General features: G+C 37.4%; 1 protein-coding gene across 1 annotated transcript; it reads right to left on the reverse strand.

Annotated features, from left to right (window-relative positions):
* Window positions 1-96,154: 96,154 nt before the first annotated feature.
* Window positions 96,155-432,488, reverse strand: sorcs3a (sortilin related VPS10 domain containing receptor 3a). Its single transcript, XM_052126718.1, has 27 exons — window positions 431,778-432,488; window positions 297,481-297,548; window positions 243,476-243,575; window positions 226,994-227,152; window positions 181,626-181,699; window positions 180,641-180,705; window positions 179,796-179,914; window positions 174,047-174,136; window positions 166,913-167,092; window positions 163,452-163,598; window positions 155,507-155,609; window positions 153,726-153,802; window positions 152,583-152,674; window positions 151,489-151,596; window positions 150,827-150,944; window positions 150,614-150,747; window positions 138,510-138,623; window positions 137,109-137,280; window positions 127,425-127,611; window positions 124,315-124,448; window positions 121,908-122,031; window positions 120,891-121,003; window positions 106,940-107,071; window positions 106,309-106,408; window positions 103,749-103,854; window positions 100,970-101,130; window positions 96,155-98,922 (listed from the first exon to the last, which is right to left on the reverse strand). Exons 1-27 carry the CDS (start codon window positions 432,486-432,488, stop codon window positions 98,864-98,866), a joined length of 3,747 nt encoding a protein of 1,248 aa, XP_051982678.1. The 3' UTR covers window positions 96,155-98,863.
* Window positions 432,489-448,735: the final 16,247 nt, after the last annotated feature.

Consider the following 448,735-nt stretch of genomic DNA (forward strand, 5'->3'; position numbering starts at 1 on the left):
GTAAAAAGTAATAATTCTCATTTTTGAGAATTTGTATGGAGGAATTTATTAAATTGACATACACTCACCTAAAGGGTTATTAGGAACACCTGTTCAATTTCTCATTAATGCAATTATCTGATCAACCAATCAAATGGCAGTTGCTTCAATGCATTTAGGGGTGTGGTCCTGGTCAAGACAATCTCCTGAACTCCAAACTGAATGTCAGAATGGGAAAGAAAGGTGATTTAAGCAATTTTGAGGGTGGCATGGTTGTTGGTGCCAGACGGGCCGGTCTGAGTATTTCACAATCTGCTCAGTTACTGGGATTTTCACGCACAACCATTTCTAGGGTTTACAAAGAATGGTGTGAAAAGGGAAAAACATCCAGTATGCGGCAGTCCTGTGGGCGAAAATGCCTTGTTGATGCTAGAGGTCAGAGGAGAATGGGCCGACTGATTCAAGTTGATAGAAGAGCAACTTTGCCTGAAATAACCACTCGTTACAACTGAGGTATGCAGCAAAGCATTTGTGAAGCCACAACACGCACAACCTTGAGGCGGATGGGCTACAACAGCAGAAGACCCCACCGGGTACCACTCATCTCCACTACAAATAGGAAAAAGAGGCTACAATTCGCAAGAGCTCACAAAAATTGGACAGTTGAAGACTGGAAAAATGTTGCCTGGTCTGATGAGTCTCGATTTCTGTTGAGACATTCAGATGGTAGAGTCAGAATTTGGCGTAAACAGAATGAGAACATGGATCCATCATGCCTTGTTACCACTGTGCAGGCTGGTGGTGGTGGTGTAATGGTGTGGGGGATGTTTTCTTGGCACACTTTAGGCACCTTAGTGCCAATTGGGCATCGTTTAAATGCCACGGCCTACCTGAGCATTGTTTCTGACCATGTCCATCCCTTTATGGCCACCATGTACCCATCCTCTGATGGCTACTTCCAGCAGGATAATGCACCATGTCACAAAGCTCGAATCATTTCAAATTGGTTTCTTGAACATAACAATGAGTTCACTGTACTAAAATGGCCCCCACAGTCACCAGATCTCAACCCAATAGAGCATCTTTGGGATGTGGTGGAACGGGAGCTTCGTGCCCTGGATGTGCATCCCACAAATCTCCATCAACTGCAAGATGCTATCCTATCAATATGGGCCAACATTTCTAAAGAATGCTTTCAGCACCTTGTTGAATCAATGCCACGTAGAATTAAGGCAGTTCTGAAGGTGAAAGGGGGTCAAACACAGTATTAGTATAGTGTTCCTAATAATCCTTTAGGTGAGTGTATTTGATATACAGTTTATGCTTTTAAATGGTAAAAAAAAAATAATAAAAAAAAAAATATATATATATATATATATATATATATATATATATATATATATGTATATATATGCCCTAATAAACATTTAAAAAATGGCCCTGAAAATCAAATCCATATTAATTTCTGACACTGCAAGTGTTACCATATTAATATTCATAATGATATGAAAATTTGAGTATGGTGTCTCAAAACTCCACCCATACCACTGCTTAAAAATTTGCTAGAAATAATTGATGTGCACTCATAGTGAGTTATTTGTTACATTTAGCATAGTTACACCCCATACATGTGCTGTTTTGCTTTTTATTTCACTCTCATGTCATACCAAAAGTGAACTGTACAGGCTGACCTATATGAATGTATGAATGTGTCAGTGCATATTGAAGTATTTTAGACAAAAAATATATATATATATATATATATATATATATATATATATATATATATATATATATATATATATATTTTTTTTTTTTTTTACTTTGCCCTCTATACATATGACCAGAGAGAATAACAGTGACAGGGAATATAGTTCTAAACTACAGAGTTTAGTACTAGAACTGATGAACTGACTATTAGTTGAACTGGAAATCTCTTGTTACTTCTAATGTCTTTGACATTATTTCAGTACAGATATTCTACTTCTTTTTTCACTTAATTCCATGTTATAACATATATGGACTAATTCTATATCCTTCCCATTCAATGTGTCTTCATTTGAAAATCAGTGTTCTAATATGGTTATTGTCAATCTTTTCAAATGCCAATGAATGTAAATGAGGTCTTTATTTCAGAATGGTCAGGATATTGAAAACTGGATGTTAAAAAGCAAATTTTTTAATGGATCATTTTCATTTAATTGCTATAAATATCAGCTAACTAACTTCAGTTGAGGCAATTCACTACAGACTTGAGTACCAATCACAATACAGATTATATTTTCATAATATCACAAACAATCTATGGTATTTAACATATGAGACAATGGATGATTGCAGGGTAAAGGGAGGGCTTTAAAGGGCACAAAAGCAATATCATTCTTTTTTTTTCTTTTATAATTTATATTATAAGATATTTATAAGATTCTTTTTTTATGCCAACAGCACAAAAAAATGTAACACTTTACAATGAGGATGTATTTGTTAACATTAGGTAACAAATAGTTAACATGAAATAACAATGAACAATACTTTTACAGCATGTATTAATCTTGTCAAGAAAATGTCATATTTTACCCTAAATAAATGCAAAACATTGTGAAATTAAATTTTGCATAAAGAAAATTAATCATACATTTAGGACCATTAAGAATTTTTGCATTTTTTATATTTTTAAGACACTTAAGCACATTTTACCCCCCAGTTCTCATAATGAGAATGAGAATATTAAAGTGATTTTTTTTTTTCATTGCAGTAATGATAATTTAGGGTAAAATGTCATGAAAACATCACTATGGAAATTATTATTATAAATAATAATTATTATTATAAATAATAATTAATATTATAAAAAATAATGCCACTATGAATAAAAAAAAAAACTTTAAAAGCCCTAAAATATATAAATATGTATATTTATATTTGTATATTTGTTTATATATATATATATATAGGGGATTTTAAAGGTTTTTTTTCTTCATATTGGCATTATTTTTTATAATAATTATTATTATTTATAATAATAATTTCCATAGTGATGTTATTTTCATGACAGTTATGCACATTCTGTGTGTGTGTGTGTGTGTATATATATATATATATATATATATAGTATTTGCATAACTGTCATGAAAATAATGTCACATCGAAAAAATCTTTAAAAGCCCTAAACATATATATATATATAATAAACATATATATATATATATATATATATATATATATATATATATATATATATATATATATATATATATATAAATAATTAATAAATCTGTTACTTTCTTGATAAAAAAAAGTTAAATTGACTAATGTTAACAAGCTTATTGTAAAATGATACCTATGTAATGTATACAAAAATCAATCCAGGTCCAGGTATTAAATGTCATTATTTCAAACCGACCCCAAATTTAAGGGTGTAAAACTCATGAATTATTCAGTTGAGTTGTACATTTTGAATTCAGATGGATCTTAGATAACTGTTCCTAAACCACAAGCTACAAAACAAGACACTTTATGAGCATTAAATGGACAAACTGTGGCAGGCAGGAAATAAAAGTCCAGCGCTGCCACTTTTCTCTAAAGAGTAAGCAAGTTTATTTTTGTAGAAGACAAGAGTTTTATTACTGTAAAGATTACATACACACACACACACACACACACACACACACACACACACACACACACACACACACACAGATATAGATATAAACAAATTTAGGTGTGAAATGTTTTATTTTCTATTTTTTTTTATTATCTTTCTTTGACCTCATCTCTGTGCTATGTGGAATGGTTTCTGTTCGTTGCAATCGTATTTATTAAATGAAATAAGTCCCTGTTATTGTATTTTGATTTTCTTACAGTATTTGTAAAAAAAAAAAAAAACATTATGTAATTTTCTGAAGTAACCTTCAAATCGTAGATTAAAATAAAGTATAAATCAAAAATGGTCTTTTTATTTATTTTCATTTATTTAAAATGATAATTTATGGGATTTGAAGGCATTTTTAATGACAGGGGTTGTGCATGTTATATAGAACAAATTGTGAATAAATTACACATTTCAACTTTAAAGTTTTCTCAAAGATTTTACGGGTATGGTAACTTAAAATAATAATAACAAAAGAGGCTTTATTTATGCAGTTTATTGGAGTTTCTTCAACGCTGGTCTCCCTCAAATGTTTTTCACACTCTCGAAAGTTTATTTTATTTGCCTGCTAACAACGGCTTACCATGTGTGTACATGCACTACTTGAGATTTATATAATTTGCTTAATAAAAATTCATAGAAAATTGTCATAGATATTCCCACCACATTTCACATTCCACCACTTCTCAAATTCTATATTATGCTTAATAGTTGTGGAAATTATTTTTTTTAATGTTTTTGAAACAAAACAACCGCTAATATCGTCATAGCTAATATTTTCACACTTTTTTGCGGTGTGACATGGAAGCGCAGCGTAGTTCCAGCGGGAAGACTAGCAGCTGTACATCACATCATTAGCTGGGTAATTCCTAGCCAATCGCATGTAAGCCATTGCTTTATAAGTCTGCTCACAATCTATAACATTGCTGTTTCAGTGTGCTAACACGGCAACCTCCACCACCCCACCACCACCAGTTGAGCCCCGTCCCACACAGGGGTAGGCTCCTCATCCCTGCCTCCTATCTCCGGCAGGACATGACGGTTCCGGGTACAACTCCCTCAGACCGCCGGACGGGGCCTACGCCAAAGAGAGAGACATCACCTCCCGTTTTACATCTATCAAATAAATGGCATCTTAAACTTCACTCAAGCCTGCGTGTCTTCCCGATTCTACTCACAAGTGATATTTAACTTGATTTTTCTACGTTTTGCTTTTTTAAACACCAATTCGTCTCAAATTTCATCTCTCAAGCATCCTCTTCACAAAATGTGTGGAACACAACAGTGGGACAATCTTTTTTTTTTACACAATAAATATTGAAAAAAAAAATCATAGTTTTAAATATGAGATTTTCATTGTTTAATATTGAATGTCTGGGCCTGGGACAAGGCTAAAACTGTGAAATCTACACATAAAGTGCATTTAAAAAATATCAGAAATAAATTTTAAAAGTATGGTAACATGGAATCATTCATTTAATAATTAAAAAGAAATCTATTTGATTTAATAACAAAATGACCCCTGGGACATGAAAGTGCCCAAAGTTAAAGAAACACCCATATTATATAATCAAAGTTTAAGATAAGTGAAATTAAAATTCAATACAAAATGGAATTAACTAGATAAAAGTATAAAAAAATATAGATAAATATTAAAACCATTTCTAATTCATTTTTAAGCTGTGTTAACTAGCCGCTTAGTCCACAAGACTAATCCAGAAAACACTCCTACAACTTTCCCCTCCAGTTAAATGAGAGCTTAGAACTGTAATGCTAGTTATAAGATGATTTGTGGTGCTTCTAGAGTAAAAAGATTGGGAGAGAAGAAGCAAGAAATGAGCGGCCATTAGCGATGAATGGCTTTAAGACAGCCTAGCTATAGAGAAAGGAAGAGTGAGCGAGAGTTTACTGGAAGGTCCATGAGACTGCAGATTAGGGAGCAATCAGTGCTACTGGGGGCCATCTCAAGGTAACTTTCAACAGTGCCCAGGGAACTGCAACTGTGTGTTTGTATGTGTGCGCCTGTTACGCAATTGCAGTCAAGGGCATGGCTAATGCAAACATAATGATACATTTTGATTTGCTCCATAAGACATTATGTGCCCTCGTTATAAAGTATTATGCAAACAGTGTACCTCTTGTGTATAAATGAATGTTTATCATCGCCATGGCTTGCTTCTCTCGGATAATAACCAGCTCAATCTGCTCTCTTTGGCTTCATACTTTAGTTACTCCAAAGACATTAGACTCAATCTTTCTCTGGTGACACATGTGCCTACAGCAAACACTGTCCACCGCTGGAATCTCTGCAAGCCGCCATCTGACTCACGGTATTCAATTACCTTTAGAGAGAAAGAGAGACACACATGCACAAACACAGAAAGAGAAATTTCATTAGCAATTCATTTCATATTCAAATTCAAACAATGCTTTACATATGAAAAGAGTTTTTTATTTCATTACAGGTAATGTTAGTTGACATACATTATATACAAAGAGCATAAATCATTTGATGAGTGCAAAATCTGTGATTTCCTGTCAAATGTGCTGCCAAGACATCATCCTCTTTATATTTAGCGGGTTTCATGAGGGTATGGCTGTGATCGTCTATACCAGAAATGCCCAAACTTTTTCCTACGTAGGGCCAAATATCAAACTTGATTGAGGGCAGTGGGACATAAGTAAACATTGCATATATCAAACTATATAATTTTTTTTATTAAATATTAATACTGCAAAACACATTGAACTCTAAAATTAAATTCATTAAGCGTCCTATACTTAATTGCTACACATAATTGATTTCAATATAATTTGTATGTATTTTGTGACTCTTTCTCATTTGTGAGTCACTTTGGATAAAATGTCTGCTATATGACTAAATGTAACCATCTCTTAAAACACGGTTACTGTCTCTTTAAGAACAGTGCGTCTCCTCACATTGAATACACAGTAGTTCTGTGCAGTTTTGGAGAGATTAAGATACAATGGCATGACGTAATACTATCAAGTAGGATATTGTTTTGTTTTGTGACAAAGAAGGTATTAAATATATGTCTTATCATAGACTTAGGCCACACATTGTCCTGGACTTCACTCAGTATTACAGTTTATTGGGACTGCCAAATGTAATAGGATTTTTTAATTAAACAATGCTGTGAAATGTTTTGGCATAGTTAATGCATTTAAGACTACTTTAATTTGACATTAAAACTGTTTTCCTGTTGTGATATCAAAAACTTGAATTGCACTTCTGCTTCTTTTCTTAAGAGGCAATGGATCATGGCTGAATGCATTGCATTATAAACAGAAATAAAAGCTAAGGTGCACATTTCTGCAAATTAAAATATACAGTATATTTTTGGCAAAACGGCCAAATCAAAAGTCATCTCAGGCCAACTTTGGCCCGCGGGCCCTAGTTTGGGCATTTCTGGTCTATATAATATATAATAGGCTAGGTTTTGTTATAACGTCTCGGTTACATGAAGCCGTAACCCTGGTTCCCTGAGTGGGATTGAGACGCTGCATAATCACATTGGGACACGCCCTGAGTGTCACTTGGTCTAAAGCCCTTATACAATCACACCAATTAATTGGCTGATGGTGCTTAAGCGATGCCCCTTGGGAGCTACGTCATGGGCTCCATAAAGGTGCTCGCTTTCACACAATACAAATGTCCTCCAAGGATGCACATCTAGTCAAAGTCCCTGAGGATGCCATGCTCCTCATAGAATAAGCTTGAATACCCCAAGGCAAAGGTAAACCACGCACTTCGTAAGCTTGAAATTGCATCAATGAGACACCTAAACACCCGTTTCAGCCACCAAAGCACACAAACAATTGCTTTGACTTATACCACTGGCTAGTACGATCAACATAAACTCACAGCACCAGAACTGTGCAAAGCATATGTAGTCTTTCATGCTCCTCCAACTCAAATTAGGTGTATAGAATGCCTGTAAATGAATAGAAATTATGTAGGAACGATCTTGGGCAAATAGCCAAAGCAAGGCCTCAACATCACTTCATTGAACACCCTGGAGCAAAATCCATACATAAGGGGTTAATCGACAGGGCATGCAACTTACCAACCCTTTTAAATGATGCCAATTCCACCAGCAGGGTCGTTTTAAGAGTCAGAAACTTATCAGCGACTGTTGCCAAGGGCTTAAACGGAGCACCTGTGAGCGACTCTAAAACAACAGATACATCCCATAAAGAAACTTAGACAGGACAAAAAGGCCTAAGCCTGCATAGCCCATGCATAAAATGAGAGACAAGAGAATGTCTACCTACAGAGACTCCATTTATAAGCGCATGCTCAGCTGCTATAGTGGCAACATAGACTTTAAATGTTACCAGGGCAACCCCGGCCCAAAAATTCAGCACTGTACCGACAGGGCTGTGAACTGGATCTTAACCTCACGCTGTACACCAAGAAGCAAAAATATATGCCACTTGTTTGTATAAAGCTTAATAGGAAAAGGCAAACAGGAGCGTATCGGATACATTTATACGGTCCTGTCAGTCTCATGCGTAGACCTATTTTTATTGTGCATTGAGTTATATTATGTATGCCCCAAGACCCTTTGTCTTGGTGACAGAGGCAAATTTCAAGCTGAAAATATTCAATGCTCGTCCGCCAGCGTAAATTACGTGTGAGGCTGAGCTTAATTGGTTTACTGAAAAACGGGTTAGAACTAAACTGGTCCCAGCATATAATGGGGGAACAATGTGTAGTACCAAGATAGCACAAAACACCCTCACGAACAAAAGCATCTCCTTGACCAAATCTTTCCCCAGTGTGAGCCGTAGGGGGAAAAATTTGGGAAATTCCAAACGGAGCCTATATTAGCTGAAAATATTCCTTAATGCGATGTGCTTGGTTGGACTGCAAAACCATCGTGTAGATCCAACAGCTGATTGAAAAGAAAAAAAAATCGAGCAGAGATAGCAGTGCACATCTCTTGTCTTGTCAGAATGCACAGTTGCATAAGTGTTCACGCAAGATCTTGAGTTGTTTAACACAAAAAATAAAAATAAAATAATAAAATCTCAGTGCTCACTTGAAAAATGACTTAAATTTGGTGTTGTTTCTCCCCAAAACACCTTCAGATAACTTGGAATTTGATGCATAAGCCACATGGACTACTTTTATGGTACTTTGTCTTTTTTAAAAGGAATAGTTCACCCAACAATTGTAGTTCTGTCATCGTTTACTCAACCTTTTTTCACTACACAAACTATATAGCAATCTGCACATGAATCAAGCATAAGGAGCTTCAAATCATCAAAATAACTTTATGTTCTGCTGAAGACAGAAAATCATACCAATATTGAGATGGCATAAAGCATGTGTAAATGATGATAATTTGTGGATGAACTATTCCTTTATCATCACTTTATCATCACAATGGTGGAACACCTGTTTCGCAAACTAGCTAGATCGCGTGTTATTTAGACAAACAAACACATTTCGACATCTGATCTTACAGGTAGACACAGACAATTATGCCTGCACAAAATATAGGCACATACTAAATAGCACCTGTTCTGTGGGTAAACATAGTTGCACCATGGCATCAAAGAGAAAGAGGGACAGAGTGAGAGAGAAAGAAAGAGAGAGATGTATGAAGCTCCAGTACTTATCCAACCATTCACTTCATTAACTCGCCATCTCTCCCTGGGGACAGATTGTATTCTCTAGAGGTTAAAGCGGGCCAGTGAAGAGAAAGTCACTCTCTTCTCCAGACTGATTTGCATGGTCTGCTAGTAATTGGCATTCAGGAAAGCTGTATTTGATTAGGGGGGCAAAACTGCTGGGACTTTACCACACAATGTCCTTGTTCTTAAATAGCTCATAAACTGCTAGACGAGCACAGTTTTCCGTCCTGTGTTGACGTATTTCCTATTGAAACAGGAAGTTTGGGAAGGACATTTTGATGGGCTCGTCACTTATAGTAAAAATAGCCAATAGGCTTCAGGTATGTCACATAATTTGCTACTTGCTTTGTCATTACAAGTGGAATTAGGGGTAGATATTCTCATTCTATAGAGCATTTGATAGGACACAAATCTGTGCAAAAATAGTCATCAATATGTTTGGTCCATTTTCTTGGAAGAGAAAGACTGTGCATTTTAAAAGTGTATGTGCTTAAATGTAATTTTGTCACTTTGTAAGTGTACACTAGCAAATGGTTTCAAATCAAACAAACATGGACTAAACGTCACAAATCTAATTTTGATTCGATAAGGGTTCATATCGCTGATGAAGAGATAGACAGCTCTATTTATGTCTGAAAAGAACAATAATCATTTGACTGTGATTTCATGAACATACTCTCTTATAATCTGTTACTTACGCAGCAGGATGGAGAGAGAATTACATTTTAATGAGAGAGCAACTGTGAACCATGTCTGAACTGCATGCAGTGGTTTTGTAAAGATGCCTGAGGGAAAACAAAAACGGGCTGAGAGTTGGCCCTTGTGGCACACCCTTGTGAGTCAGAGCCAGCACACCACAAATGAATTAAATTTTAAATAAATGGATGCTGAACTCTGTGTTTGGCCTGATTGAATACCATGCTTAGTGGAATTGCAAAATAAGCAAACTTGAAATGATGCATATATGGCTGAATACTCGTTAATCTGCTCGGTGCAGTTTTGAATAAAACCCAGAGCTGGAGAACTGAATTGCTTCTATGGAACCAGTAAATGTGTTTAAGAATTGATCAAACTGTTTCTTTATATTTGCACAATGAAACACCCCAACGTGGCAGAACAGGTCATTAAAAGTGCTCTCCACTGGAGTGTGAACACCATGCATTTTGCTGACATCATGATTGCATTAATTACCTCTGTTCTATTTTATCTGGAAGAAGCTTTCACAAGGCAACATGAAATGGTGTTCACAACCCACTTAACTTTAGTAACCAAACTCACACCATGTTTGGGAACTCTACAATTTACAATCTCTGACACCCAGGTACTTTTAGGGGCAAAATAATAATAGTCAAACAATATGTACAACAAGTCCATAGTCCAGAGCTTTGCAGATGTACATTTCTGAAATATAAAAATTAGATTTAGGTATTGCACTAACTGAAGAGTCACATGCGTCACTTATTCTTCATAATACTGTAGTGTATTTTTGGACACTTGAAAGTAAAGATTTTGACATTATTATTTTAATGTTAATAAAGGTACATTTCTAGTTTCAGCTATTTTTATTTTTATTTTTGACCTTTGTTTTGTTGGACAAGAAAACTGGCTTCATACAAGATGAATGTTTTTTTGACCAAATCATTTATGCATATAGCCACATTGAGAGCCCCATATCTAAGTGATTTAAGCACATACGGCCTTTCAATATGAAGATACCAAAAGTAAACTTAGTTTAGAACCAGAATCTAAAAGGATATTAATCTATATGTAACACTTCCGAAGCTGTAGGATATAAATGTGCTTTACCTGCCTATGGTCATAATGTTTTAGCTCATCTGTGTATACTAAACACACCAAAGCTACATCTTAACAAAATCGGTTGAAAGAGATTCCTCCGTTTGGCTGTTCAAGGCTTTACATTAGTATTCTTTAGAAGCAAATAATTTTAATGAATAATGCTGTGTCTGTGCCATTATGAGCTGCAATTTAACTAAGCAATCTTATTGAAATACAAGTTAATTAAACCTTTGACACCTTTATCCTCATTAGATTGTTTATTGTGCCCAAGTACCGTCCTTCCTTTCTCTTTGAAAACTTTCTGCAACAATTGACACAAATAAAACTGCTCCACAAAAGCATTTCACTGGACAAATTGCGGTGACTCTTGGTTAATGCAGTTAATATTTGTGGTTGTAGGAAATTGTGTTATGACCCGTGCAGCTGATTTGTTTTAATTAATGTAACATTCTGTTTGCTTCACTTATGCATGCAAAGGCAATCACGCAGGTTACATGAAATAAAAAAAATGTTGAAGGCATGACTTTTTAGAAATTATGCATTGACTTTCAAGGAAACAAATCAAAACAGAGGAGAGCAAGAAACATTTTGAAGTGTAAAATATCAGTTGCGGAAGTACTTAAATGACCGTATCCCCTACAATAATTTAGCTCTAATCAAAGGCATTAATCATAGCTGCGTAAATGTAAACATTTGCTCCATATTGTGTAGTTCATTTGTACTCAGTGGGGACATTACAGAATGATTTATTACATGATTACAGCACAAAACTAAAATTCTTAGTTATCTCTGAGATATTAGGGGATGATTTATATGAAGTAGATACACGCTGCATTATTCTTAAAACTGCTAACATTGCATCATGCACCTACTGTAAATATCCTCTTTTACATATAAGCAAAAAAAAAAGTTAGTCCGAACTTGCCTTTTGTTATCATTTACTCACCCTCTTGTCATTCCAAAAGTCACATGACTTTCTTTCTTCTGTGGAACACACATGATTAAATTGGCAGATTTTATGTAACCATTCATTTTTATTGCTTTTTTTTTTTTGTCCATACAATTCTCCCAAGTGCATAAAATGCAGTACCATATACTATCTATAGGGGGAAATGTGGGACCATCAGCACACTTTCTGCTTTCACAAAAAATGACCATCCTGAAAGGCAAATAATGGGTAAATGCTGGGCATTGATGTAGTCTGTCTCCCCTCACTTGTCGTACAGATATGTCTCCCTTTGTTTAAATAACAATTACTATCAAGTCATACATCCTGCTTGGCTTAACCCCTGTAAAAATATCCATGAGGGTTGAAATATAAGGCCAAGTAACTACAGATAGGATACGCAGGCAAGGATGGAGGCAGCCGACAGCTCTTAAGGTGACACTAATTAAAAGCTATAGGTGCAGTGACAAAAAAACTTGGCAGTACTTCTTTTTCCGTGATTTAAAGCGAAGTACAGTGCAGTTCGAAAAAGTTATGTTCCTCATAACACCTCATTCTGCCACAGCAGGGAAAAGTAAGTGCTGTCCTAGTCTTTAATTGGCAGTATGCTGCATTTTCTGACACCAGCAGAAAAAAGAGAACTTAAAAGGGATATTTCACCCAAAAATAAAAATGTTGTCATCATTTACTTAGCCTCTTGACATGTTGTTCTGAAACTTTACAACGTACTTTCTGCTGTGAAACTCAAACTTCAGGGAGCACACGTGTCAATTGAATTGTATTAACATATTTGTATTGTATTACCATAATAATAATAATAATAAATAGTTCAAGTGCTAATTCGATGAGCTTAACATTTAAAATAATTAAATTCTTCCCCAGAATTTCCATTGACTTGAAATGAGCAAGAACTCAAGTTTCTCCATCTTTTACATTTTCTCTGTCCTTTAAATTAAAACACAAAATAAGACTACATGGACCCACTTTATATTAGCTGTCTTTAGATACTATGTACTTAAGCATTTGATCAAATGTGCCTATTTTAAACATACTGTGTGTTATGTTGCATTGTACTTACATTTAAAGTACCTAGATTGAATTATGTCTGTAGTAAAACTGTTAACTTTACCCCTTATCTTAAACCTGACTCTACCTCAACCCTTACCATAAATCCTAACATTTAAGCCTAACCCCAAACCCACCCCTACCTCATCCACAGAACCACATGTAGTTACACAATAAATAAATTTTATTGTATGTATTTTAATGTAAGTACATATTTAAAGCCACTTAGTATAAATTGGGAAATACTACATTATTGAATTATTTCTGACTTTATTAAAACCCCTTAAACTATAATGGGGCGTTATATCAGTAAAAACGTTTATGCCTAAAACGTTTAAGTCTCTGTATACATAAGTCAGGCATATGAGGTATCATTTGAAAGTTTAGAATCTGAAGTTTTCAGAGATAACAACTTCTGCATTTATGTTACTTAAAATAACAAAATAAGACTGGACATGTCATATATCCAATGAAAGCTCTCACTCTCAGGAATGTGGCTGTGCTGTTAATTTTATTGCCCACAGTTTGAAATATTTTCAAAATAATCACAAATTGAAATATGACTTCTGTAAGTCTTCAAATACAAACATCTCTTTTATGCTCCGATAACTGCTGCTAACTCTCCGCTTTCTAATGACACATATATTGCGCTTCTAGTCCACTCAGAGGCTAAGATATTCAATTAAACAACAAGGGTGGTGCTTGAACTGAAAATTAGACTGAATGTCTATGGACGAACACATCTGAGTGGGCTAAAATGCATTATAGTACTAGGAGGGTGTGGGCGGGCCATTACGATGGATGCCCGGCGCTGAATCAGAGGGAGAGGGATAAAGAGGAGCCGGGGATGCCAGTTCGAGCGAGAGAGAGACCCATGCGGCCGCTTGTCTGTCTTTCTCTCTCTCTCTCTCTCTCTCTCTTGCGCACCTCCGGCTCATCTTTATCCTCTTCCTGGCTGATTATTCATGTAAACATTTATATCAGGAAGACTCGCAGACTTGAGTGAAATTGAAAATGACATTTATTTGATGAATATAAAACAGAAAAGTAATGTCTCTCTTTGGCGTAGGCCAAATTGGCGGTCCGAATTTGTAGTACTCGGAACCGTCATACCCTGCCGGAGATAGGAGGCAGGGGGAGGGGCCCTACCCCCATGCAGGATGGGACTCAATTGGTGGTGGTGGGGTGGTGGAGGTTGCCGCGTTAGCACACTGAAACAGCAATGTGAGAGATTGTGAGCAGACATATAAAGCAATGGCTTAAATGTGATTGGCTGGGAATTACCCAGCTAATGGTGCAATGATGTACAGCTGCTAGTCTTCCTGCTAGATCTATGCTGCGGTTAATTTTCTGTTTTTCACAAAATTATAAACTCAAACAATATCTTATTAGATTCTCTGAGAAATGAGACTAGTTTTTTGCAATTAGTCCACAGTGTGTGTGAATGGTGATCTTTTAGCATAAACCTTTGTTCGTAAGATGCTACCAGCAATTAAACAATTGGAGATATTAAGGGTTGTTCAGACAGTGCTTGTAAACCCCCTATTGCATTTATTGTCTTCAATTACAAAATTTGAATTATTGTGTAAGCAATTCTTTTAATTCTCAAGACTCCTTACCATTTGACATTAGAGCTACAAAGTCAATACTGTACCATGATGTGTCATGGTTATCAATAATTTACATTTCTGATCAAAATAATTACATGACATTCCATATAATTAATCGAATAAGTCACAATTAATTGCATTTATCAATATTTGCTGAGAAAGGCCATATTTGGTTTGGCCACCTTTGCATTTAAAACTGCCCCAATTCTTCTAGGTACACATGGACACAGTTTTTCTTGATAGTTGGCAGATAAGATGTTCCAAGCTTCTTGGAGAATTCACAACAGTTCTTCTATCTATTTAGGCTCAATTACTTCGGTCTCTTTATGTATTCCCAAACTTGATGTTCAGTGGGGGGCTCTGCGGGGGCAATGCCATATCTTGCAGAGCACCCTTTTCTTCTATTCTAATCTTTTCTATTTGCAAAAGTAATATTTGGGAGTCTAAAATGTGTTTTTCCTATTGACACTTTAAAGCTGAAGAGATAAATAACCATCTTAAGACAAATATTTTATATATATATATATATATATATATATATATATATATATATATGCACTTATGATCCAAAACATTATGGCCATTCATAGGTGAAGTGAATAACATTGATCATCTCCTATCGACGCCACAGGCCAAGGTCCTTTTAGATTAGATGGTAAGCGAACATTCAGTTCTCATAGTCAGTGTGTTGAATGCAGGATTAAAGACCTGAGCGACTTTGACAAGGGCCAAATTGTTATGGCCAGACAACTGGGTCAGAGCATCTCGGAAACAGCAAGACTTGTGGGTCGCTCCCGGTCAACATTTGTGTGTACCAACTGACAGTAGTCTGAGGAGGAACAAACCACAATCCGGCAACAGGGTGTTGAGCGCCCAAGGCTCATCGATGTGCGAGGGCAACGAAGGCCATCCCATCTGGTCTGAACTGATGGTCTACTGTGGCACAAGTCATATGCAATTTTAATGATGGTTACTGGAGGAATGTGTCACAACACACAATGCATCGCACTCTGCGGTGTATGGGGCTGCGAAGTCACAGACCGGTCAGAGTGCCCATGATAACCCCTGTCCACCATCGAAAGCAAGCAACTACAATGGGTACTGGAGCATCGTAACTGGACATTAAAACAGTGAAAGAAGGTCACCTGGTCTGATGAGTTGTTTTCTTTTACATCAATTGGACAGCCATGAACATACCATTTACCTGGGGAAGTGTTGGCACCAGGATGCACTCTGGGAATACAACAATATATTTATATTTATACTGTATGTGTATATATATATATATAAAACAACACCCCTGTGTTGTTATAACTCCATATGACTTTCTTTATTTTTTATACAAAGGGAGAAATTGTGATAAAAGTGCTCAGTGATGTCACACTGTGGCAGTTTATTGTGATCAATTCTTCAAGCTTCAAAAGGACACAAAAAATAGAATTCAGAAGTCTAATAAATTATTGTATGTGACTCATGTCTTGTTCTGAAGGAATACGATAAGGTTTGATGAGAAACAAACTGAAATCTGATGTATTAACAAATGAAACTCTTCAGTGACTGTTGATCTTCTGTGCGCGGTCATGAGACAGACTGCAAGCGAGCTTTAGAGCTCCTGGCACAAGAGCAAACCCTTTAATATAGTGTGTTGCTTTCTCGATGATTAATGTGTATTAATTGTTCATGAGTCCCTGCTTTGTTCTAAGCTGTGAAGCTGCCCACTTTTCTAAAGAAACATACTGTACATTTTTTGGTTTCCCAGCATCTTCTGCACATTTCAGATGATATAGACGTCCAGCTTTTTTGTCTAAGGGACAATTGATGGACACATACACTATTACAAAAGGTGCAAACATTGATTGATGCTCAAGAAGACAACACAAGAACCAAAGTTTTGAACAGGATGATTTGTGTAAATTACAGTACATTTTTGTGTAATGTAGCTTTTGAAGGGCAGTACTAAATACAAAAAATATATATTTTATCTCTTATATTTGCATACATTCTGAAAGGGGTGTGAAAACGTACAGAAGTGTTGGGGTCGAGTCCACCTTAGTCAAGTCCGTGTCTTTAAACAATCAAGTACGAGTCGAGTCCAAGTCGGACTCAAGACAATGTCCATAACAGGCCGAGTCCGAGTCCAGTCTGAATTAATCTGTTAAAAAAATCTCAATTAAATTTGTAAATGTAAACTCAACAACAATATTTTAAGATTATTTTAATCTTCACAACTAAGAAAAACAATGTGCCAATATATATGTAACAAAAACACCTCTTTTAGTATCATGTTGAACAAACTTCAAATTAGTTTCAGAATTAAAGCATATGGTTTAGGATGGTGTATGAAGACAAAACTGTTCTTCAACACACTTCCTATTATGTTCTGTTGATTTATTTTTCCCCCTCCACTCAAACATAAAGAAAGTGAAAACTATGCTGTGTCAGCGGGGGCGTGGTCAAGCGCCCGTCCGGAGAGAGAGAGAGCAACCTGTCCTCCTTACCGACCACCCTCACACTGGTGCTGAAACCCTGGAGGCAGGTTGCTCCACTCACAGGTAAGGATTTTAATGACCACACTTCAGCGCTCACACAATAGTATCTATAATAAACTTTTCAGCTATATATATAGGCTATGTATTATTCCCAATAATACACGTTCCGGACCCAGGCTCTCTTCCCGGTCTGCTGGTTGTGTGGCTGATTTTACGCCAGTCTCCCCATTCTCACTGAAATCAGAAACGAGCGCTTGACCACGCCCCTTCTGCCGCATACGTTAGTCATTAAAACCAGAGTTATTAATAATAATAAATAAAAAAAAACATTCTACTTAATTTTCAATTTGTCCATTCAATTTAGTTTAGTTTTATCTAAAATTATGGGTGACATGTAATTAATTAATTACTTTTAATGTGTTTAATACATGTAATACTTGTTAATATTAAAACATTTAATAATGCCCATAAAATTAAATATAGAATAAAATCAGAACAATTCAGATAACATTAAAAATTTGTTTTTCTTCTAATAAACTTCACACTGTTCAGTCCTGCTGTGTCCAGGTGTAGCCTACTTCCCTAAAGTTAAGATAATTATTATAATTATAATTTTTTTTTTTTTTTTTTGTTAAACTCTCCTTGAACTTACGTGTTGTTCTTTTCACATACTTCTCCCCTCACTTGTGTTCTTCATTGTATTTTCTGACTTTTTTGCATTGAAACGCAAGTGCCAGCTTTACAGGTAACACACAGAGGTTTCACTACAAATATGTAACGGACTGAGTTGTACAATTTCCATGGTCTATTTCATCCGTCATATAAATAGGCTATCCCTAATATGTAGCACATTTGATTTAGTCTCGATATAGTCAATATTTTCAATTAGAAAAAACATTTGTCGTATTTAACAATTTGCAGAGTTGGGGAATGTACTTTTAAAAGTTTACTTACATTATTGATATTTCTGGATGAGAGCGGCAGAGCACGTTTGGTGAACTCTTTTACGCACACACATAGAGCACGCGCGGGCGAGAGAGAGAGAGAGAGAGAGCATTTTGAAAGAGCCCGGGCTGCTGCTCAAAGCCAGAATCACACGTAAGGACATACATGTATTAGCGTGAAAACTAGTGTGCAGTATCAAATACACCGAATGCATGATAGAACTAACTGTGGACAGCACAAGACAATTTTAAAATCCTGGCCGGATGCGGTCTGAAAAAGAGGACATGTCTGGGAAAAGAGGACGTATGTCACCCTATGTTATGTTATTTTTTTTGCTTGATTGTTTGTCATTGCATCACAAATGCCATGGAATCATCTGGACTTGGAAAAAAAATCCAGAGCCCTAAAGGCCCTAAAGTCTGTGTCCAAACTCGAGTACCCCAACTCTAAGCATAGGCCTAAAACAAATTTGGTATGCAAACTTCTGCAATATTTAATTTGTGAAAATGTATATTTTGTTTTTCACTATTTCACCACATATTAGCTTTTTTTTTATTTTAGAAATTCCACATAGCCTAATCTATATAATTTAATATTGCATGTGTAATTATGAGTAGACTTGTCATGCCGTACACATTTTACCAAAAAATTCTCAACACTGGAACACAAAATTCAAAATACAATCCCCAGATCTCAACATTTATAGGAATCTTCCAGGTTCAATACAAGTTAAGCTCATAAACAGCATGTGTGACATAATATTGATCATTACATAAATTAATATTGACCTTTTCTTTAAAATCTGTGTTACAGTGAGTCACTTACAATGGAAGTGAATGAGGAAAATGAAAGTGAATGTGGCCTGTTTTTGGAGTGATTAAACAAATAAATGTAAATCTTATAATTTTATAAAAGCATTTGCATTAATTCTTCTGTTAAAACTCATGTACTATTTGAGCTGTAAAGTTGTTAAAATAGTTGCAGTTGTTTTAGGGTTTGTTGACGTTACATCATCATGGCAAAAAAGTTGTTAAATTGGCTATATTTTTACACAGAAAAGGTTAGTAAGCAATTGTATCACACTAAAATCATGTTTACACGCCTACCCTTTATGTCTATATTTTTGAAACAGTGAGTATTTAAACATTCAAAAACTGGCCCCCATTTACTTCCATTGTAAGTGCCTCATTGTAACCTCGATTTTAACTTTGTTTTAAGAAAAGGAGGGACGAGTCAAAAATGTATTTTTGTGGAAATCAACATTATGCCACAAATGTTGTCGATTGAACTTAACTTGTGTTGAACCCGGAATATTCCTTAAAGTGCAGTGTATCTGTCTGAATGTGACACTTGTCTGATTTACCTCCGTGCTCGAGGGGAAAATGAACTTTCAGAAAACACCCCGCTTACATTATCATGAGCTACGTGTATACATGGATCGGCTTCTTTCAGCATGTTGATTACATTTTTTGAAATGTCTTTTTTTTGTGTGTGTGTGAAATTAATGCATTTTTGCATTATTTTTTGGCATTTGCGCTGACTGACAGAGCGCACAACATCATTGCCATGGTAACCAGACACATTTCAGCTGATTTGCTGAAGACTAGAATTAATGTATCGTCAAATCAACATGTGACGTAACAAAATGTATTTTCTCCTCTGCAAATGATACCAGAGACAACAGCAAGAAGGACAATTTTCATTTAATTTAAAAAGAAAAAAAAATCAGTGACCCTACCAAAAACCAGGACTGTCCTGTGTAATAAACCGGGAAGACATGTGGAGTTGGGTAGGAGGAGGGTGGATATGTAGAGGCATGTCTATCTACCTGTGCCATGTAGAGTTTCCTAACTGAACTAAATAGGATATAGTATTTTTTTATACTCGTTCTTTTTTATATAATTATTTACACTAAATTAACATGCTAAATCAGCAGCCCTAATTAATACTGTTTTCTGTGTCGACTTTATTTTGTGTATATGAAAATTAATTTCCAATACTACTTCAAACCAAGGCAGATCTGAGACCTTAAAAAATTCTGGCCAGTACAAAGATAAAACATAAAATAAAATAAAAAATAAGGTAAATACATGTTCACAGAAAATATACTGTAGTAAGATCAAACTTACAGAGATAAGATTGACAGTGAACATGCCCAGTACCTACTGTCCTCCAGAAGAGATTATGTGGCTAAGAAGAGCTATAGAAATGGAGATAACCCAAATGCCCTGTAACTCTAAAGAATTCAGCTGGGGGTTGCCTACAGGCCTGAGTGGTAAGCGCTATGTTTAGTGCAACCGAACACAGCATGTCACCTTGAGACCACAGTCCTTGCATTGAAGGATGAGTGTTCCGTGGAAAACCCATAAATGTAGAAATAAAATTTGATGGAGCTAACTACAGAAATATCTCACAGGATAAAGTGCTACAATCAGCAAGAACTCTAGTACTTTAAAGACACTTCAGAAGTCACAGCAGAAGCCACAATGGAGCACTTTAAACCAAAAAAAGGTTAATGGTCTTAAATGGCCGTTTCAAAATCCAGACATCAATCTAACTGAACATCAGTGGAATGACTAAAAAATTGCTGTTCACCATTGATATTTATCCAACCTGAGGAATTTTGAAGAAGAATGGGGAAACCTTCCACTGACAAAATGCCTAGCACTGATACAGACCTATTCAATCAAAGTCATATCTACTGTACAGTAGTATAAAGTATAATTAAAGTGTCTTAACTATGTTGTTAAAGTCATTGAAACATCAAACGGTGTTTGCTATCAATTTTACTTCCTTAATCTGATGTACTTCTGAGTGAATAAAGAACAAAGAATGAAGAGTGAAAGAAGGGTTAGGGTTAGGGCTGGACTTGATTTTATAGTGATTGGTTAAATCAGTTATTACAATTTGATGAATCACTTGCACTGATGATTCTTCGGATGATTACTTTACATATACAATATTGGATAGTTATGAATCCGATTCTTGTACTTTAATACAGTTAATGCAAGTTTCTCCACTGCACTTTTTGTGTTCAATCACTAGTTCCAGTAAGAGATATGATGCAGGGTAGGGTTCTATTTCAGATGTTTTTACCTCTTGTGTCCTACCAGTAGTACACTGGTTCATGCAGTAGATGGCACTGCGTATATACAGTTTAGTGAACATAATGCTTGCACTAAAAACAGAGCTGATGGAACCGCACTTCATGAGTTCAGTCTTATGAATTTGTCCTGTGAGCCGCACACATGCATGCATGCACTTTAATGTGGATTGATGCTACTGTGCTCCAAAATAAATAAAAAAGTAAATATATACCAAAAAATAGCCCATATGACTAACGCATGTTATATTTCAAGTGTTCTGAAGCCACATGATTTGTATAAAATATTTAAGCAATATCACACGAACTAGAGTGTGATATGGCCCTACATCAGCACTGCTGTGATTTGGCCACAGACACAAGGCCGCAGTCCGAGTGCCATAGGTAATCAAAATCATGATCAGAAACTGCCGTAGCTGGTTCAAACCAAATGATGCTTCCAAGCCTTTGTTAGTAATTCAAAAATGTCACTTCAGAAATAGTGTCATGGCTGTTTCTGCCAAGTTATTGGATAAACAAGGATGGATGTGTGTGTGTGTGTGTGTGTGTGTGTGAGAGAGAGAGAGAGAGAGAGAGAGAGAGAGAGACGGAGTGTGTGCGATCATCTGTTGCCACTCCCACTGTTTGTTGTTCATGCCCTAAAGGGTTTTCAAGTGGGGGTCACCAAACTAGATTGTGCAGCCTTAAAGCCCAAGGCACCCCTGGGCAGTCAAGGGTCCCCTGGCAGTCAAGGGCCCCTAGGCACTGGCCCCATTGGCCTGGTCGGTAATCCTTCCCTGGCTGAGTGCCATAGGTAATCACAGCAGTGCTGATTTATAGCACAATTGCGAGGGATACACACAATACAAAACAATACAGGATATTGGTTTATATGAATAAAAATAGTTACATTTCTTGTTCCAACATACTTCAGAAAACCTTTGTGCAAAGAAAAACTAGCCTCATACCATGTGACACAATTTTGGTTGCCAACCACTGAAAATGGTTAAAATGTAACAATTTACTGATGGAGCCATATTGAGAGACCCATACATCAGGGATTTAACTATATAAGACATACAAATTAAGATGACAAAAGAGAAGTTTGTTCTGAACCAGACACTAAAAGGATAATAAGATATCTTTAATAATTCAGGAGAAATAGGGCCTCAAACTTTCTCCAACAACACACACTTCTTTTTATTTTTGGACTCAAACCATTGGGACATAATGCAATAAGGAATGCTGAAGTAAATAGATTTTAGTAATAGACCAATCCATCTCTGAGTAAAAAAATAAAAAATAAAAAATAAAAATGTAATGATGCTGATGCATTGGTTATTTATTTAAGGTAACTTTGTTTACCTTTTTGCTCCAAAACCATATGCAAACGATTCATGTTGACCCTCTTCTTTAAATTTCATCATTAATGTGTATCTTTCTTTGTAAAATGTTTTATAAAATAAATAAATAAATAGTGGGGGAAGTTTCTGAAATTTAGTTAATTAACATGACCCAGATACTTGTACTGTAAATGCTATGTGGACAAAATAATAAATAAAAAAAAAAATAGATCTAATTTTCACTAAAACCCTCACCAAGAACAAAAATGAACAAAACCCACTTGAAGCCCTCAGACTGTATAGACACTGAAAATCTTTACAGCCCGACAGAGCACCCCACTGTTTTCACATACCGAGTCTTAAACTGTTATCAGAATGATCCTACTTCCCACTTCTGAAGTGGTAATTAGAAGTATGTTGTAGAGTGGAGGAGGGCAGGGCAGGGCAGGGCCGGGCTGGAACAACGCACACCCGGTCCCCAATCAGAGCAACTAGCTGTCATCTCTCTCTCTCGAACTGTCGTCACCAGACGCCTTTATCCCTCGCGTGCCCTCATCAGGCTGATTGGAGACCGGGTGTTCGTTGTTCTAGCCCAGTCCCGCCCTCCTTCGCTCTACACATGACATGTTCAAGTGCTTTGTTGTCAGAAAGAACAGAAACATGGACAACAGACTCACATAAGTACATATTTCTTGAGGAACTTTTATTTTGACACCAAATACTATATTACTCAATTAGCTGACGATAATGGAATTTTGGTCAAATAAAAGCTATTTTCATGGTGTAAAAATGTACAACATGCATCAAATGGTTGCTGATATGCATAAATGAATGTGACCAAAATGGCAAATGCTAACAATTAGCAATATTTTGAAAAATGAATAAAACTTGCCATTCACTACAGAAACCATACTTTCCTTCCGCAATGTAGAAAGTTTACAACTACACCCATCTCGTAAACTCCGGTATTAAAATTGTTACAATTCACTGTTGCCTGCCCTGTATTTTGCCTCTGTCATCTGTCCCCTGTGTTTAACTGCAAAAACCAATATATGTTGTAAACAAAACCCAATAATTTAGATCATTTTTTGAATCTACAACAGACATTTGGCATCAGTTCTTTTGCAACACTTTCAAAGTGTCATTTTGTTCTTTGCGATGCTGCTTTTAAAGTTCACAGTACGTCTTTCCCTTTGCACTTCATTTCCCTTTGCATTTCACTATGTGGCACTGTTTTGACATGGAATGGAGTTGAGTCTGAGGACATCATGTGGGGTGTGGCTTATTCACACGGTCAAGGAACATGCACAGTTTACATGCACCATGAGGCCAGCTAACTAAAAAACAACAGGACTGTGTCATTTGATGTTCCAGTCTGCTATTTTCACCGTAACTAGGTTTTAAAAAAAATCCTATTTACATAATGGGAAATATGTGTTTGTGTCATCTAAGTGTAACAGGGACAGAAAGTGTACTGTTAAAACATATGTATTGTTTATTATAATTCACACAAAATGGTTTATTTTCATATATATAAAATTATGGGTGAAATACATGTAATTAGTTAAATACATTTAATTAATGGTAATATTAAAACATTTAAAAATGCAAATAAAATGAATCCAAATAAAAACAGAACAGATCAGATACCATTTGAAATGTGTTTTTACTCTAATACACTTCACACTTTTCAGTCCGGCTGCTGTGTCCAGGTGTAGCCTACATCCCTAAAGTCAAGAACAATTTTTGACAAACTCTTCTTGAACTGACTTTTTGTTCATTTTACATTATATTTAGCATGGATAATAGGTGAATACAGACTTCTCCCCTCACTTGTGTTCTTCGTTTTATTTTCAGACTTTTTTGCCATTGAAACGCAAGTGCCAGCTTTACAGGTAACACACAGTCCATTACATATTTGTAGTGCAACCTCTGAGTTGCATAATTTCCATGGTCTATTTCATCCGTCATGTTAATATAAATATCCCTATACGTAGCATATTTGATTTTGTCTCAATACAATCAACAGTTACAAATGGCATCATAGTAACTTGAGTCTGACAAAACATTAGTTCTATCTAATAATTTGCAAAGTTGGGGAATGCACTTTTAAAACTGTACTTACATTATTGATGAGTATTGAAAAGTAGTTGCAAAAGTCAAGGCGTGAAGATTTAAAGTTGCAGTGCCAGATTTGAGAGGTTGTAAGTGCCGATTTGTGGTTGTACTCGAAAATAAATTAAAGTACAAAAGTGAATGTGTAATACAAGTTTGTGTCTGTAGTTTTATTTATGTGAATGTCATTTTACACATTTGTGACAACTTGTCTGCAAGCTTTGAATTATTGTCTGTGAGTGCAGATTGCAACATTCCACATTCAAATTTGTATATTTCATTTTAAGTTTTCACATCGGTGCTGTGAGTGCAGGCTTGGGGAGTAACAGATTACTTGTAACGGCGTTAGGTGATCATGATACAAAAACTAGGTAACTGTAATCCTTTGCAGTTAAATAAAAACCCACTGTAATCAGATTTCAGTTACATTTAAAAAAATGGGGTTTCCATCAGGATTACATGGAATTTTCCTGACATAAAGTGATACAGACAGTTTGTTCAGAGTGAGAAATGGTTTAGAAGCACGTTCTCTTCGGGTTCTCTCTCATAACCCACTTGATGCGCAAATAACACCTGTCTCACATCAGCACTCTGCTCTCAAGGCAAACAGCTGCTTCATCAAGATGGCCACGGAAGAACATGCATTATTCTTTGGGGAAATTTTGACATTATTTGCTCTTTAAAGGAGAAAATTAAAACAATATAAAAGTTCAGTGGAATTTATGCCTTCCAGCTGTGAAGATACTCTCATTCTCCAAGGACCTGAGAATTCAAAGGTAATAAGATCCACACAGAAATCACATTAGCTAGATTAGCTAAAATTAGTTAGCCCTAGTGCTCAAAGAAATCCGTGGCCCTCATCATTTGGCGAAAGAAGGAATGGCTGCAAATACTGACACAATTTCCGCTTTACCGCTAGTACGGCATAGAAATCCCCTGATTTCTTTAAAAATACTGAGTTGTTCTACATGAAATCATAATTTAATCAAACATGTTCTGTTTGCAAACAAGGCATATTTAAAGTTTTAGAGAACATTGATTTTATGTGCCAATGTGGTAATCCAAAAGTAATGAAAATTAATCTTATTACGTTACTGATTACATTTATTGTTAAGTAATCAGTAATCTGTAACAGATTACATTAACAAAGTAAAACTCCCAGCCATGTGTGAGTGTAAATTTCTATTTACAAGTACTCACATTTATTGCACAAGTTCTCAAATCCAAATATGCAAGCTCTTGATGTTTGCCACTGATTTATGTTTATACAATCCAGCTGAAGATCATCCAGATACTATCCGGCTATGAAACGCATGCTAATGAAAGGTGTAAATGGGTGCCAAGAGTTTCCCAGTCAATGTGTCACAAGAGAGTGTTGACCCAGGAACTGAGTGTTTCCCCTGAGCGCTTAGAGGACTTCCTGAGTGGTGTCCGAGTGGGGGGCTACAGACGGCATACAGCCAATTTTCACTGGGGCAGGACACCTTTTAAGAGCTGCCGGTGCGCAAGAATAGCTGCAGGTACTGTGATGTCATTTTTGCATCATTACCCGGTAAGGATTTGAGAAAATGATGGTGCATTTATGTGCTCTGGTAGAAACCCAACCAGGTATTGGCCAGAGCACTTAAGGCCAAATAAGTAATAAGTAACAAATACGTTTTTTTCATCATGTTGTGCCTTAGTTTTGTTGTATTGTAGCCTTTTTCCATTGTGCTGTGGCTTATTTCCATTCTGCTGTGTTTTTTTTTTTGTCTTAGTATTGTTGTGTTTTGGCTCATTAATGTTGTGTTGTCAGCTTTTATTTGCTTTGCTAATTTGGTTCTGTCATACACCCCTCACCCACCATCTATTACATCGGTTACTGACATACATTATTACATTATTGGTATAAATAATTACAACCATGGCCTAAGGGTACCTGAGCAACTTTGGCACAGTGCCACCTACTTGTCAAGAAATATATAAAATTGATATTTTTACTTTGAACTTTTGAATAGTTTGGCATAAAATCATGAGACTGGTCACTTTAGATTCCTTGGGGCAATCGGAGTCGAATTATACCAAATCAAAGTTCCATTCAAGGCAAGTCAGTCCACTCGGCAGTTATTTGACCCAATGTTTCAATGCCGGCCATATTGGGCATTGGCCAATTTTTTTTTTGTCTTAAAACACTGTATTTTACAAACGCATTGGGTTATTTTTACGAACCTTGGTATGTGTCATCGGCACCATGTCCTGATGGTAACCGAGAAGTTTGGGCCCAGCGTCTCTATGTGGTCAAAAAATATAATGACATTTTATAAATGGCATATTATATTTTTAAAACTTTTTTTAATTTGGCCAATTATCATAAAACCGGTCTCTTTACATTTCTTGTGTCATACCAAATACAATGACATCAAATTAGTCATTGTTGGCCATAATTCTTGTCCGGCATTTACATTTTTTTTGCTAATGTATTTGATATTACCATGTGATATCATGTTATCAAATTTAATGTCAAGGTGCCAAAGTGTATTTGAGGCTGTATCTCGGCAATGCTTTAGCAGATCAACTTGAAACTTTATATGTGTCATTGTAACCATGGTTTAAAAATTCTAAAAACTTTTCCAAAATAAAATAATCATCGTATGTCATCGTTTTTACTAAACAGATCTGCCACTGTTGTGATTGGCCCCGTAATATCTACGTACATATCGTAAGGAGCATTGTAAAACAATGCAATGGATAGCTTTCTTCTGGTATCATAGCTTAATTTATGGAGCCTAGGGCTGTAACAAAGATTTTTGATTTCTCAGGACACCTATTTCAGTGATTTGTTAGATAGTAGGGACATTTTATGTGTAATATAAAAAAGAAAAGAAAGGAAAACTAGCTTAGAGCACCTTTAAGTATTGTGGAGATGATAAACTCATCAGCATCATTCTAGAGTCAAGACAAAATTCTCTTACTTTCTCTCCCCCACCACTCACACACACACACACACACACACACACACACACACACACACACACACGCAGCAACAAAGGCATCAACAGAACTCATTTAGAAAACTACTGCCTGAAGCTGCTCCCATTTTCTCGCTCACAAACACCCCAATGGTCACAGCAAACAATTAATGATAAAATCAAGTGCTCATTAAGAGCAATGTTCTCATTAAAACCAGTGATTAACTGTTCATTATTTATGTAATATCTGTAATTCAGCACCCACCATGAATCTCAAGCATGTGCTGTACTTGCAGGGGTTTTTTAAGCTGATAGATGTTAGTAGAGTGGGGCTGGGTTTGTGTAATAGCCTGTAATGTTTTAAATGTCGTTAGCTGTTACCCCTGAGCTCTGGCAGATGGAAGGCATGCAAAGAGACACATCATCTCAGGGGTGAGACTCGCAAAAGCTATTTACACATTTCCTTTCCCAAACGGTGTGAGTAATTATCTGTCTCAAAGAGAAATCAATCCAATACCGGGAAAGGCCTCCAAAGGCGCAGCAGCAACACTAAAGCTACAAACGATGATGGTGAAAAAATGAGCTGCATGCAACACACTCTTTTTGTGATGACAGATTTTTGTTTTGAAGTCTAGCGGAGAGACCGTCTTTGAGCAGCTTTAGCATATGGTTTTAAATGTCGATGAAGAACAGAAGCACACTGCACATGCCAGATATGTGATGCACATTATTGTTGAGCAAAATGTTGTTTGTGTCTCTGTCACAGCAGTGCTGATGTAGGGCCATTTAGCATGATTGCGAGTTTGATATTGCTTAAGTACATATATGGTTTGTGGTGTTTCTAACAAGTCATTGGATAAACAAGGATATATGGATGGATGTGTGTGTGTGTGTGTGTGTGTGTGTGTGTGTGTGAGAGAGAGAAAGAGAGAGAGATGGAGCGTGTGAAATCACCTGTTGCCACACCCAAGCACATATGCAGTCAGATTTCTGAAGGTCAGCTTTCTCAGTGGAAAATAGACATCCAAGCGGGGGTATTCCTCCCTATTTCACGGTAGTGGGTGAGCAAGAGTCATTCACTATAGAAACAGTATGTATCCAATGTGGAAACTACGAATAAAAGGTAAGCACCTTGAGTTCTGTAATAAATCAGTTGTGTCTCTCAGCTGTGATGAGCCTTAATCCTGAGGATGTCCGTTTAAAGCTGTTTAAAGCTATTTCCTAGCTTTGGTAATGTACTAGTCATACGAGCGATCACGGAGCGCTGTTCTATGTAAACAATGACTAACGGATTCACTTTACATCACCAACTGGCACACATTACACACAAAAATGATTTTTTGCCACCACCTGCTGGCTAACATATGTAATTTAAAAAATAAAGCCAATAACTCCTTACAGATACACTTTAGTTTAGAACAGCATGAACACAAGCAGAGTGATACACACAGTGAAGCGTCAGAGTGCTGATGGTGACAGACCATGCTCTTGGAATGTCTGTCGTTCAATCAGATTCGAGGACTGGAACTAACTGTGGTATATATACATATATATATTTCAGAAAGTCAGAATAAAAACAAGTGTTTTTTTGTAGAAACATAGGTAGATATTTAGGTAGACTTTATTCAGGTAACAGGAGTTTGAAGGGTGGCAGAAAACTAGAGCTTCTAAGTTCAAATATTTGTTAAAGATCTTTCACCAACTCTCCCTGTTAGAACTGTCCACTGTGTCCCACTTTGGATATGTGTCGTTGAGACATGATGGCGTGTGTGTATGTGCGCTAAATCTCTGAACACTGGCAGAGCGCATTTTCTAAAAAGCCAACTTTCGCCACTATTTTTTTTTAAACAATAAAAACGTGATAGCTTTTATGAAAACTCAGAGCTGAACTGCTTAAGGGGGCATCTGGGTGAGAGAAAGAGTAAGAGTCTTGAATTCTCAGTATACATCTACAATATTTATTATAAATATATATTTTTTTTACAGAATCCCTTCCATAGGCCTGTTTGCACTGATTTTCAAGTAGATTGAGGCATGTTATTATCATGCTAATAAGGTAAAAATAATAATAATACAATCTGAGTAGATCCATAAATAAGGCATTTTGAGAAGCAATATAAATAATAATGATCACCCCAAAATATTTTGTTCTTGGGTAAGAAAATTATTTTTAATTAACAAACACAATCATAATGTATCACATTTATTTGTATAATATTTTCTTACAAATTTCATCTATCTATCTATCTGTCTGTCTATCTATAACTTCAGGCCACTGAGCCGAATACATCTACACAATGTGATACTATAATAAATTTCAAGCCATCTCCTAAAAATGTTGAAATCTATGACATTCTCTTTAATGTAAAATACTCTGCTCTACTCGGACCCATTTTCCCTCCTAAACTGTTACATTACAGCTCTGTGGGCCCTGGTGGCTCCTAAATCTTCCCACACCTCCATAAAATGTTTCATCTTGTCATAGCACATCAGCGACACACGCCTCTTATCCAGACTACTGCGAGTGCCTGCAGTGACTGCCATCTCTGCATATTAATTTACATTGGGTCTGTTTTAGCTTGACAGGACAAACCAAGCGCTAGTCTCTGAAGAGACAAACATCTATATTAGGGTGTCAGTGCTAATAATTAGCAGAGCCTTTGCTGGCCTGTAATTAAAGTGCCGGGATTCATTTTGCGGAGGTTAAAGGCAACGTCATAGAGCTTAAAGAGCCACATATAAAAGGTCTAGAGGATGGACGGGCAGTTGATTGGTGTTCGAAAAGAGGGAATGGTAAATCCAATATACTGCTGCTAGCAAATTTGTAGCTATTACAATACTCTTAACATATCTAAAGATATATTCATAGAGCAATTAAAAAACTTACTGTAGTTCCTTACTGGGAATTCAGCTATTCAATTCAGCTATTCAATATTCAATTTTGTTCCCCTGTTTCAAATACAATCCATAAATCAGCCCAAAAAACAGACTCTTAACATCCTCAGTGCAAAACATACCCACCCACACACCCACTCACACACAAACACACTTACACACAAACATAAATGAACTGATGAGACAATAACGCAGAGTTTTTTTTTTATTTTTTTTATTTGTCAAAAAATAAATAAATATATATATATATATCAGTCATAATGCTAAACACACACATTCAGAGATGAAACACACACACACACACACACACACACACACACACACACACACACACACACACAAACAGAACCAGGGCATCAATAAGTTGATCTCTACAGACAAGTTTTGGTCATTTTATGCATTACAAGTCATCTGTTGTTTTTTCCAGCTGAGACACACACACACACACATTTGCTAAATAACTTTTTATTTTGTTTACTCTGCTTCTTCTGTTTTATACTCCAATTGAATTTTCAGAAGTTTGCAGTTCATTTCCGTTTCTTGATGTTCACTGTCTTGACATTATTATGTATTTTCTTTAAGTTGTAACATTTGTATGTTTCAAAAAAGTATTGGTAGAAAATGCGTATTCTGTGTCTTCTCTTTGTAACACCATGGTCAGATTTGATTGCAAACATAATGACATTAACTGCTAAATCTGACAATTCAAATCAATGTAAACTGCTAAAATTTGACAAATAATAGTTTATAATAATGTATAAATATATATTCAAATATAGATGAAATATAAAATTAGCTTGCAACAAGTCATCAGACTACATAAGACAAGTAGGTGGATAGAGATAGAGGCATGACATGGTTTTTATTAATTGTTTTTTATAATTTGTTCACCAGATGGCAGCAATCTGCCTCCAATTTGTCACATTCTCATATATTCTTCATGTTTTAATTCATAGCAGTGTAGGATCAGATTTCGTTTTTTATATCTGTTTATTTGTATAAATAAATTAATGGTAAAATTGAGAAATGTACACGTAAATAAGATCAAATCGCATACAATCACAAAATAAATGCATAATTTTATCATCCTTCCTTCAGGGAAGAAGAAATATATAATTATCATCGTCATCATCATAATCATAAAAAAAAAAAAAAAAAAAAGGTTACACATCTGACATTTCCAGTCAAAATGACAGTGAATACCAAAAGGGAGATACCCTTTTTTCAATACCATAGGATGGTTGAGTCATCAATTATTGGATTTTTAAGGAGTTGTGGTAGAGAACAGATCAGCACAATTTCTTTAAGCAAAATCTCTAAACTTAAAAATTTGGATATTCAATATGTCAACCCAAATTTGTGTGTAATCAACAGCAAGGTCTCTGTGTTGGTTTTCTGTTTGTGACCTCTTTCGGAGGTTACAAAAAAGGGTGAGTGTTGAATGACTGTCAAACCGTGCCTTACATCTTTAATGGGTTTTTAGTTTAACATGTTTGTTTTTTCCCCCATTATGTAAACTTGACAGAGAATAGGCACAAGTTAGTAAGCCAGTGGAAGGTTTGTTTTTGAATCACCATGTAAATGTGATATATGTATTATGTCTATAATGCCTGGTAGCTAGCATAAGAATTCAAAATACATTTCTGCAAGAAAATCAGTATAAAATCTAATTTATTTATAAAGCACTTTAAAAAATACAGAGTGTACCACAGCAGTGCTGTCACTTTCTGGAGACAATATATGCTTTTGATAGGTATGCAAAGGGGCTTGGCAAACATTTTGTGTACAATGCCTGAATCCTTGTGCATGTTCCCAATACAATTTAGTCACACATGATCCGCCACGTCCACACTAATACGTTTTCACTGATTATGTGGGATTTCTGTGTTTATGTACATGTCTGACTGCATTGCATTTTGAACGTGCACAGCCATTGAGGCATAGTAGATGAAAACATTTTTGGCCAAGTTGTGCCTCTTTGCATACATATAAAAAGCATATATGTTGTGTAAATGTTCTGTGCTTTGCGGATCGCGTGTTTGACTTCTTGAGCACAAGCTGACTATGTCTGCGCCTGCACAGCATTTCTGCGTTTGACAGATGTGGTGATATTTTCTCATCAGCTCTGAACTTAAATAAGCCCAACACGCTTCCAACTACAGAGATAAGTTGCAATTTACCCTTAATGTACAGAACTAATGATCTAAATTCTTTCGACACTGAAAATACTGTAACTCTGATCTAAGAATCCAAACAGGACTTCAAAAAGCGACAGGACTTTTGAAATAGTGACAGTAGGTGTTATTAAAGCATGATCTTGTTTTGTTTTATTCAGCATTACATATAATTGGGCCTGTGGGACATTGTTCACGTTTTCACCATAATCATTTCTAGAAACTGGTTTCCAAACTTCTCTTCTAATTGACAGATTCTTCCATATCTTACAAGCATGGCCTCTCGCGTCAACAATGCATTATCATCCACAGAACTGCCACTCAATGGTTGTTTTTTGTTTTTGGCACCATTCTGAGTAAACTCTAGAGACTAACATACCTCTTAACTGGTTTCATTCATATCTCTCTGGCCGCACTCAGTTTATTCAGTTAAAATCATTTACCTCTCATTCTGTTCCTGTCACAACAGGTGTGCCCCAGGGCTCTGTTCTAGGGCCCTTATTGTTTATTATTTATCTTCTTCCCCTTGGTTATATTTTCCGTAAACATCATATTAATTTCCACTGCTACGCAGATGATACCCAGCTCTATCTTTCAACTAAACCTAATTCCACACTTCCACCATCTTCCCTTACAAACTGCCTTCTTGACATAAAATCCTGGTTCACATCAAGTTTCCTTAAATTAAATAGTAATAAAACAGAATTGCTTCTTATAGGTACAAAATCAACATTAAACAAAATCCATAATTTCTCTATTCTTATTGATAGCTCCTCCATTTCCCCTCCCCTCAGGTTAAGAGTTTGGGTGTCATCTTTGATAGCACCCTCTCCTTCACATCTCATGTTAACAACGTTACCCGGTCTACTTATTATCATCTTCGTAATATCAACCGTTTGCGTCCTTTTCTCACGCCGCACTCCACTGCCATTCTTGTTCACAGCTTAGTCACCTCCCGTTTAGATTATTGTAATTCCCTTTTGTTTGGTCTTCCACATAAAACTCTTCATAAACTTCAACTGGTTCAAAACTCGGCAGCTCGTATCATTACTCGCACCCCTTCTATTTTTCACATCACGCCGATCTTACAACAGCTGCATTGGCTCCCTATTACTTATCGTATCAACTACAAAATACTTCTTTTTACTTTTAAAGCCATTCATAATCTAGCCCCTTCATATCTTTCTGATCTCCTCCATATACCTACACACACGCGCACTCTAAGATCTTCTTCTTTTATTCATTTTACTGTTCCCCGTGTCCGTCTTGTTACTATGGGGAGTAGAGCTTTCAGTTTCTCTGCTCCTCAGCTCTGGAATTCGCTTCCACCAGACCTCCGTAAAATTGACTCTCTTCCACTTTTCAAATCCAAACTCAAAACTTATCTGTTTAGAATAGCTTATTCCCTTTGACCATAACTGCATTTTTTTAATTGTCTTGTGTCTCATTGCTTTTTAAATTTGTTATTGTTGATGATGATGTAAGGTGACCTTGAGTGTCAAGAAAGGCGCCTATAAATAAAATGTATAATAATAATAATAATGTTGTGCATGAACGTGACAGTACAATCAAAGAACCCCTTCACCTCAGAATAACATATATGGAACTATGGGAATTATGTTGTGACTAAACAAAATCCAAAATAAATCAAAACTGTGTTAAATTTTAGCATCTTCAAAGTTGTCACCCTTTACCTAGAATTTGAAGACATGTGCTCTTGACATTTTCTCAAGCAACTTCTTGTGGTATCGCCCTGGGATGCTAGTATTGAAGGAGTTCCCATCTATGTTTTGTACTTAGTGGTGTAACATCTGAGCGGTCTCCCATCCAACAGAGGGAGCCCTCACCTGAATACTGAACTCTGTCACTTCCTGTTTCCTGCCACATCAGTTCCAGCCATGTCACTTCCTGTTTGTTTTGTATATAAGCCATGCACACTCACTTCACATTGCAAAGTATTGCCAGTTACCTGCCTTACCAAGCGTTTACATGTTGTTATCTCGTTCTGCTTCTTGTTATGATCTTCTGCCTGTTAACTGGATTTTTGCTGTATTGGATTGATTACCTGTTGCCAACCTCTGCCTGTATTACCTACTACATTTGTGATTGCTGGATGTGTTCATTAAACTCTTCTGCAAAATGGATTTTAACCCAACCTCCAATTTGAGTTCGTTACAAGTGGCTAATTTTCTTTATTATTTGGACCAAGTCATCAATTTCAAAAACTTTTATTTTTTTAATTAAATTCTAGTTTTATAATGAAATAAATGAATATGGTGGCACAATTATATTTTTGTCTGGAAAACTTTCAAACCTTTAAGCATACACCTTCAGATCAAAATATTTTTAAGATAATGAGAAACATTTCAGTCAATTGTTTCAAAACCTTTGATGGTAGTGTAAATTTTCCTCCCTGTCCAGAAGGTGGCGATATGCATGAAGAATACGAAGTGCCAAAAACAAAAGAGGAATAATGTTAAAGTGAAAGTGGGACTTAAATGTTTATTCATGGAGTATTATGGATAACCCATATGCTGCCGTTATGGTCTTTAGGAGCTTAACAATTTTGGTACCCATTCACTTGCATTGTGAGGACCTGAAGAGATTAAATATTCTTCTAAAAATCTGAGTTTGTGTTCAGCAAAAGAAACAAAGTCAGATATATCTGGGATGGCATGAGGGTGAGTTAATGATGAGAGAATTTAAATTTTTGGGTGAAATATCCCTAACACTGCCAACGACTGAATTATTTCCTGCGCGTCGGTAACACAGAAGCGAGTCAAGACATTAAGAAACTGATTTATAATATTTCAAAAGCCTGCAGTGTTTCGACAAGCCAATGATAAATGTACGCCAATGGTTAAGATTTATCTGTATTATGCTAACTTAAGGAGTTAATGAGCAGCTCTCTCTGTTTGTGATCTTACATGAGTATTACACAAAAATATGAAAATGTTTGTCAAATCGGAGCGAAAGGACGGAGCTAAAGGGGCTAGTTTTGAGTCGTAGCCCCAAACAGGAAGTGATGAATGGGCTAAAGTGCGAGCAATCCATCATAAACTGGAGAAGTAATTAATGTTGTAGGAGGAATGCCAGAAAGACCTGTGTCACATCAGCAAAAAAGAAAAAAGTGAGAGAGAGTTTTCTCTCAGTTTTCCAACTATAGCACACATTTTAGCCTCCCCAGCAACAAAGGCAACTAAGTGCAGTGCTGACAGAAACAAATGTTTTATTAAAAATTCAGACAGGTGAGTAATCTTCTGGAACTATAGTATATCAGATGCTAATATCATCTGATTGTTTCAAATTAAGACTTTAAATATTGAAAGCATTCTAAAAATGATAATTATTAGCTTTTTATTTATGTATTCTTTTTTTTCCAATTATAAATCTAGATTTTTGCTATTTCTCTTTCAGTGGTGGAAAAGTAAAGACAATCTTTACTTAAAAGGGCTCTTAGCTATTTTAGCCATTCTGGAACTTCAAGACTGAGCCATTGTAATTAAGACAATATATAAAAATAAATGTGTTGTTTGCAGAAAAACTGCTAAAATAATCAATAATACTGAAAAAAGCAAACAAATAATATAACACACTTAAGTCAAACAGTAATAATAATTTGCAAAATTACTATTACTGTTTGAAGTAAGTGTTATATCATTATTTTGTTTTATTTTATTATAATGGATTTTTATTTTTTTAACCCATTATGGCCAAGCACCAATTTCAGCAACCAGTCTACTAAGAATATACTGTGCCACTTAATCTATTCTAATATGCTAGTTTGGTACTCAATAATGTTTTCTTATTATTAGAACAGTTGAAAGTTGCTGAGGTACAGTACTGTGCACTGTTGCATTTCTAGCAAGTCGCTTTACACTTGCAAGACAAATTTTGGTGTTAAAAATGGCCAAAAAGAAACACATTTCTCCTGAAATTGATCATTTAACTTTTTTATTAGAGAGGTGAGTCATTTTCCCCCATACAATACTGTTTTGAAAGAAAAAATCAAACTGGATCTAACCAGGACAGAGAAGGAAGTGGACGGCCCAGATGCACAACAAGAGGACAAGTACACCAGTGTCTCTAGTTTGAGAAACATACTCCTCACAGGTCTTAAATGGGCAGCTTCAATGAACAGGTTTGAAGAATACGAAATCATGTATTTAAATAGTAGTCATTTGAAACATTATATATGTCTAATGTAATTCTTCTTCAATTGAATGCATCCTTTGTAAACTGAAGCATACATTTCTTTCAAAAATAAAATGTCAAAATTTCTTAAGTGTTCTAAAAGTTTTAACGGTAGCATTTAACCACATACTTATAGCATGTATAAATCATATTTTATTTAAATGTTTTGTTGTTTTATTTTGTGACAATAAAAACGTTTTTGAAAATATTTTTTAGCATAGAATTTGGATTTCAGTTTTTCATATAGATTATTTTAGGACTGCTAAATAAATTGATTATTAAACATTATTAAACAAATGTAAAATATTATTTAAGTAGTATTATTTTTAACATTGTAAATGGAAGCGCAGCGTAGTTCTAGCGGGAAGACTAGCAGCTGTACATCATCACATCATTAGCTGGGTAATTCCTAGCCAATCGCATGTAAGCCATTGCTTTATAAGTCTGCTCACAATCAATCACATTGCTGTTTCAGTGTGCTAACCGGCAACCTCCACCACCCCACCACCACCAGTTGAGCCCCGTCCCGCATGGGGGTAGGCTCCTCGCCCCTGCCTCCTATCTCCAGCAGGATATGATGGTTCCGAGTACAACTCCCTCGGACCGCCAGACGGGGCCTACGCCAAAGAGAGAGACATTACTTCCTGTTTTACATTCATCAAATAAATGGCATCTTTAACCTCACTCAAGCCTGCGTGTCTTCCTGATTGAAATACATTTACTTAATCTGACATTAAAAAGTTTTTTTTTTCTTCTGCTGTGGAGGAGCCAGGGCACCATGTAAGCTAGAACCGCCACTGCATGGCACATTATTTTCTGTATGGCGCTCTGGTGAGCATGGTACCACTTTGAAAATTGATTACCACAGTAATAATGTGATGCATTTTAGCAATGGTGATGGTGTAGTTTGAAAAGCCTATCATTTCTTGTTGGAATATAAAGGTTGTCTAGCCATTTCAGAAAATTTACTTCCTCCACAGTGCTTTAAGGTACAGCATTATATGTAGATTTCAAATGGATTGCATAGGTTTTGTGGTCTGCACAGTGTTGGAGTGAAGCTTAGTTGATGCACGCAAGGGAAAACTTGTGCTATCCTATATCTGGAGCAAGCTGTTGTGCCCTGTGGTCTTCCGTAGTGCTGTGAGATGCACGTTTCAGTTTGAAAGAATATATAGCTCTGTTACCTTGTGTCATGGTAACCTGCTGTGGGTCATGGTGGGTCTGCTGTGTTTTTTCATGTGTGCCTGTGTGGGTGAGAGTTTCCTTCTGTATTTGTCTCTGCCTCATGAGCGGCACGATTGACGTTTCCATGGGTGATCATGATCATGAATTCATTAATCTCACCTGCAGTTTGTTAACTCTGCCTATTTATACCCTATTGGATTACCACTCTGTGGACTGTATCATCAGAATACCTACATGGATTAAACACTTTACTACTTGGGGCTGCTGTGGCTCATGTGGTAGAGCTGGTTGGCCATTAATCACAGGGTTGGTGGTTGAGACACTGAACCCCAAGTTGCTCCTAATGGCTGGCTAGTGCCTTGCATGGCAGCTCTGCTGTCATTGGTGTATGAGTGTGTGTAAATGGGTGAATGGTGTAAAGCGCTTTGGTGCTATATAAGTGCAGACCATTTACTTGCCTGTTTCATCATCTGTTTCTCACACGAGACATTTTATCATCATCCTGCCGTTGTCTTCATCTCCAGCCAAAGACAAAATACACATGTTAAAAATACATTCTCTACATTCATCTTGTTTTAAGGATTTTTAGATAGTTTTACAGGAAAACATTACAAAGGCTATTATCAAGAATACAATTTTTGTCCTAATGTCAAAGGCCTTACTAGAAAAGAATACATTATGATCTAACGTAAATTTTCTTGATAAAATTATACGATTGTGCCTGGTAGCATATGCATGTAAAATGGCTAGAAATAGCTTAGTGTAAAGCTGATAATTTACACAAGGTTATTTATATTTCTTCTGCTCCAAACTTACTTCAAACGTACTTCTCTTTCTGCTCGTATGAATGTAACACATCATAAGAAAGTGTTTCACCACTGTTCAAATGAACTTTGGATCACATCATTTATATGAATAAATGTTTGCTAAATGAAAGGACTAAATATTAGATGAAACAAATGACAATAAAATGCAAAGTAATATGTTCAGTAATCAAAATACTTATTTAATGATACTGTATTCTAATTACCAATGATATAAATTGTAACTGTAGTGAAATACAGTTACTTATATTTTGTATTTTAAATATATCCCGTTACATGTATTCCGTTAATCCCCAACCCTGCCCTTGTCAGCAGGAACAACTCAACACCACCAGCCATGCCATTGAACAGATGGCAGGGAGGATAGCCAATTTAACATCTATGCTTCAGAACCAGAGCAGATCTCACCACCACTGCTGCCGCTGTTGCTCCTGCCGCACTTGTCTGGTCCATCAGACACTCCGAGCCCCGATTAAAACCGCCAGCTGCCTACTCTGGTGAGCCCAAGACATGCAGATCATTCCAGTCACAATGCTCATTGGTTTTCACTCTCCAGCCATTTTTGTTTCCCACTGAGTTCTAAAGTGGCATACATAAACACCCTCCTCTCCTGTCGGGCTCGGGAGTGGGGAGCTGTGTGGGATCATCAACACCTGTGCTGCTCGTCCTTCTGCACTTTTTCGGAGGGACTCTGCACTGACTGGTCTGCTATGGGAAAGGAGGCAGCAATGGTGCTGTCTGACCTCCGTCAAGGTGAAGAATCAGTCTCGGACTACTCGATTGAGTTTCGCACTCTTGCTGCCTCATGTGAATGGAATGAGCAGTTACAGTGGGATCAGTTCCTGAAAGGGCTCTCTGACCAGATCAAGAACTAGATCTACGCTGTGGACCTTCCTAAAAGCCTAGATGACCATGTGTATTTGGTCCTCAGTGTGGATAACCACCTTTCCATCTGACACAGGCATTGAAGAACTGTTCCAGCTAGGGAAGTTCCAGGTTGCTACTGCTGTGTCTCCACTATCGACCAGCCCATCTGAACCAGTGTCAATGGTTTGTACTTGTACTGCGGATGACCAGGGCACAGAGACACTTCATGCCCTTTAAAATTCCAAGCTCACCATTAGGGCAGGGGTTGCTGGTGAGCGTCACCCCACTGAAATCCCCCGGTAACAAGACCCTTCTACCAGCACATATATAGCACTCCAACTCTGTTTATTACTGCTCTGGTGGACTCTGAATAATTTTTGGACTCTGAATTAATAACCAAATGGTCTATAACTCTGTCTCCTCTAAAGGATCCCATCCCAGCCAGAACTCTCTGCCGAACGTCACAACACCTCTCACGCTTATCATTTCAGGCAACCATGTTGTAGAAATATTTTTTTTTATTCAGTCACCCTCAGCTACAGTGATCTTGGGATACCCGTGGTTGGTAACCCTTGTGTTAACTGGGCAGATAGTTCTGTTTTATGGACTTCTTTCTGTTTGTCTCATTGTCTTGTTTCTGCTCTCTCCCCAGTCTTGTCCTGTTCAACATCACAGGAGGAACCCATGGACATCACTGGAGTGCCTGAGCTTTACCACAACTTGAGGGCAATATTCAGTAGGTCCCGGGCTGCTTCTCTGTGTCTACACCGTCCGTACGACTGTGCGTTTGATCTTTTGCCAGGCACTTCTCCACCTCGAGGTCTACTCTATTCGCTGGCAGCAAATATTATTTATCCCTCTTCTTCTCCAGCTGGGGTGGGGTTCTTCTTTGTTGGTAAGAAGGATGGCTCCTTGAGACCCTGCATAGATTATCGAGGGCTGAACAACATCACGGTGAAGAACCGTTACCTTTTGCCATTGATTTCGTCGGTCTTCGAACTATTGCAGGGGTCCACCATCTTCACAAAGTTGGATCTACACAATGCTTACCACCTGGTATGGTTTAGAGAGGGGGCTGAGTGGAAGATGGATTTTAATACCCCTACTGGGCATTTTGAGTACTTGGTCATATTGTTCAGCCTTTCCAATGCCCCAGCCATCTTCCAAGCTCTCGTCAATGACGTGCTCAGGGACATGTTTGTAACAGACAAAAGCCTGTTACCAATTTGTATTAAGGCTGTAATACTATTCCACAAAACTAGGGGTGTTAGAGTGCCATAAAGTTTGTATAAAGCTTGGTGTGGTGTAGAGGAAGATAGCATGGCTAGAGTTGTGGAAGCATGTCTCACCTGAGATGTGCTACAAACAAAAGTCCTTGTTGAAAAATTTGCAGTTTCAAGTTCAACTAAGGATTTTCTTTTTTTATTATTATTTTGTCCCCCTTTTCTCCCCAATTTGGAATGGCCAATTCCCAATGTGCTCTAGGTCCTCGAGGTGGCTGAAATGACTCGCCTAAATCTGGGTGGCAGAGGATAAATCTCAGTTGCCTCGGCATCTTTGACCATCAATCTGCACATTTTATCACGCAGCTTATTGAGCATGTTACCGTGGAGACATAGTGCATAGTCGTATTCACGGCCTCCTGACAGATGAGGTTTCTAACAGAGGACCCATGTTTGTCTCAAAGTTTTGGAAAGAATTCTGTCAATAGCTGGGTACGACTGTGAGTTTATCATCTGGGTTCCATCCCCAGATCAACGCGAAGGCAGAGCAGACTTGTTTTGGGTCGAGTATTCACATAACTGCTTGCCGGTGTCAACTACGGGTATGTTGCCCTTCCAGTGCTGTTTACCAGCCCCCTCTGCTCCCCTCTCAAGAACCCAACGCTATTGTTCCGTCCATGCACGCATTCCTCTAGAGATGCCGTCGCTCTTGGAGAATCGCCAACGAAGCCCTTTTGCTGACTGTAATCAAAACAAAGTGGCAGCGGACTGTCACCATTCTAAGCCAACAGTTAATGTGTGTGTTCAAAGGGTCTGGTTGTCATCTCAGGATGACAGGTGAGTGTTTCCCTCAGTGTTTTCATCTGCCTCGTGAGCGGCACGATTGACATACATTTCCATGGGAACGCTGATCGTGCCAATCAAGGGTCATTAATCTCACCTGCAGTTTGTTAACTCTGCCAATATATATCCTCTTGTTTCACATGTTCAATGCCAGATTGTTTGTTGTGTTTTGTCAATACAGTCTCGCCGTCTCATCGACCCAGTCTTGTCTTGTTTTTCCCTTGTTTTTGTTTGTTTCTCTGCCCAGTGTGCTCCAGTACTCCTGCACTCATCGCAGGATTACCACTCTGTGGACCGTATTTTTGGAGTACTTAACTGGATTTACTACTCACCTGTTTTACCACCTGTTTCTCACCCGGGTGTCACCATACTGATCATTGCTGTCATCATCCTGCCATCGCTGTCTTCGTCTACATCTGTTGTTTGACATTTTTATCTCTGCTCTTTACACCCTTATATCAGTAATCTGAGTTTGTGTTTTCTGCATCCCTGGGTCCTCCTTTAAAAACTGTGACATCTTGCCAGACATTCAGGGATGTTATTTATTTGTTATTTATTTTCATTTTTTTACTTTGTAATTGTGGTGAATAATAAATGTAGCAAGATTGAATAATTCATTTCTAATCAACTCAACAGTAAAAGTAGTATAGTTAATGTTTACTAATGTAAAAAGTTTGAAAAATGTAGAAGAAATTACTCATGAACTTCAACATATTTGTATTTTTAATTTGTTACTTTTCACATCTGTCCCTTACAAAAAAGCACTGTTTATTATTTACATTAATTTGATTGTACTTCAATAAGTATCATGGAACAGAATGATCATGGTGTTCATGTACTATATCATGCAAGGCCATTGCTAAAATTCATGCGTGGCTCTTCTCAGGTCCCAATTAATATAGAAGCTCTTAGTCACAAATATTATCATATTTAGGTTCTTTCAGGTAATTTAGGTACCTTTTTAACAGTCACATTCCCAAAGGCATCACTGACAAAGCATAATCTTACTGTATGAGTGACAAGACAATTTTCGTGAGCTTACAATTGCCACTCAACTGTATTCACAAAATCATGCTCATACATGCTCAAGCTTGTTCTTGCTCATATTTCCAGCAAAACAATAGCTATTGAAATGTTAAGAATTATACATGAATGGTCTACGGTTTTTTTTGTTTGTTTTTTATGGTTTAAACAGATAATCTATGTACAGTACATTAGATTCACAACTTCAGTTTCCAAACCTCTATTCAACAGGTCAAGTGTTGACTGAAGATCAGAATCAATATAATACAAAAGGAACTACTGGCTCATTTATTAACACTCCTTACCAAGGCTTGCCTCATGACTGGCCAGCAGCCTTTGAAGAATTAAGCTCATCATTTATTCGCAGTGTAATTAGCTACAACCGCCAACACGCCAAGCAGAAAAAAATTGATTGTTCACCTCAGTGGCAATTTCCTCCCAAACAGCAGTTTGTTAAATCTGCATTTATAAAAACACCCAGCTCTGGTTGTTTTGTAACATCATCAGATTGCACGATTCGACCACAGGGCTTGGGTAAAACACAAAATGTGTGATATCAATTGTACTTCAGACTGCATAACAGAGGAGACCGGGATAGTTATTAAACATTTTACTAAGGGCCGTTTTATTTTTGAAAGTCAGTTTCTGGATAGCCAAATACCTTCATGTCTAGGCTTGGGGGCTGAACTCGTGAATCCTGATGTCTCCGCAGTATTTCAAATGTTCATCATTACGACCATTATAACCAGGCTGATGGATGCAGAAAACATCCATCAATCCAGCAGGCAGCTCTGCAGTAGGTCAAACATTAAAAGGCTGAAAATTACCACTGACCATCATTTCTCCCCAGGCATTATAAATGTGGCATTTATCACTAGGCTGCTCCCTGATCTTGCTTAAAAAATTCTCATCTGATTGCAACCTCCCTGAGATCCCTCCCTGGACCATTTAAGATAAGAACTTATAGATGCTGCAGATGTAAAGGTTGTGTCTAATAATTAAACAGTATTTTATGTTGTTAACTGCTTCACTAAAGCTTTGTTGACATGATTTTCCCGTTATTTTTTGCCCCGGTCGGTTAGGTCACGTGCTGTTTGGTTGTCTCAGCTATTGTACGGCATATATACACTCACCTAAAGGATTATTAGGAACACCTGTTCAATTTCTCATTAATGCAATTATCTAATCAACCAATCACATGGCAGTTGCTTCAATGCATTTAGGGGTGTGGTCCTGGTCAAGACAATCTCCTGAACTCCAAACTGAATGTCAGAATGGGAAAGAAAGGTGATTTAAGCAATTTTGATTGTGGCATGGTTGTTGGTGCCAGACGGGCCGGTCTGAGTATTTCACAGTCTGCTCAGTTACTGGGATTTTCACGCACAACCATTTCTAGGGTTTACAAAGAATGGTGTGAAAAGGGAAAAACATCCAGTATACGGCAGTCCTGTGGGCGAAAATGCCTTGTTGATGCTAGAGGTCAGAGGAGAATGGGCCGACTGATTCAAGCTGATAGAAGAGCAACTTTGCCTGAAATAACCACTCGTTACAACCAAGGTATGCAGCAAAGCATTTGTGAAGCCACAACACGCACAACCTTGATGCGGATGGGCTACAACAGCAGAAGACCCCACCGGGTACCACTCATCTCCACTACAAATAGGAAAAAGAGGCTACAATTTGCAAGAGTTCACCAAAATTGGACAGTTGAAGACTGGAAAAATGTTGCCTGGTCTGATGAGTCTCGATTTCTGTTGAGACATTCAGATGGTAGAGTCAGAATTTGGCGTAAACAGAATGAGAACATGGATCCATCATGCCTTGTTACCACTGTGCAGGCTGGTGGTGGTGGTGTAATGGTGTGGGGGATGTTTTCTTGGCACACTTTAGGCCCCTTAGTGCCAATTGGGCATTGGTTAAATGCCACGGCCTACCTGAGCATTGTTTCTGACCATGTCCATCCCTTTATGGCCACCATGTACCCATCCTCTGATGGCTACTTCCAGCAGGATAATGCACCATGTCACAAAGCTCGAATCATTTCATATTGGTTTCTTGAACATGACAATGAGTTCACTGTACTAAAATGGCCCCCACAGTCACCAGATCTCAACCCAATAGAGCATCTTTGGGATGTGGTGGAACGGGAGCTTCGTGCCCTGGATGTGCATCCCACAAATCTCCATCAACTGCAAGATGCTATCCTATCAATATGGGCCAACATTTCTAAAGAATGCTTTCAGCACCTTGTTGAATCAATGCCACGTAGAATTAAGGCAGTTCTGAAGGCGAAAGGGGGTCAAACACAGTATTAGTATGGTGTTCCTAATAATCCTTTAGGTGAGTGTATATATATATATATACACACACACACACACACACCCACACACACTGATGAGCCAAAACATGATGACCACCTGCCTAATATGCAGTTGGTCCTCCGCTTGCTGCAAAAACAGCACCAACCTGCTGAGGCATGGACTTTACAAGACCCCTGAAATTGTCTTGAGGTATCTGGCACCAAGACATTAACAACAGATCCTTCAAATCCTATAAACTGCAAGGTAGAGCCACCATGGATCGGACTTGTTGGTCAAGCACATCCCACAGATGCTCAATCGGACTGTGATCTAGGGAATTTGGAGGTCAAGGTGTTGCTTCCGATGGTGCATCGAGTAACTGCAATTAAAATGAATTGGGAATGCTAGTGTATATAGCTCTCTCCAGGAATCATAGACCTCATTGGTCATATGGATATGAAAGACAATTAAATCTAATGATGTAAATCTGACATTTTATGTATGCCACCATATAATTGGATATGCGCCATTGTACAGTGGAATCACACTGTGCTGAGCTTTCAGCTGATTATCCTTCTCCCAACTGGCTCTTAAAAAGGGACTCTGCCTTGCTCTAGTTTCATCACAGTTTATGTTGTATGCCTTATTTTTCCATAAGAATAATAAATGCAACTCCAGAGGTGTCTTGAAATATTTCAGGGTTCTCGCCAATGGCATTGCTCTTGAGTATCTTCTCAGCAGTCCTGGCTTGCTCTATTTGAATTTATGTAGGGCTGTAAAAGTGAAATTGATTTCCGAACGAGCCAAGGAGCCCGACTGGGTCTCATCCAGTCCCATTAGCTTTGCATCAGAGGAGACATGTGTAATTGCTGGCGATTACATATTAGAGTAAACCCTATCTGACTGCTGACCGTGCAGAGACAGAAGCAGAGATAACAAAGAAGACAGCACTCATTTGAAAGCTAATTCTGGTTGTGTAGTCTGTTGTTTTTGCTGTTGTGAATGTAATACAGCTCTGAGCTAGAAATTAATGCCCAAATAAATTGGTAAAATAAATAGGAAAAAGGTTCCATTTTCCAGAATATAAAATATCTGCATTTTCAAGTTCCAAAATATAAAACCATTAGTGGCGTTATATTGATTACCACTTTTTTTTACTTGCCCCTCCTTTTATAAAAAAAAAAGCAAAAATCTGGGTTACAGTGATGCCCGTAAAATCGAAGTGAATGGGGCGAATGGGTGACGAGGAGGAGTGCTAATCAGCCGAAGAGAGGGATAAGCGCAGCTGAATGCGACAGTTCATGAGAGAGAGAGCCAAATGCAGCTGCCATGTGTGCGTTTATGTTTTTGTGTCTTTTTGTTTAAGTTCTTATTAAAATTTTACTTTAGCTTTCCCATGAAGCTAGTAACCTTGTTACAATGGCCAAACCTGGGAAGGAGGAGGGATGTGCTGTCGTGGAGTTCCCACCACAGCCATCCACCCAAAGGAGCAGCCGCGGCCAAGTTGCTGCCGGCTGCCTGGACACGGAGGAACAACTTCCATCCGCGAGGGGAGGAGGGACTCGCTGCCGGCCACCTGGAGCGATGGAGCTGCTGCCAGGGGTATAGGAGTTTCCTACAGGCTGCCAAAATGCAGAGGGTTGTTTTTTCTCTCTCTCCTCTCTCACGGTCGCTCCACCTTGCCCTTTCCCTCTCCTAATTTTTCCCCTTCCCTCATCCACATCCCCAGCCCTAGAGGCAGGGAAAAGTCTGTCAGCAAATGCCTGAGCCAGTTGGTGACATGAAGTGTGTCAGTGTCACTCAGTGTTTAAATTCAACAGCACTCTGTGATCGCTCGTATTACTACTACATTACTAAAGCTAGGAAATAGCTTTAAACGGCTTAAAACTAACAACTTTAGCATTAAGGCTCATCACAGCTGAGAGACACAACAGACTTTCCACATTGGAGAGGACTGACTGTGTAAAATAGAGGAGGAAATTGTGGTTTCTATAGTGAATGACCCTTGCGCATCAGCTACCTCGAAATACGGAGGAATACCCCCACTTGGACAGCTATTTTTCAACTAAGAAAATAGGATGCATTTCACCAAAATTACATTATCTTAAGAAATATATATATATACATACACACAAAGCTCCAAATTGCCTTCTGTTTATTTTAGTCTTCTGATTGCATGAAATATTTGGGATCATTTGGCAGCAAAAGCTGCCAGCTAATAACTGTTCCCTATGAGAAACAATGTGGTCTTTCTATAGGGGGTATATACTGGCCAGCAAAGCCGATTCCTCCAATGGGACACACTTATGTCTCGAGACATTTTTATGTTTTACTTAGAACAACAGTACACATAAAGGTATGCTTGTTTAAATTTCTACTACAATGCCCTATCCTGTGATCACAAATGACTGTGATTGATCTAACCGGTCCATTGCTTCGAATAATAGCATGTACCGCGCATTCATTCATGACCGCTTCAGCAGTGATCTAAATGATGACAGCTTGCTCTAAGGAAGCCAAATAGGCATTAAATAATAATAAAAATTAACTCATAACTGACCAATCAGAAAAAAAACAATCCAGGCCGTTGCAGCTGATCATACTAAATGCCATTCTACCACTCTTTCCTATCAGTATGGTCAGGATCCAGTTGCAGGTCAGATTTGAACCTGCATATCCCTCAAGAGCACCTCAGCTCAATGTTCCTGGTGCACATGCTCTAATGGCTTACTGATGGCTCCAACTAATCATAATGTTGCTTGTTAATAATGATAAAATGATAATCATAATATTCAAAGCACCACACCACAATCAAAAAAGCAGATTCACAGTTCAACGATTATACCTGATTTGCTTTTTACAAACCAAGGATATATATCCCCAATTTTTTTTCTGACATTGTACAAATAGATTGTTCCCGGTGGGACCCAACAGGAGCTCTGTGGGGTATTTATTACATGCAGTATAATTAATCTCTTTTGAAACACTCGCTCAAGCCTCAAAAAAACATTATTTTAGCTGTCATCTGCCTTCCTTCAGATCAATACTAGAAAAAAAGAAAAAGCATAAAAAGCCAGATTTGATGGAGAAAATGCATTCTGTGGATGGGAAATGTGTTAAAAAATTTACCACTTCCGCAGATCTGAAATTAGTTTTATGGCTTTCCTTGGATAATGGTTCACCCCTGACTTTGGGTTGTGAAAAGTGATCCAGGTTAAGTGTATGATGACAACCTCAACCAGGACTGATTTTCCCATGCGATTTATTGTTTTTCCACATAATTGTACTGCGTTTAAGTAATCTCGCATTTAAACACAGATCAAATATACATTGTATCTAAAGCTGAAGTGTGTGTCAATATGTAGAGACATTTATAAGTAAGCCATTTGCAGGATGATTTCATCTAAAAGTGTGAACACCGTGCCTCTGTGGAACTATGCTGTGTTTGTTTGAGCATATCAACCAGCCCGCCACAGTTTGACTGAGTTTGGGGCGGGACTATCTGTTAGTCTGACCAGTCGAAATTGGGGATAGATGTTTGAAAACATTGCATTTGCGAATCTTTGTGGCACTGCTCCTAGTGTAGAAATGACACACATCGGCTTTAACACTACAACCAAGATGAAGCATAGGAGAGCCAATCAGTCATTTTACATAAACAGAAAGTGGTTAAATTGTTAGATTTTTCAGCTCTGGTAAAAATGTCTACCTTTTCTCAGTAAGCTTAGACTTGGGCGCTTTGTTCGTGCACAACCAGAAGATATTGTTCATTCCTACAGTGCTGTAAAACTAGTGTACTGACACTAAAACTGTCAAATCCTTTGTTTGAGGACCCTTGTTTTCATTTGCACTTTATCTTGCTCTGTTCCTTGACCCTTGCCCAGGGGAAATCATGGATTTTGTGTCTATTGAAAGCTCTTCTTATGTATTTGAATTTAAATAAAACTAATTGGTCCTGAAGGCAACTACACACACACACACACACACACACACACACACACACACACACACACACACACACACACACACACACACACACTTATTAATAAAACAATAATGCTACTCCCTTTGTAGATGCATAACCTTGTAAAAAATCACACACATGTTTCAATTTTTAACTAAATATGTGATTAAAAAATTAAAATGCAAGGTTTCACACATATAAATCAATCAAGTTATATATAGTATAACCTTGTCACGTGAAAGGCAAATTGACCAACAGTGGACATAGCATCTCTCTCTCTCTCTCTCTCTCTACTCAGACTGCATGTGGACTGCTGTTTGTCCGTGAAGAGTACTTTGATCAAGTGTCCATCAATAGTTCCTATGTCCTTGTGACAGTGGCTGCCTCATTTATAATCTTACAACAAATGCTCTGAGGGATTCATCCTTACGAGAGCAGAACCTTCATGCATCAGTACTTCCTGCCTGAATTCACAATGAAGAGGAAGTCATGGCCAGCCGGGGTGCATCTGACACAACTCCCCACATGTAAAAGCTGGACATTTTTGAGAGGAAGGAGATGAGATTTCAGGAAGCTATGTGCAAAATATGTAGTGAGGTAACCATGTTGGAAAATCAGGGCTATAAAGAAATATGTGGTTTTAAATCCTAATAGAACATACAGTGGATAAAGCCAAATGTTGAGTTTTATGAGGTGATTATATCTGGAATGGTGCTAAATACATCAGCGTAAAGCTGTACTAGCCTCACATATGCTCGTTTACTACACATACTTTTAAAAGTATGTGACCCAATAGTTCACCCAAAAATTAATATTCTGTCACAATCACATAATGTACATCTCAAAAAAGCTCTCAAGTATCACTTGCGATTGTATAAAAAAAAAAAAAATTGTCTAGTGATCGGTCATGCGGCACGAGAACATGACGTTTTGTGTCAATGAATGTGTTTACATGCACACCAATAAAATGATAACAACCAAAAATCAGCTTATTCAAAAAACACGACACCAGAAGAAAAACGTATTTAAATGAGATTTTAAATATTCAGATTATTCTCTGCTTTTGATGTCAAAACGTAAATGGTCATAAGAAGGTAAGAACACTGGTGAAGGTGTTTATATGCAGTGAAAAATCAGGGAAATGGGCATATGGGCAAAAATCGAAGTTTTTTTACGATAAAGGAAACAAAAGTTTAAGGAGTTTACATCGCCTTATATTTTTTCGGCTTGTTAAGCATAATCAGTGTGATCGTGCAAGTGCACGCTCTTAATGACTTCAACCCTGGTGTGACCCGTCCAAATATGCCATTATTTAACCAAACACAAGCGATAGATTTGAAAGAGCTGGTGGAAGGGAACATTTTCAGTGAATTATGTTTTACATTTTGGTCCATTCCTCAGACAGACTGATCTCACAGTGAAATCAGAAACAGTAGATTAAAGTTTCTTTATTTAAAATCACTCTCTGCTTACCGAAAATCGAAACAATGCACCCAGTGGCCAAAGCGGTAAGTGTTGCTGGGCTTAAAAGTATATGGGGGCCCCATTTTTCGTGTGAAATGTCCACAGATGGGCATCAAAAGCGAGTTGGAAAGCAAGTTGTTTTCAGCTGTACAAGCTGTAATACAGAGAAGATGAATTCATATTTTTTAAACTGTTCCCAAATCCCAAACCTAAATTTTACCATCAGTGGAGTTAAAATGTAGAGTACAATGGGTAAAAGGCTATCCGGGGTAAAAGGATCGTTTGATTGTTTTTTCACCCCAAAACACAAAATAGCATCAAAAACTAACACATATTTTTGTATATATTTTTTTAAATGTTGTACATTTATGTAGCTAAGGAATATCCTGGAAATTATTTATTTCTAAAATAAATACTTGCTTGTCAGTTTCAATTTTGTTCTAGGTGATTTTATCAAAACATTTTCAATAACTGTCCAATAAGTGAAAGGATAGTATTTGGGGTAAAAAGCCCTCCAGTTTCAAGGGCTAAAGGCTCCAATAAAACACATCTTGGGACACTTTGTAACCAGAAAAAAGCACTGTGGCAGGGTGGAGGGCGGGGCCGGGTCGTGATCATACACACCCGGTCCCTTATCAGGCAAATTAAGCCTCCGAGAGGGATAAAGGCCGATGACAGACAGTGGTGCGAGGAGAGAGAGATAGTTTACGGACATGTCCGTCATATGTGTGTTTGTCTTTTGTTTAAGTTTTATATTAAACCATTATTTATATTGAAAAGCCGGTTCTCGTCTCCTCCTTTCCATTGATCCCTTTACAAGCACATTTTCCTCATGATAGGTCTTTTGCCCCATTTTACCCTAATGTTACATGGGAAAATGCATCCTCCAAATTGCACTCATCATTGATTATGCAAGCGCAATTACTACATGGTTTCAATGCGGGATTCGAACCTGGGTCTTCAATGCTGCTGACTTTATCATGCCTACTTACTATGTGATCAAGTTGACTCAAAGTAATCAAATGGCTGTGGAAATCTTGGAATATAGTGCACAAGTAGTATGAACTACTCATCAATCACATGTTTAAATTATGGCATTATAAGAACCTCTTCTATAATGACACCATAGACATAATACAAACATTTGATATATTGACAAAGTTTGATATTTTTTAAGGTTTATAAAAAACTACAATAAGAAATGGGAAAAATAAATCGGCCTAAATAAATAAACTAGTTCCATATGGACAAGAATAGCTTGGAAATTCTGCTAAAATTCTTTATTGTTTCACATGGGTTTTGAAACAACACAGTAGTGAGTTAATGTGAACAATTTCTTTAACTGTTCAGTGTTGACACTTATACACATTGACACGAAGAGAGTAAGGTGCAGTGTGAGGAAAAACTCTGGAGGAGTTCCAGGACTCACATTTCATGTCACAGGCTGAACAGCAAACAGCTTGTGTGTGTCTGAGAGGAAGTATAGAGTACAGAGGCTGCATACTCATTAGCAGAGCATGCTAGGATGCCTATTCATGCCTCTACAGCAATAGCCGTTATGTTTTCCAGAGGTTTTATATTGGGAAACCAATATAAAACAAGATTTTTATATTGGGAAACATCTTGATACACAGTCATATCTTTCAGTTTTATTGATGCCATATTGGAACCTAAATAATTAAGTAAACTTCAAAGAGTAATTATGAAATGGATAGTTCCAGTCCTGGATGCTGATTGGGCAATTCAGCATTCCAACCATGCAAAAACACAAACAGTAACAGTTATGACGCACATACAGTAACGCTTGTTCACCTGGCTACTGTATTTATAGAGGCCAACTATTACCCTTAGTTTACAGGTCAGGGACTATATTTTTTTAGCTGAAGGATGGCACTAATGAATTTAACGTTTTGATAAAAATGTGGGTCCTAATTATTTGTATTAAGTTGCAAACATTTTATACATCGGCTACATGTGAATTCACTGTATGACCACACAGCCATATTTGTGACTTTGACCTCATATGCCTTCAGTGTGCTGTGCTTTGGGAAGCATCAAAACAAGGGAAATATTTTGCTTCTTTTTATGAAGCTTGATAAAGTCATATCGTCTTTCTTTATATAAACTTATGTTTTTCAAATGCTATAGCTTTATTTCACAAATGTTTAGCAGCGATGAAGGGGAGAGCAGTGATAATACACTTGTTTGTTTGCACATTAATTTAGAAAATGTGCAAAAAATGATGCTTAAGCTTTAACATTTTACCTCATAAACCTTTGACGTACTGTATATACATTGACATGTTTGATTTAATTGTCTTACATCATCAAGTACGAAACAATAAAAAGGAACATACTGTATGTACACAACAAAATGATACAGAAAATACTGCATATTTTTAATTTAACTTAATTTAATTTAAATAGTTTTTAAACGCATGATAACACAGTAATTAAAACACAACTGTAGATAAACTCTCCCTTAATCCATAAATGTTTCTATCTGTGTATTATTCATGATCTGGCTGTCATTTCGGCTGCTCTAAAAGCAGCTCTTCATACAGACAGCATCATAATAAACGTTTTGTGACCAAATTAGAACAGAAAACAACACAAACATTTGTAACTTTAATTTGTTAATGGGAGATTTTTACAATAATGTAAATGTAGACGTGTGTACTCATCAGTCACTTATCAAATCTGGCAATATTAGTGCTGACTTCAGATCTGTATAAATCTTTCCTGAAACTTGGCAAGGATCAACAGAACATATCATCATTTGCACCGCCATTGCTTTTCCCGGCAGATGGTCATAAAATATGGCAGCAGTGAGGAAAATGTTACATCTGAAACAGATGAGTACAAAAAGTAAAGCACACGTGGCTGTGCTATATACACTGATGAGCCAAAATATTATGACCACCTACCTAATATGCTTTTGGTCCTCCATGTGCCACCAAAAGAGCATCAACCCACCGAGGCATGAACTCTACATGACCCGTGAAGGTATCCTGTGGTATCTGGCACCAAGATATTAGCAACACATCCTTCAAGACCTGTATTTTGCAAGTTGGATCCGCCATGGATCGGACTTGTTGGTCCAGCACATTCCAAAGATGCTCAATCAGATTAAGATCTGGGGAATTTGGAGGCCAAGGCAACACCTTGAACTCTTCATCATGTTCTATAAACCATTCCTGAAAATTGTGTGCAGTGTGGCAGGGCACATTATCCTGTTGAAAGAGGCCACTGTCATTAGGGAATAATGCCATTGCCAACCAGGGCTGTACCTGGTCTGCAACGATGTGTAGGTAGGTGGCACATGTCAAATTGACGTCCACATGAATGGTTGAACCCAGGGTTTCTCAGCAGAACATTGCCCAAGGCATCAGACTCCCTCAACTGGCTTGTCATCTTCCCACAGTGCATCCCGGTACCATTGCTCGCATGCCCATTGTAGGCATGGGCATGGGCACTCTGACTAGTCTGAGGCTATGCAGCCTCATACGCAGCAGAATGCTATGCACTGTGTGTTATGACACATTCCTCCCGAATCCATAATTGAAAGTTTCTCGGACTTGTGCCACAGTAGACCTTCTGTCAGTTCAAACCAGATAGAATAAACTTCATTGCCCTCGCATATCGATGAGCCTTGGGTGCCCAAAACCATGTCCTCAGTTTGTGGTTTGTCCCTCCTCGGACCACTGTCGGTAGGTACTCACCAATGGTGACTGGGAGCACCCCACAAGTCTTGATGTTTCAGAGAAGCTCTTACCCAGTTGTCTGGCCAAAACAATTTGGCTCTTGTCAAAGTCACTCAGATCTTTACTCCTGCATTCAACATGTTGACTATGAGAACTGATTGTTCACTTACCATCTAATCTGCACAGACCTTGACGTGGCCTTGTTAGCAGGGGCGGACTTTGCACTAGGCAAAGGTAGGAATCCGCATAGGGCCCCCAGAAGCCAAAGGCCCCCCAAAAATACAAAAATATGCTTTGTTATTATCATTAATCATCATCATTGCTTAAAATTGAAATTTTAAATATCACTGTAACAACACCAATATGATTGATATTGCAGTTATTTTCAGCACCATCAATGCAAGCAATCCCCTTTCTCCTCTGATCAGACCGTAATGGAATATTCAAGGTTTTTTTGCATCTACACAAGATCATAAAAAGATGAAACTGAGCCAAACAGCTCGGAAAGTTTTGTGTGATTTCCCCATATACTCTGTTGCAAGTTAAAAGTTAAGCTACATTGTTGCTATTTCAGTTTGGTTAGAATTTTTGGAGAGAAAAAACCCACAAGCACAGGCTGCACAGCACTCACTATAGACATTATTCACACTAGCGCCATCTTTGATTTTTAATGGGAATCACAACGAGGCTGTGAGGGATAGACTTGCAGTCTCTTCAATGGGCTGTATCGCAGTTTAAAGTGTTTTTGGATCATTCCGAAAACACTTTTAATTGAATGAACTAGGAGGAGGTGGATTTTGTAGAGTTTCGCATTAGTTCAAATGCACATTAATGTGATGGATACAGTTTATTCGCAAAATGATGATGTGTTTTAACCATTCATGCATGTGTTATGGGTGTACGATAGCTTGATGTGACTGGCTCAACGAAAGGAGAGGGCTTGGAAGTTGGCACACAATTCTCTAGAACAAAGTCCTTGACAATCAGAAGTGTCTTAACCTCTAGCTGGTCTTAAAAGTTGGTCCTCATAAACCGCCAGAACAGTTTTAAATGTGTGCAGAGGTATGCAGAGGCTGGCAGCGAATGGGCATCGCATTGTATTTCAGCCCCCAATATATCAGATATTACACTTTTCTGCTGCCTATCTTGGCAGCATTTAATTACTGTACAATTGCCCCAAGCAGGGAGATCGTTTAGCTGCTCCATCATGACAAGGCTCCCTGAAGATCATGCGCATGACATAGTAGTGGATGGAAACGTGCAAAGATTCATATTTCCTTTGTCTCATTTTTTAAATGGGCATACAAAATGCTAAACATTTTGATGGAAACACAGATGTGTTTTTGCATTATTTAGCAATATAAATCTAGCAAACTTTGTTATGTTTTCAAATTTAAAGTTGATCAAAGCCTTCTGGAAACATGCAAAGTCAAGTTTTAGTCTAATAATTTGGATATAGCTAATTCAAGGTCAAATTGATGGAGGAAATGTGCATTAAGAAAGAGGGAGGATGAGAGAGCAAAAAGGTATTGTAGTGATATAAATTGTAGTTCATAGTACCCAGATTGTGTTTTTTATAATGTGTTGTCAGACGTTATTATTCAATCCTTTTTAGAAAGTTGGCACAACCAGGGGGGAAGACACAACTGCAGACACATTTTTGCTGTTTGTACAGTCTAGTGCTGTCACAGAGACTGATAAGTTATCTCAGGACACTTACTGTATTTCAGTGATATCTTTTTCAGGACATAAGAATATTTTCTCCAAACCATTCCATTAAAAAAATAAAATAAATAAATATATATATATATATATATATATACATACACATACATACCACTCACAGGTGAAGCGTATTTTGGCCAAACAACGCCTTTTGTGCATGACTATATTCACATGATAGGGCATCCTTTTGCAATTTTTTGCTTAAGCATTTGAATGATCAGGCTGGCTTCCTTTGCGTGGAGTAAAACAAAGTGCAATTCAAAACCACTGATATATAATATGGAGTTTAAATAACATTTTGAAAGCTACCTTATAAGTTTTATTTTTGTTTGTTTTCTTTTGTTTCGTTTTGTTTTTTGCAGAAGAAAAATGACATACAATCTAGATTTCTGCTGATGAATTAATCAGTGAATTGCATTTGGCTTAAGTGTAATGTGGAAATGCAATAAGACAAGACGAAATTGTCTTAATGACCATGCGTGAAAGAATGTCATTTGCTTATGCTTGGCACAGGTCTGGAAAATACATTAAGTCTGATTTGTGAAAGTGCTTACCTCCTGAATTTCACTTTTGAATATATTACTGTGATGTCTGTGGTCTATAACCAATTTTGCAAAGACATTATTGTGTGTCTGTTTGCCTATAAAGCATTATCATAAATTTTGTCCTCTTAAAACAACAGCAAAAGCAACTCACTCATTGTAGTGAAATAGACTGCAACAGTCACTGAATCTGTGGTTAGTCAAGAAAACAGAATTCATCAGGCGATTGCAATCAATAACAGACACAAAGAAGACCACTAACATTCTGTCTAACATCTTTTGTGTTGCACAGAGGGGGAACATATGTGTTTGAGTAAATTATTCATTTTCAGGTTAACTATTCTTTTAAACGTATACGCTGACGTGAGACTAGTGTGATGACATTTCTCACAGAACTTCCAATATTAATCCAATATTTTGACTTCCTGTAGCTTTCACATAATGTGTGTCAGCATAAACACATACAAGTTAATCTGCCTAGAAGAGCATTTGATTGAAGTGAATGTGGCCAATTTTAATGTTAAAATACTCACCGTTTCCAAAGTATAGTCACAAGACATAAACAATATGCGTGTTAATGTGATTTTAGTGTAATAACATCACTTACTAACCTTTTCTGTGTAAAGTTATAGCCAGTTTTACAACTTCTTTGCCATAATGATGTATAGTCAACAAATCCTAAAACGACTGTAAAAATGACTATTGACAATTTTACAGCTCAAATAATACACGAGTTTTAACAGAATTAATGCAAGTGCTTTTATAAAGTTACAAGATTCAGATTTGTTCGTTTAAACAATCTAACAATTGTCTCCATTCACTTCTATTGTAAGTGCCTCACTGTAACTCAGATTTTTGCATATTTTTTTTAAAGAAAAGGAGGGACGATGTGATAATCAACATTATGCCAAAACATTCCTTTAAATGTTGAGATGTGGGGATTGTATTTTGAATTTTAGGTTCCAATGTTGTGAATTTTGTTAAAATGTGAACCTGACATGTCAAGTCTACTCATAATTACACATGCAATATAAAAGTATACGGATAGAATAGGCTACTGTTACGCTCAGAGGAAGAAAATGACAGAAGTGGTGAATCCAAATGCAGATTTCTTTAACAAACACGAAGAAAACACTGGGATACACGGAAACTGAGCTGGATGCAAAACAAAGGTGAAACCAAACAAACTACAAATGCATTTAAAATACCGGCGATTATCTTCTAGAAAACTATCACAAGGAGGTATGACTAAAACATGATGAGTACAAACGAGACTGGACAAAGAATGAGAGCCTGAGGTGAGCATTTAGAGTTTTTAATGATTTGACTAATGGAGATCAGGTGAGTGTAATTAGTAGAGAGTTGGAGTGGGGAAGAGAGGGAGTAGAGGCTGATGAGGGCCTGGCAGCTACTTGGAACATGTAAATTAAAAAAAAAGCTAAAATGAGGCCTCTACGTTTTCACACCCCTTTCAGAATGTACACTCCAAAAAACGTTGGGTTATTTATTTTACCCAATAGCTGGGTTAAACATATTGGGTCGTTCTGTTGGGTTATCCCTAACGTTTATTGGGTTGTTTCTATAATAACGCACCCAGTTGGGTTAAAACTGGTCTAGCAAGGACATTTTAAATTTCAACGTCGAGCAGTGCCACTGCCAACAGAAGATACAGAGGTAAGTTAATAATATCATGTTCTATGAACGCTTTTCTTTTTCTTTATCAACATACAATAATAGCTGATTAATTAAATAATTTCCCCTTAATTTTGGGTCTGCTGTATTGCTGCTCACTTGGCTACCGACATAACACTTGCTATAAAGCCAGCCTATTTTAAACTGTGGCATAGAAACTATTAATTGGGATGCTCCCCCTTACTTTCTGTATTCGTCCCGACACTTTTGTTTTGGAAATCATACATAATATTTAATATATTTGGCCGACGCGTGAAGAAATTGTAAGAGCCTCGGCTTTAAGACGAATTATCCGGTGTTGCAGGCACGGCAGTTTTTCATCAACTGAAAGATAAGTAGATTGTCATTTTTACAGTGTAACATTAAAATACTTCAAAGCTGAAATGTGAAACATTTTACGTAGAAAGTTATATCTGCAAGGCACTAAATTATATAGGCCTAATACACAAATTGGTCTCAACAAGATATTACACCAGGGATACCAGGGGATGGAGTGCCATGTCAAAAAGCGAAAAAGAAACAAATTAAACACGGAATGTAGGCTGTCATCCGCGCAGTCTGACTGAAGCAAAGGGTGCGCATTTACTCCCGTAATTAATCGAAAGAGAAGTGCCACTGGCTCATGATGTGTGAATGGCTTGCACGCGCAGCGCGAGTCTCATCACACTTTAATAGTGTTTAGCTTCCCATTCAGCTGATAAAAATTTGCTGCGTAATCATGAGGAAGGATTACATCAAGATGTAGATTGTAATGCAGGTGCGGAATTTATATAAATATAGTCTACTCCTCTCTCGCCGTTGCTGACGTGCCAATGCTGTCACGTGTGCCATAGGTTGCCGACCCATGTATTACACAATAGCCAGCATCTACATGACAATGGGTGTTAGCCTAATCAGAAGCCACTTTTCAGATAGTTCTGTGCCGCTGAATTCACGACATTTATCACTTTTATTGTGACTTTTTAATGCAAAAAAGCAGCAACGTTTAGATGGTGTTCTTTTACCATTGCAGGAAGTTGCCTAGCTCGTTTTGTGATCGCCTCGTTAATGAAGCCCATTGCTTGAAATTGAAATTACAAGTTGTTATTTCACTTTATATTAACTATATTTTTTAAATAGGATGTGATGGATTCATATGTGAGGGAAACACTTCAGAAGTGGATCCTTGAAAAATGTATAAAAAAAAAGCTCCAGGCCATGTCACCGCCACGCCAAAGTCAGCTTCAGGCCATGTCACAGCCATGCCTCAGCCTGCTCCATGCCATTTCACAGCCACACCTCAGCCTGCTCCATGCCATTTCACAGCCACGCCTCAGCCTGCTCCGTGCCATGTCACAGCCACGCCTCAGCCTGCTCCGTGCCATGTCACAGCCACGCCTCAGCCTGCTCCGTGCCATGTCACAGCCACGCCTCAGCCTGCTCCGTGCCATGTCACAGCCACGCCTCAGCCTGCTCCGTGCCATGTCACAGCCACGCCTCAGCCTGCTCCGTGCCATGTCACAGCCACGCCTCAGCCTGCTCCGTGCCATGTCACAGGCAAATCTCTGCTCACCGGTCCAGGCCCTCCTCTGCTCCACGGTCCAGGCCCACCTCCATCCCTATGACTCCACCTTGGCTCCGCCCCTCGAGTCTCCACCTTGATTCCATGCCCCACGCCCTATCTCGCTACATCCCATGCCTCAAGACACCCCTCCAGGTCCCTACAGAACACTGGACTTATGTCATGTTTATTCTGTTTTTGTTCATGTGTTGGGGCGTTGGGAGCTGCCCCTTAGAAGAGGGGCTATGACATGCTTATTCTGTTGGTTCCTGTTTTTTTGTGTCTTTTATTTTGAAAAGTTAGTCCTGTTCATGTCTTCAGGTCCTTCATTTTGAAATTTGTTCACTTCCTTACATCTAGTCATGTGATTATCCTGTTCCCACCATGTTTCATGTGTTTTTATCTCATTGGTTCCTTTGTTTATTAGTCTTGTTATTGGTTCATGTTTCATTGTCTTGTTAACTTGTTACCCATGTCAATGTATTTTAGCCCTCATGTTTGCCATTGTCCTTTGTGGAGTATTGTTAATGTAACTTTGTTTTGTTCAAGTCAAGTCAAGCTAAGATTTAGTCAAGTCGTGTTTTGCTTGTGACAAGTCTAATTTAGTCATGTTTATGTTTAATGTTTCAAGTTAGGGTTTTTGGATCTCACTTTTGTTTAATGAACTGCACTTGGGTTTGTCACTCCATCGTCTTCATCCTTTCCAGCAACGTTACACCATTGCCTTATTTATTACTTGTTTATTTGTGGTGGTTGTAACTTGAAACTGTTTCAACATGGAATTTATGTGAGTATATGTTGTCAAATAGCTTCTTCAAGGTAGATACCTCACCTGCACAAGCAGTGCGAAGAACTGCCACACGTTTTTCACGAATTAACAATCATGGCCATTTTAAATGGCCCTAATATTAGCAGTGGGCTTTACCAGTGTTTTTGGGTGTAGCATTTGCAGTCAAGTTGTGAGATTTAACTTCTCAACGAGTGTTAATTTCTTCAGTGTTGACACAATATTTTCCCAAACCAGTTGAAAGATGGAGACAAAAAAGAAATCTCAGTATATATTATTTCTTTAGATAGAGATAATTTTAGATAAATGTAAACTAAATTGAAAGGACAAACCTAAAATGAAATATAAATAAAAAAACTAAATTCAAATTTGAAACAATAATAACTTTGCTTTCACATTCTTTCGTCTATGTTTGATTGGAGGGGAAAAAGCAACAAATAGCTGAAATGTCAACAGAACACAATAGGAAGTGTGTTGAAGGACAGTTTTGTCTAAATACACCTAAAGCATATGCTTCCATCAATTGTTTCAGCTGGAAACTAATCATAAAATATAGATGTGTTTTTGTTACATTTATATTGACAATTGTGTTTTCTTAGTTGTGATAGTTAAAAAAATGCTTAAAATATTGATATTGAGTTTACGGACTCGGCCCGTTATGGACTCGGTCTTTAGTCCGACTCTGCCCCTTTTGGACTCGGACTCGAACTTGACTCGGAGTCAACTAAGGTGGATCCAAACCCAACACACACGCACACACACATTCCCAAAAGTACGTGCACCTGTGCTCTCTCTACACTAAATTTGCATTTACTAATCTATTTCTGGGCACTGCAGCATTGAGAGACAACACTTACAATTGCTCATTTTTGAAACACAGATGCAGATGTGCTCAGCTGGATGATGTACTCAGCCAAACATCCCCTCGACTCTGTAGTAAGTGTTTCAAGCAACTTTGTCTCATACTGTAGAACCATTTACATGCATTTTCAACATATTGCTGCAGATTTCTGATAAGTTTTATTCACTTATTCACACAAATCACGAGTAAACGTCAGATTAACACTTCATAAACACTTGTTTCACCCTTATGACATAAAAAAAAAACTTTTACTATAATGTATGGTTTGGAAACGTATTCAGGCGTGCCGAAGTTGAAGAGCATTTGACTTTGAAGACCGGGGTTTGAGGCCAGCAATGCATGCGTGTCAACACAAGAACAGAAAGTGTCATAGAAGCTCCATAAAATGAAATGGTTTCTTCAGCTATTGCATTTTCCATCTCAAATTTGCTTTTATGACACTATTGTTTAGATTTAGATGTAGGATTTAGGGTTGGAAGGTCAGTTATCTCACTTTTAAATAGTAAATGGTCTATCATCTCACTTTTTTTTTATACACTATTGGTAGGGATTCGGTTAAAGGTTTAGAGTAGGGAGGTAGGTTTAATTCATTTTAAACTCCATAGAGCATTAAAGGATCAGATCACCCAAAAATTAAAACAATCTCATTATTCACTTACCCTGATGCCATACCAGATGTGTATGACTATCTGTCATCAACAAAACAGAAATGAAGATTTTTAGAAGATAGAGCTCTGTCTGGTCCTTAAAATGGAAGTACACGGGTGCCAGCACTTTGATGGTCCAAAAGTCACATTCAAGCAGCAAAAAAGTAATCCATGTGACACCAGTCGATCAATGAATGTCATCTGAAGCAAGCTGATATGTTATGAAACTGCAGCGTTATATGAAACGGACCACAGTTTTACTTTGCAAAAAGTTTGTAATTTTCATGAGAAGTAAGGCCAAGTTGGGTTAGGTTAGGGGAATGAAAGTTAAAAAAGGAATCTTGATTTTAAATTAAACATTATGAGATGTCAAGGCACTGGTTAGGTTATGGTTGGGCTAGGGTTAGGTTTAGGATTAGGACTAAGCAGGGCTCGAGTTGAGGGGGGATGTGGGGTATGCCATCCCCCTTGTTGCAAGAAATACCAAATACCATCCACTTTGTAAAACCACCATCTCCCCTTACAATCCACTTTAGATCAATTGTTTCATGTATTACATAGAACTAATCATGCAAGTAAAATATTTAATTCTTTATGTTTGATAAATAATAGACTTTAAATATTGGCGATTAGCTGACCAGAATTTGACCTACACGTTTGGGTTTGCCAGATTTCAAGATGTGAAATCCTGCAATCAGATCTTTAAACTTACACCGTTTGAAAATATTCTGCCAGTGTGATGCTTTAGTTGTGCAATCTGGCAACCATGAGCGTGCAAGCTCTCTATCTACCACAAAAAGGCACCGGTTTTCTAAAAACACCGGCAAAGAGGTATGTCAGAGTTTAGCGACGATGGGTTGACTTGTCCTTCTGTAAGAATGCAACAACACATATTTACATAATAGATTCGTTGTATCAAATACTTATGTTCAAAAGGCCCAGGTATTCTCAGATGTGATGGATAATTCTGACCAATCAGAGTGTTTGATGTTACTGCAGCCTTATGTACCTGAAGTGGAAACAAAACGTGAGAGTTGAGCGGATGCAATGTTACAAGATAAAGTGAACAGTTTGCTAAATTTCCTCTAGTTTAGTTAGTTTAATAACTGTTCTTTTTGCAGTACTTTTGAACCTTAGGATATGGTGTGCATGCATGTAAAGTAAGTGCAAGTGAACTTTCTGTTCTTTTAAGGTCAGTTGTTTGATTTGCAGCATCATAAAATTAAACTAGTGACACCTTCATTAATAATCTAGAATGTTTATGAGTGTCTGAAGACTGTGCTTCACTGTACCTTTGAATCTGTATTGCACATTATTATTTATTATTGATTACATACAATTCAGTTTGCTGTGTTGAAGATTATTGTATAATTTCGCAATAGTCAGTCAGTTCCATCATGTTCTCATCTACTGGTGTTCAATATTGATGGGTCGTTCATGAACGATTCATTAATTTTGAATGAATATTTTATGTGACTCGAGTAATCTCAGAGAGCGATTCATTAATTTTGTGTTGGCCACGCATGTGCATTGCACAACCGCCATTCGTGTTTTATGTGAAAACCGCATAGGCGCTGTACAGGAAACAGAAATTATTAGTTCACTTTTCAACTCTTTAGGCCAGAATCGTTCGTTGTTTTGTCATGTGACAGTCGTCTACACTATGCATTGCTCACACAGGAAACAGAAATGATTAGTTCACCTCTCAAGTCTTCTTGTCCAAGTCGTTCATTATTTTGTCACGTGACAGCAGTATGCACTGCACAGAGGGAATACTGCCCTTATTGTTATAATGCCAATCATTTCCTTAATGGATGTGAGAATTTCAAAGATCTTTCTAGGGGACAGAAAGAGGCATGGATCCGCAAAAATAATCAATGCTGGCACTGTGGCCGTAGCCATCATGCAGCTAAATGCACCTTGAAAGCCTTCTGCAAGACATGCAACAAGAAACATCTTCTATTATTGCATGATGTAAATGAGTATGCTGTTGATAGCAATAATGAGTCTGAAACCAGAGAAAACTCCTGTTTGGTGAGCACCATGAAAGACAAGTCGTATGTAGATCATCAGTCGCGTTTGACAACCGTTATAATTTAGATAAATGACAAATAACTAGATTATTTGTCTGAATAAATTCTCCACCATTAAAATCGGAATACAACGTCTCGTTGTATCAGCTCACAATTTCTACTGTAGGAAATTAGCTTTAATAAGAGAATTATGATTAATTCTCTTATTGGAGTAATATTATTCTAATGGCTCATTGACAATACAATTACACATATAGGTATAGCTTTGAAGCAAAATCTTTTAGAAACAGGGATGATATTTTTTATCAAAATATACCACAGTCAATATATAATTAAAAGGGAAACTTTTTATCATAACTTGTGATAATTAATTATGAACATTTGGATCGGTTAATAGGATCAACTTGAGGTAGCTGAATTAACATTACAATCAATTTATCTGTTCATCCAGCGAACACTCAGTATAACCTTTTCACTTTCTGTGAGAAACCCTATGAGTTGTTATGTGACATGTGCACCAATTTCAAGTGGGGAGAACGAGAGTTGAATGAATTGTTCACTGCTCTGCAGCATGAGCTACAGAATCACCTCGCCAGTCAGCAAATCAAGTTTGTCTTCAAACCGCCAGGAGCGCCTTACTTCGGAGGATGCTGGGAAAAAGATACAAGTTTCAATTGGCGCATAGGGTGTTACTGATGAAGTGCTAAGAATGGTCTTAATTGAGATTGAAGGGATCCTTAACTCAAAACCACTTGGTTACACATCTTAAGACATTGCTGACCCTGTCCCAATCACCCCCAAATGCTTCCTCATAGGATGCCGGGATGCATCCTTGCCCAAGGTGGTCTATCAGCATGTAGAAACACTGAGTTGACACCGCTGGCGACACAGCCAACTGCTTGGGGATCACTTCTGGAGGCACTTCTTAATGTATTATCTGCCTAGTTTCCAAGCCCGAAAAAAAAGTGGAGGTCAGACAAGAAGGCTTTACAGGTCGGTGATGTGGTCATGATCACCAATCCTCAATTATCACAGGCCCTGTGGCCATTAGGGAAGATCACCCAAATATTCCTGGATACAGATGGCAGAGTAAGGTCAGCCAGTGTGGACGTTAAAGGCAGGATGTACACTTGACCCGTGGTTCGACTTATCCACATTCTAGCCTTACCTGATGAGGACTGATGTTATAGTGTAGACCTTTTGTAAGATTTGTGAATTCATCACTGAATTTGGGGGCAGCTATTCAAAAGGCCCAGGCATTCTCAGATGGGATTGATAATTCTGACCAATCAGATTGCTTGATGTTACTGCAACCTCTCGTATCTGAAGCGGAGACAGAACGTGAGCATTGAGCAGATGCAACTCCAGATCGCTAACTTCACTCTAGTTTAGTTAGTTTAATAACTGTTCTTATGGCAGAACTTTTGAGTTAACCATTGGGATATTGTGTGTGTGCATATAAAGTAAGTGCAAGTGGACTTTCTATTCTTAATTAAGATCAGTTGTTTGATCTGCAGCATCATAGTATTAAACTAGTGACATTCTACCTTCATTAATATTCAATTTAGAATGTTTGAGAGTCTGAAGACTGTGCTTTGCTGTACCTTTGAATCTGTATTGCACACTATTATTTATTAATGATTACATGCAATCCAAGGTGTTGTGTTCATTATTATTGTATTATTTAGCAATGGTCAGTCATTTGTATAATGTATAGTGTATGTGAAGTGACTGAGACATATAAACGACCAGTCACAGATTTTTTGTTGATATGTGCAATTGTGTTACTAAATTAATAGACTGGCGCTCTGTGTTATATCCACGTGCTGGATCCAAATGAGCGCGTGAGCAAAACTTCAAAGTAAAAGTGCTTCATGTGTGCTGTAAGTAATTGTCTTTTTCACTATGCACTGTATGTACACTTGGTTTGATTCTGTATTTTTTTTAGAAAATGCGATTGCTAATGTGGACATGCCATACATGGTTGCTAGACTACTGTATGTACTGTCATTTCCTACTAATATTTAAAACTATTTTCATGTGCAAATTAATTACAAAAATGTTATGACTAAACAGAAATCAGTAGAAAATGCTAACTAACTACCATTTTAAAAACAATATTATTTTTTAGATTATTTTTTGCAAAGTTAAAATTTTGTTTGAAATTGAGTAAATATAGTGCTAAATTAGAGATTTTTTATATATATATATATATATATATATATATATATATATATATATATATATATATTAGTCTCCAAAAAATTGCCCTAGGTGTGGATGTGGAGGTGAGTGTGAGCGTATGTCTGTCTATGTGTGGCCCTGCGATGGACTGGCTGACCTGTCCAGGGTGTCCCCGCCTTTAGCCCAATGTTAGCTGGGATAGGCTCCAGCCCCCGCAACCCTGTACACAGGATAAGTGGTTGACTGATGGATGGATGGATGGATATATATATATATATATATATATATTAGCATAATTTTATGTTTATGTTATTTACTATATTAAATTGCATGATATATCGGCATTGTATCAGCCTATCGGCCACTCTGCTCTCTGGATATCGGCATCTGCATCGCCATTAAAAAACCCATATCGGTCGGCCACTAGTAAACATACAGGGGTGGTAAATATATGAATCGGCCACTTTGAAAATATTGTGTAACTAAAAAGAAATTACTTGCAATCCTACAGGGAAAATAACATTTCAATAACATTCATACAGTATATGAGCTGTGACAGCAGTATTCAATTAAAAAGGATAATGACCAGCTATGCCCTGCATATGTTTTATCCCTTAATCCATACTGCTGACTCAGCAGACTACTAATTAATTTTCATTTAAAGCTTTATATTTTCATGAAACTGAAATATTACTACCTTCAGGGTATTTTAACACAGGTCTGCTAGAATGGTATGTAAAACCTCTTCCATTTTATTATTATTAATGAGTCCATTATTGTGAGATTAAATTAATGAATTAAGTATTTAGATAGCTATTACGAAATAACATAATTTGCACGTATGAGAGCACTTTGTTGCTACTTTTCCAATTTTGTGCAAAATTGTCAAGCTGTAATTCACTACTTTTGGCTGCAGGAGTGGGGTTCATTTCATGAGCGTTTGCACTATGCACTCGGGTTATAGAAAGGACACATTATATTGGACAGAAAAATACTGCGTTGCTGGGATGTTGTTATTTATATGCAGTATATATATACCGTAATTTCCGGACTATTGAGCGCACCTGAATATAAGCTGCATCCACTGATTTTTAAATAAAATATTATTTTGAACATAAATAAGCCGCACCTGTCTATAAGCCGCAGGTGCCTACCGGTACATTGAAACAAATGAACTTTACTCAGGCTTTAACGAAACACGGCTTGTAACAAAAATAAATAGGCTTTAACGAAACACGGCGTGGCAGCGGGGGCGTGGTCAAGTGCCCGTCCGGGAGAGAAAAGCGGTAAGGGCGCTTACACCTGAGCTAAATTATGTCTAACACCGGTGTCTAATTTCAGTAAGCATGGGGAGAGCGGCATAAAAAGGCAGCAGCCACAGAGCTGAGAGAGTGACACACGTCAGTCTAGTGTTAGCGCATAGAAGAATTGAGAAACTTTATAAAATTGATTGTAAACATTGCTGTGGCCATTAAAAGCCTTACCTGGAACGTCAAGTGCCCTGCTGAAAACTGTCACACTGGTGCCCGTGTGACAGTTTTCCCAAGAAGGACATGTGAAGCAGGGCACTTGAAATTAGACACCGGTGTTAGACATAATTTAGCGCAGGTGTAAGCGCCCTTACAACTTTTCTCTCCCGGACGGGCACTTGGCCATGCCCCCGCTGCCACACACTGCTTGTAATAAAACATTTGCAGTAAATAGTAGCCTACCAAGAAAGTCATTGGTCACTATCTTCCTCGTCCTGTGCACTGAAACCACTGAAGTCATCTCCTTCGGTGTCGGAGTTGAATAGCCTCAGATTTAGTTGTGTTTCCTCACGCTGCTGTTTCCAACGTCTTATCATCGACTCATTAAGACCAATCTCCCGTGCAGCAGCTCTATTTCCTTTTCCAACAGCCAGATCAATCGCCTTCAACTTGAAAGCAGCATCATATGCGTTTCTCCATGTCTTTGCCATGGTGAGGGTGACAAAATTACTACCGTAATCAGAATGATGGGAAGTTTGAGCCTTCGATTTAATCTAAACAGTAAACAAAAAAAGTTGTTTTGACCTTAACCCGCTCGGCAATTTCATTGGTCTAATGAAAGCTTCACGCGCCAAAAAACTGAGCACGTCACAGAATGTTTTTTTTTTAAATTTTTTTAATAAAATTTGAAAGCGGGAAAATCCATATATTAGCCGCGTCATTGTATAAGCCGCGAGGTTCAAAGCGTGGGAAAAAAGTTGCGGCTTATAGTCCGGAAATTACGGTATATACACATTATAGAAGTAGGTGGTTAAAAAGATCAGTGAAGATTTGAAATGCAACAAACTCAGAACCACTGTGCACTAGTTGCATGCTTTGGGCTACATTCCCACCACATTCGAATGTCAACTAAATCTCACCAAAAAATGTCCACTTTGCAAAAAACTGAATGGGACAACTATCATATGTGGAAAAAAGTTGGATATTAATATTTTTCTTTGCACTGCGAGTTCAGTGTGAACAGTCAGGTTGGAATTAGTGCGATTTTTAAGCTGATCTATAACTTTCTCTTATCCATCGACAAGTAATCTGTCTTGCAAAAGCGCAACAATGCTGCGAGAGGTGACATAATCATGGCCAATCAGAATATATTTGATGTTTAATGTACTGTTTTGAGAAGCTGGATTTTGGCCCAATAAGACTTCAGAGTGGGTGGGTTAGGGTTATGTTAAGGTTATGGTTCGGCACGACACCAGATACATAGAAACTGACCCATTGTAAGAACCACAACTCTGTAGAATATTTAATATATACATTTGATCACATTTCATTTTATCACGTCTGGTTAGGGCATAGTTTTAAGGAATATTTAAAGTAATACTCCACCCAAACATACAGTAATTTGACTTTGTTTTAATAAAACTGAGACAAAGAGTTAGGGTTTGGGTTAGTTACTTATTCATTGCTAGTTGGCTTGGGGCCATGTCAACTAGGCACACAAGGGTTTACTCACTGTTCAAAATGATCACACAGGAAGTTGGCATGTTGTTTCCGAGTGTTCCACTACCCTATCAGCCACATTATGTGACTCATCTCCTAGCAGACATTTTTGTATTGGCTCCTGTGTGTTTACTTTATCTTGTGGCCACTGGAAGTGTGATGCGTCAACAGCATGGGAGATCCAGGTTCGAATCCCGTGTTGAAACCAGGAAGTTATCGCGTTTACATAATCAGTAACGAGCGCTTATCAGAGGTTACATTTTCCCCTTTTATATTAAATATTTACTCCACTGATGACTAGGTGTAGGTTCAGGGTTTGACTCTTCCCTTTATTACAGCCTTAAAAGCTGAAAACAACTTGTGTCATAACTCGCCTTTGGCGCCCCCTCTGTGGACATAACACTCTGAAACTTTATCTCACACATGCAAATACGTCCACGGCCTCTGGGGGCAGTGTTTTGAATTTCAGTAAGCACAGAATGATTTTAGTTAAAGAAAAGTCAAACTACTGTTTCCGATATCAATGAGAGATCAGTCTGCACTTTTCTAGAATCAGATTTACCACCTTACTGCTCTTGTGGTGTACAACCAAATTCTCAGATTCAGACAGTACTGCGGAAAATTATTTTTAATGAGTATTTTCTTAAAAAACAGCTAAACATCCTTAAAACAAGATATATTTACTTGAGAGGCAATAGTGTTTTGTAATTAGGCTTGTTTTAAGAGGACACATATCTTGAATCAAGTTTATTTTCTCACCCCACAGGCATGCTTTTTTAAAGCTTAACCTCATTATTTGTATTAGATAAGTTTTCTGTGTTTAAAAGAAGAAAAACTATTTGGCAGCGCAGGGTAAGACAATTAGACTTAATTGAAGATATATACTCTCTGAAAAAAAGTATTAATATCTTCTGCAGTGTTGCTTCTCAAGTATTTTAATCTTGTTTTAATAATGATTTTACAAGATACTGATCTATTTTTTTTCTTTCTTTTTCAGTGTAATCCCAGACACATTTTTTCTGTTGTTGTTTTGTTTTTTGCAATACTACACAGAAACCTAATATTATTTGGAGCCTCTGTATCATGTATTTGCATTTCTGTATTTTGTTCAGAACCAGCAGGATCTTATTTGACAGATTGTTGACCAAAAGCACAGAAGCCTACAGGAGACATTGACATTTACAGGCTACTGTTCAGCTGTGCTGGAATATCGAATAGAATCAAGCCTTAAGGGAATATTATGTCTAGTGTTTTCTCCTTTGAAACTGACACTACTCCCACAAGACAATTTGTATGGCTTGTTTCTGGTCAATCAGTCAGACACATGCCTCCATCTGTGAATCTGTTTAATTAATTTCTCTGTCCATGCAGAGTCCTTCTGCGTGAGCTGCGGGAGGAAAATCAAACCTAATTGACCTTTAAATTGATATTTGAATTTGGCCAATTGTGCAGTATTCTTTTAGACTGTCATTCCTTGTTGTTTCATGTCAGCTTCTGTCTGTAAATAACATTCACTGGCCTCTGAAACAGGAGAGAAGACTGTGGGATCCCGTAAAAACACAGGGAGAGTGCTGGACAGAGAACCAATTGGAGATTCCTACTGTGAAGTCTAGTCTCCATGAGCTCAAATAGGGTAAATGTCATTTCATCTAGACCCACACAGAGCCTTGAAATCTAAGCAGGGGGGACTGTATTCCATTAAAGTTATATTACAAAAGAACGTAATTAGAAGGGGTGAGAATTTTCAGTGACTTAAAAATATATTATAGCAATTTCTTGGCTCCTAATCTGAAAAAAAGTATTAATGGCACCTAGATTCTTTTTTTTTTTACCCTTTTTAGACCATTTTAAACTTTTGTAGCTTTTGTATTTTTACATGAATTCCACTGATGTAACTCAAGGTTACTTGCACCAAAAACTTCATCCACTCACTAATTCTTAGAAATAAACAGCTGATTTTAAACAGCTATACTTTTCTATGCAACATGAAAATGAAAATCACCTTTCGCACTCCAAGGACACTTGGGAACAGGTGTCATGATCAAACGTCAATTTGTTGTTAATCTAAAATCTGCATTAACTACAGATACAAATTTCAGATGTTTATTTCATGAACCATCCCTTTCATCCATATTCACTCAAATTATACCATCACGTTATGTATCTGCAGCAAGCTCGCCTAGTTTGTTATTTATGTAAATGAGATTTCTGTTTAAACAAAACTTCTTTTGAAGTACGAGGACAACCACAGAAGCACAGGTTTAGGATTACCTTTAATTCAGAAGGTAAGGACTAGGAAATCTGTCTGGGACCAAGCATAATCATCTAGTTTCTTCAGTCTGATCCATCATACGAAAGATGCAAATGCAATTCAAGTTCAGTGACTTTCCTGCACTGCTGAATGTCAAATATTCGATTGACTTGGCTCGTTTAGCTGTGTAGCACAGGGGAGTTTGAGCATTTTTCCCGCATTTCTGTTGAATTAATTCAGCAGGTGTAACAGTAGAAAAAATGTTTTTTACAAACATTAATATCTTGAACACGGATATGGACATGCAATGTCATTGGCTGAAGATTTATCAGGGAAAACTTCAGTCCATGATCTCAACTGGAGCTTAAAGTTTTCACATTGGGAACCTAACGTCAACCCTAACACAACATGTCAAACGTTGTCAGACTTATATTTTGTTAGCTATTGTATGTAAACAAAAATGGCCTTAAAATCAGACAATGGAATATTTAAACTTCAGAGGCCCATCAGTATGTCAAATATTTAACATGACATAGAATTCAAATGTAGTACACTAACACTAGATTTCGAAAGGAGTTCAGATGCAACAAGATTCCATTAATATTTGCACCAGACACCAAATGTAGCACCTTAGACATCAAGTCAATAATAAAATGCAAAGTTCAAATCCAGATCCCTTCCTGCATATAAATATATGTGTGTTGCATTCTGCAAGGTTGACACAGTCCTACCTCATCCAAAGCTTGTGATTCCCTTCAGTTGTACAAGAGAAATTAGTCTGACATTATCTCTAAATCAAGCTGGGTAGCTTGCCATCAAAGAAACATTATGTATCCAACCTTCTTCTGTCTGTATACCATGTGGAGTCTCCAAACATCCTGCCCTGCATTTAAAAGACAAGGCCTGTTCATCGATTTGTTGTATGATACATTTTACCAAGAAATAACGTTAGCACACCTGCATTGATTTCTCAGTGTCACTTTTTGATCTCTGTTTGCACATTTCCACATAATACACATTTACCAAAAATAAATATAACATTTCAGGGGGAAACATTATCTAAATTAATGAGAACTGTTTTGCATAGCTGCTGTATAACAGTCAACATATTACATATAACACATGTTGTATAACATATTACATGCTAGGCCCTATAATAAAAAATCTATAAATTACCTGCACAGTGCATTAGTGTGCTACTTTTAATCTGGCATAGCCAGTACTTCTCATTTAACTCATTTTCTGTCAAATATTAACACAAAATCAAAAAAATAAAATTGTTCTTATTTTATTTAGTTATTACATTCCGTGATATTAAACAGTACCGGCATTTTTTTTTTTTTTTAAAGTAACCACAACAGGTAAAAAACAAGTGCATGTAAAGAATGCTCTTTTTAGAAAATCCAACTTCAACAACTTAAAGGAATACAGGAATAAAAATTCTTGCATCATTTACTTACCCTTGTACTATCCACATACACTCACCTAAAGGATTATTAGGAACACCATACTAATACTGTGTTTGACCCCCTTTCGCCTTCAGAACTGCCTTAATTCTACGTGGCATTGATTCAACAAGGTGCTGAAAGCATTCTTTAGAAATGTTGGCCCATATTGATAGGATAGCATCTTGCAGTTGATGGAGATTTGTGGGATGCACATCTAGGGCACGAAGCTCCCGTTCCACCACATCCCAAAGATGCTCTATTGGGTTGAGATCTGGTGACTGTGGGGGCCATTTTAGTACAGTGAACTCATTGTCATGAGTTCAAACCAATTTGAAATGATTCAAGCTTTGTGAGATGGTGCATTATCCTGCTGGAAGTAGCCATCAGAGGATGGGTACATGGTGGCCATAAAGGGATGGACATGGTCAGAAACAATGCTCAGGTAGGCCGTGGCATTTAAACGATGCCCAATTGGCCCTAAGGGGCCTAATGTGTGCCAAGAAAACATCCCCCATACATTACACCACCACCACCAGCCTGCACAGTGGTAACATGGAGTGGTGGTGGCGTAGTGGTCTAAGCACATAACTGGTAATCTGGTAATCAGAAGGATGCTGGTTCGAGCCCCACAGCCACCATCATTGTGTCCTTGAGCAAGGCACTTAACTCCAGGTTGCTCCGGGGGGAATGTCCCTGTAATAAGTGCACTGTAAGTCGCTTTGGATAAAAGCGTCTGCCAAATGCATAAATGTAAATGTAAATGTAAATGGTAACAAGGCATGATGGATCCATGTTCTCATTCTGTTTACGCCAAATTCTGACTCTACCATCTGAATGTCTCAACAGAAATCGAGACTCATCAGACCAGACAACATTTTTCCAGTCTTCAACTGTCCAATTTTGGTGAGCTCTTGCAAATTGTAGCCTCTTTTTCCTATTTGTAGTGGAGATGAGTGGTACCCGGTGGGGTCTTCTGCTGTTGTAGCCCATCCGCCTCAAGGTTGTGTGTGTTGTGGCTTCACAAATGCTTTGCTGCATACCTTGGTTGTAACGAGTGGTTATTTCAGGCAAAGTTGCTCTTCTATCAGCTTGAATCAGTCGGCCCATTCTCCTCTGACCTCTAGCATCAACAAGGCATTTTCAGCCCACAGGACTGCCGCATACTGGATGTTTTTCCCTTTTCACACCATTCTTTGTAAACCCTAGAAATGGTTGTGTGTGAAAATCCCAGTAACTGAGCAGATTGTGAAATACTCAGACCGGCCCGTCTGGCACCAACAACCATGCCACCCTCAAAATTGCTTAAATCACCTTTCTTTCCCATTCTGACATTCAGTTTGGAGTTCAGGAGATTGTCTTGACCAGGACCACACCCCTAAATGCATTGAAGCAACTGCCATGTGATTGGTTGATTAGATAATTGCATTAATGAGAAATTGAACAGGCATTCCTAATAATCCTTTAGGTGAGTGTATATATAACATTCTTTCTTCTGCAGAACTTAAATGAAGATTTTTAGAAGAATAGCTCAGCTCTGTAGGTCCATGAATGCAAGTGAATGTGCTAAAAAACTTTAAAGCACCAAAAATCACATAAAAGCAGCAAAAAGGTAATCCAGAATACTCCAGTGGTTTAATCAATTGTGATCCAATCAAATTTAGGTGAGAACAGACCAAAATGTAAATTTTTTCTTTACTGTATATTTTGCCACTGCAGTCTCTACCGACAGTCTCAATTACACTTTCTTGTGCTTGACACATACACAAGGAAGTGTAATCAAGATTGAAATCATGATCACCAAGGAGACTGCTGATGTCAAGATTTACACTCTCTGAGCACATTATTAGGACCATATATGACTATGGACCTAATAAAGAGCATGAAGTGTTCTTCCGCTTTTGCTACCCATCTGCTTCAAGGTTTGACATGTTGTGCATTATGAGATGCTATTCTGCTCACTAAAATTGTACAGAGTGGTTATCGGAGTTACCATAGACTTTCTGTCAGCTCGACCAGTTTTGCCATTCTCCATTGAACTCTCTCATCAACAAGGCCTTTCCGTCTGCAGAACGGCCACTCACTGGATGTTTTTTGTTTTTGGCACCATTCTGAGTAAACTCTAGAGACTTTTGTGTGTGAAAATCCAGGTAGATCAGCATTTACAGAAAAATCAACAATCTTGTGGCTGAAATAATTAATTTTTTCCCCTTCCTGATGGTCGATGTGAACATTAACTAAAGCTCCTGACCTGTATCTGCTTATTTTATGCATTGCACTTCTGCCACACTGTTTGCCGATTAGATAATCACATTAATTATTAGTTGTACAGGTGTTCATGATAAAGTGCTCAGTGAGTGTATATTTATCATCTGGACCTACAAAGCTGTGATATTCTCCTAAAAATCTTTGTTTTTGTTCAGCAGAAGAAAGAAAGTCATACACATCTGGGATGGCATGAGGATGAGTAAATGAGAAGAAAATGTTTGGGTAAACTATTAATTTATTCATGATATGCAACAATATAAAGCCAAATTAAAAAGGACCCAAAAGTATCATCAAAATAATCAATTGGCACACATATCATATTTAAGTTTTCTGAAGCTATCCAACAACTTTTTGGTGAGAAACAACATGCATTTTAAGTCTTTTTAGCACCAAAAGCCCATTGAATGTAACATGATCACATGGGAATTAGGCACTTTGTTTCCGAAAGTTCCAGAACTCTTGGTACCGAGACATTATGCAGATTTAATGATATGTGCCATCTCCTATCAGACATTTTTGAATCAGCTCAAGAGTGTTAACCTGCCCTTGTGGAGCAAACTGGAAGCAAGTTATGTCAGTGGCTTGGGAAATCCTGGGTTTGTATCACACATTGAAACCAGGAAGTAATAGCATTTGCATAATCAGTATAGAGGTTGCATTTTTCTCTCTAAGATTACGTTTTCACTTCACTGATGGTTAGGCTTAAGTTTGGGGTGGGGGTACAACTGTGCCCCTCTGTTGACAATTCACCCAGAAAATTGAGCTCACATGTGCCCAGTTGCCCAACATCACATACCGCTTTGGCCACTGGGGGCAGTGTTTTGAATTCCGTTAAGCACTGACCGATTTTAGCATAACTGCATTGAATGTGTATTTAATGTAATCTAGGTCTTTTTTTTTTCTTTAACACAACCCCAATTTGCTATCCTAACTTATGCACAGTTTAATCATCAGTTGAAGTTATAATTTTTTTGCATTGGAAATGATTTGTTGTTTTTTGCTAGTGCTATAACCATAACCATAACCATTTCTATTGCAAAGGCTAAAATGTCCAAAGTTCCGTATGCATATATTATGTCCACACAGATTAATCATGAGCAAAGAAATAAATATATTACGCAGAGGTGCCGCTTATACAGCTGAGCACATTTTGGAAGATATTTTCAAGAAGCCAAGACAGTTAGCCTATGGCAAAATATTCCATTACAGCTGGATAAATATGGGCATTAATCTATTATTGAGGTGGTTTTCAGAGGCTGTTTTTAATTTCAGGTGTAAGATTCACCTTCGCATCTTCTGCTAATGTCACATCAAGTATTAAAATTTGCTGCTACGCTTAGATCAAAGAGCCATCAAAATTACAGCCATGAGCCCAAGCAGTGAGACTCGCTTGAGGAAAAACATTCTATGAAAATGTTTTGACCCAGACAAGGCCCTCTAAGTAATTCACCTTAAAAGAAGCACTAAAAGTTAATTTGCTTCACTTTAACACTTTACAATAAGGTTTCATTCGTTAACATTAGTTAATGCATAGGTATCATGAACAAACAATTAACAATATGTTTTACATAATTTCAAATTAATTTTGTTCATTGTTATTTCATATTAGTTCATAGTGCATTAACTAATGTTACCGAATACAGCTTTTGTTTAAAAATGTATTACTATGTGATGAAATTAACATTACTAAAGATTAATAAATGCTTAATAAGTATTGTTCATTGTTAGTGAATTGTAACTAATGTAGGATTATCCATGAATGAAGCCATCAAATGAACACAACATCACATTCCACAGATCAGAGAGATCCCCCACTGAGCCATTAGAGAGTCACAAAAATGAATCCATGGTGCCTAAATTCCTGAAGGAGACCGTCTCCCCATGCCTGCTTAATATTAAACTAGGGTTTGTAATGACAGAGCTGACCAATAAAGAAAACCCTTCTTTGTTCCACAAATTTAAACCCTCTATAAGTCAAAATGGCCAAGTAAAACCTTGTGACCTTATTGCATAAATCCGCGGCCATATCAGGAAATGGAGAATCGTGAAGACAGACCCAAGGCCCAAAATCAACATAGACCTAAACCAGTGACATTTCGTTTTACCCCCAGGACACCTCCTCTCCCCATCTGCACATTCCAAAGACATTCTCTCCTAGTTCAGCAGAGACCGCATGGATCCACAATGTGCACAATACCTAGCCTTGCTAGATAATTCTGAAAATTACTTTGACCTGTGATTACTTTTATAACTGTCATATTAATGATTATAGCTGATGTACCTATTCAAATATGTGTAGTTATTGTAATCACTTCTAACTAACAAATTGATGATTATAATATTTAATCTTGTATGATTGATCTCATTCTACTAAGAATGGTAACTATTCAAGGGTTAACTTGATGATAATATGCCCCGACAATCAGGTTTCTCATAACGTGTAATATGTTATCCATGTTGTAAAACCATATGAATTAACCAGTATGATTTTTAAACAGGGATTTTCATGATTCATTACTTACACGTGTAATATTCATGAAAGCATTTCACATTAAGTATGTAAATTCTTGCTTGATTACATAGAGAATGTTTATGACAACAAATGTCATGTCTGTTTTCAAGATATAAAAGTTTATGATTAAACATTCATGATTTTGAGCGGGAAGAATGTAAGGATTCTCCACAAAAAGGATTGTAAATCAACTTTGAAAGGGACAGACCAGTTGACCATGTGACTTTGAAAAGACACTTTTTATTGACTCAAGACACATTTGGGGTGCGGGCAATTTCAGTTCAAATGTTTCCAAAGCAAGAAGAACGTTCTTCTGCTCTTGGAGCTCCCTCTTGGAACCTTCGATTGGTCTCCTCTCTTCTTCGGCTCTCTTGTATCTTCAGTTCCTCATCCTATGTGCCAAAGCCCACCATCCAGACAATAACTATCCGCAATAATAACAGAGTTCAAGACATTGGCGGAACAAACTTTCTTAATAAACACCAAAAAACCAAGTAACACAAAGAATGCAATGCAAAGAAATGCAACTATATGCAAGTACATCTCCAGACTTTTGCTCAAAGTGCTCAAAGTGCTGGTGTATTAGTAGAATTATTTGGGTAATCCGATTGTAAATTTATATAGACTCAAAGAAGGATAAATGGTTCTTAAAGGCATTGTCAAAAGTCTCCGTAAAGTTCATTTAAGCTTTATTGATCACATATTTCATATTCTGTCACTTTACATGAAACAGGACCAACCTGTTTCATGTTTTATGTGTTAGATTAGTTTATGTTTAGAATAGCAATGAAGTTTTGTCTGTTGTCAAGGAAAATTTGACTGTGGTATATTTTGATAAATAATCTCATCTGTGTTTTTAAATGATTTTGCTTCAAAGCTGTACCTATATATGTGTGATATTATTTTCAAGAAGCCATGAGAATAATATTACTCTAATAAGTGAATTAATCATAATTCCCTTATTAAAGATAATACCTTACAACAGAAATTGTGAGCGGATAGAACGAGACATAGTATTACGATTTTAATGGTGGAGAATTTCATTTATCTTTCTTATAATGATTGTCGAACATGACTAATTCCATTCTAAATTCCCTTACATAATAATGATGTAGAATAAGGACAGTTTATAAGGACATATAATTGTGGAGGTACGTGGGACATTAACCCATCCCGTGTACAGTATTTAACCAAATTTGTTACATCAATGTTGTTAACTAATGTTATCAAATGGAAATTGTAAGCGAAATCTCAGCTAATTCCTTAAAAACCATGAAGTTATTTCAACCGTGGATATAAAAAGGGGAATTTTTGAAGAATATTCTTGCCACTCTTCAATTAATGAAATTCAATGAAAATTGGGGGTCAAAAAAAAAAAAGGGCACCGTAAAATATAATAATATTAGTACATATTACTTCAGAGTATTCAGAGTTGGAATTACATGAGGGTGAGTAAATTATGACATAATTTTCATTTTTGGGTCAAGTATAAGATACTTTTAAAGTTGATCTACATTTAAATATAGAATCCTCCTGATATTATTCCACAAGCCTTTTAGTCAAATGTTTCAAAACTCTCATTACTTTTGAGTAATTGAAAATTCACTGACACTGACAAGTTCTAAGTACTTTGAAAAACTAGTTTTTAATGTAGCTAAGGGATGTCATTATTTAGTGCACAATAAGTTCAGGATGAGAACCTTTTATATCCAAAGGATTTAGAGTTCATTATGGTAAAGGTGGGTTGCAGAGTAAGCTTGGAAATGTATTCAAATAGAATTCAATATCTTCAGACACATTCCATATGCTTATTACCAATGGTGTAGATTGCGCTTGAACATTGGGGGGCTTGCAGCGTAAAGCAATTTTATGTTTCTATTGATCATGGTATAAATATTGGGGGAGGGGGGTTACCTCCCCCCACCAGAATCTACGCTTGTTACACTAGCTGGAATAGAAAGTGAAAGGACAGATGTTGTCTGGAATCATTTGGGGATCCGACTTCATCAAAGAGTTTCAAAACTCCCATAGAATTCCAAAACACCCTCATGAACATTTCCTGTCTTAAGTGTGTCATCTTATTGGTGTCTGGCTAAATGTGGTGATAATTTTGGTGCATTATTGATGTTTCTGGGTCACAAACATATTTCTTTTAGCAGGAGTGATAGAAGTCACCGTTATGATAATTTGACTTCTTAAATGTAAGATGGGATCAATATTTGGCATCTATGATATTTCAGTAAAGCCACATAACTATATTAAACTAATATAATAAAATAGATAGCTCCAAATTTATATACTGATTACAAGAGCCACTTTCAAAGTTGTTATAAAATGCAGATAAATAAACATCCTTGATGAAACAGACAATGTTACTGTTTTAATGGAATATATATATTTATTTATTTATTTTTGTGTGTGCATCAAGACTGAACAAAGACATTTATTTTAACTGAATATTACTGAAGTAACAATTTGTGTAAAGAGTAATTATTATGGAAGGTTGTTTTGATAAAAATGTGGCGAAGTGTCACAAAAGTGGTGAAGGGTCCTTTTACCACATACTAAATGTTCTCTCACACTTGTGGTTATAGTGATATAGTTATATATAGGGGCCGTGGTTACGGGGCAAAATGTGTCAACTTAAGCAAATCATTTTGAGACAGCTTTTAGAATAACAAATAAATGTGCTGCTTGTTAAAAATAACCACTTCAGAAAAGGGTTAACTCTTTCCTGTTAATTTCAATCACATTTGGAATTTCATAATATCTCAAGTATTCTATAAACAAATGCCTCTTCTTTGCAATTGGATCAGTCAATGTGAGACTGAGAAAAAGTGTTAAAATGGGTCTTTTAAATTTGTTTGCCCAAATACTATCCTTTAACTTATTGGACAGATGACAAATAGATATTTGGTCTCAAATTAAATGTGAACATTTCAGGGATTCTCATTAGCTACATAAATTTGTACCTTAGACTTAAATGTCTTAGACACTGCACACAAGGACCTCATGGATTAGAAAAAAAATTAAAAATAAAAATGCAGTCAATAGTGACATACATACATATTTAGGAAAGTGCTGTGGTAGTTTTGGTTTCTATGCGGGAGGAAAAAAAAAGTTTTACCCCATTGTACCCTATGTCATATTGTATAAATAAGCCATCTAGTAAATTCATGTCAGTAAAATATTTTCCTTCCAGCACTAGAGTCTCATAACCAGTAATTCTTAATGCGTGATTGCTCTCATCTTTATGAAAATATATATTCTCTGTATCTAAATTAGGATCAGTTATAATAAATGTAATACAGTTATAATCTGTATATCAGATTTACTTTTTCTTATCCGGATTTATCAATATGCCTCCATCTATAGTCTGCTGAATGTTACTTTTAGTTTACTTTTTAAATTTTTTTTCACTGTTCTTACAAAAAAAAAAAAAAATCTGTTGAACACAGGCTAAAATGTTAAAGTGAGCCACAATGAAAATACATACAATAATATAAATACAATAAATAACTAAATATGATAAACTGATGATTGGCATGAAAAAAAAGTTATATCTAAAAATTATTTTGCACTTCAGTTTTTGCAGTTCAAAACAACAGAACTTACATTTTATGTAAGTAATGTGTATGATAGAATATACAAAGGAATAATTTTTAGATATTTAAAAGTATTTGTATTTTTAATAATATTCAACTTTATCAGAAAACATTTTTTTTGCTCTGCAGTATAGCTGCTAAAGAAAATGTACAATGTTTTAAATAATTTTTAGATATTTATATTGGAAAACAATTCAAAACAAATCAAAAACTTATTTAGTTGCAGACTGTAACTTGCAGTGTATAATGGGGTTAAGACTACCCTCTCTCCCCTTTTTGTTCACTTCAATCCATCTTTAACTCACAAAAAAACAAACTCTCTCTTATTATTAATACATTGATTATTAATAATACATAATAAATAAAATATTTTTAATAAAGCAATTTTCTTCATGATAAAAAACACACAGTGACACATATTATGATTCAATTAGTTTCAAGCAATCACGTTATAATCTAGCTGCATTAAGCGTTTGCACTTGAGGGATGAGCTTCCCCGTGACAGAGTGTACATCAGCTGGATGCAGTTTCAATCTCTCCCCCTTAGATCGGGACATTCAAGCAACTCATAGAAGAGGCGCTGACTACACAGAGAAATGCCAGTTTCAGAATTTGTATTTATGTACATGATCTGCTTCCGTATTATTTGAATTTTTATAAAGCTATAACACATTAAATATAACTGCATTTAAGATGTAACACCAGTTTCCTTTAAAGAGATCCGGCTCCACATATTCCATAACAAAAGTGCTTCTGTATTTACTTATTTTGCATTTTTGCATTATAATTCCATCATAATTTACGGTCTACATCACCTAAAGCTGTTTGGAAAGTTTAGAGCGCATCTGGACTGTGATCTGTGCAATTCTTCCTCTCCTAAAATCAGGCATTAGCTGCTGTGCTGCTCTCACACATCATCATTAGATTTTAATATGATATCATTACATTAAATGTAAAATTTTACAAAACATTAAAAATTTTGTCGACAATTTTTTATTGTCAACGTTGTTGATAATGTTGACTAATCGTTTCAGCCCTTGTCTAGACCGCTAGATGGCGCCGCTTGCTCACACAGCGCTGACTGAATTGGTGATTGAGTACAATGGCTGTTTCTCAATGACTATTTCTCAATGTAAATTCTTATGTGTTCATATGTTCTCGTGGACTCTTTCAACATCATCTTCCACTGCCGAAGTTGAATTCCAATACTCAAGAATGCAAGTACAGAGAATGTATAAAATTACCCGGATATGTTCTTGATCAGGCCGAATATCAAGGATGCATCAGATGGTTACTTGTGGGCAATAACCTATTTGAAGTGGCACTACAGTGGCAGATGAAGAACATTTGTCTTTTAAGGTTTAGTAATCATGCAAGGCCATATTGCAATTTCAATCTTAACTCAATCCATCATGCAGCATTAATGGATATCATATCGATGTCTCAGATGTCAGAGTCTGCTGGTTTCAAATCGTTGGTTTCCCTCATCATGTAGTCTATAGGTTAGTGGCACTTTCACAACTGCCATGTCCGTTTATGGCGGTTTTTCCTCGTAAATGTAACAAAGAGAATGTATAAATATTAAATATCATATGTTCTTCAGAGTGGCAACCCTTCTAAATATTGTGGCTATAATGTTTTCTGGATTGTGCATTTCAATTAACAGAGTTTTTACAATGATTTTTACATATTAATTATTTACGTATAAACCATAGTTTTTTTAATAACCAATATGCCGATGGTTTTAATTTGGTCAAAAATTGGCGGATAAATATCAGCAGCTGATGCATCAGTGCATCTCTTATTAACATGTACCATTGAACCATATTACCTGTCACTCTCTCTGCTCAACTGTCGCTCACTGACACCATGAAATTTAAAATATGATTTTTGTAGCCTTTCTTTTAGCTTTCATACAGTATAGTGCACTCATAAAGATTAACACAGTTACCACATGACGTCTCCGAGATGCCTTGCCTTCATTTACGGTTTCAATAGAAAACTGAGCTAATCACGTTTTTGTTAGTATTTTGGTATTTTAGTTTCTATTTATTTGTGGTTTACTTAATATATTAAACGTCAGCTATAACAGTGACTATATCAGTGCCCTTCATAAGCATAAATGTGTCTGCAGATATAAAATTCACAGACTAAGGCTTAATAATAATTCCTGACTGTCCACTAGTTTATCTGAAGGTTAAAAGCGGTGATAAATATATATTTTGTCGGCTGATAAATCGCTGCTGGCATATGGTGATAACTGATCAAAAAGGATCACATTAATTTCCATGTTGGTTATATGCTGAATATTTAACACTTCCATCTGCTCCAAAGACAAACAAGTGTGTATGGTCATACATAAATGTATGAAATCCACCACTCTAACCTGTGGCAGAGAAGATTGGAAATATTATATTTATAAGCTTTAATCATGTGGTGTATCTGAATATGCTGGGAGCCAGCAACAAGTTTTTTTCATTAAGTTTTATTTATGTCACTGGAGCATAATAAATATTTGGCCCCTTTTTTTTAAGATACTGGAGAAGATGAAAGATGAAAAATACTTCACAGTGGGAGAAAATGTTCTGTGTCATAAGTTGTGGTCTTTAAAAGTTTTGCATTTAAAGAGCACATTAAATCGTTGACGTCTTCCCTATTGAAATAGAAAGTTGGAGTGGAACATACAAAAATAAAATAGGCGATAGCCCTTCGTTTACATCACAGCCATGAAACACAATTTGCTACTTTGTAGCATTATGTTCTACAGGGAATGGTGGTACCAGGGAGAGGGACAGTCTCAATCTAGAGAGTGATTTATTGGACAGAAATTGCACGCCAGTGCAAGATGATGTCATTAATGTTTTTGGTCTGTTTTTCAGTAAGAGAACGCTTGTAGTTGATTAAGTATTAAAAGTTAATTTACTTCATATTCACTTGAGTTCACTTGCATATAGATGACCTTAAAATATTATTCCAAGTTTTAAGATTTAAGTTTTAAGCTCAATAGACTGAATTTGTGGCATAATATTATTTACCACAAAAATAAATTTTGACTTGCCCCTTCTTTCAAAAATCAATAATGGAAGGCACTTACAATGGAAGTGAATGGGGCCAATCCATAATCGTTACAATCTTCAAAAGTATCACCACAAGACGTAAACGATGTGATAAAATCACTTACTAACCTTTTCTGTGTAAAGCTATAGTAAATTTTACAATATCAACAAACCCTAAAACCATTAAATTACTGTAAAAATTATGATTTAAACAACTTTACAGCTCAAATAATAGAGATATATATATATTTTTTAAAGAAGACTCATTGCAAGTGCTTTTATAAAATTACATCCATTAAACCTTCCAAAAATTGGTGCCATTTACTTCCATTGTAAGTGTTTCACAGTAACCCAGATTTGGACATTTTTGTTTTTTTTAAGAAAAGGATGGACGAGTCTAAAGAAATGTTTGTTGTAATCAGCATTATGCTTATCTAGTATTGAACCTGGAATATTCCTTTAATTTTGCTACGTTTACCAATCTTTTCTACACTAAGACATTTTCCTCCACCGAAAATTAAGTATTTCATAATGCCCACCATAACCACATACTTTTGAAAACAATGATGTTTGGAAACTGAAAACGGAGCTTTCAGGCGAAAACGAATTAGTGTGAACGTGGCCTGTTGAATTTGTTTGAATCTGTATTTTTTTATAGTCCGCTGTGCGAAACCGTAGTTTCGATCAGTTAGGAAAGATATAGCATGCTTAGTCAGAACAGTCAGAAGGTCTGTGGAGGAGTTACAGTTGATCATGTTTGTCTTTGTGTATATATATATATATATATATATATATATATATATATATATATATATATATATATATATATACTGTATATATATCTGTAGAATAACAGTATGTTGTCACTGTCAAACAGGTTTCTCCGAACACTCACCCATCTGCCAATGCTCAACGAAACAGATATTTCCATCACAAACTCACACCACTGGTTGACGGGCTGGTCAATAGTGTTTAAACCTATTTAGCCGTGTCTGTCTAAAGATAACCCCACCAGCATTTTGACACATTCTCTGAGTCATTGTTTCAGTTAAGGTCGGTGTTTGGGGATGCCAACCGCACCTTGATCAAGTCTCAAGGTTGAAGGTGAGAGAATAATACAGCAAAAGTGGAAGAGAGAGATACAGAGGGGAGAGAGGAAAATATGCAGGAGTGGATTGGATGTGAAAGGTAGATAGCAATTGCTTGAGTGAATGAGAGAGAGAGAGAGAGAGAGAGAGAGAGAGAGAGAGTAGGCAGGAGAGAATGAGTATACATTGGTAGGAGAAAGAAAGACAGACAGCTAGATAGATTAATCTAACCTGTGGTGTAATGAGGCCTCTGTCTGCCTTCTACTCTCCTCGAATAGAGAAAAATGGACTGGATTTATGCCAATTTACCATCTTGCATGCCTCTTCCGTGTCGAAGTCGACCAGTCAGCTGGTCAAAAAGACCAGCCAAAAAGATGAAAAAATGAAATACAATTTTATGGAGGGAAGCCGTATTAACTGACAAGAGTACTTTCTTACCTTGGCAAGAGCAATCCCGTGGGTCGCACTCTTAAATGACAATGTGAAATGACAATGCTGCCAACTACCCTGACAAGGGTCTTTTATAAACCTCTGCAGATAGCCAAGTCCCCATCATTTCCTTCCCAGAGAGAGACAGAATAAGCGCAAGAGAAAATATGGATAGAAAACCCAGCGTACACCCACATAGACTGTATATTTCTTAGTGACGTTGATTCAGTATATTTCGCAGGCGCAAGATGTCACGTTAATTGATATTTATCTACTGCTGGCCGAAAGATGGAGAAAATGCAGCTTTGATGAAAACGCTCTGCAGTGTTTGTATGTGCCTGCGTATGCCCCATATGTTCAAGGCTACAAACACAAATCTCTTAGTGAGAATTAAAGGGATGCCAGCAGGAGTATGTTTCATATTTCAAAGTTTGATTGCTGAAGTCACAGATCCCCTACATTGGGAGAATTTATGTATCTTCAGGCCTGCAGAGCTGCACTGAAACTCAGCCTTGGGGTAAATATAGTTTCGCTCATCTGCCCATAAACTATAATTTACTCCATTTCAAAGTGAAGACATCCATTGGTCATTCTGCTTAAGAATTTCCCAGTTTGTGCAATCAATTCCTCACAATTCATTACACATAGTAATATATTCTGAAAAAAGGGAAAATAAAAAAGCCATTAGACTACATTATTGTGGCAGATAAGCATTGAGAATAATTCTTATCAATAATAATGATAAGAATAGGCATTACAAAAAGTGGCTATAGAAGTCAATCTATGATTTATTTTATGTCCATGTTATTGAACATGAGCCTATTACTGGCCAACAGCAATCCATTTATCAATTGAGTTTGTCAATATCTGAGATAAATGTTGGGGCTGTTCACATTCCGGTGTTCCGTCAGCACTATTTTTCAATATTACATTTATATTAATTCATAAAAATTTATATAAAACAATAATTAAATATCCCCGCCTTTCGCCCAATGTTAGCTGGGATAGGCTCCAGCCCCCCGCGACCCTGTACACAGGATAAGCGGTTGACGATGGATGGGATGGATGGAATAATTAAATATTATTATATATACATATATATTATATCTTTTTTTTTGTTAATTTTGTAAGTCTATCCGAGGTAAACTTAGGGGCTGTTTACATGCATTCTTGTTCTGTCTGATTTATTTTTAAATATTAAATTTTATTCATAAAATTAATATAAAATAAAACAAAAATATTCATATTAAATACTAAAATATTAAAATATTTGTAATTGGGTCTGATCACAAGCATCCTTTTTTCTCTTTGCATTATTTTTTATTAATATGATTTTTGTTTTATTGTTTATTATTGTATTTTAAAAATTTTAAGTTATTGTTTATTAAATATTAATATTAAATATTACAATATATAATGTGTACATTTTTTAATTGAATTTTTAAATCTACTGAGGTATCAGCGCTATTTGTTAATATTAATATTAATATTAAATTAATGTTGAATAATATGAATTCATAATGAATGAATATTAAAATATACAGAAACATTATTATTAAATGATGATATTCATTTTTTAATTGGGTTTGTCAATCTCTCCGAGGTAAACTTAAGGGCTGTTCACATGCATTCTTGTGTTCTGTTTGCATTATTTTAATATATTATATTAATTTTCATTAATAAAATGAATATAAAATATTATAACAATACTAATATTAAATATAAAAATATCACATGTATTCTTGGGCTATTTGTTAATATTAATAGTTGTTACGACACCTTTTTGACTAGGTGAAATAAAAGTAGAAACTAATAAAAAAGATGGAAACTACTATAAGTACTGGGAGGCAAGGTAACGGTGCAAAAACAAGAACATTTATTAAATGCATGGGTGTTTACAGTGAGAGAATGCAAATAAGTGGGCTTGAAAATATTTACAATATTTACAAAGTCAGGATTGTTACAATGACTCATGAATGGAAGGAAAAGGGCACGGGTGGTGCCAAAGGAAATAAATAATCAAAACAAAACAGTCTGGCTAAAGTTATACCTCTGATCTATCTATTACCAGTATAAGAAGAAAAGAACAAACACAAGTTTATTCAGCATCAACGATGCCCTTCTTAAACTACGAACTTATCAAAAACAAAACTTAAAGAGGGTGGCACTCGTCCCTGACCTAATGTGTCTATACATAAAAAAGACTAAGTGTAGCACAATGTGTGTCACGTGACGTGGCTTTCCTGCCCTATTTTCCCAACCAGTTGGCACAGAGTTAAAACAATTTTTGGAGATGGAGGAATGCACAAGAGGCAGGTAATAATGTTGGGTGTGAATACATTATACAAGCAACACTTAACAAGTAAATATATATATATATATATATATATATATATATATATATACAGTACTGTGCAAAAGTTTTAGGCACTTGTGAAAAATTTTGCATAGTGAGGATGTCTTAAAAAATAATGACATAAATAATTTTCATTTAACACTTAATGTCATACAAAGCCCAGTAAACATAAAAAAATAAAATAAATATATACATACATATATATATATAAACAGGGTTGGGACTACAGATTACAGAATACATTAACAGTAAAATGTAATTTGTAACGTATTCCGTTAGAAAACTCAAGTTCAGTTTAAAAATTCAAGTTGACTATAAAAATTCTGCCAGTACAGTGAGACAAAATACACATGTTAAAAATACATTCTCTGAAAAATCCCTAATATCTTATGCTGTGTTGTTTTAAGGATTTTTTGATATTTTTACATAAAAAAACAATTCAAAAATTATTATCAAGAATATTATTTTTGCCTTAATAATAACAAAGGTCTTACTAGAAAAAAATAAATTATGATCCAACGTGAATTTTCTTGTTAAAAAAAACATGATTGTGTCTGGTAGAACGTGCATGTAAAATGGTTAGAAATAGCATTTTAGCTTGGCGTGAGGCTGGCAATTTACACAAGATTTATTTATATTTCTTCTGCTCAAAACTTCTCTGTCTGCTCATATGAATGTAACACATCATAAGAAAGTGTTTCTCCGCTGTTCAAATGCACTTTGGATCACATCATTTATATGTATACATGTTTTCCATCTGAAAGGACTAAATATTAAATTAAACAAATGACAATAAAATGCAAAGTAATCTCTTCAGTAATCAAAATACTTTTTGAATTGTATTCTAATTACCAATGATTTGAATTGTAACTGTAGTGGAATACAGTTACTTATATTTTGTATTTTAAATAGGTAATCCTGTTACATGTTTTCCGTTACTCCCCAACCCTGTATATATAGTTTTAATATTTTTGAATTGAGTTTGTAAATCTGTCCGAGGTAAACGAAGGGGCTGTTCACATGCATTTTTTTTTAATTGTTGGCAGACATCTTTGGCTGTTGCATTGCATCTGGCTTTAATCTTGCGCCATGAACATTGCTTTTTTCAAGATTTCAACACAGTTTTATACATATGATGTCCAAATCCATAATTTTGTTCTATTCCGTTTGAACTCCGTCCAAATGGTTTTAAATGCAAGAACTCATCCTGTGTGAACGGTGAGGCGTGCTGCCTATTGTAGAAGCTGTGACTGCGATGATTTTGGACTTGCAAAACCATGATGGTGGTAGTTCAAGCTGTAATTATTCTTATGATTAGAAAATGCCTTATTACGGAATTCACATATGGATCAGGGGGCATGATTAAATGCACAAATTGTTTTCTGTCAGGCAGACGTCAGGTGGTTAGAATGGGCAGCAACATCTCCTCATCACTGACCCTCAACACTGAAGCCCAGCAGGGCTGTGTTCTCAGCCCACTCTTGTATTCCCTGTATACACATGACTCTGTGGCAACACATAGCTCCAATACCATCATTATGTTTGCTGACGATATGACGGTGGTAGGTATGATCACTGACAATGATGAAAGAGCCTACAGAGAGGAGGTGCACACTCTGACACACTGGTGTCAGGAGCACAACCTCTCCCTCAGCGTCCGTAAGACCAAGGAGCTTGTGGTGGACTTCAGGAAGACAGACAGAGAACACAGCCCCATCACCATTAATGGAGCACTGGTGGCCATTGTGAAGAAGGCTCACCAGCGCCTCTTCTTCCTGAGACGGCTGAGGAAGTTTGGAATGAACCACCACATCCTAACATGGTTCTACACCAGTACTGTAGAGAGCATCTGGACCTTCACCTACTTTTGAACTTTTGTTTGATTTTTTTTTGTAAAGCACACTATATTAGCGTGTTCAATTGACAGCCCTAGTTACTAGACAACTGCGAATCATACTTAACACGAATGCATCAGCATTCTGTAAGGGATTCTACCATATTGTCTCCATGGAGCTGCACTTATTTTAGGAAAGTGCTAAATAAATTTAAAAAATGTTTTCCCTCTTTTGCAAATATTCCCATAGCACCATAGTGCCTCTGTTTAAAGAGACAGTTGAGAGACCTGTGTAGTTTGCTATGAGACCAGGTTGCATAAGTTTTTGCCTAATGTTTTACTTGCGTAATTTGCCTCAAGCACACACCAGCAGTGTGCATATCGCCTAAAGACACTAATGACAAAAAATATTATGAGAAATCGACAATTTACCACTGAAGTTTGAACATTGTAGTGCGAATTAAAAAACATCACAGACAGTGACACATGAAATCCATTCCTCGTGTACAAAAATGCATTTATTTGAAACAATTTTAAAATGACAGTAGTTTTCCATAGAAATTTTGAAATAAATATAAGTAGCAATAACCATGAGTCATGCAGCTGTAGATTTTGTGCAACGGGAGATTATGTATTACAATTATTTATGGCAGATATCTTTTCTGTCAGCCTCATTTTTCTTAAATGCTTGTAATGTCTTTACTGTTACAGCGTTATAGACTAGATCAAAAAGAGAGTGTCAGCTGAGCAAATAAAGTATGATGAACATGATACAACAATAACTACACCAAACACAATTAGAGGGAGATCATTCATAGAATGGTATAGAATAGAATCCTTTATTTTGGTCACACATTATACACACAGTTTTTTGCATATATACAGTGAAATGTATTAGTTTTCACATATCCCAGCCATGATACGGCACCCCTGGAGCAGATAGGGGTAAGGGCCTTGCTCAAGGGCCCAACAGTGGCATCTTGTTGGTGCTTGAATCCCCAACCTTCTGGTCAGTAACCCTGAGCCTCAACCACTGAGCCACCATATATATATATATATATATATATATATATATATATATATTTTTTTTTAAATCCTAAATGACAAAGACACATAAACACAAGTTGTTGTAATTTGGCAAGTACTCTTCTACATTGACAGAGGATTCCTACTAACCTAGATTACAGGTTAAGTGTGCAGCTCTCCAGACTTAGCATAACTTTTACACCATGTCCTAATCTGGCACAAAGTGGCAAGTTTACAAGACTTTCCAGTCCACACTAAACTCAAAAATGCTGTGATGCAACAAAATCAACTAATCAACACATATTTAACATAACATTAATACGCAGCAATGTGCGGCAGGATTTTGGACCAGTGAAATTCCACAGTGGGCGGAGCTACCCAGCACAACACAACAAAAGGAGAACCCACTTTAAAAGGTAAAAAACCCATAAACTTAACAATGTATATATATACATAACAAAAATCGAGGTTACAGTGTGGCATTTACAATGGAAGTGACTGGAGCACATTTTTGGAGGGATGAAAGGCAGAAATGTGAAACTCAAAATGTTAAAAGTTTAAAAAGTTAAACGTAAATAAAAAAGTTGTTTAAATTATAATTTTCACTATCATTTTAGCTTAGTTAAGTTTTACTGTACACAGCAAAGTTTAGTAAGTGATTTAATCACACTAAAATCATGTTAATGCACATATTATTTATGTCTTGTGGCTATACTTAAAACAGTGAGTATTTTATCGTTTACAGATTGGCCCCATTGACTTCCAATGAAAGTGCCTCACTGTATCCCAGATACGAGTCCAAATTAATTTTGTGGTAATCAACATTATGCTACAAATGCTTTGGATTGAACTTAACTTGTATTGAACCTAGAATATTCCTTTAAGCATAATTAGTGAAAGAATGCATATGTATACACACTCATTAACGTGGAAGCGATAGAATTTATTGCTTGTCGCTTTTTTACATCAAGTCTGTTAAGGACACGGTGTTAGGTTCATGCTACCAGGGGAGTTAAGAAACTCGGAATAGCCAAAAAAGCCTATTAAACAAAGGAAACAAGGTTTTAAGCCTACGTTCTAAGTTCACTTTTTCACACATAGCTATTGCATAACAGCCACAATGACTCAAAATCAATGTAACCATTACCGTGAGACAACAACTGTGAATTTTAGAGATAAAGCAGCAGGCTAAGCTGAACATGTGAGTGCTAATGAGAGAATGCATGGTAGCATGGTAAACTACCAGCTTTCCCTTGTTCTCTGAACTCAAACCTGTGCAACTGGAATTGCATGCTGACTTCAGCACAACGCGAAGCCTCTGAGAAGTGTGCAGCAGAGATTAAGTGTAAAATACTGTTTCTTGTCACACTGCTTTCGGACTGCACACACTGCTGTGCTTGAAAATTCAGAGCAGTCTCTGTAGTCTTTTTAAAGTTCCTTTATGAAGAAAGCAGTATTAAGCATAAACAGTGTACACGCATCTTTAGAGACAGAACCCACGTGCTGCTTACAAACACAAAACATTTAAGGGGTTCTAGAGCTGTTGTTGCAAAAAAATAATGCCAAGGTAGGTAAAACACAGACAGGAGAACGTACAGGTATGTGGGAATTGAAATAGGCCTAGATCTATAGATTTAAAGGACTGGTCCAGGTTCAATAGATGTTTATTGGCAGCATTTCCACTGAAAATAATTTAGACTGGTCTGTCAGTTTAAAAAAAAATAACATTGCGGTAGCAGTAAGGCATTTAAAATGCAACTAGAGAGGGCCAATGTTCCAAAAGCCAACATGAATAAAAAAATAAACGTCATGTTGCTTCCGAATGTCCATGTATGCTGAAATTAAGCTCATTCTGCCAAATTACTGGGACGTATGTCCCTGCAGAACAAAAATGGGCTTTTCCCAATCACTGGGCCTTTTCAAACCATTGAGATTCCCTCTTTTCATTGAATAGTTTAAGAAATGCCCATCACGGTTTGTAAATGCCCAAAGATTGGAAAACACCCATTATTGTTCTTTTGTTTATTATTGTTGTTATTGTTCAGTATTATTGAAATTACTGACAAGTGCCATCCACATCAGACATTATTGCAACTTCCATGATTTGGATTCTAATAATAAAAACTTAAAGAAAAAACTAAAAAAAATATAAAAATAAAATATTTAATTCTGTTAACTGTACAACATCGTTTACAACTAAAAATATAGCTCGCTTTTGGTGCCACCCTGTGGACATTTTACCCAAAAACTGAGAAAGATATGGCTGCAGCCAATGCTCCAAAAAGGGACGGGAACTCCAAACTGCCATTATATTTATATATATATATATATATATATATATATATATATATATATATATGCCTTACCTAACCCTTTCCCTAACTTTATCTATGAGTGTAAGTTACGCCCCCTTTTGGAGTCAGCATAACCCCATTTTGGAATAACAATGCCTTTTTTGGAGAACTTCCCCGCATTTAGAGGTCTCCGACCTGCAGCAATACCAACTGGCAAAAAATGGAGCTCACACGTCACGTGCCCTTGCATTCAACAACACTTCCAGCTTCGGCCACTGGGGGCAGGAGTGCAAATTTGCGATGGAACTTTTGACCTACCGGTGCCGATTTCACAGTCAGATCAATCTGGAAAAGCAGAAGTTTGAAGGTTGTGTTTTTGTTAAAGCACTTAAACAAATTATTCCATAACAACCTGGCTATTATAAATGTTTAGGTTTATGAACTGATTACGGTATGTGTATATGTTTACTACCTGGCCCCATGTACTTCCATTGTAAGTGCCGTACTATAATCACAATTTTGCTTTTAGATAAAAAATGTAATAAAAACAGTAACAAATCAATATTGCGTTTTTGGTTTATTAACGTTATACCACTGAGCTTTACTTGTATTGAGCTAGGGACATTCCTATAAAACCCATATTTTCTGCTCAGATGTATATGTTTCTCCATGAACCTCAAATATCTTGCAGATAGATTTGAATATAAGTTAAAAATTTACTGCTAAGGCTCATGTTATATTGGTAAAATTCAGGGCATAGTGATTCACACACTGAGGTTTTGGTTAGCTGGTATAATAGTAAACTTTTGGTCTGAGATGACCATATCACAAAGATTGGCTCAATGTATTATGCAGTACAAATGTATAAAGGTGCTCTCACACATTTTCCTTATTAAAAGTGTTTAACTCCTAAAGATATACATTTTAATTTTGAAATATATGTAGAAAATCATGACCACTCACATTGAAAGGAAGACTCCAGTCATATCAGTACCTTATAAAAGCTGTTTTATTCTACATGGAGAGGGTCTGCACATGGGGGCTGCCATGTTAGAATCACACGACCAGCCGACCAGCGATACTACTCGCGTAATCTCGGTAATCGTCCTGTTATTTGACACTTTCACTCATTGATTAAAGTAATCATAGCTGTCTGTGAATACTACATTTCTACAATGGATTCTATAACTGAAAACTATTGATTTTAAATTATGCTGCATCCAAGCCACAAGGTGTCAGTGTATGTCCAAGATGACACAGAGACAAACGTTACTGAGTGCACCTTTACTAATCAGGAAAATTATCATGAAATGTATTAAAAAAATTAAATAAATTTAAAAAGCAAATGATTTCTACACTCAATATCTAACCAAGTTGATTTATGATACACTATAGTGTACTTATAACAATTATAAGTAAGAATTATACTTATACTGTAATATTTAATTATAATATTATTTTTATAATTTTATATCCGATTGCCCTTTTTCACTAAGAGAGAATCTAACAGAAAAAAATAACACTTTGAATAGACATTTCTTGCTATTCTTTAAAGGTGCACTGAGTAATTCTAATCCAATACACATTTTGTCAAATTCTGTAAATATCTCCTCACAGTCCGCTAACTGTCCGTTCTGTGGGTGGTCTGAAAAAAAAAATACAAATATATAGTATTTGTACACAGCTCTGGCTCTGTAAATGGCACAAAAACAAAGTGGATCAGACCGATCCACACAACACTACTCCAGATAATCAGCAATAGGGGTGGTTCATGTGCGTGCACAGGATGGGGGGTGGGGGTAGAGCGAGAGGGAAATTCATTAGAGGAGCAAATCTGGCTGATGCGAACTTTCTAAACTCCAAGGTCAATGGTGGAGAAACAGACCATGAGCTAAACTAAACTAAAAAAGAAGAATTATGATAAATCAAGGGTTAGGAGCCGCATCAACATCGGTGAGGTTTTTCAGCGACGGAGAGACCTCCGAGAGCTAAAAGGCTTGAAGACAGATGCAGACGTTGCTCTTTTTCTTCTCAATAGGTGAGTAACATAAATTATGCTATGTTTCACAGAACCCTTATATGCTGTTGTTGTGATGTTATATTTAGTAGCAGGAGAGTTGTGAGTGTCTGGAGCTGGTGTGCGTAAAACCGTCTTGCGTGCATGAATTTGGGGGCGGAGCTTCTAAAGGAGCACTGATGGGAGGGGTGTGTTTGTGTTGGCAGTTGAGTTCTACTATCAACTGTGTTTCTCAGGAATCGCTGAGTGCACTTTTAAATCTGAAATTAAAATCCAAATGGCAACATAGAAGCATATGCAGAATGTCTTTACTGATTTTCTTTCTTGTACAATGAATAAAAAAAAAAACTATTTACAGCATTGGCTTATCTACAGCACATCAATAAATCAAATTCTTAATTCATAACACTCTCTTTCTGAGATGTTTAACAGATGTGTCCAGTGGAGTCCAGTCTTTACTATTATATTTACAATATATGCATATGAAAATGAAAATACACTAACTGTATATACATTGAAATTAATACTTCAGACCTATTGATAATATTTTACTATATTCAATGTTTTTTGTTTTTTTATTTTTTTTTTCTCCAGGGAGATGAGACACAATATAGATAAAAATAATAATAAGAATAATAATAATAATAATAATAATAATTTTAAAGAATTAAATATAAAATAATAATAATAAAAAAACACTTCATCACTTGATAACAGCCATTATAAATTCAATTTCAATTTCAGATGGCCAGACATTATAATGAAAACACATTATTACAAAAAGGCATTCTTATTTGTAAGGCATTCACATATGAAGCAACATGATTCTATAAGCCATTTTATCTATGTACAAAAACAAACCCAAAGATCAAGTTGAATGTAAAATAACTTCATGGAATGCACACAGACATTAAAAACTGTGTAAGAGGAGCTTACTGGAACTTACCTTTAGCTGGAGGTATGTTATATTTAAAGTTAAGCTTTTGTACCATTTGCCCTTCAAGCCACAACCTGCATTTTGTTTATGCATGTAATCAAGGGTTTATTCCATGAAACATTCTCAGTTGAGTAGTTCATCTGGGCTACACAAATCGCCTTGTAATTGTTAACCTAGCTATATTTTTAAGTATAAAAACCTTGCCACCAAAATTTTACTTTTTTTTTTTTTCACAGTGCTTTTGGGAGGTTATTTCCCTTCCTGATTGGAAATTCACATTTTAGTTAATATCTATATGCCTTTAGATAAAGGCCAGATATGTACTGTAAATGTATAATTAAATGTTGGAATAATTAAGCAACTGCAAATTTAAAAGACTGCAGAGCAGGATTGCTTATATCAAGGCAAATGTGTACTACTGAGAGGACTATTAACACTCTTTTGCATATGTGATTTTGCTCCCTCAATTCAAGTTATAACAAATATTGAAATTAGATAATCGTATGAACATATAAATAAAATAAAAAATAAAATCAATATAGTCATTACTTTCACTCTTCACAATGTGTGAAAATCTGTTTCAACGGTTTTGGTAACAAAAAAAAAAAAAGCCCAAACTAAGCAGATTGGCATGTCATTGTGAATCAACAGTCACAAACCTTTGACACTAAAAGTCACTTTCAACAAGAAAAAAATTAGAAAAACTTTGACAAAAGCTAGCATGACCTTAACCAGTGAACTGGGGTGAAATAATGGTGGTAATGTGGATTTTTATGACACTGTCCATTATGCTAATAAGTCTGTAATATTCATTTTTCAATTTTTAAAAATATTAGATTTTGAAAATGGGTTCATTTTCAGATTTACTAAACATGTTTCTATTATAATCAATGGCATGTGGTCAGAGGTGGGTAGTAACACGATACATTTACTTGAGTAACTTTAAAAACATAATAAAAAAAGGACTTTTACGAGTATATTTAATGGTGGGTAATTTTCACTCTTAAGTAAATTTCTAATGAAGAAAAAATAAACTTTTACTTTGTTACAATGGCCGACATTCCTGTTGTTACATACCTGGTTTTAATTTAATAAGTGTAAATAAATAGGTCATTTATTGAGAGATTTTTGAATGGGACTTTACAGCTGCACTCTGTCACTTGAGTCGAGTCCACCACAGCAGCAGCAACAAGCGCGCCAAATAAACACTTTCTTAGCTACACACCATGAAAAAGAGCAGTCATGCAGTGCCTTCATTTTAAACCAGGACAAGCGGATATTTCAAGATTATAATTGCAGCGTGGTAAATTTTGGCAATTATAATAAGGTGGGCTTGTCTGTGTCATTGTCATTTTCAGGGTGATTTTGGAACCTCAGTATATAAGTATACATTTTTATATCAGTGTTGCAATATATCAGTTCCTAAATCCATGTAAACATCTGTGTTCTCCCATGTAAAAGTTATGTAAACATTCTGGATCACAAGCTGACTATATGTCTGCGCCTGCACAGCATTTCTGCATTTGACAGATGTGCCGATATTTTCTCATCAGCTCTGAACTTAAATAAGCCCAACACGCTTCCAACTACAGAGATAAGTTGCAATTTACCCTTAATGTACAGAACTAATGATCTAAATTCTTTCAACACTGAAAATACTGTAACTCTGATCTAAGAATCCATACAGGACTTCAAAAAGCGACAGGACTTAGGACTTAGACAGTCCTAAAAATCTGACAAGCATCCTTAAAGTGATAGTTCAACCATACAATAAATGAATGTTCTATCATAATTTCCCACCCTCACGTTGTTCCAAACCTGTGTGTATTTTGTGGAACCCAGAAAAGATGTTAGACATAATGTTAGAGACTGACAGTCTCAGTCACCATTCCCTTTTAAAATATGGAGGAAAAAAACATGCAGTGACAGTAAATGGTGACTATAAGGCTAACATTCTGAAACAACATGAGGGTGTATGATGACAATTTTCATTAATAACAATAATAATTATTATTATAATTTTTAGTGTAATTATTATTATTCTGTTGTTAAATGTGTATTATGTAATGGGATATTGGGATGTAATCATCCATTATGTTTTATGTTATGAAGTAACTAGTTACTACTTGAGTATTCTTTTAATTGGATACTTTCCTACTCTTACTCGAGTAGTTGTTTTTACATTACTACATTTACTTCTACTTGAGTAATATTTTTGTTTAAAGTAATAGTACTTTTACTAAAGTAAACATTTTGGGTACTCTACCCACCTCTGCACATGATAGTGTATTAAAAATGTTCCACACAGATTGTATTAAACAAGACACCCATGCAAATCTGAGCTCCTTAGAAAACTATTAACAATGACAGTGTTTTGAAATTACAAATAATCAAAAGAAAAACTGTCAATCTTTAAAATTGTGATACTTCTGTACACATTATTACATTACACCTCCTCAATTTCCGGACTTTTTCAGACACTCGTACAGTTTGGGATCTCCCTTGTGCTTTCACAGGTGTTGATTACTCCTCCTGTTTACCAAAAAAACACAGAAAAAGTACAGTAGCTTTAAGAGAAAAACAACACAAATTGACCATTTACTTTCATAAAAGGGTAGTTCATACAAAAATGAAAATTAAATCATCATTTACTTAACCTCATTTGTTCCAAGCCCATATTATTCTTTTTTTTGTTGATATTTTAGGCAGAATGTTAAGAACTGACAATCATTCACTTTCATCATATGAAAAAAAAAACACAAATAAAAAACAGTAAGGTCAACATTCTTCAGGACTGATTCTTTTGTGTTCTATTGAAGAAAGAAAGTCATATAGGTTTGTATATAATGTATAAAATCTAGTTCTGCCCAACAATATTTCCTGCTGAATATTCAGTTTTATTCTGAAAATACATTACGCACTGTACGTTAAAGGTATAGTTCACCCCAAAATGAAAACTATCTCATAATTTACTCACCCTCATACCATCCCAGATGTGTATGATTTTCTTTCTTCTTTTGAACACAAAGATTTTTTACAAGAATAGCTCTGCTCTGTAGGTCTACACAATGTAAGTGAATGGTGGCCAGAATGTTCAAGCTCCAAAAATCAGCATAAACATTAGTCATAAGAATCCAGTGATTAAACCCATGTCTTCAGAAGCAATACGATAGGTGTCGGTGAGTAACAGATCAATATTTAATACCTTGTTTACAATAAAAATGTTTACTTTCAATTTCAGATGTGAAAGTGAAACTAAACAGGTGCCACATATAACTTTCAGATGTGAAAGTGGAAGTGGAGATTTGAAGTAAAAAAAGGACTTAAATATTGATTTGTTTCTCATCCCCACTTATCCCATCATTTTTGAAGATATGGAATTAACCACTTGAGTCATATGAATTACTTTTATGCTGCTTTTGACCTTCAGATTTCTGGCCACCATTCACTTGCATTGTATGGACCTAAAGAGCTGAGATGTTCTTCTAAAAATCTTCATTTGTGTTCAGCAGAAGAAAGAAAATCATACACATCTGAGATGGCATGAGGGTGAGTAAATATTGAGAGTGCGTTAATTTTTGGGTGAATTACTCTTTAAATGCATTGTGAATGCCGTTTCATGATACTGCACCTTTAAGAATGAACAGACTAGATGTTTTAAAAATATGATCCCAGTGAGGTCAAGCAAATTAATGTACAGCAGCCTATAAATTAAACCATTAACCAAGAAATTCTGCAAAAAAAAAAAAAAAAAAATATATATATATATATATATATATATATATATATAAAAAAATGTTTTATACCGTTACCCCCACAGAAACGTGCAGTGGTGGAATTAATTTTCTTTGTGGCAGCAAATGTAACATGTTTAATCATCGCTGTTGTTATCACATCGACCCCAATTTGACCCTCGGGTTTCCACTTCTTATTGTGTAATTAGTGCCCCTTTATAATCACTGCTTAACAGCACCAATTAAATATTAATTTGCAGTTATTAAGTAATTACATGATCATAGATGCATCCACTTGGGAAATTAGGACACTTGGGTCCACTGTAGTCTCATTTGCATGCATCATGTTTCAGATTATAAACTCTTATAGAATTCTGATTTCAAAGGGTGTTTTTGGTTTGTTGCGTCCAATCAAAGTCTATGGCATTTTGTTGCAAATTCATCTGTCACTTGGTAGAAGCTAGTAAAATTAGAGAGATGCCAAAATGGACAGGTTGTGTGACATGACCTTCTTCTCAAAAACCATCAAAACAACAAGCCAGACTACATTAAATATGGGTCCATTTACCACCATTTGTTTCGTGCAGTGAATTATTGGCTGGCTAGAGCATGAAAACATCAAAAGTCAAGATGACTTATAAAGAACAGTCTCTTGTATTAATAATAAATTACCATTAATACATTTATACATGTAAATAAACACATTTCAGTTAAATTTAGTACAATAAAAAACGTAGTATTTTCAGTCCAATGTAATATCTGGGTCTTAAAGCAAAACAGAGAACCACTGATCTAAATCTAAAAGGTTAATGAGAAAGTTACTGATGTAACATCAATATACTGACGTTTGGCGCGGGCTTCCAGCTCTTTCTCCATCAGCTCTTTCTGGGTGGAGAACTCACTCAGGGTGATTTTGGGTGTGGTGTTGTTTTGCCCAACCGTACTGATCATCTCCTGCTCTTTCTCATGGTTCACCTCCGCATAGATGTTAATCCAGGGGATTTTTCTGTGGATGACAAAAGTGTATTATTATTATTATTGAGAAAAAACAATAATAATGTGAGATGTGGTTATAGGAGTGGTGGTGGCGTAGTGGGCTAAGCGCATAACTTGTAATCAGAAGGTCGCTGGTTCGATCCCCACAGCCACCACCATTGTGTCCTTGAGCAAGGCACTTAACTCCAGGTTGCTCCGGGGGGATTGTCCCTGTAATAAGGGATCTGTAAGTCGCTTTGGATAAAAGCGTCTGCCAAATGCATAAATTTAAATGTAAATGTAATAAATCTAAAGTGAGTAGTTGCTACAACACATGTGGCTCCATTTGGATTTTCAGACTGTTTGTTTGAGGGTTGTCAGACAGACTGATCTCACCATGAATTCAGTGTCAGTAGGGCAAAAGTGCTTAAGGCGCAGTCACATTTACCTTTGCACAGAGAAATTCCGTGGGTGAAGAAGGCATGAGTGGATGTTGAGCGTGTGTGAAACCAGCAAAAACAAACAGCCTATTTTTAATGCTGCAATTCATACTCTGAGAGAGTGAAGTTAAAAACAAACTCACCACTAAAATGTAATCCTTGGCCATAGTAAATATTAGTGTAGCTGTGTACGTAGCATCACCCACACAGAGGTCACTGCCAAACCATGTAACTTCCTATTGGTCAACATGGCGAATTTACCTGTCACGGTTCAAACTTGAACTCCAGGCGAAAACCTTGCCAAATTCTTCTAAAATCTTCGCCAATGGAGGCCATCGTGCAAAATTCACGTTTGCGTGCATTCCCATCTAAATAACTTTATTTTACCTTTGAAGGTATATGTGACCACACCTGCAGGCTGAAATCGCTTGCTGAAATTCGAATCACTGCCCCCAGTGGCTGAAGCTGGAAGTGATGTTGAATGTATGGACGCTCTAGTTTCTGGTTGAAATGTCCATATGGTGGCACCAAAACGAGTAGCTTTTTTAGTTGTAAATGATGTTATACAGTGAACAGGATTCTTTTTTTTATTACATCTACCCCCTAACCCAGGAGTGTCAAACTCTGTTCCTGGAGGGCCACAGTCCAGCAGAATTTAGCTCCAACCCTAACACACCTGAGGCAGCTAATCAAGGTCTTCAGGAGTGCTTGAAGATTACAAGGAGGCATTTTGGAGTAGGGCTGGAACTAAACTCTAAAGGGCTGCAGCCCTCCAGGAACTGAGTTTGACACCCCTTCCCTAACCCACATCCTAACCCCAAACCTAACCATCAGTGGAGTAAAAGTTTTTATTTTAGAGCTAAAATACAATTTCCTAATCACGCTCACAATTTTTCATGTAAGCACAATTGCTTGTTGCGCTAGAGGGACATGTCTGATAAGTGAATTCAAAATGGTATTTGAACTTTTAGAAGCAACATTTTCCGTGTGATCATGTTATGTCGGACATCACGAAATTGTCTCATTGTCTGGAGCAGGACTACCTGTATCTGAACAACTGCATGGTGTTTGAAATGTGTTTGAAAAACGTTTTTCAATTCTGTTTTGTGCCGCTAGTGCTGCAGAAATTACAAACAGTGGCTTTACTGCTTTCCTTAAGAACATCAATCATCGATTCAGTTTAAATGCAGAAATCAAAAAAGTATCAAATCAAAATGAATATAGACAAATATGAGCAAATGTTTCATTTTGTGTCCTTGACAGCAGCAAATTGACATTACATGCACAACAATACAGGGTAATGGCTGTGCACATGCAAAATTGTTAAACTGTGCAAGCATGCAATACAATACAAACACATTATTAAATATTGTGTAAGTGCAATCCTTCATTGTATTTCTGAAATGACTATGCCAGTTGCTCACTATATTTTTGAATTTCTGAAGCAGAAGTTTCTATTAGCTATTCTACCATGTCTTCCAATCAGAGAAATCTAGAAGCAAAACACATTCACCACTTGTCTTGATAATGTCGTGGGACAATCCGGAACCAATGACAAAGATGTTTTTGTGTTTCCCCCAAATCTCATGGTGTGCTTTTGCAACACACAAACTACGACATAATGTGTTTGCCATTTCCCAAGCTCACATTTATAAATTAGAATAACTGTTTTCAGTGTCTTCTGTTTATCTCAAATTATTATTAATTTTGTGTGCTAATTGCTTTGTTTTTTCAAGTGTGACATTTTCATAAATATGCTTCCTCTTTAAATTACTTGTGTACAAAATTGATATTCATTATTAATGATTGTTTCACCATTTCCCTGACTCTTTCCATTTGAATTATTTTGAGAGCAAATAAATAATTCAAAGCACTGCAAAACAGTTTTTCAGTAGAGAAACCACAGCTGCATATTAAACAATTCATTTATATTTTTTTCTCAATTTCACGTAAATGTTTCTCTCATGTTTCTGCCATATGAAAACTAATAACTAGAACACACAACTAACATGAGTAAAAAAAAAAAGCACCCCAGAAACTTTTTTTTTTTTTCAGAAAAGGAAAGTTGCTCCAGATTCTATCCCATATCTTACTTTATATTTAATCTTTATATATACTTTATATCAATGGCAACATGAACTATAGAGAGCATGGAAGAAAATACATTTCAAAGGAATGTGAGATGTACAAAGTGTTTACATAGATGTACCTCTTAAATTTGTAGATGAGGAATACAGCTAAACCCAAAAACACAACCGATAGAAGCATCAGCATAGCAGAACTGCTGTGTCTTGGGATGGAGTCAACCAGAGGAGCTTTGGGAGAGAAAAAAAACACACAAATAAAACATAGATGTCACTTGTGTTGGTCTGCTGATTTTGTCAAGCCTTAAAACTCTGATTGATATACAGCAAAAGTCTAAAACCACTATTTAAAATCCTTAGGTTTCTAATTTAATGCATTTTCCAGTTTTTTTATTGAATTCAAAAAAAAAAAAAAAAACATAGGGTGGCACTAGGGGTGGGGTAACAGGGCTCAAACCTTGAATGTTTTTATTGAAGCCCCAAACGTTATCATCATGTAGGAATTTCAAAAGTACCAGTACTTTGGTATCAAGTCGATATTAAAATAAAAATATACTTTGATATATAGTAATGAGAAGTAATGAGTAATGAAAGTAATGAGACCGGCCTTTCTACAGAACCAAAAATGAAACAAAGGCTATGTGCTCGAGGAATTTGCAAACTTTAGGACCCAAATTAGGACAATTATGTTTTCTGCAAAACGCTTTTATTAAGACTAGTGCTCTCAGGGGCCTGGGTAGCTCAGCGAGTATTGACGCTGACTACCAACCCTGAAGTCGCGAGTTTGAATCCAGGGTGTGATGAGTGACACCAGCCAGGTCTCCTAAGCAACCAAATTGGCCTGGTTGCTAGGGAGGGTAAGTCACATAGGATAACCTCCTCGTGATTGTGATTTGTGGTTCTCGCTTTCAATGGGGTGCGTGGTAAGTTGTGCGTGGATCGCAGAGAGTAGCATGAGCCTCCGCATGCTGGCAGTCTCCACAGTGTTATGCATAACGAGCCACATGATAAGATGCGCGGATTGACTGTCTCAGAAGCGGAGGCATCCCTCCGCCTCCCGAATTGAGGTGAGTAATCACACCACCACGAGAACCTACTAAGTAGTGGGAATTGGGCATTCCAAATTGGGAGAAAAGAGAATAATTAAAAGACATGCTCTCAGATGATATATTTTTCAATCATGATTAATCACATATTTATTTATTTTGGTCATTATTTGCGATTATACGCATAGATTTTGAAAACACTGAAATCTGACACCATATATACTTATTTTCCTGCCAAAAGGCATTTATTTCCATCTTAGGAAAGAAAACAAAATAATATGTAACAATTTAATTCTTTATTAACATTTTCAAAACTTAGCTTTTCGCAGTATAAAGATAGAAATGCACTAAAATAGCACCAATTCAAGTAACATTAATCATTTCCCAAAGTCAGTCAACACCAGCATAAAACGTCACTTTGAACTCCCCATGAAAAGCGCTTGCCGACACAAATGCCTCATTCTGCGTTTTGGTGATAGTTAAGACTTGCCGTGCTTCTTTGGTAATTAAAACGCGCCTTCCATGGTCTGAAAAAGAATCTATTTTTGTCACAAGTCCCATCTGGGCTTGTTTTGTACATCAAATAGTGCTAAGAGGTCATTTTTCCATCATTTTATCACTAATGGGGAAGTGCTGTTGTGTGTGTGTTTGTGGTGTGTGCGTCACTGTAATGACTCCGGGCAGACACATAGCAATGGTTCCGCCCTCCCTACCGGTGTCTATGCTGTATTGATGGTTAATGCATCAATCGCGATTAAGAAAAATGTACACATTAAACTTAATCGCATGCGTTAACACGCCAATTCTGACAGCTCTACTTACAACACAATGCCATCAAATCTCACAAACTTTGGGAAATCCAGCAACTATTTTCTTTATAATTTTTTTTTGTCATGAGCACCCATTTTAGCCTATTTACAGCCTGCTAAATTCTAAACTAACTAAACTATTTTCCAAGCCGAAATAGACAAAAAGGATGTTTTTAATCATGTTTTAAAGTACATAGTGTTAAAAAAAAAAACATGCAGCTTCTGAAGTTTGAGTGCATTTAAGTCTGAGACAAAGTTTGTGGGACCTTTTAGCTTAATTCCAGTAATATCTATCAATTTACTTCATATAAATGAAACATCACAAATGTAACATTACAACTTTTATTATGAAGTTCCAATTTTATCCAATGTTTAACCAAAGAATGGCCCCATATAGAGGTCTGGGCTAAGCCCCAAATATCCACTGACACCTAGAAATGCCCCTGTTCAAAACTAGTCCAAATTGCAACAACCAAAATCTTTTTAGTGGAGACCTTGTTTTTTTCCTCTCAAAAAGTGAGGAGAGCTTGCCATGATTGCTTATAAGCAATTATCCAATTATCTTACATAAGAATTTCAGCATCACTGCTGGAGCACAGTCTTTCAACAGTATATAGTAATTTCTTGTCCCTGAAAGCAATCAGCATAATTACCCAAAAGTATTTTAGCAACGATAATGCACATAGCACCTAACAGAGGCTGGAGAAGGAAATTAAACAAAGTCACACTATGCAATGTAATCAAGTGTTAGCAGGTGTACTGTTAATCATATGCACAATATCTCTCAAAATAAAAAATATTGTCATTTGAAATGACACATTGTTTCTTACCTAAAGTTAATTGTGTGATGTAAACGATGACCCGAGAGCCTGGTTTTAACTCAAACTCCACTGAGATCTGATTCAAGGCAGTGACCAGGATTTCTGAAATCTAAGACGCAAAGACAAAATTCAAAATAGTTATATAAAGACCCAGGGATGGATTCCCACGAAACATTCTTCAAATTAAATTCTAAACTAGTATGTACTTCTTATTTTCTAATCTGTTTATAGCTAGATAGTTTTTTCAAACTCCTTACCTCAAGTTTGAGCAATAGTAATATCCTTAGCATCTGACCCTCAAGTACATTATCTAAAAATAACCTATTTTAATAGCTCTTCATGGTGACATGTCCTTGTCATGTAGATCTAATTAGGCATTGGTGCTTTCGATATTATCACAGAGATAAATATGTCTTAAGGGGGGAAAAGAATTTGTGTAAACCATGATAAAAATGTCATCCAATCCCCTTCAGAATGTTTTTGACATACTGTCATGTTTCAGGTGACAATTACTTTCAGAGTAGCCCCAGGCAGAAGCTGATCTTTAATTCTGATCAAGGACCATACAACCACAATTCAACCTTGAACATTAATGGGAAACAGTGAAATTTGCATACTATCTCTCATGTGCATGCCTGACCTGCTCCAGATCCTCCTCACTCCTTTTCCTCCCATCTGATTGGTTCCTAGGAGGAAGCAAGAAGAGTTCGGCAGCAGTCGGAATTCCAGGAAACACGGCAACCAGCAGCTGTTCCTCCGGAACGTCAGCAACCTGGGTGGCGCAGGAAAAAAAATTAGTCCACAAGCTCTAACTACATACAACTTCAAGACTGATGTGTCATGGTCTCTTGGATTTATGAGGGTTACGTTAATTGAAAATGATGCTGATGGCTTGTGATATACGAGTCCTATCCAAGGAATTATTAAACACAAGCGCTATCTGTAAGTCTAAGCGGTTATACTCTCACTGAATATCTGAAAACCTCAATCAATACTGGTCTCAGATTCTACAGCCACTACAAAGCCCAAAGGTCTACATTATGGGCTACCACAAAACCAATAAAAGGAAGTCTACTGACACTTACCACGAATGGGGTAAAAACAAAAAATACATAAAAATATGAGTAACAGGGTTGCAAATTGAATCTAAATTAAGCTATCAATCAGTAAAGGCCAAAGAACAGGCTTTGGTTTTCCTCATGGGACAAAATGTTGTAGTGATTTATATACAGTGTTGAGTTAGTTACTCAACACTAATCCACAACAAATGACTAATTACTCCTCTAAAAGTTTAATTCAATTACTGATTTTACTGATTACTTCATTGAAAAAGTAATCACATTACTAACTCATTTTTAGTTACTTTTCAAAAATAATTTCACAGACAATTGTATTTTTTTCCACTCAACGAATTCAAGTTAAGGTCTATATTTCCTCCTTTTCCATTGTTGCACTTAAGCACCAGATGTCTCATAGGTGGCGCACACCTTTCAGCTGTCAGAAACAAATGTAAACCGATATACAAATTAACATAATTCATAGATATTAGCATTTTAGAAATGGGTTACCCAAGTTTTGTAAGTAATTAGTAACTGATTACATACATTTAAAAAATAATGCATTGCACTACTTATTTATTTACAAATTATGTTGTAATCAGATTACTGTTACAACATAATTTACAGCTGTTATTATTTCCCATGTATTAGATAATTTTTGTTATTGATCATTACAATAACTTCAGAAACAGGGTTGAATGGTCATTGACAGCATAATGAAAACTTTTTTCAAAACAGAGATAATGGACAGAGATTATTTACTTGTCCTCTTATGGCAAACATCCAAGTTTTGTTATTTCTTTGGTGTTACAATTTTATGGAATGTTACAGTTTTTATAACAGCATTGGGAGCAAAATATGGAACACAGCTAAATTTAAGTTTTAGGTTATTAAAATACGTTAATTAAAAATAGGTTTTAATACAACTAATTCAATATCAGTTCAAAAGATTGTTAAAATTATGAAACTGTTACACGATTTAATTGTTCATCAAGATAATTACATGGTAAGCTGATTAATTAATCACAATTAATAACATACATTTTTGCTGAGAAAGCCCCTCAAATAGCAATAATTCCATGTATAATGATGTAATCATTATAAATGTGTATATATATATATATATATATATATATATATATATATATATATATGTATGTGTGTGTGTGTGTGTGTGTGTGAGTGTGTATTTATCACTTTGTGGGGACCAAATGTCCCCATAAGGATAGTAAAACTCGAAATTTTTGACCTTGTGGGGACATTTTGTCGGTCCCCATGAGGAAAACAGCTTATAAATCATACTAAATTATGTTTTTTGAAAATGTAAAAATGCAGAAAGTTTTCTGTGAGGGTTAGGTTTAGGGTAGGGTTAGGTTTAGGGATAGAATATAAAGTTTGTACAGTTTTATACAAACCATTATGTCTATGGAAAGTCCTCCATAAAACTATGGAAACACTACATGTGTGTGTGTGTGTGTGTGTGATGTAGTGTTGCTGTGTGTGTGTGTGTGTGTGTGTGTATGTGTGTGTGTGTGTGTGTGTGTGTGAATTAGATGAAGTTTGAAACTTAGAAAAACACATATTGAGATCTCTGTCTTCCGATTTGCGCACCATCAATCTGTGTTTGTATGCAAGAACGTGTTCTCGTGTTGTGTCTCGTTTGGAAGGCTGTGTCCTCCCGAGGTCGGATTTGTCGACCACATATGTCATCGAGGCAGTCGCATTTAATAAAAATGATTAGGACACTTCGAATGCAGCCTTCAAATGTGACCTTCTTTCACGGAAATTCGGACGATGCATGAGGTGTATTCTTGGTGGGCACAAACAACCCAGAATTCTTTGCTTCAACGAAAATGTCTAAAAAAAAGTTTGCCAATTTGCCCATAAATATGATGTTAAAATGCAAGTAAAGTTAATTTCCAAGTTGAAGTACCTCGGTAGATGAGTGTAGAGCAAATAATATGTATAATTATATGAATATATAATTAAAATAAAGTATTTGACTAAAATAACCTCTGTAAAATCAATTTTCTTTTCTCTTTACATCATTATAACTCTCATAAAATGTACCTCATGCATTCCCTTCCAGAGAGACTTTGTTCCTTCTCACTAGTGCGTGCTGCCATAGCAACCATGTAAAGTTTGTCCTACAAAAGCCGTCTGGTATAAACAAGGCTTGTTTAAAGGAGGACACTCGGTATACTGCAAAGGACGCGTCCTGCCTAGAATGCAGCCTTCGAAACGAGACACAGACCATTTTACATTCCTTTTCCGATTGTCCTACGAAGGCCGTCTTGTTCTCTGTCTGTATAAGCTGCGCGTTGCCTATACAGCGAGTTTCGCTTACTGCCCCCTGGAGAAAACAACTGGTACTCCATGCTTGAATTGCTCATGTGGAAGGCATATTCCTTATTATGGTCCAGGTACATGATTAACTGCATACAATTTTTAACACATTATTTTATATATAACTAAATGAACATGTTAAATTGACAGCCCTAATTAGTCAATATTTGTGGAAAATCTCAACATATATTCTCCTAGAGATACCTGCTTAAGTTTACTTTCCTCATGAAAAGGAACATCAGGTATAATCTTTGTTTCATCTGATATCATCGCATAGGGCTTAACCAGCTGTAAGCCACTGGCTCAGGGTCAGACAGCCTAAGCATAATTTACAATGAGAAATGTGTCCAGAGCCAGAGCAGTGTTACAAATCTGTCTAAGTTTGTCCTCACTGCTGCAATATCGGAGTGAAAATCCCAGGGGCCCATTAAAGGATTCAGCCTATGTGCCACTGCTACTGATATTCTTAATGATTAATGTACATCTCCAAACTCTAGCCTCTAAATCTCTCTCAACTTAACATTAGAATCAACACACACACCCTTCTGACATTAAGGTCCAAAAGGCCATTAGACAGCAAAAGAGAGATATAATGTAACAATGCTATTAATTATACCCTGCTAAAGAGACTTTATTTTAATTAAACCACTAAATGTCAAAACATTTGCTTCCCAGACAGAAGAACTGTAAGACATTAAACGCACAGAATCAGTAATGCTAATATGTATGGGTCATTGACAAATAAGGTTGTCCAAGGTGTTAAAATGAGAAATCTTTCAAAAATATATAGTTTAAAATACTTGAAATAGTAGAAATGCAATCTTCAATTTGGTTTCATACTTTTTTGGTTTCATAAATTGTCATGTGGTGTACCATCAAGTAAAAGGTATTACATTATAATACTTTCTATGAACCTTGAATACATGAATACAAATACGTGGAACTCCTTTATATTCTTGACTGATAAAAAATATATATATATATATATATATATATATATATATATATATATATATATATATATATATATATATATTTTTTATTTATTTTTCAGTCAAGAATATAAAGGAGTTTCACAAAATGACTTTGGAAAAAATCTGCCTTTTCATAAAAAGTTTAAAATGAATATCAGATGTTTTGTTTTTAAACTTAATACATTGTCTCTTTTATGGTTTTAATGGTCAGCAATGGCTACCATCATGTTAATTACAGGGAGTCCTGTAGCTAACCTTACACAACGATTACAAATTTTGTCTAATTATTAAATACATTTTATTTACAAAAATATACACTTTATAAAATGAACTTTAAGCCATCAAAACAAAACACATTTGAACAAAAAATGTCAATCAAAATAATCTTGAATTAAACATACTACTTCACGATACGTTCCACAGGGGTTCATAACCACCAACTTGTTGCACAGAATTTCTGGAGCAACTTGCAATTGTCAGCTAAGCCGTGGCTTTTCTGAATCCAGGTCCTCACATAATGTCTTGGAGAAAACATTTACAGAGTAGTGCTGAAAGGTTTTGAAGCTCTAGACTTGAATTTGCTGTGTTATTTAAAATGTTCTTCTGGCTAAAGCCAAGCTCACACTCTGCTGTGGAAATAACCAGTGTGTTCAAATAACAGGTGCTGATTAATGTCTCTCCTCGATTGATTTGTCAATGACACTCCTTTAAAGAGCTTCAGATCTACTGCTTTCTGTGCATTCTGTGCCTGTAGACCAGGTATCTCAGCCATGGACTTTAACACATGGACCTGTAGAGCGAGACATGCGTCCGCCCTGGGAAGAGTAATTTTCCGGCCTGAAGTAACACTGACAATTCTGATAGATCCTCTAGGGCATCGTACATGACTGCAAGAGACGATTGGCTAAACCAACAAACATGTATCTCTCTGTGGAGCTTCGTTTTTGATCAGTCGAGGCATCTGAAAAGTGTCTGTGAAGAGCTGGGTACTGTTGTAACACAGCTTTGATGGTTCTATAACTAGAGGCTATCCATCTAGAGCCAAGACTCCTCCCTATATTCAGAAACAAAAAGTTCTAGACAGTATGAAGTTAGTTCGCGGCAGTTTTTAGCAGAAGCATGTTCAAGACTGTAGGCCTTGTCAAAAAATGACTGGGACTGGTTCATCCCAGCTACATCATCTACAGCATCCCCAACACTTACTTCAAAGCAGTGGTTCATACAGTTCCAGATAAGCACATTGGGAAGCAGTTGAACGATTTTTGCTGCAACACCTGATTTACTTCCAAGCATGACAGAGGCAACATCTGAAGCAAAACAAACTAAACATTCTTTCAGCTTCTGTGAAACCATGGTGCCGAGGTTTTCATAAGTGCTTGATAAATTCCCTCTTGGTAGCTGCAAGTTAAATCTAAAAAGAATGCTAGTGGCTCTTCATCTCCATCTAAGCTTGCTCTTAAATAGATGAACAACACAGATATCTTACTGATAGTTGTGCATTCATCTATCAAAATGGACCCTTGCCAGCAATGTAAGCGCAGCGTAGTTCTAGCAGGAAGACAAGCAGCTGCACATCATTGCATCATTAGCTGGGTAATTCCCAGCCAATCACTTGTAAGCTGTTGCTTTATAAGTCTGTTCACAATCTATAACATTGCTGTTTCAGTGTGCTAACACGACAACCTCCACCACCCCACCACCAACAGTTGAGTCCCGTCCTGCACGGGGGGTAGGCTCCTCGCCCCTGCCTCCTATCTCCGGCAGGATATGACAGTTCCGAGTACAACTTCTTCGGACCACCAGACACGACGCAAAAGAGAGACATTACTTTTCTGTTTTATATTCATCAAATAAATGTCATCTTAAATCTCACTCAAGTCTGCAAGTCTTCCTGATAGAACTGTCTTTCTCATTTCACGAGCTATGTGATGACTAATTTGTGCACAAGACTTGTCAGAGTGTAAAGTCATTCCCATGTCTATTCCATTTAGGACTTGCAGGTCTCCATGAAAGATCTTCCTGATTTAACAATTTTGTAAACCGTGTGGAAAACTTTGTCAGTGATGATCCTTCATCATCTCAGTGGTTAAAGTTTCTAAGGTTTTGTCTTGAGCTTTTAGTAAAATGTTCTCTGCTGAGCTGTGATAATCTGATGTTCTGTGTATTTTGTATATATATTTTTTTACGCAGAGACTTCTTCTGTGCATTTTTAGTTGACCCAGAAGGCATCACTTTTACTTTGACCCTTCCTCAGTGATATGCATGTGTCCAGAACCTGCCTCTGGCCCAGATGCCTTAACCTTCTGACAAAAGGTGCAGCCAAGTCTTTTGTTTTGGCAAATAAGCCATGGATACAATTATTATTATATTATTATTTTGTCTCTCAACATTTGTGCTTTCCAGCATTCTGGGAAATAATTTTGAATATCAAAATCCCTCACTCCCTGCTCACTCTTGACTTCACAGCCTGAGCGACTGGCGTCTAGGGCTGTCTAAACCTGCTGCTACATCTTTCCTCTTACTGACTTCTACAAAAGCAACAAAACTGCAAATACATTTGAATTTGTTTACTGTAGTGTACAGCAGTGTTGGATAGATTATTTCTGAAATGTAATCTGATACTGATAACACATATTATAATGAAAATCATGAATTTTAAGTACTATAACTGTTTTAACTAATCTGATTAAACAAATTTTAGACTTATAAGTACATATAAGTTTATAATTATAAGTACTTGATTTTAGTAATGTTATTTTGTAATCCAGATTGCATGTAGTACATTAGCACCCAACACTGGTTTACAGCTGTTCAATTTGGGTGTCTGAAGTTCTGAACATCAGATTCAAGAATTATCAAACATTCTTCCACTTTCTTGCTGCCTCAGCTGTAACCTCTCCCATTTCATCCTGACCATGGCTTTCATCTGGGAAGGATCAAAGAGGAGAATACAAATCTGCATAGGCATTATTCATGTAATAATGTATATGACTGTCATATCATATGACTCATCATGCTGTAAAATCAGTCATTCTAAACAGACTTTTTAATAAAAATACCTCTACAAGTGAGTTCAAAATGACCATTATTTTTGAGTCCCACACTTTTCAGAGCTCCAAAGTGGATGGAAAATACTTCTAAGGAAAATAGGGAGATCGTTTCTGAATGGAATGCATCTCTCTCTCTCTCTCTCTCTCTCTCTCTCTCTCTCTCTCTCTCTCTCTCTCTCTCTCCCTCTCTCTCTCTCTCCCTCTCACTCAAAATTGTTGTCTCTCATTCCCTCATAGTCACACGTACAGTATGCATCCTTTCTATTTTTAATAACTGGATAGAAGCCAGAATCTCCATCCAAAGTGCCACTTTCGAGATGATGGGTTCTGATGAGGTCTTTTGGGGTCTTATGTGGCATTTAGGGTGTTTGATGATGTCTAATAAGGCTTGAGGTGTTCTCTAAGGGGTCTAAAGATGTCTAATAGGGTTTGATGAGGTCTACTGGGGTTTGCTGTAGAATTTAAGCAGTCTGATGTGGTCTTGAAGTGGCATTTATGGGTTCTTATGGGGTCTAAAGTTGTTTTTAGGGGGTCTGCTGTGGTCTCTAGGGTGTCTGATGCGGTCTAATGGGGTCTTATGTGGTCATAAGAAGGTCTGATGATATCTAATGAGGTCTTATGTGGTTTCTAGTGGGTCTGAAGGCATCTGGTGAGGTTTGTTAGGTTCTTATGTGGTCTGATGTGGTCTATTGTGATCTAATGTGGTCTAAATAGTGCTTTTCTGACACTACACTCAAAGCGCTTTACACAGTGAACAGGGGACTCTCCTCAACCATCAACAGTGTGCAGCATCCACCTGGATGATGTGATGGCAGCCATAGTGCACCAGTATGCTCACCACACACCAGCTATTGGGGTATATGAATGTATATATATATATACATTCATTATATTAATACAAATATGTTATATACAGATGCAAGGGAATGTACGGCAAAGAGCTATAGTATGTTGGATAAATGTACATAGACAAAGCTGTGTATTGCACATAATTATTGATCAGTTTGATGTTTTAACTGTTCATGATATGGATAGCCTGAGGGAAACATTTTTCCTGTGCCTGATGGTTCTGTTGATCAGTGTTCTGTAGCGCCAGCCTGATTTCTTCACTCTGGAAGTGTACAGTTCTTGAAGGGTGTGCAGATGGCAACAAATAGTCCTCTCAGCAGTGCAAACTGTCCTTTGTAGACTTCTGATATCCTATTTCGTAGCTACACCAAACCAGACAGTTACTTAGGTGCAGAGGACAGAATCAATGACAGTTGATTAGAACTGGATTAGCAGTGCCTGTGGCATGTTGAACTTCCTCAGCTGGTGAAGGTCAATGTGGGTCTTCCACTTCAGGTCCTGTGAGATGGTACTGCCCAGGAACCTGAATGACTCTGCTGCCACAGTGCTATTTAGAATGGTGAACAGGTTCAGTGTTGGGGTGTTCCTCCTAATGTCCACAATCATCTCCACTGTTTTGCACGTGTTTAGCTCCAGGTTGTTTTGACTGCACCTGTGAGCCATCCGTTCAACCTCCTTTCTGTATACAGACTCATCATCATCTCGGATGAGGCCTATGATAGTAGTGTCATCTGCAAACTTCAGGAGCTTGACAGAGGGGTCCTTGGCAGTGCAGTCATTGGTATACAGGGAGAAGAGTAGTGGGGAGAGCACACATCCCTGGGGGGCACCATTGTTGATTGTACATGTGCTGTATGTTAAATTTCCACTGTCTCACTAGCTGCTGCCTGTATGTGATGTGGTTTACTGTAAGTGTGAGAGGATAAATATAAGGAGTGGAAAAAGTTAGTCTCTTTATCATGAGGGCTCAATGTTAAACCTTTAGGCTTTGAACTTGATGTTGAAACAAAGGGAAAAAGTTGGATTAGGACAGGTTCACTTCTGGAGACTTTTGGGTAATCCTGTCATAGCATGTAAGCCAGGGGAATCTGAGGACAGGAAGCAAGGTCTCATTGATGAGTGAGAAAGAACACATGGATAAGACTGAGCGAGTGTGGTAGAGGTGCATGTGTGTGTTTAGAAATATTTAACCTAATACTGAAAAATCCAGTCATGATTCTACACCAATATGTTGCTCCAAACCCATGTGACCTTCTTCAGGCTAATTCATACCTATTGTGCAAACAGGCTTCTTTTATTTTTTTCCTAAAACACACTGACATTTATGTTCCACCAAGGTGTTCTTGTTAACATTTCTCCTGTTTGGGCACATCCCCGAAATTCTTGACCTAGGAGCACTCTGCTTCTCTAAGAGCATTGATGATTAGTTTAAACTTCTCAGGGCTGTGGTTTTTAAATTCTGTTCTTTATTTATTTACCGCATGTAGTATAAATGCAGGCTTCGTTCGCCTATTGGTTCATTCAGGAGCAAAATGTTTGGCTTTTTCCATTCAAAATTGGGCTTTACACAGAACACAAAAGCAATTACAAAGAATGGGGAGGCTTTCAAATGTAATAAATGATGCCAAACCACCATACATGTGTCATAAATGGTCAATGCACTATATTCAAAATAAAATAAAATAAAAAGCGAAGGGATCGAGTCAGTGAGTTGAACTTGAAATTGAACCGGATCAATCCAAATTATGAACCGATCAAACATATTCATTGAAAAATCGGAATCAAAAGAGTGATTCTTTTTCACGAATGTCTTTTCGTATGACTTTAGAAGACTTGGAATATATGAATATATTTGGTACAAGTAATTTCATACTTCTTCATAAACTATAAATATAAAATTCATTGCCACTATATTTGGCGGATTTTGTTTCCAGAAAAAAATATATACGTGAAGTTTGAAAGCATAACTTTTCTATTAAAAAATATTTTTTCAACTTAGCATATACAGTATGTTGATTTTATGCATCTTCACTGATATTATCCTACATTTTGTCTTAATGAGTCTGCATCATATGATATGTGCATCAGATTACCTTGTGTGTGTGCTCATTTGAAAGATAATCACCTTTTCTAAATAATGGTAACCAACATAATTGTCAAAGACTATATACTTAGAATTTACTCGCTATATATATATACATATATATGTGTGTGTGTGTGTGTGTGTGTGTACTTGACATGCAAATGTAAGCAGATTTTAATGGTGCTCAGATGTTTTAGGCCCCTATGCTACACAGTAAATATAAAAAAAGGTCAAATGTTATGATTCACTACCATTTATATAATTTATAATGTATAATCTTAATATATGAACATTCTGGAACTATAAAAGTCTGCTTTTTACTTTAAAATATATTGCAAATTACCCTCATAACTACAAAACTGATTTAAAAATAAGAAGAAACATAACTATTTCCATAAAATATAATGAAATGTGAAGGTTCATGCAAGGACTTCTGGGAATGCCTAATTATTTTTTTTCACCATAATTTTATCAATAGTTTACAGTAACATACATATATTCTCTTGATAAACAAAATAAAATTTGTACTATTAATTATAATCTAAATTATACAGTTGCATCTATTTTTTACAATATTATATTTATTTATGTATTGTCTTCATTTTACTGTATATATTAGATACCCATTAACCAAATTACTTTTTTATGTAATTTTTTTTACATTCTTTAACCATAAAAACGTTTTTTATTTTTTTTAGTAGGAGAATTCCAACTGAAACTTTAAATTATAGAGTAAAAACTCATTTTAGACAACGCATTTTGGTGAAACACATAATATATATATATATATATATATATATATATATATATATATATATATATATATATATATATATATATATAAGCGTATAACAGCATAGTATAACAACAATTACTGCAGAATTATTCAGCATAAACAAATTATGAGATACAGTGGGTATGGAAAGTACTCAGATACCCTTAAATTTTTCACTCTTTGTTATATTGCAGCCATTTGCTAAAATCATTTAAGTTCATTTTTTTCCTCATCATTGTACACACAGCACCCCATACTGACAGAAAAACACAGAATTGTTGACATTTTTGCACATTTATTAAAAAAGAAAAACTGAAATATCACATGGTCCTAAGTATTCAGACCCTTTGTTCAGTATTTAGTAGAAGCACCCTTTTGATCTAATATAGCCATGAGTCTTTTTGGGAAAGATGCAACAAGTTTTTCACATCTGGATTTGGGTATCCTCTGCCATTCCTCCTTGCAGATCCTCTCCAGTTCTGTCAGGTTGGATGGTAAACGTTGGTGGGCAGCTATTTTCAGGTCTCTCCAGAGATGCTCAATTAGGTTTAAGTCAGGGCTCTGGCTGGGCCATTCAAGAACAGTCACGGAGTTGTTGTGAAGCCACTCCTTCGTTATTTTAGCGGTGTGCTTAGGGTCATTGTCTTGTTGGAAGGTGAACCTTCGGCCCGGTCTGAGGTCCAGAGCACTCTGGAGAAGGTTTTCGTCCATCCCTGTACTTGGCCGCATTCATCTTTCCCTCGATTGCAACCAGTCATCCTGTCCCTGCAGCTGAAAAACACCCCCACAGCATGATGCTGCCACCACCATGCTTCACTGTTGAGACTGTATTGGACAGGTGATGAGCAGTGCCTGGTTTTCTCCACACATACCGCTTAGAATTAAGGCCAAAAAGTTCTATCTTGGTCTCATCAGACCAGAGAATCTTATTTATCACCATCTTGGAGTCCTTCAGGTGTTTTTTAGCAAACTCCATGCGGGCTTTCATGTGTCTTGCACTGAGGAGAGGCTTCCCCGACTGGTGGATGGCTGCAGTGATGGTTGACTTACTACAGCTTTCTCCCATCTCCCGACTGCATCTTTGGGCTCTTCTTTACCTCTCTCACCAAGGCTCTTCTCCCCTGATAGCTCAGTTTGATATTTCAGTTTTTCTTTTTTAATAAATGTGCAAAAATGTCAACAATTCTGTGTTTTTCTGTCAATATGGGGTGCTGTGTGTACAATAATGAGGAAAAAAATTAACTTAAATTATTTTAGCAAATGGCTGCAATATAACAAAGAGTGAAAAATGTAATTTTTTTAAAAAAAATTTAAAATTTAAATTTAAGTGTAACTAAACATTGATTAGACTGAAAAGATGTTCATCGACTAAGACACGTTTGAGATTTTTTAGGAATATTATGTGGACTTGTCCTGCATTTTACAATAAAATTGACAAACTGCAGGGATCCAATGTCATCTCTCCTCCAAGGAAACTAATATTGAGCTGCAATGATCCTTTTTTTATGACTGACAGCTCTAGTACATGTGTATGTGCACTTGAGATTGTGTGTGTATGTGTCAATATATCGACCAGCAGTGTGTTCGACCTCTCTGTCAGCACAGAGCGGAGCTAAGATTCACAAGTGTGTGAAACAGTGCTGCTGTCCACTGACATTTATATAACCCACACACATGCACACACTACAGAGGTGTTACAATTGCTGCAGGTCTTTTACATGATCACCCAAACACACTTGTGCTCATTGACCCCTCTGTGAAATGAGAAACCCCTGAGGGACAGAGAGCAATGTCAAAATAGCACTATTCTTATTCTCTTCTCACATTCTTATTGCTTTCAGAGAATATATCTTAAGTGTCTTTTTTCAAACCGCACAGGCACATTTAATCCTAAAAAACAATTTTAGTTCAAGATTCAATATATTCTCTGAAAACAAGTCTTAAGCTATTTACTTATGACTCCAATGTAAATGTATCCTGTTTTAAAGGGTTAAAAGTTGCCCATGCGACTAAGCCATATTCTTCTGAAGTCTTATAATAGCTTTGTGGGAGAAACAGACTGAAATTTTAGATGTTGTTCACTGATAATATTTAGTTACAACATACGTACCACACGGCCACAAATCTTAGACTTCAAACCTAACAGCATATCTAAGGGGCCGTATACACCAAATACATTTTTGTGCCCATCTGCACTGTTTTCATATTGTTTTTCTATGTAAATGTAACCGGTCCTGGTCGCCCCGCTCCGAGCGGGACTCTAACCGACGTCTCCGGCGTGGGAGGCGGGTGCGCTAACAAGGAGGCTAAAGGCTACAGCCTCTAGCGTCAGTCACTAGTGCCCCTCTTGAGGTCAGGAGAGTGAGGTTTACACACTGCACAGCTATCTACCAGCTGGCTCCCGTTACACTCACCCCCTAAACCTCACTCCCATCCGGGTCACGGCACCAATGTATCCGGTCCTTGTCGTCCCGCTCCGAGCGGGACTCGAACCGATGTCCAGCGTGGGAGGCGGGTGCGCTAACAAGGAGGCTAAAGGCTACAGCCTCTAGCATCAGTTGCTAGTAAACCTCTTGAGGTCAGGAGAGTGAGGTTTACACACTGCACAGCTATCTACAAGCTGGCTCCCGTTACACTCACCCCTAAACCTCACTCCCATCCGGGTCATGGCACCATTGTAACTGGTCCTGGTCGCCCCGCTCCGAGCGGGACTCGAACTGACATCTCCGGTGTGGGAGGCCGGTGCACTAACAAGGAGGCTACAGCCTCTAGCATTAGTCGCTAGTGCACCTCTTGAGGTCAGGAGAGTGAGGTTTACACACTGCACAGCTATCTACCAGCTGGCTCCCGTTACATAAACATGGACAAGACGGACATCTTTGACAGTTGCGCTGTTTATTGTTTTTTAAGCATTACGTGCAGTAGTTGTGTTTAAGTTGCAGAGAAAGATAAAAAGTTTGAAATGTGTCTTAAGACACCTGTGTTCTGTTTCATTTGTTGGCTGCATCTACATGTTGTAGACCTAATGATGTGTTCGGTGTGAACGACCCGTTATTGCACCAAATTTTATTTAAGAGCTACAGCAAAGGAGATTATCAGTGAATAACTACTTAGATATTGTTGTGTTGTGATAAAGCTATTGCATTGTTTCACCAGACTTGGAAAACTGCACACAAGTCACACAGTTTAAATTTATGATGTTGTTTTTATCAATATTGTTATGACAGAATACAGAATTTTCATTTTTAGGCAAAAGGATGTTTAAAGATATTTTTACCCCAAAAAAGACAAAAATAGTGGCAAAGCAAATGTCTGTTTGCAGTGAAAGGCAATAGCAAAGAGATCTGTCAAGGAAAAAGACAGATGATAAGATTTGACCAGGATATTTAGGAGTTACAGAGATGAGCTAAGGAAAGACAGCGATAGAGAAAATGGATAGAATAAGTTCCCACTCACTTGGAGAACAGCCTTCTTAATTACCCGACCTACATCCTGTCTCCATTCAGGGATGTCGGGGTTAGCCTCGTCCAGATTAGGAGAGAAAGATAAAAGAAGCGATTTGAAGAATTCTGTCACAGGCCGAGAGATAGAGAGAAACAGAAAGAGACAGACAGACAGAGAGAGAGAGAGAGAGAGACCCTTAATTATTTCTCCCATAAGATGCCCAAAACCCTCAATCTGCTGTGATTTGTTCCAGGTGATTTAGTCGAGCTGTTGCAGAGTTATCATTACTGACAGGTATGGAAAGGTTAGTGCTGATCACAAAAAATGATTACAGTCTATTTGGCGGTTGCCAGAAGGGAGTTTTTATTACTAGCTTGCAGTGTCAAGAGAATTTCCGAAAGCTGCGATAATACTTTTCATCAAGGTTAGGGTTATTTATATTTATATAAAGATCAGTGTTGTTATGGAGAAGAAATATACAGCACTGTAAAGCATATAAATAGCACTTATTATACAACATTTTTTACACAATTATTAGCTAACCGTAATGCATACTAAAATAGCCATCGCTAACAAGACTATATTTAGTTTTCCAATAGAATAAGGCCATTAAATAACGTTAACCAATAGCCAAATAGCCATTTAGACAATTCTAATTCAGTTCAGGTTTCATTTTGGTATGAAACAAGCACTTTTTTTCAATCCAATCAATTCCCAACATGTATTCTCACAAATATCCTCTTTTAACTCATAGAGACATTAATTTACTTAAGTAAAAATGGTTTGCAAACACCATATCATGTTGACTTTTACAAGCAAAATTAACCTAAATTGAGCTCTCCTTGCAGAATCAGCTCAATGTTCAACACTAACTGCAATGCAAACAGTCAACATTCTACAAATGTGACCTGCTCCATCATTTCCAATCACTTTGACTGAGAAACACATTTTCGAGTTTTGTGCACTAAAGAAAAATGGAAAGCCTTGACCTTGACCTAAGGTCTGACTCTTATTGCAATGTTCACTCACCTTGTACTGCAATGGTTCTGGTGTCCTGTAGTATGGAGTCACTTGATGAGACCTGAACTGTCACGGTGATCATACCCTCAGTGTTGAACGTGTAGGAGATGCTGCTTTCTAGTGTAATAATCGGCTAAAGCCACAATCATATACAAATGAAGTCAATATATAACAAGCACAATGTAAATATGATGTAACAACAGGCAGAAATTTACTTTCTTTTTCTTTCTTTTTTTTATATTTGTGAGTTGAAGAGAGTAATTGTTAACTGTAAGAAATCCACTCATGGTTTGATTCCCTCAAAAAGTACAAACAATCAAAACATTGCTCTGTTGTTTGAACATTCCGACCAGCCGCAAACAGCAACATTGACTCAACCAGTGGTGTGATAATGGGGCGACACTTTCCATTTTGTTTGACCAATGGAAGACAGGTGGTGTTAGGGAAAACAGTTTTGCAATTCTGTTAATTGGCGCTAGCAGCACATAAACTAAACACTTCACATTTAAAGGGGTCAAGACATCCATCCATCCATCCATCCATCGTCAACCGCTTATCCTGTGTACAGGGTCGCGGGGGGGTCAAGACATGAGGAATACAATTTTCCTTGGTTTTTTGACACATAAGATGTCATTGTACTGTAAAAACATATTGCAAATTTCAGAACTCAAACTTTCTCCATGCTGCAAAAAGAGAATATGTTGAAGCCAATCTGCCAAAACTTCTTCCAGTGTGATGCCACACTGTTGTAGAATCTTACTTCTGGCCTGCTTTACCTTTAATTACTTCCGTAGCCCACCCATCAGTGTTGAGCAGTAAGATGGCAAGAAGCGAAAACAGGTCAGTCAAGAGCAGAGAGCCAATCATAACAGTGGGTGGTTACCGTCAAGTTAACCATCTATCCTTAAAGGAGAAGCAGCACCAAAACAGAGTGTTTCTGACAAAGGGTCAGAATGAGAGTGGAACATTATCATGTTTTACAAATATATCACTTTATTTTATTTTATTAAATTTTCTTGTGCAAAAAAACCTTACTAATAGTATAAGTGAACCTTAAGGAACTGTAAAGGGATTAATGTAAAGGAGGTGGCGAGAACCGGCTTGACGATATAAATAATAGTTTAATGAAGAACTAAACAAAAAGACAAACACACACGCAGGTGTCGGACAGCTGTCCGTAAATCTCTCTCTCTCTCTTGCACTGCAGCTTCCAGTCGGCCTTTATCCCTCTCTGGTGCTTGATTAGCCTGATTAGGGGCCGGGTGTGTGGAATCACGACCCGGCTCCGCCCTCCACCCTGCCACATTCCTCCCTCGTTCTCTCAGGCCGGGGAGCCCCCGGCATGACGTACAACCCCCCTTCCCTGGGTAGGAGCATGACATCTGCACCGTCTGCCGGTAGGTCGTCCCCATATATCTGGATGAGGAAGGGGACAAGGGGAGGGAAACAAAAAAAAGTGTGGCAGCTACACGCCGTAACGGCGATCGTGCAAAATTAACAAAACATTTCAAAAAGAGATGAAAAGGCCAACACGGAGCGGCAGTGGAAGAGAGAGAGGAGAGAGAGAGAAAAAAAAACACTTACTCGCCGGTTCTCCAATACACCATAGCTTGGTCCTCGGCCACACCTCCACTAATGGATGACAGCTGCACCTCCCCGGAAGGATCGGAGGCAGTCCTCCAGGTCCTGGCAGACGGAACGCCCGCTGCGTTTTTAGTTTACGGAAGGGGTCTCCCCCGCCCCTGGTAGCGGTAACCGCTCCAGGCAGTTGGTTGGGAACCCCTCCTCCCCTCGCGGTCGGCAGCAGTTCCTCCGCTTCCAGGTGGCCTGGCTCCTCCGTCCTCCAGTGGATGGCCGCGGCTGCTCCATTGGGGTGGATGGTAGTGGCCAGGACTCTACTACGCCGCATCCCTCCTCCGTCCCTCCACCAGTGTAAAGGGATTAATGGAAAGGAGGAGGCAAAACCGGCTTGACAATATAAATAATAGTTTAATGAAGAACTAAACAAAAAGACAAACACACACACAGGTGTCAGACAGCTGTCCGTAAATCTCTCTCTGTCGCACTGCAGCTTCCATTTGGCCCTTATCCCTCTCTAAGGCTTGATTAGCCTGATTAGGGGCCAGATGTGTGGAATCACACACACAGGAACATAATGAAATAATAAAAAAGTTATGTCATGACCCCTTTAAAGAACTACAAATGGAATAAATAAATGGTGTCAAAAGATAATAATATTTCTAAGCAAATCTATTTTTTAAAGAACACCATCTAAATACCATACAAACAACCACAACAAGAACTACATTATAAATAGTTAATTGCTAATGTTATGTTTATCTTCTCCCCTAATGTTTTGGAGGTCTTAAGCATAACAAAGTGAAGCAGAAAATCTGTAATTGGGAGCTGCTTGTACCTCCGTGTTGTTCCCCAGCCACCAGAAATAGGTGAGCGTTCTGAAGTGAGAGGGCCAGACCACTGCTGTCAGGTTCACCTCCTTATTCTTAATAACCACATATGGTGCCATAAGCTGAATATGCTCCACTGGGCCTGAAACACACACATATACACACACATGCTCAGTTCTAAAAGACACCAAAACTAGAGCAGTGCAAGGCAAATATAAGCACAATATGCAACAGTCTACACCAGGGATGTTTTTAGCCTTTAATCAGTACTGGAGCACAGGCTCCCCATTAAGTATAAGAGTGTACCCTTTTACTCACCTGGGAGAATGTATTTATTTTTATTTTAGCAAAAACAGCACTTAAGCATTAAAATCTGGTGACATTGGGAGCAGTACTTATACATTTTCTTAAATACTAGAAAAGCCCTTTTTGAAAATGATATTAACATCTGTTTTTGGACATCAGATCACTATTGGATAAAAGTTGACAACCTAAAAAGCCTGGTGTACAGTACATAAATGTTGATGCATTGTTATCGGATCACTGAATCTCGAGGACAGAATCTGACCTCATTCAACAAAAACGTTCTTGTTATATGCATACAACCACATATGCTATATGTAATACAGAAGTTGAACTAAAATCATTATGCCTCACTTTGATAGACTGGGTTGAACATTTTCCATCATGCTCAATTTTTTTATCCATAGTAGATTACATTTTTTACACGAGGCTTGAAACTATTAGGTTATTCTCTGATTTTAAAGTAAAAAGATGCATGCACATAATAAGAATGCAGGGAAACATCGGGGTACTTGGCAAAAGTTTTTGTTTAAACAGTTGATGAACTTTCACCAATAGAGGAACACAGTTTAAGGTGTTTACATGACTTTCAACATTGTCTGCTTATTAAGCGAATTCAGTGTAATAATTTATGCATTTGGCAGATGCTTTTATCCAAAGCAATTTACAGTGCACTTATTACAGGGACAGTCCCCACAGAGCAACCTGGATTTAAGGGCCTTGCTCAAGGGCCCAACAGCTTGGTGGTGCTGGGGCTTGAACACCCGACCTTCTGGTCAGTAACCCTGAGCCTCAACCACTGAGCCACCACTGTTTCCTCGGCCTGTCCTAATGAGGGCGTTCTAGTGCGTACCAGTGCCAGCTGCATTCCCACTGTAACTTCTGTAGCATCACTGTGCCTTCTCAGGGTCAGTGGCTAATGGCCCTGAATCGCCGATTACCCTTGGGCCAATGAAGGCCAACTCTGGATTGCGAGGTTAGAGGTTTCAGCAACAAGATACTCATTTATATAGGTATTTTATTTAGTTGTGTAGTCTCATGTGGTTCTGTGTTTGTACTATGTTGTTTTTATGTAGCACCATGGTCCTGGAGGAACGTTGTCTCGTTTCGCTGTGTACTGTACTAACTCTATATGGTTGAAACGACAATAAAAACCACTTGATTTGACTTGACTTGACATTTCCCAATTTTTCATATCTAGCTACCAGGTTACCTCAACAGATCAATGGAGAATGGAGAATCGTCAGTACTTGTCAGAAGACAAAATCAGGGCTAATTTGAATATCTGGGCTGATGAAAATGTGCAATGTCAGATCAACGCCAGATCAACGGCATCTGCCGAATGAAGACGTGATTAATTATATTGGCGCCGAACTTGGCAAGTTGTGTATCCAACGCACAATGGTACAGGTTTGGGAAAGTAATCGAATTACATTTTTAGAGATGTAATTGGTAATTTGTAGTGGATTACCTATTTATTACCAACACTTGGATGAACTACACTTGGAATATACAGTAGATTCTCTTCTCAAATACTCACTTACATCTCTTTCTCAGTGTTTTAAAACTTTATTTTCTCCCCTTTACTTCACTACTACTCCCTCTAATCTATACTGGTGCTTGTGACCCAGTGAAAAGTCTGTGACACCCTTGAACACATGTAGACATGCACAAACATACATATGTTTCATTCTATATTTGGGGGGGTTCAGGCACAGGGCAGAGCATTCAAGCTCATTTTTCATTAACAGTTCCGGATTTATTGTGCCAGACTGTGCAGACATCATACTCCAGAACAGTCTAGAACAGAGCTATCAAAACCCACATTCAAAATCTACAATGTGAACAACAGAGTGTGATGACATCAGTATTCACGATGTGTTTGAGAGAGAGAGAGAGAGCACATAATCTCTCAGCACAAGATACTAGACTCAAAGAAGTGTCTTCTGAGGAAGTAGAACTTAAAATGTGTAAGGAAGTGCAAAGAATCACCTTTTCATTACCTTTTTTTCAAGTAAAGGGGGTATAATCAATTTGTATACTATCTTTCCTAAATAGTATGAGATTGCAGTTAGTGAATATCACTTTAAAAAGTTCACAAAGTACACTTGAAATAGTATGCCAAAGGTCAATGGATGATATGCACTATTTCCTGTCAATTTTCAAAGTGTGCATCTGTGCATGTTTATATATATATATATATATATATATATATATATATATATATATATATATATATATATATATATAAAATAAAAAAAGAGTGATGACGAATGGGAGGCAGATGTTATCACATCAGTTGTTTTAAATGCATGAATGTAAAAGTAATAATGCATTTTAAGGCTGATTTTAGTTCTTGAGAGGGAGATAATTTTATGATGTGTAGTGTATCCCAATATAGGTGGACTTCTGTTCTTAAGGCATGGTCAAAATTGGATAAATGTGTCTGCTTAATTACTAAATCTCATTTCTTACATTACTTCATAATCTGGTGTGACAAGAAACTGGCTTTTAAATGGTAATGTATTGGTTTTTATAATTAATATGAATACTCCTCAGTAGCAGAATTATCTAATAATTGATCAATAAATATTTCATTTGTTTTGAAGAATTTAATAAAAATACAGAGATTAATCAGTTATTTTCAGTACCTTTGCATATGGAATTTCTATATTTTTTAAGTAAATTATAGGTCAATAATACATTAATTCCTATTATACAGCAACTGGAATCACATCTCAACTTCCTGTAAGAAAAGAAATAAAATAAAATAAAAATTGTCAAGTGTGTGTGTGTGTATACATGTGAAACCTACATGTCACATGCAGGTATAATGATGACATGTCGAACCCAAGGTTGTTTTCTGCCAGCGCTGTTACTCTGAATATACCAGCACTGTGGTACACATGTCTGATGCCCTCCTGCGTCCAGCTCAGATTTGAGTAGGAAACCGCCGTGCCGTCTCCAAAGTCCAGCTGAATGTTCATCCTTATGGAGTCACCCTAAAAACAACACACAGAGCCCAGTGTGATTACTTCAACAGCTCTTTAGCACCTTCCTTAATCACTGTATGTCTTGCAAACTAAATAACAGCTGTGAGTAACTTCATTCTGCTTACACAGACACTGTTACCATCTGTTTTCACACAAAAAGCAATGTTTTCAGCCTTTGAGTAATTCAGTATTTAAGAAATATATACAATTCTGCATCATTTCTAGGTCACTAATCACATAAGCATGTTTGTGACATTAACCACTCCAAGATGTTATTTGGGACATGCATGCTGTCTTTAAAGCAATAGGAAATTTGCATGGCAAAGGTTAATAAATTATGAAATGTTCATTTCTTTTGTCAAAGTGTTGCTCATAGTTTAATATGTAATGAGAAAAATCTAAAAATTTGAAAAATTCTAAATAAAAGCATTTTCACTTTTTAACCATAATATACTGCACATACTGTGTGTGTAGTCAGAATCAGAAGTTTACATACACATAGGTTGAAGTCACACATTTTTTAACCAATCCACATATTTCATATTAGCAATCTACAGTTTTGGCAAGTTGTTTAGTGCATCTACTTTGTGCATGACACAAGTAATTATTCCAACAATTGTTTACAGACAGATTGTTTCACTTTAAATTGACTATTTCACAATTCCAGTGGGCCAGAAGTTTACATACACAAAGTTCACTGTGCCTTTAAGCATCTTGGAAAATTCCAGAAAATGATGCCAAGCCTTTAGGCAATTAGCTTCTGATCGGTAGTGTAGTGATTTGGAGGTGTACTTGTGGATGTATTTTAAGGCCTACCTTCAAACTCAGTGCCTCTTTGCTTGACATCATGGGAAAACCAAAAGAAATCAGGCAAGACCTCAGAAAAAAAACTTTGAACCTCCACAAGTCTGTACAAACAATAGTATGCAAGTATATACACATGGGACCAAGCAGCTATCATACCATTCAGGAAGGAGGCACATTCTGTCTCCTAGAGATGAACGTAGTTTGGTGTGAAAAGTGAAAATCAATCCCAGAACAACAGCAATGGACCTTGTGAAGATGTTGGAGAAAACAGGTAGACAAGTATCTATATCCACAGTAAAATGAGTCCTATATCAACATAACCTGAAAGGCTGCTCAGCAAGGAAGACCCCACTGCTCCAAAAACAGTTTGCAAGTGCACATGGGGAAAAAGATCGTACTTTATGGAGAAATGTCCTCTGGTCTGATGAAACAAAAATGTAATGATTTGGCCATAATGACCATCGATATGTTTGGAGGAAAAAGGGTGAGGCTTGCAAGTGGAAGAAAACCATCCCAACCGTGGAGCATGGGGGTGGCAGCATCATGTTGTGGGGGTGCTTTGCTGCAAGTGGGACTGGTGCATTTCACAAAATAGATGGCATCGTGAGGAAGGAACATTATTTGGATATATTTCAGCAACATCTCAAGACATCAGCCAGGAAGTTAAAGCTTGGTCGCAAATGGGTCTTCCAAATGGACAATGAACCCAAGCATACGTCCAATGTTGTGGCAAAATGGCTTAAGGATAACAAAGTCAAGGTATTGGAGTGGCCATCTCAAAGCCCTGACCTCAATCTGAAAATTTGTGGACAAAACTGCAAAAGCGTGTGCGAGCAAGGAAGTGTTTGGGTAAGGTGTATGTAAACTTCTGACTTCAACTGTATTTATAAAGCCGTCAAGTCAATCAAAAGAATGTAGGCTATTTCCAGCTCCTTAGGGGAAAATTAATATACATTTTTATATATAGTATACTGTCTATTGCATATTCAATATTGTATTGGGTTAACTTTTAGTGAAGTACAGGTTTCAATATCTCATTGTCTACATCACTCTACTCTCCATCAATAGCTGGTGTGTGGTTAGCGTACTGGCGCACTATGGTTGCCATTGTTTCATCCAGGTGGATGCTGCACACTGGTGGTGGTTGAGGAGAGTCCCCCTATCCTATGTAAAGCACATTGAGTGCCAAGAAAAGAGCTGTGTTAGGATTTGTGGAATTAGGAATATTATTATGTGAATCATGTATGGCTGTGAGTGAGACAGCTGTCAGGTTTTGCTCCAAAATATTATTTCCATATGCTAAAAGCAGTTCTATTAAATCTTTTCGATTTAATCCAGTCCAAATTGTCATAAAAGAGTCTTCATCTGCATAATGTACAGTATGAGTGTGACCAATTTATACAATCATTGAAAAGTAAGAAAAAGAGGAGAGAAAGTTGAAATGAGCCCAGGCTTTAAATTTGGTTATGGGCATCCCGTGCCGTGAGAGAAGTAACGCTGAAGCGAACACACAAATATGTGTTTGAACATTTCCCAAATTAATGATTACACTTCCCCAAATCCCTCTCCTTTCTCTCTTTCCACTTGTATCACATTGTAGCCTAATGCTATTGGGATAATAATTTGTAACACTGCATTAGCAGCACATTAAGGAAAGGGAGGTGGGGGTGGGGGGGTTTGCATAATGACAAATCCAAGCCCGCCTGGTTTATTTTTGTCTGTTTGCTCTTAGGCACTGCTGACTGTGAAAGCAGCCCGCCTCTGCAGGCTTCTGTGCAAGCATGTGCACCGGGTGGCTTTTAAGATATTTCATGCCACTTTGTGCAGAAAATCCTAACTACACTGTTGAAGAAGAAAAACAAAGATGAATGAATGAAGGAATAGTTTGTAAAGTGGCGTATGGTTAAAGACAGGGTGTGTGTTAAAGTTCAGACAAAGTCCGTTTAAGGTAAATCAGTTCCCCTTCTGTCGCTCTCTCCACGTTGTGTCAGAAAAGCGACACTAGGGGTCTCTCTTGAGCGCCGATATTCACCTCTGGACTATGAAAAAAGGCCAATGAGAGTTGGCAACCAGTATTTGCATGTCCCGCCCCCGGACATACGGGTATTTAAGCGGCGCAAATACGGGAGTTCATTCAGAAAATTTCTTCGGAGCCGATGGTCATGCATGCAGTTACACACCAAGTTCCTGTTTAATCCTCTGACGCTCTGCATGCTGTTGAATCTCACGGCGCACAACAGCGGCTTTCTCATTCGTGCACGGCTGTGCATTCTTGCCCCTGGGCGCTTCGACAGCGCAGACAACTCAAAAAAGTTATTCTAAAAGAGTGAATTTCGCTCTAAAAGAGCAAAACACAGCGGCGTTGAACGTCCTTCTCAGGACGCGTCTTTTTAAAGACGATTTTCCGCCTCTGTGTAGTTTCTGGATGCGTTGATTCTCCCCACCTCTGACGGCCATAAAAACTGCCTTGCATTCCTGGGTTGCGATCACACGCAGGCAGTGCTTTTATGAATGATCTATGTTTTCAGTACGAGAACATAGCCATGACAGCATTGCGGTCGTAGGCTTTTTCTTGTAGTGAGAAAAAGCCGCTTCAGCCGCCCCCCACACCTCGCCTCCTTCCTACGGGATTGAGGCAGGCGCCGCGGGCGATGAAAACGATCTGGGGACAGTGACGGGCTCCGTTTCGCCGGGTGAACCCCCTTGAAACCCCCCGCCTCCCCGGCACGCTTGCTTGTTTCCGTCTGAGCTCGGGATGAGCATGCTCTCCAATGGGTTATGTTTTCAGAGTGAGAACATAACCGCGGCAGCGTTGCGATCTCTGCTTTCTCTTGTAGTGAGAGAGAGCCATTTCAGCTGCTTAACAGCCAACCGCCGGTCCCTCGAGCTCCCCGGCATTGGATGATGACATCACTGCTGCATCGGAGAGCGTAACAGCGACGGAAACCTCCCACTGCCCGCTCTGGTATGCCCGGACAGAGGCTCCCCTCGGGGCAGATGCGTTGGCACACAGCTGGCCTGTGGGGCTGCGCAAGTACGCATTCCCCCCAGTGAGCCTTCTTGCACAGGTGCTATGCAAGTTCAGGGAGGACGAGGAGCAAGTCATTCTGGTAGCCCCTTACTGGCCTACCCGGACTTGGTTTTCGGACCTCACGCTCCTCACGACAGCCCCTCCCTGGCGAATTCCCCTGAGGAAGGACCTTCTTTCTCAGGGATGGGGCACGCTCTGGCACCCGCACCCAGACCTCTGGAACCTCCATGTCTGGCCCTTGGATGGGATGCGGAAGATCTAGCCGGCCTACCACTGACCGTCATAGATACAATCAAATCAAGCCAGAGCCCCCTCTACCAGGCATCTCTACGCTCTAAAGTGGCGTCTGTTCGCGGACTGGTGTTCTTCCCGAGCCGAAGACCTGCAGAAGTGCGCAGTTAGGTCAGTGCTCGTGTTTCTTCAGGAGAGGCTGGAGAGGAGGCTGTCCCCCTCCACCCTCAAGGTGTATGTCGCCGCTATCGCGGCCCACCACAACACGATAGACGGCAAGTCTCTTGGTAAGCACGACTTAATCGTCAGGTTCCTAAAAGGTGCCCGGAGGATAACTCCCTCCCGGCCTAACCTGTTCCCCTCCTGGGATCTCTCGGTCATCCTTACGGGACTCCAGAGACCACCCTTCGAGCCGCTTGACTCAGCTGGACTCAGGGCCCTCTCTCTCAAGACTGCCCTGCTGATCACGCTCGCTTCCATCAAGAGGGTCGGGGACCTGCATGCGTTCTCTGTTAGCGACGCTTGCCTGGAGTTCGGTCCGGCAGATACTCTCGTGATCCTAAGACCGCGACCGGGCTATGTGCCCAAGGTTCCTACCACCCCTTCAGGGATCAGGTGGTGAACCTGCAAGTGCTGCCCCGGGAGGAGGCAGACCCAGCCCTTTCACTGCTGTGTCCAGTACGTGCTTTACGTATTTATCTGGACCGCACACAGAGCACCAGACGCTCTGAGCAGCTCTTCGTCTGCTTTGGGGGACAGCAGAAAGGGAAAGCTGTCTCCAAGCAGAGACTCACCCACTGGGTTGTCGACGCCATTTCCCTGGCTTATCACACCCAGGCCGTGCCCCCCCTTGCGGGTCCGAGCTCACTCCACCAGGAGTGTTGCGTCCGCATGGGCACTGGCTAGGGGCACTGCCCTAGCAGACATTTGTAGAGCAGCGGGCTGGGCAACACCTAACACTTTTGCGAGATTCTACAATCTCCGAGTTGAGTCAGTATCGTCCCGTGTTTTCTCAGGTACCGAGCCCGTAGAACTCGGTGGCACGCCCACGATCTGACCGGGTGAATCGCTTGCACCTAGCGCCCTTCCCCTAACCAGGGAAACAGTGCGCCTTCATTCCCAGGAGATCTCAGGTTTGGGACACTGGTCGATTCCTCCCTAGCCCTCGTGGGTCGCAGTTCAGCGGAGGAACTCGCTGACCCAAACCACTGCGGGTACCGCAAGCTACCCTGTACTGGTATAGGTTCTCCACAGGTAAGGCCTCCTTTGGACTCCCCCTGTGTGTAACATCACGGTTCTGTCCCCTCTGGCGAGCTGACTCCCGTGTTTCCCTTAGGCAGTCATGGCTGCCTCGGCTGCCGTGCTGTATGTTCCCCCCTCTATGAGGCTGGAACCACCACCGCACCGAATTTTCCACATAGGCCCTAAGCAGGCCTCTGATGGTTTTGCCACTTAAACTTGCCTCCCCTCTCGGGTAGGCGTGGCCTCCGCAGGGTCTTCTCCATCCTGAATAAGGGCTAAGACCCCCTTCCCTCAATGCGTGTAAGGGCCCCGGCCGTAGTTGCTCTATACGAGAAACATAGAGAGAAAAGAGGCCCGGCCAGGCTTGGCCCGTTCCCAGGTTGGTGGCCAGCACCTTCTTCCCCTCCAGGGTAACGATAAGGAATCCTGATGGCTTAAATGGGGCATTGGGGAAGGGTACGTGCAGCCTGATACAGTTGGTCGTCCTGCACGTAAGAATACCTGCTCGCTCCTGTATCAGCAGTTCACGTACACAGCTCAGCGCATGGTACTTTTATAAGTGGACCCCTAGTGTCGCTTCTCTGACACAACGTGGAGAGAGCGACAGAAGGGGAACGTCTAGGTTACGTAACCTCCGTTCCCTGATGGAGGGAACGAGACGTTGTGTCTCCCCTGCCACGTCGCTGAGCCGAGCCACTGTTGTGGCTGGACCATTTCCGGCTCCTCAGAAAAATCCTGAACTCCCGTATTTGCGCCTCAGAACTCCCGTATTTGCGCCGCTTAAATACCCGTATGTCCGGGGGCGGGACATGCAAATACTGGTTGCCAACTCTCATTGGCCTTTTTTCATAGTCCAGAGGTGAATATCGGCGCTCAAGAGAGACCCCTAGTGTCGCTTCTCTGACACAACGTCTCGTTCCCTCCATCAGGGAATGGAGGTTACATACATAAACTAGACGTTCACTTGGCAGCCATCTTGGTGACGCCCTTGGGAAATTTGCCATGAACTCTCGATTTTTGTAAGGGACGCCATGACTGATGTCCTTCTGGCCTCATGTGTTTTGTTCATCATGCATCTTTGATGTAGCTGTCAAAAAGTAAAGTGCCATTGAGCTTGTTTTAATGCACACTCTTATGCTTAATAAGCAGACAAAGTGTGTGGTCATGTGAACACCTTAAATGGTTTTCCTTTATCAAGTTAAGGTCATAAACAGTTTAAGCAAAAATTTACCACGCAGGTAGATTACCCCGATTTCAGTCTGCATTTGAACACCTTTATCAGCGTTCTTACTGACTGATAACATGATACGTTTTGACGTCAAAAGCAGAGAATAACTCAATAAATTCGGTGGTTATCAGCATATAAACATTTCCTCCATTTCAGACGTTTTGAGAGACTGACATTTTGGGTATGTGAATACATTGAGCTGCCGACTCTGAGAGATTTTTGGGCAACCACTTGCAATTTTTCCCAATCAAATTTAAAAGTTTACAATCTTATGATGAATAGAAATAAAAATTGTTTTTTTGCTGTCCTAACTTTGTAAGCAATTAATCCTGGTTCTGTTCACGACATCTCCCTCCTATTTTTTTTTTTCACCAGATGGTACTTTCCAGATAGATCCATCACAAAATGTCGATATGAAATGCAGGTGGCGCTCGTTTTTTAGCCCTCACAGATGTGCTCGTCCACAGACATTAAGTCTAATTTTTGGTTCATGCACCACCCCCATTTTTTCATTGAATATCTCTGAGTGAACTAGTAGCTCAATCTTGGTGTCAATAGAAAGCTCCCTTTGTGATGACGTATATATTTTTATCACCAATAGTCAATAACATATATTTTCTGGTGATTTGTTTAGCATGCGTTTCTTGCTGCACCATATATCTTGTTCTGGATATTTAAGATATAACATTGGATTATTCATACAAGCAAGCTCACAGACAAATACATTTTTTTTGTTTTTAGGAAACTACCTAGGTAAAAGCAGATCTAATTGTTTTAGCTATTTGGGGCTTACAGCTGCAGTGATCGGTGCATAAAAGAGACATTTTAAATATCATATTTCACTTTGTGATTCTTTTGAAAATCTTCCAAACCGTGGTATTAGGGCAACTGAATAATTGTCAATTTAAGTGCTATTTGAAAGACTTTTATATTCTAATGAATATTTCTACCACATGACCTCTAGGTGACACTGATTTACGAAGGGAATGTTTTCAGGCCTTATTTTGTTATTTTATGTAACATAAATGCAGACGTGATGGTTTTGGTTAAGCTTTCAAACGATGCCCCATAGATGCTTGAGTTACACATTCAGCGACTTGGACATTTGAAGCGTAAACATTTTTCGTGACATAGCGCCCCCTTTTGGACCCGCCGGAGGTTAACAGTTTAACAGTGCATTCTGGGAATTCCGAGGCACTGGAGTTTCAGTGCACTGGAATGACTTATTCTTCTTATGACTTTATAGTGTGAATATGTACTAAATCATAGAGAGTGAATTGAGACACCCTGTTTTTCCGGCTTGATTCAGCTAATGAGCATTTTATAAGAAGGATCGTTATAAAGACCAGGTGATGGTCTTTGTCAAAAAATAAAAGGGACTGGAAATTGAAAGACAGGACTTCCTTGCCGGCCCTTAAAAAAAATCGTAGGTTTTGGCAAATTTGCAGCATATGAGCTCTGCAGCAAACACGTCATTGTCGCCAAAGGTTTGCTGCAGGTTCTCAACTACCAGTGAAGAGCTGCAAACTTCTGGCAAACATTTGTGGAGAATCTCAAGCTCATTTCCATGTGAAAACAGCAAGTTTGCAGAAAGTTGAGGCAAGTTTGTAAGAACTATAGATTTTTTTTTTTTGTGCAATTTCTTCTTTTCTGTCTCCTCCTTAAAGGGATCCAGTAGTCCACGTAAAAAAGTAATTTATGAAATCATTTACTTACTCTCCAGACCAATAACATGCTAAATTTAAACCTGTTTTCAGGTGAAATGTCTACTTCTCCTTTATTGTTCCATAAAAGAAAGAAAGCAAGTCATATAGGTTTGGAAAAACAAGAGAGTGAGTAAATGGTGACATAATTTTTGGATGAACTATCACTTTAAACTGTCTCTGGTTTGGTACAATAAGTGGTATTTTGGTAGACGAATCCATATGTTGCCCAGTAATTATGACCCTCTGGATTTAGCAAAACTCTACCTGGATAAAGCAAATCTATTTCATAGTTAACACGAGTGCCTGCTCCCATTCCTTCCAACTGGAAAACCTTGTTAACCTTGTTCGACTGGTTGCACCTCAAAGGCATTAAATATTAAGGTCCATTTGATTTTTCTAAGAAACAGCCCAGTCTCTGACCCTCATGAGTAACTATTCAGCTGGAGAATTTCCAAAATTCTGAGACTATCTTCAAGACAATTCTCTCTCTCTCTCTCTTTCTCTTGCTCTCTGTCTCTCTCTCTCTCTCTCTCTCTCTCTAGGGCTGTCTCTCTCACTAGCTCCCACTCTCTTAATGAAAGGAATAAGCCCTCATTTTCTCATCTCATCATACTGTAATGTGACAACTCTTCTGCTGTGCGACGCCTGGGGAGAAACACTTACCTGGAATGAGTGTGTCTGTGTGCAGTATGTATATGTGTAAGAATTCCAGTAAGACAGAGTAAAAAAAAAAATCTGTGGCCATGTGTGCATTGCACCTCAATGAAAAGCTATTCCCAAGAGGGCTCGTAATGTGTATCTGGCTCGCACCTCAGCATCTGTGGACAGCGAAGCCTTCTCATCAGCTACAGATCTCCAGCACAGCTCAGAGTGCAGAGAATTCTGAGAGGATTCTAGAAAGTTCCCCATGTCACAATGGCTGATGCTGGTGAAGATGGTCAGATTTAAAGCTTTATGGCCCACATTAGGACAACATTTGCTATTGGGTAGTTTTGAGTAGCCAGAGTTATCTTGCAAGAATGTATGACCAACATGAAAGAGACCAATCACAGTTTGTTTAGATTTTACAGGGGCTATTAGAGAGTATAGCAGATGAACTGATTAATTATTGCTCTATTGACTTCATATCAGGCCGATAGTTATAGCTTCTAGCCATGCTACACTTACATTATCTGATCAATCAATCTGATAATTTGATCATTTACCATTAACATCAGGTTTTAGTTAATCAAAATCAGATGACCAACATAATGGATCTCACCTCTTCTAGTCGGACCAGAAAGGTGACATTGCTGCCCAGTTTGGCGGTGAGTTTGTCGTCACGAGTCATCAGGACTAAACCTCGCGGTGGGCGATTCGGACACTGCTGCTTTCTGGCCATATACATCTCTTTAACTCCTTTGGTGCAGTTGTTTGCTGCCACTTTACGATACCTGAAATTACGCACACAGTAAATAGAACTCTATGCAGTATATGGAACTATTAGGGATGAACAATGGCCCCAAAGTATTTGGAAAATGGAGCCACAGATAATATGATCCAATAATGTTTGTCAACCAGATAGTGTCCAATTACATCAATCTTATTTGTATACAGTATATAGGCCAAAATAGCCCATATATATATATATATATATATATATATATATATATATATATATATATATATATATATATATATACGTATATATGGGCTATTTGTATATATATATATATATATATATATATATATATATATATATATATATATATATATATATCATGTATATATGGGCTATTTGTATATATATATATATATATATATATATATATATATATATATATATATATATATATATACACACACACACATATACATACATACACTGGCGGCCAAAAGTTTGGAATAATGTATATTGGAATATATATATATATATATATATATATATATATATATATATATATATATATATATATATATATATATATATTTTGCTGTTGGGTTTAAATTAGTTTTAAATGAAGTCCATTACACAGACCTATCTGCTCAGCTAGGTCATAAAGTTGTCGTAAAGACGAACATTACAATCTCCAGAATGTTTAAATCCTGTTTACGTCGATACGGCTTGTGTCTGCTCATCAGCAGAATACATTTAAATCATGGGGCACATAATTAAAAATAACCATTTTCCTAAAACAAAATGGGTTTAATGTTAGTCTGGTTGTAATTTCTTTCTAAAACGGGCACATTAATGTCTTCACTTTATCTCAATGGAACACTGATGTATAAAAAAACATACAGAGAAATAAAGAGTGTAATGTAAGTTAACTTTTGATTATTCAATGTGATGCGTGTGCTAATGAGTGTATTTTTGATTTAGTGTCTTAGTCAGTATAAACTACATTGGGGACAAATGTGTCACATGAAGTTAGCTAAATACGACAAAACCTCCCTTTGAGGACGTCCTCATAAAAAACAAACAAACAAACAACAACAAAAAACACTAACCCTTCATCTTTTTTTATATATTTTTTTTAGAGCTTATTAAAGCTTATATATATATATATATAAGCTATAATAAACTCAAAAACTATAAATCAAAATGTAGGGTTAGTTTATTATTATTATTGAATATTTATAAAGGCATGTCCTCATTTACATCATTTGTGTGTGTGTTTCTTACCCTGTGCTGTTGAGGTAGTTTTGTCCTTGGCTGCAACTTCGAGACACCATGGAGGGGTTGAACCAAAATGCAGGCAGACAGTTTCCGTCCCCTCTTCTCTCAAAACCATAATCACTACAAAACACAAACAAGAAAAAATACTTCTAGGAATATTTTACCCATTATTTTAATCACCCTATGTTGCTCCAAACCTGAATTACCTTCTTTCTTCCAAAAACCCAAAAGGTAAATTCTTAAAAAGTCTTCACAGGTTGTATTTGCTATTTAATTTAAGTAGAAGAGACTCTGGTCTCCAAGCTCGAATAAGGACAAACAAAAAATTAATAAAACCACGAAAAAGTAATCGATGCAACTCATACACTATATGCCAAGTCTTCTGAAGAGATACAATCACTCTGTGATAAACCAAATTGAAATGAAGTTGTTATTCACTCTCAAATCAATTAGTATAATTAATAAAGTACTTAAATCAAATACGGCAGATTCATTGCTAACGTCAAACCAAATGCCAAACCCAAAACTAGTTCTCTAGTGAAGTTCCTTTCACACAGAACAAGTTTATGTAAGTCTAAAAATATTTAGGAGTGTCAGTTCGGCTATGGAATTTATTTATCACTCTCGTTAATCTCGTTAAGCACTCAAAAGCAGGTAACTTGGTCTCATAGAATCATGTTAATATAGCTACATTTCGCAAAATGATTTTTACGTCGCTCGTTATCAGAGATTGATAGTAATGAAATACATTTACTTGAGTACTGTACTTAAGTACACTTTTTGAGTATCTGTACTTTACTTGAGTATTATTTTTTTCTAGAAACTTCATCACTTCATTTTCAAAAGACAATTATCGTACTTTTCACTCCACGTCATTTCTATCAAGGTCCTCGAGTAGAAAGTTGTTACTTTTCAACTAGTTTTGAAAATCATCGGATGATTTTTTTTTCTTCTCTAAAACGGAATTGTTTTTTTGCAGGTGACAGACAGCCTATCAATAATCACTCTTGTAGGGTCACGTGTCGTGAAGTTCAATGATTTCCCCAAATGTTTTGAACATTGATCAGTTGGCAAAATGAAAGATGGCGGTTCCCCAGCGCAGTGCGCGCACCTATGGCCATACTTACAAATATGTTCCAGTTTTCTGAAAATGTTAAAGATTCATTTCATATTAAAAGTTTGCTATGTTTGCCTAAAGCGAGCCATATCACAGCCTTCAAAAACTTGCTGTCCAACCTGCAGAAGCATATTGAGGTATGTAAACTTTTAATTTCTTATGAAAGCTTGAAATGATCTGTGCTCTAGAACTAAAGTTTCAGTAAGACGTATGGTCGGTCAAATAATTTTTGATGTATTTGCCCGCCAAGTTGTCATAGCCTTGTGGATACACTGCTAACGCATAGGTAAGGTTCGACAATGACGTTAATTAGCATGCAAAAGCGAGAATTCATATGTAAATGAGCTTAAGAGTTAAATAAGTTAATATCTTTTAACTTTTATTGTTTTGTTTTTTTGTTGTTGCCTTGCATAATTAATATAGTTATGTGTAGATTTGCACGATTAAATCATAAAAAGATTGCGATCTTGATTCAAACACCCACGCGATCTCTTTCCTAAATGATAACGATTCGCCTGTCTATTGAACCTTTGACAAAAATCATACCGGAACATTCAAATCCGTGTTGGTGCTGCCGCTGAGCCAGAGAGAGCAGTTATCATGTATAGGTATAAAAGAAGCTTCATAAACAGTCTTTTCTAGTCCTGGATTTGCAGCCAAAGTGCATGGTCATGTCTGTATTTACAGCAATTTCACTGTCTGCTTGATCCAAATGTGGATGAATGCATACACATAGATGTGTGCACACTGCCAGAGCTGTGTGAGAACACTACCATGCTGCTTTTGTGGGGGTGAGTATGAGTGTTAAATAAATAGGAATAAGATGATTATGAAGAAAAAATGAAGATGTCTTTTTTGTCAATTCAGTTGTTTCATTTCTATAGGTTTTGTAACATTCTAAAAGCTCTTTATTCTACAGATACTACAAGCTAGTCAGTATATTCAGTAGGTTGCTTCAGAGGCATAAGGTATTGTAAGTATTACATACAACAATGCAACAATAATACAACAATGCATTGACATAAAAAATGGAAATTTACTTTTGATACTTAAGTCACTTCTTTCAAAACGAAGTACTTCTGTACTTTTACTTAAGTAAAAATCTCTCTTTACATCTTTCACTTGTAATGGAGTACTATTTGATCAGTAGTATCTGTACTTTAACTCAAGTAATGGAGTTGTGTACTTTGTCCACCTCTGCTTATCGTACACTGAAAAAAATTTGTTGTAAGAGTTAGTAAGAAAACATTTTTCATTCGAAAGTTTTTGCACACAGTTTTACATTTTAATAGTATAAAATTAAGTAAAATCTACTTAACCTCATAATATAATATTGATTGATGTGAGTACATTTAACTTAAACATTTCAGTTAATACAGTATTTTTTACATACAAATGTGATGTACATGGTAAAAATTAAATAAAATTAAAATGGAAACGTCACATTTTCAACTTTCCTTATAAACATGTTTAATCATGTACCACATGACATACGTAAGCCTCCCTCAGGGAAACTTAATTAATGCTATGTAGTCTATTGGAAAGCATTACCTTGCATTACTGGTAATAGACACAAGAGGCAGTGCTGCTCACACAAACCTCAAAACTTGGTGACCAAAACACGATGACGGTATCAATCAAGAGTTAATTGTTTTGATCAATAATGGTTAATGTTGAGCAGAAAATAAACTTCAGACTTCACAAAACAAAAGTTACTAAATGTAACAACAAAATCACAAGGTAAAACATTATATAATGTTAAGTTGCAGGGCTTTCAATATAGCAAACGGTGAATATAATTTACAAATAACTTCTTTTTGTTTTTATTAGGATTTTTCTGGACTATTTACTGATGCGCATCCAAAATCAGCAGACCACATATGGACCCTTGTGGCACTTCTGTTTTTCCAACAGGCGTTTGCTTTTTTAATTATGTGCAGATCCAATCCAATAGTCAGATAAGAGTTGAGCTTTCTACTGTAGGATATTTGCGTGGTGGTGCTTATTCATATACAAATGTATTACGCCTCAGTACATAAACAGATAGTGTTAACAACATATTGGCCTTTCCTACAGTACATTTCATATCTTAAAATGTCTTACAGCATATTTTCATAATTTACTTTGCTTCATCTTACTTAAAGTATGTAGTATAATTTTGTTGCTAGTCTAACTTAATTTATGGTACTAGGTAAGACTGCATAATTACTCTGTAATAAATATGAAATAGGCTTACATTATGGCAAACATATTATACTGTACTCTTATTATATGACATACTTATACATTCAGTCATAACTGTGATTGCTAGACATATTGCAGTATTTCTGTACATCTGTCAAACTAGGTTAATGCATTCATTAACTGCACTAAAGAAATGTATATTCATATAATAAATTCTAAACAAATGTGATGAGATTAAACACATTCAAATAAACATATTTATTATAAAGTGTAACACTTTACAATAAGGTTGTATTTGTTTACAGTAGTTAATGCAGTAGTTAATAAAAGGGGTGGCTGTGGCTCAGGTGGTAGAGCGAGTTGGCCACTAATCGCAGGGTTGGCATTTTGGTTCCCGGCCCAGACGACCCCACATGCCGAAGTGTCCTTGGGCAAGACACTGAACCCCAAGTTGCTCCCAATGGCAGGTTAGCTCCTTGCATGGCAGCTCTACCGCCATTGGTGTGTGAGTGTGTGTGAATGGGACACAGTGCAAAGCACTTTGGTAACCTCTAAGGTTAAAAAACGCACAATATAAGTGCAGAACATTTACCATTTACCAATATGATCTATCAATGAACAATTATTTTACTATATTTATTACTCTTGGTTAATGTTAATTTCTAAAAAAAACTAATGCATTTAAAAGTTATATATGTTAGCATCAGTTAATGTATTATAAACTGACATGAACAATTCAAAACTGTAGTATATAAATAATATTAACAGAAATGAATACATGCTGTAAGAAGTATTTGTTCAAAGGTATTGCCGTTGCTAGACCCTATTTAGGAGGGCATCAGCCCCCTAAAATGAATCTCAGCTGGGCTGCACGGTCTCACGGCCCATCAAATATAAAATCAAATGTTTGTATATGCTTAAGCCTCAGGCTGAATATATGTGGGCCCCACAGCTTATGCAAGGCCCCTTCAACAGGTCCCTGTGACTATGAGGGATTTTTGGACACTTTGAAATGTTTGCTTAAATGATGCTTCGCAGGGATTTTCAAATGGAAGAATAATAACTGGATGGGATTGTCCCAAACAGAATATCCCCAAAAATGAACAAACAACCACTATTAATGAGCCCCACACCTTTCAGCCCTTTGAAGCTCTCACAATGGAGGGTAAAGTCTTTGAAGGAAGTAGGGTGTAGGGATGATCACTTCTGAATGGAACGCACCCCATCGTTCTGATGAGTTGAATAGATATAGCAGCGTGAGTCAGAACTGCCTGAACGCTTTGCTGAATTTCATCAAACCATTGCAGAGATACTGTAGGAGCCTACTGTTTTTGTTAAATTCATCAATGTTTAAAGTGTTTGAAGTTAAAATATTTCATAATTTATAATGGCCCCTGTAAATATATGCATTTTATATGCATAATTTGTGGTATTTAGATTGAGTTTACAATATGTATAAGAAATGTTAAAATGGTACTGTCTCTTTAAGAACAGTGTTTCAGGTTTCTTTACCACATCTGTGCTGTGTGTTTGAATTCATCTGACTGTACAGGTATATATAAACAGTACAGGTATTAAAAGTGTCTTAAATAAATGAAAATATATTGTGTAGATCTCAATTTTAAAAGAAAATTGTCCCAGTGGCCCTTAATAGTCATAATCCACACCTGGATTATGACTTAATTTATATGTTTTTAGATAAAAATACAATCAATATCAAAAACTATGATCAATTTTATCACTACAGGTCTAGAAATTAAGATTTCCTAATTATAGATGTCCTCGCAGCATATACATAATGCTCAATTATTCTGTTTTCCACAGGGCTTGAAATGCAGGCTAAAATATATTACAGTGGGTTAAACTGATCTTGCCAAACAAAAAAAACCCAGAAATAAATAAATAATAAAAAAACTATCAGACACTGAAGGACTTAAATTAGATTGCAGCAATTTGAACTTTTTCAGATATAAATGATGAAATATATACACACACACACACACACACACACACACACACACACACAGTACTGTGCAAAAGTTTTAGGCACTTGTGAAAAATGTTGTCTTAAAAAATAATGAGATAAATAGATTAATTTATCAATTAACATCATGCAAAGTCCAGTAAACATAAAAAAGCTAAATCAATATTCGGTGTGACCACCTTTACTTTTAATACAGCACCAATTCTCATAGGTACCCCTGGACACATTTTTTCTTGGTTGTTGGCAGATAGGAATGTGGCAGGGCAGAGGGCGGGTCAGGGTAGTGATTCTACACACCCGGTCCCTTATCAGGCTAATCAAGCCTCCGAGAGGGATAAAGGCCGACTGCGGAAGATGGTGCAGGAGAGAGAGATCATTTACGGGCATGTCCGTCATGTGTGTGGTTTTGTCTTTTGTTTAAGTTTCTCATTAAATTATTATTTATATTGCCAAGCCAGTTAATCCCTTTACAAGGATGTTCCAAGCTTCTTGGAGAATTCACAACAGTTCTTCTATCTATTTCGGCTGTCTCAATTATTTCAATCACTTCAATTAATCTCAGACTGACACGCTGTTCAGTGGGGGGCTTTGTGGGGGCCATGACATCTGTTGCAGGGCTCCCTGTTCTTCTATTCTAATCTTTTCTATTTGCAAACGTAATGTTTGGGAGTCTAACATTTATATTTCCTATTGACACACTAAATCTGAAGATATAAATAATCATCTTAAGACAAATGCTTTTGTGAAACAGCTTATGTGCCTAAGACTTTAGCACAGTTCTCTTTATATTATATATGTTGTGAGGACATCTACAATTATGAAATCATAATTTCTTGTATGTATATATATATATACATACAAAGACAAATATCCCCCATTTAGCCATAACAGACTGTAGGAGCAAGTACTGTTAGCAAGCACCTATGAAGGCCAGAACGGTACACGAGGGGGTGGGTGGACAGCACCACACCCGACCGCCTTTGTCTCCCCAGTGGCGATGTTTACACACTGCACCAGGTACTCATTTTAGGCTGAGTCGACCTAGGGGAGGCCCAGAACCGGTTCAGATAATCGTCACTGGTGTTGGCCATGAGCGGGAATCGAACTCGGTCTGATTAGTAGCTTGTCATCTCAGTATCATCACAAATATGGCTGGTGAAAATGACATAAATCCCATTATATTAAATAGAAATTGCAATAACACTGCCCTTTATGGTTCTATAATTACATTGGGAAAAAATTGCATAAATTAACAAATGTGTTGTAATAAAATGTATAATTATTCACCTTTTTTTTGTCTAAATTAATTCTAACTTTATTAAAGCTTTGATTGGTTTTAAGGAAGGAGACTTCATAGTCATAAAGCCCTAGCTTGTAACCTTCTTCTTTAAGTTTTAACCTATATGCTAAATCAAAAGCAAGAATGGCAGGTTGAAATTGGATGTAATCTAACTCCATTAAGGCTAATAGTTTGGAACTCTGCCCTAGTGTTTAATGCATATGCTCCTAGGGTGAACATACAACCCAATAAATCTGGTACGGTCACAATTACAAGCCATTTTTTGGAAGAAATGCATGGACTTATTGTATAAGTGAAAGTCTGACAACTTTATTTATATTATATAAAAATTATTCAGTTCATGTTGGAAAATCTGCCAACCATTTACATTCCCAGTCATCTTAAAAAATTATTAGAAAGAGAAATCTTAAGTTGATTTCATGGTGAAACCAGTTTGTCTTCTTATAATGTATCCAAAGATCAGATGTGTCTGAGCAATATTCATTTACCAATGATTATTTATTTTATGATTTTTTCATTACGATCATCTGGTCATCATAAATGCTCCAGATGCTTAGATGTGGTGCTCATGCAGGGGTTGCGGGTTCGAGTCCATCCTGCAACATCCTGATTTCTTTTCTGATTTGGTTTTCTCTTTTCTGTGACCCCAAAATAACATTTATGTAACATTAGTTAACATTATTGTTATACGTGTACCTGATAGAAAAGATATATATATGATGCTCTGTGGCTCAGGAAAGGGACCTTCTAACCATATTTCAATGTGGAAAATAGTGAGTCAGACCCTTTATATAAATGGCTTGGAATGCAACTATAAAAGGGGAGCTGAGGTGTAGAGTTTCCAAGAGCAGATTTCTGCAAGGGCAGAAGTAAAACTGTAAACATAAAAACTTGCAGGGATATGTAAGAAATGAGTAAGAAATGCTAAGGATATAATCACAGCCATGCTGGAGAGGTTGCCTACAATCATTTCCTCAAACATAAGCACCACCAATGTGGCGTAGATGATGTGTACGGTTTCTTGTGTATTCTGCACTTTTATACTTTGAGCAAAGAATTGTTCAATCGTTCAATTGTTCAAAAAAATAAATAAAAATCCATCATTGGAATCAAAGGAATGTGCAAATGAAAAACCCAGAGGTATCTTTGGGATTATTGCATTTAGATAAGGTGAATTAGCATATCTCTAGAACAATGTTCGGATCCCTTAAATGGGTTTATAAGATTTTTTTCTAAGATATCTGCTTAAAAGCAGCATGTGCGGTGAATGTTTCGGCTGAAAAGACTTATTGTGTGATGCTGAAAAGTGCAACAATAAATGTCTAAGCATTTTGTCAAGTGGGTCCCATCTTCCTCCTTTTCCGAACTGTTACGCTGAAACATGTGTGCCGAAACATTCACAGCACAAGCTGCTTTTCAGCAAACACATTTAAGACAACATCACGCACAAAGACATCGCTCATGAGTCTCTCTCTCTCGCCATCTGCTGCTGTCTCCTCTCCTAACATACTCCCACCACCCCTCACTGGAACGTGTGACCGGTGTGGCACACAGGTAGAACTCATTCGCCACTTATCTTTCCCGCCTCGCCCTGGGCAGACGGCGCTCTGCCCCGCCCTGCTTGCCACAATACCGTTAGCTGAAAATTGACACCAATCATGACATAAGAATAAATTAAGACATTCAATTAAGGATAAATTGTGTTGTTGAAAAGATAAAAATACGAAAGTGGGATAAACTCTTAGGGGGAATTGACAAAGAATGCATTGGGTTTATTTGCGCGCTCTGTTTATGTTATTTTACCACCAGATTCTCTAAAGAATTTTTAATACTAGCTGCTTAATTTTTTATACTAGCTGCTTCCAGTTGATAGAATCTAATTAGCATATAAAGAAGGCATGTTTGCGCTAAATTTCCATTTCAATGCATTTAGCGATTGGGTAAACTAGTTGGTTGGTGAATATGACGTGGGCTATTGCTCTGGAAAGCCACACACAAAATTGGCACAGCTGTTTAGTGAATTGAACCCACAATCTGGGAATATGGTAAATGTAGCGATGCACTGATGTAGATGTGGAAAAACGCCTTGGACTCGTGTTTGGTGTGAAAGAAAATGACTACAATTGGTGTGGAATTACTGTGAGTTGGGTGATAATCAATGACAGCAGAGTTTCAAAATTTCACAAGGTCGAATTACTGTTAAAACTCTTAACACAACTTATTTGATTACTCTCCTTAAGGCTTGACACACCAGGGAATATGATGAGTTTAAGATAAAGCAATTCAGCTAAAAAGCTTTATCATTCAAAATTCAGTTCATGTGAATAAAGAATGTTAATATAAGTTAGTAATGTGCGTTTTGCTTCACACACATTGCATATTGGTGCAACCCTTTGGATGCACTGAGGTCAAGGGACCGTATTTTTTATGCATCTAAAATCTGATCTAAATACAACCCAACCTACACTGACCTTAAGTTGAGGTAAAGCAGCAGACTGCTACAAAAGCACTATTCCTATTCTGAGATCCTGGAAAACAGCTCCCGGGCCTCCAGTCAAAAGCACACGGAGGCAGTGCAGTTTTATAAATACCTATGAGCCCACCTAAACAGCACATTAAACCACATAATACATACATAACTGCACTCCACCAGGAAAGTTAGACCACACTTCACTTTATAAAGAGTCTCTGTCAGTTCATAAAGGCCAGCTGGATGTGTTAGGCTGTAATATACTAGGGGTGCACTGCCATTGCAGGAGATTCACTAAAGGCCAGCTCAATCTTGAAACTCATCCTGGACTCACAATCTCAGAGTACGTGGAGCTACCTTGGGGTATCATTTCTGCCTGCTGCTGTGACGGTAGCCAACTGGTATGTGATATATGTGCAGTGTGTAAACCTCACACTCCTGGCCTTAACCCTCTGGGGTCTGAGGGTGATTTGGGCCCTGGAGACGTTTTGACATGCCTTGACATTTGTGCTTTTTTGTGACATTTGTTACTTAAAAATATATTAATGGCTAAAGTCTGATAACACTGTATTCAGCACAAACTGGGCTAAAATAATATATGAGCAACATGTGCGTACATGTTTGTATTTTTGAGAAAATAAAGTTTATGCATGGTTTTTCAAGTCAATTAAATAAGGCCATATAACACATACTCAACATTTGTCCACAAGCCTTTTGAGAACTGGATCTTGTAGCCTAGACTTTTTGCTACAAAATGATGTGAAACTATCCTGATCACTCATTCATACAAAACAATATAGTAATTTTACTTTTGTAAGACACTTTTAGTATTAGAAAGGTCATATGCGAGGAGGCGTGAACTAAAATGAATATTGATTGTAATTCAAACCTGAGGAGACAAAAGACCCTCCCTTGTGCCTATCAATGAGGAATGTGACAGAAAGAAAATGAATGTGAGGAGACCTAATGATCAAAATCAAGTTTTAAGTTAAAAGTAGTAATATGACTATACATTTTCTTTACATTAAGACTTTACTTAATTTTATACCTACACTACCATTTAAAAGAAGTCTCTTCTGCTCACCAAGACTGCATTTATTTGATCCAAAATACAGTAAAAACAGTGATATTTTTAACTATTTTTACAATTTAAAAGAATAGTTTTCTATTTGAATATATTGTAAAATGCATTTGTGATCAAAGCTGAATTTTCAGCATCATTACTGCAGTCTTCAGTGTCACATGATCCTTCAGAAATCATTAAAAGATGGTGATTTTCTAATATGGGCATATTTAAAGTGTATTTTACTCATTTAACCTGAACACATATTTGCAAGCACAAGCTTTGTTGATGATAATGAGGCAGCATAAACACTAGTTAAAATATAATCTAAACATTCATATTATTTTTCTATCATTTTACATATCATATTTACATCATACAGCACACAATTTAAATACCTGCTTTAGCCAAAACAGCATTTAAATGCAACTAAAACTTGCTTATTAGGATATATTTCAAATTTCAATACTCTGAATCCTGGCTGGCAAGTCTGGAAACAGTCCCACTACTAAAATATGTACATGTTTATATAAAATAGCATGTCAACTAATGAAACCTAAATGACTTACTCGTCCGAAATTGTATCCTCGTCTTGATCAAGTCTCTCTTCAAAATGCAAATGTTCATCGGAGTCCCACTCTTCTTCGGAGGAAAATGTGGACTCTTCGTCACTTTCCAGGAGTTTTCTCACTTGTGTTTCGTGCTGTCTTTCAAACGCGCAGAAAAGTGAATGACTTTATTTTTAAGGCACAGTCGGGGGCGTTTACCATTTGATTTGATAATCTAAGCACATTACCGTATGAATGGCGTGCTCTGCTGGTGGGTGGGATCACATTAGATGATTCACTGAGCCAGGAGAAATTGCACATCACTTTGTTATACAGATTACATTGCAGGAGAATATTTGTTTTAAATTTGAATTATTTTATTTAAAAGTAGACATTTTAAGCTTTCTTTAGACATATGATTCATGTTAGTGTGATAAGTATTCGCAGAGTTTCAGTTCATTTTTGTGACATGTTTCAGATATATGCTCACGAATCCAGAGACTGCTTACAGCTCACCCTTTTTATTTTCTTTATTTTACAAAAGCACAAGGTTTTGATGTTATTGTGAGTGTACACAAATAAAAGTAGACCCTTTATAGTCTCTAATTATGTCTTACACTTATCTGTATGCCCCAAAATGACAGAGAATTTAATGTTGTTTCCACTGTAATGATGGAAAAATCCAGCAGGAAGCACCGGCACGTCCGTCGACCCCAGAGGGTTAAGAGACACGCTAGCGATCAAGGCTAGGGGCCATGGTTTTAAAGTCTCCTTGCTAGCATGTCTGAATGCCATGCTGGGGATTGCTTGAATCCCGCTTGGGGTGGGTCGAGTAACTCGAATGGGAGTAAGGTTTAGGGGGGTGAGTGTAACGGTAGCCAGCAGGTACATGATAGCTAAGCTGTGTGTAAACCTCACGCTCCTGGCCATAAGAGATGCACTAGCAACTGAGGCTAGGGGCCATGGCTTTATAGCTTTCACTCTAACTCCCATGCTGGGGATTGCCAGTTTGAATCCTGCTCAGGGCGTTCAAGTAGGTCTGGTGACACTGCCATCAGGACTAGACTGATCAGACTATTTACAGCAGGTCAAATACACCTTAATTACATAAGTAACAACATTGTCTCTATTAATTCAATTTTTTACTCCACTTATGGTCAGGTTTAGGGTTTGAGGGTAGGTTAAATAAAATATGCATTCCGCTTGACTGTATTACATCATTTACAAAAACAAAATGAAATTTGATTTTGACTCCAATTTGTGGACATTTCCTCCAGAAAGACACACGCCCATATGTTTAACAACACTCCCAGCCACTGGGGGGCAGTGGTTATATTTACAGTAAACACAGCCCATAGAACTTATTCAAAATAGACCCATCTTTGATTTTTGACGGGAATGACAACAAGGGTAAACTATTCCTTTAAGTGTGATGTTCACTCACCACTCAAAGTCATGTGCTCTGCAGGTGCAGGGTTCTGAAGACAGGATTCTGGAGCTGTCCCATCCCACCATGCAGTAGTTACCTGGACGACGCTTCATGTAGATCTGCTTCTGACCCATTATACATGGCTCCCCCTATGAAACAACATCAAAGTTAAGTACAACGCACATCATGATTTAAAGGTTCAGTTTCGGCTTACATTTTTATTTTTACCTGGTTATGCAGATGCCAGGTTTGGTAGTCTCCCTCTGTGCACCTTTTTGTAAATATGGACTTGTAGTCAATTTTGATCAGCTGCCATTCAGACCGATGGCTGAAGTGTCCAAAAAACCTGACAACACACAAAGACTGGTAAGATCAAAGTAGCTCAATCCTGTTTAACTGCAGAGTTTAGTTATAACTTTGCTCTAATGCACCTGTCTGTCATTTTCAAGTGATTCTGAAGGCCTTGATAAACTGATTCAGGTGTGTTAAATTAATTTCTAGGGGGACCCAAACAATGCCTCCCTATAAGTCCCTATAAGTCAGATGGTCTCTTCTGGTCTAAGTGGGTGGTTCTTAGCCAGAATAAGCTGCAATGTGGAACGGTCTTCATGTAGATAGAAACAAACAATGGAAACTGTTTTAAACTACATATCAATACCAAGACATAATGAGAATTGTTGTTTGTTCACTGAGACTCATTACATTAGTGTAAGAGTCTAATTAATTAACCTTTCCTCATGAAAATGTATGTTAAATTAGCAGTTTATAGGAGTTCAGAGGAATCCATTCTTCTGTATAGAATACGAGATAATGAGGATACAGTGGCTTTGTGTTTGTGAGAGAGATAAACGGTGGTCAGAACCAAGCCATGGTCATGCACATACACTTACGTCATGATCTGGTTTTCTGCGCCTGCCTCTACCAGAACACCATCCACAAACAGCGGCATTGCAGAGAAACTGTGACGCGTCCACTGACGGCCTTCATCAAAGCTCATCCTGCAAAAGACATTGAAATGTTCTGATTTGAATAGATATGATGCTGCAACAACAATCTTGCATTCAAAATGTACTGAATTAGCCGTCTAATAGTTTTATAGGAACCAATGAAAAGGTTTCAAAGCAATGCTGAGGAACTTAAACTAGACTAAGGTGGTTTAAGTGGTTTCACAGCTTGGCCAGTTGATTAGGCAGGTCTGCTTTTTAGTTTAGAGGGATTTTGGGTACTTGTTTTCTGTTAAGTCAAATAAGAGTAAGAGTTTGAGAACTTTCATGCTGAGGGTTTGATCGTGATCGCTTCTGACAGCTTATCAACACTTCACAGGTACAAACAGTAGGGTAACTTGTGCAACAAGGTTGAAACAACGCAAGGACTAAGGTACGGTGGCAATGTTCTTTTCGAAACCTCCAAGCTGTCTCGGGTCAGCTAAAAGCAAAAGTTGACGATGAGTGTTGACACGTATCCATTAAGAGAACATGCAGTCAGGCCACTATTTGAAGCAATACTTGCAGGAAAAGACACAATTGCCCTCCACAGTTGTGACTCCGCTTACCGTCTCAGTTGAGTTGTTTAAGAGAACTAAAAACTGAAGGTGCCACACTTCAGTGGGCCTAAAACCAAAGCCAGGTGATAAGAGAGAAAAGATTTGAGACTCTGGAGGATTAAACATAACTGAAGCAAAACCAGGAAGGGCCGATTTGAAGAAGAAACCAATCTTTGAAGTCAAGGGGGATACGAGGGAAGCTGCAATATGGAACACTTCCCATGGTGCATAAAAACTGATTTCAATCTGTTCATTGGCAGCTCTTGTGTCATGCCCTTTTGTTTTCCTCCCTTCTCTCCTGTTCAGAGTATGTTTGACCAACATCAACCTAATAGCAGAGAACTGACTATAAGAGAAAGAGAGTACTGAAGATTTAGAAGATTTTCATCAAGACAATATGAATTAGAAATAAAACATATTCTAGAAGATTCTTGCACATACCAAAGATGTCTTGTGGGAATTGTGGGCTGCTTGACTGCAACCAAAGCTCCACCTTTTTCCAAAAACCAGACATTGTGCTCTTCCTCAAATATCTGCCAAATGGAATGAACAATAAGTAATATGTTATTGTATAGCCTACACATTGCCCTAAAACTTGATATAAGTTATATAATTTCACATTTGAACTTCTCCAAAGATGGATGGATGGAAGGATATATATGCTGTGTGTGTGTGTGTGTGTGTGTGTGTGTGTGTGTGTGTGTGTGTGTGTGTGTGTGTGTGTGTGTGTACTTTATAAGGGATAGTTCACCCAAAAATGAAAATTCTCTCATCATTTCCTCACCCTCATGACACCCCAGATGTGTATGACTTTCTTTCTTCTGCAGAATACAAACAGAGATTTTTAGAAGAGTACTTTAGCTCTATAGGTCCATGCAATGCTTGTTAATGGTGACCAGACTTGTCATGCTCCAAAAATCACATAAAGGCAGTATAAAAGTAATCCATTTGACTTGAGTGGTTACATCTGTCAGAAGCAATAAAATAGATGTGGGTGAGAAACAGATCAATATTAAATTCCTTTTTTACTATAAATCTTCACTTTCACTTTCACATTCTGTGAAAGTGGAGATTTATAGAAAAAAAAGATTGAAATGTGATTACATCACTTCAGAATACATAAATGAAACCACTGGAATTGTATTGATTACTTTTACACTGCCTTCATATGCTTTTTGGACCTTCAAAGTTCTAGCCACCATTCACTTTGCATTGTATGGACATACAGAGTTGAGATATACTTCTAAAAAATCTTTCCTTGTGTTCAACAGAAGACAGAAAGTCATACACATCTGGGATGGCATGAGGGCGAGTAAATGATGAGATAATTTACATTTTTGGGTGAACTACAGTATCCTTTTAAGCATAAGCCTTTAGATCAAATGGGTTTTTAAGGTCATGAGAAATATTCAGTCAAACGTGTCAGTCAAATATGCAAACTTTTGACCCAAAAATAAAAATACTGCAAGATAAATCTATACCTGGGTTTTTACCAAGATGTACACGTACCATTTAACGTTAAATAAAAATTAACATCACTCTTCATTCACATAAAACAGTCACCAAGAGTATGAATCCACATACCTGTCTCCAGTTATTTCCTGCATCTGATGAAATGAACATCGCCACATTATTATAAGACAGTTCAGAGCCAACATTTCCTGAGGAATAAAACAAATCCAAATATTACATTGAAAAATGGGAAGCTAAGAGTACTTGAATACAGCACATTTAAAATTCATACAATAACAAATATTTATTAGTTTCAGGCATATAGCTGCTTAGTTGAATTCTTAGTTCAATATTTACACAATGCTCACTTGTATAAACTCGATAAACACACAACAGGCAAACAGACATTACACATTTAGCAGTGAGAGTTTGTGCACTGGTGTGGTTTATGTTTATTACGTTTATGAGTGACTCTGGGCCACTAAAGAAAGTGTGTGTGTGTGTGTGTGTGTGTGTGTGTGTGTGTGTGTGTGTGTGTGTGTGTGTGTGTGTGTGTGTGTGTGTGTGTGTGTGTGTGTTGAGTCACTCCACAAGGGCACTAACCTGGAATAACCACACATGAACTGCAGCTCTTGTGGGGTAGTAGTAATGTGTTGTGTCTCTAGTTTTATCGCCCACAAACACAGACTCACCCACACACACATCACATCTACTGTGAAGCCTGTAGTCAGCTCTGTTAGGCTATATGCCGCTGCTCTGTTCTAAGCCTGTGAAAGTGAACTGAGGGCTGAAGTGATTGCATGTCCTTGAGAGCCTGTGAAAAATTAGTTTATTTCCTTCAAGAGACACTTTAAAAGTAGACTCCATAGAGATGAAATACAAAAGATCTGGTCATGCTCAAAAAATGTCTGTGTATTTAAAATGAATGACTATACAGGAACTGATTGCACTTGAGGTTATTACATAACAAATACACCTGACCGTGTATTGACGAACACTGAGGACAAGTTAAAGGTGAAATGAGTTATAAGACACAGTAGGGCGACTACTATAATAGTCTGCACCACTATTGTGCAAGTATTTAAGCATTTTTGGCATAATATTTATTACCAAATAAATAATACTAATAATTAAAAAAAATAAATAAAAAAAAAACATTAAATTTTTCTTAAAAACAACAACAACAATAATAATAATAATAATAATAATAATAATAATAATAATACAAAATCAAGGATACCTAGGGGCATTTACAATGGAAATAAATTAGCCAATTTTTGGAGGGTTTAAAGTCAGAAATTTTAAGATTTTTTAAAACACTTGATTCTTATGTTAAAACCAATGTATTTTTTGAGCTGTAAAGTTGTTTAAATCATTGTTTACAGATCGGTATGTCAGATTACAGGGTTTACGGTGTTCCGTCATCATATCAACAACGTTGTAAAATTGGATATATCTTTAAACAAAAAGTTTTAGTAAGGTTAGCAAGGTTAGTTTATCAATCTAAAATCATTTTAACATGCATATTGTTTTTCTCGTGGCTATACTTTTAAGACAGTAAGTATTTTAACATTAACATATTGTCCCCATTCACTTCCATTGTAAGTCCCTCACAGTAACGCAGATGATTGCTTTGTTTTTAAAGAAAATGAGGGAAAAATTGAAATACATTTTTGTTGTAATCAATATTATGCAAAAAATGCTGTCGATTGAGCTTAACAAGTACTGAGCCAGGCATATTCCTTAAAAAAAAAAAAAAAAATTGTTTTTTGCCCTTGGACTTTTAGTAAACGGCCTTACGAAACAAGAAATGTGTTGGGCGCTTACAAACTTGTCCAAACACCCAACAACAGCCAAACACATTCAAATGACACTCACACATACAGTACATGCTTGTCACTTTTCTGGTTTACCTGTAGCCACTATGACTCCAGGTGCCGAGCTCTTAGTGAATATAGAGCCGGAGAGGTACGGATTCTCCGACATCTGCAGTTGTAGGTGCAGGGAACAGAACGGCTGAGTGGAGAGAAAGTGACATCCTCCATTAGGCACAACAAAGCTATTATGTAACTGTCAATCAAAACAAGCCTGCATGATCCCGCAGGCACAAGAAAGTCTAAGACAATAAGTGCATGAGCTGTGCTGTGTTTGCCATAACGTAGGCGACTTTAAGCTTAATATTACACAATTCACAATGCAGAAACTATTCCCATAATTCACTGTCATGACATTGTGTGATCTATGGTGTACTGGATACATTAAATCTTTTGGTAGAAGATCTGCATGTAAACAAAATAACAGCTCTGGTAAATGAAGCCGATAGCTTTCAATAAATCAATGAAATGGATTACATGAAATGGAGTAAACGAAATGGAACTTGTGAAATGATGATTGTGCTGCAATCCATTCAAAGTCGGATACCATAATGACCTTTTATTGCCACATGCTTGTATTTTGACACACTGTATAATGGGCCATTCACACCGAACACGCAACTGTACAAAAAAAAAGAAAATTATAATTTAGGCCTATTTAATGCAAGTGAATTCCAGAACTTTGAAGGTCCAAAAAGCATATAAAGGCAGCATAAAAGTAACCCATAATACTCCAGTGGTTAAATCCAACATTCAAATTGTAATGCCATGCACCCTTTAGAGTGCCTGCATCAAGATCTGTCCTTCGTAGTGAGTAGAGCACAGAGACGATCACTTTTGATTGAAATTTTCCCTAAATCTCCACTTTCACATTCACATTCCTCTTCGTTTGTTTTTTGCGATTCAAATTCTTCACGCATATCTCCATCTACTGGGCATGGAGGAGAATGTATATTAAAAAAAATACATCCGTTTCTCACCCACACCTATCATCTGAAGACAAGGAGTTAACCACTGTAGTCATCTGGATTACGTTTATGCTACATTTATGTGCTTTTTGAACCTTCAAAGTTCTGGCCAACAGTCGCTTGCATTGTATGGACCTAAAGAGCTGAAATATTCTTCTAAATATCTTAATTTGTGTTCAGCAGACGAACGAAAGTCATACACATCTGGGGTGGCATGAAGATGAGTAAATGATGAGAGAATTGTAAATATTTTGATGAACTATCCCTTTAAATGCTCAGACAGAAAAGAATGATGTGTTTTGTTTTTTGATAAAGAGCAATTGCAATGTTTTATTATGGAGTGCAACAGTGAGGAGCATGTTCTCAATTACCCAATCGTAAACAGATTACAACGTGAAGAGCCCAAATGAATAACAATGTAACTGCTGCACTAAGGTATCCAGAATAATTCAATATAATCAGGTTTGCTGTGCCCTCTGTCAAGACTGCTATACTTACTGTGAGCGATAATTGCCTTTACAGTCATTACAGGCAAAGACAGGGCTTTGACATTAAAACAGAAAAGAAACTCTCATGGGACCTCCAACACAACAAAACAAGAATTATATCTGCTCTCTGTGCTCTACAAATCGTCCCTATTTACCCTCTCAATGGATGGTGTGACATTATTTTGTGGATGGCAAAGGGAAACAGGAATTTGAAGTCGCTAATAATAAGGATTATAGGAGGCTAAGGAGAGCGACAGAGGAGAGGGCCATTATACTCAACTTGGAAGCAAGCCTCTTCAATTTGGTGGTGGTTTATGTGTGTGTTCTCTTACACACATATCATAACATGTTCAGGCTTCTAAATATTCATGGTTCACTGTACATATCCGAGGTACTACTTCTCATTAAAAAAATGACAGTGGTAAAGAGATTAATTGAGTAACCTACAAACAGAACATCTTATATTCTTTCTTATTATACAATACAGTGTCTGTTGACTTTAATCAAATCCTTTGGAGCAGGAACATTATGAGAAAATGGGAAAGTTAAGCTAACTCAATCTTGCCACTTCAGAAACCTGTATTACTGTGATGAGTATATAACAACTCATAATTTCCTGTTTCCTAATACTTTTCCTTGAGATTCGTTTGTATTTTCGTTAAAATACTCATAAATACTTAATGAGTTAGGAAGGACAACTAGTCATCCAACAACCAACTAGTTGATTAGTGAGGTTGACTCTTGTGTGTGTGTTTTTATCTAAATGTTTACTATTTTTAGCAACAGTGCTTTTAATTATATAAATTTAGCAATGCAACTTCTCAGAGACTGTTTTAGCATGCTTCACTATGTCAGCGGTGAAGGAAAGGGTATACAGTGTTTCCAGTCATCAAAATACTGCTCTAACCGCATATTTGGCAATTGCATCATGTCTCACAGGTTATTGCATCAACCTTGTTTTTAACCGTGTGTGTGACCTGTGTTCACATGCGTGGACATTGTATATTGGCTTCGCTATTTGCAACACATGATTTAATTTCATTTAAACTGACTGATCTCAGTTAAGGAGACTCTGTGCTCTCAGTAAAGTGTTACACTTTCGACGTACATAGTCATGCCGAATATAGCATAATGGTGCCGCAGATGGCCTCCTCTTTGTGGAGCTCTCCAATTCTTTTGATATTTTTGTTTGTTTGTCCCGTGTTTAGTAACCTTTTTCCAGTCAGTTTTACCAGGGTCGAACTGCTGAACATTCGGCAGCACATATCTGATAATCTTTTCCCAGTTTTTGAATATTCAGACGTTTTACTGGACATTTTAGTCGTAGGCGCAGCTGTGTTGTTTAACGCGCTACAAGACGCATCTCCTCACACGTACAAATAAGGACTTTTCAAACTCTGCTGCACTGTGCTTCACAGAAACCTGGCTGAGTGAAGCCATTCCGGACAGCGCATTACATCTGCCGGGCTTCCAGCTGTTCAGAGAGGATCGCATCGCGGAGATAAAGGGGAAAACGAGAAGCGGTGGAACAAGCTTTTACATCAATGAAAGTTGGTGTACAGATGTAACAAGGGGATGTGACAAAGAGGATGTGCTGTCCTAATTTGGAAGCGCTCTTTATTAACTGCAAGCCGTTCTACTTGCCGCAGAGTTTGTATATCGCGCAAAACGTGCCTGGGAACATAGCGCTGCAACAGCTGGCTGATCAAATCACAGACACCTAACAACAATACCCGGACTCAGTTATTATTATTCTTGGGGATTTTAACAAAGCAAATCTCACACATGAACTGCCCAAATACAAACATCACATTACATTTTGTTTTTTACATTTACATTTTTATGCATTTGGCAGACGCTTTTATCCAAAGTGACTTACAGTGTCCTTATTACAGGGACATTCCCCCTGGAGCATCCTGGAGTTAAGTGCCTTGCTTAAGGACACAATGGTGGTGGCTGTGCGGATCGAACCGACAACCTTCTGCTTAACAGTATAGTGCTTTAGCCCACTATGCCACCACCACAACGTTACATGCCCCACCAGAGACAGGAATATACTGGATCACTGCTACACAACAATAAAGGTTGCATATCGCTCTGTCCCACGTGCAGCTTTGGGACTCTCTGATCACTGTCTGGTTCATCTTCTTCCAACCTACAGGCAGAGATTAAAATCAACAAAGCCAGTTGTAAGGACTGCAAAGAGTTGGACTAATGAAGCAGAGCTGTAACTACACGCCTGCATTGACTGTACTGTTTGGAGTGTTTATAAAGCTGCAGCTACAGACCTGGATGAGTTCACAGATTCTGTTACATCATATAGTTGTAACTTTCTACAAAGTTTCTGTGAGGACATGTGCATCCCTACTATTTGTATACTTTTTTATCATTCAACAATGATAAACCGTGGTTTACAGGAAAACGCAGACAGCGTCACCATGCCAAAGAGGACACTTACAGGGGTGGGGATAAAGTCTTGTATAATCAGGCAAGGAACACACTGAACAGGGAAATCAGGCTAGCTAAAAGAAGCTACTTTGAGAAGCTGGAAGTTTCTCAGGGTCGTTAGCTGAAGTTTTCAGCTAACGACCCTGCATCGGTGTGGCGTGGCCTGAAACAACTTACTAATTACAGGACTCTTACCCCCAATCCTGTGGTGGACCAATGACTGGCTGATGACCTGAATGTGTTTTACTGTAGATTTGAAAGGCCCAATCTCACACCCCACACTCTGAACTTCACTTCTCACAAACACCAACACCTCCTGCAACCCCCCTCCACCCCCCTCCTGCTACTCAACCTGATCTCAAGATCTGTGAAGATGATGTGTGGCGTGTCTTTCAGAAGCAAAAGATGAGGAAGGCTTCAGGCCCAGATGGTGTCTCACCAGCGTGCCTCCGATCCTGTGCTAACCAACTGGCCTCATCTTCACACTGATATTCAATAGTCCCATGCTGCTTCAAACGCTCAGTTATTATCCCTGTCCATAAGAAACCAAAAATCACAGGACTTAATGACTACAGACCTGTCGCCCTGACGTCTGTGGTCATGAAATCATTCGAGAGACTGGTGTTGGCCCACTTGAAGGACATCACTGGGCCCTTTCTAGATCCCCTTCAATTTGCTTATCGTGCAAACAGGTCTGTGGATGATGCCGTCAACATGGGATTGCATCATATCCTGCAACATCTGGACAGACCAGGGACATATGCAAGGATCCTTTTTGTGGACTTCAGTTTGGCTTTCAACACCATCATCACAGCTATTCTCCAGAATAATATAAACCAACTCCCTGTTCCCATGTCCATCTGTCAGTGGATTACCAGCTTTATGACGGGCAGGCAGCAGCTTGTGAGACAGGGGAAATTCACTTCCAGCAACTGTACAATCAGCACTGGTGCCCCCCAGGGATGTGTGCTCTCCCCATGACTCTTCTCCCTCTACACCAATGACTGCACCACCATGGACCCTCTGTCAAGCTCCTGAAGTTTGCAGACGACACACCTGTCATCGCCTCGTCCGAGATGACGATGAGTCTGCATACAGAAAAGAGGTTGAACGGCTGGCTCACTGGTGTAGTCAAAACAACCTCAAGCTGAACACCCTCAAAACGGTGGAGATGATTGTGGACTTTAGGAAGAACACCCCAACACCGATCCCCCTCACCTTTCTAAACAGCACTGTGGCAGCAGTGGAGTCATTCAGGTTCCTGGGCAATACCATCTCACAGGACCTGAAGTGGGAGTCCCACATTGACTCCATTGTGAAAAAGGCCCATCAGAGGTTGTACTTTCTTCGCCAGTTGAGGAAGTTCAACCAGCCAGAGGCGCTGTTGATACAGTTTTACTGAGCAATCATTGAGTCTGTCCTCTGCACTTCAATAATTGTCTGGTTTTGTGCAGCTATGAAATCAGACATCTGAAGAATTCAAAGGACAGTTTGGACTGCTGAGCGGTTTATTGGTTGCCCCTGCCACCCTTCAAGAACTGTACACTTCCAGAGTGAGGAAAAGGGCTGGTAAAATCACTCTGGATCCCACTCACCCAGCCCATTACCTTTTTGAACTGTAGCCTTCTGGCCGACGCTTCAGCGCTCTGAGAACCAGAACCGTCAGGAACAGTTTCTTCCCTCAGGCTATCCATCTCATAAACAGTTAAAGCCACCCCAATGAGCAATAATTATGTGCAATACACAGTTTAAGTCTATTTATATTATCTAACATATCCTCTTCTGCAATTACATACAAAGAAAAAAAAAAAAAACTTTTTGCACAGTACATAACATACTGTATTTTAGTACTTATATAACGGATTTGCACTACGTATGTGTGTGTATGTATGTATGAATGAAGGTGTGTGACTGTGTGTATGTATGAATATGTATAATTATATAGATATTTTTTATTATCTATGTCTTGCTGCTGTTTCTATATTGTTTTTTGTATTGTTGTGCACTGGAAGCTCCTGTCAACAAGACAAATTCCTTGTATGTTTCAGCATAGTTGGCAATAAAGCTGATTCTGATGTGATCAAATAACATGGTGCTGATCACAGCGGAGTTTGTCTTTGGGAGAGACGCCAACAAAACTGCATATGTTAAGAAACCTAATTAAGATTTTACATTGAAACCTGTTTGAGTCAAAAGATTCAGCTCTCTTGTTTCATCGGATATACCATTTTTCAATTTGAGCAATTTATTGCGAAACTGCACATTGTTTAACACAATGACTGCATAAGTTGCCTAACGTATATGCTCTTTTTTTATTTAAAATATCCTATGTTCACTGTGCATTATCACATTGAGAATCAATGGATGCATCCAAAAGCTGGAAAATGTTGCTTTCAGAGTTTTTTATGGAGTTAGGATGTAAATAGGGTGCTTTTCGAACTGTTCTGAGACAGACAGCACACATGAGGTTAAGTCATTCATTAAATAGGGAGCAAGGGCACATCCTATAGCTCTCTATGCATTCAATCCAAACTTCTTATTAAAAGTTCAGTTTCAGGCTACAGATGGTGTTCAGACCACTCAATATGATTGGCAGACATGGGATGATGGTAATCAGTACATAGATTCAGATATTTTCATTCAAAATGTTATTTTAACATGGTTGGCATTGATTGGATGATGCTAGCCATTAATTTGAATCAGTATAATTTATGCTAATTTCTGATATAATGTCTGTAACATCTCAAAAACATGAATAAACAACACTCCTGGGAACATAAACAATTTGAACAAATTGAACAAAAAAACTTACTCTTACTTTCTTTAACTTGGTATTATTTACAATTTCCCAACTTAGTCCCATTGTCAACATACATTTTTAGGAAAATTGGTCTAAATTATTATTATTGTTATTATTTGCATGTTCCTTAGTTACAAATCAAAAAGGGGAATGTAAAATAAACACAGCAGTCATGCTCTGGTCTCAGGAGGTTAAGACAATGTGTCAAGTTAGGAATAGTTTTCTAACTTAAGGCACATGCATTCATTTCTATGCTTTTGTTGGTCCCACTTTATATGGACAAAATTAACTAAATGCACCTTTAACTACTATATACATACAATACAATGTATTGTTGCTACAGAGGTTAAGGTATGGGTAGGTTTAGGGCTAGGTCTAGTAGTAGGAGTTAGGGTTACGGAAAGGGTTGTGATAGAGTTACATTTAGGTCTAGGAGTAGGAGTTAGGGTTACGGAAAGGTTGTGATAGAGTTACATTTAGGTCTAGGAGCAGGAGTTAGGGTTATGGAAAGGGTTGTGATAGAGTTACATTTAGGTTTACAGGTTAGGTTAACAGTGTAACTACAGATGTAATTAAATGCAGGTTCTTAAAATGTATGTTCAATGCAACAACACGTATGTACATAAGAAATACATTGTATTAAATGCTTAAGGTTAAAGTAGTTAAAGACACATAATACAAAATCGGTCCCTTTTACTCTCCGGTCAGTTGTTTTTTTATGTGAACGGCCATTAAAAAAATCTGATCGGTGTCTAGTGAACACAACCCTCAACCAGCGTAATCATGGGCATGGGCAGAAACCTACTGACTAGCTGATTTGGGAAATATATAGTTCTGCACATCCCCAATTATCACAGGATTAGTTCAACTTAAATTTCATTCAGTTCATCACACAATGCTATAGTATGGCTTTGTAATGTACCACATGTTGTTGTATGGACTAATTTTATGATAATTCAATGGTGTTATGCAACCTTTGTGAAGCTTGAAAGCTCCAGTCCCCATTCACAGTAACTGCGTCTGATTATTCAACGACTTTGTTATTCAAAATGTCAAATTTTTCTTCCACAGAAGAAATGTTGTATATGGGTTTGTAATTACATCAGGGTGTGTAAAAAGTCTCAGAGTTTGAATTTTTGGTTGAACTATTCCTTAACAAAATGACTGGTTAACATATACCACTGTATATCTTTATGCTTAAAAATCCTTCTGCTTTTCTCAGCCCCATTTCTTTTGTTCATTTCCCCCCTGGCCTCCATCTCTCCCTCTAACTTCCTCACCAGCACACAATGAATTTGATTTCCTGCCAGGTCCGTAGTGGGTGCCTGCAGAAGCCTCCAGTCACGGCCCTTGTTGTAAGTGATGTACGTCTTCACCTGGTTGTCCACCTTCCTATTAGCGATGAGCATACCTTCAATCCCTGCTACCTGGGAACAAGGGAGAAGAAATACGAAAAACATGAACATCTGCATTAAGGTTCTAGTGCTCTCAACTGTCACCTAATAAAGCCTCTTAATTACACAGACACTTGTCCCCACTCGTATCATAGCTAACTGAAGCTATAGCTGATATACTCATACTGGTATTACTCCAGCTGACAAGCATCTAACCCACTGCACATCCTTGGCTTGAAACAAGTCCAAACTTAGCAATATTGAATCATAACAGTGGTGCTTGCGACCCGTTTTAAATCACTCCCCACTAGCGAAGCATGCTCTAAGACAGGGTCAGGCTCTGTAAGTGGCACTAATAGGGAGTGCATTTGACAGTGTCACAGTGACAGAGCCGCATTGAATGGACATGGCTAATGAGGTCCCCTCCTCCGCTGGCCAGACGTGTCAATCACAGCAGTGATTATTTATTATACTTTTGCTTCCATCTCTCTGTTCCAATGTTCTCCCGGAGGACAGATAGATGGAATTTGGGACTGGCAGCAGTAGATGGGTTCATATTCAGCATACTCTGCAAATTGTACTGTAATAATGCAGTGAGCAGCCCAGTTACTGGTTTGTGGTTACAATAAGCTCATCAGACCTACATGTTCAGAATTATGGAAAGGAATAAAGGAGCAAATAAGCTAACAAATCAAAGATTTGTACCCTGATAGACTAAAAATAAACAACTGTCATCTGTGGCAAACCTCAGCTGAGAAACTGAACTATCCCTTTAAGAAGCCTTACAGAGCAATGCTGGTCTTTTCAACAGGAAGGAAAGAAAAAAATAGCAAAACCACAAAGTTTTCACACAGGGTGCATCACATACATTATCAAGCATTAAGGAAAGAGACAGTATATAAAAAGCCAAAGAACCCCTTTCGTTGATCAATAGATAGACAATAAAAAAAAGATAAAAAAAGAACACATCCAGTGACAAACTGTATCTATCCTGTGGCTCCAACTGGAGCTTCAGTGAAACAGTTTTCAATAAGCTTTAATGAAGATTGCTGCAATCTATTAGAGGTATGGATGGACTGCTGATTCAGTATTGGCAGGGTAAGCATGCATTGAGCCAGTCTTGGCACAACGGTGGAGAGACGCATCATACCCAGTGCATTAATTAAACTATCCTCGCATACACTCACTAATGGAGACTATTTTTAGATCCTTGGACAAGAGGAGCGAATATTTCATCCTGAACTTTTTTTCATGCTTGGAAGAGGGCTGCTCATTTTAAAACATATTCTGTTGGCAACATCTTACTGACATTAAGAAGCTGGAATGATTTTCCTCGTTGAACTCAATAAGCAAGGATCTTTTATCGGGAAAAAAATTACACAGTATTAGCTTCCTGGTGAGTGAATTTATCCACAAAGTAAGGATGGGAAGATGAATCTTGAAATATTTATATAATTTGATTGATACTGACATTTTACCAAGAGGATCGATTCTCATATAATAACACATATACAAAGTATACTAGCAATTGTATTATTAAATGTACAAATAATGTGTATTGTAAGCATTTAAGTGATTTTTTTAATTAAATTTCATTAATTTCACTCAACATTAAATAATAACAAAAGTAAATTGTCACATGTATTATAATAGCTTTTTGTACTATTATATGCCTGTCTAAATTAAAAGTTGTTATAAAAATTATTAAGCCTATAATTACCCAAGATGAATATGCAGTGACAGCTATAACTCAAAGCCAAACTGTACTTAATTACAGACTATAAATGTTTCCACATGCTGTTAGCCACAAATTTCGTCATCAGCACAGAATGCACAGATGCAAACAGAAAAAGTCTGCGTCTTTGCGTGTTGTCGTCGCATGCACCTTGCACTGACTGTGCATGCACTGATGCATTAAGCCATCCATATGGGTTTGAGGTCAAAAGAGTAGTCTATACTTTAAAAGGCTTATCGCTTGACCATACGTGAGAAGGAACAGCACGCAGATATGGAAGACGGTCTACTTACATTGTTAGTGTTTTTATGCTGCTGTGCTTTAAGAATTCCATGTAAACAACTCACACATGACCAGTGTTAATTTTGTAAGTTTTTTTGTTCTAGTCATATACTCTTTTGACAAAAATGTCCTTTAAATTATATCTTGGATGAGGTCATCGCCCTCATCCAAGATGCTGATGAGTCTGCACACCGAAGGGAGGTTGAACAGCGGGATGTCTGGTGCAGCAAAAATCTGCCATTTTAGTAGGAGTAAAACTAATGAATAAATGAATGAATATGACAAAACATGATCATTTAAATATATCATTTAAAGGACATTTTCATCAAGACTTAAAATATGACTAAAACAAAAAACTAACAAACAAAAAACTGTGTAAAAATTACAATGCTCAATTAATTTGCCATGTTTTAGACATTTTATGATATCACATTTTAACTCCATTCAAGTTCACCTGTTTATTTGCTTCATTGTCTGTGCAAATGGCAATTTGTAATATAACATATTGTGAATACAGTGATTAGTCTCGTGTATAAAAAGGATGCACTTGAGTGAGCAAATTAACCCAATTGTAATGTGGATCATTTGCCGGTGTTCAGCTCTATCGGTTCACACATCTCATGCGTTGAAATGCCCAATGTATGTTTTTCTAGTTGTTTCTTTTTCTGTTTGTAGACTACCTTGTAGTTTCATTTTTTTTTCCTCCTCAAATTTACATCAACATTATGCTTTAGTTAAACTACTTTTTTACTCACTTTCTACTCGTATTGTTAGTTCTTCTGGTGTTTATAATAATTATTTGAATAAAAGTACTTATCATCTTTCCTCCATATTACCTCACTGTGACTGAATGGAGTTCTTAAGCAATGAATGTGGGTCAACATATGTTAATGTTGTGGTTTTATAATGTCAGAAATCTGACAAGCTGACTTCAGGTCAGATGTTTTGCAGCTTGGTTTTCAATAAAAGTCTTAATGGACTGGCAAGGAAGTTTTGAGTCCTGAAAGTTACCGTGCAAACTCTTTTATCTGAAAAGATCATTCGAAATTTGAAAGTTGTCTGAAAACCAATCCCTACAACACAAAACTCAAACTGTTCCCACCAAATTAGCAACGTCAACTCACCAGCCCCCAAAACAAAAATCATCTTTCTGTCTTCTTTGCTGACTTACATTTATGCTTGTAAACCCCTCAGAGGCTTAAGATAATGTAGGCTATGCCTGAGTGCCAAGACAAGCAATGAGGTCTGACATGAATTTTAATGCTGCCATTGTCGGCGTTGACTTGAGGGATAATGTTAGCATGTTAACATGTTTGAGATGAAGTTATGCCTCGTAAAGGTCGATCATGCTGTTGCCTCCAAGGCCGCGGCTTGTCTTGATGTTCTCCAGGGCCAAGGTGAAGTACACGCCACGTGTGTCAGATATGTACAGGTTATAGGTGTCGTTCTGGTTCCACTCCTGGACGGCGGCGAAAACCTGCCCCTGATCTGTGCTTACGATATGCATGTCCTAGTAAAAGAGAGAGAAAAGAGAGAGAAAAGAAGAAAGCAGAAGACATTAGTGAGCACCCCTGCTAGTTCTTGGTGGGCTGTAGCTACAGGATTACTTGTTCATGCAGGGCACAGAACACGCACACCCAATTGACCAAGGAAGCCAACTGCAAAAGAGATTTTACACTTCAGTTCTTCAGTTCTTCACTTCAGTTTTATGTCAAAATTCTCTACATAGAGAACACTTAATGGTGTGCAGTGTCACACAAATATCAAAGAAAGATAACACAAGCACACTTTTTCAAGCAAAAAATGAATGTGTTAATGAAACGCCTGAAAAGTTAGTTTTTAAATGACAAATAATACTGTTCATAATGAAGACAAAAGGTGTTTGAACACATTCTGGTTGTAAATGTCCTGGTTGTCCATACTCTGCACCTATGTGAGGGGACATTATTTGGTAAAAAGTATTTGCAAAAAAAATGGAAAGATCTAGCATGAGAAAGTATCTAGCATCATTTGTTTAAAGATGCTACTTCTCTTGATATTTTGTGATCTAATGGAATGACATTCATACTCATCCAGATATTTTCTGGTGCCACTGTGCATACAATGATGTACAGTCATATGAGAGAATTAGTCTAGAAGCTGTTTTATTCTTCATAAGGATGGTTGAGATCAGATAACTAAACAAATACAGTGGCAAGAAAAAGTATATTAAACCTTTGAAATAAGTTGGTTTTCTAGATTAATTGGTCATACAATGTGATCCCATTTTCATCAAAGTCACAAGTATAAACAAACACAATGTGCTGAAGCTAACAACACACAGCGAATTATAATATTTCATGTCTATATTAAACACATCATTTTAAACATTCACAGTGCTGTGGAAAAATGTGAACCCTTGGATTTAATAACTGGTGAAACCTCATTTGGCAGCAATAATCTCAACCAAGCATTTCCACTTCTAGCGTGAACGGTTAAGATCTGGGATCTGACTGGGCCACTCCAAAAGTTGGATTAGTTTTTGTTTTTTTTGCCATTCTGTAGTGGATTTATTTTGATGTTTAGGGTCATGGTCCTGCTGCATTACCATAACTTCTACTGAGCTTTAGCTGGCGGACAGCAACACTGACATTATACTGTAGGATATATTGATAAACTTGAAGTGTGGCAGGATAAATGACTTCACCATCCTATTGGCCTGTTTGGGGTATGGTTTTGTCAGACCAATGAGTTAGAAACTACCATACAATTTAAGGACCCTTATTTTGACGGGTGTATATGTGTCCTGGTGATTCTGGGTTCCTTGCTACCTGGAATTTCTGTTTTCGTTCTCATTCAGTTTGATTAGAGCGGAGCTGGTGGCGTGTGATTTGTGGCGAGTTGGCAGCGGAGATCGCTTTTAGTAACAACAATCATAGCAGGTTGAATGATGGCCGGTATACTGAGCTACGGTACCTGTTGTGAGTAATCATACAACTTTGCATCTGGTGGTTGCTCAACCCAATCGTAAGTGCGGGGAGTTGAACATCTAAACCTTCTAAGACAAATCCCTAGCCGAACGACACTACTGCTGTTTTGCTTACGGGCATTTGTTTCTGCTGTTTTGCTTATGAGCATTTGATTCTGCTGTTTGCTTACGGGCAAATTGTATATTGTTAATTCTGTATAATCCCAGGCTAATTTGTGTTTCTCTTTTCTCCAGGAGCCAGTGAGGTCTTGGTGGGAGCAGGGCAGGCTAGCTGCCTTGATTCGGTGGTGTGCTTCACAATGTTATGTGTGCTGACCCAACTTTATGGTGTGTGGTGTTTGACGATTTGGTGTGAATTTAAGGTGGGTTTGGATGACCTCCCGAGTTGCGGCTGGCTTGCCTTGTTCCTGGTAACCCTGGCCCTAAGAATTGTTAGTTTTACATTTTTTATTGTGCTTCATGGGAGAGAGAGAATCTATAATTATATGATTTTAGTGATGCTAAAGTGTGAATAAAATATATATTTTTGTATCGATACTCACGTCTCCCTTTCTCTTATTTCTTTACCTTCAATTGGTAAAACGTACCTGCGTGCCCTTATTGGGAGTATTTCCCTGGCTCTCCCTCAGGATGGCGTAGTCAGGTTTAACTTAATTTTGATTCACGTTTCCCTCCATTTGGGAAAGCCATATTAGGAATTAATTTTCCCCTAAATGATGGGAAGTGGTCCAGGCTCAGAAGCAGCAAAGCAGCCCCAAATCATGATGCTCCCTCTACCTTACTTTACCATTGGGATTATGTTTTCATGTTGATATGCGATGCCCTTTTTACACCATATGTAGTGCTGTGTATTCTTCCAAAACAATTCAACCTTAGTTTTATCAGTCCACAAAAAAAAAAAAAAAAAAAATCTCAGTAGCGTTGTGGAGTGTCAAGGTGCTCTTTGGCAAACTTCTGGTGCACAGTAATGTTTTTGTTGGAAAGCAACAGCTTCCTTCATGGTGTCCTACATGGACAACATGCATGTTTCATGTTTTCCTAATAGCAGACTCATGAACAGAGATGTTAACCAGTTCCAATGATTCCTTCAAGTCTTTAGCTGTTTAGGGTTATTTTTTTACCCCATTGAGCATTCTGCGGTGTGCCTTTGAGTCATCTAGGCTGTATGGCCACTGCAAGGGAGGGTAGCCACGGTACTAAATTGTCTGCATAGTAGGGAATTAGCGACAATGTGACATGATATATTTACAACTGCCAGCATTCATCACCAATTATATGTAAGATAAAACAAATAAATCATTTGTTTTCGTAATCTTCCAGTATTCAATCCACCAATATATATATATATAATGACTTGCTATATGTAATTAGTTTTGAAATTTAGTTCCTCCACCAATTATATGTAGGGAATTAGCATAATGGTTCACTTATGACTTCGTGCTTGTGCCAGCATCATTCTCCGACCATTAATGCAAGGAATTTAGCACAATAGGGGGATAAACCATTAATTCTTGGAATATTAATATAATTAATGTTTACATCCGATCAAAGTCTTTGGCCAGCGATCAGTTAATAGGCACATAAGATTAATTCTCACAGCAATACTACTTTCTTGGCCATTAAAAATAATATCACAAATATATTGAAATACTGTTTATGAGCAATTGCAGCTTTTAGGATCAGATTTCTAGGGACCAATATGATTTATGCAAATACAGTCAAATGTCTCTTTGAATACAAACAAGACTTTATTAAGAAAAACTACAACAGAAAAATTAACTTCATCGTGTCTACAGACCATGCCTTGAGAACCAACATTACTTAATTTAGTTAAACACCAGCACTTTCAGCAAAAGTTTGGAGGTTTGTACTTGCGTAAGTTGCATTGCACTGCCATGGTTCTTTAGCTGGGTCCATAGAAAGCCTTTGTTGCATCAATGTTTGGAATTCTGTTAACGATGGTGGATGATGGAATGACCAGGCAGAGACTAGATGGGGAGACTTGTGACTCCCCGTCACGTATGTGCAAGAAAAAGAATGAAGAACAAAGAGTGTTCGTCCTAGGCAGGGAGGAGTTGAGGTTGGCCGCACCCCAAAAGTGTATTTTGCTTGGTGACTTGTTTCTTTTATTCCCTAAAGATTATTAATTTATGACCAATTGTTCTCAGGTTTGTGAGTTTTCTGCTTTTTTAATCATGAATTTCATAAGAGAAATATAACTGCAAATAACCCAAATATACTTCACACCATCACTCTGGAATTTAAAACAAACAATAAATTACATACCAAACACTTGTACTTTCTTATTAAATTGCAGTTATAATTCAGTTATAATGCATAAAAAAGTTTGTTAGATTTAAACATGGATAATACATTACACATTATGAAAAACACAATTGTTTGGGTAATCTGCATAATATGCATTTGTCAATTTTTGGTAAAATCCTACACACAGCTGTTTATTTGGATATTAGTGAAATAAGAAAAGTCCAAAGTTCATGTCAAATGTTCCTGAATTAAGCTTCATGTGAGCTGGTAAGCCAGAAACATGGAACATGATTAGTATAATCATTTTAAATGTTTAGAGATGGTCCATGGTGGTCATAGAACAGTACCTCAATTTATCAGTTATGTGATGAGTTAAGTTGGGGGTTTATCTGATGAAGAACAAAGAGTGAAGAGATTCTGTTGTGCTCTCCCCCAAAGATAAGGTTGCCAGATGTGACAAACTTAGACTTGCTATCACCAGTCCGAATTAATTTATAGCTCATAAAAAAGTCAATGTAGATTCTGTATTTAAGTCATTCTATGTAGAACTATTCAATTTCACTTAATTCTCTTCTGTCTCGAACTCCAACAGAATTTATTTACAATTTGTCTAACTGTGGACAGATGCATATCTAAGCTCTTCAAGATCAATTTGTAACACTTTCCAGCTTTATGCAAAGCAAGAATTATTGATCGTAGGTCTTCTGAGATCTCTTTTTTACGAGGCATGGTCCACGTCAGCAGATGTTTCTTGTGAAAAGCAAACTCAAAATATTTGAGTGCTTTTTACAAGTCAAAGTAGCTATAGCCCACACCTCCAATCTCATTTCATTAATTGGATTACAGGTTTAACAACTCCTGACTCTAATTAGCTTTTGTTGATGTCATTAGACTAGGGGTTTACATACTTTATCCAACATACATTGTGAATGTTTGAATGATGTATTCAATATATACAAGAACAATACAATAATTTGTGTTTTATTAGTTAAAATATAATTTTGTTTGTTCATTTTTTTATTTTATTTTTTTTAACTAAGATGAAGATCAAACCAGATTTTAAGACCAGGTAATTCCAAATGGTTCACATACTTTTTCTTGCCACTGTACACCTCACTTTATTGCATAACAGTATTTCCCTCATCATTAGATACCATCTGTTTGAAGAATCAATTAATAAGGGGTTACATATACACCTGTTAATAGGGTATTTGTGCAATGTGCTATCTACATTGCATGATGCTGCATCCACGCCAATAGGCATATCCAGTGGTTGATTTGCAAAACAAATTGAAGGGGGATGGTGTAGTCATTTATTTATTATATTTATTCTTTTTTTTTATCCTAATACAAAAAATAATAATATTTATGGGTCATTGACAAATATGGTTGTCCGAGGTGTTAAAATGAGAATAATGTTTTAAAAACTTGTTTAAAACACTTGTCATGTTGTCAGAAATGTAATATTTTTTCCAAATTGGTTTAATATTTAAAAAAACAAAAATCTTTATATTATTTTCTACTAAACAAATTTAAACACTAAAAATGTCATGTGGTGAACCATCAAGTAAAAAGTATTATAATACTTTATTTGCAATACATGAGAGGATAAACCACTTTTCAAGGCAATGTATATATATTATGTTTGAGTCAAAAATACAATGTTTTCTCACGGTTACACCACATGACTTGAACAAAATGTGCCTTTTCATAAAAATGTCAAATAAATATCAGATGTTATTTAAAAGTTTACACAGAGTCTTGAGGGTCTAAAGGTGTCCGCTCTGTTTTATGGTTTGTATGGTAAACATAAACCTACATGTTGGTTATGCACAATTACTTTTATTAGGTGGACAAAATAGTTTTTAAATATTTTATAATAATTGTTTCACTGCTTTTTTTTTTTATTATTGTTTTTTTTTCCAAGAAATAATAATAAAAGATTATTCTGCACTAGTCATGCCAAAAATTATTTTTTCAGGAATTTCACTTTTTAAATGATATTTAACTGACCTTTTTTTTTTTTTTTTACTTTCTCTTAACACCACAGTACTTCTTTATTTGAAGCCCCAGAAAAAAGTCAGAAATTTATAATATACTCATCAAAGAAGAGGTGTATTCAAGTAAATGGATTGTTTCAATTGCATTTATGTATTTTTAATTTAATAGATCTAGACAAAAATTAGCGTCACTTTATTGACCCTTAGAACATGTGGCCATAATATGCACCTGTTATCCTCTGTTATTGTATTTTATGATGATTTTTGTGAAAAGAATCATTATGATCAGGAGTGCTTTTTTAGATCACTCACACACAGTCACAGATGTGCATTTTCCTACTCCAGTAACCAAACTAAATGAAGTTTGGGCTGTTTCTATGACGGATGCTTAAAAAGTTGTGTAAAAAAGTTGTTCTTCACACAAAAGTGTTTTATGGGCAAAACCCTGAAAATTGTTTGAATTAAAAAACATGTACATGTTGTAACGGTACACTCGTAATAGCTATATCTTACATTCTGTTATCTTCTTTTTAATAAAAGACTAAATATTTTGTTTGTCAAACTGTTCTTTTGGCCATTTTTGAAAGTGTGCAAAATGTTTGCAAACTTACGTTACCTTCAGGGCCGTAAATATCATGTGAACACCAGACATGACAAGTCAACCCATCGCTAAACTACGACAAGTTTGCTAGTGTTTTCTGAAAACCAGCATCTTTTGGCAGTGGAGTGAGAGCTTGCATGGTCAAGGTTGACAGATTGCGTGAATGAAGCGTTACCCTGCCAGAATATATCCCAACTGTACAACTGTCAAGATCTAATTGGGGGACTTCTATATAAATCTGGCAACCTCACACGTCAAAATAAAGTCTGACAAGCTAATCGCCCTTATTTCAAGTTTGCCATTTATCAAATGTAGAAAATTCAGTATTTTACTGGCATGATTAGTTCTAAGTAATACATGACACAATTGATCTAAAGGGAATGGTAAGGGGGGATGGTGGTTTTGCAAGAGGGATGCTTTTTGAGATTTCTTGCAACAAGTGGGAAGCCATCCCTTCGCATACCCCCCAACTCAAGCCCTAGGTGTATCAGCCAGCCATTTCAGTTACTAAACACATCTTTAAAATAACTAATATCATTCAGTATCAATAATTTGTTTTATGATTTTGCACAGATTTTCAGTATGACAAGCAAGGCATATTAATTTAGTATTCAACTAGTTCCTTACCTTGGGTAAGGAGTACTTAGGAATTTTAATGCGTACAAAAGGTTCCCTTTGATAGGACACATAGTAGCTCGCCTGGCCAGTTGTCGTTACCTGCATGGAAAGAAAATAGCACAAAACTTACAATTCAAATAAATGAAATAACAACATAACACGGTTGACAAAACAAAAATGTTACATTTTAGATTTAAATTTTAAATGAAATTTGACAGCATTTGTAGAATAATGTTTATTACCACAGAACATGTTTGACTCAAAAATCACAGTAACAGTGAGACACTTTCAATGGAAGTGAATGGGGCCATTCCATACACAATAAAATACACACTGTTTCTTAAGTATAGCCACAAGACATAAACATTATATGTGTTGACATGATTTTAGTGTCACAAAATTGCTTACAGGGTTTACTGAATCTAACATAAAACAAAGGCAATCTGAATAAACACAAAATACAGCTATACAAAATATAGCTGGTTTTGCCATCTTTAGGAGCAACAACTGCAATCAAATGCTTCTGATAACTGATCAGTCTTTCACAATGCTGTGGCAGAATTTTGGCCCAGTCTTCTTAGCAGAACTGCTTTAGTTCAGACACATTGGAGGGTTTTCAAGCATGAACTCCCCGTGTTATGGTCTTGCCACAGCATCTCAATCAGGTTCAAGTCAGGACTTGGACTAGGCCACTCCAAAAGTTTAATTTAGCTCCTTTTGAATCTTTTAGAGTTTGACTTACTCCTATGCTTTGGATCATTGTCTTGCTGCATAATCAAATTGCGCTTGAGCTTCAACTCACGGACTGATGACCGAACATTCTCCTTTAGGATTTTCTGGTAGACAGCTGAATTCATGTTTCCCGCAATTATTGCAAGTTGCCCTGGCCCTGTAGCAGCAAAGCATCCCCACACCATCACACTTCCACCACCATGCTTGACTGTAGGTATGATGTTCTTTTTGTGGAATTTTGTGTTTGATTTACGCCAGATGTAACAGGACCCCGTTTCCAAAAAGTTCCACTTTTGACTCATCAGTCCACAGAACATTCTCCCAAAAGCTTTGAGGATCATCAAGGTGTGTTTTGGAAAAATTTAGATGACCCTAAATGTTCTTCTGGGTTAGCATTGGTTTTCGCCTTGCCACTCTTCCATGGATGGCATTTTTGGCCAGTGTTGTCATGAATAGCGACCTTTATTGATGCTAGAGATGCCTGAAGTTCCTTGGCTTTTTTGTGACTTCCTGGATGAGTCATCGCTGAGCTCTTGGAGGAATTTTGGAAGGTCGGCCACTTCTGGGAAGGATCACTACTATGCCAAGTTTTCTCCATTTGTAGTTAATGGCTCACACTGTGGTTCCTTGGAGACCTTTGAAATAGCTTTGTAACCCTTCCCACACTGATGTATTTCAATCACCTTTTTCCTCATAATTTCTGGAATTTATTTTGACCTTGGCATAGTATGCTACTGGTTAATACCTTTTAGCCAGCTTCATACTGCTGAAAAAGTTATATTTATGTGTTGATTTGATTGAACAGGGCAAGCCATAATGAGGCCTGGGTGTGTCTAGTCCAGCTGAACCCCATTATGAATGCAGTTTCATAGATTTGGGGATTTAGCAACTAAGAGGGCAACTACTTTTTTCTCACAGGCCCAGTTGGTATTGGATAAGTTTTTTGCTACAATAAATAACATTATCATTTAAAAACTGTATTTTGTGTTTAAGTCTAAGTAGGAGTTTGACTAATTGAAAGAACTAGTTGCCACATAGGTTGCATAATCATTGCATTGTGCATTAAATATCTTAAACTCTCATCATCCACACTACTAAGCTGGCGGTAGACTGTGGCTATCTGTTTATCTACAGCAATCGTGAAGCTGCATTTATGATTCACATCAGGGCAGCAACACCACTGTCGAGAGCTGCTTTGAACTCACCATGTATATAGGCAGAACAATACTTGATTACTGTCACAAGTCCCATCTGGGCTGGTTTTGTACATCAAATAGCACTAAGAACTCCTTTCTCCATTTTATCACTGACAGGGAAGCACTGTCAGATATTATTTAATTTAATGAGATAACACCCTCCACTGCTCTATCATAAGAGAGAGCATAATGGACAAATTTAGTGTGTTAAGACAGTACCACCCATAGAATGTCTATGGGACTGCCACGTTATGCTGTTTTATGCTAAGCTTGTAGGCTCCTCTTGGTAGAAGTGTTCCGCACTTCACACCTGCGTTTATGCTGCTTTAAAGATAAATGTGTTAATCGCAATTAAGAAATTAACTTCTGTGTTCCAAACGAAGAAGCTTGGCAACCTTTAATAACTAATCTGTGATACTGGACATACTGTTGACTATTGTCCCACAAATTGCTTGTTGTGTTCCTCATTTGCAAGTCACTTTGTATAATCGTGTCTGCTAAATGATTAAATGCAAATAAACAAGCCTAACAATCACCCCTTAATAAAAACTTCAACCTCATCTAATTTTTTTTCAGACAGGTTGCGCTCTGTATTTTCGTATTCTTCCATATTTCTTTGTTTCTCTCACGCGTAAATAATGTGGAGCAGTCCTGCCCTCTGATGCACAAACTGTATATTGACCGCTGTTAAGCAGAATCTCTATGGCTTAGCACATTTCTATCATTGCATGTTATATACTAAGCCCTAGCTCATTCTGTGCACATTGTCATAAAATAAGAGTCTGTTCATGCACATCTCACTAAGCTATAAAGTAGAGTACTAATTTAGTTTTAGAGTGCACAGGTTACACCTGGAACGATCAGTTTAAAATAATCCCAGACTATGATTGTGAGGATACCGCTTAGACTCAGTTTGTCGATGCCCTTTGAAGTTGGGAGTAGAGAATGGTAAATATCTTGTAGGACAATCAATAGCCTCATTATTCTCTGTCAAGAGAAATCTTGAATTCTCACAAGCAACGCGCCTGCTCCCATCCCACTCTGAGGGGGATTGTTGGTGCTAATGATACAGCGTGTAGCAAATGCACAATGGTTGTTAGCATACACAGCAGCACCAGTCAAAGCCTTGTCATACCTACAGCTGTACAAGAGGGAAACAAAAAATGCAATAATTCTTCGACAGCACAAAAGCTACTTCATTACGCCAACGTAGCAGACACATTTAATTCATCCCAGCTCTTTTCATCATTTCAATTAGAGGGCATATATATATATATATATATATATATATATATATATATATATATATATATACACACATACCCAACAGGCTTCTGATTCAAACATAGGAATAAAATGGGTCCATGATTATATGACAGAAACAATTTTGGTTCTTTGCGGGTAATGTACACCATTCAATAAAGAAGGAGAGAGAGGGAGAGAAGGTTCTAAACAAACAGCATGTTCAATGTGTCTCGAAAATGGCTCGGCATGCAACAGAAGCTTGGCGCAGGCAGGATCGATGGTTTCCAGGAGCAGTTGAACTTCAGAAGAAATTGGGATGATCGATTTTTCTGTTTCACATTCTTTGGACTGTGATGCAACGTGACAAAACATTGGACTTTTGCGTCCAGTGCTAATTGGCAGGACTTGTTATCTGCTCAGTGGAAAGACTCCAGGAGGGTTGTGAGTAAATGTTTTGAAACTCACAGACAACATGTGAAACTTTTCAGTTACCATAGAAATGTGTAATTTGCTCATATATATGTGTATATATATATATATATATATATATATATATATATATATATATATATATACATATATATAAACAATCAATAATCCCAAGTTTGAAGTTGAAGTGACCATGTTTTGGGAAATAAATTGCCTTTGACTGAATACAATAATTTGTCATTTTCTTAGGTGCCCTAAAATACTTGTTTCCACATTTGTACTTTGAAGACAATAATTTTATGCTGACAGTAATTCAAATATTATAAAACTGTCCTGAATCAGAATTGGAAATTTAGAGCATTAACATTTTACTTTCTCCCATATGCATAAGATCATTATTCTCAACCACTGAGCAGTCCAAATGACACAAATAAGCACACATATACATAATGTACACTACACACATAACATTTTCTCTCCACCTTGCCTGGAAGATGAAGTGAGGCCTAGTAAGTTCACAAAGATTTACTGTATATAAAGTTCAAAACAAGTTTGTGAAAGACACGATGCGGAAATCTTGTTGGGTGTCTTTTACTTCCCTTTCATTCTATAACTAACATTTAACAGACTTAGGCTAAAGGTGCATTCACACTGACAGATATTTGCAACAACAAATTGACCAGAAGTTTCACCAAATCACCAAATAGATTTGGTGATTTATGGCTACAAGATTATTATATTTTTATGTATTCATGGGACAATGGGAAAAGATATACTTAAACAATGAACCCCAACATGGTGATCAGGACCTTGACATCAAATGGAAAGAACTCTTATCATCCTGAAGGGGTCAATAGCACAAAGTGACTGTACATGATCATGTTTAATACATGGCTGAGTATCAAATAAATGAATGGTAAAAAAAAAAATACAAATAATGTGAAAACTAGTGCAGTGTAAGAGATTGGTTGCCAGAGATTATGGTCAATTATACAGTTTAGTGGTCATTATACAAAAATATTTGAATGGGGAGATTGACCAATCAGAATGAAGAGCCACCAAAGTGATTATCCATGTGAAACACATCATTTAACACTGTATTCCAGAAGTTGTTTGTCCACTTTACAGCAGTAAAAAAATAAATAAAAAAAAAACAATTCAAATCAAGTCACAAAGTATGCCACGTTCCACGACTATCGGTTTAATAATCACCGTTCTGCCAGTGCCTTTTAAATAGGGAGCAAGGGAAATTAAAGCATTCCACAGTAAAGAAAACATTGCGAGATCCCAACAGGTCTGTTCATCTCAGAAAGCCTTACCTTAGAATAATGGCAAGACAAAAGGTTATGCTGTTATTGTTTAAATATTGTTTTGTTACACACTGCTTGACTTTCATAAATTTTGATGTCATTATATAATCCAAAAATTAATTAATCTGCCATTGTCTCTGTACACTGACATGTCTCAGAAGTGTGTTCTTCACCATTACAATAGATGTTATGCCTGTTTTGTACCACCACTGGTTACCTGTTCTTCCATAATTATCTGGCTAAAATAAATATGATTTTGGAGACTGTTTTCCTGCAGTACAGAGTTGCAGTTAAGGGCACATTTACTACAGGAAATGGACTAAGCAGTCAGCACTATATGATATACGATTAAAGAGTAACTAGATCAACATAAAACATCTGAAGCTGAATTTGGTATTTTAAAAATAAATAAATAAAAAATGTGTTGGGTGTATAGAAATTCAGTATGGGAAAATGATAGAGTACATTGTGCTAATGAAAAGATATATGTTAATTAATGATTAATTAATGATTGTAATTGATATGTCAAGGGAAGGTATTATAAAAAAAAATGCATCATTGCAGTGCCTGAAGTAACTTTGAATGATCAATGTCTAGTGTAACCTCAAACTTACTGATATAAAAGATGAATTGTCCTGTAGTCACTTAATATCACTTAACAGTAGCTACTGGTCTCCATTTTGCCAACCCCCCTATCTGTCTCTGGTAATTGGGACCTACTTTTTTTCAAGAAAGCAAGGGGTGATGCATATGTAGAACTGTGGAGAATGTGTATCTGCAATTTTCTGAGGTGCAGACCTACAAAAATATGAACAACACTAAAACAAATTAAGGTGAGCTCCATACCTGTACGAACATATAATCATCCTGAACCACAAGTGAGTTGCTCTCAATAAAGCCAGGGAATGGATATGTCCTACTGGATTCAGAGCAGACTTGAGCCCTGCATGTCATATACTGGCAATCTGTTACATAAAGAGATGAGAAAGAGACAGAAAGAGGATTTTCAGAATATCTAGGCATTCCTCAGAAATAGAGTAATTGGGTCATATTACATACAACATTACTTTTATTATTATTACTATTATTATTATATTTTATGTACTTGCCTCCATTTTACACCTGAATTAATTTATTTCTTCCATGCAAGTCAAAAGGAGAATTTTTGAAACCATACAATAACTTGGTGTGTCCTAATTTTCCTTGGTGCATTCATATGTCATTTATGAATCATGGAAGCCTCAGTTTCCATTCATCGTAATTGCACAGAAACTACAGATGTTCGAATCCTTTGTGTTCCACGTAAGAAAAGTCAGTCATCTGGATTTGAAACTATTAGGTCATGCACTTATTAGGTTGTGATTTATCAATTTATCAATACGATAATCCTGTCTAGCAGCCTGGAGGACTGGCTTTATCCTTTGCCTAAGAATCTATATTCAAGCTCCCTGCCTCTCCTCTCATCTCTGTTCCTCCTCTGACATCAGGGTTGATCAAGGGAAGAGAGAGGGATAGTGCAAGAAGACAGAGGAATATGAGGATCTGCAAGGTTTTGTTGGACAAGTAGGAGAAGAAACAGATGAGGGACAGTTAGGGAGGAAGGGATTAGAGCATGAGATAAGAATATAGGGTGGTAAAGTTGTGACAAATCTGAAAGAAAAAAGAACAGAACGAAAGAAAGAATGACTTACGTCCATCAGGAGTATGGGCCTCCATGTGCACTAGATCCATCTCCTTGTCCAGACCAGTTACTGACCTGTATTAGAGACACACCACAGCTAGGAGAAATGACTTTTATTTACAGGGACAGAAAAAAATAATAAAAAATCGCCACTGCTCCATAATAGATGTCTTACAGAGTGTCCATTTCAGCCAGACAAGTAAAATAAGAGCGCCTTTGTGGGCTGCCAGTTCCCCAAATGCCATATGATGGAAAATGGAATCAAAGTACAATTTACAACAGCAACAAAATGTGTGTATAAAGTCATAATTTTAGGTGTGTATTCGTGCATTGTAGGATGGAGTGTGTTAGGGATGGAGTACAATAAAAATCTGAATGATGGGGCATGTATCCAACCCCCCCAGTCCAGCAAAAACTCGGTTTCGTTGCCCGTGCAGTCTTTAAATGTTATTTAGCGGCTAGTATTAAGTTGCACATGTATGCACAATTTCTGCAAGACATTTAACTTACATTTGCGTTCTTAGTACCAAAGCAATAAACTAGGAAGTGCACAGATGATACAAGTAGTTATAGCAAATACCCACAATAATGAGTCTACAATCCTCCATTCTCTTCTGCTCTCCTAAACCATCTCTCTCCATCTTTATTTCTTCCATCTTCTTCTGTCATGCTTATTCTCTCTTTCCCTCGCCACATCTTTCGTTTATTGTCTTCATATTGAATGGAGAGGAGTTTTGCAACAAAGCTCTTAAAGCTCATACAGTGGAGACAATTTCATCTTACGTCAAAATGCACAACAGCCTGCCCATTTAAGCATAAGAGGGGAACAAAACATGGGATGCTTTGCAACTGTGTCCTTCTCAATTGCTCAAACTCTTAGAATCTTGTCAATGTCAGCCAGCAATCTAACAAATCCCACTTGTTCAGACAGAAAATTGTAAGTTAGTGACGTCTGAGAAATGGAGATGAGGAATAATTGCGACTGCATCACCTACCAGTAGAAGCGGTTCGGAGTCACTCGCTCATGAACCAGCTGCCACTTTCGACCAAAGTCAAACGAGCTGTATAGCTGGAAAAAGAGAGAAGAATAGAAAAGAATAGTCAGTCATTAAAATCGGCAATCATCCACTCTGTTAACTTAAACTGTGAAGTCAGATTCTTTTCATCTCATTTAAGAGATGTTTCTCTGTATAAAACGGATTCGCCATTGTGATTTGGATTTTATTACATAGTTGAATCATTTCATCGTGCTTTTCAAAGGCTCAGCGTAGAGCAATAAATCACAGTCCTTATATCAGTTGTCATGAGTCACGGGTTTGGGGAGAGGTAAGGACCCAAACGCAGAGATGAAAAAAATTAAATAAAAATGTGTTAATAAAATCAAACTCCCATGAGGGGGAAAACATAAACAACTGTATTGGATCTATGGAATCGGGTAGAGGGAAACAGGAAACAGGACCAACCAGGTCACAGGATGACTGGAACACTGAGGAATAATACACACGTCTGCTCGGAGAACATTACAAGACAAACTGCCTTGGGGCAGTGGTGGCTCAGTGGTTGAGGCTCAGGGCTTACTGACCAGATGGTTGGGGGTTCAAGCCCCAGCACCATCAAGATGCCACTGTTGGGCTGTTGAGCAAGGCCCTTAACCCTATCTGCTCCAGGGGTGCTGTATCATGGCTGACCCTGCACTCTGACCCCAGCTTAGCTGGGATATGTGAAAACTAATACATTTCACTGTATATATGCAAAAAACTGTGTGTATAATGTGTGACCAAAATAAAGGATTCTAAGGATTCTATTCAAACTGCTGCCAGACAGTGAAAAAAGGGAGATAAAAAAAGAGGGTTAATCCAAGGCAGGTGTAACTAATGAAACAATAATGAGCAGACAAGGTGGTGGGGCATGAAGGCCCAGAAGCATGAGGCTTTGTTATTGTTTCTTGAGTGCCATGTGCTTCTCAGTCTTACGTCACACCCCGACTCCTTGTTTGCTCGTTATAATTTCATTAGTTACACCTGCCCTGGATTAACCCTAATAATATTTCAGTAGAAATCATATTTATTGAATAATTTGACGTATTTTTTAAATTGGGCCAGTACAGTCTGGAATGGTATTCCAGCACCTTTGATTTCAAAAAGAAAAAAAAAAATGCTTGTTTGTCAATCAATTCCGTTTGTGTTTTTTGTTTGATCTATTTGACATATTCCGTCTCTATTAAGCGAGTGCAATTTTAAAAAAATATCAAGTTCATTGTGCTTCACTCTAGTTAGTTACGGACGCTGGCAGATGCTATACGTTCCACTTATGATGCCACAAGAGCAGCATCATACAACTCGAGATCAAAACACCACTCGATCAACACACTGTAAAAGGTTATAATTATGTGTCCTCCATTTTTTTTATTCAGTATTCATTTTTATTTTTTCTTGCAAATATACAGTGGGATTCACAAGTGAACATTTATATATTTTAAACTTTTTTATAATTTAATGTAAATGTTTTCATAACAAATTATTTTATCAGAAAATTTGAATAAAGAGTTGTTGGTTTCCCCCCATTAAGAACACTGTGCATATACTATTCAATTGTAACATAATCAGAGCTTGAAGTGAGGCAGTACACAGTACCTGCACTTCTCTAATTTTGTCTACAGAGTACCGGCAGTTTTTCTTGCGTACCACCACTTCTCAGAGTCTCCCAGTATGATGTAATTCTTAAGTCAGTGATTCTATGAGGCCAGCCAATCACACTTTATCTGAACTTCCAAACGATTTTGATCAAATCGTGGCGGTAAACTTCCAAGGCCTCTCTGCATAAATCTCAGTGGTGAGTTTAACACCACTCAACACGTGCAACAACAGTGATCCGTGGTCCAGTTCTGGACCGGAGCGCGCATGTTTATGCTCTTTTCCAAAACATGAACCAGCAACTTTTAGGTGAGTGTATTTTATCGAGTCTTATTCAATCAAATGTATTCATGCAAATTGTGAATGATGAAAACAGAAGCTGTATAAGGCTCTTGTGTTCAAATTCAAGTGTGCAGGTCAAGAAAAGGATTTTTTTATTTTTTATTTATCCCAAAAAATCCCAATTTAAACCATGGACAGGACATATTGAAAAGTTTGCCCCTTGAGTGCAAGATTAGACATCAATATATTTGGTCCCTAATTCATATATACTGTACGTATTTTAACTTTTATGAGTACACATGCATATACGTTTATGCCTCAAAGCCAACAGACATGGAATAAAAGCCACACAATCCCTATTTTAATTTATTGAGAGAAGTTGGTTAGAACATCGTTTTAGGCCAGTTCTATTATCTGTTTTGCACTTTTTCGATGCCTTCAGAAAAAACATTAGACCAATGATGCTTATCGAAAAACTATCCTTCAAAATCAGTGTTACACATTATCATCACTCTGCTCCAGAACGAAAGAAGAAAAAAAAACAACTGGCAGGAGTAAAAAGACAGATCATTCGAGGTTCAGTGGATACCTGGAGCTAGCAGTGTGAGAGGCAGAGCATACATTAAAATGTGTCTAAATGGAATTATTTGGATTTGAAGCTGCAAGGCAAATCTCATGATAGTCCTAATGGATGAGATGAGTCCACACAGGCCCTGAGGGAATTCATTTTGAGGTTGAAGCCAAGATTTCACCTCACTATGTGTTTTAGTCTGTAAACTCAATCTGAGGACAAGAACATAGACTGTGCCTTCAGTTTCCAGAGATTCTAAGTTTCGGTTATTGTTTTTTTCCCCTATATCTCTTAGAGATATGATTTCTGTTTTTATGCATTCTGATCCATCCATCCATCCATCCATCCATCCAAAGATAAAAAAAAAATACAATTAAACAATACAAAACACATACTGTATTGAGAATGGTGTGGACTAGATATACTTTATCTTTACAGAAACACTAATGTAGTTTTAGTCTAATTTTCAAAGAAATAGAGACATAATAGTCAAAAAAGGCCTGAAGATGGTGTTTTATGTCTTGACAAGTGTCTCTGAAAGTTACATTAGGACAAAACAAAGAGAGTTACCATCACAAGCTGTTTACTGACAGGAGCTGGAAGCATCACACAAATACTCAATAACAGGATTAATGCTTTATATGACAGAGCTTTTGAAAAGACTTCCTCCAGTTTTTTAAGTTCTGTTTAAACCAGAAGTATACTGGATTTAAAAAGGTTTAAACACAGAAAATGCAGAAAAGAGTTGACCTTACTTAGATTGTTTAAGGGAATCAGTTTGCATGTTATTTATTTATTTATTTTTAAGTAAATGTACTGGCTCTAGTACAACTTAATTTTTGAATTAACTTTAACTATGTTAATGTTACAATTAAACTTAACTCATTAAGTAAACTAACATCGTATACAGTATAAGGGAAATTATGACTGGAATCTTGTTTAACCATATGGCACAGTGGATAATCTTCTTAGTGCACTACTTCTTAGTGCACATAAAACCACTGTTTTGTAAACTTCAATTGAGTAAAGAAGAATTACTTAAATTGAACAGGCTCCAAGTTCACCAGAGCGTAACACTAATCATCCCTAATGTTGATTTCACACAAATCACAACTATTAACCAGCTACAAAAATACAACAACAATAGTCATAAGAATTTAAACTATATACATTTTTAAATAACGTCTTGGTTACTGTCATAACCTCCATTCCCTGACAGAGGGAATGTTGAGTCGATGTAGTGACACTAGGGGTCGCTCTTGGGAGCCCCAATCACCTCTGATCTTTGAGTATGGGAGCAGGCCATGCTAGCCGTGGCCTTTTCTCTCTATGTTTTCTCTCCATAATAGTATTTCAATTTTCAACTGGGGCATTTTAATGCTTTTTATTCACGTCAGGAAGGTGTTCTTTTTCTTTTCTATTATTTCAGGAGGAAAAGACACAGAAAATACCACATCCTGCCCGAAGGGGAGGTTAACATGTGGCAAATATGTCACGTGGGCTCACCAGCCACACATGGAAGCACGTAAGCACCGGCTGTGTGACCCAAGGAGTGAGGAAACTGCTCTTTCTGGCGAACACAAAACAAAAGGGAACACAAGATTCTCCTTCAGGCCCTCCACCAGGGGACGGAGTGGTCTGGACACCAGTTTCAGGGTTCCGGCGGACATCTTTCTCCCTGGGTCGTCCATCTCAGGGGCACTTAGGAGCCTTCCCTGGTGTCTTCGTGCCGGACTGTGAGGCGGGGGGCATCATATTACTGTGTGGGGGCTCTATGCATGGGCCAAGGACTTGGCTCGGGCTGCAGCAGAGCCGCCACCTGGGCTTTTGCTGCCTGGGATTTTGCCACCACAGGGGGAAGCCCTTCGGTGAGCAGACAGGGTAAGGGATATTGAGCTGCACCGGAGCAAGATGTGCTTTATCACCTCTGTCTGTTTCTTCATCACCGAGAACTGTTGGCCAAGGTCCTCGATGGTGTCGCCAAATAAGCCGCTCTTGGAAGTGGGTGCATTCAGGAAACGAACCTTGCCGGCGTTCCTAATCTCAAACAGATTCAGCCATAGGCTGATAGTTCAGTCGCCGAGCTCAGCTCCTTCATCACATCTGGATCAGGACTACCCTTGTGCAGCTGTTTCAGTGCTTTGGCCAGGTGTACTTGCAGGAGGGCCATGGCATGCAGGGCGGAGGTGGCCTGTCCAGTATCACTGTAGGCTTTAGTCATGAGAGACAACGTATTCCTACAGGCCCTTGAGAGTAATGTCGTCGATTCTGCCAGGTGGTGGCGTTTTGTGGGCACAGGTGCACCGCAACTGCCTTATCCAACAGAGGAATCTCTGTATATCCCTCGGCTGCCCTTGACCGGTGCAAACGAGCATGCTGGGGAATAGGCATCTGCATGGGCTTACCCGGAGGAGCAGCACCGATTTGAGTCCCAAAAATCGCATCCAGTGTCAACCGACCCAGCCTCGTACCAGTAGGTAGAAGGCCCGGTGCGGGGGTGGGCGGGGGGGTGGGGGTGTTAGCTGGAGTGGCTTTCCCCCACAAGAAAGAAAGCCGCGACCGCAACATTGCCATGGTAATGTTCTCGCGATGAGAACATGAACCATCCACAAACGCTCCCTAAATGTGATTACGGCACAGGCAGTTATCGTGGCAATCAGAAATGGAGAGACTAGGAATTAAACACAGATAGAAAGTCATCTTTAAAAAGATGCTCTCCGTCAGTGCGTGCTCTTTTAGAAGAAATATAATCTTATATTTGTGAGAATATATACTCTTTTAGCTGTCGAAACGCCCAGGGGCATACTCTGCATCAACTGCGCAGAGGGAGCGAAAGAAGCTGAAATGTGCCATATATCCAACAGCATGCGCTTCTTAGTGAGATGAATGGACCGGCAGTGGAATTCAGCTCTCTGTGAATCAACCGCTCGGCTCTAAAGAACAAATCTGAATGAGTGGTTGCGAGCCAGCTACTTTTATATCCTGTATGTTCAGGGGAGTGGCATGCAAATTCCATGCTCCAATTCCCATTGGCCTTTTCTCAAAGATCAGAGGTGTTTGGGGCTCCCAAGAGCGACCCCTAGTGTCACTACATCGACACAATGTCGAGTGAGTGACAGATAGGGAACAGTGCATTTCAGGTACTATTTCATTAGGATCAATTAAATGGTTTAATTAATACCAACTTTAGAGTTTAGAGAGTAACTGTAACTTAATTTAAGCCTGGTGGTGGTGTAGTGGGCTGAAGCACATAACTGGTAATCAGAAGGGCACTGGTTTGAACCCCATGGCCACCACCATTGTGTCCTTGAGCAAGGCACTTAACTCCAGGTTGCTCCAGGGGATTGTCCCTGTAATAAGTGCAATGTAAGTCGCTTTGGATAAAAGTGTCTGCCACATGCATAAATATAAATGTTAATTAAGAACAGTAAAAAAAAATTTTTTTTTTTACAATTTGAGACTGACATTTTTATTCCAAAAAGGATTTGATTGGATCTGTATATCCTAGAGGAGAAAGACTGTACATGTTTTGTGAATTTTGACTCCATCAATCCCTGTCCCCTGCAGTATCTCTCTTTGTCTTATTAATAAAACTGGCTTAATGGACAAAAATATGAACAACACAAATGGTACTAATAGAAAGAAGGTGTGAAAAATCAGTAAGGCAATACAGCTCAGAGGAGTGAAAGAGGGAAGAGAACATATTGCATTCATCAGGAGGACATACAATGACCCATAGATTACGGTTATATTCCACCATATATAATTTTGACAGAAGTGTAACTTAAGACATAAAGACCAGAGCAACCCCTTACCACCTCGCTAAACAACTCACCAGCCGCCTTCATGACATATGAAAGCCAGCATGACCCCTACAAGTTGCTAAACACATGGCCTAATTTCCACTGCTCTAATTGTGTTTCTGCATGCCCAGCCACACAATTAATGGCAATGCCTGGCGTGTTTCTATTACACTGATTGATGCCACTGTTGATATCACCCCTACTGGGAACAGCACACTGTTATTCTTGTCTTACAGAGAGAAGTCACCGACCTAGTCAAGCCCTGGCCTATTTCAACTAAGATTCTTTATGATTATTGATGGCTAATGGAGATGGACTAAAAAAATTAGATGACAGGAAACTAATGTTTCTATGAAAAATTAGGGTAGATGAACGTTAACTTTTGTGGAAAGATTTAATTTAGCTGTTGTGCTAGAGGAGCAGTATATTGTTTGGCCATTAATTGGAGACATACAGTTGCCCCAAAATGCATTTGGCCAATTAAAGGGATAGTGCACCTAAAAATTAAATTATGTAATTATTGTGACATTATTGCATCATTTTATCACCCTCATGTTGTTTCCGAAACTGTATGACTTTTTACATCAGTGAAACAGACAGTGCCACAAATACAGCAAAAAGCAAGTGTTTTCTTCTTTAGTTGAATTCATTTTTCTTGACACAGTGTCTAAAAAACGTGGCGATCTGGTGCAAGACACTGACACTGATAAAACAGTGAGACATGGCACAATGGTCAAAGAAAAAAAACTGAAAAAAAAATCACAGATGGACGCAGTAACATATTTGGTGTGAACGGCCCCTAACATCTCTTTTTGTGTTCTACAAAATAAAGAAAGTGATATGGGTTAGGGCATAAAGGTGACAAAATTATAACAGAATCTTAATTTTTGTGTTAACCATTCTTCGAATAACATATTACATTGTAAAATGTCATTGTAATAGATGCAAAATATCCAAGTGGTATCGGCACACAAATGATGCTAAATCTTTTCTCAGATCTTCACACAGTTTGCAAATACTTCTAACCAGTTGGTCTCAATATGACTTGTAATAGATGTATGAAGTAATTTCCCCCCAAGTACACATGTGTCCTAGCAGAATAACCACAGGTGTAGTTCATCACATTACCTTTAGACGTGTTAAACAGACCATGATAACCAGATAAAGTCCAAATATTTTACTTAGAAAAAAAATTATCTAGTTCTATCATTTGAAACCTACCAATTGCTTAATTTGTGAAAAGTGTTTGCTTAAAGAAACTGTAGCTACAGACAAGCACTAAAAGCTGCCAGGTCAGCATATTTTAGTAAACTCATAGAATATAACCACAACAATCCTAGGTGTTTATTCATTACTGTGGCTAAATTGGTAAGAATAAAGTCTCAACAGAACCAGAAATTACGTCGCAGCACAAGAGTAATGACTTCATGAATTTCTTCACTGATAAAATTAAAATAATCAGAAATAAAATTGGAATTATGCAATAATCTGTCATAGCACCTCAGAAAAGTTTCATAATTTTCCTCACGTGCAACTTCAATCCTTCGATGTCATAGGTCATGATGAGCTATAAAAACTTATTGAAACATCAAAATCCACAACATTGTTGTTAGATCCAATACCAACTAAGCTCTTAAAAGAGGTATTTCCTGTCATCTCAGAATCTCTTCTTAATAGTATTAACTACTTGCTATCCTTAGGACATGCCCCAAGAAACTTTAAAATGGCAGTTATCAAACCACTTATTAAAAAGCCACAACTTGATCCTGGAGAACTGGCTAATTATAGACCGATTTCAAATAAACGTTTATGTCGAAAATACTTGAAACAATTTCAGTAAGGATTTAGGCCTCATCACAGAACAGAGATTGCACTTATCAGAGTTACAAATGACTTGGGTCTTATCATCTTATCATCTGCATTTCACTTCTAGTACTTTTAGATCTTAGTGCTGCATTCGACACGCTCGATCATGACATTCTCTTGAATAGGCTAGAGAATTTTGTTGGAATTTGTGGAGTTGCATTAGCATGGTTTAGGTCCTATTTAGCATACCGCTACCATTTTGTCTGATTAAATGAGGAATTGCCAAACCAAACAAAAGTAAAGTATGGAGTGCCATAGGGATCAGTTTTAGGGCCTCTGCTTTTCTCCTTTTCCCCTGGGAGATATTATCAGGAATCATGGAATAAGTTTCCACTGTTATGCCGACGATACCCAACTTTATATTTCTTCAAAACCTGTTGAGATTTCACAATTCTCCAAATTAGCATAGGTTAGTAATGATATAAAAGATAGGATGGCCAGAAATGTCTATCTGCTCAATTCCGACAAAACAGAGGTACTAATTATTGGACCAAAAACCTCTGAAAATAAGCTGCTAAAATTTAATTTGACTCTCCATCTTCAACAGTGAAGAACTTAGGTGTTATATTTGATACCAATCTGTCCTTTGAAAATCATATTTCAAATGTTTGTAGAACAACATTCTTCCACCTAAGAAATATTATGACCACATCCTCTCTGCTGCTGATGCCGAAAAACTAATTATGTGTTCATGACCTCAAGACTAGATACTTGTAATGCATTACTGGGAGGATGTCCAGCAAGATCAATAAATAAACTTCATTTAGTTCAAAATTCAGCAGCCAGAGTGTTGATGAGAACCAAAATATATGATTATCTTAGCCCCATTTTATCATCATTACATTGGCTACCTGTTCAATTTCGTATTAATTTTAAAATTATGTCAATTAAGTACAAAGCTTTGAATGGTCTAGCTCCATGGTACTTAATTGACCTTCTACCATGCTATAACCCATTACGGTCATTATGATTGCAAAATTCTGGTTATCAAGTTCCACAAAAATAGGTAGATCCTATTCATATTTGGCTCCTAAACTATGGAAAAGTCTCCCTAACACTGTTTGAGATGCAGACACATTCACTCAGTTTAAGTATAAACTAAAGACTTATCTATTTAGCCAGGAATACACCTAATTTATCCTTCAACTCACAATTAGGCTGCTTTAGTTAGGTCTGCTGGAACTAGAAACAGTGATCATTATCTATAACTCTGCAATAAATTGAATGACATCTATGCTAATATAATTTTAGTAGTTTTTTCTGTCTCAACATCGGGACTCCTATCCTGAGGTCACCAGAACTGGCTGGATCCAGCTCCATTCCTGCTTCATGTTTGACTCCACTGCTACGTGTCACTGTGTGATGATGACTAATAGCAGCCGGTGCCAGCCAAACATCACTTCAGTCTATTACGATGGACTTCAGAGGATGAACTGATGCCAAATCCAACCATAAGACATGGGATACTTCACATACCATTGCCTGTACCTTGGATTTAGGATTGACCTCACCGAAATTACCGGCCAGGTAGAACAGTGATGGACCACACTGATCTTAGCCTGCATCACCTCGGTCTAATGATGGACTACACTCTTGAAATGGAATACATCGACTATCAATTAATTGCCAACAAATCCCTTCATCAGCCAGCTAACAAGGACAATTGCATCTATGTGAACTTCTGCAGTTAATACAGGATGGACTTCAAAGACATTGGTCATTCATCTTACAGTTCATACAAAATATTTGTTTACAGTTTTTTACGATTGCTTACACACTAAAATGTAACTTTTCCCACAAGGAGCAAAACACAAGGCTAGATTTGCACAACTGTAAGCACATTGTCAGCTTCACACTATTTGCAAAACATTACACACAGTGATTTGCAAAACACTAAACACACTTGTATACATCAGACACAGAAGTATATCATGATGTCACTTCCTTGCAATTCCAAAGCACTGACTGTCAAATTACCACACCTATGAGCCAATCTGTTAAACACAGCCATCAGGTGCACAAACACATGATTGCTAAATTGTAGACACACCAATCAGGTTTAAGCACTATAAAAATGCAGCAGGTAGGTTCACCTGCCTTCAACCAAAATGGAAGGAGTCAGAAGAAGAGTGAGGGTGAGAGGCGGAGGCGGAGGCGGAGGCGGAGGCGGAGGCAGAGGCAGAGGCAGAGGCAGAGGTCGAGGAAGACCTGAAGCAGGAGGAGAACGTGCACAAAGAAGAAGAGGACCAAACTTATCAAATGACATTCGTGCAACACTAGTGGACCATGTTGTGAACCACGGATTGACGCTGAGGGAGGCTGGACTGAGAGTTCAGCCAAATCTTAGCAGATATACAGTGGCATCTGTCATAAGGACTTTTCGACAGGAAAACAGGTAAAAGATCTGTCTACAGTTACAGTAATCAGCTGCTTATTTTATGCACCATATCAGCACTTGTGATACCCCTTCCTGTGACATTGTACAGTAAGTTACATGTATTATTCTCTACATAGGATTGAGGGTCGGGAACGTCAAGGAGGAAGGGGGCCCATATTCACGCAAGAACAAGAGAGAGCTATAATAAACATGGTTTTGGCCAATTTTGCTATCAGGCTCAGAGAACTACAAGCCAACAATATCGGTGACCATGCCATTTTCAATAATGTCCATCAGGTCTCTGTCAACACTGGCACGCATCCTGAAAAGACATCAGGTTGAAATGAAACAACTTTATCGAGTGCCTTTTGAGCGGAATTCAGAAAGGGTCAAACGGCTGCGGCATGAGTATGTGGAGGTTTGTATTGTTCACTTTAGCACTGTGATGTTGCATACTGCACACATGACTTTTTTACAATGACTGTATACTAGACCTATCCTGAACTACACAATCTTGTCTTTCACTGTATTTCAGAGAGTTTTGCAGATGGATGCTGAGGAAATCCTGCATGAATTCATATATATTGATGAGGCAGGGTTCAACCTCACAAAAGCAAGAAGGAGAGGCAGAAATATCATTGGCCACAGGGCTATAATCAATGTCCCAGGGCAACGTGGGGGTAACATCACCCTTTGTGCTGCCATTTCACAGCATGGGGTTGTCCTCCGTCATGCCAAAATGGGCCCTTACAACACACCTCACATTCTCGCATTTTTGGACCGATTGCACCACATCGTCACAGCAGGTAATGAAATGCACCAGATGCAATACACGGTCATCTGGGACAATGTGTCATTCCACCGCTCCGCTTTGGTCCAGAACTGGTTTCAACACCATCCACAGTTGACCGTACTATACCTTCCACCATACTCTCCGTTTCTAAACCCTATCGATGAGTTTTTCTCTGCATGGCGGTGGAAGGTTTACGATCTCCAGCCCCAGGCTCAGGTACCCCTCATTCAGACCATGGAGGACGCCTGTGACCAAGTCGACGCCGCAGCTGTGCAAGGATGGATTCGACATTCAAGACGGTTCTTCCCGCGTTGTCTTTCTAATGACGATATTGCTTATGATGTTGATGAAATTCTCTGGCCAGATCCAGCTAGGCGAAGAGATAATTTATAGTACGTTTACTGTAGTATTGTGTACAATATTATCAGTTTTTTCAGATAATTTGTTATGGTTGTTGTTATTTACTGTAATTGTAACCTGTACTGGATACAGTATTTTACGTTTGTCTGTTGTTTGAGCTAATAGTGTTATGTACACTACTGTAGTAGCATGAAAACTGGGACATGTTTTGTTGTGATTCTCCATGTTGACTGATTTGGGTATATGGAGAGAAATAAATGATATTTTCCTCAGTCTGCAGCATTGGTCTTGTGTAGTATTTGTATAGTTGTACTTTCTCTGTGTACTTCATTTACAGTACTCTAATCACTGACAATTAGACTTGCTAAAAGTGTTTTAGGTTAGCAACAGCAGTGTGCAACTGGTTCAAAAAGATTGAAGTCATATGAAATGTGTGCGTTTCGTATGGTCACAAAATATTCTTTTTATGAAGTAGTGTATAGTTTTGACAAAAGAGTTCCATTTTGCAAATTATCTGAAGTGTTGTGCTACTTTGGTGTAGGGTTGTGCTAATTGTGTGTAGTGTTTTGACAAACCGGGCCCTGTTTTCAAAATTGTGCTTAAACAATTGAAAAAAACTGTAAACACTGTCCCTTAACACTTACTTAGTTTAATCATTTTAAACCATGACTTGCACTATACATAAGTAATATTGGCATTATATTCATGATGTTAGCCAGAGGGGAACTGGCCCCCACAATTAGTCTGGTTTCTCCCAAGGTTATTTTTCTCCATTAACCAACATTTATGGAGTTCTGTGTTCCTTGCCACTGGCCAGTTTCGGGATTATAAATACAACTATTATTAAATTACTTATTTAACACAACTCACAATCATATTTTATCATTCTACACAATGATGACTCATAGACATTTTAGATATTACAGTTTTATCTTCTGTTAATGCCTGATCTTCTGTAATGCTTCTTTGAAACTATGTGTGTTGTGAAAGGTGCTATACAAATAAAACTTACTTGACTTGAAAAGTGCTCTTCTGCTTTATTTCTTCAAAATAAATGCTACTTGGTTTGATATTTTGTTAAATAGTGCCAAGGCATTAGGGTGAAGTCCATCATTTTCAAGTGGTATCTGGTAATTTGGATAGCGTGGCCCTGTTAAATCAGCTACATTTGGCATGTAAAGAAACTACTCTGACATTTGGTTGAGAAATTTATTTATTTTTCTCACTGGAGAAATATCAAAGTTAATCAAATTAGAGTTTTAGTACCCTGTCAATTCTTTAGATCTTTCAAAACAAGTTTCCTTAATCGGATCAAATCTCAAACTATGTCAGGATTTTCACATTTAATGCAATCAGTCCAAATGTGGGGGAGAGGCCGGACTGGCACAGCTCATATATCCCTTGTCAGTGTAAGAGCCTCTTGGACCAGTGGGTTCCTCATAAGCATGGACATTGACATATTGTGCTGCTGGGTGAGCTCAACCTGTAGTCATTCATCAGCCCAATGACATGCTCAATTTTAAAAGCTCGGAGCTGTCACAAAGTCAGCTTCAAAGCTTCCCACTTACATCAATAAATCACTAGCTGCGGCAAGCAGTCGGTGACAGTTGGTGACTGCCAACGGGGAGACTCCTGGTCTTTCTAATAGGAGGTGAGGGGCACTGGGAGAAGAGAGCTGATTTTAATAATGTACTTAAAATGAAAAAGAAAATCTATAGCGTGTATTTGCATAATGCCCTGAACACTTGGATCATTTCCATTCAATTCTGATGGAGAGATTGAAGAGGGAATATAAGGACTGGATTGTAGGAGGAGGGTGAGGGATAACCATGAAAGACAAGGAAAAGGCCAGAAATAATACAGTGCATAAGTATGTTAATATCATACAATAGGAAAACAATTAATTTGAGAATATATATGCAATATCACATGAGCAAGAGTGTGATATGCCCCTACATAAGCACTGCTGTGATTCGGCTGCTGGCACGAGGCTGCAATGCTGTTTCTAAAAAGTTATTGGATTATTGGTTATTGGATATAGAAAGTTATTAGTCTGTGTGTGTGCGTGTGTGTGTGTGAGAGAGAGAGAGAGAGAGAGAGAGATGAGAGCGTGTGCAATCACCTGTTGCCACACCCAATCAGATATGCTGTCAGCTTTCTGAAGATCAGTTATCTCAGTGGTAAAATAGTCGTTGAAGTGGGGTATTCCTTCCTATTTTGTGGCAGCCGGTGCGCAAGAGTCATTCACTATAGAAACCTCAGTGTCCTCTGCCATTTTAAACCACACGTCTTCTCCAATGTGGAAACTCCGGTAAGAGTTAAGCGCCATGAGTTCTGTAATCAATCAGTCCTTTGTGTCTCTCAGCTGTGATGAGCCGTAATGCTGAAATGGTCATTTAAAGCTATTTCTTCGCTTTAGTCATACGAGCGATCACATAGAGCTGTTGTAAGTAAACAGTGGCTGATGCGGATTCACTTCAAGTCACCTAACTGGCTCAAATTCCACAAAATAAATTATCTTTTGCCACCACCTGCTGGCTAACACATGTAATGTAAAAACAATAGATGTAAAAAGAGATACATAGCCTACAGTAGCTCTTGACACATATGCACTGCTCTTACACTTTAGTTTAGAATGGCACGAACACAAGCGGAATGATATACACACAGTGAAGCATGAGTTCTGTACAAAGTCCAGTAAACATTCTAGTCTGACTATTAAACCACAAATGAATGCTATTTAAATAAATATACAGAATGTCTGCATGTGCTGCGAGCTTTACAATGAATGTGTGCTAAAATCTCTGTTTTAAAGGAATAGTCTGGGTCCAATCCAAGTTAAGTTCAATCGACAGCATTTATGGTATAATGTTGATTACCACAAAACATTTTTTAGACTCGTCCATCCTTTTCTTAATAAAAGGTAACAGTGAGTAACTTACAATGGAAGCGAATGGGACCAATTTTAAAGGATTTAAAGGCAGAAATGTCAAGCTTACATTTCCATTCATTCTATTAATTCTTCTGTTAAAACTCATGTATTATTTGACCAGTGAAGTTGTTTATTCTGTCATTTTAGGGTTTGTTGACATTTCATCATGGCAGTGAAACTGTAAAATTGGCTCTAACTTTACACAGAAAAGGTTAGTAAGTGATTTTATCAGACGAAAATCATGTTAACATGCACATAGTTTGTCTTGAGGCAATACTTTTGAAATAGTAAATAATGAGTATTTTAATGTTAACAGATTTCACACCCACATTGTAAATGCCTCACTCTAAGCCAGATTTTAGATTTTTTTTTATAGAAAAGGAGGGGCAAGTCACAATTTAATTTGTGGTATTCAACAACATGCTACAAATGCTGTCATTTGAGCTTAACTTGTTTTAAATTCCTTTAATGAGAATCACAAGAGCTGTGCGTGTTGTAGTAGATGACAGAAAATAGCTCTTATTCGCAGTGAAGTACGCAGTGCCGGCAGATTATGTTTATCTAATTAAATCACAGCATTTTTCACTTTAATAATCAGAATAGACAATTAAAACATCAGAGGTGTGAACCTACTGTCAAACATGCATACAAACTAAAAAAGGCTCGGTCAAAATAAAAGCTTGATACTACTTGTGACAAAAATATGTTAATACTGTATAGTAAAATGAAATATTTACTAAAATGTATATTCACAATAATAATTATATAAAAAATGTTTAAGCAATATCTCAAGCTGCAAGGCTGATTAGACACCATTTTCATAAGTTAAACTTCAAAACATAGAATTCAGAAAAAATAAAATGGAAACACAAGATTTGGGGAAAATTAAACGTTTCACAGGGCCCTAAAAAGTATATATTTTTTTGTTATAATTAGTATTTACTTTAGTATTACTGTATATTGATATTTAACTTTTTAAATAGGTTAAAAAAAGTTTTTAATTGCATTTTTGTTGCGGTATCGGGGGCTGTAAAATGTAGCAAAGGTATCGACTACTGAAATTTTGGTTTTGTGACAACCATAGTCTCCTTTTTTCTTTAATAACAGCAGAATCTGATGATCCATGATATCCAGCATGATTTGAGAATGTTCCAAAGCGTTAACATTAACATTTATAATGTCTTAAAACTTTATGTTAATTACCAGGAATAAATTTGATTTTGAGTCCCAGATTTTCAATGTGGACTCTTTGAAACCCACTGTATCTACTGTGTTTTAGCTCTGACAAATTAGTTCTTGTATCTCTTCTAAGTGAACTTACAGAAATAACAGACAAAAACAACCAGTGGAGTGATTTGTTCGAGTCTTAAGCAAGTGCGAAGTCCTCCAGGGGATCAGCTAATGTTCAGTGAAGGATTGATACCATTCTGGCTTACCGCAACACCTCACATCTTTCATCTAAAGAATCATGCTCTTTATAGCATGTCAACTTTCCTCGACAGCCTGATACTTTGTGTAAGTGTTAGCTTTGAAACCCACACATTTCCAAGCAAAGACAGTTTATAACTTTACAATAAAGTTGTATTTATTTTTTTATTAACATTAGTTAACTACATGAATGTGCAACGAACAATAAGTTAGCACGTATTATTCTGTGTGAATTCAACATCTCAATATTCTGAAATACATTTTAGTAAAGGAAGTTAGTAAAGGACTAGGTACATTTTATGTTGCCAAGACATATCATTTACATTGAATTTCAAGCCATTAAGCAGATGCTCTTAGCCAGAGCAACTTACAAAAGTGCTTTAGCATCTTATGAGACCACATTGGACCATTGTGATACTGTATATAGATTTGAAATGCTATTTGGGGGTCTCAGCAACAGTGTTTAAATGATCCGCCAAGCACAACATGTTTATACTTGCAAGGCAGATGACAGAATTAGCCCAGTTTATGTTTATGCATGAAGACAAATATAGTTTGTTTAGGTGCTTAAATTGGACTCGATTTCATAAAACCCAAAACAATAACTAGTTTTGCTAAATTGAGAGTGCACTGTTCATTTCGAACTTAACAGACATCATTTTAAAATTAAATCAAGCCAGAGGAAAGACCCTGGCTACCACCCCTGGAGTTCGCGAGTTTGAATCCCAGGGCGTGCTGAGTGACTCCAGCCAGGTCTCCTAAGCAACCAAATTGTCCTGGTTGCTATGGAGGGTAGAGTCGCATGGGGTAACCTCCTCGTGGTCACTATAATGTGGTTCTCTCTCGGTGGGGCGTGTGGTGAGCTGTGAGTGGATGCCACGGTGGATGACGTGAAGCCTCCACATGCACTATGTCTCCGCGGTAACGCTCTCAACATCCCACGGTTTGACAGTCTCAGACACGGAGGCATCTGAGATTCGTCCTCCGCCACCACGAGGTTGGAGAGAAATAAAACAGTAAATCAAGCCTGTTTATCGGTAGGCATTCATTTAGTTTGGCAGAGCAATTGTGTGCAATGCAACATCATTTGTATATCCAGATGTATACCAGCAGATTACATTGAAAACATCATTGGGTTATGCCAAACTGTTTAGATTTTCTAAATTTACTGAATTTAGTTATTAACATTAACTGTTAATCCCATGTTATACTATTCTTATACTTCATAAATGATTCGTTTAGAAATAGCAACACAATTATGTTTAGAATTTTCCTCAACATACAACAGAAGTAGGGGGAGTCAGAGCGAGTGATCAGGTTATGGAATTATGGAAATGAGCAACCAAACGTTATTGTTCCTGTGTCTGACCATTATCATAATTCACTTTTATACCGGCTAATTATGTTAGATGTATATTCCTGAAGCACTTGTAGACATCACTCTAAATCATCTGCCATCCTGCGGAGAGCTCGTGATGGAGACAGCTGAACTAATCCTTTCTTTATTTATTTGCCAGATGAGCTAAGAACATGCTTCATGATCATGATTCTGAGAAATCTGCAGAAGAATTTAGCATGGTGAAATATATGCAAATCATGCATTGTATTGTTTGGGGTTGTGGTTATCTACGACACACAGGCCTCCATATTACACCTCTCTAACCTGTCACTCTCAAGTAAATTTACCAAAGCTGTTTGTCTCTCGAGTGTTTAGAAGTACAACTGGTGCATTAATTTATATGAGCTCATATTAATATCATTAATGTGCAAAAATGAGAAATGATTTCTAACTCCATCCATCCATCCATCCATCCATCGTCAACCACTTATCCTGTGTACAGGGTCGCGGGGGGCTGGAGCCTATCCCAGCTAACATTGGGCGAAAGGCGGGGGACACCCTGGACAGGTCGCCAGTCCATCGCAGGGTGATTTCTAACTCATTGTTACCATAATCACATAATTTGATTGCTCCCATAGAATTAATATGAAATTAAATGCATATTTTTTACAGGATAAAATTCAAAGAATATTAGATGAATGTTATTTATGGGCTACAAATTGATGCCTATTGTTTATGGGATACAATTAAATTTGAGCTGTAAACGTATTTACCTTTAATACAGCATAAACTAGTATAAACACTGGTTTGAAGGGTGGACACTTTTCGATGTGTCCGCCTGGAGTCATTACACTGACAGACACACCACAAACTCACAGCTATGATCCAGTGTCAGTTATAAAGTGATGGAGAAAGGAGCTCTTAACGTTATTTGTTGTTCAAAACAAGCCTAGATGGAACTTGTGAAAGAAATCAAGTATTTTTCAGACTAAGTAAGGTGCATTTTAATTATCACAGAAGCAAGCCAGGTCTTAACTTTCACCAAAATGCAGAATGAGACATTTTTGTATGCAAGCGCTTTTCATGTGGAGTTCAAAACATGCGGCTTCATGATTACTGTAACAAAGAGCCACAGTCTGCCTGTTGATTATTATTGTGGAGGAAGAGAGTTTAACAGATGTAATGCCAATTACACTAAAATGCAACCTATGGGGGGACTATTTCTGTACAGTAATCAAACTCCCACATATATCCCACAAAATATTCGATTAATCGTGATTACCTACAAAAAATTATGCAATTAATCGTGATTAAATTAAACTGACTGACAGCACTAAATTAGTAAATGCATAATTTCTGGGGTACAATTAAAGGCATACACTTTAAAGGATGCAATTAGATGCTAATTATTTATGAGATACTTTTGAATCCATAATCTTTAAGGTATAGAATTAAATGCCTTCTTTAATTGGGATACAATTAGATACACATCTTATTTAAAAAAACTAGCTTGTTAATGTCAATTATTTTTAATGATATATTGGATTTTAAAAATGACATTATAACTTAGGTTATTGTATATTAATAATTACTAATAAAAATATATAACAAATATAAAACTATTAGTTCACATGATTGAAGGGTTAGTTCACAAAAAAAAATTGTTAAAAATACAAATAAAAAAACACTTCATTTACCCTTATTATGTTTTAAACCCGTTATGACTTACCTTCTTACATGAAACACCAGAGAATAAATCCCAGAGAATTTTTGATGCTGCACTTTCCTATTCAAGGAATGCGAATAGTGAGGCTGGAAATCCATGACATTCTGTCCTTTGTGTTCCACAGAATAAATAAAGTTATATGAGTTTGGAACAACATGAGGGTGAGATAATAATGACATAATTTTCATTTTGTGGTGGACTATCTCTTCAGTTCTGGAATTCCAGCATTGGAAGGGATCCAGCTTTGAGAATAAAGGGTTCCGCAGATGGCTTTGACGGCCACAGGGGTGTAAAGTACTTGAGTAATTATACTTCATTACTATATTATTTGGGGGGTTTGTACTTTACTCAAGTGCAATTTAAACAGAATACTTTTACTTTTACTTTATTACATTGTCAAATATATTTTTGTTTTCGCTTTTTACTCCTTACAGTTTTATTTAGACTTGAAAAATACTTGCATTTTTGCAATCATTTTTTTCCATCTTATCTCAAACTAGGCATTTGTGAAATCTGATTCAACCAAATTTCTCACTAAAAGAAATTGACTAAAGAAAAATAATCTGGCTTTATATATGTAAAACACTGGCTGGTAAATGTTTAGATTTCACTCACCAGTGAATTAATTGCGTATTATAGTGGTGGAGTATTCAGCAGCAAGATCCTTTCACTGCATGTTCAGTGTAAAAGTTGTTCCGTGTAATGCGTGTCCAAAGACGAGATCCAAGCAAACGATTTGTGAATAAATAATGTCTATTTTAATACTCTTTCTGTCAAAAACAACAAAAACAAACATATTATTCTAATCACATATAGCACAGATAAAGCCGTTTGTGTCGTTAACTTTCACTCGTTTACAGATGCTTTTTACAGAAATGCCGCATTTTCTTAAAGTGACAGTACCGGGTTTTAGCACGTGTTCTACAACCCAGTGGAAATACCTGTGAAGAGTACAAATTCTGCAATTACACAAGAAATGTAACAAAATATAAAATATAACAGGTCAACCGATATGTTTTTTTTTTTAATGGCTGATGCCGATATCCAGAGAGCAGGGTGATATATAACACAATTTTAAATAGTAAATAACAGAGGTGTGGACTCGAGTCGCGTGACTTGGACTTGACTCTGACTCTAGTCACTGAGTCACTTGGACTTCAGCCATCTGACTTGGAAATACTTATAAAACCAAAGATAAGAGTTGTATAATTAAAAATGTGCAGTAAATCAACAATTAATTTCCCAAATAATTTACAAATCTGCATGTCAACGCTCCGTATTCAACCAATAAGACAACCAACCAATCAGCTTTGTTTGAAGACCGCGGCGCGCATTTAAGGACACAGCAAAAATGTATAATTGGGAAATACTGAATACAGCGTTAAAGGCAACAAAAGGATTGCATCATGTAGAACCTGTGGTTCCAAAATTACAGACACTTCGTCGACAACGTCCAATTTTGTGAGGCATCTGAAAATCCACAGACAGAGGTAAGTTGTTAACTAATTTACGTCAGCTATGGTTCAGTAATTTACATGTCTATGGCAGCACACGGCAGATTTACAGGCTAACAAAGTCTGCATATCGAACTGCAAACTATTTTTTACTGCGGTCAGTAGCATTTAACGTGTTATGGCAATTGGTGTAATGGACTAAATTTACCCGGTGTTTTATTACGCTGTTGTATGACCTCGATAAAGGAACTGCATTTATTGTGACCACACATGTTGGTGCTTTTTGAGCATAACTGGTTAGAACGTGCATGAAAACACACTCATTCTTTTGCGGACGCGCTGGTCCTCTGTCATGCGTTTAGCTATGGTAATATTTCTGATTTCATTCACCAGTTCAGTACGTTCAGCGTCCTTTCACTGCGTGTTTAGAGTAAAAGTTTGGTTTGCCTTAATGTGTGTCCAAAGATAAGATCCATGTATCATCTTTATTACCCTCTTTGGTCTTTACAGGTAGATATCGATAAAAAAAAAAGAAGATAAAATTAGATTAGAAATTAGAAACTTCTAGATAAAATTAGTATAAATTTACTATAGTAATTAATACTCTGACACTAATTTGCGCAAAGCGCACTAATGACTTGTTTACGACTTGAAGCTAAAAGTTGAGGACTTGTAAATTGACTTGGACTTGCCTGCCTTAACTTGGGACTTGACTTGGGACTTGCCTGCCTTGACTTGGGACTTGACTCGAGACTTTAATGCAATGAATTGAGACTTACTTGTGACTTGGAAAACAATGACTTGGTCCCACCTCTGGTAAATAACATAAAAATGTAATTGCTGAAAAAAAAAAAAGAATAAACTCATATTTATCACTAGTTTTACTACATTTCACACAAACTTTAACTTTGTAAAAAAATGTATTGAATTTTAAATAATATATAGTAGTTTCTTCTTTTTTCTGTTTAGTCATCAAATTTTAGCAATTTTATTTGCACATGAAGAAATTCAAATTGTTAATATATTTAGAAGAAGAACATAACAGTACACACAGTAGTCCAGCAACCTTAGATGGCATGTGTACATTTTAGAGACAGTTTTGAGTGAAAATCCCAGGAGATCAGCAGGTGCAGAAATACTCAAACCAGCCTGTCTGGCACAAAAAATTATCCATGCGATTAGCTAATCAGTCAATCGTGTGACAGCAGTGCAGTGCTGAACAAAAAAAAATTAAATATATATATTACTTATTTAAAGAAGAAAATCTGAAATTTGTATTTGTCCCTAAAAATGACTCCTGCATTTTATACACTGTGCAAATATTTGAATAATTAATCACAATGAAACGTTAGGCTCAAGTGCCTCAATTTAGTATTCTGTCATTAATATGTAAAACATATACAAAAGACATACACAACTATTAGTCCTCATAAATAATCTGAACGGCTAAATGGACTCTTGGCTTGGCACTGGAATTGTGTTTTGACAAAAAGGGCGCTTCAGAAAGCCTGGGAGGCATTCACGCGAGGTATGAAGAGCGAGGTTAGACACAGGTGACAGGCAGGAATCCAGCTAAAGATACGCTCCATCTGAAAGAGCAGTGAGCTGAGAAATTCAGCTCAAATGGCACTGGAACAACTGACTTCACAGCGAGGAGGTGAAGGTGCACGTATGCTCCTTGCTCACACACTCACTCAAACAACTTAAAGAGAGGTCAAGTAGGGACAAACACAGACCGAGTGTGGTAGAGAAGAATAAGCACAGAGTTGAGACATAAAAAGTGTTGAAAAAAAATATTTATAAAAGGGATGGTGCTGTTGCCTAGTTCTGATACATTGAGCCGTGGTGCTCATGTTGGTAACTTCAATGTTGGTTCAAATTCAACCTGCACCATTTACTGAATCTGTTAATGTGTTATTTTTGGACCTGATTCAGCAGATATAATACAAGAAATATGCATTGTTTCTATCTTTATGAATGAAACAGTGATAATATGTTTTTTGCAAATAATAGTAAACCATTCAACAGCGTAATCTAACTGACAAAAACTCACAATGCGGCAGCCCTATCAGACAGATACAATAGTGGTTTAAAATATACCCCTCATCCTCATTTTAATATTAACAGTTATGATAAGATTGGGCTCCCTCTCTTTCTCTCTCTCTTTGGTTCTCATCCTTGCAGTGGCAGACTACGTGTAACAACACAGGATGGGTACATCCGAATATCACACCTGCGGGACAGGTACAGGATGGCAACAACCACTGCCCGGGTTACACCAGGAATGCTCAATCCCTCCATCAGTGCTCAGACTGTCTGCAATAGGCTGAGAGAGGCTGGTCTGAAGGCTTTTAAGCCTGTTGTAAGGCAGGTACTTAACAGATATCACCGGCAACAATGTCGCCTATGGGCACAAACCCATCTTTGCTGGACTAGACAGGACTGGCAGAAAGTGCTCTTCACTGACGAGTTGTGGTTTTGCCTCATCAGGGGTGATGGTCGGACTTATCATCGAAGGAATAAGCGTTACACCGAGGCCTGTACTCTGGAGTGGGATCAGTTTGGAGGTAGGGTCCATCATGGTCTGGGGCGGTGTGTTACAGCATCATCGCTGTGCTTGTTGTCATTGCAGGCAATCTCAACACTGTGAATTACAGTGAAGATATTTTCCTCCCTCATGTGGTACCCTTCCTGCAGGCTCATCCTGACATGACCCTCCAGCATGACAATGCCACCAGCTATACTGCTCGTTCTGTGCATGATTTCCTGCAAGACAGGAATGACACTGTTCTGCCATGGCCAGCGAATAGCCCGGATCTCAATCCCATTGAGCACGTCTGGGACCTGTTGAATCGGAGAGTGAGCGCTAGGGCTATTGTGAGTGATAAAGATAGCCATCATGTCAGCACACACCTGCATCTCAATAGGGTTGAAAAAAGTTGTTAAGATTTAAATCTGAGAAACTATATACAAAAATGGTGAGACTCACTGCTGCTGAGAAGTGCATACATTTACATCTTGCCGATTTTAAAGCGATGTTATTTCTGACGAGAGCAGCAAAAAAAAAAGGTAATCCCAGAAGTGATCTCTCTCAGTTTCTCTATCGGTAACTCAAAAACAAACTCACACACAAACTTACTCTCTCTCTCTCTCTCACACACACACACACACACACACACACACACACACACACACACACACACACACACACACACACACACACACACACATGTTGTGTTTCCATGTTTTATGGGGACGTTCCATAGACATAATGGTTTTTATACTGTACAAACTTTATATTCTATCCCCTAAACCTAACCCTACCCCTAAACCTAAACCTCACAGAGAACTTTCTGCATTTTTACATTTTCAAAAAACATAATTTAGTATGATTTATAAGCTGTTTTCCTCATGGGGACCGACAAAATGTCCCCACAAGGTCAAAAATTTCGGGTTTTACTATCCTTATGGGGACATTTGGTCCCCACAAAGTGATAAATACACGCTCACACACACACACACACACACACACACACACACACACACACACACACACACACACACACACACACACACACACACACACACACACACGTTGGTCTACCTATCATTATGAGGACTTTCCATAGACTTAATGATTTTTATACTGTACAAACTATAGATTATATCCCCTAACCATACCCCTAAACCTAACCCTCAGAGAAAACTTTCTGCATTTTTACATTTTCAATAAAACATTGTTTAGTATGATTTTTAAGAAATTTTAATTATGGGGATACTAGAAATGTCCTCATAAATCACATTTATAGCATAATAACCTTGTAATTAAAAAACTGTCCTCATAAATCACATAAACACACACACACACACACACACACACACACACACACAAATGTTGGTGCGGCTATCCTTACAAGAAGAATCCATAGACAAAATTATTTTTATACTGTACAAACAATAGATTATATCATCTAACCCTACATTAAAAAAAAACATAGTTTAGTATGTTTTTAAGCAATTTGAATTATGGGGACAATGTATATATATATATATATATATATATATATATATATATATATATATATATATATATATGTGTGTGTGTGTGTAAAAAATTACAAATGTATATGTATGTAAAATATTAATAAATGCTGTAAAAATATTGTTTACTGTTTCCTTGTTAAATTCTGTTTTACCTAAAGTCAATGTAAACACAGGCTTAGACGGGTTTACTATTAAAATGTGTTCAACTGCAGATTATAGAATAAATGCAATAAAATGTCATTTGTAACATATTCTGTTAGATAATTTAAGATCAGTAATGTAATCTGAATACTTTGGATTACTTATTCTGTACTTCTATTGTTTTGACTATAAACAAGTTAATAACAAGTGAAAAATAAATATGTCAATGAGTATAGTAAGACAAAACACACTTATTTTAAGAATACATTTTCTGAAAAAAAAAATGAAAAAAAAGAAAGTCTAATTATCTTATGCAAAATAAATGTATCTTTTTTTTTAGACATTTTTTATAGGAAAACATAAAAATCATTACAAATAAGATTTTTGCAGTATTATATCTTATATCATGTAAAACAAAATAATCATGGATGGTAACATGGAAACAACTGTATTCTGATTATCAACAAAATAAATTGTAACTGCAGTTAATTATAGTAACTAATATTTTGTATCTTAAATACATAATCCCGTTACATGTACTCCATTCCACTCCAACCCTCCATATATACTATCCTTTTCAGCCTGATTTCAAGGCTGTGGCAACTTGGAGAATTGTATTTTTTTTTTCAAAACCATATTACAATATGTGGTTCATTTTGAGGCAGTTCTGAGAAGAAATTGTCTACTGTGAGGTGGAAAAGAAATAGCGGATAAAAATGTGTCCAAAACAGAATATGTATTTTAGTTTAATGCTCTATTGAGTTTTACATCAACACATGCTTCCCTACCCTAATCCCAAACCAATAGCATCAAAATAAATGAATAAATAAATGTAACATGAAAAAGCAACAAAACCTACCTACCTCCCTACCCTCAACCTTAAACCTGAACCTAACCAATAGTGTCATAAAAAGCAAATGTGAGAAAAAAACAAACAAACCAAAAAACCCATTTGATGAAGTAACCCTGTTGACTCCCCCAGCTTTATCAGTTGAGCATCTGTGCAATCTGATCATCCTCAAACAAGTATATGAATGTAATTGGTTACATAATGCAAATGTTAACATAAATCACCTTAAAAGTATTTTGATATTGTGAGGAACAGGGCATAAATTAAGTGTTTATGAACTGATTATCTGTCGTTTTACTTGTGATATGTGTGAAAGGAAATATAAGTCCTTGTTTTAGTGCTTTTATTGTTCATTTCGTCCCTAAACTGCCGTGATATGTACAACGATCCATGTAATTGTTTAGCAAACATTTAGGTATAGTAATGTGTGTCCATGAGACCAGGAAGTTGAAAACTGTCATCATTTATGCAATTCCGTTTGGTGCCCCTAGTGGTGACAATTGCACACTTCACCAGTAAAGATGGATCCTTGGTGTGGTGAGCCTTATTGGGAATCAAGAGTTATAGCATACAAAATTGATGTGAATATACACCACACTAGCACTGAAGGCTGGCAGTATGCTTCTTTATTTCACACAATAGAAAACCTTTAAAAGGGCACATTAAGTGCTACATGACAGATCTTCCTTGCAAGTTCACTCTGCCTTACTAATCAAAGCAGTGATGAATATAAGGTGTCGTTCTAGGCTTAAATTACATGATCCCACACGCTCAGCATTAAGATACACAAATCCATCCACTTTAGACATGGTGCGCATTACTGCCAGTAATCTCTCGCAAGCTCAACAGAACCGATGAGGAGTGATCCACTGAGACAGTGATCATGCAATTACTATTAACACATTGTACTGGTGTTAAGTTTGAAACACAATGCTTTTTTACTGGAAAAAACAAACCAAAAAAAACAAAAAACCCTGTTGAGGGATCATGTTTTCCTCCTAACGTCATTCTATTTCAAGCGTTGTCGCTGTAGCATGGTAGCTAGCATTTTGCTACTGTTCCAATTGTGTGTGAAAATAATGAACACTCATATATTTGCATTATTAGCAAGGCTTAAGTCAAAGAAAGCTTGCAAATTTAAAGGAAGTACAAGAGTGCTAGACTTTAAATGAGGGCGCTATTCCCTTAGGGTAAACAATGTGGGAAATCTTCGCAATTCTTGCAGGCAGGTTTGACATTATCAAGCATACATCTGAACGCAAAAATGAAAGAAAGAAAAAAGGACAACCAATTTAATCTCAAGCATTTGGATGAGGGCAAACTCATGAGAGAGTAGAACAAAAACAATATGTTTTTCTTTTGTTTTGTAGCCCAACATGTTGCTAAATCTCTCAAATGCTACATTTATTACATTGCAGGTAGAGCTATACAGCAAAAAGGCAATCATGGTCCATAGATACTTGAACAACGAAAGGCTATGTAAATCACTGCTGTATCTCTGTCTCATACAAACACGTATCATCCATCTGCTTAAACTAATCCTGGCCTACAGCTGATAATAACTTACAGGAGACGTCAAATTTTACAAGCAAACATTCCATTTTGCACCCACTCCTCCTGAAAGCTAATACCTATAATCCTGTGGGCATCTGTCAGGTCAGGCTTATCCAGGTGTAGCAGCATCTGTTCAGTGTGATCTCACGGAAATAAACATGTTCCACAAATCTGCCCAAACTGAACTGCTGAATAGCCAACACTCTAGTAAGTCTAATCTTAGTAAGTTTAGCCATTCCTACCACGGAAAAAGTGGTTTCATGCAGTTTTCTTAAGGTGCCTATTTCGAGTTGATTGACCCTAAAGAAATGGCTTGTGTTGGTATAACATAATGCAGTCAAATTGATTTAGTGTTATTAAATATTATTTTACTTATTTATTTATTTGTATAAGTATATGAAAGTCCATTTTAGATATCATTTCATATTTATTTTTTGAGCGTATAGCAGAACATTTGCGCTTCCAGGCCATTTTTATTAATGGTGTCATGAAGTGCTTTTTTTGTAATTATTTTATCATCTTCCCTGAGGTCCAATGATAATGTTATGAAAGTATTTTTTAGTACGTAAACAGTCACAATTTAGTAATATATGATCATTTTCCACCCTGTTTTTGTCGCTCTGTCTGAAATTCTCGGTTATGGCCTAAGTGCCTCCTCAAAACTTCAACATAAACACCCACTGTTAAGATTGGCTAACATCATGCACTCCCTCAAATTCAGCAAACTCAAACGGAAGAGAATAAACCTTAACATTATAAAACAAAATTGCAGGGTGGGGCCGGGCCGGGCCGTGACTATGCATTCCCGGCCCCCAAGCGGGCTAATCATTCGAGAAGAGGGATAAATGCAGCCGGATGCTGCAGTTCGAGAGAGAGAGAGCCACACACAGCTGCCGTGTGTGTTTATGTTTATGTCTTTTTAAGTTTTCTATAAACATTATTTTGACCATTTAGCCAGTTCCCATCTCCTCCTTGACCATTTTAAACCTTGTTACATTGGTTCTGAAACCCGGGAGGGAGGAGGGATGTGCTGTTGTGGAGTCCTCTTCACTGCCGTCCATCCAAAGGAGCAGCCGCGGCCGTCTGCCGGGGGACGATAGGAGTCGCTGCCAGCCGCCTGGATGCAGAGGAATCGCCACCGTCCATGAGTGGAGGAGGTGTTCGCTGCCGGCCGCCTGGAGCGGTGCAGCAGATGCCAGGGGCGGAAGGGCTCGCTACCGGCCGCCAGAACACAGATGGGCATTCCATCCACCACTCTGTCATCTACCAGAGGTTGGAGGAGTGGTCGAGGACCAGGTGATGGCGTGTCTGGGAAAGGGCGAGCAATTTTTTTCTCTTTCTCTCCTCTCTCTTGCTGTCACTCTGCCTTGCTCTTACCCTCTTCTCTTATTTTCATTCCCCTCCCCTGCTCTAGAGAGGTGGACAACATTATTTGGAATGTTCAGCAGGTTCCCGCCTCTTCCGTTCCCATTTTAAACACTGTTATAAACAGTTACTTTGCAAAACTTGAATCGTATTATAACTGTTCACAAGCAATCCATGCTGACATGAGCCGAACCACCCCACCCCCTCGCACCCCCCACCCGAACAGATCATAATCCAAAGTACGGTGAATTGACACACACACATACTGAAGGAGCACAGAGGTGCACATCACCGGAAACACACTGAAACGGTCAAAGAATTCCATTGTCCATCATCAAAGATATCCTGTGTTTACATAAACCAGCAATTACAAATAGTCCAGATAGGCGAAAGAACACGCCCATGACAGAGGCAGAAACCTGACACCATGTCTTTTAAAAGCGGCATGATACATGGCAGTGGTCAAAGAATCCGTGTAGTTCAAAATGTAATTCTTCATTTAATGACCCCTTTAATTATTTTGTTGAAAAAAAAAAAAATAGACCACAAATCTGAGATTTCTTATGCAAACCAAGAAATAAACAGAAAATATCAGAATTTCAAAAAACTAAAAACAGTCAAACAAAATGGTCTGCAATTATATAGCACCTTTTTAACCTTAACAGTATTCAAAGTGCTTTACACTGTGACTCATTCACCCATTCACACACATTCATACACCAATGGCGGTAGAACTGCCATGCCAGGTGCTAGCCTTGTGGAGTCATATGGGCTGGGATTCAAACCACCAACCCTGTGATTAGTGGCCAACCCATTCTACCAACTGAGCCACAGCCACCCGCAAGTTATGGTATAAAATAAAGGTGTATTTAAAAACAAATGTATGATACTGTACTATGTACAGGTAACAAAATAAATGTGAGTACATTTGTGACTGACCATGTTAACTCATGTTAACATGAATAAAAGGTCAGATTTCCTTCTATTTGCTTGAAGCACAAGATGCTCTTTGGAACATGCTGAAATCATGCAGGGAAAACAAGGATCATCAGGTTTTGCTCGTAGAGTGCATAATGTCATGCATACCACATTTCTGATGTCCTTGTACATGTTTAAGTTAAAACTCAAATTTTGTTGATTAAGATTAATTGTTTTGTATTAAATTTGAAAAATGCTAAATAGACACATTTCCACTAGTGGTCTTATACTTGCGGTTTGATGATATGTGACGTCCCGCAGTGAAACCCTGCATCAGTGTTAAAATCAGGCTGTAACTGACCTCAAGTCAGTTTAGCTACAAATTAGGTTCATAAAAAAAAATAAATAAATAAATAAATATATATATATATATATATATATATATATATATATATATATATATATATATATATATGTTGTGTTTATGAGAAAGAGACATTAGAGAGAGAGAAAGTAAATCTGGAATTTGAATCTTCCATAACACCTAGGTACGCACTCTTTATTTTGTGATGTAAACCCAATTTGCGATCATTAAAGTGCTGCATAGCCTAGTGGTTAATGCGATAATATGACATCTTAAGTATTTCATAGTTGAATTTGAGTCTTATGCTGACTGTATGCAAATTATCATTATTACGTTTTATTAACAAATTTTACTGCACAAATTGTACAAGCATGAATATTGTTTTAACTTGTGTGTACAAAACAAACAGAATGTCAACACTAAAGACATCGGTATTAAAAGGTGATGAAAACTTAACCAAGACACAACTGTATATGAACAAATACTTTTTATTTTTTCTACTTTTTTCACAGCTCCAACTGCTTCTGAAGGAATAAAATTAACCTGTTTTTCTGTAGCTCTTTGCTTGCCAGTAAGTTTTGTGTATAATGATGAAATACTTCCAATGCATTCAGGATTAATTGAGCTGGTGGCAAGTTACAGTGTGATCATTAGTGGAATAGCAGGGAGTGGAAATGAAGAAGAGGAGGTGGACAAAATCATGACAAGCTGGCTGGCAGAGCTGCACTTTGTAACTATAAATCTTTTGATCTTCCCCTTGACTCTCTGACCACGACACATATCTAATGGCGGTGGCCTTCTAATTTCATGGCCCAATTAGTAAATGATGATAAGCTGCCCTGGATGACTACTTTTCTAGTGCCATGCTAAACACACAGGGTTTTGGCCATGATATTTACATTATGTGGGAGGAATATGCAGATACATTTTATATTAGGTGTCTTTAACTTCTTTGTTCTAACATTCAAATACATACAATACAATGTAGTAAATGTGTAACTACATGTTGGTCTGCAAAATTCTCACAAGATTCACATTTGCTGCTACCGAGGTCAAGGCACCAGTAGGTTTAGGTGTAGGGTTAGGGGAAGGCATAAATGTTAACTAAAATGTTCGCAAGATCGCAAGATGTGCTGCAATTGAGGTAGAGGCACAGGTAGGTTTAGGTGTAAGGTTAGGGTTATGATAGAGTTAGGTTAGGTTTAGGATTAGGGGTGAGATTAACGCTGTAACTACAGATGTAACTTTGAATGCAGGAATTTTAAATGTAAGTACAATGCAACAACAAGTATGTACATAATAATTACATTGCATCATATGCTTAGGTGCATAGTAGTTAATGCTGGAATAACACAGTAGGGGAGAGTGTGGTAAGATGAGCCAGTGGGAAAGTGGATCCACCACCTGTATATGGGCAACCATACACAATTTTTTCCATGTGACCCTAAATTTAGTTTGCATTCTCCATTTTCATCTTGCTGTGGAATGTAGAACCATGTGGATAAAGTAGTAAGCATATGTTTTCACAAAAAAACTGTTTTATGCCAAAGTACTTTTTTGTATAGGGTATAATCAGTCTCACATCAAAAGTAATTTATCTCAGTTTAAAAAGTTATATCAGATACGGTGATGAACTGGCAGTGTGTAAATCACGTGAGTGAATTATCAAAAGTGTAGCTCTGGGTTGCTAGACTAAGCACTTTTCCCAAAATGGTGGCTGTGTGGCAAAATGAGCCAGAGCTTGGGGGTAAGTTCAACCAGTGGTTCATCTTACCCCCTCCTGTTTACATGAGGGGGTAAGTAAAATTCAAATATTTGGTGTTTAAATTAGTGTGGCATCCTAACAATGAATAACTGGCAATATATTTAATGTTAGCTGTCATGCCACGTAATTACAGAAGAAATCTGATAGGGGCTCCACACCCCTAGAAGAGTTAAAGTTAATGGAGGAAAATCCATCTGTAAAGTGTCAAAAGAAAGAAAGATTGATAAGTCAGCCCTTCGCAGATATCTAGAAAAGGTAGAAGATGGGAAGACACTAACATCTGGATGCAAAGGAACCTCTGAGAGTAAGAAGATATTTAGGAAAGACATAGAGAATGAGCTTGCAGACCACATAAAAAACAATTCTGACAGGTTATATGGCTTCATGACAAAGAAATGCCGTGAACTGGCATTTGAATTGGCAAAAAGTAACACATTCCAGTCCCCAGAAACTGGACAGAGAATAGACTTTCATTTCTTAATCCTAGAGACTTGGCAAACAATCTTCAGGTTTCAGAACTGTTTGGCAGGTTAGTCTGAATGTATAGGACAGACAAGGCTTAGTGAGTGCAACATAAAAAAATGCAGTCCACAAAGTTAAAATGAGTGACTCTAAACTATTTTACTGTAGGTCGAGACTGTTTCAGAACTGTAGACAGTTTGGTTGCAATATTTATTTCATGAACACCAATAATATCAGCAGAATGGGGCATTTAATTATTAATGATTATATTTAGAGTAATTCATTAAAATCTGGTTAATACCATAGTTAGTAATAATTAGTAGGCCTAACTGTTTTCTCAGATGGCTCAACTTACCCTGTCAGCTGGATCAGCTTACTCCTAACATGAGGCAAGTTGAGCCACAAGACCACTTTTTTGGGACCCGATATTTTGTTGTTAATTTGAGTTAGGCACACCGCTAAGGTTTCAGTTGATGGCTCAGATCCTGAAATTGTGGTGTATGTATTCATTTTATTCCTGTCTCGTATTCGCTTGGCTACAGGTCAACTTAAGTAAAAAAAGGGTTCATCTTACCCCACTCTCCCCTATGGTCTGTTATATTGCTATGAAGATATTTCTGTGGTAAACTTTTCCAAGTTTATTGCATGATTTTGCTGGATTGGCACGTTTTCTTCTTTCTTTCCTTATTCAATCAACACAGCTTTAGTTACATTGGTTTTGGGTGAGAGGCGGCTGGTAAGTTGCTGCTAAAGTCCACTCAAACTAGGTTGTAAATACAGATATAGGCTTATTAACTGCGATTAGCCCTACAAGTCTGTTTCTTAAAATACTTTGCATGGTTGAAGTGTGTCCCTTGGCATTGAATAACTCTCCCAAGATGCTGAGAATGCACTTCATTGGATTTTTTGCTGTCCCTTAAGGAAGTGACCTTGAAGTAGTGTATAGCTTTGAACATAATTTACCTGGGTGATCTAAACCGGGCATGTATTCTTGGTTCATGCAGTAACTTTAAAAATAGTTTTCAAAATCAACCTGACTCCATCATGATACACAAGCTAAAGTCATTTTTAAGGTTCAGATTCCCAAACACACACAAATAAAACCTTTAGTATAACCTGTGCTAAACATGGAACTTTTAATTTTCCGCTGGCTGTAGAACTAATCATGTCATGAAAAAATGTTCAGGTCTTATTGTATCCCAAAATCAAGAGGACATATATATATATATTTCATAAGAAATTATATTCTGTAAAAATACATGCAAACCTATTTTTAAGGATCATAACAATAAATACAAATTGTATTAAAATTGGCATAAATAAAACTAGTATAACAAAGTATACCATGATGCATACTTTAAAATGTAAATGATGTAAAATTAGTATATGTAAACATCAAATATGATCTAAATTTACAATATAGAATTAAGTTAACCTAAAATACACTCACCAGCCACTTTATTTGCCGCAATTATCTAATCAACCAATCGTGTGGCAGCAGTGTAATGTGTAAAATCTTTCAGATATGGGTGAGGAGCTTCAGTTAACGTCCACATCAATCATCAGAATGGGGAAAAATGGGATTTCAGTGATTTGGACCGTGGATTGATTGTTGGTGCCAGACTGGCTGGTTTGAGGATTTCTGTAACTGCTGATCTCCTGGGATTTTCATTCAAAACAGTCTCTAGAGTGTAAAGAGAATGGTGTGGGGGCAGAAATAAACAAAATATAAAGCCAGAAGCAATTCTGTGTGTGAAAATGGCTTGAGGTCAGATGAGAATGGCTAGACTGGTCCAAGCTGACAGGAATGTGACAGTAACCCAAATAAACATACATTACAACAATTCTATGCAGAAAAGCATTTCTGAATGTACAACACATCGAACGGTGAGGTGGACAATTGGAAAAACATTGCCTGGTCTGACAAATCTGGATTTCCGCTGAGGTACAAAAATGGTAGGTCCACTGTAGCCTCAGTTTTCTTTTCTTGGCTGACAGAAGTGGAACAGAAGTGGTCTGCTGGCTATAATTGTACAGAGCGGTTATCTGAGTTACCGTAGCCTTTCTGTCAGCTCGAACCAGTCTGGCCATTCTCCGTTGACTTCTCTCATCAACAAGGTGTTATCGTCCACAGAACTGCCACTCAATGGTTGTAGTTTTTATTTCTTCACACCATTCTCTTTATACTCTAGAGACTGATGTGCATGGAAATCCAAGGAGATCAGCAGTTACAGAAATATTCAAACCAGCCTGTCTGGCACCAAAAATCATGCCACGGTCTAAATCACTGAGATACATTTTTGGTCCCCATTCTGATGGTAGATGTGAACATTATCTCAAGCTCCTGAACAATATATGCATGATTTTATACATTACACTGCTTCCACACAATTGGCTGATTAGATAATCGCATGAATATGTAGTTGCTCAGGTGCACCTAATAAGTGGCCGATGAGTGTATAAAACAGTTAAAATAAGATTTAATACAATATACAGTATCATATGACAATAATAACATTTTTATAATTTTTTTAAAATAAAATATACTTATTTTATTTATTTCTTTTTGGTGAAATTTGACCAATATATGCTATTGACAGACTTTATGAGATTCACTCAAAAACTGAACAGTTGTGTCAATACCATTTAGTTTTGTGGTGGCACAACATTTAAAGCAGGGGTTCGTGAATCTGCCATGATAAAAAGCAAGTTATTAGATTTACAATAAGCGTTATATAAGATATATTAAATGTATTAAAGGGATAGTTCACCGAAAATGTAACTTTTGTTAAAACATGTTCCAAATCCATATTACTTTCTTGCTTCGGTGAAACATAACAGGAAATGCTAGGCAGAATGTAGGGACCATCCACTTTCAGTGATTGTTAAAAGAAGCATTATACTTAATTTTCCATGTGTATTTTACAGGAGAAAGAGAAATGGGCTAAAGCAAATAACTGGTAATCAGAAGGTCACTGGTTCGATTCCCACAGCCACCACCATTGTGTCCTCGAGCAAGGCACTTAACTCCAGGTTGCTCCGGGGGGGATTGTCCCTGTAGTAAGGGCACTCTAAGGGGGCTTTCACACTAGCACTTTTGGTGCGCACCCCGGTTCGAATGACGTCAGAGTTCGGTTCGTTTGGATGATGTGAACGCTGTCTTCCGAACTCGGGTGCGCACCCGCGAACCGTACTCGGGTCCACTTAAAAAGGTGGTCTGGGGTACGGTTCATGTGAACTCCAGTACGGTTCGCTGCTGATATGAACGCAATCGAACCAAACCGCGGAAGTGAACCGCTATTGATGAGGTATAATGTGGTTGTCAGTCTCACACGCGTCACTTTCAAAATGAGCGGAAAGGGTTTACTTTCGTGCGTGCGTGCATGTGTGCGTGTGTGTGTGTATACACTTACCTTGACGAAAAGCAGGATTGACGCACACGCACTGCAAGCAGAGAGATGATTTCTGCTTGCCTTCGCAAAAATTGTCTTCGGCGGACAGCCCGCTGTCTTTTGAACGATTTCAGTATTTTTGCGGCAGACAGACGCAAGTGTGTTTCTGTATCTTGATGTTGAAAACAAAACCAAAGGTTGAAAAAAAGAAGAACAAATGTGAACCGAGCAAGTCTATTCATTGAATTTTGACGCCTTTTCATTTCGCGGTTATCAAGCAACACGATCACGCACCAGCTGCAGCTTGATGACGTAAGCGCATCGCGGTTCGGATACAAATATATAATGTGAACACAGTCCATCGGGGGCAGGGGGGAGGGGGGAGCAATCGAACTCGGGTTCGGAACAGGCAATCGAACCAAGTGTGAAAGCCCCCTAAGTCGCTTTGGATAAAAGCGTCTGCCAAATGTGTAAATTTAAATGTATGTAACTACATGAAAGTGACAAAATGATGGAAATAACATCTTGTTTGGGTTTAACTATGGCTTTAAGAATAAACACTGGGCGAATATCTCTCAATTTGAAAAATACTTATTGAACTAAATGTGTGCAAATAGAGAAATGTTTGTATACCAGTCAGGGAGACCTTATTTTGTCGTCCCGACAGACATACTGTGGGTACAGAGCAGTGACACTAAGCTGTTCCTATTTGCGTAAGTAAATGTCAGCCTTGTCTAGAGCCCCTATGTGGTATTCGATGGCAAATAGGGACTACATGTTTAGAAACGTATAGGCAGAGAGGAAAGGATAGATGGAATAATTTGCAGTGTGAGAGAAGAGGGATGATAGATGTTGAGCACTTGCGCAACACAGCAATAAATATCTGTCACAACGGACTTAAGGGGTCCCATGAGAAAACCTGTGGATTCATAAAACTGTAAGTTCTGCACTGGTGTAAAAAGTAATAAAACTGGATTATAAAGATAGCAACTGAATTAGATCAGATGGATAAAATACATATCAGTTTCCACTGATATTTACGGGAGCTTAATTTATCTTTAAGCATTTGAGCAGACAGAGCTCAGACAGAAATGTATGTCAGTCGAAGAAGAAAAAAAACGTACATAAAAAATTTATAAAACTGCATTAAATATATATTTTTTTATTTATTTTTATTTTTCAATGTCATTTGCCATTCCAAAAGTTACAATTACAGTTTCATAGAGAGCAGGGCGGGTATGAACACAACTAATGTTGTACTAGTGTCTCCATTGGTCCACTAGTTCTAGATTAACAGCATTGAGATAATTTCATCTACAGGTATATTAGTTGTTCTTCTGTGACGGCATTGCATTTAGCGTAACTTTTACACCATACAAAACCTGCTTAATTTGATTGATGTTTGGCTGGTGCCAAATACAGTTTCACACTTATTTACTCTTCATGGACTAACCATGAAGATCACATTGTATCTAATAGCATCCATATGGCTTTGAAAGGAATCACATTGCATTCATGTAGAGTAAATATAAATTAAAGTTAATCCTTGTTTATAATGAGCTTGGGAACCTCAGAAGATCTAACTTGCTGAAGTTTGTAAATTATTCAAAAGAATAAAGTATAAATAACAATCTGAAGGCATTTCTTACTGATTTTGTTGTTCCATTATGGAATAACAATGATAAAGTAGCTATATTTAAACTTTCAAAGGGATAGTTTACCCAAAAATGAAAATTCTGGATCATTTTCTCACACTCATTGTTTCAAACCTGTATGACTTTCTCCCTTCTGTGCAGGGACGGATTACCGACCGGGCCAGTGGGGCCAGTGCCCAGGTGCCCTTGACTACCAGGGGGCCCTTGACTGCCCAGGGGTGCCCTGAGCTTTAAGGCAGCGCAATCTAGTTTGGTGATCCCCCGCTTGAAAATCCCTTTGAGCATGAACAACGAACCCCCCAAAACCTGATGAGCCTCAGTCACCATCTTTTTTTGATGATACCATTTTTCCTAAAATGTAGTTTGTTCCATTGAAGAAAGGCATATGGGTTTGGAACCACATGATGGTGAGTATATGAGGACAGTTGTATCCCTTTCTATCCCTTTAACTTTACTTTTCTGGTTTGCTTAATATGCCAGTCAGCATGGCTCATGCTTTTCCCTATCTAAAGTCTCCCTTTCACAATGACTAACTTGCACAACATTCTAAAAATTATTATCCAAAATGACAAAGGCTAAGTGACGGCTCCCAACTTTTAGAGACCTGGTCAGGTAAAAATAAAAATAATAACAAAAGGTCAGTGCACAGATGAAAAAGCAAAGTGCCTGCTAGAGATCTGAATTTTAAATACTTTCTGAAGGCAAAGAAGAATCATGATAGGGGTTAAGCTACCAAACTTCAATCAAATATATGAATTTCATCAAAGTGGTATTTTTCTGAAAGAAATATTACTCGCCTTTTAAAACTCCAATTATGCCACACTAAATTATGTGTAATTACTTCATAAAATCTTACAAGTGTTGCATTAGTTTATTGCCACAGTGCACATATTGCAAATTGATCCTGCTAAGCAAAATCACAACCCTGAATCTGAGCAACCATAAACAGTTTGAAGCAATTCAAACAAGGAAGCCAGAGACGGAATACAGCGGTCAAAAATGATGCTTGTGCACCAGACCTGCCATGCAGTTCATCCAAGTATAAGAATCACACACTGTAAATAGACATTATACCCAAATCGAACCCCATTTGTTCCATAGATTGAATATTGCTATAGAAACCCAACTAGTTTGTCAATGTTTCTGTCGCATCTTGTAATGCCTTTCATTTAGCTACATTTTTACCAATGCACCATCTGCTAAATTCACAAAACATGCACAGTTTTCCAGTCCAACACAAGTGTAAATCCATCTGTCTCCTGGCGCTCTTCGACATAAAGCAACAGCACTTCATATGAATCCTAATATAACTTTATTTCTTGCTGTGTTTTATTTTTTTGCATGCTGACACTAAGTCACAGATGCGTGGCTGCGATGCAATTATTTCGAGATTCAACATTCACATACACCTGTCTTTTTCATTGGTATCTTTTACAACAACCGCAGAACAATGTGGAAAACATCACAGATGCAACAAATTCTCAAGTTTATTTATATCTATAACTTAAGTTCCTCCATGGCTAATATAATGTGCCTTAGTAGCTTCTATTATTCATAGCATTGATATGACATTCATCCTAATTAAGACGTTCATCATGGTGATACTTATCAAAAATAAATATTTAAATGTATCAATTACCTCTAGAGCAGTGCCTTGTGCTTATGCACATTTATAAATGTGTTTTATCTATGTAAGAACAAGCTATATTTAGCATCAATATGCAGTTTATCTTAATAAAAAGTTCATGATGGTCGCACTTCTTAAATATAAATGTGTTAAATATCTCTTAACCTCTGCAATGCACTTATGGACATTTATAGATGTGTAATGCCTAGCTAAAAACATATAAATAGCATCAATATGCAGTATATCCTAATTAAGAAGTTAATGATAGGGACACCTATTAAAATTAAGCTTTAAATGTATTCATTATCTCTAAACCACTGCATTGCGGTTATGGACATTTATAATACCCATGTAACAACATGTCATATATCAATATGCAGTTTATCCTAATTAAGAAGTACATGATGGTGAAACTTATTATGAAAACGATTTTGTATGTCTCTATGAATGTCTCTAAACCCCTGCCTTGTGCTCATAAACATTTGCATATGTGTAATAGCTATGTAATAACATATTATCTGTAGCACCAATATGCTGTTTATCCAAATTAACAAGTTCATGATGGTGACACTTGTTAAAAAAAGGGATTTCTTATCTTTAAACCTCTTCATTGTGTTTATATACATTTATAGATGTGTAATAGCTATGTAACAACATGTTATTTGAGGCACCAATTTTCAATTTACCCTAATTAAGTTAATGGTGATAAAAAAAAATTATAATAATGTAATACCATGTTTACAAATATTTAATAACACATCTCAGACAATAAGTGCATGGTATTGAATTTATTTTTGAATTCATGCCATAGACATACAATGCAGACATGTACTACTGGTATGCCATTTACTCATGCCAGTGACTTTATGCAAATACAGAGAAACTTTCTTTCAGATGGCTCTCAGTGGATGTGATGCCATCTCAGTCCCTGTAATTAATGTGTGATGTGTGGTTATGCCAGTGTCAATCATGTGTAATCTGTACTGCCATTAAAGGCGAGCATGTCAGAGCGATTGATCTGAGGTGCCTCTCACATGCTGTTTTATTCTCCTGCAGTGAAAAGGCCATGGCATTTGATTGACAGTGTGTCTCTGCCTGTATAACAACTTGCTCGCTAATGTTCTTACTAAAAGCAAAAGTCATCTCTCTCTGATTATCGCAGACTGGTTCTGCCGGAGATGTTATTTGTACATCACAGTTTGAAAAGGAAAGTTTGAAAAGTTGCAATAAAGGGTTTGATTTGAACCTTAGTGGATGGGGTTTCTTTGTTGTTTACTGGCTTACAATTAAAAATTATAGCCCTAAGCCAAATGCATGTCTCATTAGCATATTTTGGTCACTTTTACTTTATTATAATTTTTTTTTAAATCTATGCAAATCAGTGTAAAAACGGAAAAACAAAATCTCTCTCTCTCTCTCTCTCTCTCTCTCTCTCTCTCGCACTCTTACTCGTGTGATGTTGCTTATATACAACAGTTCAATGAACAAGTAAATGTAATGTTTTTTTTTTTTAAACTGAGTACGGTCATAAAAACATATTTTTGCATGGAACTACTTTCTTACGTGATGGATCAGAATCTGCTGTTGCTGGTTCAAACCAAATGATGCATCAAAGCCTTTGTTAGTAATTAAAAAATGACACTTTAGAAACAGTATCACAGCTTGTGCTGTTTCTAAGAAGTTATTGGATAAACAAGAATATGTGTGTGTGTGTGTGTGTGTGTGTGTGTGTGTGTGTGTGTGTGTGTGTGTGAGTGTTTGTGTGTGTGCATGTGTGTGTGTGTGTGTGTGTGTGTGTGTGTGTGTGTGTGTGTGTGTGTGTGTGTGAGAGAGAAAGATACAGATTGAGCGTGTGCGATCACCTGTTGCCACTCCCAAGCAGAGATGCTGTCAGCTTTCTGAAGGTCAGCTATTATACCTATTTCATGGTAGCCAGTGTATAACAGTCTTTCACTATAAAAACAGAAATATCATCTGCCATTTTAAATAGCAATGTGGAAAGTCTGGTAAGAGGTAAGCACATTGAGTTCAGTCTGTTGTGTCTCTCAGCTGTGATGAGCCATAATGCTGAATTTGTTCGTTTAAAGCCATTTAAAGCTATTTCCTAGCTATATCACGTAGAGTTGTTGTAGGTTAACACTGGCTGATGCGGATTCACTTCACGTCACCTAATTGGCTCATATTGCACACAAAAATGATCTTTTGCCACCACATGCTGGCTAACATATGTAATAAACATGTAAAAAGAGACACATACAGTAGCTCTTAACACATATACACTGCTCTTACACTTTAGTTTAGAATGGCATGAACTCAAGAGGAGTGATACACACAGTGAAGCGTCGGAGTGCTGATGGTGTCAGACCATCAGTACTCATGGAACGACTCTCGTCCAATCAGATTCGAAAACAGTGGTTTACAGTATATATATATATATATTGTGTGTATATATATATATATATATATATATATATATATATATATATATATATATATATATATATATACATCGACTCTGATTGGACGAGAGATGATCTATGAGTACTGATGGTCTGACACCATCAGCACTCAAACACTTCACTATGTGTATCACATTAAAGTGTAAGAGCAGTGCATATGGATCAAGAGATACTGTTTGTCTTTTTTTACATTACATATGTTATCCATCAGGTGGTGGCAAAAGATCATTTTTGTGTGTTTTATGAGCCAATTAGGTGACGTGAAGTGAATCCGTGTCAGCCAGTGTTTACATAAAACAGCTCTACATGATATAGCTAGGAAATAGCTTTAAACGGCTTTAAACAAACAACTACTATATTGTATATATATTTTTTATTGTTATACTGTATATATTCATATTTGTATATTGTTTTATATATATATATATATATATTACAATATATATTGTATACAATACAATACAAATTGCCGGTTTGACAACTAGTCCCAATTTCCCATATATATATAAATGCCCCGATTTTCGAATTTATAACAATTTTATTTTTATTTTTATATTTCTACATCTGAAAAAGAAAATTAATTTTTACTTGTGTCACAACAGATCAGTGTGTCTCCATTTGTAATAAAAAGGCTTCCTTAAGATGCAGTGTTATAACGCTGTATCTCTGCCATCTCTGCCACGGCTCTCAATTGCCAAGCAATTACACAAAGTAGCTGTCTGCATCAATGACCCATGAAAAGATGAAACCAACAAAAGAAAAGAAAACAAAAGCTTGTGCTTTAAGTACATAGTGGTGAAGATCTGGCTTATGTAACATGCAAAATTTACATATCAGTAGCACACTACAGTCTGAAGGCCAAGATCTCTTTGGCTCAGATTTTTTGACTTTATTTATTTTTTTGGTTTAAGGATCAGTGAGTGGTGGTTGAAGGTTATGCTGATCTACTCTAAGACAAGTGCATTCTCTTATTTCTCTTAAAAATGCAACTGTGGGATATATCCAGTGAGGAGCTCTTCTACGTATGACAGTTCAGAGACAACAAAATCCTTGTGTTGCCTAAACCAGAGTGTTGGAAGGGCTCCCTTTTTTTTTTTTAACCAATGAAGAGTCAAGGCTCTCTCATGTCATGGCAGCTTACTGCTGGAGATATTGGGTCCTTGTCAGATATTTCACAACATTTGCTGATTTAATGTTGCCCAGTCAATTAGAGGGGCTAGGAAAAGCCCAAGAGAACTGTACAGTACAATCCAGAGTCCATTTCATTTAACAGCATTCTGTTGTTTTCTACTGATGTCCAGGCCTGGCTCTTTAAAGATCTGTCTGAGCTACTGCTATACACCATCACCCAGCACTGTCAGGCTCACTGTGAAGGACAAGTTGCTGATCTAGGACTTGAATTTACTGCTGTAGCAGACTGATCTCACTCTGAAATCGATGACAGGTAGGTTGAAATTTTATCCGCTGAAATCGGTCTGGAATTATTGAAATTCGAACCACTGTCCCCAGTGGCCAAAGCAGGAATTGTTGTTGAAATATGGTCATGTGTGAGCACCAGTTTCTGGATAAAATGTATACAGAGTGGCGCCAAAAGCGAGTTCTAAATGATTAAATTAAAGTAAAAATTAAATTTTAGATTGGAAATGCATACAAATGCAGGGATGGTAAATACTTCAATAAAAATTGCTTCCGTAGAATAAACAGAATATATATATTATTGGGTTTGGGGTTATTTGTGTTTGTCACGTCGCTTGACCCCCTCAGGGATCCTGGGAACCTAAAATGTATATGATGTCTTATGGGGCGTTGGGGAAGGTTACATCCAGCCTGATGTTGTCTGCTCCTTTGGCACGTGACAGCTTGCTTGCACCTGCATCAGCAGTTCACGTAACTCAGTTGAGTGTTGTGGGGTTATTGGATAGGGACCCCTAGTGTCACTACAATCGACACAACATCGAGTGAGTGACAGAAGGGGAACGTCTAAATTACTGTTGTAACCCCCGTTGTGTCCCTCTTGCCACAACACTCTACCAACCTCTGTAACGTCCGAACCTTATTCTCGGATCCTCAATGCTGTATTAAGTTTACAGTGTTTTTTATCCACATATTTTCAATATCAATGTTAGATGTATAAACTTAAAGAGAATTTTGTATTGTATATTTTTTTTTATTTTTATAAATATATAGTTCCAAAGCAGCTTTACAGAGAATATGTCCTTACAACCCCCAGTAAGCAAGCTAAAGGTTCTAAAAATATTAGTTTCAATCAAAACAATATATGCAGTTTTGATTTTATTTCTTAATGGCTCAATAAAATCAATAAAATAAAATAAGCATAATTCATATAATTATTTCTGACCAGTCTTTAGAAAGTAGAATGAAAGACTAATAATGTCAAAGGCGATAATGTCATTTTGTTTGTTTTGTTTCCACAGACACACTAGCACCATCTTGTTGCCCCCTAGGAGTCCTCTAACCCCAATTTAAAATACAGCTGGTGTAAAAACAAGTTCTTTCAAATGTTCTTTCAACATAACTGACATGTCTGTTATCGAGGTTAAAATAATGGGATGATTTCTTTATGATTTTTGTTTCAGACAACTATCTGCAAAGAAACAAGAGTATATTGAATATTTGTTGAATATTTGACATTGATGACACATTGTTGAATGGAAGATTGGCAAACAAGTTCTGTGACTGTCATGTCTGCAACATTTTGCTGTTGTATTTTATTATATTTTATATAACTTGTCACTCGACAAGACTAGTTTGCAATGCTTATTTCAATCCCCATCCCCTTTTGGAGTAGAAATGTGCCCAATGAGGCCAAAGATCTGTAAATGCCAACATCTGCTTCCCTATCCAATACAGGGGGAGGATGATTTCCGATCCCAATAACCCAGTTGCCTCGCTGTTGCATAAAATGTTCATTTAGATCCAGCTAGCTATTAGTACAATTAAATTACTTTGGCGGACACTTGCTTGTCAATGAAACCTTGAGAGAATCAATCAATGTAAAAAAATGTTGACTGTATGTTGCCAAGAGGCTATTTTAAGTAAGAGGCTTGAGATGGGCTGATATCAAAGATTGGACCTGACCAGTCTGACACCTCTCTACAAGACAATGCTTCAAGTGCTATCTGTTTTCCCCCTGGGCACAGTGTCAGTGACCCTTGCCGATTGAGAAAATTAGACACTTTAATGCCACATGGCCACATCATTAATATGTGTCATTTCTGAGCAAATAAGGCTGACTTTAAGGTTTTTTAACGTTTTACCCAGGGGGGTGCTTGAGAGGGCTTTGCCCCTCCAAATTATAACTTTTTGAGTAAAACAATCAATTTACTTTTACAGTTAATAGATAAAATCATGTTTCTTTGTGAGTAAACCATATGAGTAGGCTCTTAATTCATGATGAAAAACACATGCGACACATCACTTTGATTATATTTTATTTAAATTGTTATGTTTCTTGTGCCATCCTGTTGTGACTGTAAATATGTCTCAATATATCTTTTGTCCAGATCATTTCTGGGAACCACAGTTCTTGCTTTAAAAATCAATCTACTTCAAATGCTTTTGCCTAATTTCACATTGCCACAGTAAAGGATGTCCTTTCCTGAATGGATTACATTATTCATCCAGTTTTACAGTGTAAATCAGATAAACACTTATCTTTCACAAGAAATCTTTTAGTCACTAAGTTGTCTTTATAGACCAACTATGGATTTTAATAAATGGCATATAAAGAGAGACCTTTAAAAGTCAAAGTTTTCTCTCATTTTTACTCTCTCCATCTCTCTTTCCCACACTCACTCTTTCTATCACATCATTCAATTCTTCTACATCTCATAACCGAAAGTTTTGTCCATGGTAACTGATTCTGTTTTTGCAAGTTTCAAGCAATAACAAGATAACAATATTACTTTGTCACTCTTCTTGCTATTTAAATATTATACCAGCAAATATAAATGTAATGTAAAGTAGCCTTGTCTAGGTACATCTAACTACCACACAGTTTATATTGTTTGAAAACAATTAAAGTGAGCATTTCATATCACAAATCCAAAACAGCAATCAAAATCTAAGCATATTATGTCTTGTTTCCTCTACTCTTGATGTTAAACCAATGCACATCTGTATAGACCAGTGAAACCTTCAGTATTTGAATTCCAGTGTAACCATTTTCTCAGCAAAGCTTACCTTCTGGTCATGGCTGTAGGCCAATGCCCAATCCTCTTGTGTGTGATGGAAAAGTAGACTTAAGACGTAGAAACTCAAGCGGTATTTCTGGTAACTGGCACCCTCATCTGAACTGATGAGAATACTGCTTTCAAACTCTGGGTCAGTCAACACCATTATCTAACAAAGAGAAAAAATATATATATATATTTTTAACTGTTTCATTTGATTTAAAGAGAGAAAAGGAAAGGTTTAGAAATTATTAGAAAGAATTGTCAGCAAAAGCAGTTAAAGAACCCATGAAATGTCATCAGTTTTCTTCCCAGAGTTGACTTTTGATTTCCTATTGAAACAGGAAGTTAGGGCAGAACATATTGACAGGCTTGCCCCCCTTTTTAACCGGCTTACAACCTTTCGTTTACACCACAGTTGTCAAGTAGCAATTCCCAACGTCATTAGGAAGGTCACACATTTCTTAACTGAGTATGCAACATAACTTTTTGACCTAGCTCTTGTCATATCTAGACTGGACTACTGCAATGCTCTTCTGGCAGGGCATCCTGCATGTAAATCAAATGATGGAGCAGTTGGCTTTCAACGAGCCCCTTGAGAGTGTACATCACACCTCTCTTCATCGAACTGCTCTGGCTGCCATGCATTGCTCGCATTACATTCAAGGCGTTGATATTTGCTTACAGAACAACCACTGGTTCTACACACCCCATCTAAACTCACTACTTCAAGTCTATGTGCCCTCCAGAAGCTTGCATTCAGTGGTTCACGGCGTCTTGTAGTGACATCTCAGTGAGGCACAAATCGCTTTAATGGACTTTCACTTCCACAGTTCTTTGTTGGTGGAATGTCCTTCCAAACTCCACCCCAAGCAGCTGATTTTCGAAGTACTTTCAAGAAACATCTAAAGATGCCTCTCTTTCATGAGCACTTGGCCCAGTCCTACTAATGCATGATAAACAAATTAATTAATTCTCACTCCATTCTTTAACCACTGTCTCTCACCTTCTTTCCGACTTTTACTACTCTGAGCAATTTGAAACTTTGTATTGCAGCACTTCTCATGTTAGTGCCTCCAAAGGACAAATCACTTTTGCTGTATTCCTCCTGTAAGTGTACTGATAGGGACTACAATACCCACAATGCATGAGCAGTTGGGTGGGGGTGGGGGGTGGGGGGTGGGTGGAAAGAAGAAAAGAGAAATAAAGAGATGTGTGGATGAGAGACAGACATGTGTGACGGGGCTTCTTGGATATGATAACAGCCTTAATGATACATGGTGTCAGAAGTGGACCCATATTGTAGGTCAAAACGGACCACACCAGTTAGAACGCCGAAAACTGAGTTAGAAAACTGAAAGAATCGTGTCCGAAACTCGAAGGAGCAGTGCGAATAAAAAAAAAATATATATATAAAAAAGAATGGCTGTTGCAGCAGTACAAATAACACATCCGGAGCCGTTCGGTTTCTCCAATTCTGCAGATTTTCCAAGGTGGATAAGACAGTTTGAATGCTTTCGTCTGGCATCTGGCCTGAGTACAAAGCCTGAGGAATATCAAATCAACTCCTTACTCTACATTATGGGGGACGAAGCAGATTACATCCTCGCACTTCTACCGCTGAGTGAGTCAGATAGAAAGAAATATGACAGTGTTGTAGAAGCATTTTGCCAACATTGTGTCGGCAAACATATTGTCATATTCGAACATGCACAGTTGATGTCAGGAAGACGGAGAAAACACAGACACTTTTATAACAGCGGTACACAAGCTGGCTGTACACTGCAATTTTGGCTGATCAGGGATCGAATAGTTGTAAGGATTAGAGGATCTTACATTAGCCAAAGCAATACAGAATGTACGGCAAAACGAAACAGTAAAAAAACAACAAGCAATGTTACACAGGGCAGAATCAACGGCTACACATAGCTTGAATTTAGATACAATCAGAGGTAAGAGGATTCTCAACAAAACATTCCATTCCATTAGCAAAAGCAATACAGAAAGTACGCAAAACGAAACAGTAAAAAAAAAACAAGCAATGTTACACGGGGCAGAATCAACGGCTACACATAGCTTGAATTTAGATACAATCAGAGGTAAGAGGATTATCAACAAAACATTCCAACATGACAGACAAAGAAAAACAGACAAAATATTGACAGAAAAGGGAAACCAACACAAAAAGACTGGCAGATGTGGGGCAAGGCAGAGATATTCTTGGAATGACTGTCCAGCGAAAGACGCAGAGTACCAAAAATGCTGAAAAAAGGGCCATTTTGCACCTACGTGTCGCACATACAAAATTGACTCTGTCTCACAACAAGAGATTGAATATGCTGAGGAGGAAGACTATGTATTTCTCAGGGAAGTGTTTACAGCTCCGGTTAAAGAATGGACAGAAACTGTTGAAGTGAATGGGGCTCCTGTCAATTTTAAACTGGACACTGGGGCAGCTGTGACTGCAGTACCAGAGACCATTTTCAATGCACTGTATGGGCCAGGGCGCAAAATTCTTGCTGTAAAAGGGTGTTTTCAGAGTGTGTTGAGTGCAAAAGGACACAGCTGCACCCAATAAGTGTATGTTGTAAATAAGCTCACGTAACCACTCTTGGGATTACCAGCAAGAGGCACTAAACCTGATTCACCGCATTGAAGCAGTCACAAGACAATGACTTCATTACTGCTACCCGTCAGTGTTTACAGGTCTAGGGTAGCTACAGGAGCCATATAACATCAAACTGCAGAAGGATGCAACACCATATGCCCTATCAGCACCCCGCCATGCTCCCACACCTCTAAGAGCAAAAGTGAAGGAGGAACCTACAGAATGTGTGCGGGGATGGTGGTCGTGCCCAAGCCAAATGGAAAGATCTGTATATGTGTGGATTTAACAAACCTTAACAAATGGGTTAAACGAGAACGGCACATTCTTCCAGCCGTCGATCAATCCTTAGCCATGCTCTCAGATGCCAAAATATTCACAAAACTAGACGCATGATCAGGTTTCTGGCAGATCCCCCTCACCTATGAGTCACGACTACTCACTGCGTTTATCACTCCATTTGGGAGATATGTCTTCAATCGTCTCCCATTTGGAATTGTTTCAGCATCCCAACACTTTCAAAGACGAATGTCCCAGCTATTGGAGGATTACAGCGGAGTGATTTTTCATGCTGACGATATTCTCGTCTTTGGGCGAGACAAGGCTGAAAATGATTACCGCCTGCACAGTGTCTTGAAAAAAATTCAGTCAGTGGGTCTCACACTAAATGAAAAATTTGAGTTTGCTAAGAGAGAACTCTCTTAGCCAATGGCCTTGAGCCAGACCCAAGCAAAGTCAGTGCTATCCTCCACATGCCCGAACCTAAGTGTGTGGCAGATTTACGCAGAGTACTAGGGATGGCCAACTATCACCATGCCACTGAATAACTGCTCAGACAGAAAAATGAATTGGTATGGGATGAACCACAGAGACGTGCCTTTCGCAAAAACTGAAAGAGTAACTGAGTTTACCAAAAATGTTGGCTGCTTACTCTCCCAAAAGAGAGACAAAAGTTGCAGCAGATGCATCCTCCTATGGGGCAGGGGGTGTATTGACACAGAAATAAAATGATGGCACATGGAAACCAGTCACATACATATCAGGAGTCTAACAGACACAGAGAAGTGCTATGCGCAAATTGAAAAAGAGGCACTGGCTGTGACTTGGGCATGTGAAAGACTGGTTTCATATCTACAAGGTCTACACTTCACTATACTCACTGACCACAAACCTCTTATACCACTGCTGAGGTGCAGAAGACTTGATGAGCTACCACCCAGAGTCCTCAGATTCCGCCTTCGTCTGTTGAGATTCAGTTATGACATCCAACATATCCCGGGTAAAAATGTAATCACAGCAGACACGCTTTCACATGCACCTCTGAGGGGGGATCCCTCACAAGCAGACCTGCAGTTAGAAAAAGATGTACATGTCTTTGTAGATGCTGTTGTGTCTTCTCTCCCAGTGACAGAAGGTTGTTTGGAGCAGATAAAAAGTGCTCAAAAATGTGATGAAATCTGTAGACAAGTGAAGGAACACTGTCTCTCTGGCTGGCCCGGAAAACATGATGTGAGTAAAGAATTAAGACATTATTGGCAGGTGAGAGCAGGATTGACATAGCCTGACAATCTGCTGTTAAAAGGAGACAGACTTGTAATTCCAGAGCTTCTATAGAAAGAGATGCTGATGAAAATACACGACGGCCACCAAGGAATAACAAAGTGTCGTGTCAGAGCACAGCACTCAGTGTGGTGGCCTGGTATATCAACATAATTTCACCAGATGGTCGAGCAATGTCACATATGCAATCTACAGAGCGTCCCTCACTTACCTTCTTCAGTTCCTGCACGTCCATGGGAAAAGGTGGGCATGAATCTCTTTGAGTGGGCAAAGAACTCATACCTGCTCATAGTAGACTAAGTCTCTAGATATATAGAGGTGGCTCATCTGAAAACTATGTCTTCGGAGGTCATGGTAACAGCAATTAAAGATACCTTTGCACGTCATGGCATCCCAGAGGAGGTCATTTCGGACAACGGACCTCAGTTTGTGTCGCACACATTCCAAAAGTATGCAAAAGACTGTAACTTTAAACACATTACAAGCAGCCCACATTATCCCCAAGCAAATGGAGAGGCTGAGAGGGCTGTACGCACAATCAAAGGTCTGTGGGCTAAGGAAAAAGACCACCACAAAGACCTGCTGACTTACAGAGAAACACCTATGGAGTGATCAAAAAATCTTTCGAAACAAATCCAAACAAAAACCCAAACAGCCCCATTTGCCATCACGCAAGCATCTGTCAATGACAACATTTGAAAAAGTACTAATAGCCTACAAATTAAGAACTACAGACCATTATAAATGTAAAGATAATAATAATAATAATAATAATACTCATAATAAATAAGCCTAATAAATGCATGGATCGTTCAAAACAGCAAACCTCCATGGAATCACCGGTTGTAAAAACAAAGAAACCCCAAACAGAGTCTACAAGCAAAAATGGAAAGCAACAGAGTCCGTAATAAAACACAAATCAATATTGGCTTGCCTATTCAGATGTGTACAACTCTGAATGCCCTTACTTGTGTGTGTAGTGAAATACAATAATCATACTGTTATCGTTGCAGAACATTTCACTTGCTAGCACACGTGTTTTGTTCTTTATATCCATCCATCCATCCATCCATCTTCAACCGCTTATCTGAAGTCGGGTCGCGGGGGCAGCAGATCAAGCAGGGGGCCCCAAACTTCCCTATCCCGAGCCACATTAACCAGCTCTGATTGGGGGACCCCAAGGCATTCCCAGGCCAGTGTGGAGATAATCTCTCCACCTTGTCCTGGGTCATCCCCGAGGCCTCCTCCCAGCTGGACATGCCTGAAACACCTCCCTAGGGAGGCGCCCAGGGGGCATCTGATGCATTGTTCATTATAATAACAATGATTTATATATATAAATCCTTTAGTCCTAGGCTTGCCAAGGACATGTGAGTGATGAAATGATGTTTACCACTGGTTGATAACAATGAAAATCTATAAATTAGATACTTATAGGGTGTATTTGGCCAGAATATCCTGTAGTTATAAAAATGTTACAACTTTTGACCATATCACACAAGCAATCATAATGTCTAATGTTAACGGATGTTGTCTAACTTTTGAAACGTCATTTATTTCAACACATCAATGTTTCCAATAAGTCAAAACAACAGCATAAGATATGACACTTATCTGCTCAGATAACATGTTTTCGGATATCCGTCTTTTCCTTTCTTTCGTTATTTATTTGTCCATTCACTCTGATAAGATGTCCTGTTTCTATGTGTACACCGGTGCCTCGAACCACATAATGTTCTTCTGCTAGACACATTTTATTTTTTAGCCGCTTGAGGGACAGTATGTGTACCTATGGATAGAAATGCATATCCCATGTTATTCTGCTAATAAAATCCTGTAGGCCTATCACCTTTTTAACAACTGGAATAATCCATTTGAAAGTGAAGATTAACACAAAGTTAGGTCTAAACATTATCTGTTCTGTGGGGGGCAGTGCTGCAAAATTCATTAATATTAATTATGTTATGCACAGTAAAAGATTATTTTATATTACCTGTTTTGATCAAAAGTCATACTTAATGACCGATTCAATCACCTTAATAAATATTTCACATAATATGTTAATTTCATTTCTACATTTGCAACTGTCAGTCTTGGGATTTTGTTCATCAGTAGAAGAATACATACTGTAGAGCAGCACTTTAAGATTAATCTAGTGGTATCTTTTTGCCTATAGGTTTAAGAGGTTCAGTGTTCTAAGAATATAACTTTTTATTTTAATAAAACTAGATTGCATCTGTATCTCAGTGGATGGGTGTTACACTTTAAAAATAAAATGCAATAAAATATGTGGTGAGACAAGAGTAGCGAAAACACAGACACATTAATTGACAGTTCTGTATATGAAAGAACAGCAAATTCAAACAGCATCAACCACAAACTCTCCGCACAAGCAGCAGGAACCCGGAATGTGCCTGAGTGCCCATGAATGAGATGAAACAGTTCACAAACTACAGTCGCACATCACACAACCCAGCCATGAAACACTCAGTTTATATAGGGAGGAAACATAAAGCACCGGAAACACACTGCACCCCATCAACAATTAGCTCACCTGGTTACCAAACACCTGAGAGCGATAAAGAGAGAGGGAGAGAAAGAGAAAAAGACAACACACACATACGCACACTCACACTACATACATACAAACAATATGGTCGAGAAGGCCATCACAATGGGGGACACAGAAAAGAGCGCAAGCTGCGGCAAAACTGCTTACACTAAACAACACTGATACCAGCCGCAACAAACACTTATCATAATATTCAAAATAACACATTCTAGCGCTGAATCGCGAGTCAAAACACACAGAAATGAGATAGAAACTCCAACTCAATAAATATGTTTCATGTGGATTATTCACATAACTGAAGAATGCTATTTCAAAAAGTGGTAAGGACACGTCTCACGTGTCTCAACCCATAATTGACAGCAATGTATCTAATAATCATTCAGTGAATACTTGGAAACAACCGAGAAATTCATTTTTTATCTCTTTTTTTGTCCATGTGTTCATTAGGAAATAAGCTCATCGACCCGTGAGAGCCCAAACACTGCGGTAATAGTAGTTAGGCAATTGGTCGATGCTGTGATTGGCTGCTGCTGTAAACAATCATGGGATTGGTTGCTGCTGTAATCAGTCAATGGGTCTGTAGTCATTTGTGCATTCTGTGAGAGTTTAAGCATTAAGTTTGACATGATTTAACCCCTACACATTGTCAAAATCAATGGTAATTTAACTACATTTGTATTTGATTCATTTGGATACTTATGATAAGGTGGCAATGCTTTTATTAGGGTGGCATTTTCCACCCCATGCCACCCAGGTAGATCTGCCCCTGCAAGGTCAACTCTGCAAATGGCCATAGCGCTTAATTTTAACCCAAATGGAAAACTCCTCTTCTGATACTAAATACAGTGCATTATGAAAGCATGTCTTATCCTTCCCTTGTTCAACTCTGCAACTGCATCTGATCAGCATGATAATTAAAGGGCAAGTAGGTCTGTCTGCTTGTTAAATGCAGACAGACCTATCAGAAGGCAACTTCAAATATCACACCTAAAGACACTGTTCACTGTCATGAGAAAGATTCTAATTAAAGGGGCATGAATACCACAAAAGAAAGAACTGCCATCCTCCGTGCATTCACTTCAGATGTTTTGTTTTGTCAGTACGTAGCAGAGTTTTTACATTTCAAATTATGAGTCATTCATAATAATTTATAGTTGTATTGCTTCAGTGCTTATCAGGGCTAAAAACTGTTAAGATATTTTCATTATGGATCGTTACTGCTTGCAAATATGTGACTCATGTGTCTTTGATGTCTTTTACTTTAAGTAGTAACTAATAGGCCCCAAAGCATTTCACTGCACATTTGAGAAATACACTCCACTCAATAGACTAATATAAGTAGGCTCAAGCTGACACCAGCACCCACCCCCAACCCCGCTTTATTCTCGTTCTATTCGTCTCTCTCGCCTCCATCCGGCCTTAGTGTAAACGACTGTTTTCTTCCCTCAACCAGATTTGAATTGGAAAAACCGTGATGCATTTGTCACTGACAAAAATCCCACCCCTCTCTCCACAAGCTTTAACTATGAATCCCCCAGGGTGGTGATTTAGATAAATTGTTTTTCATTAAATGCCAATAAACAGCCAGCCGAATCGCAGTCAGGATTTTGTTGGCCTGGGCCTCCAATTTTTACTGTTTATTATCGTAACAGAAGATGGAAAGAGCCCCCCTGTGTCTGCTGGTGTCTTCGGGCTTGTCAGAAGTAATTCATAGATTTGAAGGTCTAATCATTTTCCATAATGTTTTATGAAGTAACAGTAATTGTTATGAAAAGGAAATTACTTCTCATCTTGCACTTCTTAAGTTAGTCTCACTTCCTGAAAGGGGAACTTCCTGTACACTGAAACGAATTTGGCTGTTTTAGGTAGGGGGTGGCGGTTTAATACATTAATTCAGTGTTAATAATTAAGAATTATAAAAATGAATGTGTTAAAAAAGGGGGCAAATGTCTTCATTATTCACCAATGTGAATGGCAATAAACAAGTCTGAAAATCATTAAATGAAGTTTATTCTTTTGTTTACGAATATGCAGGTCACTCTCAGATTAATTACTTTACCTTGGCAATTTTTCACAGTCATTAAAATCTGTTTTAAATTTATCTCTCATCAATGCGATGCATTTTTTGTGCCAGCCTTTTAAGATTAATGAATTTCAATTGTATGACAAGTTTTCATAAACTTGATTTGAGTAAACATTAAATAATCCAAATTACTTTAATAATGCTATTTTGGGCAGCTCAAACAAACAGACCAATGTTAGAAGGCACCACAGACCCACAGTGTTTACTCATTTGGGGAATCAACCATTTCATTTGATTTGTCTATTTAAGTGCTATGTTAAAGACTTTTATATTCATATTATTATTTCTACCACATAACCACTAGGTGGCGCTTATTTGCGATGTGGCTGTTTAAATGCCTTATATCTATGAAAAGTCCAGATTCTATGCTTTCAAACAATACCACATATGCCTGACTTATGTATATGTGGACTTCAGCATTTTAACCGTAAAGCCAGCAGGTCAACAGAGTTTAAGAGCAATGAGCCACTGGAGGCCATTTTATCGGGGATGCATCAGGACACCTAGTGTTTACTCTCCAAATCCAATGTTGCCATTGCATCTCTGACCACTTCAAAAAGAATGCTCAGATCACCTGAGACAGGTGTTAAAACCAGCTGTAAAAAGGTCCTGTGGGTAATACCTGGGCCGTACAGCCGGAAAGTACAAATTTACGGTCAGCAGTTACTGAGGGAGCATTAATACTGTACATAAATAAGTTTCAAGCCACCAGCACATGACAACTGTGAACAAATGTTTCTCTGCTGAACAAAGGTGTGAGAAGAGCTGGAAAGTATAATCAATAGAAGGGTTGAGGGATCTCTGTTATCTGTTGACACCAAGACTGCCAGCATCCCGCAAGCTCATCTACATGCAGTGCATAGTTTACGGCCCACACGTACATTCTCATTGCTGAAAGTGATTGGTGCTAGACCTGGCTGAGCAGTGTAAAAATCAGGAAAAGGACACATGGTTTCAAATTAATTCATTCAGGCCTGATCAACTGTTTTATAAGAAACAGAGTGGCAGAAATCTAAACAGGCTCATTCGTTGGCGATCTTTGCATCAGCATGTACAGTAATCCTGGCTATATCGTGAGCAGGAAAAGAGCCTCCAAATTCACAAAAAAGCTCTTTGGATTCTTGGAAAGACCCCATTCAAGAGCTCAGGCAGAGCAGTGGAAATGTCATGCCCATCTCTCAAATGAAAAGGTGTTGCGTTAAAGGTTAGGCATAAACTTAGCCCTTTCTCAAAAAAGTGATGGAATTTGCCAGAATCAATTCTTTCTCTGGATAGAGAAAGTATATGTTTGCCCAAGAGGCCGTGATTTACTAAGATCCCAAATGAAGGATGCCAATTTGGTTGGAAAATCTAACAAATTGTGTGTGTGTTGGGGGTGCCAAAATTATAAATAAACAAAAAACAAATTAGATTTTGCATACAGAAAATGATTTTTATGGCCATTATTGTATTTGTAAATTTGCCAAGAAAAATTATGTTTATTAAATCTTTTAGTTAGCAAAAATAGGAGCGAATGTGACATTTTAATTAAACTGACGTTATGCTATGGTCTTCTCTACATTACCCATCTTTCTCTTTTTCCCTCATCTTTCTCTGTCTCGCTCTGTATTTCTCATCTTTCTCTTCTTTCTCAGTCTCGCTCGTGCTTTCTCATCTTTCTCTGAAGGAATACATTTGCATGGTGTATTTAAGCATACCTTAGCAGTTTAAAATAACTTCCCCTCCCCTCATAATGGAAAACACACATCTCAACTTACAAATGCAACACATGCAACTAATATACTGTAAGAGCTTACACATACAACCTCTATAAGGCTTGCACAAACAAACAATATAAAGTTTACATATGCAACCTTGACTTACACTAGGCTTTAGACATGCCTTGACGTACACAACATAACATAAATATATAAATGTAATAATGTATTACAAATTATCAATGATGCTACTAAATGATTATGAATACCAATAATGATCAACAATACTGATAAGCTTGAAAATGTTGGTATACATAACCATAACCCATACATAACCCTATCATAACCCTAACCTAACCCTTACCCTAAACCCTAATCTAAACCCAAACCCTACCCCTAAACTTACCCATTATTCAACCTTAGTAGCAGCAAATGTGAAACTTGTGAGAATTTTGCTGAACAACATTTAGTTACACAATAAGCACATTGTATTATATGTATATTAATGTTAGTACATAGTTGTTTAAGACACTTAATATAAAAAACAACAACAACAAAAAACAACTGGAATAGTAAAAGTAATATGTCCGGATGCATTACGGTAAAGAGCTAAAGTATCCTTAAAATAATGACACAATGCAAAAGATCTTAATGGTCCTATATAAAGGTTTAATTTTTTTATTTTATTTTTAATTTTTTATGGATGGTTAAATGTAACCAGAACATATTATTTACAGGTTTCATAAGAATCACCAGAGTGATTTACTAAAACTAATTGCCCAAATGTCTACTCAAGCAAATATGTTGGATGCACCAATATTTAAAGGAGGCTTTTGCATGTTGTAAAACCAAATGTGAACCATTAACCATCACTAAAGTACCAGTGTAATTAAAAAGTAACATCTAGTAACATTTTATGTTTGTATGTGTTAAATTAGTTTTATGTTCAGATTAGCAATAAAGTCACATTTGTATTCAAAGATAATTTGACTGTGGTATATTTTGATAAATAATCTTGCCACTTGATTTGAAAAGATCTTGCTTCAAAGCTATACCTAAGATATGTGTGATATTATTTTCAAGAAGCCATGAGAATAATATTAATCCAATAAGTGAGTTAATCATAATTCACTTATTAAAGTTAATTCCTTACAGAAGAAATAGTGAGCAGATACAACAAATGCATTACGATTTTAATGGTGGAGAATTTTATTTAAACAAAAAAATAAATTATTTGTCATTTATCTTTCTTATAATGGTTGTCGAACATGACTTTTTCCATTATAAATTTCCCTACATAATAATGACATAGAATGCGGACAGTTCAATTAAATTTATTTTAATTTGTATCGCAAATGAATGGACATTTGTAGTTTGATATTGACTCCAATTAACAAACTAGTACTTGTTGTGTACACCGTTGCATGCAAGGTGCCAGATAACTAGTACTTGTTGCAGTGAAGCTTGGTACCTTGGTGCTTTGGTGTTGCCACCATTCATAGTCTGCATGTCACCCACTTGCCATAAAATAAATTCTAGATCGGCCCTGCTTTCAAAAATAACAAATCACTTTGAGGGTGCTATTTAACACATTTGCATTTAAACAGGCCTTTTTTAACACAAAAAAATGCATCTAAACAATGGAATTAGCTCGAACAATGTATGCATTAAAGCCACAAAGGTCATTAAACTTACATTTCAATAACACCTTTGGATGACTTGTTATGTGCATTGTGTGTTTCCATTAAACAGTTACAAATACATTTTAACGCCACAAAAGTAAACAAATATTTTGCCCTTTTCAAAAGAGACCTATTCTGCAGGGAAATTTGACTCATGGGACTTATGAGAATGTTTAAGGACAAATGGGGTCAAAAGTGTAAGAGCTGCTTGAAGGACTAATATAATGTTGGCTTCCAACTGTGCTCATGATAGCCTATGAAGTCTCATGATGCCTTTATGACATTGGGAGACCAAGAGCTATCATTATTATTTAAAAGATTTGTGTGTAAAATAGACTACAGAACCTCTGAGAAAGTGTCATTTATATTAACAAACAAACATTGTTTAGGCAGTTCTGATTATCAGTTGACCGGGCATAGAGCCAGCCACAATGAGAAGCTCAAGATCAGCTCATTAACCTTTAGGCTCTTTTCGAATTATAGACAAGTTTAACTAAATACTCACTTGAGAGCATGTATTACTACCAACACAGGCTGTGGATTGACAAGCTATTTGGTTTCAATTTACTGTATTTTTATATTTATTTATTAAATCACATGCAACAAATTTGACAATTTGTAACCACAAAACCTGAAAGGTAAATATGTCGGAATTAATACTGGATTATAATCTTGGGGTCCTTTATCCATCTAGCTGCTTTATATATTATTTAGCAGTTCAAACTAAGATTTGTTGCATCCTAGATTGACAGCAAAACTGCCCAGACCTGGATTCAAGTTAAAAGATTTGATCTAGGAGAGGGTATGCATTATACACAAAAATTGAACCATAAATTAGTTATATATAAAAATTTTACAATAAATCTGCTAATCGAGTACTGATATGGTTTATCTAAGATTTATTTTTCAACCTTTTTACAATAATCACAAACTCAATGTTACTTAAGTAGAAAACACTTAGAAAACAGGAAAACAATTATAGCTACCTCCCAGTCCTAACCACTTGACCTAAACCGATATAGTCTTAACCCTCTAATTAACCCTTTGATATGCTATTATCTAAAACTTTGGCATTATTAACATAATAAAAATGTTGCTGAAAATCCTGTTGTCTGCAATGTACTAGATGTCTAGGCAGTTCTTGATGAAAAAATATTTGTAAAAAGTCTCCAAAAATGTCTGATTTTATAATACATGCACTCATTTTCTCTTATGAGAAATCTTTGCTGATTTTAATAAATTAAAAGTGACAGCAATGATTATATTGTTACTGATATTCGAAAATATATATTTGCTGAATAAAAGCAACTTGTGCTTTTATATTATTTTATTGAATGTTTTTGTTTAAAAATCAATGCTTTTGAGGTATATCGCTCAATCACCATTACATTCCATGCATGCCCAAGCTTTTACAATTCATACATATTTTATAAGATATATTTACTATTTATGTGTATTTTCATATCTCCAGCCTTTGCTGTTAATACAGATCTCATTATTTTATCTTACCCAGCAAAAAAAGTTTTACAATTTCCCTTTTTAAACATCAATATAGTGTTTGGTATTTGATTAAAACAAAAATAATAATAATTGTGTATTTAAAAAAAAATATATATATATATATATACTTTTTCCACATTTTGTTATGTTACAGCCTTATTCCAAAATTGATTAAATTCATTATTTTCCTCAAAATTCTACAAACAATACCCCATAATGACAACGTGAAAGAAGTTTGTTTGAAATATTTGCAAATTTATTAAAAATAAAAAACAAAAAAATCACATGTACATAAGTATTCACAGCCTTTGCCATGACACTCAAAATTGAGCTCAGGTGCATCCTGTTTCCACTGATCATCCTTGAGATGTTTCTACAACTTGATAGGAGTCCACCTGTGGTAAATTTAGTTGATTGGACATGATTTGGAAAGGCACACACCTGTCTATATAAGGTCCCACAGTTAACAGTGCATGTCAAAGCACAAACCAAGCCATGAAGTCCAAGGAACTGTCTGTAGACTGGAGAGACAGGACTGAATCGAGGCAGAGATCTGGGAAAGGGTACAGAAAAATTTCTACAGCATTGAAGGTCCCAATGAGCACAGTGACCTCCATCATCTGTAAATGGAAGAAGTTTGGAACCACCGGGACTCTTCCTAGAGCTGGCCGCCGGGCAAAACTGAGCAATCGGGGGAGAAGGGCCTTAGTCAGGGAGGTGACCAAGAACCCAATGGTCTCTCGGACAGTGCTCCAGCGTTTCTCTGTGGAGAGTGGAGAACCTTCCAGAAGAACAACCATCTCTGCAGCACTCCACCAATCAGGCCTGTATGGTAGAGTGGCCAGACGGAAGCCACTCCTCAGTAAAAGGCATGTGACAGCCCACCTGGAGTATGCCAAAAGGCACCTGAAGGACTCTCAGCCCATGAAAAACAAAGATTGAACTCTTTGGCCTGAATGGCAAGCATCATGTCTGGAGGAAACCAGGCACTGCTCATCACCTGGCCAATACCATCCCTACAGTGAAGTATGGTGGTGGCAGCATCATGCTGTGGTGATGTTTTTCAGCGGCAGGAACTGGGAGACTAGTCAGGATTGAGGGAAAGATGAATGCAGCAATGTACAGAGACATCCTTGATGAAAACCTGCTCCAGAGCACTCTGGACCTCAGACTGGGGCGAAAGTTCATCTTCCAACAGGACAACGACCCTAAGCACACAGCCAAGATAACAAAGGAGTGGTTACTGGACAACTCTGTGAATGTCCCTGAGTCACCCAGCCAGAGCTCAGTCTTGAACCCGATTGAACATCTCTGGAGAGATCTGAAGATGGCTGTGAAAATGCTCCCTATCCAACCTGATGGAGCTTGAGAGGTACTGCAAAGAATAATGGGATAAACTGCCCAAAAATAGGTGTGCCAAGCTTGTAGCATCATACTCAAAAAAACTTGAGGCTGTAATTGGTGCCAAAGGTGCTTCGTTTTTTATTTGTAATAAATTTGCAAAGATTTCAAACAAACGTCTTTCACATTGTCATTATGGGGTGTTGTTTGTAGGATTTTGAGGAAAATTATGAATATAATCCATGTTGGAATAAGGCTGTAACAACAAAATGTGTAAAAAGTGAATACTTTCCAGATGCACTGTATATTCATATTGTCTTTGATTTGCTGTGAGTGGTAGTGGCGTAGTGGGCTAAAGCACATAGCTGTTAATCAGAAGGTAGCTGGTTCAATACCCACGGCCACCACCATTGTGTCCTTGAGCAAGGCACTTCACTCCAGGTTGCTCCGGGGGGACTGTCCCTGTAATAAGTGCACTGTAAGTCGCTTTGGATAAAAGCGTCTGCCAAATGCACAAATGTAAATGCATGTGCTGAATTGAACTGTGATGCATTTCAATCCATATGTATAGGCCAAAGAGAAGAGGTTTTCATGGCCAAATTCTCAAATGTCCTACACAATAATGAATTGCTCAGCCTGAGGAGGATAATGACCTTTAAAGCCTAATGTATAAAATATGATAATAAATAAATACATATATATATATATATATATATATATATACATATATATTTTTTTTACAATTTATTTTTATAGTTTGTCTAATGGTACTAAAAACATTTAAATAATAAAAAAAACTTATAATAACATAATACTTTTATATAATACTTATACATAATACTTTGTTACTGTATGACAATTCTTTCATATGTCAGGCTTAAAAGCAAAAGTGGCATGAATAAACCAATTTCTGAAGCAACCACATTATTTTGTGGTGCTCATATGACAACTCACACACTCTTCTGGACTTGTTTGCATTGCAAGTGCAACACTCTATCAGTTAAGCTACCGCACAACTTGATTGCACTGGAATAAGCCTGTAAATGTAGTTGATTATGAAATGCAAATATTAAAATGTATCACCTTACAAATAATGCGCAGTAGTTAAAATGTTTTGATTTCATAAGACAGCATTATGTGAGGAACATAGCAAAGTATTTATGAACTGATCTTCCATTTTACCTATGATTTACAATGAGTAAATTCATGAGTACAATGAGCCAATTAAAAATCGTTTTGCAAAAATGTAGGTATAGTAACATGTTTCTAAGAGAAAAGGTTGGAAATTGCAAATTATTTGAAAAACTAACGTAAAAACATACATACACTATGAACTACCAGGGTTAAATGTGGCCATAACCCAGGGTTTAAGAAGACATTAAGCATGGCTTAAGCACAGTATGAAAGGCCTTCTACAGTTCCACTATAGAATGCGAATTTTGGAAAACGTACCTTTCTCTTGTTGGTGGGGCAGACGTAGAGGTAACTTAAAATAGTCTTTACTCCCACTTTATCATTCAGTCTCTCATAGGTGCTGCCATAATCTGTTGATCTGCAAATAGAAAATAGAAAAATCCTCAATACAATATTCAGGATACATTTTCATGTGAGTGTGGATATCAGTGTTCCATTCATGACCCGAGCAAAATGAAAACGTCCCCTTCCAAAATTAGATGGGAATTGCAGAACTCTGAACTGAACTGATTTCTGCAAATTATATTCATGAGAGTGTTTCGCAGTTTTTTGTTCCATTTCCTGGCTATTTATATGTCCCTGAGCCTCTGTGATGAGTGGAAATCTTGCTAAAACAAACACAATCTGCTGAGCATATGCTGAGCAATTCTGCCTTGTTCTACAGTTAGTAAAACTGTCATCTCCCAACACCTGGGCACAACAGTGCCAACTGATCCAAAACATACACTGATTTGTTTAGAGTGCCTAATGATATTTACACCCAATAGAGACATGGGTGGTGATTTGGTTGTGGATGCTAGGGATATGTCCCTGCCAAAGATACCAAGAGACTACTGAATAATCTCTAGCAATATTTGTAGCTAATGCAGTTGTGACTCAGTGTACTAGAAGTAGGTCTATTGAACATTATAAGTATCCTGTATCATATTTTCATTCAAAGAATTATATTATTTTATTTCATTTTATATTTTATATTTTAAATAATCCATTACTACACTCTATAAAATGTTTAAATGTGGGACAGAACACACATTGGGCTAAACTAACCCAGCAAGTTGGGTTGTTCATTTTAACCCAGAATTTGGGTTAAATTATGATCTCATAAGTGGACTAATATTTTCAAATAGTTTTATCCTTAAAAAATATTGTAAAATAAACCACACCATAAACAAATGTGTAAACATGGTAGCTCCTTTATTTTGGATTAATATAAATACATGCTATAAGTACATTTAAACTCATTTTACAAATGTTTTAATAAACAGCATGTGGAACAATGGAGCATGAACAACATTAAACACCCATTGTATTATTAAAAGGAAAGTTCACCCATGTAAGATCTGAGGAGGTCTGAAACAGAAGAAGAGTAAGAGAAATTATACAGAGACCCCTGAAATTCCTCAACGTCATATATTAAAGACTTGTCTCTGTTGACGCTCAAAAGTCTACAAAAACAGGCGTAAATGAGTCAAAGATGCCTGAAATTAGTCCACAAAAGCTGCTCTGTTGAGTGTCAACTTGTCCAGAACAAAATAATGATTTTAACTCTCACCTGAAGGAAGGAACAAACTTCCCCCAAAGTCTTTGTCCTTCGATTTGACCAATTTGCGACTAATAAGGGAGCATGAGACGATTTCTGTGGAAGCATGGACCGTCATATGCTAAAAACTCACCCAAGACAAAAGAGCTTTAAGACTTGAAGAAACTAGGCTTTCTTTAAAATGATCCCTTTGCATTATCTTTTTAGCAGGACACAAATCTAATGCTCTGCTCATATCTTCAGATGTACAATAGGATAAACACAGAACCACATGAGACTACACAGACTAAATAACATACCTATATAAAGTGCCTATATAATACCTATATAAAGTGCATGAGCAAACGTGTGAAAAAGCACGGGACAGTACAATAAATTACAAAAAATTAACAGGACAATGAGCACAGTGAGAGACAGTGCAGCGCCGATCAGTACACAGAAGTCAAAAAGATGACAGTTTCTAAAAATGCCAAATGTAAACATAACATACTATGAGATAGTGTTCTATGCACATAGCAGTTATTGAGGTAGCAGCCAGGTATAAAGTGACAATAATTAAAGTGCAACTCAGGACACGTGTGTGTGTGTCAGTCCAGTCTCTGAGTATTGAGGAGTCTGATGGCTTGGTGGAAGAAGCTGATACACAGTCTGGCCGTGAGGGCCCGAATGCTTTGGTACCTTGATCATTTCTGTCAAAGTACTGAATGAAATATACATTCAGTTGTATATTTTCTTATGAAATTCATGATTAAAATGTGCATTTTGAGCGGGAAAACCGACAAAGCCATAAATTAATTATCATGAGGGGAAGACAGAAATGATCATGTGACCCAGCAAAAGACACTTCTGATTCGCTCAAGACACCCAATGTAGAGTCCAGGAAAGTTCAGAATGCAACGTTCCGAAAATAGTTCTCTTCTCTGCGCTACGACTCACACACACGTGACGAGGAGTTGCAAGTCTCCCTTGCAGTAGGCCTCACTTCAAAACCCTGCCTGATCATTCCAGCACCGAACTACCCGGCGTTCACGATCTTAACAGAGGTCCAAAACATTGACGGAACAACCAGAAGTTTCTACTGTCCCGGCCAAAGAACCAAAGCAACAAAACGCAAGTACACCTCCAGACTTTTGCTAGAAAGTGCTGGTGATTTATTTAAATATTTTGGGTTGCCCAATTGCAAATCGAGGTATACTAAATGAAGTATCGATGGTCCAGGTCATGGTCTCTAGACTTAATAAAGTAATTTATTTTCTGTTACAGACAATTTCATTCGCCTTCTTTTACAGCTCACTCACCAATCACCAATTTACATTTGTCTATGTGTGTTAGTTTAGTTTGTATAATGTAGATTAGAAATAAAGTCTTGTTTGTATTCAAAGAGAACTTGACTGTGGTATATTTTGATAAATAATCTTGTCACTTGATTCTTAAAAGATCTGCGCTCCGTGCTCGAAGAATATTTCAACGTGTGATATTATTTTCAATGACCATGACAATTGTATTACTCTAAAAAGATATGTCATATCAACTCATGTACACTTTAATTATTTTGTTCCCCGAATTAATCATTATTAGGATCTTCAAGGTTTTTTTTCACCATTCAGTTGCATTATATGGACCTAGAGAGCTGAAATTTCTCAACATCTAATTTGTGTTCAGCAGAAGAAAGTAAGTCATACACATCTAGGATGGAATGAAGGTGAGCAAAATATGAGTTCATTTTCATTTTTGGGTGAAGTATTCCTTTAAATGTTACTTATAATTCTAGTGTCTATAACTAAAAAACTATTTGTTTAAGGAACTAATATAATCCATAAAATAATATTAAAATAAGAACGCTGGAGGTACTCCATCATATTTGTTCCATCTTACAAGAAGACAATACGAAGGAAAAGCAAAAAGGTTAAAGAAAGTTTACTACCCATAATTTTAGCAATCTAACAGACATCAGAATACTGGAAGTATGGTTAATAAATGTAAATGATTCTGTGCAATAACAGGTGGAAGTTTGCACCAGTTTGAGATAAGTGTTTGCCAAACTGGTGATGCTTTTAAATACAATGAAAAACTCAGGCTCAGATATTTGATGGCTGATAATTGATTTATTCATTAATAGTTACCTTTTTAGGTAACTAGTTTACTATGCACACCAACGATTTTCATGTGTTGAACAAAGCTCTGCATGACACTTGCACAGAGCGATGTGTTGAAGCTTTGAAGACCAAGCCTCGAAGATGTGAAGTATGTGAAATGGCTTTCATATCAGCAACGCACCTCTCGCGTCTGGTGTAGACAGGGTGATACAGGGTATGAACTAAATGAATCATGATGTAGGTGATACATTTTGGATTCAAAATGACACATTTTGCAGAAAAGAGATGTTTGCATTAGATAAAAATAAAATCTGAAAAAGTAAATAAACCTATTCAGCATCCAGTGGTTATTACAGGCTAGCAAAGCCAAAGCTCACGAAGCTAGTGTGACATCTAATAACAGCTGATGTCATATGAGCTGTGCAGTTCTGATTATGGAATGGTATCTTTGGATTTTCTGTTGTAAAGTAATGATATTATAGATTAAAAAACTTTGACACAAACCTTATTTCACAGAATAAATCCTTCAATTTGTCCACGTTGAGAACCTCTCACTCCTGAAGATGGCTGTTATGATGCCACTGCTGGGTTGTCGCATTTATGTGGGGGAGGGGTGTAATTTCAACTGACAGTGAAAATGACCCAGCCACTATCCCAGCAGCTGGGTTATACAAAAACTACTCAACACTGAGTAAATAACACAGTACAATGACCCAACAGACAAGGGTAATGTCTAGCACGCGCAAAAAAGTTTTACAAGTTTTCCAAACTTTACATTTAACCTACCCAAGTAAACTATTAATTGTTCACTGGTAGTTTCAGCAGCATGGGTTAGGTGTCTCTGGTTACAAACTGCATTTTTGCCATTTACATTACATAGATGTTGATTTTTATAATCTAATATAATCTAAAAAAATCTAATTTCATTTAAACACATATTTTTAAGATGTATTAATTTTGACACTGTTATTTGTACTTCAGGCCTTTGTTTTGCTGGACAAAAAAACTAGCTTGATACAATGTGACTAAGGTTGCCAAACGTCTCGTAATATACGGTATATTGGCATATAATTTGACATGTAGTTTTGCTCAAAACTCATAGGTGAAAATTATCATTTTGACCCCCCTCTACAAAGTAATGTTTTACTCAGTAAATATTGGTCCATGGCATTTAATATTCTGGCTTTCATCATCATTCACTGTATGTTTATCTTTCCTCTGAAAAAAAAAATATGGTAACAATTTGTCACGTTCCTGTGTTGTCTGGCCTATGTTCTCCGTTTCACCTATCACATTCCATGTCACATTCCATGTCACATTCCGGTCCGTGGTCCGGTCCGTGTTTTCTGTTTCACTCAGCACGTCAAATTCCATGTCACGTTTTCCTTGTTGTCCGCCCCGTGTTTCACTGTCTGTGTATAAAACTACAATTCCCACAATTCCTGGCCTCTCTCACTGCCTGCACTCTTCATTGGTCTCACCTGTGTCTCGTTTAGTCGTCATTGTGTTTGTGTATTTAACCCGGTTTGTTTCACCATTCCCCTGTCGGTCTTTGATGTTTGAGGATGCCTGTCTCCGTGCTCCCCCTGATGTTTATCCTGCCTGTTCTACCTTTCGTGTTTTCCGTGTTTCCAGGTTTTAGTGTCGTTTTACCCATCATGGTCATTTCCTTTGTTCCTGTTTGTTTTGTCTCACTTTGATTTACAATAAAGTACACTGCATTTGGATCCAATCCATTGTCTGCCTCCTCCTGCATCATGACACAATTTCTATGAAGCTCATATTTATAATGCATTGTAAGGGCATTATAAATGCATTTTAATCAAAGTCTTATATAATATGAAAAAATAATTGAAAATGAAAATTATAATTAGGGCTGGGTATTGTTACAGATTTCCCAATTTGATTAGATTCCGATTCACAAACTCTCAAACCAATTTGATTCCGATTCAATATTGATTTATATGGGTACATTTCTGTTACAATGTCCAATTTGCTTACATATAAAATACATTTTCTCTCAGCTAATTATTTAATGCTCTTAATTGTAAGGTAACCTTCTGGGCAACCCTTCACGCTACAATTAAAAAAATTAATTTTACAAATTTACAAATATGTTATCATAGTTTTTCATCAAATAAAATTTTCAAATTCAGCCTACTCCATCAATTAATGTCTTAAATATAAATTATGTTGAATACATATTTTGTTACATTTTAATTGTTTACTTGCATATTTTATTTAGTTTTTACAAGTACTTGCTTTGATATGTAAAACACATATTTAATGGGAACTGTCTCTTTAAAACTAGCGGCATCAGCCAGTCAGCGTATGTAAGAACAGAAGACATGCATAGTTTCTTCAGCTCATCCATGTGTGATTAGAATTGCTTGTTTCTTTTTACTGACTGTAAAAAGTAGAAAGGGTATTCAAATAAACATTATTCAATAACATATGGATCCGTGAATCTCGTCTTTGGACACACAGAACGAGTTCAACCAAACTTTTACCCTGAACATGCAGTGAAAGGACCTCTGTGCTAATAACTTCTCCTCAACTATACAACTCAATCACTTGTGAGTGAAATCTGAACATTTACTACCCAGTGGCTAAAAATAGGCACATGCGAGTGATTTACCATATAGTAAATAGTATGGGTTGCCATATAGAGTGAAAGATCTATCTTGGAATTAAAAAATCAATATCAAGATTGATCAAACAATGATTGCGAGATTACAAAACAAATTCAGCATTTTTATATTTTCAATAAAACATAATTTTGTATGTTTTATTTAAGCAATTTGAATTATGGAGACACTAGAAATGCCCTCCTAAACCACATTTATAGTAATAACCAGTTTGTAACCAAAAAATCCTCAGAAACCACCAGCACCCACCCACACACACACACACAACAACAACAACAACAACCGCCACGTTTAGGCCACGTGAAGTGTCGAACGCCTGCTGGCAGGAGGTCACGGGACAGATCCAACAGGTGACACGGGTCGACTGACTGAGATGACTGGCTGATGCACCACCTGTGCCCCCTACTGTGCCAACTTGCTGTGCTTTAGCCACCCGGAGCTCTGCTCGTTGTTGTGAGTGTCGCTCCTCTGCCCTTCGTTGTTGTTGGAAGGTGACTGCCTCCAACTAGCCAGTAGCGTCCTTCACCAGCCTCTTCATAAGAGGCCGATCTTGACACCACTAGTACCAGTCATCAGCAAGTCCACTCAGCTCCACATCATCCTGTACCACATCACTCCATCTCTTCTCCAGCCCATGCTGTGCCCGCTTAGCCCCCTCTATCTGTCCGAACAAAAGCTGTTTAGGCATGTGGTGGCCGGGCATGTGGGCTACATGACCTAGCCAATGCAACCTTGCCTGCCGGAGGAGCTCACCGATGCGACTTTGTCCACATCTTTCAAGGATTTGTGAGCTCCTCATACAATCCAGCCTGGTTAAACCCAAGATGGATCTTAGGCAGTCCAGCCTAAATGTTTCTAACCGGCGAAGATGTTCCATTAGGGGATCCACATTTCGCAAGCATAGAGAAGGGAGGGAATGACCGTGGCCAAGAATACTTTGTAGCTTCGTACAGAGTGACTAGCTTCCACACAGCGTTACGCAACCGATGAAAAGATAATGCCGCTCGACTGATTCGGAGTGAGACTTCTGCTGTAAAACCAGAGCTGGTCATAAGCACACTGCCCAGGTATGGAAAACACTCCACTCTCTCCACAACTGCCCCATCACTAATTGGGAACTGTTGGTACATAATACCCAGGCAGGTGCTTAGTTTTGGTTGGGCTGATGGTAAGGCCCCATCTCATAGTGGCAAGCTCCAGGTTCATCAGCAGCACCTCCAGCTCCTCCTCTGAGTGAGCAAATATCACCAGATCATCAGCATACATAATATGGTTGATCAATAGGAACCATCCCTTGACCGCACACGGGCATCGACCAACCTCCCATTATATCTGTACCAGATGGAAATTCCTCCGGTACATCCATCGAAGGCTTCACGAACCACGTGGTCAAAATAGATGTGGGAGCCAGAGGACATCCCTGTCGCACTCCAAGGTGAACAGGGAATGGCTCTGACTCCCAGCCACATAGTTTTACCCAGGCCTGCTCGCCATCGTGAAGATCCTAAATGATCGCGAGCAGGGGGTCTGGGACTCCGAAAGTACGAAGAACAACCCAGAGCCCAGGCCTACTGATGGTATCATAGTCCTTGACCAGGTCAATAAAGCAGAGATGTAGGTCTTGCTGGAATTCCCTACACCTCTGCTGTAGCAGACGGACAGAGAATATGGCATCTGTGCAAGACCGCCCTTTCCTGAAACCACATTGGGGCTCCGCAAGCCTCTCCTCAGCATGCCTGGCAAGGCGATGTTGAATAATCCTTGCCAGGACCTTTCCCGGCACACTGAGGAGAGAGATGCCCCTATAGTTGTTACAATCCGTGCGGTCCCCCTTTTTAAAGAGAGGGACCACCAGGGCATCCTTCCAATCCTTCGGAACCCGCCCAGTGGTCCAGACTGTTTTTGTGATGTCATGTAGGGCAGTCTGTGCACAAACGCCACCCTCCCTCAGCATTTCGCTTGGGAGATCATCTCTGCCCGGTGCCTTTCCTGGTCTCAGGCTCCGGATCACCTTCAGTACTTCCTACAAAGATGGCACCTCAGCCAGCAGAGAGTGACTGCTGCACCGCAGCCCCAGCAGGGTCATCCCCACTTTGTCCCATAATGTTTTCCAGGCTGAGGGACTTCCCCTCCCCCAAGACCTCACAGAAATGCTCCGAAAATCTGCAAACCTGTTCCTGGGGGTCGGAGATTGGATCACCGTTCTTTCCCCTAATGATGGTTATAAGTGTGGTGTTGCAAATAACTTTCTTGATAGAATTAAAGAGCGATTTGTGATCTTGGGCCATTGAGGCAGACTCCATCTCCTCAGCAACCCGAGACCACCAACCATCCTTGCAGCGTCTCACGGCTCTCCGAACCTCCGAGCGAAGGCTGCAAAAAGCCTCCTCATTCTCTGACGTGGGATGCTGTAGACGATGAGAGTGGGCCTGCCGCTTTTTCTCAGCAAGCCTGAACACCTCCCACACACACACACACACACACAAACACAAGCTTTAATATAAAATTTGATGTTGGTCATGGTATAATACATTATATTTTAAGGTATAACTATGAATAGTTAAGTACTATAATGTATTTTAAATTTTATGAGAAGTTATAGCGTATTATAAGCTGTATGATGAGACATTATAAATGCATTATAAATTTGGGCTTCATAGAAAGTGTTACCAAAACGATCAACACAATTAAAAATGTCACTGCGGGAAGTTTTTTAAATTTGGTTGATTTGACATTGAATAACCTCAATGTAGTTATTGACTTTTTATTGGTAACTTGTAGTGTATTTAACTAGTTTTTAAAAGGGTAGCTTGACTGTATTTTAACTTTTTTAAATCATGAGAAGCTTGAAGCTTAGCAAGCTACAGTTTCAAAACAGCTTCCCAAAACTCAGGGTGCTTTCACACGAGCACTTTTGGTGCGCACCCGGGGTCGAATGACGTCAAAGTTCGGTTTGTTTGGATAATGTGAACGCTGTTTTCTGAACTCAGGTAAAGGTGGTCTGAGGTACGGTTCATGTGAACTCTGGTACGGTTCACTGCTGATATGAACACAAATCGTGGAAGTAAACCACTTGTGATTACGTATAATTTGTGTCTTAGCAATTCTTGTGATCACAATTATTATGGTATTTCTCCTACCTGCTTTTGTCCAAATACACCCAGCCTTCAGAGAGCAGTTCACATTCTTCACATCTCTTGAAAATGCATCCGCGGGCTCGCAGCAGACAAATGGTAATATTCTACACATCATTGCACATTCAATGCATCCATGGGAGACAATCACATGTGTTGTTCTGTGCATGGCAAGTTTTTGTGGTAAATCCAAAGAGACAAACATTAATACATAATTAAAACAGTGACATCTGAGTTGAGTTGTAACATAGTTACAGTGGTAAACAGCAGCCACTTTTACTCACGTTGATGTTGTAATCGGACCATGGTGCGGACCCAATTAAAATGATGTAAACTCAGACAGGGCACCGGGAGAGGTAGGAAATGAACTCGGGTTCGGTCCAAGCAATCAAACCAAGTGTGAAAGAACCCTTAGTCATAGTGCCAATCATTTTAACATGTCCTTAGTTTTTCTGACTAATTTTGTGCATGGAAAGATACTCACAGTTTTCTTTCGACCCTACAAATCTAGTTCCTCAGAAACTCTTATAGCTTCTTTTGAGACTAGTGCATAATGGAGAGTTTTTGAGTTTTTCACAATTTTCTCTCTCTTTCTGTGGGAATCAGGATTGGGAATGCTATTTTGAAACTGTAGCTTGGTAAGCTACAAACTCATAATTTAATATAGACTCATGTGAATAATATGAAAAATAGTTAGCTACACTCCAAGTTACTAACAAAAAGTAGATAACTACATTGAAGTTACTTAGTGGGGCAAAATCTTTTAAAATTTGTAATCAGATTAGAGGTTCAAAGATTTATAGTTTGATAAGCCATCGCTGATGATCTACTGTTGATGAATTGCTGCTCATATATTTAGTTTTTTTTTATATGTTTACAATGTTCACAACAGTGTTTATTTTATAATATGTTAGATGATTGCGAGAGTGCATATTTTGTTTCCGTTATCTGTTTGTGTGAGCTGGTGGGAGCACAGATTACAAAATAAGAGTCCTCGTGGTATTTCAGGCTTTTTATGGTTAAAAGCCATACATTCTACAACAAATATTTTTTAGATTTACAAAAATTTTTTTTACTATACATAGTAATAATAATAAAAAGTTAGAATGAATTATGGAATTTTGGTTGCACAATACACAGTATCTAAGAAAATCCAATACTGGCCAAACTCAAATAAAATATATCAAATTATATAATTTATCATTTAACAAGATGCATGTGTTCATGGCAAAAAGAAAAAACAAAAAAAAAACAATGAGGGCTTTTGGATGAATAGACAATCTCACTTAGCAGCATTATACTTGAATACAACTTTTACCTAAATATACCTTTATTTACTTAACTGAGTGGACAATATAGTAATAATTAGTAACACTGGGGTCAAATTGACCCCACTGCAACTTTGATATTGTATCTCTTAAAAATATGCTAATCTTTTTAGAAAAACTTGAATCTTTCAGACTTTTCCTTAATTTATTAGAAGAATACATACATTTGAAGTCAGAAATGTACATAGACTTAGGTTGACGTCATTAAAACTAATTTTTTGTACCACTCCACAGATTAAATATTAGCAAACTATAGTTTTGGCAAGTCGTTTAAGACATCTACTTTGTGCATGGCACAAGTACATTTTCCAACGATTGTTTACGGACACCCGCGACCCTGTACACAGGATAAGCGGTTGACGATGGATGGATGGATGGATGTTTACGGACATATTGTTTCACTTTTAATTGACTATATCACAATTCCAGTGGTCCAGAACTTTACATACTCTAAGTTCACTGTGCCTTTAAGCAGCTTGGAAAATTCCAGAAAATGATGTCAAGCCTTTAGACAATTAGCCAATTAGCTTCTGATTTGTACTGAATTGGAGGTGTACCTGAGAATGTATTTTCTATCTTCAAACTCAGTGCCTCTTTGATTTACAAAGAAAAAGTATTTTTTTTCTTCCTTGGGAGCAATTTCCAATTGCCTGAAAGTACCACGTTCACCTGAACAAACAATGGTATGGACCTATAAACAACATGTGACCACGCAGCCATCATACCATTCAGGAATGTGGCACATTCTGTCTCCTAGAGATGAACATAATTTGGTGTGAAAAATGAAAATCAATCCCAGAACAACAGCTAAGGACCTTGTGAAGATTCTGGAGGAAACAGATAGACATGTATATATATCCACAGTAAAATCAGTCATATATATCGACATAACCTGAAAGGCTGCTCAGCAAGGAAGAAGCCACTGCTCCAAAATCACCATAAAGAATCCAGACTACAGTTTGGAAGTGCACATGGGGACAAATACCTTTCTTTTTGGAGAAATGTCCTCTAGTCTAATGAAACAAAAATGTAACTGTTTGGCCATCAGCACAATCCCAACCGTGAAGCATGGGGTGGCAGCATCATGTTGTGGGGGTGCTTTGCTGCAAGAGGGACTGGTGCACTTCACAAAATAGATGGCATCAAGTGGAAGGAAAATGATGTGGATATATTGAAGCAACATCTCAAGACATCAGCCAGAAAGTTAAAGCTTGTCTCAAATGGGTCTTCCAAATGGACAATGACCCCAAGCATCCCTCCAAAGTTGTGGCAAAATGGCTTAACGACAACAAAGTCAAGGTATTGGAGTGGCCATCATAAAGCCCTGACCTCAATCCAAATATATGGGCAGAACTGAAAAAGCATGTGTGAACAAGGAGGCCAACAAACCTGACTTCAGGGTGTTTGATTGGAAAGGGAGAGGTTTTCAATTGTATGTATCAGTAAATAAATTCAGTGAATATAACATATTCTAAGTTGAAAATGTAACTCAGTATGTATAGCTTATTTATTATTATTATTATTATTACGTTTATTATGTTTTTTTTCTAATATGAAGAAAGAAAACTGGTTATGTGAAAACAGCATAATGTGTTTACAAAGTAGGCCTACACTAATAAACACTCATTTTACAACCATAATTCAAAAGGCATTGCTTTCAGATGCCAAAAAAAAACTAAAACAAAACAAATAATAAAAAAAAAACATCTCATGTATCACTCATAACATTAGTATCACTGCTTCTTTTTGAATGTTTCTTGTTGAGGATCTGTGGTGTTTTTTGTTTTTTTTTTGCAAATAAATATTTAAAACCATAATAAATGTCAATTTTCCAATTTACACAGTGAATTAATTTGCCCTTTCTTATAAAACTAAAATGCTACAAACAGCCTTCAGCCAGCACAAAGTATTGTTTATTAACACAATTGTGATTTTGCTGATATAAAAAACATGTTCCTATGCAAACCAGACATGTCATTATAAATATAAAATAAACAATATCAAATAACAAAATTAAATATCAAATGCCATGTTTTATCCTAATACTCAAAAAGATTATAAAAGATAAAAAGATTGGTCAGAAGGGACACAGTCAGATGGTAAGTCATAAAAGCAAATATCATTTGGAATTTGAGAAATTAATCTTATTTTAAAATGTTTGGGGTCATTTTGTAACAGACGGGTTAAATAATATGCTAACAAAAAAAGAAAGGAAAAAAAGATGTAAATTGTCATGCATGAACAATTATTGATTAAAATGTTTTTTTACATGAACCGTCCAAAAAAACTGATCCACTGATATGAATCACATGGAACTTAATGAGAGAGAGGACCCCCTGCAACAATGTTGGAAAAAAAGTAGTGTTGGTAAAAGTAGCTGTTTACTGGAAAAGCTACCCTATGTTGAAAACAACTAAGCAACTGTCACACACACATATATATATATATTTATTGTTGTTAAATTACAAGTGTTGCTGCTTAAACTGTAGGAACTCCCAACAGTAAGAATATAGGCCTACCATTATTTAGTACCACAAGGAAACTTCTTTAAAACCTTCGACTTTGTGAAATTCCCACCATGGCAACTGTTGTAAGACTTCATTAACCTCTTCCCAATCCTGTAAAATTAGCCTAAAACGCCTAATCAAGGCATACCCAAAGTAAATTTAAAGCTGTTCTTGAACCGTTTGGAGTACATGCATGGTTTTGGTCACATTTGAAAGGGGACACTCTGAAGTTTTTTCTCCAGCAGTCAGAATTACTGTAAGTGCTACTGATTTTGAGTAATAGAAGTTTGAACACAATGAAATAGAATTTTCTTGTTCCGCCTGAAATGTTTTTTTGCATACAGATGCCTGCAGATGACTATAACTTGTAGCTATTAGCTTGAGAACACAATGGGATCACAGCATGAATCCTTACCTAGTCCAGGTTCAAATGTTATAACAATATCATAAAAAAATGAATATTTTACACATGTTTTTCTAAGGGTACACCCAGGCGTTTTACAAAAGTGCCTTTTGGATACTCCAAAAGGTCACTTTGGAAACCTAGGACAAAAAGGCTGCAACTTTTGAACGCTTCAACGTACAGTCATAATTGTGGGCTCTAATGAAAGATGACACTTAGAGCTATCATATTCCATATCCAGATCCACTATTAGTTTTGCTGACACAGAGTAACTGATGCATAAACACATTAGAGTGCCTTTTCCCTTCTTGAAACTAAATGTTGTGCATATAAAAGAGTCAAAACTAGTGCTATGGTGGACAATTTGTTTATATAAAAAATACACAACAAACTATTTACATTAATTTTTACATAAAGTATTTACAAACCATTATAAAATTGTACATGTTTCTAGCAACATGCCAGTCATTGTAGCAGTCACATTTGTGTACAAAGCACATAGGCACAACACAGGAGAGTACTTCACTGGTGTCTTTGCATGACACTGCCTGCACTTCAGACGACCAGCGGTGCAAGATTTGGTGATGTGCAACAGCCTGTGATGTGCTCTTCGTGGAGCAGGAGATACGGGTCTGGCTGTGGATTGAGACCCCAACTCTGCCATGCTCCTCAGCAAGGGTCTCTCTGAAAGCCCTCCTCTCTTGATGAGGTGCTGTCCTGCTGCTCCACTTTATGTGGCCGCTTGCTGAGTGGGGGAGAATAAATAAATGTAATTTACAAAGCTAGACACAACTTCTCCATCTTTTCTGTATTCTATATATATATATATATATATATATATATATATATATATATATATATATATATATATATATATATATAGTTTTTCTTTTCGAGTGTGTAAAAATGTATTATTGTATGTATATTTACTGTAAATACTGTATACTTTGCCAATGTACTATGGAACAAAGAGATGGGCCTACACCTCCCCATGAATTCAGCACTGTAACAAATAGATGGCCCTACACCTCCCCACCTCCCCAGCATTGTAACAAATAGACTCTCAAACACAACATATATTCTTATTTTCAACTTATATTTATTGATTTATTTACTATATATATATATATATATATATATATATATATATATATATTTTACAGTAAATATACAAAACATCTATATAGCATGTCAATAGATCTGAAACAAACAATGAACTAAAAACACGCACAAACGGTTCAAACACTCACTGAGGAAACACAGGACAAAGGGTAATTACAAAATGTGTATTCATTATTCAAACTAAAGCTTATTTATGCGAATATACAGTAATATATGTTATAAACACAAGAAAACACTTACTTGTCCAGAGCCGTGTCTCATCTCTCCATCTGCCTCTGAATCATCTGTATTGTTTTCAGAAATTTCATCTCCAAACTCAGAATTTTGACAATGAATGCCTTCTTATATCACATCCTGGGGTGAAAATCCTGTTTTTCGCGTCCGCTTTCACCATATTTAAATCGCCAAATGTGTAAACAGTTCCAAAGCAGCTCTGCATGCATTTACGCACGGAGGCGCACAGCAGGGGTAAACTCGAGGAAACTTTATGCACAGGAATAACAGAGCCGCCATCTAATAGTTCCACTAAAGCCGCGATATCACTGTTTTCAGAATTTCATTGGCTATACGATGCGCCAGTCATTTCCACTCTTCAATGTAATTGGTTTGATCAGTAAACAAAGGAAAGTGGGTATGCCCTTACACTCGACACAGATGGTGGTTGGGTATTGAAGGCTGTGGACAGGACATGGAAGCTCCTATTGGGTCAAATGAGGTGTCAATCGAAAGGCCAGAGTGCGTGCTTCCATTTTGATACCGGATATAGGAAATGTTTACATCTGAACTGAAGTTATTACCGGTAATATGTGAAAGATTAGGCACAGCTGCCAGGTGCTTTGAAATGATGCAACAAGAGTCTGTGGATATTTATTGATGTAATACTGTGATTTGGACTAAACATTTTACTTGATTTGATCATTTGGACATTTGACAATGAAACAACACCGCTTTTGTCGGGAAGTTATGGCTCAGTGTACAACTATGAGGCATCATAGGTGAGTTGCCTAAATTTTGTTATTGGTTGTTTATATGTTGGTGGTCTGACAAAGATATAGATTGTACCTGCTGTTGTGATTGTATCTTAAAATGGTTTATATCAATAGAAAATCAAGAAATGTAGCTTTCCAAAGATATGTGGCATGTGTACCAATGTAACACACAGCTGTTTTGTTTATCGCATACTTTTATTTTGTACATTTAAGGGCCCGTCCGCGGGCCTAGATTTCCATGGTGTTAAATGATGCAGACTTTCTTATATGTAAGAAGTATAATATATCTACAGTATGTGTAGCAAATGACAGCAAGCAAGTGCTAATTCACTTTTTAGCATGGGGCACAAACACACTACATATGTATCTAAGAAATTGCTGAATTGTCACAATCCCCTGTTGTCTGCTCTGTGTTTCTCCCCTGTCACCTGTTCTGAACTACACTTCCCATAATCCCCTGCCCTTATCACTGCCAGTGTCATTGTTCTCACCTGAGTTTAATGTAATCATCACCCTTGTGTATTTAAGCCCTGTTGTTTGTTCATTCATTGTTGGTTGTTTTATGTTATGGTTGTCTTTGACTGTGTTCCTGCCGTGCCCTCCGTGGATGTTCCTAGTGTTTATATTTTTGTTATCCCCTCGTGGATGTTTTGTTTGTTCCCTGTGTTTTGATTTATTCTGTGTTTTCTTGTTTAGTTAATAAAGTACTGCATTTAGATCCTCACTCCTCGGCTGCCCTCGTCTGAATCCTAACATGAATATTTAGTTTGAAATGATCGCATTGGAGATCACATAGTGACCCGTTATTTCTGGAGGTGTGAAGCTACCATCAAAAACACACAAAAATGGAAAGGACTTCACTCCAAAATAAAAGCTTCGGCAAAAATAAAAGCTCAGCTTAAATGGAAAAAGTACGACATAAATATTTCACTTCTATATAAATATAACTTCACAGTTGTATTTTGGATTATGTTGTGATGTTCTGTATAAAAGCACTTCATTTGACAAAAATAATACAATATTATGTTGAATATTAAATGCTTTAGTTTTATTTGATTAATGTTTTAAAGACTTATTTAGACACAAAAAAATAAAAACCAGTTATTGGTATTGGTACCAGCGACTACTGAAAAGGAAATCTAAAGAGGACATGTATAAACAACTATGCAGACCATTTGCTGAGGAACATGTTTGGGACTGTTTTCATTTCATGTTAAAGGAATAAAGAAAGCTTAGGAATAAAGTTTCACAACATTTCTTATAAAATAATAATTAAAGTATAGGTATATCAATATTATTTCAGGTAGTACAGCAGGAAAATACCTCATAGTAACACTGCGTCTTGTTATAAGCTTCTAATTTTAGAACACTGAGACTAAGTTCATATGTGGGTATAAATATAATGACATACTTAAGATAAATGTTCAGAATGTTCATGTTAGCAGTGCCATAAGTGTTATGATGTTGATTGCACACAAGAGTTATTATGGACTCATGTGTCATAGAAAATAACTATATTTGTATGTTGCTATTTATAGTGGCATGGGTGAATTGTGTACTCTTGATGCAACCAAACACAACAATAGATCAACTTAATTCCATTAGAGGAAATTGTCCACAGTTTGTTTCCCTTGCACACAGCTGAATAAGAAGGGGTGTGTCATGTTATTCAATTATTTAATTCCCATCAGAAGAGCTCTATCGAGATGGTGTAATTGTATTTTCATGTTTACCTGTTATTATGTTCGCAAGTTTGGAGAATTGTGTCTGGGATGCAAGAAAAACCATTTAAAATAACGGAGCATTACAAAACTGTAGGTTAGCAAATGCAGGGGGCAAAAAGGGGAAGAAAAAATAATTGTGTTCCAAGCCTTGAAAGACCAGTAAAAACAAAACTGCCTAAAGCAGTGGCAACATTAACACAGCCCATGAACAGCGCAGCATGGACTTTTCCAGTACTTCAGGAAAGAAATGAATGGCGTGAAAAGGAGTGCATCAAATCCCAGCGTGAATCGAAGGGTGGAAATTAAAAAAAAAGAGGCTTTGTATTTTGGCGGCACATGTGCGAATGTTTCTCAGTGAAACCCCGGGGACAGGTACACTGTTGTGAAATAAAAGCAATGGCTGTAAGGCACATTTCATGTCTCAAATCTGTATGATATGAGCATATTTTCAGAATGACTGTTGTCTTCCATTTTCACGTTCAAGATTGGAGAATATCTAAAGTGCATTGTGTGACACAACTGGGAAATATTCTATCTGGATATATCTGCAGAAACATGTGTGTGTGTGTGTGTGTGTGTGTGTGTGTGTGTGTGTGTGTGTGTGTGTGTGTGTGTGTGTGTGTGTGTGTGTGTGTGTGTGTGTGTTCTACCAGTTGGGAACACCCAATTCCAAGATGTGTTTCCTGCGGTCTGACCACGTGCCATCTTTGTTTTGGTGAAAATGGTCTTAGTCCCCTGAATCCACAACTGCGAGCCAACAGCAAAACCAATTCAACACAAACTTCAAAAGAATGGAGCAAAAACAGAAGGTAAGTGAGAAAAAGACAAAGGCATAGAGATAAATGCGAGGAAATTAGAGAATTGGTGGCCTGGTACCATGTCTGGTATTGTCTGTGAGGAGAAGCCAGATGGTGAAGCAGTAAAGCAGAACAATGCAGAGGCATATGCTCCAAGCTCCAGGGATGGCAAGAACAATGAATACAGCAGAGAACTTCAAAAAGAGTCACCACCTCACTGATGGTAGCAGTCCGTCAAAACAGTCTGGGCCTCCTCAAAAATGTATACTAATTAAACTAACCTTATTCAATTTAATTTTACTGTTCATAACTCTTATGTATATAGTGTATACATTGTTTTCTTATTTATTTATTTTTCATTTTCTGTAGCTCTTAAGGTGAGTGACATAACTTCACGAATGCCAGTGTAAGCTAACACCCTAAACACTCCTCGGATGTGTGAATTGATCAATCATAATAGATCTGCAAATAAGGTAACAACAAAAGAGCACTACACTGCCCAACCACTTTTTCAGTATTAAAGGGATAGTTCTCCCAAAAATAAAAATTCTCTCATTTTTTGTCACCCTCATGCCATCCCAGATGTGTAGGACTTTTTTCTTCTGCTGAACACAGATGAAGATTTCTAGACAAATATTTCAGCTCTGTAGGTCCATCCAATGCAAGTGAATGGGTACCAAAATTTGTAAGCTCTAAAAAGCATATAAAGGCAGTGTAAAAGTAATCCACAAGACTCCAGTGGTTAAATCAGTATCTTCAGAAGCGACATGATAGGTGTGGATAAGAAACAGACCGATATTTAAGTCATTTTTACAATAAATTCTCCTTCCTCCCAGCAGGTGCTAATATTCACAAAGAATGCCAATTGCCAAGAACAAAAGAAGAAGAATGTGAAAGTAGATATTGATAGTAAAAAGGTCTTAAATGTTGATCTGTTTCTCACTCACACTCATCATATCGCTTTTGAAGATGTGGATTTGGAAATGTTTCACAAAGGCAAAAGGAAGTAGAAAGGAAATTTGAATTAAATGAGCAAATGCAAGCGTTCAAACTAGTTCGCTTTTAGTTTCATGATGCTTGTTGGTTAATGCAACAGGAGAAGAGAGACAGATATTAACAGGAGTTCATTACTGAAGGGACAAGCGAACAACTGTGCAACAGGGACATGTTTAAGTGTGCCATAGTGGAGCGTACACAGCTACATTTTGGACACACGTTGCTGAATTTATGTTTTGATCCATTTTTGATGCTGTTGGTCCATATTAATTTACATAACAGCCTCCCCCAAAAATTTGCACACCAAATCCCTCCCCTGTATAATATTAAGATGCGATCCCTCCAAAGATGTTGTTTGAGACCTCGTTGATTGCAGAGATGCACTTGGGAAAAAGCAAATGGTTCCTCATCTGTCCTTGGGAGAACACACAAAGGTCCACTTTGCTAATGTCAGTGGGTCACTGACCAGCAGATAGTGCCCATGTTTTCTGTGATAACACTAGAAAACAAGCACAAAACCCACAGAGAGGGAGAGTGGTGTCAGCAGAGAGCAGTGAAAAGTGAAAGGAGGCAGGAAAAATAACTTCTGCAGTTATCGCTTGGCCTCACATTCCCCTCAAGCCCTTCGACTGGGTGACTGAAAAAGGATTATGAATGGAAAAGCTTATTCTTACCTTATATATATATATATATATATATATATATATATATATATATATATATATATATATATATACTAAACCCATTAAGATATTCAGGATTCAGACTATAAAGAGAGACCTGAAACTCCCTTAGCTTAGACTTCCTGTGGCTACAGTACGCCTGGAGGATGGCAGTAAGCATTCAGCACTGCTTGGGTGTGCAGGAACAATGCAGGAACAAAGACAGAATGTGAGCTGAACATGTGGGCACAACGCACCACTAGTGCTGGTTGAAACCATTGGCAGTGAAGGTTTATGTATATGTGTGTGTGTGCATGAGGGGGGTTAATCTGGCACCAGGCTCCTGACGCTGACATAAATCAAGTATTTGTACATGACAGACTACCTGCATTGTGGTTTAGTGCAGCGATAAAGACAGGGAGGGATGGAGAGATACAAAGAAACATTTAAACGATGGACTGTCGGCAGGGCCACCAGTGTCCCCAGTGCGTGTTTGTTTACATTTCAGACTGATCACACAATGAATTTGCCAATGGTAGGTCAAAAAGTAATGAGCTGCAGTTTCCTGGTGAAACTATGTAATAAAGTCAAGAGGAATGCATATTTTATTAACTATACGCCCTAACCCTAACCAAGTGGAGTAAAATTGGAATTGCGCTCACTGTTGTTTATGTGAACGTGATTACTTAATGGTTGCCATGGGACCAGAACCCATGTCTCTGTGGTTGTTCCCACAACATGCTATACGTAACGCTAAAGGGAATGGTGACCACAACTGAAATGATGCAAAAATGTTTGATGTGGGATGGTGCTTGTCAGTCTTTTTCAACCAAATGGGGTTGATTTCTGGATACATGAACTTTTGGAAGCAACATTTCGAATTCCTAATTGATCATGTTGCTAAGCATTCAGTCTTAAAATATTTGCCTGGCAGATAATAACACATACAAACAAATTTGCACAAAAGAGGGACAGAGCCATATCTAGAGACCATAATTTCATCAAGCCTTGGGTGTAAGCTCTTCTGACTTGTTCCATTAAGCAACCAACCAGGGGTGTGTAACTCACTGCTTAACCAACATATTACAATGCAGCATTGGAGAAATTAACTAGCTAGTCACAACTGTTTCCTGAAAATGTTGCACACCCATCGTTCGAATCACATTGGTCAAACATCATGCTGTCATTAATCAAGTTATGCAGGGGATAGAGTAATAACTTCTGGGGAAACGTAATTATATAGCTCATTCAGACCAGAGTATGTGAGAGGAAAGGAGTAGGAGCGGAGTGAGGAGTGGAACGACATGATTTTGCCTAGAGCGAGGAGCGGGTTTTTAAAAAATCGGAGCGTCATTGTTTTCTCTCACTCCAACAGCACTCCACTAATGGTCTATCATGGGCAAAACACCAGTTAATGGCGCTTAATGCAATAATTCACTACGTGTTAAGCAGTGTTTAACACTACTGGCATGAAGGAAAGATGGAATTTCTGACAACCAGAAAGAGTGTGATAAAAAAAAAAAAAATTAAAATCTAGCAGCACATGGTAACGTTCAACCTCCAGTGCGAAGGTTACTTTCACGATCCCTATTATTGAGTTAAGCTTGCAGTAAAGAGTGACTTACATGCTTGTGTCTCGTCTCTTTATTCTTATGTCAGCTGGAATATAGTGAAAATGAATGATGGGATGGTGAAGGAGAACACGAGAGGGTAGGTGATTGCCACGATCAAATGTTTGTGGTGAAATCCTAATAGATGTGTCTAAAAAACATGATGATAATCCGTTCACATATGGAGAGAAAATCTAAAGGTCAGTAATACATATATCCCTTATTAAATATTTAGAATATTCATATCAACATTATATCTAATGCATCTCAATCTTAACTGTAGGGTATTGTGTCCCGCATTAAATAGAATTAAACTTTTAAAAACCTAAAACACCAATTGAACTAATCAATGTTAATATTGCGTAATTTGACTTTAATCGATTGCCATATAAATATATTTTAGTGCCGTAGGCTAATTTATGCGGTATACATTTGCAGATGAAGAAGCTCAGAAAAAAGTTTAAAATCTTTAAAAAATTCAAATGCATTTCTTAAAGTGAACTCTGCATTAGACATATAGTTTTGATAGTCTTCTCTAGTTTTGATTAAAAAAAAAAGTGTAGAACTTTCTGAGAATATATGTTTTTTCATTCACAGAATTATATGGCAAGGTTAATTAAAAGAAGTGCAATAATATAAAATAATGGGCAATAATTAGGCAATAATACATAGGCCTAATAATGGTTTTCTTTGGTAACTTATTCATTTGATTTAATTTAATGTTTTTTTTTTTTTGCATCTATCAATTTATTTAATTGATCAAACCCAGAGAATGCTGCCCTTCTATAAAAATTATTACATTTATTCTTGGGCTAATGTTAGTGTTCTAATTAAGCACAAGTATTGTGTGTTTAGTTTTCATTTAATACACCTCCTGCATGGAAGGTTGTGATATTAAAAAGCATCCTGAAATAACTTTACAGTGGAGAGTTATTTAGGTGCTAATTTTGCCATGGAGGAACATGGAGCGGGGTTTCTCTAATCCAGGAGAGCGGAGCGAGTGCAGAGCGGGAAATGGACAACCCGGAGTGGAGCTAGAGCGGAGTGATTAAAGAATGCTTTGAGCGTGGAGAGAAAAGTTTTGCTGCTCCACTCCACAAACATAGTCTGATTCACACGTACACCAGAAAGACGTTTAAATGCGAGAAAGCTGCTGAAGACACAAAATCGTTGTGCACGATGTAATGAGAGATGCATTGCTCTGGAAAAGTCGGGTTTCCCTCTACATCAGACATCTTGGTTCCCCGACACGCTCGAGCGCAAACGCACATGCACTCTTTTCAAATGGGTGTGTTCCATTAATAAGTGATCTTCTCTATACCCTTTTCTCTTCAAAGTATTTACCATCCACTGTGAGAGCAGTGCAGGGCTGAATGATGTGGGGCTCCAAAATAACAGTTATTTGGAACTGACTTTTAAGCCAATTTTTCTGAAAATTGCTATCCTACAGCATACCTATTATGATTGTTCTCCCTTTGAAGTGCCCTTTGGAGGCTGATTTAACCCAATTTGAAAGCAGATAAAAACAACACTTGTGCGTTAACATGGATGCAGAAGCAGTGTTCTCCAACTGTGGCGCTTTCTCTTAACAGCCTTTAATCCGTTAAACAGCTGCATTCCTGTTTGCATGACGTTTCAGACAGAAAAGCAAACTAACACAGAACTTTTCTTCTAATCACAGGTAAATAGCTGTAGAAAACTCTAAATTGTTGAACTATGTTGGTTACGAAGGAACTTGCGACCATAGTTGGCCAAATTTGTTCCTTTGGAAATGCACTCCAGAACAACACAGCACCCACCCAGAAAACCCTCGCAACCATGAAGCCTTGCCTTACCAGCATCATGGTGGCAAGTTTTGCACAGACAAACACCACTCACATTTTCTTCAGTAAATGTACAAATGTAGTTTCTTCATAAAGTTTGGTTGAGGAGATGGGCTGCTGTTAGCTGGGGATGCCACAGAGGGCAGATAAATATTGGAGGAGGAAAAGAGCGAAGGGAGATAACTCTAAGTGACACTTGATACCACCTGACAGCTCGAACATGTAGATTTAGAAATACTAAAAGCCTCATGAACACTCTTGCATACAGCCTTGCTGTATGGATGGCTCCAGTTACAAAACACACTAAATCACAAGTCTAAATGTTATCATCTCACTGGTACTTGTGCATATTGTTTGGAGAACTCTGTTAATGACTTTTAGCATCAAACTGTCGGGAAGAAAAACTGTCTCTGGAATAACAAACAGCCTTAGTTAATTTTGAATTCTATTGTCGTACCACTGCAATTCCATCAGAGAACTCAACTACACTAGACTTTACACCCAGATGCATTACTGAAAGTTTTATGATGACTATGAAAATCCATTCTGCTAAGCCTTTACACAGAGGAAAAGATGAGGAGAGCGAGAGATAGAGAGGGTGGAGAAATGATGGAAGCATTTTCTATCATGGTGTCCAAGGAAAAGGCAAATCAAATCATATTTAATAATCTGGACTTCCAATTAGCAAGCTTATCTCAGTGAGGAGAGAGCTATTGTACATGCTGTCATTGTGTTTATCATTTGAATATAGTACATTTATAGTAGACACGTAGAATATTTGTGAATGTGGCAACACTCATCTACAGTACAACAATCGCAGAGCAATTTCCTCATATACGCACAACAAAGACAAACACACACTCATCCTTGTCATGGAAGTTCATACGTGATTGGAAGTTGCAATTTGGCAATTTTGTTCACACTGCACATAAAAACCGTTCTTTAGGACTGACTGTCAATTTGTAAGTGATGGAATCAGATCAGTTTGTATCTGTTATGATTATATGGAAATGCATCTGGCAACATAAGCATCAATAGCATTACTGTATTTACACATTAATACATCCTGAATGCTGTGTACAAAACCGCTCACCTGTTTGCACCTTCACTATTCAATTCATGTTGAATGACACATGCGAGCATATATAAGTGAGCCTGTAAATAACATTGCACTTTGTATGACAATAAAATGAGAGCAAAGTTTATGGTGGAATTTATGCTTTATCTGTTTTTTTTTTTCAAAATTCTAAATTAAGCATGCAGCATTTATGACCTCATAATTAATAGACATTATTTAATATTTGTACTTTAAAAAACTAATTTCTCCCAGGGGGGTTTAAAAAGTGGGAGGGGGACACATTATAAACTTGTTCAGCCTAGCTCATGCACATTAATTAGGTGATGCAACTGATTTGGCAGGTAAGTGGGCATTATCCATTCTTAAATTGATACTCCCCCAACTCAAGACAGTCAGAAAAAACTGAGTTCCGTACTGGTAATTATGACATTGTGGTGGGATTTATGTGCATTCAATCTAATAAATATGATCATTCGGACATGACTTTCAATTTCCTCTCCAACACATAGCAAAGACAATCACGCCACATTCACACTCGCTTACACAATTCAGGCCTCGGGCAGACTGTCGGTGGCAGCATCTCTGCTCTAATAACAAAGCTCATTGAAGCATAATTGAAAATGACTTTGGAGAATTGCCACATTAAGCAAGTATGGTGGATATCTGCAGGTGTTGCAGAGAAAAAGAGTGAGAGGGAGCAAAAGATGGAAGTGGCTGAGGGGTTTCCCATTAGAAAGCGAGAAGAAGCCAAATGCAAAAAAGAAATTGAGGGTGATATGGAGGAATAGAAAGGGAAGGAGTGTGGATAAATAATACAACTAAACCATTCACGTTTATAGATGATGCTAAATCTGAGATGGACATTTTTTTCTTTTCCATTGTGCTCTCTATGTGACCTCAAGAAATGAGACATATCTTTCAAGGGAGAGATAGAGGTGAGATGGGGAGAAAGGAGAGAAAAATGAGACACTTGGTGCAAGGGGTGAACGGTAAAGAATTGATGCGCAGAATGCAAAAACAGCAGCTCTCATAAAAATTTGCAAGGTGTTTTTGAGAGGATGTCTCTTATGAATGTTAAAGTGAAGCTCTTCACACCTACAGCACAAAGGTCAGAGATTTCCAAAAACAAACCATTGAAGCAAAGAGACAAAAATAATACACAAATAAATCAAAAGTAAAAGTAACAGACAAGAAGTAAGAAACGTAGGTTTGTGTAGGAGAACAAACTGTCCAGGATTTCTTTCTACCATCCACAAGCAGAAATAAACATACTAGGTGTACGTTTACTGTTGGGGTATGTTAAAGGTAAATTAATAATCAAAGTTGAAGACCACCTCAGTTACAAAATAAATGCCCTGCACTGTTTTACACTAACCAAAGTCTTACTGTAGATCAACATATATGGTACAACTATCTGTGGAAACAGTTCAAAGGACTAGGAAAGTTTCTTGACATAGATCGAAATACTTATCAGAATCAGAATCAGCTTTATGCCAATCATGATTACATATACAAGGAATTTGTCTTGGTGAAAGAAGCTTCCAGTGCACAACAATACAAAACAGCAATGTATCTATATAAATGTCCCTTTTTCAGGACACTGTATTTTAATGATTATTAACTTTACAGAATCCAAATAACTTTACAGATCTTTTTTGTAAAGGGTTTTGTTATTGTTCAATGAACCATATACAATTAATGCACCTGTGGATTGGTCATTAACAGCTAACAGCTTACAGATGGTAGGCAATTAAGGTCACAGTTATAAAAACTTCGGACACTTAAGAGACCTTTCTACTGACTCAGAAAAACACCAAAGGAAAGATGCCTAGGGTCCCTGCTAATCTGCATGTATGTGCCTTAGGTATGCTGCATGGAGGCATGAGGACTGCAGATGTGGCCAAGGCTAAGTACGGATGTACTGTGAGATCCCTAAGACAGCATTACAGGGAGACAGGAAGGACTGCTGATCATCCTCACAGTCGCAGACCACGTGTAACAACACGTGCACAGGATCGGTACATCTGAATATCACACCAGCGTAACAGGTACAGGATGGCAACAACAAATGCCTGAGTAACACCAGGAACGCTCAATCCCTTAGACTGTTCGCAATAGGCTGAGAGAGGCTGGACTGTGTGCTTGTAGGCCTGTTGTAAGATAAGTCCTTACCAGAAATCACTGGCAACAACATCACCTATGGGCACAAACCCACCTTCGCTGGACCAGACAGGACTAGAAAAAAGTGCTCTTCACTGACGAGTCGTGGTTTTGCCTCATCAGGGGTGATGGTCAAAATGATTAGACTGTGAATTGCATATAATTATTGCTCAATGGGGCAGTTTTAACTCTTCATGAGTTGGACAGCCTGAGGAAAAAACTGTTCCTGTGCCTGATGGTTCTGGAGCTCAGAGCTCTGAAGTGTCGACCAGAAGGCAACAGTTCAAAAAGGTATTAGGCAGGATGAGTGGGGTCTAAATTGATTTTACCAGTCTTTTTCCTGACTCTTGAAGTTTATAGTTCTTGAAGGGAGGGCAGGGGGCAACCAATAATCCTATCAGCAGTCCGAACTGCCCTTTGCAGTATTTTGATACCTAATTTAATAGCTGAACCAAACAAGATAGTTATTGTAGTGCAGACTCAATGACTGCTGAGTAGAACTGTATCAGCCGCGCCAGTGGCAGGTTAAACTTCCTGAGATGGTGAAGGAAGTACAACCTCTGCTGGGCCTTTTTCACAATGGAGTCAATGTGTGTCTTCCACTTCAATTACCATTCAGATGGTAATGCCCAGGCACCTGAATGACTCCACTGCTGCCACAGTGCTGTTTAGAATGGTGAGGGGGTCAGTGTTGGGGTGTTCCTCATAAAGTCCACAATCATCTCCACCGTTTTGAGCATTTTCAGCTCCAGGTTGTTTTGACTACACCAGACAGCCAACTGTTCAACCTCCCTTCTGTGTGCAGACTCATCATCATCTCGGATGAGGCCTATGACAGAGATGTCATCTGCAAACTTCAGGAGTTTGACAGAGGGGTCCTTGGCTAAATAGTCATTGGTGTAGAGGTAGAAGCGGAGTGGGGAGAGCACACATCCCTGTGGGGCACCAATGCTGGAAGTGAATGTCCCCTGTCTCACAAGCTGCTGCCTGTCCATCAGAAAGCTGGTAATCCACTGACAGATAGACATGGGAACAGAGAGTTGGTGTAATTTAGTCTGGACTATAGCTGGGATGATGTTGTTGAAAGTTGAACTGAAGTCCACAAAAAGGATCCTTGCATATGCCCCTGGTCTGTCCAGATGTAGCAGGATATGATGCAATCCCATGTTGACTGCATCCAAAGACCACAGACCTGTTTGCACAATGAGCAAATTGAAAGGGATCTACAAAGGGTCCAGAGACTGGCCAACACCAGTCTCTCAAATTATTTCATAACCACAGACATCAGGGCGACAGGTCTTTAGTCATTAATCCTGTGATTTTTATTTTATTTGGGACAGAAATTATGATTGAGTGTTTGAAGTAGCATGAGACTTCATACTGCTCCAGTGATCTATTGAAAATCGGTGAGAAGATGGGGGCCAGGTGGTTAGCACAAGATCTAAGAAACGCAGGTGAAACACCATCTGGGCCCTGTGCTTTCCTTGTCTTTTGTTTTTGGAAGACATGGCACAACTCTTCTTCACAGATCTTAAGTGCAGGTTGAGTAGCAGGAGGGAGGAGGAGGGGGATTGCAGGAGGTGTTGGTGTTTGTGTGGTGAATGTCAGAGCGGGTGTGGTTTGTGAGATTGGGCCTTTCAAATCTACAGTAGAACATATTCAGGTCATCAGCCAGTTGTTGGTCCACCACAGGGTTGGAGGCAGGAGTCCAGTAATTCACAAGTTGTTTCATGCCTCTCCACACTGATGCAGGGTCGTTAGCTGAAAAGTTGTTTTTCAGCTTCTCAGAGTATCTTCTTTTAGCCATTTTTATTAAGTGTGTTCCTGGCCTGATTGTTCAAGATTTGATTCCCACTTCTGTATGCTTCCTTTTTGACCTGACGAAGCTGCCTGAGTTCTGCTGTGAACCATGCTTTGTCGTTGTTGAATGTTAAATAATTCCTTGTAGGAATCCATATATCCTCACAGAAATTATATATGTTGTCACAGTATCTAAGAGCTCGTCCAGAACAGTGGCTGCAGCCTCAAAAACACTTGCCTCTCGTTTTCCTGGTTAAATTCGTGATGCTATTCGCTCTGAACTGCTGAAAATCCGACAAGTTTCTGTGAAGCACAAGGCAGCAGAGGTTTAAAAGTCCTTGTTTGTACGGGTGTGGAGATGTACTTTGTCTGTTTTGTTAGGCAGAGAGTGGAGATTATGAATGCTCGGCAGTGTTGTTCGAAAGCCGTGCCGATGGAGCTTGACCAGTGTGCCTGCTCATCTCCCTCGCCTGCGTCTCTTGAACAGCAAAGCTGCGCCTCTGACTAAAATGTCCAGCAAAGTATCTGCATATTCAAAAACTGGGAAAAGATTGTCTGGTATATTCTGCCGAATGTTCAGCAGTTCGTCACTGGTAAAACTGATTGGAAAAAGATTACTAAACACAGGACAAACAAAATCAACGAAAGAATAGGAGCTATCCACACCGAGACGGCCATCTGCTGCGCCATCATGATGATTAATTACATCAGAGGTTATCAGAAACAACATCAATATAGTAGGCCTTTAGTATTCAGACACTTTGGCCTGGATATTGAATCAATACACTTATGTACTGTATATTGTATATACATATAAAATATATATATAAGTACTGTATATGTTTAATCATTATTGTTATCAGAATTATAATTTTTTTAATTAATTGCATTTGATTTTTAGGTAGTGTGTAAAGTGAAATGTATTACATTGGTCCATTCCAGCCTTCCTGCAGTGAACAACTGATACATTTTTCCACATCACAATAAGTAGTGTATTACCATTTAAATAAATGCAATATGGTGCCAACTGTAAACTAGTGGGTGGCGCACATGCTCCGAAACACTCATTCGGCTGATACAAGTTGTGTAGAGCTCATACTATTTTCTAATTATGCTAACCCATCATTTCCTACCTCTTATTCCCTATCTCTGAATCAAATAAAGTGGCAAAAAAGGCACAGATAAAATAAACCTTTTGATACATGATGCCCATTGCAATTAACCAACCAGAATGTGATGTTACATCCAAACTAAAAGTCTATATTTTTGTCAACTTTGTCATTTTATTTGTGACAACAAAAATTAAAAAAGGCTGATAAAAGTATATTTAGGATATCTACTAGTATCTTTTATTGCAGTGGACAGAACTCTCTCATAATTCTCTCAATATTATTAAAAAAAGGGAATGATTAGGAATGATTACATATAAATATTCTTGTTTTTAAGTAAAAGGAAGCATTATTATTAGTCTGCATCAGATGGATAAAAATGTCAAACATAATGCGTGTACATAACCCATACTTTATACTCCTAGAAATATGACAAAACAAGAAGACAAATCTGTTTCCCTCATTTCCGACGTAAAGAAAAAAAGAAAACTTGTAAAACAAGTAAAAATCCTCTATAGACCGTCCTCTTGTCTCCTTGATTTTTGAGAAAGCTTTTATGCTCAGAAATTAATCTTTAAAATAAAAGAATTATAAAAGTTTGACATTTCCACAAGGCACTATTACTCTTGCATGAGGGAAGAGACCATAGGTTGCAGACAAAGAGAAAAACATTGGTTACACACTCTCGGGTGCTCACTGGGGAACAACTGCAGCCTGTAAATGGGATCAGACTGGTCAATTCAGGATCATCTCCGCCATGTCAACATCCAAAACATGGAGCTAGGAGAGAGGATGAGCTTCCTGTCAATTTTTTTATTCCATCTCTGGTTTAAGGAGTCTGTTTTCTGGGTAACTGTTGAGCACAGCTTACACAGAGAGAAGATCTACTGAATATGGAGCAGAGTTGTGCTATTCAAAATTGAATTGAGAATGTCTTTTAAATTCCATTTTAATTCCTGAGTTTGAGGTAGCAAACTGTATGCAGTTGATATGAAAATTTACATTTAAAAGTAGAAGAATTAAAAATTAAAGTGGAATGAAATTATTATGTTTTTCCTAATATAATTATATGAATAAATTACCTATAACATCAATATTTTAAATGGCACCTAAAGAAATAATTTGGTATTTAGACTTTAATTAGATTTAATATATAAACCTTAATTATATGGACCAGTCTGGAACACAACTTTATTTTCTAAAATGCTTGAATCTACCCCAAAATCTTCAAAATGGAGACAAATATCAAAGTATTATCAATAGTTTCACATTTTAATGCCAATCAATATTTAATAAAGTTATCTGAAAACAACATGGTGGACTTTTTTGGTATGTGGAGTTTTTGTGGTATTGTTAATACAATTGATGGACTCGCCAGCAGGTCCAAAGGGTTGTGCTATATCGCAAAATATGATAACACTTAAAACTTTAAAGTTCCTGAATTCATAGGTCTGGAATGTGTGGTATCATTTGAAAGCTTAGAATCTGAATATTTCATAGAACATCACATTTGAATTTATGTTACATAAAATTACAAAATAAGGTCTGAAAAATCTGCGTCACAAATAAGCGCCACCTAGAGGTAATGTGGTAGAAATATCCATGTGAATTTAAAAGTCTTTCAGATAGCACTTAAATGGACATATCATATCTCAAATGAAAGATTTCACTCTTAGGAATATGACTGTGCAGTTGGTTATGTTGCATTAATACCACAGTTTGAATGATTTTCAAAAGAATCTCAAAGTTAAACATGATTTTTAGAAGAGACCAAAATGCAAACATCTCTTTGATGTGCCGATCACTGCTGCTGTAAGTAGCCGAAAACTTTGTATCTGCTTTTCTAACAAATAAGCCATTTTTTTTTACTTATCTGTGAGCTTGTTCGACTGAATAATTCAACGTTACGTATATATTTGATGTCCAGAACCAAATATGCAGTCCAGCAGGAAAAGCATGCTAAACAATTCATCTAAAAAATATGTTATCGACTATTGATCATCGCAAAGGGAGAGGAGAAAGGGGGAAGTTTTCTAATGACACCTACATTGAGCTTCTAGTCCACTCAGAGGCCAAGATATTAGATGAAACAATGGGTGGTGCATGAACTGAAAATTAGAGTGAATGTTTATGGAAGAACACATCTGAGAGGGCTTAAATGCATTAGAGCGCCACCTATATTTCAGATCTGTATATTGTGAGGGAAGGTGATTTTCATGTGACAGTGTTGGTTGAATTGCAATTCTGTATAATCCTATTCTTGTCGTTCCAAATCATACTCCAATTCAAATTCAGTAGGGTGTGGCCAATTTAGTTCCCTGATACAAAGAGGAGAGGGAAATGCTAATACAGATGCACAAACATGACAAGTGGGCAGGCAGTATCCTCTCAGGGCAGCAGGACTGATATAAATTGACATCTGTGGGACATGAGCATGCAGGTCTGTTTGAGTTTAAATGTTTGTTTCTGACTTTATACCTGGATAGTGTGGCAACAGGGTAGAAAATGGAAAGGACAAGAGAGCACCTTCATACTGGGCTGACCCTTGGGTTTGTGAGGACCTAAGCGAGATTACGAAAATGGGCCCCACTGGTGTAAAAAAAGAAAATAATCCACCACTGTAACGTGATAAAGTTTTTTTGTTTTTTTTTGACAAACCAGTACATTTTACAAATAAACATCTAGATCCCTAATGTTCAATGCTAATGCTAAACGTACAAAAAAAATTAAGGATCTAGTTCTGTGTGCTGCCCGCCTCCAAAGTTGTTCAGTTGATGTCACGATCCTAACTTCATATACTGTCTATATATGAAGGAAATATAGGGATACTGCCACTTTATTTTGAATTTGAATGATACCTTGATAACAGCAACAAACTTAATAATTATAACGGTTGAAGATTGCTGCAACAAATAAAACTCTGCTATCAAATATTGCTTCTTTGTTTCTTTAAAATTCATACAAATATTTTCATCTACCCACATAGCAATTATGGTCTGGCCCAGCTCTGGTCCACATAATCTGTATTCCCTCGACCCACATACAGTAATGAATTACATCTCTCTGGAGGCCCGGATCCGGATTTTGACAAGGGCCTCGCATGGGCCCAAAATCACAGCTGATCAATATCCCCAAATCATATACATGTAGAATAAACCACAAAACAACTATAGCATGAAAAGGTTTATATATATATATATATATATATATATATATATATATATATATATATATATATATATATATATATATATATATATATATTAATTCAATGTTTTAATATTATCACAGTTATACATTTTGGAAAGGGGACAAAAGGAAAGCATTGCATTAATGCACAATACATGCACATTCTAAACAAATTAAAGGGATCAAGCAACAGATAAAAAATATATTTGTATGATCACAGTAGTTATTTTATTGCCCACCCTAATAGCTGCATTTGTTTCTGTGTGTGTGTGTTTGTGTGTGAGAGAGAGAATCTAGTCAGAATTGGCCTAAACAAGTAAGTTAAAAGTGTCCTGCCCTTCTTTTCTCCTTAACCGCTTCCTCCTTCCTCAATCTCTTTCAGGGGCAAACTGAAGCCATCTCTTTACATCAACTTCAGTCTCCTGGCCGGTGGTGTTGCATGTCAGGTGATTTTTTTCCCCTCACAGTGGCTAAGAATGGAAGCCCAGGAGTGCCATTTCCAAAGAATGAAGGAAAAAAAATATCAATCTATTACTTTGAAAAAAATAAAATAAATTACAAATAAATAGACACATTTAATTTAATTCATGTTTTAAAATGTACTCATATTTAGGAATAAAATAGCACATTGATAAGTAATTTTTAAATGCATCTTTTAAATGACGGTTTAAAAAGCATTTGGCAATTGCTTTTCTTTATTGTTTGACTTTTCCTTTTCTTTTACCATTTGTCAATCCATACCAACTTAAGCCCAGGAATGCCAATTAAAAAAGAATGAAGGAATAAATTATCAATCAATTACTTTGAAAAAAAAAAAAAAAAAACTTGAATTAATAAGTCCATTTATAAATGGGTAAATAAAAATACACATTTAAATGTGTTTATTTAATTCATGTTTAAATATATAATTATATTAAAAAAAAAACAATTGTGCATTAATAAATCATATATATTTTATGTTTAAAATTTAATTTAATGTAGCAATAAATTTAAACTTTATTGAGTCTTTTAATTCACTCTTTAATGCTCTTTAAACGTACTGTTTGAATTGCATTTTAAAAAGATATTTGCTATTGCTTATTATTCATTTGCCAATTGCATTTCCTTCTCGTTTTGCTTTTCTTTTTCTTTAACCAACTGAGAATCAAGTTAAAATAAATGCCATTGGACCGTTGACTCATGAGAGTACCCATGAACTTGACTCAGTTATGAGACACATCCCCTCTCCCACATGTCACTTGAAGAGGATGTAAGACGGCCTGTCATTGGAGGATGGTACGAGTAGTCCACGTGAAATTATGGAATCTGTGAACAAGAAACGGACGTGAAACATATCAGAAGGGCTCGTTCGCTGTTTCTGTGAAATGCTGAACAGAACCAGCCTCCCGACCCGTGGCCCGAACTGAAACACGGGTAGCAACAGTCAATTCCCTGTTTATTTGTTTTAAACAAGATGGTTTTGGGAGGCGTGAAATCGTGCAGGCTAAACCACACGTCAATCACACTCGGCTGTCTCCATCGTTTGTACTCGCTTCTGGTTTGTGCCGTGTTTGGAATCGTTGAAGCATTAATTTTTGGGCATATATTGAATCTTTCACCCAATCAAACTCCAAATGCAACAGCAAAAATTGTTCATCATGTATATATAGGTTAATTATTCCAAAACAATTTGCAAGTAAACGGACACAATATTCAGTTCTGTATTTGCTTTTATTCGTTTTAATTTAGCTAGAAGCTGGGACGGCATGCATTGGCATTGATATGGTTTGTGTAAATGCATAGGCCAATGCTAGCTAATATCCAAAATATTTGTTTGAAATTTCCATGCAAATGTTTAAAACAAGTTAGGTGCCGTTCACATGCTGGAATGCGTTTATTGTTGTTGCACTAAAAGAGAAAACAAAAGAGCAAAACGTAAGTGTCTCACCTCGAGAGGTTTAACAGTTTAGGTTCTTTTTAACTTGACATGGCATCTAAAAACACAAACAAGCCATCAAAGACAGCATACGTTTACATTGAAATCAATTGTAGAACAGCACGGAAGACACAAGAACACGCTCAATGTGAACAGCCCCTCAGTGTAAGAATATAACTCTTTAGAAAAGTTTGATCACACTTGCCTGTTCTTTATTATTTGTTAATGCACATTTTAGATTTTATAGTTTAACATCATCAAAACTAAGAAGTAGGCTAACACAAAAGTATGGAAATTATGCAGTGACCAAAACAAATTAAATCAGAAACATCTTCTATTTTAACTTCTTCAGTGGAGCCTTTTGACTATTTCAGCTCTGCACAATCCGTTCAATATTCTCAAGGTCAGGTGTATCCCGGGATGCTTTTTAAACAGTAATGAATGATTTCATATGCTGGACACTTGTTGGCTACTACTAATACTAATATTTTTGAGTACAGGATTAATCCCAAGCGTTTGACTCTAATATTTAGATCAAAAGGTTTTAAGATTATGAGAAACAAACTTAGTATCCTTTTGGGCTGGTTGTGTAGGCTATATTTATTTTATATTTATATGTTCTTAATATTAATTTTATTTACTAGCTTTCGAATAACTATTTGTTTATTCGATTTGTTTTGTATCTTGCTATGTTTTGCTAGAGTGAGGTAAAATATATATATTTTTTTTAAGATTTTAAGCTTAAAGTAACCATTTAATATGCTTGTAATAAGGACAATTTTGAAAATTTACCAAACAATTAGGTCAAATTAGCTTGCTAAAAAGTGACTTTAGCTAAAAGGTGAGTAGTTTGCATCCCTGGTTTAAACATCTGACCAAATCTGATATTTCCTGACAGAGATGTGTTTGAGTTTGATGGGGTGAAAGATGAAATCTTTGACAAAAAAATTTATGCTTCAACGATACCAAACATTGCACAAACCAGAAGCGAGTACAAATGTTGGAGACAGGTGAGAGTGATTGACATGCGGTTTAGCCAGCACGCTTTCATGGCTCGCAAAAGCTATCTTGTTAAATACGGAGTGGTGGTGGTGTAGTGGTCTAATCACATAACTTGTAATCTGATAATCAGAAGGACACTGGTTCAAGCCCCACAGCCACCACCATTGTGTCCTTAACTGCATAACTGCTCCTGAATACAAACTGTTATTTCTGAAGAAGAGAAATAGATACAAGATTAATTTTAATGCAAAATATCAGCACAAATCGAGCACAGATGAACGACACCAGTTCAGGGAGATTTGGACGATATGTGGTGGAGAGTGACGTCACACAGTCAAAAACATTATGTCTAATATTTCAAACACCGAACCAGCACAAACGTTCATTTTTGCGGAACAACTCAGCACAACCGAACGGTATAGATTTTGTAATGATTTTATTATATGGGGTGCCAACTTCATGGAGGTTACAAAAGCAATTGCCTCTCTGCAAAGCCTGACCTTACAGCTATTCACCTGTTTCATTACTGAATGAGCGCTATCTCTGCCATATTTGTGAACAAATCCCATATACATCAAAAAATCCTCCATGAGCAGCAATGACAGCTTTGCAGATCTTTGGCATTCCAGCTGTCAACTTGTCTAGATACTCAGGTGACATTTCACCTACACTTCCTGTAGCACTTGTCATAGATGTGGCTGTCTTGTCGGGCACTTCTCACGCACATTACAGTCTAGCTGATCCCACAAAAGCTCAATGGGGTTAAGAGCCATAACACTCTTTTCCAATTATCTGTTGCCCAATGTCTGTGTTTCTTTGCCCACTCTAAACTTTTCTCTTTGTTTTTCTGTTTAAAAAGTGGCTTTTTCTTTGCAATTCTTACCATAGGGACTGCACCCCTGAATCTTCTCTTTACTGTTGTAAATGAAACTGGTGTTGAGCGGGTAGAATTCAATGAAGCTGTCAGCTGAGGATATGTGAGGCATCTATTTCTCAAACTAGAGACTCTAATGTACTTATGCTCTTGTTTAGTCGTACATCTGGCCTTCCACATCTCTTTCTGTCCTTGTAAGTGCCAGTTGCCCTTTGTCTTTGAAGACTGAAGTGTACACCTTCAAAAATCTCAATTTCAAGCATTGTATAGCCTTCATTCCTCAAAACAATGATTGACTGATGAGTTTCTTTTTTGCCATTGTTGACCTAATATTGACCTTAAGACATGCCAGTCAATTGCATACTGTGGCAACTCAAAAACAAACACGATGTTGAACTTCATTTAATGAACCAAAATAGTGTTTTGTTTTTCAACTGTGTTCGATATAATGGCAAGTTATTTTCTTGTACCAAATTAGCAATTTAGCATGATTACTCAAGGATAAGGTGTTGGAGTGATGACTGCTCGAAATGGTGTCTGTCTAGATTTGATCAAAAATGACTTATATGAAATAGTGATGTGCTGTTTTTTACATCAGTAATGACCTGACTATACTTTGTGATCAGCTGAATGCCACTATGGTGAATTAAAGTAACAATTTCAAATATACACACACATTTCAAAATAATTATTTTTACAATCACTTTAAATGGTTACTTTAAGTATAACAACTTAAAAGAAAAATGAAACAAAACAGCAAGATACAATAGAAATCTAATCAAATAAATAGGTTAGTAATTAAAATAATACTAAGAACATATAAATATAAAATAAATATAGCCTACACAACCAGTCCAAAGGGATACTAAGTTTGTTTCTCATAATCTTAAACCTTTTGATCTAAAGATTATAGTCAAACGCTTGGGATCTGTACACAAAAATAAATTGTGCCTAACTATAGATATCTGTAAAAACCTTTTTTTTAATTATGTTTTAAGAAAAGTTGCCAACAAGTATCCAGCATATGAAATAATTCATTACTGTTTAAAAACCATCCCAGGATGCACCTGACCTTGAGAACACTAAACGGATTGTGCAGAGCTGGAATAGTCAAAAGGCTCCACTGAAGAAGTTAAAATAGAAGATGTTTCTGATTTAATTTGTTTTGGTCACTGCATAATTTCCATACTTTTGTGTTAGCCTACTTCTTAGTTTTGATGATGTTAAACTATAAAATCTAAAATGTGCATTAACAAATAATAAAGAACAGGCAAGTGTGATCAAACTTTTCTAAAGAGTTTACCACAATTCTCAATTGGTTAAAGAAAAGGAAAAGAAAAAGGAAAAAGAAAAGAAAAAGTAAAGGAAAAGCAAATGAATAAGAAAAGAAATTGCAAAACTGTGCTTTTAAAGTGCATTTAAAAGACTAATTAATGTTTTCATTTATTGCTACATTTAATTCCATTTTAAATATGTAATAAATATGATTTATGAATGCACAATTGTATTTTTACAATAAGCACATTATTTGTCCATTTATAAATTGACATATTTATTCAAGTTTTTATTTTCAAATTAATAGATTTATAATTTATTCCTTCATTCTTCTTTAATTGGCACTCCTGGGGCCTATTGCACCACCTCTATGTAAGTTAAAACTTAGCCTAGTTGTGGCGTAAATGGGCACTGAGTCATAATTTACGCACTACTAAATATCTGAGCATTGCACAATTAAACTTAGGTAGGACGTAACCCTACGTATAAACTGAATATTTACAGAAGCCTCCGACCAGGCGTAACGAATGGAATAAAAAAGCAGACTGATCTTTTATGACATTAATGAGCTCATGTTTTGCATGACAGACATCAATCCTTTCAACAAACATTATGATGCTGACATTTATGATAGAGAGAGAGAGAAAATTTAATTTTAAGCGGCTCTTCAGCATGAAACCGATCTAAGGGTGCAGTTTTCTGGGTGTGTCGCCCAGTGTCAAGTTTCAATATATATATAGGATAGTAAAATAAATGCATGTCTGTTTTTCCAGCCTGTTGTATTAGTATTTATTTATCACCCCTCATTTATTTTAGATACAGTTCCTATAAAATTGTTATTTAGACAGGGCAAATATGCTATTTATCAAATTTTATTACGTATCATATTTTAATGGGGATTTAATTTATTACAGCTGACAGTTACGCACACAAACAAAGTTTGAACATCAACTGTAACAAGATAAAACTGAATTACACTGCTTTTTAACACATCTGTGTACAAATTTGAAGGCTGTTTATTGGATAAATGCAGGTAAACACCATATTATGTGACTACGCTTTCCTTTACGGAGATCTTACGACCTACTAGTTAAGTCTTGGGACCTATTATGCAAAATTCACTTTTACATGGTGTTTGTACATAAATGTGAGTCGGCAGTGTGCGTACACAACCCACACATATCATATCCCTTCTGAAGACATGAATATAACCACTGGAGTCATATGGATTACTTTTATGCTGCCTCTATTGTTCTTTTTGGACCTTCAAGGTTCTCATCTCCATTCACTTGCATTGTATTGACCTACATAAAGACATACACATATGGGATGGCATGAGTGTGAGTAAATAATGAGAGAATTCAAATTTTGGGGTAACCATCCCTTTATAGACTCTATTTACAAAAAACAGTCTCTTAACAAATCAGTGAATCAATCTATTTGGTGACCAAATTCAAAAGAATCGAGTCGCAAGTTAATGACAGACAAATCAACATTATCTAAAGTTATTTCACTCTTAATTAATAAATGTGACTGGAGTGGTTTGCAGTACAAAGCATATCAGAACATTTTACAGGTTGAATAAATAATTAAATAACTAATTAAAAAATTCTTACGTTTTCCTTGGTCTTACCAAGACGTTCTTCTCAGTGGTGATGGCCACTTGAGGGTTAGGAAGAGATGAGTGAAAACTCTGCTGTCCACTAGGCAGATGTTCTGGTCTGCACACTAAACAAGACAGAGATAGATAGAGAGAGAGAGAGAGAGAGAGAGAGAGAGAGAGAGAGAGAGAAATCTAATTGACAGTTTATGAACTGATTAACGAAAAACAAACTTATTGCAACTGAAACTTACGCTTTCCTTGGCTTTGGATTCTTCTTAGCAAAGGAATCACCTTGGAAGTCAGGAACCAATGTGTGTAAGATCTTCAGTGCATTAGACAGGTTTTCTAGTCTGTACGAGAGATAGAGTGACACAAATATAACAGACATTCCATAAATTGCTTATAGGGAAAAAAGTCAAACGCGACCGAAACTTACATTTTATTTGACTGCCTTTTTGCCAAGAAAGACTTCCCGTGTGCACATATACCTTTGGGAGTGAAGAATAAATGGCAGTTCTTGTGATCTGTATACAAAGATAGAGATAAGCATATAATAAAATATCGATGTTTACAATGTGTACAGAAAATGTAATCCAGAAAAGCTACAGAAACATACGTTTTACTTTGATTAGCTTTTGAGAAGTAATTTTCAACTTCATCTTCCTCAAGAAAAAGGAAGTTCTTCAGTCAAATGAAGCACTTTATAGAATTTTGGTTGGATATCATACAAAAATAAAAGATAACTTACATTCTTCTTCGTTTGACTTCTATTGGAGAATCCTCTGTCCCAGGGTCAGTGTGTTCAACATCTTCTGGTAGCTTTAACCTCGTTTCATAGTAATGTTCTACAAAAAAGGACTGTCCCCATACAGTCCATTGTTTTCCACAGGCAACATATCAGATTAATCAATTTGACAGATCTCTGACATAACATGTGAAATTATACAGTATGGCTTTATGATATGTCAGGGTAAGATATTATTCTACACCTGTTGGACATGACATGAATACATGTTACTAATGAATACATAGATATATGGCTTGATAGCCAACATAAACAGAATCTACAAGATTGGACTAAGCTGATGTGAATATTCTAGCATGTTGTGGGTTCCATCCTTCTCTAGATTCTTCCTCATTTTGTATTGCCTTAATGGCATCTATTTTGTTTGGTGGACACATACAGTACATTCATTTGTACATTACATTAAACTTTGTTTAATGCTTGTCATCTCACATTTCTCCTGTTATTAGAAGTCCAATTACTCTCCATACCGAAGTCAATTTGTCTCAATTCCATCTTTCATTGACACAACAAACAGCCCCTGCAGGGAAGGAAAAGGAAAGTTATACATTAAAAATCACTGAATTGTTTGTTTTAAGAAACTGATCCTTATGAATCGTCATTATAATCCCAATAATGTCTAGTGTACAACATAGATGCATACTAAAACATATATACATTCCTGCACTTGTTATTTTTCAATCATGCTGCATTATCAGAACCTGCTAAAAACAAGATAAACAACTGAACAAGAAAGCACTGTAAATTATAACTGATTACATAACTGGAGAAGTGAGATAAAGTTACTTATGGTCAGTACTGGGTGTAACAGACTACATCTGAATAATACAATCAATTACTGTGTCATTACAATTACATATTTATTCAATGACATATAAGGCACGGCAATAAATTAGTAGCTAATTAATTTGCTTGGTAGGCCTTGTGTGATAGCATTAAAACACTGGAAGTGGCCTCATTCCTTATTTAGTTAGACTACAGAAATAACAACTTACAAGAAGACACCAGGATAATATCACAGTGTAATGCAGTGTTATTATAGAAACATCGCTTACCTCGTAGAACTCATGGAAGAAAAAACACTTGCCTGTGTGGTTTTGATTAACATCGGCTGGAACAGCAGTTTAAATTTAAATACCCAACTGCCAATTGTCCGGATGTAGAAAAGAAATTCCCGCCTCAAAGGTAAGAGATCCAATCACATTTTAGATTCAGACATCGCCTGTACGCCAACTCTGTCAGTCAACTCGTGTACGCACATAGGCTTTAGCTGAACCAGTCAGAATAAAACAAATTGTAAAAAATAAAATAAAGTTATCTGTGCTAAAGAAGCACAATTTAGATAACTTTGTTGTCAGATATTACTGCTGAATTAAAAAAAAATTCTTTGAATGTAACCTTGACCAATTTGTTTATAAATATCAAACATTTTCAATATTTAACAAATGTGATGGAAATAATCAATATATACAAACATGGGTCATGCAGGTGGCTTACATAATTATAACAATGAACAATGTCTTGATTTTTGGATTATCAAGTATTCTAACATTTATTAAAATTATTATTTCTAAGAAGAAGAATAAAATATAGGGATCCATTTAAACACACACATATATATATATATATATATATATATATATATATATATATATATATATATATATATATAATCAATGTAACTTTTCAAATATGGCCCATGATTCATAAGCTTGATCTGGGCCACACACCTCCCACCAATAATCGACCCTTGTGTAGTTTGTGGTCATGTATGCAGAGCTGGCTTTGTCAGACATGGCCCATCTTTGGCTGACAGGACGCATGCCAATGCTGACATGAGGTCATCAGTGCAAGCTTGAGGCCACACTCGGGCCAAGTCCATCTACTATGTGGGTAGTATCCTGTCTCTTTGTGTGGAACTTGGTTAAGACAAACTACTCTTCAAAGTGTGTAGCTCATAAAGATGCTAAGTTTTATTTGGAATTCATCCTACATATACATATGAAGTTTAGGGAAGTCCCTACTATAAATGCAGGCCCATCCTATAAATGCATAAATCTGTAAGGATATTTCCTCTTGTGTTTAAAATGCTTTCCATCCCACATCTCACATAAATTATCAACATTTTAAAAATGAAAGGATCGTGTAATTATAAATGCCGAAATTACTTTCGTTAAATGACCATAACATGTCTCTAACAGCCTTTTGGAAGGAACCTCTTTGGAGGGGCTCAGTTGCTCACTTTCCTTTGGAACGACTCTTCAAGTGGTGTCCCATTTCTACAGTGTCATTCAAGGGTGCAAAAATACTGTTTGGAATTTGCCAGTAATTATTACACAGCTCTCTGGAATACTTGAATGTGATTCATCAATTGCAAAATTCTGAGGTACATATTTGTATAATAAACATTAAACTGTATAACTGACTTTTTTAACAGATAACAGATTTCCTACAAAGCTGTGATAGTTTAGTGTTTCTTGTATTATTCCGCAGTCTCTAATCTCTAACAAAATACCAATCTAGTCTCATAGAATGAACGTTACTATAAGTACAATAACTCACCTAATCGAGTGTGGGGCTTTGGACTTGAAAGAATTCAGTTCGAGCCCAATCAAGGATGCAAGCTAACATGTGAGATGAAAGTGTCATAGAAGTAACACCAAATGCATGTTGCTTTTGAAAACATGCTTTCATGTCAAATTTGTTTAAAGAAAACTATCGATTAGGTTTAGGTGTTGGTTTAGGATAAGAATGTCTGTTTTGTTCACCTATCATTTGCTTTTGGAACACTATTGGTTAGGTTTAGGCTAAGGTTGTAGGTTAGGGTAGTACATTTTACTCATTAAAACCTCCATCTAACAATTATTGTCTGATTACAACTAAATTTCACAAATTTTTGGCAGCCCCCACAGGACATTTCATAGGGAAACTGCAGGCAAATGTGTAATAAAGCACATGATTTTGGTTTCCAGTTGTCATGGTCATGCAGTTTTCATGAGATCAGGCTCCATAATACAACAATTTCCACTCAAATCAATATTTCATGTCCATTTGTAATTGTAATGGTAAGTGTGATAAGTTCAGTCATCCTGTCATTGTCGCAAAATAAACCTCTTGCATTACTAACTGTACAGTATGTAAAAGTTAAGGTTTTATAAATACTTCACATTCAACATTTTACACATGCTGATTCTTCATCATTCTCAGCCCTTAAATTAGTTTGTGAGCAATGAAGGTTCCTTCTATATTCTCTCCAGCCTGTTTTACACCTCCTGAATCCTATTACACCCCAGCACGCAAGCTACATGCATGCTGTTTATGGTACACACAAATGCACCGACAATGAGAAAAGATGCAACATGCCAAGCCCTTGCTAATGAAAAACCAGTGTTCGTTACACAAGATGAGGCTCTCTGCAAGCAAACAAGGCTGTGTTTTTTTGACAGCGAGAGTGAGGGGGGAAAGGTGTGATTTATGTTTCTGGTCTAATTTTTTCTCTCTCTCTCTCTACTGCTGTGACACCTAAATCATTCAACAAATGAGCAGCACACAAATGCTATGTTTCTTCATGGTGTCTTTCCCCGGATGTTGTTGTTGGGAGGTTAAAAAGTACAATAGAAGTGCTCCAATATTAGGACTTCTTGTTGTTGAATTTCCTCTCTCCCGGCATTTCTTCCATTTTCAACGTGTGTTTGACAGAATGTTCACACAGACTCTCATATCCCCCTTAAAACTTACTTGCGTGTTTCAAAGGAGTCTTGCTGGTGTCCCAAAGGCAGAACTCGGAAAAAGAACCACCCTTCAAGTGAAACCGAAAGTTACCGCTTTATTCCCTTCATTCTTTTCTCAATGTATTTTTCCTCCCGTTATCTGTTTATTTCTTCCCCAATTAGTGGCTTTGGATCCAATCAGCCTATACTTGTAACTTTGGAGAGAAACATTTTTCAAAACTCTTTTGAAAAGTTTATTTTCCCATGGAGAGCAAGTACAGCCATGCCTGCAGAGTCAATGTTTTGAAATGGTACAGAATTAAATCAATTTAGCACTCCTATTTAAGGTCTGTTGCCATTTAAGTTTGTTTTGGATGTGTAATTTCTTGTTAAATGTGCCATTACGGTTATGCATTAGAAGTTCATTATTTTACTTGATTATAGTTTGAGAGTTGTAAATTAACTTTAATTAATAAAGTTTGGTTAATATTGGGTTGAGTTTGGTTAATGAGTCTAAGTGAAGGCACAATTAGGAGATTAGGTTTCATATTAAGTGGAACTTCATTGACTTTTTTCTTTGCTAAGGCAAACCACTATTAGTATTGATCATACTTAGATATAGGGATTTCAACAAACCTCAAGCCCTATGCATTAAAATTTGACACACAACTCATTCCAGGCCATTTGTGCTACAGACATGATTTATACCTCAAAACATATGGTTTCACGAGAACCTTAGCTGTGATACTTGGTGGTGGGTAGTTTCTTTTGACATGAGCTACAGTGATAAGCAACCCCACTGTTTTTTTTAAAGCTGTAGTGTGTAATTTTCGACCTCCCCTGGTCCTGTTCCTAACTCACGCCATTGGTTAGCGAGTCAATGTTGCTGTGTCGGGCTGGACAGGAATTTTTATAGCACCACAGAGACACAGTGTTTATAGTTTCAATAGCATTAACCTATTAACTGCTTATTTGTCTCAGCATTTTAAGCTGGAATAGGAGAAAGTATTTTAACAGCTTTCAATTTTTACATGCGGCAAACATGTCTTTGACCATTGCCCCACATCTCAAGTTTTTTTTGGGTTCATGCGCAGGAGCACCACGTTTTTAGAACACTATCAATTAACCAGATAAGCTCTGCTGACAAACAGAATATGACATGTGTCATTATAATAAATAAACTGGGCTAGGATTAAAAGGAAAAATCTGTCAAATTTGACTCATTTAGACTCTATATCTTAGAATGAAAGACCCTTGGGGACAGTAAAGCAGGACAAGAAATAGTCTCACTATCATTTTTGACACATCTTGTTTATTGTGCTGTATATTTTGTATGCCGCATGTTATTTATTAATGTTGTCACTTGCGTAAGTGCTCCTGGATAATTTTTCTTTTATATGTTTATATTTTACTGTACAGCACTTTGGTGCAACTCTGTTGCTTTTAAATGTGCTCTAGAAATAAATCTTGACTTGACTTGACTTGACATCTGGTGTGCTGATGGGATTTTAATTTGATTACAGCAAAAACACAACAAGTGCCTCTAAGGCTGCTTCAGAAACTTGAACCTGCTTGCAAATCCAGTCTAGTGAGCACATGCTGAAGCTAGTGATGATATTCTCAATTTATTATCATGACAGACACTAAATTAGAGCTGGCTCCAGGATATAAGGGGAAGTCCCACCAGAGTGTAATTAAAAAGGTAAGAATATCAATGAAAAATAGAGTGTGGTAAATGACCTTTTGAGTAATAATTGTTAGTGATTTATGATTGTCCTCAAAAAAGCGCAGGGAGGGGGTGAATGGAAGCCCACAGAACTTTTCATTAATCTTATATATATGAAATCTGGAAGCATAATCCTGAGGTTTATGAACACTATTGAAGGTTGAAATACAAAATTTAATTTAGCTGAAATACATTTTGTGTTCCTCTGGACTAAAAAACACCATAATAATACCAAAGCACTTTGAAATGCAATGCACCCAAAACGTATTTGGATACTTTAACTTTAAAAATGTATAAATGTTCAACACATTTAGAGGGGAACTCATTAAGAATGAATTGCGCATGGTGAATCCATTTTTATTTGCATGCACTGTATGCGTTGGTTTAGCAAAGTATTTAAATGCAAATCAGGCAACCGCGCAAACATGCCCACAAAAACTGTGAAGAACAGACAGAAAGTACAGACCGGTTCTGACTGTTATAAAGCAGAGGACCTAGCAGACCATCTTGATCTAGGACGCTCTGCTGGGGCTGTATAGCATCACTCCACTACTGTGATCCAGACACCTGAATCATTTCTTTAACATGCCAAAAGTGCACTTGACTACACTACACATCTGGAAAAAAAAAAACAGAAAAAGCAAAAATCTATTTTACAGTGAGGCACTTATAATGGAAGTGACTGGTGCCAACATTTGGAGGGTTTAAAAGCAGAAAGATGTAGCTTTTAATTTAATAAAATGTTATTCCTTATTCTGTTAAAACTTGTGTATTTGAGCTGTTAAGTTAAATTGTCGTTTTAGAGGTTTAGGGTTTACAGGGTTATGTTTTCATTGCAATGAATATGTAAAATTAGATATAACTTTGTACTGAAAAGGTTACTAAGTGTTTTTTATGACACTAACATCATGTAAACACCACTATATATGTAATAACTTTATATATATATAATCGATGTCAAACGATTACAAATTTGTATCGAATTACATATTATGCCAATTCATTAATTGAATTAATTGCAATTATCACATTTATAAATAATAATTTGCTGAAAAGATATATATATAATGCATTATATTATTGTGGCACAATAATAAAGCAATAAAAAAGAGAGTAATCTACAATAAGGTTCCATTTGTTAAAATTAGTTAACCAAATTAGTTCAAATGAAATATCAAAGAGCCATACTTTTAAAAGTGTTCATTAACATAAGTTAATTCACTATGAATGAACTAACATAAACTAGCAATGAACAATTGCATTTTTATTAACTAACATTTACAAAGATTAACAAATGCAATAGAAGTATCTATTTATTCATTGTTTATTCATGATACCTAATGTATTAACTACTGCCAAATACTAACATTAAATACATACAAGACTAAGTATTTACTGTGTAACAACATGTTCAGCAAAATGAACACATTTGCTGCTACTGAGGTTGAGGTATGGGTAGGTTTAGGAGTAAGGGTAGGGGTAGGGTTGGGTTAGGGGTAACATTAACAGTTTAAATACAAATGTAATTAAACTGTTAATGCTAAAGTAAGTTAAATATACTTATAATGCATGTATGTACATAATATGTACATTGTATTACATAGATAAATACATAGTAGTTAAGGCCACCTAATATAACCAATGCATTGTTTTTTTTTCTCCATATTATTGAGCATAAGCCAGTCATTGGTCTGAAGACCATATCAATCCATTTTGCAATTGATTAAGTCAATCTGTCCAAAATAGATTTATTATAAGGGCTTATCTAAGAAAAAACTGATCTTGTCTGATGGTTCTGGTGCTCAGTAGCGCTGGCCATAAGGCAACAGCTCAAAAAGGTAGTGGGCTGGGTGAGTGGGGTCCAGAGTGATTTTTCCAGCCCTTTTCCTCACTCTGGAAGTGTTGAGTTCTTGAAGGGGGGCGGGTTGCAACCAATAATTCGCTCAGCAGTCCAAACTGTCCTTTTGTAGTCTTCTAATGTAGTCATGTATTTTGTACATAATTTGAGCTGAGTTGTTTTGTGTTCATTTTCTGTTGTTAATCTCTGGTGGTGTAGATTTTGTGTGGATGACTGAAAAATACATCTGGATATTTTGTCCACTCATGAATCATGATTAAATATTTGATTCATTTGACAGCCCTATTATATATAGAAATTGATTGTCGATGCAACTGTAAACTTCCAGCAGGTGGTGAAGCCATCAGAACTGTTTGAGCGGACATATTAGTATTCCCTAAATGCCATTGAACCTCAATACTGACAGCAAATACTGCCACCATTTCACTGTATCCAACCTCAAGGTAGCACAAGTTACATTTTGCCCTCTAGTGACAATTGTGATTAACTTTTAATTTGCTCAATATGGATAGCATTTGCTACAAGGTAGAACGCAAACATGGATCACAATGACAGAGCATCCACCTGAGACAGTGTGCAGCCTATCAGTGCAGTACAACGTTCACCTTGGAATGTGGCAAAACTGTGAAGAAGTTGTAATGTAAGTAGGAAAAGCTGCAATGTTTGCTTGCTATAGGGTGACAACACATCTTTCTGACCTTTTCAGATGGAAAGAGGTCCAGCCAGAATTTCGAAAAAGCCTAAAGCCCAGGATTTGCCTGTTTTTATATTGACTTGCTCTCTGTAGTCATGCATACATGTCATATATTCTGTGTGTGTGTGTGTGTGTGTGTGTGTGTGTGTGTTTGCTATTTAAAAATGGATTTAAACCTAGTGCATCAGTTAATACAAGCCATCTTTGCTCCCTCTTTCTAAGCGTGCTATCTGAGAGTGTGATACGGAGAGAGAGAGAGAGAGAGAGAGAGAGAGAGAGAGAGAGAGGTCATGCAACTGACTGTGAGAAAATGCACTTTTTGATGAAAGCACTTATGCAAAAGTAACTCAGAATAAACACTTTGATGTCTGCATTATATAAGTTTGTTTCTTACCTCAGTTTCAGTGAACTTTTTTACATTCAGCTTGATCTGTTTGCCACTGAAAATCTATACAGTCTGGTATAGACATAACTGTAAACAATTACATCTGTAGGAATTTTTCATTTTAATTCTGTAAGGTTTTGTGCTGAAATACAAGGCACAAGTGGTGCAACAATTTAATTAATTCACACCTAAGAATCCAAACACATTTCTGGGCCATGGCATACCATGGTACCTCATGAAAACCATATTCATACAGAATTTACATGGTACTCCAAGTGCTTGTACTTCATTTAGACAGCTTCAAATATGTGTATTTACTTCAAAGCAGACAATCAATTCAAAGTAAATTCTAAATAGTTTTGGAAGTGAAGATAGAAGATAAATTATTTTATTACAGAGTCAGAAGGATGTAAAATATTTTTGCAGTGGACTACTATATAAACATCTGTCTTATCCGATAAGAGCCATTGTATGGCAGTAGGACAAAATGTAAATTCCATAAAGGCACTGACATCATAGAAACAGCAAGACATTTGTTTCCTCTAAGAGATGGCACGCACATTGACAAAGTTCTTGTTTTTGCTCTTGCTGAGAGGTCAGCTACGACTTCTTTAAAAGGTCAGGGACATCAGGTAAGTCCTTCTCGGAACGGTCTGACTGGTGTTGCATGCGCTGACCTGTGAAATATCAACTCTATATAGAAGCGGCCATTGCCAAAATGATGCAATTTGAAAGTCTGTCAGCGCTCACCCTTGCGTCACCCCTCTAGGCAGCAGTGTCGGGCGGAAGTAAGAAATGGTGGATAGATGTCCATAAATACCTTCATTTGAGGGGACTTTTATTGAGGTAGAAACTATCGTTTTGAACGAGCAACAGCAGACAGTGTTAAGTTAGAATAGAATTACCTCTGGGATCTCTTCACAGTTACACAGTGGCCGATGCTCAAGACAATGATAATGCCAGTTGTGCACTGCACTATGAGTTGGCTACGATCAGTGGCTTTTTGTCACAGACTAGTCATAGACTTAAAAAAGGGGCGGCTGTGGCTCAGGTTGTACAGCGGGTCGGCTGCTAATCGCAGGGTTGACGAGGTCGATTCCCGGCCCACACGACTCCACATGCGAAGTGTCCTTGGGCAAGACACTGAACCCCAAGTTGCTCCCAATGGCTGGCTAGCGCCTTGCATGGCAGCTCTGCCGCCATTGGGGTATGAATGTGAGTGTGCATGTGTGTGTGAATGGGTGATTGGGTCACAGTGTAAAGCGCTTTGGTAATCTCTAAGGTTAAAAAAAAGCGCTATATAAGCGCAGACCAGACCATAAAAGTGTGGGCTTGATTTTAGCCAACAGAGCAAAAATACAATTGAACTTAGATATTAACTAATCTGAGGCAACTATTTGATCAGCAATCTCTCATTATCTGTTATTCACATTTTCTTGGAAATACAGACAATTACATACAATTTTCTACCTCATTTTCTACCCATCAAACTGAAGAGGGAGTCTCATTTACTTTGTGATGACATATTTTTAATGTGTGGAATGGCAGGGTTGCTATTTGTAGCACAAGTCATGTTAGCTTTACGATGGCTACATGTTTGGTAATTATGTAGGTTTAATTATGACCAGAATATGTTACCTTAATCATAGTCAATGACCAAAGTAGACTAGAAACTATATCATTAATTTATATATTTATTTCTGGATTTTTATGTGATTTCTCACATTTTACACAGTTTTGGATTGTTTGCAAATCGTTGGTACAATACAATTTTTCAACACAACTAAATTATCAAAGCAACTAAATGCAGAAAACGCTGAAGTTATCTGTCTTAAAGTTCTCTGGCCGATAGCGTATTGGGTTTCTACCTTAACTCTTAATGCACATAACTTCATCAACATTTGCTTGAATCTGTCCGAGGCAGTATGTGAAACTCATGTCACAGTACCTGCAGCTAATCTAAAGTGTCTTGCTTTCTACACCAAATATGCTTTTCATCATTTACATTTACGTTTATGCATTTGGCAGATGCTTTCATACAAAGCGACTTACAGTGCCCTTATTACAGGGACAATCCCCCCAGAGCAACCTGGAGTTCAGTGCCTTGCTCAAGGACACAATGGTTGTGGCTGTGGGGCTCAAACCAGCGACCTTCTGATTACCAGTTATGTGCTTTAGCCCACTACACCATGAATCATCATGAAGCATGAGTGATGCTTAGAACTTTTATCCCTAAAATTATAAATATCTCTAAGCATGTCCCTTACAAAATTTGACACTAGTGATTCATTTTGGCTATTATTTATATTTAATACACTTTTCTCCTTTCTTTATCTTTGATTTAACTCTAATACTGACAATTTGCAAGATTTTTTCAGACTTTAAGAGCACCATTTTGAATAAGATATGAGGTTTTTCGCCTTCCTCTGAGAAGGATTATTTATTTATTTTTTTGTGAGAGTGTGGTACAGAGATTTGAACTAAACTGAATCAGTTTGATTAGTGGCATCGATATTTCATTCACAACCATGCACAAAGGGGTTCAAATGCTTTGAATATTATCTGGAAAAATGACTGATCTGGCTCCATTGTTTAAGGTCATGCTGTTCATTAAATCTGACACGCCGTTTCTCTGAGAAATGCTACTGCCCTGACCTTTCACAAGAAGTCAACAGCTCTCTAGTTTCCGGTGGTGTAACTAAACATTACCAGTTGCTCCCTCAAAGTCCACCTCTATCTTAACTGAACTTTGATCTCAATTAACAATGAAGATGTGTTTGCCTTGGAACATATTATACTATGAATCACTGGGTAAGCCAAGCTAAATTGGCATTCAGAAAGAAAATATTGAGCACTGCATGGGTTGTGCTTATATTTGCTATTAGCCTGGTTAAATTAATAGAAAGGACTCAGCTGAGGCCTGATTTGTGGATAATTGAACATTTGCAAGCTTAGCTGGGATATGTGAAAACAATTATTTCACTGTATATGTTCAAAATGTATAATGTGTGACAAAAAATAAAGGCTTCTTCTTCCTATTCATTTTGTCAGTACATACTTTATTGCCATACAAACAGTCATAGTGAAGTAATGGATCGCTTGCCGCACAGAGCCGTAGTGTCTAGCAGGCCAGACTAAAGGGCAGGGTGAGAATCTAGTCTTTGTGAAGACAATGGGCTTTGTTTGCATTTGCATTATTGTTTATTACTATTATTATGTTTTAACTGTGTTGTTAGACAGTTTTTAAGACCATATTTATTTTTCTACCTTTTTTCCACCATTGTTGATGGTCCCAAATAAAAGTGTGTTTATTACAATGTAACAGCAATGTAACTACTGTATAATATGTGGTTATACCATGTTTTTTCTTGAAGTTACTATTATTTACATATAATACATTCAACATGGACCTTGCATTATAAAAATATTGTCTTTTTCCAAATAAGTCAAACGAAACATTTTGAAAAATGAAACATACATTTATAAGTATCTTTATGTTTCCTCATTAAAGGGACAATTTAAATATTGTTTAAGTTTTACTGGTCTTAATTAGATTCAGAAATGAATCAGAGGTCCATCCAGTTAATCTCGGGTCAGGGTGGAACACTCAGTGGATAAATTCGCCACTACATATTCTGTGAATGATATCTACCAAAAATATTTGTAAACATTTATTGATAATTATATTTCAGTAAACATAACTATACTGACATTTTAAAATTACATTATTTGTCTATATATCTTCCCATAACATGTAATGCTTGATAAAATATGACTAACATCACACAATAAAGGAAAACATAAATAAACTAGAGTTACGCACTTCAAATAACTCAAAATAATTCTGTTGACTTACGTCTCCTCCAGTGTGCAATCTCATTTCATAACATATATCTTTTTTTAAAGGTAACAGTTCATACTATAACAGATTGGACTGTAAATCAAGGGAAAAACCTTCACTATCAGTGTTAAAATGACACATTTATCACAAATTAATATATGTTAGTAAGAGACTGTAATACTAAATACTTAATAGTGTGAGGTAAAAAAAAAAATCTAAATCTGATGACTTGAGCACTTATTTGTCAAAGATAAAAAATGAAAGGCAGCTTTGGGATATAAGCAAATGATACTAGGGCAATATTTTACAATTGTTAGTGTATTGAAAATGTAATTGGGTGAAATTAAACATTATAAAACCAGAAACAATGCTAAATAATTGCCTATAAATCAAACAACTTTTGAGTTGAACTCACCTTGAATAGAAGTCTGACTCTATTTTTTTATTTGAAGTCAACTTAAAATTCCACATATCAAATCTTGCATTTTTATGATAAAAAAACATATGTCACAACCTTTTTTATTATTCTTATTACATTACACCACAATTTAAACACGTCCTTGAGTAAGAAAATCCTTCAGCATATCTTGAAAATAAATAAAAATACCTTGAAATCCCTCTGCCCTACAGCATCTCATGAAAATAGCATAGCACTTGTCATCTCAAATCAGACATCTTCTCAACTCAAATCTTCTCAAGGAGATTTAAGCACCTCAATATGAAGCTTCACACCGTCTAAATAGAAGTGCTCAACTGACCATGTGGAGGATAAGGCTGTCCAGATCACTCAATTGCACAAATTATTACCAAAAACATCAGCAAATGAGAATCTAACAGAGCCAATAAAGATTACAAAGGGATGAAATCATACTATCAAGAAATTAAGGGCCTTGTTTAAAGAGCACTAGCGCTAAGCACAGCACTATGCAATAAGTCAATGGGCATGGCCATGAAGTTTTGATATTTTCGTGCAAGCATGCACTAAGTCTAGGCACCGGCCTCTTTTGCAGTGACTTAAAAATGAATCTACAACAACAGGTGGAAAATATGACTAGACATTGTAAATAGAAACATAATAAACATAATAATAATCAATGAAAAATAAACCGTGAACTCTAGAAAGTTTAAAACAAATTGCTGGTGGAACCACTAAACTACATATGCAGGAAATTAATTTGGATGTGGTCCTGAAACATATTAGTTCAATAACCTATTTCTCAGGAAATTGAAAATTGTGTTTGAGCCACTCCATTAAGATAAAATGCACCCATCGTTTGCGCACATACACCCATGGATAGCACAAACACTCCCACCCATGTGCACTGTGCTTTGCTCTGGCACAAAAACATTTAGCTTAGAATAGTGCTCTTGTTAAAATTAGATAAGACACGCACAGACATTACGCGTTACCCTGCGCCTAACGCTGCTACAAAAACAGAGCCCCATGACTCTTTGTTCTGCAAGGGTAAATGACTAATAGTCCCAACTACAAGTAAAACCAAAACAGCATCCATGACGTTTCGGTGTCTCTAGTGGTTTCTAAATGTGGAGTGCCACTCCCTTTTCCAAAGACAGAAGGACATCTGTATATGTCTGAACATTTGTCTCTTGCTAATCTTAGACAAAACTAAAGTATAATTTACATGCTAGAAAGAACAACATCTGAGAGAGAAAGCGGAGAGGGTTTTTTTTTTTTTTTTTTACATTGCATGTAATGAAAGGAGCAGATGAAGGTAAAAGAAAGCTCTCCTTCTTGGATATGTGTGGGTGGAAGCGGGACAGAAAGTGTAATGGAGAATGGAAAAAAAGCTAAGACATGAGGAGAGAGATTGGAAGGGAAAGATGTGGGCTTTATCTCACCTCCATAGAGTGCTTTCTGTTACACTGCCAAGGTGAAAGTCATACAGCTTGGTGAGGATCAGAATCACCTGTAAAAAGAGATACAAAAAAATATAGTATGTATTTATATATGTGTGTGTGTGTGTGTGTGTGTGTGTGTGTGTGTGTGTGTGTGTGTGTGTGTTATTTTTGACAAGTATCCATTTCTTATATTCCACTCTGTCATATTTATGTTTATTACAGACTCTCCCTGCGTCCGAAATAGCATACTGTCAGAGAATGTAATGTATTTGATGCAGGATGTACTTCTCTGCCCCTAAAACAGTACAGTACATTATTTTGGTATGCATGCGAGTAGAAGATTTTGAACACACTTCATCCAGGGTATTGATGTAAATGTCAAGACTTAAAAAACTGTAAAATATATAAATAAAAATAAAAAATCTGTTATTAATCATGATTTATCATGGAACATGGAGTCAATGTGAACACGCTTGTCTCATAGAGACAAGGGCGCCAAGATTTTCACTGAAAAATGACTTACTGTCCATTTTGGACTGGTTCTCACCAAACCTATTACACACTTCAGAATACTTGGGCTACATTTATTATACTTTTTGGATGCTATCTAAAGGTTTAAAGTGAAGAACTATCCACTGCCTTTGTATTGAAAAGATGGACTAGGATATTGACCAAGCCTTTTGTGCGTGCATGCGTGTGAATGTGTGTGCGTGTGTGTGTGTTATGCAGAAGCAATAAAGTCATATGGATTTGAAACAACATGGGGGTGAGTAATTAATGGCATAATATTTGGGTGTATTATTCCACACTTATGTTCCTGCATTGCAAGCACTGTTATTTCCTTCAAGAGTTCTCAGAAAACATTTTCAGAGCTTTTAAGAAACCAGTGGTGACTATATGGAGACAATATTATGCCTTATATATCTGCAAAAAAATAAACTGATTAATAAAAGACTGGTCTGCCATAACAAACAAACGAATACTAAAAATATGCTTATTAAATACATGCACAAACTCTGATTTATAATTTCATTTATTTATGGAATAATGTTCTTCAGGAATTGTAAATCATATTTCATAAAGGCACTTCTATAGCTATACTGCTGTTCTTCTGCATTAATGCTATTAATTAATTTTATTAATTATATTTAAAAACAAGACACAAACACAGAATTCCCAATTAGTAACTAGGAGTTTTTAAAAACCAAGTTAAGGTGAAAATAGACTGGAACATCAAACGACACATGAAGCAAAAAAGCATTTTAAACAAAACTTTAACCCTAAAAAATAGCTTTTTTTTAATCTTTTAACATTAAGTGACATTATTCTTGGTTAGAAATTAGAGAAAATGAGACAAACCTTAAATCACAGTGACATTTTTCTGCTGATCGTGTACGCTTGTTTTAAAGTTAGCGGGCATAATGGTGCATGTAAACCGTGCATGCTCCTTGACCTAATGAATAAGCCACGCCCCATGTGATGTCGTCATACTCATAACTCTGCCCCATGTCAAAGTAGTGCCACATAATGAAGCGTCAAGAGAAATGAAGTGCAAAGAGAGAGTTACCACGAACATTTAAAGGATCATCGCAAAGAACAAAATACTTTCCGCAAAGTGAAACTCAAAGAAAAAGAAGTGTTGCAAAAAATTGTATGCCAAAAGTCTGTTTCTGGATGCAAAAAAAGGATCTCAAGTCTTGGGTTTCATTTAGATGTTTAATTGCAAATATATAAGGCATCTGTGACACAGTTAAAATGGGCAAGGAGGAGGTGGGAACCAGCTGAACAGTCAAAGCAATATTTTAATTTAAACTTAAACAAAAGACACAAAACATAAACCCACACATGGCAGCTGCATGTGGCTCTTTCTCAAACTATGGCATCCTGCTGCACTTATCCCTCTCCTCGGCTGATTAACCCGACTGGGGGCCAGCCGAGCGCACTCACGGCCCGGCCCCGCTCTCCTCCTCATCACACTCCTCCCTCCTTTGCCTCATCACAGCATCAAATTGACTCCATATGCCTAGCAACAGTTGCTAAGCACTAACTTGTGGACAGCTATGCCAGTTTTTCAAAAGCTCTTTGATTTTTTCTGTTCACAATGGTGGTTTGGTTTTGTTTATTTCTCTTTTGTGTTTTTTTATTAGTCAATCAGTCTTTTGGCCGGGTGGGATTGATTTTGATAGTTCTCAACCCTGAACTTGGGCACTATGATCTGTTTGGTTTGTGAGTTGCTGTGTGCAAAGTTGTTAGCCTCAGGGTCAGAGAAAAGACAGTGAGATGGCTTTGAGAGCTGCTGAAGTAGCCATCCAGAATGTCAAATGCATATGCACACACATCACAGACAAAATCACATCTTCACAATGATGAACTATGTGGTTTTCTGAACATGTATTCTGATTTAGTTTTGTTATTAAACGAATGTACGCTGATCACATGGAAGTAGATGCATTAATGTTTTCTCTCGTGAGCTAGCAATCAGAAATTACTGCCAGGTAAAGTTGCAAATTGCTTTTGAATGTAGACTGTGTCTACATCTCTTTCGAAGTCTGTTGTATTGTAGACTGGGTCTACAGCTATTTTGAAGTCCATTTTCACATTAACTGAACCTTCACACACTCTTCAGATGTTTGCCACTGACCAATTACTCTTTTACTTTTGAGAACACTCTGAAATACAGAGCCGCAGAAGTTATCTTATGATTAGTCTCATATGGGTGCCACTCTGGGGTGCGTTTACCAAAAGCATCGTTAGCCATCTATGGTCGATAGTTTCATCTTTACTAACATAGTTCAACGATTTGGTGTTTCCTGAAACTGTAGTTCCAATTAACTTTTGCAAACAGCATCGCAAAGTTTTGTGGTTGGAACTACAGCTCTCCACTTGTGGTTAGAAGCATAGTTCCTTGTTAGTTTGCTATGTAGACGTCATTTGACATCCCTGAGGCTTCTGTATCTTTCATTTTATATACATCTTTCATTCCGTCAAGACTTTGAAGAGATTTACATGCATTTAAGAAAAATATTTAGTATGGGGTTTTGCTGAAAGCATCCTTCTGAAAAGTCTGAATGCAGCTTTTTAAGGGATTAAAGGTTGTTAAGAGAAAGTGATATATCACACACAGGTTCTGTCAGTGAACACGGCTTTTATGTGTTTATGTTAACGCATAAGCATTTTTAAAGAGTGCGCATATGCATATGCTCAAGTGCGTCAAGGGAGCACCGAAGTCTAATATAAAGGGAAACCCATCTATTGCTAACTCAATGCATCTGTCACATTACAAAATGCATGCCACTTTTGTGTCTTCAGCAGCTTTCTAGCATTAAATGGCTTTCTGGTGAACATGTAAATGAGCTATTATAATTTAATGTTTGCGGAAGTTATTATTCCATCCCCCTGAGTAATGTCATTAACAACAGCTCAACAAACGTGGTTCAAAGGATCGATGTGCGACAAAGTCACTATGGTTTCGGGAAACAGTCATGACTAGCTAGTGAATTTCCACAACAATGCATCATACTATGGTGGTTAAGCAGTGAGTTACATCTTTGTATGGGAAATGCACCCCAGATCCGTAGTGTGTTACATATGACGTTATGCATCAGTGGTCTCAGAGTGGATATGTGCTCGATACACATTAATTTAATCTCATATTCTTTATGTTATACACAGAACAGATACTTGTGTGCATCGCTAACATGCATTGACCATGTTAAATTTAAAGTATTCCAGATTTCCAAATCTAAAGTAACTCCCATGGCATGAGGTTTTTTTGACCGAGTAGATGAGAGCATTTTAACATGTTTGAAAGGAGGAGCACAAAGCTGTTCGCAACATAAACCACAAGAAACACTTCTTTCAGTTTTTCGGCAAAATAAAGGCTTGAGACTGTATAGCAATGCCGTGTGCTAAATTATTACAGAAATGTATTACGATTGTGAATTGCAGTAATAAGTAAAAACTATACCTTCTACAGAGGACTCAAGTGTGAACTTGAACATGACTTAATTTTGGTCAGAGTGACTCATTCACTAGTTTGTAGTTTTAACACTTTGTATTATACTGTATATTATAATGATTTCTGAAGGATCATGTGACACTGAAGACTGCAGTAATGATGTTGAAAATTCAGCTTTGATCACAAATTGCCTTTTACAATATATTTAAATAGAAAACGGTTCTTTTAAATTGTAAAAAGAGTTCAGAATATCAATGTTGTTTCTGTATTTTGGATCAAATAAATCCAGTCTTGGTGAGCAGAAGAGACTTCTTTTAAATGGTAGTGTAGGTCTAAAATTAAGTAAAGTCTTTATGTAAAGAAAATGTATAGTCATATTACTACTTTTAACTTAAAACTTGATTTGGATCATGAAGTCTCCTCTCATTCATTCTCTTTCCCTCATTGATAGGCCCAGGGGTCTTTTGTCTCTCAGGTGTGAATTACAATCAATATTCATGATCATTCACGCCTCCTCGCATATTACCTTTCAACACTAAAATTGTCTTACAAAAGTTAAATTACTATATTGCTTGGTATGAATAAGTGATCAGGGTTGTTTTCACATCATTTTGTAGCAAAAACTCTAGGCTACATGATCCAGTTCTCAAAAAGCTTGTTGACAAATGTTTAGTATGTGTTATATGGCCTTATTTCAGTGACTTAAAATTGTAGTTTTTTCAAAAACCATGCATAAATGATATTTTGTAAAAAATACAAACCTGTACACACATGTTGCTCACTTATTACTGTAGCCCAGTTTGTGCTGAATACAGTGTTATTAGAATTTAGCCATTAATATGTTTTTAAGCAACTGAAAAAAGCACAAATGTCAAGGCATGTCAAAACTTCTCCAGGGCCCAAAACCCCCTCAGACCCCAGAGGGTTAACATGAGCGCTGCAGTTAAATGTTTTATTTTTTTAGAACTGATATCTAAAATATTCTTAAAGGACAGAATTATTTGGGATTAATGATCATGATTAAATGTTAATCATTATCCTGCAGCCCTAAGCCATATTAAAGGAAATAAACAGACAATAAATAAATATGAAAAACAACTAGTAATATTTTGTTCCTAGAATGTTTTTGGAACATTGGTTTATGGTTATAAAAACTAAAACCGAACAGTATGGTGACACCAATTATCTAACAGACAGTTATATAAGTAATAAAATGCTCAATGCTTGCATTTGCTTAACAAATGTAAGGCAGAAGGCAGTGACTGAATGAGGGCAGTCATGAATTTAAGTCAATGTTGAGACACATGGTCCCTCACATTGACATTTTACATAATTAAGGCTATTTCCTTCTGTCAGATGTTGCTGTACTTCCTGTACTGGTATAATTGGCCTGAGATGATGAGCTTAATTTGCATATTCATATTCATTTTCCTTTGATAGCATTGCATGTTGTAAAACAGGACTTTTCCTTGAAGGAAGGCAACAAGCTGTCACTTTGAGTCATGTTGGCTGTAGTGGCTACATCATGTCTGTTTCAAAAGAAAAAAGTGATGAAATGTAAAAAACTCAAAGAGAGGGGAAAAATTTGCTTCCTTCTCACAGAGAAAAGAGTAAACGGATCGAATCTCACGGCAATTAGGGTACTGTGGCAACATTTTTGCAAAATAATATAATGTGGCTACTTGTGATTTGTGTGAAAGGGAATAAAAGCCATGGTTGTTTTAGTGCATCAAGTGTTAAGGCCCTGATATTCTTCCGGAAAAATTCTTCTTCATTCTTCATTCAGGGATAAAAAGAAGTTTGGAACAGCAGAGCAACAGTATACTGTTTGCAAACATTCAGACACCCGCCACAATACTGGGGGATGCATTTAGAGGCACATTTAAATATGAAGAAGATTAAGACTACATGTAAAACCTTAGCTAGTGTGACATTAAAATGTGTGATCAATGACTTAATGCCTCAATGCTCTCATTGAGTTCACACAAAGTCAGTAAAAGAAGCTGTTTTAACCACTCGATGATGATTTAAAGTAATACATATTTTGCCGATAATGTTTAATTTGTCTTGTTTACTGTATGACGCTATTACGCTAACATGTTATACATGGTCATTATATGCACCAGTTACACTCTGTTATTGTGATTTATGATGACTCTGATACTATTGCAAATATGGGTGTATAAAATATAGGTGTATGAAATACAGACAAAAGAATGGAGATAAGAGAGGCACACTGCATCTTTGGGTAGATGTGTGAATGAATTTAGCTGCAGATGGCATGAGTAAACAGGCACTGGAGAGTATTTGAGTATATTTGTTTTAGTAGATTCCTTTTGTAGACTAATTAAACAACACCAAAAAAATCTCATGACATGTTCTTGGAAAATGTCTCTATGTAAACAATCGTACAGATGCAAGTAAATTTGCACCAGCTTGCTAAAAACTCTGCACACCGGTGTGTTCATGTTGACCGATCTTGACTGAGTGAACAACAAAATTAGCTATTGGGCTCAAGGTAGGTGAAGCTCCAGGTCATACCAAACAATGACATGGACCAATGGCAGCAAGAAGGTGTTTAGCAGCAGGTTAGAATTTTTCCTTAAATTTCAACCAGACGAGCTGTTACTAACCACCAAAGCGAATGCAAAAACCTTCTTTCCGTACAGATTTTGTTCCAAATGACGTACTACCCATTCATTCTTCGATGTAGTGTTAATTAGATCAGGGCCTTTAATTTAACTCAGAAACTGTTGCAATATGCAAAACGAGCCATGTAAAAATCATGTTGCAAAAATGTAAGCATAATAATGCATTATTCATATTGTCTATTAAATTATTTAAAGGCAGAAATAAAATTACATTTAAAATATAGATTAAGTAGTCTAGAAATTGAGAGAAGACTCCACAGGAAAGAAAATAGGGGTGTACTGTATGAATGATATTTTCTGTCATTCCTTAGGGCATCAATTCTATATTGTGTGAAATCCACAGACAACTCAGCTGCAGTGGGTTTTCCACAAATACAGAGTGTAAAGCTCCAACCTCTTGATGCCTTTCTGCTATGTACATTTGAATAGATCAGCAGAACTTTTGAAAACAATTAAAGGACATATCCACCTCTGATGACTGGTACTCAGCCTACCAGTCACTTGAGGCCAAAACCACTCCAAATGAGTAAAAGTGGATAATTGTTCCAAAATGTAATTTACGAGTAAAATTGTTTATTTACTCATGAAAACATTTACATAACATTAAAAATACCATGGTGTTACTCTCTGATACCATTAGTGTTCCATGGAACCAGCACACTAATTCCTGAAGGCCATTAGGGTCAGTAGCCTCTATAAAAGAAGGAAATGTTACAAATTGCTTTCATACATTGAGAAATCATTTTAGAATTTATTTAGATCAACAAGCATATTCAAGGATACCCATTTTGATTTCAGTCAGTTGCTTTCAATCATTGAGACTCATAGTTCCATTTAAGCGCTCGTCAACAAGTTAATTAATTGAACTTGTCACATGGTTACTATGTGTACTAGTTTAAAGATGATGCAAGTAGACTACTTTTTCAGCAATGATTCTATCCACAAAACCCCAATTAACCTGCAATTAATTGTAAAAATGTCAATTAACCATGACTTGGATTTTCATAATTTGACTTTAATTAAAGCAACTGGGCAAACAGAAATATTATAAGCATTACTAAATGTTCCATGTCCACAAAGACCAATTGAAAGTGTCAAACTCAATTTTGAAGTTTGCCCCACTACTAATGAAGGGACTAATGACTTCTTTGGAAAATAGCCTCGGTCTCTCTCTAACTCTTTCATTCTCTCTGTCTCACTCTCTCTCTCGAGGGATTTTAAATGTGCCCTAGTATCTCCCTGTCTATCCCTCTCTTTTAAATTATGTTATATATACCTTTTTATTTTGTATCTCCTGATAGCCAGAGGCTATTGCAGGGTCAACTATATGCCTACCTGTGTGGCCATAAATTAAGCATTGCATTTTAAGAGAGTGTGAAGAGTCTTCATAAATCTGTTGAATTAAATCAGTAAATTAAGGTAAAAAGATCAGCCAAGTCGTAAGACCAGAGAAGAAGAAAGATGCAATTGGTTGAACTAGTCTGTATTTAAATGGCTGTGAGAAAGAAGACCAATTGAAATTCATATTCATATATTACAATGTTTTATTTTGAAATGCTATCATTTTTTTTAATCAATCATTAATTAATAAAAATGAATCAACGAGACAATGTCTGATTTTCAAAGTTTAAATATAAATCCCTTAAAAACATACATAAAGTTTAGTTAGTATACCTTTATTTTACAAAAAAGATTGAATGGATTATATACATCAGAAACAGAAAACAATTTTTTTTTATTTTAATATTTTTGCACCAGCAGTTTTTACTGTAAATATTGAAACTACATACCATACAATGGCTGAACAAAAACGATTGGAAATGTCATTAATACCCTTTGGCTAACAGTTTGACAATATTCACCGTGACAAAATGGACATAGAACAGATTGTGTATTCCTCTGCAGCAGAAGACAGATTAAATGTTTCTGTGAAACATCATGTCAAAATAACATTGGTGAATCAGATTCAAAGGCTGAATTGCTCCCTATGGATTAGCCCAAAGCATTAGCTTTGATTCCTCAACATTTTTATTTAGATTTCATACCAAGAGTGGGGAGAAACAAACTCAAATTTACACTTTAAGATAATACCTTGTTGTTTACCATTATCCAAAAGTGATCTTATAGTTTGTGCAAAGTCCATACCTTGCTACACCAACAAAGTCCACGTTGGTACGCCACTAGCTGCACCAAGAAGAATTGCAAAAATAATGACTCTTTAGACAAATTTCAAACATTATAGTTGCCTGTGCACATTCAACTAGGACTGGAGAAAGTATTTTAACAGAGAAAAAACACTCACTTCAACTTCAAGCATTTCAGTAGTTCGCAAGTAAATGTAATCCTGTAGTGAGGATAGCGTAAACATATGTGGCTTGCTGTCCCTGGCAGAGGCCCCGAGGCTTGAGACTTGACCTGAGCTCGAATGCCTCCCTGGACTGGATTAGTATTGATGGAATAGATAGGAGGATATGGGGAGGTGGTGGGAAACCAGAAACTCTGTGGCGAGTGAAATTTATTCTGAAACACTGTAAGACAGTGGCGGTTGCGGGTGCATAGAAATGAGCTCTCGGAGAGACCTTTTGTTATTGCAACTGGAGGGCTTTGCCACATCCGAGCATGGGAGGCCAACCCCTCTTATCGGGCAGGTCTGTCACAGACGTGGGAGAACCTGAGGCGCCTGGATCAAACCTTAATAGTCCCACCAGGTCCTCACTATGGTACCTACGGGGGAGCCCACAATACAAATAAATGTGAGTAAGCTCACATGGCATTCGCATGGGAGGACCCCCACTGCGATTCAAATGGGAGAGCCCTTGATTTGTGTGTGGGCCTTCGCAGCGGTAAGGACTGGAGGGCTTCCGGGCTTGACAGAGCTTGATAGAGATCTTGACAGAGATGTTGGTATGTGACAGGCTATTTATGGAAGACCTAAAGCAGGCCATTTGTCAATCTACACTCACCTAAAGGATTATTAGGAACACCTGTTCAATTTCTCATTAATGCAATTATCTAATCAACCAATCACATGGCAGTTGCTTCAATGAATTTAGGGGTGTGGTCCTGGTCAAGACAATCTCCTGAACTCCAAACTGAATGTCAGAATGGGAAAGAAAGGTGATTTAAGCAATTTTGAGCGTGGCATGGTTGTTGGTGCCAGACGGGCCGGTCTGAGTATTTCACAATCTGCTCAGTTACTGGGATTTTCACGCACAACCATTTCTAGGGTTTACAAAGAATGGTGTGAAAAGGGAAAAACATCCAGTATGCGGCAGTCCTGTGGGCGAAAATTCCTTGTTGATGCTAGAGGTCAGAGGAGAATGGGCCGACTGATTCAAGCTGACAGAAGAGCAACTTTGCCTGAAATAACCACTCGTTACAACCAAGGTATGCAGCAAAGCATTTGTGAAGCCACAACACGCACAACCTTGAGGCGGATGGGCTACAACAGCAGAAGACTCCACCGGGTACCACTCATCTCCACTACAAATAGGAAAAAGAGGCTACAATTTGCAAGAGCTCACCAAAATTGGACAGTTGAAGACTGGAAAAATGTTGCCTGGTCTGATGAGTCTCGATTTCTGTTGAGACATTCAGATGGTAGAGTCAGAATTTGGTGTAAACAGAATGAGAACATGGATCCATCATGCCTTGTTACCACTGTGCAGGCTGGTGGTGGTGGTGTAATGGTGTGGGGGATGTATTCTTGGCACACTTTAGGCCCTTTAGTGCCAATTGGGCATCGTTTAAATGCCATGGCCTACCTGAGCATTGTTTCTGACCATGTCCATCCCTTTATGGCCACCATGTACCCATCCTCTGATGGCTACTTCCAGCAGGATAATGCACCATGTCACAAAGCTCGAATCATTTCAAATTGGTTTCTTGAACATGACAATGAGTTCACTGTACTAAAATGGCCCCCACAGTCACCAGATCTCAACCCAATAGAGCATCTTTGGGATGTGGTGGAACGGGAGCTTCGTGCCCTGGATGTGCATCCCACAAATCTCCATCAACTGCAAGATGCTATCCTATCAATATGGGCCAACATTTCTAAAGAATGCTTTCAGCACCTTGTTGAATCAATGCCACGTAGAATTAAGGCAGTTCTGAAGGCGAAAGGGGGTCAAACACAGCATTAGTATGGTGTTCCTAATAATCCTTTAGGTGAGTGTAGGTGTTGATGGTTCATTTAGTATGAGTGGCATAATATGGGTTATGGAGCCATGGGGCTGAGACATTGGCCGAAAGGTGAAAAGGTGTGAAAGGTGTGGCGAGGCTGTGGCAAGTGAACAGTTGTGGTGCTTGGACAGTGCGTTTGTGCTTTTTGCTATTTAGTTGGAGTTTGTCGTATGGCCCTAAAGACGCCATGGTTGCAGGCACTTGAACAGCATATATTCACTGTTTGCAGAGCAGTAGGAGGTTTGATCGCACAGCCGAAAAGATGATGCAGTCCCGACATTTGTGCTGTTTAGGGATGTGTTGAGTCAATAGAAAACATGGTAATTGAACGTAATTGTTGCTAGATTAAATGTCAAGAACATATGTGAAACAATGTCATGAAACATGCTTGCGTGTGCATATGAACAACGTCATTTAAAGTTGGTTGTCGTGAAATTAGAAGGCACCTGAAACTGAGAGCCCAGATGAATACCGTAGTCTGATGTTATAAACATAAACATATGGTTTGGAGCTTGTTTCCAACATAATGCAAGTCATTTCATGACTCTGTATTTTTGGCATGGGGTGACTAGTTTCTTTTTGAAATCGTAAGAGTGTGTGCCTGAAAGTTGGTTTTAATAGATACTATTAGAGCACAGTTTGCTGTTGTGTGGTGAATAAAATGACCTGTTTATATTGATGACTTTGTAATGAATGCTACAGAACTACTGAAATAAAGTGACTTGTTTATATTGACTTGTAATAAATACTACAGAAAACTGAAATATTGGAGTATAAGCAAGATGCCAAGCTGAATCATTCAGCGTTGATTTAAACCTGTTATTTTAAACTTAAACTCAAGATTATGACAGATAGTTGAATGCTTTTAAAGTCACAATCAATTAGGTTTTATGATTGAGCTTATTAACAGGTTGAAATCCAATGATTCGGGCAAAGACTGTAAAATAAAATAGATGTTTATCTGCGTGAAGTGTTTTACTTGGACAGGAGGAGAGAAGTCATGTTTTGTTCTAGATATGAATAGAAGTTTGTAGAATCGGTTGCTTCATGGTTAACAGGGCTGCAAGGCGAACTCTGATGCTGTAAGGAGGCGAGACACTTTGCGAAATGATTATGAATGAGTTGGATGTGGCACATGATACACCTCCTTCAGAGCCAAATTTGACTCTTGCCTGTTTGGAGAGAGGCAGTGTATAGCTGTGGTGAGCTGGGAGTGGTCGGAGCGGGAGCTGCTACGGCAGCGAGCTCACGCTAAAAATGTCTGCATTGGTTTGGAAAGAACTTGTATTTTAGAGCATTGGTCGATTGGAAGGAGTTCAATGTTACATGATTGCCCCTCCTTTCAAATGGAATAAATCGCACTCATGATACAATTGTGATATTCATGCTATAATATGACAAATGGAATTGCTGAATGGATCAAGCCCTAAACGAGCTGTGCGGTGATGTAATGAGGCTGACAGGAATCACCTGTGCGGGAGTACTGGATTGAAACAATGGGGAGTGTTGACATGATGGTTGAATTAAAATGTTAATCTTTGTTTTCACGCATTCGAACAGAGCTGTAATAGAGCTTGAATAACGTGAAGCCGGAGCAGCGCCCATTCACGGAGGCGAGCTCTCACGACAGACGGAAAATTAGATGAGAGACATATGAGCAGGCGCAGGGAGTTGTTTCGCATGTATGAGGGACCGAAGTAGCTGGTTTGCAGAAGCAGCTTCATGCGAATGGACCACTCTGTATGGAGAGTTTAGATGAGAACATATTAACAGTTGTAGAGAGCTGTTTCACATGTATTCAGCGTTGAAACAGCCAGTTGTTGGAAGCAGCTTACACAATGATCTGATCTGGTAAATAGAGCTTAGGAGGGGAAAAAAGTAGCACTTAGCAGTTGATGCTGTGAAACAAATGAGCTGCTGTGGCAGCTTCTGTTAAAACAAGATGATTAAGAAGGAAGAGCTGTTCTGATGAAGGCAAATGGTTAGCAGTGTAGTTGCAATCCGATGATCCGAGTCACTTGTATGTGTCTGTTCATGGGCAATGGGAGGGGCCAAATGCCGGAAACACTAAATGCTACGTAGAAGTAAGCAGCTCTTACTCTGGCCGTGTGATTGGCCGGATTAAATTAAACTTGCTCTTCCCGAACTTTGTTAATAAAATACCATGAAAAATAACTTACTGCTTTCAAATAAGGGTGCAATAACTATTTCTCAAAAAAAATATTTAGTTTGGGAAAGAATGGCATCTTTCTCAAACAATCTGTTGATAAAAATGATAATGTGTACAGTACAAGTGTCTTAAGTATTCAAAAATGGATTTAGGCTCATCCTAAACATGTTTATGGAAGATGGTTAACATGTTTTTGAATCCAAGAGGAGAGATGGTTTAGCCTCAGGGTTATAAAACATAAAACAACATGTTGACGTTTAGATGTAGTACCAGATATATGCTATTTAGCTCAGTTATATGGTGAGAGAAAAATCCATACAGTGACATATGACACACAATAATACTATATTGCTATTCATGACAGAGTGTAGTTACTGTATGTCAGTGTGGCTGCTTACACAAAAGGAGGGAAATTTCTCATTAAAATGAACATATTCTGTACTATCGCACATCCATATAATCTCTCTCTCTCTTTCTCTCTCTCTGTAATTGATGACATTTACTGCATTGTAACTCAGGGAGGTATCAAACTCTTGCCAGCTTATGTAATTTCACACAACCTGAAAATAACTCATAGAGACAGGGACATTAAATTGAGTCACAATTTTAAAATATCTGCACAAAGAAATGCAAAAATATATTTTGAATGCCATTATACAAAACAGACCCAGATCAATACCAGACTTCCCTAACACCTAGATCCAGACCTAAACAAGACCACTCAAGGCCCAATTCAATATGAAGCTTTAAACCCCAAAAAACACACCAAGACCTGTCGGTCCAAGAACCAGGCAGTTCATTTCAATGAACTAAAATAATTATAATAAAAAACTAAAAACATAATTTAGTGCATTTACTTCAAACCCTCAATTATGATTTATCACAGAACTTTTTATTTTTTCCAATGATAAATTAAAAATCAATCAATGAACAGAAACTTAAAATTGAAGACTCATACATTTTCACACACATGTTTGTTACATTTAGTTTTGAGTGGTAATACATAAGTAATACATTGGTTGGTATAAAGTAAGACAAGATGTGTAATCAGAAAACTTTTTTTAAATGTAAATTACTCTCATTGTAGATTTCACAATATTCCAGAAGACTTCAGGTTTTGAAACCTAGAGCAAGAATGCAGGTTTTGAGATCCAGGCCAGGACATCAGGTTCTGAGACCCTGATCAAAATGTCAGGTTTTAAGACCCAGACCAAGACACCAAGTAAAGATGGTCCAGACTAAGACTTACGGTTTTGAGACCCAGACCAAGACACCAAGTATTGAGACCCAGACCCAGAATTCAGGTTTAGAGACACAGACTAAAACTTCAGGTTGGGGCCAGACCAAGGCACCAAATAATGAGACCCTGATCAAGACGTCAGGTTTTAAGACCCAGACCCGGACACCATGTCAAGATGGTCCAAACTAAGACTTACGGATTTGAGATCCAGACCATGACTTTGAGTTGACACCCAGATCAAGACACCAAGTAACGAGGCCCATACCAATACTTTAGGTTTTGTGACCCAGACCAAGACTTTAGGTATTGTGACCCAAACCAAAACTTCAGGTTTTGAGATGCAGACTTCAGGATAAGTCATAGATCAAGACACCAAATAAAGAGACCCTGAGACCAAGTAATGAGGGCCAGATCACAACTTTGGGTTTTGAGGCCCAGATTAAGACTTAAAGATTTAAAGCCAGACAAAGACACCAAATAATGAGTCCCTGATCAAGATGTCAGGTTTTTAAAACCCAGACTAAGACACCAAGTAATAAGGCCCAGACCAAGACTTTAGGTTTTGAGACCAGACAAAAATTCAGGTTGGGACCAGGCCAAGACACCAAGTAATGAGGCTCAGACCAATCCTTTAGGTTTTGAGACCCAGACCAAGACTTCAGGTTTTGAGGTGATATGGTACAAAACGAGCCATTTTGGCAGCTTAGTATTTTACTTTTTGCAGTGGGGTGAAGTTTTGAGTTCTGAAACTTACAGTTTTTATAGAACTACTGTATAACCTCCTATGTATATGTCAAAAGATCAAAGTAAAAGTTCAAAGTTTTATTCTTCATGTCATAACCCCCTTAAGTTTTGATATCCATAACCAAACACAGCTACAAAGTAATGAAACCCAGATACAGAAAAAGTTTTGAAAAACCCCATTTATACCTGGTATTAAGATGCATTTTGGGTCAGTGCCAAATACAGATGTAAACAGGATGAAAAATGTTTTTTGATCAGATTACAAAAAGCACATACTAAGGTAGTCAAAAATGCATGTGACCACATCGCATTTTAAGTATAAACACTTATCCATCCTGAATGCATCCTGGGCAGCAGTGAAGTGCCTGCCCTCATCTGTCAATCAACCACTGTCCTAAAACAACAGTTTAGCAGCTTTAAAAGTAAATACCCACGGCATCCTCCATGGCGGTCATGCCTCTGGAGTTGATGCATATGAGACTGCTTCAGCACTGGCTTCAGACTCGAGTCCCGAAATGGGCATGACGGCACGTACCGTGTGTTCATCATCCCTGTCTGCCACCAGATTTTCAACACCTGGACAGACCTCTGTTTTCTGCGGACAGGAGTCCCCATACAGCAGGTGTCCCGACACGTTCTGGTTACCACAGACGACTCCAAACAGGGTTGGGGCACCACGTGCAATGGACACGCAGCCGCCGGTTCCTCGACGGGACCCAGGCTGGGTTGGCACATCAACTGCCTAGAGTTGCTGGCTGTAATCCTTGCCCTATAGAGGTTTCTCCCGCTAATTCGGGGTAAGCATGTCTTGATCCGATTAGACAGCACTGCTACGATAGTGTACATAAATCGCCAAGGCGGTGTGCACTCGTTATATGTCACAACTCGCCCGCCATCTCCTCCTTTGTAGCCAGCATTGTCTCAGGGAGAGTATTACTGTCGTTGCGCACCACTCACATCCCGGGCAAGCTCAACACGGCAGCAGACGCGCTGTCGCGACAAGGTACACTCAGCGGAGAGTGGAGGCTCCACCCCCAGGCTGTCCAGCTGATTTGGGAGTGGTTCGGCAAAGCACAGATAGACCTGTTCACTTCCCAAGAGACCTCCCATTGCCCGCTCTCGGAGGCTCCCCTCGGGACAGACGCGCTTTCACACAGCTGGCCCTGGGGGCTGTGCAATTTCCCCCAGTGAACCTATTTGCATAGGTGCTGTGCAAGGTCAGGGAGGACGAGGAACAAGTCACTCTGGTAGCCCCCAACTGGCCCACACATACTTGGTTCTCGGATCTCACGCTTCCCATGCTTGGCACATTGCTTTGTTCCCCCCTTCGGGCTGCCGGGAATCTAAGACGTTTATGACGATTTTATGGGGCATTGGGGAAGGGTACGTGCAGTTTGACGCAGCCTGTCTCTTTGGCATGCAACAGCCTGCCCGCACCTGCATCAGCAGCGCACGTACACGGTTCAGTGCATAGTGTGATTGAATAGGGACCCCTAGTGTCGTTTCACTCGACACAAGGTCGAAGTGAGCGACAGATGGGGAAAGTCTAGGTTACTGTTATAACCTCCATTCCCTGATGGAGGGAATGATACGTTGTTTTCCCCTGGCCATGACGATGAACCAAGCCACTGCTATGGCCAAACCTTATTCTCGGTTCCTCAGTGCAAAACCTGAATGGACAGACGCATGATTCCCTCTTTTTATACCCGTTTTAATTAGTATGTTAACTGTTCATTAGCTGTTAATCAGACCAACTGGCCTGGCTAAAACCAAAATATGAGTTTGCTGCCCTCTGACAGTTTGACTGCAGTTCACTACTATGAGTTGACACTGTTTCCCTGCGCACAGAATTCTAAAAAACAAAATAAACAAAGTGTTTAGTTCTGTACTATTCTCAATGCTTATGTCTTGTTTATGTTCATAAGAGAGAAACCACATCGATGTTCCTACATCACCACAAAAAACAGTATCACAATGTTTGTCCACACAGCCTAGGGTATTCCTAATTAAAAGCAATGTAAGTGGGATGAAGGCTCGTTTAGCATTAGGACAGAGTGAGGAGAGCTTGTCTGCAGAAATGTTAATTAAGCAGATCTTTAAAATATGGACTTCACACCCCATCTGTCAAGCACAATCTAACTAAGATACATGTGCCTGACTACACAACTTTAGTTTGTAATTAATGGAATTGAAATTCTTCTGTGTGATGAGAGAAACATGCTAGACCTGATCTGTTGGAACCTGAAAAAAGTTTACATCTACTTAATGAAAGATGCATTCAGTACCTAGTACATGCAGTTCAAGGTACCTTGAAAGTGTAGTTTCTGAAGCTACACGCTACTCACAATTGGAAGTAGACAGACTGCAAGTTATCTTTTTAGTAAGCAGTGGCATGACCACCATTGATATTGAGGTTGACATGTCCGCTCTAAAATTCATATTAGTGGATGATGTGGTCAAAATTGATTTTTTTATATGTATATTTGTTCCCACCTATAATCGTTACTGTTTGCAGGTGGCAAAATAAACAATTTATTGAATGATAATGTTCTGTCTAACTTCTTAAAATGATTTGCTATGCGATCTATGCCCCATTAGAGCCTTGGGCATGATAAAGATGTCATACATCTAATGTTATGGTTTCATCTTTACAAACATCTTTAGCCTGAAGTGTTCCCAGTGCAAACCTTTACTTTTAATCAACAAAGTAATTAAAGACTTCAATCATGCTAATGGATGCCATTGATTCCCATTATCTAGCATATAGATCTATGAAACACATTTAGATGTGATATGCATTGTTGACTCCATTTCTTCCCCACTTTACTTCAGTGAGGAGCATGTTACTATGGCAACAAGGCCTTCCACAGATGTGGCTACATCAGTTCTGGCTCTTTGAGACTGGCTGACAATCATCAGGAGTCCATTTTGTTCAGACAAGAAAAGAAAAAACATATTACTGAATATGTAGCTGTTAAAATGCATCTCATCAAAATGTTAATGCCACTATAACTTTCTACTCAAAGTGTATGTATTATCCTAAAACTTGTTAGATATTATCTCCACAGAGCCTATTTATGTTTTCAGCCCAACTATACAAATACTCTGTAAGAAAAACCACTGACATGGATGCTTTGATTCTTAGCATCACTTTCCTAAGAGAGAGAGAACAAAAAGATGTAGACACTTGTTTTTGTGACGGTCTATTGTATTTATGAACTTGCAATCCTGTTGACATTGTTCCAAAAAGTGAAAAATAAAATTCAAAACATGAACAGACTAGTGTTTCCTCTCCCTCAAATGCCCATTTCTCTTTTCCCAGGGTGCATCTGCTTCTCCCTGGCTGCCTCTCGAGCTAGTCAAGTGCATCAAACATTATTTGACTGCCTGGAGTAAAGGCAGCAAGGCCTTAGTGTGAGATAAAAGTTAAAACCCTTTTGAGTAGAACCACAACTCAAAACTTCACAAGTCAGAATAAAAGTTCAGAACCACTAACAATATGTGAAAGGGGTCATATCATGAGGAATTCAGTTCTATTTTATCTTTTAAGATGTAAGAGTTCATTATACTATGGATACATACAGTAACTTTCCAAACTCATAATGTCCTTTCCCTTAAATAAAGGCCCTTTATTGAAAGTAAGCTGCAGCTGGATCTAAACTTCTGCAACATTCTAATGTCAGATAAATACATTTGAATACTTCAGGACCCAGAGATGATAGATTGTATGGCAGGGTAAAAAATAAAAGGGGGAGGGGTTGTTATGGGGGGGTTTGATGTCCCGAAAGACCAAAAAGGTTTCGTAGAATGTACTGGTAATATGAATATCGTAGAGCGGGTCGGCCGCTAATCGCAGGGTTGGCGGTCCGATTCCTGGCCCACACTACTCCACATGCCGAAGAGTCCCTGGGCAAGACACTGAACCCAAAATTGCTCCCAATGGAAGGCTAGCGCCTTGGTGTATGAGTGTGAGTGTGTGTGTGAATGGGACACAGTGTAAATCGCTTTGGCAACCTCTAAGGTTAAAAAAGGCGCTATATAATTGCAGACCATTTCCATGAAGCTTTATTTGTAAATATGTATATTTCTATTGCTCTGCTTGATTTTAAGTTGTAATCTAGGCCAACCCTAAAACGGACTTGTGGAGCGGAGGGGGGCGGGGCCGGGTCGGAATATCGCGCACCCGGTCCCCAATCGGCCTGATGAGGCGCGAGGGATAAAGGCGGCCGGTGACGATGGTTCAAGAGAGAGAGAATTACGGGCATGTCCGTCGTGTGTGTGTGTGTGTGTTTATGTTTGTGCTTTTGAGTTTCATTAAATTATGATTTATATTGACAAGCCGGTTCTCGCCTCCTCCTTGCCCATCCTTAACCGTGTTACATTGGTGCCGAAACCCAGGAAGGAGGAGGGATGCCTGTCGCAGAGTCCTCGACACTGTCGTCCACCATGGGGAGCGCCGTTGCCATCTGCCGGGTGACGGAGTAGCCCGACCGCCTGGATGCGGGGAAGGCCGTCGTCCACGGGCAAGTGGGGACTGGATACCCCGATCGCCTGGAGTCGAGGGAGACCACCGTCCGGGAGGGGAGGAGGGAAGAAACTCTCCGACCGCTCGGAACGGTAGAGCCGCTGCCAGGGGTGGAGGAGAGTCCCCATTTGCTGCCAGAAAAGCGGAGGGGCATTCTGCCCGCTCATTCAAGGACACACATTAATTCTGTTCATGACAGAGTATAGCAAATGTAAGTGTCTGAAATGTTTGTGTACAGTTCAGCTGAATGATAAAATTTCCCCTTTTTAACCTAGTGCTGATGATTTGAATGTATGAAGTAAGCTGTCTACTAAAATTACAGAAAATAACCACAAATCTAACAACAAAGCTAAAATGAAAGTTTGCGATTTACCTGTCAATCAGACATGCTTGTAAGTTTACATTTACATTTATGCATTTGGCAGACACTTTTATCCAAAGCGACTTACAGTGCACTTATTACAGGGACAATTCCTCTGGAGCAACCTGGAGTTAAGTGCCTTGCTCAAGGACACAATGGTGGTGGCTGTGGGGCTCGAACCAGCATCCTTCTGATTACCAGATTACCAGTTATGTGCTTAGACCACTACACCACCACCAGAAAATAAGATAAATGATCTTGTAAGACAGAATTGCATTATTAAGAATAATAAATAAATAAAATCAACTAATTTTTCTGTTTTAAATATCCTGATGGCAGTGTTGTAAGAGACAACCCTACTCACAAATGCACTGTTTGAACCAAGAACATTTTCAATTAAGCCCTATAATGATTGCAAATTATAACAACGTGAAGTGATTTGTAACCAACAAAGAAATAAATCCTTCCTTTTGTACATAGATACAGTTTAATAATAAAATGTGTTATGTAACATCATTAAGAAATAATATGAACTAACAATGAACAATATTGTATGTATAAATAAACATAAAACAAGATGAACAAATGCATGAAAAAATGTGAATTGTTATTTCTTAAACCTAATTTGGAATGTAATACTTGTTACATGTGCATGTGTTAACATATATAACCATAACATAAAGTGTATAATTAAATCAGTGCCAACAAATCACAAAGCAACCTAAATTAGGTCCTTGAGGGTGGAATATTCTATGCAACACAATCCATTTTTGAGGTGAAATTTTTGAAAGCCATTCATAACTGTGGGGAATTATTTTCCTATTTTATCAGGATAACTCATTCATTTAGACAGAAAGGTAAAGGACTAATACAAATGCAATATATAAATATTTTTGCATTTTTGCTTTGCATTGTGATTACATAAATACAGATTAAGGATGTGGACGGTTAGTCGATTATCCAATTAACCAGCATTAACAATATGTTCGACTAACACTATCGGTTAAATATTATTATTTTTGTTTTAAAAGAAACAACTTACGATCTGTTATTGATAGCTGTATAATGCAGGGAATATTATGTGCACACAAGGGTGCTATTTCACATGGAATTTTTTCTAATAACAACAGTAACAACTTAAAATACTCCATCATTGGTGGTCATACAGATATGTGGAAGACATCATTCGAAACTGTAAAGGGTCCTCTTTTATTTGTACCCAATCACAATAAAACAGAATGTTGTGCTTTTGTAAAATACAGAAAACATACAGGATGCACTTTCTGCTCCTCTACCACAGTGAACTTTTGTCTGGAGCGCATCACAAAAATGAACCGAAACTCAGAATATAAATGTCGCACATATATGATGAATATATCTATAGAAACCTTGAAATGTCTACTTTTAAATAAACAGGTTCAAATACAAAACAAATATTCTCTGATTATGCAATGTGTTTGATACTCACGAGAGGTACAGTTTTTCCATCTCAGCTCATTAGCACTGGTCAAGGCATGCCATTCACTATGCCCACTATTCATACGGTAGTGATCTGACACCCCCATCAATGTGGTAAAAATTAAATCAGGCTTCATCAGATTCATCGATTTTCTATCGATTTTGAATTATGGCACACTACACAGGTGCTGAAACACTACAGATAATCCTGAATGGTGAATCCAAATTTTCGTCAAAAGAAGTTCGAGTCTGATGAAAAATATTTGCATTTTAAATATCGACTTGATCCAGCGGAGGATATCATTTCTGAGAAGTCATTCATTCATCTATTCATATATTCACCCTATCACTGTGTGATTAGGTACAATGGGGAAAAGGCTCTGTAGCGTAAAATGCTCCTTTTATTTTCTTTCAAAACACTAAATAGCATTATTTTTATTCCATAATATATATTATTCCAATAAATTATTCCAGTCACAATGGGGGTTTATTTGTTTATAGAATACTTGAGAGGTAATTAAATGTCAAATATGATTGAAATGAACAAGAAATGTTGCACCCTTTTCAAAAGTTTTATTTTGAACAAGCATTACCTACATTTGTTAGTCTAAATATATCTTGCTGTCTCAAACGTATTTGTAATACTTAACAAATTTTGCCATATAACTATATCCCTAAATTTACACTATTTCATGAAAATAAATAGTTATATTGTTATTAATAGTCATATAAATTATATTGTGAACTGTGGAGTCAATAAAGTACAAAAACAAAAGAAAAGAAAACATTCTTTCTGCAGTCTTCTCACAGTGGCATGTCATGACAAGACAAGTGTGTATCGAGACCGAGACAAGACCAAGACTTTGAGGGGTTGAGACTAAGTCGAGACCAAGACCAAGGCAGGGCGAGACTGTGTCAAGACCAAGACGTACCTGACCAGTGTGAGTCCCACACTGCATGACACTCTTACGATAAAATATGGAACATAAAAACCATAGGCACTTCTCAAATTGATCTGAAAGATCCACATTCCCATAAAAACCCCCACAGAAAATATCCCACAGAGAAATATCTTGATAAAATAATCAAAAGGCATTGCAGGGGTGAACTTTTCTCTGTCTTTCTTAAACAATATAGTAACTTTCTGAGTTGAATGGAATGCAGCAAAAGGCAGATTGCTTACGTTAGCCAGCTTGCTTTGCTAGCATCACTTACACTTAGCTTATCTGTCTTTATGCTTCCTTTCTAAGTGCCGATAAAAGTTTGACGTGGTCCCAGCTGTCTCGGTAAGTATTGCATTGCAGAATTTACATACTGCTGTGTGTTTTCTTTTGGATACATTTTTGCAGATTAACTCTTTGTGGTTTAGGTCAGTGTTTCCCAAGCCACAGCACACTTTTTACAATTAAAAAAATCCCATGGCACACAACTATCGAACATAACCATCATCGATAGTTTTCCTTTTCAAAAACTTGACCATGTTTTCTGGCTGTCTTAGAAGTATGAACTTGTAATGTCTGAAATTTGGCTATGCAAAAAATGGTAACATAGGTAAGTTGTATAATGAGGTCACAGATGCCAAGAGCACTAATTGGATAAAGAAAAAAGTATTTTCCAATTTGTACATTTGTTCTTGCAAATTAATTCTTGCAACGACACAGCACATACATTATTTATTTATTTACTGTATTTTCCAGAAATAAAGTTGCACCTGACTATAACTCTTACAAGGTCAAAATCTTTCACAGCACACTAGTGGGCACAGTGGTTGGGAAACACTGGTTTAAGTAGCCAAATTTATAACAGAAGATTTGTCTGACATCTCTTAGACAGCCACAGTTTCTTCTCATGTCTCGCACATCCAAACAGTAACAAATATTTTGAAATAAAAATGAGTCATGTTATTGCTTGCATTTGAAGCATGAAGTTTTACATCCAATCACATTTATGATGTTAACAAATAAATCAGACAATGCACAGGCAATTTAGTGATATCCCTGCAGTTATAGTCTTGAAATAAAATCCTGAGTCCTCTTTGTCTGAGACCGAGACAAAACCAAGTAAACTTACGGTCAATTCCAAGACGAGACAAGACCTTCTATATGGGCAGTGGTGACTCAGCGGTTAAGGCTCTGGGTTACTGACCAGAAGGTCAGGGGTTCAAGCCCCAACACCACCAAGCCACCACTGTTGGGCCCTTGAGCAAGGCCCTTAAACCTATCTGTTCCAGGGGCACCGTATCATGGCTGACCCTGCACTCTGACCCCAGCTTAGCTGGGATATGTAAAAAAGAAATTATTTCACCATGTATATGCAGAAATGTGTGACAACTGATCAATTTATTTTATTATTTCTTTTATGTAAAATGATATAGAACCCTTGGAGAAGTCAAATTATTTTATTAGTTATATATTTAATTCTGTCAAGACTGACATGCTCTTAAGAAAAAGGCTTATTCAGGGGTTTCACAGAAAGCTGCGCCCTGAAACATGATTTAAATTTGAATGCAGCATTCCTTACATCGTTTCTAACAGATTAAAGGCTTTTCAGAGAAAGCACTTTAACACACACAGTTTCTGTTGGAGAACACGGCTTATATGTCCATGTTAATGCATAAGTGAAGTTCTTCTATTGAAGAGTGTGCATGTGCGTATGTGCTCAAGTGCGTCGGGGGAACCCCTAAGTCTGAGGTGGAGGAAAACCCTACAATTGCAGCACAATGCATCTGTCGCATTAAACAGTGCAAGCAACTTCCGTGTCTTCAGCTGCTTTCTCGCATTAATGGCATTATGCCTTAAGTGTAAAGAAGCAATTTTAATTTGATATAATTTTGATCTCTACAGAAGTTATTACTCCATCCTCTGCGTAATGTTATTAATAATAGCTCTAATAGCTCTAATAATAGCTCCAATGTGGTTTGTCCGATGGATGTGCGACAAAGTTAATAAGGTTTCTGAAATGTTTGCGACTAGCTAGTTAATTTCTCCAGTGATGCATTGTCATATGTGAGTTAAGCAGTGGGTTATGTCATTGTACAGGAAATTTACCCCGGAACAGTTGCAGCCAAGAAAGAAACACGGATAATGTATATAAACTGTCATTAAACGATTGATGATCACATGTGTGTGGCTTTATCTTTTACATGATAAATTTTTCTGTATTTTGTTTTTCAACAATTGAAGTACCTAATTTTGTTGCAGATATCCCAATGTGTACTCTGGATTTGCACTTTCAGAGAGATCAATAAAATCTTCTAATTATATTTGGGTTGCATTTGTGAGTTAATAGAGATGTAACTTATACAACTGATCCATAACTGATACATAACTGACACATGATATATTTTCATATTTATCGCAGTACCCTAAATAGAATTGAATCTGAATCGCATTGTAGCAAACATTGAAGTATCGACAAACATCAGATACCTCGCTAAAATAATACATATTTTGATAAAGAAGATTGAATCATGACAAAACCTTTGATTTACACCCATTGTAGATTTGTCGATTTTTCCCAACAAAAATAATTAGGATAGCCCAGCGGCACAATTTGTGGGTTGGCTTAGACTTTTTCCATCATTAACTGGCAATAGTTACCGCCTCGTAAGTAAATAGGGCATGCAAGCGATCTAATCTAAAATTGAAATTCATTAAAATATACAGTTGTTCATTCAAATGTTAACGTAATACATTTAGCAAAAAATACACATTAGTCAGTTTGTTTCAGCCAGTATAGACTTATTGACAAAACATGTTTAGCCTTTATCGTGTCTTTGTGGTCACTTGTGTGATTTATGGCTTGTCAGTTAAGGTTAATAACTGCTTAATACTGGTGGTAATTAGGTTAAAAGAATTTGCCAAAATGTGCATCCATAATAATTAACAGTTAAATGATCAGCTCAGTTTAACCACAGTCATAATTAAACACTCATCAATAAACACTCAACGCTCAAACACAGAGACCTCAGGTGCCTCAAGTTTGCTCAAACCTCTTCACCCCGTAGATGGAATCAGAGCAATTAGCTTAATTTGGTCCATTCTTTTCTTTTCTATTCTTATCTTTCAAGTAATTATCATTTCCCTAAAGAAGGAGGTCATCACATTAAGTTTTCCATGTGCCATTATTTTTTATTCTGAGTCAAATGTAAGCATAAATGAATCATACCCTCAGGAAAATAACATTGCAAATGAGATCTAAAGCCTCAACTGTTTCTCCAAGACAGCAATGAGATTAAATGGAGATCAAAGTAAGACTTTTGATCAAGTCTGCTGTTTGTCATTTTTTCTCTCCTGAGAAAAAGACCCTCGTTATTTCACAAGTGTCTCCTCTAAAGTTTCTGTCAAGATTTCAGCTATGTCTCAAACTATGCTCATATTTGCCAAGATATCAAAAGTCTGCAAACAAGTTGATCAAAGTTAATCAAACAATATTTGATAAAATGTATAGTGAATGCCCTGTATGTTGCCTTGGATAAAAGCTTCTGCCAAATGTTGGCTTGCTTAGCTAGCTAAGTAGATAACTAACAAACTAACTAAATAAATCAAATAACTGAGAACTCCATTAAGCCTCCTCAATAATGAAATAACACACACACACACACAGCACATCCTCTTGATTAACACCTTGCTACATCCTTTTGTCTTAATTAAGTCTCTCTTTTCACACCAAGCTTTTGTCAACTGATGGGATATGTTTCATCTCAAAGGAAGTAAGGGGGGTTAAAAAAGGCATATTTGAAAAATGAAGCCACATATAACTAACTAGTCTAAAGTCACGTCCAGGCATCAGTCTTGTGAAATTAGAAAGGGAATATGTTGTCTGCTTTACAGGTGTGAGATATGACTTATGCCCAGTAGGTGTTACCACGGAGACTGCCTGCTGTCATCCATCAAGAAGTGAATCCTTGAGTATTATAGGATATTACCTGATGGGTGATGCAAGGCGACTTGGCAAAGCTCCAACTGTCAAGAGAGATCTGGTCTTCATCGATACAACGTGACTAATGCTTGTGGCTCTTTGCATGACTCATACATCCTACCAGGGTGCACCAATCAGAACTGAGTAATGCCTCTAATTTAAGATCACAAGCAGCACGCTAAATAATATTTCAAAATTTGAATTTAAGGAAGTAGAATTACAATGTAATGTAACTCATTAGGTGTTAGGTGTAGTTTGTAATAATAAAAGTAAATACAAATAATAATGGGTTCCCACCTTTTCAGACCTAATTTAATTGCTTTTCCATGACCTTTCCAGGCATTTATAAAAACTGGATTCAGATTATTTTTATTTTATTTTATTTCATTACATCATTATAGCTTACGAGCCATATTAGTGTTTTACTCTACTAGAGACCAATATCAAGCTGATGAGATGCTGAGGAAAACTAGACAAATTGATCATCATGGCTTTTCTGTGAATTTAAGATTTTATCAATTTCCTGGAAATCAGAACTTTAAAATTCCCTATTATTTCTAGAGTTAATCATCGACACAGAGGGACTCCATGCCAAGAAAAGAGATGCTCTGAACCGGGAAGCGGGAAGCCCTAGACGCGTGAGGTGCGTGATCACCAGGTCTCACCAGAACTCATAGGTTCAAGATTGGCTGCAACCCACTGCCTTTCTTTGGTATGATGACGTTAGGGCTGTAGAACCATTTTCTCATCTTGGCAGGAAGGACAGGCTCTATCGCGCCCTTGTGAAGAAGGGTCGCGATCTCCGCATGCAGGGTGGCGACATTCGCGTCCTGCACTGAAGTGAAGCGGATGCCGCTGAACCAGAGCGGGCGCCTGGCAAACTGAATTGTGAAGAAAAGTCAGATAGTCCTGGCCAGCCATCGTGACGGGTTGGAAGCATTAACAATGCATCCAAGCTCCGGGCAAGGGGCACAAAGGGACTATCACGTCTGAAGTACCTGGGGGTGGGACCTCGCTGCGGGGGGAGCAGGTTACACCATGTTGAGGAGAGTTGCTTCGATCCGAGGCGGCTGCGCAAAGAGGGACCTCAAAGCACTTACCTTGCTCTGCATACCCGGCATAGGGCGGGTTAGCCACTGAGGAGGAGGGCCTCTTTGGCCATCCTCGAGACTCGTCACAACCTTTTCTACCCGTATGTCCAGGGGAGTGGCATGCAAATTGCACTCGCCAATTTTCATTGGCCTTTTCTCAAAGATCTGAGCTGTTTTGGGGCTCCCAAGAGCGACCCCTAGTGTCCCTACATCGACCCAATATCGAGTGAGTGATAGGAGGTGAACATTAGATACGATTAATACCCAATGTTTAAACATCACCTATATATATTTGCATTTAATTTCTATATATTTAATTAAAATTAATTGTATTATTTAAACATTGACCACAGTGAAAGAATGCCTGATTTCCCAGAATGCTCTAATTTACCCAAATGTCTTTAAAATGGAGCCAAAAATCATGAGGCTTACAAATTGGAAAACATAAACTTTTGATGGTTGGACTAATGAAATGCAGTGGCTGTTTGACTGTGTTGAATTTCTTTGAATTGAATTGCAAATTCGTCTTACGGTAATTAAATTTCAAATTCCAAATTCAATCTTGTAATCTTGTAAACTAATCTTGTAATGCATGGTCAATTTCATTAAAATTTCAACTCATGAATAGAAAGAGAGCCGATTCTTAATTTAGCTAAAACCTGGATGCTATATCCTTGTGTATCCACTTACACATGTGTGGACATTGTCTTTTGGCTTTGCTATATGCAATGCAACTTTAGTTTTATTTAAACTGATTGATCTCAGTTCAGGAGACTCTGGGCTTTACATGACGCCAATCATAGCAGAGTTTGTCTTTGGGAGAAATGGCAACAAACCTACATCTGGTAAGAAACCTAAATAAGTCAAAAGATTAGAGTCTTTAGTTTCATCCGATATGCCATTTTTTAAATTTGATCGATTTATCACGAAACGCCACGCTGCTAAACATAACATACACTAATGTGTACAATAGCACAAGGTTTTCATTAAAATTCCTATATTTACTGTGCATTTTCACATTGAGAAACAATTTTGCTTTTAGTGGCTTTATATGGAGTTAGGATGATCTGTGAATAATGAATAAGGTGCATTTCGAATTGTGCAGACAGACAGCACACTGGAGGTTAAGTCATTCATAAAATAGCGAGAAAGGGAGCAAGGGAGCTTTCCTATGAAGCCAAGTGCTTTCAATCCAAACTTCCTATCAAATGTTCATTTCCAGGCTGCAGATGATGTTTGAACTGAAATTGAACCGAATTCGTAATGTATAATTTTATTTTAACATGGTTGGCAGTGATTGAATAATGCTGGCCATTAATTTAGTCCCACTGTCCACATATGTGGACATCAATGTTAAGAAAAACTATTTGCTCTAGGATGTTTAGTTACAAATCAAAATGGGAAAAGGAATTGCACACAGCAGTTAATCGAGTTGCAATATTTGTTTGTTGTTTCTTTTAAAACTTTGAACAAATATTTGAATTTATGAACTCTAGAATATTGGAATTCCATGAGACATTATCATAACATTATTGCAAAATGCTATACTACCCTCAGTCAAGTCTAATAGAACAATCTTTACTAAGAACATGAAAAAAGAAAGAATGAAAAAGAGAGAATGAAGTTGCCCATGTGGAAAGACCGAATGTAAAATGCAATGACTCAACTCTTCACATGAGGTTAGACCTCCTAAAAGTCCCATTCTCCTCAGAGCAATATAGATAAACAGGTTTGCCATGTTTTGCATGCCGTGATTCGGCCTGACGTGCACTGAGAGATCTCTCAAGGTCTGTAGACATGAGTCACCCCGTTTCAGCTCCAGTGCACTGAACTTTACCCCTGGACTCAAGCATGGAAGAAGAGAACATTATATGAGAAGAAAGGTGAACGACTAATCCTATAAGCACCATGGGTTGATGACTGAGGAACTATTTATGTAAATGAATTAACCCACGGCAGGAACATCCTTCTCATTATTTTATATTATGCCCAGTGCAAGCTCTTTATCATGTTAATACAAAAGTGTAAAGAGATAAGTTAAGTTAAAGAGGTATGGAGAAAGGACATGACAAATGTGCTAAACATAGTCATGTCTCTCAAAGGTTGTGATTGTTCATTCTAGACAACCACAATCAATTTGATTCCATTTTGCTCTGTGCCAGTGTCAACAATTAACAACACAAAAATTGCCACTGAAAGTGACAAAAATGCTTTATACATTTAATATGTGGTGAAACTTTTTACGTTATTATATATCGTATATTTTATATGATTGATTGAAATATATGCTATTAATGGACGACACATTGTGTTTTTATATGGTTGAAAAATGGCATCTTATAGGTTAAAAAATGCCCCTGAAAATCTTTTCATTAGAAGTTAATTTCTAAAACTGTTCTGTGCAACCACTAAATTGTACAGGATCCAGGCTCCAACATTAAAAACTTTTGCCATAAGTGAAAAAAAAAAAAAATAAAATAAAAAAATAGACCATTTAGGGAGGAATAGTATGATGGTATCCACGGTGCAATTTTAGAAATGTGTCAAGCAGTAAAGATGTTGCTGGTAGATATGTCCATGTGGCTATCAGTGGGCAGGATTGATTAACGTTATTTCCACTTGAAAGCGATGGAGAAACTTGAAAGAAGGCAAAAATATAGAGTGCAATATGTCCCTAAACAAATCAAAATAAGGGGAAAAAAAGCTAATTAATCAAGTTTTTTATGGTTATCAAACAACATTGCAACTTGCCCCATTTCTATAGTATTACACTGATGTGCTGTTGCTGTTTTTATTGTATATTTTACCAGATTGATTACACTGTGAATTGGTAACAGTAGGTTGAAAGTTCTGCAGGCGTAATCAGTCTGTGCTTACCGAAATTCAAATCACTGCCTTCAGTGGCAGTATGGGCACTTGTCATTTTCAGTTTCCGGGTGAAACTTCCACAGAGTGGAGCCAAAAGCCAGTTGTATTTTTATTTGAAAATTATATAATACAGTCATCAGGAATGCATATTTTATTAACTTACTCAAAATCCAACCCTAAACCTTACTGTCATTGGAGTAAAAATGTAATTATAAAAACGTCTGAACCATGCTTACAATTGTTTATGTGAATGTGATTGCTTTCTGGAGACCAGAGACCATGTCTTGAATGGGGTTTATTTCAGGAAACAAAAACTTTTAGAAGCAACATGTTGATTTACTATTTTCATGTTAATTTTACATTAACCTCATCCAATCAGAATTTAGAGTAGGGCCTTACCAATTAATAAAGTTATTTTTATTATTTTGTCTGGTGGAATGTAAAGTGAGACTTATAATTGTTACAAACAAATAAATTATATCTTTATGTCTATCAAGTTCCAAATAAAAAAATTATAATACAAATAATAGAAAAAATTATGAAATCAGATGAAGCAAGTATTTTGTTAACTGTAAAGGAGTTCAATGGGAAGGAGGAGGTGAGAACTGGCTTGGCAATATAAATAATATTTTAATTAATAACTTAAACCAAAAGACAAACATGACAGACATGTCCGTAAACTCTCTCTCGTCGCACCACCGTCTGCCATCGGCCTTTATCCCTCTCGGAGGCTTAATTAGCCTGATAAGGGACTGGGTGTGTATAATCACGATCCACCCTGCCACATTCCTCCCTCGTTCTCTCGTGACGTAAATCCCCCCCCCCCCCACTCTTTCCCTGGGGGAGGGCGTGCTTTAATCCTGGTCTGCCGGCAGGTCATCCCCATCTACCTGGACGAGGGATGGGACAAGGGGAGGGAAACAGAAATAATTAAAATGGGGGGGGGTACTTCCTGTAACAGTGTAGTAACCCCCAAAAAAACACTAAAATTTAAACGAGAGGGAAAAGTCCAATGCAGAGCGGCAGTGAGAGAGAGAGAGGAGAGAGAGAGATATAATTTAAAAAAAGGCAGTCGGGGAACACTTCTCTTCTCCCCTCGCGGACGGCGGTCTTTTTCTGACCCCTCCGCGTTTCTGGGGGATGGCAGGGCTCTCCTCCACCCCTGGCAGCTGCTCCATCGCTCCAGGCGGTCGGGGAGTCCAGTCCCCACTAACCTCGCGGACGGAGGCCGTTCACCGCGTCCGGGCGGTCAGTCTACTCCCTCCCCCGGTGGATGGCAGCGGCGCTCCCCTGAGACTCCGCAACGGGCATCCCTCCTCCTTCCCAGGTTTCAGCACCAGTGTAAATGAGTTCAATGGGAAGGAGGAGGCGAGAACCGGCTTGACAATATAAATCATATTTTAATGAATAACTTAAACCAAAAGACAAACACACACACATGATGGACATGTACGTTAACTATCTCTCGTCGAACCACCGTCTGCCATCGGCCTATATCCCTGTCGGAGGCTTAATTAGTCTGATAAGGGACCGGGTGTGTATAATCACGACCTGGCCCCGCCCTCCACCATGCCACACTGTATTTTCAAAAAAAAAATATTTGGTTATCATGGTTAACATGGTTATCAAATATATATTGAATTTCCAGCAAAAAATTACTAATGTGATATAAATTGTTAACGTGATATAAGATTACTTATATCGCCTACCCATATGGTCATAAATAACAATCGCACTGTGTATACAACTTGTAGTTCTATTAATGTGGTTATCAATAAGTCAAGTAAGTGTGTTATATATAGCACTTTTCACAATACACAGTATATTGTTTTAAACCAGCTTTTCGAAAAATATTGGCATAATAAAACTTCAAATGCAGCAATCAAGATCCCTACAAAGTCCAATATACAAGTAAAAAAAATCAAAAACAAAAAAACCTAAGGCTCGTAAAACAACCAAGTGAAGGCCTCCTAATCTATTTTGAACACAATGTTCCTTTGGGTGATTGCGTTAAAACCAATTAGCACTGGAAAGGTCAGAGACTTAGACAGGAAGAAAAAAGAAAACATCAAAGTACACTGGTCCTTAGTTTAAATTTGACCAACAGAGCCAATGCTTTGCAATTCAATTGTGTATGTTATTAAAACACTTGAATTTGACAGGAAGGAGGGAATAAGTGCACAGATGGAAGAGGAAGAAAGAGACAGAGAGAGAGAGAGAGAGAGAGAGAGAGAGAGAGAGAGTTCAGCAGGGACATGCAACAGTGCTGGCCTTTTTCTGTACTGCTCAAGTGCGCACATTATCAGGTGGCTGTTTAGCTCAAGAACACTTGTGAGCTTATGTGGGAGCCAACACAACAAAGGGAATCCAATCTCTCTGCATATTTTAACCAGACATTCAACATTGTCCAGCAGCCAGATTTATAGATTTACGATTAGATTATGCTTTTTATCCAAAGAGACTTACATTGTAGTAGTTGCAGGATGGGTCCCCTTGGAGTAACCTGGGGCAAAAGTGATAGTTCACTCACATTAACTTTAATTGCATCTTTTTTGTTTTTCTCCATACAAAAGAAGCTGGGCCGTTGGCAATGGTTTGAAAAGGTAAATGGTGAGGTGTCAAGACTTTTACCAAAATTACATGTACAAATGCAAAATATTCTATACATCAAAATAAAATTAAACATCTAGGTTACTGTTGTAACCACTGTTCCCTGATGGAGGGAACAAGAAGTTGTGTCGAGTGAAGCGACACTAGGGGACTTTCTTGAAGGCCTCTGTTACCTCTGAACTTGAGAAAAGGCCAATGAGAATTTGGCAGACAGAATTTGCATGTCCCTCCCTCGGACATACGCATATAAAGGGGGGGAATCACACCTCTGTACATTCAGGTTTTGCACTGAGGAGCTGAAAATAAGGTTCGGACATTGGAGTGACTCGGTTTAGCGTCGTGGCCAGGGAGACACAATGTCTCATTCCCTCCATCAGGGAACGGATGTTACAAAAGTAACCTAGACGTTCCCCGTCTGTTGCTCACTTCGAAGTTGTGTCGAGTGAAGCGACACTAGGAGTCCCAATTCAATCATGCCATGCGCTGAACGTGTACGTGCGCTGCTGATGCAGGTGCGGGCAGGCAGTTGCATGCCAAAGTGACAGGCTGTATCAGATTGCATGTACCCATCCCCAACGCCCCATAAACCTTTTAGATTCCCGGCATCCCGGAGGGGGGAACAAAGCGACATACCAAGCATGGGAGCAGGCGGCACCAGCCGTGCCTTTTCTCTCTCTATGTTTCTCGCATAGATTTAAAGTGGCTGGGGCCAACTTAATGCTATCACACACATCAGGGAAGGAATTATTTTCCAACTCTTATTCTTTCAGGTGGAAAAGACCACATGGAGACCACCACCTGCCCAGGCTGGGGGGAGGTAAAGAGTGGCGAAATACATCACATGGGTTTTCAGGCCATATGTGGAAATGCCACGGTGGTAGATCCTACCTGCTGAGAGGGAGGAGTTGCTACAAACACGGCGACCTGGGGGCAGCGAAGACTGCCCAAGGGAGACGCAGGTCCGCCCGTAAGGGGACCGTACCACGGAAAATACACACAAGGGGATTAATCCTCAAGGGCCCATCCTGTGGAGCACCTATTCCAGTACAGAGTAATTTTAGTACCTGTTATGGGTTTGGTCGTGGAATTTGCAGATCAAAGGGCTAGGGAGGAAGAACATTCAGGGAGCGCGAATCTAGTGGACTCTCCTGGGGGAAAAGAGTGCACATGATCACCTCAGTGGAGGGGAAAGGAAACACGTGCAAGTGAAACACCCGGTCAGAGGTTCCGCTTTCCTGAGTTCTACGTGCTCGGACCTGAGAAAACACGGGACGAGACCGACTCAACCCTATGAGATTGTAAAATCTCATAAAGGTACTGGGTGTTGCACAGCCCGCTGATCTGCAGACCACCTAGGGAGATGCCATTGGCTAGTGCCGACGAGGATGCCACACTTCTTGACAAGTGTGCTCGAACCCACAAGGGGGCTGGGCACAGCCTGGGCATGATAGACCAAAGCGATGGCATCAACAAACCAGTGGGAAAGCCTCTGTTTGGAGACAGTGTTCCCTTTCCGCTGTCCACCAAAGCAGACAAAGAGCTGCTCAGAACATCTAAAGCTCTGCGTGCGGTCCACATAGGTACACAAAGCACGCCCCGGACACAGCAGCAAAAATGCTTGGTCTGCCTCCTCCCAGGGCTGTGCTTGCAGGTTCACTACCTGGTCCATGAAGGGGGTCGTAGGAACCTTGGTCACGTAGCCCGGTCTTGACTGATTCTAGCGGTTTGAAGTGGGGTCTCTGAAGGCCTGAAAGGACCACGGATAGATCCCATTAGGGGAACAGGCATGGCCTGGGAGGGTTCAGCCTCCGGGCGCCTCTAAGGAACCTGACAATCAGATTGTGTGTCCCTAGGGACTTACCATCCACTGCGTTGTGGTGAGCCAACATGGAGGCTACATAATCATTCAAGGTGGAGGGGGACAGCCTCCCATCCAGCATCTCTTGCAGAAATGAGAGCACTGACCCGACTGCGCATCTCTGCGGGTCTTCAGATCGGGAAGAACACCAATTTGTGAACAAGTGCCACTTTAGGGCGTAAAGTTGCTTGGTAGAGGGAGCTCTGGCTTGGTTGATCGTGTCTACGATAGCAGGATGTAGGCCATCGCCGGCCTGAGTGTCCGCGCTGTTACCTTCATTGCCCGGAGGGCAAGATCCGTCGCCAAGCGCAGTTCCAGCAACACGTCGGGGTCAGGACTGCAGATCTTTGAGTGCCCTGGCCTGGTGAACTTACAGGAGGGCCATGGCATGCAGGGCAGAAGCGGCCTGTCCAGTGGCGCTGTAGGCTTTGGTGGTCAGTGACGATGTCATCCTACAGGCCTTGGAGGGTAGCACCGGGCAATCCCGCCAGGTGGTGGCGTTCTCGGGACACAGGTGGATCACAATGCTCTGTCCACCTGGGGGACCTCCGAGTACCCGTGGGCCGCCCCACCGTCGAGGGTAGTGAGAGCGGATGAGCGAGGTGTTCATTTGCCGGCAGTGAAAGGTGTCAAGTATGTTGGCCATCTGGGCATCAGTCTCAGACTGGGTGTGCCAACCCGAAGGCAGAACCGCTCTCACCTCGAGCACGGATGGAAGTTTGTACCCTGCAAAACAGAGCAAGCTGCCATCACCAAATTGGCTCCATCGCCACCCGGGTCGTCCTCAATCCGTGGGAAGAAGGAGAGACATGAGGGGCGGCTGGAGTGGCGTTCCTCTTTAAGAAGGACATCTGCAACCACAACGTTGCCATGGTAAGGTTCTCGCAGAGAGAAGACGAACCATCCACAAACGTTGCCTCGGTATGATCGCTGTCCAGACACACGAGGCAGCGCCTGTGACCGTCAGGAGCGTAGAGAAATCGACCGCATCCAGGAACTACACTGGGGTGGAAGGGCATCTTTATAAAGACGCGTCCTGAAAAGGACGTTCAATGCCAGCTGTGTATTGCTCTTTTAGAGATAAAAAGCTCGCTGATCGCACAACTGCTCAAAGAAGGCTTCAAAGAAGAAATCTGAATGTACAGAGGCATGATTCCCTCCCATTATACTGTATGTCCGGGGGAGGGACAAGCAAATTCAGTCAGAATAGTAAACCAGTCAGAATAGATTACCTAAAAAGACTGAAAACTGCCACTGCCAGTGATGAAATATAGCCAATTCTATGCAAACCATTTCCTCATTGGTTTACCATATAATCTCAATGAATAAATCAAAGGCTTTTCTATGGACCTCTCTGACTCTTAAGAGTAATCTTTTTCTAAAGCTTTGAGGGGAAGAGGAAGAGAATGGAGCCTATATAAAGGCAATTTATTACAATCGTTAAAGATTATTTGCCAAAACTTCAGCCTAGTCTAGGTACTTTGAAGATGGCATGCGCAAACAAACACACACATTTTCTGATTGTTACAATGTGCTGCACATTTGTGACCGATCACGGAAAGTAGGGACACAAGTCGGTTTTGGGGCATTTTGAGTTATTCACATATTCTGAAAGTGTAGTCTCCAAGCTTTCCAACGATTTGTAACACATGGAAATCTGACAATATTTGGAGAAGTTGTGGCCATTTGAAGGTGGGCACTCAAAAAAGCTAAAAGGGGAGAAAACGGCCTCAAAAGATTGTGCAGTTCTCACCTCTCTCTGCTGCTGGGAGTGACAATAGGGCTCATTTACATCTCATTTAGATAAGCCATACCCCTGTAAAGCTCCCCCTGTAAAGCACAGGGGAGCAAAAGGTCAGGAAAATGTGCCATCAAAGAAAAAAAAGTTTGCAAACAGGTAATAAATAAATGTCTCTTAGCATCTACCGATAAAACTGTATAGGCAACTCTTATGTACACTGAGTGCTTTTCATACAAGAATGTAAAACTAAATTCAGGTGGTTGGTTGATAAAGTGACATTCCACTTTCATCGTCGCTCAGATCGTCTTCAGAATCAGTGAACGCTTGTTCATAAGCATCCGGCTTGTCGAAGAAGTACTTCAAAACATTTTCGTTGTAACGGCCCACGGTTCAGCTCGTCTGCGACATTCTTTGCGGCGTCCATCTTCATTGAATTTTGATATCAGATAGAGCCGGCTAGACGCTGCATAATAAGTAGCCACGCTGTTGGGGGCGAGGGCAAAAGCGCCGGCGCTATTCAGTACGGAAATACACACAGACAATGATACGCCTCTACTGCATGCTAGAATCTCCGAAAAACAAGCCGATTTCAACCTCAAAATGTACGCTTTTAAATATACCAATACTGTTATCTCAAACATGGAGAGGCTTCTTCATGATCTCAACTAACAGATTCTGCAAAAAAGCGGAAATCACCAATTTTGGAAAAAAACACTTGTTTCTCATTTTGCTCACAAGTTGTGCTGCCGACTTGTGTCACTGGTTTCCGTGACGGGTCACATTTATTTTGTCTGTCAATATAAAGGCACAGTCAATGCATCTCATGAATTTCTAATTCCTTTAAGCCACAAAGATGCAGATTTCACCACCGAACCGCGACAAGCTTTGTGGAAGGCCTTCGACTAAACTGTTTTGATTTTGCACTGTCTCTCTCTTGCAAAGGTGGTTTTGCTGTTGTTAGCCCATTTAAGATGGTTTAGCGAAGTGTTGGTTAAGTTACTCTAAAAAAGTTATTCATTTCTAACTACTAAATACATCTTCTACAGTATAAATAGATTACTGTACTAATTACTGTGTCTGAAAATTAACTGCATTACTTATTACTTTATAAATCTCTTATTTACCTCAACCAGATGAAAAATACAAGGATTGACATGAAACTATTCTTTTAATTCTTTCAAATAAATCATATAAAATCCAATAAAATATTCATAAACTGGCCAAAGAATTTAAGAGTACAGCGTTAATGTAGAACACATACATTTTAACATTAGACATTAAATTTTGATTTTAAATTCACTATTGTTTTATATTGAATTGTTCTATAGTCTAAACAGTATTTAACGTGATTACATCTGAAGTAGCTGTAATTAAATTACTGAAATTTTAAGAGTAATCCCTTACTTTAATTTAAATACTGCATTACTTAGTAATGCATTACACATAACACTGGTTTAGCTGGTATGTTTCCACGCCTGACAGGCTGACAACACCCCAAAACATCTTTAAAACAAACATAACAGACCAACCTAACCAACTTAGAAGAAACTTCAATTGTTTTGATTATCATCTGAAGCTAATACACCCCACTAAATAAAGACTAATGTGACATTTGTTGCAGTAACTGTTTTTTGTGGTGTTTGATATATCTTTAATCTATAGAAGTTGCAAAAAAGGAATGTTCACGGGGGAACAGAGTTCACAGAGTGAATTTTGTGGTCGAACGGCGTTCTTGTTCATACTGGCTACATATGTTAGGGGAATAAAGAGTATTTATATTTTCCCCAATAAATAGCCTAGGAAAGCTTTGTGGGTTCCGCACATAAATGAGTGGGATCTTCTGCTTCTGTGGTTGTGCAATATTACTTTCGTGAGTGGCAAAACTAGGGATGGGCGATTGATCCTAAAGTATTGATACTTCCGATACTGATGATCAATCAAAAATATCGATCCTCACACAAACATATAGATTCTAAAAAAAAATATTACAAAAAAACAAAGAATAGGGATATTATTATTTGGGTACCTTGCACATGAACAATAATCATAAGCTTCAAAGTGAAATGAAAAGGATTAGGCTGTGAAAGACACAAGCAGACAAGTGCTTGCACCGTTACAAGGCTCGTTCAAACAAGAAGGATCAGTGCCTTGAAGAGGTAATGAGAGAAAATCAGTGATACTGCTTCTTGAGTAAATTCACGCTAAAATAACAACATATCTAAAGGCGACATTTCTTATTTCTTATAATTGTGTGTAATAGTTGTTTCTGGGCACAGAGCGCCCCACCCTTTTTTCACCCTCACATTTTTTAAAAGCCATGATCTGTCACTGAAAATGACAGCAAAATGCTGCACCTGCAGATTAGGACATACTGATTTGCAAAATCATACACGTTTATAAGTTTTGATGCAGTATTTTGTGCATTCACATAATGCAGGGATTTCTGTGTATTTGCTGGGATTCAAGAAAATATTCTTGCCAATTTACAGTATTAGTCTTACATATTCAATTGAGCGGGGGTGTGCAATTATTTTGGTACTGGGGCCAAATTAGCTGTTAAGTAGAACATGGAAGAGAGAAGATTCAAAGTTCTGCATAGTTGTATCTTTTAAGCCCAGACATGCACTCAATGAATGATGCAAAATTGTCTGAACTGTATACTGGTGGGACCATTCTGTGATTGCTTGAAGTTTTGCTGCTACTTTTCTATATTTTATTTCTATCAACTGAATAAAGGCTGGATAAAATTATTAATTGTTTATTTTAACATACTTCAATGCAATGGTAATTTTAGTATTCAATTTAACACTCTACATCAGGTGTCTGGTTTAATAGTAAAATAAAATATTCAGAAATGAGATTCTAAAAGCGCATTTCAATGATTCCCACAAAGTGGACAAAGATGTTTTAATCTCCAAACATTATCAACTTGTTTACACGCTCAAGGATCATGATGTGGGTCTTGTCAATGGTTTTTTTGGCATCCCATTCAGCACACAACTGAATAAAACAGGCTGCATGACACTGATAGATGATTACTGCCAAACTAACATTCACAAACAGGTGTGAGGGACTTCAGCATTTTACAAATAACACAATGATCAAACATTTTCCTCTCTCGCTTGGCTTTGCTCGTGTGTCCCCTCCATGTGTGAATGATGCGTATATCTGTTGGGGTTTTACTAAAGTTCATCTCTGAAAAGGTTTGCTTGCAGACGTGGCACTAAACAGCACACACAGTCTCATGAATGGACACAGAGTGGCTGCATCACACAGAATATTGCACTATTGTGCACTAAATCGTCGATTGAATAAATTATGACATAAGGCGAAATATATTCTATTTGTGCAAGTATGAATCTCTGATTGGGGTGTTGCATCTATTATCTGGTAACCCTGAGCATATACAAATTTTGTGGATGAGCGAAAAGCCCTAAAGCCAGATAAATGAACGATCTAATAAAAAAACGTTCCCGATAAATCGACCCGTGGGCAGTAGATTTCCCTGGTCTGCAATTGAGGGTGCTCTAAGGTTCATTTGAGGGTGCTTAACACTCTCCAGCACCCCGTAGAACCGAGCCTGGTTGGACCGAGTTAATTTCCTCCCCCTGCCCCTCCCCCGCTGGTGTCTTATGACATCATATTTTTGGGGTCCGAACCGCGGTCCGATTACGCCATCAACATGAGTACAAACGGCAGCTGTTTACCACTGTAACTAGGCAACAACAAAGGAATATATCAGATTTGCTGTGTTATTTAAGTATTCATCTCTTTGGATTTACCACCAAAACTTTAAATGCACAAAATGACAATTATATTTGTCTGACAAGGATGCATTGAATCATGCAATAATGTGAAGAATATTAGTGTTTGTCTGCCGCGAGCCAGCGGATGAATTTTTACGTCATTCAAACACGGGCGCGCACCAGAAGTGCTAGTGTGAAAGCAACCTAATTTGACAAAACAGATTCTCTCAAGCCCTAAACTTGTAGTTTTAATTTTAAGAACCATACTGTATATGCCAGACATTTGCATTGCTGCAAGTAGAGGATTCTTGGATGAACAGAAAGTTTGAATAATACATCATTTATTTTAAAAGAAATAGTCAATTGTAACATTCTAAATGCCTTTACTGTAATTTTTCAATTATTTTCAATCAATTTAATGCATCCTCGGTGAACAAAGCCAATCCATTTTCACAAATGGCAGGCTGAAACAGCAAAATTACACAGATACTGTATTTAAAGCACAGCCCTCAAGCTTGTGTGGAACTTCCATTGTTATATTGCACAGGGAGTGTCTGAAAACTAGCGCATGATTGAATGGTGAATACATTTTTTTTTTTTTGCACGCTCTCTCTCTCACTCTCTTCCTTCCTGTTTCTGCATCCAGAGGTCAAGAGCACATAGCATGCATTACCAAGGAATACAAATTAATTCCTGCTTTTATTTAGCATGCTTTTGTCCACTCAGGTCATAAAAAGTGTGACCTGACCTGTCAGTTTTGATCAAAATAATAATCACTTCAAAACGATGCATATATGGTTTTAGGCAAAATAAGAAAGGGAGGAAATGCTTTGTCTGTTGATTAAGTTCAATAAAAGGTTGAATAATCTGACTGATCTATCCTCATAGTAAACACTGTTTTCCATGGCTTTTCTGATGTCTCTTTTTTTTCTATTGATTTTATAAACCTAGAGACATAAATTACATCTATCAATTAAGTTTAACTATTGAGGCATGGCACAAACAAATAGTGCAGTGGACATATTACAGACATGGATTCAGAGATGGAAACCATGTATCCATGAAGAGAAGATGTGCACAGTGCCATGCATCTAAATTAATATGCCAAATGTAATATTCGTTTACTTGTACTTGACTGGGTTTTCCATTTTCCTCCTATAGAGTGTTATGGAGAATGTCACAAGTGTTTTCATTTTACTTGGGATTAAATTTTTTTGTTGAGCACTTTCAAATACCCCCTTCCCTTTTTGCCCATGCGATCAAACCGGTGTGATTACACTAGGCTGGGCTCAGATGCAGACCGGTGCGATCTGCATTTGGGCTGCTGTTTACCAGCAAAAGTGGGACTGAAGAGGTTTTCTTAATGAACCAGCTGTTCAAATAGTATTTTCAACATCACAATGTCTTTATTTTTATGCGTTACAAACAATTACTAAATAAAAGTTTAAAGCCATTACCGTCTGAGTGCAATGTTTTACAGCGATGCGGCTATATATTCTGATGTCAAACAAAGCATATACAAATTAGTCAGTCCACTCAAGCCTTCTCCCATAGACCATTTTCACAGACCTACAACATAAAAGTAGAACATTTTAAAAATATTTTGTGTACTTTTAACATTGTACTTTATATTATATTACTCTGGAATACGTTTTTAAAAATCAGATACCATAGCTGCGATGAGGGAGTGAAAGATCATTTAGCCTATTTCTCTCTTTTTACTGCTGTTATCCAGCACTCTATATTTTTATCTTTATAGCGAAGCTGTGAAAGCGTAATCGTTGATTTATTACAAAAACAAACAGGTAAGTAAAAATTCAATTTGCTGTTGTCCCCCATTCACCACCATTCAAGTTTACCCTGTTGTGCATCTACTTCCGCTCTCCAACACGGATATGTGAAAAGGGTTCATTCCATCCGACACTCATTCTAACTTCCAATGCTCGGAAAGCGGAAAGGCAAGGTTTTTAGAACCTTCTATGCTTCTATCACAAACTCGGCATCCCATGCTGCATTGCAGTGTAATAAACATCTAAAAACCACATTATATGTTTGATAATGTATAATCTGACCTCCAGTGCATCTGCTGTGAAGTGTAAAATAAGATTTTTTTTATTTATTATCGTTACAATGAGGGAGATCCCAAGAGCAGAATCTAAACGCAGCTTTGTTTAATAATAAATAAAACAAAATACAAAGCAGGATAACGCTGAAACAAGACAAGAAACCAAGACGTGAAACAAAAGGTTAAAAAACAGGACTAGAACTGGATAGAAACAATAACAACCGACAAAGGGGAAAATACATCAGGGCAATATATACACAACTTAACGGGCGGCTCCTGACGCCCAAGGAGGGCAGGAAGGGGAGGCAGGGCCAAGATGGAGCTATAGAACAATGTATCCACAGCAGAAAATGCTGGTTGTCAAAAGGAACCAGGAGGCCAGATCAGGCCGACGACCATGGGATCAAGGAAACCAGGGAAAACCAGGCAAAGGACTAGGGGACCAAGGAAGTCAAGGCAGATCAGGCAGTCAACCATGGGGCCAAGGAAACCAGGGCAGAACAGGCGGGCGGCCAGGGGATCAAAGAAACCAGGGCAGATCAGGAGGACAACCAGGCTACCAAGGGAACCAGGGCAGACCAGGCGGATAACTAGGGGACCAAGGCAGATCAGGCGGATGACCAGGGGACTAAGGGAACCAGGGCAGATCAGGTGGACGACCAGGGGACCAATGGAACCAGGGCAGATCAGGCAGACGACCAGGGAACCAAGGAAACCAGGGCAGATCAGGCAGATGACCAGGGAACCAAGGAAACCAGATCAGATCAGGCAGATGGGAAGGAGACCAAGGAAGCCAGTGCAGATCAGGCGGATGGCCATGAGACCAGACTCAGTCGTGGCTGTGACATGGAGTGGAGCATGTAGTGACTACGATCTTGAAATGGAATGCATAGACTAACAATTGCCAACAAAAGCCTTCTTCAGCCAATTAACAAGGACAACTGCATCTATGTGAACTTCTGCAGTTAATCCAGGATGGACTTCAAAGACATTGGTCATTAATCTTACAGTTCTGTTGTGGAAGGCGAGATGCAAATAAAATTGGCTTTTACTCAGATTTGACTGGGACATGGTGTGGAGCAGACTCAGGCATGTCTGATATGTGGCGTGTTGAGGATTCAGGCATGGCTGACTTGGAAGCCAGGATCGGGATTGATTGAGGAGGATCCGCTGAAGCGAATGTCTCTAATACCAGCTCAACATCTTCCTCCCATGTGTAATCTCCGGTCGCCAGCAACTCCCTTCACTGGTGTGCAATGAGTCTGATTTGATACATGAATTTTAAGGTAGAATCAGGAAACTTTGTGTATCTGGCAAGGATACTAAACAGATGGGATTATTCTTGGATGGGTTCAGTTCGCCCAGGTCAGCTGAATGAAAGGAGCCGCTCGATCCATTTTGGCTAGTCGGTTGTTCTGTAACAGTGAGGGAGGTCACAAGAACAGGATCTAAATGCAGCTTTGTTTTATAATAATAAAACAAAATACAAAGCAGGATAACGCTGAAACAAGGCGAGACAGGAAACCAGGAATCAAAACAAAAGGTAAACAAACAGGACTAGAACCAGCGCATGAACTGGATAGAAATATTAACAACCGACAAAGGGAATAGACTTCAGGGTAATATATACACAAGGGATAATAAGGTAAATGAAAAACAGATGAAAACAATAGGGAACAGCTGGTAGCGATCAGGGCAGGGAATCATGGGAAATGTAGTCCAGTGGTAACAGATGACAGAGGCAAAAAACAGGGCAGACAACAGAGAATCATAACAATTATTATTACAGAACACATTAAAGAACTCACGCTGGGGGATCTGTCAGTATCCGAGAAACTCATGTGTGAAAATGCCAAAAAAAATATATATATTTTTTTTAATTATTTTTTTTATTTTTTTACTTCAGGCAACTTTATATTACAGGGATAAATTTAAATAAAATGTACACACTATAATATATATATTTTTGCCATTATTTATTTTTGTTGTTTTTTACTAGCCTTTTATGCCTATTTTTATGAATATATTGCTTTCCCTGGTCAGAAACCCAGACCTTTAATCTTAAAAAATGTGTGTGCCATTTTCAATGAAATTTTAATTTTGTCCAGTTATTAAAAAACAAACAAACAAAAAAAAAAAAAAATATGATAGAGAATATGATTTCATTGTATTTAAGATATAATTGTATTTAGACATAAAATGATATCTATTAAATTGCAAAACAAAGGGGTATTGTATTGTAGATTTTTTTTTTTTTTATCATTTCCACAAAATGAGAAGTGATTTGAGATGTGGTATAAATTACATTTATTACAATTGAGGGTAAACAAATAATAATAATAATAATAATAATAATAATTTAAAAAAATAATCTCCTGTGATGCATGTATATCCACTGTTGGACACTGTTTAAAAAATAAAGACTCTGAAAACTATGTCCACAGGACCAAAAGTGCCCAAAGAAAAAATCCAATAAAAGATTTCTGCTCTGTTATTCTTGTTTAACATCTGGATGGAATGAAAAAGATAGGCGGTAGATTTGTGACAACAATTTTCTTAAACTTGTTTTCATTTTAAATGACTGTATTTCAGCAATCAATTTCCAATGGAGATAAACTAACATAAAAAAATAATGCAGCTATAAATATTTCATTTAAATCTGACCCTGCACTGCTAAAGCATTTAGAATAGCTGCATATGACAGAATAAGTGAACACTCCCAGTAATTTCCTAACAAAAAAACCAAACACAACTCATAGTTATTCAGTAAACAACTGAATAGGATTTTATGACGCTAACAAATGATTTGCTATGACTTCAGTTATTACAGTCTGGACTGGATGCTGTAACTCCATTGTATATTAAAATGATAAAGATAGCAGCCTGCCCGCAGAGAAAAAAGATGAGTCTTAAAATATGGCATAACTCCACTGTGTCACGGTCCAACCAAATATTTTTTTCTAGTTTATTGGAATCTGCAGAATAATATTCAACCTCAGGCGTTTTTGAACAGACCTGAAATAACCTAGCACTGTTGAAGCAAGCATGTGGATCTAAAAAAGTGTTTCTAAATTATATGAAATTAAATTGATTAATCCCTCATTATCTACCACGACAAAAATAGTATAGAGGCATTTGAGAAGTGTGTAGATGTGTTTGCGTGATGTTCAATAACTTGAAAAACAATAAACAGTTCCATATACATTTTATTGCATTTGATGCAACCGTAAATAAGGCAGGACAAGAACAATCTGTTTGTCAATCCATCAACTGATGAAACATCACTCTGTTCCAAATCACAGTGAGCTGCCTAACTCAACGGCATTTTAAGGCATCACAGGTGTGCTTTGGAGGGCAGCATATTGTGTTGCCTTAATAGATACCTTAATTTGTCCAAATTATTAAGAAAACTTGACATACATCCTCCAAGCCCTGAAGTCATTTTCTCTTAAACTTCCATAAACACGTACACGTACTCTCTCGTACACTCTACTGTCACCTCATCCCTTCTCACTATAGATTCTCTCAGGGTGGGTCTGCATCTATCCTTCATTCCCTCTGTCTCTCCCTGCCTTTGTTTCCCTGGGACACTACCAGATCAATGTTCCTGAGTGGTTAGCCTGCAGCGCTTCCGTTGAGTCAGATGGGTGGGAAAATATGGTGAAATGTGAGGAAAAATGCACCAAGAAACAGCCCAAGCCTCTAACTCTTCTAAATAGCAGGTCTGTGATGGCTCCCAGGATACATGCTGTATAAACACAAGCTGCGACAAGAGTCTGATGTAATTTGTGTAATTTTGGGATGTTTCAGTCTGTTTGGAGTAAATATGTAGGTCTAAACACACACTCTCATACACAAACTCACTGAAGCAGGGATGATTCATGGAGTGGTGGTGGCGTAGTGGGATAAAGCACATAGCTGGTAATCAGAAGGTTGCTGGTTCAATCCCCACAGCCACAACCATTGTGTCCTTGAGCGAGGCACTTTACTCCAGGTTGCTCCGGGGGAATTGTCCCTGTAATAAGTGCACTGTAAGTTGCTTTGGATAAAAGCATCTGCCAAATGCATAAATGTAAATGTAAATGATTCTAGGATTCTGGGGGCTCAGCCCCCAATGACATTATAATAATATGTGCACATTTTATGTATTCCACTCCACAAAAAAAACTTTTTTTGTGTTTTTTTTTTTTGTTTACATTAGTCAAGCTAGCGAGCAAATTTTCATTCAGAATATTGTCATTATCTATAATATACAATTAAATACATTTTTAAAAATAATCGAAACTGCTTGAAGAACCATTGACATAGACAAAACATAGACTATTATTGTAACTGTATATTTATTAGCAACACATTTCATCTATCCTAATCATTCCTTTTTTTTTTTTTTTTCATTTATGAACAACAATTATAGTATGTGAATAAATAATTTTGCAACTTCTATAGATTACATTTATATCAAACTCCACAAAAATTTGTTAAAGGTCCCCTGACATGAAATTTTCACTTTCTGAGGTTTTTTAACATTAATATTAGTTCCCCTAGCCTGTATTTGGTCCCCTCGTGTCTAGAAATTTCAGTCGGTGTAAACCGAGTTTTGGCTATCTTTCTCTGCCTGTGAGAAAATGAGATCTCAGATGGGCTGATCTTGAATCTCCCCTGTATGACGTCATACGGGGGAAAGGTTACCTCCCCCTTCTCTGCTTTGCCCGCCCAGAGAATTCGAGCAAGGAAGTACGAACGCGCGCAATTTTAGTTTATCCTCGAGAGATATCATGGCGTGTGACCGATCGAAGCACAAAAGTTGCTCAATAATTGAATGCACAAATGATCACAGAAGTCTTTTTTTACTTCCTTCATCCAATCCCCAGAAGGATCAATGGATAAATTTCATTTACTCTGGGAATGTACCGACACAACACACCAAATTTTTGTATGTCTGCGCCAAACATTTCACAGACGACTGTTTTCACAACATGGGTCAGTTCAGAGCTGGGCATGCTGAACGTCTGAAACTGAAGTCTGGATCAGTACCAACTCTCTTTGGCTTACCTACAAACCTCGGACAAGTAAGTCAACTAATTATATATAATTGTGTTGCTTTACTATTTATGGTTACCTAGCTTGTTACACGTAGAATGTGGCTGTAACATTAGCTATGCAGCTAACAGCCGAGTTACTGTCGCTAATGTAAAGGTAGATAGCATCAGGTATATGTGTGAATACACACACTGTAACGCAAATGTTGTACACTTCTTTGTTATTTGGATATCCGTTCTCCTGTTGGTGATATCCTGTTCAGATCTCTGCGTACTAGAACATCTAACGTTAGGCACAACAAAACAGTTTTTTCCCCATGCTATCTGCACACACTTGGCTAATGAAGCTCATTCTGATTCTGATTCAAACTGAAACGCTTGAACGACTGCGTGTCTAAGTGCCATTGCAATATATCCAATGTAAACATGCATGGTACCGTTGCCGCAAGCTGGTCAAGACCACACCCACACTACACCTTGCCCCGCCTTTCTCCTCCTCATTAGCATTTAAAACTACAGACACCGAAACGGCACATCTGAAGGAAAGCTCATTATGGGTTGGCTTGTAGTGGCTATAATTCTGTACCAAGGCTGAATTTTGTAAAAGAGATTTCAGATAAAGTACTAGGGACCACTAAGGCCTATATCAAAGCCTACAAAAAGAAGCATGTCAGGGGACCTTTAATAATGTCAATACATGTCATATTTAGTTTGGATGTTAGTGGAGTGAAATAACTTCTGATGATGTTTCTGTCTGTCATTAACTTGCGACGTGAGTCTAATGAATCCGTTTAAAAAATGTGTTCAGATTTGTTCATTTTTTGCATAATTCATTCAGTGACCATTTTTGTAAATCACACTTTTACTCCATTATTTTTAATGTGTTTTGAAGTGAGTTATTAAACCATTGATTAGCACTGAATCGTTCATGACCGAAAAGACTCTAATTATATTTTATTAAAATTTGCATGTCTACAAATCTACTAAGAGTATTCAGTGTTTATGCATCATAAGTATTTTACCCAAAATTGACAACAAAGCATATCTTTCATTCTGTGAAATGCTGTGCATGACTATCAAGCTATAAAAAAAGACTAAAATGTACAAGTTTCAATTATGTCATAATGTCATTATAATGTCATCATCAGTCACTTTTACTCATGCATCATCCAGCCCTTTACTCTCCTTGTTAAGAGATTACCAAACTAAGCAAACAACTAAACAAACAACATTCCTCCTCTCCTTCATTCAGTCAACAGATGCTGGTCCTTGATTGTTCATGAATCATCTTGTTAAAACTCAAACCACTGACTGTTTCAGTGAAGGGGCATATTTTTTCAGTGTGTCAATTATAACCAATTATATGCTTTTTCATAGGCCGCACTCGAATGTTATTTCTCGCTATATAGTAAGTCTTGGTGGGAAAAGCCAACAAAGCAGTCTCCTGCTTCAAACTACTGCAGTGCTGCCACTGTATAAAGAGCTCACAATGGGGGGATCACACATTTGCATGCTGATTGCAAAAATACAGGTTTTTAGGAGGGCTAAAGCCTTCCTTAACAGGGTCTAGCATCAACTGCCATTTTCATTTCTAGCAATCAGTCATAACCTGACCATTTTAAGATTTTAAGTGGAAATCGTCTTTAACTCACCATTTCTGTTTTCAATGCCTGTCGCCCTGAGACCCACATTTTTTAAAACAGTGTGTCAAGTTAAAATAGTTGAACTCTCAAAAATGCGTCAAGAAATTCCTGCATTCTGTTCCGTCCAGCTGTTTTTGAATGTAAGATTGTGTATACGGCTCCATATTAATTCTGTGCTGTCTGTTCGCAGTAATTAGCATACTCTGCAAGGCACATTGCTTGTAGTAGCAGAATTGATTGTGGATGTGCAAAAATATGATTTAAGTTGGACATTTTCTTTTTCTTACTATGACATTTAGGTACATTTATGCCAGGGGGCTTATTTAAATGTGTACATTTTTTAAAGCAATATTTTTCATATAATTAACTACGTTAACATGTTAAATGAGCAGTTCCAATGTTTATGTTTTTTAAAGCTGCGATAAAATTATGCTTTGAGCATGCAAAATTATTTTGGACAATACAATGGACAGGATATGATGTCATGCTCGAGAGCTTCTGGCTTTAATAAATCATAAATAACAAATAGTATTAAATTCAAAATGTTAAAATATAATCATCTGCTTAGGAGTGTCATGTTGTTAGCTTGGCAAACATGTTAGCACCAAACTCTATTAAAACCAATTTGAGTCTCCCATGCTCTTTGCATAAGGAGCACTATTCGTTTGGCCCACAGATTTGCTGACTATATAGAACATTTATAAATTGATAGGCCTATACATAGTCTTCACGCATAGATTTCTGCAGATTTGGTATACACATCATTCCCAAATGGCCACACTTCCTCCTGTTTGGGCCTGGAAATTGACAACTTATGAGGTTCCACTGCAGTCAAAATTCTGTCTAAAATGGTGGCTTCATCTTCATTTAGAACAATCTGTCATAACTTGGCCATATTAAGATTTACGGGGGGAAAGAGTCTTTACCTCATCCCCTTTCCTACTGAATGAAAACCAAACAGAGCATAGCAGTGTACGTATGTGTATGTATATGTGTGTGGGCTAGTGACTACAACCAAAGTGTTGCATCTCTGCATGCTCTGGAATTTCCATATGTCTTTGTGGCTACTCCTGCCATCCATCACAATTGTTCTCTGGGCGAGACAGCTGTCCTCTCCTCGGGAATATTCACAGCCCACCAGCCCATCAAATTACATCTAATTCTCTTTCAGTCAAGCCTGAGACTCCAAAGACAAGTCCCAAATGGCCTCTGACCATCGCTGCAAGGGAATTACGAGGTAGAGTTGTTGTTGCGTGGTGCAATGTGACTAGCGGTAATGCTGTCTTTTGAGGAACGTGAGGATTTGTCAGAGTGAGCGAGTGAGTCAGTGACATTTAAGAATATTAGACTGGAACCAAATGTTCTTTGTGTCTTATTGTGTGTACAGTACGTATGGGAAAATGACAGAGAGAAGGTCAACAAAAGTGTGAGACATCATTAGCATTTGTTAAGGAAGTCACCAAAACATTCAAAGCAAGTGAGCTGCCTTCTAATGCAACTGCAGATGAAATGGAACCTCGTATCTGACTGATTTGGTAAACTCTACATAGGTAATGACTCAAAGCATCTTTCAAATATCACTCTTCACATGAAACGCACAGAGACTCAATCAGAGACCATATAATGAGGAGGAGATAGACCACATGTCGAAAAATGAATGGAAAACAATCACATTATCTCAAAAGAGCACAACAGTTTGGTTCCAAAATTAAAGATCCCTTTCATTTTCTCCACAGGGGTAAATGTTTTTAAAAATAACTTATAAACCAAAAAGAAAAAGGAAAATCAAGGCACACTTCCAGATTCAAAATATAATAAAAGCATTTAGTGTGAATGGCACAATTGTGTTTAATAGCGGGATTCTTGGTAAAGAAAACTCCACTACCCGTGAATCCAGACGAGGAAAGACTAGAATAAGTTAATTAGGGCAAAACAATTGTGTCCAGCGTGTGCTTTAGCAACCACCCACTCCCATGAAGTACTGTGAATGATGCAATGGAGTTGGTCTATATACACTTTCAAACTATATATACATAATTCTTAAATAGGAGAATTTGGTACAACCAGGACTCTTTCTAGAGGTGGTCGCCTGGCCAAATTGAGTAATCGGGGAAGAAAGGCCTTGGTAATAGAGGTGACCAAGAACTCAACAGTCACTTTGGTTGAGCTCCAGAGATCATGTGTGGAGATGGGAGAAACTTGCAGAAGGATAGCCATCATTGCAACACTCATCAGTTCTGGGCTTTTTGGCAGAGAGGCCAGACAGAAGCCACTTCTCAGTGCAAAAAACATAAAAATAAAGCACCTAAAAGACTCTCAGACTGTGAGAAACAAGATTCTCTGGTCTGATGAAATGAAGATTGAACTGTTTGGCCTCAATTCCAAGCATCATGTCAGGAGGAAACCAGGCACCGCTCATCATCTGCGCAATAATATCCCAACGGTGAAGCATGGTGGTGGTGGTAGCATCATGCTGTGGGGGTGTTTTGCAGTGGCAGGGACTTGGAGACTGATCATGGTTGAAGGAAAGCTGAATGCAACAAAATACAGAGACATCCTTAATGAAAACCTGATTCAGAGTACTCAGGACCTCAGACTAGGCCAAAGGTTCACCTTCCAACAGGAAAATGACCCTAAGCACACAGCCAAGACAATGCAAAAGTGGCTTAGGGACCACTCTGAATATCCTTGAGTGGCCTAGCCACAGCCCAAACTTGAACCCAGTCAAACATTTATGGAGAGACCTGAAAATGCTGTCCACCAATGGTCCCCATCCAATCTGACAGAGCTTGAGAGGCTCTGCAGAGAAGAATTGAAGAAAATATCCAAATCCAGGTGGGCAAAACGTGTCGCATCATACCCAAAAAGACATGAGGCTTTTGGTGATGCCAAAGGTGCTTCAATTAAGTACTGAGTTAAGGGGTTGAATACTTATGTCAATGTGATAGTTCAGTTTTTTCTTTTAAGACATTTTCAAAGTTATCAAAAATCTGTTTTTTGCTTTGTCATTATTGGGTATAGAGTGTTGATTGATGTGAAACATAAAAATTAACACAAAAAACATTACCATTTATAACAGCATTGCATTATAAGGCTGCAACATAACAAAATGTGAAAACAAAAATGAAGGGTTCTGATTACTTTCTGAATGCACTATATATATTAGTGCTGTCAATGAATTCACATTTTTAATCGTGATTAATTGCATATTTTTTGTAGTTAATCACGATTAATCACAGATTTTAAAAGTGCTGAAATTTGAATCTATTTGTACTACTTTTCTTGTCAAAATTAATTTAATTTCAATCTTAGGAAAGAAAACAAAACAATATTTAGCAATATAATGCTTTATTAACATTTTCCAAACAAAACCTTCCACTATATAAAGACTATATGCACTAAAATATCAGATTTGGTGTGCTTCTGTAGTAATTAAAACGTGCCTTACATAAGCTGAAAAATACTTGATTTCTATCACAAGTCCCATATGTGCTTGTTTTGTACATCAAATAGTGTTAAAAGGTCCTTTCTTCATCATTGTATCACTGAACTTTTTTAATTAATTGCATGCGTTAACATGTTAATTCTGACAGCTCTAAAAATCTAATATATATATATATATATATATATATATATATATATATATATATATATCATATATATATATACATATACATACATACATACAATCACTGATCACTTTATTAGCAACACCTGTACACCTGCTTATTGATATTATTATCTAATCAGCCAATCATGTGGCAGCAGTACAATGCATAAAATCATTCAGATATGGGTCAGGAGCTTCAGTTAATGTTCACATCAACCATCAGAATGGGGAAGAAATATCTCAGGGATTTCGACCGTTGCATGATTTTTTGTGCCAAGGCTGGTTTGAGTATTTCTGTAACTGCTGATCTCCTGGGATTTTCCCACACAACAGTGTATGGTGCCAAAAACAAAAATAAAAACATCCAGTGTGTGGCAGTACTACAGATGGAAACGCCTTGTTGGTGAGAGAGGTCAACAGAGAATAGCCTTATTCGAGCTGAAAGAAAGGCTACGGTAACTCAGATAACCACTCTGTATAATTGTAGTGAGCAGAATAGCATCTCAGAATGCACAGTATGTTGAACCTTGAGACGGATGGGCTTCTACAGCAGAAGACCACATCAGAATCTCTATTAGGACAATAGTGTTCCTAATAAAGTGCTCAGTGAGTGTAATTCTAATCAACAACTTGAAATCAATTGTTGTTTATTGTATTTTGATTGTTTTTAATTTGATTACATCATTCTCAATGCTACATGGGATTATAGTTAATTCCCTTATTACTGATGTTAAGTACTGTAAACAGTTTTGTACCATAGTGCCTGACTTTTAATACTTTTTTTGCTCTAAATAATGTCATTTTTTTAAATGTGTTATTGAAATGTAATGTTGAGACACAAGATTCAATTGTTTCATTTCAATAGCATTTAATGGACTTAGCATGTTGCTAAGCTAACAAAGCACAAATATATATCTTATAGGCATAAAATAAAATAACATCACACACACATATTGTGTAAAAAGTCCATTTTTAATTAGATACAACTATGTTAGAAATATTTTTCAGCACTGAATTATTTAAAAGTATATTTACAATCTACATTTCTCTTGCTGTGTCTGACATCTTGGAACTTGTCGCATTGGCAATTCTTATTGAAAATCTATGCCTTCTGGCTGGTTTATCACTGTAAATCACAAACAGTATGATCCCTCTTTTAAAATGTTGCCTAGGTTTTGAAACAGTGCCTTTGTCTGCATTCCCTCAGGTTTGTCTCTCTCTTCACCTCTCCTCAGTTAACTGTCCCTTTGTAGTGACTAGTAACTGTGTTTGTGCATGGCTGGTCTACTGCATTGTTGATCACAGTTAGTCTTATGGGAAAGCCAGTTTGTGAGGGGTCCCAATCAATCCCAGCTGTTGTGGTGAGGTACTGAAACCCCCTCTGCTGATCCAGATGCCCGCTGTTCCTTATTCAGTTACTCTCCATAATGTCTGTTTGAGTTTGGCTGGTGAAACATTGTTTATGGGCCAATGTGCAGAGTGCAGCAAAGTATTACAGGAAATAAATACCGGACAGTGTGCTTTTCGTAAATTAGCAGATTCAGCAGTTTTGTGACGCTATTTTTTGATAAAAGATGCAGACTACATCTGGCACACTTTCACCTCAGGCTCTTTTTAAGGATGTGTGAGTTTAGCATTTCCTGTGTCCTGGCTGCTGTTACAGGATTGTGGGGCTCATCGAGAGAAGACAGCAAACTAAGCACAACCATGGAAAGAAGGGTGTGGGAGCATTATCAGTTTTCTGCCCACCTCACATATTATGTTAGGTTCAAATGTGCTTTTGTTCCTGGGGGCCAATGTTAGTTCTCTGCTGACTCCAACCAGGCCCTCTTTGTTGGTCCACTTAAGGAAACTGGAGTGTCATTTTTTTTATGTTGGATGGCACCTTCCCAGGCAGGCTTGATATTCCTGTCTCTTTTACTGTAGCTCACCCTTCTCTTTCCTTTCTTCTTTTTCTCTTTCCCCCCACACTCTCATTACAATGCTGTTATAGCACAAGCATTGGAGAAAGCGCATTACTACTGTGAGTGTTGTCTCCGTTATGTGACATGAAAAGCAGAGACGCTGATATGTAGGAGGTTCAGGCCTAGACTCAGCCTAAGACAACAAGACCACCAGAGTATGTGAGTAAAGTGCAGTGCCAAAAATTTTCCCTCCATGCTCAAAGAATTCTATAATCACTCTGCTCCAGCTTCACTCGGGTTATACAATTTCTGTTCCCCACTCCCTCCCCGCTCCGTGTTTGCTCCATGGCAAAATTTGCGCCTAACTACAGCTCCTCTGTAAAGTTATTTTAGTATACTTTTTAATATCACAAACCTCTGTGCTGTAGATGTAATAAATAAAAAATAAATACACAATTAGGGATGTCATAAAATATTGATGTTTGATTAATGATCAACACATTATTTTATTGATATATTTTTGAGGCATTGCTGTATTAACATTAGCCGATATTTAAATTAGAAGCCTAATTTGTGCACTTTCCAATGGCATAATAGCTTTGGGAAACCACAAGGGGGAGATATAACTGTGGCATGGGGGGCGTGGTCATGTGTCAGTCTGCGGGAGAGGGAGAGCGGAAAGGCTCATCACCTGGGTCATCATCCGGCCCCATCATCATTAGGGCTGAGGGTGGGATGGGTTCCAGGGAGGTTGCAGCGCCAGCCACTTCTCTGGCGATCAGGCTCCGAAGCACCTGCCGGTCCTCCACTTGTGCCTGGAGCAGGACTTGGAAACGCTGTTCCTGCACCAGGCGTACATCCATGAGGGTTTGGTGTTGAGTCTGCTGGATGCTGGCGAGGAAGACTTCGCTCAGCGGTGAGGACTCCATAACGGCGTACTCCTCCAAAGCCTGGTTTCGGCACCACTGTAGCAAGTTCTATGTTCTGGGCAAAGGAGGAGTCAGGAGACAGCAAACAGTCAGTGGTGAGTGTTTTAATGTTCTCACGCAGTCTAGTGAAACTTAAACAACAAGGGGTCTTGTTTGCCAAACACACAACAGCTACAGCTCTCCCACAAACTGACACATGACCATGCCCCTCATGCCAAAATAACATTTACTGAAGCAGGTTTCTGATGGCAGGTCATCCCTGTCTACCTGGATCAGGAAGGGGACAAGGGGAGGGAAACAATAACCAAACACGGTACATACACACGGTACCATACACACTGTAACGGTGATGATATCAACTTAATATAACATAAATAATATTTAAAAAGAGAGGGAAAGGCCAACATGAAGCAGCAGCAGGAGAGAGAGAGAGGAAAAATTTAAAATAAAAATGTTCTCACTGGTTCTCTGATACGCCATAGCTTGGTCCTCGGCCACTCCTTCACCCACTAGTGGATGACAACTGCGCCTCCCCGGGCAGATGGGAGGTAGCCCTCTAGCCCCTGGAGGACGGAACGACCCGCCGTGCTTTCGGTGGACAGAAGGGGTCTCCTCAACCCCTGGCAGTGGTTCTAACACTCCATGTGGTTGGCCAGGAGCCCCTTCCCACTCGCGGTCAGTGGTCTCAGACCCTGCCGCATTTCAATGGCTGGTAGGGGTCTCCTCCACCCCTGGCAGTGGCCCTGACCGCTCCAGGCAGTTGGTTAGGAGCCCCTCCTCGCTTTGCGGTCAGTGGTGGTTCCTCCGCTCTCAGGCGGCATGGCTCCTCCGTTCTCCGGCGGATGGCCGCGATTGCTCCTTTGGGGTGGATGGTAGTGGAGAGGACTCTACTATGGCGGATCCCTCCTCCTTCCTGGGTTTCGGCACCAGTGTAAAGGGGTTATAAGGGAAAGGAGGAGACGAGAACCGGCTTGATAATATAAATTATAATTTCATAATAAACTGAACCAAAAAGACACAAACACACACAGGTGTCGGACAGCTGTCTGTAACTCTCTCTCTGACGCACTGCCATCTCTGGTCGGCCTTATCCCTCTCGGGCTTAATCAGCCTTATTAGGGGCCGTCTGAGTGGACATCCATGACGTGTGGAGTCCAACAAAGCCCAATTCTTGCACCGATCTTGTTCAACCTGTATATGCTCTCACTAGGCCAAATTATGAAATATATTCAAATTGTTATGCAGACGACACCCAGATTTGCATAACCATATCACCAAATGATTACAGTCCTATAAACTCTCTGTGCCAGTGCATTGATGAAATTAAGAATTGAACGTGCCGAAACTTCCTTCAGTTAAACAACGACAAGACAGAGGTCATGTTATTTGGCAACAAAGGTGAAATTCCCACGTGATGTGAAAACATACCTTGACTCCAAGGGTCTAAAGACAAAAAAATCAAGTAAGGAATCTTGGTGTCTGTGGCAGGGGCGGAGGGCGGGGCCGGGTCGTGATCCTACACACCCGGTCCCATATTAGGCTAATTATGCCTATGTGAGGGATAAAGGTTGACTGCAGGGGATCGTGCGAGAGAGAGATCGTTGACGGACAAGACCTCAGTTTCAGTAGTCACATCAAGGCAATAAATAAATCAGCCTACTATCATCTCAAAGTATGGCGAGAATGAGATGTTTTGAATCCAGTACAGATGCATTTATCACCAGAGGGGAGGACTACTGCAATGGACTTCTCACTGGTCTTCCCAAAAAGACCATTAGACACCTGCAGCCCATTCAGAATGCTGCTGCCAGGATTCTTACCCTAATCAAATAATCTGTGCATATTACTCCAGACCTCTTGTCTTTACCCTGGCTTCCAGTTACATTTAGAATTGATTTTAAAGTACTATTACTTGTTTATAAATCACTCAATGCCCTAGGACCTATATAAATTGCTGAAGTGCTTGTTGAATATAAACCTAACAGACCTCTCAAATCTTTAGGATCATATCAGTTACAAATTACAAGGGTTCACTCAACACAAGGTGAGATAGTGTTTAGCTATTATGCCACATGCAGCTGGAACCAGCTTCCAGAAGATCTCAGGTGTGCTCCAACAGTAGCTAGTCCAGACTGAAACACATCTGTTTAGCTCTTCATTTATTCACTGAGCACTGTGTTGCACTTACTGATTGCACTGCATCATTTTATTCCTGCATTTTTTTCTTTTTTGTTTAAAAAATATATATATATTTTTTTTATTGGCCTAATGAAAAAAAACATTTTTTTATTTGTCTGTTTTTTACTTATTCTAGTTACTTGTTCTTAATTGGATTTAAAATGTATTTTGTCTTCTATCTTCTTTATAATTTGTATGTAAAGCACTTTTAATTGCCATTGTGTATGAAATGTGCATTATACAAATAAACTTGCATTGCCTTGCCTATCCTAAACAGCACTAAAAAAGAAAGAGGAAACTAATATATACACACTTGTATTTGGTAATGTTTTAAAATAATAATAATAATAATTTCCAACTTGGCTAGATTCATATTTAATCTATAAGAGTGTATCTATTAGACTTTATTTTATATTACAACTGTAAAAGTTTTAGTTAAATGTTTCTAAATGTGTATAGGGTAAAAGTTTATTTAAAAATATTTTGCATTTATTTTATATATATTAGGTGGCCTTAACTACTATGTACTAATATTACATACAAACAAGACTATGAATTTACTGTGTAACTACATGTTGGTCTGCAAAATTTCCATATTCCCATATTTGCTGCTACTGAGGATTAGGGGTTAGAGTTACTGTAGGTTTTGGGGTAAGGATTGGGTTAGAGGCAAAGTTAACTGTGTAACTACAAATGTAATTAAATGCAAGTACTTTAAATATAATTACAATACAAAAACACGTATGAACATGATAAGTACATTAGTAATCAGTAGTTAAGGCCACCTAATATAAATTGGACCTGTTTCTTTTTTTATATAAATATATATATAAATAAAACAAATGCTGTTGTTTATTTTTTAGAAAATACTAACTTTGCTCTCCTCTTTCAACAAACATTAAAGAAATGCTTGCGTCCGTTTGCTATTTGCGAAAGGTAAAATGTAAGAAAAACATCTGAAAATAATAAAAAGACAGCAAGTAGAATGTCTTCTGTTTCCTAATAACTTGACCTCCTCTTCTCTCTATATATTTAATTGGCTGTGCCTCACTGTCGGTCTTTCACTTGTAGGAACAGTTTGCACACATGACGACATAGCAGGTCTAGATATCAAGCAGTTTTAAAAACTGTCAAAGTGTCTGGGATTAGTCTCGGCATGTTGCAGGAGTGCTCACAATACAAGACCATTCATCATGAGATCTGAGACACCTTTCTGCAGTTCAATCGACGACTCAAAACATCAAAGGTGATGTCAAATCATTCAAATAGCGTCTAAACAAATGCATGCAGTTACAGTCTTTACAGTTAACAGTTACAGTTAATGCAAATGCATACAATTACCTTTATATTTGTTTGCGAGGCGGGGGATTTTGGCTAGTAAAAATGTTGAGTAGCTAGTGACTTTGTGGCTACTAGCTACAATGTTTCGTTAGTCAAAAAGTTTATTTTAAAAAAATGTTCAAAAAATTCAAGACACTAATTAATTCCTTAATAATATAAATCTGCCCAGTCTAACCACAACCCAAAGAGAATCATTGGAAGAATCTATATCAGAAATGGAATATAAACAGGCTCTCGAATTACTATCAAATAATAAAGCCCCAGGTTTAGATGGATACCCACCAGAATACTACAAGCACTTTTGGTCAACTATATACCATTATTCTTGTGAATGACGGCAGAAATTAAAATTACTTCTTCTATCCCATCTCACATGAGCACAGCACTAATTTCGGATCTACTTAAACCAAACAATGACCCAACATTATGCACTAGTTACCGCCCATTATCCCTTATGAATACTGATTTAAAAATAATTATCAAAGCTCTGGCCACACGTCTTGAATCAGTCATTTCATCTCTCATCCATCCAGACCAAACAGGTTTCATCAAAGAACGCCACTCATCAAAAAATACCAGACGATTATTCACCATAATGGACCTATGTCAACAAAACAAAAAAAGACAATAATCGTATCACTGGATGCAGAAAAGGCTTTTGATAAAGTAAGTTGGCACTTCCTTCATACAACACTTAAAAAATGTGGATTCGGAAACTCCTTCATTCACTGGATTAAAACATTATATACTACACCACTAGCATCTGTTATAACAAATGGCATAATATCATCATCATTCCAGCTTCAGCAAGGAACTCGACAAGGGTGCCCCTTATCACCATTACTCTTCGCTCTATTTATAGAACCTCTAGCCACTGCAATAAGACAGAATGATAATATTTTTGGAGTTTTATCATACAACACCAATAAAATTTCTTTATATGCAGATGACATATTACTTTTTGTTCAAAATCCCAAAACATCAATTACAGAAATAATTAAACTCGTCAATGAATATTCTACGATATCAGACTACTCCATAAACTGGACCAAATCAACAATTTTACCATTGAATCTGAAACCACATGACACGAGCATACAGGACACACCATTCACAATAAATCTAAATTTCTAAGGAAAAAAACAGTATTACTACTACCTACAAATTAGGAATTCTATTAAAACCACAATTGGAAACAAAGATCTTGCACAACTTCCCCAATTCTAAAACATATCACCACAATTAGTAACTCATTAAAGACATTCACTAAACTATACACTTTAATATCATCTATAGATACTAATACAGCAGCACCAGTTAAAGAATGGGAAAAATATTTCAATATCAACACCGATGAGGAGAGTTTGTAGAAATACTATTATCTTAAGTACAAACACAAATATCCAGTTAATTCAGTATAAAATTGTACACTGAACACACATAACACAGCGTACGATGTTTAAAATGGGATTAGTAACCTCTGACAGATGTACTAACTGCAATTTAAACACACCAGACACTTACCTTCATGCACTCTGGTTATGCCAAACTGTTCATCAGTTCTTGACAGATGTCATTAAGAAACTATCAGATTTCTTGAAAATTACAATCCCTGCACTCCCATTACTATTATGTCTTTTAGGTGACACATCTCAAATGAATCCCCCTCTTGAACATCCAACTCTTCTGCTCATATTTCTAGCTATCGCCAAGAAAACAATATTACTCAATTGGAAAAATAAAAACCAAATATCAATTACACAATGGCTAGATCTATTAAGGGACCATATTATTAAAGAGAAACATACATAAGCAAATGAATTATACAAATTTAATAGAATCTTCAGCCCACTGCTCACACCCTTGGATATTGATTAAAACCAGCTGGTGAGTTGATGCCTCGATTAAGTTCTATAGTACATAAATACAAACTATTTATATAATAGATAAATAATGCCTGAGTATTATATAATATCCTGTTCAACATTTAATTGTAGATTGATGTCATTTATACATATTTTAATTTTCTATATTCTATACTTTATTGAATTTATTTTCTATATATTTAAAATATGCATAGAACTGTTATTGTTATCGCTATTACTGTTATTGTTGGTGGTGGTAGTAGTGGAGGTGGTATTGATATTTATATTATTACAGAAAAATGTGTTCTCATACCTTCTCCGCTCCATTATAAAATCTAATTCCAAAAAACATTATAAATAAACTATTATAATTTATATACTTTATTAAATGTCTGGGTCTGTCAGCTGTTCTAGTGCAGTCGGTGGGAGTGATTGGCACGTCTTTTCGGCATGGGTATTACAGGTTCAGTTCTTGGTTTGCCTGGCTCCTCCCTTTCCCATGTCTCCCAGCGACACCTTCTCTCATTTAACTGGACTGTGTCGGAGTGCTAGTTGGATGTGGTGTCTCTGGCTGAGGAGCTAACTGGTGCACTCCACAGTTGCAGCCACAGATTACAGTCCAAAAAAAGGCAACCAAATAATGATCCGTCAGGTCACAACCAGACCAGGTGAACTTGGTTTGGAGGTACCTGTCGTGGTGCCCTAGCATCCTCTGTAGAGGAAGACACAGCGGAGCACAGAGGCTTAACCGCTGGTAGGGGGGTTGGGTTTTGCCGGCAGCAGGGGGTGGATCGGTGGTGGGATTGGTGTCTGTGTCTGGGGGGGGTGGGGGCTGTTAGTTGTACTCGCGGCTGTGGAGCGGCTCCCAGACCTAGAGAATTGTATATATATATATCAGCAAACACTTTATTGACTGGTCTAAAATCTCATAAAGATGAGATGACCAGTGGTAGCTCAGTGGTTAAGGCTCTGGGTTACTGACCGAAAGGTCGGGAGTTCAAGCCCCAGCACTGGCAAGATATCACTGTTGGGCCCTTGAGCAAGGCCCTTAACTCTGTCTGCTCCAGGGGCGCTGTTTCATGGCTGACCCTGTGCTCTGACCCCAGCTTAGTTGGGATATGTGAAAACAACTGCATTTCATTGGCTCTGTAACTGTACTCTGCACAATGACAATAAAGTTGAAAAAATGACATTATTATTATTATTACTACTATTATTATTATTACTGCTGCTACTACTACTACTATTGTTATTATTATTATTATTAGCACTGCTACTACTACTATTATTGTTATTATTATTATTACTACTACTATTATTATTATTACTGCTGCTACTACTACTACTATTGTTATTATTATTATTATTAGCACTGCTACTACTACTATTATTGTTATTATTATTATTATTACTGCTACTATTACTACTATTAATGTTATTATTATTACGCCTACTACAACTAGTGTAATTATAACTGATTGTTTCAAATGATCTTGATATCTATCAATTAATGAGTTTATATCCATATTTTTGTTTTCTCTCCCATTGCATATCACAAGAAAAATGTAATTAAATATAATGATTGCTATTATACCACACTAAATTTACCTATTGTTAAAACATATTACTGTACCTGCATATACTACTATACTACTATATCTATATATTTTGTTGTTCCTCTTTCTTTTTTCCCCCTTCTTTTTTTCTTTTTTTTTAAGTTAATTTCAAATCCTGAAAGGAGTGCATGAAACTGGTGTAACTGTGCAAACTGAACAATTAGTAATGGCAATGTTACATTTATCAATTTAGCATTAAAAACATTTCATTCAAGCTGACAAACCACAAAAGGACATACCTGTAACTGAAAATACATTGTGTAGACTATATGAAAAATACATATACAAAATATCTTCCCAGTGATGGCTAGAGTACATTTTCTTTGTCCTTTGATAATGATTTGTGTCAAATTAAATGGAAAACTAAGCGAGTTGGGTTAAGTTACAATGCAGAATGTGTAGCCTCCTGAGTCGTAGCTAGTCGTCTGTCAGCGGCGATGCGAGAACTGTAATAAAAACATTATTGTTTCGAATTTTAATACACACCATGTCGTCTGCCAGATGCGTCCAGTGTGCTAACCCCTTTAATTTACACTTTCGCTCACACTTAACCAAAGTTGTGTTGAGAAATATGTTTGAACAGACAACGAAAATTGTGCAATGAGCAGTCTTATTCATATCTGAAACTTTTTAATATATATATATATATATTTTGATAATCATCTGGAAAATCTCATTTAATATCATTTGTTCTCCACAGATTTACTCCACTCCTGCGTGACGTCATTAATGACAGCTCTATGTTGCTGAATCAAAGTGGTTAGAATGATGGCTGTAAGACATAGTTACTACGCTTTATGGAAACAGTCGTGATTAGCTAGTTAATTTCGCCAATGGTGCATCGTACTATTGAAGTTAAGCAGTGAGTTGCGTCATTGTAACACACCCCAGATTGTTCTGTACACCAAACGGTAGAATACAGCATGCAATAATGTCATAATGGCACATGCATGCTACAAGCTAACATAAATGATATCATGCAATGCAAGTCATTTATGTCATAATAGTAGGCTACCATTTCACTTCAGTTGTTTATATAGCATGAACATTTCCCTTTAGTCCATGAACCATTAACATTCAACTCTTCATTAAGCCCGTAAACTGCATGTATAGGGTTGTGTCCTGCAACAACACTTTCAAATCTCAGTGGTCAAATGATGTCCCTTGACAATTGGCTTTCTCTATCTTATTAGCTATCAGTCTATAAACTGACTACAGCCTCAATATCAGCCTAGTGTTTGGTAACAGCTTTCATTTTAAGCATCCGTGGTACATTCGCTGTGTTTGTAAAGGTCACTGTCAGACTTAGACCCCGGAATAAGGCTCAGTCCTGAGAGCATAGCTAAGTTTTAATGATGCGTAAAGTTCAGGATTCCTTTACTTGGTTGGGACTGAGTAAATAAGAAAGAGAAAACAGACATTTTATGTCAGTCACAGAATGTGTATGTGCAGTTGATATCATCATAAAATTGTGTGATTACAATGAAAGAGGACTGGAGCTATCAAGGACACTGAGCATCATAGAAATATAATAAAAGCAGTTGATACAAGTATTATAAGGTGTATAAAAAGCTACTTAATTCGTTAGTCGCTTAAAATCTTGAAATTTGGCCTTGATTTCCTTGGTTCATTCATGAGATTTCATGAGAGAAGTGCTGATATCTGATTAATGAAAGAATCATCCAGACCAGTTTTGTGCTATTTCAGTTGCTTAAAGCAAAACATATTGAAAATATTAATGATTTAGCATAAGTGGCACTTGTAGATTTGTTTGAGTGATCTTTCTTTAAAGCTTGAATGTTATTTGAATGAATAGCATCTATGGTTTTGTGAAATTATTCTCATTAACAACACAGTCTCATCAGCAACCCAGTAAATCTGCTTAATGTTTTTTTAATGCTATATTTTGCCATAGGGAGTAATGTTGTATTGTTATTCCACACACATGCAAGTTTATGGATATCTGCAAACTAATACGCAATTAGGTAACCATTCCTAAACCAATTGAACTTTCTGTTGTCTCTTTAGTTGAAAATAAATGATCGTTATATATTGATTTTATTCACCCACAAAGAAAACTGTAAGCTTGTGCACCACTTCTCATGGAAGATAAAAGAAAAGAAAAAACATAATTCAATATAAGCCAGGTGAAGTCAAGTCATTTTATTTGTATAATGCTTTTCAAAACCAGGGACTAAAATCAAAAAGTAAAAAAAAAAATTTGGTTCCTTCTGAACAAGAACTCTATTTTTTTCTTTCCTGTTCAGAAGTTACGCAACCTCATTTTCAAATGGTTACTGGTTCAAACAAAATAAAAGAATGGTTAATAACGTTCTTTTACAAAATTACAAACTCGTCATTGGGGCGACTGTGGCTTCGGTGGTAGAGTGGGTTAGCCACTCAGTTGGTGGTTCGATTCCTGGCCCAAACCACATGCCGAAGTCTACTTGGGCAAGACACTGAACCCCAAATTGCTCCCGATGGCAGGCTAACACCTTGCCATCATTGGTGTGTGAATGTGTGTGCGAATGGGTGAATGAGACGCAGTGTAAAGCACTTTGAATACAATTAAGGTTAAAAAGGCGCTATATAAGGGCAGTCTATTTACTCTGTGCTGAGGGGTGGGTGAAAAACCAACTGCAGCATTGCCAGATCTCACTAGAGAAACAAGCAACCTGGTCTGGAAAAGCAAGTCCAAAATAAACCACTTGCCTCACCAAAATAAGTGAAAATAAGCTATTATTAGTTATTTATTTTATTTAATTTTTTGGGTGTGCAGTGGATTTATCAGCATATAAATCATAAGCATACAGTTAATTAACAGTTATTACTGTTTAATTACAGATCTGCATTTCAGTCAAATCCCGGCAGCATCAATTCTTTATCATATCAGTAATTAAGTACAATAATTCAGTGAAGACTTAGAAACAACTGAGAAATGTACCTATAACCTCTTTGCTTTCCTTGTTTATAAATTAGCCGTGCATGTACCGTATAAGTAGTAATTATACATAGTTATTAAAAAGATCTTGATTCACAGAATGCGACATCCACAAGGACAAAATAAATGTGAGATGCAGCAGTTTCCTTCAGGATCATAGCACACTTGTCATTTGTCAAGCAACAAGAAGTGGTGTAGTTCAAAAATATACTAAGATAACCCCTTTGGCCTTCGGTTTTATGAAATAATTATCAGAACAAATGGTTATATATTTTAAAATAATGTTTTCACTCCGGAACAATTGAAAATCACTTTCTTCTGGTGTTCAGTTACATTCTGCAAAAAAAATTGAAAAATAAATATATAAAAAAAAAGTGATTATGCTTTAAAAATGATTTGTCTTTAGGACCCCAGTGAGCAAGCCAAAGGCAACTGTTGAAAGGAAGCCAAAGCTCCTAAGATGTTTGTTAATGCAGATAAAACTTTAGGAGAAACCAGGCTCAGCTGGGGGAGCCAGACAATAAAGTATGAATATAATGCCAATATTAGTTACCTACACTCACTGAACACTTTATTTTGGACACTATGGTCCTAACAAAGTGCCCGACATGACTGCTGTTGTAGCCTATTCGCCTTAAGGTGCGACATGTTGTGCATTCTGAGATGCTATTCTGCTCACTACAATTGTACAGAGTGGTTATCTGAGTTACCTTAGCCTTTCTGTCAGCTCGAACCAATCTGACCATTCTCCGTTGACCTCTCTCATCAACAAGGTGTCTCCGTCTGCGGAACTGCTGCACACTGGATGTTTGTTTTTTTTTTTTTGTTTTTTTTTGGCTTTTGGCACCATTCTGAGTAAACTCTAGAGACTGTTGTATGTGAAAATACCAAGGGATCCGCAGTTACAGAAGTACTCAAACCAGCCCATCTGGCATCAACAATAATGCCATGGTCGAAATCACTGATTATCATATTTTTCCCCATTCTGATGGGTGATGTGAATATTAACTGAAACTCCTGACCCATATCCTGACCCTGACCCAGATTTGATGCACTGCACTGCTGCCACACGATTGGATGATTAGATAATCACATAAAGTGCTCAGTGAGTGTATGTGGAATACAAGACATGTATTACTTGTGAGTATTTTGTGAGTAAACTCACAAAGCCCACTAACATACTGTATTTGATACTACACGTGCTTTCTTCTCTTCCAATGCAATTAAAAAATAAATAAATAATTAAAAAAAGATTTTCACCTTAATAACAAAGAAACCATCTATTCACCTTTTAAATTCATGAAAACATTAGGCCAATATCATATGAATGATACTGTGATAAACCCAAATATTTCAGTCACAAAGGACTATCTTCAATTTCACTTTTATTGTGCACCATGTACACATTCTGGTTTATCACAATGTATATTTTCTTATTTTGTAAAGTAAAATTCAGTCATTTACAGTCTTTGATCTTGAACCTACAGCCTTATTTTTTGGATTTGTAATACAATCAGTGTATTCTATACTTTATTTTATTTTACAAGCTTATACTTTACAAGGCTTTTGGGAGAAAAACTTGTTGCACTCAATGCACGATGTCACCTAACTGCTATGAATAAATTGACAAGAAGTTAGTAATTTGACTAAGTGTGCAGGTTTCGTTTTGTTTCTAATGTATTCATTTTGAATAAACGCATCCAATAACTATGTATATTTTTTGGCACAGAACACATTTCTTTCTGTTAGTGAATAAATTTCACCTTAATAAACCCCCAAGATCCTGAAATCAAATTTCCGCTCATGAAAATCAAAGTCCACTGGTACAACTATATTAGTTTGGCTTTTTGCCATCAGATCATTGCAAAGATATTCAGTGCATCTTCCTCTAACATGCAATACTCGTTTGAGTTCAGTTTACTGGGGCAGGCGAGGGAAACAGAATCAGGTGCAGGACCTTGGATCCTGACCTATTGGGCAGCCAAGAAATCCACCCTGCAGGTAGAAGCGCTCTGGTTTTCTCCTCTGGATGCAGAAATATAATTCAAAGAAACCTCAGCTAAAACCATGACCCTTGATATGTGTATACACACCCCCTCCCTGCTCTGTTACGGCTCTTTATATAATGAGAAATAAATAGATTGCTCAACGTTTACCTTGTTTGGTCAAGCCATGTTAATTTGTTTATCCTCTTATGTAACCCAAACCAATCCATCATCCATGGCTGGCTTTTCACCTGTGCAAGGTACACCATATGGCATAGATAAGTAAATGAGTACAAATCTGCATTTGTCTTCATTGCAAAGCTTCCAAGCTGGCAACATACAGTATACAGTATGACGTACCATTCCAACATTCTGCTCAAACAAATTAAGATGGCTTTTTCTTTCTCCCCGAACCAATTTATTTGCAAATGCAATGATCACTTAAACTAATATCGTCAAAATGCCTAATTTTTGAGTTGTATTTACATTGTAATTTTTTGTGAGATATAGCCCGAATACAGAGAGCAATACACTCCTAAGATAAATTCAACAACTGCAAAATGAGCCCATATTGAACCTTAAAGTTCACCCATAAATGACAAAAGAAAGGTTGATGGTAGGTTTGACATTGACTTCTGTAAGACATCACCAACAAGTCTCAGGATTCAAGACAACATCAAACCGAATTTGCATTAGATTTATCTTTCATGGTGTAACATATTTCACAGAGGAAACAAATACTCAGTGCAGGGGCGGAGCCAGGAGTTTTTCAAAGGGGTGGCCAGGCAGGGGTCAGCGATCAGTCTGTGGTGGCACAGAAATGTTCGGGCAGCATTTCTATGTTGTTGGACTGTTTGGGGTGGTGGGGGGGATACAATGACACCCGGGACGAAGAGGTGCGGCGACCTTAGTGTGCACATGTTAAGTTTGTAAAGAGATGATTTCACCTCTAAAGAACTAAATTGTGCCAAAAAATGACCCAAAAAATAACTAAAACAGCAATTGCATGTGGGGTGGCCAATAGGGTGGCCAGGCTTCGGCCCATGGTGGCCACGGCCACCTCTCGCCACCCCCTAGCTTCGCCACTGATTCAGTGGAACAAAATGTGCTATAATAATGCACTTTATTTCCTCCATTGGGATCTGATTGTGATCATGAAAAGTCTGCAATACTATTATTGGTTAAAATGATTGCTCCCCACCCACATGGCCTTGGTTAAATTGGTGGAATATCATTTGATTAAGATGTTATGAAAACAAACCTTTTTTATTTCAAATAATGAGCACTGATAAATTGTGCATAATAAGACAATGTAAAATAAGAAAAATATTTTTAGTAGCAAATAAGGTCAATTTTGTCTATTCTTAAATTTTTTCTTTCTTTTTTTTTATTTTATTTGTATCTATCAAATGTTATCTGGTTCTAGGCCAATCTAGATTTTGTCTCAAGGCAACTACTAAGCTTTAAAAATATATATTTGTATTATTTTTGCTTTAAGTTTAGCATAACCCAAAAACAAGTACATACAAGTAATGTACTGTAGCACAGATACATCTACAAAAATGTTGGTGAGTTTTAAGCATTAAATTATGAATGAATACACAAGAACAACATTAGCTTGCAATGTCTGACTTCCTCGCCTGTTTTGTAACCTAGAAAGATTACTAGAAGCATGTAGGACAAAATTTTAAATGCCGCTTAATTCAGAGTCCGATTTGGGGATACGACACACAAAGACAAGCATCGTTTCACCTCTACAGAAACACACCAGAGTAGGCTGAGATTCTCAACGTGCATTAGTCCCAGGAGCTAACTGGTATTAGTTTTGCTGCAGTTAATCCATAATTGTCTTCTTCAAACAGAGATATTTTGTGTTGCAAACAGGCTTTTGTTTCTTTCTGATGTCACAGCATATCTTTGATCACTTAATTTGTGAACCATGTCGACTTTGTGGCATTGTTAATGTCCTGACTTGTACAAAAAAACGATGCCTCTAATCCTAAAACCTGTTCAACTTCACTGTAAAAAAAGAAATCCTGTTAAAGAAACTGTAAACTACTGGCAGCTGTAGTCACCAGCATCATACTGTAAAAATATGGTGTGTTACTGTTGTTGAAATTAACAGCTAGATACTTCTTTTTTTTTTTTAGCTACAGTATACAACTGTCTAACTGTCAATCTAGCAGCATATAGCTGTCAAATTGCATAGTATTGTTATCGAAATTAACAGCCAAGTTCCCAGCATGCATAAATCACCCTAAATTAATAATGATAAATGATGTTTATTTTTACTGTACTGGTTTATTTTGCCATTGTTGCAGTCTTAGTTACTTGTATCTTAAAGTTCAGCTTATACATTTTTATGTAAAAGTACATTTGTTATCTGTCACCATTGTTGAGTTTTGTGTGCTGAGTGTTGATATCTGTGTGTGTCTTGTTAACAACTCATTTTATCCTGTAAGTTTACCAAAAACATCAAATACTCAATTTACTGATATAATTTTGCTGCAATATCCTTTACTGTTTTTGATCTTATGATTTATGCGTAATGCATCAGCATTGCCACATGTACTGCCATATGCAAGGTAGGATCAGACAGTCAGAAGGGTTGGGAGGGTTACTTTTGAAATGTATTCCACTACAGATTACAGAATACATGCTGTAAAATGTAATTTGTAGCATATTCCGTTAGATTACTCAACGTATTCTAAATACTTTGGATTACTTCTTCAACACTTTTCACTTGTTTTGACTATTAAAAACTCTGCCAGTACAGCAAGACAAAATACACGAAATAGTTTTTATTAAACAATTAACATCATACAAAGTCCAGTAAACAGAAAACCCCACAAAACAGCACCGATTCTCCTACTTACACCTGGACACAGTTTTTCTTGGTTGTTGGCAGATAGGATGTTCCAAGCTTCTTGGAGAATTCACCACAGTTTTTCAATCCATTTAGGCTGTCTCAATTATTTCTGTCTCTTTATGTAATCTCAGACTGACATGATGTTACTGGTTGACCAACCTTTTTTAAGATTTCGTTTTTTCCCTATTCAAGCAGATAGGAGGTGCACTGGCATAACTGGAAATAGTTTCCTGGGAGCGTTTCAAAGATGGCCGCCATTGAACTGACTTGCTAGAAAGACTTTGATAAAACTAGGACTTCTATTAATTCTGTATAAAAACATTTGTACATGTTTTTTTTTTACAACTTTTGTAGCTCCAATGAATTGCCCAAGCATACACATGTATTCAAGAGCAAAGGCTTATGGGTATTTCACAATGATATCCACACTGCAGTGCTCTACTGTTATTTATTTATTAATTTTTTTCATAAAAATATTACTGTTAAATCTTGGCAACATTTTGCATTTAATGTGGACATTACATTAAAAGTTGATTTTTTTTTTTTTTTTTATACATCTCATTAGACAGACAAGTGAGGGCTGATGTGAGATGATCAGGAACAGAGAAGAGGGAAGAAACATCATGACATGAACACTATATGCACCACAGATTTGAAATACCAAGGAAGTTTCAAAATATATAGTGGCAGAGTAGTAGATAATGGCACAAAATGGCACTATGGTTCAAAATGGCACTAGCTTTCACTAAGATAGTATCATGATTTCTAATGCTAATTTTCCCATAAAGTCTTAAAAAACAACAGCTATTTACCATAAAACTATTCACTTCACAGTGAGCCTGCCCTTGATCTCCCAGAATGCAAAATCTTTGACAGCAAATTATTGTATTTAATAAGCACAGTGTATTGCTGTAGGAATTTGGCCAACAATGTACAGAATTGTTTTATAATGATCCTGATTGAATTTAGAATTATGCACAGTTAAAAAAGTTAATAAATCTATAAACTATAAACCTTTATTTAGGTAGAAAAACTATTATATAAAGCACTGGAGTACAAGAGAGGAACTTGGTTAACCCCTCTTACTGTAAAGTCAAATGAAGGACAAAAACACAAAGTGAACTTAGCACATTAAGATAAGCAGAGGCACATTAACACACAGGCTTATACGGGCTGAAGCCCAGGGGTCTATCACTCCCATGAGGCCCAGTGGGAGCAGCCCGTTTAAGCGCTTTCAGCGGTAGATGCAGTTGTTGACATGGTGACAGTGTGCAACCATTAAAGGCGTCCATGTAGTACTCGTTCACTGCAAAGCAGTTCCCCTCCCCCCACTCAACAACTTGAAGGGGGCCTCAGTGTACCAATGAGCACATGGTCCCAGAGGTACCTTAAAGTGCCCCTGAAGACAAGGACGTTTCATTAAGACCGGGATGTACCACATGCATTTGCCAACTACCAGAAGAAAAATCTAATTACTTTTAAAATCAAATATTAGATGTTTAGCTGTTTATTCTTTACAAAAGGGCTTTTTGGAGGACATGAAAATTCTAAACTCGACAAACTGCTGTGAAGAAACAGTGAAGGACGCAAAGTAGAGGATTTTTTCATCAAGATCAGAAGACACGTAATTTATGCTGTTTCCTTAACACCATAAAAATAGTTTATGATTATTTAAGTTCAATCAAAAAGAAATAAATATATAAATAATAGGGACAATAATGAGTTATCAGAGATGCAAGAGTGTGGCACAAAGTTGTTTTGGCACTTTCAACAAATAGTGTTTTTCCACTAAATTGTATTAAAACTTTAAAACACTATTAAAAAATAATTTTAAAAGTATATATTATTTCTAATTCATCAAATGGAGAGTGAAAGGAGGTGCTTAACCTTCAGAAAATGTTGATCGTCAGCCTCCATATAAAGTTAACAAAGTTAATATTAAATGAGCTGTTTTATTTTCTATTCATTTTATGTGAGTTTTGTAATTTTGCAAAGCTGTTAAGCAAAAAATGGGGATGTGTAAATGTTGTTTAAAAACAGATTTTTATATTTTTACCCAATTATCAAAAACTGAATAGTTAAAATTAGGGCTTTCAATTGAACACATTAATATATATATATATATACCCAATTAATATTCCTACCATCTGAGCAATTCAAGCTTGAAGTACCACCTGTTTTCTCCAGGGGGCGGTAAGCAAAACTCCAGCTGTAGGCAATGTGCAGCTTATACAGAGAAGAAACTACACTTACCAACAGCAGACAGTACGAGATGAGCTTGATGGAGCGCAAATCCAAATGCAGGGATCTCAAGATGTTTTTTTTCTAGGTGTCAAACGACATTTAAATTGGCACAGCAACCTAGTAAAAACGGTAAGTTTATGAAGCAATGTAACCAAAATGAGATGCTCCAAAATCTTAAGTAAAAATCATATGTAATTTCCTTAGACAAGCCCTTATAATAAATCTGTCTCGGGCAGATTGATGAATTCAACTGCAAAATGGTTTGCAAAAAAATAAAAATACTTATTAAGGAAAATGTATGGGACACCAAAATGTACCCTTTTCCAGACATTGGAATGTGCCTTTTTAATTTAATTTAATTGATCAATTGTCACACATTATACATACATTTCTGCATATACATGGTGAAATTATTTATTTTTCACATATCCCAGCTAAGCTGGGGTCAGAGTGCAGGGTCAGCCATGATACAGCACCCCTGGAGCAGATAGGTTCAAGGGCCTTGCTCAAGGGCCCAACAGTGGTGTCTTGGTGGTGTCTTGGTGGTGTTGGGGCTTGAACCCCTGACCTTCTGGTCAGTAACCCAGAGCCTTAACCACTGAGCCAGCCCTTTTATATTGTTATACAAATATCCATTGTCTGTTAACTAAATATTCACTATGTCTCATAAGCTTTTCAGCATGTTCAGTTCTCATTGTCGATGTGCTTTTCTATAATTCCAGTTAAAACGAAAAGGACGTGGTGTGCAAAGAGAACTGAATGTAAACCATGACAGACATAACACAATGCAAAGGTTGAACCTGGCCTTTGGCAAAGCTAGCTTCTTTTTTATCATGCTTCAGCGTGAAAAAAAAACTCCAGCGTTTGACAACCACGAACAACAGACGACTCTGGTCCTCTGGTCCTATCCTAAAGAACTGTTTTTGTATGTGTGTCATGTATTGCTTTGTCTCAGATGACTCGCCTATATAAGGTTTGGGTTGTTCTTGGCCATGAGAACAAAAGGTTTTCCACAAAGCGTAAATGCATGTGCATTTCAAAAAACACCCAAAAAGTTAGAATACATTAGGCACAGTGGGTTATTTGACTTGGCGCTGAATAGATCTTCTGAACAGTACGAGGAGGTAACCATAGCAACAGTTGGATACTAGAATTGTTTTTTATTATCATTATCAGATGGTACATACACCAAACATGAAAAGTACTGTGATTATTTATCACATTACTCTAGGCTTACATATCACAAGTACAGTTTATCACAAAAAACTTTAAGGTTTAACATAAAATGCATAACATTGTGCAAAACAAATTTAAATAATAATATTGATCACACCTCAACAGATTGCACCCCAAAAGTAATCTAGATAATTAATTGAATTAAGTTGAAATAAACTGAATGCTGCCTGGATGTCAGTGTGCTTTTCTGAGCACATTAATGTGTGGATCTCATAAGAAGCCACTCACATCACTGATCTACAGTAAGACGATTGAAGATCTATTGCAATGCATCTTACACAGCATGGCGAGTGCGTAAGAGAAGATTAATACCTTTTGACGTTGGATTAATGTGCATTCATATATTCTGGCACAGCCAGAAAATTACAGGAAACTGGCAGAGAGACACGATGAAGATGACATCTGACAATAGGCTTTAAATGAGCTCCTAATGTCACCTTTGTGGGGAGCGGCATTTGTTCTCATAGCCTGAATATATCTGCAGCTTTAATTAATGCTCTAAACCAAGAAAATATACATACATTCTGTATATACATATTTTATCATTTCACTTGTTATTATACAGAAAAACAAGTGGTGAAAGTATCCCAGAGTTTCTCGTTCTGCTTCGCAATTTCTTTTCACCATAAAAACAGATACTTATCCATTTGTTTGCATGACTCTTACAAGAACTGAATACGTACAGAGTAGAATTCAATAAGAATCCAAATATTGGGGGCCTGGGTAGCTCAGCGATTATTGATGCTGACTACCACCCCTGGAGTTATGAGTTCAAATCCAGGGCGTGCTGAGTGACTCCAACCAGGTTTCCTAAGCAACCAACTTGGCCGGGCCGCTAGGGCGGGTAGAGCCACATGGGGTAACCTCTTTGCGGTGTGGTTATATATGTGTGGTTCTCGCTCTCGGTGGGGCATGTGGTGAGTTGTGCGTGGATGCCGCAGAGAATAGCGTGGGCCTCCACAAGTATTATGTCTCCGTGGTAACACGGTTAACATGCCATGTGATAAGATGCGCAGATTGATGGCCTCAGACGCGATTTCACCCCAAATTGGGGTAAAAATAAATAAATAAATCCAAATATTACAAGTATTGCCACACTTGGCTTTGCTTAAAACCACACTTAAACGCCATCATGTCTCCTTCGCTCATCCAACACCTCGACGACATACATCCACACCACACCTGAGTGAACTCAGTTGTAACTGCGAGATTTGGTGAGAGATCCAGAGAAAAAGTAAAGTAAGATTCAGTGTTGCCTACAGCAGGCAAATGCAGTAAGGGAAATACATTTGTGATATTCTAGTAGTTTTTAATAATCAACTATTTGGTGAGAACAAGTACTCGATTAGTCGAATACTTGTCCACATCCCTTACACACACACACACACACACATACATATATATATATATATATATATATATATACTGGATGCCAAAAGTTTGGAATAATGCACAGATTTAGCTGTTTCAGAAGGATACTGGTATTTTAATGTAAGTGCATTCAAAAAACAGCACCATCACTATTTTAAAAAAGCATTTTTTGATCAAATCTAGACAGGCCCCTCTTTCAGCAGCCATCACTCCAACACCAACACCTTAAAAGGCTAATTTGGTACTAGAAAATCACTTGCCATTATATCAAATCTATATGGTTTCATTAAATTAAGCTTAACATTGTCTTTGTGTTTGTTTTTTGAGTTGCTACAGTATGCAATGGACTGGCATGTCTTAAGGTCAATATCATGTCAAAAATGGCAAAAAAGAAACAGGTTTCTCTAAAAACTCTTCAGTCAAGCATTGTTTTTAGGAATGAAGGCCAAACAATGTTTGAAATTGCCAAAAAAAAAAGATTTAATACAAAGTTGTACACTTGAGTCTTCAAAGACAAAGGACAACTGGCTCTAACAAGGACAGAAAGAGATGTGGAAGGCCAGATGTACAACTAAACAAGAGGATAAGTACATCAGAGTCTCTGGTTTGAGAAATAGATGCCTCACATGTCCTCAGCTGACAGCTTCATTTAATTCTACCCGCTCAACACCAGTTTCATGTTCAACAGTAAAGAGAAGACACAGGGGTGCAGCCTTATGGGAAGAATTGCAAAGAAAAAGCCACTTTTGAAACAGAAAAACAAGAAGAAAAGTTTGGAGTGGGCAAAGAAACACAGATATTGGACAACAGATAATTGGAAAAGAGAGTTATGGATCTTAAACCCATTGAGCTTTTGTGGGATCAGCTAGACTGTAAGGTGTGTGTGAAGTGCCCGACAAGACAGCCACATCTATGAAGTGCTACAGGAAGTGTTGGGTGAAATGTCACCTGAGTATCTGGACAAACTGACAGCTAGAATGCCAAGGATCTGCAAATATGTAATTGCTGCACATAGAGGAGAAAAATAAAATAAAATATTAATGTGTTTCACGGAAGCCAGAAAAAAGACATGGGGGGAGTAAATAATGACTTTTTTTATTTTTGGTTGAAAATACCTTTTAACAAAGTTTTAAAGTAATCTAATACCTTTTACCAGAGTAATGTTTCAAGGTGCACAGAATAAAGACAGTCAGATGACATTTCCTTTTGAGATTGAATTGAAATCCTGCAAAATGCACCAGCATGCCACATTTTGACTAAAAATCGCTCTAGCATGCATTTCCTCAGACAATTCCTATCATCCCCTCACAGCTGACCTCCAATCACCACCCCCAGCCCTAAATGTTTTCTCCCATTGATGAATTTCATCATTCACAATCTCTCTCTCTCTTTCTCTCTCTCTCTCTCTCTAGTGCATGCTGGGAGTTTAGGGAATGTGAGCGTCTCACGGGTGAGAAGAGCGTTTCAGGGGATAGTTTTCTTTACTATTCTCGGTTATTTAAATATATATATTGTTTCTCCCTTTTCTATCTTCTTTCTAAATATTTATGTTTAGTTCTAATATTTAAATTTTTTTTTTGTTTGCTTGTTTTTTCTAAATAATTTGAAGAGTAACAGGCGGTGTGTACCTGACGCCGGAGCGGCGGTTGAGGACCTGCTCGTGGGAATTGGGGAACAAATTGGGTTTGATAACATTATATCTGCATCCAGAATGAACAAGGCCGTGGTGGTCTTTCTAAAGGAACAAAGCTTTGTAAGCAAACTCATCGTAAGCACGCGTTTGGGTAAGTGAAGCTTTTGTTACTGTTTCACCGCTGGTTTCACAATCGACAAGGGTAACAATATCGAATATTCCACCATTTATTCCTAATGCTTACATTGAAAATGAACTACAGAGGTTCGGGAAAATGGCAAGCGAAATTAAATTGATTCCTCTGGGGTGTAAAAACGAAGCGCTAAAACACGTAATGTCTTTCAGACGGCAGGTGTTTATGTTTCTAGAATCGCCGACGCTCAATATCTCGTTCCGTGTCAAACACGAAGATAAATCGTACATGATTTATGCAAGCAAAAACAATCTGAAATCCTTTGAATGTGGTAACTTTGGTCATAAGAAAATGGCATGCCCACATAAAATGCAAACAGAAGACAACACAAATAAAACGAATGAAGTTGAACAGGCGGACGCCGGCGAAACGGGGGATGTAAATAAAAGTAAAGAAACAGAGACAGACAATGAAACTGAAAAAGACGAAAATGTAAACAACAAACAGAGCACTCGTGAACAAAGTGATTCTACTGAAAATCGAGGACAGAAGGTATCAAGTGAAAAAACGTCAGGGAAAAAAAAGGAGAAAAAAAATAATTGTGATGAGGAAAATAAAAGGAGGAATTGTGAAGAGGCTGAGACAAGTGACGCAAAAAAATCTCATCTTGAGGTTTCTGCTGGTACTGATGTAGATACAGTTGTGGATCTACCTGTAAACACATCTCTGTCTCAGCTCTCTGAAAGCACTGATGTGACTGAAGAGATGTCTGATGATGATGATGATGATTGCCTTTCCGAAATATCAGATATTCCCTCAATTTCCAAAATGTCAGATATTCCCTCAAGTTATGATGATGATCAGTTATACACTGTAAAGGAGATTAATGATTTCTTGATGCAACATTTGGAAGAAAAGTAGATGTGAAGGATTTTTTCCCTGAAGTAAAGAGGTTCTTGGTTTCTGTGGTTAAGATACAAAAGACTGTAAGTTATGAAGAGTTAAGTAGAAGGAAAAGATTTCGATTGAAAAAAATTGTAACAAAACTGAGAAAAGAAGGTTTTTGAGAACTCATTATAATTTACTTATGAAGAAATCACAAAGGGTGAGCTATCTGTTTCTTTTTGTCTTGTCCTCTTTATTTTTCCTTTTTCTATCCTATTCTTTCATGGAGAGCCTTAGCATAGGATCCATTAACATCAATGGGGAAGAGATGGTAGGAAAAGAGCACATACAAAATAAGAATATTGATGTAACTTTTTTACAAGAGACTCATAGTGATGTGAAAAATGAAGTGGATTGGAGAATGGGGTTTAGAAGTGATTTATTTATGAGTCGTGGTTCAAATATTAGTGGAGGAGTATAAACAGGTAGCTGCTAATAAACAGGCATGATGTTGATTTACACAGAAATAAATTTTGACACATCTCTTTTTCTACCAAAAAAATAAATAAAAAATAAATCAAGGTTACAGTGAGGCACTTACAATGGAAGTGAATGGGGCCAATCCTTGGAGGGTTTAACATTTACATTTACATTTATGCATTTGGCAGACGCTTTTATCCAAAGCGACTTACAGTGCACTTATTACAGGGACAATCCCCCCGGAGCAACCTGGAGTTAAGTGCCTTGCTCAAGGACACAATGGTGGTGGCTGTGGGGCTCGAACTAGTGAACTTCTGATTACCAGTTTACCAGTTATGTGCATTAGACTACACCACCACCACTCCATAAAGTTTAAAGGCAGAAATGTGATGCTTATAATTTTATAAAAGCACTACATCTTCTGTTAAAAATCATGTCTTATTTGAGCTTTAAAGTTGTTTTTACAGACAATTTAGGGCTTTAGGGTTTGTTGACATTTCATCGTCATGGCAACCAAATTTGCGCAGAAAAGTCTAGTAAGCAAACATGCTAACTATGTTATGTTAACATGCATATTGTCTATGTCTTGTGGCTATAATGTTAGAGTATTTTGATAAGGAGAGACAAGTCAAAATGTAATTTTTCTGTAATCAGGGAGCCTACTATTATTGACGCTGACAACCAACCCTGAAGTCGCGAGTGCGAATCCAGGGCATGCTGAGTGACTCCAGCCAGGTCTCCTAAGCAACCAAATTGGCGTTGTTGCTAAGGAGGGTAGAGTCACATGGGGCAACCTCCTCGTGGTCGCTATAATGTGGTTCTCGCTCCCAGTGGGGCGTGTGGTGAATTGTGCATGGATGCTGTGGAGAATAGCGTGAAGCCTCCACATGCACTACATCTCCGCGGTAACACACTACATCTCTGCGGTAACACGCTCAAAAAGCATTTTTTTTTTTTGCTGTAATAAACATTACACCACACATGCTTTTGATTAAGCTTATTTTGCATTGAACCCAGAATATTCCTTAACATAATAGACCAATATCTGAAATAGCTGATTGCTTTCACAAGTCTTAAATTCAAAACATAATAATGTGCTTTCATTAGACACTGTCCAGAATGTCTTGATAGTTTAATTAAAAAGCAGACCAACAAGCTTTACATGAATTAAAACAAACTACTTTTACTGTATGCTTCAACAAACTTAGCAAGATAAATAGAATAAGAGGCTGTTGTATGTCTAGCATTGTGTTATAGATAACAGATAATCTATCCACAGTCTCAGAGTCGTCATCCTCAGTAGAAATTCTGTAAAACTTTTCATCTGCTAACAGCAGTGATTTGGATAAAGAGCTTCAAGCTGGCTTTCTGTAACCAGTTTCCCTCCAATCTGTGGCAGAAATATGGGTAGGGAAGTTTTAGAATCTGTGCCACCAAGAGCAGACATGAATGATGGCATTTCAACATGCATTTCATTAAAGGCAAAGCCACTAAATGTGAAGACAGATGGTGGGAGGCCTGAGCAATGTGTGAAAATGTCATTTAACCTTATTACATCAATAAAGATCTTAAAGACCTCATTATAGCATTGAAAAGTTTGTCACAGTCATGAACCATGCTTGTTACTTACTATTGCAAGTCAATGGCAGGTGTATTAGAGGGAGGGACATTGATTCAAAAAACTTTTGGATACCCAGAGTATAAAATTCATTTTAAACGTGCATTTCTGCTGAAAGTGAATTTTTTAGCCTTTCATTCTCGCACTTTATCTTTCTTTCCCTTACTTTCTTTCTTTCTTTCATATACTGTAAGGTGTAAACCCTGAACACAGGTTGTCAGAGTAATATGGTCTCAGACTAAGCGTTGGATTCAAATGAAGCAGAAACTATAGAGGTGTCCATTTGAATCCCGTTTTAATGAAGTGACTAAACACCGCCCCAGGCTTGGATCTGAAGAGAACAGAAAAGAATCCATTACATGAAAAACAAATTGCCTTAGACAGAGCTGCGAGACCCAGAGAGTTTTCTCTTTATGCTTAAATAGGTCCTGCTTGCACATAGATAAAGAGTCCATAAACAGTGTATTCTATGGCAATACTTTCCTGCTACACGATACACAATTGTTGCATTCTATATGCTTCACATGCAAGGACTCCTTTACGGTAAATTATTCAAAAACACATTATAAATGCAATTCAAGCATAACAATTACTTGAATACTTTTTTTCTATGATGATGATGTTTTCAATTACTTAAATTGTCATGAGGCGTTACCCTCTCATTTAAAAAGCTGAAAGTCAATGATAATGGCTGAAATTCTTGAAAAATAAAATGTTGGCATAAGTAGCGCTGACTGATCTTTTTTATTATTTTTCTGGTCCGTGATATGGAATATTCCTTCCAAATTTCCAAATAAGGATATTAAAGCATGGACTACCACCTGTTTACCACTGTAGAGTTCACCTACTGTTGGCCAATAATAGACTTATTTTCAATAATATAGATATAAACAATATATTGCATTCTAAAGCCACTTTTTATATTGTCTTTTTTATTGCTTCACTTGTGTGCCAAAATAATGTAATACATTTTAATTATCTGTATTATTATTTTTAATTTATAATTATTTAACCATTATATAGTGAATTATTGTTATTTGAGGGGCTTTCTCAGCAAATATTTATGCATTTGTGCAATTGCGATAATTCGATTAATTAATTGGCAGCCCATGCAATTAATTTGATTATAAATTGTAATCGATTGACAGACCTATTTAATATATATATATAAAAAAAAACATTTAAAAAATTGTCCAACAAATCAGTCATGTGGTGTAACCAATATGTTGGTGGACAAAAAATAATAAAAAACAGAGGATACCTTTAGATCCTCAAGAGATTAATAATATTTACGTATGTTTTAATATAATTCAATATCAATATTTTGTCATTTTGTGAAAAGACTCATTTTTTTCAGGTCATTTGGTGTAAAGCTGACAAAACCTCTTGATATTTGTCACCAAAATAAAAAAAAAATATCTTTCATCTTGAAAAATGTGTTTGAAAACATTTTTGAAATTAATGATAAATAGTATCCAAAATGCAAGGGAAGTAGTTTAAAATGACATTTAAAACAAAAATAATAATAATGTATTTATTTATTTTTATTTATTAGAAAATGCTATTCATTTATTTATTAATTTTTAAAAAATTTGCCAAACCAACATCGACTCACAGATCACATTTCTAAAAACGTGACTTGTTTTAAATTAGGTTTCTCTAATTTATCGTTTTTTATCACCTTGGATGTCTTGTCTGTCTTACTTGAATAATCAAATAAGAAAATGCCACTTGTTCAAAATCTTTTTTTTTCACAAATATATGTGTTATTATAGGGATAGTTCACCTAAAAATTTTAATTCTGTCATCACCTTCATGTTGTTCCAAACTAATAAGCTTGCTATCTTTCACAGAACCCAAAAGGAGAGGTTTGGCAGAATTAAAGCCTCAGTAACCATTTACTTTCAATGAATGGACAAAAGTTGCAATGAAAGTCAATGGTGACTGAGACTAACACACTGAGACTAGCATCTCCCTTTGTGTTCTATAGAAGAAAGTAAGTCATACGGGTTAAGAACATCATGATGGTGAGTAAATGATGACAGAATTTTCATTTGTGAGTGAATTATTCCTTTCAAATAAAAAGTTACAGTAGTTCAATGACAGTCCGCATGATAATGACATGATTGTTTTTTTAATTACTCATTCTATATCGTTCTAAGAATAGATACATTTAATGTGAAACTTAAAAAGTGTCCTCTAATGTACAGCTATAATCAATGTGAAAGCATTTTGCAATATAACCACAACACTAATGGTTATGAATTTGAAAAAGATAAATGCTAGGGTGATCTGTTAATATTTTAAAATGGTAATGTTTTGCAACTTAAAAAAAGCAAAGCTACAGGATTTTTTTTATTATCCCTGCCTCATTACAGAGCACTCAGGGAGTTCATTTTCCACTGAAACAAAACACAGATGGCTTCCGAAACTGATGTGCTTACAAACAAATGGGCCATGAACATTGTGGTCCAAGCTCTCCAAGTATGGTGTGTGTATATCCCTAATGGAGAGAGGGAAGAGATATAAAAACATGCCAAAACAACCTACCAACAAGTCGCACATGCAACATTTTCACAACGTTCTGTCATTTTGTCCTTCCTGTGTCGGAATGACAATCCAAACAAACACTCTCTTTAGAACTTTTTAATTACTTTAACATTTTGTTAGATCAGTCAAAAGTGTTCAGAAACTAATGAGTTTCACATTTCTGACAGAAAAGCAACATCTCACGACACAAAAAGCTGTACACGTGTCAGCTGTCACGACTCTTATCTACCTCAACTGACACTCACGACGTTCATTTTCACAAGGTCCTTAATTAAACTTATAATGATGGGGAGAAAATGGAATTGCGAATGTGACTTTGCATTTATAATGTCAACCATTTAAAAAAAAAACACCAAAAAAAAAACGGACTGACAAGGGCTTGAAGCGCACTAGCAACATTTCAAATTAACCACCTCCTTCCATTATTCAATCTAATATTAATGGCATATATAAATTCATACATAAACCTAAGTTTACTATACCTTTCAAGAGCCAGCACATCTGGTGCTCCTCCTGCATTACAGTGAATACATATTTGATAAGGTAGAAGGTTTGAATAAATTCAATTAGCATGCTTTCCTTGCCACTAATAATCACTAGGACATGCGCTAGCTTTTCTGTGGCACCAAAGTCGATTGGCGCATTATTGTGAGAGAAAAGGGAACGGGAAGTTCAGTCATTGCTAATCAAGTGTCTTGATGCATCAGGATGAAGCGCCAGTAATTAGCATAATTTGTCATAGTGCATGCTAAACATAGGTGGAAAGCCATTTGGAACAGCTCAAATCTTCCTATTTTTATTCGTGTTTACAGTGTTTTGACAATGCTTACTGTAGGCAGTTTAGGATAAAGAGGTGCTCAAAGGGTTTTGAAAAGCAAAAATCTGGAGCTACTCATACAAGTAGACATGTGCTGTCAAGTGATCCTTTTGAAACTAAAAAACAAATATGATGGCCACATCATTGTATTTATTTATTTATTATAAAAAAGAGATATCAAGTGGGTTTTAGCCTTTGTGATCAAGTGGGGGGAAATCAGGTTGCAGGATATAATTGTAATGACAAGACGACAGAGGCAGACGAGGAGTGAGGATCTACAAGCGGGTTTATTGAACAAAGGTGAGAATAAACAGACAGGAACAAAGGAAATAACCACGATGGGTAAACCGAAACTAAAACACGAAAACATTCAAGGGCACACGAACTGGGAAAACACGGCAGGATGAACTCGGCAAGACAGGCCGGAGAGCAAACATCAGGACATGGGCAAAACAGTCAGAACATCAAAACAATGAACGACAAGGAAATGGAGGAACAGCGGGGTTTAAGTACACAGACACATGATGATAACAAACGACAATCAGGTGCGAACAATGACACAGTGATGAAGGACGGGAATCATGGTGACGGCGACATGGAAAACACGGGGCAGACAACCAGGGATCATAACAATAATAGACCTTATAATAGACAATAATAGACCTGACATAGAAAACAATTATTCAACATTAATTAAAAACATGCCCTGGCACTCTCCACAAATGGTTATTAGGGCTAGGTGTGTATTCTATATAACAGAAAGAATAATCAACACAACCAAAACTTTAAAATGTAAACTTTAACTTTAGTAAAAGTAAAAAAATCGATTTTATTTTAAGAATCAGTATCTGGATAATTCAAATAAAGATTGTGATGAATTGGACAATTCATATTTTCGCCCACCTCTTTAAAAATCCCAAAAAGCATTGTTAGCCAACTATGGTTGCATGTTCCATATTTATCAATATAGCTCAATGATTTTGGTGTTTCCCGAAATGACAACTTTTTACCTGTGGTTTGAAGCATAGGTCCTTGTTAGTTTTGAAGTGTGGACATCTTTTGTTATCATATCTTTAATTCTGTCAAGATATTGAATGGCTGTTAAGAAGAAGGGGGTTTAACACACACAACTTATGTTGGAGAACACAGCTTATGTGTCCATGTGAACTCTTAAGTGAAATGTTTTTGAAGAATGTGCATATGTACTCAAGTGTGCCGGGGGAATCCCGGAGTCTGAAGTAAAAGGAAACCCCACTATTGCTACACATCATTTTACCAGTTCTGCCGCATTACATTTACCATCTGCCGCATTACATGTAATAAGCTATCATTATTTGATATCTGCAGAAGGTATAACTCCACTTGTGTAACATTATTAACGACAGCTCTATATTGTTGAACCAACGTGGTTTTAATGATTGATGTGTACTACGGTTTCGGGAAACAGTCATCACTAGATTAATTAATTTATCCAACAATGCATTATACTATGGTGGTTAACCAGTGAGTCACATAGTTGTTCTGGAAACACACCCCTGATTAGTTACTCCTCAGAATAACCACTCATATAATCAAGCCGGTACCTTTTAAACAAAATGTTGTTTCCCTGCCGACTGATAAAAGTCTGTGCAACTCCTGAAATTTGAGTTGAAGTTGTGCAATCTGGTTTGAGTTTTCAATTTCAAAACTGTTTTCAGTTTTCTGCTACAATATGCATCAGATGATCAGTAAAGGAACTTGTGGGAGGTCTGTGGGTGTGCCGCCTGCTGCTGAGACTGAGTTGTGCGCTCTCACTTTGCTGCAAATGTATCGGTTCCATATTCATGCAGCATTGGTGTTTCTACCTTACTTAGCAATTAAAAGACTTTGCGAAAGTGCAACAATCTCTAGCTTGCTCTGACATTCTCTCCTTTCTGTCCTACTGAATAACGTAGCGTTCTCTCTTTCTGTACCATTTCCATTGCTTGTGCAAATGTCCCAAGCAATAGGCCAGGATGAACAGAGACTTGTCCCTCAATTTGTCACTCATGCAAACACATACACACATAAAAAGAACACTATACATAAGTGGATTATTTTTTTCTAGACTGTAAAATAATTTTTACTAAATACCCTGTCCCAACAGTAATTGCATTACTTTTTAATTTAATTAATTTTATCAACTTATCAACTCATTCTATTTGGACATAACATTATTAATAATTCCCTCACATTTTACACCACAAAAGTCAATACAGTATTTTATTTTATTTGTTTTACCTAAACAATGCACACACACATCACAAAAACAAATATACTACTTTAGCTTTAAATTTCCCCCATGCTCTAGACTTGGTAAGCTGCTAGGTTGATACATCCATCATATATGGATTACTAAGGTTAAAAGCTTGACAGAAATTATACACTAATAGCATATGCAGTCACCCACCACCTTTGAGGCTTCCAATTCATTGAGTTGATCAGTTTTTAAGTTTCTTTGTCAGTTCACTCCAAGGGCAAGTGTCAGTAAAATGACACATGGCACATAGTATTGTGTTTCGGAGTAAATGATCCATGTAATAGCTAGGAGGGATAAAAGAGCACATTCTGAAACCCAGGTTGTGTGTGACTTTATCACCCAAAGGTGTCTACACATAAATTACTCATCATGGCACACAGACACCAATGTCTGACAATAGCAGAGTAACAACACAGTGATCACTTAGAAAAGATGCTGTCAAGATTTTTGTTGATGATGAATTATACAAAAGAAGTTCTATTATAAAATACATTCTAACACTGCTCAATCTGTATTGAGAATGATGCTTTGACTTGACAGTGGAGAGTATTAAACCAATAATATATCTGGGTGGTGAACACATTTTTTTTTCATACTGATATGTATTTTATGTCCTCAACCTCACCTGTTGAATGAAGTAATGACTATGGGTTTCTTATCATCTTCCCCTGGAGAATGAGACGAGGCAATAAATATTGTGTATGACAAGATTCTAAATATACCAACCCACCCACAATCAAGTTGATCTTTATGGTCTTTGAAGGCTACATCTATTCAGGAAGCAGGTATTTGACACAGTAAACCCCCAAAGATTCACGGATACTTGTGAAATCTTCTATGATCAAAATCAAATATTTACTAAAGCAAGTAACCATTTAAAATGTATTGCATAAATATATTCAATACACTCAACTAATATGCAGTCGCAGGTTTGTCTGTGACCCATTCGACAAATATGGTACAGACAGTCCTGTAAACAATAAAGGCATAGATCCTGTCCTGCCTATAGTGAAAAATAGCTAAGTATATGTCTTTGACATACATGTTACATGTAAAAAGGTGTTGTTATATGCCGTGTTTTGGCTTATAACTTCATGAAAAATGAACGGACATTAAATATCACACACCATAAGTTAATTATCTTTAAAACGAGTACGCACAACGTAATGGGATACATATATCATTAGATAATCCACACCAAGCACAAGGTGCACACTTTTCTGGCTAAAAGCAAGTTAGCTCTCCTGGATCAGATGACCTCACCAGAAATGTTGTATTACACTGTCCAGCATTATGGAATGCTAAACCAATGGCATTAAGATTCAGACCGTTGCATCCTGAGGTGGAAGTCATCCAAATATGGGCAGAGAGGATTATTCACTCTAATTATATATGGTCACAAGAAGATGGTGCCAAGTACAAGACACAGCCTCAATGATGGCTCAAATGACACAGAATGAAACTGAATGAGATCTCATTACTCATGCCTGCATGCTTTGGATAGAGAGCATGCCTAGTCATTGTTTTAAAATTACTAATTTGGAGGCTTTTGGACACTAGGATAAATAATTGTTGTAATGCTATAACTTTTGATTGCTTTGCTGTATCAACATTTTACTTTGTTACAGGTGGCATGACTGGGAATAAAATAAAAGCAGTTTTTCGGAGCTACCTTATTTACACTCTGAGATATATAATGTAAAATCAGAAAAAATACGAAAAATTAATTAAAAAAAGTAAATGTGTAAATTGTTTGATATTAAAAGTTTTTTTGTGTGATTGTTCAGCAGTTTCTTAGGCTGAGAGTCTCAGAATTTAACATAATCTATACAATAAAAAAAATATTTTAAATTATACCAAACACTTTTTTATTTAAATGTTTTTATTTATTCATATATTTTTTGGTCAAGTTATAAGCCTTTAACTTTGGGTATGCCACAGAAACAGGAGATCTTTAAAAACACCCTCAGAGCTTAAAAACTATTATTTAACATAAAATTAAAGGTGCACTCAGCAACTTTTGCCTTTGTGTCATCTTGGACTTGGCTGACAGTGGCTTGGACGCAGCATCATTTAAAATCAAAAGTTTCAGACTTTTGTAACAAGGAAGAATAAATTGCAAACCTCATATTAAAATATATCGAAAATAAAACACCCCATATAATATATAGCTTGACCAATTGAGCTGACAAACTACATTGTCTGAAGTCTTCAAAGCGAATAAACGAGTAGAACATCTAAGCCACTCATATGCTGAAAATAACGTATTATGAACATCACACTTGTGTGTGTGTGTGTGTGTGTGTGTGTGTGTGGTACATGACAGAGCAGAGTGCACATTCACTTTAAAGAATGCAGCAGATGTAAACTATATATTTATATAATTAAATCAAAGCCTTTGCATTTTATAATCACACTAGACCATTTTAATTTAATAGTGCAATCATTATCATTATAGTTAATTTCATTTTTATATCTTGATTCCGAGTGGTTTAACCAATCATATACTGAGTCAGATTTCTTATAGTTTTTACTTGCTACTAACTGCATATGTCCGATCAGTCGCCCTCTATCAGGGTTCAGAATGACCCATAGGACTAAGGCTGGTGACTAGAGATAAAACAAAGCTCAAATCCCTCTCCATCCCCTGAAAGCTCCACAAGAACATCAGCGATTGAGCTGTACCCACTGTGTGGGCTAGACCTTATCCGAACAGCCAATTAACCAGCGGTACTTGGAAACACTTTTGACAGCATGCATCAGAAGCCTTTTTGAAGGACAGGTGAAACACAAAAACAGCTCCTTCACTTGTCTCTCACTCTTGGTCTATATTTGATGGATGATGTTGTAACATGACTTTGCCATCAGTTTATCTCGACTGCAGTCTGCCATCAAGACTTCTTTTAAAGTTTTTCGGGCCCAGATTTTAAGAGCTGAGGTATAAGCTTGCATCTTAAGTGACGTTTGGAAGAAGGAAAAAAAAGTGATTTGCTAATGCAGGAAAGATATACATAATATTCTTAATGTAGAATATTTGAGGAACAAAATCCAGAAAATTTGAGATTTAAAAAGTTGTGCTTAAAGGTTGGCATAAATAATTTTAAGCAGATATATGCATACAAAATGTAGTCTTTCACTTTTTGCAAAAATGGGCCAAAAATATTAATGATTCATGTTGTACTTCAAACATATTTGTCCAATAAAATGCTCTCAAGAATTAAAAATGCAACTGACCAGCAAGTAGCAAATCCTGGTTCATGGCTGTAATATAACTAAAGCCTATTGGCTATTTAATAATAAAAAAGGGACAAGTCCTTCAGTATGTCCCACCCCAACTTCCTGTTTTAATATGAAATACATCAACAAGGACAGATGACTAATAGGTTATTTTGCATCCCCTCTCAATTATTTTGGTTTCCCTTGAAATAGCTTTGTCCATCCATTACAAAAATTAACCATGGTTTTACTTCAGCAACCACTGTTGAATTATGGTATTTCTAGAAAAATCAAAGTATCCACCAAATGTAAAATGCTTTTACTACAGTAACTATAGTTTGACTATGTTGTTTGTAGTAAACCCATAACCACAAAATTGTCCATGGTTTTACTACAGTAACTCTATAGACCCGCTGGTGGTTCTAAAGAAGGGACACTATATCACAAAACAAGTTTTCGATTCAATCTTTAAAGTCACTCTATACATAAGTCAGGCATATGTGGTATCATTTGAAAGCTTATTCAGAGATAACCATAAATTCTGCATCTATGTTACTTAAAATATCAAAATAAGGCCTCTAAACAATAACGTTGAAAATTAGTGCCAACTAGATGTAATGGGGTAGAAATATGTATATGAAAATAAAAGTCCTTTGCATAGCACCAAAAGGGAGAGTCACATATCAATCTCATTCTCGGGAATGTGACTGTACAGTTCATTTTTTCCCCTAATACTACAGTTTGAAAGATTTTCAAAAGAATCACAAAGTGAAATATGATTTCTGTCAGTCATCAAATACAAACATCTCTTTTATGCTCTGATAACTGATTCTGTAAGCCCCAAGTATCTAAAAACTTTACATCAGCTTTTACCTTTGAGAGTTCTCTAAAAAATATGAATTTGTTTACTTGTCTGTGAGCATGCTTGGCTGAATAATCCAAAGTTATGTCTCATATATAACAAAATATGAACAAAATATGTTCAAAGGGGAGGATCCCCAGACTGAACTTCCAGTCCAATCAGATGCAGAGATATTCAATGAAACAACAAGGATGGTGTAATTGTAAAACTATAGCAACCATGTTTTTTCTTCTCCTCAAGAATGTTAATTAAGGGTCCTCAGATCAGAATATTTACAGTCATTACCGATTTCCATCTGATCGGCCGATACCGATCCCGATCATTTAACTTTTTATTATGAGCTCTGCCATAACCAGTTTTAGAAATGTAAGCTCAGCGTAGTTCTAGCGGGAAGACTAGCAGCTGTACATCATCGCACCATTAGCTGGGTAATTCCCAGCCAATCACATTCCGTTTTTTTATAAGCCGTTGCTTTATAAGTCTGCTCACAATCTATCACATTGCTGTTTCAGTGTGCTAACACGGCAACCTCCACCACCCCACCACCACCACCAGTTAAGTCCCATCCTTCACAGGGGTAGGCTCCTCGCCCCTGCCTCCTATCTCCGGCAGGATATGACGTTTCCGAGTACAACTTCTTCGGACCGCCAGACGGGGCCAACGCCAAAGAGAGACATTACTTTTCTATTTTATATTCATCAAATAAATGTCATCTTAAATTTCACTCAAGTCTGCAAGTCTTCCTGATAGAAATAAGCCTTCTTTTCACTATCACTGTTAACTGAATTATCTTGTAGGTAATACCATAGCTGTTGCCTAGTTTTTGCTGACAAAAATAATGTAGGTTTGTTAATTGATAATAATTAACAAATACAAAAATATGAAATTTTAAATTGAAAGGTTTTAAAAGACCTTAAAACAAATAGGCTTACACAAATTATTCTCTTTATTGGGATAGGTAGTGTAATGGTCTCAGTGAGTCCACCGGTTTGTTCTATTTGTGCTGACGTTCTCTCCCTCATGTGTTTCAGTTTTGTCATTTCTGACAGGTAGCCCTATAAAAAGTGAGGCTTAGTCAAACCAAAGTCAAACTGATAACACATAGGAGTGATTAAACTTTGTGACAGATATGGTTGTTTATTCTACAAATGCCATAGTTTTACAATGGTTACTTGTGATAAAACCATGGTTAATTTTCAAAACTGATGGTTAGCTATTGCGAGGGAATGCAAAACTTACTGCGTGGGAACAAAAAACGATTGTGTGAAAACTCTAAACTATTTTAGAATATGAATTCCAATGTGTCCTTTAAGCAGCTCCTTACTATTCAATGAGCTCTAAAAGTTCACTAAATATTTCAGTACATTCTACAACATTTGTGCTCTCATCTTCAAGAAAACTGTAATTGCAACACATAACCCCAGTTCCCTTTGGAAACCTTCTGTAGTTGTTCTTATAGCAAGCCTACATTTAACAATGTTTTTTATCAACACTGATAAATCACAAATACAACAGCTAATAAGTTTGCCTGTCAAGGCACACAGTCTCAAGGAACCAGTAGTACTCAGTAACAAATCAAATCAATCCAGCAACATAATTTGAATTTGGAATCAGAGGACCTACTTTGGCATAGTCAAATCCTCAGTTTGCTATTTAATGAGTGGTCTTGTCAGAGGAGATCTAACAAATTAAGCTTAAATGTGTTAAATATTAAGGTTTAGATCATTTAAATGCCACCACTTATGCTGTTCCTCTAGCATTTGGACTTTGGAGAGACTAGGCTCTTAAAGTTTGATGTTAACAGTCAACTCTGATCTGAGACAAGTGAGAGGAAAATGCCACAGAAGAAGAGAGGAAACACAGGAGGTAATGATTGCTAAGTGAAGGGTTGGATGTTTTTAAACTGTGGCTTTTCGTATTTGGCACCTCTTTGAGCTCTTATCTAATATTTTTCTCCCCTTTTCTCCCCAATTTGGCATGCCCAATTCACAATGTGTTCTAGGTCCTCATGGTGGCGAGTGAGACGTACCTTCATTGTCACAGAATCGAAGTGGAGTTCAAGAAAGATTATCTGTTGACAATGTTGGAGACTGCTCTTCTTCCAGTTCACTGTAAACCCTAGATATTGAACATGGGCCAGTATCTTCTCTGTGTTCAGTACCACTTGATCTTGGGAAGGGGCGCAGATTAACCTATCGTCCAGAAATGACAGGGTTTTGATATCTAGTAACTGAAGGGGTGCTAATGCTGCAAGACCACCCAAGTAAAGACCCTCAGTACCAGGGACAGGCCGATTGGTAGAACCTGAAATTGGAAAACTTGGCCATGGAAAGCAAAGCAAAGAAAAGGCCTGTGTTCTGGACAAATCGGGAAGTAGAAATATGCGTCTTTTAAGTCGAGGGATGTAAACCACTCTCTTGCACTTATGGACTGCATTACAGTCTTTGTGGGAATCATTTTGAATGGGGGTACTTTTAGGTATTGGTTGAGATGCCCGAGGTCGCTAATAGGCAGATATGCACTGAGTGGCACATCCGCAATTGTTCCTTTTTTTAGCAGACCTTGCACTTCCCTCCATCAGTACAGCCTCCAGTATTGTGTTCTTGACAATCATCATTCGGACCTTTGAAAAGGGGGGGTTGCCGCTGAAACTGCAGCCAATACCTGTGAGTTAATGTGGATAAAACCCATGGGTCTGACACAACTTCCGTCCAACAGGCCCGAGAAAGTTGGGAGGAAAAATCAACAGCCTGCCACTGACCCCTATGCAGGACAGCCGCTACGGCCCACACCCCTGCCTGAGTTCCTCTGTTGACCTTTCTCTTGGGACTGTGGTCTCCTCTGTGAATATGTGGTGGGATTCTGACTGTGGGTATGAAAACTCTGCTCCTGAACACCAGCAGGACCACCACTTGCATGCTTAGACCAAGCAGAATGCACCAGCTTTTGAGGTACTCTAGACCATTGTCTGAAGGCCTGATTTGGTTTACGACAAGACCGTTGGACAGTTTCTCTCAATGTAGTGGAGTACTCAGCCGTATCCAGCACATCCTGAGAATCTGGATGAAAGACTTGACCAGGCATTACTGGCAAATTCATCAGTTCATTCCTTATGGCATCTGGCAAAGAAGTCTGTGCCAGCCATATTTGCCTGTGACATAAGACAGCTGATGACATACTCTCCCCAAAGCTGAATCAATAAGAGTTTTGGAATCCTGATCCTCTGCACCAATTGTTTTCAGCAAGGCTGCCAGGAGGATAGCCAAAGCATTTCCCATATCACATGTACAGCAGCATTAAAAGAGCGTGAGATCATGCGGTCGGTTTTAGCACAATCCTTACCAGGACAGTGAGGATTAGCAGATACACGGGCTGGCCCTAGGACTGCCCATGATGCTATTGAGTGCTCTACCTGTTGCATATCCCTATGACTGGTTTCTACTGGGTAACGGGCAGTAGCTAATCATCTAGAGCCTGCATTAAATCAGGCTTTTAGGATGGTTTCTTCCATGCTGTTCTCAGCATGGAAGTGTAATCATCTGTCACCGGAATGGAAGGTGGGGAATTCATTTGAGATATGCCCTTCCAGACACCTCCCATAGGAACTGGTTCAGACATGAGTAGTTGTAAACCAACAATCTTGGCTGTGCTAAATACTCTATTAACAAGTGTATTTGCATAAAATTCTTGTTGATTCCTCATCCACCTCCGCATTATCTGAATGGGAATCTCCCTGATGGCTCTCTCTTTCTGATTACAGAGAGTGGGGAGCAAAAATAGACACTTATGTGTCATCTTCTACAATATGGTGCTGAGGCACCAGCGGAGGAGCACATTCCTGGCTGGGGGGCAAGGAGGAGGAATGGTGAGCCTCAAATCTGTCCATCCTCTGTGGTAAGTTCTGCAGAGCACTCAGAATCTGAATTTGTGCATTTGCACTGCCCCCGTCTGCTAGTGGAGCAGGAGTCAGATGCTTAGTCACTTCACGCACATTCTCATGGTTTGAACTGTGAGTGGATTCATGATGATGATCATGTGTGTTCTTGCAAGATTGCTTATCACTAGTCCTATCTAGAGATCTCTCTCTCCCTCTCTTCATACCATGCTCAGGCACAGAGCTGTGAACCCTTGTAGCACAGAGTAGTGGCTACTTCCTTGGTAGGTCACAAGTTGCACTGCAGGGATTATCCGTGTCCTCCTTTAAATGAGCAATCCCCAGGCATAAGGGGTATTCTCGATATCCATCACAGGGATCCATCGCAGATTGGCAAAACATGTAAATGTCATGATGTCTCCTGCAAACAAGCCCAGCGACTGCGAACAGCCGTAAATGGTAAATTAAATCAAACAAACAAACAAATTGGTCTGTATCAGTAAGCGAGCATACCTAGCAGGCCTACATCAAACCCCACTACCTGCTAACAGTAGTAAAGTGTAAAATTATGCCCACCCCGGGACAATGGACCGCACCAGTACACAAATGTACTTAGCAGTCCTGTTCCAAACCCAACCAACTACGAAAAGAGATATAGGAAACAATAGGGCTATAATACTTACCAAAATTTGCAATGAAGTAAATCACTGTATTTTTGCTGGTGGATACTCAAAGAAAACAGACATTACTACCAACAGCGAAAAGCTGGTACACTATAACTAACTTATGATAATAGAGCAAACATTGCAATGGTAGCTTCATATATATATATATATATATATATATATATATATATATATATATATATATATTGTATATATAGATATACACACACAATAATATATATAATATACAATATGCCACTCCAATTCGCAGGGACACAATGCACCTGCACCACCTGGGTGATGAATTGATTAGTGGATATATAACATTAAATCGATAACTTAAGGAACAATACCAAGGGAGCTTCAACTACCAAAAGCAACATATGCAATAAAACCATCACTACTCACAGGGACACAAGACACCTGCACCACCTGGGTGATGATTTAGTGGTAAACAAACAATATTAAATTGGTTTCCTACCTGTACCTGGTCTCTGAGGTGAGAAAGTTAAAGAGGACGAGCCGGAAGTTCAAACCACTTTTATAGTGCGGGAGATTGATTTCCTACCTGTACCTGGTCTCTGAGGCGAGAAAAGTAAAGAGGACGAGCCGGAAGTTCAACCCGCTTTTAGACTGCGGGAAGTTCCACATCGGATTGAACTTCGCGGGTTGAACTTCCGGCTCGTTCTCTTTACCTTTCTCGCCTCAGGTACAGGTAGGAAACCAATTTAATATTGTTTGTCATGGACATGAATTTGTTTACATAATGTCTTACATAAGGTCTCAAGGAAAGGCAGAATGAAGGTTATTATTCTATTCAGACCGTAGTGACGGTCAGAGTGAGCTCGAAACAGATCCCATGTTATTAACTCACAGATATACAGGGTTGAGGAGTAATGGAATACATGTAATGGGATTACGTATATAAAATACAAAATATTAGTAACTGTACTCCACTACAGTTACAATTTATATCATTGGTTATTAGATTATAGTTATATTCAAAAAGTATTTTGATCACTGAAGAGATTACTTTGCATTTTATTGTCATTTGTTTAATTTAATATTTAGTCCTTTCAGATGGAAAACATTTTGGTACATATAAATTATGCAATCAAAAGTGCATTTGAACTGTGGTGAAACACTTTCTTATGATGTGTTATATTAATACGAGCAGACAGAGAAGTAAGTTTTTTTGCAGAAGAAATAGGAATAAACCGTGTGTAAATTGTCAGCTTTATGCTAAGCTAAATGCTATTTCTAGCCATTTTACATGCACGTTACCAGGTGCAATCATATTTTTTTATCAAGAAAAATCACGTTGGATCTTAATTTCTTTTTTTCTTGTAAGGCTTTTGATATAAGGGCAAAAATCATATTCTTGATAATAATTTTTGAATTGTTTTCCTGTAAAAATATCTATATATTTTTAACATGTGTATTTTATCTTACTGAACTGGCAGATTTGTTATAGTCAAAACAATTTTAAAAAATCCAGTGCTGAAGAAGTATTCCAAAGTATTTATAATACGTTACTGGCCTTGAGTAATTAACAGAATACGTTACAATTTACATTTTACAGCATGTATTCTGTAATCTGTAGTGGAATACATTTCAAAAGTAACCCTCCCGACCCTGCAGACAGAAGGGTTACAAAAACCAGTACTGTAGTGGAGGCAATGGTGGCTTGAACATTTTAAGTGCAATGTAGGCCTTCGATGTGATACCTGTCATTAAGAAAGCAGTTTCGCAATGAATAGGACACCTCATGGACATCATACAATACAGTGCCTTAAATCACAGCAACATAGAGTAGCAAGGAAGCTATTGACATTGGGCTGGGCGATATGGCCAAAAATATTATCACTGTATTTTATTTTATTTTTCAGATTGTTCTATATCGATATATATGAAGATATATATTACATATCATTAATGCATTCCGCATCTTTCTTAGACCTCATGTACGCATGACTTGTTTGTTTACACTTAAACTCCACAGGGTAAGATACCTTTTATTTTGAAGTTCAAAAAGTATACTCAGCTTGGGAGTTAACTTTACATAAGGCGTTTGTCCTCTTTTCAATTAAATTAAGCAAATTTCATTGTCTTCAGCAGAAGTTTGACCCTCTTTTGTTGTGTCAAATAAGTTCGGCAGAACATCCCTTGCGATCTTCACTTTCAAATTACATACATTCCTTTATGTGTGATTACGTAACACATGGCCAGCTAGAAGGCCTTGGCAAATACCTATCAAAAACAGCACACCCTCAGGACCCAATTATTATTCAATTGCACTATTGAGTGATTCACTTGAAATTCTGAAGTCCTAAGGGGTAAAGCTCAAAATAAAACTTTGTTGTAAACATTAAGGTATAAATTATGATTGAATAAACTTTGATATCACTATTAATTTGTACAATGACAAAGGTTGAAAAAAAAAATCAGAAGAGGAAATCAATCCAAAGTACCTAATCAAATGAAGATGAATGTTAAGACCTGTTATGACAGCAGAGCTTGTACTGGGCAGAGGGTAGTCTAGGCAAGTGTAGGCTTTGTTTGAGGAACCATAATAAATCATCTGATGGATTGCAATTTGCCATGTCCATGTAACTGTAAATTGCGACTGCCAAGCAGAGTAATCTTGCAGTGGAAAGGCCATTGAAAAATCTTGGGACACGCCTTGGGATGAAGACAATGTTGACAAGGAAAATGAAGAGCAAAATGATGCTCACAAGGCTACAGATGTGAGTCACTCTTGTAGAACACATTCCCTCCAATCTCTTTTGTGTACCCATACATTTATTCATTTATACTGAATTTGAGGTTCAAATCTCAGGAGAGTTGCAAATGTATTTTTTATGAAGTAAAAGCATGGTCCACCTCATAAAAAAAAAAAAAAAGCATTCAACTGATTTAGAATGGGGAAAGGTCTATGTTCATTACACTTATAGTGTTAAGGGCCATTCAGACTGAATGTGCTCCTACATTAAAAAATAAATCTAGATGCAGCACAACAAATGGAACAGAATGAAGGTGATGAGGCATTTTTAGAAGTTGAAGTTCTTATCCTTGACACGTTTGAATAAAAACGTTTTTCTCATGCGTGAAAAGGTGAAAAAACAGTGTCTGATGTATAGTTCACTTAGGTTTTCTTTGAGGCATTAAGTAGCAAGCAAACTTGTTTCTAACATCTAAGATTACAGATTTGCCCATCTCTAAATGGCACGCTAAAACAAATTGAACTGTGTTTGATTGCTTTACGAGTTGGTGAGATGGTCTATTCTCATCTAAGTAGGCAGTTCTTGGCCAGAATAAAGCCCAAAATATACTTCGATCAGACACAAGCGCTGAGTGTCCACTTACATACTGCGTGACACAAATTTTGTCGACAGCAGAGTGCTCGAGCACTAAACGTGCACAGACGATTTTTCAAACCGGATATCTTTGAAGGTACAGAATGTGTATGCACCTGGAGTTATTTGTACTAATTAGTGGGTCACAAGGTGGCAACACTCACATTTGAGCTGTTGCTGTCATGAAGAAGTGCTAGAAGAAGATGTAATCACCGCTAAACTTCAGGAGATGAAGGTAACAACAACAACAGTGGATGTGCAAGTCAAGAGCGCATGTGTGAGGAGGTCTGGAGTGCGCCAACCGCCTGCGTATGCGTCATATGGAGTATACTTTGACAGGCTCACGTATGACTGTACGCAGATGCTGATTGTTTACGTCAAAATGGATGTATATATAGGGCTTAAGAAGACCAGACCTTATGCAAGTCTGGTCAAGTTTGTGGTCACTATTTCATTTTATTTCTTATTTATATTTTTTTAAAGGAGTATATTCTTAGATAGAAATATGCCTTGGCAAGAATGAATCTCCTAAAAACAAGACTGTCAACTTCCTAGTACATGAATTACACCGTTGCTTTGCTGTGACTGGTGTTATGCTTTTTTCACAGCCCAAAGGTGATCATTGTGATTTGGGAATGGTTTCCCCAAAATGTGCATGTGTAATTAAATCATTTCGTGTTGATTTTTTGGCTTGGATGAGTCACCATCAGAGAAAAGCATTTGTGGCACTAACCCCTCACACAATTGCCTCCAGTTTTATGAGCAGTCATCTCTGAGGTGCAGTATCTGATTTCAGTACATCTGCGACTCTGTGAGCATTTAACAGCTACTGACACTAATGAAATGGCACGTTTCTTTGTTTTTTAACGTGTAAACATTACTCAGAAAGGAAAATGTGGCCATTAGGGGTCTAAACTGCAAAATGCAGTCCAGGGTTGCGAGTTAACAGCAAAGATGAGAAGCTCTGCATGTGGGTGGATGCTTTGAAAAGGGAAACAATTTTGGTTTCACTTGCATTTTGCAGCTTTCTCTTGTTCCTTTCTGTGTGTTGTGAAACTAATTTAGACTATACATTATCGCCACAGCTAGCATAAGGTCGTCTCCAAGCCGTGAGAGATATTAGCCAATATTGATGCAGCCCAGCAGTCTATCGAATGCCAGAGTTAATGACGAGTAACCTGCAGGTGGTCCTACACCCCTTTTTCCCCATTCATTCTTCCCTAGTTTTTCGACCTGTTTTGAATTTTCTTAAAAGCAGTAGCAATTATCACAGCATAGGCTAACAGAGATCTCTCAAATGAAGAGTAACATGCTGCCTTTCTACTGAATTAATGCCCAAAACACAGCACAACCTGTGTAGTCTAATTCCCGAGCAATGACTCTTGATTCCCAAATGACTGAGCTCTTACGGGCCTCAATCTAAAACACTTCATTCGGAGATGTTACTGAATTAACCTCCCTGGCCTGGAAGTTATGACTTCTGCCATTTCCAACTCGAACAGAACCAAATACTGGTACCATGAATCTTTATATAATTTTGTACTTAAGTCTTCTATCACTCTAATTTTTACATGTCACTTTCTAAGTTTTGCTGCAGTTTCCTGGTGAAATAAACACTAGATGGCGCTACAACAACTGTGCATTTTATTCACTTTCACACAAATCATGGGTACTATGGCTGATTATGACTTTATAAAAACTTTCACACTATTATTCACACACTGCTATATTATTATAATAAAACACTTTTACTCTAACATAATTTGAAAAACAATACATTTTAATGCTTGTATTACAGAACCACCAATATTTAGACACTTATTCCAATGTGATTAACTTCCGTGGTAGCTCATCAAATAGAGTGTTGGACTTTGGAGTTGGAAACCGAGCCTCAAGCATAGCCAAGGATACTTGAAATGAAAGTAAAAGAGCAGCAAAAGTGCCGTAGAAGCAACACGGATTGACATGGCTGCTTCAGTAAATGTGCTTTTCATGTCGAAGTTGATGTTGGTTAAGAGTAAGGATGTTTTGTTCACCTCTCATTTTTATTTTTAGACACTACTGGTTTGGTTTAGGTTAAAGTATTAGTTAAGGGAGATTTCACTCATTAAAACAGCCATCTATTATTCACCTTTAAAACCTTGTCTGATTAAAACATAATTTTAATTGATTTTGGTGACACCTGCTGGACATTTCACTGGGAAACTGCAGCCAAATGTGATGAAGCATGTAATTTTGCTTTGCTAAAATGTTGCCATTGTCATGTAAATTTCAAGAGTTCAGGTTGTTAAAAAGTCTGTGTACTTTTTGTTTAGGATGTATTATTTATCTCTGATTTTATATATTCTCTCTGTTGAAATCTGAAATGATCTTTGGCAACAGACTGCTGTACATGCAATAAAAATGTCCTTTGTTTCAAAATATTTCTTCCTCAAAAGTAAGAATGGCTAATGGAACCATTAAGGAATTTTAATCATTAAAGACCTTACGATTACCCTCCCTAGTGACTAATCACTGTGGAACTGCAGGAATATGACTTCATGAGAATGCTTATTTGCCTAGCCATTCACTAGTGACTATCCTGAGCTCTGACGTCAAAGGCAGCAGACGGACAAATAATGTTAATCCATTTCACTCTACAGAAGTGCTCTACAAAATGTTGCTGGCAAATCTACTTTATTGAAATGAAATAGATGCATTTTAAATATTGCTTGCAAAACAAAACAAAAAATGTGTCATTAGAATACATGGCTACTTTTGAAAGGATGTCAATAGTGAAAGAGGCCCTCAAAATTGTGTTGTTATAGCATCTGCCAGCAGGGGCTAACTGCCCATGCTAACCAGCCAAACCTTGATTTTTCCATCTGTTGTTTCACAATACCCAAAACAATTTTTTTAAATGAATTTTCTGTTCATGTCACACATTCTCATAGTTTGTTGATAAGAAGCTTTTGTTGATAAGTGAGTCATTGAAAGTTGCATACGCTGAAATTGAAAATGCTTGATGGTGCCTGTGTATTGATCCTCTGTCAAGCTTCTCACAGAGCCAGGCCTGAGGATGGGCCTGAAATGGAAGACTTTAGACAGTCGGTCAGATCCAGTGCCAAGTGTTCCCAGCCTTGTCCTCTGCCAAGCCAAGAATACTAATTGGTCTGTTTTGCTGCTAATAGAAACAGGGCAAATCTAGGTAATGAGATCACTGATTGGTTTGGCCTGGAATTTAAGGTTTGTCTGGGTCTGTTCCTACCTACACTTTGCACTTTTGTAGAGTTAAAGATGCACAATGAATACATAAACAATGTTAATGGAACAGTTCAGTGAATTCAGTCCAACAGGGAAAATTGTGTTAATATTTACTCACCCTCATGCTTTTCTAAACAACGACAGTTCATATTGACCAAAACTGACAAGGCTGTAATCCAAAGTTGAAGATTGGTAAATCGACAAATGGTTCTCACATAATCAGAATGTGATGGACCAGTTCTGAGAGGAAAGATTTTTAGTGAGTAACAACTGAAATATCGGTCTGTTCCTCTAACAAATCTATTTTAAGGCTCCAGAATACTTGAGAAATAGCACATACACTCACTGAGCACTTTATTAGGAACACCAGTACTCCTACTTATTCATGTGACTATCTAATCAGCCAATCGTGTGGGAGCATTTAAATGCATGAAATCACTCAGATACGAGTCAGGAGCTTCAGTTAATATTCACATCAACCATCAGAATGGGAGAAAAATGTGATCTCATTGATTTCAACCTTGGAATGATTGTTGGTTCCAAACGGGTTGGTTTGAGTATTTCTGTAACTGCTGATCTCCTGGGATTTTCACACATAACAGTCTCTAGAGTTTATTCAGAATGGTGCCAGAAACAAAAAACATCCAGTGAGTGGCAGTTCTGTGGATGGAAATGCCTTGGTTAGGAGAGAGGTCAACGGAGAATGGTCAGACTGGTTTGAGCTGATAGAAAGGCTACGGTAACTCAGGTAACCACTCTGTACAATTGTAGTGAGCAGAATAGCATCTCAGAATGCACAACACGTCGAACTTTGGGCTTCAACAGCAGAAGACCACGTTGGGCACTTATTAAGACAATAGTGTTCCTAATAAAGTGCTCAGTGAGTGTAAGTCGTATTGAATGCTTTTATGATAATTTTTTGGCACTTCTTTCCTTTTTTGGAGCTTTATTAAAAACAATCCCTTTAATGACACAGAAGAATAAAACCATCTATGTTCAGCTTTATTGTATAGGATTTAAGATCATTTCAAGAGCTCAATGGAGTCTACAAAATTCATAATATCTGACAGCTCAAAAGTTTATATCCAGAGATTATAATCTTGTTTTATTACATTTAGTCATTTTTGCACTCTATATCCCTTTATACACTCTCTGCACCTGTATTCCTGAGATGAACATTGGCTCAGTGCCTGCCCTACCTATTAAGCAACATAAGTGGCTGCAGAGGGCCCCGCAACCACCAGGGGTACCCTTACCACGAGATTACTAAAGACAAATAATTATTTGCACTAAGTGTAAATAGCACTGGTCACAAAGTCCAGCTATATGCATGCCAATTGTCTAATGGACCTGGCAAATCTATGGGAAAATATTATAAAAACATTATAGAAAAGGCATGGAGACTTAAGTATGTGATTTGATAGTACAATGTTAAGGAATTGGAGTTGCAACATTAACATGACTGTTGACTTGTCATACGGGCGACCCAAGTTCGAACTGGCATGTTTGATTAGTTTAAAAAAATATATGTTCTTTCATTTTTGTACCGCCGAAGCAGTAATGCCTGTGCTAATTAAACTAGTATGTTTTAAACTTATTTGAAAAATTTTAAGCTTTCTTACTTATTGAGGTTGGGTGTGTTGTTACTGTAGTTGTAGCTGTGGGGGGCTCCATTTTGAAAATCACCCTAGATAGAGCTGACCCTGCTGTGGCTCGAAAACTTTTCTCTTCATATATATGATATATTTACACTTTTGGGGTGCTTAAAATGTCTTATGTCAGCGATCTCGCTGACTGACGCCTGTCTCGCACTTTGCACACATGGGAGCAAAGTAATATTTGATTACCACCTTGGTTAAGAAAAACAATCAAAACAAAACACAATTTCCAAAATCTGCAGTGCCTATCCTACTGGCGAATCCTCAGTTAAACAAATCACAGCACAGCGAGAAGAGAGGATGCTGGTACGGCAGAGGCGGGCTTCTGCTCTGTGGGGTCTCTGGTGAAATTAATGATGTGCTGATATATTTATTTAGGTCTCATTAGAATCTAACCCCTGAGGGGCACATCCTGTCTCTGAAAACCCTCCCATTTGAGAGTTCATTTTGTTTAGGAAACATTACAAAGGAAAAATAAAGCATAACCAACACCCCCTTGAAGTGCCAGGTTTGTTTTGTTAAGAACATACTGTCAAATATTAGTTTTAATTATGAAGAATTATAGTGCCAGTTGATGGTTCTATTGGTGTGCAAAAACCAACACCCACTTCCATCTTATAAGATTACTTTGACCTCATTTGCACCTGGGGTAACATCCACAACATCCATTTCAGATGAATGCTGCTAGGTTAAGTGCATTTTACCTTTCATATATTTAACAAGTAGTAGCTGCCTTCACTTTGCAGTGACTGTGTTGCTTCTTGTGCACAGCCAACCTGAAAAAAAAAAGTGTTGCTGTGTGTTGAGTGTCTGTGTGGTTCTGAATAGTATAACATAGTTATACACTATATATATTTAGGGGGAAATCTATTAGTTTCTTTTTAATAATTGTGATTATATGCAACAAGGGGACATTTTTACATTATTGACTTTATTGCTATGTTAAAAAAGTTCACGACCACTGCAAAAACATTAAAATAAATAAATATATATTCAGCATGACTAATGCCAGTGATTTGACTATTGCCAGCAGAGTTGTTATTTTATAGTGATGATAAAATGTCTCACCTCCCTTGCCAAGTGTAACCGTTCTGTGTCACATAACTGGTCAGATCTTTTCAGGCGAGGGGAGATTAAACTTCTCTGCAGTCCTCTCCACATCACAGCTATTTACACTCAAAGCCTTTTAAGCCAATCACATGCATTATAAATCAAAGAAAATACAATCATGAAGCGTTTAGAAATACAAGGGGAAAATTGTGCGTGCATGTCGAACTTTGAAATATACTGCGTGGTTAAAGTTCCTTTCATCTGAACAAAGGCCTTAAACTGGTCATAAAATATATGTATATTTTTTAAGTGCATCCTCTCTCTTTTAAATCAATATAATGGGTCAATATTTATGTAAAAGTTTAATAAAATAGAATTGGATTCAACATTTTATGGCAATAAAGGTATTACAGGTAATAAATACTTTATAACAGTTGTCTCTGGCATAATAAGCACTTTATTAACAACAACTCATAAATATGAGAAAATAAATTCTCCCAAAATTGTCTTAATGAGTTTCAAACTCACTGTTACAAGAAATTTCCCCAGGGAAGATTCTACAAAAAGATTTTTTTGATGTTTAAATACACTAGTTTGGAATCACTATATATGGAATTTCTATGTTTTTTTTTTTTTTTTAAAGAAGTTGAAAGTTTAATTCAACAAGGACGCATTAAATTGATCAAGAATTACAACCCTAACCCATGAATTAGATGGCACTGGTTTGTAGTACACTTCCAATGGACCTTACGATCAAATGATTCTAACAGCTTAACACCTTAAACTTAGACTAATCTATCCATAATACTCATTTCTAATCATTTACCATCCAATCTTTAAGTTCTTTTGCCCATTCTACCATTTTCGTATTATCTACCAGTGTCATATGTGACGTTTTCTTTAAAAGTCTGCCTAAAATGCCAACATCCCAGAGTCATCTCTTCACTGTGGCAGACTGGTGTTTGGCATGTAATGGTCATTGAAGCTGCCAGTTTAGGGCCTGTAAAGAGTCTATTCATCAAACTAGAGTCTCTGATGTGCTTTTCTTTTCGCTGTCGTGCATCTGGGCCAGGGCTGGACTGGTAATCTGGCATACTGGGCATTTTCCTGGAGGGCCGACACACTTTGGTGCCGATCAGGGGGGACTGGCCATTGAGAAAACAAAGTGTGCCAGTGGTTCGTCCGCGAAACGGGCCAAATGGCCCGTGATAAGATAAAATGAGCCGCCATGTTTCACAGAACGGATAACAAAACGGTGTCGCGATATGCAGAATATGCAGGACATACCCCATCCAACCCCGCTCTACAACTTTTGGGCCAGTTGCTATGAAAATCCCGCACCGATTACTCTTCCCAGTCCAGCCCTGATCTGGGCCATTCACTTCTCTTTCAGTTATGTTTATAAACATGGTCCTACATTGTAAATGTAAAAATTCAGCAAACAAATTAATATCACGTTACGTCACTGTTATTATTAAATCGCAATTTAAGTTTACATGATTTAATGAGAAAAATATATAGTTTGCATGTGTTGCACGTTTCAAATGTGAGTGCTTGTGTGGAGCCATTATTGTGCAGACATAAAGAAACAAAGTGCTCATACATTTTAGAGCGCCTTGACTCATACATGGAAAACACCATCATGAGCATGGTGTACAACAGTAAAGAGTAGACTCAGGGGTGCAGGCCTTATGGGAAGAATTGCAAAAAAAAAGCCACTTTTGGAACAGAAAAACAAAAAGAAAGGGTTAGAGAGGGCAAAGAAACACAGACAATGGACAACAGATAATTGGAAAAAAGTGTTATGGATCTTAACCCAATTGAGCTTTTGTGGGATCAGCTAGTCTGCAAGGTGCGTGAGAAGTGCTTGACAAGACAGCCACATCTATGACAAGTGCTACAGGAAGTGTAGGTGAAATGTCACCTGAGTATCTGGACAAACTGACAGCTGGAATGTCAAGGTTCTGCAAAGCTGTCATTGCTGCACATGGAGGATTTTTGGATGAGAACTCTTTGAAGTAGTTTAAGAAGTTCTGAAAATGTTTCAAATTGTAATTTTTCACGTTATTAATGTCCTGACTATACATTGTGATCAGTTGAATGCCACTTGAATAAAAGTACCTATTTCTTTTCATAAGAGCAAAATCTATACATTATTCCAAAGTTTTAGCCGCCAGTGTGTATATATATATATATATATATATATATATATATATATATTTATTTATTTATTTATTTATTTTTTTATACTTTGAGGTTAGAATATTGAATTCCTGGAATTCAAAGATTGATTTTATTGTATTTATAATAAATAAGATTAAATAAGTTTAAAAAAAAAAATCACATTCATTTAGTAAGCAAAGTTAACATTTTGGTTTCATTCTGTTCTGAGTGATTTCTAGAGAGAGTTAGACATTAACATCTATCTGTGTTTCAAACATACTTTAATTGTTACACTGTACAGTACATACATTTTTGTTATTTTAATGGCCCTGCAATGTAACCATCATGTAAATACAATACAATGGTACCACTGTATATGCATGTTATTACATAGAAAGGACTTAAAATGCAACACTACATGTGTGACAGTTCTGTGAACTGGCCCCAAACTTTCATGCACTGGCCCCGGGCCATCAGGAGGCCACCCTTATTATCTATCCAGCGCATTCTGGGGCTCACTCTCACTTTCCTCCACTCTGATTGGATCAGTGCCTGAGGAGGATTTGGGAGTGACCGAGCAGTCTCTAAGAGCGTGCATATGGCATGTCTGACTTTTAATGCAACATTATAATTGATCTATTCATATCTCTCAGAGGGACTGGATTTGGTATGGCAGGAGAGAGAGAGAGAGATAGATTTGCATTATTGCTGCAGAACTGCACCATGAAATGCAAGACAAGGAGAGGATATAATGTTTTCTGCTGATTCAAAGATCCATGCCTCGTTTTAATTAAAGCCTAAAAATCTAAATTAAATTAGTTATTTTAATTCTCATTTCAGTCTTGATGAAAACATGTCTAAATGCTCGAATGGTTCCGTGGACATCTTTGCTTGTTTTAATGAACCAAAAGGGGAAATTAATAATGTATTAAGTAATAATTGAGACATTCATATTAAATATTTAAAAAATATATATTTGATATGGTGTGTAAAAGTTGAATAGCATGTAGGCTATTTCAACAGGGTAACAGAATACATTAAAATCCAAAAACAAAAAAAAAAACAAAATTAAATCCATGTTACAAATAAGTTCTGATTTGCTGTCATGTTCATTAATTTATTTGGATCTCTCATGTTTAGTCAATAGCTTTAGTGGATTGTATGTGCATTTCCTTCTTTCTTTCTGTGATGAAAGACAGGAAACCAGTCTTTTCTTCTTAAGGCCAAAGACAGAAGTAGAAAAAAAAGAACAGGTGAAGATATTTAGAGGGACAATGTCGACCAGTCAGCTGGTCATTATTGTAAAAAAATCCCTGACAGAGTGATCAGGACCCCGATGCAAAGCAGAGGCTTAAGTGATCTATTGCATGGCTACTTACCAAATAAATACATAAACGGACATGAAATATTGATTTCAGTTTACATAATTGTATTATGTTAAAGAAAGAGACAGCAGGGTGACAGACATTAACCTTGTGCGACCTCGTGCCCACATGCTTGGACGCTGTATTTTGGCTTCGCTATACACAACACACAATTTAATTTCATTTAAACTGACTGATCTCAGTTCAGGAGAATCTGTTCTGTCAGTAAAGGGTTCAACTTTTGATGCACGGATTTGTGCGTCCATACAAAATGACATGTGGACTGTATGCTCATTTTCATTTAAAACATCCTATATTCTCTGTGCATTATCACATTGAGAATCAATGGATGCATCGTTGGAAAATGTTGCTTTCAGTGGCTGTATACGGAGTTAGGGTGAAAATAAGGTGCTTTTCAAACTGTTCTGACACCAGAGCAGACAGACAGCACACTGGAGGTTAAGTCATTCACTAAATAGGGAACAAGGGTGCATTCTATAGCTCTCTATGCAGCTTAGTGCATTCACATCCGACCAAAAGTTCAGTTTTAGGCTGCAGATGATGTTTGGACAACTCAGCGTGTTTGGCAGACATGGGACAATGGAAATCAGTGCATAGATTCGGAATTTATAATGTATAATTTCATTTTAACATGGTTGGCATTGATTGGATAATGCTGGCCATTACCTTGAATCAGAATAAATTATGCTAATTTCTAATGGAATGTCTGTAACATCTAAAAAACAACAAGCACACCAAGAAACTTACTAATAATAATATAAAAGTCTTTCTAGAGCTTGGAATTATAAAAAATGTCACAACTTAGTCCTTTTTAGGAAAAGCTTTTTGCTCTAGGATTAGTAATTGTTATGTATTTATTTATTTAATTTTTTTTGCATGTTTATTAGGTGCTACTAGTTGCAAATCATAAAGGGACATGGACAATGCACACAACAGTCATGCTCTGGTCTCAGGAGGTTAAACTAGCACAGCTTTGTGAAAGAAATCAATTGCCTGGGACAATGGTTAATTATACAGTTTAGCGGTATTTCACATGAATATTTGACTGCAAAATTCCAAGTTTAACCAATCAGAATCAAGTATTCCTAAGAGCTATGTAAAAATGAATAAGTGCAGCTTCACCAAAAGTCTTAAGGAAAGCCATACAACGAATATTGAATTCTCTTGGTAATATTTTTTTGTTAGATGGATGAATGAATGCCAAGAAGTTAAAGAAAAAGTGAAAGATTTTTAAGGAGATTGAACACATTTTACAAAATGTCTGGCGTCTGTAGAGTTGTCCAGTAGTAGTGTTATGGTAGACTAAATATTTTTTTTTTTTTTTTTTTTATAGAAATGTAAAGGAAAAGGAGGAGGTGAGAACTGTCTTGAAAATATAAATGATAATTTAATAATGAACTTAAGCAAAAAGACAAACACACACAGGTGTCAGACAGCTGCCCATAAATCTCTCTCTCTGTCACACTGCCATCTCCGGTCGGCCTTTATCCCTCTCGAGGGCTTAATTAGCCAGATTAGGGGCCGGGTGTGTAGCATCATGACCCGGCCCCACCCTCCACCCTGCCACAAGAGAAAGCTGGCCTTAGATCTTTTTAGAACTTTTTAAGGTAGTCAATAAAGTGCAGTCTGAGCGTTATCCTTAACTTCGGTTTCCTGTCATTTGCACTTTGTTTTTACTCTCTAATGTGCGAATCTGTCAAGAAAAGTTCAGGATCATATTTCACTCTAAACTAAATAAAAAAAAATTATAATTAAGAAATTATACTTTGTTTTAGAAAATTAAGGCTATTTTTGGGACCGCTAAGATTTTTCCCAATTTTTTCTTAATATATTTGTATTATATTTTATATATTATATTATTTGTATATATAATTATATATTTTATATGTTGATTAAATTGTAAATACATCATGACAGTATTTGACGTCTTTAATGTATGGCAATTTGAATGTAAAAAATCCTGAAATTATAGTATTTACTACGATAATCCAGTAATAATGAGAATCTAAAGAGAAGATGGGAATAATAGAAATTATTAAAATAAATAAAATAAATAAAACACAAAAGTAAATAAGCTTGTAATAAAAATAATGTCACAATGCAAAAAAACTCTGGATGTCACATGTCCTGGACATGTTTTTTTGTGAGATCCATCATAATAGTGTTGACAGCCAGAGAAATGAAGCGAAGACTATCTTTCCTGACATGCTCCACAGGTCAAGGGAGAAGTATTCCAACTAAAGCCGAGAAAAACTAAATGGTAAAATCTTTCATGCCTTGTATGTGTATTTACAGACAGATCGGATTTGCAGATAGTGCAAAGGGTAGAAAAAATACTGCTCAGATTAGACAGATAGAAATATTGATTTTCCACTTGAGTTACATCTAGGATCAAAAAATAATTTATAATCTAGATGTTGGAACATCTATAAGGCCTGAGAGACAGAGAGAGAAAAGAAGGTAAGCCCATGTTTGTGTGTACTTTTTTAGCTGCACACATACCGTGCATCTGTGTGCACTTGTTTAAAAACAAACTTGCATGCACACATGCACAAACATGCCGCATACGAATCGGAGACTTTCCAGCTGTCTGCATCACCTCTCCCTGGCCACCTGTGTGCATCGAGGCTGGAAATGATAGATCCATTGCTCCTGTGAATTTACAAAGTGCATGTGTTCTCCAGCACGGCCGGACACAGCGTTCACTTCCTCTCAGATACCTGTCACATTATCAGTCTGCAGATCTGTGCAGTGGACAGGAGTTACGGGAGATTTTGGGAAATATGTTTGTCCACAAGACTACACTATGACTATGTTGCCTACACCACAAATCCCATATGAGGTGTCAACTTCTGGGTTATTCTTGGCCTTTTAATCGGCTTTATATAGAGAGACGGTATCCTGTCCCCTCCTTACCCTATGTGGTAACATCCAAATGACTGATTTAAGTCATATAATACAAAACAGAATTTAATATAACGGTATCAACCTGGGTAAATTAGGTTACATTAGCTAAACACATTTTTAAGGTTCGAAAAAACATGGGATTGTTTGCGGAAAAAATAATATATCTTATCATTTACTCACTCTCATGCCACCTCAGATGTGTCTGACATTCTTTCTGCAGAACACAAACAAAGAAGATATATATATATTGAACCAATCTTATGGATAACTTTTATGTTGCCTTTATGTGATTTTTGGAGCTTTACAGGTCTGGTCACTATTCACTTGCATTGAAAAGACCTACAGAGCTGAAATATTCTTCTAAAAACCTTTGTTTTCATTCAGCAGAAGAAAGAAAGTCATACACATCTTGGATGGCATGAATGTGAGTAAATGATGAGAGAATTTTCATTTTTTGGGTGAACTATCCCTTTAAGGTAACAGCTGCACAGGTTCACATGCCAGTTATGACCTTATTATTTCCATAACAATACCTGCATGGGTGAATCTTACAAGAACTACCCCAAAATCCAAATAAAAATAAAATGAGAACTATTTTTAGAAACATTCATATTTTTTGCATTATGACATAATATTGTTGGGGTGAAGTTTGGTATGTAGAACATCTTCACAGGTTTTACGAGATTCTCCCAATTCTTTACATAATTAATCATGTTAAAGATCAGATTTTCATGTCTGGCTTTCTATAATGTTGCTGAAAAAGAGCCAAACAACCACTTTTATTACATTTTTATCCTGTCACTATACAGCTACTCATTTTCCTTGGATTTCACTTGCCATATTATCCTGAACAAGAGCTCCAGTGTGGTATATTTTCGTAAGGACACTTACTCTTGCATCAGACTGATATTAGTCTGGGGGCCACCTCTTCACTGAGAAGGTAAGTCAGGTTCTTCGCCCGAAGCCCAGTCTAAAGGTCAGGAATTGGTTAACCTGCCTCTCTCTATCCCTTAAGCCTGTCATATCCCACGCTGTGGGAGGGAGGCGAATCAAACAGCCCAGTGGCCTTTGAGCCCATGTTGACAACTCAGGACTCTCCAAGTGCTGGAGAAACTCATGAATATTGCATTAGTTGCAACGGCGAGGACACTGACAAAGAAGAACTGACATTTCTGAAACAAACGTCTTGCAGTGTCTTGTTTTGGTTGGACTTTTTTTTCAGCGAAAACTGAGCTTTTCGAAAATGCTCTCCTAAGGGGATAAATGTGAAAACGCCATCTTCACGTTGTAGTGTAGACTGGGGAAACAGAGTTTTATGAAAACTATGGCATATTTGTTGTCATGTGACGCATGCGCAGTAATGAGATTTAAGAGTTTTCATACTTTTAGTGTGGAAATTTTTTTAATGTTATTTTTTATACACATTTTGAATCTTTACAACTCGCCCTCCTTAAACATTAAAATGCAACTAGATGGCACTATTACTAGAAGTCCATAAGAAGCTTAAAGGGGTCATATAATGCCATTTTTGTACAAGTTAATATGAATCTTTAGGGTCTAAATGAAACCTTTGTAATATACTTTTATTAAAAATTCTCATTAGTATTTTAAGAAAACACTAATTTTACCTGCTCAAATAACCTGCTCTGTTTTCAGCACGCCGTTTCAGTGCATATGACTTTAAATGATAATGAGCTTTGGTCACCCCGCCCCTCCATACACAGTTTTTAATAACACAATAACCATAACGCGTTGTTCATTATAAACGTGGGATTATGAATTATATTGAGAACGTCGTAATGTTATGGAAAACATGCCGTAATGTACCCTGAGTGTAAACATTAGCCACATTCATTGTGAAGCGTGCAAGCGATTTGCAAAGATTAATATAAAGGTTAATAAAACGTTACGCTTACTTCTTCTGGAGGTGCAGAGGGAATATAAATAGTTGGTACCGAATCTTTTTTCAGCAGCAGCTTCTTAGCAAAACCAGCTTTATACTGACCCTCGTTTATAAAGCAGTCTGGTGAAAAATGATTCGCGCAAACATGAACGCATTGACGTTGCTCGTGGGGAATATTCCCATCGTAAACAAAACTCAGCCACTGCGTCTTCAGCGGTTCAGATTTAGGAACATCAAAATGACTGCTGTGTTCGTTATTACACCGAAGAACAGAACACCACAATTAAATCGCTTAGGCGCCATTCTGCTCCAGTGTATCAACAATGATGACGGACTATGATTGACATCTCGCTCACGAGCGAGGGCGGTCTGTGTTGAAACACTGCTGTCAATCAACAATCCTGGGAGGGGCGTCCGACCGTGTGACGTCACACGGTCGAACGGCTCGATTTGAGGCAGGGGAAAATATATAAGGAGATTAAAACAAAAACACTGGATGGATTTTTATCATAATAGGATGGTTGTGTACAGGCACAGCCAACACACATTTCAGTACAATCAACTTGAAAAAGTGCATGTACCATTATATGACCCCTTTAACAGCGTTAAAACATATAAAATAGTTAGTATAACTATACTGAACATTTAAACGATGTGTGTAATTTTTGTTAAAATACTTCCTTTTCTTAAAGGGGACTTAATATGCAAAATGTTTGTTTGTGTGTTGTTTCATTATAGCGCATAGCTTACGTTGTAACAGTATTTGTGTGTGTGTGTGTGTGTGTGTGTGTGTGTTTCTCATCCATCTCAACTACTGAAAAAACTCTACAACAAATAAATACATTTATCAAATAACCATTCGGAAACTTCCTGGTTCTCTTCCTGGTTGGAGTCTCTCCCTCATCAGTGTCTGACTCCGGTTCAAACATATAGGGCTGAACAACACTATATTAGCTGTCAGTCATATTGCTTATGATGTCTAGTTATCCATAGCAGAGATGTCAAAACTCTGCCCTATTCTGGATACGGGGCGGGGAGCACCAGCTCATTTGCATTTAAAGACACACACACACACAAAAACAACTCGTTTTTATTCCCACTCAAAAATTGGCATTTTCAACATGGTATAATAATTTGTTTGAGAGGCCCGTTCAACCCGACACATCATCGGCTCAACCGATGTTTTTTTTTTATTGTTTTATTTTTACAATTGGCAGATGGAGGGTGTTTTCGGAAGTCTGTTTGAACAGCATTCTATTTGGTGACAACAGTGTCACAGAAATTGCACACTTCATCTTTAAAAAAGAAACTGTTTTTAACTAAAACAGTCTGAGTAAAAGCTAATGAAAACTAAAATGAAAGGACAATAAAAAATGAATAAAAATAGAAAAAGGAATAGAAAAAAATTTAAATAAAATGTAATAAATCCTAACAATTCTTCAACACAACAATTAGTTATAGGCTGAGTTTCCAGATAATGTTGCAACTTAAGCTTTTACAGTCAACATAAGTCAAATCGCTCTTTACTTTGCGATGGTGTACTTCTTTGACACTTTTTTTTAGTCTCTGAAATAATGTACAATGGCTTTACAATGATCAAAATATATTAATACAATTTATTAAACATCCCTTTGTCTTATCAAATGTAAAAGATGCGAGAAAGATACAGCTAAGTTGTACTTAATGGACTTATTGGACAGTTCAAAGCTGTTTCACATACTACTTAGGTAACAATGCTTTTGGGAAACACACCACAGAGAATAGGTACTACTTAAGTGCTACTTCCGTTCTACTAAGGGCTTTGGCAAACCCCAGCCCTAGTCATTTAATGTCCTCTTATTTCAAGAATGCATAAAATATTAAACAATTATTACTTAATGTGTTTAATGTAATTATTTACTTTTTAACAAATTATTTATTGCACAAAATATTATAACATCACAAAGCCACTTTACAATTTATATCACTCTGTCTAGTGTCCATTTCTCTGCATTCTTGGACCTGCCACATGCTGTTTCTTTCTCTCGCCATTTCCTATACACCTTGAGATTATGGGGCGCTCAGCTAAATGTCTTTCTTCTCATGAAAGTACAGCACAGAGCACAACCTTTCATCAGCTCCAACTGACTTTTTATTCGTCTTGAAAACTGGTCTCAGGAGCATGTGAGGGAATCGCAGCCCCAGTGAAGTCATCAAAAAGGGAGCCATTTTAACAGCTCAGCGGGAGTAGAAAATGGGACGCCTGCAAAAGGATCATCACAGCCCTTAATGAGATATGAGTACGAAGGCACCACCGCAGAATGTTTATGCCTTTTCAGCTTCAAGCTGCATACTCCCCCTAGTGAGCATGTGAGCAAATGCCTCAGGATGTTTCTTTGGGCTATCACACAAATGAATCGTCCCAGGAAGAAACGGGGAGAATGTATGTGCATTTGTGTGACTCTCTGGGTTTTTACACAATGAGAGAGTCCCAATGACCAATGTGTATTCGTGTGCGCATCTGTGTTATGTGCAGACCATTAAGCCACAAGTGCCTAAGAGGTCAATGTCCATCTTTTGACTCATTGGTGTGCACATAACATGACCGTAAACACAAAAATGCACATAGAATAGAACAGATCTGACCTCTTGGGTTCTTGGGTCAGTCATGCTCACATAAAATTATTTCTCCAATGGTGGAGAAGCCAAGATGCTGCATTTCAACAGAATCATCTATGCTGTCAATGCTGAAAAACACAAAATAATTTAGGCTTGCACACTCACACACAGAATGGCCTATGCAGTTTGTCAGAACCCATACACTACTAAAATACCAGAAAATATCCTAAACTCACTGCAGAACCCCCAATGATCTACAGAGTCTCTAAAAATCTTGTGATAAATTATTCCAACAAGCCTAGCCCTTAAAGGGATAGTTCACCCAAAAATGAAAATGATCTCATTTACTCACCCTCATGCCATTGTAGAAGTGTTTGACTTTCTTTCTTCTACAGAAAACAAACAAAGATGTTTAGAAGAATATCTCAGCTCTGTTGGTCCATACATTGCAAGCAAATGGTGCCCAGAACTTTGAAGCTCTAAAAAGCACATAAATGCAGCATAAAGGTAATCCATATGACTCCAGTAGTTAAATCCATATCTCCAGAAGAGATATGATAGGTGTGGGTGAGAAACATATCAATATTTAAATTCAAATTCTTCATGAATATTGCCACCTACTGGGCAGGGAGGAGAATTTATAGTAAAAATAGACTTAAATATTTATCTCTCTCTCACCCACACTTAACATATCACTTCTGAAGACTTGGATTTAAACACTGGAGCTTTATGGATTACTTTTATGCTGCCTTTATGTGTTTTTTAGACCTTTAAAGTTCTGACTGACATTTACTTGCATAGTATGGACCTACAGAGCCAAGATATTTGTCTAAAAATCTTTGTATGTCATACTCATCTAGGATGCATGAGGGTGAGAATTTTCATTTCGGGGTGAAATATCCCTTTAAATCATGAACTTGAAAATATTTTTCTCTATTTATTTCCTAAATCTCACAATCAAATGAGACTGAAATGCTACAAAAATATGAATTATGGAATTCAAAATAATGAATATTTTTAAACAGGTTTCCCCAATACCAAAAAACAGTTTTCTGGTCAAAATATCTATTAATTTCTAATGGATAAAATCCCCAAAAATACAACATAATTTTGCGATGTGCAGAATGACACATGACATAATACTCTTGAACTTTGCTTGGAATTAAGTCACCTGTAATGTGACCTTTGAAATTACCAGAAATACTAGACTGTTGTTTAGTAATATGCTGGAATTAAAATGAATGAGGATGGAGTGTGAGGAATTACATTAATGATTTTTAGTGAAATCAAAAGGCAGTATCCTCAGCACGGAATACTAAGTGGTAAAACGAACTTTAAACTAGAAGAGCGGAAAATCATTGCTTTAAAATATTTATAAAGCTGGCTATTTGCATACTTGAACACTTCCATTGTATGCTAATAAGGATGGATCATCTAGGTATTTAAATATATTAAATCACACCTGGCAGAGGTCAGATCTCTCAGTAAATATTAATTGACCTTTAAACTTGATAATACTTGCTATAAGCCTATATATGCAAAGTTACAAAAATTAGGGATGAAATATACTGCCCTTAAAGGGACAGTTGTCAGTTGCCATACTAATAGCATGGAATCTGGTGCATGAACAATAACTGAAGCTCAGCTCTCCCAAATGGAGCCGTCCTGCTGTGTGTTTTAGACATGCGTTTTTGATATTATTATGAGGAGCATGAATGCCCAGCACTCTTCAAGCCCCAGTAGTCATCTCATTTGCACAAGATGGCACAGAAGGAAGCAGGCAGGAGGGATGCAAAGGATTGGGCAGATATCAAATGAATTTTAAATGCTTTTTGAGTTTTTATGAACTTTTAATAGCACACAGAGAGGACTGAACTTGACTGACTTGAGTACCGAGAACTGAGACTAACAGTCTGACAGTAGTGAGACAAAAGTGTGCTAGCCATCCAGGGAATATTACGGCGTACTACAGCCCTGAAGAACTGTGTTGTGTTAAGCTTTAAAGAGAGCGTTCCAAACCATTATGGTGATATTTTTGTCCGTGGAACACAAAAGGACAATTCTGAAGAATCTTCAAGCAGCTTTTGTCTATATAATGTATTCCAAATATTCTGAAAACACATGATGAATAAGCTCTAAAGTGACCAAACGTCATGGACATCAACTATGCCATATCTGAATTGAGAACTACAGCGAACTGGAAGATTTTCAGTGAATAATTACTTACATTTTGGTCTGTTCTTGATGGAAAGCTATCACATGACTTGGAATATAGAGCACAAGTCATATGGACTATTTTTATGGTGCTTTGTGGTTTTTCTGTCCTATATGGAGTTTCACTGACATGGTCACCATTAACTGCAACTATATGAAAAAGAGTTGTGAAAAGATTCTTCAAACAGGTCCTTTTGCATTCCATGGGGGGAAAAAACAGCATACAGGTTTGCAACAACATGTAAATAATGAGAGAATTTCCAGAATTTCCAAATTTGTGTGTGCATGTACCATTGTACTTTTTAAGAATGTCACTTTGATGTGTATTGTGAACAATATACTTTTTCAGTAACTGGCCAACTTACAATAAACAAAGCTCTTACACTGTGAATAGGAGCATTTTCTCGCAATGTATTATTGGACGGAGCTTAGTGAATACAGATCAGACACTTTTAATTCACTCTTTCACAGTCTTCCCTTTGGCAAACACACTCTGAATCGTCATAGCAACAGCCATGGTGAACAATCATAGGGCTATTCATTGACTCTATTAAATAGGGAGGACAATTAACCAAACACGTATCTACACACACTCACGCGGTGCTGGCCTTGGCTTGTGGAGTGCTTAGGCAAACAAGTTCTTGCTATCAAACACCTTCATCTCTGTTTTGCCACGTTTTTCACTCACCCTTGTATTCCTCTTCCATGCTCTCTCGCTCCCTTTATGCCTTTCTTTGCATTTGGGGTCTTAAGAGTTTAAATAAGATTGGAAACTTCCTGGTGCGCATAGACAGTCAGAAGAGTAATAAGGGCTGAAAGCAATTTCCGTCCTTCTTTATCGAACTAGCAGAGATGGGCAATAACAGCATAGAGTAAAGCCTCAACTTTATTTTCAGCCTTGTTTATTATTTATATCGAGTTGATTAGGATCTGAGAGTCACACAATGTGGCAGAAAGGCGCCATTGCAAGCAGAAGAAACATTGACGTCAAGGATCTGATTAACTAACATGTTTGCTAAATGCAAAATGATTAAAATGGAGTAATTTCCTCCAGTCACTGGTAATGCGACTGAAATAGTACCCAATAAGGGTCCCAAAGGGCCACTGTTTTGCATTGGGACTAAGATCACCCATTATCCCATGGTAAAATGTAATGCACAGAGGGGCTTATTGCTTTTAGAAAACTGTGGCAATAGCAGTAGAATAAAAGACACTAATGTTCAATCAAGTTATATGTATCATTAATAATACTCTGACTAAACAATCCTTCTGCCAATTAATCAAGTGCATAAACAGACTGTTAGCAGTTGCTAAGCACTGTAGCAACTTAGTAAACTTAGGGGTGGGCGATATAAGCAAAAATATATTTCCATAATACTCTTTAATGTTTTGGTCAATAACAATATTTATCACAGTATATACGTTTTTATGGAAAAGTGATTAATTAACATTTGTTTTTAATTTAAACTAATTTACAAAGTAAATAAGTATATAAATATATATATATATATATATACTAATGAATAAACAACTTTATTAGGGATATTAATTCTGTTTTCTGTTTGTTTCTGAGTTCCATGTTTTAAAATGTATTTACATTTTATCAAAAGAGTGTCTAATTAAAGGAATACATAATGAAAATATAATAATTTATTTTCAGCATAGCATTGCATAGATATTTCTTATCAAATAAAGTGTTCCACAACAGAGCATCACAATATAAATAAAAACATTGATGTAAATTTTCATTACAACTGCTTGTGAGATATTGAATAATAAAATATTATTATTAAAGGAAATATTACATTGCAAAATACAGTAGTTGCCTATTATATTTCTACCATAAACTTTTTCATTTTGCACATCAATTTAAATCATGCTTTTATTTTGGTGGAAAACAAAGACTTTTTCATTTCTGTTGCTGAGTTCGGAATGGCATACTACCCATATTCTTATAGCCATTTGTGTCTAGTATATAGCCATTTGTGTCTTGTGGTACAGTATGTGTAGAATGGTAAAATGCAAATCCAAACACAGCCACAGTGTTTATTTGACAATAGTTTCACAACTCCGGATAAGCATTCTGATGTATGGCTCAGTGCTCAGTTATTAAATCACAAAAGGTTATGATGTAATCAAATAAATATACTTAAATAGTCTGCATGTGCTGCACACTTTGCTGTTCTGTCATCTAGTACAGTGTTTCCAAACCTTTTTCTGCCATGACACACTTTTTACGACTAAAATATTCCACGGCACACCACTATCCCACATAGGCTAACCATCGTCAATATTTTTCCTTTTCAAGAACTTTTCCATGTTTTCTGTCCGTCTTAGTATTCAGTACGGGTGAGCGTGGAGGCAGATGAAGCTAGGGTGGGTGGCTTCATAAAGACAATGCATATAGACAAGTTAATTGGGTGTACAGTACAGGTCAAAGACAGAATAAAATTAATTAAGAGAAATTGATTCTTGGTTATAAGGTCTACGGAGGTCCAGTGTTGCCATAGTGATGCCTCCACTCTGCGATTTGTGACATTCTAAAATCTTTATCAAATGCATTAAAAACTGCAGAAGGACCACAATCAACGAAACACTTCTTTTTGACACTGAAACAACACCCACAACTCAAAACACGGATAAGTGCCTGAACAATGGTGCAAGACTCTGCTTTCCTGAACTCTTAAACTTGTCCGAGTTTCGCTGGCCCCTAGACATAGCCCACATACATATAGACTTTAAAGAACAAGAGCCTTTAAAAAATTATCTACATTCATATCTCTACTCTGCTCCTCTGCAGTTTCAGTGAATAGTCTTCAGAAACTGTCCCAAAGGCATTAAATGCTTAAATGGCGGTCCAACACATACAATGAGTACACAAGCTTTTTTTTTATGATAAAAACTATTTAAAAGGAATATTTGTGAAGAGGAGATTTATTGGCAAAGCACCCCTTTCCACTATCTCTGTCTATGCATATCCAAACAATACATAGGGGAAATCCAGCAGACTACCACATAAGCAAATGATACACACATCATCCATGTAATTGTCCTTCTGAATAAGGCAAAAGTACCTTCAACTTGATTTGTGTCTTTTGTGTTTTAGCCGGTTAAGCATCAAATTGCATGCCAGGGAGTAAACAGCAAAGCTGTCAGAAACTGTAATAATGTTAATGTAGCATATTTTGATTTCAGCCAGTGAAAATAAGCAAGCAGATTCGTTTTAATTAGACAGCGTGTGGATAGAGTGCTGGTTCTAGGGAGGAATATGTCAGAATTAGTCTAAATCAAGAGAAGCTGCAAATGAACATGATACACGCACACTAGTTAAGACACTTTCACTGCCACACACACACACACCAGTGCACAGATTTTCCAGAGTTGACTGTGAGTGTGTAGACAGTCTATGGTCATGTCTTATTCATCCATCCTTTCCCCTGATTAGAGTGTGTGGGAGAGACACTCTAAGGGCAAATTCAGTTTCCCTGAGAGAGGGCACAGTCATGATCAAGATAAACTCTCAGGGTGCATTTACAATGTCATCCAATTCAGATTTTTTTTTTTTTTTATAATTTTTTTTTTGCAGAGATCTAGCACAGATCAGATCTTTGCGTAACACAAATATTTCCACAAACCCACGGAGCAGTGAATCCATTGAAAGTTGTCTAAAGTGAATGTGAAGAGATGGACCAAAACATTCAAATGTGTCAAATACTGGATATGTGCATTCAGCTTTTCACTGTAAATGCAGCCTTCTCTCCTCTTATAACATTACTATCTCATTGAAAATTCCCAACAGAACCAATTCTAGCAAGTTAAAGATGTGATGCTTATGTAACCCTCTGGAGACAGGTACAGTATGCTATGTTCAAGGAAACCTGGGTTCCCAGCAGTTCATGTTGAGCAGGCTGGTATATGTTCTGCAATGCTACTTTTATGGAAATTGGGTTAAAGGATAATGTTATAAGCGCATTGCTTCTAATTAGTAAAAAATGATACCACAACACCATACAAATCAATGTTTATTTTTTCCAAAATATCCAAATATTATATATATATATTCAGTAGAGTGTGCCTAATATAACAGCCAAAGTTGTGTCCCAAATGACGCACTATACACTATGCACTTACAGTATACAGATATGCACACAGCCATGTAGTGTTTGAATTTTCTAAGTGTAATATAGTCCAAAATGGAAAACTTAACTGTTTTTACTACACAGAACCATTTGCCATTTAAAAGCTGACAGAAGTAGCGTCTCAAAGGCATGTGATGTATTGCCGATAGCTTTAGAGTGTTAGCCAACTTCAGTTCAACATTTGTATCTCAAACAACGTACATTCAACTCACATTAAAAGGTGCTGTCTTCCCTGAGGTTCCGCTAGTTGCTACATTTTCCATTATTTACAATTGTTTTGTAAGAACGGCTACGCAGCCAGGTAACTCCGCCTCTTCCGCTAAAAAACATTCCACCTTCCGTTTTGATGGTTGAAGAAGTGCATCATCTGGGTACTCCTTGTACATTAATTTTTCTTGCATTTACAGTCTTAACACACTACTCACACTACTTACACTTTACAAAATGTTGCTGAATAGTGCATAAGTTTGCGGTTTGGGACATACCTCATGTTACAGGTGCAACAAATGGATGTTGTAAGAGCGATGGAGAACTCCAGTGAAATGATGTTTGTGAGAGAATGGAGGAAAGTCCTAGTCCGTAGTTATTAAAGAAATCAGACATTGTTGAAGGCTAGCAATCCTGTATAAGTTCAGAGTCCTCATTGGAATTGATTTCAGAGTCTCACATTGTCTTCGGTTGCAATAATCCTCAAATTAACAGGTCTCATGTCAGTCGCAGCCTTCTCCGCACTTAAATCAGAGAATAAAACAACATCAACTTGGGCAAACCCGTGAAATAATCATTCCACGTAGGATCAAGCGTCACTAACAACAATACTGAAGCAATATACAAACAAAAGTTTTGTTATTATTGCTTTTTTTTTATAATTTTCCTTGACACAGATCTCTGACACCTAACACGTCACTTACCTGCACTCTCTCATCTTAGTCCCTCCTCTATGGGACCTACACACCGAAGGATTATTGGATCGTAAAGTGTCTAGGCAATCCGCACTTCAGAATCTCACTGGAAATATTAATCATCCAGGTATTTCTCGCTTACTGTTTTATGAATACTGAGGACTCGGATACACTGCACTATTGGGAAACTGTTTTTGGCATACTATACAGTAGGGAAGTATGGATCCTCAGACGCAGTATCAAACAGTTACACATATGAAATATATATATATATATATATGTCAACCATTTCATAATGATATTCATTGGTTTGGGAAGTAATACGCATGAAAATGTATAGAAAAAAAACTTACTACTCCCTGAAAAATATTAATGAAATAAGAGTTGCCGGTCTCTGTGACAGTGACACTGTAAACAACAAACAAAAAAAATGTCGGTGGACAATGACGCTTTCTGCCTGTCAATCATTTTGTGTTCTTAAAGTATTGTAGTTGCAGCGAATTGAGGCTTACTGCCATTTTTATGTCATGTTGTTCATAACATTGTCAGTTGAAGATGCTATTTTGCTGCTGTTGTTTTTGACAACCATTTCTGCTTGTGTCAGTCTCAATAAAGCTCATTTGCTATATTTGGAGTGCGAGGTTTTGGAAAGAGGGCGTGGCTAATCCAACGGCTCATCTTGGGGAACATCTAGAACGGCTAAAATCACTTACAGCACCTTTAACAACTTTGGGACATGGCACACATTTTTATCTCTGGTAGGTGAACTAATTTATTGCCAACTAATTCTAGGTTTGTATGGTAGAGTTTAGCATGCTCGTTAATTTGGAGTATATTCACTGAGAAAACACTTGTAAACATCTAAACTACGATAAGATTTCATCGCCTTTCACGTATAGTAGTCAATGTCTAAAAGATAATGGTACACATCCAGATAAGTCACTTCAGGTAAACGTTTGAATCCTTTTAAAAAAGGTTGTAGCCTTAAATTCTTTCCTCATTGATTATTTTTTGCATGTATTTTATTTGTTTTGCTGTAGATAGACTCAAAAAAATTATGCTCTAGTCATTTTGTTTTGATGGTTCTGGGTTATAAAGATGCCGCTACAGGAAATCCTTCAGGACCAGACATACACAGTAGCGTTTTATTCCTTTGTTATTGTTTACATCCTTAAAATGGTCTGTATAACATGCCAAATGCAACTTTCTAAGTACACCTTGAAAACACATGGACAGGTAAAATAAACTTAATCATATATGAAAAGAGTTTTTTTTTTATTATTATTATTATTATTATTATTATTGTCATGCTGGCTGATATGGCTAATATTGACACCTTCTGGCATGAATGGAGCATCACACAAAAGCAATCATTTTCAGTTACTGACTGAAAATAAAAAAGAAGTGTTTAGCCGGTCATGTGATCCCAACATGGCGGCCCTCACGAGGCAGCCACCTTCATGTAAAATTAAACAGCTTATATTATGCTATTGATATCAGATGACTTTAGTCTCATGTGGGGGGGCTTGAAAGTAAAGCTTTCAAATTAATTCAAAGAGATATGTAGTTGATATCATAGCACAGTGTTATTTTAATCTACCTCAGAGTTTAGCACTCTGCCACACAGCCAAATTGATAGAGGGATATGAGAGAGCAAAAGAGAATATGCCTGATCAACCCAGTTGGGAACAAAGTGTTTAACTCAACAGAGATTAAACAAAAATCACATCTGACATTGTTATATCAGTGTAATTAACACAGGAGGACAGGGAGATTCACAGACACCCTTGATGCTTGCTTGGGTTCGGCGACCAAGCGTGTGATTACGCCGGAGTGTTCTTGTCTCGAGAGGGCCCAGCCCTTTCACTATGTCCCTGTCGCCCCCAACAATGGAGATAATGGCTACGTTTAGGTGGCTTGTAAACTGACTCTTCACCATTCTCATTCAGTGGATGATGCTTTTTGTAATGGAGGGGGATGCGGCTGATATGTTGTTGTGTTATTCCCTGCCACGCACCACTTGAGGAGCAGAATATTAGGGAGATAAATGTAGTATAAACGCAGAGGTAGATGAAAGGAAATTACATTTTCTGCAGTTCTGAATAGAAAAGATTGTGACGATAAGTGCCCTAGCCTTTTCAGTGTTTCATAATGCTGTTGAATCATTGAATTCTCCACAAAGAGCCTCAAATATTTAAAGATGAAGTTTGTGACTTCTGTGCCACTACTGGAACAACTAAAAATCAATAAATTAATCTTAAACCTAATACATTTATAAACAATAATTAGTTATTGGTCAGACAAACTAATAGCCCCACCCCAAATTCATGTCATTGGTTGAGCCAAAGTTGTTATGTAGGGTTTGTGTACATGCTCAAACAAATAGAGCAATGTTTGAGAATTAATAGAGATAATTAATAACTTGTCTAGTTATATGTCTCTTGTCTAAATTAATACACAGAAAAAAGTTGCACCCTAAACTCTACTTGATCTAAATCATGAAAATGACTTTTGTTGGTGTAACCTTAATTTTTCAGGTTGATTGTGGCAGGGCGGAGGGAGGGGCTGGGTCGTGATCCTACACACCCGTTCCCGTATTAGGCTAATTAAGCCATTCATACAAAACAACATAGTAATTTAACTTTTGTAAGACACTTTTAGTGTTAGAATGGTCATATGTGAGGAGTCGTGAACTATCATGTATATGGATTGTAATTCACACCTGAGGAGACAAAAGACCCCTCCCCTGGACCAATCAATGAGGAATGTGACAGAAAGAGAATGGAAGGAGGAGGCGAGAACCGGCTTTTCAACATAAATAATAGTTTAATGATAAACTTAAAAGACAACATAAACACACACATAACGGACATGTCCGTAAATGATCTCTCTATCCCGCACGATCCTCTGCAGTCGACCTTTATCCCTCACGGAGGCTTAATTAGCCTAATACGGGACCAGGTGTGTAGGATCACGACCCGGCCCCGCCCTCCGCCCTGCCACATTGATTTAATCAGATTAAATATGACGTTTGACTTGAATAAAACCAGTAATTTTAGATGTTACCACATGATAACAAATCATAATTTTCTCACCCTCATAATATCCCAGATGTATGATTTTCTTTCTTCTTCTGAACACAAATGAAGATTTTCTGAAAGCTCTGTAGGTCCATAAAGCAGCATAAAGTATTCCACATGACTCCAGTGCTTAAATCCATATCTTCAGAAGCTATATGATAGGTGTGGGTACTTTTTTAATAATAATTCTCCTCCCTGTCCAGTAGGTGGTGATATGCATATTTAATTCAAATTGCAAGAAACAAAATAAGAATGTGAAGTGGAAGTGAAGATTTATAGTAAAAATTACCTAAATATTGCTCTGTTTCTAACCCACACCTATCAAATCGCTTCTGAAGATATGGATTTAACCTTGTTACTTTTATTACTTTCATGCTGCCTTTATATGCTTTTTGGACCTTCGGAGTTCTGGAAACCATTCACTTGCATTGTACTGACCAACAATATATATATATATATATATATATATATATATATATATATATATATATATATATATATATATATACGTTTGTATCCAGCAGAGGAAAGAAAGTCATACACATCTGGGATGGCATGAGGGTAAGTAAATGATGAGAGAATTTTCATTTTTGGGTGAACCATCCCTTTCAGTTTACCTGACATTTTACAAATGTTTTCATTTGTGAAAAATTGCCATTTACTCAGAGAGAGCTGAGTATATTACCCACAAATCTTGGTATGACAGCTAAGATTTTGGCTCCTATGGCAATCCAGCGATTAATGCCCTGATTGTACCAACAACTCTCACCAGAAGAACCTCAGCTGCATTAAAAATGGCCGGAAAACAAATGTGTAAACACTAATTAGAGGTTGGAGGGCATATCACAATGAGATACCTAAATTATTTATGACATTACATAGCCTCTTTTACTAGTAATTAGCATCTACGCTAAATAAACAAACCACATTACAGTGCATTAGTCCCAGTAAATCATGTTCAGGAATGGGCTGTTGAGGAGGGAGCAAAAATCTATCCTTGAGTTGCTAACCGCTGTTAGCCTGGCTAAGAGTGCTTTAAACATTGAAGTGTGCTTGAAAGTGAAGTGTTGGGGTAGCAAACCATTGAAGAGGGACATATCTTATCTATTTTTGCATACTCTAAAGATACACATTTTAATATTAATAATATAAAATAACATATCTACTAAAGGATGGTTTAGGATGGGTTGAATTTGAATAGAAACACTCCACTACTGTGAAACACATTCTAAATATAGACACGCTCCCTCATTAAAAGAAGAATTCTGGATTCTGGATTACAGCCCACTGAAAATAGCTCCTGATTAATAAAATACCTCTTAAAGATATTTGTGAAGATTATTATGCTTAAAATTGTCAAAAGTGTTAAAATAATCAAATCAACATTAATGAAAGGTCACACAGGAGTTTGTTAACAACAAGAAATTGATTGTGTAATATGCTAACCCTAATGCACAAAAAATAAAACTCTACAAACTACAGACAAAACATTACGGTTTGATAATTGCACTAGGTCATATTGCAATTTCGATTTTATTTCTACTAATCTTTCAGCACTAAGTTTTTGTGAACATTTATTTCTTTGTCATAATTGGCAAGGATAAATCGTTCACAATAAGACCAGGGACATATTTAGGAAGTTAATAGAGTCCATTTTAATTTCAAGTTGACTTCAAGTTGGGATACAAGAAAGTATCTTAACATTGAAAATGTACTTCACAGAATTCTGCTTTACAGAATGCAGGGTAACACCACAATTAACAGAAAACCTACACACAAAGTCTGGTGGATACCCCAACTGGGCCTTCATCATAAAGCTGAAAAGTCCAACAGAGACAACAGAAACAAAAAGCAAAGGGGACAGCAGAATGGACATTATCCTAGTCCATACACGGCTGGAGTACTCAACAAACACAGCATCCGGCAGGCTGAGACAGAAACTGGTAAACCTGAAGGATCACCTAAAGGTAAACAACTACTTTATGAGCCAACACACTCTCAATGCGAAATTCTACGACTTTCACTGCAGCCAAAGACATCGCTGGACATCGTTTCCAACTAATACGCGACATTTACTTGCTTCTGCCACACACAACAGCTTCCTATCATGTTTAAACACACTACTGATTGGTTAAGTTTAGATAAGGGGTTTGGGTAATGGCATAATATTAATAAGTATGTCCTTAACGCCTCGTTCGCGGAACTCATGCTAACTTCCGCAATAGACATCTAGGAATTTGCACGTGATGAAGTCGTACGAGTTTACGACAACAACATCGTGCGAGACCATACGAAATAGCCAATTCGTATAGAAAGGCAAGCCCCTCCGTCCTCAATCCTGAAACACATGTTCAGTTATGTAAAGATCATATACAAGCAGAACAGATGGCTTGAGTGAGGAGTGAAGGAGGCCTTATACGTGAAACTAGAAAGCTCATCTTTAAAGTGGGGGCTGCAACAAAAGCGTTCAACACTGTTCTACTGTCTTCATCCCATTTGCACCCCAATTCACACGGCAATCTGGATTCACACCAAACAGCGGAGCGATTGCCGGAGGATACATGCCAGGGAATCTCCACCATCCTTGATGACAATATTCAGATGAGTTGTGAATGTATTTAAAGGGATAGTTCACCTAAAAATGACCAAATGGCCAATGTCGCCATTTAATTTCATTGAATGGGGAAAAAAATGCAATGAAAGTGAATGGTGATTGAGTCTAACATTTTGCCTAACATCTCTTTTTTGTTTCATGGCGGAAAGAAAGTCAAATGGTTTTGGACCAACATGAGATTGAGCATTGGTGTAGAATACATGGAGGATGTGTCCCCCTCACTTTTAATAAATCCAAAGTTCGTCCCATGCACTGTGTTTAAATGGTGTATTTTATACAGTAAATGTGTATATGTGTAAATGCAAGCTGTTAGGATGTAGTTTAGGCACAGTTAGGGATAGTACCGAGTGTCTTTTGCTAACTCCCACATTATATTACATCATGCGTAGGGACAGTTGTTACTAAACAGCCTGTTTAGTATAGTTCCCTAGACCTGTAGTTTTGTAGCTTGTTTACTAGCAAACTACAGAGTTTCTGTGTCGCAACACAAATAATTAAATGGTCACTGATCAATCTCTTGATAGATGAAAGCTCAACCACATACTACATGAGCTCGCCATGTAGCATCGTTTCCATGGTGACTAGGCTTGGTATCAATGCCTTTTTCACGCATCAATAATAAGACTGTTTTCTTGATGATTATAGATATTTTTTACGATTTTTTCAGATATAAATAGGGCTGTTTGTTGCAAAATAGTCTTTGTCTTTTCAAACATAACTCTCAACACAACTTTTTTGGCAGGGTAAATTGAAGGGGGTTGCACACCGAACGAATCTGGCAGATGACATGTTGCGATCTAATATTCAAAACAGTTATTTTCAATGAAGGTACATACACAGCAATTGCTCACTGTCTTTGGAGGCTGCTCATAAATCTGAAGCGCAACTTGGATAGTTTTCCATTTAATTTGACCCAAATCATTATCAATGGACAAAGATTGGATGATATATTTTGTAAATGCATCTTTCCTATAGCCTGCACAATCTATTTTCAGTTCATTTTTTGGTTTTACAGCTTGAATGAAACCTTGTCAAAGTTACTTACAGAGAAATTTCATATTAATCTCTAATAGTTCAGTTTCTGTAGTTACACAAGTTTCACACACAAACCTGCAAACTCTTCAACATTGCTTTGTTCATTCTTGAAGTAAAAGAACATTTGTAACTTTTGTGAGTATGTGTATGTGCATGGAGCTCTAAAATACCCATCCTGTGTTATGATACCTGTGCCTTGTGAACTGCTTCAGTAAATTTTATATCACCCCCTTGTGGTCTCCCAATGCTAGTACGCCAGACATTAAACAGAAGCCCAATTGAGTGAACTGGAATTAGGATTAGGCTTAATTTCAATGTCGGCTGATGTTAATATATTGATGCCGCAAAAATTGTATTGATAAAATAACGTGCCGATTAATAATCAATATATGGATTTTTTATTACATGCCTAATGGTGACCTTGTCACTCACCTGAGCTGGATCTCAGCCACCGGTCATTAATCACAAACTCAATGTAGAAAAATACTCTCCCCTCCTGTTTTTACTGTGACATCAAGCAATGTACAGTAAGTTGATGTTTTTGATGATTATGTATGATGTTACTATGATATTATAGCTCACATCCGAAAGTAGAAGAAGCTTTCTGTTAATTACGCATGCTTTTGGCAATCACACTGCACTTTTCATTCAACAGTCGGTGACACAACTGTGCCAGAGCATGCCAGTTTATTAAAGGTAATAATGGCAGGGACAAGGAAAAAGGGGGTAACAAATTAATTTCTCAATGCTTTAAAGTCTCCACTGAATGATTATTAGATATAATACCTTATGAATCTTTACTGTCGGAGTTTGACTCCTCCTGAAGTAGGTCTGTATATTATAATTCTCCATATTATTTATGTTTTATTTGTTACTGTGTTTTGCCTTTGAAGGGCAGTATTGTTGTTTAACAATAATGATCCCTAATTATCACTTTCTTATATACTGCATATGTACAAATGTATTTATTAAAAATATAATTGAATATGACTGAATCAACCTGATTATTATAAGTTACACCAACAAAAGTAATTTTTAGGGTTAGATCAGGCAGATCCTCAATATAAAAATGACTTCTTTTACAGTGTATATATGAAAACAAAAGCTTGGTATATGAAATGCAACCTAGTATCAGAATAAATATATATATTTATATATATATATTTGTTCATCTTGCGCTGAGCTGAATATTCTGTCCCCCTCACTTCTGAAATTATTGCTATGCCCCTGAGGTTGAGTGAATAATGACACATATTTCCTTTTGGGGTGAACTATCCCTTTAGTAAATAATAAAAGAAAAAAAAAATCTTCCAGATAGTCCTGAATAAAATGCTTAACACACCAACTGGTAGAACATGCTGGTAAAAATGCCAAGGTCACGGGTTCAAGTCCCAAAATTCAAGCTAATTTACCACAGCAGTTTAAGCCTGTATTTTTACACTTAAATATTCACTGAGGTGTTACAGTTTCAAAGAGATCCTTGGAGCATGTGGCATAAGGGTCTATAAGAATGACCCAATCTTCATGAAGCAAGATTATATCAGAATCCATTTGTGCGTGCCAGGCTAACAACCTGGATCTTATGCAAATCGTATGCTTTATTTTCCTCCTGAATGCATGACATCAAAGCTTCATGGGATGTGTGAATCATGAAATAAATACATGCTGCATATAAATAAGTGATGTAAACCTGAAAAAGCAAGTGATAAGCTCCAGTGGAGTGGATCTTTCTCTCCACCTAGTTAGTCACTTCACTCTTTTAACTTTTTTAACACTATGTCAACATTCAACAACACGTGATGTTTAAGCTTCAGGTAATAGGGTCAGTGATTTGAATTGCTGTAAACATAGACCAATCAAAAGGTTTTAATCAAAGGGTTTTAAGCTCACAAGAAACATAGTCCGGTCAGATGTGTCCAAATATTTGATAGTTAATGTATCAGTTCCTCCAGAAGAACTAGTAATGAAAATATAGTGCTACAAGACTCTACAGCTTCATGCAGGGGCGGCCTGTGGATTTGTAGGGTCCTAGGCAAAATCATGAATACCCCCCCGGTGTGAAAATTGTCATAACTTTAAAACATCACAGAACCACTGCAGACATAATGAGCAGATTTGTTTATAATAGAAAGCACTAAAAAAGAAGCACTATACTGTCTAGCTCGGTAGATGACAAATAGCATGTCCAGTAGATTAATTTTTTCACAACATGACGATTTTAGGTTAAAATGTGCTTGCATGCATATGGGAATATGTGTAGTTTAGGTGCTGCGACAAATCACCATTTTATCGCCTTATTTTGACCACCTTTAAATTTTTCTAGAAGTACAAATAAACCTGTGTCAGTTAATATGTGGTCATGGAAACTGACCACATATTAACTACTGGATAATTACTGGGTAACTGTATGATTTATAAATAAAATTACATATTTTAAATAGGGCCTATAAACACAACACCTCGAAATATACTGTATATTTCTAAACAAATGTAAAGAATAAACACGTACATTTTGGAGAGCAGAGATCTTTGCAGATAGTTTGTTTATTTTCCAAATTAATTGCTCATATTTTCCCTCTATGTGAGTTTTTTGCATCTTTATATCAGCAATGTTTTAATTCCTTCCCCAGCAGATTATTCTTGAGAAAACGTGAAATGCCCTAATGAATTGACAAGTGTAGTTTTTGTTTGTACACAAAATAAGCCTCAAAGACTCAAATAGCCACGAAGCAATATTTTTCATAATTTGCCCATTAATCAAGCAAGGTGTGCAATCTGTGTCTAATAATACAGTTATACGAAGCTGCACTCCAGTTACCGGCAATGCTTTGCGTTATGAATAAATTATGCAGATTAGTGTGTACTGCTTAGCTTTACTTCTTGCCGATTTTAGATATACTGCTGTTATTTTATTTGTTGTAACTTTCAGGTATTTGTCTTTTTCTGATTATTCAGAGCTCATTTTATACTTAATATGTTGTTTATAGTTTTCACCATCATTGTAATTTGTATGTTAAATGATCAGGTCCATGCGTGTTGATAACTTTTTTGATTGTGTGTGTGAGACATAAACCATTGGACTTTGGAGAATTTCAAAATAAAAGACATTAATGTTTTATGTTCCAGGGCTAGGGATGATTGATACTATTTATTTTCTTATAGATCTGAGACTAATAATTTCAATTCCAATATGGTTGAAGCAATACAGATGCCTCTAATAAAATAAAAAAATTGGGTAATTTAAAATATAACTTTTTGTCATAATTCAAATTATTATTATTAATTTAATTTACATTTGTGAAAAAATATTAGAATTCTGTTTTGTTTACCCTTACAGAAAATGAACCATGGTTTCACTACAGTAACTATAAATTAAGCATGGTATTTAGAACATTTAATATAATAATATTGTTTTAAAACCATGCTTTTTGCTGGTATGGTGTAGAGTACACTGCTAAGAACCATTGTATGGTAACTTTATGTTAAATATGTATTTAAAATAATAGGTGTCAATATTGTTCCTTTTATTAGGTTACTATGAACATTGTTAATATTTCATTATTACTCTAATTAATAAACTAATTCATAATACGCAATAAACTGTTAAGCATTGTATAGCTAATATGAGTGCAGTATGTGACAAGGAGGAGTGCGTGGCTGGGCCATGATGGCGCACGGCTGGCGCTGAATAAGCTGATCAGCGGGAGAGCGCGATAAGGGGCAGCCGGAGACGCCAGTTTGAGAAAGAGAAAAATGCACACAGCCCCGTTGCATGTGTGTCTGTTAATGTTTATGTTGAGTTTTTATTAAACTTTGTTTACTGTCCTGCCGGTTCCCGCCTCTATCCGAACAGTAAAGTGTGTGACAGAACTAAGTAATTGTCGTGCATTAGATGGAAACGATGTCCAGCGACGTCATTGGCTGTCGTGAAAGTCATAGGAATTCATACGAGTGCAGACGTACGATATCATATGAATTAGCCAAATTTAGAAAAGTTGCATAAATTCTTACTATTTTGCTGTGAGAGTGTGTAGGACTATTTGAAAATATGTTTCACAACAGAAATAAAGCAGGTGTCTCCTCCTGCATGTCATTAACACTGCATATATTAATGATCCCAAATCATTAGCCAATATGCAAACATGAAATTAAAATGAAACGGATAGAATTGCTTTCACTATCAAAACTTGTATATTCGTGGGAGTTTAGTGCGAACCTCAGCAAACAGCACGTTCATCACAGCGCTTCAAAGCAGTACGTCAGAAACTACTCTGACTGCGGCCGGTTTCGCTTTGGAGTGCCCAGAATAAGATAACGACGTAGTCATGGTAATCATGGTATTTCTATATTCGCTTACAATTCTCTTATTTGGACCGTAAAATGTGAGTGCAATTTAAAGTTCTCAATAATCGTGGTTAGATCTCGATAAGGCGATTATGTAATGCAGCTCTATGGCAAGCCTCTAGGTACTTATATCATAACAAAAAGCATAACGTACTGGTACCTCTTCGCCCTCACATAGCAACAATCAATCGAACCACAAAAAATCCCCAAAATTAACTGTTCGGTTTGTTTGTGGGAACTTTTTGGAGGGTCTGAGATCATTTGGGTTGTTCACATATACACGTTATATCGCTCTGCGACCATTTGGAGTGCTCAAATGAACCATGTGTGAAAACGCCCTCGCAAAACATCCAGCCAATGAAGACAAAGCTCTCTGATGGGCATGCAAGCAGGGAAAATATACTTGAGGTCCCTAAACAGGACAAAATCTTTCGAAATGGCCGTCTCAGTCCTGAACATAATTATTGGAGATTTACAGCTGAGGGAAATTGGGAGGGGACCTGGTGGGCAGTAACCCTTCCCAACATTGCTGTGACTATTTAACTGACAGTTACTAAACAATAAAGCTGGGTGTATTATGCCTGGACCGGGCCACGAAAACAGTGGGCTATCTCTTTAGATTTATTGCATTTTTTGTGCAACTACAAAAGACAATAATGGATGAGGTGGTTCATGTGATAAGGTTGAGCTATGGCTTTGGACAGCGGGATGTTTAATTGACTCTGATTTATAACTTACCCCTCCTCGTATACTGAAGAATTTATTTCACTGATATAGCTAAAGAGCCTGTTGACTTCACCTGAATTGGATTGTGACACAAATAGCTTAGAGCAATCTTCATTTTTAAGAGGTTAATATGGACACATGAGATGTATCAGTATGCATAAAGCACATTAAATTAGATTATATTAAATCGCACTGACATACAACACATTTTGTATGTCTTAAACAGCTAACCAGCTAAGTGGAATCACTGTCATCAAACACCACCTGTCTGTGAATAACAAATCCAAATAACATCCAGACCTGCTTAAAGCACAAGTTTCCATTGGTTTTCCTTTTTGTATCTAAGGATAGGGTTATTTTGGCTCATCTGCCTGCAACTCGAAATCGGATAGATGGATCTCTGAATTATTGAGAAGTAATATTCTATAGTCTCCTATCTTGCCAATTCAAAAAATCTTGGGCACCATTCGCCTGTCTCGCACCCAAGGCAGCAACAGACAGACAGTGCTGAGTCCAGGAGCCTCCAGCCAACAACCTGCTCTCTCTCTACAAGCAAATCAGTTAAGCGGAAAATGATTACTGACAGTGCAAAAGGATTCTTCATTAAATTCATATTTGCAGACTTTTCCTCCTTCAGTCAATTCAACTGAATGCAATTCAAAAGGAGCATATCAAAGACTATAATTGCAATAATGTGCATCAGATCTCTTCATGTGCTATGAAAAAAGGTGGTTAAACAAAACAAAAATTTCTGTTAACATTTCTCTTATGTTGGAGGGGTTAGCATGTTATTTCAGGACACATTGTGGTTAACACATACTAAGAGACACCATGGTGACACAAGATGTGCGTGATTTCATAGTGACAACAACTGAGATCATGAGCCCTCACAACAAAAACAATATGCCAAATAACATTGTGGTAATAAAGGTTGTGATTTGTATATTAGAATGGGGGTGATATTACACATTGAAGCCGCCAAGTTGAATTGGATGTTGCGGACTTACGCTGCTGTTTTTGCCGGACCAGTAAACGACTGCATGGTTGTGCGCGGAGTCTCCAGCCAGCGCAAAAGTGCTGCTGACCAGTTTGTGTTCGTCTGTTCTTGAATCCGATACTTTGCCATCATCATTATCATCATCATCATCATCCCTGTTCCAGCGAACTTCGGCACGTTTACTCTGCCCGTCCATGCGCAGACCGGTGCCTTTTCTCTGCTCCTCCGAACGGGCATCTCTGCTCCTCCGTGCGCTCTCCATAAACTCGGGTTGCTCCGGAACGCTTCTTTGGACTCTCCTTAACTCGGCATCCTTTTGATTGACCTCATATTCACTTTCCAAAAATTCATCCGAAAACAATTCTTCATCCAAAGCTGGCTCGGTGAAGTTCTCCACAGGTGCACTAGAGCTAAGCCCCTCCGCGTTCACGTCCCTATCAAACCCAGGAAAATCATCCGCCGCGCGTCCATCGAGTACTCCACTATTTGGGTAAAGAACTGTGGTCAGCTTGTGTTTCTTTTTATCCTGTCTCGGATATGTCCCAATATCGGGCGGGTCGCGCAGATGCACATTCCCTCCGTTATTCAGTTGCATTGGCGACACGCATGGTGCGCAAGTTATATCTGCGTTTAAATTTGGAAAAAGATAAAAGGAGGATAGAATAAACCAGGTAGAAAGAGTGAAATGGGAGCCAGGGAATAAACCGAGACTGGTCTCCATCGTTAGAAGAGATTTTGGGGAACAGCTCCAGCGAAGTGTCGGGGTTTTAAAGAAGTGCTCCTCAGCAACACCGCTCACGTTCAGGGATGTGATGGAGTTAGGCAGCACATAGGGGAGGTACTGAAGGGGGGGGAGGCATGTCAAATTGTCCATATTATTATTTAAGTAGTAAAGAATATTATAAAAATATACATAAATAGTATATATTATTACAAATATATTATTATTTGTTATTTATTATAGCATATAGTTACTTGTATTCTTATTAATATAACCTGGATCACTAGGTTTCTGCTTCAGCATTTCAACAATTGTTTTTTATTATATTAATTCATCATGTATAATTTTCATTAGGCTATTATATGCTTTAGACACATTGCCATGTTTGAAAACACTGAGTGTATGCTCCATATGGGCAAATAAGCTACATATAATCTGTGGATGCGTCGTTGCATAACTTGTGGAATCATTTTCCTCATCTCAGTAAATAATAAATACATGCATTCCTGAAAATGTGTTGTTTCTTTTGCGTATCACACTAAAAAGATGGAGATCGGTAGATTTGGCACGTGCACGCGCGCAGCCGTGACATTTTTTTCTCCTGTCATCCACGCGCACGCGGAGATGCTGTAGCCAGACAAGGCGCTCTTATGTTGACAGGGACAAAACTGCAGGAGCTCAGCATGGATAACCAACAGTCCTCACAGATCAGCGGGCATGGGCTGCTTTAGTAGGCTACCTTTTTTTCAGCAAAGACAGGATGATCATATACTGTTTGGTGATATGTGTGTGTATGTGTGTGCTGGTGTGTCTAGAATTTAGCTACATTTTAAAAAAATCTTAGCTGTGTCCCAAATGACGCACTATGCACTTACAGAATATACCATGCACTCAGCCATTTAGTGTATGCAAAGTGTATATCGTCCCATGTGGAACACTCAAATGGCATTTGCTGTTTAACAGCTGACGGAAGTGACGTTTCAAATGCATGCAATCTGTTCAATTTAAGTGACATGACATTGTGTCTAAGTTCAACATTTATATCTAAAATAATGAACATACTCACACAGCGTAGGAAGATGGTAAAGCATTCAATGCACGTTTGTAAGGTGCAGTCTAAACAAAAGTTTTGCTTGTTGCACATTCTCCATCATGTACAACTGTTTTGTCAAACAAGCATCACAGCCAGGTATCTCCACTGTGTAATAAATATTACTTTTTACTTTTTTGTAAAGATCAGAAAGGATATTAAGACACATTATTCAATGAAAGTGGAGTGCACATTATCTTTGATGGACACACATTACACGGAAGAAAGTATCCGTTATAAGCTCAAGCACTTTTCATCAAAACAAGATGGATTTGAGGTATTCCAGTTATTAAAGTTCTAAAAGCTCAATTCAGGCACTTTAAGGACCTTGTGTTGTGTGAACCCTTTAAATAGTGTAGAATAAAATGCAGTATAGGGACAAAATCAAGTGATAGAGAATTTGTGATGTTTGATGGGTATTTCATTTATGATCACATGGACAGAAAACAATGTTGCAAATTTCGAAATGCAGAGTTATACGGCAATCAAAGAAATGAAATCACTGCACTCGACCTGTTCGAGGTTTGGGTGGTTTATGAGTGGTGTTTTTTTTAAGGTTTCAAACTGGTATATACAAGGATATTATGCTATTAATGTGGTTTATGAGGACATTTCTAGTGTCCCCATTATTCAAATCACTTGAAGAAAACACACTAAACTATGTTTTTTGAAAATATAAAAATACAGAAAGTTTTTTGTCAGGGTTAGGTGTAGGGTTAGGGGATAAAATCTATAGTTCGTACAGTATAAATATAATTTTGTCTGTGGAGAGTCCTCATAAGGATAGCCGCACCAACGTGTGTGTGTGTGTGTGTGTGTGTGTGTGAGTGTGTGTGTGTGTGTGCGCGTGGCGTGTGCGTGTGTGTGTGTGAATAAATTACAATACTTTGGCACGGCCAGTCAGCAAAACCCTTGAACGCACAGTGTATTTCATTTTGCTCTTCTGCTGCCCAGAGGGAAAAGGGGAAATTGTATTGATTACAGCTAAGCGCTTAGCATACGGTACACATTCACTCAAATTAGCAGGAAGATGGATTTTTTGCCCTCTCCCGCTGTCTGGACACTAACCCCTACTGGTTACACTATGCTGCAGATTACAGCTGGGCTAAGGTGACAGAGTAGTTGCGGGCAGGTGTTGGAAAAGGCTTTTAATGATCTGAGACTATATTTCAAAATAGATACAATTTAGATTCGGATCAGTTATATGAGAAATAATGCATAACATATGAGAAAACTTCATGAAAACTGTCAATGCATTTTTTGCATAAATTGCATTTGGTTTTCTTGCAGACACAAAATTAGACAGGATAACAGACAGAGCATGCATACACATTTACAGTAGTCATTTGGCAGACACTGGCATTGGCATTGCTAGTTGCTGCAGGAACAGAACACACAATCGCACTTCAAATCCTTTATTTGGAATAAAATAGATAAAAATAGTTGGATTTAAATATATTTGAGAAAATTAGACAGCAAAAGAATCTGCACACCAGTCGGTTAATGAATTCGTCATTGTCTCTTTTTAATGATGCTTTAAAGTTTATCTTTCGTGTGATAACCAAACAGATTATGAGCTGTATGAGCTGTATTCTCATTGTTAGTGTAATGGTCCAATTCTACAGTTACAATGGGTGACATTTAACTTTGTGTGTTTGGATCGGCTTGTCAGCCCTGTTCACTCTCACACGTTTTTTCTATCATGATTAGGACCTTCCATTGACTTCATTTGTTTTTATACTGAGCTAATGAGTTTGTCAATGTTTTATATGAATAATAATAATAATAATAATCAGGTCACTCTTTATATTAGGTGTCTTTTACTACTATGCACTAACATTAAAATGCATACAATACAATATATTTACTGTGTAACAACATGTTGTTCTGCAAAATTCTCACAAGGTTCACATTTGCTGCTACTGATGTTGAGGTACATGTAGGTTTAGAAGTAGGGTTAGGGTAAGATTTAGGGTTAGAGATACAGTTAACAGTGTAACTACAAATGTAATTAAATGCAGGTAATTTAAAAGTAAGTTAAATGAAACAACACTTATGTACATAATATGTACATTGTATCAAATGCTTAAAGGTGCTGTAAGTGATTTTAGAGTTCTGAAGCTTTCACGTGACTGAGACGTTGAATTAGCCATGCCCCTTCATTCCAAAAGCCTGCACCCCAAAGATAATTTTGAGGCAAAAACCAAGCAAAACAGCAGCATTGTTTGTTTCTGTGGCTGTCAAATTGAACAGTGGCCAAGGGCATAGATTTTGCTTGAATATTGGCATTGTACTTGTTTTGATTATTAGGGCGGTTACCTACCCATCATTCCCCCTAGAAACCACACTGCCCCTGACAGTGGCACTGTTTACAGCCGTCACAGAGACCGAGATATATCTCAGGACACTTATTTCCTATATATCTTTAAGGGAGTAGGAACATTTCTTGCAAATTTTTCAATGAAACAAATCACTTACAGCACTTTTAAGTACGTTGTAGTTAAAGGCACCTAATATAAAGTGGGAACAATTATAATTACTACAGACTATTACTACCCAATCTTTTTTATTCTATTTATTAATAATTTTTCCAATTGAAATTATCCCAGGATGTCCCCAAAATGATGTTTTGTCAGATTTAGCTTACTTTTGAAGACATTTACTAATTTCATATTAATTTATGCAAATTACTAATGTATACTCTTTCCTTGTCATTCCAAAACACATTTTATTTTATTTATCTGTGGTACACAAATGTTATTTTCCTATTAAAATCATGGTTAAATGTTCGGTTTGGTAAGGGGGTTAAATTTATGATTAAGTTTAGGTTTATGTTAGGAGTTAGACTTTGGGAAAATCGTAATAGCATTATTCACTGGTTCTTTTATTTTTCTCTCTGGTAGTATAACCGTACGCTTTTGTACAAGTCAATTTGTGAGATAATTTTAGTAAATAAAAGGTCGACTCACTCACTTCTAAAAAGTTAATGTAGGTGAAATCATCTTTGGTTTGGCTGGTGTTCTGTGGCTTTTGGGTAGAGCTAATGGATCTTCAGACTATTGTAATTTACATGGAGCCATCATTTTTATGTGGGAGTGTTTGGCAGTCTGCACAGAATGTTAATGGCCACAGTTTCTTAAAGGAAGAAAAAAGAAAACCTGTAGAGAGAGAGAGTCCTGTCCTTTGGCCCTTCATGACTTTGATGCCTAAACATTTCACTAATCTTCAGAACTTTATTAACTAGTGGTGTGAAGCTTATTCTTCCACTTTCAATAACTTTGATGAATTTTATGCAAAGCATCTTATTTTTGAAATCCAAAATTGTGCATGGATTTAATCAAGGAGTTCTTATATACCTGGAGAAAGCTATCTGTTAGCAGTCCCGTTCATGTCAATGGCAATTGCTTGGTTGGTACATGCAGTCCCTGAAGTATGCAACCTGGATTCTGTCATCTTTACTCATGAGCACTTAGTTCTGTAAAACATTTTCAGCCTATCATCTTAGCCATAAATGCCATGTCCACTCTGGAACCACTGGAAAAAGATGTTCTGATGGCACAACAAATACTTGCACAGACACAAGTTTAAGAGTATATTTAAACCTGTTAAAAGCACTCCAAAAATCAGCCACTGATACAAAATCTACAGTAATATAATGACATTTTTGCAATTCAGCCTGTACAACACTTGCTAATATATACTGTATATATATATACACACACACACACACACACACACACACACACACCATTAAAACCGCCAAAACAGTTCCAAACTGCAACTCAGAATAGCATTCTGAGATGGTATTCCTCTCACCATAATTGTACAGATCAGTTATCTAAGTTACTGTAGACTTTGTCAGTTTGAACCAGTCTGGCCATTCTCTGTTGAGGGAGTGAGATTTACACACTGCATTGCTACCTACCAGCGAGCTCCTGTTAGAAGCACATAGCTAAATATTAGCAACTGGTTTGCTATGCAGAAAAAAAAAAACACGCATGCTATTATTGCAGCTTAGTAGCTGGCCCAATAAAATGAGTCTAGACTTACATTAACTTTAGCCTCAACAAGATAAGTTTTAGGTCTGTACTGATGATCAGTGGGCCCATGGCATAGTGACCATTTAAATATTAAGACATCAACTTAAAGTTAGATTTGGCTATGTATCTATGATGTTGATGGTAGTTTTTTTTTTTTTAAATGATATGGTTTCTTTTCAAAGTTCTTTTATTGTTATTACATGTTTATATAATTTACTATTAAGCGTCTATGTATATGAGTATCTTCTTTCAGCCAAAACAATCAGAGTTATATTAAAATATCCGCTCTTCAAGCTTTTAATGGGAATGGTACCTTAGATTTTGAAGACCAAAAAAGTGCATCCATTCATTAAAAAGTAATCCATACGGCTCCAGGGGGTTAATAAAGCCTTCTGAAGTGAAGCGATGTGTTTTTGTTAAAAAATATCCATATATGGATGGGCTTTTTGGGCTTCAAAATCTAAGGCACCATTCTCTCCCATTATAAAGCTTGGAAGAGCCAGGATATTTTTTTATATAACTCTGATTGTGTTTGGCTGAAAGAAGAAAGTCATATACACCTAGGATGGCTTGAGAGTGAGTAAATTATGGGATAATATTCATTTTTGGGTGAACTAACCCTTTAAGAGAACAACGATCAAATTTGTTTTTGAAATGTAATTCAATACTGTGATAAAACTTTATACCATAATAAAAGCTTAAGCAATTCTTTTGATGGGAAAATCCGATACCGTCACATGCCTACAAGCACACTGTATGACCCCCAAACAACCCTTCTACACACATGGGGCCTCATTCATGAAACATTTGTAAATATGTGAGTAAATTGGGTGTAATATACACATAAAATTAAGCTTCACAAAAACCTCCAGGATTTGTTAGTAAACGTTAGTGAATTCCAAACATGCATAAATAGAGCACATGTACACATCCATTCACAATTCCATCACATTCCATCATCATAATCCACGACAATGTAAACTGTATATAAGGTTTTTATAAAGTGAATTCACATCGTAAAATATTTATTTAGCAAACAAACTTGCATGTTCGTTCATAAAAGTAAGTCCTCTTACAGTCATTTGATGCTTTTTCTTACATCAGAGGTTCTTATGTGAATTAATCTGACAAAGAGGTCAATAAAAATGGTTTGACATGACGATTTGGTGTAAAAAAAATTCAGTTCTTGCCGACAAGAGAATGTCCACCACCATTAACCTCATCTGGTTCAGTTGAGCGCATCACCAGCATCATTAGAGAAACGTCTTGAGTAAATAAAGACTATACCGTGGTATTTAGTGCTTTCCAGTATTTTGTACAATGCAGTATTTTGTTGTATTGTGTACGCACCTGCCCATGACATGTTTATTTATAGCTTTAACAGCATTAACATTGACCATATGTTATCAACTGAATGTGATATACATGTATATATGTCTAAACAAAATTAGTGAAACCTAAATTATAGAGTTCATATCAAATGAAGAAAATATTTTCAATCAGTAATTTTAGAGGTCATACATTTTTTTTCAAGAAAAGTAAACAAACTCTTTATCCTATGCCAAGCAATTCTGCTGGAAAAACGATATAAAATGTACGATGCAGGGTTGGGAATAAACTGTACTTTGAAGAAATAAATGCAAGCACCAAGGAAATGCTTTAAATTCAGTTTAAAATGTTTTTCCCCTAATTTATATGATTTTTTAATGGTTAATTTCACTCATAAATTATTAGTTCTTACTAATTACTTATTTATCTTCTATCAAAATGTAGTCATGGCAGTTTGTCTAAAAGAGTTCAAAACATTCAGATATGTCTTAAACACGATTTACACATGTTTGGGAGCATTTTGTTCGCACCAACTAACGTTTTGAACATACGAAAGCCTTCATGAATCAAGGATTTATGTCAGAACATCTTAACGAATGATTTACACAAATATTTGTTCTGCTTGTGTTTCACGATGAGGCCCATGGTGTGTACTTATGCAGGGTTTTTTTCTTTTCTTTTATTCCCTCCTAATTAAATGGTAAAACATCTTGCACTAAAACAAGACAAACAAGTCAAACCGCTAATAAATTCTCTATGGATTCCTCATGCCCTTCATAGATTTTTACCAGTGATTAAGATCATCTTCAATCATAGTTGTCGATGGTTTGAATATTTACAATAAGATAAGAGGGCAATGTTCTTCTTAATGTGTAAAATATGCATGATATCAGGTCCTTCTCAGCTGTAGAAATTTAACTCTTCAGGACTATTGAGTGGTTTGTAGAAATTGCGCTTTAAGAACTAATGTGAGACCAGTTGCACTTAGAATTGCTTACTGTGACGCTATAATGGTTGACCTGGAAGAATGATCAATGAAGCTAAAATGTACAGCTGAAGTTACCCAAAATGGAATCATATATTGCAAAGATTGTTTGCTAAAAAGCGAAGTGTCTAATTTCTGTGCCACTAAATTCAACAAATAGAATTGCAAAAATAATGACTTTTCAAATTGCCATTGCTCAAGCTATTGAGTTTAGGGTGTCAGGCTTCTATGTCAGGCTGGTCATGATATTATGACAGATCCAAAGTGTTCACACTTTTTGGGGGAATCAATCTGCAAATGGCTTACTTATAGCAGTCTCTGCTTAAGTTGGGATTCGAGAAAGCAGTTTTCAATCATAATAGCATTAGTGTAAACGGCAAACAGCATACATCAATTTATATCTGAACCCTATCTGCCTGGGGACCAGAACTGGTATTTCCCCTGGGTTGCATTTCACCAAGACTATTTTAGGAGTATTGGCATGTCAAAATCTTCATCCAGTCAATGTAGCTTAAGGCAACAGAGTCTTATCGAGAGCTCTGATCAGAGCCCAGAAAAAGGAAACACCTTGTTGATGAGAAGTCAATGGAGAATGTCCAGACTGGTTCGAGCAGATAGAATGGCTACGGTAACTCACATAACCACTCTGTACAATTGTAGTGAGCAGAATAGCATCTCGGAATGCACAACACATTGAACTTTGAGGCGGATGTGCTACAAAGGCAGAAGACCACGTCAGGCATTTTATTAAGACCAGTTTTCCTAATAAGGTGCTCAGTGAGTGTGTAAGACCAATAGCAAAAAGCCATTTAGCACTTCATGTTTCAAAAGTCAAATTATACAGTCAACTGAGACTGGATATTAAAGCAAACATACAAACTAAAAAACTGCAGTAATTGTTCTGCTAATCGTCATTCATATACATGTTTAAGAGATGGCATTATGATGTTATCCACAATGACTTCAAAAACTATTTGGACTCATAAGCCACACTTAAAGTAATATTCTGGGTTCAATGGGAGTTAAGCTCAATCTACAGTATTTGTGGCATAATGTTGATTACCACAAAAAAAAAAAAGTTTGATTTTTCCTTTTTAAATAAAGCCAACAATCTGAGTTACAGTGAGACACTTAAAATGGAAGTGAATGGGGCCAAACCCTAAATGTTAAAATACTCACTGTTAAAAAAGTATAGCAACAAGACGTAAACAATATGCATGTTACATTATTTAGAGTGATAAAATCTCTTACAAACCTTTTTTTTTTTTTTTTTTGCGAGAGAACCCAGGTTCAAATCCTGGACGAGCCCCCAATTATGTTACGTCCACCTTTTAGTTGTCTAGAGAATTTAACAGTACGTAACATATAGTGAAAAGATTAACTAAATTAAGAGAATTAAATGAAAAGGAAACAGGTTCAGTTACCGTAAACTTGTGTGGTGGAATGAATCAGGCAGAGACAGATATGGGTTACTGCTAAATATAATTAGTTGTAATGAATAATAGCAATAAACCCAATCTTATTTACAGAGCAAATAGTGAAACAACAAATATCTATTTACAGAATATGTACAAATGGTAGGACAAAACAAATAACAAACCAGACAAAGGAGTAAAGGACAATGAGCGGTGCTAAAGCAAAGAAATCAGCAAAACAAAACTTATATCTTAATCTCAAGCTAACACAGAAAATAAAAATATGAAAACAATACCTAAACTACACTAACTAAACAAAAGTCATAAATACAGAGGGTAGCACCCGCTCCTTACCTGGTGTGTTTAGACAATTCAAATTCTACGTAGCGCAGTGTAGATCACGTGACATACTACCCTATCCCCACTCTCAAGGTCCAAAAAGTTAGTTTTTGAATAATTGATCTAAGTGAAGCAATGTCACAACGGATAAACCAAGTAACAAAAATGATTGTCTCACTAACACGTCAAAGTAGCTATTACAAGTCCGAAGACAAGAGAGATAAACAAGCCTCCTTCCGTGTTGTCACTTCCAGGTTTTATAGAGAGAAGGAGAGTCCGGATTGGTTCCTTGAGGGGGAAGTTGTCACGTAAACTAATGATGATTGACAGGATGAATAACCAATCACTGAACCTAAGAATCATGACAGTGAAGATAAATGGGAGAAAAGAAAACAATCGAAATACGCTGCAACACGTAACATATGTGAAGATAAATCAAATTTAATAACTTATAAGCTTCACATTTCTGCCTTTAAACACTCCAAACATTGACCCCATCCACTACCATTGTGTACAGTAAGTGCCGCACTGTAACCTGTGGGATGAGCTGAATTTATTACATATATATATTATTTTATTTTTTCAACATTATGCCACAAAGTCTGTCGACTGAGCTTAACTTGTACTGAACCCAGAACATTCCTTTAAAAATATAAGCATGTATTTGCATAAAAAAATTCAATAACATAAAACTAAGTGTAATTTGTCGTAACCTCCTGAGTTTCGAGCATGACTGCTGTGTGCCTTTTCCATTTCCCTTTTTGATTTGTAACTAGTAGCACCTAATAAACAGTATGATTGTAATTAAAAGTACATGATTGACTAAAACCTTTTCATCCTTCAATCCTAGCAATTTTTGAAACCTTTCTCTCTTGTATAGAGTTGTTGGTTCAGCCATCAATACAAATCTACAGCAACCCATTTGCTTGTTAATGGAATTGACATTTCAATCAAGGTGTCATTGGGCACTGCCAACCCAACCTTGAAAAGGAACGCCTCTCATTTTCACTTAAGTACATTTTAAATGGGGAAAGTTTCTATGCAGACAATGGGTAAATGTACTTTACAAAGACCCAGGTAGTAGTCACTTTGCTCTAATCGTATACCAGACATCCTCAATGAAATTCTACATTTAACAATGGCTAGGAAATCCATGTAACCACACTTGTAAGGAAATCAGTACTGTAGGGTAACTTCAACATCTACCTAAGCTCGCCTTCTCTGTTTGGAACATTATTTTATTACTGTGTGGATTTGGAGAATGTTTTATCTTGAGTCCCTCTTTTTGGAAATGCTTTTTCTTGAGTCCCTGTCTTAATATCCTTGTGCATTTGAAAGCAAATTTCTGCTCTTGACATAATTGATTCTACTGTGAATTTCTACTGTTGCTTATGAATTTCCGTTTTTTTTCATATTAGATCTCTGAGGGAAAACAAGGTAACACACACACACGCATACACACACACACACACAAACATTTTTGAGACATTCCATTTAAATTCTTTAGGGTATTTTTGCACTTGAAACCCAGTATCCATTACTCAAACGAGAGAATGATTCACAAGTCTTAAGTTTAAAAGATAGTATCCCTACAAAATACTTCAGGCCAAAACTAATATCTGACTGAGTATCTGTGAAATTCAGTGAAATGGTACTATCGTACATGTTAAGAAAGCTTTTGATCCCTAAACATATCAAATAAAAAGTCACAATTTCCGTCGTTTTCTGAATCAGAAGCTCATGAATAAAATTCTAATGAATAAAATAGATTCACAGTGAAAAGCCATCCACTTCAATGTCCCAGGGGTGTTGTTTAGTCATTTTAATTAAAGGCTTGGTTTGTTATTTTAACAATGATTTCCAGCATCATATCCATTCAAACTGATGAGCACCCTCTGATTTTTGAACTGAAGAGCCCTCAGAGGACTTTGAATGCATCTTCAAACCTAACCTACATATATATATTCTGTAAAGGTTATTTGCTCCTATTTGCGCATTAAATAAGCATTTTATAACTACACTAACCTTCTCAAAAAAAACTATTGCCTTTTACGATTTCCCTTTGGAACCCTAATGCCAGTGCTCACAAACACACATTGGTCATTAAGAAAATTTAATGATATCATAGTAAGTGATAACATTATCAACAGTTATCAACAGCCACAACTGTGGTTCACACCTCTTTAGCTGTGTGCTAGCTCGCATTGAACTCTCATAATAATCAGTCTAATTGACATTATGATAATACAGCAGCATGGATAAGAAAAGACCCATTGATTTCTACATACATTCTAGGTTTATTATTTCCTGGTTCTTGCAGGATATTTAGTTACAATATGTGTATGAAGATACTAGTTAATAAATTGGTTTACAACAGCCTTCCAAGACACCATAATGTCATGTCTAATGATCTAAAACAAATTCAAGTCGGTTATGGATAAAACCAAGCACATATTTAGTTCCTACAATGTTTATTTCTCTGTCGAAATGTAGTCAAGTTGATAAAAAAAGGAAAAATGAAAAAGTTGAAATTTATAAATAAATCTGCTCCTTTCAAACACTTCATTGGATGCCATTTTTATTATTTCAACAATCGCCGAATCGCATGCACAGGATTGTTGATCAGATGAAGAAATCTTAGACAGTGCCTTGTATCTATCCTATCTTCAAAAAACTACTGCCTGCACAGGAGTTTTTCAGCTTTCAAATACAGTCTGTGACTCAGCAGCACAGTGTTGCTAACAGGCTTGTTTGCTAGTAGCAAGCTAAGGAATACACATTGAGAAAAGGACATCCCCCAACTATCCCCAGGATACTCTCAATGTAATGCAACTTATTTGATCAGCCTTTCTGAAACTGGATGAGCTATTCTTTGGCAGTGTTTAGACTCATGCTGATGAACTCCGTTAATCCACTGAAGCTGAGCTGAAAATAGGCCTACAGAGGGGGAAAATACTTCCCATTACACTTATGATGCCAAGCAGTTGTGCGACACAATTCGCAGAGCCTGGGATGAACCTACATGTTCGACAAAGTCACTGCTAATATTCTGGAAAACTGAAAGTTTACTTTCAACTGAAGGATAGCATAGAAATTTTCCTGGCTCAACTTTGACCGAACAACTTGTCCGACAACTAAAACTCTATCATGACTACAAATAGTAAATTCTTAAACCAATGCCTACTTCTTATCAGCTGTTTCTGCGTTGATTTTTGATTAGCAGGTTGAAGGGAGCTTGAGCATCTTCAAGGTTTTTAATAGCATTGGTCAGACAATTTGGATACTACCTAACTGGTCTTTGGAAAGTATAACATCTTTGTCACTGATTTCTTTTGAATTGTAATGTAGTGGAAAATACGTCACTGTTTATCTTGACTAAACTGAAACATTCAATTGGCTTATTACGTGGCTCTCTGGAACACTTGATTCTAATTGGTCAATCGTGGCATTCTGCAGTCAAATATTCTTAAATATTGACCAACAAACTATACTGTATAGACAGTCACCCTAGGCAACCGATTTCCAGTAAGTAGTTCTGCTAGTTTCACACCTCTCGTATCACTCCACAGTTTCTTTGCTCTCACATATCAATAAATATGACCATATTAGCCCCATTTTATAATCTAAATTCAAATTCTGTTAACTACGAACAAAGCTTTGAATGGTCTAGCTCTGCAGTACTTAAGTGACCTTCTACCATGCTATATTCCATCACGTTCATTACAATCACAAAATTCTGGCCTGTTAATAGTTCCTAGAATATCAAAATCTACAAAAGGAGGTAGATCATTTTCATATTTGGCTCCTAAACTATGGAAAAGTCTCCCTAACACTGTTTGAGAGGTAGACACACTCACTCAGTTTAAGTCTGGACTAAAGTCTCATCTATTCAGCCAGGCATACACCTAATTTATCATTCAACTCACAATTAGGCTGCTTTAGTTAGGTTTGCCAAAACCACATACTTATTTTTAAACACAATTCACAATCATATTTTATCAAACTACACAATGAAGACTCATTATAGATATTACAGTTTCGTTTTCTGTTATTGCATGATTTTCAGTAAAGCTGCTTTGAAACTATGTGTGTTGTAAAAGGTGCTATACAAATAAAAATGACTTGACTTGACACTTCGTCGAAGTAGGCAAAGAAGCCCATCCGCCTCAAGGTTCGATGTGTTGTGCATTCTGAGATGTTATTCTGCCCACTACAATTGTACAGAGGAGTTATCTGAGTTCCATAGACTTTGTTTCAGCTCTAACCAGTCTGGCCATTTTCCATAGATCTCTCTCATACACAAAGCAGTTTTGTCTGCAGATCTGCCGTTTACTGGATGTTTTTGGCACCATTCTGAGTAAACTCTACAGACTGATGTGCATGGAAATCCCAGGATATCAGCATTTACAGAAAAGCTCAAACCAGCTGGCACCAACAATCATGTCTCATCGAAAACACTGAGATCAAAACGTTTCACCATTCTGATGGTTGATGGGAACATTACCTGAAGCTCCTGACCTGTATCTGCATGATTTTATACATTGAACTGCTGCCAAATTATTGGCTAATCAGATAATTACATGAATAAGTAGATGTACAGTTGTTCTTAATAAAGTGCTCAGTGAGTGTATATACATAAATAATTCAAACTTCAATCAATATTAAAGTTATTTAATTACTAGGTAAGTACTGTCACCTCACAGCAAGAAGGTCCCAGGTTTGAGCCCCGGCTCAATCTGTGTGGAGTTGCATGTCCACCAGCCACTGGGGGTTGCATCAGGAAGGGTATCCAGTGTAAAATCTGTGCCAAGTCAAATATGCAGATCACAGATGGTCTGCTGTGGTGACCCTTAACGGGAGCAGCTGAAAGAAGTAGTATTGTAGTAGTGAATTAAGTAGAATAATGTGCAGTCATTATGGAAAAATAAACGCCTTCGGGCAAGACCACTTTGCTTCATGTTGGGGTCTTTTTTTTAATGTCTGGACATTATCACATACATATTTTGACATTAATTGTAACAAAATATTCTGTTCATAGTTCTCCTTTAGTCAATGGTGTAGGTTTGGTTTGAAAGTTTGTAGGGAAAAATTACAAGGAGGATAATATTGAAAATGTTGGTTTTAGGAAATTGCGAGAACATCAGTCTGATAAATATAAGCAAAAAAATAAATAAAATATATATATATATATATATATATATATATATATATATATATATATATATATATATATATATATATATATATATATATAAACTTTCCCCTTCTGTCACTCACTCAACATTGTGTCGAATGAAGTGACACAAGGGGTCTTCCTGGGATGCCAAACATACCTCTGAACCTGAGAAAAGGCATCTGCAGAGCAGCGGGCTGGGCAACACCCAATACCTTTGCCCGATTTTACAATCTTAGGGTTGAGTCGGTCTTGTCCTGTGTTTTGTCAGGTCCGAGCCGGTAGTACTCTGTACAGCCGAAATATCCGAAGAATTAATATAAAATACTACAATTATAAACTTCACACTTCTGCCTTTAAACTCCAAATATTGACCCCATTCACTACCATTGTGTACCCTTTTTTTTTTTGGTGGTCATCAACATTATGCTACAAAGTCTGTCAACTGAGCTTAACTTGTACTAAACCAGAATATTCCTTTGAAAATGTATTTGCATAAAAAAAATTAAATAACATAAAACTAAGTGTAATTTGTCGTAACCTCCCGAGTCTCGAACATGACTGCTGTGTGCCTTTTCCATTTCCCTTTTTGATTTGTAACTAGTAGCACCTAATAAACAGTATGATTGTAATTAAAAGTACATGATTGACTAAAACCTTTTCATCCTTCAACCCTAGCAATTTTTGAAACCTTTCTCTCTTGTATAGAGTTGTTGGTTCAGCCGTCAATACAAATCTACAGCAACCCATTTGCTTGTTAATGGAATTGACATTTCAATCAAGGTGTCATTGGGCACTGCCAACCCAACCTTGAAAAGGAAGCCTCTAATTTTCACTTAAGTACATTTTAAATGGGGAAAGTTTCCATGCAAACAATGTGTAAATGTACTTTACAAAGGCCCAGGTAGTAGTCATTTTGCTCTAATCTTCGACTAGACATCTTTTATAAATTCTATCTTTAATAATGGCAAGGTAAATCATGTAACCACCCTAATCAGTAAATCAGTACGATAGGGTAACTACAACATCTACCTACGCTCACCATCACTGTTTGGAACATTATTTCATGTTTACTGGATTTTTCTGTTTTTGGCACAATTGCGGGTAAACTCTAGAAATTCTAGTTGTGCATGAAAATCCCAGGAGATAAGCAGTTACAGAAATGCTCAAACCAGCCTGTCTCTAATCTGTATCTAATCAGCCAATAGTGTGATGGTAGTGCAGTGTATGAAATCACGCAGATACGGGTCAGGAGCTTCAGTTAATGTTCACATTAACCATCAGAATGGGGGAAAAATGTGATCTCAGTGATTTGGACCGTGGCATGATTGTTGGATTCAGACGGGCTGGTTTGAATATTTCTGCAAATGCTGATGTCCTTTGATTTTCACGCACAACAGTCTAACAGCAGTCAGAATTTACTCCGAATGGTGCGAAAAACATCCAGTGAGCGGCAGTTCTTCGAATAGCCTTTTTGATGAGAGAGGTCAACAGAGAATGGCCAGACTTGTTCGAAAAGTCTACGTTAACTCAGATAAACACTCTATGTATATTTGTGGTGAGAAGAATGTCATCTCAGAATGCTATTCCAAGATGCAGTTTAGCACTGTTTTGGTGGCATGAGGGGGACCTACACAATATTAGGCAGGTGGTTTTAATTTAATATATATATATATATATTCTGTACAGTTTGGAATTTGCACCCATTTGTACACTAAATAAACATTTTACAATTACACTAACCTTCTCAGAAAAAAACAGTTGGCATGACGCCTTTGATGATATCCCTTTGGAACTCTTATGGCAGTGTTCACAAACACATATTGGACAGAAAGAAAATCTAATAACATCAGTGTAAGTGATAACAGTATCAGAC

Source organism: Xyrauchen texanus, chromosome 5, assembly GCF_025860055.1.
Source record: "Xyrauchen texanus isolate HMW12.3.18 chromosome 5, RBS_HiC_50CHRs, whole genome shotgun sequence".
In the NCBI taxonomy this organism is placed as follows: domain Eukaryota; kingdom Metazoa; phylum Chordata; class Actinopteri; order Cypriniformes; family Catostomidae; genus Xyrauchen; species Xyrauchen texanus.

What these genes read in the sequence shown, in the direction of transcription:
- sorcs3a (XM_052126718.1), bottom strand. Translation starts at nt 432,488, where the DNA reads ATGGAGACCAGTCTCGGTTTATTCCCTGGCTCCCATTTCACTCTTTCT. An exon ending in GTGAGGAGGATCTGGAGCAG is followed by an intron (nt 106,409 to 106,939) that starts GTCAGGCATGCA and finishes TTTGCGTCTTAG; the next exon opens with ATTTCAGAAATCCTGGTCAC. An exon ending in CATCACACAATTAACTTTAG is followed by an intron (nt 103,855 to 106,308) that starts GTAAGAAACAAT and finishes TCTCTCCCAAAG; the next exon opens with CTCCTCTGGTTGACTCCATC.